Source organism: Caretta caretta, chromosome 5 (assembly GCF_965140235.1).
Source record: "Caretta caretta isolate rCarCar2 chromosome 5, rCarCar1.hap1, whole genome shotgun sequence".
In the NCBI taxonomy this organism is placed as follows: domain Eukaryota; kingdom Metazoa; phylum Chordata; order Testudines; family Cheloniidae; genus Caretta; species Caretta caretta.
In genome coordinates, this window is record NC_134210.1 from 71,326,013 (window position 1) to 71,902,728 (window position 576,716).

Sequence of the window (576,716 nt, forward strand, 5' to 3'; positions counted from 1 at the left end):
CTCTCCTGCTTTTTTTTTTTTCTAGTCTGGTGATATTTGTTGTTTTTCTCAAAGCCTCAGCTCTTAGAGTCAGGGTGTCAGGTGACCAGACTCTCAGCTTGCACCTTTAAATAAACAAGTAAGATCCGAGCCCAGCTGTGGAGCAAAGTCTGAGCCCATCACCTGGGAGGAGAGCCCCCATTTCATTAGTTGGGATCATCAGTGGCCCAATCTGGGAGCAGGTGGGGCTGGCACAGGCCATGTAAGGGTTTGGGGGGAGTGACAGGGATAGCTCAATGGTTTGAGCATTGGCCTGCTAAACCCAGGGTTGTGAGCTCAATCCTTGAGGGGGCCATTTAGGGATCTGGGGCAAAAATTGGGGATTGTTCCTGCTTCGAGCAGGGGGTTGGACGAGATGACCTCCTGAGGTCCCTTCCAACCCTGATATTCTAGGAAACGGTGTCCGGAGCCACAGGGCTGGGTGCACTGGAGTTAGGGTGACCAGATGACCAGAACAAAATATCGGGACACATAGGGGGGGCAGCCACAGGCTCACCGCCCCCCGGGGCCAGCTCTAGGTTTTTTGCCGCCCCAAGCCAAAAAAAAAAAAAAAAAAAGCTGCAGAGCTGCCGAAGCAGAATATCAGGACAAATGGCGTCCGGACCGTTCCTCGGTCGGGCCGCGGGACACTCAACTAAATATCGGGCCGCCGGGGCACCCGAGCTGCTGTGCACCTCAGAGAACGCGGCGAGGTGAACACCGGCTACGGCACGGGGAGCTCCACAAGAAAGCAGGCGGCGCCTGCGCAGACGCGATCGGCTGTGGAGGGCGTCTTTCTCTCTCCCAGCCCTCCCCCCCCACCATCGCGGAAGGCGGAACTCGGAGCGCGCGGACGCAGGCGTAGGGGGGCCCCTTTCGTGGACGCTCCGGGGCCGCTGGGCCGTTGCTACGAGCCGGTGGCGCCGGAAGGGGTGGGGCTGTTTCCGCAGCGCTCTGGGCCGGACGCGTGCTTTTGTGGGTGAGGGTGCCGGCGGCCCAGCCTGGGGGATGTCGCGTGCGGGCAGCGCGGTGCGGGCGGCCCCCGGCGGGGGCAGCGCGCTCTTCTCGGGCCTCCGCGCTCTCGGCCTTTACTCCAACCACCTGCCCCACGCGCTGCGCTACCACCAGCGCCACCGCGAGTTCTACCTGTTCACCGCCGCGGGGAGGAGCTTCCACACCTACAACGTGAGTGACCCCCGCCTCTCCCCGGCTCCCACTGCCCCTCCCCCTGGGCGACCCCCCATAGCCCTTCCCGCCCCGCCGGATCATGTGGCCCCTCCCTCTCCCCCGCAGCGTGAGTGACCCCCCGTGGGCTCCGGTGCCCACTCCTGTCCTGCAGTATGCGTGATCGCCCCAGTCCGCGCCCCACCGGCGACACAAGCCGCGCCCCCTCTCCCGGCCCAGCTACCTCCGCCTTCAGCAGGGGTGGGCAAAGTTTTTGGCTCGAGGGCCACATCTGGGTGGGGAAATTGCTTGCAGGGCCATCAGTGTAGGGCTGGGGCAGGGGTTGGGTGCGGGAGGCAGTGCCGTGTGTAGGAAAGGGCTTAGGGCAAGGGGTTAGGGCTGAGGAGGGGTGTGGTGTGTACAAGGGGGCTCAGAGAAGGGGTTGGGGTGCAGGAGGGGGTGCACAGTGCGGGAGGGGGCTCAGGGCAGGGGTGCAGGGAGAGGTGTGGAGTGCAAGAGCGGGCTCGGGGCAGGGGGTTGGGGTGCAGGAGGGGTTCAGGGTGTGGGCTCCGGGGTGGCAATGGTGCGCACCAGGAAGCAGCCAATGGGAGCTTCGGGGGGGGGGGGTACCCACAGGCAAGTGCAGCACCCAGAGCTCTCTGCCCCCCCTCCCCCAGGGGCCGCAGGGACATAGTGCTGGCTGCTTCCCGGAGCAGCACGGGGCCCATGGCACCACAGGAGTGGCAATCCCGCGGGCCAGATCCAAAGCCCTGTGGGGCCGGATCCAGCGCCCTGTGGGGCCGGATCCAGCCCGCGGGCCATAGTTTGCCCATCCCTGACCTACAAGGTGCCTTGTTTCCATTTAGGATTTTACAAGACTTGCAATAACTCCCCTCTCCCCCTAATCTCCTCCCCCACCTTTTTAAGCAGGGAAAAGTGAAAACAAAGCATAAGTCTGTGACACCCACACTGTGTATCCTCCTGCCCGGAATCCCACCACTTCTCTGTTTCCCACGATTAGTATGGGTGCCATAGCACCTTCCTCTAGATCTGTGCAGATTTTCCTCTGTGCTGTAATGCTGACTCTCCTCAAATGCCCCACTTGGGCCACATCATCCAGAGAGTTAATCTAATCATACAAAAAGGGTCTTATAAGTAAATGAGAGTTCTTGGAATGCTTTGGAAGCAAAAAGCTACTAGGGGAGAGGGTGTTCTAGGTTTGATTTTTGATAAATTGGGAGCAACTGGTTGAGAATTTGAAAGTGAAAAGCAGCTTGGGTGAAATTGATCATGAAATGGTAGAGTTTATGATTCTAAGGAATGGTAGGATGGAAAAGAGTAGAGTGAAGAAAAGGGATTTCAAGAAAATAGACTTTAGCAAACTCAGGAAGTTGGTAGGCAAGATCCCATAGAAAGGAAGTCTAAGGAGAAAAACCGTTCAAGAGAGTTGGCAGTTTTTCAAGCATTTATTATGCATTCACTGTGTAGGGAAGATAGGAAGTATGGCAAGAGACCATCCTGGCTGAACCAGGAGATCTTCAGTGATCTGAAACTCAGAAAAAGAGTCCCACAAAAAGGGGGATTGAGGTCAGATTATTGAGTATAAAAAAACCAACACAAGCAAAACACATGTAGGGGCAAAACTAGACAGGCTAAGTCACAGAATGAGATTAAACTAGCTAGAGATTTAAAGGGTAACAAGAAAACATTTTAAAACTATATTAGAACTAAGAGAAAGGACAGGATAGACCCATTACTGAAAGAGAGGGGGGAAAACAGTAACAGAAAATGTGGAAATGGCGAAAGAGCTAAATTACTTTTTTGTTTCGGTTTTCACCAAAAAGATTAGTAACAATTGGACATCTAACATAGTGAATGCCAGTAAAAATGAGGTAAGATCGGAGGCTAAAATAGAAAAAATAAATTAAAAATTACTTGGACAACTAGATGTCTTCAAGTTGGCAGGGCCTGATGAAATAGCTCCTAGAGTACTCAAGGAGCTTACTGAGTTGATATTTGAGCCATTAGCCATTATCTTTGAAAGCTCATGGAAGATGGGAGAGATTCCAGAGGACTGGAAGAGGACAAATGTAGTGTCAGTCTGTAAAAAGGGGAATAAGGATTATCCAGGGAATTATAGACGAATCAGTTTAACTTCAGTACCCAGAAAGATAATGGAGCAAATAAGCAATCAATTTGCAAACACCTAGAAGATACTAAGGTGATAACAACAAGGAGTCCTTGTGGCACCGTAGAGACTAACAAATTTATTTGGGCATAAGCTTTCATGGGCTAGAACCCACTTCATCAGATGCATGGAGTGGAAAATACAGGAGCAGGTATGAATACATGAAAAGATGAGAGCTGCCTTCCCAAGTGTGAGGTCAGTCTAACGAGGCAATTCAATTAACAGCAGGATAACAAGGAAGGAAAAATAACTTTTGAAGTGGTAATGAGAGTGCCCCATTTCAGACAGTTGACAAGAAGGTGTGAGTAACAGTAGGGTGAAATTAGTATGGGGGAAGTTAGGTTTAGGTTTTGTAATGACCCAACCACTCCTAGTCTTTATTCAGGCCTAATCTGATGGTGTCCAGTTTGCAAATTAATTCCAGTTCCGCAGTTTCACGTTGGAGTCTGTTTTTGAAGGTTTTTTTGTTGAAGAATTGCCACTTTTAGGTCTGTTATTGAGTGACCAGGGAGATTGAAGTGTTCTCCTACTTGTTTTTGAATGTTATGATTCCTGATGTCAGGTTTGTGTTCGTTTATTCTTTTGCGTAGAGACTGTCTGGTTTGGCCAATGTACATGGCAGAGGGGCATTGCTGGCACATGATGGCATATATCACATTGGTAGATGTGCAGGTGAAAGAGCCCCTGATGGTGTGGCTGATGTGATTAGGGCCGATCTGGTGTCCCTCGAATAGATATGTGGACAGAGTTGGTCGGGGTTTGTTGCAGGGTTTGGTTCCTGGGTTGATGATTTTGTTGTGTGGTGTGTAGTTGCTGGTGAGTATTTGCTTCAGGTTGGGGGGCTGTCTGTAAGCGAGGACTGGCCTGTCTCCCGAGGTCTGTGAGTGAGGGATTGTCCTTCAGGATAAGCTGTAGATCCTTGATAATGCTCTGGAGAGGTTTTAGTTGGGGGCTGTGGGTGATGGCTAGTGGCGTTCTGTTACTTTCTTTGTTGGGCAAGTTTTGTAGTAGGTGACTTCTGGATACCCTTCTGGATCTGTCAATCTGTTTCTTCACTTCAGCAGGTGGGTACTGTAGTTTTGAGAACGCTTGATAGAGATCCTGTAGGTGTTTGCCTCTGGAGCAAATTGGAGCAAATTGGAGGGATTGGAGCAAATGCGATTGTATCTTAGAGCTTGGCTGTAGACAGTGGATCGTGTGATGTGGTCTGGATCAAAGCTGGAGGCAGGTATGTAAGTTTTGTGGTCAGTAGGTTTCCAGTATAGGGTGGTGTTTGTGACCATCGCTTATTAGCACTGTAGTGTCTAGGAAGTGGACCTCTTGTGTGGATTGGTCCAGGCTGAGGTTGATGGTGGGGTAGAAATTGTTGAAATCATGGTGGAATTCCTCAAGGGCCTCCTTCTCATGGGTCCAGATGATTATGATGTCATCAATGTAGCGCAAGTAGAGTAGGGACATAAGGGGACGAGAGCTGAGGAAGCGTCGTTCTAAGTCAGCCATAAAAATGTTGGCATACTGTGGGGCCATGCGAGTACCCATAGCAGTCCCGCTGACTTGAAGGTATACATTGTCCCCAAATCTTAAATAGTTGTGGGTGGGGACAAAGTTCAGCCACCAGGTTTGCCATGATGGTATCGGGGATGCTATTCCTGAGGGCTTGTAGTCCATCTTTGTGTGGAATGTTGGTGTAGAGAGCTTCTACATCCATAGTGCCTAGGATCGTGTTTTCTGGAAGAGCACTACAGGATTGTAGTTTCCTTAGGAAATCAGAGGTGTCTCGAAGATAGCTGGGAGTGCTGGTAGCATAGGCCTGAGGAGAGAGTCTATATAGCCAGATAATCCTGCTGTCAGGGTGCCAATGCCTGAGACGATGGGGCATCCAGGATTCCCAGGTTTATGGATTTTGCGTAGCAGATAGAATACCCCTGGTCGGGGCTCTAGGGGTGTGACAGTGTAGATTTGTTGCTGTGCTTCTTTAGGGAGTTTCTTGAGCAGATGGTGTAGTTTCTTTTGGTACTCCTCAGGGGGATCAAAGGATAGTGGCCTGTAGCATATGGTGTTGGAGAACTGTCTAGCAGCCTCTTGTTCATATTCTGACCTATTCATGATGACTACAGCACCTCCTTCGTCAGCCTTTTTTATTATGATGTCAGAGTTGTTTCTGAGGCTGTGGATGTGGTTGTGTTCTGCACAGCTAAGGTTCTGGGGCAAGTGATGCTGCTTTTCCACAATTTCAGCCCGTGCATGTCGGCGGAAGCACTCTATGTAGAAGTCCAGTCTGTTGTTTCGACTTTCAGGAGGAGTCCACACAGAATCCTTCTTTTTGTAGTGTTGGTAGGAAGCTTCCTGTGGGTTAGTGTTCTGTTCAGTGGTGTGTTGGAAATATTCCTTGAGTCGGAGACGTCGAAGGTAGGATTCTAGGTCACCGCAGAACTGTATTGTATTTGTGGGGGTGGTGGGGCAAAAGGAGAGGCCTCAAGATAGGACAGACTTTTCTGCCGGGCTAAGAGTATAGCTGGATAGATTAACAATATTGTTGGGTGAGTTAAGGGAACCACTGTTGGGGCCCCTTGTGGCATGTAGGAGTTTAAATAGTTTAGTGTCCTTTTTCCTCTGTAGAGAAGCAAAGTGTGTGTTGTAAATGGCTTGTCTAGTTTTTGTAAAGTCCAGCCATGAGGGAGTTTGTGTGAAAGGTTGGGGTTTTTGTTTTTTGAGAGTTTCTAGTTTTGAGAGTTCATTCTTGATCTTCTCCTATTTGCTGTATAGGATGTTGGTCAGGTGGTTCCACAGTTTCTTTGAGAGTGTGTGGCACAATCTCTTACCACAGTCTGTGTGGTATGTTGATTGTAATGGTTTTTTACCGTCAGTCCTTTTGGTATGATGTCCATTTGTTTGCATTTGGAAAGGAAAATGTCTGTCTGTATTTGCACGAGTGATAAGTAACAGTCAACATGGATTTGTCAAGAACAAAGGAATGGGTTGACATGATTTGACAGGGGTGCTCTCAGAGAACGCCTGCCTACTAGATGGAGCCCTGTGGGTGTGACAGGTGGAGGATCACTTTGAGGATCCCAATTGGGCTTAGGCATGAGATAGGCTTTTGGGCACATAGACCAGGAATCCCAAACTCAAATCCCCATGAGGGCCACATGAGGACTAGTACATTGGCCCGAGGACCTCATCACTGAAACCTTTTCATACAACAATACAAAAGTATAGTCAAAAATGAAGAGTAATGTAATATGCTATTAAAAGTCAATGTATTAACTTTTTAAAATCTGTAATGTGAAGAGGCATTTTAATAAAATATAAACACCTGTAACTATTAGGTGGTCAGTAACACTGATGTCTATCGACATGGCTGTAATGGCAGGAACTTTTTAAAGTAACTATTCGTACAAAATACGTTGCCACTTTTAACAAACATTCTTCCCAACTACTCACAGCAAAGAATCATACATGCTGAACTTCATACCTCAGACTTCTCGTCTAGTCCATGAGGCTCCGCCTCTGCACTGCCTCTTCCTACCCCTTCCCTGCCCCATTCCAACCCCTTCCCCGAATCCCCGCTCCAGCCTCGCCTCTTCAACGTCTCCTCTCCTCAGTGTGCCGTGTCGTGTCGTCGTCCCCCCCCCTCACCCCCCCCCCCGGAAAGTCCTAAGCACTGCCAAACAGCTGTGAGAAGAACTGGGAGTTAGGCGGAGGAGCAGGGATGCGGCACGCTCGGGGCGGGGGGGGAAGCAGGGAGTGAGGGGAACTTGGCTGCCGGTGGAGTTGCCGCTTATGGTGGGCTGCAGGAATGGGCCGTGTGTTTGAGACCCCTGACAGACTGAGGCAGTTGTCCATGTGCTTGCTGGCAGAAACTTTGATTCCTGAGGGACTTTAATGGGGGAAATGTAGGCATATGGGGACTTAAGTGCCTACAGAATTAGATGGCAGCTGACCGTGTGTTTTGAGGATCTCAGTGGCCCCTAAATGTTGGATTCTGGGAGTGTCTAAAGTGGTAGTTAGGTGCCTAAGACATATGTGAATCTAGCCACCCAGCACCTTTGTACATATATACCAGCCCTTTGCAGATGTTTTGATATCCACAGAATTTTCTTGTGGATCTTGGCATGCCTTAAGGTTTAGGACCTGCTCCATGCTGGGGAATGCAAATCTTGTCTCCCAGATGAGATGATTATGAAGACGTTCAGTGACTGGGAGTAGTATTTGGCCCTGTCTCTGCTGGAGTTTTACACATTGGTTTCTAGTCAGCTCCTGCACTTTAGAGCCATGACGACCCTTTTGCTGCATAGTTCTGAATTTGCAAATGCTAATGTTTCTAGAATGCCGGATTAGTATTTGTAGGAAATTCAGAGCAGAAAACTATTAAAGATCTATCTTTTTTTTTTTTTTTTTTTACAGGTAAAGAAACTTGGTATAGTTGCTGTTAGTAAGTATACAGTTCTACATCCTGCAAATTACATTCCCCCCCCCCACCCCCAAACAGCTAACACATCAGTCTACAATAGCCTGTGATGGGATGTTAGATGGGGTGGGATCTGAGTTACCCAGGAAAGAATTTTCTGTAGTATCTGGCTGGTGAATCTTGCCCATATGCTCAGGGTTTAGCTGATCGCCATATTTGGGGTCGGGAAGGAATTTTCCTCCAGGGCAGATTGAAAGAGGCCCTGGAGGTTTTTCGCCTTCCTCTGTAGCATGGGGCATGGGTCACTTGCTGGAGGATTTTCTGTTCCTTGAAGTCTTTAAACCACAATTTGAGAACTTCAATAGCTCAGACATAGGTGAGAGGTTTTTTGCAGGAGTGGGTGGGTGAGATTCTGTGGCCTGCGTTGTGCAGGAGGTCAGACTAGATGATCATAATGGTCCCTTCTGACCTTAGTATCTATGAGTCATGTAATAGGAAGCAAATCTTATCTATAACTAGCTATGTCAAAGTATATTAAAATAATGTTAAGGTTGTAGAGTCAAGCACTTAAATGTTAGGAAATGCCAGAATTAAGATTGCCCATTCAACCTTAATTCTGCGCCCTTGGTATGTGTTATGATAAAGTCTTTAATTAGATGATCACACATTTTTCCACAGAACCCCTGTTTTATGAATGGGTAGATATTCAAGATTTCTTAACCTACATGTTCACTGTAGTCCCAGGTCTTACATAACACACTATTCAAACCCTGAACTGAAAACAGGTTTACTCATTCCCTCATGGCCATTTCTGTGGAGCTCTCACCATAGTATCTCAGTGCTTCAACACATTAATGTATTTATCTTCACAACACCCTTATAGGAGTTGTGGTGGTGGTATCTCAGTTTTTACAGTTGGGGTACTGAGGCACAGAGGATTGAGGCCAAAAGTGCCTAATAATTTTGGGTGTCCAACTTGAGACACTTAAGGTGTGAGACACTTATTGTGGTTTTGTTTTTTTTTAAAGTGTACTCAGCATTTTTAAAGTACTTCATATTTTCAAAGCACATCTCCAGTTGACTTCATTTGCACTTGAGTGCTCAGCTGTTCCGCAAATCTCAGTGCAGGTGTCTTACTTTGGGCACTCAGAAAATGAAAAACATACAAGTAGAAGTCAACCATGAAAAGTTTGGTTTAAGTGACTTGCCCACTATCCCATATGAACTTTGTATCAACGGCAATCTAGTTACCCAGGGTGGCATTCATCTGCCTTAACAGTGCACCATCCTTCCTCTTCCTACAGTCTCCTATCCCATTTACTATACATCTTCCAACACCTGCAGCAAATGAAGGAGGGGTCTCATAGACAACAAATTAACTACACAGTCTTGATTAATTCCTTGAATCCCATCCATCCTGTTTACTGAATGAGGCAGAGGTCCTGTGGGAGGAAAAAAAACTAGTATGTGATCATATACTTAGACTATACTGTGAGGCATATATGCAGCTGAAATCCTAATTAAGGGTACACAGGCAACCGTAGCATTTCCTAACTCTTGAATGCTTGACTTTGCAACCTTAACATTCTTTTAATGTAGTTTTTTGGGGATGTACATTTCTTAGAATTAAAAAGAAAAAAACCCCAGAAATTCTGTCATGTGGAACCTATTTACCCCCAGATTGCATCACCAGCAGGTTTCAGTGTTCAGATTTCTATCACTTGAGCTACCATAATAACTGATAACAATAGAAGGCTGTTGTCTTCTTTCTGAGCTAGTCACTAGAATGGGGGATGATAAATACTTTGCCATTGGGTTTCAGAGCTATTTGCTGCCAGCAAAGGAATGTAAAAACTTAGGACTCCTGGATTCCACTCTGGATTGTGGAGGGGAGTGTTCTCTAGTAATTCCTTCTATTCCTATGCCCTGGACCATTACTGTCCCTCTCTGCTCCAGTGCTCTCCATATCTGTGCACATACTCTGCCTCCCCAGTCTCTCTTACTCCTGTGAGGATTCTGTGGAATTGTGTGCCTGCAGAAAATCCTCCCCCCCCGCATTTCCCTGTAGAAAATGGCAGGGAAGCAAAGGGAATCCACACGGGAGGGTGGGGGGTAACCATGGGTGCAGTTTTTGGGGGGGGGGATTGCCCCCCTCCAAACAGAAGTGAGGCATGGCAGGGGCACACCATCCCTCCAGCCCCCATTCTGCAAGCGCAGAGCTGTCCAGCCAAAGGAGGCTGTTTTGGCTCCGCTGACTCTGCAGCTAAACACTGCTTTCTGGGTCCTCGTGCCAGTTGTGCTCCCCTTCTGTGTGCTGGGAGCCTTCCTGTTTCCTATTTGTGCAACAGTGAGTGCCTGCGATGGGGCTGGGTAAGGGGGAGTGAGGGGGGGAAGATGCAGTGGAGAAGGAAGTGGGAGGGGAATGTGGGAGTGAGGGGAGGAGGATGGAGAAGAAACAGGGATATGGGAATCATGTGGGAAGTGGGAGCCGGGCATGCAGCATCCCCTCAGCAGCAGCTGGAGCTTCCCCGTTAAGCAGGCCCATCAAACCCTCATCCTGACAAGTCCTGCCCCGCATACTCAGACTCCCATCCCACTGATTCCCCAACCAGCTGCACCTGGATCCCCACCCCATCAAGCCCCACTTTCCCAGCACCTGGGCCTCCCCATTGAGCCCCCCACACCCAGACCCACCCCACTGAATCTGCTAACCCCATCCACCTTCCAGATTTTGAGTCCCTGCTCCAAAGCATGGGGCAGTAGAACTTCCAAATGAAACCATTGTAGGGGGAAAAGAATTATGATAGTCAAAACAATGTGTGTTCTAGTAATCTCATTCTTGGAAACAACTGAACTGTTTTAGCTAAAACTTTTAAGAAGTAGTCAACCTGAAGCAGATACTCAGCATGGAAAATTTCAGTCCAAATGGTTTAAGGTTGACAAAGATATTAGCCAGTGAAAGTGGGGTTTTATATTGGGATGTGTCAAGCAACCTTAACTGTAGGCAGCGTTAGGAGCTCTCAAGACTTAATGACAAATACAAAAATAGTTGACACTTTTTTGTGTCACTTGTTTTATATGCTCCTGTCTTAACATGCATTCAGTTTTCTTAAGAAGGCTGTTCTTGGGCTGTAGGAGTCTTGAAAATGTTATTTTTGGGTAGCTTCTGTCATGTATAATGCAGCCATATTTTAAAAGTTAATTCATGCCATAACTTGCAGTGTATCCTATATAGTTTCTCATTGTGTTCATTCTTAGGAAAACATTTCTCATAATTTAGCCACTTGTTGCCCAAAGACAATATTGGATAATTTTCTCTTCCTGATGTACCTTAATTTGTTGTTGGTAATTTGCAACCATGAATGTGTTGATACGTTGTAAGACATTCTTTTTTTATTGTGAAAATGGAAATTGTTAAACTTATTTCCCTCTTTATTCATAGGTAATGCTTTATTACAAGACATTACTTGTTTGGCAGCAGACAGAATGTTGGTCTTTGCTTCATATGGCAATCTTCTCCATGCTTTTGCCCGGAACAAAGAGGTTTTTATAACTTATTTATTGTGTAATGACCAGACACTAAGCCAATATTGATACGTTTTCTTACTTAAGTCACTTATTCATATCAATTATAATTTAATTTCACGAGTTTTGGGGACAATAGCCTCACAATGCTCAGCAATAACAACAATGGATAAGTTAAAATAAAAAAGGTTTAAGGACAAATTCTACAGTGGTTGGGCTGTGACACTTGTAAAATAAAGATAAAGAAATGATCTTCAGGACACAAAAGTTAAAATACAAATAAAACTATGACAAAAAGGATTTGCCAAGTACACTTTCTCAGTACCGAGGAAGCTATCATAAATGAGGATTAATAAAGGTGCATATTTACTAGATAAAATATAGTATAAAGTTGTGTATTAACAGGTTTCTGTTACAGGTAGTTGCTGTCGTTCAAGTAATATACTAAAATATTACAATATGTGAAAAGCTTTTACTTAAATAATGTGTACTTTGAAATCATAGGTGGTTCATATATATGAGGGTCACAAAGGAGAAATTCGCCTTTTGCAGCCGTTTGGTGATCATGTCATCTCTGTGGATATTGATAACGTTCTTATTGTTTGGGATGTACAATCAGAAGGTGAGTCACTATTGCCTCATTCTGTAACTGTCCAAATTGTATCTGTGGTATGTGATAAAGGTAGTAAGCATTTGATAATGTAAGACAATTTGTTTAATGCTTATGGCAGAGTTCTCAGTTTTCTTAAGGCAAAATAAAACAGTTGTTGCATTAGTGTTTGAAGTCGTGATCCTGCAGTGAGCTTCGTTGGTGGACCCCTGCACCCATTCAAAGCTCCATTGACTTTGGGAGGAGAAAGGGTTGGAGAGGAGCATGTGGGTGCAGAATTCTACTCTTGGATAACTGGTATCTCTTAACATTCCCTTTGTTCATGAGGGTTGTGATGAAAGAAGTTTGGTGTCATATGCAGTCCTAAAATTTCTTCAGTCCCTTTATCCTTGACAGTGGGTATGGCATGGAAATTGCTTGCTCTCTTGGCAGCAGAAAAAGATCAAGTGCCAAGTTTTTTAGTTGTCAGTAGCCTTTTGTGCTCTTGAGTGAATAGGTTTGAAAGGATTTGATTTTTATCGATAAATGTTGATTTCACCGTATGTGCACAAACCAATGAAAAAATATTTCCATCAATGATGATTGCAAACTTACAGATATGCAGAGTAAGAAAAGTCCTGCTTGAGAACTTCTTAGAGTTTTGATTTAAGGCATTTACTTTGTGTATTTTGACATGTGGTGTTGACAATTTGTTTTAGTAGTTAAAAACTTTTTTTTATCTGTCTCTGTTGTCATGAAATAATTGTCTACCCCTGTTGCCTGACCCCACCCATAGTTTCTCACAACTGTGAAAATTTAAATAGATAATAGAAAAAAATTGCTTAAATATTATCCATCGATATTATAAAGGCTATTTGTGCCACATTTAAATAAGGTTTGATGGCTCACTGTTCGGTGGGATCGCACTTCGGTGGCTTAATTCTTTCTTTTCAAAGAATTGTCCAAATTTGGCATTGGGCAATGACTCATTAGCCTAACAGGTTCTCTTATGGTGGTCTGCGGCGTTTAACAATTTTTAAAATAACTACTATGCTTCTAAGGTGGCGTTCATGTATTAACAAGACTTCTTGTTATAATGTAAACAGAAGATATGCTAATCAAGTGAGATGTTCTGCTCAGAAAGCACAATAAGAATCCTTCATAATGAGATAAATCTGTTCTGCTGGAAAATATAAAGTAAGCTACATAACTTGCCATGAGATGGGTCAGGTTCATACGAGGTTTCTGGTGCTTTCAGGGAAGAAATCCCACTTGTGCATGTAAAAGAGAGCCATTTTTGCAAATTTTTAAGAAATAATCATTCTAACTTGGAATTTTGTAATGGCAGCATAACTAACACAGTTTCTTATGTCTGCAGAAGAATACCTACAACTGACTTTTGATAAGGCTGTTTTTGCAGTTTCTGCCATTATGCATCCAAGTACCTACTTAAATAAAATCCTCCTTGGCAGTGAACAAGGAAGCCTGCAGTTATGGAATGTAAAATCCAAGTAAGATTATGTATTCTTTAAGTACATTTCACTCTCTAGGTGGAGCTATACTCCGAGTTTTAATATTTCCTAAATAAAATGTTCTCTTAATGCAGGTCTGTTTTTTCTAACTCCTTCAGCAGAAGAGCCCCTCAGTGTTGTTTTCAGAAATATGGGCAATACAGTTACCTCTCTCATGTGACTGAAAATGCTATTTTTCTAGCCAGGATTTTTTTGCTGTGAAGTAACAGGGATCATGCAGGTTTTTTCAGTAATGTTCCTTGCTTTCATTTCCCAACCCCGACCCCACTCAGCATTTTGGCTAGTTGTCTGCCTGATGAAGTACGGCAGTGGAAGTAGTTGTAGAACTCCTCCCCTTTAAAATTGTTGTCCAGCCACTGAGTGGGCCCATGAGGAGGAGGGAGATATGCCTAGCGTGGGTGACCAGACAGCAAATGTGAAAAATCGGGACAGGGGGTGGGGGTAATAGGAGCCTATATAAGAAAAAGAACCAAAAAATCGGGACATCTGGTCACCCTATGCTTAGCTGAGTGTGGGGAGCAAGGTTTCACACCTGTGCAGCTGCTGCAGGATTTGGGACTGAGATCACTACTCAAATTGTGCCTCCTCACGCTCCACTACAGAAAATTCAAGGTGGGGAAGAGACTTGCTGATTGGGGGTCCTGCCCTGTTGTTGATTCAACTTGTTTTACATTGCTCCAGTTTGCCAGTACAGGCACCTGAAATTGAAAACATGTTACTGCACTGTAGAAGTTGTTGGGCTGGAGGGCGTTGTTGTACATTCCAGTTCTCCTAAGTGCAATTTTCAGAAATGACTTTGGCACTGAGGAGGCCAAGTCCCATTTACTTTCAGTAATCACATTAATACAAAAGCCATAATTACGACTCATGGTTTTTATAGTAGCTGGTAGGCCTTTATCTCTCTCTTGTATGGTGTGCTGATTAGGTGTGTGAATTCATATGGTGGCAAATCTCCAGGCTGCTCATCTGCACTCTTTCTGCCAAACCACAAAACTACATGGTGCCGAGTCCTCTTATACAGACTAATATGTTTTCTTCCCTCCTTCCTCGCATCCTTGCAGAGTGGAAACTCTGCTGTATTTTAGGACCTTCCATTCTTGTGTTAGACTGAAACAATAGCTGTGTTCGCTTGCAGACTTGCCACTGCATTGGGACATGTTTAGAATATCTTCGCAACCAGAGCTAGGAACTTAATTTTTTAAAATAACATAAATTCTTTAAAGACTGTGCAGGCCAAATAAGTGTTAATCAGTGATTATATACAGTTTTAATGAGTTTGTTCTTTTTAGTTTGTTTTTATATGTATTTTAATACTTTAAAAATCTGGATTTAGTTTTAAGTTTCATTGTAATATATTTTGGTTTTGGCGCAATGGCCTATGGCTGAGTCACTATTAATAAGCTTGACTTAAGTGTTGGTACTCTAGAGTTGGAAATAGCCAGCTCATGGAAAGATAGAGTGGGAGACCTCATTATGGGTGCGCACACACACTCTGTAAATGTGAAAATATATATGACTACAATTCATGAGAATTTACGCTTGTCATGTAGTTCAGGGTTTTAGTCTCATAGCAGTTATACATTTTCAGTAATATCATTGCTCTTCTATTTTATTTTATTTTTATTCAAGGTAGCTATATGGTGCTATAGATGCTGTACAAAAACTACTAAAATAGGATTAAAATAGAATTTTTTCTTAAATTCCTTTTTAAACAAAGATAGAGTAGGTGATTGCAGTTTGAAATTAATGCTCTGCTTGCGCTTGTTTCAGCATTTTCACACTTGTGTGTAAACATAATCGAGAATTATGTTTTAAAGGCCTGATCTTGAGCCAGGTGCCTAGTTCAATGCTTACTGATTTAGATAATCCCATGGCATCAGTGGTAGTATTTGTGGTAATCCGCACCAGTTAGTGGGTGCAAGATTGAGCCCTAAATTTGATTTTAAGTGAATCTGCCTTGTAACCCAAATACAAAAAAAAAAGTTGACTGATTTTTGTATAGCATGCAAAACTAGACATTTTGTTTCATTATTTGATAACTAATAAACACAGCCAAACTTTATTTTATCAAAATACTTTTATTGCTTACAGTGATAGTACATATCCTCAGTCATGTAGTTGAGTCACTAATGTTACTCATGCACCTCTCATGTTTCAAGCATTCTGTAATCAGGGCCTTGTTTACAATTTCCTTTGCACTCAGTTTTACCACTGCTGTGCCTGAAAATGGTCTCATCCTGAAGACCAAATGCACCCAATATATTTTTTAATTTTTCCATATAAATGATTGTATTACCCAAATTTTTAAATTCCATATTTTTTTAATATATGCTGCTAGCCTTCATTTTCTGTCATAGTTCTTTCTAGATGTACTTGCTAGACATTCATTTTGACATAGATTTTTTTCTAAATGTAACTTTTAAAACACTTTCTTTTCACAGCAAACTTTTATACTCATTTCCAGGATGGGGTTTACGGGGTGTGACCATCCTCGAACAGGTTAGTAGTTTTGTTAGTACATTTGTTTATAACAGTTAAATATAGAACAGCAGTCAGTGTTAACATTCTTGTACACAGTGGAATAGGTGCATATTATGTGCAGAGAGTACAGATAATATCCCTGCTCTGAGAAGCATACAATCTAGGGGACCATCCATGTAAACTCCTACTAACTCACATAGCTTTCTTAACTTCATTCTGGTTACTCCATTGAGTAAGGGCTACTTCGGTGACTTAAGTTTGTAGGGTATTGATGTACCGTAGGTCAGCTTAATTATGTTGCAAGTTTCTTCTGAAATTTGTTTTGCTTTAAGAGAAACTAGGTGGGAAAATCAAACGTTTGCCAAAATGAAAAGAACTCCAAAAAGAAAAAAATGGGGCTATTACAAACAAATTAAAAGTATTATACCAGATGGTATCATATAACATCGGCTGCTCAAGCTTCTGTGAACAATTTTGATTTCATATAAATTTATTTTTAGTGCAACATGTTCAGTCTCACTTTAATGCTTTAGAATGGTCAAATGCTCAATTATAGATTAAAATAAGTGATATTACGTGGTAGGAAACGAAGTGTAAGATTTATTAAGTACCTGACTATAAGGTTAAACCATTTATTTTAGACCTAAATTTACTTTAATGTCATGCATATCGGGTGTTAACTTGCTGTACCTGTAACATATTGGTATAGGAAAAGCTTATGGACCATGAAGTGGGTTACATAGAACTTGACATAACATATTCCTTACAGAAACTGAGTTTGTGAAATGAAGCACTCAAGTCAGGAAATAAGATCCTTGTGCATATTTTATACTGTACAGGTTTTAGTTACGTATCATGCATACACACATTGTGTAAGACTGCCTCCCTTACATAATGCACCAGTTGCACAGTGAACGAGGAACAGATGTGAAATTTATTAGACTTTTTTCATAGAATATCGGGGTTGGAAGGGACCTCAGGAGGTCATCTAGTCCAACTCCCTGCTCAAAGCAGGACCAATCCCCAATTAAATCATCCCAGCCAGGGCTTTGTCAAGCCTGACCTTAAAACATATTTTGAACATATTTAAAAGAAAACTTTTATCCAGTACAGTTATCTACCAAAAAGATTTTTTATTTTTTCTAGGAAAGTTTTTAATTGCTTAAATTTATTTCTTAAATTATTTTTATGCTAAATTTAATGCATTCCCTCCTGTTAGTTGAATATCCATGGACTCCCTCCTACCACACTACACATTGTTGCTCCTGTGCACTGAAAGCTGAATTGCTCAGAGTTATAATGAAATCAGGTCAAATCGAGTGACTCAGTAGTTTTATTCTGAATTGATGTTGTGTAATTTCAAACATAAGTTTTTGGCTAGAATGGAGCAGAATCCCTGCCTAATTTGCTAAGAAGAAGTACCTCATTTGCTTTGCAAATTCAACCTGTGCACTGAATGAAGCAGTGATGTTGTAATAATAAGATATGTAGTTAAAGAATATATTAATGCATGCAGAAGAACTTATTTTTAATAGGAAAAATACAGAAGGATGGAGAGGAATCTGTTTAATTTCTCTCTCATCATTGAACTGTCTTTCACAGGCACCAGCAGTAGATGTAGTTGCAATAGGTCTCGTGTCTGGTCATATCATTGTGCACAACATTAAGTTTGATGAAACACTGATGAAATTTCAGCAAGACTGGGGTCCCATCACAGCAATATCTTTCCGTACAGGTAAATTCTAGCAGTTTGATTAGTCATATATGCAGATCAAATTAAAACAGTAATATTAATTGAAAAGTAGAAGAATTTAAACACATTTTTAAGCTATTGTAGGCACAAAACTTGGGGTTGTATGTCTTGGGGTTTTTTAAAGTTTACAACGGCTAATAGTAATAAACTTGTGATATTTTCTTTATATAGTTGGAAAAATTGCAAATCTTGCAGGGGAATGTTTAAAATCTGTGTACTGCAACATTTTACTATTTAATAAATAGGAAGTAATATTGACTCAGAACAGATCAGCCTAGTTGTAGGGGTCAGAGTATTTTTCAATACAGCAGATTTGGCTCTTGCTGCAGAATTGTGCTCCTGAATCTAATCTTTTATTTAAATATATCAAGCTCTAATGCTTGTGAACTGAACCTTGAGAATATAAGCGTGTCAGCTGGTGCAGTAAGCATACAAACAGAAATTAGATCTGAGATGTGTGAGCAGCACCCATTCCTGTCATTCGTCTAACTCTGAAATCTAAAGATAGCCAGTTAAATATCCACTGTGGGGTTTCGTGAATCTTCCTCTGAAGCATCTGGTACTGGCCATTGTCAGACCAAGATAATAAACTAGATATACCTGGTCTGATCAGATATTGCAAATCCTCTGGTCCTGTTACTTATGGTGCTGATGGTCCATTCTCTCTCTCAAAAATTAGATCACTATGATAAATGATTGCTTTAATTTAATGTTCTATTTAGGAATGATTTTTTTCCTCTGATTGTAATCTTTGAGAGACAGATTTGCTTACATGAACTTTAAAAAGTTAAAATGATTGAAAGCTATAAGCAACGTATAATAAAAAAAATTTTTGGCTTTGGATTGTTTTTTTCTTCATTTTGTGATCAGATGGTCATCCAGTCATGGCAGCTGGAAGTCCTATTGGACACATTGCACTCTGGGATCTGGAAGAGAAGAAACTAATTAGTCAAATGCGAAATGCCCATTCCACAGCAATAGCTGGTATGTCATTTATCCAGGGAGAGCCACTTCTTGTTACTAATGGCGCTGATAATGCTATAAAGGTAAGCTATTTTTTCTGCTACTACCATTGTGGTAAATTTATTTTTTTCCAGTGGTCCTCCAAAGTACAAATACTTGTGTAGACTTGAGGTAGCCCTTTTTCAGTTGCATCAGCATGTATAGTAAAACCAGAGTTACTGAATGAGACAAGTTGTTGTTGTTTCTAACTACGTTATTCCAATCTGTTTTTTCAATGGGAGTTGTTGTTATCTTTACTGATGTTCCATTTCTTTGCATTTCTCGAGCAGATATGGATTTTCGATGGCCCTGGAGGTGGTGGTCGTTTGTTGAGGTGCCGTATGGGACATAGTGCTCCTCCAACAAAAATCAGATACCATGGGCAAAATGGACAACAAATTCTTAGTGCAGGTAGAAATCCTCAACTTCTCAAATTTACCCATTTTGTTCCGCACTGTTGTTAAATAAACTCTTCAGCTTATTGGCTAGTGATAAAAGAGATATGACTAGCAATGTCTTTGATTTTGACAGTGCATTGCAAATTACTGTATTTAATCATTTAGATATATTAAGCAAACTGAGTAATTCTTCAAGTGATTGCACATGTGCATTCCATGCTTGGTGTCCGCACCTAGCGCTCGGTTGTTGGGAAATTTTTCCTTCAACTGTACCTGTTGGGTGGCTTGTGCTCCCTCTGCTGCCATGCACCATTGTATAAAGGGCAGAGCTGCTCCTAGCCCCACTCAGTTCCTTCCTGTCACCCATGACAGTCATCAGAACCCTTGTTCATTACCAGAACACTTCTTTGTCAGCTTTGTGCACGATGATGTACATAATAGAGCTAGTCTGGTAGTTGTAGGATTTTGATGTTTTTAAAAAAAAAAACCAGTTTTTTCGGTCTTGTTTTTCCCCTCCCCTCCCCCCGCGTTTCAGGGTTCTGCTGATTGCACCAAGGTATGCCCCAGTCACTGGGCTTCAAGCACTGTGCTTCTTGCTCGAGGCCTGTGCTAGTGAGCAACTTACTGTAGTTGCCTGAGGGGTCTGGCTAAAGCAGAGTAAAAAGACCAGTGCCTAGAATGAAGAAGCATAGGGAGGCTAGGGTGAAATTCCTGCTGTTGGGAGTTGGCAATCAGGCCACCATTGAAGCCAGTCCGGTCTGACTTGGTGCTGAGTGCTGCAGCTTCAGTGAGAAGTGCACCTCCAGCATTATTGGAATCTGGGCACCGATCTCTCTTGTCTGTGCTAAGAAAGAAATATAAGACTTCCAAAGAGGCTCAGAGCAGGGGAAGATCTCTACCCTTAAAGTCTGGTAGGAGGGGTGAGAACACGTTGAACTGAGTGCATCTGAAACCTAAGCACTCCTCTCCCAAATCGGTGCTCTAGTCAGCACAGTTGCTTTCAGTGCTGTAAAGGGCACCATTGAGCCCAGTGCCAGAAGAGGCACAATCAACTTCATTGTCACCAGAACAAGATACCACCTCAGTGCCAACTACCCCGGAGGTGCCTGAGTCAGCAAGAAATTTGCTCTGCCTCTCGATGCTGGTGTCTCCATCTGTACAGGACTCGGATCCCTCGGCACCATTGTCCTGTCCGTTGCCATCTCCAGCAGGCCAACGTGTGGTACTGAAGTTGCCTATTTCCCCGGTCAGCCCATTCGTACCCACCAAGGGAAACCTTGCAGTGATGAGGACGCTCCGCCTATCACCAGGTTCTCAGTACCAGTCCCTGGTATTGACTGGATGAGCCACTTAGAGATGGGATCTTATGTCTCACAAGCCCAAAGCAGGACCTGTCAGTCCTCAGTCCTCTCTCCCCACCTACCATTGAGACCCCACAATGGGAGTTGCCAAGAAAATGTGGCTAGGTCACTGAGGTCGAGCCTTGTACCAGTAGCCATTTTGGAACGCTTTGGGGTTTCCCCAGTTTCCAGATCTCCCCCCTCACCATGCCTATTCAGTGCCCTCATCTGGGGACAGCCTGCGCACTGGTCTGCAGGGTCTGGTTCCAGGACCAAAACCAAGCATCAGGAAGAGGTCTTAGAAGCAGAGGAACAGCCTGTAGGAGAGCTTCAATCTCCTCCACTCCTGGCTTTCTCTTCGTCCTATCCAGATGATGTGGTTTCTCTGGATGAATTTAAAGTCTGAGGAGTTGTGAAAGAAAGTGACTGCAGACATGGGCATGCAGGTCAGGGAGTCCTCATATCAGTTGATTGACATAGTATCAACTGTAGGTCCCTCCAAGTGGTTCTGCCAATTAATGAGGCAATACTAGAGCCTATAAAGGCTCCATGGCAAAGCCTGTTATCACTGCTTTCCGCTTCAAAGAGGGCAAAGAGAAAATACTATGTGCCCACCCAATGTTTTGAGTACCTTTGTACCCACCCATCTCTGGGCCTCATTAGTCATGGCAGCTAATGAGGGTGAGTGACAAGGACATCAGACTGCTGCCCTCAAATCAAAAGACACAGAGAGAGTGGACTTATTTGGCAGGAAGATTTATTCCATGGAGGGTTTGCAGCTGTGTATTGCTAACCAACAGGCTCTGCTGGGGCGGTACAGTTTTAATTTATGGGGCTCTGTGTAGAAGTTCGGAGACCTATGTCTCGAGATGGCTAGGCAGGAGTTCTTTTCTCTGGTCAATGAGGGCAAACTAGTTGCAAGAATATCAGTGCAGACTCAGTAGCTAGGACCACAGGTTCTGCGGTTGCTAAGTAAAAATTATCTAGGTTAGTCTTCTGTTCTCTCCTTTGAAGTCCAGAATACTACTTGGGACTTGCCATTTGAAGATACTTCTCTGTTCTCAGACCAGGTGGACAGAGTGTTCCATGGCTTAAGAACTCTAGAGCCACCTTAAACTCCTTGGGTTTGTACATAGTGCTTTCTGACTGGGGAAGATCTCAACATCAAGAGAGACACTGATTGATTTCCCTGCCCCTCTCCCCACCCCCACTCCATCTGTTCAACATTACCTGTCAAAAAAGAAGTCCAAAGGTTTTAGGTGCAAGCCTCTCCCTTCTGCTGCTTCAGCTTAAGATATCCAGGAAGTACCAAGCAGTCATTTTGATGGCTCTGTTGAGGTTGCCATGCCATTCTCCGTCACTCCAAATCCATATTCCCCCACCTTTGCAAACAGTCTGTTCTGCTTCCTCAGTGCTTGGTTCTGAACTACTTCGGACCTGTGGGTTTTGAACACTGTGGAGATGGGATATACTCTCCAGTTTGCTTCTACCCCTCCTTCACAACTTCCCTCCCTGCCCCCCTCAGGGATCACTCTCACAAGGAGCACCTCTTTCAGGAGGTACAATCTCCCCTTTGGTTGGAAGCTGCAGGGTAGGTTCCATGTGATCTCAGAGGGAAGGGGTTTTATTTGGTCTGAGACCCTCTTACCCTCCATCCCTTTGGGATGAGGATAAGAGGGTCTCAGACCAATCTTAGACATGTGTCAATTCAACAAATTCTTGAAAAAGATAAAGTTCTTCAAGTAGTGTCCTTATGGGTGCTCCACTCTAAGTGCACTTGCGTCCCCAGCGCCTTTGATTGGAGATTTCTCATAGCAGTGTCCATTTGTCCCACACATGTGTTACCTGGCCTTGTGCTATGTGCCATTGTTACGTAGCACTGTGTGGGCAAACTGCCCTCAGTTCCTTCTCAAGCACCTCAGCCTGAGATTGAGCCTTTGTCATTGTCCATGTTGCTTTTTAGCTCAACTGTGTCCCCTTAGCTCTTTTTGTAGTTAGTTTATTATGGTTAAGGCTACATTTTAGTCATTGGTATTTTTAGTAAAAGTCATGGACCATTCACGGGCAGCAAACAAAACTTAACAGCCCGTGACCTGTCCATGACTTTTACTATATACCCCTGACCAAAACTTGTGGGGCAGAGAGGCAGCACACAGCCTGGGCCCCCCACTGGTGCTGGGGGACCTGCAGGGCCGGCAGACTCCCTACCTGGCTCTTCTTCCGGGGCTTCCCGGAAGCGGCAACATCCTACTCGCTCAGCTGCAGGCACCACTCCTGCAGCTCCCATTGGCCGCGGTTCCCGGAGAATGGGAGCTGCGAAGCCAGAGCTCTGCACAGAGGCAGTGTGCAGAGCTGCCAGGCCATGCCTCCACCTAGCAGCTGAGCGAGGGGGATGTTGCCACTTCTGGGGAGCCCTCCATGTAAGCACCATCCAGAGCCCGCCTCACCCCGTCCTGTGCCCTGCCCCCTCCCACACCCAAACTCTGCTGCTGCTGTGGGGCGCGGTGGCCCAAGATTGCCCCAGCAGCCACCAGTGCAACTGGTGCAGGGGCTGCCTGAGCTCCCCCTGAGCCAGGCATACTGGCCGCTGCAGAAGTCACAGAGGTCGCAGAAAGTCACAGAATCTCTGACTTCTGTGACAAACCCACAACCTTAATTGTAGTTGGTAAGTAGTAGTAGTTTAGTTTAGAAAATTTTTTGCTAGATAGTTTCTCCCCTCCTGGGCTTTTTACTTTACTGGGAGGGTATGCCTGGCTCTCTGAGTTTCAAACGTTGCCTTTCGTGCCAGGAGGCAGTCCCAGTGAGTGATGGACACTCCTGCTGCATCCGTTGCCTTGGGGAAATCTCACATTTCCCAAAAGTGCAAACTTCAGTCTGGCATTAAAACCTAGAGTCAAGAAAAAAAACAGGGAGATCAAACTTGGACACCTCATGATGGAGACCTCGCAACACCTGGCTTCTGACCCAGGCCAGGGGACCCCCCTGTACCCCAGTCTCCAAATAAGTCTGATGCCTCCAAGCCACATTCCTTGAGGGTATCTAAGAGGAAGACCCAAGATTCTTCCCATAAGACTCCCAAAGACCGTCCCTTGAGTTCTCCAGGTTGGAATTCTCCCTTTCAGAAGTTGTGGTTTCTGGTGACTCCAGCCACTTTGGCACTCATTGCTCTCCAGCCTGGTATGAGTCTGCTAGTTCCTCAGGTACCAAGGGCACTGTTAGACCTAAAGACTCTAAAGTCTGGGGCTCATACAGATCATTGATCTGTGAGGAACCTTTCAAGCACTTATGTCTTGGTGCAGAGGGACTGGGCTCCCTGCCCCAGACTCCTGTCATACAATCCTGGTTTTCTTAATACAAGCTATCCTGCACATAACTTTCCTAAGTCCCATGTACACCCTTGGTCTCCCCAACCCCAAAATTTGCCACTGAATCCCCACTTATTCGACTTGCTCCCCTGCTCGCGAAAGTCTTCTCCTGTAATGCCCATCCCCTGCCAGGTACCGTCCCAACCCCATGCAGCCTTGCTTTCACTCATCTCTGCTCCTTTTTATTCCCTCCCCGGCGCGGGCAGAGTTGGTTTGGTTGATTTGTGTACCTTAATTGTGTTTTGATGCCTTAGTCTGTTTTGGTTTCTTTAAAGGTTAACGTCTATTAATTTCCTGGGTTTGTAACACCTGTTTTGGGATAACTGTAAATTTCTGGGGGGGTTTTGTACCTGTAAATTTGTGCTTCTAACCCTAACTCCAGGTTATTTTGTTTTTGTCTGGGTTTATTGTGTATCAAGATTTGGACATAAACTGCTTTACCATTCCTGTAGCATTCTGGTTTATCATTGTTCAAATGTCTGTTTTTGATTTTTGTGACTTGGGCATAAGCTGATATTGTTATGGGTAGGTATTTACTTTTCTTTTTCTTAATATTCCATCAGGTCAGGATGGAACCTTGCAGTCTTTTTCCACAGTGCACGAAAGGTTCAATAAAAGTTTAGGACGTGGTAAGTAGTACAATGAATGTACAAATGAAAGGAATACAACATTTTTTAATTATGTAAAAATATAGTTTGAAAAATGACATGACTTTGTTTTTCTTATTTCTACAAGTACCAAAGCATATCCTGTAGGGCACAGTGAGCTTCAGTGGACATTTTACATACCGTACATGTGACTGAAGTGTCTTTGTGTGGTAGTATAGTTAAACACTTCAGCAAATAATTCTAATTAATTTAAAGACTGACTTTTTTTAGAACTATGTCATGGGAAATAATTTCCGGTTCTTGTGATATGAATTATTTTGTATTAGTGGAGTATAGAATAGTAGGCATTTTTTCTATTTAAATTTTTTACATATTTAATATTAAAATTTCTCTCTTCCCCCTCACCCTTTAGATTGCATCTCTTAAATCTGGCTGTCCACTTCCTCTTCTCACTTTCCAACAGCATCTCGCAGCTGGTTGGGTGGCTTTCAAGCATATTCCCCTGCGCCCCTCCCCCTCCACCCCCCACTGGTGGGACTACATTTTGGGAATATGCTGTGTTCCTTATTTAGCCTCTTAACAAAAATAATCTTGAAAGTAACCTTTGCTGCATCTGAGGGACTTGCTTTTCCACTAACTGAAAGTACATAATGGGGATACAAATGGGCATAGATACAAATAATTGTAAAAGTGGTCATCTGGTGATGTCATAAATTTGTTTTCTGGGGAATTTGTTATACTTGTGATAGCTAAGTACATTAATAAGTTAAGCCTTACACCATCCTGAGAAACATGAAGTATTACCCAAATTTTACCTAAGAGGAACTGAAATTCAATTAAGACTTTGCTAAACTCTCACAGGAACTTCAGATTTCTTGACTCACAATCTAGTGATTAACACAAAAGAGTTGATTTCCTACTCCAATATAAAAATAGTATATAACATTTCTGAAAAGATCGAAGGTACCCACCACACAGAAATGGCATTTAAGAAGAGTTAGTTGCAGAGTCAAGCACTCAAAAATTAGGAAATGCGGGAATTAAACTTGCCTGTGTAATGTTTGCTTGGTCCCCTTTTTTAGTATTACATGCTATATTTCTCCACAGTGCCTCTGCCTCATTAAATGCACAGAATGGATGGTGCTTACTGAATGAGCTTCTATTCCATATTTTGTTTTCTCATTGAATTTGTGGCCTTTGGCCTTATTTACTGCACACTATTCATACCCTGCTCTGAAGACAGAAGTGTTAATTTCCTTGTAGGCTTTTCTGTGGTGCTCATCCCTCTAGTATCTGAGTGTTTCATAAGCATGAATTAATTGTCATAGTTCCCGTGGGAGGTGAGGGGGTGGCATTATTCCCTTACAGATGAGGAACTGAGGCACAGAGATAGTGAGATTAAAAGCATTCACTAATTTTGAAATTCCTAGGCGAGATATTTCAGCACACGTAGCATTTTATAGAAATATGTATTTAAAGCTCAGTTCCCATTGACTTCAGTAACAGCTGTGTGTGCTGAGTTCAAGGGTCTCAAGTCAGACTCCCAGGAACACGAGGAACACATAGTTAGTGACCACCTGTGAAAAGTTGGGTTTATGTGGCTTGTGCCGCATGATACAGACTCTGACAGAGGCTGGGATAGAATCAGTTTTTTTCCAAGGAAGCATTCAACTGCCTGAATTATGAGACTGTCCTTTCTTTTCCTGAAGTCTCCTGCCTCCTTTACTGCACACCTTCCAACGACAGCCACTGCAACAAAGAGTACGGGAATGCTACAGAACACATCTTCATTCACTACACAAACCTGATTCATTGCCAGAGCACTATCTATCTGGTGCACTGAATGACAATAGTATGTGATCATGTCATTAAAGGCTGTATCCTAATGCATATGCACACAGATGTTGAATTATTTCCTAACTTTCCAGTGCTTGACTCTGCAACCTTTTATAGTGTTTTAATGTAGTTTTTTTGCATGTAATCGCCTGGCTTTTTAAAAAGCAAACTAGAAAAAAGTAGAAATGCTAACACATGAAATCATACTGATCCCTGCATGATTCATCAACAGGATTTGGACCTTTAGATCCACAGCACAGACCTGCCACCTGAATGAATGGAGTAATTGATTGTATTGGCTGGTCTACCATTACTAAGGGGTTTGATGCACACTTTGCCAGTGGGTTTCAGAGATTTGCTGACAGAGAGGAATATTGAGGCTTGTGAATCTTGCATTCAGTTCCAGGTTCTGGAGTGGAGAGTGCAGTAGTAGAGAGCCTTTTGTCCCCGGTCCCCCAGGAAGCCTGACCACTCACCTCTCCCTGGCTCCCAGTTCCAGTTCTTTCCCTTTCTCCCTTCTTCTTCCCCCCCCCCGACCCCCCCCTCCCCTGACAATTCCTTGTCCTAATCTACTTCATCTGTCCTCACCACTAGTCCAGCTCTTGTTCCCTCTGCAGTGGAGTTGGGCTGCTACTTCATGCTGTTTGTGGGCTCCAGCAGGGAGATCATCAAGAGCACAGGAGAGAGAAGCTCTCTGTTCTTGATTCCAGTGCCTGCTGCCACAGCAGCTTCTGGCTGCTGAAAGGAGCAGTTGAGGGAAAGTCCTGATTCAGCCCAATACAGACTCTCTCTTCTGAGAGTTTAGCTGCCAAACTCTTAGAAGTTGCTACTGACAATGTGTGAACTGTTTTTTTTTTTTCTTCAAAGGCTTTATAACTTGGCCAAATTTAGTGAGATTTTACCAGGAACAGCAAAAGGCGCATCCCAAACATAAGAATGGTCTGACTCAGTATGGCCAATGGTCCATCTAGCCCAATATCCTGCCTTCCAACAGTGGCTAGTGCCAGACACTTCAGTGAAAATGAACAGAACAGGGCAATTTGAGTGATCCATACCCTGTCATCCAGTCCCAGCTTCTAGCAACCAGAGGTCCAGGGGCATCCAGAGCATGAGACTGTGTCCTGGACACGAGTGCAACAGCCCCCCTGCATGCTAAATTTCAAGTCATGGCTCCAAAGCATGGAGGAACTGGAGCGTCTCAGAAAAATGATTGGAGGAATTTTTTAACATGGGCAAAACAATTTTTTTCTGTAATCTCAATCTCAGAAATGGCTGAATGGTTTGTGCTGAAACTTTCCCAAACAGTTCCACCAGAGGCAGACATTCAGCATGAAAAATCTTACCCTGAGCAGTTAGTGTGGCAAAATTTAAGCAATTGAAAACAAGGTCTTTATAGTGGGAAGTGCTGGGCAACTTTATAAGCAGTGCTATGAGTTTTGCCCATTATGACTTTAATGTTAAAAGTTTCAATTTGTACATTTTAGAAATAAGTTTTTTAAACAAAAAATTAATGTATTCTATATTTTTACTGTGAACTTTACATTTAGTAGATTGTTTATACCTTAAGGAAAGTTTGTGGCTGCATATATTTTTAACTGACTGAGAGTTGCTGACATTTTTCTGGTTTTTTAAAGGTTCCATAAACAAAAAGAAATCAAAAAGGAAAGGTCTTCAGTATGATACAATGGCCCTTCCACCTATTACTGCATTTGCAACAGGTAGGTAATATTTTATGTCATATGTAGGAGAGAGTCGTTCCTCTGCTCACAGGAACTGCTTCTTCAATTTTACATTTTTGTAACTCATTCAAAAATTTACTAATTTATCAGAAACCCAAATTAATCTTTTTGAGGAGATATATTAGATTGGTACAGCTCTTCAAATACTGAACGGTGACTAGCTGGGTAACAAGGTGGCATTTTTATATAAATTGTGCCTTCTGAGTACTCTCAATAGAGCTACAGACTCAATACGGATGTCTAAGAGTGAACTGGATTTTACTCTGGCTCATGCATCATCGGAGTTAACTAAATTTTGATTGGAGAATCTTTATTGTTGCTGATACACAAGTCAGAAACCCCTTAACTTTCTTTATATTCTCCCGACTGAATTTGTAGGACTAGCAGTCAGGGGGACCAGCTGGGAGAAATTCTAGTGTAAGGAAATAGCTATTTGTGATTAGCACGTGTTCATGGCATAGTTAAATTATCTTACTGTTTGTTACTAATGTGTGTATCCTGCATTGTCAGTAAAATTGTATGTAGATGAACATATGCAGAGAAATATTTCAGTATTTTTTGATAGTGCCTACAATATGATGATTCTCAGACTGGATTTTTTTTGTCATGTTAATACATTAAAAGGATTTTCTCCTTAAGAGTAAGGCCCAAATAACTCATCCTCTTGCACCAGAAGCAAAAGCAATTGTAGTTGCAATTTCATTTTAACAATGTCAACACATAAATAGCCTACATATTGTAAAAAGACAATGTTCAATTATAATTTGTGTAATTTTAAAGCTTACATTTTGGTTGTTCATATATTGCATAACACACACTCCTGGTTTGGCTCTTTCAGTAGTAATTGTTACCCATTGTTTTTGTAATTGCTATCATAGTGGTATATTCAATGTCCTTAAGTTCCTTAAACTTGTTGACCTAGTTGGCCACGGGTGAAGGTCTTTCAAGAGTATTAAAATATTTAAAATTCATCTGATGTAGAATGTGCTCTAATCGGTAAAGTTACTGGAGTGGGAGCCAAGAGACCTAAGATCTATTCTATTCAACAGCGTGGCTGTTGACCTACTGTGTGACCGTGGGCAAATCACTCCACATCTCTATACTTCTGTTTCCCTTCCTGTGCATTTTTCTTGTCTATTTAGGTTATATTGTTTGACTATACTTGCGGTTCATTTTTTAAAATGTTCGAGACTAAATAACTGAACTTAGCCAAATTTATTGTTTGAGACAAAGCAGTACAATACAAAAAGGAGACCCTCCTTCCAGGAAACAGATTTTTGCAGCGTGTTCCCCTTACGCAAAACGTGTGCTTCAAAGATAGCATTTCAGCTAGTAGTATTTATAGTATGATTTGACAAGTTACAAAACTTTTTATACATCACTTAAACTCTAAGTTTAACCTATTAGTTTGTGCTAACGTTGTCCTTCGTTCCTCTTACACTTGCCTTTATTTCGTTTTGAATACTACATTCCAAGTGTTAAATTTAGGCCTTAATATAGGTTGTTAATTTCAATTTAATTTTAAATAGGTCTATTTAAAAAAAAAAAAGAACTTGTGTGTTTTTTAAATAAAATTGGAATTTTAATTTTTTAAATCTATTTTTATCCACACCGCTGTACCTACTTCCTAACTGAATTTGGTACAAAGTATTCATGCATTTTTGCTTCGACAGGTTTCCTATTTTTCTAATGCCAAAGCTGACTTCAGCTTTGCAAAGTGTTGTGGGGTGCTTGACATGCGTGAACAGAATTGTGGGAAGAGCATAATACACTCAGCTATCATAACTTCCCAACACCAATACATATCATGCATATTTTATTAATACCATGCACATAATACCTATTAATGTGGTGTATGCTATGCCCAACATATATGTATTGGATAACAATTATAAGCTCTTTGGGACGTTGGTGGCCTCATACTATGTGTTTTGTAGAGCATCTTTCGCAGTGGGGCTTTGATCTCAGTTGGGGCCTCTAGGTGCTACTGCAATAGAGAAAATTAATAATAAAATCAAATTGGTGAACTTTCACATCTTGTTTTTGAGAGAATATAGGGATGAGATGCCTACAGACAATGCACCCTTACCTTGTTGGTGGGCAAAACGAAAATCTTATTCTCCAGTGAGTTGTTAAAAATTTTTTTTTTTAAATATTGCTGGTTAAATTAAAAGTGCAAACCGCTATCATATTAAACATTTATGGGGGATGTATTATAGAAATTTGTACCTCCAGTTTTGTACATTACGTAGCTGGAGTAGTGTAACTTAAGTTGACTTACTGCAATAGTGTAGACATAGTGTGAATAACGTAGTTGGAGTCGACGTAGTGTCACTTACTACGGTGTCTACTCCGAGCTGGGTCGACTCACCTTAGTCTTGCTCCCAGTGGAGTACCGGAGTCAATCGGAGAGTGCTCTGCAGTAGATTTCAATCTCCCGGGCTTTTAACTAGCAGTTTTCAGAAGCATGAATTTCACTTTGCTTTTCTTTCATTTCAGTGTCCAATGTTGTGCAGACTGATTTGTTCAGTTAAGCCTAGTAAAAGGGTACAACAATGTGCATACAAATCTATTTAAAAGATTAAAATTCAAATTTTTATTTAAATTTAAATATAGGGTTTGTTTTTTTTTAAATAGACCCATTTAAAATTAAATTGAAATAGGCCTTAATATAGGTTGTCAAACTTCTTATCTATTAATTATTTAGATTGAAATACAAAAAACAATATAAAGCAGTACATGTTTGCTGCTAAGTTTTAAAGAAATTGAAACTACTGAACTGGTGGAAGTCATTTGCTAAGTGTCTGGAACCAGAGTTAGTTCAAGTGCTAACCAGTTTTTGACAGCAGTAACCTTGTCTGCAGGTGAAAAGAGAATATTTTCTTCATTTCGGTTTATTCAACTAGTTCAGTTCAATGGTTCATTCAAAATTAAGAAACCAGTTGGGAGTTTAAAAAGCAAGAGAGCTTGGGTTGTTTTTTGTTTTTCTTTTCAAAGGTATGAATAAAAACTAGCTGAGAGGTTGAAATCTACTAGTTCTAAAATCTTGAAGGATGTAGTGATCAGAAACAATCAGTTAAATTAATTAAATACAACAGATACTTCCTTTGTGTAATAAATCGTTTTAAATGTAACACATGTTTTGATAACATTTTTTTAAATGTATCCACCCTGGTGAACAGAATGCTCACAAATCTAGATTGTGGCAATTTATATCCTAGTGGTGAGAATGTAGCTTCCTTATGTGGTTCAGGTTTATTAAAATCTCCACAAATATTTTTAAAATATTTTTTTAGCAATGTTTACTCTAGTTTTTTTTTTTTTACCGTAGCCTTTTGGCTAGTCAATGGAAATATAAAATTGCAATGGCTTTGTTACATAACGGATTTTGGAACTAATGTTATAAATTGTGATGTAAGAATCTCTCTCACTTCAGAATGTCAGTTTCTGGAGTAACAATTTGGCTTGTATTACAGAGATAGCACGTCAGAATGACTGGGATGGGATCATTGCTTGCCATCAAGGTTATATAACTTGTACAACCTGGAACTACCAGAAAACTTCCATGGGAGCCCATAAACTGAAACCAAAAGCATTCAGCAAAAACAAGCCTCTTGATGTATATGCAACTGTAAGTGTGATTTTTGGGGTAATCTTATTTCTTCCCTATTGTGGCATGGCTGCTAATTTGCTATCCAATTGCACGGAAACTGAATACTTAAAACCAAGAACCATTTGGTAAAGATCTAAATAAGCCTTGTAAAATTCTACTTATCTACATTGGAGTTAATAATTTTTTATAAGTGAATAAAATAATAAAGTAAATGCTAACTATTTCAATCTTATTTATCTTGAAACTCCAAGTTATCTAAAATTATCTCCTGAATCAGAAATACATGGGGGAGGAAAACAAAGTTTGGTTTTATGAGCTCCAATTATTTGAAGATTTGTAGTTACTTCAAAGACCTTTAAATAGTCATTGTGTACCTTTGTTCCTCTCACTTTCATCTTTGTTTATGGTGGGAGAGAAGATTTTGTGCCTGGGCTGGTAAACTGTCATGACACTTTTGTAAGGGTAATGTTAAGCAACAGTTTCTCAAGATTAACACCTTTGAAAATGATAGGTATATTTCTAAGTTGCATGCAAAAAAAGTACATTAAAAGAATGTTAAGGGCACAAAGTCAAGCACTCAAAAGTTGGGAAATGCCAGATTTAGGATTGCACATGTAGCCTTAATTCTGCCTCATTGATATCCAACCTGTGTACTGAATAAGTACATGTACTAAGTCTGGGTGGAGGGAGCCCTTCTCAGTGCTCTCTAGTCTGAGCCTATAGGAGTTGGGGAAGATTCTGCCCCATATGATGCCCACAGAGGAGGGAAAGTGAGGCTTGTGTTGTGTGCCTGGTCCAGAGAAAAGTGTGGTTGGGGAGTAGACATGGACCCCCTTCCTTACTCCTCTTGCCCCCACTACTTTGGCAGCTCCCAGATATTCCAGTGTGGGTGGGTGTTGGGGAGTGTAGCTGCTACTTGGGTAGAAACATAAACCAGGCTTAGAAGCTTCCCTTTAAATTTTGGCATCCTGCCAAAATAATAATTTCCTGAGGAACCCAAGTGAGAGAAGGAAAATGGTGATTCTTTCTTAAAACAATTTATCATGGCTACATCTGAGTGGAATTTCATGGGACAAAGAAAAGACACTTCTCTAGTTAAGGGCATTCTCCCTGCTGAATTTCAAAGGCCTGCTGCAAACTATGGAAGTGTGAGGGCTTCTCAAAGAAAAGTTCTTAATCCTTTATAATGGAAAGAGTTAGGCAACCTAAATATAGGGATTGCTGCTATTCTTTCTATAATGACTTTCCTGAACTTAGTTCAGAATAAATTTTTTATTTTTTGTTTTTTGTTTTCTCTTATGCAATATCACTAATCTCTGCCCACAGTTAGTTCTTTTCCATTTGGTAACAGGAATGGATGGTAGTTTGAGTAAGTGCATATAATAGTTCTATCAGCAAGAATAGCAACCAGAATACAGAGTGCTTAGTACAAATGAGTGAAATCTTTTCCAACCTAATAAGTAAATATATTGCTAAGCAGATAGATCAGGCTTCTTCAGACATGGATAATTTAGACGAGAATTCTTTGTACAATAAATCTTTGCTTAACGTTGTAGTTACGTTCCTGAAAAAGGCTACTTTAAGCGAAATGATGTTTAGCGAATCCAATTTCCCCATAAGAATTAGTGTAAATGGGGGGGGGTTAGGTTCCAGGGAAATATTTTCGCCAGATAAAAGGCTATTTTATATACATATATACTCTCACATATACACAAAATAAGCTTTAAACAGTTTAATGCTATACACAGCAATGATTGTGAAGCTTGGTTGAGGTGGTGAAGTCAGAGCGTGGAAGAGGTGGGATATTTCCCAGGGAATGCCTTACTGTTAAATGATGAACTAGCAGTCGGCTGAGCCCTCAAGGGTTAACACATTATTGTTAATGTACCCTCACACACTACAAGGCAGCACGAATGGAGGGAGGGGAAACGGCATGGCAGAGAGATACAGAGACACGTGTGTGTGAGAGAGAGAGAGAGTGTTGCGCATTGCCCCATTGAGTATACTGACCCTGCTCTAAGTACATTGCCTTTTTAAATAGATTAGCAAATTGAGACAGCAGCTGCTGCCAGCAAGCTCCCTCCGTCCTGAGCCCTGTCGTGTCCCCCTCCCGTGGAGATAAGTACAGAAGCAAAGCGCGGGTAAGGGGGGTAGGGAGACACCTGGCATTAGCACTCCTCTCCCCCCCCCCCCCCCCCCATCACCTCTGCACAGCAAGCAGCGGGAGCAGCTCCAAGGCAGAGGGCAAGAGCAACACATGGCAGAGTGGGGAGGGACAGCTGAACTGCCTGTCAGTTGATAACCTGCTGGGAGGCTGCTGCACAGGGAACTTAGGGGAGTGGGGAGCTGATGGGCGGGTTGCCGGTCCCCCCGGGTTCCAAGCCCCCCACCAGCTAGCTCCACTGGGCTGCTCTTTCTGCAAGCAGTGGACAAAGCAGACAGCTGCCAAACAACGTTAGAAGTGAGCATTGCACAACTTTAAACGAACATGTTCCCTAATTGATCAGCAATGTAACAACTTTAACCGGGACGACTTTAAATGAGGAGTTACTGTATATATTGAAGGGGGTAATCAGTGGTGCATCAGGGAACTTACAAGTTATCCCATTATAGGAAAATAGCTAGCTAACTCTATTGAATTTGGTGGCGGTAGGTGAGCTCACAACTCCAAATACACTGGGTATAACTATTAGAGTGGATTGTGTGTGTATCCAGACCCCTCTTTGTGATGTCTCTTCCTTCTTAAGTTCTGGGTTGAAAGATCTAAAATGTAAACTCTCATCTCTTTTCTGCATGCATCGTAGTTGATTGTTTTCAGATACTGTTTCTCCATTTCTAGCACCAAAGTCTGGTGGCAGCAGACTTCGAAGTTAACTTCCCTAGCATGTCCTTTTGTGCAATGGAGGGCTAATCATATAGATTTTGTTTTTTTAGGTTACATTGATCATACCATATAACAGGCATTAAGATGTAAATGTTGTTTACAATTAGTGAGGTGGCTATGAGAATGTCGCTAACTTGTTTATTTGTGTACTCTCATCTTCATTGCTTACTCTTTCTGCCACGTGCTCATTTTTATCATAACTTCTCTCAAGAAAGCAAATATAGCTTTCCTTTCTGTGTGGGAGAAGGTAAACCATCTTTTATGTTAATCTTAAAACCACAAGAAAATTGTAATATAGATTTTTAAGATTTTCCTTTTTCAATATGAGATGCTTTGTAATTGCTGTATATAGACAAGCACATCTACAATTAAACATATTATTTTTCTTTGCTAATGACCTATGTGCTTTAAGTTCCTTTCTCTTTTTTTTTTTTCCTCCCTTCAAAGGTAGTTGACATTACTTCATGTGGAAACTTTGCTGTAATTGGGCTTTCAACAGGACATGTAGATGTATACAACATGCAGTCTGGCATTCATAGAGGTCATTATGGAAAAGAAAAAGGTAAATTTTTTTTTTTAATTACATCCTAAGAGACTAGCTGCAAATCGAAATACTTTTATTGTTGTTTCTGGGTGGAATGCAGGAATCTTGCTATTGAAGCAACAGGTGGCTGAGATTACTGTACAGTTGTCTTTTATTCTCTCTGGGTGAGGGACAACAACACTTCCACTACTGTGGATAGTTGTGGAGTTGGCATCTATTTAATTTTAAGTAACATAAACTTGTTGGTTATCAAATGTGTTGGGTATAAAATGATGGCTTTGATTAGGCTTGTGGCTATGCACATCATATCCCTCATGACCTGCTCGGTTCTACTTCCATAGCAGAACACCAAATTCTTGTACATGTCAGTATGCTCTCTGCTCCAAAGAGAATGTAGGGATAGCATGCATGCGTGCAGATTGTAACCTAGCCCAGTTCTTTGGGTTTGCTGTTGAATTGCTTTCTTGAAAAGTTGTGACTCTAGGTGTGTTGCACCCTTGTTTCAGACAACTGACTTCTGATCCAAATACAGAACAGACATGTTAAATGAGATGTCACGGTTGGAGCAAGTTACTTTTAGGCTAGATTTGGGGCCCCTCAACTTTGGCATCTAGTTTTAACTAAGATGTTAGTGGAGGCTGGGGAATGAGTTAACCAGTGGTTTCTCTGTATCCCAAGACCAACGCAAGACAGTTTAAATGTTTTTTGGTAATACTTGAAGTTCTACGTTGGGGATAGAAAAGCTGCCAGCCTTTTAAGGCTTTTCCTCTCTAAAAGTTAATGAAGTCTTAGTGCCTTCCTGCTTATATTATTTGTTTGCTGATTATTGCCATATATTCTATACTTATATGTGGATTTACCAATTTTCATAACAGGAAAACCTACATCAGGAATATATATAATTCAATGTCTCAAAATTTCAGTGTCCTATTAGTGGCAGAATAGGAGGGTAAAGTAATTAAAAGCAATTCAGAAAACCAAAATTGCAAATTCAGAATCATGATTTTCAAGCAAATAATGAAGACTAATATTCTGCTTTGTGTCAACAACATGAAAAATTGTTCAGTTAAAACATTTTGAATTGCCATCTTAATCTTGTTCATAGCATATATTTTTTGTATATCTCACTATGTCACACTAATGCTTAGTTATAGGTACCTTAATCAAACAGAATTGGCCTGTGTACAGATGGAAAGTCCTGATTAAGTATATAAACCTATAATATTCAAGTAATAGTTGTCAGGGGGCTTTACTATTGTTTGTCCGATACCTTCCTCTTATTTAAATATCTGTCCTTCGCTCCGAAAGGACTTAGATGCACCAGTAATTGGCACTATATAGGTACCTAAGATTGGTGTAAAGCCCTGAAATGTAATTTATTTTTTTCTTTTGGATTAAAGCACATGAAGGTGCCATTAGAGGGGTAGCAGTGGATGGATTAAACCAGTTGACAATCACAGCTGGAAGTGAAGGATTAATTAAATTCTGGAAGTTCAAGACCATGGACCTAGTTTACTCTGCTAATCTCTCTTCTTCTCCAAGTGCAATGCTGCTTCACAGAGACAGGTGAGAATCTAAAACTTTTTCAACTACAGCTTTGGTTGTTTTGTTGTAGCCTTAAAGTCCAAGCCTCTAATAAAAGTTCATGACAAAAGTCTTTCATTTCCTAACATTTTAAGCTAGAAATGACTATTTGTCCTGCAAGGAGCTTTTTATATTGCAGAAGAAATGGAAACTTATCTTGCTTAGGAAATTTCAGTAGAACATAAAATTTTGTCAGGTAATATTAGGATATTCTTGTCTGTTTTATCTCTGAATATTAACTGCTAATATATACTACTAATTCTTTCCAGTGGCATTCTGGGAATTGCCTCAGATGACTTTGGCATTAGCGTTTTGGATATAGAAACAAGAAGGATCGTCAGGAAGTTCTCAGGACACCACAGCCAGATTAACGACATGGTGACTATATACTGTACATATTTGCTTGCACATGATCTGCAACAAAAGTTAATTCAATTTGAGGGTGATAGGTTTGTTTTCTGTATATAACAAATAATAAAATATAAATGTGCGTTTAAGTTGGATCCTTTCTTGTTGTGTTCAGCTGCAGAAGCCAAAAAATTCAGGGTTACCCCTTTGGAAACCTCAACCATACATGTATATATGTCCTCATAAGAATTAATATAGTTTTCTGATTCAGATGCTCAATGTTCAAATAGTAAATACAGAAATTTTAGCTCACCAGTACAGACTTGGAATTTTATTACCAAAGGACGGACAGTTTAAAGAATGAATGTGTCTGAAACTTTATTTTTTTTGTTCTTAATCAAATGAAAATTTAGAAGTAACGTAACAGATATTTGAGGTCACAGTGGTGGTGTTGAGGGCAGCAACTGGGAAGCTATCCATCTCTTCAAAGTCTGTATTGGCACAAGAGATTCCTTACAAACCAGAAGTATAAACAGTAGTTTTAAGCATCAATCATTACATAGCTATATGTGTTTATTATACAGCACATAAGAGTGACCTGCTGATGTGAATTAGATATGTTTTCAGAATGCTGTCAGGATTTGTATTCAGTTACTAATTTATTCCAAATACCAAGAGATGAGTACGTCTCTGATGTTGACGTCTTTTGTTTTTGTTTTTATTTTTCTTTTACGTTTTGTGGTGAATATCTGTCTGTGTGCACAAAAGTGAGGGCCTACAAACATAATATGGGTCACTGCACTTATACAGTATCCTGCTACACCCTGGCTTTTCTAGCCTTAGGTCTCCTATAATCAGAGACTATCAATTTTGTTGTGTGGACAAATGTCTGCTTGGACTGGGATGAAACCATCAGCTATCTCTTATGAACTAAAGCAGGATGTGTATGCTCTAAAATACTCATTTGGATATATTATTATTATAGGCTTTCAGTCCCGATGGCCGTTGGCTAATAACTGCATCAATGGATTGCACCATTAAGACTTGGGACCTCCCATCTGGATGGTAAGTCAATTTAAGTACTGTAGCAGAGAGCTCCTACGTGCATATGAATTCCATGCATTAAACCACAAAAAAGACTTGGTGCGTTGACTATTTTCCATAAACTTACACTAATCAAAAAGTTGATATTTGTTGAAAATTAGTATTTGAAACTGACTTGTTTTGTCTGGTATTAATAATTTTTATAGCCATTTTATGAAGCTCTTGTAAATGGGAATTTATAGTAAATTATATTAGTATAATATAGGCAGTGTTTGAAGCCTGACAGTGAAATTGTGAACAATAGGACTCTTTGTTTTTTTTACTTTCAAGCACATGTACAATTGAAAAAGTTAGAAGGTCAATTTTACTTTGATAATAAAACCATATAACCTTATGTTCTGCTTTCCTGAATGATGCTTCATGTCAATGCAAAACACTTTGTAAATTCAAAAGCATAAAATGACTGTGTGTTATCATGTCTGTAGTATCAAACACTACGTTAAGATTGCAAATCAACTTTAGTTTTCCATTTCTACTTGCTTATAAACTTCCTGAAAATTTCTCCTCTGCTCAAAAGTGAATATTCTGCCCTGGCTGTTTAGTTTTGGCTGAGAAGTACACAGTATAATTCAGGAGATGGGAAAGATAGGCCCAAAGGTGACTTCAGACCCCCTTTGTGCTTTCCTGATCTGGGTTGATACCTTAGGGCATGTCTACACAGCAAAGAAAAACCCATGGCTGGCCTGACTCGGGCTCATGGGGCTCAGACTGTGGGGCTGTTTCATTGCTGTGTAGACTTCTGGCCATGGGCTGCAGCCCAAGCTCTGGAACCCTCCCACCCCGCAGGGTCCCAGAGCGCAGGCTGCAGCCCGAGTCTGAAGTGTACATGGCAATGAAACAACCCCATGTCCCAAGCCCCTCGAGCCCAAGTTGGGCCAGCCACAAGTTTTTCTTTGCTGTGTAGACGTGCCCTTAGTGTAAGTTAAAGAAGCCTAAAGGCTAGGCTTCTCTGACTGCAGCTGGATCCCAATTGCTCAAAGGTTTGCCTTGTTTTGTTGCTATGACAGTATTAACTGAAAATTACTTACCTCATGAAGTCTTTCATTTAAAGTACATGATGTGAGTTGTATCATAGAAAGATTGGTCAATAGATTGTTGAAAATCATGCCTCAAGTTAGAGACCAAAAGGTTAATAGATGAATTAAATTTAGAGCTTCTCTCCTCAAAGCTATTATAGATTCTTAATGTTGATTTCATTTCTTATTAAAGAAATGACTTGGAAAAGTATATGATAAAGTTTAAAGGCAATCTAAGACCATCACGGCACTTGCCTTGAGGGTTTAGCTTGTTTAACATTTGCATCTGTCACTGTAGTACATAGATGCTATTATATTTTATAATATATATTGGAGATAAGAAGACAACAAAATAACTCTAGCAAAATTCTTGTTGATATGGAATTTAAGTAAGTACATTACATATTCTGTCTGAAAAAAAATTAGGGTAATTTATCTTGCTTGGAATTTAGAGAGATGGTTTTGCTCTTGTATAGGCAGAGGAAAATACTGAAATAGAGCAATGATGCTCATTAAAAATTCAGCTGCAGATCTTACTTTCCCTTAGTATGGTTAGGAATTAATAAATGGAAGAGTTTAGATAGGAGCTATTTTACACATACAAAAACAATTGCTAACTTTGAAGCTCTACTTAAGAAAAATCAGATTTAATTTGATTCAAAAACATCAATCTTTTACAAGTTATGATACATCCATGTTTAGTGTGCACTCTGCTGTCCACTCATTGAGTACGTTGTGTATAAATTCTATTGTAATCTGAATGATGTTTAAATGGTTTCCTTAAATTTCACAGAAATTGATGATCCATCTGTGACTAATTGTATGTAATTAGTTACGTAGCTTTTGCATGCAAGTTAGGAAGTGTAATTTGTGCAAAAGCTATTCCAGACAAGAAAATTTTAGTTGATGTAACTGTATGCAAATTTCTCTTCTTACTCAGCGTAGCTTGGACAGACAAATTAAGAGTACAGGACATGTAAATTAACATTAATCTGGGTTATTTTTTTAACTCTCTCTAGCATTGAACTTTTTCCTAGTGATCTCAGTATGCGCGAACACATCCTTCTGCCCCTCCCAGCCTAACTCACCATACTTACGTTTCCTTTTTGAGTGCTTATGGATTCTCTCCTTGCAAGAGACAGGTGTGTTTATACAGGCATCTGCAGGGCTTCTTTTGCTCTTCTCCCCACATTCACTGCTATGCTTCTGCTCTTGTGCTGCTGGGCTGCTCTGTTGGAAATCCCATGACCTGGCTGACTTCCTCCATTACAGATTTGTTTTCTCCTCTTTCAGTTCTCCCATCTTCCTTGCTAAACAACTCTACTACCACAACTTAATTAAACCTCACACCCACGGTCCCAGGTGCATTTTTGTTACCTTTTGGCTCACTGCTCAAACCCTCTGCTCCCCATATGCCCACTTCTCTCTCCACCCAGGAGCTCTCTGATTTCTTCTACAACTACTCTCATCTTTCTCCGTTGTCATAGATGGAGAAGATTCCCTCCACTCACCTCAGTGGCCCCATCACGTCTCCTGATCTCCCTTGTACCCACCCTTGACTTCAATAAGTCACCTAGTTCAGTCTTCTGCACTTAAGGCAGGACTAAGTAATAACCAGACCATTCCTGACAGGTGTTTGTTTAACCCAGTGGCTCTCAATCTTTCCAGACTACTGTACCCCTTTCAGGAGTGTGATTTTTGTCTTCCGTACCCCAAATTTCACGTCACTTAAAAACTACTTGCTTACAAAATCAGACATGAAAATATAAAAGCGTCACAACACGCTATTACTGAAAAATTGCTGACTTTCTCATTTTTACTGTATAATAAATAAATAGGACTAAAAATATTGTGTGTACATTTCAGTGTATAGTATATAGATTAGTATAAACAAGTTGTATGAAATTTTAGTTTGTACTGACTTCGCTAGTGCTTTGTATGTAGCCTGTTGTAAAACTAGGCAAATATCTAGATAAGTTGATGTATCCCCTGGAAGACTTCTGTGTACCCCCAATGGTAAGCATAACCCTAGTTGAGAACCACTGGTCTAACCTGTTCTTAAAAACCTCCAGTGACAGAAATTCCACAGCCTCCCTAGGCAATTTTTTTTCGGTGCTTAACTATCCTGACAGGAAGTTTTTTCTTAATGTCCAACTTAAACCTCCCTTGCAATTTAAGCTCATTGCTTCTTGTCCTGTCCTCAGACATTAAGGAGAACAATGTTTCACCCTCCTCCTTTTGTAACAACCTTTTATACACTTGAAAACTATTATACTGTCCCCCACAGTCTTCCCTTCTCCAGACTAAACACCCCCCTCCCCTTTTTTTTCCCCCTCCCATCTTTTCTCATAGGTCATGGTTTCTAGACATTTAATCATTCTTTTTGCTCTCTTCTGGATTTTCTCCAATTTGTCCACATCTTTCCTGAAATATGGCACCCAGAACCAGGCACAATATTCTAATTGAGGCCTTATAAACACAGATTGGGTGAAAGAATGAGTTGTCATGTCTTGCTTACAACTTTCCTGCTAATACAGGGATGGGCAAACTTTTTGGCCTGAGGACCACATTGGGGTTGCGAAACTGTATCGACGGCCGGGTAGGGAAGGCTGTGCGGATTTGTTCACTACAACACTGATTCATTTACTAAGCACTGTCTCTCCTACACCATATAGAATAAAGCAGTGATTCTCAAACTTTTGTACTGGTGACCCCTTTCACATAGCAAGCCTGAGTTTGACCCCCCCCCTTATAAATTTAAAACACGTTTTAATATATTTAACACCGTTATAAATGCTGGATGCAGAGCAGGGTCTGAGGTGGGGGCTGACCCCCAGTTTGAGGACCCCTGGAATAAAGAGTTTGTTTTTTTTTTATTTGAAAGTGCATATGAAGAAATGCTCATTAAAATAACTTCAAATTCCTTGCTTAGCAAGGAGCTTCTTGCCATACTGTGCAGATTTTGAATTTCAGGAGAGGTTGTGGAAAGTGGTGTATACACATGATCAGGCTCTAACAGTGTAACTTAGGTAGGATCAAAAATATTTGTCTCAGGAGACATGTGCTTGTGTGACCAGTTAAAACTGTATAATGAGTTTATTATGAGGTGATGGGCTGTTAAATTAAACTGGATATTGCCTATTTTAGTTTATTTCTATTTTTCTCTTCATTGTTGTCAAAATAACAGTTGTAGTTGAGGTTTTTAAAAAATACAAAATCCAATTTTTTTAAATCTATTACAAAAAACCAAAACATTGAATTTTCCTCTCCACAAGTTATGATGGGAGAAAAATGAGAGAATCCAAGTACAGTTGAGGATGCCATGCTGATTTTAATGTTTAGCTGGGAGATGCTAACAGTGTTTTTATGCCACATAAGGTAGCACAAGCTAGCAATCAGTGGCAGCCCATTGGTGGGAGCAGGGGGAAGTGAAAACAAGATGAGAGCCCAAAAACGGTGTGTCTATTTAGATGTAACTGACAATATAAAATGTACTTTCTTGCCCCTAAAAACCAATTTAGTAGTAAAACTGTGGAATTGGCTGTGGAGAAATGGATTCTTGACTTCCACAAAATATGTAAAACTGTGTGTAGGGGGCACTTAACTTTATTATACTGCCTCAAAAAAGAGGTGACTTAAAGTAATAAAGATTAATAAGTGGTTTTAGTGTCATCCACCTGCTAAAATACACACCGTTTATTGGATTATTTGAAAAAATCTAGTTTGTCTGTATGCTTCCATAATCTGAGTGCAAATGTGAAAATCACATATGTTTTCATAATAAAATGTTAAGAAAATGAATTCATTGTCCTGTATATAATCCTGTTTGTGTGGGTTGTTCTTTTTTCTTTCCTTTTTTCCCCCTAGCCTCATAGACTGTTTTTTGTTAGACTCAGCAGCTATCAGCATTTCTATGTCTCCTACTGGAGACTATCTAGCTTCATCACATGTAGATGATCTTGGAATTTATCTATGGTGAGTACATAATACATTTTAATAAATATTCAGAAATATACCTATTTGGGCACAGAATTATGGAAATTGGAGATGGGAAAAAGGCCTCTTGAATTACCCTATCCTTCTACTGCAAATTAAGAATTGTTCCTTTCAGTATATTCTCCATTATTTTGTCTTCTCCAGTTAAAAATTCTCAAAAGGCTTCCATTCTTAGAGGGACAATTCTACCATTAAATATCTCATGATCTAGACACTTTTCCTAACAATTAGCTGATTATTTTCCTTTTTAAAATTTTCTCCTCAGTACTGCTTAGTCTCAGAAGGAGAAAGAGGAGCAGAAAGCCCAGTAGCTCAGGATAGTTCCGCTCCCTCCTTCCCTGTCCCCTCCAATGGAAGGCTCCTTTGCTTCTTCCTCCCTTCCTTGCAACACCCAGGGAAGGGAGAGAGGAGGCCCTGCTGCAACCCATCACCCACCAAGCCTGGGAGGAGGAGGGTATGGAAATGCAGGAGCTATCGGAGGACCAGATGAGAGGTTGTGGGGGGCTGAAAAGGGCAGAACAGATGCGAGAGCAGAATTGATGGAGGGACTAGGGAGACAGGATTGATTGGGTGGGTTGGAACAATATGAACTGCTGCACAGATATAGGGGTGGTGATAGACTTCCTCCCTGTCTTAGATCACTTTAAAAACTGCCAATATAACAATACTGGCAAACTATCCTAGTGCAGAGACAGTGTACACCAGCAAAAAGGTCCTTTTGTTGAGTATAACTTATACCATTTCCCAGCGTGAATTAAGCTAAACCATTCAAATGGACTTAATTTTGCAGGTATAGCTGTATCTACACTAGGGCTTTTGTCAGTATAGCTAGGTTAGCAAAAAAATATATTTTAATCATCATGACTATGCCAATAAAACATTTTAAGTATAGATTAGGCCTTATTTGTCACAAGCTTCCCTCATACACATTTCTGCTGGTCATAGAAATTGAGGGAATAATTGCTATTTGATGATGATAATCATAATTTGGGAAATCGTTGTATAAGCAGTGTAAATGTAAAGCACTTTACAAACATTAAGCCTAAAAACTGGTGGGTAAGTCTACCTTTTTAGAGAGAAACCGCAAAGATTAAGCGAAGTAACGCAGTAACTGAGAGCCAGAAATCCCAGCTCTTGTCCTCCACTCAACATAATAAACACACATTCTAGGGAACGAGAAATTTAAGATGTGCTGCAATTTTGCCATTTGTAGTGATGGCTTGTTGGTCTTGAAATGTGCTTTTGCAGCATGATTTTTAAAAGCATGGAAGTTATTTTTCACTTGTACCAATATTTTACAGAAAACTTTTTCCAAGTTTTAGACTTTCTCTGTTAGTTTTTGTAGAGATGAGTGAATCTAATCTTGAGAAAGAAAGTCAGTGATTTGTCATATTGTAGTAATATCAGAAGTTTAAAAAACAGTTTAAAATAATTGTCCACATGTTTGTCTTGAAAAAAAGTCAAATGATGTTTTTAATGTGTCTCTGTCTCGATTATTCAGGTCCAACCGTTCCTTGTATTCACTTGTTTCTTTACGGCCACTTTCAGCAGATTATGAGCCTTCTGTAATAATGCTTCCTGGAACTTGCCCTACACAAGGTAATCCTGAGATGTAAGAGGCTTATTCCTAGTTGTGTAATGAACCTCAAATAGCAGACTTTTAATTTTCTCAGTGTACAATTCAGTATTTTTGACCATAAAGAAATTAATGTAACAGGAAAAATTTGCTTATAATTAAAATAAGGACTCTTTTCTACCATCTCTGGGGAAATTACTGTTTTAAAATGTAACACACTAACCTTAGTCCCTAAAATTAGTTCCTGCTTCTGGATCACATGACTTGCTCAGTCACACAGGGAGACTCAGGCAGACATAGGGACAGAACCCAGATCTCCTTACAGTGCATTAATCATAAGACCATCTTTCCTTTCATGTATGTAATTGTATGCATATTTGTGTGTGAGCAATTCTATAAATATTGTACACACTTCAGTAGATGAATAGAGTCTAAGGATTATCAGCAGAGTCCCATAATCAGTAAACATTTCCCTTCCCCTTCTCTCGGTTGTCCCTGTCTGCTTCTCCACACACAGAGATCATAAATGAGTTTGCTGCCATAATATATATTTGGATTATCAACAGCTACTCTGAAAGGCACATGTAACTGTGCTAGCCAATCACTTTTGTTGTTTAATATATTACACAGTTAGTAACATCAAATATTTGCGTCTAATATTTTTGTTCATCCTGTCAAAATTTTAATAGTAGTCAAGAAACTAGAAAAAACTGTCAAATTAACTTTATTTTGATCTAATGCAGCTGATCTCAAATTAAATTTGGTCAGACTGGTACCTGAACAATTTTTTTAATCTTTTCAGGTTTCCCTGATTCTAGATTACCTATAATAGTTTGTCATTGTATTAAATAAAATTTAATATTTCAACAAAGTATTTAAAAATATCTCTAGAACTCAAATATATTTTCATGTAAACATCATACATCAGTGCTGATATAACTTGTTTTGGTTTACATGTGTTTATAAATGAAATTTGTCTCTGAAAGATGTGGACATCACAGGAGATGAAGAAACAAGCAATGAAATGATTGATTATAATTCACCAGCGCAATTGGAAGAGCAGTTAGTGACCTTGTCAGCACTGTCTGAATCAAGATGGAAAAACCTCCTCAATCTTGATGTTATCAAGGTAATATTACATGCACACCTCATCGTGAAAAGCTTTTATTATTGTGGCCTCTGGGCCAGAACTTGTGGTCCTGTCCCACCTACTTTGGATAGTTCTGGTAGCACAAGACAAGACAGCTGACGTAACCAGTTGCCTTAGGACTCCTTTGGAGTGGAGGGACTCCCTGGGTGGTACAGGAATTGCATAAGGACTCTTGTATCACTACCTCAGCCACTATGGCCACTACACTGGCCTGTTTTGAGGGCACTTTCCAGTCAGACCAGTTTAAACACCCCTATGAATCTGCTCTACGTTGTGCCACCAGACCAGTGCCTGGAAGAGAGGGGTATGAAAAGAGGTATAAAGACAGCTTTACATGCCCCCCATGTGCTGCATCAGGCATAGAAGAGCTGGTCTAAAAGACCATCCCTCTGTCTTCAATATTATTTTAGGATTTTTCATTCGGAAAATACGTAATGCATTTCATAATGCCGGGGACAGTTTTGTAGATGTACTCTTAAGAGTCTTCTTAACTTTAATCAATAAAACATTTCCCAAATATAGAAGTGTTTATTTTTCTAACAGTCCTGATTATCTTCCCAATAAGGATTTCTTTTTTAAACCTGTAAAATCAAAAACTTTTTTATAATAAACCTAATGATTTTAATTCAAATGTCTAAACAGAAAAAGAATAAACCAAGAGAGCCACCAAAAGTTCCCAAATCAGCTCCATTTTTCATCCCAACAGTTCCTGGTCTCATACCACGATATGCTGCTGCTAAGCAAGAAAACGATGGACAGCAGGTAAAGATAAAACTGAATAGAGTTTGAATATTTTGTATGTTTTTCCCTGCATATCCCAGGCATACTTTAAAAGTCCTGTGAATAAAATTTTGTCAAAACAGTTTTTCAGCGCCAACTGTTATATAAAACAAATTTATATCCCAATTCCTCAAAAGTTTTTTCCTATCCATAAAAAATACCTTCGTAGGATGTGAAAGTATACATTGTATATTGGTATATGCTCCAAGTGATGTGTGACCTTTTTTTGTTTTGTTTAGTCAAAGGTAGTAAACCTCGGAGTATTGGCACAAAAATCTGATTTCTACGTTCAACTTGAAGAAGCCTTGAGCAGTAATGAGTGTAAGTCAAACTATTAATATTGGGATAAATGTCTGAGTTCTGATGAAGTATTAGTATGTCATGGAAAAGAGGTCTATCATATATTTGCAGAGACAGTGGCACTAGGCAAACAGTTAAAAAATAAATAAAATATAACCACTACATAAGAGAATGAGACTGACTTCTTAAAGATAATATGCTGCAGTACCTTGAAACTTATGATGACCTGACACTGGTCTGCGAGACAGGCAGTAAATGCTTAATGTAATGTCTGCACATCTGATGCTTTTAAGATGGTGATTCTCTAGAGCTATCTTAGGGTTTGTCTACACTGCCCACCGGATCTGTGGGCAGCGATCGATCCAGCGATAAATCTAGTCTAGACATGATAAATCGACCCCCCCCCGAGCGCTCTCCCGTCAACTCCTGTACTCCAGCACCTCGAGAGGCGCAGGCAGAGTTGACAGGGGAGCAGCAGCCATCGACTCACCGCAGTGAAGACACCGCGGTGAGTAGGTCTAAGTACGTCAACTTCAGCTACCTTATTCACGTAGCTGAAGTTGCGTAATTTGGATCAATTCCCTCTCCACCCCCTGTGTAGACCAGGGCTTAGCAATACCTTTTTATTAACTTTTATTGTGAATGGCCTGCTCACCATATTTTAGACAATTTAAGGCTTGTGATCTCTTCCTGATAATTTAAACATAAGGCTTTAACAGAAATAATTGGTTATAAAAATAATCCTTTGGTAACTTAACGCTTAGTTGGTGTATTTTGAAATTGAAATGCTTTGAATCACCTGTAGAGATGCATATACTTGGTGGATTCATTTGCTTGTTTAAATGGTGCCTCTGCAGAGCCACTTTAAAATAGGATTTTAGAAGCAACTGTTAATTAAAAAGAGCAGAACTTGAACATCAGTAGGTTGTCACTGGAGACTTGTTTGTAAGCCAGCTTTACTAAGATTTCTTCTGCTGCTTCTTAGACCCTTCAAATAAGGTTTCTGAAGTGAGCCAGCTTATTCTGTCACGCTCAAACGAAGGAGGAATGTATTTCAGATTTAACATTGGGTATAAATGAAATTTTGCAGACAACATACACTGGCAATTAAAGTAAGGCAGTCCTTGGTAGGGTTGCAGAGCGGTTTCCATTGTAACAATTTCTCCTGTTTTCACATGCACTCAACTTTCACATTTTGGATTATTTTTCATGCTTTGTCTGTCCTAAGCTATTTTTTTAAGTTTGATTGAAAAATTTTCAGTAGTTTGAATTGTGGGAGAGTAAAACAAAAGAAATCCTTCTCATTTTTTTAAGAACAAACTATGCACGTTTTAGGACCAAGTTCAGCAAAAAGAACTCAACATCAAGTTCTAGAGTAAATCACAAGCATGAAGAAATTGTCACGTTTTTAGTCTGTGCCATTTTGCTGCATTCTGAAATAGTCTGCAAACTTAATTTTCACTTACCATATGTTTGTATTGTTCTGTTGCAATGATAAAGTTGTCAGTATAAAAACGGAGGTGCTGCTGTCCTGTCAGCCATTTTCTACAGAAAACTGTTTCCAGCCAAGTACTGAGCTTGATCCTCCAGCCACTTTGCTTGTGGAATTTTCATAGATTTCAAAGGAAATTCTGTGTATGGAGTGACTACGGAATCAGACTCAGTGCAACTGGGTGGTGGGGATGGGAGTGATTTGGAGAAGGCTATTTCCTCACACCCCTCTACCAAGGTCATTATCGCCCAGCCTGGTTATTTCTTACTGCTTTAAGAAAATTGAGGATTTTAGTTTAAAGGAACTATCAGAATTAGTAGACTCAAGATTTATCCATCTTTTCTCCCTTCCTCTGGTGTTAGTAGGTACGTTTTACGTAGCATATTCTATCATTTGGTGACTGATACTTTTTGATTTAACGTTCCCTGCCATAGTGCTAGTTGGTGATAGATTGATAAAATTAGGTACCTTTTAGATCCTATTTTGTGTACAAGAACTGGTATACATTTCATACAGTGCATTTAGTATCTCAGTACACAGCACTATACTGGATCTTTTCAAAGCTGCTGTATAGACATGTGTAAAACCTTTTTGAACAATTACAAGTATTCTCTGAATATTAACTCTGTAAATATGGTGCATATTTGTATGCTTTTCTTGTTTAAGAATATCTCTGGAAATTAGATGCTGCATTTTACCAGCACTATATTAATGTGACTTTTTTACAAATAAAAAGTAGTTTTATGGTTCTTGCCTCATATGTAGCTACTATAACACTCTAGATGGTAAAGGTTTTTTTAGAAACAATATAATGAAGGTTATGGTCTCTTCTCAGTAACTTCAGAAACTCAAACTCTAACAGAATACAAAGGGTATTTAAGATCACTAGTTTATGATCTGTTGCATTAGAAGTTGATCTTGTCATCAGCTTTTACTTCTGAGTTTCAAAAGAAGCATAACTAAAGGTATCAAAAATCAGGTAGGATTGTAGTATTTGGAAATAGTGGGTAAGAAGAGTAATGAAGAGAAAACACTTAAAATTACAAAGTGGCCATCTTTCTGCCATCATGCTGGGGGACATTAATCACTAGCAAAAGTAATAACTTGAAAAAGCATTATATAACTTTGATTAAATAAATAATTCCATGTTTTACTTAAATAAAGGCTTGCCTCAACCAAAGTGCTATTCAACTCACATGTCTTGGTATATATTGTATCAACAGCTTGAAAGTGGCAGTCTGCACTTTTTCTTATGCCAAGAATTAGTGGTTCATGATAAGGTGGTGGCTAATGGTAAGACTAAAGTTGTTAATGATAAGCTGTACAACACTTTGAAGGCACCACAGTCAGAAGGCATAAAAAATATTCATGAAGGTAGTCCTTAGGGAGAGCCAAACTCCTACTACTGGTGATGAGATTCAGATACGTACTTCCTCTCAATATGTGATGGAACAGTAATTGCAGACAGAGATGACATTCTGAAGAAACCAAAAAGAAAAAACCCCAACAAACTAAAAGACTCATCTAGAATGCTACCAAATAGCAGTTCAAAGATTTTGAAATATATTTTTTTCATATTGAGTGTTTCTATGTCACTTCATTGCAAATGTTTAACTGTTTCTTTTTTAACGCTTTAACACAGATAAGTCTCCACTTAGTATTCTAAAGGAAATGGGACCATCTAGTATTGAGACAGAGCTAAGAGGCTTGGCTCCAGATGCTGGTGGCTCTGTAGAGGTGATGAAAAGCTTTTTGAGACTGATTGGGACAATGTTGAACACAAAGTGTGACTTTGAGTTGGCCCAGGCATATCTTGCATTGTTTTTAAAGGTAACTGTATATATTTTGATACAATTATTGCTACTGCTGCTACTTCTTATTATACCATAATGGTACATTGCTCTGTAAAATAGATAAAATCTGTCCAACAAAAAACAGACCTGCTTTGAAGAATTTATCATCTTTTATGGCGGTAGATTCTGGTTTACTGAAATGATTTACTGTATCTATTGACTGATTTGATAACCCTACATTTGAACACAATACATTGCTTATGTTCATTTTGTTTTTTTTCCAATTTGCCATTCGAATATGACTTAATGCTTTTTCTTAACCAATAGTTACTTAAAGTGTAGTTAAATAACTGTTACCTATAAACATTTCATTGCATTTGTTCTTTTCACCCCAGGAGTTGTAGTTTTCAGCTTGCATCTTAGCCTGCTGATTTTGAGAAACTATGACTTAAGCACCAGTGGGTTAACATTGAATGTACTCCAGGAGGTGTGAAGATTACCAAGTTGTCATAACAGCTACCCGTCTGATACCAAGTTGTCATACTTTAGCATGGCAACGGGCACTCTTTTAAATGGAAGTGGCTTTTTAGTAAAATGGTTCTTAAAGTTGTTTTCTAATGATGATAGACTGTGTAGATTGTGCTAGTTGAGAGAGACTGTTTTTATTGTACTATAGCGTAGGAAAGGAATTACAGTTACAACTTTTTAAAATTTTGTCTCTTTAGATTCACACACTGAGAGTCTCCATTTAATCAAGGCAGTTTAACAATCTTTCAGAGATTAAAATTTAAGGGAGAGGGAGCTATTTAAAATTAGTTAGGCTAAAGAAATACAAACATACTCTTTATTTAGAGTCCACAGGGGGAAAAAACTGTCTTTCTGTGATACCTGAGCACTAATATATTGTAGAACAGGGGTAGGCAACCTATGGCACGCGAGCTGATTTTCAGTGGCACTCACACTGCCTGGGTCTTGGCCACCGGTCCGGGGGGCTCTGCCTTTTAATTTAATTTTAAATGAAGCTTCTTAAACATTTTAAAAACCTTATTTACTTTACATACAACAATAGTTTAGTTATATATTAGAGACTTATAGAAAGAGACCTTCTAAAAACGTTAAAATGTATTACTGGCATGCGAAACCTTAAATTAGAGTGAATAAATGAAGACTCGGCACACCACTTCTGAAAGGTTGCCGACCCCTGTTGTAGAATTTAGGCAGAACAGAAATTCCGACCTCAATGTGACCGATAAATTTAACTGTATAAAGAAAAGTGAACAGCTGGCCCAGTGGTACTGTTGCCTGATGTGTTGATTGTATATTGATTACATTACTGATTTAGTTTTCCCAGTTAGCACTCTGAAATTTGGCAGGTTCTTGTCCCAAGATCAGGCTCAGTATTAGCAGAATTACTGTTCAGTTGGGAGCCCCAATGTGTACAGTTGCAACACTCAGACTTAGGAAATCACACTGTATTTATAATAGTTTTATTAACACGGTTAGCAAAGTCCCAAACACTGTAACTCACCATGGCAAAGATAACACAGAATGAGCTAAGCATCCATATACTCATACCATCTCTTGCAAAACAATCTGAAGTGTTAGTTGTCATCTTCCTGCTCCCCATGATCACCATCACCAGTGGTCATCATCCTGGCATATCACCGCAGGCGCAAAGGCTGGGATACAGCTTTTCTAATGTTACACCAACACCACTATTCCTAATGCATATTCAGTCGGGATTTCAGCCCCTCTTCCTCATTTGTAATTCCTCACCCTACTAATGCTGTGGTGCCATTCTTCCATAGGTTATTAATTTTTTTACCTCAAGTTTATTATCATGGTAAACAAATTGACATACATGCTATTCTTGTGGTCAGATATCTGTTGATGTCCCTAAATAAAAATATCCCCAGCTGGTGTAAACTAGCATCTTCAGTAGTTTGCAACATTTGTGATTATTACAAAACAGTAAACAAAGCCTTGTGCCATCTTGTGACTTAAGGTCACTGTTTGTTTACTTATGTATGCTAACTTATTGAGGAACTCCTCCTCACGCTATAAGGCTTTATACTTATGCTAACTGCTTAAGCTACCTTATAGGGCTAGGCTGATCAGTCTCTTGTAAAAAGAAAAGGAGTACTTGTGGCACCTTAGAGACTAACCAATTTATTTGAGCATGAGCTTTCGTGAGCTACAGCTCACTTCATCGGATGCATACTGTGGAAAATGCAGAAGATGTTTGTTTTTATACACACAAATCATGAAAAAATGGGTGTTTATCACTACAAAAGGTTTTCTCTCCCCCCACCCCACTCTCCTGCTGGTAATAGCTTATGTAAACACCCATTTTTTCATGATTTGTGTGTATAAAAACAAACATCTTCTGTATTTTCCACAGTATGCATCCGATGAAGTGAGCTGTAGCTCACGAAAGCTTATGCTCAGATAAATTGGTTAGTCTCTGAGGTGCCACAAGTACTCCTTTTCTTTTTGCGAATACAGACTAACACAGCTGTTACTCTGAAACCTGTCAGTCTCTTGTGTTTCTGCTATCCATTCCTTACTCCTTTATTGTTTACTTACTATATAACTGTGACTACTCCATAGCTACATATTGACTACATGGGCTACAGTATAGTAGTGGTGCAGTATGCTACCCTGCATGGGATTAAAATTTGTTTCTGAGCTCTGTCCCTTGCTCCAGGTCAACATGTGCTAACTATGTGAAGTCACTATGCTCAGCCCCAAGATAAGAGGAGAGTGCCTGGCTTCATTCTTTTTGCATTAGTCAGTAAAGGGTCATTTGAATAAGCAATACTGATTGGCTTCAGAGTGCTGAATCCAGCCTGTCTGTGCCAGAGGGAGACTGGCTGTGATGCAGGATGTTTAGGAAGAGCAGAGTTACTCCTTGGGAAAAAGATGGGAGTGTATAATGATCATATCTTTTCATTCATATATATGGTTTGGCATTGTGTTTGAGAAAATTTGCTGCCTTCTCCTAGGTAATACATAGAAAGTAGTAGTAGAATAACTGATGGTAAAAGGGGTCTGACAAAATAAAGACAGCATTAAATTGAATTTATTAAAAGAAAATAACTTTACTTGGGGCATCACTGAAAGGAAGATGTTGGGTGAATAGAAAAGTTGACACCCCCTCCCCCCCGAGTGTGATCATTTGAATTTAAATAATTGACTACTCGTTTTCATTTCAGTTGCATCTTAAAATCCTTTCTTCAGAGCCAGTCTTGCTGGAAGAAATAGCCAAAGTGTCAACCCAACTAGAGGAAACCTGGATCCATTTACAGACTCTCTTCAATCAAAGTCTGTGTGTGTTAAATTATATGAAAAGTGCTTTGTTATAATGTGCCTTTGTTCCTATTTAAGAATGCTAATGTTGGATAAAAATCCCCTCAGCTTGCTGGTACTTTTTACATTGCAGATAAGTTTCTGATTCCAACAATACAGCTTTTATATGTCTTTGTTAAATAATACAGAATTCAATATTTAACTTTTATTTAGCTCATTTAAATTCAGTGTCAAAAATTGAACTTACAAATTTTTAAAATGTAAAGTGTCCCATTAAATGACTACTGGAGGCAATGTAAATTATTTTTAGAGATGAATAAAAATTAAGGACAAATATAGCGTAGCAAAGCTATAGTATCATGACCAAAAACATAATGGGGCAGCAAATTATGAGAGAGAGAAAGCAATAAACCTGCCAGTCTGTGTATATAAAATACTTTGTGTTTGTTAGACTTATGCTGTAGCTTAAAAAAAGCCATTACTTTGTTAACAAATGTTAACTGTGAGCTAAAATAGTGATACAGAAACTGCACACCTCCTTGAAGCCAAATTGTCATTGTCATGACTAAGTGCTTGCTAAAGCCAATTTGAAGAAACTAGTTTGTTTTCACACTCTTGTAAATTGTGTTCTTTTTATTCAGATCCTTTTTACTCAAGCAAAGATTGCCAGCTGTAATATCAAAGATAGAATGTAAAAAAAAATTTCATTTGCATGTATGAAATGTATTATCTTGAAATTTTTTGAGACTCCATTAGTGATAATGGGGAATAAAAGCATTCAGATTGACGTTCATTGTTAGCAGCACTGAATGTTAACTATGCAAATGAATATTACCCTCAATAAAAAAGGTATCTTAGTTTTTCTTTCAAAGAGAATCTTGAATTTTAAAAGGGTCTGTTTCAAGTGCTGCTGGTTCAGAATATGTCTAGAAGCCCAAGAATGCTTTTCTGTTGGACAAGTTAGTTAGTTCATTCTGTTTCATGCACTACAGATAGAAGCATTGTCTCACTGAGTAGCTGGTGTGTATATGTAGTTTAGAAAAACTTCTGATTAGAAGGGGCTGGTGCCCACCTAGGGCTGTGATTTTGTCATGGAGATCTCAGAAACTGTGAATTTGAATGAAGTCCATGAACCAGAGTGGTGTTGCGACCTGTGCACGAGGGTGCAGCACCACTCAGATTTGGCCCGTCCATCCCTCTATCTCCATCTGTGGAGGGACAGATGAGCCAAACCTGAGTGGCGTTGCGATCCCATGCACCAGATTGCAGTGCCCAGAGGAGGGAGCTGGGACCAGCCCTGCAGGACAGGAGCCACTGATTTGGGGTGAGTGTGAGTTCACTCTCCAACACCCCTCCAGTCCCAGGCCTCACTTTTCAGTGCCCCCTGGCCTTGCCATAAATTTTTTTCCCTCATCTCTGCTGTGAAATTTACGCAAAATTTCTGTGCCAAAATTCTAATCTTACTTATATACCATATGACACCATAAGTATGAAACAGAAGTAAACTGATTAATTGCCATATATGAATAACTTTTTTCATTCCACTGTAACCACTGACCTCAGTTTCATTGTTTTCTTTTTAAGTAATCTGTTCTAGAGCAGCTCATGCTTATTTATCAAAGTGTGCTATGCTACCTGATGCAAGCTCTGCATTAAACTTTCAGGGTGCATGGGGCAGGGTTGCAAAAATGAGTTGAAAAAAACAAATGTAAATATTTTACAGAATTCAACTGATATTTTTCTCCTCTGTGTTCTGAAAAGCTGCCAAATGTCAAAGCATCCCTTCCTTCAGCCAGGAGAGGGTGTAGTGTTCATACTTCAGAAGGTATAACCTCTACAAAATAAATTGGCTGTCAGGAGATATTTGAAGAAATGCGGCTGCTTTTATTTGGGATTTTTAAGAAAAGAATTGACCTCTGCACTGGTATCTGGGTGAATTTCACTTAAAAATGTGCACGTGTACCACAAATATTTCTATATGTAACAGTAATTTCCAACTTTTACTAAGAACCCCTGGTGAACAGAGGCTTTTTATGGGCCACAACCAGATTTTGGTATTTCCTGTGCAACAGGTAATGAACTCTGAATGTAAAAAGCAGCGCAGAAGCTGAATTCTGTGCACTGCATTGTGTTCTGCCAAGCTGTTAAAGAGACATAAAATCTTGCCTGAGAGAGAGACTGATTTTTTTTTAAGTATTCTTTTAAATTTTCCTATTCCTATTCTTTCCCATTTATAATTGAAATCTGGCCATATATTCGGATACAGACATGGGGTCTTGGTGTAAGTAATCCTGCAAGATGTGGAGTACTTCCTGAAATGCGATGAATGTCCTCAGCTCACTTTTGTTGTTGTTGGCAAATAGGAAGTCAGCAACTTGCAAGATCAGCTCCAGTTTTTAGTTATGCTAGTTCTGTTTTTCATCTTAAAATATGTTTGGTTACTTAGAAATGTCTAGAAATAGTTGATAGGATATGTCTAGAGATAAATAGGATTATACAGCAGGAACTTAAACTGTACTTCAAAAATTTTTAAGTAGAATTGCAATTGAACTCCATAGTTAGGCTTTTGCATACTTAACTGAATTGTGTTAAATCATTCAACTGATATCTAAGCCTAGTAATGTTGCACCAGTGTAAAATTATATGTCAAATAACTAACAGTAGAGCAAAAATAGCTAACTCTGAAGTATTGAAAAAAATGTAAATTAGAAACCAAAGGCCTTTCTTATTACTCATTGTGGGGAGACTTAATTGTGGACACATTTGTGGGCTTGGTATAGAAACATTAGTATGTGCAATCCATCTCTACCTGAATCTGATTGAAACAATTAATCCTTAAATAGCAATGAAGAGAAGTATGCTTGGCCCAATTGCTCCTCATTCGGTCTCCTTCCCCTTCCTGATTAGTATTTCAACTCTATGAACTGCTGATCTTCCATTTGTCTTTCTTTTTGGAAAGAGACATGCCATCCTACAACAACCCTGGAAGTACCTTATTCCTCCTGCACAATCACTTCCATGATTCCTTTATGTGGGTAGGGTTTCAGATTGGCTGCTATTCCATCTCCCTGGAGAAAGATGACCTGGTCTGCCTTGGAAGCCATTAAAATGACAGTTGCCAGGGCAATCCACTTGAAAGAGCTTTATGTCTCTAAAGGTTAATGAGAAGAAATAAAATCTGTTTTTAAAATGGAAAAAATGGCAGAAAAGGTTTAAAATATTTTCTTTCTTGCTGCCAAAAGTACCAGTACATCTAACTATAATATTACCACTTCCACCTTTAATTGAATTGGTTTGTTAGCACTGACTCCCCACTTGGTAAGGCAACTGCCATCTTTTCATGTGCTATAATATATATTCTGTTTACTGTATTTTCACTTTGTGCATCTGATAAAGTGGGTTTTAGCCCACAAAAGCTTATGCCCAAATAAATTTGTCAGTCTCTAAGGTGCTACAAGGATTCCTCATCGTTTTTGCTGATGCAGACGAACACGGCTACTACTCTGAAACCTATATTACAGTGTGCAACTGAATGTGTCAGTGGAACATCATTAGAACAATGGAAATACAGCTGCTGAAATAGACGTACAACAGCGAACCTGTATTTTACTTAGACATACTTAAACAAAAGTGAGGGAGTGGATGATGGCTCAAAACAGCAGCAGCAAAAGGAATGGGATATTTTCATGTCTTTGTTGATAATCTAAATTACCTGGGCCTGCAGTTGCACCTGCCCAGTTGTCAGGTAGCCAACAAGTGCATCTGAGCCACAGCAGAACCAACTGATTGGCAAAGGTAGTCATGTGGCTTACTCTTAAACCCAGCAGCTGCAGAGGATCAGTGACAGCTCAATGCACATGCCCATGGATTCTCTGCCTCCCTGTCTTTGTTTTTGCTTCGAGCCATGTTGCTGTGCCGCTCCAGCGTAGACCCTGCCCTGTGCCCAGCCTTGTTCTAGCCTTGCTCCTGTCTTGGAACTAGCCTGACTTTTGCCTTCTCTGACTTCAGGTAATCCAACTTCTGACCCTTGGCTGATTCCTGGCTCTAACTCTCGACCCTTGGCTCTTGCATTTGGGACTTTGACTTCTGTTCTGACTTTTGGCTCCGATCCCTGGTTGACTGTGCTCTGCTTTGACCTTGGGCTTTCGCATTTGGATGCTAAATTCACTTAAACTGAAAGTATATTTCACCAAACAGCCATAAAAGTCAGCCTTCTTCCAATCTGCCTTTGGGTCTGTATGGTTTTTGTTTGTGGTTTTTTTTTTGTTTTTTAAGTGCTGCTCACTAAAGCATTTGTTTGAGGCGGTGCTTGCTTGCTTCTACATGTTGTGCCTACATTGGTTGATTCATGTAGTTATTAACACAATTTTTCAGGCTGGATGGAAAGAGTGAATACTGTAGTGAGGGCCTGGTCCTGGAAAAGAATGGATGTGATTTGGTCAGGATCTAGTGTACTCTATGGTTCCATAACTGCGGAGTTTGCTTCAAAATACACCTGGATGGAAAATTACACTTCAGAATCTAAGCGCTTATTTGAAAACAAAGTCTCTAGCCTCCTGAGTACGAAGGCAACCTAAAAATGTGAAATAAATGTGATAGTGTCGTCTTCCTGATTCTGCTTACAGATGAGTTCAGAGTTGTGAACTGCCCCGTTCACTCTATGGAATTTTAACACTGAAATTGAAGGAAGTCGGTCGAAAAGTCAGTACTGTCTCTTCCATTGTTGATCAATTTAGCACAAACATCCAGCTAATATACTTGTCCCAAGCTTCCCCATATCATCGTCAGTTGCAATATCTTTCACTGTGTAATAGCTTCCATCCTGAGAATTTCTGTGCAGTAGATTTGAGTTGTCAGTTCACATTTACTTTTTTCAAAATGCATAAGGAGACAGCATAAGACATTAACATTAAAACATCAGGCCACTGGCCTGAGTATAGTGCATATTTTAATATTAATTAGAAAAAAACTGTTTTTAAAGTTGTGCAACAGCTGCATTAAAATCTTAGTCTCCTGGGCCACAGTACTATAGAAGCCAGAGTCTTTGCTCCAGAATTTAGATCCAGCTTGCTGTGGAGTTCAGGAGTCATTGCAGCTACGTATGTGCCTCAGGTCTGGTGTACGCTTTAAAATTAGATTGACCAATCTACCTACCTACTGGGTAGTTAGGTTGAACTAGCTCTCGGTGTAGACACAGCTAGGTCCACACAAAAATTAACGACATCAACACAAAAACACCTTTTGTTGATGTAGGAATTGTTCCCGCTACAGCTGCACTTCCACAGCAGCTGTAGTATCGGCATGGCATCTGTCACCTGTGTGAAGGGGTGTTTCCTGCGAAACATCTTGTGCGTGCCCAAAATAATGCTTGATTACTTTGTTTGACTTTTCAGGGTTGTGATTTGGCTAAAACCCTTTAGTTGGGTATATTTAAATAATCTGACTCTCATCACTCTTCTGCTTCCACCTTATTAATCACCTCTACCTTTTTCTTTTCCCTGTTGTCAACACCTCAGTTTGTGATGTCCTCTTGTTTAGTTTTTAAGATAGGGGTTGCAGTGGACCTGGGTCATTATAAATTGCTACCACCTTCAATGTTCCTTGACACATGCTTTTCAATATGGTGCTAAATGGGAGTGAACAGGTTTCTTTTGAGAGATTAAACAAGAGCCTCTGCTGACTTAAAATGAATTGATGCTTTTGAATGAGTCATAGAACACAACAGAGAATTTTGGAGAAAAATCAGCACGGCATTTGGCTCTTCATTTTCTAAGTGGGATAACAAATTATAATAATCACAGATGTGATCATTGGTTGCTACGTATTTTCCTGAGAGTGACAGCAAACCACTTTTTGAATAGCATTGTCAGGATTAGGTGTGATGGGCCGAATTTACCACACTTGAGCCATTCTTTTTAAGTGAGAAATCTGAGAAACTGTCCCAGATTGAAGTGTCAATGGAGGAGATTTTGGAATAAATTGATAAATCAAACAGTAATAAGTCACCAGGTCTCAAATATGAAATTGCAGAACTAATAACTCTAGTATGTAACCCATCACTTAAATTAGGTATCCTCCAGTCATCTGGTACAGAAACTAATGTGACACCAATTCTTTCTAAAAGGTTGCAGAGGTGATCCTGGCACTTAAAGGTCAGTGAGCAATAACATGCAAATTGATTAAAAACTATAGTGAAGAACAAAATTATCAGACATACGGATTAACACAACTTGTTGGGGGAAGAGTCAATATGGCTTTTCTAAAGGGAAATCACTCCAATCTATTTGAATTCTTTGAAGGGGTCAACAAACGTGGACAAGGGTGATCCAGTGGATATAATGTACTTGGACTTTCAGAAAGCCTTTGACAAGGTCCATCACCAAAATAAGCAGTCATGGGATAAGAGAGAAGGTCCTCTTGTGGATCAGTAACTGGTTAAAAGTCAGGAAAGGGGGTAGAAATAAATGGTCATTTTTCAGAATGGAGAGAGATAAATAGTGGTAGTCCCTCCAAGGATCTGTGCTGGGACCAGTGCTGTTCAACTTCTTCATAAGTGGGGTAAAAGCGGGGTAAACAGTGAGGTGGCAAAATTTGCAGATGATACAAAACTATCTTGAGTAATTAAGTCCAAAGCAGACTTGTGCAGAGGTACCAAGGATCTCACAAAACTGCGTAACTGGGCAACAAAGTGGCACATGAAATGTAATGATAAATGCAAAGCACTACACATTGGAAAAATCCCAACTATACATACAAAATGATGGGATCTAAATTAGCTGTTACCACTCAAGAAAGAGATCTTGGGGAGAGTTCTCTGAAACCACCTGCTTAATGTGCAAGAGGAGTCAAAAAAGCTAACAATGTTAGGAAAGTATTAGGAAAGGGAGAGAGAAATCAGAAAATATAATACCCCTATACAAATTCATGGCACGCCAAAACCCTGAATACTGCATGCAGTTCTGCTTGCCTCATCTAAAAAAAAAAGATACCCTTCTCTGTGCCTTTTCCAATTCTAATGTAACAAAAATGATTAAGGGTATGTAACAGCTTCCAAGTGAGGAGAGATTAATAAATCTGGGGCTTTTCATCTTGGAAAAAAGATCACTAAGCGAGGATTTGATAGAGGTCTATAAAGTCATGAATGGTGTGGAGAAAGTGAATAATAAAGTTTTATTTATGCCTTCATATAACACAAGAACTAGGGGTCACCCAACAAATTTAATAGGGAGTAGGTTTAAAACATAAGGAAGTACTTCTTCACATAACATGCAGTCAACCTGTGGAACTCATTGCCACGGGATGTTGGAAAGGCCAAAACTATAATTCATTTTAGAACCCCACTAGATAAGTTCATGGAGGATAGGTCCATCAATGGTTATTAGCCAAGATGGTCAGGGATGCAATCTCATGCTCAGGGTGTCCCTAGCATTTGATTGCCAGAAGCTGGCAGTGGATGACAGGGTATGGGTCATTTGATGATTGCCTGTTCTATTGATTCCCTCTGAAGCACCTGGCATTGGCCTCTACCTGGAACATTGGTCTGATCCAGTATGGCTGCTCTTATGTTCTTAATTGGCACACTTGTTGGTAGTTACAAAAAATGGAAAGGATAGAACACGCATGGAGACTGAATTGCCCTCTCAACTTTAGGTAAGTGATGAGGCCACAGGAATAAGCTTGCATGGCCAATGCCCATGCAGTGCCTGCTTTGTGGATAAATGACTTCACTCTGTTGTGCTTTCTATCCAAGCACCTTTTGCAGCACTAAATTTACCCAATTTAGAAAAAAAAAAAAAAGTTTGTTTCCAAATCTGTACTGAAAAATATATTAACATTTGTTGGACTGGGACCCCAACAGTGGTAGTTCTTTAGAGACCAAAGTAACATGTTCAATCCTGTTCCATGTACCCCTCCTTCCAACGAGAGGAAAATGATTCCATCAGAATTCTAACTTCCCACATTGTATTGCAAACTGTTGGATCCTAAATGAGATCACTTTTTCTGGTTATTTTTGCAACATTCTGTCCAAATGTTTGTAACGTTGGTGGAACAGCTTCTAACTTCCTACCTATAGGAGAAAATGTCTTCATAAGATAAATCATGCTAGTTTATGTTCCTAGAGTCCAGAGGCATAGGGCATGAAAATCATTGAATCCATACGAGTGAGAGAAGCCAGTTGTCCAATTTACCGTTATGTAGTCTTTGACTCACTTACAATATATGTCATCAAGTGATACTTGCTTTTATCTTGATACGTTATAAGAATGAGTTGTTGCTTTAATCATGTATTACAAAAAATTTCATAGAGGTGTTGCTGTGTTAATTATTTGATTGATCTACTTCTTTATAGTGATGTGCACCAATGATGATGCATTATTCAAAAGATAATGGTGCTCCCTGTCAACTCCATATAATTACAGAATACAAGTCATCCAAATTCCCACATGCTTAAAGATGTGATTTTGGCAACAAATGGCAATAAGAGTGCTAACAATCGGAAATAGTATATGTGATGGGGTGGCTGGCTGCCTCTCACTGGCAGAAAAGGGGTTAAAAGCAGCCCTAGGGAGGCTGTGCTAGAGACAGCCTGTCAGAGAAGGGCTGAAGGAAGCAGCCGATCAGGGTCAAGTAGGCCCCTATAAAAAAGGGAGCTGCAGGGCAGAGGAAGGCAGTTCTCTGCTGGGAGCCCAGGGAGGATGGACCCTCTCTGGAGGGCTGAGAGAACTGCCAGTACCCTGGACAGAGCAGTGCTGCTAGCAGGAACTGGGGGAGTGAGAGAGAGCTCCTAGCTGGCTGCTGGAGTTTGCAGACTTAGGCCCTGAGGCAAGGGGGAAGAGGATGCTGGGGCCACGAGGAAGTGGCCGGACAATTTGCTGCAGTAGCCACTGAGGGAAGTGGCTGAACAGCAGACTGCAGGTCAAATGGGGGAGCACAGTGCATTTTGAAAAAGCTGAAAGCTATCATCAAAACAAGATGGACACACACAGGTAAATGCCAAACAAAGACAAATGTAATCACCAGTAATCATAAAATCAAAGTACATTGAAACAGGATAAGGCTTTTATCATTGGCAGAGGTATTTTTTTAAGGGACCTTATTTTCAAAGATACTGAGCAGCTAGTGTTCCCATGGACTTATATGGAGTTGAGAGTGCTCCATACCTCTGAAATTCCCTTCTTTATACATTTAAAGATCACATTAGCCCTTTTGACCACAGCATCACTTTGGGAGACCATGTTCAGCTGATTGCAAATGGCACAGAAATTGGTGGGTAAACTTAGTAATGATTTTATTTCCTTCCAAGTCGCTGATTAAAAATGTTAAGTATCACAGAAACACACTTGCTAAATGATGACTTCCCATTTACAAGTACATTCTGAGGCCTGTCAGACAGCTTTTAATCTCTTTAATGTGTGCCATATTAATTTTGTATTGACAGAAAAGTCCATGTCAAAAATGATGCTGAGGTAATAGTCCTGAATAAGGCTGGATGGTGGACAGAGAATGGCTTTCCCAACAAGCTCTCTGCTTCCACCTAACAGCTCTGTTTTAGCCATGTTGACTTTGAGCTGATGGGTAGATATCTACAAAGGGATGTCAGAGAGACAAACTGAAATTTTTGTGTGGACAGGAGGAGACAGGTTTGCAGTAAAGGTAGATCTGTGAGTTGTCAGTGTAATTAATTTTTGTGTTTCTGAATGAGACTAAGGTATAGAGGGAAAGAGAAAGGAACAAAGATGGAGCCTTATGGAACTCCCACAGAAAGTTGGAGAGGGTGATGAGGCGGATCCTTCAAAGGACATGCTGAAATAGCGAATAGGGAGTCAGGAAGAGAATCAGAAGAGCACAGATTCATGAAAGCTAAGAGAGAACAAGATTTCAAGAAAACAGCACAGTCCAAAGTGGCTGACAGGTCAATGAGGATGGAGTATTGGTTCTGAGCTTTAGCTAGGAAGAGGTTATTAGAAACTTTGGCAAAAGTAGTTTTAGTGGAGTGTGAGAGGCAGAAGCCATATTGGAAAGGATCAGGATGGAATTGGAGAGGAACTGTAGACAATGATTGTAAACAGCATGTTCAATGAGCTTAAAGATGAAACGGAGATGGGGCGGTAGGTGGAGTGGCAAGTGAGGTCAAAGGTTGGTTTAAGACAGAAGAGACTAGACAATGCTTGTATTGTGAGGGGAAAGAGTCAAAGGAGAGTGAGAGGTTACAGGAAGAGTAAGGGAGAGGATGAGGGTGAACAGGAGATGGGATGGAGTCATAGGGGCAAATGGAGGGGTTAAAGGAGGAGAACAAGTGAGAAACCTTTACCTGTGACAGAAGGAGATGAGTGTTGTAGGAGGGGAAGGGGAACAGGAAGGCAAGCTAAGGGGAGGGGGAAAATGTCACATTTTCTCTTGGAAGAAATCAGCGAGATTCTTGGCACAGAGAAAAGTGGAGGCAGAAGGAGGGGAGTGTTTGAGTAGTGAGTCAAAGGTGGCAAAAAGGTGCTGGGACTGAAGACATGGGATTCAATTAAGTTAGAGAAGTGTTATTGTTTAGCTTGGAAGATGGCAAAACTGAAGGAAAAGCGAACAAATTGTAGTGGAGGAAATCAGTCCGGTCTCAGGATTTACATCAGAGATGCTCCACAGTGCAAGAGCAAGGTGGAGAAGTGGATGTTGGGTGTAAGCCAGAACATGGGTTTGGCAGGCAGACCTTGTGATGGGGGAGAGGGGAAAAGGAGTCAAGGATGGAGGAGAATGAAGCATGAAGAGAATCACAACATACTAATGGAAGAAGGGGAAGACGGGACTCGGTGCAGTTGAAAAGTCATTAGCATTGATGGACTGAATGTCACAGAAAGGCTGAATGACAGGGCATGTTGGGGCAGCGGGATGGCTAGTGAACCATGTTGAAAGTCACCAGGTGGTGGTGGTAGAGGGGGATCTCAGCAACATAGGAATCAGAGGAAGAGCAATACTTGGAGAAGACCAAATCAAGTGAACGGCACTTTTAGTGAGTGGGAGAGTTGTATCAGGGTTGTAGGTCAAATGAAGTGAGGGTGAGGAAAAGTGCATTTGAGGGGCCAGATGTCATCAACATGGAGACTTCTTCTGTGGCATGGTCAGCAATTCAAGAAGGATTGAGTTAATGTCTAATTGTATTGGAGAACATTTCACAATTACTACAGTTTTGAATGACTTTGCTTTTAATAAATTACAGTCTGCATGATCGGTAAATTAAAATGATAAAATCCTGCTGTTAAGAAAGATCTGCACAGGATCTCTAACCACTGAAGAGAGAAGATCTCTTCTGTACTCCAAGACTCACTACTGACAGGGATTAGAAGAATGTTTCTTTCTTATAATAAATGCGTGGGTGAATTCTCTACTGCTTTGCGTAATATACTAATGTGCTACTTTAAAGAGATTTGGAAACTCCTATCATTTTAAACAAAAGCAACTGGGTAATCTGATGAAGACAAGACTTCTATATAAAGCCCCTAGAATCTTAACTAATAACTCATAAATAAATTCAGAAAGAACAGCTGTTTTACTTATGTGCAATGGGGAAAAAGTGAGTTAATCAACCACTTGGATTAAAGAGAAGTGGAGACTGACAGTATTCTCAGCAACATCACCGTCTTTATTATTTTTCTAGATAATACTTAGTCCTGCCATGAGTGCAGGGGACTGGACTAGATGACCTCTCAAGGTCCCTTCCAGTCCTTTGATTCTATTAAAATGACCCTATATGAGAGGTTTTACACAAATTGGAATGAATGAAGAGTGAAGGGAGGGGTAATCCTATTCTTTCATAGGCCTTTTTCTAATCTATCAAAATAAAGAGAAGGTGATCACAGATGAAGAGTTCCATAAATCTGTAACTGAAAAGATATTCTCAATACGGTAAACTATAAACCTTTCATGTTCTGACAGTTGCTTTCTAGAATTATCCAATTTCTCTCCTTTCTCATCACTGTGACCCTCGTTACTTAGATCGTAGGTAATTATTTTTCCAAAAGGATTTTATCTTCAGATATTCCCCAAGTTATAATTATGATCTTTCCAACATCAAGAGCATAAGGTTTGTTAGTATTAATTAATGAGGTTCTGGTTATTCCTTCTATTACTCTCAATAATCACATTTCTTTCACTGTATTCCCATCTCTGCTTCCATTTATCACAGCCAGTAATCACAAAGGTTGAATAAAACATTAGTCACATCTGGTCATCTCAGCACTTTCTAATCTATGTTCCTCCTTTTAAGCAGAACTTTATTCTTGCATTGTTTAGGTATGTTTCTTCCTTTAAACAAAAGAGAAAGTGTCTGCTGTGAGTAATATTGGGGAGTAAAGAAAAATCTTTTGTTCCATTAGCCTTTTAATTACCCTAGAAATAGTCTCTTACCTGGTTGAACTCAATAAAATTGGAGTAGTTTCTGTTTACAAACCATGAGATGAATAGTTTCCATAGCCAGCCAACTTTCTCCTGCAAGAAATCCATGTCTTAGCATAGGCAACTTCAGTCACAACACCATTTGGGGATACCCCAACAATGACAACAAGGGGGAAGAAGCTGAGAAGTGGGCAGCAACAAACAACTTGACCTTGTTTTATGACTTCAAGGATGAATGTAACTTCCAAAACTCACGATGGAATAAGAGGTACAATCCCAACCTAGCCGTTGTGACCCTGATAATGCAGGCAACTCCAAAAGGGAGGTCATGATAGTAATCACAGCATAGACCAGTGCAAGTGACAACAGAGGCTGCATTACCACTCAGGAAAGCATTGTCTGCCAAGATTCAATTTCAGAAAGGCCTTCCTAGGCTTACCTTTGCATTAGATGAATCCATGTATAATATTACTCCCACACACAAGCACTGTGGAGAATTTGTCTCCCTGGCATGGAAGTCTGCCCCAAAGCACATCCCTAGGTCAGGGGTGCTCAACCTTTTTCCTTCTGCGGCCCTCCTGCAACATGCTATAAAAATTCCACCTGTGTCACAACAACTGTTTTTCAGGACATTAAAAGCCAGGGCCGGCATTAGGGGTATCAAGTGGAGCAGTTGCCCAGGGCCTCACACCACAGGGGCCCCGCAAAGCTAAGTCGCTCGGGCTTTGGCTTCAGCGCGGCTCTGGATTTGGCTTTCTGCCCTGGGCCCCAGTGAGTCTAACGCTGACCCTGCTCACTGGTTTGTTTTGGTGGACCCTCTGAAACCTGTTCGTGTTCCTCCCATGGGCCCCGGGCTGAGAACCACTGTCCTAAAGGATATCGGACACTATGGGTATGTCTACACTGCAATTAAAAATCTGCGGCTGGCCTGTGCCAGCTGACTCAGGCTTGCAGGGCTCAGGCTAAAGGGCTGTTTAATTTCAGTTGTAAGACATTCAGGCTCAGGCTGGAGCCTAGGCTCTAGGACCTGTGAGGTGGGAGGATCCCAGAGCTCAGGCTGTAGCCTGAGCCTGAAAGTCTAAACCTCAATTAAACAGCAATGTGAGCCCAAGTCAGCTGGCATAGGCTAGCCACGGATGTCTAATTGCAGTGTAAATGTACCTTCTATGGACTTGGGCTTTCAAAACAGACAAGCCAACAATATAAGAGAGAACAGCCAGAAATGTTTGACCTGGATCCCTTCAGTGAAGAAATCACTAGGCTTGAGGAAATGCTTGAGAGAGAGAGAGTGGATAGGAGTGGTGCTGCCACTGGAGGGAGCTGACTGAAACAACAAACCTGTGCCAGAAGAGTAAAAAAGCGTGGACCGCCATTTGCAAGCTGAACCCTGAAGAACAGCAACCAAGCAAAGCACATCATTGCAGTTTCTCCCAACCTAGTTGCATGCCTACGCCTCTGCCATAAATATAAAGGGAAGGGTAAACCCCTTTGAAATCCCTCCTGGCCAGGGGAAAGCTCCTCTCACCTGTAAAGGGTTAAGAAGCTAAAGGTAACCTCGCTGGCACCTGACCAAAATGACCAATGAGGAGACAAGATACTTTCAAAAGCTGGGAGGAGGGAGAGAAACAAAGGGTCTGTGTCTGTGTGTATGCTGCTCTTGCTAGGGACAGAACAGGAATGGAGTCTTATAACTTTTAGTAAGTAATCTAGCTAGGTATGTGTTAGATTATGATTTCTTTAAATGGCTGAGAAAAGAATTGTGCTGAATAGAATAACTATTCCTGTCTGTGTATCTTTTTTGTAACTTAAGGTTTTGCCTAGAGGGGTTCTCTATGTTTTTTTAATCTAATTACCCTGTAAGATATCTACCATCCTGATTTTACAAGGGGGATTTCTTTATTTCTATTTACTTCTATTTTTTATTAAAAGTCTTCTTGTAAAAAACTGAATGCTTTTTCATTGTTCTCAGATCCAAGGGTTTGGGTCTGTGGTCACCTATGCAAATTGGTGAGGCTTTTTATCCAACATTTCCCAGGAAAGGGGGGGTGCAAGTGTTGGGAGGATTGTTCATTGTTCTTAAGATCCAACGGTCTGGGTCTGTAGTCACCTATGCAAATTGGTGAGGCTTTTTATCCAACATTTCCCAGGAAAGGGGGGGGTGCAAGTGTTGGGAGGATTGTTCATTGTTCTTAAGATCCAAGGGTCTGGGTCTGTAGTCACCTAGGCAAATTGGTGAGGCTTTTTACCAAACCTTGTCCAGGAAGTGGGGTGCAGGGTTTTGGGAAGTATTTTGGGGGGACAGACGCGTCCAAACAGCTCTTCCCCAGTAACCAGTATTAGTTTGGTGGTGGTAGCGGCCAGTCCAAGGACAACGGGGGGAATATTTTGTACCTTGGGGAAGTTTTGACCTAAGCTGGTAAAGATAAGCTTAGGAGGTTTTTTTCATGCAGGTCCCCACATCTGTACCCTAGAGTTCAGAGTGGGGGAGGAACCTTGACAGCCTCCTAAATGGCAAAACCACCCACAAAGCACAGAATGAAACAAGTCAAGAAGGAACTTGTCTCACTCCTCAGAGTCAGCAAAGTTCCTCAACGAGCAGCTCAACACTGAGGAGCTGGCAGTAGCCATGAAAACTCTATATAATATGGAAAGGCAGCTGGACTCGATGGTATAGCTGATGAATTATTACTACACTAGATGAGAGTGCAGAAATGGCTGTTTGACTATTGGACAGAGACAATGCAGATACCCAGTCTGTGGAGACTGGCCCAAGTGGTTGCACTACGCAGGCCACATAAAGACCTTAACTCTGCAAAGAGTTACTGCCCAATATCCTTACTCTACCTGTTATCATTTGCTCAAATAGCTTGTTAGTTGAGCAGAGTAGCACCAGTAGTGGAAGGGCAGCTGACTGATAACATCCCTGGACAGAAACCAGGTTGGTTGATGCTGTGACCAAACTGTAAACTCAACTCAATACATCAGATGTCTTTGAAACCTGCAAATTACAGGATTATTGATGTCCGCTGCTTATGACACTGTGAGTCATCATATACTTCTACTGAAATTGGGATGAATTTTGAGAAATAGCAAGATGTTCCAGGTAATCTCCTCCCTGCTTGAAAAGTGATGTTTCTTTGTCATGATGGAGGGTCAGAAAAGTTGATGTACTCAGCAGAATGGATTGTCCCAAGGTTCAGTTCTGTCACTTTTGCTGTTTAATGTCTATACAAATGACCACCCAGAATTCCCCAACATGCAAAGATTGATTTGTGCAGATGAGCTTTGTGTTGCCACCCATTCGGAAAGATTTTAGGACATGGAGAGTATTTTAACTGGCTACCTGAGTGTACTTGGAAAATACTATTCCACTTGATTCCTGAATGCAAACGCTGGCAAGACACACGTGCGTGCCTTCCACCTGAAACCTCATCAGGCCAAGCAAAAACTCCAGACATCATGGCATGGTACAGTCCTTGAGCACTGTGAACACTCAGTGTACCTGGGGCTCACATTAGACCAAAGGCTGACACTCAAAGTGCACCTCAATAAGCTGAAAAAGTGAATGCCAGACATCATATACTGGCCAACTGAAAATGGGGAGCTGACCCCAAAACACTTCAAGCAACTAGTCCCATCCTTTGTTACACATCTGTGGAGATCTGTGCCTCAGTATGGTTGCTCTTAACCCAGGCACATCTAATTGATACTGAACTTAATCGATCCAGGAGGATCATCACAGGGACTTTGAAACCAACTCCCACACTGTCACTATGCCTCCGAGGGACTGCACCACCATTGGGGAGGCGGGATGCTTTCAGTAAAAAGGAGAGACAAAAACAGGGGCATGATCCAAGATATCCAGTGTATGGACACATTCCACCACCTATGAGTCTGAAGTCCAGAAAGAGCTTTGCAACTGAAAATCTTACCCCAAAATACCACTGGGAAGGCCACAGAGGGATGAAATGCTGCTGATCTTGGGGAGCTTGGTTCCTTCAGAACAACTTCCCCCAGATACTGACCTCAAATGAATACATTGGTGTACTCTAAATTGTCACCGGTCTTTGCTACCCCCGCTCTTGCTCAGTGTGACCCAGTGGAAGTTCAGGACTGATCTTGAATGTGGAGAGCCATCGATATCCTGTACTCCGAGGAAATATTTGAGACAAGTGACAACACCAGGTCTTGGCTGTGGTTTTTGGAGTGACAAACTATGATGGTGACCCCATAATTCAAACTGTAACAGTTATGCTGAGGGACTGTCTATCTGCTTTGGGACTGACCCAAGAAACAGATGCACACTCTTCCTATCGTTCAGGTAGTGACCTAGTTGTGATGAGCTAATTCTAAATCTTAGCAGTGCCCACTCAATGGTGGTGGTGGTAGTAGTAATTTCCACTTACTGTATATAGTACCTTTCGCCCAAAGATTTCAAGGCACTTTACAAACTAATGCCTAAATTTAGCCTCACAAAGGTAGGCTAAAGCGTTATTAGATTTTACACATAGGAAAACAGAGAGGCTAAATGACTTACTGAAACTCACACAACAAATCGGGGGGGCGTCAGGAATAGAACTATAGAATCCTAACTCTAAGTTCCTTGCTGTAACTACTAGCTAACACTACCTTCATGACAGGTTAAGATCAGGTGGTATGGAGGTTTTCTGCATTGTTAAACAGGGTACCTACTTACACCTTCTTTCTGCTTCCAAATTAGTCTGATTCCAGAATTGGAATGCTAGTACTTTTGTAATGAAAGCCATCCAGTCACTTTATCCATGAGTTTCCCATAATTCCCTAGATCTTCTCCTGCTGTCCATCTGATGTACTAAGCTATCTTCAGAAAAGCCTTCTCCCTTCACCAGCACAAGCAGTGTTATTGTGTGTGTTCAGAGAAAACATAAATAGTACCATGTTGGCATTACTCATGGTCTTAGTTGCATGACTAGTCAAACATTTAGGGCCTGTTTTGACTCAAGTCAGATTGTGTTCTGTTGTTCCTACTACAGGAAAAGGGATCCATACTGTGCCGCAATAGGAATTGAGGACAGCCTCAGCACTTGTAAGAGGCTTTCAGCAGCTCCTAGAGTTACGCATAAATAACAAGAAAAGGTCCCTGCCCTGGAGAATTTACAATCCAAGGACTTGATTCTGCCCCTATAGAAATTAATGGCAAAACTTCCCTTGACTTCAGTTGGCTGTACGATTGACCTTGTATTAAACCTCACACAACAAAGAATAATGAATAGTTGTAGAGAGAGAAGAGGAGTAAACATCACAAGATGTGTTTTTGTTAATGTCCTGGCTTTTTCAGAATGTTTTTTTATACACAGGGCTGTTAATACTACCTATTATTAAGGCTGTCTGACACTTTCCATTATGTTTTCAGTTGCTTATATCTTTGTCAAACTTTAATAATTTGGACTGAAATTTTCCGTGCTGTGTGTCTGCCTCTGGCAGAATTCTTAAAGTTTCAGCCAAAACGTTTCAGCAGTTTCCAAGAACAAACTCCCCTCCAGAGCCTGGAATGGAACTCAAGATTCTTGACTAGTGTATGATCATATAATTAAAAAGTGTATCATACACAAAGGGCCTAAATTCTGGCATTTCTTAACTTTTGAGTGCTTGACTTTGCAGACTTAATGTTTTCTTTGTGTGTGTGTGTGTGAGAGAGAGAGAGAGAGAGAAATAATAGTTTGAAGAAGCAAACTTCCTTCCCTTAAGGGCAGGACTGGACATTCTGTTGTTCATTTCTGGGGTGGCAAAATGGGTTTATGATCTGGTGTTTACGTGTCAACTCCTGTGCAGGCATCCCAAGATACATATGCATGACATCAGGAATCCCACATCAGACTGCTGTGCATTTCCTTAGGACCAGATAAGCCACCATATGGCTTTCTAAACTTGGTGGACTTCAGGATGTATATTATCAGCAATTAATATCTAAGCACCCCAATCCCTCACAATAAATCAAAAGTACCAGTCCTCATAAATGCCCGCATAAATCAACAGAGCAATTTCTAAGTTTGGCAAGTTTTGTGCTATGATGAGCCAAATAAATAAATAAATTAGGAAAATTACTTAGAAGTGAAAGCAGTCTCTGCTTCTGAGATAATATATCTCACAAATATTTTCCTTTCCCTTATTTCCTCCAACGCTGCTATAAAATTTTACCTTGAGCTGAGAAAATGCACATGAAATTTCAGGCTGATTACTTTAGTTCTGTGACATTATAGAGGGAAGCATAACATGATTGGGGTTGTAATGGGAAGTATAGCGACAAATGGCCACTCTCTAGGCAGTGACTAGTGATTTTGAGGTGACACCATATTTTGGGTGCCCACCTTGAGATACATTAAGGGGGGCCCTGATTTTTTTCAGAGTTGTGCTCAGTGTAGGGTAAACCACAAACATTTGTGTCCTGGAATAAATGTTTATTCACGTTAGTTAACTGGCAGTCAATTAACTTGAATTAAAACAGGACCCCAAACTCTAATTTAGACAAACCTTTTAGAAACTAAGTGTGGGTTTGAGAATTATCCCCTCAGGGACAAGTATCGGGGGGTAGCCATGTTAGTCAGTATCCACAAAAACAACAAGGAGTCCAGTGGCATCTTAAAGACTAACAGATTTATTTGAGCATAAGCTTTCGTGGGTAAAAACTCCACTTCTTCAGATGCATGGAGTGAAAATTACAGATGCAGACATAAATATACTGATACATGAAGAGAAGGGAGTTACCTCACAAGTGGAGAAGCAGTGTTGACAGGGCCAATTTGATCAAGGTGGGTGTAGTCCACTCCCAATAATAGATGAAGAGGTGTCAGTTCCAGGAGAGGCGAAGCTGCTTTTGTAATGAGCCAGCCACTCTCAGTCCGCTCAGGGAGTGGAAAATATGTCCAGTTACACAGCATAAGTTGCAAACTGTGAACAAACAACAATTAGTTTGCAGACAATCCATTTATTAAACAGTTGCGAAAAGACAATTCATTCATAAAAGCTGTTTTGTAGATAATTAGCAAACAGAAAAGGGGGCCATGTTTGCTTAATAAATCACTCACTGAAAATTGTTCAGCACCTTACAATATCAAGCCCCAAAGGCTCTGGTTTGCCATATTGAAGGGAATAGGTTAGTGTGTCTCAGCATTTGGCTCCCTTGAATGAGCAGTAATGCAAATATTTTGGACAAGATTCTGGCCCAGGCAGTGGCCACTTGATGTTGCTCCAACGGTCTAGAAGAGGCAGAGTGTACCACTGGATAATCTTCTGTGTAAGGGAATTCCCCCATCAGAATGGGGCTGAGAGCATGTTGAGAGAGTGGGTAGGCCAGGAGGGATTGTATCACAGGCCTAGGTGGGAATTGACCAAGTGCTCTGGCTCTACTGGGCTGCAGAGTAGCCCACTGGCAGCTGCCCACAGCTGCAGTACATTGGAGAGCACCAGGAGGCTTGTTGGCCCTGGACCAGCCTGTAACTTCAGACATTCAAAGTTAAGAGAGTCACCTTTGCCCTCCCTGACCTTATGTTGTGCTTCCTGCAAAGCACAGTATAGAGTCTGACCTTTTGGTTTGCTACTTTGTTCAATATTATAACTGCGGAGAGGTTTATTTTATTTATTATATCTTCTATTTTAAATACAGTATAAATGTTTTGTAGTTTTTAATAGGATATTTTACACCTTATGATAATCAGTAATTTGTCTGGCTCTTAGTTTTAAAGCTAGTATATTACTAGAGACCTGCATGGATACAAAATTTGTACCCACATCCAAGCCACGGATGCGGCTATCTGCAGATATCCACAGATTTGCAGGGATCTAGACACAAAATTTGTATCTGCATTTATTCCCAGATCTGCAAAACCAGTCCGCGGATAAAAAGTGGCTATCTGCGGATTTGCAGGGCTCTGCATATTACCTTTGAATTTCGTTACCGATGAACTAGAAAATGTCTAGTGAGTTGATATCTTTTAATAATGATGTTCTCGCCAACATAAAAATGAAAACCGTGCATATCAATTGTAAAAATCCAAGCACTATAGACCTAATGCAGCATATTTATAAATTAGATAGGATTCTTGTCATTGCAGAAACTACACAAACCCAAAGCTGCTGAAATTACATGTGCTCTGTTTCAGAACACACAATACTTTTATAATTTGTTCCTGTGAAGGGTGACTGGTTATTTAAATAACCACGCAAATATTCATATTTTACACTGACCAGATATGATTTGACTAGTCAGAATAAGAAAAAGCCAAATATTAATATTAATCAGGAACCTTAATTTGACTGACAGTCCAATTGATATTTCTTTACTATTTATTTCTTTTGAATCTAGATATGATATTTTACATTATTTTATTTATTTTGGATTGGTAACATTTGGTCAAAATCAATAAATATTCATATTTAGTCAATAAAAGGACCCCATCTGCCTTCCCCAATTCTAGCCCCAGCTGTCACAGACTCAAGTCCCTGATCTAACTCTGATCTACAGCATGTAACGGACTTGCAGTTTCTTCATTCATGCTGCATTTCAGTTCTCTATATGATTACTAAAGATGAGTCCTGTGAATCTCTGCCCTTTGTACAACCATGCTGTGAAGTTTTAACTAGAGAAATGGTATTTGGAAGTTATTAGAAAAACACATTTAGATCAATCTTTCTGCTCCACATGCATGTGAAAATGGTAGACAGCTATGCACATTTTTAAATTTCTCAGCTTCTCAGAAAAAAATCATCATTTTAAGGGCCTTAAATTGGAATCTTCTAGCTATGGTCACTATTTGAGGTGTTTGTTTTCTAAATGGGACGGTATTTTTGTTTGATAGTGACACAAAGAGCTAGCTTGACTTTCTCCAACACCTGGAGCCAGATCTCTGGGTCCAGCTGAGCTGCTCTCATCTAATCCTCAGCTTGATTGGGGGCTGAATCAATTTCGAGAGTTACTTAGAGTAGCTGTGGCAGGTGGCGCTGCTCTGTAGTTCCCCTGTGGAACCAAGCATGGTACCTCAAGCATTCCCTACTTTAGTCTGCAAGCTTTAGGCCACCTGCTTGGAGCAGGGTGGCTTGTGCCGTAAGCTCAGTTTCAGTCTCTTAAACAGTTAAGTAACAAATTAAAAATGCAGAAACGTGGCTGTCTGGCCCTTTAAGTAGAGAAACAAAAACTCCAATACAAGCACTTAGTTTCTGCACTTGAAGACCTGGCCCTGACCCAGCCTTGGGTTTCTGGGCTAGTACAGAGGTGCTCCTCCTCCGTTGCAGTCTTTCCCCACCTCTGAGAAGCAGCAGACAAGCCTTCTTGACTAGCCTGCTGGCTCCTGATTGTCCAATGTTTCCTCCTAGCCCTTCCAGGCCTCTGGAGGACTGTCTTGTTGGTAGCTCAGTCTGTGTGGGGGTATCAGGGTGCTAATGCCTCCAGCAGGGGGCACAGAAGGCCTAATAGACCCCATCACAGTAGCCTAAGGACAGCTCTCCAGTTATACCATCAGGAGCAGTTTTGTTAGGGATCTCTAAACCAGCCATGGATTCACAGAATATTTCAAAGGGGAAGGAGTCCAAGGCCAGGATTTGGGGTATAAATCATACATTAATACTAAATGGTAATGATGACTATGGAATTTTATTACATGCCACAGCAAACTTTATCTGGAAAGCAATATTTTTTAGTTACCTTTGTCTGCTGTTTTTAAGTATGGAGGTGGGGGTGGGGAGGAGAAATGTTAGATATCCACATCTAGGTTGGCGATCCAATTTATTGCTTCAGGTGCCATGGAGAGGATGGAAGAAGTACCACCAGGATACAATCATTTGAACATTGGTTGGCAAGATGCTCCACAGTCTGAAGTCCATTTCTGCAGTCAAATAGGATCGTGTCTCTGTCATCGTTTATGCAGGATATAGGCCCATCTGCCCATGTGCGGATGCAGTCCAAAATGAACCATATTTTCCAAGGGAGTGAAAAGTCACTGGATTCGTTGGTTGGGTCCTTAATAAGGTGTTTATATGGACATTGGCATCCTTCCACCTTCCTCACCATTGATCTCAAAGGGAGAACCCCCAGTCTTTCAGGTCTTACGCTGCAAGCCAAAAAGGTTTTCTGGATTTGAGTTGGAATTTTGGAATATTATTTAGGCCTTCATATACTGGGAGATCCTTGTTCCCTAGAATACAATCCAACTCCCAAAGGATTCTCAATTCATGATGAATTTGGGGTGGATAGATGTGTGCCAGTATGGGAAGTCATGGTTGTGAAGACGATTTACTGTGCCTGCAATGATCTGCATGAATGTGTTAAATTGAAAATCGACAAGTAATATATGGGAGCTGTGTCCAGAGTGGTGAGCAATATTCTGCAGTAGAGTAGAAGACATGGGCCAGTAATGAGGTTCATAGAGTGTATTACATTGGCTCCCCAGGTCATTCTTAGCAGTTTCTGGATGAGATTTACACACGTTTATTTTACCATGTATATTTTTTGGGGGGGGAAGGAGGGTTGTGGTATGTCAGGCTTCAGTCTAATGTCACAACAAGATTATTCGGGGTAGGATCATGTTGTCTGTTAGCCACAAAAATTCACAAGCAGTTCTGCCCTAGCCTTTCAATTGTTTAAATGAAATGCTGAGACAACAATCTTACTGGGGTTTGGTTTTAGCTGCCAATATAAGAAATACTCTTCCATAGTTCTAAGGTCCTTGGCTAGGATTTAGATCTTGGCTAGATCCTGTGCCTATGTAGTCAGAGCAGTGTAACCAGCATAGACAAATTTCCATGATGATGTTCAAGGAAGGTGACTGATATAGATATTAAACAGGATCAGGGCTAAGAGTGATCCCTGTGGTAAGCCATCTTTGAGAGTGTGTGGCCTGTTGACCTGGCCACCCAGGAAAACATTAAACCTACAATTAGTCAGGATTTCTCAGAATAATTTTACTGTTGCATTGCATGAAGTAATTTTACTCTCTTTCAGGAGAAGGCCATTCCTCCATATGATGTCATAGGCTGGAGATAAGCCTTAGAAACCTTCCCCAGTCTTGACTTTTTGCTGCAGTCCTGCTTCAGTGTATGTTAAGGCTAATATGGTCAGTACAGCTGTGGCCTGGTCAGAAACCTGCTTGTTCATTCGGTAACATTGCTTCTATAAGCAGCATAATCCTTGCCAATAATATTCTCTCCATGAGCTTGTACAGTGTAGACAGAAGTCATGTGGGCCAGTATAATGAAGCATTACTGGTTGGCTTCCCACACTTGGCACTGGCAATGACCATAGCCTTGTGCCAGATCCTTGGGACAAGCCAGGAGGAATAAATAGTAGAGAACTGTGCAACCAGCTATTTCTATCCCTGGGCTCCAAGGTGTTTAGGAAATAATATACCACCAGGTCTTGCAGATTTCCTGGCTTTCATAAGTAAGCAGTCTTATTTACCTCCCAATGGTGAAAGGCAATGATGAGGGGAGAAAGTGGGTGCTGAGCTTACTATTTGTTGGAGCTTTCTGCACATTTACTGGTGTTGTTTGCAGACTGGAAACCAGGAGACATAGATTCTATTCCCAACTCTACCATGGACAAATCAATAATCTGGGTTTCAGTTTCCTCATCAATACAGCAGGAATACTAACACCCACCTTTTCTAAAGTTTTTTTCAGTCTTTGGATGAAAAGTGCTATATGGGTGCAAAGCATTGGTGTGTTCAAGGAGTGAGTAAAACAAAGCAGTAAATTATCAAAAAGCATTCCACTCAGCACATATTCATTGCATTGGCACCAAAGAGTTACATTCTGCTCTATGCTAGCCTGTTATATAGTGCCCCCGAATCTCTTTCTGGAATAGAATGGTTTCAAGTAGCTTTCATGAAATGTTTCTAGCACGTAGCATCCCAAGACAGTCCGAATAATTGATTCATAATCCTTTCCAAACCAAACCAATAAACTAGATCGTTTCAGACTGAGCTTATCCTGAAGACCCACATCAACTACAGTTGCCAGGCATTTCTGTTCCAGGAATTGATGGAAACATAAGTAGAGCTGATTGACACCAGTCTAGCATATGTGTTGCTGTCACTTGTGTTGGCAGCTCTTGATCACATGGCCTCCTGGCAACACTATCCAAGTAGGTTCCAAATGTCATAATGTGACACAGTAGGTTAAACAGATGCCAAGGAAGAAACCAAGTCCAATAGGCGTCAGCAAAGCTTGCACTCACCCCGGAAGAACAAGCCTGAAAAATCTCTCTCTGGCCCATTATTAGATTGAGTTGTCCTTAAGAGTCCTACTTTTACCCAAATGTTAATGGAAACTCATGGTTTGTGAAGCTGGTGGTGCAGAGTGAGTAACAGTAGTAGAAGCAAGCTGGAGTGCGTGCATAGATGCAGCCATGTATTGCATACACCCAGCTCACCAAAGCTGAAGAATTTTGCCTAGCAGTACTTGTAAAGGGGGTGCACTAGCCCCTTCTCTGACAATATAAGGGTGGCACTGCCCCAGCCCCACCTCTGTTCCTTCTCACCGCCCACGGCTAGAGTCAGAGCTCAGTCTGATGTTTTCACCTCACATTTCAGTCTCAGTTTTCTGAGAGATTTTTGTTTTCCTGTAGATAATAGTTAGTACCTTGGGTTTAGTTTAATGTTAGAGAAGTTGGCTGCCGTGTGTGATGCCCTCACCAGGATTCAAGCATTGTCTGTTGGGGTGTAGGAGTAAGATTTTATATTTGTATTAGAGGTTATAATGATTGATGGTTATAATAATGTAGTATGTATTAATGTGTGATTTGATTTCATCCTGCCAGCCACCCTTTTTTGATTTCAAGGCAGGAATAGACCAGAATAGTCCTTATGGCTGATTATGGTCACCTTTTGTTTTAGGGTAATTTTCATTACAGTATTTGCTATAAGGTCTTGCTTCTTGTATGCATTGCAAGCTAAGTTGTGTAAGGTTCTTTTGTAATTCCTTTAGTAACCATATAATCCTTTCCAAAATGTTATCCTGTCTGAAAGTCTCTGTAAAATTGTTTGGTGTGAGTAAAGAATGTGTGTATGGTTAAGGATGAGTGTGAAAGCCATCACAAATGTCCAGATGGTCAAGAAAAAGTGAGAGACTTGGAAACACCAGGAGACAATCAGAAAACATCCATTGTATCCGATGCTAAACATGTTAGCAGCATTTACGACCTCAGAGGTGCTTAGTGCTTTTGGGAAATCAGGCATTTTAAGATGTCAAGTTTGGCACCCAAATGCCTTCACTGACTGCAATGGGACTACTCATGTGAGTAAAATTAAGCATGTGTGTGTCTGAAACACTGGGGCCTGCTGGATAGGTGTCAAATCACAAAGCACCCTCTCATGGCATCCTGCCTTTGGTTCCCTGGAATGACTGTCTCAGGCCAGAATGCTAAAACAAGATTCCCCTTTTGTGGGATTTATTTTATTTCCAAACAAGGACTTTTTCAGGCCCCACTCTTCTCCTTCATTCAGGAGTACCTCTCCCCTTCTTCTTGTGGTCTGGGTTGATTCAGGCTTGCTAAAGCCTTAAACTGGCTTCTTTCCAAGCTGTCCCCTTATGTAGCTTAGTCCCTTTCCTCCCTGGGCTGAGAAAGGTCAGCACTACTTCCCCTGTTGGTATCTCCCCTGTCATGAGAGGAGGCTCCCCTCCTTTCCAGGACTTTTCTCTATTGGCTGGAAGAGAGGGGAGCCTTGCCCCCCACCCTCTATTGCAAGGCTCCTCATCCCACTCCTTAAAGAAACAGTAAGTTGCGTTTTAACCATTTCCTCAGGATCATCTTCCCTCCCCACGAAACCTGCCTCTGTCCTTTGCTAGGTCTTTATCTCCCCCAGAAATCCTAGGAACAGAGGTTGACTGACCCCAGCCCCTCCTACCTATAAAGGGGGGATAGTCACACTTTCACTGACCTTCCTAATGATTTTACCATAATATTTTAGCTTTTAGATTTTTTTTTTACTTTTCTTTTTAAAAGAAAGATTTAAAATTGACATCGCTGACTAATTAAGATATACTGCATTGCTGATTATATATAATATACCTTGCTGTCTGGACTGATATATGTGCGTGCAGTTTTAAGTAAGCTGTATTTTTCACTTCTTTGTAGTTATTTAAAGATGGATATTTTCCTGTAGTATGACCTGCTGCTCATGGTTTCCAGCCAAAATTTAGTATATATGCTCTCAAGAGTGCTAAGTATACTGAGTCATGGTGTAGGTATCTGTTGAAAAAAATTATAGCACTCCTGGCTAGCACAGCTAATGTAACCCCACAAAATCCTTTATTTAAAACAGAGTTTAACTGGTGCTTAATACGTGCAGTGTCTATTGTGTACAGACACTTAAAACCTGAAAAATAAGCAAACAAAACATTCTCCCTGTGAGTTTGTCCTTTCCTATTTGCAGACACTGACTGGGTTTCTTTCTTATATAAACTATTCATTATTTAGTCTTTATTGTATTATTTGGAGCACAAGCAAAGAAGACTGTTTATTTATTTGACTCAGTGGGATCATTGTGTAAAAACTCCTCTTGGAAGTGTGCTTTGCAGCTGGAAAAGAATGTGAACCAGTCACTCCTTGGTCTGCACAAGCTGGCAACTGACAAGAATGAACCTCATTTGTGTGACTTCATTGAATAAGAAGTGTTGTTTTTGAACATGGGCTCCCTCTGCTGGTCCTACAGCAAAATATCACAGAGCATCATGGGCCATTGTTTTTAAACATGGAGGTAACACAAAAGCCCACACTTGCCTGTGCAAACAGGTATTTCTACAGACAGTGAATGTTCATGCATTTTTGAAACTGCACCCACTGGATCCAAGTCTAGAAACTGGGAATTATAGTTTCCACACAAGGCTTGCTTGTTTGACATTACTGCAGTGACAAAGTGGTGGATTTAAAAATTACAAAAGTGTACTTCCAATCCAGTAGGAAATCTCTGGATTCTATCCGTTTTAAGGTAGGATTCCCACAGCCCAGCCACCCTGCCAAAAGAACCCAGTGAGGATGGGGGACAGCATGGCCCACCGCTAACAATGATGTGCTGTCACTAGTTTAACAAGGGCTTCCACAAACAATATACTAGCCTCCCCAAGCCTGAGAGTCCAGTGGGGAAGGGAGTGCTACACAGAGGAGGGGTGATGGACCAGTAAAGCTGTTGATTTGTTTTCTCATTTAAACAAAAACATTTTCGTAACCAAGGAGGGAGGCACACCACTTTGATGCAAACAAGTCCCTGACAGAAGACTGCAATTGCTCTTCAGAGTATTTATGAGGGGATAAATCCTTCCCAGTAGGGACGATTTAGCCAGCTTCAGAGAGTGTGGGAACTGCACAGAGGCAGACAAATCATTGCAGCAGCCCTCCTCTATGGGAGCTCCCTGAGTAGTTCATGCATGGTGAGGCGAAGGACCAAGCAGGGTGGGTTGAAGATGAGGCTGAGGAAGGGGCTGGAGGATACGCTCTATGCTGATCTTCCTGTAGTCCCGCACGCTGCCCCCCAATACTATGGTGGAGGCCACATTTGGAGCCACAGAAGCTACTGCTGGTACAGGCTGTGATAGCTCTGCAGAGTCAGTCCACAGAGGCTGCTACATTGCCTGTGGGGAAAATTCCTCCTGCCACCTCTATCTAGTGCCTGGCTGGCTACTAGGCTCAGCATCAGGCCCTAAGGACCCAGGTCCTGATTCAGTGAAACAGTTAAGCACACGCTTAAAAAATGCGATTGATGTTCTGTTGACTTCAGTGGGACCTATGCACATTTGTATTCTGCTAAGAAGAGATGCACTTAAGCATGTGCTTAATGCTTTGCTGAATCAGGACCTGAGCCTTGATCCCAATAAAGTCAATAGAAAAACTCTCATTGCCTTCAATAGAAACAGGCTTCAGCTCTAAGCCTAGTTGCCTACATTAAGATACAAAAAACAAATTGCAGTCTACACATTTTTAGTATGAGACAAAAAGCAGTTTTGATTTATAGTGGGAAGGGAAAAAACACCTTCTAAAGCCAGCAGTACCATCACCTAAAGTGCTTTGAATATAAAAACAGCTAAATACTGTATACATTTTCTTGAAAAACTTGGAAGCTAAGTACAACAGGAAGCCCTCCAAGGCTCTGTCTGTATGTTCTCATTTTAGGCCTTTAGTCCTAATAGTCCCTAATTTTCAGCCTTTGTTTGCTAAATTCTTGAGAAGTGGGTCTTACAATGCATTTCCATCTTAAGATCAGACAGGCAGTTCTTACTAAACCCATCCACTCCCAATCTTTATTTAGGCCTAATCTGATGGTGTCCAGTTTGCAAATTAATTCCAGTTCTGCAGTTTCTCATTGGAGTCTATTTAACTTTTTTGTTGTTAAAGAATTGCCACTTTAAGCACTTTTAAGTCTGTTATTGAGTGTCCAGGGAGATTGAAGTGTTCTCCTACTTTTTGAATGTTATAATTCTTGATGTCAGATTTGTGTCCATTTATTCTTTTGCGTAGAGACTGTCTTGTTTGGCCAATGTACACGGCAGAGAGGCATTGCTGGCTCCAGATTCCAACGAGAAACTGCAGAACTGGAATTAATTTGCAAACTGGCACCATCAAATTAGGCCTGAATAAAGACTGGGAGTGGATAAGTCACTACAAAAACTAATTTCCCCCTGCTGATACTCACACCTTCTTGTTAACTGTTTGAAATGGGACACCCTGATTACATTAGCCTCATTAACACTACAAAAGTGATTTCCACCCCCTCTTGTCAACTGTTGAGAATAGCCCACTTCCACCTTTAATTGCATTGGCTCATTCGCATTGACCCCCCCACACACTTGGTAAGGCCCCCTACTTGGTAAGGCAACTTCCATCTTTTCATATGCTGTGTATTTATACATCTCTACTGTATTTTCCACTCCATGCATCTGATGAAGTGGGTTTTAGCCCACAAAAGCTTATGCCCAAATAAATTTGTTAGTCTCTAAGGTGCCACAAGGACTCCTTGTTGTTTTTACTGATCTGGATGTGATCGTGCTTCTTGGGAGCACTGGGAGAATTCTTTATGTGGAACCAAAGAGTACTAGTGGTCTTCCAAACTGCATCCTGTAATGTGCTGCTTTGCTTCTCAAAGGTGGGTGCATTGACCTGAAGTTGATCTATAATGATACTGAATTTACTGAATAAATGACTGGGATTCACTAATTCAATCAATGCAATAACAACATTAGAAACTTTAGGAAAAGTGCATCTAAATTAACATGGATTTCTGAAGCTTATCTTAACCTTGCTTCCCACCATGCCCCTCAATTCTGTCCTGCAGGGACAAGACTAGTTGTAAATGAAAGTACTGATTTATTTGCCTTCTCTGATAACTGATTCCATATGTCAGTTGTCTTTCAGACCTGACTTTATTGGGATTGCTTTGTTCAGTCTAGTTTAAAATATCATATACAGGATCACAAAACATCTCCTTTCAAAGGCATTGGTTTTGAGGAGTTAGACATATAAAAATGGAGGCTTTAGCCCAGATTTGTAAAGATGACTCTAAAAACGAATTGTAGCTCCAGCACCGATACTCAGTGGGGCGTGATCCTGCAAGCTGCTGAGGGTTGTGGCCCCGTCGACACTTAAGTAGTTCCCTTGGCATCAATATGGCTACTCATGCTTAAAGTTAAGTACACACTGGAGTATTTGCTGCACTGGGAACAAAGTGCTCTGCCACCTGGCAGTTCAAATCTATAGTGCTTTTTCATTTAAAGATCTTGAAGTGATTTACAAAGGCTTATTAGTTATTGATATCCCTATTACACAGATGAGTAAATGAAGGAACAGAGGTTAAGTGACTTACTGAAGGCCACACATTGAGTCAATGGGAGAGCCAAGAATGCTCCCGATTTTCAGGGCAGTCTCTAATGTGGCCTCAAAGTTATTTTCTGTCTTTAATTTTCTAGAATCCCTGTACCTACCACTTGTATGTGACAAGTGGAACAGCAAGTCATACAGCTGAAGAAACCATATTTGATGAAAAATCACATGCAGGATAACTGATGTGAGGCTGTTTGGAAATGTTATAATTTAATCAAGAAGTTCTGGCAATATTATAAACCACACAAATAAAGCTGGAGTACTTTACAGTATAATTTGAAACCTGCATAAAATTACAATTTAGTGATCTCTTCTCATCTGTTATCAGATTTAGTGAAGCTCTACATATTTTATAAGCTTATGATAATAAAATTAACAAATGGAGATGCAGCTTGTATCACAAATGTAAATTATTTATGCAGGGGACAATTTCAGAAAGAGAAACTGAAGTTTTATTTTACACGACTAGAGCGGGAAAACATTATCCATAATTATGCTAACAAAAATGTTTCACCATTATGCTGCAAGAGCAGGACAATTATGAATAGGCCACTTCCTGCAGTTCTGACTCCATTTTTAATCAGGAGTGAACCCTTCATCTCTTCTGCAGTTGCAGATTGCTCCAGATGCTGCAGAGCCAGTACAGTTCTGAGTCAATGCAGTGTCTGGGGCCACTGTGTAATAAATAAATTCTCAGGACTCCTGCATATCCTTCTGAAGTGTAGGGTTTGAGGAACAGGAAGTGGGGCGAGACTGGTGGATCTGCTTAAGTTTAAGCCACCACGTACTGGCCACGGTGGAGCAAGAGCTACTAAAGCCTCAGAGCTGCAAGTGCAGCCATAAAGTGTGTCTACTGCTACTTTGCCGCATGGAAGGTAGGGTTATTTCCCTTCCATATAACCCATGTACCAAGCCTGGAACAGTGGCAAGGATTTAGCTCCCTCTCTTTACTGAGGCAAAACTCCTGATGACTGAAAAAATGTGTCCCTCTTTAGTATTACACACATTTAAAAGTTTTAAATTAGCCCCCCACTTAACAATAGTTGGTTTGGGGGGGGGGAATATTTTTTGGGATGCAGTATTTGTCTAAAGCCTCTGCACTCAGTAGGCTCTGTCTCTTTTGCTATCCTAGACTGGCCTCAGGCTCTCCTAACATATCCAGTGACCTTGCATTCAGGATATGATCACAAGGCAATGCTTTCATTCTGTTTGTTTCAATAGCTCCTTTACCTTCTATATCTGAAATTATTTGAACCTCCTAACAATTTGGTAGGGCTTGTTCTGGACTCACATCTGATCACAAGTGAAACAACCTCATACAGATATTCCAGCAAGTAAGGGTATGTCTACGCTGCCAAAAAAAGACCCATGGCAGCAAGTTTCAGAGTCCAGGTCGACTGACTTAGGATCACATTACAGGGCTAAAAACAGTAGTATAAGTGTTTGGGCTCAAGCCTGGACTCAGAGACACCCCCTCCACATTGGATTTCAGATCCTGGGCCCCAGCTCATGTCCAAATGTCTATACTGCTATTTTTAGCCCCATGGTGCAAGCCTGAGTCAGTTGACCTCAGGTTCTGAGACTCACTGCTGTAGATATATATGTATTTGCAGCGTAGACGTAACCTAACAGCCCATCAGGTAACCAAAGCAAAAACTCATTATATTGGTTATGTTTATTTTTATTAACATAAACATTAACATCTAAAACTATACAGCTATCAAACTGTTGCTCTGTTTTCTGCTTATTCTTCCTTTAAGCTTCTAAAACCTCTCCCCTCTTCGCAGAGTTCAGCATTTTGTTATCAGGGTTGCTTCTAGTTCAGGGGTGGGCAAACTACGGCCCGGGAGCCGCATCCGGCCCTTGAGTTCCCACCAAGGAGTGGGGTCCTGGGCTTGCCCTGCTCCGCGCAGCTCCCAGAAGCAGCGGCATGTCCCTTCTCCAGCTCCTACACATAGGGGCAGCCAGAGGGCTCTGCATGCTGCACCTGCAGCTCCCATTGGCCTGGAACCATGGCCAATGGGAGCTGCAGGGGCGGCGGCTGCGGACAGGGCAGCATGCAGAGCCATCTGGCCACACCTCCATGTAGGAGCTGGAGGGGGGACATGCTGCTGCTTCTGGGAAATGCTTGAGGTAAATGCCGCCCAGAGCCTGCACCCTGACCCTCTCCCATGCCCCAACCCTTTCCCCCAGCCCAGAGCCCTCTCCCGCACTCTGAACTCCTCATTTCTGGCCCTACCCTAGAGCTCGCACCCCTAGCCAGAGCCTTCACCCCTCTCCTGCACCCCAACTCCCAATTTCATGAGCATTCATGGCCCGCCATACAATTTCCATACCCAGGTGTGGCCCTCAGGCCAAAAAGTTTGCCCACCCCTGTTCTAGTCTGTAAAAGAAGACATGCACAAATGCACCCACCCGCCGTGCTCGCTAATGGAGACTTTACATTTGTTATTTCTTCTTGTTTTCTGTAACATCAAACTGAAAGCCCATGTTGTGGAATTCCTATCACTGGAAGCAGTGGTGGATAAACACATGGGCCCAAGGGGCCTGGGCCTAGAAGCCCCCAGCAGGAGTGCCAGAATTTTAGTGGAATGGAGGGAGGCCTGAGGCCCTGCATCTCTCTATGGCCAACTCTCCTGTTCTTCCTTTTCTCCCCAAGGCCCCACACCCTAGGCAGATAGTGGCAAGAGCTGCCCAGGGAGCCCAAGCTGCTGTGGGGAGCCCAGGTCCCTCCACCTGCCCTGGTTGGAGGCTGGGTTGCCTGAGAGCAGTCCCTGGCCCGTGTCCCTGCCCCTTTGGAGCATGCCACCCAGGGCAGGTGGAGAGTCTGGGCCCCCTAGATGGCTCTTACCATTGCCTGGCTCCGGCTTCTGGTCTGGCCAGGGGGCGAGGCTACTGAAAGGAACCAGGTCTTGTGGTGAAGGGGGGCTAATGCCCCACCCCCCACTGGGAAGAGGTTGGCACCGTCGGCCCAGACTGCACTTCATGGCAGGGAAGTTTTGTATTAATGCATTTTGATATATTTTTTTTTAATGGGGTAGAGGGAGCCCAAGTGTTCTTTGTGTCCAGGGCCCCAGTAAATCTTAATCTGTCTCTGACTGGAGGTTTTTAAGAACAGGTTAGACAAACACCTGTCAGGGAGGGTCTAAGTAGACTTGGCCCTATGTTAACACTGGGGAGTGGGCTACATTAACTCTTGAGGTCCTTTCTAGTCCTACATTTCTATGATTCTGTTTTGCTCTCAGCGTATGGAAACATAACAGTACGGCTGATTTTTTTTCCACTGTGCTTTACAGGCAGAGAGAATGCACATTTCCTTCCCCACATGCATGGAGATGCTTATCTGCAGAATTGGAAACATTTCATAACAGTCTCTCTTTTACATTCACAGAAAAGTATAATAGTGGTAAGTAAACTCATGTAAGCTCACCGGTGCTATCACAATGCTTTGGCTAAAGAATGGAGGGTTGGCTTGTCAGTAGATATTCACAATAAGATCAAAGCACATCTCATCTGGTATTTATAAAAATGGTGTGTTTGTTTTTTAACTATTAACATTTGAAGAAAACTGATATCCCAATCACCTTGCAGATAGAAAGGTTAAGTTCATCTTTCATTTCCACCTGTGCAATAACACTCATTTTAGTGGATTTGTACAAGTGTAAATCAGAGCAGAATTTGCCCCATTATTATTATTTTATTTGTGATGTGATAAAATGCTCAGCACTTTACAAGACACAAAATAAACAAGTCTCAGTTATAAAACATATAAAACAGACTAGACAGAATGCATTGGGAAACCCTGAAAGGCAATAGCCTGGTGCTTATTCTTCAGTTACTTTTAATTTTAATATTGGCTTGCTACCTTTGGGCTATGTGGAAGAACAAAGGGTGTGATTTTTCCAGAGTCTTGTCTTGCCACTTGCATAAATGCAGGAATTGTGCGTGCAATCACAGTAATTATGTGCACTGAAGACATACATGCATTTTTGGATGCACAAGTCTGGCCCTCTACTTCCTAGAAACTTGGTCCTGGAAGTTAAGTGGTCATTTTCTGTCTGTTTATACTCTGCTTCATATTTTTCTCCATTATTCTCTAGTACAATGCAGCTGTGTTTTTGAGTGTTGAGCACTAAAAATAATGTTTAAATCCAAGAATAAACTGTTTTCAGTTGAACAATGTACTGAATAGTGTTCAAAACATTTCAGCTCCCATTAGGATTTATAAAATGCTCTTTAATATTCTGTTGATTGTTTGAATTTAGATAAGGAAGAACAATAAAAACATGTTACTGCTTCTTGACAGTATAGTAAAGGGAATCCAGTGACTAGAGCGGGTCAAATGTTACCTGGAGACTATAGAAATATTATATATACCAGCAGTCTAAACATATTTTCAAAACAGGGGTGCTGGAATAATTTTTATAGTGGGGGTGCTGAGAGCCACTGAACCAAACTGTAAACCCTGTATATGATGGAAACCACTTCAAGCCAAGTGGTGCGGCTGCACCCCCAGTTCTAGCATCTATGCCTTCAATGATAACTAGCCTTTTGGGCAAGGAACAAATAATGAAAATTATTTGTACAAGTACTGAATGATGATTGCTTGTTTTGACACACTGAGAGATCGTACCAGAACATAACAATACAGAAGTCAAAGTCCAATGTTTATTTCAAGTCTTTTAGAAATGATGTGATAAATGAAGGAGGGTGGAGGGTAGCTCCCTGTTGTGGATGCCCAGCCAGCCAGTAGCTATAAAATCCCTCTTAGTAGCTGTTCTCTAAGTGCTCTACCTGTAAAGGGTTAAAAAGTCTCACTGCTATGCATAGGTAAAAGGAAGTGAGTGGGCACCTGGCCAAAAGAGCCAATGGGAAGGCTAGAACTTTTTAAAATTGAAACAAGACTCCCCTTTTGTCTGTCTGTGGCTGTTCTCCCAGAGAGAGGGGACAGGGCAGAATTATGCTGTGAGATGCTTGGGTCAGGTATGAAAAAATCATCGGTATCATACCTAGAAACTACTCATTTGAAACCCCATATTTGTAAGTAGATTAGGGAATGTCTAAGTAGACGTGATTAGGTTTATCTCTCTTATTTCTTTATGGCTTGTGGATTTCTCTGTGCTAACCCAAGATGCTTTTGTTTTGCTTGTAACCTTTAAACCGAACCTCGAGAGCTATTCTTGAGGGTTAAGCCTTGTAGTGTTTTTTTTTTAATTTAGCAAAAGTCTATGTTTCCAGATGTATTTTCTTCTTCTTTTTTATTAATAAAATGTACCTTTTAAAAGAACAGAATTGGATTTTTGTGTTTTAAGAGGTTTGTGCACAGGTTGGTTGTTTAGCTGGTGGCAACAGCTGATTTCCTTTTTTTTTTCTTCTCAGCTCTTCTCGGGGAGGGGGGTGAAAGGGCTTGAGAGTACCCCACAGGAAGGAATTCCCAAGTGCACCTTCCTGAGTTCTCAAAGGGATTTTTCACTTGGGTGCTGGCAGCATCAACCCATCCGAGGTCAGAGAAAAGCTGTAACCTTAGGAGTTTAATATGAGCCTGGAGCGGCAAGTATTAATTTTTAGAGTCTTTGCGGCTCCCCACCTTCTGCACTCGAAGTGCCAGAGTGGGGAATCAGCCTTGACAAATGATATAAAGGGTTCCTATACTAACCCTACTGGAAATTCGAGCAGACTCCATTGTAATCCTTCAGCTTCTCTCTTGGTTTCTACTGGAAAACCACTAGCCTGAGTAACTCATAGAGCAATAAGACCCACTGTTTGCTCTGTTCAAGAACCTAGTTACCAACTACCATGCTAATTAAATGAAAGGTCCAGATTTTCAAAAAGTTAAGTGTGCAACTGTGCATACAGAAATGTGCATTCCTAATTTGTACTTTCAGTTGTGCACACATAACCTACTACTTTTCCTTGGCAATACATTTTTTCATGCAATCATGGCTATATATATTAAGATTAGGCTTTGTTTTTCACTTAAAGGAGGGATTCAGACTCTCTGTTCTGTATGAAGACTACAGTATATTTTCCCCAAATTTTCATCATATGATGTTTCAGTAGAGATTGCATTTTCTTGGGATTTTCAACTAAATCTGTTCTTAGTGTGAAGAATGTGGGGGTTACCTGTATTAATTTTATGAATGTAAGATATATAATATAGGGGCTTGGTGGTATTTTGTTGCTGGCTAACTAAGATAAATCAGCACGAGGAACAGGAAAGAGAATCCATCTTACTGGAGAGAGATCACCTAAGCTGCTAGTCGTGGAGGATGGGATCTCCACCCGGGGTTCATTACAGAGCAGGGATTAGTGAGGAGGAAACAGCAGACTGGGCTTTATTCCATGAGGGAGACCAGGAACCTTCTGTGGGTTTCAGCAAAGGACTACATGGTTTATGAAGCCTCCTAGAAAAAGAGATGGCTTATTTTTATTTAATGGCATAGCCAAACCTGATTAACTTTTTCTTTGGACAAGAAAATGTGGTGTTTTAATGTCTAGAGGAAAAGGGAATGCTTCAGGAAGATTTCCACCCCTTGCCTTGGTTTTCTCACCTGAAGGGGAGAGTGTTGTCATGTCTGGCTGGTAAAGAAAGACTCTGGTCTGTGTAATATATTCAGATGGAAAGATGCTTGGGTCTGATTGTGAAACAACCCTGTCAACAACTGTGTAATGAATTGCTGGGTTTGAGACTCAGAGCTGGCTGAGTCACATTGCTCCCTGACAACTTTTCCCCAGGTACCCACTTCTGTTCCTGCATATGCAGCTTTTCTTCCAGGCCTGGGGAAAATGGTTTTTCATTTAAAAATGTGAGGGGTGTGTGTGTGCGGAATGTTACTGCTGCCTCTTTCTTCTCTCAGGTCATCCTACTTAGCTGTGATGATTTTGTGAAATTACAGTCTTCTCCCGCTCTTCCAAGTACATATACCCCAATCTCTCCCTACCCGTTCCCTGCACCATATGTTCATTCATTTCAAATAAAACTTTTTCCCATTAAGGTGGACTTGTCCATCAACTGCTTGTCAGGCAGCTTTAGAAGTAATTAAGCTGATACAGATTTACATCTTAAACAGCATGAAAGACGAAAAGTTCAGACTGTTATGTGTGTGCTCGGTATGCGTAGCAAGCCTTGCAGATTATAAGTAAAAATAGCAAGGGTGATGAAAGGGATTTGAACTGTGGTTCCCAACCTCTCAGGAAAGTATCTTAACCACTGAGCTCATGTGGGGGGGGAGGGGGAGGGGGTCTCACAACTGATTTTGTTGAAGCTCTTTCACTTTAATTTAATAACTGAATATTATTAATTGGGCCAGAGAGTGTGGTCAGGCGTTCCTCTGAGAGGTGGGAGATCCCTTTTCAAATCTCATCTCCTCATCAGGCACAGGGGGGATTGAATATCTGTCTCCCACATCCCAGGTGAGTTCTCTGACCACTGGACTAAAGGTTATGATTGAGGCAACTTGTTTCGTCTTCTCAGCTGGCCATTTTATGTGGGGCTAGATAGGTTCTGAGGAAACCTACTGGATTGGGACCTACAGGCATTCCTCCATCTATCTTCCCTTGGTTTGTGGATTGCACTGGGGCTAGGTGTGAGACAAGCATCAGGCACCTAGAATGAATCTTTCTGCCCATGCTTAGAAGCAGGAACTTTTACAGTGGATATTTAAGCATCAAGTGAGGTTAGGCCTCCAAAGGGTTTTGTGGATTGTGATGGCACCAATATTCCAGTTGAAGGCTAATCAGCATGGAGTAGAGAGGAAGAATTACTTCTTGTCTTGCTTACGATACGCCTGTTAATACATCCCAGAATGATGTTTGCTTTTTTTGCAACAGTGTTACACGGTTGACTCATATTTATCTTGTGATCCACTATGACCCCCAGATCCCCTTCTGCAGTACTCCTACCTAATTAGTCATTTCCTATTTTGTATGTGTGCAAATAATTGTTCTTTCCTAAGTGCCATAATTTGCATTTGTCCTTATTGAATTTCATCCTATTAACTTCAGACCATTTCTCCAGTTTGTCCAGATCATTTTTAATTTTAATCCTATCCTCCGAAGCACTTGCAACATCATCCACAAACTTTATAAGTGGACTCTCCATGCCAGTGGTTCCCAGACTTGATCTGCTGCTTGTGCAGGGAGAACCTCTGGTGGGCCAGGCCGGTTTGTTTACCTGCCGCGTCCGTAGGTTTGGCCGATCGCGGCTCCCCATGGCCACGGTTCGCTGCTCCAAGCCAGTGGGAGCTGCTGGAAGTGGCGGCCAGTACGTCCCTTAGCCCATGCCACTTCCAGCAGCTCCCGTTGGCCTGGAGCAGTGAACCTCAGCCACAGGGAGCCGTGATCGGCTGAATCTGCAGATGCGGCAGATAAACAAACTGGCCCGGCCCGCCAGGGGCTTTCCCCGCACAAGTGGCAGAACAAGTTTGGGAACCGCTGCTCTATGCGATTATCTAAATCATTGATGAAGATATTGAACAGAATTGGACCCATAACTGATCCTTGTGTGACCCCACTCAATTTGCCCTCCTAGCTTGACTGTGAAACATTGATAACTACTCTCTGGCAATGGTTTTCTAACCAGTTCTGCACCTATCTTATAGTAGCTCCATCTAGGTTGTATTTTCCTTGTTTGTTTATGAGAGGGTCATATAAGACAGTATCAAAAGCCTTACTAAAGTCAAGATAGACCACATCTACTACTTCCCCCTATTCACAAGGCTTGTTACCTTGTCAAAGAAAGCTGTTAGGCTGGTTTGACATGATTTGTTCTTGGCAAATCCATGCTGACTGTTACTTATCATCTTATTATCTCCTAGGTGATTGCAAATGGATTGCTTAATTATTTGCTCCATTATCTTTCCTGGTACTGAAGTTAAGCTGACTGGTCTGTAATTCCCCAGGTTGTCCTTATTAAGGATACAGAAAGATGGTACTGGGGGAGAAGGAGTAACTAGGGCTTGCTGAGCTCTGTGAGTGTAGCGATCTATAGGAAGGAAGACCACCGCTCTTCCCTGGCCCTGAGGGAAAGGGCTAAAGGTAGAGAAGCACACTATATAACAGTGTGACTGTATTGGTCTTTGTGTGTTTATTTACATACCCAAGTTGCCACTCAGTGGAGAGTCTTAGAGGTTCCTGGGGCATCTGAGGACAGGAACAGTGTGCGTCACTTTACAAAAAGGAAAGGGAGGCTTTTACAGAGTCTCCTGACCTGAATTGTTCTGAACCATAAGTGGCTTTAGGGAAAAGACCAATATTTTGAGGCAACTCTTACCTGAAGACCTAGCTTGCTTTACTTGCATAGCATACGATAGACACTGCAGCAGGCATTTTCTACCTTAACAAGCAGCTAGAGTGCAATGTCTAGAGAAGTATAGCAGTGCCATAGGATGAATAGGAAGGATTTTTTTCAGGATCCCACAGGGAACAATGTATTGACAGTACAATCCTATCTGGCCAGAAAGAAGTTTCAGGCAGGGCTTGAAATGGGAGGAGTGGAAGGAATAGTGGTTGAAGGACATAAATTCACACCGTGTAGACGTCAAGCACAGGAGTTTATTACGTACAGCGCTGACGGAGTGTTCTCTTGCTTATTAGGCTCAGAGACACTGTCAATCAATTGATTACAATGGAATATATGGATTTTTTTATGGGCGGGGGAAAGTGACGGGATAGGCAGTCCCACACCCCCGGATAGGTTCAGCTGCAAGACATGATAGCACAGTAGCCAATGGTCAAAAGGTTACATAATGTCTCCGCCCATGGTCTCAGGTTCACAAATTAACATTTAGCATTTAATAGTACTTTAATAAATGTATTAGTATAAAATATATGTTGAATTCTGATTTGGGGTCCATAGGCATGAAGTAGCTCCGATTGTCCAACAGATACATATCTAGGGGTAAAAGCAAAGAAACAGTGAAAGTATATGGCAATAAAGATTCTTTCAAGTTGCTTATTTGTGTTTTAAGGCAGGCATTGGTCCCTGGGAAAGGGAGGTAGGAGGAGGCCATATTTTATACTGACATGCATGAACCTTTCATAAACTCAAGGCTGGATGTGTGGGAAGAACATCTCCCTACAGAAGAAACTAACACAACAGAAACATGGCTTCTTTGTTCTATTTACAAAAAGAAAAGGAGTACTTGTGGCACCTTAGAGACTAACCAATTTATTTGAGCATAAGCTTTCGTGAGCTACAGCTCACTTCATCGGATGCATACTGTGGAAAGTACACAAGATCTTTTTATACACACAAAGCATGAAAAAATGGGTGTTTACCACTACAAAAGGTTTTCTCTCCCCCCCCCCTCTCCTGCTGGTAATAGCTTATCTAAAGTGATCACTCTCCTTACAATCTGTATGATAATCAAGGTGTGTCGAAAGAATAGTAAATTGTGTCGAAAGAATAGTAAATATGGCAGGCGACCAGCTTGGCTTAACGGTGAAATCCTAGCAGATCTTAAACATAAAAAAGAAGCTTACAAGAAGTGGAAGGTTGGACATATGACCAGGGAAGAGTATAAAAATGTTGCTCAGGCATGTAGGAATGAAATCAGGAGGGCCAAATCGCACCTGGAGCTGCAGCTAGCGAGAGATGTTAAGAGTAACAAGAAGGGTTTCTTCAGGTTTGTTGGCAACAAGAAGAAAGCCAAGGAAAGTGTGGGCCCCTTAATGAATGAGGGAGGCAACCTAGTGACAGAGGATGTGGAAAAAGCTAATGTACTCAATGCTTTTTTTGCCTCTGTCTTCACTAACAAGGTCAGCTCCCAGACTGCTGCGCTGGGCATCACAACATGGGGAATAGATGGCCAGCCCTCTGTGGAGAAAGAGGTGGTTAGGGACTATTTAGAAAAGCTGGACGTGCACAAGTCCATGGGGCCGGACGAGTTGCATCCGAGAGTGCTAAAGGAACTGGCGGCTGTGATTGCAGAGCCATTGGCCATTATCTTTGAAAACTCGTGGCGAACGGGGGAAGTCCCGGATGACTGGAAAAAGGCTAATGTAGTGCCAATCTTTAAAAAAGGGAAGAAGGAGGATCCTGGGAACTACAGGCCAGTCAGCCTCACTTCAGTCCCCGGAAAAATCATGGAGCAGGTCCTCAAAGAATCAATCCTGAAGCACTTACATGAGAGGAAAGTGATCAGGAACAGTCAGCATGGATTCACCAAGGGAAGGTCATGCCTGACTAATCTAATCGCCTTCTATGATGAGATTACTGATTCTGTGGATGAAGGGAAAGCAGTGGATGTATTGTATCTTGACTTTAGCAAAGCTTTTGACACGGTCTCCCACAATATTCTTGTCAGCAAGTTAAAGAAGTACGGGCTGGATGAATGCACTATAAGGTGGGTAGAAAGTTGGCTAGATTGTCGGGCTCAACGGGTAGTGATCAATGGCTCCATGTCTAGTTGGCAGCCGGTGTCAAGTGGAGTGCCCCAGGGGTCGGTCCTGGGGCCGGTTTTGTTCAATATCTTCATAAATGATCTGGAGGATGGTGTGGATTGCACTCTCAGCAAATTTGCAGATGATACTAAACTGGGAGGAGTGGTAGATACGCTGGAGGGCAGGGATAGGATACAGAGGGACCTAGACAAATTGGAGGATTGGGCCAAAAGAAATCTGATGAGGTTCAGTAAGGATAAGTACAGGGTCCTGCACTTAGGACGGAAGAACTCAATGCACAGCTACAGACTAGGGACCGAATGGCTAGGCAGCAGTTCTGCGGAAAAGGACCTAGGGGTGACCGTGGACGAGAAGCTGGATATGAGTCAGCAGTGTGCCCTTGTTGCCAAGTAGGCCAATGGCATTTTGGGATGTATAAGTAGGGGCATAGCCAGCAGATCGAGGGACGTGATCGTCCCCCTCTATTCAACATTGGTGAGGCCTCATCTGGAGTACTGTGTCCAGTTTTGGGCCCCACACTACAAGAAGGATGTGGAGAAATTGGAAAGAGTCCAGCGAAGGGCAACAAAAATGATTAGGGGTCTGGAACACATGACTTATGAGGAGAGGCTGAGGGAACTGGGATTGTTTAGTCTGCAGAAGAGAAGAATGAGGGGGGATTTGATAGCTGCTTTCAACTACCTGAGAGGTGGTTCCAGAGAGGATGGTTCTAGACTATTCTCAGTGGTGGAAGAGGACAGGACAAGAAGTAATGGTCTCAAGTTGCAGTGGGGGAGGTTTAGGTTGGATATTAGGAAAAACTTTTTCACTAGGAGGGTGGTAAAACACTGGAATGCGTTGCCTAGGGAGGTGGTGGAATCTCCTTCCTTAGAAGTTTTTAAGGTCAGGCTTGACAAAGCCCTGGCTGGGATGATTTAATTGGGGATTGGTCCTGCTTTTGAGCAGGGGTTGGACTAGATGACCTCCTGAGGTCCCTTCCAACCCTGATATTCTATGATTTCCAGCACAAATCCAGGGTTTAACAAGAACGTCTGAGGGAGGGGGAGGGGGTAGGAAAAAACAAGGGGAAATAGGTTACCTTGCATAATGACTTAGCCACTCCCAGTCTCTATTCAAGCCTAAGTTAATTGTATCCAATTTGCAAATGAATTCCAATTCAACAGTTTCTCACTGGAGTCTGGTTTTGAAGTTTTTTTGTTGTAATATCGCAACTTTCATGTCTGTAATCGCGTGACCAGAGAGATTGAAGTGTTCTCCAACTGGTTTATGAATGTTATAATTCTTGACATCTGATTTGTGTCCATTTATTCTTTTACGTAGAGACTGTCCAGTTTGACCAATGTACATGGCAGAGGGGCATTGCTGGCACATGATGGCATATATCACATTGGTAGATGTGCAGGTGAACAAGCCTCTGATAGTGTGGCTGATGTGATTAGGCCCTGTGATGGTGTCCCCTGAATAGATATGTGGGCACAGTAGGCAACGGGCTTTGTTGCAAGGATAGGTTCCTGGGATAGTGGTTCTGTTGTGTGGTATGTGGTTGCTGGTGAGTATTTGCTTCAGGTTGGGTGGCTGTCTGTAGGCAAGGACTGGCCTGTCTCCCAAGATTTGTGAGAGTGTTGGGTCATCCTTCAGGATAGGTTGTAGATCCTTAATAATGCGTTGGAGGGGTTTTAGTTGGGGGCTGAAGGTGACGGCTAGTGGCGTTCTATTCTTTTCTTTGCCTGTCCTGTAGTAGGTGACTTCTGGGAACTCTTCTAGCTCTATCAATCTGTTTCTTCACTTCCACAGGTGGGTATTGTAGTTGTAAGAATGCTTGATAGAGATCTTATAGGTGTTTGTCTCTGTCTGAGGGGTTGGAGCAAATGCGGTTGTACCGCAGAGCTTGGCTGTAGACAATGGATTGTGTGGTGTGGTTAGGGTGAAAGCTGGAGGCATGTAGGTAGGAATAGCGGTCAGTAGGTTTCCGGTATAGGGTGGTGTTTATGTGACCATCATTTATTAGCACTGTAGTTTCCAGGAAGTGGATCTCTTGTGTGGACTGGACCAGGCTGAGGTTGATGGTGGGATGGAAATTGTTGAAATCATGGTGGAATTCCTCAAGGGCTTCTTTTCCATGGGTCCAGATGATGAAGATGTCATCAGTATAGCGCAAATAGAGTAGGGGCGTTAGGGGACGAGAGCTGAGGAAGCGTTGTTCTAAGTCAGCCATAAAAATGTTGGCATGCTGTGGGGCCATGCGGGTACCCATAGCAGTGCCGCTGATCTGAAGGTATACATTGTCCCCAAATGTAAAATAGTTATGGGTAAGGACAAAGTCACAAAGTTCAGCCACCAGGTTAGCCGTGACATTATCGGGGATAGTGTTCCTGACAGCTTGTAGTCCATCTTTGTGTGGAATGTTGGTGTAGAGGGCTTCTACATCCATAGTGGCCAGGATGGTGTTATCAGGAAGAATACCGATGGATTGTAGTTTCCTCAGGAAGTCAGTGGTGTCTCGAAGGTAGCTGGGAGTGCTGGTAGCATAGGGCCTGAGGAGGGAGTCTACATAGCCAGACAATCCTGCTGTCAGGGTGCCAATGCCTGAGATGATGGGGCACCCAGGATTTCCAGGTTTATGGATCTTGGGTAGTAAATAGAATATCCCAGGTCGGGGTTCCAGGGGTGTGTCTGTGCGGATTTGATCTTGTGCTTTTTCAGGGAGTTTCTTGAGCAAATGCTGTAGTTTCTTTTGGTAACTCTCAGTGGGATCAGAGGGTAATGGCTTGTAGAAAGTGGTGTTGGAGAGCTGCCGAGCAGCCTCTTGTTCATATTCCGACCTGTCCATGATGACAACAGCACCTCCTTTGTCAGCCTTTTTGATTATGATGTCAGAGTTGTTTCTGAGGCTGTGGATGGCATTGTGTTCCGCACGGCTGAGGTTATGGGGCAAGTGATGCTGCTTTTCCACAATTTCAGGCCGTGCACGTCGGTGGTAGCACTCTATGTAGAAGTCCAGTCTGCTTTCTTGACCTTCAGGAGGAGTCCACCTAGAATCCTTCTTTTTGTAGTGTTGGTAGGGAGGTCTCTGTGGATTAGTACGTTGTTCAGAGGTGTGTTGAGTCGGAGACTTCAAAAATAGGATTCTAGGTCACCACAGAACTGTATCATGTTCGTGGGGGTGGAGGGACAGAAGGAGAGGCCCCGAGATAGGACAGCTGCTTCTGCTGGGCTAAGAGTATAGTTGGTTAGGTTAACAATATTGCTGGGTGGGTTGAAGGAACCATTGCTGTGGCCCCTTGTGGCATGTAGTAGTTTAGAAAGTTCAGTGTCCTTTTTCTTTTGTAGAGAAGCAAAGTGTGTTTGTTTTGTAAATGGCTTGTCTAGTTTTAGTAAAGTCCAGCCACGAGGAAGTTTGTGTGGAAGGTTGGTTTTGCAACTTTGAATAAGACACAATTATTACCTCCAACATCTGGCATTGTGCTGATCAGGCATATCTTAAGCAAGGTTATCATTGGTTATTCTGCTTTCTCTTAGCTAATCCCTATTTGCTAGGCCTCTGACCTCTTGACCAAACTCTGGACTTTGGGCCTGTACACAAATCCATATACCAGGTTATTACATAAACAATGGATTTTAACCCTTCAGTGGTACCCTCCTAAACTCCACCCACAAACCAAGAACTACTGACTTGAGATGCCAAAATGAGATCCTACTCACAAAAATGTTCAAAATATGATCACACATGCTCTGCTGGGCTCCCCATTAATGGGGTTGGATACACCCATGAACAGAACTAAATTAAGACATAGGTAAATAAGCATGTGCCCAAGTTTGCTTCTGTTCTTTAAAAAGTTCTGTTTCTTACTCTGCCAGTGGTCAAGAAAAGCTTGAAAATCCGGACCAATTGTATCTGATGCAGTGATGCCTGCCTAAATTTGCAGAGGGCCTCTGGCAGAGGCAGCTGAAGCTCACCTCGAATGCAGGGTAGATGTGCTCTGTATGGGGAGGCCAGGATGTGGTGCAGGGGTGGGATGAAGAGAAGCAGGGTTGGTGCTCTGCATTTTGAGTGAGGGGAGCTACTGAGACTCAGCAGGTAGGGGATGTTCCTACTTGATCCCCAGCCTGGACAACAGCTCTTTTTTTTTTAAATGAAAGCTGAGATTCTAGAGAACAAGATGGCAGTCTCAAAGTACTAGGTTGTCCACCCAGTGTGACCCTGCCCAATGGCTTAAGGGTAAATCAAATGCTTTTGTATAAATGGGTCTTGTGGATTAATTCAAGTTAGTGTTCAGATATCCTGTTGTGATAAAGACCATATTAATGCATGTAAATAACTTTAATTCAAATAACACCTTTTGGATGAGGGTGTCTCTCAGTTTATGGGTGCCTGAATAAACAGGATCTTACCAAAATAACTGTAAAATAATGAGAACATGTAGATTCTTTGGGTCATACAATGTTAATATTTTTGTTTAGTCAAACCCCTAATTAAATTATAAAAAAATAGAGAAGATATAAAGTACCACTGTTACATGTCTTTAGTGGTCATTGGCCATGCTTGGGCATTTGTGCTTGTGCTCACAAGAGGTGCTGTGGCAACAAGATGTCACAAAAAAAGGCAAAATGTCTCCTAGCAACAGGAAGCTTTAGGTAGAAAAGTTCCAAACTAGCTAGTGGGAAACAGCAAGCATAAACAACTGGGGACCCCCAAAGAGCAGAATTCCCCAAATCTGGGAATGATCGAACAACTGCTATGGTGAGTACCCTGGACACCAAGCTGTTGGAGAGGGAAGCCCATTGGCCTTCTGCCTGTGAATGACTTTTTGAAAACTAGCTTCACAGTGCTGGAGTCTTTGCTACTTTTTATGCAACTTTATTCTAACTTAAAAAAAAAAAGTAAAATATCATGTGGATTCCAACACTGACTGTTAATCCAAAATAGTCAACTCAGAGGAGACAGTATTATTTTCCTGTTTTGATCCCACTATTTAGAAAAAGCCATATTACTTGTATCCCTTTTCCAAGAACAGATTTAGTGAATAGGTTATTTTTAAGGGTAGGCAAGACCTTTTGCTTTTTTTTTTTTAAAGCTTTGGAGGACTTAACCTTGAATCTCTGATTCTAATAATATCACCAGTCACTTGGGAGCTATGAAAGAGACTGAGGAAATAAGGAGAGAGAAAGAGGAGGGAGAAGAAGAGAGCTGCTTTAATAATATAGGGCTAGATTTGTGTTCTTAAGCAGTACTCTGTATAAGGGGCAATCTGTAGCTGCACTTCCCCAGAATTGGAATGGGGACTTGTCTGTAGTGGGGGAAATGAATTGGGTTAGAAAACACATTAACACAATGTTCAACAAGCCTTTTCCCCTTACTGTGAACCAGGATAGTTGTGTTTAAAAACATTATCAGGTCATGGTTACATATTGGAGGACATATTGCACATCACTTCTGGTGCACGAGCTAAACAGGTTTGCATGTAGGACGTTTTACAATGTACCTATCTGCCTGCATGGCAGTAAAAGTGGATGAGAGTAGAATTGACATGGCATGGCATGTGCATGCTGGGTACACACAACTGCTGCTATTTTTATTTCATGATTACATCAGGAGAAACTGCCTTTAAGTAGATCCTTCTGCATGGGAGCTGAAGCCAGGAAAGCAATGTACTTGTTATATTTACATGCATATCACTGCTGCAGACTTGGCAGGTTGTCCCAGTGGTGTTGCCCCTTTGGGCTTTTGAGTAATTTATATTGGCTTTGTGCAGGGAAAGGAGGCTCTCTCTCTGTTACTGTGTGTTCTGTTTTGGACATTTGTTAATCCTTCTTTTCCAAAATTTCTCTCTCTCTCAAGTTCAACAGAGGAAAAAAAAAATCAAACTATACAAATCCTATGCATGTGTGTTACATTCTTTCTACCACTTCCACTCTGGGGCTGGTGAAATGCTGCATATCTGGGTTTGTGCATCTCTCCTAGACTGCATAGCTGGAGCCCTAGCCTCTCCCCTGCTCAAATATCTACACTGGTTCATTTTTTTTAAAATGAGCGTAAGTTTTGAGACTTACTAAAAGTAGAAAGACTTTTTTCCCCACCTGGGTCTGGAATTGTCCATCTTGCATGAATGTAAGCCCCAAATTAATCTCAAATATAACAGAATCAGCCCTAAATTTCTGAGGCAGAGACGGTCCTAAACTTCTGTGAAAAATTATATATAGGTTCTTAGAGGCTTTTCAATGAAGTAAATATGGACACAATTCTAGCACCAAGTTTGTGCTCCAAAAATGAAGGGAATCTAACTCAAAAAGACTAAATTTTCCCCATTAACTCACAAGCCAATTTACTCTAACAATATTTTTAGTTTCAGAGTAGCAGTTGTGTTAGTCTGTATCCACAAAAAGAACAGGAGTACTTGTGGCACCTTAGAGACTAACAAATTTATTAGAGCATAAGCTTTCATGGGCTACAGCCCACTTCATCAGATGGATAGAATGGAACATATAGTAAGATTATATATATGTCTATATAATATATATCTATCTTCCAATTTATGTGTGTGTGTGTGTGTGTGTGTGTGTGTGTGTGTGTGTGTATACATACATGTTTATATGGTAACTTCTGACTTATCTGTGTGTGTGTGTATATAAGTTGGAAGATTATAATAGATATTATATATATCGATATATATAATCTTCCAACTTATACACACACACACACACAGATAAGTCGGAAGATAGATATATATTATATATATCTATATATAATCTTACTATATGTTCCATTCTATGCATCTGATGAAGTGGACTGTAGCCCATGAAAGCTTATGCTCTACTAAATTTGTTAGTCTCTAAGGTGCCACAAGTACTCCAATATTTTTAGTATAACTATAATACACACTTAGGCCTGAAAAGGCAAACACCCATTTGCCTTTATTCATTTGAGTAAAATTAAACGTGTAAATATACTCAGAACTAGAGCCCAATTCAGTCTCCATGTGCTATAAATGCAGTGGTATGTTCTTAATGTTTGTAATGTAGCAGTGCAGTAAATAAGGGGAGCTGCTATTGGAGTGTAATCATTTACAGTTAAAGAGATACTGCCACGTAGTGAAGACAACTTTTAGTACTGGTGCTTAAAGCAAAGACACGATGCTATGAATGTAAATGAAAACGGGACACACCTCTCCCCTAGTTTATAACCAGTCTCTTGCAGTATTCGCAACCCAGACTTTGTAGCGTTATGGCATTGCACGAGAATCTGAAAGTGAAACTCACTAGTGGGGGGTGGGGAGTGAAACTAGCCCGTTAATTTTCCTTCCCGAGATGAGTGAAGGGCAGAAAAACAGCCGGTTTATAACCAAGAGATTTTAGTAACAATAAGAAAAGTCTGAAAAAATAGATGCGATCTTTAGTTTAACAGTCGCTCGGGGGAGTGCTAGCGGGGGGAGAAGGAACAGCTCGGGGCGTTAGGTTCTTACAGTGCTTCTTCCCTTCTGACAGAGCATCTTCCAGTCTGCTGCGAGGGCCGGAGAGGAACCCAGAGCGCATTAGGGCCCCGGGGAAAGGCGGCGCGGCAGGCAGGTACCCTGGTATACTTACTGGCTGCAGCTCACATACAGGCAGAGAGAGGCTGCTGGGGGCCCGGTGCCAGTGGGAGGCTCTGCGCTCGCTCAGCCGATCCCGGGACTGACTCCAGCATCACTTTAATGGGAAGTGGATGGCGATGGCAGCAGCCCAGCAAGTAAAGAAACCGCAAGCGTGGCTCTAGGCGCTGCTCCCGCCCCTGGATGCCCCCGCTCACACCTTCCACGCGCCAGGACCGAGCCGCTGCGGGAGAGCTGGGGCGGCTTTGCTGTGGGCTCCCCTGGGAGCTGCAGCCCCCGCTCCTCACCGCGGTGTGTGTTGCCGCCGCTGCTGCCGCCGCCGCCCCCGGACCCCCGCCCGCTCCCTCCCCGCCTGCCTCTGCCGGGCGGCTGGCAGCGCAGCAGCTGCTGAGGCTGGAAGTTTTCCTGGCAGCGCGGGGCTCCTCCGCCAGCCAGTCCCCAGCTCCCCGCCGCGCGCGGGAGAGGAGCCGCGGCCGCTGCTGAGGGCGAGGCAGGGGGAAGCGCCGCGCCCGGCCGCCTTCGCGCTCGGATTCCGCAGCCTGGCCGGAGCGGGAGGCAGCCGCCGGCCGGCCGGGGTCCCGGCATGCTGAAAGTCACCGTGCCCTCCTCGTCCTCCAGCGCCTCCGCCGCGGGCAGGGCGGGGGGCGCGGCGCCCGACTACTGGATCGACGGCTCCAACAAAGACACCCTGGCCCATTACTTCGAGCTGCAGTCGGAGCTGGGACGGTAAGGAACGGGCGGCTGCCGCCCTGGGCGAGGGGCATTTCCGGGGCATCCTCCGCTGCGCGGGGCGGCGGAGCCGGCGGCTTTGGCTTGTGGCCGCGCCTGGGGAGGGCAGGATCCCACGCGTGCAACCGGTGTCAGAGGCTGCGGGGACTTTTCCCTTGCGAGGTGGGGCTGGCTGCCCCCCCCCCCCAGCCCGCCTGCTGCATTTCCTTTGAGTGTGGTTCGTATTTAGAGTCTCTCCCCCGACCCCTCATGCTGGCTTCTTTCTATGAGGGGTACCTGAAACTGGAGGAGAGAGATGTGACAGCCAGGGAGACCGCCTCTTCCCCAGTGCTGTTGGCTCTATGGCAGTTCCCCTACATGTAGAGTATGCAGCATTTCCTAGATCCCCGCGTTTCCAGGGCTAGAGGGAGATGAAGACTTACGGGGGGGTTGGGTTTTTTGGCTGGGGAGGGGACAGTCAAGATGATGTTAGTGATGGTAAACTTTTTGTTTTTGTTTTTGCTGTTTAAGACCAGTGACATGGGAAATTAAACTTAAATACCAGCTTGCTTTAGTGGCTTTTCAGTAGTGAAGGGGAGAATGAATCACTTAAAACAGTTGCAAGTAGGATTATAAACTGACATGTTGATACAAAGAGAAACCCTGTATGGGAACAATTTAGCACTAATTATCTGGGAAGAGCCTAAACTATTAGGCTTCCCTGTACTGGTGTGTGTGTGTGTGGTGGGGGGCGGCGGAAGAGAATATATATTCCAAATACCATCTGGAGATCATGTCCTCATGGTGACCAGCATGTACAGCTATTGCCCTTCACCTGTGACGTGCCTACTTTGGTTTGACAGAGATGGCACCATAACTATTTTGAGAAGTAGACATTTCACCTTTTTGCTCACTGTAAGGTTTACAGTATTTAACACATTTCAGGGTTGCCTCTTTTGTACTAGGAAAGCTCAAGATGAGGCATTTACTGCTGTTGTCTATCAATTACAGTGTCTTGATGATGAATGCACCCTGATTTCAATAGCTGAAAAAGTTAAACTGTAAATGATGGTCCAAAGAGGTGTCAGTATTTTTGTGCTGGATGCATATCTGTCCATTTTGCAGGTGTGCACGCATGTTCAAACACAGAAAACAAATTCGGTTCAGAATGAAAGTCATGCAAGTCCTATGTTAAAAGGAAAATACCAGTTAATTTCTTAAGAAAAACACACTATTGGCCCAATCCTTTAAATGCTTAGCCATGTGAGTAACTTACATAAGTAGAGTTACCCACATAAGTGTTTGTAGAATCTGGGCTTAATACTGTGCAGAGTGACTGTTAAGAATTTCTGTGAATCGGCCACACTTATAAGTAAATTGACAGTCTAATTCTGAGTTTTTATACTAGACATGTTTGTATGAATTTGGGCACGCTGCTGCAGTCCTTACTCAGGCAAAGTTGCCATTGAAGTAATGAGCCACAGAGAACATGCAACAATGGGTGTTACCATATACACTGTAACAAGAGTGATCAGGTAAGGTTGTTTCATGTTCTCTGTGTATATAAAATCTCCGCACTGTATTTTTCACTGCATGCATCCGATGAAGTGAGCTGTAGCTCACGAAACAACCTTACCTGATCACTCTCGTTACAGTGTGTATGGTAACACCCATTGTTGCATGTTCTCTGTGTATATAAAATCTCCTGACTGTATTTTCCACTGCATGCATCCAATGAAGTGAGATCTAGTTCACAAAAGCTTATGCTCAAATAAATTTGTTAGTCTCTAAGGTGCCATAAGTATTCCTTTTTTATATCTGTGTAGAATTTTCTGTATCAGTATAGAATTATCAGCAGATGATATTGCATTTAGAAGTGGAAAATAAAAGAATTGATGTGATGCAGTAACATGTATAATAGGGATGGATGAGTTGTCATAAACTTTACAGAGTAGGAAGTAAAATGAGATCAACGATCTCGTAGTGAAAAATTTCACAGATGACAGCGCAGTTGCATCAGTTTATTCACAGAAGGACTTGTAATTACAATGTTTTTACCTGAAAGGAAAAGTAAATCCTTGAACTGACATGGTTGCGTGTTTAAAAAAAAAACAAAATCTTATTGGCTGTTGAGTATTTGGCTAACATTCCTCCCTTTTTGTCACTTATGATGATGATTGCACATACCATATAGATAATAACTTGAACCGAAAGGCCTTCATGAATGATATTCTATGCATTTGACTTTAACAATACAGCACTTGTTAATACTCTGTAGGTGGCAGAATTGGTGAGTTGTATATTTTCTGTATCTTGCCCAGTGTGTCTTTCAGCTGAGAGTTTGCATTTCACAATATCCTGAGAAAAGGTTTTGCAGCAATGTTAAACATAAAATACTACACTTGTAGTATCCCAGAAACGTAAAATCTTTTATGTTATGTACTATCAGGTACAGAGTTTATGCAATTGAGATTAGTATAAAGAGATTATTTGAAGAGGAGAGGTAAAATTATGTAACAAATGACTCCTTTGATACTCAATGCATTTTTTAAAAAAAGGCAATTTAAGTTGTGAACATATCTGCAGATATCATTTTTATTGGAATTGTATTGAATATAATTTATTTTGGTATGGCAAATTTTATGCACTCCGTATCTTGAATCAGAAAGTGACAGAAAAGTTTAATGTTTCTAATGTATTGATTGTTGGCAGAGCCAACAGCTCATACACAGTTTGACTATTAGGGAATATTTCTGGCTGGGTCTCTAGAGTTATTCCCTCATTGTCAAAAAATGACATCGGACTCTTCTGTGCACATGAACCATCATCAGAAACCTTCTGGGCTAACTTCTCATTTAAAGTATAGCCTCGCTAGTGTAATCCTCATCAAGGTCCTTATCCTGAGAGCTATTAAGCACCCAGAGTTCCCATTGTATTTCCAATGGGAATTGGGAAAGCACTGTGCACTCAGGCCCCAATCCACAAAGATACTTAGATGCTTAAACCCCAGACTTAGACACCTAAGTCCTGGTTTTTGCCTCCACTGTGATCCACAAAACTTGCACTGAATCCTGTAGGTGCCAAAATTCACTCAATGCCTATATTTTTTTAGAGTACACGTTTCTTAGGAGATTCAGTAGGTATGCTGAGAGGCTGCCTACCAGGTCAAATCCTAATCAAAATCTGGCCAGGATGGCAGTGGTGGTAGCCAGATTAGAACTTTTAGTCCAGTGGTTAGAACATTTGTCTAGGATGTGGGAGGCCCAGGTTCAATGCCCTTCCCTGCCTGAGCAGGGAGAAAGGATTTGAAAAGGGTCTCCTACCTCTCAGCTTAGTGGCTAGAGTCCTTACCTGTGGGATATGCTGATGTGGGGGCTCCCTCAATCTCTCCTGTACAAGCTGTTTCATTGAGGATAAATAATGAAAGTGTGATTGGAGCAAGGGGATTGGACTGTCTGTCTTCAACTTCTAAGGTGGGTGGCCAAACCACCGGTTTACAGAGTCTCTTTCTTGCTCATGTGCCCAATGACTGTTCCACTGAGCCCAGTGGTTAGGGAACTCACCTGGGAGGTGGGAGGCCATAGGTTTTGTTCCCCTGCTCCAATCACTTTCATTATTTATACCTAGTGGATCTGCTTCAAGAGAAGAGACTGAGGGAGCACCACATCAGAATATCCCATAGCTTAGCAGTTAGAGCACTCTTCTGAGAGGTAGAAGACCCCTGCTCAGATCCTTTCTTCCCCACTCTGGCAGAGAAGAGAATTATGGGAGATCCAGGTTCAATACTGGCAAATCTTTTAGCCCAGTGGTTAAAGCAATCAGGTGAGTGGGCATGGCACTGGTGCCGCTGTTTTGTGTGGAGTGAGGCAGCTGCCCAACTCACTACCACAAGAAGCTATGTAGGTGCTTAAGCTGCCTGACTCCAGGAGAGGGGTTCCAGTTTGGGGATCATCTGTGCAGAGAGAGATACCTCTGTGCAGCCCAGACTTAGCACTGTTCCTGTGGATTTTTTTTCCTAGGTGCCTAAAAATTAGGCATTGCAACACACAGTGCGGCAACGCCTAAATCTCTTTGTGTATCCAGGCCTCAATCCCTAATGACACAATGCAGGGTGAGCTCAAGTACTTGTGTGCTGTGAACCCACCATCTTTTAGTGATGCTGAGTGAGCCGTGCTAACATCTTATGTTAATAATCCTGTTCATGAAAGCTGTTATATAGCAGTAATTGAAAGGGAATTCTAAAGTCAGGTAACAGCACTTGTTTTAGCAGCATTATTGTTATAGAAATGGGTTAATTTTGCATATGTTTAGAAGGCAATAATACATTTTATTTGAAACTCTAAGCCAGTGCTGTCTGCTGTCATATCACCTTGCAGAACTTCATGTGACGACAACCTACAAAACAGCTTTGTAGTTCCTCTTCATAAATAGATCACCTACAGAGTTGCATGTCGTACAGACTGTGCTTTCTGTGCCCAGTTGAGAAGCTCAGTTTGTTTTGGGTGTTGTTAAACTATATGTATACCACTCAGGTTTTTTTGTTTTGTTTTTGACACAATCTTTGCTTGCTACAATGGTGGGTTATTCTGCAGTACACCCAAAAAAAAAAAAAAGAAAAAAGAAAAAACGCTTTTTGAGGTAGGCCAATCTTGATTGCCTTACTAATACAAGTAGTCCCATTAAGATTTCACAAATAGGGTGAGCAGGATTTTGGCCTTTATGGAGTTAATAACTGAGACTTTCATATTTTCAAGTTGGCTTCATAATCTAGACCTTTTAGCTCTGTAATTTGATCTTTGTATTAAAAGAACACTGTGGTCTCGATTCTAGTATTGAATGTATTAATTCATTGTTTTACACTGACTCATTGTTCAGTTATTTTTTGCCAGACAAGTCTCTTCCCCCCTCCTCCCAAATGCATATATTTTTGGAAAGTGCAAGTGTTGAACCAGAGTCTGTAACAATGAGCTCTGACAATGTAGTAGCTTTGGAGTTAGGCTACTCTGTCCCATCTGTCTCTAATTAACAAATTTCTACCCTGAGTTATGTCATGTATAAATAATTGAATACTTATCAAAGCAGCCTGAACAAGTACTTGAAAAGATTATTCTCTTCTGCCTCTTTAAGGCCTGGTCCTGCAAACACGAATTAATATGACGCTTGCTTTGAGTAGTTGTATTGAAGTTGCAGTAGAAAGCATTGTCCTGGTAGTATTTTCGGGATCTGGCTGTCTGCTCACAAGTGTTATTTCTATAAAAATAGGATAAATTAATATGCCATTTATGTAGGAACTTTCCACTTTCCACTAATTGAATTAAAGGTTAATTCAGAGCAAACTTGTACTGTAATGCCATAAAAGAAGAGAAATTTAAAAATCATTTACTTTCTTAGTAGAACTGCCTGTGGTTAAGGGATGCCAGATCGAATCCTTATGCATGTAGAACTCCTATTGAAGCTGCAGTAAAATAGAGAACTAACCGATGTGCAAGGAACGAAGGACTGGACCCTAATATCAATTAACAGAAAAAATGCGGTCACCACAGCAAAAAGGCATCAGAGATTGGCAATTCGGTACAGTAAGAATGTTTGGAAGTTCCCGAGCTGATGACTCAAGAAACATCCTTTATTAACCCTTTCAACCCTGTTTAAATCTCTTACTACCTGTATTTTCAGAAGAGTGTTATTGGTGGTACAAAGACTTGCATCTTCCTAATTCACTTTCAAATAAGACAATATTTTAGTATTGAGCATCCAAGTCCAAATGTCACAAGTCAAATTCCACGCTCAGTTACTTTGTGGAGCCCATTTAGCCTTCAACTTTAGTGGGGTGGCAGGGATGTGTAATTAAAGTCAGAAATGGCCTAATTCATTCATGCTTTTGAGCTTTAATCAAACATCAGTACAAAGATGTGTCTGGCCACTTCGAATTGCAAGAATATGAGTTTCCAAAGCAGCACAGAATTTGGTCCACTCTTTTTTTTCTTAATCGTAAAATTTGCTTGCTAATGCTTAAGGACTAGGAGAAATTCTGGTCTTCCTGAAGTCAGTGGCAAAACTCCTGTTGACTTCAATGTGGCCAGGATTTAATCTAATCTGTCATCTATGCCTTATTCAGGCAAGACTCTCCCTAGCTGGAATGAGGATTGCAGAATCTAAACCTAAATCTCTGAGACGGCTCAAGAAATGGGTAACTGAAAATAGAGCTTTTTCACTACTGCTTATTTGAGTCTGACCCTGATAGTACTGTGACTGAAGTATTATTACCATATCATGGTTAGAACGTAGTCTATGTGAAATGAGTTTGCTGATTCAGTCTACAGTAATTCCCAGTGGACAAAGGTGTCCACACAACAATTGTTAACTTTGTTGGCTTCCTCAATGTTTGTTTTCTCTGCTAAGCCTGCCATGTTTCTCCAGGAATGGCCTAAAGCTCATCAGTGGGGCAGTGTGCAGAAGCTGCTCCTACATGCTCTGTAGGAAAATAGAGGAGTTCAGTTTTCAGTGCAGTCAATGATACCTTTCATGGGACCTAAATTCATCTTATAACATATAATTTGTTTATACTGTAATGTGAGCAAAGTTTTTCAAACCAAACAAAATAGACTACTGATTGGGACATGCAGATACTTATTTTCAATTACAGATGCATTGAAAGATGTGCTACCTGGGGAATAAACACAAAATGGATTTGTTTTTTAGAGGTTATCAGGTCCAGTTCTATTACCATGCATACTTTAGAAAAGTAATGCATACATCCTGAACAATATTTTTATTTTGTGTGCAAGATGTCTGTCATTTGCCCTATATATAGTTGTAAACTAGACAGGATATATAGGGGGGATGGGGTTTAAACACTCTCAAATCAAGAATTAGGGTTTCTGAATGGGCAGTGACAGAATATACTGTGTTTCCAGAGTATTACATTGTATTTGCATACTGACCCCTTATTAGTTAATATGCAGAATGTCTTGTACTGTGAACCAAGTGAACCTTTCAATTTCTTTTGTAGAATAAGTGCTGGAGGTGGTTTGAAATGGTTGCTGTAGGTGGATCTTTCTGTATAATTTTCACAGCTTGTTTGTGTTTATGGAAGGACTGTTAAAATGGAGAATGTTACTCTCCAGAGAACAGTTTATATTTATTATTTCTATGGCATTATTTGTTCCAACAGCTATCCATCTTTGTGGTGGCTTTTTGGTTTTAAAAAAATATCTAGAAAATTTGTATTTGTCACATGAAAAATTAATACTTACCCTTGAGGTAAAAATTCTTAGAAATACTGCAGATGTGTCTGGGCTTCAGAAACTGAAAATAATGGAGTTGTATCAGTTACTTTAGGATGTGAGAGAGATGTTTGAGAAGCTATGAGGAATTCTGCAAAAGCACTATAATCTGCAGTCCAGAACTAAGAAAGCAGTTTGTTTAACTCATCGCAGAAAACCTATATGAGAAATAGAATACATGTATTTCAAGTGTTGCCAGAAATTTTTCTCCAAATGGGACTTTATTATAACAACCTTAAATTATTGTTTAGATGGGCCAGTGCTTGCCCTAAGTTTGATGGAGCCCTGTATGGTACAAAAGAGATGTACAAGGCCCATCCAGTTATCTCCATGGCTGTGACTAGGCCTATGATGTGTGAATAACCCGGGCTGGAGGTGACTGCATGAGGTAGTATAGGTAGATGGCTACCAGTGATAGATGTCTTAATGCCTGCTGCTTGTTGGCATAGAAAATGATCATATCAAAAAAAAAAAAAAAAAAACAACCAAACAACCCACCCCCAACTATAAGTGGTGGCCCTTGTGAAATAATAATACTCAGCACTTCAATAGCACTTGTCATCTGTAGATCTCAAAATCCTTGGTAGAGGAGGGTAATGGTCCCCAACAGATGAGTTGGGAGACAGCGTGGAGAAGTTAAGGGAGTTGGCCATGGTAATCTAAGGGCCAAATCTGGAAGACCAAAGTAGGCCGCCTCCTCTCCCAGCCTGGTGTACTATCCATTGGACTGTTCTGCCTCCCTAATGGTGAACTATCTCTCATTGGTATCCAGCTGGATACCAGTCACTAATGTAGCCTTGTAAAGAGAGAGTTTCTCACGCTAACCTTTCCGTTGAACAAAGATGCAAAGACATGCATGTGTATTAAGCTGTGTGTGTACAGCACCTATCAGCATTAGGAGTTAAGTACATACACTGAGAAGAAAATATACTTCATTGTATCTACCTGTGTTGTGTCATAACAATGTAGCAGAATTTAAACCATGTAATTTTGCACAGCTGCTACAGATTTAAAGTTATATCTATTCACTGTATTAAGGGCCTAATTCTGGCACTTTTGTTCATGTTAAGTAATCCCTCACTTTCTGAGAAGCACCATTGATTTCAAGGAGGCTACTTGTGGAATAAGGAATACTCAACTGGAGTAAGGTAGCAGATTTTGCCCATCCCCTCCCTTGAGTAGTGGTCCTGTCTCTCATTCATGGCGTGTCAGATATTATATACTTAGAAAATAAAAATGACAAGCTTGGCAAATAGCATTTCCCAGGGAATTAATGACTGGCCAAAGGTTAATGATCCTCAGCTTTTGCCTTGTGCTATCAACTTCCCCAGCCAGTCATTAATTCCCAGGAAATGCTTGTTCATTTAATTGTTATTGCTTAGAAACTAAAAGCTCTGTTCCAGCATCTTTTTCTTTTTAAAATACTATCTGGAATCAGACCCCAGGACTCTGTGAAATTCTCTGAAGCATATGGTATATAGAGTATGGAAACTTTTTGGGTGATGGGGGAGTGTTGTCTTTTGTGGTCTCTTCATTTTGCCCTCTTATTTCTCCATCATTGCCACCAAAGGCCTTTTCTGGGTGACTGTTCCTTTTGATGAAGGAGAGCTGGATGAAGCTCTTTCCAGAGACCACCAGCACCACTTTTCAGCCTTGAGAAGTTGGTTCAAGAATGGCGAGAAAAAGGTGCTTCTCCCTTCTCCAGCTCAAGAGGGAGAGTCACTACCCATAGAACGTTCCCAGGTCTTTCTGTGCCAGGAAGTGAGATTGGTTTTCAAATTAGGCCCACATCTCCTGTAATGAGGCTGTAGGGTGGATTGTTGCATAGTACATTACAGTACAGAATTCTGTCCAAGCTGGCCCACCAGCTGGAAGAATGTTCCAGGGCAAGGTAAACAAGGTAGAACTTACCCAGGTTACCCCATGGAGGGGTGGGATAATGGAGAATTATCCTGGTGTGTCCTGGACAGCACAGAGAACTTGTGGTTTGTGGGTGTTCTTGTTTTTTAATTATTGTAACTGAGTTTCTGAGGTCTACAAAGTCCAAACCTAATGTAATTTCCCTTTTAGTATTAAGATTTTTTGTGATCAGGAAAAGCAGGTTTTGACCACATTATAAAAGATATTCGCCTATCTTAAGAACTGTCAGCACATTGAAAGAGTAAGATCACTGTTGGAAATAGGACATGGAAGCCTGTTGTTGTTTTAAGTCCAAAACAACATTTATCAAATGCTCTAAGTTCCAATTAAATACATTTGATTATATATCCACACATTTGTGTTTTGGTATGTCATTACTTTTAAAATGGGAAGGTACATTCACCTAATGATTTTAGAATTAAATTTATGAAAACAACATGAATATGTATAAAAAGATATAGAGGATATCACTAAGTGTGTTATGGTTATTGCCATACATCTGTTCATTAGTGTAAAGGTCTATTAGCTTTTTATTCTACACTAAAATAAATAAATAAATAAAAAAAATCTTTCTGAGACTAGCTTTCTGAAGTCAACAAAGTTTTTGGCTTTAGTTCACTTTCTGGTTTTCTGAAAAATGAAAGAATTGTAACTGCTGAGGGACCAAGCAGAGCATTGCAAACAATGTAAATGTCCCCTTTGAACTTCCTCTGCAAGGGATAGTGGAGAGAAATGATAAGCACAGATCACAGAACTGTATCATCATTTTTTTTTATATGAATTCTAAATGCAAATAAGGAGTTGTCTGAGCAGCTCTTCCAGTATTTTGTTTGACAGTTTAGGTTATGTACTGTCCATAAACCACATAAGCAACTGCCATTGCCAATCAATAGGCGTTGTGCACTGGATGAAGAGACTAATGTTAATTCTTAAATGGATTATTTTAAAAGCTTGTAAAATGTTCTGTCCTTTATAACTAGATAATTAGGTTATGTAGCTTTTTTCATGGGCAGAATACTTTATTATTTAATGTTTAAACATTACCTACATATCAGAAATGACAGTCCCTGCCCCAAATAGTTTACAGCCTGAACGGTAAGGTCTAACAGGTGGATGAGACCTCAGGAGGTAGCGGGGGAGTGCAGGATACTAAAATAGGGTATTTTAGCACAGATGAGTTGTACATGTGTGTGCTTGCACTCTCATTTATATATTTTTATCTATCTATAGTCTCAACTCATGAATAGTGTTAGTTTTTGGAAAGTTTGGGTTAAATAGGATTTTTTTGGGGGGAATTTAACGTTCTTGAACAAGAAATCAGATGTCTATTTGAAAGACTTATTGGTCATCAGAAGATAAGTATGGTGCTAAATTTGGTCATGGAACTGATTGCAGGACTTGAAATGCATAACACGCTTAATATAAGGCTATGCAGAACAGAGTGCCAAGCTCCCTGATAGATAACTAATAAAACACGATTCCTTAGCACAAAGGCCTGAAGGGTGTCGGTGTTTGCCAAAGCCACAGGGCTCTGATCCTGGACTTGCATATGAAATCACAGCTAGAGAGAGGCCCTTCTGCTATCAAAGCACATTGGGTAAAGAGAGGGGAGAATTGGTTCACTAGCTGACTGTTAGAAATGGTCAACATTTTTTTGTACTTCTGAAAATGATGTGAAACTCTAAGTTGTTGGGGGTGACTTTTAAAGGCTAGTTAAAATGTTTTTAAAAATAGAGATTCTGGACAGTGTTTCTGAGAAACATTCAGCATTTTTCAGCCAGGACTGATTATATTGAAATGGGGTTTAAAAAACCCATAATTTGCTGTTACTCCTTACAAAAGTGGGAAATTACTGGAGTGCAGGTCCTAAATAAGCCTGTAGACAGTTCACCTGCACATAATTCAAATTGCAGATCTTTTAGTTGTTCAGACTTTTTCTCCAGTACTGATGAAGGGCCAAATTAGGCAGCTGTGCAATGTATGGAATTTTTATTAATTTCAAGGGAGGATTGGAGACCAACATTCTATGTGATTTCTGTGCACAACTGCTGGATTGAAGCCCCTGATTCCAAAGACCTAATCCTCATTTATCTGAAAAATCTTTGTCTCCTCTTTGCGTTTATATATCTCAATCTGCTTTTTATATGTTCTAATTAATTTGGTCTCCAAACACCATTGTCCCTGATTTACAGATGAGCAAATTAAGTTACAGGAAGCTTAAGGGCTGGATCATACCTCTCTGATTTCTTCGTGCACATATCTCCTCCTGCCAATGCAGAAGGTGAAGCATACCATGTCCATGACATTCTTTTTCTGCTCCTAGCACCTGTGGAGGCAGGCCCTTTTGCAGTCATGAATCCTCTGCTATAATGATGTGTTTTGTAGGTTAACATAATGTAAAGCAACTGTCAGGAAGGACTGAAGGACAGATTTTCATCCAGACCTCAACTCAATCTCTGTTTTTCAATTTTTGTTTTTTTTGTGTGTGTGGTGTGTTTTTTTTTTTTTTCAGGTACAATTCTGTGCTTGCACTGAACAGTGGGCATTAATATTAATGGTTGGAATATCTAACTGCCTTTTTTGTGGGTGAAAGCGGGTATACTAATATATGTGAGTGCAATTTGCTATGATTACAAAATTCAGCTTTCTGTCCCCCAAAATCTAAGTGTTTTGTCTTCTGAAGGGACAAAAGAAAATCATCTTCAGAAATGTATAAGTTGATTAGGCTCTCTTGTGAAATGGTACTGTTTTGCTTTGTTTACTGTAACAAAACAGTCTGATTTTTCTTGGGTTCCTCTGACACCTTCATCTCTCCCTGTTGTCAACCTCTTGTTGATGTGTGGTGGAGTGTGTACAAACCCGCACTGGCCAGGCAAGGGTTAACAAACTGCTATGGGCTCACGCAGTTCTGCCCAACTACACCTGCCAGGCATGTCAGGCCTGGAAGAAGGGCCTGAAAAGGTGAAACTCAGCTCAGTTAGCAGTAGCCCTGGGAGGAGACCAGACCTTCAGTCCTCCTCTCCCAGAGGAGAGTGTAGCTGAGAACAGAGACTGCTTGCACAACTGCTGCCTATTTGAGCCCCCTCAGTGAAAGGTTTGTTGGCCTCCGAATGATTACGATTATTTTGTAACTCTTATTAGTGACTTACTGGGGGGAGGGGGCTGCTGAACTAGAACATACCCTGCCAGAGGCCACTTGAAGGAAGGGAGGTGTGTGAGAGTGAGTCGTCAGCCCCCGCCTCCACTTGTGGACCTCCGATAACCCTGAAAGGGATAGACTCAAGTGGGACTTGGCTGAAGGGCTGAATCTCCCATGCCTGGACCTGTGTTGATGACTGTTTGGACCCTGAGGTCTGGAGGCTGGATTAGTGCATGGCCCTGTCACAACCCAAGGGCACGGGAAACAAAGTCTGTGACAAATAGTTTATTAAATTCAAGGCCAGTTAGCCTTTTTGTGCGTGTGCGTGAGTCAATATATGTGTGACCCTTCTGCCTGTCAGAGTTGGCAGCAACAAGGGCCGGGTTCAATATCTAGTGGATTCATTCCAATAACACAATGCAAACCGGCTCGAGCCCCCACCCAGTGACCTGGGACAAATATATACCACCCCCACTGGGCTCCTCCAAGAGGCAATACTTCCCCTCTCGCAAGCACATAGTCTGAGTGTAGCAAAAAGCCTTTTAATAACAGAGAAACAGTGTGGCATTATGTTGGGGAAACACCACCAACAGGATTCGTAACACAACCCATGAGCAAAAAACCCACCCCAAGCAAATTGGGGCATGCCCTTTCCCTTTGGTTCTTTAGTCCAGCAACCCCAAATCACCCAAACTCCCAAAAGTCAAATGACCCAAAAGTCTCTGTCCCCGGTCAGGGCAGCCCCAGAGTTCGAAAGTTTATCTGCAGAGCTTTATCTCCCAACCTGGGTGGAGAGAGGTAAGGGGCACCTTACATGATCTGAAGCTGACCACCCCACAGCTCCATGGGCCTTCGCTGCGCTCCGCCAGCCGTCCCACAAACTGCTCCACAATATATCTTCAGGCTCCCCCACTACTTAACACAATGCTTAGTGATTTCAGCTCTTAGTCAGTTCAGCTCTTTGGTGAATTCAGCTTGTAGTAGGGGAGCCTCAGTGCTGGTGCACCATTAGCCCAAAGTGAGCTCAGCAGCCTGTAACGAGACTCCTAATGGAATCAAAATTAGCTCTGATATTCCACAGTGGAGAGAGGAGAAAGTGCAATTAGCATGTAAGGCCCTCACCCAAGGGCCCATGCCACCAAGTATTAATACTTATCCCCAGCCTCTCTCAATTCACAGATTTTTGGAACCATGACCCTTGCCTAGCGAGTGCTACTTAGTTGATGGTGAGTCCCTCCATATAACAAAAGGCCAAGTACAGTTCCAAGCACAGTTCCCATAATCAGGGTAATAACAATTTATTCTTCCTGCCCCAATAACAGAGACACTGGGGATCCCACAGCAACCAAAGTGACCATTTGGGCAGCTATGGCCTCATTCTAGGGGGGGTGGGTGTGCCTATGCAAATGAGATCGGTCCCTGAAGTTCTTTTCCACAACTTGCCACACCTCACCACCAGATGTCAGGGTGGAGCTCATCCTGACACTGCTTACATCTGTTTTCATCCCATTTTGGTATATACTAATACACACACATCATTGTCTTTAATCTTTTCTAAGGGAAGTCTGTCCAAACTGAAATTTGAACTAACCAGCTGTGTGCACTCTCATTACAACTTTGCCGTGGCTTATGTGAATCTTCCAAATGAGACTCTTCGTGTTTATTAAGTTACTTGAGGAGACTTTAAACAAAACTTAGAAGAAAATAACTCTTACTGCCAGTTAAAGAAAAACAGACACATATAGGCTATAGTGTCCATACTTCTCACATTTTAAGTTGTCTCCATTAGTGTACTGTGCACTGAGTACTTAAGAAGAATGCATTTTATTAAAATTAGACCTTATCTTCATGGAAATGAGGCTTTTCCTAACCAAGTGAAATGATTCTTGGTTTGCTGGATGTTTGTAGCTTTTCTTGAACATGTTTTGAGTGCTATAGCCTCGTTCCTATTTATTCTTGAGATTTTTAAGTCTTTCCTTTGAAAATAGTGATATACCTGGATTTGAACTTGGGGTATGGATCAGACCTCATATCTTAGCCTGATCTCTGTTAAGGGTCTGCAAGAGGACTGTGCCAGGCCTGCAGCCTGCCTTGATGGGCAAACAAGCCCTGTTACAGAGCCAAATCTGGAAACTCCAGGATGTTCAGATTCTCTGATTTATACCAACATCCACAGGCATGCAAAATTACACAGTAAATTTAGTGCTTAAAATGAAATGTCCTTCACCAACAAAAATATCAGAAGTTATACTAACAGCTTAGAGAATGCAGCTGTAAAGTTTCTCTGTTAACAGGGCAACTATTAAAACTATAATTGTATGCAATATTAGAATGAGCAAGTCTATGCAAAAAACAGACTTAACTTCACCCAAACCAAAGACCTAATGCTTAGTATTGTCAGGGCAAAGCTCAGGGTATGTTTACACAGCAGTGTAAACCTGATCTCAAGGTAAGCCCCCCTCACTCCTCTTGCATCCACACTGCAGTTGCCCTAATCCAGGGCTTGAAACCAGGATCCCAGGACCCTGCAGGGCTGGATGGTCCGAGCTTGGGTCAAGCCGGAACACAGTGTCCGAGCCCTATTGCTTTGCAGGGTAGACATGGCACCAGTTTACTTGAGTCCAAGAAATTAGCTGGAGGAATGCCAGAGTTCCTTGGGGCAACTTCCTTAGTCCTCTCTATGCTAACAATCTGCAATGCACTCTATTGCAAACGGAAGCCACCCCCCTTTGCGAATGACAGGTTAGTGTTAACCCATTGTCTTCTGATCACCAATCTGCAAGCACAGTATCAGAGAGCTTCCAGGGTCTGAAATGGACATCGATCTGATCAAGCCTTTTGCAAAGTGAGCTGCTTCTTGGCCACTAGAGCACAGCCAGATTTTGGTGAATCTGTGGCGTGAGGCCAGTAGAACTGTGGATTTCAGCAAAAGCACCAGAAATACTGGCAGATAGCTAAAAAGCTGGAAACTCTGCAGAGTTTCTGGACAGGTAATCAGTGCAGTAAGTGAATTAAGAGGCTAAAGAGTGAATACAGGAAGACAAGGGATAAGAATTGCACGTCGGGCAACTTGCCAACGACATGCCCCTTTTATGATAACTTTGACCGGGTCTGGGCACTGCGCCCAGCACAGAGCCAACCGTGTTTCATGACGACCTGGTGAGGCAGGATGGTGCCCTGCCGTCCACCAGAAAGCAGCATGGGACTGGTTGAAGCCAACAGCAGGCTCCCAGCCAGGATCATGAAGTGACTTTTTTAATTAAACCAGTCCCAGAGCCGGGTGTGGATCAGGATCAACAGCAGATTCCCATTCCCTACTTGGAAGAGCTGTTTGCCGCCAAGGAACAGGCTGCAGCCAAGCCTGCTGAGAACTCCATGGGGACAGAAGCCTCCCCGGAGCTGGGTAAGTGTCTGATTTAAATTTACTGTTTATTATTACATTAACGGGAGGGATTTCTGCTTTAAGAAGCAATGCAAAAATGGTGATCACTGTTTAGTCACTAATGGCGGATTGCATCATGGCATCTAGGCAGCCCTCCTCTTCCGATTTGCTACGGTCATTCTTGTTTTCCTGTCATTAATTAGAAATTTGCCACTATGCAGTCACTCTTCCTGGGTCTGTGCAGCTTCCTGTAAACAGTGAACTGTGTGTGTTTGGGAAACAGTATTCTGTATTCCCAAGCCAAGTCCATTTCTGTCAGAGGTAAGCCTGGTGGGGCGGATACTGGAGTGGAATCATGTTGCAGATTTCAGAGAGTTTTGCATACAGCAAGTAACAGGGAAAGCCATGTGTTTAATTGATACTCTCATGTTAGGCTGCTCTCTGGCTACCCAGCTCTGAAGGCAGTGCAGAAGTAAGGGTGGTATGGTAATGGGACCCGCGAGATCCCAGTCCTGCTGCAGGGCTCTACCCCCTACTTTTTTTTTTGTCTGCCCCATTTTTCTGGCCTCCTTCCCTCGGATTTGCACCCCAGGTGGCTGCCCCGCTTGCCCTGTCCTGGTTAATATCCTGATGGATACAATTGTGTCGAGAATTTTTAAGAAAAACACACTTCAGACCAAAAAATAGAGATTTTTTTTTCATAACTGGCCCAGCAAGCTCAGAGGTGCTGGGGCTATGAAGTGCCAGGCCCTGGCACAGATTAAGCACTGAGTCCATTCCCCTCCGGGATATGCTATTCGGTCACTGTTCGTTTGAATACTTCTGCTGCATACACTGCAAGTTTTCCTCCAGCAGTTTGGAATAACATCTCTCTCTGCCACTAGGGCACCACAAGAACAGTTATGTTTTTAAAAATATGAAAGGCCCGATATGACAGAAAAATCTGTTTGCAGCAAGGGCTCTAGACACACCCACCTCTCCTCCATATGGCAATTAGTTATGAACTTTTTATGAAGCAGAGTAAAGGTTTTAATTTTAAATTTACCATTGCCTTTGCACTTCTTTAACTATGATTAACAAAGCTGTATCAAGAGACAGTGTGAGGACTGACACATCCCCTTCACAATGTGTGTAGGTTCACTTTAGAACTGTTATATTTTTTGTCCTTGAATTCCACAGTTATTAATTCTGTGCTCCTCCACAGAGCTATTTTAAACAATAACACCCTGTTTCTTGTCCTGTTTCAGGACTCTCAGCCCATCCTGCCTGCTGTTCTTCAGGAACTCGATCTCTGGCCCAACGTACTCACGGACCATTCCAAAATGAAGCGCTTCTGTGATGAAGTTATAATCAATGTTCTTGAGAGGGCAGACCAGCAGGTCCAGTACCAGAAGAAGAAGAAGAAGGATAAAAGACTGAAACAACAGCATGCTGAGAGGCAGGAGGAAAGGCTAAGGCATGCTGCCCAGGGGGAGGACAGGGTAAACAGTTACTGGAACAGGAGCGGCAGCTAAGTGGGGAGGACAGAGCCCAACAGAGAAAACTGTTCCAGAAAGTCCTGTCTATAATGGCTACAAGAATATTGGTCCCTGCTGCCTCTCCCATGCCATGGCATGATGCCCCTGCAACATACCCTCAGCCCAGGAGTAGCTTAGACAATTCCCTGTTGGGGCGGCCCCTGTATTCAGGACTCATTAGTTGCTGGGCAGGACAATTAAACACCGTGCAGCCTTCCTTTTTCCACCCCTCTCCAGTGTAAACCTCACTTGGGGGCAGGAGAGTGGAGTGGAAGAGTAAATGAGTAAAGAAGAGAAAGGCGAGCTTGAGGCCAGGGGACATCCAGCAATAGGCGGATTGTGCTGGTTATGAACTATTTCCTGCCCTTTCTGTTTGGATGTATGGTTTTGTAATGGCAGCTGGCCTGCCCAAGACTGTGATGCACTGATAGCAATAAGCTTTCTTGAAAACAGAACATGTCTGTTTATTTGTAATCTGTGCATCACATCATACAATTATGATTTGAGATAATAAAGCTAAAAACATGTTAAGGAGTAACTAAGCATTACAAAGCAAACAGTATTCCTCTAGTTATCTAGGTACAGCTCTTCAGTAAATTCCATCTGTACAGCCATTGTGCTGCCCCCACCCTACAAACAAATTCATTTTTCATCATGTCATTCTGACTTGCATTCCATGGCAGTCAAGACCACCCCTCCCAGGTACTGCCCCCTGTCCAAAATGATCCGTTGCTCTGTGTTCTCTCTCTCTCTCCTCCCCACAGCATATTCATGCATAGCCCAGTGGAAGAGGGAGAATAGTACCTGTGAGTCCCTAATGTGAACACACAAAGCATCTCTTACTTCTCCTGCCTCGGTGCAATCAGCTCCTTCAGTGGTAGCTGCACTTTCTGGCTGGGAGTGCTGACCCAGCATCCCCTCGCTGTCATAGGGCCATTTGGGGGAATGGCTCACGTCTGGCTTCACACAGGGTGTGAAGAGCACAGCAAGCCACAGTAGTGCGGACAGCATTAATTACACTGGCATCCAAACAGGTCCGTAGACACCTCCAACGAGATTGGCCGTGTGCACAAAAAATTTCTTCTGTGCAAATTTTTGAAGCAGAGTTCAAATTTGTGCGCCATGAGGCAAATGCGCCCAAGCGAGTAAAATGCGTATACATTATCCCTTTTCCCCCCCTTGCCAGCTAGTAGAATCTGGAAGTGTGGATAGATGGCGGGCGAACAATGTCAATGATATTTCGGCCTGGCTCCGATGTAGTATTTCATTTTTTGAGCGCCCGGTGTTTCGCCATGTGTGTGGGGTTTAGGATCTGTGTGCGCGCGCATACATACACAGCTTAAAGGGAACAGTGATCAAGAGTAGCTCCACTGTATGTCAGTTGAATAACACTTGTGCAAGTAAGAACAGAATTGGGGCCATTGTTTAGAACTTAATAACCTTATGTCACCTTCCAGTAACCATGCAGTAAAATTTATACGAATTACTAGATTGAGTCAATGTGAATTGGAAAAGCAATGTTGCAAAACACTTTACCAAACTAGCCTTTATTTCTCCTTCCCCTTCTTTTCATAAAAAGAAAACCAGTTTCCATCATAATAAGGAAAAAGGTAAAGTCTTTCTTGTATTTACATTAAAATCCTTTGTTCCTTGTTTTGTTCTGAAGCAGGTGTAATTGGAATGAAATCAGGTTAAAAAGGCATTTTATTTAGTACTGAAAGAAGCTTTGTATAGAGCTTGTTTGACTAGCTGCATTGTATAAAAAGAATCCTCTTACATCTCCAAAGAATTATTTATTCCAAATTGCAGATCAGCCACTTAGTCTCCTCTTTATCATCTGTGGAATTATATCTTTTGTGACCAGTTTGAAGCCTCTGCTTGGGTAGATATAAAATGGAAACAATAGCCCCTGTTGCTATAATGCCACTTTTCAGCTGTGTAGAGCTGCAGCATCTAATCTAGGTAGTGTTTACAACATCCGGAAAACTATCCAAATTAGAAAATGTAGCCATCACATTCCTATGTTTGACTTCAGACAAGATAAAATACCTTTAGTGGCAGAAATAATCATAATAGGCATATTTCCTAACAGAAGATGGAGGTATAATTAGAGCTGGCCAAATGGTTTATTGTAAACAAATTATCCAACAAATCCTAATCTCAAGACTGTAGGTGGGTACGTGGGGTGGCTACCTGCTCATGCCGCCACAGCTATATTCTATTTTTAGTGTCCTACCTCAATGAGAGCTGATGCAGGTATATCTCCTCAAGCTGGAATTTACCTCCCCCGCTCGAAGTATAGACATACCGCAGGATCTATATGACTGCATTCATTATTTGTAAATACTTGCCAGATAGCTTGGTCAAATAAGTTTTAGCCTTTGGGTGGCTCTTGAACTGTTGTTTGTAGTGAGTGATTGGTCACCTACAATGCCTTATATTATTTTTTCTCCCTTATTGGATGATAAGTTTTAAAACAGGAAAATAACAAGTAGCAAATGATTAGCGCACACGTGTTCATATGTAGTATGATGAACAGCTGTTCCCCCTCAGGTACTCCTGAAAACAAAAACCTGTTTATGCAAATGGTCACAATTAGTGAACGAGTAGAACTGAGTGAAAATCAGAATTTCCATGCCATTGTATAGTCCAGTATTTCAGCTTTTGTCTTCATCTGAAATCAAGATGTGAACCTTTTTCAACTGCTCTGACATTTTTAAAATTCAAATGAAATGTTTCAACATTCCTGAATCAAAATATTTCATTTTGAGTCAGTTCAACATTAAACTACATCTGCCTATGTTCCATGGTGCCTTATGGGAGTTGTAGTTTGGATGCCTCTTTACCCCATTCTCCCCTTTGGGCTCGGTTCTATTCAAACCATGGGAGTAAATGACTACGTGAGATGAAAGGCAGTGAAGAATTGGGCCCTATGTTTGACAGATGCTCCATGTGTGGGATTTAAAAGTATAATTAAGGAGTACATGGTTTTTCATCTCTGTTGTTACTTTTGGGGCGGTGAGTGCTTCTATCTCTATGTACCATTAAACTTGTATTTCTAATTAGTTCCCAAAACTGGAAGGGGGAGTTGGTGGAATGCTATCTACCATTCTTTGCTGAAATCTAGTCCATTCTTCCCACCAGCATTAAACACTGCATGTCAGGTTTCTATTGGCTTTCTGACCTGCATAGCAATGATACTCTTGTTTGTCACTCAGCATACAAAGACGGGATACCTCATTTTCTGTGTCTGGAGCAAAGGAAAAAAGCTCCACAGTTCTATAGGACTTAGAGCCACATGTCCCTAAAAGAGAGGACCAAACATAGTGCTGGTGTAAGCAGTCATTGGAATAGTTCTGCTCTATGCAAGGTCTGAATATGAACAAGAGACTGTAGCAAAAAGGCAAAACAATTCTCCAAAATATGCTCCCTGTGGTCCCCGAGGAGCTTCCTCTGTGTACTCAGACCATCAAAACATGGTCTGTCTTGCCAGAAGTGCATCAGTCTTCCTGTTGCAGTGTTTCTAGTTTGTTTTGATATTAGTGTTTGAAGTAAGTGTCTTTGGTTTGTTTGCTTGCTCTCTCTTAACCATTTTTATTGATTTTTCAGTATCTGTCTGTGGTGGTGTTAGCAGATTCAATACTAAGGATTCCTTGATATCATCAATGCTTCAGTCTTTATTTTTCCAGTGCATCCTTATCTAGAATTCAAACTGAAATCTTCTTTGACTGCCTGGTATTTTGTGCAGCACTGTATCTTCAGGATCTGACTAGTACAAAGGTTGTCTAAAATTGTCACTGTTTCTTTAGGTAGTGCATATGCAGTACTGGATTTAAAATTTTGTCAGAATAAGTCCATTTTTTTGTGGTATAATAGAAACATTTAAGTTTGCACTTTCATTAAGCAGAAAATCTGTAGTGTCTGGGAGAATTCCGTTCCGAGGGGATTTTATTGGTGGCATCTTATGAGTTTTCCACCTCTGATTTCTGGCCAGTTCTGTCCAATCGTTTGAAAATTTCCCAGAAGCATTTCTAGTTATGCTGTAAAATGTCGTGTGTGCGTATATGGGCTACATGCTGGAAGTTGGGGTGGACCTGGCTATCCTGAACAACTTACCAATTAAATCTTTCTAAAATACCTCATCTTCATTTGTTCAGTAGATGCCAAACTTTTCACAGAACAATGATTTTTAGAATTATTAGGGGCAGATTCTCTAGTAGTGCTGAAAGCTAGTAGATGTGCAGGAGATCTCTCAGCCTGAGGAAAGCAGACAGTGGTGGATTGGCTGCCTCTTGTACCAGCTGTTCCCCCACCCCTGGCACAAGGGAAGAGAAGGAGCATGTCAGGGGTGCTGTGGGCCTGAAGCATAAGGATATCATGGAGCAGAGGTCCACTACATCTGCTTCTTCACTGGTCCCTACATCTTTAATTTATGCCAGCGTCAAGTGGCTGAGGAGCAGGGAGCTGCACCAAGATTTCTATGCCTCTCCCTCCCCCCATGCTCATCCTTCCAGTGTACCCCTGCAGAGCATGGGTAAGGCAGAGAATCTGCCTGTGCCACTGACAGACTAACCAACCTGGGTGTGACCCATGACAACTTAACAAGAGGCACTGAAATGTAATGAAGACTATCTACTAGTATGTGAATTTCAAAGAGATGTACTAGACCAGCAGTAGAAATCAAGGGTAGACACTAAGGCCTGGTCTACACTGGGGAGGGGGAGGGATCAATCTAAGATACGCAACTTCAGCTACGAGAATAGCATAGCTGAAGTCGATGTATCTTAGATCAACTTAGAATCACTTACTTCGCATCCTTGTGGTGCAGGATCGATGGCCTCCGCTCCCCTGTCGACTCCGCTTTCTCCTCTCGCCGTGGTGGAGTTCCGGAGTCGACAGCAGAGTGACGTCTACACTATACGCGATAAATCGATCCCTGACTGATCGATCACTACCCGCCGATCCTGTAGACGTGGCCTAAGTGTTTACCTGCATTCTATTAGAAATATAACAAAGTGATCTAAATTGGCTTGTAGATGCTAAATCCTGTTCCTGTCTTCTAATGATTCATTACTGTATTCTATTGACTCAGAGATCAAAAGGGGATATTATCATTTAGATGGGACTTGTGGCCTAATACTATCATTGTCCTAATCTCTCCTTTCAGAGTAACAGCCGTGTTAGTCCGTATTCGCAAAAAGAAAAGGAGTACTTGTGGCACCTTAGAGACTAACCAATTAATTTGAGCATGAGCTTTCGTGAGCTACAGCTCACTTCATCGGATGCATACCGTGGAAACTGCAGCAGACTTTATATATACACAGCAGGAGAGTGAATTTGTGTGGGGGGGTGGAGGGTGAGAAAACCTGGATTTGTGCTGGAAATGGCCCACCTGATGATCACTTTAGATAAGCTATTACCAGCAGGACAGTGGGGTGGGAGGAGGTATTGTTTCATATTCTCTGTGTATATATAAAGTCTGCTGCAGTTTCCACGGTATGCATCCGATGAAGTGAGCTGTAGCTCACGAAAGCTCATGCTCAAATAAATTGGTTAGTCTCTAAGGTGCCACAAGTACTCCTTTTCTTTTTGCTAATCTCTCCTTGTAATTCCACATAGTAAATCACCTGTGAACTGTCTTGATAGTTTGAATGGCTAATTGCTTTTTGTGAATGAATGCAACTAGTTTACCTGTGTATGCATAGGAAGTAGAAGATTAGCTTCAAAGCAACTATCTGCACTGCCTATTCTTCCTCAGGGAAGCTCCTGCTGTGTCAAGAGGTTTATCAGCTTGCTAGAGGACTTTAAAGGAAAGCCCCAAGCCTGATCCTGCCATCTCTAATCTGTTCAAATTGGGAAAATATGTCGTAAGATGGAGATCTTCCAAATAATTATTTGAAATAACCTGGAAAATGCATGGAAAAACTCTAACAGACTCTTGACCTGGACTGCCTATTGGACTATAACCTTTTAAATTGATTCCAGAAAGACTTTTACAAATCAGCAGCCTCACCATCTCTGCTATGAAACTGACCTAAGGGCTTTACTCATATCTGTATGTATATTGATCTCTAACCACTGCAACTCTCTTCTTTCCTTTTCCCTTTGTTATTAAATCTTTAATCTTTTAGTTAGTAAAGGTTTGGCATCTGTGTAATTATTGGGTAAGATATGAAATTCATATTGACTTGGGGATCAGTGTCCGGTCCTTTGAGACTGGTGAAATTCACATATGGTGAATCAGGTTTTCAGTAAACCCTCGCTATATTAGATGTGATTGTCTAGATGGGGACCAAGGACTGAATTGCTTAAAGGAGACTGTAGATAGCTTCTTCTAATCAATGTGGTATTACAGAAGCTGGTCTGTTACTGGTTTGGTGAATCTAATTATAGAATAAACCACCAGTACTAGGGATTGTCTGCCCCATTCGCTGCAGTCTGCCCTGAGTATAGCATTCTCAGCGTGGTCCATCCAGGCACCCGGTCACACTGCCCTTTAAGGTTTTGAAATACTTTTGTTGGTATTTTTTATATCCCTTTGCACTGCATTAATTACTGTGAAGTCAGCTATACAGAAATCATCATGACTGAAGCAATGCAGAGTTTTAGTTATGTTATCCTACCTTTCCACATGAGTAATCAATTCCTCTATCTTGCTGATCAGCTGAGAATAAAAATTGAAAGCTGGAAATTGAGTTAATAGCTTGTAGACAAGCAGATTGAAAAATAGTACTTACTGTTAAGTATGGCTTGTTGGAATAGAAAATGGTCAGTACAATACAATATCTGGGACAAAGTAGCTTGCAGTTTGCTAGTGGCACTGCAAATGATTAAAGGAAAGATATTTCTTCTGTGGCTTAATCGAGAAATGTGTGTTGCTGCTTGACAATATTTCCACCCAGTCATTCATTACTGGAATATAAGATTGAAGTATACTCACAGCACAGGTAAGTGGGTAATTGCTGTTTGTTGTTGTTTTTTTTTTTTTCAGTGCTCGCTAATCAATAGTTTATGAACAATCAGCCCTTTGGCACATTGGGTCTTTTCTGTCAGCTTTCATTCTGTCAATACTCATTCATGACCTCACATTACAACAGCCCTCATGCACTTGAATGTACAAAAAATCAACAATGCGTGGCTGTAAACAGACCTTGAAGGGGTCTGTCGAGGTTAATGGGGCAAGGTTACTTAATGTAATTATGTCATCATACATGTGTTTAAAATTGGAACCAATTACAATCCATGTTTATGTATAGGATGACGCTGCTCATGGGGGTGATATCATGACTCCCCTGCCTGTTTTTTTAAAGGTGCTAAGCACCTAGTTCCTTGCCACTTTCAAATTAATGGGAGCTGTAGGGTGCTCAGCTCTTCTGAAATTGAGGTGGGTACATAAATATGGATTTAGAAGTCTTGCTTTAGGCTTCTCTTTTTGAAACTCCCCAGTTTACATTAGCGATGGGCAAACATAACATTCTCAAGTTCAGGTACAATGCTTCTTTGAAGCTTATCTGAAGCAGTTTGAACAAGCCACCAAGGCAAATATTTTGCAAAATTTAGGTCTCCCTTGACATTTTTAGTACTTCCAGGTTTCAGCTGAGCCAAAAACTGTAGAATAGTATTTCTCATGGTATTTTGGTTATTGCATTTCCAGCCAAAACCAGATGTGGAAATTATACATTTTTTTTCTTTCTTCTCTCCCTCATGCACCTTGAAATCTCCCTCATAATTCCTTCGTGCCCCCCTCTGGATCCATTTAGTCTTCAGGCCCAAATCCCCTCTGTCCTACGTACTGCTCCCATTGATAGGTGCATGGAGAGAAGCATTCTCTTAAGTAGCAAGGTTCAAAGCTATTTAGGGATTGATAGATCAAAACCAGCACCTTAAATTCAATCAGGAAACCAACAGATAGCCAGTACAGATCATGAAGGACCCGTGACCTATACTGCCACAGAGATTCGCTGCTCAGTAAGTGCAGAATACAGCTACCCACTATCTTAAATTTCTGGATTGGCCTAAAATGGAACCTTTTGTTTGAGTGCATTGTAGTAATCCCACCTTGAGATGACAAAGGCATGGTTACATACATTAGTAAGGTTTGCATCTGTGTGTCTGAAAATAACACAACTAAAGTCACAATCTCCTGACCAAGTACAGATGGTAAAAAGCATTCCTAGACACTGCTGCTGTATGATCATCCAGCAGCAACTAGGGAGTCAGTAAAACCCCAAGGTGCAAACTTAAGTAACAAAAGGCAGAAGCACACCATTAGTCGAAGGGGGAGGCACCAGCCTCGTTATATCAGCCAGATGCTTCCCATATCCTATCAGTATTGCCTCAGCCTTATCTATATTGAGCTTCAGCCACCTGGCTCTCAGCTGTGTCCCACCCTCCCTTAGGCCCTGGGCAAGATGTGCAACAGCAATGACTGGGTCAGGAGCTCTAGAATATAGAGTGGAGAGCTTTCATACTGAAAACACTGCCGCCTGCGTCCTCTCGCTGACCCTGCTGACAGCTCTGTATACACCGTGAACAGGAGGGAAGACCAGATGGATACCTACAGAACTTTACATAATAGCTCTCAGAGAAGAGGCACAACCTCCTCATATCACTTTCTGGGAGTGTTTAGCCAGGAAACATTGGAGCCCACCTAACATCAGCCCCATCCACTGCTGGAGTCTAGCAGGTGAGTTAACAATACCTCATGATCAACAGTGTCAAAAGCTACTGACGTATCTCACAGTATCATTAAAGACACTGGATCTTCAGTTGTTTATGGGAAGATTGGCTTCAATACAACCAGTGTAGCTTAGGTTTGATACACAGGTCTTAAACAAAATTGACAGGGATCATGGAGATTTGAGGCAATGAGGTACTCAGGGTTGTTTCACTGCAACCTTCTCTGTGATCTTAACCAAAAAATGGAAGATGTGATACTTGCTGATAGTTACCCAGCTTCTGGTGTTGGTTTCTCGAGCAGAGGATGCAATCAAGTTTCTGTTAGAGAAGCTGATAACTTGCTCCCTCCCTAAGAGAGACATTAATGATCTGCACCAGCAATGAACCCTAGGGCTTGATTGTCAGGTGACCTGAACACACACAACTCCAGCTGAAGTCAGTGAGTGCTCACAGTTGAAATATGAGGCCTCAGGCATACTGGTCTACAGTGGGGAAATAACCTGAGACTTTCATCTTGGCTTCTTCCGGATCTTCTATCCAGAACATTTCTATTTGCTGTATAACACATTCCTTTTAAATCAGGGAAACAATAGATTCTCAGATTTAAAAGAAATAAAAATGGCCACAAAAGAAATGTATTTTTTTAAGTGGCTCTGGTTAAAAGTGGGTCTTGAGCATAATCCGGGTCCATCTGTCTATTCTGTTCACTATCAGAAAATTTACAGCTGCCAATTTTTGAGCGTAAGACTTTATTGTATGTTTCATTGCACCACCATCACCATAAGAAGCCCTTTGGTTTCTTGTAATTTTGTGAACTTGAAAAGTGTGAGGAAAATCTGTTGTGGCAAACGTTACTGAATATCTTTCACCCATGTTTGAAAACTAAAGTTACAGAATTCCATTATATAATCCATCTACCTTTCCTGAGACCCTTGATTTCTATTGCTTGGCTTTCTGTTGCTTGGAAAAAATGATTTTAATATGGTCCCTCAATAATACAGGAAGTAAGGATTTTCAGTCAGGTCAGTGAAAGTGCTAGCTAATATAAGTGAATTGTACTTGGTTCAAAAGTAAATCGTCTGAAGAGGAAGCAGGTGACAAAACAAGGATGATGTAATTCAGACAGTGCTCCTCCATTCTGCAGTGTTGGGCTTCTCAGTGGGCCCCGTCCAGGCCCATGATTGTCATGCAATGTAATTAGAACAAAACAGTGAGATGCCCTTGTAGCTGTGTTGAATTCACATTTCAAAGCAAAATGCATTTTTAAAGAAGTACTTTCTCCCTTTCTGTTCTCACTATGTCAGACTCTCTTCTTACTAAACTGTTCAGATTGAACTGCAGCCTAAAATAAAATCTGGAGATTAGTAATAAGATATGAAGGTTTCTGCCTCTAGTTGGCTGGGCTGAATTCAGGCCAGCCAACATCAGTAGTGACTGAATGCTGTTCTGATTGCTGTTCATTGACTGAGTCTACTACAGATAATGTGAACTGAGTCCATCTCACAAAATAACAATGGTGCCAGCTGTGGGCAGACTCAGGAGAAAAGGTTTAAGATTGAAAGCATCCTTTCATCCCTAGAGATGTTCTCTTCAGGCCAGGTTGGAGGCAGATGCTGCACGCTATGCTTGCCGCCTCCCTTGAACAAATCAGATTTCTTTTAAAAGTGAGAATCTTTGATACCAAATTGTGTGTGTGAATTTCTCCTAATAAAGGCACTAGCAAAGAAGCCTGGGATATTATGGATGGAGAAGTAGGATTGCCTAAAACAAGCTAATTCAGCCTTCTAGAAAACGGTCTTCAGCCAGCTTGTTCCTTTCTTTTCTAGTCAACGAAATGAAGTGCTAACTTGAAAGCCTAGGAATCATTTTAAATACCTGCATTGTTCAGAATGACAGTTTCAGTAAGAAGCAGATACTCAGCTGGAATCAAAGTACATATAGAAGAAAAGAAAACACATTGTTTCATAGTCTCCCAATATTTTTTACCCGTCTCTGATTTTCCACAGTGTGCTCCTGGCTCCCTGCTTATTCACCAGTAAAGGCTTTTTGTCAACTTTGTACATGCTAGAAAGTGAATGGGTTTCTTCTTGCTCCTTAATCCTGGTTTTATTTTTTATTTCCCAAGTCCTCTTGAAGTAGCACCTGCCTCTATCCCACATGAGGGGGACATGGTTCATTTTCTCTGTTTGGTTTATTTCTAATACATGATGCTGAGCAAATTACTCGGAAAGTGCTAATGAGGAATGATGAAGTCTTCATTCTATTCAGAGATTTAGCAGATCCCTTTCAGTGTCCAGCCTTGCAGAGGCCCAAAGTTTAAGAAAAGGAGTACTTGTGGCACCTTAGAGACTGAGCTGTAGCTCACGAAAGCTCATGCTCAAATAAATTGGTTAGTCTCTAAGGTGCCACAAGTACTCCTTTTCTTTTTGCGAATACAGACTAACACGGCTGTTACTCTGAAACCAAAGTTTAAGGTTACATTACAACTTGTTTGCTGCATTGCTGCATGATTGAACCCACCATTTGAATATTTTTTGTAAGTTTTTTGTGTAAGTTGCTAAAGTCAGTGTTTTTGATGGGAACAAATCTGCAGTGTTCAACATATTGTATCAACTGCAGTTACATCTGCAACATAGCTTTTGAAACAGCTAGGTTCAGATGTATAAAACCGATTTTCACAGTGTGGTATGGAAGGGATCAATGAATATATCTGGCACAGGACAACTGGCTGTGTTTATTCATATAATTCTACTAGACTGGGAGAGCCAAGAGCTCAGGTTTCCCTCACACCTGGGACAACAGGCATAGACATAAAAAATGTTGTATTGAAAGTACTAATGCACATATCACTAACAGCAATTTCATTCTTTAATTTCAAATGGTTTGGGAAGCAAATGCTGAAGTATAGCACAGTAGACTATCAGAAGTCTTTCTGAATTTTAACAAAGCAGCAGCAAATTCGATAAGTGAACTTTCAAACTACTGTTGTAGTCCGTCTTCAGCTTGATCAGGTGTTTGCAAACTAAGGGTTATCTTGCTGCTCCACAGAATGAACTGTGCAGGAATGGTGGCGATTTAAAGTATCTTTAAGTGGCACTTTTGTCTACAAATTTGGGGATGTTACCATGACAGTTTAAAATTACCACATTGAAAAGAATAAAATATGGAATACCCCTCTTCCTGTAGAAGTTAGTTATGCTAGGAAAATATCCTATCATGTTTCTGGTAGCAAAGAAACTTGCATCTTTGTGTATCTCCTAGCTGTGGCCCTGCATGTGTTTCTGATTGTCAGAACTGAAATTTCATGAATGAAGAAAAATCTAAAACACTATCATAGCAACTACTTTTCTAAAGATTAAATTGGCATGAGCATTGTGTGAACTTCATGTATTATAAAATACTAAATATCTGTGGGCTGAGCTGCTTGATAATGCCATCTAGAAGTGGTTTTAATTTGTTGGAAATTCGGAATTTCCAGAAAATCTTATCAAGAATTGCAGCCAAAAAATGGTGGTGTAAAATTTCAGTTGTCAAACCAGCTATAATGTTATGATTTTCGTATGGCCATGTTATTCTGGGCCCTGAAGCACTATAGGGAACAAAACTCTGAGAAGGGGTATGAAGTTCTGGAAGGGGACGGTGTCAGTGAGCAGCAATGTGAGCAATTATCTGTATAGGAGTTAATGCAGCATGGAGCTTAATTAACTTGTGCTACATGCCTGAACTCTTGGTGAGAGAGTGGGGAGGACTGCACGTGCAGAGTTTTTGCACCGGTATTCGTCCCTCTCAGAGAGTTAGGCTGCCACTAGAGATGGGGTTTGCCATACAGGACCAGGGAGGGATAACAATTTTATGGCATTGGAGCCTTTCTGCTTGGGGATCCCTGGAATTTATGGTGTTTGGAGGCTCTCCCCCATTCCCCAGTGGCACGTAGAGTGATGTGAAGGTGAGAACTATAGAAGGGGGAAGGACAGAGGATGAGAAAAACAAGGAAAAGGCAGGGGGCGGGGAGAGAAGTAAATGAGGAAAAGGTTAAAAGACAAAAGCATAGAAAATGAGGAGGTGCCCTTCTTTTTTCTGTAATCTCTTTTGCCTACTACCCTCAGTTTCACAATCCCTAGTGGATACCTCCTCAATCCTCTCCAAAATATGCTCTTTGAACCCTGCTCCCTCTGAGAACCATAGACTATTTGTAGGGAGCCGGTGGTCAGGCTTTTGACTGGCTGGTATCTATTCCAGTGTGTCAGAGGTTTTGGACCCATGTACCATATTAAGAGAAATATAACTCATATCCATTTCTATTATATATATAATTTTAAAAATCTCCTAAAATAGCCAAGAAAAAATATTGCCAAAGGTAAGCTATTATTAACACGACATCTCTCTCCTATACCGCCAAAGCTGCGGTCAGCAGGGGTACACATGCTCGATTTCCTCCTCCTCATAAAAGGTAGGGCTCTGTGAGGGCTCCTAGACTCTGTTACTTGGTTTCCCCCACTCCACATTTGGTACAAATGAGAAGAGTTTGGTGACCATCTAAGCACGATGCAAAAGACATCTGTTTGAGAGGGTTTTTGGAGAAGGCTGAAGCTGTGTTTCCCACAGTGATGAAGGGGTGGAAAGGAATCTCTGTAGGTGTCTGGTGGGCTGAGTTCCTGTCAGAGTGATTATTTGAATGCTGCTGGGATTTCATTATTTATATTTTTAATTAATGAAGATATTAGGGCACCTAGAGCCTTAGGTAGGCTCCTTTTTTCATTTTAAATCTAAATGAAGAATACAACAATCTCTCAAATCAGAATTAAATCAAACAAAATACTCTCAATATTGGATTGGAGAAAAATCTTCAAATTACTACCAAAAGTAATCAGTCCTCATGCCTTCCAAGAAGGAGTCTAAAAAGGTGGCTGTCCATTTATTTATAAAAACCCCATTGAAAGAATTTTACCAATTGCATCAGGAACTTGAAAATTTAAATCTGGTTGAGTATCTTGATACTGAAACCAAATTATTGTCTAATGTGTGAAGCATGAACTCACAGCCAATTATAAAACTTCCTTCTTAGACTTAAGTTCTTATTGGAGATGAGCGAATAAAGGCTTTTTTGGCTTGTTGGCAATTTTCAAAAGTTGAAAAAATTGCATTTTGGGATGAATGCAATGTGCAATTGCTCAGAATCAAAAAATGAGAAACATTTTTGAATTTCTATTATAAAAAGTTTTTAAATGAAAACTTGTTTTGAATTGAACAATCAAAATGTTTGGTTTCTAAAGTGTCAAAACAATGTTTTGATATTTTAAAAAAATATTTTTAGTTTTTTTCATGACTAACACTACAGCAAAATAAACACAAATTTGAAAATAATTTTGGTGACACCAAAGTTACATATTTTATTTTATTCTGTTTTACATTTTGGTTGAAAAATTTTACCCTGCTCTGATTCTTATATGGTAGCTAACCCATCCCTGTCCCTCCTCCCAACACATAGACGCTATGGGTACATCAAAAAGAAAAGGAGTACTTGTGGCACCTTAGAGACTAACCAATTTATTTGAGCATGAGCTTTCGTGAGCTGCAGCTCACTTCATCAGATGTACACCGTGGAAACTGCAGCAGACTTTATATACACACAGAGAATATGAAACAATACCTCCTCCCACCCCACTGTCCTGCTGGTAATAGCTTATCTAAAGTGATCAACAGGTGGGCCATTTCCAGCACAAATCCAGGTTTTCTCACCCTCCACCCCCCCACACAAATTCACTCTCCTGCTGGTGCTAGCCCATCCAAAGTGACAACTCTTTACATAATCAAGTCGGGCTATTTCCTGCATAGATCCAGGTTTTCTCACATCCCCCCCCCACCCCCATACACACACAAACTCACTCTCCTGCTGGTAATAGCTCATCTAAACTGACCACTCTCCAAGTTTAAATCCAAGTTAAACCAGAACATCTGGGGGGGAGGTAGGAAAAAACAAGAGGAAACAGGCTACCTTGCATAATGACTTAGCCACTCCCAGTCTCTATTTAAGCCTAAATTAATAGTATCCAATTTGCAAATGAATTCCAATTCAGCAGTTTCTCGCTGGAGTCTGGATTTGAAGTTTTTTTGTTTTAAGATAGCGACCTTCATGTCTGTGATTGCGTGACCAGAGAGATTGAAGTGTTCTCCGACTGGTTTATGAATGTTATAATTCTTGACATCTGATTTGTGTCCATTTATTCTTTTACGTAGAGACTGTCCAGTTTGACCAATGTACATGGCAGAGGGGCATTGCTGGCACATGATGGCATATATCACACTGGTAGATGTGCAGGTGAACGAGCCTCTGATAGTGTGGCTGATGTTATTAGGCCCTGTGATGGTGTCCCCTGAATAGATATGTGGGCACAATTGGCAACGGGCTTTGTTGCAAGGATAAGTTCCTGGGTTAGTGGTTCTGTTGTGTGGTATGTGGTTGTTGGTGAGTATTTGCTTCAGGTTGCGGGGCTGTCTGTAGGCAAGGACTGGCCTGTCTCCCAAGACTTGTGAGAGTGTTGGGTCATCCTTCAGGATAGGTTGTAGATCCTTAATAATGCGTTGGAGGGGTTTTAGTTGGGGGCTGAAGGTGACCGCTAGTGGCGTTCTGTTATTTTCTTTGTTAGGCCTGTCCTGTAGTAGGTAACTTCTGGTTATGGGTAAGGACAAAGTCACAAAGTTCAGCCACCAGGTTAGCCGTGACATTATCGGGGATAGCGTTCTTGATGGCTTGTAGTCCATCTTTGTGTGGAATGTTGGTGTAGAGGGCTTCTACATCCATAGTAGCCAGGATGGTGTTATCAGGAAGATCACCGATGGATTGAAGTTTCCTTACCCATAACTATTTCACATTTGGGGACAATGTATACCTTCAGATCAGCGGCACTGCTATGGGTACCCGCATGGCCCCACAGTATGCCAACATTTTTATGGCTGATTTAGAACAACGCTTCCTCAGCTCTCGTCCCCTAATGCCCCTACTCTACTTGCGCTATATTGATGACATCTTCATCATCTGGACCCATGGAAAAGAAGCCCTTGAGGAATTCCACCATGATTTCAACAATTTCCATCCCACCACCAACCTCAGCCTGGTCCAGTCCACACAAGAGATCCACTTCCTGGACACGACAGTGCTAATAAACAATGGCCACATAAACACCACCCTATACCGGAAACCTACTGACCGCTATTCCTACCTGCATGCCTCCAGCTTTCACCCTGACCACACCACAAGATCCATCGTCTACAGCCAAGCTCTGCGATACAACCGCATTTGCTCCAACCCCTCAGACAGAGACAAACACCTACAAGATCTCTGTCAAGCTTTCTTACAACTACAATACCCACCTGCAGAAGTAAAGAAACAGATTGATAGAGCCAGAAGAGTTCCCAGAAGTTACCTACTACAGGACAGGCCTAACAAAGAAAATAACAGAACGCCACTAGCGGTCACCTTCAGCCCCCAACTAAAACCCCTCCAACGCATTATTAAGGATCTACAACCTATCCTGAAGGATGACCCAACACTCTCACAAGTCTTGGGAGACAGGCCAGTCCTTGCCTACAGACAGCCCCGCAACCTGAAGCAAATACTCACCAACAACCACATACCACACAACAGAACCACTAACCCAGGAACTTATCCTTGCAACAAAGCCCGTTGCCAATTGTGCCCACATATCTATTCAGGGGACACCATCACAGGGCCTAATAACATCAGCCACACTATCAGAGGCTCGTTCACCTGCACATCTACCAGTGTGATATATGCCATCATGTGCCAGCAATGCCCCTCTGCCATGTACATTGGTCAAACTGGACAGTCTCTACGTAAAAGAATAAATGGACACAAATCAGATGTCAAGAATTATAACATTCATAAACCAGTCGGAGAACACTTCAATCTCTCTGGTCACGCAATCACAGACATGAAGGTCGCTATCTTAAAACAAAAAAACTTCAAATCCAGACTCCAGCGAGAAACTGCTGAATTGGAATTCATTTGCAAATTGGATACTATTAATTTAGGCTTAAATAGAGACTGGGAGTGGCTAAGTCATTATGCAAGGTAGCCTGTTTCCTCTTGTTTTTTCCTACCTCCCCCCCAGATGTTCTGGTTTAACTTGGATTTAAACTTGGAGAGTGGTCAGTTTAGATGAGCTATTACCAGCAGGAGAGTGAGTTTGTGTGTGTATGGGGGTGGGGGGGGGATGTGAGAAAACCTGGATCTATGCAGGAAATAGCCCGACTTGATTATGTAAAGAGTTGTCACTTTGGATGGGCTAGCACCAGCAGGAGAGTGAATTTGTGTGGGGGGGTGGAGGGTGAGAAAACCTGGATTTGTGCTGGAAATGGCCCACCTGCTGATCACTTTAGATAAGCTATTACCAGCAGGACAGTGGGGTGGGAGGAGGTATTGTTTCATATTCTGTGTGTATATAGAAAAGGAGTACTTGTGGCACCTTAGAGACTAACCAATTTATTTGAGCATGAGCTTTCGTGAGCTACAGCTCACTTCATCAGATGTATACTGTGGAAACTGCAGCAGACTTTATATACACACAGAGAATATGAAACAATACCTCCTCCCACCCCATTGTTTCATATTCTCTGTGTGTATATAAAGTCTGCTGCAGTTTCCACGGTATACATCTGATGAAGTGAGCTGTAGCTCACGAAAGCTCATGCTCAAATAAATTGGTTAGTCTCTAAGGTGCCACAAGTACTCCTTTTCTTTTTGCGAATACAGACTAACACGGCTGTTCCTCTGAAACCTATGGGTACATCGACACTTTTGGATGGAGGTGTAAATTCCAGCTCAAGGAGATATACCCTCTCTAGCTGTGATTGAACTAGCATGCTAAAAACAGAGTGTAGCCCTGGCAGTGCGAGTGATCTGAGCTGCTTCAAGGGTAAGTGTAGACCCATCTATAATAAAATCTTTAATAGAACAATCTCAATAAATAGAAGTTTAACAACTCTTATTTACGAGAAATTACAGATTAAAATCTCAAATTTGTCAAGGCTTTTCCAAGAATACACAGAGTGTCTTTGTAAGACAGTGTTTAGGGCAGTTTAAACCTGGGGAAATTTCTTTTCTGGCACCTTGTGTGTGGGCTTCATGGGAGCTCATGAATGAATGTAGCCACACATTCATTTCCACATCCTAAAAGGAAAGAATATAAAAAGACTCTGATGTCTCCTAGCTAACATGAAAAATACAATAAATAATGATGGCCTATTAGTTGATGTTGTGATGTCCCCTCCCTCAAAGTGGTCGGTCCTGGAGATTTTAGAACATCTGTCTCACCTCAGGTGACTTGTTGACCCAAAAGAGGAGGATTCTAGGCCTTACCCTGGGTTCTTACAGTTTACAAACTTTGCTCAGTCTATTTTCCATCACCTTTCTCCGAAGTTTGGTGTGAGGCCTACTTTGGAACCATTCAGCTCGTTCCAGTCAATTTTGAATGAGGCTCTCATTCCACTTTTGAGGAAGCTGGCATGGTCTCATCTGATCAAATGTCTTAAAAAGACATTTGTCACCAGTTTACAGAAAATTGAATATAAAACTGACTAATTGGAGAAATCTTGGCAACCAGTTGCTCAACATTAAATTGATCATAAGTCTGAATTTATTTTTATTTTCTGATTGATTAATCATTTCCACTCTTTCCTTCACTAATCTAAAAACAGAAATGTTCTTGCACACAAGGCAGTCACAAAAACCTTCCTATTTTGGAGCTGGGCTATAGTGAGACAGCTCATCTTCTGAAATCTATAGCTTGATAGAAAAATTACTTTTAAAGTTCATCAAGGCGAAACCCATTTAAAATACAGATTTTTAAATAAGGTCTGTATACCCATATAGCTATTCTTTCCACATCTCTCTCTCTGTCTAAAACTACTAGCTTTTACAGCAGCTTAAACTCCAGCAACTCTCAGTTCCAGAGGGACCTTCCTAATTTTTCTGCATACAGATTCATCTGTCAGGCTGTCGTACTTAAGGCTTTTTGTCAGTTCATCTTCTATTGCTATCATTGCAAATCCTCAGAGTGTCTCTTGATTCATGAAAGAACTCAAGTAGGTCTTGATCACTTTGTTTTATAAAGCTGTATTCTGGAGAAGCCACAATAACAGACGCAATCAAGAAATGGCCAAAACAAGTTTGTGGTAACTCTGTTGCAGTCCATTCTGCACAAGTAATATTTTCTGGTGCTGGTGGAGATGTGGGGCTGGATGCTCTGGTCTGTTAATGCTGCTCTGCATTGCATAAGTAGGTGTACAATTTTGTCACGGAAGTCATCGGATCCATGACTTCCAGAGACCTCCGTGATTTGAGCCCGCAGTGCCTGCGAGCTGCAGGGTCCCCCCATCGCCCGTGATGGCTGGGAACCGTGGGGCCTGGAGCGCCCAGGGCCGCAGACAACCGGGGTGCCCCGGGAGATCGGAGCTGCCACGGGCATCAGGGCATCCTGGGAGCTTCCAGACAGCCCCCAGGGGTGCTGTGGGGACCCTGCAGCTCCCCATTTTGTCACGCATATTTTTAGTAAAAGTCATGGATAGGTCACAGGCTTCTGTGAATTTTTCTTTATCGTCTGTGTTTTTACTAAAAATATGCGTGACAAAATCTTAGCCTTATGCATAAGCAGCATGAAATGGTCTTCAGAGAAAATCAGTGAAGAATTCCCTCTGCACAAGGATGTTCTTCGCTGATGGAAAGTTGGTAGAGGTGGCCCGGCCCTCTTCTGCACCAGCTATGCTTCCCTTTTGCTTAATGGAAAAGAGGGGCATTATGACGAAGCAATGGGCTAAATGAGCTCTGCTCTGCATGTTTCTCCATTGGTACAAGGTTGCTTACTTTACACCAGTGGCACATGTTAGGGCTGTGCAGTCTGGGACTGTGTGGCTTTGAATTGGGGAGCCACAAGCCACATCCCTGCAGCCTACCATCCTCTATCTGCCCATGTGGCTTTTGTGTGCGGTGGGGAATCAAGACTGTAATATAGCATTTTAACAAGACTTAGTAGCTGCTTTGTCAGTTACCAGTGCTCAGAAACAGAAACGCTGTTTGTTTTGTCCACTAGTATTTCTTTGGGAGCTCCACAGCAGAGCCACCTGTAGCGTTTTGGGGAGCCTGCAGAATCAATCATTGTCTCCCCCCTCTATGCGTGGGGCCTGCCTGAGGTTCTGGGAAAGGGTTAGTGAGAATTTTTTTTCTTTTTCCTTCTAAATCCTCTCCAGTTTTTCAGCATCTTGGCATCTAGATGAAAATGGTCTGACTTTGAGAGCTGCTGAGCATCTGTAACTCACATTGATTGCCTAAAGTTAAGCACCTAAAATATCCAAGTTTAGAACATATTGAGCCACAAAATGAGCCAGTGTGAGAAGTAGGATTAGTCCTTTGGTTTCAGCCTCTAACTTGCAGGTATGTCTAGCCTGCAGCTGGTTGGAGGCCTGGGTAAACTTACCTGCGCTAGCTTGATGAAAGCTAGTGCGCTAAAAATACATCTGAGATGCTAGCGCAGGCATGTCTCCTTGATCTGCTAACTACACGTACAGCATAAAGACATACCTTTAGTTCCTTACCCCATGCTGCCTCACCTGGTGTCAGACTGCCCTTTCTTGTGGGCAGACCCTCTGATTGCACTACTGGCTGCTCAGCAAAAGAGCTGACTCTGCAGCTGGGAATGTTACAGTTTAAACGCTTTAGGAAAGAAAATGAAAGAAGTGCTTTCTCGCTTTTTTCTGTTTCCATTGCGCCCCCCCCCCCCATCTCCTTGCCTAAAAGCCCTCAGAGCCACTTTCAGCTCTAAGGATGAAATTCTGCTCTTCTGAATTCAAAAACCCCGTTAATGCTGGAAGGGAACCACAGTGCAGGTTCTGCCCCTCTTTTCTGCAAACCTGACTGGGGACAGGATTTTCTGACCCACGCTTCTGACAAATATAGTCAATATGTGGAAGGATGTTCCCTGCTGGCTTTTTCTCACCTGTTTGAGATTTATTTGTTTCTCTTATTGCTTGATGACTTTGTTTACTACTTAAATGCACATTTAGCAGAGCGCACATTCCTTTGTGACCTTTTTGACAACCTCTGCTTGGGCAGGTGTGTGGGATTTGGAACATGTGTTAATGACATCAAATAAGGAAATCTTATAACTTTAAATACAATGTTGCTACACATATGTTTATCAGAACGATAGTGACCAAATCTTATGAGCTTTCAAATGATACCTTACAAGGCATACATTCTACAAAGATTATTACAATAGTGTGTAACGTGTGAATACAGGGGTGCACTCTGAGCATTTTTGTGTCTACGTTTTGCTAGTCAACCAAAATCGGTTTATAGTCCTTTCTGTTTTGGTTATACAGTAAAAAGAGCATTATCAACTGTGAATAGTTGTTTGTGAAGAATAATAGCAAAGTGAAAAATTAGCTAACAAATATATGTACACTATATCTTGTACTAAAACATACACAGTATGTACTTTCTGAAAAATGTGTACATACGGCATCTGTATATAATGTTAATTTTATACTGGTGTGTGTAAAATATGTATACAAACATACCCACCCAAAAAACTGTATGTTAAAAGAACCAGTTTTCAAAATCAAGCACTCAGGTTAGGAAATGCCAGGATTATGTTTATCTGTGCAATCTTGTGCATATCCATTATGATACAATCTTCAACTACATGATCACATATTATTTTTCTACAGGACCACTGCCTCATTCATAATATTTACCCTTTAGTCATATCCTATCAGATTGTTACAATAATAAAATATCCTAGTAACACAGTACACCGTTTACTTACTGAGTATATGATTAATCATTTTGAAGTAATTTCCATTAATATTTTAACTTTTTCTGAATAACATTTGGTTTATTTATTAAATTAAGAATATTATCAATTTTATATGTCTCATGAAAATTGCATATAGTATATAGATGAGTGTACTCACGTCACTGGTTCATAGTGGGAAAGTCCTCCAGGGAATGTTGTAAAACTACATCATCTCCCCAAGTGCTGGACTCTTCATTTCTGAGTTAGCTGAACCTGTGTGAAAAACTGTAACTCCCAATTAATCATAAATTTGCCTACATTAAAAAACACTAGTTTATTTCAGCAAAGCTATGGAATACAATATGCTCAAACACTTACTCCTGTGACACCTTTTTCAGATGGCAGATATGAAGAACTTTAGCATATGAATCCTCCTTCTTGCTGCTCTTTGGAGATCTGCCTTTTTTTTTTTAGAAAAAAGGTAATGCAAATCAGGAAATATGTGCTTTTTTGGAATATGGAAGAATACTGAGAGACCCACATGTTAGTTTAGAGGCTATTGACTTTCACTTTATGTAGACACTTGTGTGGGAAAAGCAAGATCCAGACTTTCATAACCGATCAATCATGCATGCCAATTTACATGCATCACTTGTCTGATTGCATCTGTAAATACCTGTTTTGTGCACTTGAGTTGTACTCCCTTCCCAATCTTTTGCTCATATAGTGTGTGATAAGTGGACCTTGAAGTCCCTCTCTCTCCCCAAAATCCCTCAAGTTATAAATGCTCCCAATGCGTCTCCTTTAGAAGATGCAAAAACTCCAGCCACATGCCAAGTATTTGCCTTCAATATATGCACATATACTTATTTCATGTCTTCACAGTGTTAAGAACACATATTTGCTTTACCGTAATCTCCATCAACATTTGAAATCAATATTTTAAAAATGGAAGTATATGCTTGAGTACCACCACTGATTACACATATTTGCATGCAAATTTATGTTGTGTCCTTAACTTTCATTTAGTTTACACAAAGTAGGTATTAATTATCTAAGGCCTGGTCTATACTAGCAGCTGGCCCTGGTATAGTAATGTTGGCTTACCTATGTGGCTTTTTAAATGATCTTTCCATGTTAGCAGAAGCCCTAGAGTATACAGTTTACAGTGGCAAAAAAGTGCTTTTGGCAGGCAACTTATACCAGTTCCTCAAGTGAAATAAGACAGGTTTATACTGGAAAAAGCACTTTTTTGCTGCCATAAATGTATCTACCCAGGGGGGTTTCCCGGTATAGCTATACTGGCAAAACTTTTCTAGTATAGACGTAGCCAGCAGGCAGCCAGCTCTGTGTACCAATCACTCCTCATGATTTGACAGATATTGGTTTCTTTCAGCTGTTGGTTGTAGGGTAATGCATATATGGTACAAGAGGAGGCTGGAACAAGTCTTTTGGCTTGTATTTGTGGCAGGTGGCTGAATAATGTCCATTGAATGAAACAGTAACATATGGGCACATCGTGTCATCAAGCATTAGAAGTGCAATAAATCAGAGAGGCTCCCTGCTACTGATTTCCTGGGATTGAAAGTAATGTTTCATTCCGTACTTGTGTTGGTGGATTTTCTTCAACTGCTTTAAAAAACATTTGATTCTGATTTCCTTTCCTAGGGTAGCTTGCATTCTGATGTATGAAAAATGTGCTCACACAAGGTTTGCATGGAAATGTGGAAGATTTTTGCACTTATTTCTGAAACATATGTTGTCTAGTTCTTCTATTATGTTACATCCACTCTTATCTGGGTCTTTTCTTGGTGTCTTTGCTGCATTATTGCAGGGAGATTTCTCCAGACATTTCAGAATTGTACAGCTTTATACAATTGCCATCTTTGTAAGACTTTTAAGGTAATTGTTACATACACAGAGAGCTTCATCTTTTTGTCCCTATTTCTTGAGCAGACAAAATTTGTGGTGTTGGTGTCTAGACAATGTCAATATTTATTATCAGTCACCCCCATCAATTATATCAGCATTGGTTTTAAAGCTATTTACAAATAAAAGGCTAACATATACAGCAAAATGGACAAATAAACTAAAGACAGGCATACATGCATATATAGGTCTGTTTATAGACAAGGTATGTCTTAAATAAAATTGCAGTTACAGCAAAGAAACACTCAAATCTTGCCAGACTGATGGGACTGACTTCTGTATGCAGTATCTCTTGATATTGCCGCAGCTAGAATGATAGATCATACAGGTACCAGGGAGACTCGCTCTTTCTAGGACCTCGGCTGGTGTATATTGGCAAAACATCATTGACCTCAGTGGAGTTACCCTGATTTACGTCAGTTGAGAATGACGACCTTTACTGGCTAGCTAAACTGAGTGGGCTCAATTCTTCCATGGTGTAATTACAAAGAGGTGACTGGTGGGAGGGGCACGAAGGGTCAAGTGCCCCTCCAGCAGCTGGCTGGCCTGGGCAGGGAGAGGAAGGGGCAGGGCCAGAGCCTCTTCCAGCTACACAGACTGGGATACTGCCCGATACAGTGCGGTGGCTGATTGGGAGAGCCCTTGGCTGTGGCAAGCTTCTGGGGATAGTTGGCTGAGTGAGCTGGAGCCCCTCCCCCTGTCCCTTGAGCGTGCTCGGAGTTGGCTCCTGTCCCCAGAAGTCGAGCCTGGGCAGGGAATGGGCTGCCGCTGTGCCCACCCCAGCTAGGCTGTCTTGCAGTCCGCTACTGCTGTGCACAGAGCATGCCGGGGTGATGACCAATGGGATGACTCGCTTTGTTTTTGTTTTCTCCCCCCGCCCTTTCTTCTCTGCCTCAAGGCCGAGTAGTTAAGCTACAGCAAGGGAATTCACAAGTTGGGTTTTTTTTTTTCTTTCTAGCTCTCGGGTTAGGCTAGGCTAAGCGCAGGGAGGCTAGGATGACTGAAAGTGATGTCCAAAAGAAACTAGATTTAGCCAGATTGGAAGCTGAAGAAAGAAAGAAGGAACATGAAAGACAACTGGAATTAAAACAGATGGCGATTGATGCACAAGTGGCCAGAGAAAAAGCTGCTAGGGAGGAGAAGGAAAAAGAGAGGCAGCATGCTCAGGAGGAGAGGGAAAGAGAGGAAGCATGAACTGGAGGTAATAAAGTTAAAAGGACTAAACCCTTCAGCAGCTGGTTCCACTTCCCCAAAAATCCACAAATGGGAGCGACTGGGTCCACAGTATGATGAATACAGTGATATTGCTGAATATTTGATCACCTTTTGAGAGACTGCACACTTCATGCAATTCCTGACGATCACAAGATGACCACATTGGTAGCAAAATTGACTGGCATAGCTCTGGACATATTCAACAAGATGCCTGTTGAGGATGCTTCTGACTATGGTAAATTTAAGGATTTGGTTTTGAAACAATTTCACATTACACCTGAAACTTACAGAGTAAAATTTAGAGCCCTTAAGAGAGGGCCTGGACTAAGTAATGTGGCTTATGTAAACCAGATGAAGGATCTCTTAGATAAATGGGTCAAAGGAAGGGGTGTAACTAGCTTTGAAGGAATGTGTGATTTGGTTATACAGGAGCAGTTCCTGACTATGACTAATGATGATATAAAACAGTGTTTATGGGTTAAGAAAATGGACTCAGCAGAAAGTCTCGCTTCTTCTGTGGATCAATACGAGCAGTCCCAGACCGTCACAGAGGCGGGGCAAATCGGAACAGAATGGGTGGAGGTAGCAGAAAGGAACAACCCTGGTCGCAGTTTGGGTGGATACCAGAAGGGACACCCTGAGACCACACCATACACCGGGGGCAGCCCAAAGCCCCAACTACACCCCAAGAAAAAACCCAGACATTTTATTGTCCCACCACACCATTCTCCAGCAACCCACCCTGCCCCAGTGACCAGTCAGCTGGGCGATGTTTTAAATGTAATGAGCTGGGGCATGTAAAGGCCAACTCCCCCAAGAACCCCAACAGATTACAGTTCATTGCACCAGGGTCACACCAAAGGTCCTCAGGCCCAGATGCCTCCCAGATACTCTGAGTGAAGGGAAACTGTGAGTGTGGGCAGGAAGAAGGTTATCGCGTGGAGGGACACTGGAGCACAGGTGTCAGCTATCCACCAATCCTTAGTGGACCCCAAATTCATCAACCCAGAGGCCCAAGTGATGATTCAACCCTTCAAGTCAAACTCTTTTGATTTGCCTACAGCCAAGTTGCCTGTCCAGTACAAGGGCTGGTCAGGAATGTGGACTTTTGCAGTCTTTGATGATTATCCCATTCCCATGTTGCTGGGGGAAGACTTGGCCCACCATGTGAAGCTAGCCAAGAGGGTTGGAATAGTCACCCGCAGACAGGCTAAGCGAGCTTTCACACCTATCCCTGTTCCTGAGCCTTCCACCAGGGCCCCGTCTGTGTTACCAGAGACCCAAATGGAGGTGGTGGAACCGGACCCCATGCCAATGTCTGTGACAGCAGTAGTGGATCTAATCGCAGAGACCCAGGCAGAGCCAGTCCCAGAACTGGAACTGGCAGAGCAACCAGCACCAGAACCATTGCCAGCACTGAGTCCAGTGCTTGCAACTCCGTCTACAGCTCCAACACCAGAGGGCACCACCGAGCCTGCTCTGGCAGCAGCAGCTAAACCTGCGCAAGAGGCTCAGCCGGAGCCTGAAACCCAACATACTGCGCCAGCAGAGAGTGGTTCACAGTCAATGGAAACGGCCTCGTCCCCTGCATCACTTCCCGAGGGACCAAGCCCAAGTCCACAATCCAGTGAGGAACTGATGTCTCCAGCATCAAGGGAACAGTTCCAGGCTGAACAGGAAGCAGATGAACAGGACTGCTGCACGGAGCAACCCACCACCTCTCAGCTCTTCTAATCGATCCAGGTTTGTTGTAGAAAGAGGACTTTTATACAGGGAAACTCTTTCTGGTGGACACCAGGAAGACTGGCATCCTCAGAGACAGTTGGCAGTTCCAACTAAGTACCGGGTAAAGCTCTTGAGCTTAGCCCACGATCATCCTAGTGGCCATGCTGGGGTGAACAGGACCAAAGACCGTTTGGGGGAAGCCCTTTCATTGGGAGGGAATGAGCAAGGAAGTTTCTACCTCTGTCCGGTCTTGTGAGGTGTGCCAAAGAGTGGGAAAACCCCAAGACCAGGTCAAAGCCCCTCTCCAGCTACTCCTCATAATTGAGGTTCCATTTCAGCGAGTAGCTGTGGATATTCTGGGTCCTTTTCCGAAAAAGACACCCAGAGGAAAGCAGTACATACTGACTTCCATGGGTTTTGCCATCCGATGGCTGGAAGCAGTAGCTCTAAGCAACACCAGGGCTAAAAGTGTGTGCCAGGCATTAACAGGCATTTTTGTCAGGGTAGGTTGGCCCTCCGACATCCTTATGGATTCGGGAACTAATTTCCTGGCAGGAACCATGAAAAGCCTTTGGGAAGCTCATGGGGTGAATCACTTGGTTGCCAACCCTTACCACCATCAAACAAATGGCCTGATGGAGAAGTTTAATGGAACTTTGGGGGCCATGATACGTAAATTCATAAATGAGCACTCCAATAATTGGATCTAGTGTTACAGCAGTTGCTCTTTGCCTACAGAGCTGTACCACATCCCAGTTTACGGTTTTCACCATTTGAACTTGTGTATGGCCGTGAGGTTAAGGGGCCATTACAGTTGGTGAAGCAGCAATAGGAGGAGTTTATGCCTTCTCCAGGAACTAACATTCTGGACTTTGTAAACAACCTATAAAACACTCTCCGAGACTCTTTAGCCCTTGCTAGAGAAAACCTAACAGATGCTCAGGAAGAGAAAAGGCCTGGTATGATAAGCATGCCAGAGAGCTTTCCTTCAAAGTAGGGGACCAGGTCATGTTGAAGGCGCTCCAGGCCCATAAGATGGAAGCATCGTGGGAAGGGCCATTTAAGGTCCAAAAGCGCCTGGGAGCAGTTAATTATCTCAGAATTCCCCACCTCAACCCTAAAGCCTAAAGTGTACCATGTTAATTCTCTAAAGCCCTTTTATTCCAGAGAATTAAAGGTTTGTCAGTTTACAGCTCAGGGAGGAGATGATGCTGAGTTGGCTGCAGGTGTCTACTACGAAGGAAAAAGTGACGGTGGCGTGGAAGAGGTGAACCTCTCAATGACCCTCGGATGTATGCAGGCGACAGCAGATCAAGAAGCTGTGCACTAGCTTCGTGCCAATGTTCTCAGCTATCCGAGGATGGACTGAATGGGCATACCACTCCATTGACGCAGGTAATGCGCACCCAATTAGAGTTCAACCTTACCGGGTGTCTCCTCAAGCCAAAACTGCTATAGAATGGGAGATCCAGGACATGGTACAGATGGGTGTAATCCACCCCTCTAACAGTGCATGGGCATCTGCAGTGATTCTAGTTCCCAAACCAGCTGGGGAGATACGCTTTTGCATGGACTACCGTAAGTGAAATGCTGTGACTTGCCCAGACAACTATCCAATGCCACACACAGATGAGCTATTGGAGAAACTGGGACCTGCCCAGTTCATCTCTACTTTAGACTTAACGAAGGGGTACTGGCAAGTACCACTAGATGAATCCACGAAGGAAAGGTCAGCCTTCATCACCCATGTAGGGCTGTATGAATTTAATGTGCTCCCTTTCGTGCTGCGAAATGCACCCGCCACCTTCCAGAAACTTGTAGATTGTCTCCGAGTGGGATTGGGAGAATCTGCAGTCGCCTCCCTTGATGATGTGGCCATCTTTTCTGATTCATGGGCAGAACACTTGCAGCATCTGCAAAAAGTCTTTGAGCGCATAAGGGAGGCAGGACTAACTGTTAAGGCTAAGAAGTGTCAAATAGGCCTAAACAGAGTGACTTACCTTGGACACCAAGTGGGTCAAGGAACTATCAACCCCCTACAGGCCAAAGTGAATGCTATCCAAAAGTGACCTGTCCCAAAGTCGAAGAAACAGGTCCAATCCTTCTTAGGCTTGGCTGGATATTACAGGTGATCTGTACCGCACTACAGCCAAATCACTGCCCCACTGACAGATCTGACCAAAAAGAAACAGCCAAATGCAGTGCAGTGGACCGAAAAGTGTCAGAAGGCCTTTAACCAGCTTAAAGTGACACTCATGTCTGACCCTGTGCTAAGAGCCCCAGACTTTGACAAACCTTTCCTAGTAACCATGGATGCATCCAAGTGTGTTGTGGGAGCAGTTTTAATGCAGGAACGACTGGATCAAGAATTCCATTCTGTCGTGTTTCTCAGCAAAAAAACTGTCTGAGAGGGAAAGCCACTGGTTAGTCACTGAAAAGGAATGTTACACCATTGTGTACGCTCTGGAAAAGCTACGCCCATACGTTTGGGGGCGGCGTTTCCACCTGCAAACCGACCATGCTGTGCTGAAGTGGCTTCATACAGTAAAGGACAATAACAAAAAACTTCTTTGGTGGAGTTTAGCTCTCCAAGATTTTAATTTTGAAATACATCACATTTCAGGAGCGTCTAATAAAGTGGCTGATGCACTCTCCCATGGAAGTTTCCCAGAATCAACTGGTTAAAATCTTCCTTGAAATGTGGAAAATGTTAAGTTTTTATATAGTTAGTAGTATATCATAAAGGTGCATGTGTCTTATTAACTCTGTTTTCTCCTAGAGCTCCAGGAAGAAATCACAGCCATTGTGGAACAGGCTGTGCCACACCATCTGTGATTTGGGGGACGTGTCATAAATATAAAGGGAAGGGTAACAACCTTTATGTATGCAGTAATATAAACTCCCTCTTGGCCAGAGGTACAGAATCCCCTTACCTGTAAGGGGTTAATCAGTTCAATTAATCTAGTTGGCACCTGACCAGAAGGACCAACGGGGAAAGAAGATACTTTCAAATCTGCGGGGGGGGGAGGCTTTGTTTTTGTGCTCTGTGTGTGTTCTCTCTAGAGACGAAGAGAGAGACCAAGCAAGTAATCCAGCTCCCACTGAATGATACATCGAAACTTACAGAAATAGTAAGTAATAGCAAGGAAATGCATTAGATTATCTTTTGTTTTAGCTTGTGAATTTTCCCTGTGCTAAGAGGGAGGTTTAGCCTCCCCAGGAAAGGGGGTGAAGGGGCTTGGGGGGATATTTTAGGGAAACAGGAACGCCAAGTGGTCTTTTCCTGAATCTTTGTCTAACTCACTTGGTGGTGGCAGCAGTACCCATCCAAGGACAAGGAAGGATTTGTGCCTTGCGGAAGTTTTTAACCTAAGCTGGTAGAAATAAGCTTAGGGGGTCTTTCATGCGGGTCCCCACATCTGTACCCTAGAGTTCAGAGTGGGGAGGGAACCCTGACACATGTAAAAATCTCTTAATGTTAATTTGGAAAATTTAAAAGCCCAAAAGCTACAAGGTAATTGTATCTCCTCTCCCTTCCCCTTGCATATATGGAGTCACCTTCTGTAACAAACTGTACTTTTATTAACTCGACTGAACTATACAGAGTTTTATTTCTTTTATGTTAGATTTAAAACATAGATTTAAAATACTATGTCTGGTATGTAGGAGGGTTGAGATCAATATATATTACTAGTTTAATAAATGAACATCAGATAATGGCTACTTTTCATCTAAGTTAACAAAAGTGGAAAAATTTAGGTGGCATTTAAATTTAGTTTTTGTTGTTGTGGACTTTACTTGTATGCCAAGTCTACCTTCTGGAAATGTTATTTTCACAGCAAGTTTGTTTTTTGCCGATACTTTGACTTCTTTGAACATTCTTCAGTAGGTTGATATTTTATTGAAAGTGCCCAAGGTCAGCTTGAGTTGTAAATCAGAATTAATTAATTTCCTTGCTTTTAAGTTGATCACTGTGGGAATATCCTGTGTGGGAAGGAATGAAGGAAGGCATGTTTACAAATGTTGCCATGTTAACAGGAATCACCCATGAGATGTTTGAAACATTCATGGTTACTTGAATTTAATTATGTCTTCAAGATAGGGCCACATGAAGGTAATCCAGGGTCCTGAGTACAACCATGGCCCTGTCCATCTTCACATTTTGAAAATTGTCTTCATAATTCTGGGGGCTAGAAACAATTTTTCGATAAAAGCTGAAATTATGATGTCAATATGTGATTCCACGAGCTGGGTCCAGAAGCACATGCCTTATGGCTTAATCTAACCTTGCTTAAAGATATTTAATATTAGAAAACTTAGTCTGTCCTGTTTATTGCAGGTGTAGAGTCCGGGAGGTAAGTCATAAGTCAAGGAGCAGGAACTTGGGTAATGCTGCAAACTAATGTAACTCTGCATTTAGTCAGAGTTATGTAAATAACCCTGCTGACATAGTCTATTTCAGTATTAAGGTGGAGCTATTATTAAGGCTGCTCAATACTTGCCATTGTAAGACCCTGTTTTCTGTTGTTTATTGCTTTACTAAATTTTGACCATTCAGGTTGAAATTTTCCATGCCAGATGTCTGCCTCAGGTTGAAGTTGTTTTGGAAAATTTAAGCCAAACCAGTTCAACCTTTTCCAAGAAAGAGGCTAGGGAAATATACTGTTTTGCCCATGTTAAAAAAATTAAGATCTTTTCTTAGAAATTTTCTAGTATCCCCATGCTTTGGAGCAGGGGATTAGAATTTGGCGGCCTTTGTGTCAAGGATGAGGTTTTTTTTGCAGTACTTGTGAAAACCTGCACAAATCTGGCCAAGTTATAAGGCTTTGAAAAACTGAAATTAGCACATGCTCAGTAGAGATTTGCTAGAGTTTGAGAACTAAAATCTCCAGATTCCATCCTCACTAAATATGCTTCAGTCCCTCACGGCTCCTGTGTGTAACTAGCCTGCGCATGTGCTATCTCCCCCTCAGATAGGTTTTTCCCAGAGTCATCTTTTTTTTTTTTTTTTTTTTTTTTTTTGAGGCAGCTGGCCTAGGAAATCTGTAAGGGTGCTCAATGCACATTGCCAGCTGTCCAGCTGTGTGGATTTAGCATCATCCTGGATGTGTGCACTGCCCCGCTCCCCCATTTTTTTGGGGGGGACCTCTGAGGTAGCAAATTAAAAGAACACTATTAAGGTTGCAAAGTCAAGTACTCAAAAATTAGGAAATGCCAGATTTAAAGTTGCCTTTTGTGCATATGTGTTATGATAGTGTTTGATGATACGTGATCACATAGTATTTTTTCCCCAGGACCTCTGCCTCATTCAGTACAAAGTATGGACGTGCTCAGGGAATGAATCAGGGTTGTATGGTAAAGGAGGCTGTTGTCTGTAGGGTACCTTCCCCATTTGTTGCACAAGTTGGAAGGTGTGTAGTGAATGAGGCAGGGGACTGCAGGAAGGGAAAGGAGAGTTTCATAGTTAAGACAGTTGAGAGCTGCCCTGGAGAATTGGACACTCTCCCTGTGTCTGCCACAGAGTTCCAATGTGATTCTGGCCAAATTATTTAAACCAGACTTTGGCAGGTGGGGCTTGAATAGAGTGAGCAGGAGACTTCTGTGGTTAAATGGAGTAGAAGAAAAATCTTAGGTCCTGTGCAGAAGGTAGCAAAAGATCATTCCTCAGCAAAGGTTGGCAATAATTTATACCTTTTGTTTGTATCCTCGGGCCAAAATAGGTGGGCATTGAGATTGACCTCTCCTCTCTCCCCAAGAGGGAGACCCTCCAGAAGATCATTGGGTGATATGAGGAAGCTTGCCCCAGCGCTGTGAGTGCTCTTTCTCTCCCACTCTGTGGATAGAAGATTTAATTTCTCTGCACTGTCAGTGCTGCATTTTCACAAGCATTTTGTTCTTTTGAATATAAAAAACAAGTTTCATAGCCTGTTATTCAGAGAAATTGTCCTTCCTTTCCGGCTCCAAGTATAAACAGTCTTATTAGAGAGAGGAAAAAAAGCTAGATGCTATTAAAATATGCTTTAAGAAATATAACATGGAAAAGCTCCTTCTATAAAATAAAAATTAATAAGGAAACCATAAAAAAGGAGGAGGGTTACCTTCTATTTTTAGAGTAAAAGACACGTTCTAAAACATGTTATAAAATATGTAAGCAGGTATTTCCCAAAATAGTTCCACAGCAGTGTAAGTGCTATGATATCTACGCAATTCACAGATACACATGGAAGTTGCTAATGTGGTGGTTGCTAAAACTAGAATACTGTTGTAGTTAGCAATTTGATGTTAAGAACAAACACAATTTTAATTGGTTCTTCCCCCACAATATTTACTGTTTGTCACTGGAAAAATGATGTTGCACGAAGGTAGGCCAAAGAACTATGTTTGTTAATTGACTATGAACTTGTTCATTGGTGTTTTTTGGGGGTTCAAATTGTTCTTAAAACTAAATCATCCATAATGAAATTGCCTCGCTCTTGCTCACTTAAGAGCTGTGCATATGGTTTGCTGACCCATGAACAATGGTGTATAACTCCTACACTGGGTACTGCAAAAGCAATATATTCATAGAGCTCTTCTGACTGAAAGATAACTGTCCTTCCTTTCTTTCTGCAGAGCACCACTAAACACTTCACTGTGTCATTTACTTCTAACTTCAGCACCATTTGACTTTGCTCTACTACATTAACAAAACATAAGAGATTGCCTATGTAGCAAAGCTCAGTCTTAAGTTATACATTCAAACATGCACGGTGGGGTATTCTTATCTATTTTGATTTAATCATTCACATGATTATGTTTAAATTCCTAACACTGTGTTGCTGAGACCTGCTGGACATGTCAGTCTAAAGCAGTGGCTCTCAACCAGGAGTCCAGGGCCGCCTGGAGAGCCGTGAGCAGGTTTCACGGGGGCTGCGAAGCAGGGCCGGCATTAGGTTTGCTGGGGCCCAGGGCAGAAAGCTGATGCCCCACTGTATGGGGCTCAAGCCCAGGGCTGAAGCTAAAGCCTGATCAACTGAGCTTCACGGGCCCCTATGTGGCATGAGACCCCAGGTAGTTGCCCTGCTGTGGCAGATTTTTGTTACCAATCTGCCGCTGCATCAGGTGATCAGGCTGACGCTGCAGGATCGCTGGGGGGAGATGATGAAACACACCAAGTGTCTAAATTTTAAAGCTTTATTGATAAAATAATAAAATAACAGCAGAAACTGCTGGGAACTCTCCCACGTCACTCAGGGGGAGCAAGAAAGTGTTAATGCCTCAAGCCCTAACCCACTTTCATACTCTCACTCTCACACCCCAGACTGGCCAAGTCTGGGAGTAACGTCAAAAGAAGGTGTGTGTGTGGGGGGGGTAAGGCGAATGGGAGTGCTGTCCTGGGCCCAGGTCGTCCAAGGATCTGCTGTGTTCTCCAAATTGCTCCAGCTCTTAGGAGGGTTTTAAGCTCTGGGCTCTTTTGGGGGTGTTCCATTCTGCAACCTCTGTTCCTGGTGCTTTTTGTGTCAGTCCAAACCAGCTTGCTGTGGCTTTCTCGGTTTTCCAAAACATCCCGGCTCCAGAGACTTTGTTTTCCCTTCTATTGGCCTTTGCTGTAATTGCTCCAGCTCTCACTGTTCCTGCTGTTCTCTTTGCAGCTTTACTTCACTTAGTTTTTTTTCTTCTTACAGCTGGTCGGGGTGGGTTGGACTTTCCCCCTTCTGTCTTGGCAGGTAGCCAGTGGTCTTGGGCTGAAGTCAGCTTCTTATCTTCGGACTAGTTAACCCGTTCTCTTCTTTCTCTCTTCCCCCACCCGGCCTCTCGTACCTGCAAAGGAAACTCCCACTCACACACCTCTGACCCTCCCCAAAATGCTTTGTGATGCTTGCAACAGCGTTAGCAATATACAGTGCTGATCTGCCTTCCCGGGGGACTCCCTAAGGGGAGGGGGCCATTGGATTGTGACATTCCTCCCCCCCCCCCCGACCCCGAATCAACATTTTGTTGTGAGGGGTCACCATTTCAGCTTCCATCCTCCCTCTGACACGGTGGCTAGGGCTACTGTTGGCCTTCTACGTAAACAGCAATATAACATATACAGAATTGTTAGGGCAACAACAACTGCATACACTAGCCAATAATGACTTCTGGCTTCATTAGTAACATAGCATAGCACATCTCCCTGTGGGCATAGATGCCCCACTCGAATTTCTGTGGCAAAGGCAGCTTTCTCCAAATTAAACGTGTGCTGCCACACGATAAAGGATGAGGCATCTATCTGGAATACGGTCAGTTGTTCCTGGCTATGCGTCAAGGGCAGGAAAACTTTGGGTGCAATCCATGAAAAATTAAACACAACATAGTGAAAGATATTAATCATACTTTGCATAACCGCAGGCCAATGTACTGAAATTTTTTTGCGCCTGAAAGTGTAACAGCAAATCAAGTGACACCCTGGGGTAGGTGGTCCTCCAAACACACGCAGAGGTATTGGTAAACACATGGGCTTTAGAAGGGGCATATCCCGATGCCTCCCCTTCCCAGCAGATGTGTTGACCTACCTCATAAAATTGGCCTGGCATTGCCTTTTCTCTGCATATCATTGAGGGGGCTCCATAGGCCACAGCTGCCAAGTGTTGCCCTCTGCTATCCATATGTGCTGATAAAAGATGTAGTCAGCCCATACCGCTTAGCTATGTCATTGGTGGGAGCCACCTCCCACATGTCGCGATGGACCGTCCAATCCCAGATAATACGTGATGCCACATTCCCAGGATGCTAAGCTACAATTGCCCCCTCTGCCAATGGATAATTGACTTTTTCTTCCACTATGGCCAATTCTGAACAGTGGTAAAATTAACAAAGGAGGCCCAAAACATCCAGAAACTGAGGATTCCCAGAGAGAAATACCACCATACATACATTGTTTTGCCCTGACGAATTTTGCAGGCTTAAAGCAGCAAGAGCAGTCCCACCACTCCTGTTTGGGGTGTCCCTGGGCTCTTGCTATTACTGCCTTGTCCTGTTAACAAAGGAAAAGGGGGAAAAAAGCAACAACGTAACTGCACCTTTGGGGAAACTGAGGCACATACAAAAACGCTCTAAATTATTACTTGTCCAGCTACAGCCCTCCCTGGCTTTCGTCATGGATGTTGTTTGCCTGGTTAGGATTAAGGTTGAGGTTACAACAATAATATTACATCCCGAGATCAGTAATTACTATTTCTTGCCAAAGGGCTTCCCATTTTACTTCCACTCCAGGCCACCACAGGACGAACAGGGTTTGCCCCAATGGGATCCAGGGGAGGTTCGGGGCCACCCACCAGGTATTTTGCTGTGGCCCTGCTGTGTCTATCCAGGCTATGCACTGTCTCCAAGGCACCTCCCCTCCCGCCTTCCGTGGCTTGGGCTCCTTTGGCCGCTCGAGCTAGGGAGAGCCTTTGGAGGTATTTTCCCTCCTCCTAATTATGATTATCCAGATAATCCCATGGACCGCTGGAGACTTGGATGGTCCAGGCAGGCGGCTGGTCCACAACCAAGGCCCACGACGCCATGACCAGAAAGCTAGGGAGAAGCATATGTGTTGTGCCGATTGGCATGTACTCATTTTAGTTTGCTTGGTAGCTGAAGCTAGTACACTGCTGGGGAGATGCGGTTCACAATGGAGTACGGACCCACCCACTTGGCGTCCAGAGTGTGGGCTGCCTTCCCCAGCTTTTGCAACATTACCTTGTTTCCAATTTGCCATCCCTGGATGTCTTTAATGACGATCCCCTTACACTTGACCTTTTTCTTATCTAAAGTGGCCTCTACAGCTTCAGGGGTTTCACATAGCTCCTTCCTCAACTGGGCAAAGCTGAGACTTTTTTGGTTGTGGCAAACAGTAAATGTGATTATTGGTAAACACAGTACTTAGATTACATTTACATTTGTCTATTAGCAGGTTGCTAACACTTCCATCTTCCCAAAACACTTCTTCGCAGGAATTAACACATACACATTGCCCATCATACAGTACTTTGGTCTCATTATCTAATTCATTCCACATACAGGATCCTAGTGAAATGTCTTTACTACAGGGCTCTGGAGAAAGGACAAGTACACCCACTTTTGAGGAGTCCACTCGGTACAACCTCTGGTGTCCAATCGCTTCCCTCCCTCCCCATCCCACTGGCTTGAGGTCCAGGGTAGCCAGAAGGATCCCATGTGCAATATGGGGAGTGAGCTAACTTTCCATATCTTTGCCTCCAGAGCCTGTTGGAGTGCGATTTTTATCAACAATTTCCCCCAGTTAAAAGGGCTGGCCTTATGCTAAAAACATACTGCATCCATTCGCACTGACAAGTATCAAACAGTGATTTTTTTTTTTTTTGGTTGAGCACGTGTGTCAAAACCTTAGTGTTTCTTGATATTACCCCAAAACATTTTGTGTTCCAAGGTGAGCAAAGCATGTAGCTGCATTTCAGTACATCCCATAGCTATAGCAGTATGGTTTTTTATTTCCATTTGTTTCTGTATTAGGCTCTCCTGTGACAGTAGATTCATGGTATTCTGAGTTGCTTTTCAGCTGGTATCAGCTTTTCCTGTTTTTCTGAAAGACAAAAGAACATGTTTCTACCCCTTTGGGGGTGGCAGATTATTGCTCAGAATATTTCTTTCTTTTACAAATACCCTTGCTGATTGCAGGCAAAACAGAGGAATTACCCCCATATTTTCCTGTGTTTGTTCTATAGGCAGGCTAGGTTTCAATGGCTTTTGCCTTTATCAGTTAGGTAATTTGCATTAACACAGACGCTTTCTGGCTTGCTTTTGGATTCAAAGTCATCAGCAGCTCAGAGACTCTGTCTTAAAAGGAACAATCAACTTTCACCAGAGTTTTCTGATTACTTTTCACTTTTAACTCCTGCTTCCAAACACACAGTGATTTGAAGAAGAAAACACAACCTATTGTGTCTCCCTTTGGCAAAGTGACAGTTTGATTACACAGAGCCACCTTAAGGGGCTTGGGGCATGGTCTTTCTCTCTTTTACTACCCTTTTATCTGCTATTTTGTTACAAAATAACAGATTTAAAATCTTTTCCCATTCTCCTGGCTTTCGCTGCCCTGTTGCAGCTACAACTTTGGTCTTTAAGGTCCAGTAGAACCCCCTTATATTCTTTTAGTAAATTTGACTAAATTGTCCATAGTCAAATGATTTAAATCAGATTGTCCCTTTGCCTGGATTATTTACAGACATTCCTTTGGAAAAGGGCCCATTTTCCTTCAGAATAGCTGCAAAGAAACCAAGAATTCTCTTTTCTTTAACACTTTTCCTTTTTAACACTTTCACAATGTTTCACTGCTTAATTCCCTCCAGCGTCTGTAGAGTTAACTTCTCACTCTCTTTCCTTACTTCTGGCACTATGCCCTTAGGGCTTCCAACCTGTTTTATTTCAATTTCTTTAACTATTGCCTGCCTGCTTTTCTGGGCCCGATCCTGTTTTTCTCATTGAATTGTCCCTTTCCATGGGCACAGGCTTCGTTCCATTACCAATTTAGCAAGGAGGGTGGGCTTCTCAACCAGCTCCCACCTCTCTGGTTCCTTTCCTTAAACAATATCACTCACAAGGTTCACCCGAGTCATCCTCCGTGAGACTTGCCACCTGGACCAAACGCATGGTCACCTTACGTTTTAACTGCTCAATTTCCTTTTCATGGCGAGCACGCTGCTGTTGTGTGTATGCTGAACGCGGATGGTCAAGTCTTTGACGAGTCCCTGAAGGTCCCGTACTTGCTTAGCCAGTGCTTCCAGGTGGGTGTGTTCTGCTTTTCCGCCTGTCTCAAGGCTTGCAACTTGTCCTGGGCATAGGTTTGTTTTGCAGCCTGGTTAGTAATCTGCGCTTTCAGTTGCTCCATTTCCACCAGCTGTCAGTTACACTCCTCTTCCCTTCTCCCCAACTCCTCTTTCTGTCCCGACAACATTTGATGCCACATGGCTGCTGCAGTCCAAATTAATCCCACAGCTGTCCCTAGGTTTTTACCCTTCTGCTTTTCATACTTAGTATATAGGTCCAACAAAGCCTGCCAAGAATGCACATTTCTCTGAAGCTCTGCCACGGAACCCCAGGGATTGTACCCCACCTTGGTGAGAGCCTTCTCCAGCCGGGAGAGGTCTTCACTCCCCTTTGAAAGAGGCAATAGGGTCCCATCCCCCTTTGCTGCCTCTCCCGTGGCTCGGGCATCCGGTCCACCTGCCTCCCTTGACACCAGCTTACCGGGCAGTTGGACTACCAAGTCCGCGCTCCCTAATGCTCGTACGTCTGGCATTGAACCCATGATTGATGCTATCGCCCATGACTGGGGGACTCCCGAGTCCGCAGCTGTACCCTTTTGTTTCCTGCACATGTTATCACAATCCGTTAGTACCACTCTGAAAAACTTTAATCACTTGAGATTTCACATGGTGCACGCCGGCACTGGGGCTTCCAATGTTACCCACCCTGGGCCAGAGAGAGAGACGCTAAGTCTCCCTCCGTATTACTTGGCCTTCTACCACCGAGGGCCCATACACCAAGTGCAAATCTGCAAAACCCCTCCCAGGGGCAGAGCAAGAAACCCTAAGTTCTCCTCTTCCACTCTGTCATACTATGGCTGAGAGTGTATGCACAGAGAATCTTCTCTCAGAGTGAGGATCTCTAAGTCCTCCTCCTATCACCTGGCACTTCTACGACTGGGGGTTGACCCACCAGCACCCAGCATAGTGAACATGTAGTTCATTAAATGAACAGATCATTAGTTTACAGAAAATTGATCTATGACCCTGAGGAATTTGATATAATATCTCTTACAATTGGCCATGACAAAGCTACTGTGAGTATAATGTAACCTGTTTTCATAAAAGATCAAATGATCATGTTAATTAAAAAAAATCTAAAATGATTTGTAAATGGCTTTATTAAAAATCAAACAAAACAATTCCTCTACCTCCTTGTGCCTCTCCAAATCCCTTACATTTTGGAGTTGTGAGCAAAAATATTAGTGTTTATCTCTACAATTTTATTTTATTTTCTGCACTGATACTGCTCACATAACCATTCAGATTATTTTTAAAGCAGTCCGAATATGGATTCAAACCTAGGCTTGCCTTCCAAATTTCAGGTGGAAGTGAAGTTAGTGTTAGATTGTTTAGATTCTGACCACCTCCCTCATTGTGTAATAATACCAGCAAACCCTTATATAGCACTTTTCATCAGTAGATCTCAAAGGTATATCTCTAAACTGCTGCAATTGTGAACGGCAGCTCACCAATAGAGCTAACAGCCATCTGGTTTAAGTTGGAAGGAGTTTGATCACAAGGTATTCTCAGTGATAGGTTCCAGAGACAAGGGTCTTTATCCCTCGTTTCCACAGAGTAAGGGCTGGCTTTAGGGGGTAGCAAACAGGGCAATCTTTGTTGCTTCTTTCCTAGAGATAGATCCTTTATATGCTTCTCTAAAAATTTTACAGCACCTAGAGAACTAGATATTCACTTATGAAATTTAAATAAAATACATGGAAACTGAGGTTGATGGGCACACTTGTGTTTAAATTTTGATTGAGCCTGGAGTGGAGTGTGTTTGAAATTATTTCATTTTTCTGATATGAAGAACATCCAGTTACACAGTCAGAAATACCATCAACTCATGATCATGAAGCATGTCAACGAACACAGTATCTTCAAAAGTAAATTTTGAATTTGCCTATATCTTCTTTGCATATGTGATGAGCTGCTATTGATCAAAGTAGAAAATATAAAAATATTTTGGACATAATGGACCAATAAGGATCTGATATTTAGCTGGGAATTTTGTAAAGAAGGATCTCTGAGCTGTGAGGAGGGAAACAGAGTCCTTTTAATCTTGGGAAAGAAACACTGACCATATTTAAAACCGAGATATTAATGAGCCAGTTGATAGACATCAGGCATGGTGTACTCACAAAACAAATTCCTGTGTGACCTTTTAAATATTCTTACTAAAACCAGACCTTCTGTGTCCTCAATATATAATGTCTTTTTAGTGTCCTTGAAATGCCGACAAAGGATTTCAAGAATATTTGAAGCAGAGATCGAGAGAACCACATTGGTAGCAGAGGATGAAACAGGATAGATCAAAACATAAGCCAATAGACAATCTCAACATCAAATTTACCCTGCAGAGAATTATCTTTAGTCCTGATTTGGATACAAGTCAAAGGGTGGGTGGGTGGGTGGTGGGGAATGGATTAAGAGAGAAAAGTACAGGAGTTGTTGAGCCCATGGATGGCCTAATAGTAATTTTATAAAACTGTCGGGAAAATGTTTTCTTTTTTCCACAGAAAGTGTTTTCTTTTACCTAACCACTATAGAGTGGGTCAGAACAAATTTTCAACAGGTGGTGGAAGATCCATATAAGTTAAAGATCCAGGTTCTGATAACTTTATAAGTTAAAGATCATGTTAGAAAACATTTCTCAAGAAATGTTTAAAGATTTCGGCCTTCCCTCCCATCTTTTGTTGATTATCTTAATTTAATGGAAATGTTCTAACCAACTCTACTAATTTGTTTGTGAACTGGGGATAAAACAGTTTTGTGATGAGTAATAAATTGATGGATCAGTCATACTTCTGGAAATTGACACTCTGTGACCCAAAATTACTTAGTTTATGAAATTCTAGAGAGTTTGGAGATTTAATTTAACAGAAGCTTCTTTTTAAGAGCAACAGCTGTGGCAGATAGGATGGCAGTACAAAAATAGATGTCTACAAGAAGAAAAGGGAGAATGAAAAAACAGTTCTAATCTGAAAAGTGATACCATGAATGGCATTGTTGAGTGATATATTTTATCTCACTGATTTCGAGATGACTTGTAAAATTAGGAGATTTAAAGAGATGACTTTTCTAATTGCCAGCCCTGCAAATGTAACCTAGAATCTAGAAGTCAAGCTCTGTTCTTTCTGGCTCATACTTCACCAAGAATAAAGATTCTTCAATCAGAATTCAAGTCCTGATTGAGCAATGCACTTGAGCATTGATGTCAATGGAACTATTCATATCATCCAAGTCAAGCTTGTGCTGAAGTGCTTTGCTGGATCAGAGTGTTAGTTCACAATTCTGTTGATGTTGCTCAAGAGGGAACAGGATGCAGTTCATTCTCCTGCAATTCTCTTTGGATCTGCCGGGTTAACATGAGTAACTGTTTGAGTCAGGAGAATAAACACAAATGATGATGAGTACACTTGGGTGTAACGAGTAACGCATTTCTATCTAGACAGAATGGCCCCAAGTACTTATTAAATATATTGTTTTAGAAGCTGTAATCATTATTAAAGTATAATACATAGAGATTGTTTTTCTTAATGGCATAACATTATATATATATAATGTTTTCATTTAATTAAGGCCAGATTCTGCTGCCCATACTCACATAGTGTAAGGTACCATTCAAGCAGTCGCCCAAATAAGATCAGCTGGACATAGGTGGAGGAAGGTACTATTTAACAAGGACAGCAGAATCTGGCCCTTAGAAACCTTTCAAATGTCTTTCTCTCTCTCTGTGTATATATGTATTTAATAGTCCGTATAACACATCAGAAGCAAACTTTATTTTAGAAATGAGTTATTTTTGATATCTGTGCAGCTTTATATATAAAAATGTTAAATATGTGCCAGCTGCAGCTTTTCAATAGCATTTACTTGCGATTTTGCTGCCTTTCAGTTTAACAGTTTGTTTTTCTTATTTTTTAGGAAGGAAGAGAAATTGGTGGAATTATAAGATCAAACCCGAAATTTTTAAATAGGCAGTTACATTAAAAAGCCAGACTAACTGCAGGTGCATTGTGCTGACGGTAGAGCAGTTATTTTAAAAAGTTTCATGTAGGAGGGATGGAGGCTGAGTAACAATAGAGGTCCAGAAAATGAGTGGTGTGAAGTGCAAAAGCATTTACTTGTCATTCAAAAAAAAAAATCATAACTTTCCTAAACTTGGGTTGCCTACGTTTATTCTTTTAAGAAAAAAAGAATGACTAAGATATATTAGTTAGTCTCTGCTGCCTATTGAGTGTTTGACCCTTAGGCCTACTGTATACTAGGAAGTTTCCCACCACTGCAAACTCAAGTTCAGCAAAATCAGTGTTGGCAATGTTAATTCTAGTGACGATGGCCTGCTGGCTCCTGATACCATATCGTCTATACTTATCTGGAGTATGTCTAATTTTCTCTAGTGGAAAAAAGGCTTGATTTGCATAAAAAGCACATTCAGCAGTTCACGGTTGAACCACAGGATAACATTTATAATGTAATCGTTTCTACAGCATTGTATATTTACACAGCACTTTATAAAATATCAACCAAGACTGTTCAGAGCTCTGAACTGCACTTTGTATACAGACTTCTGGAAGTAATCAAAGATATTGTACAGAAAATGAGTCTTAATTTAGATTGTGGTAGCACCCAAAATACATTTGGTACTTTCCAAACTCAGATGGAGATACAGTCCCTGCCCTGAAGAGCATACAATCTTTCAGTTCAAAACAGTATTTTTATTTAATACTACTTCTGACAGTGTAGTTTGGAAATTAACCACAAAAGAAACATTTTGGGGGTTGGTTAGATTTCCAGTGTATAGATGACTGCTTTAATTTCTCAAGTGTATGCTGGTAAATACTGGAATCAGATAGACCCAAATAAAAGGAGAAAAGGAAATAAATTTCTGAGGAAGCTGCATTCAGGAATGACAAAACCATCTTCTCCATGAAAAGTTAATCTGCCTTTTACTTCCTTTTGTTTGCTCGCTCCACAGAACTGAGTAAACCTGCCAAATCAATATTTCCACTGTAAGAAAGGAAATATTGAGATTGAGCAGATTGGCTTGTTGGAGTCAGGGCATTAGCAATAGCCTACAACTAAGTTGTGTGAAAAACAGTTTTCCATATATTTTGGACTTTGGTGTTCAATAGTTACAACAGAATAATAAAATGTAAAAACAGCACAGTGTTGCTGGTCAATCGTAAGTCTTCTTTGTCTTAATATAGCATTTGTTTGTAAATTAATATATGATAAATTGCATAAAAAATAACCTGGCCTAATTCTGCTCTTGTTTTCACCATGTAAATCAGGTTCATCTCCACTTTTAGTCCATGTGAAAGTGTAAAATTAGTGAGAGATCAGAATGAGGTCCAAGTGTCTGTAAATTAATCTTTAACCTGTACATCCATTGTACAGTATTCTTTTAATGGCCCTAAAAAATTCTTCCATTTCCTGTTGAGTTTGTCTGTAAAGGCCACCACACTATAATGAACTGAGTTCAGATTTATGTTCTAGCTGGCCTTTTTGGTAGAATCCACTTTCAAATCTCAAGGCCCATCTAGAAACTAATAAATAGTGGTGTTAGCTAATTTTATTTTTTGTTTCACTCGGGGCCTGGTCCTCAAAGTTGCTGAGTAACCTTTACTCCCTCTGAATTTAATGTGTCAAAGATGCTCAGTACACTGCAGGATTGGTCCTAGCTTCGAAGATGCTCAGTACACTGCAGGGTTGGTCCTAGCTTCTCAGGGTCTTTTAGGTATGTTTACACTACAATAAAACACTCCCCCCCGCCCCCTTGCAGGGTCCCAGAGCCCAGGCTTCAGGCCAAGCCTGAATGTCTATAGTGCAATTTTATGGCTCTGCAAACCTGAGTCAGCTGAACCAAGCCAGGGTATTTTTTGTAGTGTGGGTATTGGGACACAAACTGGGTTATGCTTGTTAAGTAGTCATCTGGCTTGATCTGCTGATCCACATGCTGAGTTAGCATCTTAGCATAGCAAAAAGAGCAGCAAAAGTGAGTGCAGATTTCATTAAAGAGCCAAGCTAATCTGTAATTGCTAATGTCATGCATTACGGCCTCTGACTTTCAGATTTACTGTGATGGGAGTCTCCTCATTCCTGCTAGAAGTATTTTCGCTAAGAAACTGGAATTCTACTTTCGCAGAACAGATTTTATTTAGTTCGTATTGAATTTGAGTCAGATGCTTGTTTCTACCAATCCCCATTGGCATTTGCAGCTCTGTTTCCAAATTGTGTCTTTATATTTGGTGGTAGAAAGTGAGAGGAAAGGGGAACCTGTGGATTTCTTCAGCTCTTTGAATTATACTGCAGTTTGAACCTGATGTATGTCAACCTGGAAACACCCCTGAGAAATGGCTACTGCTTTTTTGTATATTCAATGAATAAACAAATGCAACGATTCAGTAACCAAGCAGAAGGTTACTGTTGTCTTTACTGTGATATGTATTATGACATGTGACCTCATTGTATCCCTGGTCTATTGGAATGTCATAGCCAAAGAGATGTATTTCTATTAATTCTTTTCTGTGTGCCGGTTATCGCCAGTGGAGTTTATTAAATTTGCTACTTGTCATACCAGGACATTGCCAGATAAGCATCTATAGTAGTCAGGGTAAGAGGAGGAGGAATACGACCCGAAAATTTCAGATAGTTATTCAAAATAAATCTCAGAATCTTTTGAGAGACTTCTATCACTGGATTCAGAGTAACAGCCGTGTTAGTCTGTATTCGCAAAAAGAAAAGGAGTACTTGTGGCACCTTAGAGACTAACCAATTTATTTGAGCATGAGCTTTTGTGAGCTACAGCTCACTTCATCGGATGCATACCGTGGAAACTGCAGAAGACATTATATACACAGAGACCATGAAACAAAACCTCCTCCCACCCCACTCTCCTGCTGGTAATAGCTTATCTAAAGTGATCATCAAGTTGGGCCATTTCCAGCACAAATCCAGGTTTTCTCACCCTCCGCCCCCCCACCACACAAACTCACTCTCCTGCTGGTAATAGCCCATCCAAAGTGACCACTCTCTTTAAAATGTGTATCATAATCAAGGTGGGCCATTTCCAGCACAAATCCAGGTTTTTCTCACCCCCCCCCCCCACCCCCATACACACACAAACTCACTCTCCTGCTGGTAATAGCTCATCCAAACTGACCACTCTCCTTACAATGTGCATGATAATCAAGGTGGGCCATTTCCAGCACAAATCCAAGTTTAACCAGAAGGTCGGGGGGGAGGGGGTAGAAAAAAACAAGGGGAAATAGGCTACCTTGCATAATGACTTAGCCACTCCCAGTCTCTATTTAAGCCTAAATTAATAGTATCCAATTTGCAAATGAATTCCAATTCAGCAGTTTCTCGCTGGAGTCTGGATTTGAAGTTTTTTTGTTGTAAGATAGCGACCTTCATGTCTGTGATTGTGTGACCAGAGAGATTGAAGTGTTCTCCGACTGGTTTATGAATGTTATAATTCTTGACATCTGATTTGTGTCCATTTATTCTTTTACGTAGAGATTGTCCAGTTTGACCAATGTACATGGCAGAGGGGCATTGCTGGCACATGATGGCATATATCACATTGGTGGACACATTGGTGGACATTCAGGGGACACCATCAAAGGGCCTAATAACATCAGCCACGCTATCAGAGGCTCGTTCACCTGCACATCCACCAATGTCGGGCTCTGTCGGGCTCCGGGCTGGGACAGGGTGCGGAGTGAGACTCTTACCTCAGGTGGCTCCCGAAAGCGACTCTCACACCCCTCTGGCAGCGGCTCCTACGTGGGAAGGGGGGGGGGCCTGGGGAGTCTGCCTACCGCTGCCCATAGGCACCACACCCGCAGCTCCTATTGGCCACAGTTCCTGGCCAGTGGGAGCTGTGAAGTTGGCTCTCAGGGCGGGGGCAGCATGCGGAGACCCCCCCCGGGCTGGTGCAGCATGCGGAGAGACACACAGCCCCAGGGCTGTAGGGCCATTCTGGCTGCTTCCGGGAGTGGCGCGGAGCGAGGGCGGGCAGGAAGCCGCCTTAGCCCCACTGCACTGCTGGTGGTGGCAGCTGGGGGCCCCTGGGTCCTTTTAAATTGTCCAGGGATGGCAGGTGGGGCTGGGGGAGGTGCGCGGGGGCGGTAGGCGGGGCCGGGGGAGAGACCTGGCCCCAAATGTTGGGGGAGCCAGGCCCCTGGGCCCAGAATATTCCTGGACTATGGGCCCATGTGACTCGCTGTCCCTGCATGTCGACACAGTAAAGAAAAACCCTCGGGTGGCTCATGCTAGCCAACTTTGGCTTGGGCTGCAAGGCTGTTTCATTGCTATGTAGACTTCTGGGTTCAGGCTGGAGCACCTGGGGTTGGAGAGTGGGAGGGTCATAGAATCATAGAATATTAGGGTTGGAGGAGACCTCAGGAGGTCATCTAATCCAAACCCCTGCGCAAAGCAGGACCAACACCAACTAAATCATCCCAGCCAGGGCTTTGTCAAGCTGGGCCTTAAAAACCTCTAAGGATGGAGATTCCACCACCTCCCGAGGTAACCCATTCCAGTGCTTCATCACCCTCTTAGTGAAAGACTGTTTCCTAATATCCAACCTAGACCTCCCCCACTGCAACTTGAGACCATTACTCCTTGTTCTGTCAGCTGTCACCACTGAGAACAGCCTAGCTCCATCCTCTTTGGATCGCCCCTTCAGGTAGTTGAAGGCTGCTATCGAATCCCCCCCACACTCTTCTTTTCTGCAGACTAAATAACTCTGGGTCCCAAAGCCCAGAAGTCTACATAGCAATGAAACAGCCCCACAGCCTGAGCCCCATGAGCCTGAGTCAGGTAGCACGGGCCAGCCATGGGGTTTTCTTTGCTGTGTAGACATACCCGAAGGGACTGCACTTCTGCACCATCACAGAACCTGATACCAAAATAACATGTGGCGAACTGGAGGAATTCTTTCACCAACTCTGCCTCAAAAGAATTCTTTCACAGCAAAGATGCCAAGAAGTCATCTAATGGTGCAACCCTAACTGCAAAATGTATTGCAGAATTAATACTAAAACAAACTATTGCTAGCCTGTGTAATTTGCAACAATCACAAATAGTATTTATGCATTTTTAACCTTATATACCTACCCAATGTGCACATTGCACCATTTGAATATGCAGTTGTTGTATCTGGCCATTTGTATGTGTAAAGATCAGATGTGCATGCTCACATAGTCAGTTAAACTATAACACTGGCATACCCTTAATTAGTTGTTCATAGTATTTAGAAAACTGGGCCTATAATCTCTGATGGTTTTGATTCCTTGATTTAAAAACTTGTTTTCAATATATTGTTTAAGTTAAATTTTGGAGTTGAATGTGGAAAAATATAAGGAAGAATCGACTGCAGGAAGCTGGAACCTTGTTTGATGACAGTGAACCAAGAGAACTTGGACGACATCTCAGGTTTTCTAAATACTATGAACAACTAATTAAGTTTATGCCAGTGTTATAGTTTAACTGGCTATGTGAGCATGCAAATCTGATCATTATGCACACAAAATCAAGCCTTAATCTCCTCCTTGAATGAGCAGGCAGAGAGGTGCTCACACAGCTGGGAGGCTGTTTACTTCTTTCTCCTCTCTGAGAAAAATGTCAGATAATGACTGAAGGAGTTAGAGATTTGTACTGAAGCTGAGAGAGAAGCTGGCTGGTAAACAACTAGGAGTTTCCGGTGGTTTAAAGTGCTGAAACTACAGGGTTAGAAGTCTGGGGGTGGAAGTTATATGGAGTCATCACTAGGAAGAGGCATTTTGAGGAGCAGGGATGAAACTGCTATTATGGCTTTTTTTTCTTTTTTCCCCCCAAAATTTGGTGGAACAGAGACGAGGTTTTCGGAAAAAGGGAGTAAGTGCAAAACAGTACGGGGAAGCAAAGCTGGCTTTTTTCAGGTGGCTGGCAGTGCTGGGGGGAAAAAACGGTTCTACCTGGATTGAATCCAAACACTGCAAAAGCATTTTGGTGAGGGGAAAAAAATCCATTTTGGGTTGAATAAATTGAACCAAAATGGATCAGTGGCGGTGGCAGAGGAGGACTCCTTCATAATTTTTAGCCCGGGAGTTAAAGTACTCACCTAGGATGCAGGAGACCGGGTCCAATTTCCCCCTTGGCCAGATGTGGAGAAGGGAGTTGAGCTGTGGTCTCCCACGTTGCAGGAAAGCACCATAGCCACTGGGTTATAGGATATTCTGACACAGGAATCTCTTTCTCCTTTTGAAGCTGTTCCACATTGTATAAATAAATTAGTCACTGGTGCAGGGACATGAACTTCAGACTTCTGTATCCTGGGTGAGTGCCCTAAGCATCAGATGATAGTCATTTTCATCCTTTTGCCCTGTGACTATCCATTGTAATTCGTAGCAGCAATTCACAGTCATTATGATTGACTGTGAATAGTGATTGGTCCAGGGAAAGAGAGTGAGAAGATTGTCACAGTAAGTGGAGATTCCCAGGACATTTTGGGGGATTCTGAAAGAGGGCTGCCAGCTGTCTGAGAGTGTGCTTCAGGAAGGTTTGTAAATTTCTCTGCTGTGAAATATTCTTCTGGCTTCACACAACATCTCGAGTCTTGAGCCCCAGCTTAGTCTGAGTGGGCTTAAGGTTTGACACACATTTTTCACACCACTGTATTAGTCACCACACAAAATGAGGCAAAGATTTCCTGTCAAGAACTTATAACACTGCAATATAGGATCAAGTTGAAACTTTTCTTTTCCTTCAGCTCTCTCAATTTTTCTTGTATAGCGAGCACCAGGGCTGTCCCTAGGGGCGGCAGTGAGGAGGTTCTGGTAGTGGGGCTCCTCCTCGCCTTCCCTGCCTGCCGCTCACCTCCCTGTTCGCTTCCTCATCCTGCTCACCCGCCTGCCTCTCGCCTTCACCTCCCTGCCCACCTCCTGCGGGGACCCCCAAAGTGTGGGACCCGAGGCAGTCTCCCCTATTCACTGTACCCTAGGGATGGCTAGCACTTTCTGGGCACTTTTCACTGGAATAAAGTTGGCTTTCTCTCCCAGCTGCTTATCTGATTGCAAACACTGCTAATGTCTAAATGTTTGTTCATTGGCAGCAGAGAAGCCAATCATTGTTCCAGATCCGTATATTGGGCACTGCAGGAATAAAAGGTACCTGATCTTTAGGAATATATTTTTATACATGGTGGGAGGCATTTAGTAGAAGAGAACTTCAAATTTTAATGAATCCGAGCTTTTTCCTTGTCATCTTTATGAGTCAGTTAAAGGGTTCCTAGTAACAAATTGGGGATTGGACTTTGAGATAGTTAATACTGAGTTCTGTTTTAATGTGTACTAATATCTTTTTCTAAAATTGGCGTGAGCTTTAAAACTGTCTTGGAGGGATGGAGCTTTTCATTTGCTCATAGAACAAGTACTAAATGCTTCCCCATGCTGCCTCTGCAGTGAGCCTCAACTCTTCAGGGACACTTCTTAGAGCTGAGAGGGTAATTTAATCTCCATGATCATTCATCTCTTTCCAGGGACTAACAATTGTGCCAACTGTGGTGGTGATTATTTTTTATGATGCAAGTTGTGGAATGGGGACTGCCTGGTCACTTTACACTGGCTGTCTTGCTGAACCGTCAGATGGAAACAGATTTTGGTCTCTCCCATCATAGCCATTTCACCCCGTGATTTAAACCAGTGAATATAGAAGGAAAGACTATTTTTAGTTCCGAAACCACCAGACCCTCCCATGGTACTTTATCTGAATTTCAAACTAAAATTTACAAGTAGGCTGCTCTCTGAGAGCTGGTTCCGCAGCTTGAGGGCCTTGTGATATTTTCCATTCCCACAACTGAATGCCTACATTGTTCTTGATCAATTGAAATTCTAAACTGTTAGTATGCTATTCTGAATTATTAATATCCTCTTAATTTATTTAACTTTCCATCTAACATAGCAGTAATCTGTAGCTTTTCCAATTTGGGATCTACATTATTTCCCCTCCCTCCCCCCACACTCACTCACACACACACCCTTGTCTGCTGGTAAGGTCACAATTGTTGTTGGTGCCAGCTGACCTCTAGTTGCACCACTGTAAAAGAGAATCTCTCCTATTTTAATGATCTGTGTTATGATCCAAAATAAATCCCATTTTTTGTTCTTTAGCATTTTTACTTGTACCTCACTTCATTTCTGTCTGATATATATATATAATATACTTCAGTTTACCTTTCCTTTGAGACTAACAGATATAGACATATATATATTAGGGCTGTCAAGCAATACAAAAAATTAATCGCGATTAATTGTGCGATTAAAAAAATTAATCATGCGATTAACTGCACTGTTAAACAACAATAGAATACCATTTACTTAAATATTTTTGGATGTTTCCTACATTTTCAAATATTGATTGATTTCAGTTACAACACAGCATACAAAGTATACAGTGCTCGCTTTATATTTATTTTTGATTACAAGTATTTGCTCTGTAAAAAAACAAAAGAAATAGTATTTTTCAACTCACCTAAGTACTGAGATGCAATCTCTTTATCATGAAAGTTGAACTTACAAATGTAGAATTATGTAAAAAAAACCTGCATTCAAAAATAAAACAATGTAAAATTTTAGAAACTGCAAGTCCACTCAGTCCTACTTCTTGTTCAGCCAATCACTCAGACAAACAAGTTTGATTACATTTGCAGGAGATAATGCTGCCTGTTTCTTGTTTACAATGTCACCTGAAGGTGAGAACAGGCATTCTCAGGCTGCTAGTGTTGCAAGATATTTATGTGCCAGCTGCGCTAACGATTCATATGTCCCTTCCTGCTTCAGCCACCATTCCAGAGGACCTGCGTCCATGCTGATGACGGGGTCTGCTCGATAACTATCCAAAGCAGTGCAGACCGACGCATGTTCATTTTCATTATTTGAGTCAGAGGCCACCAGCAGAAGGTTGAGTTTTTCTCTTTTTGTGGTTCGGGTTCTGTAGTTTCTGCATCGGAGTGTTGCTCTTTTAAGACTCCTGACAGAATGCTCCACACCTCGTCCTTCTCCAATTTTTGGAAGGCACTTCAGATTCTTAAACTTTAGGTTGAGTGCTGTAGCTATCTTTAGAAATCTCACATTGGTACCTTCTTTGCATTTTGTTGACTCTCCAGTGAAAGTGTTCTTAAAATGAACAACATGTGCTGGTTCATCATCCGAGACTGCTACAACATGAAATATATGACAGAATGCGGGTAAAACGGAGCAGGAGACATACAATTCTCCCCCAAGGAGTTCAGTCACAAATTTAATTAACACGTGATTTTTTTTAACAAGCATCATCAGCATGGAAGTACGTCCTCTGGAATGGTGGCCGAAGCATGAAGGGGCATACAAATGTTTAGCATATCTGGCACATAAACAGTGTTCCCTCTAATTTTTTATGTCCATGTGCAGAATGAATTTTGTTATGTGCACCAGTATGGAGGTGCTGCGTGACACATCACCTTCATATTGGTGCACATAACAAAATTCATGTGGTGGGGCTGAGGGGTTCAGAGTGTGGGATGGGGCTCAGGGCTGGGGCAGAGGGTTGGGATGTGGCGGGGGTGAGGGCTCTGGGGTGCGGCCAGGGATTAGGGGTTTGGGGTGCAGGAGGGGTCTCAGGGCTGGGGCAGAGAGTTGGGTGCAGGGGGTGAGGCCTCCGGCTAGGGGTGATGGCTCTGGGGTGAGGGGTGGCTGAGGGGGCTCAGGGCTGGGGCAAACAGTTGGGGGGCACGCTCTGGGGTGGGGCTGGGGATGAGGGGCTTGGGGTGTGGGCTCTGGGGTGAGGCTGCTGTAGGGAGAGAGGACTCCCCCCAGCCCTCTCTGGCCGCAGCAGCTTGGGTCAGGGGGAGAGGAGCCTCTCCCCGGCTGCGGCAACGCTGGTGGGCCTGGGCCGGGCCAGGCTAGGCTGAAGGAGAGGCTCCTCTGCCCCGGACGTGGCAAGTCTGGGGTAGGTCTGCGCTGCGGCTGGTGGGGAGGCGCGCCTCTCCCCTGGCCGTAGCAGGTCTCTGTTGGGGCTGGCTGGGAGGGGTGCCTCTCCCGCGGCCGCAGCAGGTCCATGCTGGGGAGAGCCATCTTTCCCCACCACAGCCCTGAGCCCCGTGCAGAGCTTAATAGGCAGCTGCGCAGGCACACAGCTTAGAGAGAACTTAGCACATAAATACCTTGCAATGCCAGCTACACAAGTACCATGCAAATGCCTGTTCTCACTTTCTGGTGACATTATAAATAAGAAGAGGGCAACATTATCTCCTGTAAATGTAAACAAACTTTTTTGTCTTGGTGATTAGCTGAATAATAAGTTGGACTGAGTGGATATGTAGGCTCTGAAGTTTTACATTCTTTTGTTTTTGAGTGCAGTTACGTAACAAAAAAAAAATCTACATTTGTAAGTTGCACTTTCAATAAAGTGATTGCACTACAGTAGTTGTATAAGGTGAATTGAAAAATACTATTTCTTTTGTTTACAAATATTTGCACTATAAAATGATAATCAAAAATAATATACACTTTGATTTCAGTTATAACACAGAATACAAGTGGCCTCACCACGTGACACCCCCATGTGACTCCTCCCAGCCCAGGGCCCTCACGGTCTCCCCATCCTATCCCTTCCCCCATCCCATATTACCTCATGAGAGATTTTTTGGACAATTTTGCTGAGCCTTCTTCCTAGGTTTAGTGATTTCTGATCATGATCGCGCAGTGATCTGGACTTGACTTTATTGGGGACAATATGGGGAAGTCTAAGTATGAAAAAAAATGATTTCTTTAGAAACTAATTCCTGGAGTCACATGCAGCTGGCCTCATCGTAGCTGCAGTTCTCAAATGAGGGGTCAAATGCTTTTGAACATGATTTCCTGAAGCTGTTAAAGGAGTCTCTCTTTAAAATTTGGATGACATGTTGTCTACCATAACCAATACAGACCTTTTCTGAGTAAGTCTTCAAGCTAGAAAGAGCTGTCTAGAACTGAAAATCTTAGAGAGAAATTGGAGGAGAAGTTGTATCATGGACATCAGTGTCTAAGAAACATCAAGAATTCTGAAGAAGCTTGTGACGGGGTAAATCTGGCCCAGCTGAAGTCCCCTGCTGGAGGCCCTGTCCCCCAGGAAAGGAACAGCGAAGGTGGGTCCTCCAAGCCTTCCTTGAGAGACTTCATAGAAGCAGCCAATCAGAGCCCAGCAGGCTCAGATAAAAGGAGCCATAGGACCTGAACAGGTCGGTTCCTGGATAGGACCAGAGGATCAAGGAAGGTACTCCTTGCCAGTCACAGGAGAGAACCAGAAGATGGGTTCTGGTGATATTTGCATTCAGTGAGGAGGAAGATCATCTGAGAACTTCAGCCTTGAGATAAGGGTGAAGAGAAAGGGATTATATGGGAAAAGGCTCAGGGAAGCAGCAGCGAACAGGAGGAAGAAGTATGTGGCTGCTGTTTATGAGATCCCTGAGTTGGGACTTGGAGTAGTGGGCAGGCCCGGATTCCCACCAGCCACTGGGAGAGTGGCCTACTCTCTGAGAATGGGGCAAGGCTCACTTAAAAGCCCGAGTGAAGGGTGGGATTTAAAGCCCAGAGATGCGGCTGAGGACCGTGGCAGGGGCAGACAGACCATTTGGTGAACTCTTTGCAACCCCAGAAGGGAACTGAACTTGAGAGATGACCTGGCTGGAGAGCTGGGGCAGTGAGAGCCTGTGAAGATAGAGTCTCCAGGCAGACAGCCCTGGGGGCAGTGCTCAGTTTAAGAAGCAAAGAAGAACTCTGCAGGGGCAGGCGTAGGGGTGAAGAGCAGGGAACTTCCGTGATTGTTGGACTGCAAAAGGGACTCCAGGGAAAGCAGCCTGGAAGTCAGAGCTCTGTAACACGGTAGGGAAGGACTTAAAGTTACCCCAGAAGTTAGAACGTCAGTCTGCATTCTGGGCTCAGTAAGCCAAAAGGAAGAGACAAATCCTTTGCTTGGATGTTTGGACTTTCAGCTGGACTTTTACCCCAAAGGAGGTCATCTTTGTGTGACTTAGCCAGAGGGCTGACCCACTGAATACCTGCCTAACTAAGTTGACAACCTACAGGGGACAGGGGTGCTGGAACAATTTGTATAGTGGGGGTGCTGCTGAGAGGCACTGAACAAAAATGTAAACCCTGTATATGATGGAAACCACTTCAAGCCAGGGGTTCAGCAGCACCCCTAGTTCTAGCACCTATGACAGGGCCGCCAGGAGAAAAAAGATTGCAGTACTACATCCAGCTGACAGGAGTGAGTGCCGCCCATCACAAAGCCAATCAAAACTTTATGGTGCTGGAGAGACAAATCAAATGCTGAAAAATTCACAAAGTATAAATAAAGAATTGTAGACGGTTGTCTATACTGTACTTCCTAAACATTATATTTGTTTAGTTCATAGCTGCACCCAGGTCACTAGCTTTCTCACCTTCCTATTTGGCTACTAAACGCTTGACTGAATCTTGATTACCTTTCCTAGTTCTGAGTTATACTTGGCTGTTTCTTGAGGACCATAATTACTGTATGTGGGTGACAAATTGTCACAACTGAGCAATGTAGTTCAAAGAAGGAAAATATTTAATCAGATGTTCTTTAAAAGAAAAATAATTTTAGAAAAATTGAGAGCTGAAGGTAAAAGTGTAGAAAAAGAAAATTGGAGCTGCAAATAAAAAAATCAAAGATCTTTCACCCGGAACATGAGAGGCCAGAGTGTCTCACTGCCAGTCATTATTGATTGATGGGCTAGATTATGGCAAGAGTATATGAGTTTGTTATTTTATTAAGGACAAATTCTGCCATCCTTGCACTTATGCAACTGCTATTAACTTCAGGGTATAGTCCACAGGGGTGCTGGAACAATTTATATAGTGGGGTGCAGACACCCATTGAACTAAACTGTAAACCCTGTATATGATGGAAACAACTTCCAGTCAGGAGGTGCGGCAGCACCCCTGGTTCCAGCACCTATGATAGTCTATAGCATTTATATAACACTATAGATGTTCCTGATGCTTTTAGAGACAATAGTGCTATTCTGAAACATATCAGGAATGCTATATATTATTGAAACTACAATGAATTAATATGAGGGAGGAGTGGGAAGCCACTTTGCCAACCTCAAAAAGCAGAGCATGACAGACAGGACAAAACAAGTGGATAAATCAAACAAATGGTGTGGGCATGACTTGAGAGATTGAAGTAACAACAGAAGAGCTGAGTATTGACTTCAGTGCGTCCGCGTTTTTACCCATAGAGTTTAGCATAAAGAACATTCCATAAGTACACAGCAGAAAAGCAGAAGTCTTAACTTCCTCTTGCCTTACCAATGCCAGATGGGATTTTTGTTACTCTGATTTGCTTATTGGTCAGTGACAACATTTCTAGCCTTGTTCTGAATGTTTGTTTGGAAGCATAAGGACCTGATTCTCCTCTCATTCACATCATTGCAAATCATGATGAACTGCAGTAATGTCAAAGTAATATTTCTGAAATTAATATGCAAGGAGTTAGAAGGCTATATAAGAAAAGTGGTTAGAGCAAAAGATTGGGAATTAGGGCGAGTCTGGGTTTTAATACCTGCTGATTCACTGACTCCTTTTGTGATGTTGGACAAATCATTTAACCTACCTCAGCTATGTATAACAAAATGTCATTTTTAAAAATGACAAGACAGTTTGCACTTCAGATGTTCAAATGGGTCTGCTTCTAACCTTCAGACTTACCAAGGATGTAGTTTTCTATGAGGACCAATGTCTCTGATGCATTATGCTCGTCTGTTTTATGATCTGTGCCATGTTTGAAGATATTTGCTCTGCAAAATCATTGTAAGCGCCTTAAAAAGTGTGTTTAGCTTTTGTTGTTCTTAGCTTATAACTTGATCTGCAGAGAACAGTGAATTAGGCTCATGTATGTTTTGCTGCTTTCTTGAGAAGGGCGCCGTACACATGCAGCACAAACACAGCCACTCGTGCTGGGCAGTCACAAGTGTTGTGAGGCACATTGTGAAACAATGAAAGGAGAAAAGAAAAAAAATTAAGAGAATTTTCATGCGGAAAAAAAAATCTAGTTTTATAGTCTCACTTTCTGAGCTGTACTTTGCCTTGATGTCCGTATACTGTGTGTTAGCCATAATATTTATGGACCAGATCCTCTAGTCTGAGCTACCCTTGGCTTATGACTGGGGGTGAGAGGGAGGGGGCAAAGGTGTCTTGATTTAAGCCACTTTTATGTCTGGGACTGATTTGGTCTGGGCTGGCCAATGACATTAATTAGAACAGCCTGTGAATTTTCTACCAAGGGTTCTTTCCAGCAGTTGGGTATTACTGGGGCATAGGGATACTTCAAACATGTGCCCTATACCAGGGACCATGGGGGTGTGGTGCAGAAGCAGTTATGCTCTTGAAGATTCCCTTATGGGGGCTGAAGTGGGGGATCCATCTTTCCCAGCACGCCTATCCTGGTTTGCATTTATCTTGACTTCATTTTCCAGGTTTTTAGTCCTCACAGTCCTCTTCTCCTGAAACAAATCTTGAGCTTATTAAAGCTCTTTTCTTCAACCACTTCTCCTAGTAGTTGATTCTATATATTTGGTGTCTTGTCAATGGAATGGCTTTCATTTGCCCAAATTCCTACTCACTGTTAATTTCCTTTCCTTAGATTATATCACCTTAATTTCTGGAAGCTTTCACCAACCTAAATGTATATCACCATCACCTTAATCAAACCTCTTTTATAATTTTTAAAGCTACTCTTTGATCTCTATAGTGGGCCTGAATTTGAACATAGCAGGATTGTGCAAAGTATTAAAAATAGGAACTGAACATTCATATTCTTCAGTGAAACGCTCTGAGTGACCTCTAATGTATTATTCAGCAGCTTCTGTGTTGTTACCTGCAAGCTTTTTAAAAAACCATTCACACATTCTATTTAATAAAGAATAAATGACATCAGACAGTGTGTTCTGAATTTATGCATGAGGGTCACTGTAAACCTCCATGATAGCTTGTGGCATTTTACTGAAATACTTGACTTTTTTTTCCTAGAGGAAAGAAGGACCAGATATGGGAGAATTAACCAAAGCACCGTTAGTAAAGTCAGTACAGGGCGCCACAGTTCAATCTAACAACTTCACCAAGATTGTTTTTGTGGTTGGGCACAGGTTCTCATGGACCAAAGAAATATTGGAAGACTGTAGGGTCACAATTACGCATTAGAAATTCACATGAAACTATCCTTATATTTCATACCTCTGGGATTTTAGAAAACAGAATAATGAACAAAAAGGAAGGTGATGATACAATTGACCGTGAAACCAATACCATCTGGGAAAAAATCTAACACAAGGCTTTGTTGAAACCAGTGGGCATGGTTGTTTCATGCTTTACCATACTAGTTTTGGCTCAGCTATGCACAAATGTCTTTTAGGAATGAATTTTTTGAGTAATTTAGATTTAGGAAGAGCTTTCCCTGCTCTTCTTGCTCCCACAACTGCTCTGAATGGGAAACAGAGACCACTGCTTCTTACTGACTTTAAATGCAAGACAATGTTCCAGACCCTGAAAATGGGGGGAAGCTTTCAAATTCTATTAAATATCCTCTCTTTACCACTGAGATGATGGATTGGTCTAATGTGATTGTGGCCCATTCTTCTCTGAGAAACACAGATGTTCTCCCAGAGGAAGAGAAGACATTTTCTTGTTCTGTGTTTGCACAGCTCCTAGCACAATGGGCTTCTGGTCCATGACTAAGGTTTCTAGATGCTACTTGTGACGGGTTGGGTGACAGAAACCCCCTTGGGACTGTCACCTGATGTGCTGAAACTACCTCTGAGCCCATTTTCCCCGCCAGCTTGGGACTTCAGTACCCTGTCTTGTTGAGCCAGACATATTAGCCTGCTGCAAATACAGACCCAGGTCTGAACCACATCCCCCACAAGCTGCAGACTTAACAGAAAACAGCCTAAGAAGTGCTCCTGTCTCTAGAACCCAGATACCCAGTTCCCAGTGGGGTCCAAATCCCAAATAAATCCATTTTTTACTCTATATAAAACATATACAGGGTAAACTCATAAATTGTCCGCCCTCTATAACACTGATGGAGAGATATGCACAGCTGTTTGCTCCCCCAGGTGTTAATTACTTACTCTGGGTCAATTAATAAGCATAAGTTATTTTTATTAAGCACAAAAAGTAGGGTTTAAGTGGTTTCAAGTAATAACAGACAGAATCAAGTAAGTTACCAAGCAAAATAAAACAAAAACACATAAGTCTAAGCCTAATACAGTAAGAAACTGAATGCAGGTAAATCTCACCCTCAGAGATGTTTCAATAAGCTTCTTTCACAGACTAGACTCCTTTCTAGTCTGGGCCCAATCCTTTCCCCGGTACAGTCCTTGTTCTAGCTCATGTGGTAGCTAGGGGATTTCTCATGACTGCAGCCCCCTTTGTTCTGTTCTACCCCCTTTTATAGCTATGGCACAAGGTGGGGATCTTTGTCTCTCTGGGTCCCCACCTCTCCTTCTAAATGGAAAAGCACCAGGTTTAAGATGGATTTCAGTACCAGGTGACCTGGTCACATGTCCTGTGAGACCCCAAGCCTTCATTCTTTCTGGCCTGACTCACAGGAAGGCTTGCAAGTAAACAGGGCCATCTACAGTCAATTGTCCTGGTTAATGGGAGCCATCAAGATTCCAAACCACCACCACGGCCCACACTTTGCATAATTACAGTAGGACCTCAGAGTTAATTTCATATTTCTAGTTTCAGATACAAGAATGATACATTCATACATATAGTATGAACACCCTCAGATTATAAACTTTGTAACGATACCTTACAAGAGACCTTTTGCATGAAGCATATTCCAATTACATTATATTCACACTTATTAGCATATTTTCATAAAATCATATGGAGTGCAATGTTGCACTACTGCAATACAAATAATAAGAGAGTCCTAAATTGGGAGCCCCGTCTTGATCTTTTGCAGGGTCTTCTGGCAATATTCCCCAAAATGAGATCTCTTCAGAGGAGCAGTTGTAGAGCTACAGGCCTCCCTAATTTTTGAATTTTGGAGGCGGAGTGTTAGCTTTATGCCACCCAACATTCCCTGAAATAGGGGAAACATTGATTGCTCCTTTAGTGCAGCTTTGCAATGCCTGGCTGAAGCAAAGAGACTGGAATTGGGGCAGAGGATATAGCCCTTTGTATTTTAAGTGGGATGATACAGCAGAAAGTCAATGCCCCTTCCATAGTTTTTACCCAAAACCCTTTTTGTCTGCCTCAGACATGCATGGTGTCTGAAAGCCCAGTGGACAGAAGTCTGCAGAATCTAGTCAGCTGATTAATTAGTGGTGAAGAGCATAATGATAAAACCTGCTCTAATTTTGATGTTCACTTCTGTTCTTAACTATGAGAGAATAGTTCTAAAAAAATCCTGCCAAATTATGGCTGGTATTACTTATGCCAAACATCTTCTTTCAATTTTTATAATGAGCAATACGCAAGTGGGAAAAGTGGATCACTGATGAATATGATAGATACTATTATCTTTTTAAAATAAACCAGAAACAGTGGGAAACCAGTTTGACAGCTACCTTCTTGAATCCTGACAATTTAATGAGGACAAAAATACCAATTTAAATGGCTAGGTGTCAAGTTTGAAAGGGGGAGGAAATCTTTTTGAGAAGAGACCTATTTCAAATGTAAAATGAAATATCAGGGCTGTTCTGCAATATGGAAAGCAAAAGTAATGTACAGGTCCACATGTTACTATTTTCCCAGTTCTTGAACAACTAATGCAGTTTGATTTCCTGTCAGCCTCCCACTTTATTTCTTTGTCAAGGTTGTCATTAGAAATGAGATCAGCAGGAAAAGTGTACATTTTTTTTCTTCCAGAATTAATATGCTTTTCTGTGACCTTATGCTTGTAATAGTTTAATAATGAAGATTTATTAATAGCAAGAGATTTAATTTCCCATAAGAAAATTGTTGGCAAAAGAAAAGGTCATTAGAAATACAATGCACCTGCCTTTAGCTTGGTATGTGGGAGAGGACTGATGAGTTGACACTATTTTGTGAACTAAGTGAATGATGTGAGTTACTTTAAATGATATATTCAGGTAAAATATTGGTATCTTGACATACCGGTAGTTAACAAAGACTTCAAAGCCAACACAGTGTAAAAAGTGTGTGTCAGAGGAAGGTCAGGTGTTAATTTCATAAATTATTCTATTATGAGTCTGGTGGAGTGAAATCAATACTCTATACTGAAAACAGAATTTAGAAGCAACTCTGGAATTTTTCTTCCCATCTAGCAGGGGGGAAAAAAACAGATAACTTGCTCATGTGTAGGGCTTCTCATTTTAACTGATAAGTACCAATAAATACCCCATATACCAAAACAAAACAACCTTGATGTTTATCCAATTAACCTTGGGAAAACATTGGAAATGTTTGCTTTTATATAAGGGCTTGTCTGCATGAAGTAATAATATGGACTATGGGCGTGTATTAACACATTGTTCATGAATTGGTCTGTGTAGACATGAAATGTCTCCTAGTGTGCTTTCACCTACTGCTGTTTGAAACAGTACTAACAATGTGTCTATACTGCAACTGGGAGTGAGCCTCCCAGCTTGGGTCAACCAAGGTGCGCTAGCAGGGCTTGAGATAGTGTGCTAAAAATAGCAGTGTGGGTGTTCTGGCTCAGATGAAAGCTCAGGTTTTTAGGCCTAGGGGTCAGAGGTGGGTGAGAGCCAAGATTCTGCCTGAGCCAGAATGTCCACTTCACTATATTTAGTATGCAAGTTTGAGCCCCACCAATGCACGTCTGCCTGCCTCTCCTGGGAGACTTGCTCGTAGCTGCAGTGTAGACATTCCCTTCATTAAAACACACTAGGGAACATTACAAAGATTACTCACCACAGTATATGTACACACAAAGAGAGAGCCCTGAGAACCCTGAATTTTGGGTATCTACATAAAATTCAAACATTGCTGAGAATAAAACTTGAAAAATGAAATGAATAAAACCTGAAAAACAGAAGCCCCACTTGTGTGGAAGTGTTTATTTTCTGACATTTACTGCAACAACCAGCTCTAGAGAATTGAGAGCACAGAATAGATGGCAGTCATGGACAATGGCATGTCTCTCCTTCTCCCAGCAATTGGTAAGACAAAGTCAATGCATATAAAAAGCAAAGAGAGCCATATGAGAGTATTTTAATTTCTTTTGCATTGTCATCTTAGTATCTTTCTGAACTGCAGCACAGACTGGTGGGAAGGCTAGAGTAATAGTGAAGGTTTCTATAAAGCAGATTGCCGCCACTGTTACCGTCAGTAGCAGATCAAGGATTTTTACAATTGTGGGCATTAGTATGGAAACACGTTGCATTGTGTGAGATCTAATGGTTTACACAAGCAATATCTTTATATCCTGGCTGTTTTCCAAAGCAACTAGTTGTATTTCCTACCAGTTTATTAGTGTGTGGGGTCAACTCTCAATGAACGAACATCAGAGGTAATCCATTCAAATGGTTCTGTCACTATGGTGTGCTAAGACTTTTTCAGGTATGTAAGAATGGAAATATAATGTTCTCTATCAGCTGTAGTCATAAGCAACATAGCCACATATTGCTAAAATATTTTCTATTGCAAAACAATATTGGAGACCAAGATTTGCAATCACTAAGCTTCAGGAGGGACATTTAAATGGACTCACTGAAAATGAATGAAAGTTAGGGTTGCCAACGTTGTATTTCAAAAATAAGTGACTGTTTTCTTAGCATCCCTGCCCTCCTCCTCCTCCTCCTCCTGATATTATCAATATTATTACCATTATGACTAATAATAATAAATAATCAGTACTTACCAACATTTGTTAGGGGTCATGGGCAGCATGTGAACCGGCAGCCGGGGGAGGCTAGGCCCCAACCCTTCACCTTCTGCCCAAGGCCCCGCCATAGCCCAGAGCTGCCTCCCTCACCATGGCTCCCAGCCCAGTCCCATTGCTAGCTCCCCATCCCCAAAGGAGCTGGGGAGCTAGTTGGCCCCAGCCTCCCCAGCCCAGGGGGGCAGGAAGCCAGCCGCAGCCTCCCCAGCCCCAGAGTGCAGGAGGGCGGGGAGTGCGTGCCCCCCAGCTCCGGAGCGCGGGAAGGTGGGTGGCCCCAGCCACAGCAGAGCACTAGGGGGCTGGAGCCGGAGGACTGGAGCCACATGCAGGGAGCATCACAGGAAGGGGTGGAGGTCACGCTTGGCTGTTTGGGAAGGCAAAGCCTCCCCCAGCCTATGTGACCCGCTGCACGTGCTAGGGGTATTTCTTGCTGCTTTTTGCAGCACTCAACAACTCTCTATCTTGTTGTACAGAGTTGAAAAAATAAGGGATGTCCCTTGTAATAAAGGACTATTGGGAGCCCTAGCGAAAGTGCTCCCAAAAACACCCATTTATTGCAGTAACTCATTGATTAACAGAGAAATGTCTAAAGGCAACTTTTTAATAAACTGTTGGAAATTTAATCCATTAGATTAAAACCACCCCATTCTTTAAAAATATACTCCATTAGAAATTAAATAGGCTGTCTTAAATTATGCTTCTAGATTCTTTATTTCTTGTTGGACAAGGTTATTTAGAAAGATCTGATATTTTTCTCATGGCGGATGATTAATGACCAATAGTTTAAAAATGTGAGTTCATTATCTCAGCAAGCAAACTTTAATAATAGCTGCCATTTAATTTAAATGTTAAGTGATGTGCTGTAAGTGCATTTAGAACTAAATGTTAAAACTAACATAAAAAGTTCAACATTTACAAAATGGTAGTAGGCAAGTATATGTTATAAAAGGTCACAGTTAAATCATATAATGGATTCTGTTAGCAGTAGGTGGAGAAGTTAAAATGGTTTCTTTAAGGTGACCGTACACTTAGGCAGCACAATGTAGATGCACCATTATAAGGGAAGCATAGGTAATATATCAAAGATTATTTGATATTACAGCTTTTGCAGTTATTCTTAATAGATGATCACAGAACTGCACCTGGGGAAGGTGGATTATTTGTCAGTCTATAGCAGGGGCAGCAACGTATGGAACGCGAGCCCATTTTTAATGGCACGCTGCTGCCTGCCAGGGTCCCAGCAGGCAGCAGCGTGCCATTAAAAATCCGGCCCGGCCCGGCCCACTCTTCTCCGCTCCCCGCCCCTTCCCGTGGGGGCAAGGGGCAGAAGCTTGGTCCTGCCGGCTCCCCTGCCTCTTCCCGCAGTGTGCTGGGTTCCTGACCCTCCTCCTCCTCTTCGTCCCTCCCTCCCTGCTGGCCCTTGCAGGGGAGCGGGTGGGGGAGAAATGGAGTCAGCGTGCTCGCTGCTCCCTGTGAAGACAGAGAAGAAGCGGGGGCAGGGCCTTGGGAAAGCGGGGCATATCACCTCCAGCGCCCTGCCACGAGCACCCCACGACCCCAACCCACACCCCCAGTCCTCTGCCCTGACCCCCTCTCTCACACACCCAGCCCTCTGCCCTGAGCCCTGCAGCCCCACACACCCCCAAGGCCCCTGCCCTGAGCCCTGTACCCCCCCTCACACACCGCCCCAGCCCTGACTCTGGCACCCCCACACAGACCCAGGCCCCCCACACCCCATGCCCTGACACTTGCACCCCCCTCACATGCCTCAACTCTTGCACCCCCCACATCCTGACTCTTGCACCCCCCACATCCCCACCCCCACCCTGGGCACCAAACGGGAGCTCCTGCACCTCCCCCCCCATTCCCACCTGAACCCCTCCCACCAAATGGGAGCTGCCCAGGTAAGCGCTCCACACCCAAACCTGCTGCCCCTACCCTGAGACCCCTCCCTCATTCTAGCTCCTGGCCAGACCCCTACACCCCACCCCCAGCCTGCTCCTTCACCCCCAGCCCTGTGCTCGGAGCACTCCCACCCTCAGCTCAGTGCAGAGAGAGAGGAAGAGAATGGCCAGAACCAGGGAGAAGGTAGGTACCCACTGTATGTGGGCACGGCCAGGACCCCAGACAGGCAGCAGGCTGAGTGGGTCCGGCAGCCGGGACCCCGGCTGGCAGGAGCCGGTGGATGGAACCCCTGAGTGGCAGCGGGCTGAGCTGCTCAGCCCACTGCCGGTCTGAGGTTCTGGCTGCTGGCCCCTTGCCAGCTGGGGTCCCGGCTGCAGGCCCCACTCAGCCTTCTGCCGGCCTAGGTGAACGGAACCCCAGACCAGCAGCGGGTTGAGCGGGCCGGCAGCGTAAGATCAACATTTTAATTTAATTTTAATTGAAGCTTCTTAAACATTTTGAAAACCTTGTTTATTTTACAATACAACAAAAGTTTAGTTATATAATATATAGACTTAGAGAGAAACCTTCTAAAAAACATCAAAATGTATTACCGGCACGTGAAACCTTAAATTAAAGTGAATAAATGAAGTCTCGGCACACCACTTCTGAAAGGTTGCTGATCCCTGGTCAATAGAATAATTTTGTAGCAGATTCTTCATTTGACGGACAGTCAAACTTGGCAAATACTTTCCAGTTTTGAGGGTGGTGATATTCAGACTTGTTGAGGCATATCTGATTGAAAGTAGCTGCTCTGCTTTTAATTAGTTGTAGTTTCAGGCCAGTAGAACCTGTCAGATCTTAGGCAGCTTGTTTGCATAACAAATGCAGAGTCCTGCCTTGACTGAATTCTGGCTATTTTGCTAAGAGTTATACACCCAGACCTCAAGTGCTTTGGAATCTGATCTTAGTAAAGGTGCAATAGGGGTCATTTTTTGAAGCACTTGGTTGGATTTACTGCAATTAGGTTTTTGTTCTAATTGCTGAATGCCTGAAGGAGGACAGAAGACGAGAGTGTATCAGTTCAACGGTATTAATTTAAGAACTTTCACTTTTAGTGCAGTGCCCTAGAATAAGGAATGGAGTGTGTCATGTTCCACAGCAGTTTATCTGCATGACAACATTAATGATTGGGTTAAATGGAAATTCAATGTCACTGACCAAAAGTTACTTCTTGCCTTTTCCCTTCTCTGTCTTTCTGTCTTTTGACTCTGCCTTCATACCATTTTCCCCCCCCCATTCCTTTCAAGGAATTCTTTTTACTTTTCTTTTTTTCTTCCTATGTCTCCCCCTTGTCTTTCTTTGAAAAGCAACATGGCCATTCCTCTGATTCTCTGTTCTTTCACAGTCTTCTCTTCCATGTCTTGCTGCCTCTCATGTTCTGCTGCTTCCTTCTTCTGTTTCTTCACTTACCTCTAGATTCTAGTGGCCCAATTCCCAACTTTGTGTTTCTGTGATAGTCAAATGTTTTTTGTTCTGCCCATGTCCTTGCACATCAATTATTTCTTCATTTGAGATGTCTGTTTCCCCACTCCCCAAAACACACCTACATACATGCTCACCACATACTCCTTGGTGGCTCTTATCTCCTCTGCTTCCCTACTCAAAAGTTCCTCCTCTCTCTTCCCTGTGGTCTGTCTGTCTTCCCACCCCCACCTCCAGGAGTCTCTCTGTGTTGCCCATCTAGGATAACTACCCTGTTTCCTCCAAAATGTCTTTCCCAACACCTGTTGGTCTCCTTTTCCCTGTGGTCTCTTCTCCTCCCTTGAATTCCCCCTTTCTGCTTGATGTTTTTGCAGCCCCATTCTCCCACATTAGTAAAGTGTTAAAGTTTGGGGGAAGTGGGTGTTAAGGCAGCCAGCAGCTGTCTCCCTGCCTTCCCTCTGCTGGTCCCATCACACTTGTTGGTCTGCCCTGAGACATGAGGGAAGGGAGAGCAGAAGGTGAGATGAAAGAAGTGACTTCAGATTAGACAAGCAATGTGGCTGTGATGAAAAGGATCTAGTCACTTTTGTTTATGTCAGACTCTAGCGTAAATGGTGACAACATTTATGGAAAGGTCAATGCAATGTAAACTTATCATTTTAAGGGGAATAGATAAGCAGCTGTTCTTTACTTCCTGTATTCCAGATTTGTCAATTTTTAAAAAAATATTGTGACAAAAATACAAAACAGCATTATAAAGGTCAATCATATGAAGCATAGAAAATCTGAAGTCCCAATGTGTATCAGGCAGATTTTCTTATACATCTGTTTATCACAATTATGTAGCTTGAGATACAGTGCTGTTTCAATCAGTCTATAGTACAGAGAGGGAAGGTACACTTCTCCTTACTGCTGATTGCAATGGAGATACTGCTGGTGAAGAAGGGAAGGTCTTGAAGTCCAAGAATTTTAAACATGGATGATTAACATTCGTATTTCTGTACTTAGTGACTCCCTTGGGTTTATAATTGTTTCATTGCTTTATCCTTTTAGAGCCTCTTGTTTGCTACTTAGACGGTTGATGAGATGAGCTTTCTCCAACAAAGTCAGTTCTTTTTGTCATTGGGCTGAGTTGCTGGAAACTGGGCAGCTAGCAATCTTTGTTTATGGTTAACTGCTGTAAACTATGTGCACTTCACATTTACTGCAGAGGAAGAACTAAAGGCATGGTCCTGTGTAACCCATGTTGCACCTGCACCACTGAAGTCCGTGAGTGCAGGATCAAATGCTGAGTACATGATCTCAGAACTCCTGTATGCTGGTTTAGGGGAAGTTAAGAGGCATCATGGGGGAAGTGGATATTAATGTGCCTTCACAGCTTGCTAGTAGGGCCATAGGCTGGCCTTGCAGATGACGTTAGAAGATGTATTGATTGCTGTGTTCCAGGTAAAAGGGAAAGTACTATTCCTACAAAGCTAGAGAGGCCACAGGATGGGGATAGGGAACCTCTGGATGAAGGTGGCAATGGAACGATCTGGTGCGGAATGTATAAAAAAAATCTCTGTTCCTTTGTAAAAGTCACTTTTTAAGCTTTATATTACAAAAGAGCTATGCCTAACCAATAAGGTGGTAATAACCTGTAAAATTGGGCACCTTTGCTGAGTGATCATCAGCTGGTAACAGCTATTTTTAAAAAAATGGAGGCATGTGGTTTAGACTCACTATGCCTCAGTCCCCTCTCATAAACACAAAACTGAAAAATTAGCACACCTGTAGCATATTTCACATGCAATTCCTGGTAACAATAACTGAAACAAGTCTCCTTAACTAGACGAGTGTAACTGTAATACATCTATTTCTTGGTATGTTTTGTATTTAATATCATATGCTATAAATATATCACATGTAGAGATAATTGATGCATAAAAACATCTGATCACTAGAAACTCTTTGATTCTCTTTTGTTATTTTTGGGGATTCCACAGCCTCCTTTGGAAGTCTATGATACTTACTGGTATCATGCATCTCACATCCAGCCTCTGGTGTAATTTTTTCTCCTCCATCTATTGTTTACTAAAAATGTGGTGGCTTAGTGCCAAATGGCTGAATATAGTCTGAATGTCTAGGGATTTCTTTTCAATGGATTCCTCCTTATTCATTTCTCCAGGTTCTTTTTCTTCGCTTTTAAGGAATTTATTTGCCCTTCAAATACTGGTCAAAAAGCAAATGAAGGCTTGACTTAAAATGATAGGAATAGGCCATTAATTGAGTTTTACTTAGGATGCATTCTAGAATGATTTTTTTCCTATCATAAGTTTAAAAATGATTATAATCGGAGACCTTAACTTTCTGTAACAATTTGATATTATGTGCTGAGGAATTACTGATTGCTGCAGAATTATCCATAAATTGTAACTAGATGGAAAAAGAGACACTCACCCACAAACTGTCACTTCATAATTTGGAGTCAGGGCTTTGACCATCTTGGTCTAAGTCCCACTGGCCTTTGAAGTTCACCTCAAGGAGGATCTTAGAAGCTGACCGAATTCTGTGTTTAAATGGTGGTGAACACGGGAAGATATTGCTTTGTTTTAAAATAAAATTATGTAAGTGCTCATTACAGAACACCCTTTTTTCAGCAGTAAAGATAGTGCTTGGGAGAGGGAAGGGAATGGAGGAAAGGAGTGCCCTTTAAATGGTGGGAAATAATGTTACACCTTTTAGTAATTCATAGAAAATACATTTTTCAATGTTCCATTCTCACCCCCACTTCTCCATTCTCCAGCAGTCATCTGTAGAATATGTGTGTTTGTGTAGCCAGTTGTAACCTGGTGATGTGATGTAAATTGTAGTGAACACATCAGATGTGTATTAAGGATCACAGAATCACAAAAATGTAGGGTTTGAAGTGACCTCAAGAGATCATCAATCCAGCTCCATGTGCTGAGGCAGGACCAAGTAAACCTAGACCATCCCTGACAGATGTTTGTCCAACCTGTTCTGAAAAACCTCCAATGATGGGGATTCCACAGCCTCCTTTGGAAGTCTATTTCAGAACTTAATTATCCTTATGGTTAGAAAGATTTTTCCTAATATCAGCTAAATCTCTCTGGCTGCAGATTAAGCCCACTACTTCTTGTCCTATCTTCAGTGGACATGGAGAACAACTGATCACTGTCCTCATTATAACAGCCCTTAACATATTTGAAGACTGTTATAAGGTTCCCCCCTCAGTCTTCTTTTCTCAGAACTAAATATGCCCAGTTTTTTTAGCTTTCAGGTTTTCTAAAGTTTTTACCTTTTTTGTTTCTCTTTTTTGGATCTCTCCACATTTTTCCTAAAGTGTGGCATCCAGAACTCAACACAGTATTCTACCTGAGGCCTCACCATTGCTAAGTAGAGAAGGACAATTATCTCCCATGTCTGACATACGACATTCCTGTTCATTCCCCCCAGAATGATATTAGCCTTTTTCATAATTACATCAGCTTGCTGACTCATCTTCAATTTATGGTCCAGTATAACCCCCAGATCCTTTTTAGCAGTACTACTGCCTAGCCAGTTATGCCCTATTTTGTATTTGTGTATTTGATTTTTGTTCTTATTGAATTTCCTCTTGTTGATTTCATACCAATTCTCTAAGTTGTCAAGCTTCTTTTGAATTCTAATACTGTCCTCCAAAGTACTTTCAGCTTTTCCCACATTGGTGTCATCTGCAGATTTTATAAACGTACTCTCCACTCAGTATCATTAATGACTTGGATAACAATTGAATAATACCGGACCCAGGACTAACTCCACTAGATACACCATCCCATTTTGACAGTGAACCGTTGATGACTACTCTCTGAGTGTGGTCTTTCAACCAATTGTGCATACTCCTTACAGTAATTTCATCTAGATCACATTTCCCTAGTTTTCTGTGAGAATGATATGTGGGACTGTGTCAGAAGCCTGACTATAATCCAAAGTATATCACATTTACTGCTTTCGCCCTATCCACTAGGTCAATAACCTTGTCAAAGAAGGAAATGAGGTTGGTTTGGCATGATTTGTTCTTGACAAATCCATGCTGGCTATTGCTTCTAACCCTATTATCATCTAGAATCTTATAAATTGATTGTTTAATAATTTGTTCTAATATCTTTCCAGGTATTGAAGTTCAGGTGGCTGGTTTATAATTCCCTGGGTCCTCTTAGTTCCCATTTTTAAAGATAGATACTAAGTTTGCCCTTCTCCAGTTCTCTGGGATGTCACCTTTCCTTCATGAGTTTTTGAAGATAATTGCTAAGGGTTCTAAGATTGCTTCAGCTAGTTCCTTAAGAACCCAAGGATGAATTGCATCAGGCTCTGCTGATATATAACTTATCTAAATATTCTTTAACCTGTTCTTTCTCTATTTTGGCCTGCATTCCTTCCCCCTTGTTGTTAGTATTAATTGTGTTGAGTGTCTGGTCACCATTAACCTTTTTAGTGAAAGCAGAAGCAAAATAGGCATTAAACATCTCAGTCTTCTTGATGTCATCAGTTATTAGCTCTCCTAAGTAGAGGACATGCACTTTCCTTCATCTTTCTCTTTTTCCTAATGTCTTTAAACAACCTCTACTTATTGCCTTCTATGTCCCTTGCTAGGTGTAACTCATTTTGTGCCTTGGCCTTTCTTGCGTGTGCTGTTCTTTTGTACTCGTCCTTAGCAATTAGTCCATGGTTCCACTTGGTGTGGGATTTCTCTTCTCAATTTCAGGCCATTAAAGAGTTCTTGATGCAGCCATATTAGCATCTTATATTCTATCTTTTCTTTGCGTCCACACAGTTTGCAGTTGTGTGTTTAATATTGTCTTCTTGTGAAAGTGCTAGCACTCTTGAATTCCTTTTCCCTTAGATTTTCTTCCCATTTGTCAATATTCTACTGCTTTCACTCCTTCCTTCTCGTCAAATCCTGAAATCATCATTTCATCATCACTTACACGCAAGTTCCCTTTCACCTTCAGATTTGCAATTAATTCCTCCCTGTTAATCAGAATCCAGTTTAAAATGGCTGTCCCCCGGTTTATTTCCACTGCTCTCTGAAGCAAAATTTGTCCTCAAATACTCCAAGAATTTATTGGAAATTTTGTGTTTTGCCATGTTACTTTTCCAACAGATCTTTGGATAGTTAAAGTGCCCCTTACAATCATGTCTTCTTGTTGGCTATTTCTGTTGTTTGTTCTAGAAATGCCTCATCAACCTCCCCTTCCTGATTTGGTGGATGTCCACCATGACATCACCCCTATTTTTTCCCCTTTTATCTTAATCCAGAGACTTTCAACTGGTTTGCCTCCCACCTCTTTCTGGACCTCAAGACAAGTGTACATATTCCTGATGTACAATGCAACACCTTCTATCTTATTTTCCTACCTGTCTTTCTTCAGCAAGCTATACCACTGTATACCAATATTCCAGTCCTAAGATTTATCCCAACAAGTCTCTGTGATGCCAGTGAAGCCATAATCTATTTTATGTACTAATACTTCCACTTCTTCCTGTTTGTTCCTCAGTACTTGTTGCATTTGTGTATAGACATCTCAGAAGTTGGTCAGATTCCTGCACTGAATTCATTCTTGTTGCTCCGATGAGCCTATTGTAATTTCCATCTCCCCTTCCCCCCTCGCCCCCAATATCTAACCCACTGTTAAGATCACTATTTTTATACTTACCTGTTGGCTTTTGTCACTTGCCCTCTTTGAACCTAGTTTAAAGCCCTCCTCATTAGGCAGGGGAGTCTGTCTGTGAAGATGCTGTTCCCCTTCTTGGTCAGGTGGACCCCATTTGCTCAGCCATACATTCATCTCCAGGATGTGCGTGTCTCTCTGCCTGGGTCCTTACTCTGAGCCAGGAGGATGGATGAGAACATAACTCGTGCTCTTTGCTGGCGACAGCATCCTACATTTAGTTTTAAAATGTTGCTTCTAGCTTTTGTCATGCTGGTGTGATGTCTTAATATCAGTACTACAGTGGGAAAAATCTGGCTCGTCACACCATTCACAACTACAGCGTGTATTTTTCATCCCAGTTCATGGTTTATATCTGTGAAACTACAGGGTTAATTAAAATCTTGGGCAGTGAACAATTTAATGGCCATGGAATCTCAAATTCATTAGCTTACAGATTCTGTAGGAAGAGACATATGGGCAGTTGACTATTTAATGATACAGTAGAGTCCCACTTCACAAAGAAAACATGATCTTCTTTTCTTCACGCTGGTGCTGAAAGAGATCTCTGAGAGGAGACTACAGTTTTCCTGCCAATAAATTATGCATTATAAGAAGTAGTTCAAGGAGCAGCCTAAATCAGTCTGTCTATTTTCTTTGTCCCTCTTTTTGGTAGAGGATATGGGAGTGCACTAAAACAGAATCTATCCCATCTTTTCTACAGAATTCAGAACCAGATTCATAGCCTGGCTGATCCTCCATTATATGCTGGTATCTAAACTGTGTATAACTTTTTAGTTGTCCTTCACATCTGCCCACAGAGAGCAATCCAGCAACAGAAGCCAGCAGCTGTCTTATTTCCCCTAGGAATCATCTGGAGAAATGTGGTTCTTTTGAGTCAGGGTGACCTCCTTAGAATGTTAATTCCTGCTCTTCTCGCTCTGAAGAATATCACCATATGGCCAGGGCATCATATCTTCCTGCAGGATCAGAATTTAAATTTCTCCATATGGCCAGGTCACCTCGCTTACTAAAAGGTCTATGCCAGGAGCTGGTGGTTTTCACTCGAAATATAGAACATGCAGTTTTATGGATATTGAAGTCTTGTGGATTTTATCTTTAAAATGTACAGTATAGTGATATATCACTCTTTTTTTTTTAACTTGGTATAGCCTCATCTCCCACAGGAGATGAGTGAAAGAGTGAAATAACATTCTCAAGTCAATTTTCCCCGTGCTAATCATATCCCTTGTCTAAGACAAGCTGTGCTGTCACAAGAAATCATGTTTGTAACAAGGAGGGGGTTTCTGGCTGCTGGCAGTCATCCAGCTAAATCACTTAATTGTGACAACTTGTGTTCTTTGAGTAATTATGGCTCAAAAACGCTAAACAATCCCAAGAGCAGGCTCAAACCTAGTAGGGCTAGCTGGTGTGTGTGAGGCCCACAATTAGGGGAGAGAATTTTTCTCTCCCCACTCGCTTTTCTAAAAAAATCAAAGTTTGTGCTTGAACTACAGGACTGCTTCCTTCTCTGTTTCCCACTCCTGACGTATCTTTTGATGTAAGAGCAGTTCTGAACTAAGTGAATTATGCGCTTTGGATATATATTTTTGAAGTGGAGATGGAGCAAATTTAATATACTGTACTTTAATAAGCCATCTCCAATGATTAATACAACACAATGCTTCACTATAAGGGCTTAATCCTGCTCCCATTGCAGTTAATGGAAGTTTTGCCCATAGGGCAAATTTTGCCCTTACACTATTGCAGAAATATTTACTGAAGACGTGGACTTCAAAGAGCACTGATCACTTTAATTGGCTAGAGGCTGCCACAGAGCAAAATCCTGGGATATTGGGAGCAAATGTAGGATGATAACATGCTGGTTAGGCAACAAATGTTTTTTCCCTAAGGGAATAAACAATGATTTTTAGAGATTGTATCCTGAAATGTACAGAAATTACACAATACTTTGAAATACACAATCTAAAACTTCTAAGCAACTCAGACATATCAGACCTGCTGTGTATAAGAACAAGAAAATAACTATTTGCAATTTGTTTATAACTTTAAAGAATGAGTGAATGTATTGCTTATGAACATGAGAGACTAATAGCTTGAGCCAGGCAGGTATTATGTAAACATTTCTCATTCTATGGTATCTCAGTTCTGGCTTTTTAATATCATGCTGTTCTGGTGCTGGTTCTTCCTTTCACGCAGGCAGTTGTGCGAATTGGTGTGGTCATTGTCTTATTTCACAACTGCAAAAGACTACCAAACTCCTCCTCACTTTTGACCTTTACTATATTTCAGGCCTCAATTAAATCTGCTTAGTGGAAAGGCTATTGCATTACTTGACCCCCTTTTTAGCTTTCCTACTCCATCCAGTTTTTCTGCTCTCTCCACTAGAGCTATTCAAACACTATAGCTAGCCTTTGAGATATCAGTAGGACCTCATAGCCATAGAGTTTAAGGCCAGAAGGGACCACTGCATCTAGTCTGAACTGCTGTATGTCACAGGCCACCAACACCACCCAGCATCTGCACAATAATTCAACAACTAAAATGACATCAAGATATTACAGCCCGCAGGAGACTAGATTATGTGCCACGGGCAGAGAATAGGAAGGACCGAGGTTTACTAGTGCTTGAGTGTGGGTTGCCAGCCAGCTCTATAATGATTTTCCAGAAAAAATGGTATCTGAAATAGCTGTTCCTATTAGAAACCTCTGTTTTCTTGTATTCCTTGCCAAAGCAGCTTCACAGTATATTTTCTAATGCTGATCCATGTAGGCAGGCAAATAACAGTTATTTTGCATTCAACACCCCAAGTATGCACAGTATTTTTCAGACACGATCCCTGCCTCAAGAAACTAGAAGAACAATCTAGGTTTCACTGTAAACAGGACGTGCCACTGGTTGACATAATAGGGAAAGGTATGGAAATGAGAGAGCAGTTTATACATAGCCTAAGGCCATGATGTTACTTGTTTTCACACTGTAGGTGTTGAGCTTGTTTCATATATTTTGACTTTTATTTTATTAAATTGACCCTAACATTGGAATGAGGTAGCAAAAGATGGGGTTTGAGGAAGCATTAGAAAGATAGGAAAGTTAAACAGTGTACAGGACAAGGAGATCATTTCAGATATGGAGCAACGTGGGAGAAGGTGTGAAGGCATTTGGAGAAAAATAGAAATGGAGAGTGGAGGGAATTGGAGCTGGTAACGTGCAAAGCATGAGGAGGGAAATGGCAGGAAATGAGACAAAATGTTGACAGGGATGAGTGTTGTGTAGAGCCTTGACTATCTTGTGTTTATAAAGCATTGTGCTTAATGCTTAGCAGATCCTTGAATATACATAATGCATGTAATATAAATTGGTTATGCTAAAGGAGCAGGGCTGGATTTAGACATGATCATTAATTTCTTGTCAGACATATCCAGTTTCCTTTGTTATTGCGACTGGACACAGTACTCTACAAAATACTGTGTCCTAGGAGTTTGCAGCAATTTTTCAAGTTTGGCAGTGTTCAGGGTTTTTTTAAAAGTAGAAATAGAACATGTACAACATCCAAAGTGGCTGCGGCATATCATTAGCAATCCCTTAAGAACTTGCATTAAAAAATCTGCAGCTTTCATACTGAATTTCCATATTTGCCATTTCTATCAGGTTTATTATGAATTAGGTAAAAAAAACCTGGTAGATTGTAAACCTGTGTTTGCAGAGGCTAGGAACTATGTCTATATGGCTGCAGATTACACGGAAAGAGAGAAAATAAGTTCTATGAGTGGAAAATAAGATTAATATTTTTTCCAGAATCATGCTGAATGTTACAAAACTTCCTCTCTCTTCTCCAAGATGTGCAAAGGCCTTTTACATACTGTACTTTGTCCTCTTTGAAGCCAGAAAATAGAGAGCATGGCCTTAACTTTACCTGACATTAGACAGGCAATTATCTAATTGAGATATGTAAAACTTTTGAACGTAGTGACACTGATTATTTTTTTTCTACAAAATGATACCAGAAACGTTTCTGGACCTTATGCAGTATATTACAGTATCTCCAAATATACAGTGAAGCAATGGAGATGGAGGGATAATCTTCTAGTCACAGTAAGAGACAAATACCTACTGTTTTACCCTCAAAAAAGAATTTCCATTCAACTGTAGTCCAATCTCTGGTAAATCAGGATGGTGAAATCCTAGTCTGGAAGACCCTGGCCTGGTCTTTAGAGCATGGATAGATACATTCGAATCATGCTGAGGTCGCAAGAACAGATCTTCGGCATGAAAAGGCTTAAATAATATTCATGTCTATGGAAAAAATGGACATCCTAATAGGAGCTTTCTCCTGGGATGTAGATCCAGGATGGGTTCCAGCAGATGGAACAGGATTACCTTTACAAAATCCTTGAGATTTGATTTTGTTGCTGAGGTCATCTCCTGGATTACAATATTTTCACCTAGTACATGGGATTATAAAAGTATGCTCTCTCTCCTCCGCTTTCTTTTGCTTGTGAAATGACCAGTGACCAAAGTTTGCAACCTAAAAGAAATAGTCACCAAAGAAGAGAGGCCATCCTGTTATCTAATTCACACAAATCAGTTTCATTCTGGGGGAAGGGGGGGGGAAAGAAGGGCAGTGGTCCAAATTTTCAAAAACTCTTGCATGTGAAGTCAAGCTAATCGACACACAGAAAATCCTGCCTAAATTCAATTTGTGTGGGTACCCATACAGGCTGAAAATTAGGCCAGAATTAGCTGAGCCAGTTTCTGTCCAGTGTGTGTGTTCTCCTTGTTTTGTCACTATCCCATGGATAGGAAAACCCTAATTTCTCAACTAGACAGCATTTGAACACAGCTATAGTATACATTTGCTCATTAAATGTGCCTTTTGATCATTTTAGTTGGTTTTTGCAGCGAGTACTAGGGGTTCAATACTCTTGTCTTTAGAAAGTCTGTCATTCTGGTCAAACGATGGAAAATGTACTCTGAGTGGTGACCCATTGCTGAATGTTTTGTCTTCAGAGTACAAATTACTCTACAACATGGCTGAACTATCCCTTTTCAGCTGCCTGTTGATGTTTGAGAGGGTGTAGCAACTATACCAGTGTTTATGGTGAGGGTTGTGATGGAACCTGTTTTCCCAATCAATGGGTTTGCACAGGTGGAAACTTGAGTATAACTTCTGTGGATGGTGCACAAGCAGCAATGGAGTCTGGCTCATTCCCTTAGCTGTGTTCACTCTACAGGGTTAACAGGAGAAAAGAGCAATTTTTTTAGTAAAGTAAACAGACACAAATGAATACACAAAAGAAACAGAGCTGTTGGATAGATACTGCCATTTTTACACAGCCACTTTTCAAGGTAAAATTGAATTTATGTAAACATGGAGAATTGAATTAAACTAATTTAATAATTTATTAATTGTCTTATAAATAAAAATATTATGTCCTAGGATTTAATAGAGAGAAAGGGTTGATGTTTACATGCATTTGCAGTTCTACATTTGCAGAGTGAAACGTACTTTCTGTGACTGTGGTACTAATTGGATATTTGTAAGTGCAAGTGGTCATTTAGACATCTAACTAGCCATTTGCATCTGCATATACCTGGTGTGTGCTTTGTAACTGCATGCACCAATACATATACACAATTGACCACATTTTTTCACTTCAAATCTTTCTGAAAATTTGACCCTAAAACATCCTAAATGTGATGAAACTACTATGTCTATGTGTATATAGGAGGGGGGAGACATAAATCCTAGACGGAATATGTACTGGACGCTGCTTAAATTTGATTTTATTATGCTGAATTCTGAGAAAGGCTGGAAATACCAGTCAAAAGGGACATCTAATGCATGCAGTAACTGAAGTTTCACCACTTTGGAGATAACATGAGAGAATTAATTTAACTTTAAACTTGTAATACAATTTTGTGCTGAAGTCTTTATACTTGGAAATACCAATCCACGTATATTAAATTATAATCATTATCCTGCATTACAAAGCACTGCCACTAGCCAAAAGACTGATTCTTTCAAAATGGAAATCACAAAAGTTGGAAACTGCAATCTGTACTTAATACATCCTATAGAGCCACAGATTAGTCATTTACTGTTTTAGGCAATTTAAAAAATGATTCTCTACAGATGTTTAAAGAAAATTTATATTGACAAGATCTGGAATCCTTTTCTAGAATATTTATTATTAATTTACTTAAATGTATAACCACATAAAAGACCACCCACCTGGGGGCAACCTTAACAAACTCTTGGAAATACAGTTAATCATAGACATTAATTCCACAGGATTATCCATGGTAGTGAGTAGGGGCTTGACTCTGCTAAATCCCAAGCACGCTCAATTTATGCTGAGGTTAGTGAGAGCTGAAGGTGTTCAATGAGCAATTGGTGACAGCAGGCAAAGTTGTAGGAAAGAGATCTTTACAGAGCTTGCACAGAGGCCAATGTTATCTGATGAGAGGCCTGTGCTTGTCTAGTAGCAACCTGGCCACCAGCCTGCATTCCTGACCACTAGATGTCACACCAAACTAGTTCCCTCATTAGACTTGACCCACTTTCTCCATTCCTACTCATTGTTCTACAGAAGGCACGAGGCACTACCCAGGAAGTGCTCACTGCCTAGGAGGGTCAGTCCTTAAATATAGCAAATTGGCTTTTTTTCCAGTCTCATTGGTGTAATCTAGTTTGTTGATTTAATTTAAGACTAAATGTACCACCATACTGAAGCCTTTAGTTTTGTGCAAACTGTTTTTCTCTTATTTGTATACCAGTGGTGTGCTAGGTGCTTTAACTTGTACTTTGTATGTTTTCATATATATACACACCCCATTTGGATGTAGAAAATAATAAATAAGTATTCACAATAAAATTGCAGCTGAAAGTAGCAGTGACTCTTTTCAAGTTATTGTTATCGTTAAGGTTTAATGGCTCAGTCTAAGTTGTTTCATTATTCCAGGAATATTAGAAATGACAGAAATGATATCATGTTGTACGAATCTTTGATTTCAGCTATCATTGTTCACTCCAAAACCACAATCATTTTATAAGTGGATTACATAACATTTTAACCAGAAATCCTTAAAGCATATAAAACATTTGTGTTTGATGTGCATTTGCAGTTATTGAGAGCATTATCTGAACCCCTTTCATGCTGCCATAGTGAATAGCCCCTAAATTCATATCACAAACTGGATTAAGAACAAAAATAAATTGAGGAGCTAGAAAGAAGTAAAGAACTTTTAACAGTCTATCAAACACTAAAATTAAATCCTTCTTATTGTGTCTGGAAACCCTGGGCCACGTTGGGTCACAAACTTCTAAGCAAAACTCAGTGATTTTGATGGGAGCTGTTGCATAAAACTAGATGTCACAATAGGGCTTTATGTCCAGATCCTCCAAACACTTACATAACTTTGCTATTTACCACAGTGGAGGTCTTTGCAGCAGTTAAGTCAAGCAGGTTTGTGTTTGCAGGATCAGAGCATAGGACCATATTGTACCATCAAATTTTATGCAGCGGCTTCCATCAAAATAGAGTCAAACTCTAGGGAGTATCTTTTGAAGTTTGGTTTAGGAGTGCACCCAATAAATACCCCTTAAATTGCCCAGTCTATGGGAGCTGTCTGATTTTAAGATTTAGTCATTCTTCATTAGACCTGACTATTAATAAAATAAATATCCTGCACTAAAAAACAAACAACCCAGCCAGTCCCCAATAACTGAACAATCATTCCACAGTTGTTTATCCTGTCCTTTGTCGCCATAAAGAGCTGATCTTGCTTGTCTTAAGCACCTGGGGAATATCACAAGAGACTTAACAGAGGATGTTGACTGTTGTAGCAACCAGGTAAGGTATTAACAAACTTCAACAGGCCTTTATTTTTAAAGTGGAAACCTCTTTACCAAGCTGCTGCTGCACCCTCGGTAGCTCTCTCTTCCCCCCCTCCTTCCTGTTTCCTGTCCTTTCAGACTCCCAACAGCCCGTGCTCCCAGTTCTAATAATTACAAGCAGCATCTAAACACCACATTCCCTCCTCTCTTAAGAAACTCTCCCAATTAAAATAAACATTGTTGTTCTAACCACAGGAACAAATATGAAACAAGACACTATACTGTTGGCAGAAATATTATACTGAAAACAGTGTAGATACTACATAACATAGTCTCTAGTCCAGACAGGTGGTAGTGTGGGTCTGACAGGCCATCTCTCAAGCCTCAGTTCCAGTGCAATGTCTTGTTGTGTTTATACTACAGTGAAGTCATCCAATGCAAACTGGGTGTTGGCATAATCTCCTCTTGGTACATAGGCAGGTGCAAGATAAGAAGTATTCCATACCCGTCCATCAGAAAGTCGATAGGTGTAAGGTCCTTTCTTCCCTATGATTTTAAGAGGAGCTATGAATTTATGGTCCCCTTTGCGTAAAATTCCAGGTTTTCATATTCTAACGAAGGAACCACACTCAAACATTGGTTCCTTAGCACCCCGCCGCTTCTCTGTGAAAGCTTTATACTTTGCTTGGTTCTGTTCAACTGTTTTTTTCACATCATCCTCGGTTGGGGTATCAGGTCGTGCCTTTAACAATCCAGCAGTGTTCAGTTTAGTATTCATCTGTTTTCCATGCAGTAACTCTGCGGGTGATCTTTGCGTTGTGGCATGTCGTGTAGCCTGGTATGCTTGCAAGAAATCAGTAGTGAAGGTTATCCACAATTGCCTTTCCAGTTTAGCTGTTCGCAAACTTCTGTTAAACCATTCGATTTCCCCATTGGCTTGAGGTAATATAGGGATGACCTTCTGTGTAAAATGTTCCTCTCTGCTAGAAAAGTTTCAAACTCCAGGGAAGTAAATTGACTACCATTATCTGAAACCAGTTCTTGGGGTTACCTTCCCTGCTAAAAATTGAAGAGAGGAACTTAATTACTGTAGCAGAAGAGATTTGCAATGTAAACGCTACCTCAGACCATTTACTGAAATAGTCTATTAAAGTGATGGCATAACGGCAGTCACTTGGAGCAGTATCAAAGGGTCCTACAATGTCAATTGATGCTTTTTCCCATACAGATTCAGGAAGAGGAACAGGCTGTAATGGAGGGGTACATGTCACTGCTGTCTTATCATGCATTTGGCAAGTGACACAGGATTTTATGAGTGCTTCAGTTTGGGAGTCCATCCCTGGCCACCAATACAGATCCCATAGTCGTAGTTTGGTTCTGACAATTCCTGGATGAGTATCATGTGCCAGGTATATGAGTTTTGACTGTAATTATTCTGGCACAAGTAGCCGGTGTGTACCTCGTAGCACACAACCATCGAGCAAAGAAAGTTCATCCTGAACTCTAAAATAAGGCAGCAAAACTGGGTCAAGGATTTTAGGGTTACTGGGCCATCTCTTTGTCAGAAATTCCCATCGTTTTTGTTGAATTGGACATGCTGAACAAGCAGCTTGAAATTGTTCTTTTGTAACTGCAGTAAGAGTGCTTGTAATAAGTGCAACTACTACATCCTCATCCTCCACTGGACCATCCTGTGAAGGCAAAGGCCCGTGAGAAAGGCAGTCAGCGATGACATTTTGGGTTCCAGGCTTATATTCCAGTTCATAATTGAAAGAGAGAGTTTTGCAGACCATCTAGCAATATGATATCCTGCTCTTCCCAGTCCTTTCGTGTTGAGCAATGTCGTCAAGAGGCTGTGCTCTGTGTGCAACTTGAACGTGCGGCCCCCACAGGCAAGTTCTCCATTTTTCAGTAGCCCAGACACAAGCAAGTGCTTCTTTTTCGACTGTAGAATATTTCCTCTCAGCATTACTTAGTGTCCTTAAAGCAAATGCAACAGTCCTGTCTGTGTTGTCCTCATGAAGTTGTGTGAGGACAGCCCCAAGTCCATAATCAGAAGCATCAGTAGTTACAATTGTGGGCAATGCACGAGTGAATAGTACATGTACTGGACTATGTACAATCAAGTGTTTCACCATTTTGAAACCAGCTTGTGCATCCATTGTCCACACTAAGGTTGAACTTATCCTTAGTAATTCTTGTAATGGTTCAATGACAGAAGCATAATTGGGAATGAATTTTGCATACCAGGAGGTAAGACCCAAGAAGGAACGTAAGGTTTCCAAATCTGTTGGAGGAGGAGCATTTGAAATTGCCAAGATATGATCTGGATCAGGTTTTAGTCCAGCCTGTGAAATTGTATGCCCAGAAAGAAGAGTTCAGTTTGTCTAAATTTGCATTTGGACCTACTGAGCTTGAGGCCTGCTTTGCTGATGCAGTTTAGTACAGACTGCAGGTTATTGTCATGCTCCTCAGAAGTATTTCCAAACACGATAATATCATCCAGATAGCACTGAACTCCATGTTGATTCTTCAGAATCAATGACATAATTTTTTGGAAGGCACTTGGGGTAGATGCAATACCGTATGGAACACGTTTAAAACAAAATAGTCCCTCGTGTAATAAATGCTGTGAGGTCTCTGCTATCTTCATGCAACATAACCTAGTAGTATGCAGTATGCAAATCACGAGTAGAAAACATCTTTGCTCCACGGAGTTCTGCAAATACTTCTTCTATGTGAGGAAGAGGATGGCTGTCAATCACACTAGCTTTATTTGGCTCCCGTAAGTCCACACAAAGGCAAATGCCTCCACCCTTCTTCTGCGTCACTACTATAGGTGAAACTTATTCTGAGGAGTCAGTCTCTTCAATAATGTCCTTTTGAACAAGTTTTCTAAGTTCCTCTGAAACAGCTTCTCTGACTGAAAATGGTAAGCGCCGTAACTTCTATCGTACAGGCATCACATTATTCTGCATTTTAACTTTATGCAGAAACCCATAAGCACAGCCGAGTTTCTCCTCAACCTGGTGTTGGGTCCCAGCTGAAACTGGTGTGTGTACCGGAAGAGTGCTTTGCTGAGGAAGATCAATTCATCCATTAACTACACTGAAATTTAAAGCAGCCAATAAACCTCTGCCAAAGATAGGAGTGCCTTTGTGGACAATGTAGAACTCTACAGTTACACAGCAATTACCAAAAGTAACTATTGCTGGCGGGCAGCCATGTACTGAAATACGTTTTTTCAAATAGCACACCAAATGAAGTTTGGGTTCAGTAAGAGGCACATCTTTAAAGTAATGCAAATAGATGGAATCAGGTAGTATAGAGCCTGCTGAGCCCGTGTCCAACGTTAGCTGAACAGTGTGTGATTTGCCTGCAGTATGGCGGAAACGTTTACAGTGCACTTTATTTGTTCTGGAATATGTGCAGTAGTGATTTTGTCCACGCTCAGCACAGTAACATCTGGTATTGTAACTGCATGCACCTGTTGATTGAACTGGCTGCTGCGACATACTTTAGCAAAATGCCCAATCTTTTTGCAATGATTGCACTGAGCTACTTTTGCCGGACATCCTGTGTAGCTTGCAAGGTGTTGTGGGGATCCACAGCGACAGCATGCTTTTATTGTATTTTGAATTTGCTGATTCGCTGGTTTTCCATTAGTTTTCCTCTTGTAATCGTTTGTTTGCAGTGATAGTGAACTTTTCTGCAAAGGAGTCACAGCCTGGACTGTGCCTCCTGTATCCATGCTCATTATTTTGGCTTCAGCTGTAGCTGACTCAATTTGAGTAGCAATGGTTATTGCTTTTTCTAGTGTAAGTTGTGGTTCTAGAAGTAAGTGTTCTCTTACATGAAGCAAGGTTGTTTTCTCAATGAGCTGGTCTCTAATCATCTCATCTGCTATATTCCCAAAGTCACAAGTTACAATCAGACTCCTCAGGGAAGCAATATACTGCATTATAATTTCCCCTGTTTTCTGCTCACGCTGGCGAAATCTGTAGCGATTAGCTACTACATTCGCTTTTGGCACAAAAAAGTTCTTTAATGCAGTGAGTGCAGTCTCATAGTTATCGTCTGCAAGGGGGAAAGTGTAAAATATATGCTGGCCTTCTGCTTCAAGGCAGGGGATTAGCAGAGAATGCTTTCTTACTTCAGAAATCTCTGTAGCAATGATTGCAAGCAGATAAGTCTCAAACATGGATCCAGGCAGTAGAAGTAATTGGAGGCTCACCTGGGCTTTGCAGAAAGGGTGCAGGTGGGTTCAGAGGCAGAAGATCCATCCTCATCGCCAGTATGTTGTAGCAACCAGGCAAGATACCAACAAACTTCAACAGGACTTTATTTTTAAAGTGGAAATGTCTTTACCAAGCTGCTGATGCACCCTTGGTAGCTCTCACTCCACCTCCTCAACTTCTCCCCCCCTTCCTGTTTCCTGTCCTTTCAGACTCCCAACAGCCCGTGCTCCCAGTTCTAATAATTACAAGCAGCATCTAAACACCACAGTTGACCCTCGTCCAGGGTTTGCAAAGGGTCAGTAAGAATGTGTTAAAGGAGAAGAAAAGATCAACTCATCTTAAATGGGCTAGATGGGAAGATCTTAACAAGCTTTTTAGAAGCTGTTTCAAACACCTACTGCTTAGTTTTCCTCTTCTGTCTTGCTCACCTCTCTCTCTCTCTCTCTTTCTCCCTCCCTCCCTCTCCCCAAGGTGAATAAATTCGGAGGCTCTTACCTTTATTCTTCATTAATTTATCTTAAGGAAAAAAGGACTCAGTTGTTGCTTGTGCGATAAAAGTTAACTGATTGAACAAAGAAAGATTTTTAAAAACTAGGACTAACTGCATGATATGCTTTTTTACACATATTCAAAGATATTGTAAGTGGTTATGCTATAGTGCATGGAGAGTAATGATAGCTGCATGGAATGCAAATAGGCAAAAGGTGCATGTACAGAATCTCCAGTTGTAAGAATATGCACACACTCTTGTGTGATTTTTTTAAATTTTTTTTTTGCTCAAAACTATATAGCTGCTTGTGCAGTTTGCAAATGGTTTGAAAATTTGACTCAGTATTTTCAAAGAAGTTCAGTACCTGGGGAGAAACCCTGACTTCCCTGAAGTCAATGGGAATCTTAGTGTAAAATATTTAAAACCAATTTTCAACTTTGTTGAACTCTTAGAGCTGCTCAATATTATGACTTGTCACAAATGACAATGCCTAGAAGGACTACTGTGGAAAGAGATCTGTTATTTATAGTGGATCAAAAGCTAAAGCAAACATTATTCGAGTATGTTTCAGCAGCAGTGTTGTAAGCAAGACACAAGAAGTAATTCTTCCACTCTGCTCTGTGCTGATAAGGCTTCACTGGGAGTATTGTGTCAAATTCTGGGTGCCACATTTCAGGAAAGATGTGGACAAATTGGAGAAAGTCCAGAGGAGACCAACAAAAATGATTAAAGGTCTAGAAAACATGACTTATGAGGGAAGATAGAAGAAAAATTGGCTTGTTTCGTCTGGAGAAGAGAAGATTGAGGGGGGGGGACATGATAACCATTTTCAAGTACATAAAAGGTTGTTACAAGGAGGAGGGTGAAGAATTGTTCTCCTTAACCTCTGAAAATAAGACAAGAAGCAATGGGTTTAATTAAATTTCAGCAAGGGAGGTTTAGGTTGGACATTAGGAAAAAGTTCCTAAATGTTAGGGTAGTTAAGCACAGGAACAAATTGCCTAAGGAGGTTGTGGAATCTCCATCACTGGAGGTTTTTAAGAGCATTTTAAATAAACACCTGTCAGGAAAGGTCTAGTTATTACTTAGTCCTCCTTTGAATGCAGGGAGGAGACCAGACTAGATGACCTATTGAGTCCCTTCCAGTCCTATACTTCTATGAGTCTGTGAAAAAAATAGTTTGATGCTGACACAGGCTGTTTGCCTTGTGTCTTTTCTGACTTGAAAAATAACTGTTAATCATGCGGGAGAAGCACACCCATTGTTTTAGGAATAATAGTTATTTTTATGAACAATCTGGCCCAATACTTGAAAGGAGATGATGAAAGAAGGAGAGAAGAGTTATTGAATAGTTTTGTTCTGCAGGGCTCACTTCAACGATACTATATAACTACTGTGCTCTGCTCCCCAGCTCATATCTGCATTACCACATTTTCCCTTTCAGCATTGCTCAGAAGCTAACCTTCTGTATGTGGAATGGTATCAAAGTAGCAATATTTACTGTTGTCAAACAGCAAAATCAGAAATAAACAAATTCTGCCTCATCTTTCTTAGATGACCACGTGAGCACTGTTTTACTAAAAGAAATAGAAGTGGATCAGGCTGTTTTCTGCTGCCCACTGAAATACACAAGTCATAGAATCATAGAATATAAGGGTTGGAAGGGACCCCAGAAGGTCATCTAGTCCAACCCCCTGCTCGAAGCAGGACCAATTCCCAGTTAAATCATCCCAGCCAGGGCTTTGTCAAGCCTGACCTTAAAAACCTCTAAGGAAGGAGATTCTACCACCTCCCTAGGTAACGCATTCCAGTGTTTCACCACCCTCTTAGTGAAAAAGTTTTTCCTAATATCCAATCTAAACCTCCCCCACTGCAGCTTGAGACCATTACTCCTCGTTCTGTCATCTGATACCATTGAGAACAGTCTAGAGCCATCCTCTTTGGAACCCCCTTTCAGGTAGTTGAAAGCAGCTATCAAATCCCCCCTCATTCTTCTCTTCTGCAGGCTAAACAATCCCAGCTCCCTCAGCCTCTCCTCATAACTCATGTGTTCCAGACCCCTAATCATTTTTGTTGCCCTTCGCTGGACTCTCTCCAATTTATCCACATCCTTCTTGAAGTGTGGGGCCCAAAACTGGACACAGTACTCCAGATGAGGCCTCACCAATGTCGAATAGAGGGGAACGATCACGTCCCTCGATCTGCTCGCTATGCCCCTACTTATACATCCCAAAATGCCATTGGCCTTCTTGGCAACAAGGGCACACTGCTGACTCATATCCAGCTTCTCGTCCACTGTCACCCCTAGGTCCTTTTCCGCAGAACTGCTGCCTAGCCATTCGGTCCCTAGTCTGTAGCTGTGCATTGGGTTCTTCCGTCCTAAGTGCAGGACCCTGCACTTATCCTTATTGAACCTCATAAGATTTCTTTTGGCCCAATCCTCCAATTTGTCTAGGTCCTTCTGTATCCTATCCCTCCCCTCCAGCGTATCTACCACTCCTCCCAGTTTAGTATCATCCGCAAATTTGCTGAGAGTGCAATCCACACCATCCTCCAGATCATTTATGAAGATATTGAACAAAACCGGCCCCAGGACCAACCCTTGGGGCACTCCACTTGATACCGGCTGCCAACTAGACATCGAGCCATTGATAACTACCCGTTGAGCCCGACAAACTAGCCAGCTTTCTACCCACCTTGTAGTGCATTCATCCAGCCCATACTTCCTTAATTTGCTGACAAGAATACTGTGGGAGACCGTGTCAAAAGCTTTGCTAAAGTCAAGAAACAATACATCCACTGCTTTCCCTTCATCCACAGAACCAGTAATCTCATCATAGAAGGCGATTAGATTAGTCAGGCATGACCTTCCCTTGGTGAATCCATGCTGATTGTTCCTGATCACTTTCCTCTCATGCAAGTGCTTCAGGATTGATTCTTTGAGGACCTGCTCCATGATTTTTCCAGGGACTGAAGTGAGGCTGACTGGCCTGTAGTTCCCAGGATCCTCCTTCTTCCCTTTTTTAAAGATTGGCACTACATTAGCCTTTTTCCAGTCATCCGGGACTTCCCCGGTTCGCCACGAGTTTTCAAAGATAATGGCCAATGGCTCTGCAATCACAGCCGCCAGTTCCTTCAGCACTCTCGGATGCAACTCGTCTGGCCCCATGGACTTGTGCACGTCCAGCTTTTCTAAATAGTCCCTAACCACCTCTATCTCCACAGAGGGCTGTCCATCTCTTCCCCATTTTGTGATGCCCAGCGTAGCAGTCTGGGAGCTGACCTTGTTAGTGAAAACAGAGGCAAAAAAAGCATTGAGTACATTAGCTTTTTCCACATCCTCTGTCACTAGTTTGCCTCCCTCATTTAGTAAGGGGCCCACACATTCCTTGGCTTTCTTCTTGTTGCCAACATACCTGAAGAAACCCTTCTTGTTACTCTTGACATCTCTGGCTAGCTGCAGCTCCAGGTGCGATTTGGCCCTCCTGATAACATTCCTACATGCCCGAGCAATATTTTTATACTCTTCCCTGGTCATATGTCCAACCTTCCACTTCTTGTAAGCTTCTTTTTTATGTTTAAGATCCGCTAAGATTTCACCATTAAGCCAAGCTGGTCGCCTGCCATATTTACTATTCTTTCGACTCATTGGGATGGTTTGTCCCTGTAACCTCAACAGGGATTCCTTGTAATACAGCCAGCTCTCCTGGACTCCTTTCCCCTTCAAGTTAGTCCCCCAGGGGATCCTGGCCATCCGTTCCCTGAGGGAGTCGAAGTCTGCTTTCCTGAAGTCCAGGGTCCGTATCGTGCTGCTTACCTTTCTTCCCTGTGTCAGGATCCTGAACTCAACCAACTCATGGTCACTGCCTCCCAGATTCCCATCCACTTTTGCTTCCCCCACTAATTCTACCCGGTTTGTGAGCAGCAGGTCAAGAAAAGCGCCCCCCCTAGTTGGCTCCTGTAGCACTTGCGCCAGGAAATTGTCCCCTACGCTTTCCAAAAACTTCCTGGATTGTCTATGCACCGCTGTATTGCTCTCCCAGCAGATATCAGGAAAATTAAAGTCACCCATGAGAATCAGGGCATGCGATCCAGTAGCTTCCGTGAGCTGCCGGAAGAAAGCCTCATCTACGTCATCCCCCTGGTCCGGTGGTCTATAGCAGACTCCCACCACTACATCACTCTTGTTGCACACACTTCTAAACTTAATCCAGAGACACTCAGGTTTTTCTGCAGTTTCGTACCGGAGCTCTGAGCAGTCATACTGCTCCCTTACATACAGTGCTACTCCCCCACCTTTTCTGCCCTGCCTGTCCTTCCTGAACAGTTTATAACCATCCATGACAGTACTCCAGTCATGTGAGTTATCCCACCAAGTCTCTGTTATTCCGATCACGTCATAGTTCTTTGACATCACCAGGACCTCCAGTTCTCCCTGCTTGTTTCCAAGGCTTTGTGCATTTGTATATGTGCTGAGCGTGGACAAAATCACTACTGCACATATTCCAGAACAAATAAAGTGCACTGTAAACGTTTCCGCCATACTGCAGGCAAATCACACACTGTTCAGCTAACGTTGGACACGGGCTCAGCAGGCTCTATACTACCTGATTCCATCATAGAATCATATGGAAGTCTATTGATACAGAATTTGCAATCTCTGAAACAACACCCCCCACCTTCAGTATAGGACAGAGAAGCCAGATTAGTCAACGGCCTAATTCAGATATTATAGTCCTGTGTCGTGCATCTCATCCTGCACACCTGTGTAACTGGTGTTCTTAAGTACCATGTTAATAGACTCCTTAGAACAGAGGCGGGCAAACTTTTTGCCCTGAGGGCCACATTGGGTTTCTGAAACTGTATGGAGGGTCAGTTAGGGGAGGCTTGTGCCTCCCAAAACAGCCAGTAGTTTGCCCACCTCTGCCGTAGAAGTACTTAAGGAAGATAAATTATGTAACTGTAAATTCAGCTGTCAAAAAGGGGGCATTTTACCTCCCAAGGGGGTAAGTCCCTACTGGATAAGAAGACATTTAGTTGCTAATAATGAGAAACTGTGTTTCTGGAGTCTTGCTCCAGCTGAGTTTATGTAAACACCAATGTGTATGTGCTTCCTGCAATTCTCAGCTCATAAGAAGAGTTTCCATACACCTAAGAGTCTAATCAGAAATACAATCATCTGGTCTCTTCAAGTTCCTAGCAATGCCAACCCAGCCCTCATCTTGTTGGGTTTATTATAGTGCCTCCTGGAATTATCAGCTACCCACCTCCAGGAGGAGGGTGCCATTGCTGTGCACATCTAGATTTTAACATTCTACCAACCTTGCCCAGCTCTAAGAAACTATAACTTTGTAAATCAATATCTAGGAAGCAGTGGATTTAAGGATATTGGCAAACACTAGAATGCTTGATTTAACATTTAATATTGGTGTATGTAGCTGAGACTGTTTTGAAGTGGATTGGGGAAAGCTGGCTATTTGAAATGTAACAAAGATAGCGGGACTCTAACAAACTGCTTTGACTTCTGTCCTTCTGCTCCCAAATAAGGTGTTTTTCTGTATCTATGGTCGAATGAAAACATCTAAAATTCCCTGTTGTGCTATGGCATTGTCTTTGCAGGCCACGCCAGATGAGGACAGACTTTTAAATTGAACTGTCAAATCAGATGGTAGAAAATCAATGTGGAAGCTAAAAGTCATGGATTCAAAAGCTAAAAGGATATTGATTTTTCTCTCTTGTCAAAATCAAGCCAGACAAAACTCTAAAACATAAGAGAATTGGGCTTCTTTTTTATGCACTATGAGCATTCTTCCAACACCCATGCCTTCTCGCTCCAAAATACATCTAGAATATATAAAACATGGGTATTCAAGCTTGTCTCTCCGCAAAAGATAAAATCCCTGAGTCTCTTCCTGATTCTCCAGTCCTTTGCAGAATTGCAGACGTTTTTATGGTATTTCTATTTCTTGTATTATCCCTAGTATAATGAGGAAAAACCCTACACTAATACAAAATTATATACCTGATTCCTGTACCTCTGTAAAAAATAATAATAATAATAATAATAATAATAATTTTGTTGTCTGTTTTATGCTGTATCATAGAAATTCATCTTCTCCAGTAGAAAGCTTTCAAAAAGTTATTAAGAATCAGTATTAAATTCAGTGTCTGAGGGTGATAGAAAAGAATTACTGTTTGATATAAAAGAGATGAGATGCATTTCCCTGACTAGTTGTGCTGCAGAATCTTTCTTGTGCTTGCATTTCAGAATAGAGTAACATTTCTTTTAAAAATATGTTGAGGTAGGAGCTCTTCTTTTAATGTATAGCTCTCGTATTTTGCTTTTTCACAAGACATTAAGCCATGAAAGGTACTGACTTCACATAGCTTACAGAAATGCAGGAAGTAATATCTTGAAGTCCTGTAATCTTTCAGATGATGTTTTCATTGGTGTTTGTCAGCAGTTTTATATAACAGTTAATGTGGTTTTATTCTGCTTAACCCTCAACAGTTTTCTAATGGGCCACTTCATTTGGAAGATTGAGAGTAAGTCATACAGTAGATGTAAGGCAATTAATTTTGATATTGCATTACTGTGTGTGGGTGAGAGAGAAAGATTTGATTTTTAACTTGTTGTATACCTGTAGAGTATAGAAACGTTCAGTATCTTGCTACGGAAATCCTAAAACTGAGAGTTAACTCTATTAACTTGCCCCTGTGACAGCACAGATTAATGTGACTGCATAATGCAGACCATTTAAATGCACAGGATAAAGTATTCTTTTCAAAGCATTCATCCTTTCAACTTCTTTGATTGGGACCTTCCTGTTTGTATAAGCATGGTTTGATTAGATGAAGTCAAATGGAATTGATATTAAAAAAAATCAATTTAAATCACAGGGATCCATCTGCCTCCCTCAGTGTCTCTGCACTGACTGAGCTGGAGGCCCTGCCCTTTATACATCCTGTTACCCACTTCTGGTAGGAGGGGCGAGTCAGGCCTGGCTCCTCCCACTTGGGCACAGAGGGTGGTTCCTCCCCGTCTAGGTCGGAGGGAGGCCACCCCGCCTCACTATACTCACCCACCTTGTCTCTCTGATTTCCTTGAATATTCATTCCCTTCTCCGTAGCCTTCCCAAGTCTCGAATCTCCAACATAAGCAGAATGCTTCTGCCTTGCCTTCTTAAGTACATAAAGGTTTAGGACCACATCATCTTTTGGCCAAACAACTCTGTCTGACCTAATTGAGCCTATTTTATCATGGATATAGATAGCTAATCTATTTTGCCAAGTGTTTATAGTACATACCAGTTATAGTGTCTGAGCACCTTAAAGTGATTACAAAATATTTTGCAAGTGTCATTCATTTTATATTCGTTTTCTGCTGGCTACCTACTCATTTTAGGATCCAGTTCATTCCTTCCCTTCCCTCCACCCCATAATTTTTAAAACACTTCAATGCTCTTTAGCCCTTCCCTTTGCTTGTCTGGTGCTGTCCTCCACGCTGTCCTCCTTCTTAATCTCACCACTCTTGGAGTAAGAGCCTTCTCCTTTGCAGTGTCTGTTGACTAGAACAGCCTTCCTTTATCTCTCTCTACTTCATAGAGTGCTCATCTTGTTTTAACTTCCACTAGAAATCATCTCTCAATTCATATCTCTTTTAAGTTTGCTTGTTGGGTATTATTATTTAACCTCATAAATGTATTTGCCTTCATAAGGTCTATAGAGGAGAGTATATAAGTTAGTATTATTGTACTGAGTGGAGCTCTCTGGAGCTGCTGAGAAAGATGAAGTGTAGCACTGATTAATATACACCCCTAGCGTAATAGCCTTGCCCTTTTTTGCCTGAGCAGTTAGATTCAAGATGATGTGGGTTATTCCAGTGAAGATGGAGTCTTTAAGTGGAGACATGTATCCATGTTTGGATTTGGAGACAGCTATTGTTTCAGTCACTTCTTTACATTTAGTCTAAATGAAAGTCAGTAGTTATTCTCAGGACAAAAAATTTTAACAAAACCCCCAAGAATAACTGCATGATGTATATTATTGCGTACAAAAGGACATTGGGATTGCAAAATTGAATGCTCAAAGGTTAGAAAATGCCCAAATTAAAGCTGACTGTGATATTTCTGCACACTGGTCAGCATGTGGTATGTGTCTCCCTCAGTGCTTAATCCACAGAGGATGCATATCTGTTACAGGCTCCAGCTATGAAACCTGGCTCAAGCTTTAGAAATTCATGCTTTTAACTCTGGAGCTCCCTGATTCAGTTCCTAGTATCTGCCAAGATGGTGGCTGGCTATCATAAAACCTTAATTCATCTCTCTTGTGTGTATGCATATTATTATTTATTTGTAATATTGTAGCACCCAGGAGTCCAAATCATGGACCAGGACTCCATTGTTCTAAGTGCTATAAAAACACAGTCAGTCTTTAATTACATAATCCAACTCTACATATGTTGAGTGTGTATAAAAAATAAAAACAGTGTGCAAATGATCATTTCTGCTATTCTACTTGGTTTACATTTCAGCAATTCCAAAAGACTCAAATATGAAAAATCCATAATATTCACACACAACATATGACTAAAAATATTCAACAACAAAACCCAAGATACATACATACAAATATATGAAGAAAAAGGGGGCTTTATTCCTGTGTTTGAATGTTTTAAGAGCTATTTCAAATTAATTAGCAAAATATTATAGCACATATATGCAAAGTATGTCATCTCATTTTTCCCTCTGATTTCATTTCTAAAGTTTGTGTGAAAGCTCAAAGAATAAAAGCAGCAAAATCACTGAGATTGACAACTGAAATTAAATTTTCCCGCTTGCCAAAATCGTTACAATTGCAACAAAATAATAGCACCATTGTAGAATAAAAACTCTTTTTCCTAGCTGCTTGTCCACATTCACAATGAGCGAGTAATGGTGCCTCCCACAAGTTGTCCCTAATCTTAGTGCAATTAATTTATTGTATGGGAGCAAGTGTTTTTATTTTCAAAGCACTTTTATGTTTAGATGTCATTGTTGTGTTCGCCACCTTCCCTGTAACTCTGGTACTTTATATGCTCTGCTGCAGTGGCTCAAAGCCTGTACACTGACAGCCAGCAGATAAGCATGCACGGTCAATGTGTTGAGCAGGTCTGGCTCAGCACTCTGATTCCAGCAGTCTGCTTGTTACACCCCAGCCACACTCTGGTATCCACCAGCCTTGGTTACTAGACATTTGGGAGTGGTGCAGTGCCAATGCTGACTTTGTTAGACTTCTTTGGCACTGGGGGTGGGGAATATTCTGCTGTGACGGTAAATAAGAGACTTGTGCTGCACCAGCCTGGAGTGGGTACTGGTGTGTGTTTCCTCTGTGACTACCAGCCAAGTGAATCCAACACCCCCCCCCCCCCAACAGTCCTGAATTTCACAAAACCGTGTGCTCTGCAAGGTCCAGCCCTTTTCTGGACCATTCAGAGGAATGATAAGGTTCATTGGCTCCTCTGAAGAGACACAAGGCACAGCTTCTCACTTGAACTGGAGTTAACAATCACTTCAGTTCAAGCACAGTACTAGGCTGGTGTAGATTAAAAGTCAAACAAGCTGATTAACCAAAGGAGAGGGGATTTTAAGTGATGCCAAGTACAAGGAATACAGTTAGAAAGGGTTACAAACAAAAGGAAAAATACATTTCCTAATGCTAAAACTGAAACAAACTATTGTCTAAGTATCAGGTAAGATTCTTACTACCCACTTCTTCCAGCAAGATAGCTGACCTCCCCTCTGGTCAGAATCTCTTCCCAAAGACAAATTCCTCAGTGTGTCTGTCATCTTAGGTGAAAGATTACTTGGGGTTCTCTGCCCCTCTCTTTTACAGTCCAGTGAACCTTTGACATGGAGTCTTCTGAAGGATGCCTCCCAAAATAAAGTCAATTCAAGCTGTATGGAAGGAGACATGAAGTATGATTGCAAAGGAAGTTCCATGCTGGTTTCCTTCTCTCTAGGTGTTTGCTAAAATGCCAATTAATCTGTTCCTTCCCTCTTCTTTGCAAATGAATGGACACTTGCCATGTGATTGGTAAGCAACTCTGATGACAGCTGGCTGGAGATGTCAGCTTGTTCTTTGTCGGGGAGAAACCTCTTTACCCAGTCCCCAGTCTTGTCTGGTAAATACATTTTAGTTCCATGTTTCCTTGATATTTCTGTTGTACCTTTGGCATTTACCATATGCACACCACACAAGAATATTAATGATCAGTGTGGTGTTAGTCTTCCAATGATGCTGTACATGACATGCATCAGATACCATCTGACATTAATGAATTGGGGTACACTGAACTTGTCAGGCCAACTGAAACTCACTACCAGGTACCAGTGAGGCCCGTGCCCTCTTGCACTGGGATGCTGTTAGGGTCACAGTCATTCATACTCAAGCAGCATTAGATGAGATTTATATAGTGTTTCTTAGGCTTTTTTGCAAGTTCAGACTTTGGATATTGAGGTAGGCATCCCTCTGTATAGCAGAGCAAGATTTATTTATTTTTAAAAACCCCACTCATTTGTGCAGTATGTATCTCAGCTTTAAAAATAAATCTCATCCAAAATCACTAACCTGATTTCCAGGAGCTGTAAAAGAAATTCCAGTATTTTCCACAGAGTAGAAATTCAGACTCTTAGCATGGCAAACTACTTCTGTTTTCTCTTATATGTCCTCTTAATATGATTCCAACCAACTCTGAATAATTTGTGCTTGGAGTTTAGTTAGACTTTAATACTCCAAGGAGAGAGAGAGGGAACCAGAAATGAAGTTGTGAGCCCTTCCAAACCCTGCCTGCTCATGAAAATCTCTTTTCTAACATTATATAAGCAGGGGAATAGTCCCGCTATTGTGGGGAACTTTCCTGGCTTCTGCACTACCCCAGTGAAGCGGGCTAGCGAAAGGATCTGAGTCCTTGCTCCCACTTCCTTTACCCAGTGGCCTCCCTGCCCTTGAGGACTCCCCTTCCACTCTCCTGTCTGGCAGAGTCCTCGTAACTCCAACAAGGCTGGGTCCAGGATTCCTGGGGGGCTCGACCCCCAGCCCTGCTGTAGTCACCTAGGACAGGGGCTAGGGTGTCCCCACTCCGGGATACTCTCTCTGCACTGGGCACTTCTCTGACCCACTGACCATTACATACAAGTTAAAGCAAATGCAAGTTATTTAATCAACTATTACAATCAATTTAATTTTAAAAAAAATAAGGAAAAATGGGAAAGGTTAAAGGAAACACATCACCCTGCTCTGTGGCAAGGAACATCACAAACAGTGTCTCTGGAATGTCAGGGCAGTTCACAATCTGTTCCTTGTAAGTCCCAGGCCTTCTTCTCAGGCCCTGGCTTTGCTGCAGGGATGCTGTGGGTTGGACACTTGCTCTGGTGGTAGCCACACGCTCTCAGGCTCTAAGTGGTAGGGCCCTTCTTCCCAGTGTCGCCCCCACCCTGTCAGGGTTATGATCCAAGCCTGGCCTGCAGAGCCTCTTGGCTGAGGCGTCTCCCTGCGCTGGGCTCTCTGCCCAGGGTCCCCCTCGGTCTCCCCAGCTGCTCACCGCACCCAGCTCCAGACTGCTCCAGCCCCAGCTCCACCACTCCGTCTCAGCACTGCTGCTGCTGCTCTGCCTCCAGCTCTCTGGGCTGCTTCTTTGGCCCCTCTGGCTCTGGTTGCTGAAGCTCTGCTCCCAGGACAGGTCTCCTCTGCAGGCTGCTTCTGTGACTCTGCTCCCAGCACTGACCTGCTTCCTGGGCTGTTTTTCTGGCCCCTCTGACTCTAATTGCTGCAGCTCTTCTCTCTGGGCTGTGCCTCTGGCTTTGGGGCTGCAACTCTGCCCCCAGGACAGGGTCTGCTCTCTCTGAGCTGCTTTTCTGGTTCCTCTGGATCTGGCACAGCTCTGCTCCCCACCTCAGCTCAGGCCCCTGCTTTCTCCTTAGCTCGGCCCCACTCTGTCTGACCCAGGCAATTCCAGCTCACATGGAGGACAGGACGTCCCTGGCCTCCTGACTCCCTGATTAGCCTGCCCGCCCTGTCGTTCAGGCTGACCTGGAGCATTGGCCTCTCCCCATTGCTCCTGGGGGCTGTCAGTTTCAGGGTCCTGATTCCCTGTGGACCGTTCCCCCTTTTTAGTACTGGGAGCTAGCAACTAAAACACCCCTGGGGGCAACAGTCCCTTTACATATAAAGACTCGTCACTTGCCACACTGAAAAACTCAAGATGAGGGCACCAGTTATAATGATTACAAATGCTCTGAGCTTTCCTGTCTTACATGAGCTTCTCAGCACCAAAGTTTTCCACTATTTTTTCTTAACTGAGGGTCTAATCTGAAAAATATATCAATGACCTTCCAAACCATGCAGGTCCAGGAAAGATCTGTGTGTTGGTCAAGCAGTAGGCTGATTTATGCATGATAGGGCTGCTGCAGAAATCTAAAATAAACAAAGCAAGATGTACTTCTTGTGAGCATGTTGCAGAGCTGTGCAGAGCAGTAGAGAACTCATGAAAATGAATGTCCACCTCCGACATTATACTACTCCCTCTTTTCTAAACCTCTGGCTCCATTCTGCATGATCCCAGGAGGAAGACTGGCTCTAGAGTAGGGGCTTTTAATTTAAAACAACAAACCAAAAAAAAAGGAAAGATCTTTCCCATCACGATCATCAGGTTGGAAGAAAATGGGTTTCTGATCTCACAGCAATTGTTTTATGAGCACCCCACCATTAGTCAAATAATTTGGGGGTCTTCCTGTTCATATAGTTTGCCACTTGTTTCTGAAGGGGGAGGTGGGGGTTAGGTATTAATTAGAAGGCTCCTTTCCTCCCTGACAGAAACAGCGCTTTCAGCCATGACTGTTTGTAGGTATACCAGCAATGGCCTCTTTAACATTCTTCTCCAGCTGCCTGATGTTCCATTGTTTGGAAAAGAATGTGGCTCTTAAATTAGGACTCCAGGGGATGCAGTGACAATGCTCTTTACAACAAAGTCCTCCCCATTTCTAAACTTGCCCTTCTATATTTATATTGAATCATTTCTTTTGAAATGTGGATAACAAACCCAGACACCTACCATACAACTCAAAATCCCACTCCAAATTCTTTTCTTTGACTGCCCCAGTATTCTCACGAAACCCCTCTCCAGAAATCTGTCTCCTCTTTTCCAGCCTTAATCAGATGACATTTGATATTGTTTTACGTTATTGGTTCTAGAGGGTTTATTGTCTTTAGTCACAGGAGTATATGAAGACTAATTAGTGTAATGTTTATATAGCACTTTAAATATGTAAAGCACTGTATAATGATGATTTGCATTGATACAGTGACCTTCCTATTGCAGTTTTTTAGTAAAATATTGAAAAGATATGTATTATTATAATGTGTCCTTACAGATTAACTCTTTTTTTTATTTAGAGGGTTTGGGTTTTTTTAACTGGGTATTTTTTCTGTCTTGTTGAATAGAGCCATTTGAGAGTTCTTTATATTGGCTAATGAGAAATGTTCTGGTTAAATATATTTAATCATTCTGAAATTCTTTGGAGGTTAGAATACTCCTATACATTTATCAATTTGTTGTTACAAATTTAAAAAAAATTAATTTTAGCACACTAAAGAAATACAGTACCTGCACTGTACGTAGTGTGAAGAAATGGACAAACTTCAAAAGACTCAATGGTTTGATACATGTAAGCTCTCAAGCAATTACTTATTTAAACCTTTTCTGAACTGACCTGTCATGAAGATGCCTTTCTCAAATGTATGTTCTAATTCAATCATAAATTATAGGCTTGATCGTGCTCACTCTATGTAGTGAGGAAGAAAGTCCCTCCACTGCAGGAATTACTGGGTTTAATTCTAGAGGATGTGTTCTGCCGGAGGTTCGATGAGATGATCATAATGAACCCTTTTAGCTTTAAAACCTATGACTCTACGAACTTTAAGACTCAGTAATTTTGATAATGGAAATCTCATGAGAACTATCTTTCTTGTAAAGTTTCAAGTAATTCCTGATTCCAGTTGGTCCAGATATGTCACAAGAACCAGTGATGGTGATCAGTATTTTGGTACTTCTGCTTCTGACTTAAGTTGGCAATAAGAAATTCAAATGCTAAAATGAAAAATAATGGAATGACAGGTTAACTGAAATCCTCAGAACCTCCAAAACTATCCCAAAGGTCTTTCCTGCTTCTAACCAAAGGATACAGTACAATTCCTTTCTTGGCAATAGCAAATGGAACACATTGGTTTGAGCATATTATCAGTGCCCTGACCTGATGTGTTTAATAAATCCACCTTGAAGAAATTGAAGATCTTGGGCCAAATTCAAATGCTCAGGGTAAGCAGGTACAACTCCCATTGATTTAACTGAAAGCATCTTCTGCTTCTGTTAGGGCTGAAAGAAAAGGAGTACTTGTGGCACCTTAGAGACTAACCAATTTATTTGAGCATGAGCTTTCGTGAGCTACAGCTCACTTCATCGGATGCATACCGTGGAAACTGCAGCAGACTTTATATATACACAGAGAATATGAAACAATACCTCCTCCCACCCCACTGTCCTGCTGGTAATAGCTTATCTAAAGTGATCATCAGGTGGGCCATTTCCAGCACAAATCCAGGTTAGGGCTGAATTTGTCTTCTAGTGTCACAGAAGCAAGCAAGTGGGTGAGATTTGGGTTTGCTATGATTAACCAGGCAATTGAATGGATATTAGCACAGTAATCTTTTCCCCTTTGCAAATATCTTAACAAAGGTGAGATACATTGGTCTAGAGCCTGGGCCATATTAAGTCCCTTTTGTGACACTCCAGCAGCAGAGGGAACTTACATTTTCCCTAAAAGGGTTCCCCCTAAACCTCTGCTTCACAATCTTTTCTGCTTCCCGGCATAGGGAGAGTTTCCAGGCACGTCAGGGGGCAGGAGAAGGTGTGACTGAACTTCACTGAGATCTGGCAATTTCCACTGGCAGAAGAGCCCAAAGGGATGGCTGGTGGAAGTTAGGGCAGACCTAAAGCTGCTCTTAGTTGCATTTGGGGCAGTATCATGTTCTGACTTCCCCCAGGATTTGAGGGGCAGAAAGGCAATGTAATTACATCTTTGTCCTCTAGCTGCACTGAACCTGAGCGCTGAAACAGCTGAGAATGTAGCAGTTTATATTTTTACCCTTTGCTCTGCAATTTATTAAAATCTCCAGTTGGAAATAAGAAGTCACACAGTGTTGTCTAATTAGACAAGATGTATTCAATAGCCTTCAATAATAACACTGTTTTTCTTTTTCATTTAGTGGTGCTACATCCATTGTCTACAGATGCAGGCAGAAAGGAACCCAGAAGCCTTACGCCGTCAAAATGTTGAAGAAAACTGTACGTTGTTTTTTGGTTACTACAGCATTGTATTGATAGGATTGGTAATGAATTTGGACCCTCTTCACCTCTGAGATCCATCACCCCAGCAGCAGAGCATCTTCTGCTCCCCATACTTAAAGGGATTTGGTGGAAAGCATGAATAAGTAAGGCCTACACTCTTAAGACTGGTAAAGGGGTGGGGAGAACTCAAGCAGAGAAGGAAAGTAGTAGGAGGCCAAGAGAAGGGGAAGAAAAATGATGGGTCCTGACTGGGTGGAAAAGAGTACCTGAGGGAAGGCTGGGTGGTTGGAGTTCAAGGATGTGATTTTTATTCATGTGCTAGAATGGCAACATAACGGCAGGTGAGTAGGTGAAAACATGCCTAACTGTGACATTAATTGGTGCAAGACATAATGGACAGGTTTTGCATCAATAAGATGTCGGCACTAATTTGTAGTCTTTGAAAACAGGCCAAAGATTAAACTGGCATAGAAATGAAACTAGAGGTGCTCCTTCAGCGTCTATGTTTGGCATGCTGGCGGGAGGCAAAAGGTAGTTGCGTTAAAAGCTTGCATTGCTACTGCTTGTGCTGTTTGTTTTCTATGGTAAAACAGAGGTCTTTAGTTTCAAGTTTCAGCATTTAGCTCTCTACACTCTCACATTCGTATAACATTTTAAAAATAAACAATTGCTCATTCAATATTTTTGTGATTCTTATTCTGAAATGCACTAAGAAAACAAATGGTATAATTTAAAAAAATCCCATTAATTTTTTAGTGTCTGTACAGATTAGTTCATTTATATGATTGACATAGAGTTTAAAAACCCATAAAAGTTGAGAAAAATAAGTAATAATGTCATAGATTCCAAGGCCAGAGGGACCATTATGATCATCTAGTCCAGTGATTCTCAAACTTCATTGCAGCCGGACTCCCTTCTGACAACAAAATTACTACACAACCCCGGGTCGGGGGAGAGAGGGCTGGAGTCCAAGCCCCACCGCCCTGGGTTGGGGTGAGTTCAGGCTTCAGCTTCAGTTCCAGGTCCCAGCAAGTCTAGTCCGGGCCCTGGCAACCCAATTAAAATGGAGTCATAACCCACTTTGGAGTCCCGACCCACAGTTTGAGAACCGTTGATCTAGTCTGATCTCCTGTATAACACAGGCCAGAGAACTTCCCAAAATAATTCATAGAGCACGTATTTTAGAAAAACACCCACTTGTGATTTAAAAATTACCAGTGATGCAGAAAGAAAAGGAGTACTTGTGGCACCTTAGAGACTAACAAATTTATTTGAGCATAAGCTTTCGTGAGCTACAGCTCACTTCATCGGATGCATTCAGTGGAAAATACAGTGGGGAGATCACCATGATCCTTGGCAAACTGTTGTGTGGTTAATTACCTTCACAGTTAAAAATGTATGCCATATTTCCAATCTGAATTTGTCAGGCTTCAACTTCCAGCCATTGGATTATGTAATTCTTCTCTCTGCTAGATTGAAGTGACCACTATCAAATATTTGTTTCCCCTTTAGGTACTTATAGAGTGTAATCAACTCACGCCTTAACCATCTCTGATTAAGCTAAATAGAGTGAGCTCCTTGAATCTATCACTACAAGGGATGTTTTCTAATCCTTTAATCATTCTCTTGGCTCTTCTCTGAACCCTCTCCAATTTATCAACATTCTTCTTGAATTGTAGAACTGTACACAATATTCCAGTAGTGGTTGCACCAGTGCTAAATACAGCAGTAAAATAACCTCTTTACTTCTACCTGAGATTCCCCAGTTTATGCAAACCATCCCAGGACTGCATTAGCCCTTTTGGCCACAGCGTTACACTGGGAGCTCATGTTCAGCTGATTTTCCACCACAGCCCCCAAATCTTTTTCAGAGTCACTGCTTCCCAGGATAGAGTACCCCATCTTGTAAGTATGGCCTAAATTTTTTGTTCCTAGGTGTATACATTTACATTCAGCCGTATTAAAACACACATTGTTTGCTTACTAAGTTATCCAGACAGCTAGATCAGTGACCTGTCCTCATCATTATTTACCACAAATTTTTCTGTCACCTGCAAGCTTTATCAGGGGTGATTTTATGTTTTCTTCCAGATCATTGATTAAAATGTTAGCGTGCAGGGTCAGGAACTGACTCTTGAGGACCCCACTAGAAACACACCAACTCTATGATGATTCCCTATTTACAATTAGATTTTCAGACCTAGCATTTAGTCAGTTTTTACTCCATTTAATGTGTGCCGTATTCATTTTATATCATTCTAGTTTTTTTATCAAAATGTCACACAGTACCAGGTCAAATACCTGGTAGGAGTCTAAGTCTGTTACATCATATATTACATAATAAGAAGTGAAGTGTATGTCCCTGAATAACAATGGTGGCTAGATTCAGTACAGCCTTGCTTATCTGAATATTGTGCTTAACAGTGGGTAAGTTCAGGTAACTGAAGGAATTTTTTGTGTAATTGAGCGTGGGAGACATACCCCTGTTACCGAGAACAGGTGGTATTTTATAATTGGGCTCATTTGGATAATTGACCAGATAATCAAGGTCATACTATAATAATGTACAGCTGTCTGTATCTGTGCTTGATGAACTACTATAGATCTGTTCCAATTTGGGCAAATTATCATCACTTACGGCAGAGTGAACGATGTGCTAAGCTCTTCCTAACAGAAAAGTAGGTCTGGTCTCTGACCAGAGGAGCTCAGTCTAAAGAGTGATTAAGTATTATTTAGATAATATTTTTCTGTAATTAAATATGCCATTAAAATGTTGATCAGTTTAAATTTTTGAAATAAAATCTTAAGAACAAGAATTATAACTAAGAGGACTGCTGCAGGCAAATGAAATAAAGAGGGGGAAGTGGAGGTATGATGAGTGAAGAAAAGAGAGGGATTGTGGCTGGTTTTACCTCTTTGACACAGGATCCCACTGAAAAAGATGTCACAGTCCCATTGTCTAAAACTATTTGTTCATAAAGCAGCATCTGGGAGCACAGAGAAATAGGAAGAAAAAAGATGGAAGAAGTGAGATTAGCTCCAGTTTCGCTTTCTAACCACCCAATGATTAATGTTTCATAGGACAGCAGAGAGAAGAAAGGGAAGAGAAAAAAGAGATGATTGTAAAAACCAGGGCATAAGACAATGGTAGAAATCATGCTCTCTCTGGGATGGGCTGCAATGTGGTAGCTCCTGTTTATACTGTATTTTAGTTAAGTAACAAGACTAGAATCATAGAATATCAGGGTTGGAAGGGACCTCAGGAGATCATCTAGTTCAACCCCCTGCTCAAAGCAGGGCCAACCTCCCACTTTATTTATTTAGCCCCAGATCCGTAAATGGCCCCCTCAAGGTTTGAACTAACAACCCTGGGTTTAGCAGGCCAATGCTCAAACCACTGAGCTATCCCTCCGCCATAACTTTTTATGATCTAGTAGCTAACTACTGAGCTGCTATCTAGGAGATCTACAATTCTGGGCAGGACCATGTGCCAGTTCAGTGGAAATGTCTGTAATGGGAGATCTAGACTCCCTTTGGTATCTCACTGCTGTCAATGTTGATAAGAATAATATTCCTGTGATCTCTCTGGCTACTATAGCAAGTAAGACTGTCGGGCAAGGTAGGATCGTAGCTTCTACGGCAGCTAAAAGTGGACAAAGAGAAGAAGGCACTGGTCTGTTAAAAAGCAAGATTAAAGAAGCTGAAAGAAAAGTCGGCATGGATAATGGTGAAAATTGGAGAGAACTCTAGAGTAAGAAATTAGGTTTGGAATTTTTATTTCACGAAGACATCAATAAAAAGATTAACTTTTTATAAAACTAAATTTTGTGGTACAGTGAAGAAGCCTGGTAAATTACTCTCTCTCATATTTACCGATAGACTTGATCCAAACACTGTCCCTGAGCTAGGCCTGGTTGGCAGAGACCGAACTATGTATAACCCTGAACTATTTTCAGGAGAGTTCTTAAAATTCTGCCAACATCTATCCACATAGGAAGCAGATGAAGGATGAACCAGGCAATGTAAGTATTCTTAAATCATGTGGAACAAGCAGAGCTGTCAGTCCTACTTAGCCCTTCAGAAGAGTCTCTCAAATAATGGGGCCCCATGCCATGATGAACTGTCTTCAGACTACTGTAAGTTAAGGTTGCAAATGTGAGGTCACATTTTGGACATTGCACAATCACTTATACACCATTAATATTTAAGAGGATGTACTTTGTAAAGACCAATAACACTGTTCTAAGAAAGAACTTAAAAACCTGCCTGAAAATTTTAGCCAGTCATATTAATTATATCTTTTGCTTATAGAGACCTTTTCATCAGTATAGTAGAACTGTTACTGTTATAAACAAAGTAGGTCACATAGATCAACCGAGAAGGTTTTCTGGGAGAAGAGGAGATTCCTGGATGTTAGGAATCTAGGTAATTTGGTGAACAAGGCTGCAGGCCCTTTTCTCATTTATTGCAGAATTTGAAAGCTGTGTAATGAATGAGGCAAAGGACAGGAAGAAGAACAAGGATGATCTTGTAATTAAAGTACTTGAATACCATCCAGGAGAATTGGATTCTGTCTCTGCCACAGACTTTCAATGTGATTCTGGGCAAGTCACTTTAAACCAAGTTCACAAGTGCCACTGTATGTTCTTCAGGTTCTGGGTGTCCAACTTGAGACCTGGGGGGCCTGATTTTCAGGTATGCAGTGAATGCCCTCTATAAATACATCACAGGGATAAACACCAGGGAGGGGATGAAGTGGTTTAAGTTAAGCACCAATATTGGCACAAGAATACATGAATCTAAACTGGCCATCAACAAGTTTAGGCTTGAAATTAGGCAAAGGTTTCTAAGCATCAGAGGAGTGAAGCTGTGGAACAGACTCGGAAGGGGATCATTGGGGGCAAAAAACCTACCTGGTTTCAAGACTGAGCTTGATAAGTTTATGGAAGGGATGGCCTGATGAGACTACCTATAATGACATGTGGCCCATCAGTGACTGCTAGCAGCAAATCTCTTCAGTGGCAAAAGACTGGACTCTAGATGGGGAGGTCTCTGAGTTACTACAGAGAATTCTTTCCCAGGTATCTGCCTGGTGTGTCTTGCCCACATGCTCAGTGTTTCATTGATTGCCATATCTGGGGTTGTGAAGGGTTGTGAAGGTCAGATTGGAAGAAATTGGGGGGTTTTGCCATCTTTTGCAGCATGGGACATAGAATCATAGAATAACAGAGTTGGAAGGGACCTCTGGAGGCCATCTAGTCCAACCCTCTGCCCAGAGCAGGACCAATCCCAACTAAATCATCCCAGCCAGGGCTTTGTCAAGCTTGACCTTAGAAACTTCTAAGGAAGGGGATTCCACCACCTCCCTAGGTAACGCATTCCAGTGTTTCACCACCCTCCTAGTGAAAAAGTTTTTCCTAATATCCAACCTAAACCTCCCCCACTGCAACTTGAGACCATTACTCCTTGTTCTGTCATCTGCTACTACTGAGAATAGTCTGGATCCATCCTCTTTGGAACCCCCTTTCAGATAGTTGAAAGCAGCTATTAAATCCCCCTTCATTCTTCTCTTCCACAGACTAAATAATCCCAGTTCCCTCAGTCTCTCCTCATCAGTCATGTGTTCCAGTCCCCTAATCATTTTTGTTGCCCTTCTCTGGACTCTCTTCAATTTCTCCACATCCTTCTTGTAGTGTGGGGCCCAAAACTCCAGTACTCCAGATGAGGCCTCACCAATGTCAAATAGAGGGGAATGATCACATCCCTCGATCTGCTGGCAATGGCCCTACTTATACACCCCAAAATGCCATTGGCCTTCTTGGCAACAAGAGCACACTGTTGACTCATATCCAGCTTCTCGTCCACTGTCATCCCTAGGTCCTTTTCTGCAGAACTGCTGCCTAGCCATTCGGTCCCTAGTCTGTAGCGGTGCATTGGATTCTTCAGTCCTAAGTGCAGGACTCTGCACTTGTCCTTGTTGAACCTCATCAGATTTCTTTTGGCCCAATCCTCCAATTTGTCTAGGTCCCGCTGTATCCTATCCCTACCCTCCAGCGTATCTACCACTCCTCCCAGTTTAGTGTCATCCGCAAACTTGCTGAGGGTGCAATCCACACCATCCTCCAGATTATTTATGAAGATATTGAACAAAACCAACCCCAGGACCAACCCTTGGGGCACTCCGCTAGATACCGGCTGCCAACTAGACATGGAGCCATTGATCACTACCCGTTGAGCCCGACAATCTAGCCAACTTTCTACCCACCTTGTAGTGCATCCGTCCAGCCCATACTTCTTTAACTTGCTGACAAGAATACTGTGGGAGACCGTGTCAAAAGCTTTGCTAAAGTCGAGGAATAACATGTCCACTGCTTTCCCTTCATCCACAGAACCAGTTATCTCATCATAGAAGGCAATTACATTAGTCAGGCATGACTTTCCCTTGGTGAATCTATGCTGACTGTTCCTGATCACTTTCCTCTCGTCTAAGTGCTTAAGAATTGATTCCTTGAGGACATGCTCCATAGTGACATAGGTCACTTCTGGTTTAAACGAGAGTAAATAGTGAATTCTCTGTAACTTGAAGTCTTTAAATCATGATTTGAGGACTTCAGTAACTCAGGCAGAGGTTAGGGGTTATTACCAGAGTGGAGGGTGAGTTTCTGTGGCCTGCGATGCGCAGGAGGTCAGAGTAGATAATCATGATGGTCCCTTCTGGCCTTAAAGTCTATGAGTCATACACAGCCCTGGGAGAGCGCCCTCTGCTGGATGCTCACCAGACTGCTGTTTGGGCCCCACCTCGGTGAAGTGCGTGTGCTTTTAAGCTTCCCTTGATCTGAGTAGGCTGTGTAGTAGGAGGAGACCAGGGGACAGATGGGGCAGAAATGCATGGATGGTAAAGTAAGGTGGTCACATAATGGTGTTTAGACCACTGGGTCATCTTCAGTCTGTGCATTATGCTTTTCCGGGATGATGGGTAAACATCCTTCCCATAAAAAGACAAAGAAAGAGCCTGAGATCTAAGCCCGTGTATCAGAGGCCGGGAGTGAGGCCTGAGCTAAAGTAGCGGGCAGGCTTTGCTGATATAAAGCAGAGTTAGCAAAAGTCAGGCTGTGAGCAAAGGTCAGGCTCTGCCTGTGTGCAGGCTCACAGAACCTGGCAAGAGCAGGGCGGACAGTGCAGAAACGCACCTTCCTACGAAGTGCTCGGCACAGAGCATTCATGCCAACGCATTCCAGAAGTGTGGTACCGGAACATCCCGATATCAAGGATGATACAAAAACATCCCCCAAGGATAACAGGAACACACTGACCCCACCTAAAAGATAAGGTCAGGATGACAGTGTGATGAATAGAGATGTTTTGATCGAACCAACATGTACAGGAGATAGGTAGTAACTTGTCACGTCAGGAGGCAGTAACTAATTATGTCAGAGGGGCAGTATGTAACTTGTTTTTATCAGGGTATAAAGAGGTATCTCTCAGAGAGTGTCTTGGTCTGGCCTAGGAAGGAACGGAAAGTCCTACCATTCGCTGAGCTGGTCCATTGTTACGGGCATACATGTATTAGTGGTCCAGTAGAGTCTGTGGGATACTAGTAAAGTGCTTCGTCGACAATAAACGTGGCTGGGTGCCTTCGTCTCTTAATGGAGCTTGTGGTCATTGGGCAGTTCGCTTGAGGTCTGCCGTGCCAGCTGTCTGCGCAGGGCTGCGGCGGCACACGGAGGGAACACACACATGCAGCCAAACATCTGTCAATATCCAACCACAGGCTGTAGCACTTTTTTTGTAGGCCTCTCTGGCACCTGGGCACAGGCTTTCTGTCCATTATTCCTTCAGGGAAATGGGACCTCTCAGCCTATCTGCCCTAGGCTCCAGGATCAGTGTTGACCCCACAGACTTCAAGTAGCTTAAATACACCCTCTCCCAGAGCTCCAGTCTTCTGGGTCCTCTGGGTTTACAGCTCAGGGACATGTGATAAGTGTAGCACATAACACACACATAGGCATTTGCAAAGTTTTCTGGAGACAATTATTCTTTACTTCAGTTAGCACAAAAATACACAGATCTAAAGAAAACAGTAACACTTCTGTATGCATTTCCCTGTGTCAGTTTCCTCACCACTCTTGAGTGTTCTCTGGGCTTAGATCCGAGTCCAGTAAGGAGTCTAGAAGCCCCTCTCCTGCACACGACTTCTCCTCTGAATCATGGAATCTCTGTCTCCTGTTCAGCCAGTTTCCTTCTGCTCTCTCCCAGGATGGCTGAAGAGAGACCCACTCTTCTTAACAGGTTTCAGAGGGGTAGCCATGTTAGTCTGTATCAGCAAAAACAAAGAGGAATCCTTGTGACACTTTAGAGACTAACACATTTATCTGGGCATAAGCTTACATGGACTAAAACCCACTTTATCAGATGCATGGAGTGAAACATACAGTAGGGAGGTATAAATACACAGCATATGAAAAGATGGGAGTTGCCTTACCAAGTGGGGAGGTCAGTGCTAACGAGCCAATTCAATTTAATTTGGAAGTAGGCAATTCTCAACCGTTGACAAGAAGGAGTGGAAATCACTTTTTTAGTGTTAATGAGGCCAATGTAAACAAGGTGGCCCATTTCAAATAGTTGACAAGAAGGTGTGAGTATTTAGCAAGGGGAAATTAGTTTTTGTAAAAGCAACAAGGAGTATTTGTGGCACCTTAAAGACTAACAAATTGATTTAGTTTCTGTAGTGACCATCCACTCCCAGTCCATCCCCTTTTGTCATTCTTCTCGGGTGATCAAAGTCCCCCAGCAGGAGATCTGTTGCTTAGTTATCTTTCCCCTGGAGTTCAGATTTGAAAAACCAGTTTAGCTTGAATGGTTGCCATCTGTTTGTACAAGGGCGACCCATTTTAATGGACCATGATCAAAGTTTAATTAACCTCTACTGTTAGCCCTGTGCCAGCTGCAAGAATTTCTCTTATTACCGCCTGGGGGTTTTAGCTCAACATGAAAGACATAAAAGACACAGAGAAGCCAAATGAGCTCCACATTCAAAATAATCTGCAATCCAGCAAAGACAAACAGAGAGTCCCCAATATCAGCCACAATTCATAAGCTATGCATAGATTCCCCAGATTGTCATGTTGAGCATTAACAGCTGCAGCTGAAGTCAATGGATCCTGTGGATGATGAGCATCTCTGACAGTAAGGCAATATAGTCTGGAGTAATATGTATAAGGTTGGGAGTCAGGAGGTCCTGAATTCTAATCCTGGATGTGTCACTGATTCACTGTGTGGCAGTGAGCAAGTCACTTTGCCTTTTTGTTTCAGTTTCCCTGTCTGTAAAATGGGAATGATAATATTTGTCCACCTACTTCACAGGGGTGTTTTGAGGGATAACCTGTTAATGTCTTTACAGTGTGTTGAACATATATAAGTACTATAAGAATGCTAAGTGTTCTGAAAAATGAGACCCTACATGTCTCAAGTAGGTTGCGCATATACAGTCAATACTTTGGAAAATTTTGGCCTTAATCTCAGTTCATCTATGAACATCCTCCCTACCTCACAGTGTGTTGTGAAAATAATTAATGTTTGTGAGGCTCAGAGAGAATCATAATTAGAACTGGTCAGAAAATGGTGTTTTCCTCTCTGAAAATGTTTGACCGTTTTTTGGAAAACAAAAACTTGTGGCTGCAAAAACTGAAAAGTTTGATTCAGAGATGTTGCCAAGGAACCTCATGGGGTTGTAGTTCAGGTGTCTCATGCCCCAGTTCTTCTCTTGAGGCTGGGCTCCCTGGCCAAACTACATCTCCCATGAAGCACCACAGTCTCCCCTCTTGCTGAGCTGCCACAGTGCATCATGAGTAGAGCACTACCAAATTCATGATACATTTTGATCAATTTTAAAATTAGTCGATTTCTGTGGGGATCCCAACCCAAAAGGAGGTCATGGAGGGGTCGCAAAGCTATTGTAGGGGAGTCACAGGATTGTTCCTCTCACTTTTGCGCTCTCTTCAGAGCTGAGCTCTGAAGGCAGCGCAGTTGTGGAGCTTCCTACAGCCAGGGGTGGTACCCGGAGATGGGTCTGAGCTCCTCCCGAGAGCAGCCGTGCAGTGGAAGAGGAAGTCCTGTCCCTCCCCAGCCACACTGGGACTAGCCTCTGGAGCCCAGTGCCCAGTAGGAGATCCCGCCTGGGGCACCCCCAGACCTGTTCCTCTCCTCCCCTACAATAGCTAGATTGCATGGGAGAGATCTGATTTCACAATCTGTGATGCATTTTTCACAGCAGTGAATTTGGTAGGGCACTAATCATGAGAGAAGTAGTCCAGCTGGGAAATCCGGTCCATACAGGAGAATGGGGCATGAGGTACCTAAACTACAGCTTCCCTGAGGAACCCCAGCAATATTTTGAAATCAAAACTTTTTGATTTTTGGCTGCTCGGTTTCTTTTCTTTTCTTTTTTCTTTTTTTGTTTAAATTAATTGAGTTGACAAGAAAAAACAAAAGGGTTTTGACAGAAAAATTTTGAGCAGCCCAAATCATAATGCACTCTCACAAGAAGGCAGAACTAAGGTTGTATGGGCAGCCTTATTTTAGCATTTCCTAATTTTTGAGGGCTCAGACTTGCAAACTAAATATTATTTTAAGCATGATGTGTTAAGATGTAGTGTGTTAGATTAAAAAAAAACATAAATATGTGTAACTGTGTATGAATGAATAAGAATAAACTATAGTTTCTCTGGTCATCATTTTGAAAAGCCATATTTTGTCAACAGACACCACAATGTGGCATCTGAGATACATTTTCCCCTATCGTCATTTCTTGTTCTGAGAATAAAGAGAGTTTTGCCACTGACTTCTGAGAGAACTAGGATCCTAAATACAGTACCACCGTGTAGTCATTGTTGGCAAATAATGACTGTTTAATTACCTCTTTGCCAGTAGCACTAGCTATTGTATGCCTGGATGGCTTTATTTTTCTTGATGTATTGCTTTTTAATCATCTGTGTCATCAAGTGTTATTAATTTGTGATTCATACTGTTATATACGTTTCATTTGAAAACTGAACAAAATATCTCATTCAGATTTTTGACAAATAAAGAAGTCATGTAGCATAATGGAAAAAAGCTTTGGCTTCCCATTGTTCACATCCAGTCTTGTCTCTAAAAGGAAAAGACTCTGACTTCAATAGTTCGACCCCCCCCTTTCTAAAGAATTCAGTTTTAAAATATATTTTAATTCCACCAAATAAGCAGTCTACAGAGAAGCACAATAAAGTTCTTTTTACATAAATACCTGGTAAAAGAATAGAGCAATTGAAAGAATACTTCTTCTGAAATGAGATTGATACCTGGTTTTGATTTTATGATCTATAGTTTTTGATACAGTGAGTGTACATGGACATTTTTAATGACAAAGGACTTTGGAAAATAGCATTGTGTTCACTGGAAAGTGAAAAGTGCTTTTTGTCTGTATTACCAGATCCTTCACAACAGGAAAAATCTCTCTCACTCATTCAAAAATATTGTCCTGTTGTACATTGTCATTTTACAGGTAATCTCCATTGCAAAATATTGTATTCTAATACATTGTAATGCAGATGATGTGTAAAATCACTTAAAGCAGAACAATGTTTTTCAGCAGTCGTCATTTAGATTGAATTGGTTTTCACTTAGAATCATAGAATCGTAGAATATCAGGGTTGGAAGGGACCTCAGAAGGTCATCTAGTCCAACCCCCTGCTCAAAGCAGGACCAATCCCCAGTTAAATCATCCCAGCCAGGGCTTTGTCAAGCCTGACCTTAAAAACTTCTAAGGAAGGAGATTCTACCACCTCCCTAGGTAACGCATTCCAGTGTTTCACCACCCTCCTAGTGAAAAAGTTTTTCCTAATATCCAATCTAAACCTCCCCCACTGCAACTTGAGACCATTACTCCTTGTCCTGTCCTCTTCTACCACTGAGAATAGTCTAGAACCATCCTCTCTGGAACCACCTCTCAGGTAGTTGAAAGCAGCTATCAAATCCCCCCTCATTCTTCTCTTCTTCAGACTAAACAATCTCAGTTCCCTCAGCCTCTCCTCATAAGTCATGTGTTCCAGACCCCTAATCATTTTTGTTGCCCTTCGCTGGACTCTTTCCAATTTCTCCACATCCTTCTTGTAGCGTGGGGCCCAAAACTGGACACAGTACTCCAGATGAGGCCTCACCAATGTCGTATAGAGGGGAACGATCACATCCCTCGATCTGCTGGCTATGCCCCTACTTATACATCCCAAAATGCCATTGGCTTTCTTGGCAACAAGAGCACACTGTTGACTCATATCCAGCTTCTCGTCCACTGTCACCCCTAGGTCCTTTTCCGCAGAACTGCTGCCTAGCCATTCGGTCCCTAGTCTGTAGCAGTGCATTGGATTCTTCCGTCCTAAGTGCAGGACCCTGCACTTATCCTTACTGAACCTCATCAGATTACTTTTGGCCCAATCCTCCAATTTGTCTAGGTCCCGCTGTATCCTATCCCTACCCTCCAGCATATCTACCACTCCTCCCAGTTTAGTGTCATCCGCAAACTTGCTGAGGGTGCAATCCACACCATCCTCCAGATCATTTATGAAGATATTGAACAAAACCGGCCCCAGGACCGACCCTTGGGGCACTCCACTTGATACCGGCTTCCAACTAGACATGGAGCCATTGATCACTACCTGTTGAGCCTGACAATCTAGCCAACTTTCTACCCACCTTATAGTGCATTCATCCAGCCCATACTTCTTCAACTTGCTGACAAGAATACTGTGGGAGACCGTGTCAAAAGCTTTGCTAAAGTCAAGAAACAATGCATCCACTGCTTTCCCTTCATCCACAGAACCAGTAATCTCATCATAGAAGGCGATTAGATTAGTCAGGCATGACCTTCCCTTGGTGAATCCATGCTGACTGTTCCTGATCACTTTTCTCTCGTGTAAGTGCTTCAGGATAGATTCCTTGAGGACCTGCTCCATGATTTTTCCGGGGACTGAGGTGAGGCTGACTGGCCTGTAGTTCCCAGGATCCTCCTTCTTCCCTTTTTAAAAGATTGGCACTACATTAGCCTTTTTCCAGTCTTCCGGGACTTCCCCCGATTGCCACGAGTTTTCAAAGATAATGGCCAGTGGCTCTGCAATCACAGCCACCAATTCCTTTAGCACTCTCGGATACAACGCATCCGGCCCCATGGACTTGTGCACATCCAGCTTTTCTAAATAGTCCCTAACCACCTCTTTCTCCACAGAGGGCTGGCCACCTACTCCCCATGCTGTGTTGCCCAGCGCAGCAGTCTGGGAGCTGACCTTGTTCGTGAAGACAGAGGCAAAGAAAGCATTGAGTACATTAGCTTTTTCCACATCCTCTGTCACTAGGTTGCCTCCCTCATTCAGTAAGTGGCCCACACTTTCCTTGGCTTTCTTCTTGTTGCCAACATACCTGAAGAAACCCTTCTTGTTACTCTTAACATCTCTTGCTAGCTGCAGCTCCAGGTGTGATTTGGCCCTCCTGATTTCATTCCTACATGCCCGAGCAATATTTTTGTACTCTTCCCTGGTCATCTGTCCAATCTTCCACTTCTTGTAAGCTTCTTTTTTATGTTTAAGATCCGCAAGGATTTCACCGTTAAGCCAAGCTGATCGCCTGCCATATTTACTATTCTTTCGACACATCGGGATGGTTTGTCCCTGTAACCTCAACAGGGATTCCTTGAAATACAGCCCGCTCTTCTGGGCTGCTTTCCCCCTCATGTTATTCCCCCAGGGGATCCTACCCATCAGTTCCCTGAGGGAGTCGAAGTCTGCTTTCCTGAAGTCCAATGTCCGTATTCTGCTGCTTACCTTTCTTCCCTGTGTCAGGATCCTGAACTCGACCAACTCATGGTCACTGCCTCCCAGATTCCCATCCACTTTTGCTTCCCCTACTAATTCTTCCTGGTTTGTGAGCAGCAGGTCAAGAAAAGCTCCCCCCTAGTTGGCTCCTCCAGCAGTTGCACCAGGAAATTGTCCCCTACATTTTCCAAAAACTTCCTGTATTGTCTATGCACCGCTGTAGTGCTCTCCCAGCAGATACCAGGATGATTAAAGTGGCCCATGAGAACCAGGGCGTGCGATCTAGTAGCTTCTGCGAGTTGCCGGAAGAAAGCCTCATCTACCTCATCCCCCTGGTCCGGTGGTCTATAGCAGACTCCCACCACTACATCACTCTTGTTGCTCACACTTCTAAACTTACCAGAGACACTCAGGTTTTTCTGCAGTTTCATACCGGAGCTCTGAGCAGTCACACTGCTCCCTTACATACAGTGCTACTCCCCCACCTTTTCTGCCCTGCCTGTCCTTCCTGAACAGTTTATAACCATCCATAACAGTACCCCAGTCATGTGAGTTATCCCACCAAGTCTCTGTTGTTCCAGAGTACGTACTTCATGAGTAAGTCATTCCTAGGGTTAAGATATTAAGTCAAGAGCAGAGAGACGTTGTATTGTGTCTTTTTCGCACTGCATTTAATTTACAGATAATTAGATAACGTTAGTTTCTGATGTTAACAGATTAATTTTCAGACGTGTAAAAGTTAGCCAAACTGATGAAAAGAGGAATCTATGAAACTCAGCTTTCTTACCATACTACTGTACAATTTGAGGAAGTTTGACTTATTGCATAATTTTTATTGTTGAACTAATAATGATTAGTAGCTAAAGAACATCTTTCAGGTGATTAAACTAGTGAGAAGGAACCAAATTGCGCACACACTGATTAAATAGCTACAATTGAGGGAACAACTTGATTTGAACATTTATGAGGCAATTTGTGCCCCAGAGTTTTTCTCATCACCCCCATCCAGGCACAGAAGGCACCCTTAATATTGATTGTTCTTCCCTCCCCAACCACCTCCTCCTGCATGAAAGGGCAGTCAGCTGCTTATACACGGTGCTCTTTGTGTCCAAAGTCTGCACAACACCTGAGACTGGGAATAGGAGAGAGATAGGTAGCTATTTGGTAGACCTCATGTGGAACCAAAAGCAAAGGGTCCAACTCCATGGAAGGGCTGGGGTAGAAAGCTGGGTTGCATAGTTCCCCTGGCACCCAGCAGCAAATCTTCAAATGCACTGAGCCAATGTGAGGCTAGATGAATGTTTTATTAGAGTCTCTCTCTTCTGTTCTGAACTCGGTGCGGTTATGCCACCACTAGCTACTAGCTGAGGAAGCCTTGGAAGCCTGACTCCAATGGAGCTGTCCTGCTGGGGAGAACAGCACAGGGCCAGGAGTTGGTGTGGAAGAACAGTGCTTCTGAGTGGATGGCTCTGTGCTTGCAGTGGATTGCCTGAGGTCTATGGGGTTCGGGTTAGAGATCTGTGAAGATCTGTTTCTTCCCTGGGGGAATCAGAATCAGATTTCCTCGGGCACTATGAGAATTGGGTAGGATTTTTAGGATGTTACCGTATTTGCTACTTTCCTTATTGCCATAGCATAGCACTTTGGGTTTGGTTGACAGGGGTTTGGTTTCTCTTGCATACTTCTAAAGACAAAACCAGACACATATACATGAAAGGGAAGGAAAAGAGAAGAGTAAAAGATAAGAAACTGCTTCTTTTTCTATCTGCTGCGGGCAGTTCAGTTGTTGGGAGATCACAAGCATGGCATATGGTGCAAGATCCAGTTAGCCATTCTCTGACTTGGGAAGGTAGCGAGCAATGTTGCTCTTATTTTCCTCTGGCCCCTGTGGGAGGTATATCTCCCTCTTTTTAAAACATGAAGTTATGTATTTTATGTTGTCTTTACCAAGCTCAGGCTGCTAAGTATTTACTAGCCTGCCAAACTTGGTATGACAGCGTGTTGCAAAGTTAAATCTGTCCTGAATGGCTAAATTTCACTATTATTAGTAAGACGGCAAAAGGGAAGGATAGGAAACAGGTTGGAGAAATAAGGTGGTGATGGAAAATTAAAAACACTGAGAAGGGGGCATCAGGAATTGTAGGTTCACATCAGGAGAGTTGCTCAGGAGAGGGCCATGAAGCGAGTGATCTTGTCTGATTTCCTCTCTTTGTGTGGTCTGGGCAGAACATCTTTCAAGACAGGATAAAGACAGCTCAGTGATGTGATGGTCAATCCTCAGGTGCCAACCTGCAGTGGTGGTAATAACTGGGTTGGTGATCATGATGACCATTCAGCCTCTTTGTCATGCTGAGTTCACTGCCACTCTGAGCAAGCTGCCATGTGCTTCCTAGGAGAGGAGTGTAACTTTATCCCTTCAAACTTAAATTAAAATATTTCTTCAGTGTTCCGGCCCCTTCTGTTTAAGCACACTACTGTCACTAACTATTGTGCTGTTCCAAAGATATAATTCCTTTATGCTTTGTATTTATTTCGCTAGCAGATGTTTGAAATCTGAAGTGGGCTTGGTTCCAAGAAACTGAAGAGTGCTAATATGGAAAATGTAAATACAGTGAAAACTAGGTGGATGTATTTCAATAAAATAACAAGAAATAATATAAATAAGACTGTTATATTTATGTTGTACAGAGTTCTAATTGCTTTGGTTCATAAGTTTTTCAAGAAAATGGGGATTCAGAGTTCACCACAGGGTTCATAAAGATTAAACAATCTTGTAGCGTCTTAGTAAGCCTAAGCAAGACTTTCAATGATAGCTAATAACTATCAGAGTTCTAGGTTTTATCTTTACTATCTTAGCAGTTTTAGCCTTTTGTACATATTTTAACCAATTGTTTTGTTTTTCTTTTAAGCGCACTTCATCCCTACCCTGTGTTTTGGTCATGGTAAAAACACAGCAAGAAAACTACAATAAAAAGTAGAGCTTTTAAAATAAATGTGTTGCAAATATAGTAGGTGTGAGACTTCAGTGTAACTGTGCAAAAGGCTAAACAGTAGTCTTAGGTCAAGAGAACGCTAACAATTTAGCTTTCAAGAATATTGAGAAAGGAGTTGTCCTAATTACTGAAGACTAGGACAAGGAAGAAGCCAAAAATCCTGTAAACTAACACACTGGAAAAAAAGTAATCTTATTAATGTCTTATTCTGAAGACTTGGTTATTCTATTTAGGCATATTAAGTGCTTGTATAGTATCCCATTGCTGTACTATCTGAACGCCTCACGATCTTTAATGTTTTTACCCTCATAAAATCTCTGTGAGTAGAGCAGTATTATTATCCCCATTTTACAGAATGGGAACTGAAGCCCAGAGAACCAGATTCTCAAAGGTAATTAGGCTCCTAATTTCCATTAGGATCTGGGCCAGAGAGACTAAGCAACTTGTGTAGGGTCACAGTAGGGAATTGAGCCCACATCTCCCGAGTCCCAGGTAATTAACCTAGTGATCTTTCCTTTGAAGATTCAATTAACACAGCTCTCTGCCTTGTGATTTTTGCATCAGTGTTTGTTTATGATTCCTCCTCAGTCAGGCAGTATTCCTCATTTAGGTGTAGGATTTAAAACATTTTTAAAATTGTCCCCTCTCTTCCCCTTCCCCCCAAACTTTGGAAAAAGCCATGGTGGCAGGCCTCCAGCCTGGTGGACACCCTCTAGCAGTAGCTGTCTCTGGAAATCATAGGGTTGGCTCTGCCTCAGGTTGTATTATTTCTTCTGTCATTTCCAGGAGGCTGGAGGGAAATCAGTGCCCATCCCCTGTGTCCTCAACCCTCCCAGTCTTCACCCCTTCCACAGACCATGCAAAGAGGCCTTTGTAGTATCCCAAGAAGGAGATGTCACCATGAAGATGACTGAGACCCCTGCTGTATGAAAGAGGGGAGATTCATGTGGGCAGACCTAGGGGTTTGTTTTTCTTACAATCTACAATGGCAGTGAAATGAGTACGTAGTTTCTCGTCATAAGATAACATCTAATTGGTAGTATTAACTTCTAATTCCTTTTGAGTTTTGGGTGTTCGTCTGTTCAGTTGAACAGGCCTTGGAAATTGAGAATGAGAATTATTTTAATAGATACTGACATTTAGAACCATAATACAATAAATTCTAAAGGTTCAATCTCTCAGTCCTTTGTAACAAGATGTTAAATATGCTGCTGCTGTAATTCTGTAGCTGTTATTTATTTAAACACTTGATCCCTATTTCTAACATTTAGAGTGCCAGAGTCTAGGGTCTCCCTGTCCTAACAGGGCAACAGATGATTCCCCTGACTGTGGGAAATCTTTGGGTGCTATAGCCTGTTCTCCATTGTCCACTTCCCCACCCTCACATTGGAAGCCTACCCTGGTGAAGCAGAGTGCTGATCCTCAGCTGGTGCAGCTCTGCATGGCTGAGGGTGTGGCATTGTGTGTGCATGAGAGCAAGAGTGCTGGTTTTAATATTGTCAGAGAAAAAATTCCAGTATTTGGCAAAAAGATTTTCCATATTTTCTGTTGTCTTGACAAAAAAGTAAGAAGCTCAAGTGTGTGTGCGTGCATGCGTGTGTGTAAAATATATACGTATACATTAGACAGTAATGATCTCATAAGTCTTTGATTACAAATGGCTTGCACGGCAACCGTCTGTGTCAGTATTTATCTGTGGAGCATATGGTTCATATATTACTCAATAGGACCTGGGGTTAGTCTCAGCTCAGTTATGGTATAATTCTTTAAATCATAAAGTTAATTCATTTTAGTATAGTAGTTTATCCTTCTTAATGCCATAGCCATTACTACTCTGTCATAAAGGTATAGGGCACAATGCTATACGAAGGTATACTCAGGCATGTATAGATGTGCTCAGGCACAATAGTGGGATTTTTTCAATTTGTCCAAAAATTGTGTTGAGCTCTAACACATTTAAGCTCTAACACCCATTTATACTTAGAATGGGTGAGACAGACCTAAGAAGAGATTATCCATGCTGACCAAGCTTTAGGAGTAAACACAGACTTCCAGTTTTTCTATGCTTGCTTCTACCTTGAGTATTAATATCTATAGATATAAAATCTTTTGGGTTGGAAAAGATCTTTAGCAGGTTATGTCGTTCATTCTCCTTGCACTGTAATATGTCTGATTTCATATACCTAGATCATGCATAATAGTTAGTCTCAAGTGTAGTCTTTAATATATACAATAAAGCTGACTTCACAGTTTACCTTGACATCTTGTCCCGAGGTCTAAACTATTACTTTCATTTATTTGTATTCCAGTAGTACCTCAAGGTCCCTCCCAGTTCTAGGCTTCATTCATACAAACATATAATAAGTTAAATTTTTTAATGTTGTGCTCTCATATATCTAGCATAGGCCTATACAGGTGACAAGACCAGAAATAGTTTAGGAGCCTTATGAAACTAGTGCCCCCCTAAAATAGCTCCTAATCTTTTCCTTTGAGTCTCTATCTACATCTCTGACCTAATCACCTCTACATGTCACCTACACATCCTGTTTTGCTCCCTCAACTGCTCCTTTGTGTCCCCCCCCCATTCCCAACTTCATGTCTCCTTTCATTCTGTCACCTATGCTTTGAGCAGCCTCTAAGTAAGGGATCCTTCCTCTGCTTGCCCCCATTCGTCATAAAACTTCTGAAGACATCTCTGTTTTGAGTGGCATTGAAGTTAAAAGTACCTCACTCCACTCTGTTGTGTCTTTCTACAGAAGCTTATTGGGCAAGGACTCTGTTATTTGACTTTTTACCCACTGTAGAGTGGTATGTACAGTATACTAATAGAATGGGCTATAGATCTGAAGCCATCACCAATCCGCTGTGCTATTGTTTAAAAAATGGGAGGCATGCTATGTATTTGGCCTTTGTGTGGAACAATTATATTTGTGAAAGAGAGAGCAATCTTCCCTATGGATGATGGCATTGCTGTATTATACCTGAACAGGCTAATTTGAAAAGGTCACATTAAGCTATGTAATTTCAATGAACTACTACATAGATACCAAATGTGTAAATTAGCTTCTTGTGAATATTTCTGTGCATTTCTTAAACTGCCACAAGAGTGGCACTAGGTTGGTAATGTGGGGAAGCATAATGTATCACAAACCAAGATAGATCTTTGATGCAATTGAGGCCTCTAGAAACATAGAGTGGAGTAGCTTGAAGATAACAATAGTACCAAGTGAAGTGTCTTGTCACCTAGAACCTATTGATTTTCATGAGGATTGCTACTGCGTGAGGCACTCAGAAGAAGTGGGAGTTCTTTAGTTCAGTTTTCTTAGGTTGCATGTGTAAGAGAAAGAAGCATATCACATCTTTGGAACAAAATGCCAGCTATCTCAAATTGGTTGTATCATTAAGACTTATTAATCCTGTTTATAAGTGTGTTAATTGTCAATAAAAACAATGAATTAATTAGAACAGACAGAATGAGAACTCTATTGTAATATGATTATATCTCTCAGCTATTCTGTTAAATTCTTGCATTTTGGGCCAAATGTATCTCATTTGCAGAGTGCCTTGGCATTTTCCTACTACTGTGTATTAGAGAGGGATAATGAAATATTCTAACTCCACCCTTTGGTTCTGTAAGTACCAATAACACATCCACAGGTACTGTGGATGCGTAAACTTTGAGTGTTCTATACACAAATGACACACCCTCAGAAAATGACCACTGCATGATTACCTATTTGGCATTCGGCAAGATTGCCATTGTGTACTGGAGAGAGAGAAAAAAGCCCACCAAGGGGAATAACAGGAGACAAGATACAAATGTTAGTTTATCATATATTGTTTATCAAAAATGTAAGTATGCACATTTTTATGCCCTGAATGCCCCAAAGATCAATAAATGAGGCATTCAGAGGCTAAATGGTTGTTTTTCAGCAATGATCATTCTCATTCCCATTTGCAAGCATTTGTACAAATGTGCATGGGGTTTTAAACATGAAAAATCAGGTGGACCAGGCCATTTTCCAAACATTCATGCAAGTAAGGATATATGAATGTGAACATGTGTATTCACCGTTTGATTTATTCATTCTTTATCACTCATTATTCATTATTTTCCTTTTTAAAAAGTTTCAGTCATCAACTCAGGGAGCAGAAACAATGCCATGTGACCTTGCTAGTCACGGTGTCTGATTGGTCAGCTAATAGGTGAAATGAACTGTTCATGAAAACCCCATCAGCTGAAATTTGTTTGCATAAACTGTTCCTTGTGCAATAAACACATTTGCAGAAATCAGTTCACAAATGAGTCAGGAACAGAAGCAACAGCTAAATTAGTCAGATAACTAATTCACAACACATAATTAGGCCTGCACTATTCAGCATATAATTAATTTTAAACTCAAATTGTAAAAATTATTTCACATCACCAGTGTTGCTCCTGCAATCTCTTAAATGCAATGATGACCCACAATGAATTGTTCTGTGGTGTCACCAATATAATGAATTCCAGTGGGACAATGGAGCCAGCCCACAATTGACTGGGTGACTTTTTAGTATGTTATGTGCTTTTGGCTTTTTTTTTTAAAAATATTATCATATATGTCACAGAGGGTATAAGCTTAATAAAGTCAAAATGGCAAAACACAGATTGTTAACATTTGTTCCTTGATCCAATGGGTCAGCTCATCCTGAGAATGTCTGTGACATGACTTCACAGACTTTGTTTTAGCTAATAAGGGAAGCAGTTGGCCCTTGAGTATAAAAATTGACCTTTTCATAAGAACTGATGCTGTTATCTTCAGGTATTGCATCCCCCATCTTCCTTTTCTTCAAAGTTGTGCATCTGCTAACACCTACTTTATGTATACATATTTATGTGCAAGTAAAGTATTTACATACACACACACTGACTTAGGTACCGAACAGGCTAAGTTCAGACACATTCATACAATTTCCAGATGCAATTATTCAGTTGGTGTACATGTTTGACTCTATTGTACGTACATATGTGTATATTTTAGTCTTCTTTACTTTGCATTAAGGATGCAAATTGACTTATGGAATCACTGCAAAAAGTTGAGCAATGTATGAAGTGAAAACTCCCTGCTGGGTGCATAAAAAGTATTGCAGGGCTGTGCAATTACTGCTGTGCTTTATTGTATGTTTGATGTGTTCTACAGTGCCACAATATTCAGCTCAAGTAGAGATGCAGGTAGAAAAGCCTATCCAGCTTAGAAGACAAAAGATTGTTTTTAAATTATTTTTATTGTTCATTCTTCACCTTTCCTCTTTTGTTTATCCTTCAGGCCTTTGTTCCCTGCTCCTTCCATCAAGCAGCTTGCTGCAGCATTTAAGTGAGTGTGGGGAAAACCTTATCTTACCAGAAACCACAATCTTTTCCCCAAGTCTCAAAAAAGTAATTTCAAATATTTTATTAGACAATACTCTTAAAATAAACTTTTCCAAAATTTTTTTAAAGACAGTTGTCTGTCACCCTGTACACAGGGGTCATTGCCTTGATAAGAGATGGCTGTAGGCATTGCTGAGAAAGTTTGTCCCAGAGTGAACGGCTTCTGAAAAACAAAACCTTTACTTCATAGAAACTCTTAACTTTGCTCAAAAAGCTAAATTAGAGTATACGGTCATCTTCAGTAGATGTCAAATGCATGCCCCATCTGTAGCATACACTCGATAGAAGTGTATTCATATGTATTGGTGCTGGTGATGGTGGTGCCCCAGTACAATTGAAAAATATTATCCAAACTTGATTAAATATAAGCAGCTAATGGTATTTGATTTGGAATTTTCTGCCCTACTGTTTTTTTTTTTAAAGTGTATCCCCCAATTTTCCTAATTTATTCTCATTTTTAATTGGCATGAATCAGCACAGATCCACTGACTTCGGTGGCTGAGTATCTGATCCGAATGTCCAAAATCCACGAGCCAACATAGAGACCCATATTCTCAGAAGACTTCTTGCACTGGTTTTATTGTGTGTTTCTCTGTCCTCTCACAGGTGGACGTTATACAGGCTGTCAGAGATTTTGTAAATTGTAATATCTGAAAGTACAAGACTATTCTGCCACGTCCTTGCTTTGAAATAAGGGGCATGTTTTTAACAGTGAGGGAGTTAACCCTGGAACAACTTACCTAGGGACATGGAATATTCTATAAAAGAAAAGGAGTACTTGTGGCACCTTAGAGACTAACCAATTTATTTGAGCATAAGCTTTCGTGAGCTACAGCTCACTTCATCGGATGCATACTGTGGAAACTGCAGAAGACATTATATACACAGAGACCATGAAACAATACCTATTTTTTTTCATTACCTATTATTTCAATACCTATTATTGTTTCATGGTCTCTGTGTATATAATGTCTTCTGCAGTTTCCACAGTATGCATCCGATGAAGTGAGCTGTAGCTCATGAAAGCTTATGCTCAAATAAATCGGTTAGTCTCTAAGGTGCCACAAGTACTCCTTTTCTTTTTGCGAATACAGACTAACACGGCTGTTACTCTGAAACCTGGAATATTCTATAACATTCAAATCTTAAAATCAAGTGCAGATCTCTTTTTTTAAAACTATGTTAGAGCTCAAACAGAAGTCATGGGCTAAATAGAAACATTACTGGGCAGAGCTGGTCAAAAATTTTCTGATGGAACAGTGTGTCACCAGAAAAATGGTGATTTGATGGAATCAAAACATTTCGGGGGAATGTTGTCAGTTCTGTCAAAACTTTCAACAGAAGGCAGCAGGCTGGCCCGGTGGCCACCTGGTTTCCTGACAGCCTGCCCACACACCAGCCAGCTGACAGGTGGGTGGGCAGGTTGTCAGGAAATCAGGCTGGCCAGCTTGTGTTGGGGTGGGCTTTTCAGATTCCCAGGCTTGCCAGTTCCCCAACTGCCTGCCAGGTAGGCTGCCCAGCTCCCCAGCTGGCTTCTCCCTTGTCAAGCTGGTTTGTGAGGTGGGTGCCTCGCTGCCCTGCTTGGCTCTCTGGCTGGCTGCCTGTGGGTGGGTGGGCTGCCTAGTTCCCCAGTATCCCTCAGTATCCTGAAATATGCTGGTTACTCTCAGTGCCTTGACTTTCTTTCCTTCAGCTCTTGGCTCAGTGACCTCCAATCTGGCTTCTGCCCTCTCCACATGACTGAAACAGCTCTCATTAAGCCTCTAATGATCTCTTTCTAGCTAAATCGATAGGGTGCTTCTATTTTCTCTTTCTTCCTGATTTGTCTTGTATTTTTGACACTGCTCATTGCTGTCTCAATCTCTGCTGTCTCTCCCTCTCTCTCCTGGGCTTACATGATTCTGTGCCCTCCCTGCTTTCTCCCTAACTTGCTGACCACATTTCTACCATGTTTTTAAATTTGTCCTAAACTCTCTCATACTCCTGTCTGTCTGTTGGTGTCCCTTAGGGTTTTATACTCATTTCTATCTTCTTTCTGTGTGCACACACACTCTTTGCTATGTTATCTCCTTCCATGTCTCCAACCCTGTGCCAATGGCTCCTGGCTCTGTCTCACTAGCCCGACTTCTCCCCTCACCCAGTCTTGTGTCTGCACCTGCCTTTCTGACATTTAGTCTTGGATGTCCACTTTCTGTCTCAAACAAATTCTCTCCAAAACAGAACTTCTCATCTGTATTCCTGATCCTTTCCTACTACTATTCGCTGTGTGTTTGTAAAGCACTCTGTGTAAGTCTACTTGCTATACAAATGTTTTATAATAATAATAATGTAGGGTATAAACTGCCAGCATTATCGAATGAGTGATTGAGTACTCTAATTGTCAGCAACTTGAATTAAATATAGATGGTTTAAATCTTTACCCAGTACATTACTACTTATTCACCAAATGCATCTTTGGGAGCTGCCTCAGTTTCTTATTAGTCTCCCTTTACGGACCCCCTATTACCTTGGAGCAATTTGTAACCTTGCAATGTGCACTTACCAGTTCTCCTTTGGAAGATTTGACAGCTGAGGCCAGGCCAGCAGAAGTCCTAATGAGCACCTGATGTTGATTCGGGTTTACTTATCCATGGAGTGAGTAGGAGAGTCCCACATTTCAGTCTTGCTATAAGCTCTTTTCCCCTATATGTAACAGGATCTCTTGTGGATTGAATTCTCAGTTTTGCTCTTATTAACAACCAAAGTATTATAGTAATGGTTACTTAAATTTGTTAAGACTGATTTTCATCTGTGCACTGCAGCTAGTTCCTGTGATCTTATGCTTCAGTTTCCAGCTTCATTATAGTAAATTAAAATCTGATTGTTAAAAAAAAAAATGTGAAAATGCCTTGTCAAAACAGCTGCCTCTGAAGTTACTTGTATTAGTCAGTTAGCATATTCTTTAGCAGCCTTTAATTTATCCACAAAGACAAAAGTGACTTTGGTTTATGGAGACAGACAAATATGTCATTTGCTGCTAAGAGTTATGACTTTCAGAAGCTTAGTGGACCAGAAAATGATTCTGCATAGTTTATCTGAGAAATTAAGAACGGTCTTCAAAGTTAAAGAGATAAAGAAGTGACAAGAGTTATAAAGTAGTAGGCAGCAGCAACATTGATACCATGGACTATGAAGTGCAAAGAACTATTGAGTTATAATATAGTTACTGCAGTATCTCAAAACAATATGTATTATTTCTTAGTTACTATAGAATCATACAATATCAAGGTTGGAAGGGACCTCAGGAGGTCATCTAGTTCAACCTCTGCTCAAAGCAGGACCAATCCCCAACTAAATCATCCCAGCCAGGGCTTTGTGAAGCCTGACCTTGAAAACCTCTACGGAAGGAGATTCCACCACGTCCCTAGGTAACCCATTCCAGTGCTTTACCACCCTCCTAATGAAAAAGTTTTTCCTAACATTCAACCTAAACCTCCTCCACTGCAACTTGAGACCATTACTCCTTGTTCTGTCATCTGCTACCACTGATAACAGTCTAGATCCATCCTCTTTGGAACCCCCCTTCATGTCGTTGAAAGCAGCTATCAAATCCCCCTTCATTCCTCTCTTCTGCAGACTAAACAATCCCAGTTCCCTCAGCCTCTCCTCATAAGTCATGTGCTCCAGCCCCCGAATCATTTTTGTTACCCTCCACTGGACTCTTTTCTAATTTTTCCACATCCTTCTTGTAGTGTGGGGCCCAAAACTGGACACAGTACACCAGATGAGGCCTCACCAATGTCAAATACAGGGGAATGATCATGTTCCTCGATCTGCTGGCAATGCCCCCACTTATACAGCCCAAAATGACATTAGCCTTCTTGGCAACAAGGGCACACTGTTGACTCATATCCAGTTTCTCGTCCACTGTAACCCCGAGGTCCTTTTCTGCAGAACTGCTGCCTAGCCATTCGGTCCCTAGTCTGTAGCGGTGCATGGGATTCTTCCATCCTAAGTGCAGGACTCTGCACTTGTCCTTGTTGAACCTCATCAGATTTCTTTTGGCCCAATCCTCTAATTTGTCTAGGTCCCTTTGTATCCTATTCCTACCCTCCAGCATATCTACCACTCCTCCCAGTTTAAGTGTCATCTGCAAACTTGCTGAGGGTGCAAGCCACACCATCCTCCAGATCATTAATGAAGATATTGAACAAAACCAGCCCCAGGACCGACCCTTGGGGTACTCCGCTTGATACTGGCTGCTAACTAGACATGGAGCCATTGATCACTACCTGTTGAGCCCAACGATCTAGCCAGCTTTTTAGTCACCTTATAGTCCATCCATCCAGCCCATACTTCTTTAACTTGCTGGAAAGAGTACTGTGGGAGACTGTATCAAAAGCTTTGCTAAACTCAAGGAATAACACATCCACTGCTTTCCCCTCATCCACAGAGCCAGTTAACTCATCATAGAAGGCAGTTAGGTTTGTCAGGCATGACTTGCCCTTGGTTGAATCCATGCTGACTGTTCCTGATCACTTTCCTCTTCTCTAAGTGCTTCAGAATTGATTTCTTGAGGACATGCTCCATGATTTTTCCAGGGACTGTGGTGAGGCTGACTGACCTGTAGTTCCCCGGATCCTCCTCCTTCCCTTTTTTAAAGATTGGCACTACATTAGCCTTTTTCCAGTCATCTGGGACCTCCCCCGATTGCCATGAGTTTTCAAAGATAATGGCCAATGGCTCTGCAATCACATCCACCAACTCCTTTAGCACCCTCGGATGCAGTGCATCCAGTCCCATGGACTTGTGCTCGTCCAGCTTTTCTAAATAGTCCTGAACCACTTCTTTCTCCACAGAGGACTGGTCTCCTCCTCCCCATGCTGTGCTGCCCAGTGCAGCAGTCTGGGAGCTGACCTTGTTCGTGAAGACAGAGGTAAAAAAAGCATTGAGTACATTAGCTTTTTCCACATCCTCTGTCACTAAGTTGCCTCCCTCCTTCAGTAAGGGACCCACGCTTTCCTTAGCTTTCTTCTCGTTGCTAACATACTTGAAGAAACCCTTCTTGTTACTCTTAACATCTCTACCATTCTAGTAAAGAGTAGGGGCAAGCCAATAACCAGTCCCAGTCCACAGATACAGGGAAATTTAAATATACAACTTCAGTTGTTTGATTTGATGTTACATTTGGTTAAGTTAGAGGTATGTACGTGAGACAGTGGAAAGGATTTCAGATCAGGGATTGTTTAAAAAAAGAAAAGGAGTACTTGTGGCACCTTAGAGACTAACCAATTTATTTGAGCATGAGCTTTCGTGAGCTACAGCTCACTTCATCGGATGCTGTAGCTCACGAAAGCTCATGCTCAAATAAATTGGTTAGTCTCTAAGGTGCCACAAGTACTCCTTTTCTTTTTGCAAAGACAGACTAACAGGATTGTTTAAAGATAGAGCATTATGCTGTTGGGCACCAGTTGGGGAAAACCCAGGATTCATTTGTTACAACTTCTAACATTTCAGATTTGATCTGATGCAGACAGAGCCAGCATTTGTAGGCCTGCGCAGGTCACAGTGGCACCCCCTCAAACGGATGCAGACAATTCCAGCTTAGACAAAGACAAACTTTTCAAATGCACGTGTGTAGAGTGAAGAGCAAAAGCCCAAGATGCTAAACAATGGGAGATGAGGGTTCAGAACCACTGGAAATCAGGCCACTTTTATTTTGGTGCCTCAATATGGAGTTAGCCATTTAACTGTATACACCCACATTTGTAAATGTCCTTAACACTTTGTGCCTCAGTTTCCATATCTGAGAAAAGGGGATAATAATACCTGGCTGCCTCACAGAGGGATTGTGACAATTAAGTTAAGGTGAAATCCTGGTATCACATTCCAGGGTGCAATCCAGACCAGTGAGAGGTTGTCACCCCTGTCCCTTAACCTTGGGTGCCTCACAATGCTTTGCTGCTGTAGCGCCCAACATGGACTGCTCACAAACAGCCTGCCAGCATGCAGGTCACACCCTGAGTGTCTGTGTATAGCTCCAGCCCTGCAGCAGCTCTGACCCCAGCAGCCTGTCAGCAAACACCAGCCACACTCTGGCATCCACCAGCCTTGCTTATTACTTGCAGGGTGATCCCCAACATACTCCCAGTCCCAAATTTTCCCCAAAAGTATGTTCTGCACTGTCCAGTCCTCTCCTGGAAAGTTCAGATAGTAAAGGTCCCTTGCCCCTGTATGGGGTCAGTATTCAACAGTCTGCTACTGTAACTGGAGTTACCAAACAGTTCAGTTTAAACACAGCACTGGATTGGTTTAGATTAAAAGTGAAACAAGTTTTATTAACAAAAGAAGGTAGGATTTTAAGTGAATTCAAGTACCGAGCATTAAAGTCAGAAATGGTTACAAGAGAAATAAAGATAAAATGAAAAGGAGTACTTGTGGCACCTTAGCGACTAACCACCTTAGAGACTAACCAAGTGAGCTACAGCTCACTTCATCGGATGCATAAAGTGGAAAATACTTTATTTTAATTAATTTACTTAATCCTGTATTTTCCACTTTATGCATCCGATGAAGTGAGCTGTAGCTCACAAAAGCTCATGCTCAAATAAATTGGTTAGTCTCTAAGGTGCCACAAGTACTCCTTTTCTTTTTGCAAATACAGACTAACACGGCTGCTACTCTGAAAGATAAAATGCTTTCTAGTAACCAAAACTCATTAAGCTAGACTTGGTTCAATGTAAAATCCTTACCACATGATCCTAGCAACATGGCTGATCAAACTCTCAGGTCAGGATCTGCTCCCAAAGTCAAAGGGTTGGTTCCTTTGTCTTCTTAGGTAGAAAAGAGATGATCTGGGGTGTTTTTGCCCCTTACTTTTATAGTCCAGTCACTCGTTGAAGTGGAACCTTCTGAAGATTACCCCTCAAAGCAAAGCTTACTCAAACAGTAAAGAAGGCAATAAGGAGATGAAGGAGGCTCTATGCTCTTTCTTCTCACCTATGTTTGCTTAAATGAAGATTTGCTTCGTCTGCTGCCATTTTCCCCCTTTGCTGTCTCAGGGATCCTGTTTACTACTTGTATGTAAATTGGGGTATTCACACATTCCTTTGTTTAGGATAGGCCTGTTTAATAACTTTTGTCTAGGCACGGCTGTCTCATTTTGAACATGTGCTAATAACATCATACAGGGGGAATTCATAACTTTACATATAATGTTGCTACATATATTTCATCATGATATTATTGACCAGTGAGTTATTAGTTTTCAAATGATAACTCACAAGGCATATTTTATACAGAGATTCTTACAATACTGCATAGGGGTGCTTTTGGTCACACCTGGCCCTGTTGAAGTCAATAGGAGTTTTGCCATTAACTTTAGTTGAGGCAGGATTTCAGCTTTAATGTTTGTAAAGTGCTGTATAAGTCCTGAAACTAACCAGAACACACAGACATCTATCCAATGGCTGAGGGACCTAACTGCATCCAGAACCCCTGCTTATTTGGAAAACTGTTACTTGAAAAACTTTTGTAAATGTTGTCAACAATGCACAAGCAAGTGGGCTCCACTCCTGCAGCAGGAAGCTGGCTGGGAAGAGCTCTAAAGACCACTTGACACACATACTTCACTTAAATTATTATCATCATAACTTATTTTTTGTATGTAATAGTGCTCTCGGTGTGCAGGGTGCTGTCCAACCATATATGCAGATACAATCCTTGCCCCAGAGACTTCACAATCTGAGAGGACAAGCAATAACCAGAATGTGAGCTAAAGTGTTAAAATACCCAATAAATGTTTTTTTTTCTATATAAATAAATCTTTCCTCAACTTGGCCCTCAACCTAGCCATTATGCATATAAGAATTGTACGTATTTTGATTATATCCCTGTCTTGTGTCCTCCATATACTGCCTATCTTGTGAGTTCTTTGGGGCTGGGAACATGTCTTCCTGTTTGTGTAGATAGTGCCTAGCATATTGTGGATGCACACCAGAATACAAATAGGAATGAGAATGCTAAAGAACAGTGTCATATCACTCTTCATAACAATTCTTGCTTCTTGCTTGGCTTTTGGCAGTTTAACACTCTATATGGTGTCTGCACAGATAAATCATGACAGCATGAGAATAAAGGTATAAATAATTACATGCTGTCCCCAGTGCACTTTGTTTGAATGTATGTCTGTGTTCCTGGAAACTTCTTGCCGAGGGTCAGCAGTGAAGAACTAACAGGTAAAGCAAACACACCAATACAGAAAATATCTTTCAGTTTGCTTTTAACTGATTTGCAATATTGGACTTGGAGATGGGAAACAGAGTTCAGTTAAGTCTCAGCATTGTTAAGTCATCCAAACCTGGCATTCACAAGCTAGTAAAAAACACATGGTAGGTTTTCAAAGGAAGAAGGGATTTTATGCCCAGAGATCAAATACTTTTGATGAGTCCTTTTAGAACAGATTAAAATTAAAGGATAATCTCTTTGTCATCCAAGGATAGTCACTAAATTACTGTAACCAGTGAACTGCTGGCAGCTAGCATTGATCTTACTACTACTTCTCAAAGGGTCTGATTCTGCAACACTTACACTCACTGCGTGGTATTTACTCATGATAATAGCCCTGTTGGCTTACTCATGTAAGCAGCACACAACATGTGAAAGGACTGTAGACTCAGGCTCAGATAAATTGTCCTAGTTGATATGTGCTTTGAATTTGTAAAGTGCATCCAGGCAAAATCAAGAATGGTTCTAGTTTTGTGAAAATGTGTTGCTCGGATATTCGTTTACACAACTCAAACTAATGGTTCATATCTGGGTGTCTTTTATCCAAACACTTGGGGTTGTGGGGTATTTTTGGATAAATGGTTCATGTTTGGGCCCATTTTTACCTCTGTTAGCTTAACAAAATTTATACAAAAATATATTATTAGCAAGAATTTAAATGTGATTTTTAAAATACAATGTTTTAAAAATATTTATTTCAAAGTGCATAATTGTTTTCCTAGCAAAGTGATTGCCTTCAGGAAAAGATAAACCTCAGTGACAGAATTGTAGATGCTTGTATCCAGGATAAACATCTAGCACCAAATTCAGACCTTATGTAAGTAGATGCATCTTCCATGGAAGAGGCTGGACTAAATTAAGTGGTGACATATGTTGTGGTACACGTGACACTTTGCATGTGAGTTGGTAAGGAAATGAATGTAAGAGGTAAAATAGCATGATCTCCCTAATGACTGTGTTATGTAGGCTGATGCTCTCACCATACAGAGATTTTATGTTTTATAGATACACACACACACTCTCTCTCTCTCTCTCTTCTGTTGCTAAGATTTATCCCCATAGCCATTTTTGGTTATCACTTTCCAGGCTGTTTACAAATATCTAACTATGTTAGGTACTTACATGGCCCCCATTACTGTAGTATCCGAGCTCCTCATAATCTTTTAACATCTTTACCTCACAGCACCCTTGTGAGATATGAAGTTTCATTATCATTATTTGTCATATGTGGAACTGAGGCACAGAGAGCCTCGGTGACTTGCTTGGTGTCACACAGGAAGTCTGTGGCAGGACTGGGAATTGAACGAGTCTCAGGCTAGTGTACAAACTACTGGACCATCCTTCCTCTCTTAATATGTTGCCATCAGGCGGATAAAATCAGGATCCTTTTCCTTAAGCTCTTTATTATACCCTAGCAATACCCATTTGGTTCCAAAAGGAAAACTCAGGCATGTTTACACTACAAATTACTTCAGTATAACTTACCTCAATCAGGGGTGTGAATAATCTGCACCCCTGAGTGACATGGACAGTGCTTTGTCAGTGGGAGAGCTTCTCCCACCAACACACCTACTACCTCTCACGCAGGCAGGAGATATTAAGCTAACAGGAGCTCTCTCTCTGTCGGCTTAGAGCGTCTTCACCAGAAGTGCTACAGCGGTGCAGCTGTTGTGTAGACATAGTCTTATTGCATACCTATTGCCAGATATTCATAATGCATGAACATGTCCAAAAATAGAGAAAATGAACTGTGTACTGTTCAATTTGACACCTACAGCATGCTGGAGAAAGTAGATTGCCACATTTAAATAGCTTTCATGGGGGAATAACCGCCTTGTGCAATATTTTGAATTCATTTGCTTGATATCTACTGGGTTAGACAGACATTTTACAGAGAATTATGAAAACAAGTCCAGAATTCATCAGTCTCCAATCTCCTTAAACCTTTCTAGCTGGAAGGAATTGACTTTGAGAATCTAGTAAGTATTTAAAGCCTGATCCTCCAAATCTTCACTCTCACAGGTAATCTTTACGCACATGAGTAGCCTCATTGATGTTGAGGGATTGCTCCTTTGAGTAACGGTTTGCAGGATTATGCCCATACTTAGTATTTACAGTCACAGCCCCCTAGTTTTTATATCAGCTCACAAGAAAGTAGGCAATTGCCTTACCTGCAAGTCCTCAAAAAATGTCCCGTTTACACACTTAATACACTTACTAAAGGCCGAGTTATTGACTTTTATAATACTAGAAATATTTGTAATTTTTATAGGGCTGTGACGGCCCTTCAGAACACTTTGTACAAAAAAGGCTTTGCACCACTGGGATTTAGATTCACTAATGTTACGTATCCACAGATTTTAAGATCAGAAGGGACCATTATGATAATCTAGTCTGATGTCCTTCATAACACAGGCCACAGCACCTTACCCAGTAATTTCTGTATCAAGCCCATACCTTCAGTTTGAGATATAGGATAGCTTTTTAAAAGATATCAAGTCTTCCTTTAAGGATTTCAGTTATGAAGAATCCTCCACAAACTTTGCTAAGTTGTTCTAGTGGTTAATTGCCCTCCTTTGTTAATTTTTTTTTTACTTATTTATAACATTGAATCTTGTTAGGCTTTCTTCTGTTAGATGAAAGAGCCATCGGTTAGAAATCTCTTCCCCATGTCGGTACTTGTAGACCATGATCAAGTCACCTGGTAACCTTTCTTCCAAATGCTTATTAAGGGTATTTCTACACAGCAGCTGGAAGGTTTGATTCCCAGCTTGGGTAGACATACACAAGCTAGCTCTGCTTGAGTTAGTGCACTCAAAATATCCATGTGGCCAGGGTGGCATGGGCAGTGCCTCAGGCGACCCCCGTTCGAGGTCCTAGATATGTACTTGGGTGGCTAGCCCATGCTGCTCCCCAGGCACGCTGCTATTTTTAGTGGGCTAGCTTGAGCAGAGCCAGAATTATACCTCCCAGCTGTGTTGCAGACATACTCTTAGTTTCTTGCTGTACAGTTTTGTTCTCCAGACCTCAAATCATTCTTGTAGCTTGTTTCTGAGCACATTCTTTTTGCAAAGTGGACACCAGAGCTGGACATGCTATTCCATCAATGGCCTCACTAATGCAGAGGTAATACTACCTCCTTACTTCTACTTCATATTCCCTGGCTTGTATAGCCAAGGATTGCATTCTCCCTCTTAGCGACAAGATTGCTGATTGTCTCCCATGACCCCAAAGTCCTTTTCAGAGTCACTGCTTTTCAGAGTATAGTTTCTCATTTTAGAAGTGTGTCCCATGTACATTGTTCTTAGGTGTATGACCTTGCATTTGGCTGTGTTAACAGGCATGCTGTTCCAATGAGTCCATCTAATCAAGCGATCCCAATCGGTCTGTATAACTGACCTGTCCCCTTAATGATTTGCCACTCCACCAATTTTTTTTTGTAATTTTGCAAATTTTACCTGCGCTGGTTTTATATATTTCTCTAAATCATTGATAAAGGTATTGAATAATAATCAGCTGAGATCAGTTCCCTGCAGCACACCACTAAAACACCTCCTTTCAATGGCAATTCACCACTTACAATTACTTTTTGAAATCTATTGGTTAATGTTAACAAAACTATTTTATTGTTCAGGTAATGCTGCTTCTTGAACAACAAGAAGCTCCCCTCATTGTGGAGATGAGTATACAGCCTGAGAGGGCATGCCACTTGTGAAAAAGAATGTAATCTGATATTTCAAACTGAGCCAATACCTTTGAAGTTTAGGAAAGTTTGGTTATGGGCCCTCTGTAACACACTATACTTCGGGGGAGCGTCTTGTAACCCCCATAGTACTCATCTATATATAATTGTGATATTGCATATAAAGCATGTCATGTGAGGTATATGGGGAAAGGTTATGATCTGCTGAAACCCATTGTTCCATCTAAAAGTGTATCATTAATGCATATAAAATTATAAGAATTGTGTTGTATGGTTTTCACTAAAATATGCTCTGGGTTTGGGAAGCACCCAGATAGATACAAGTTCTCCAGAGACCATGACAAGGGAGGTAACCAATGGCCGGGTGGGTGCTGAAGAGACATCACCGGTCATTGTCCAGCAGAGTGGTAACAGTACCTGGAGGGGTTTGCTGCTTGTCACTAGCAAAGCATTGTGAGAGACAGCCCACACTGGAGAGTTAAGGGGGCACAGTGTCTCACAGTCCCAGGCTGCATCCCGGGGATCCCATCAAACCACCCATTTCACTTGCACTACTATTGTGAAAATCATGGGAGGTGAAATGCACCTGGAGATGTCACAGTTCCATTTTCTTTTCTTCTTATCTGACTCTCCAAACTTTTGTGGAGACTGTCCCAACTAGTCAATTGACTAGAGTCAATCTATGTGTTCTGCTTGGCATCACATATCATTATCATTAGACCACATTACTCATATTTCCAGCTTTGAAATGTAGTAATCCAACCTTTCAACTTCCATAGGAGTTAAATATGCCAACCGCTAGAATTTGAAAAAGCTATTCTAAAGGACAAACTAGAGAAGGCAAGATCTAAGACATGATGTTTACTGTCTTCAGGAGCTAGGGAATGATGCCAACTGCACCTCACTCCATCCACACATGGCCGCTTACTAAAAAGTAGCATTGGGTGAGAATATCACCACCACAATGTGAATGTTTTGATGTACTTGTTAACATGTAGGAAGGAAGTGGGATTCAAAACCAGAAGACAGACACCCATAATGCAATAGTGATGAAAACTTCCAGATGTATAACTCAATATCCCTAGTCTCTACTTTGGCACAAGCCTGCATGGCCTGTGCTGGGATAATAAACTCCCTACGTTGTTTTGTTTTTTTTAAGGGGAGCACACATAGAACATAATTACAAAGATGTTGCTTCCAATCCAGTGTGGGTCTTTGGGAGGACTTATACTTTGAGGTCAGTTTGATTGACATGTTCTGTGAGTAGTCTCAGTTGATTACCTTTACTGAAGATTATCTGGCTTGCTACTATGAAGCAGCTTTACAGAGAAGTCTACACAGGGTTTTCACTCAACTATTTCAGTCGCTTTCCATTTTTGCCTCTTCGTGCTGGTCGGACAAGGGAACCCCTTCACAGTGTCTCTTCAAGGTTGCTCTTCTTTTTTGGTCTCCTGTCAGAGCATACTAAAATGAGCAGCTTCAAGGAAGGACTACAGGTCTAATTCTGTACTTGCATACACCACCTTTACCCCAGTGTAACACCATAGACTTCAGCTGATTTACACTTATGTAAGTGAGAGGAGAATTGAGCTTTATATCTCCGTTGTAATTTTGAAAATGAAAAATATTTAAAGCTTGTTGTCACTGGAAAAACAACTGCTGTATTTATTCCCTGTTGAAGCAAAATGTTTCCCTACAATCGAGGTAAAAATTTAGGAAGCTTTTATTTAAGCACAGTGCTGCTTCTTTCCAAATGGTATCCTGCTTCTATAATATGAAGGCTTTTAAAAACATTTGTTACTTACTTTCTAGCCACAACCATGATAAGTACTCAAGAATATGCCTCCACAGTACAGGCACAGACCTTGAGTATAAAGTTCCACTTGTTCATCAGGCAATTTTCTACCTTACACGGTGAATTCCCTTGGATAACATTGAGTTCTTGTGTGAAACAAACAAAAAAACCCACACAGGATAGCTAATGCAACTCGACCATACATTTAAAAAAAATAGTTATGTCACAAATATTTCTACAAACTGTACTAGGAAATGGAAAAGCTATCATTTCTGAAGCCTGTACAAGAATAGCGAAATGCATTTGAGGGTGGAATCCTTCATATTTCTCATTCTCTTTTATTATAACAGGGTTACCTTTATCCATGTTGATAATGATTAACCCACTAATTCTTACTGAGTTAGGGACATTTGAAACATTAATTATTAGCATTTTCAGTATGGCTCTTCATTTTATAAAAAGAAAAGGAGTACTTGTGGCACCTTAGAGACTAACCAATTTATTTGAGCATGAGCTTTCGTGAGCTACAGCTCACTTCATCGAATGCATACTGTGGAAACTGCAGAAGACATTATATACACAGAGACCATGAAACAATACCTCCTCCCACCCCACTCTCCTGCTGGTAATAGCTTATCTATTATCTTCATTTTATGAAAGTATCTGTTACTAGGACAGTTCTTCCATCAACTTACTGGTTACTTTAGCTAAATAAATAAAATAAACCTCATGACATGTTTTCAAACTTAACAGGTTTTTTTTTCCTTGTGCACTTCAGTACCTGAGTATGATGGGGTACACCGACCCTCTCCAAACCTGGAAGGGGTTAACCCTCTTCCTCTGGCTAGTAGGAGCACAGTAGTCATCCTGAGTGAATGACCCTGCGGTGCAGTAGGGCTGGACCAGCTGTGTGGAATTGGTCCTCAACTTTACTATAAGTGAGATGTGCTGCAAGGGAGATGGAAACTGAACCTGGAACAAGAGACAGGATCTTGGAAGAGTGTGGTTGTTGAGCAGCAAATGGGAGGAGGGTCCTCCTCAGAATTTAATTGAAATGAGGTGCACCTGAAGCAAGTCAAACCTTACACCTTGATTTGGGCTCCGGCTAAGGGATGTTTGGCCCATACAGGGGCGGACATCCTTTATGTTTGCCTTTTAATTTTATAGCAAAATATACCACAAAGGTATAAACTCCACCTAAGCGTGAAGAATCCTTTCTTTCCCAACTAACCGGACACACACTGTTAAACACATCATGCTGGGCCACATCCATCCTCTGGTGTAATGGAGATGCACAGGGGCAGAATAGCAAATACAATCTGTAGCCTCTTTTTCAGGCTTGTCTTTCATGTGTTTGCTATCTTGCAAGGGATTGCAGCAATGTGAGTGTTCTAGAGAGAAAATTTACATTATTCCAGAGCATGGGCAAACTCTCATTCTCTTCATACAGAGGGATAATTACCAGTTAGACTTCAGTGCAAGAGACACAAATCATTCTCCTAAGAAATCTAGCAATCTGCTCATAGACATTTTCCTGTAATGCTATTAGATGTTTCTCAGATGAGTATTGCAGTCACACTTCACATCTTTTTTTCTTTTAACCAGGTAGACAAGAAAATTGTCCGAACTGAAATAGGTGTTCTCCTTCGCCTCTCGCATCCAAATATTGTAAGTGGGTATTTTTAGAATATTTCACTGTATCTCCTCTCATTAACAATGTATTCAGTTTCTTAGACCGCAGTATTGATCTTCATAGCTCACATTGTATGCTAATGTATGAGAGGCTTTGATTAAAAATCTGGGTTTTTATCTAAGATCATTGGGTCAGAGTTACATTTTAAAGTAAATTATTAAAGTTTCCACCAAGTAGCAAGACAGAATTTACAAAAACAAGCCTTTTGCTTAAAGGGGAACCTGGCAGAAAAGGGATAAAAAGAGCCAGCTGGTGGTGTCATGGTTGTTACTCCCTGGAGGGAGGGAAAGCCTTGCCTTTGTCTTCAGGGACTTCCTCTGTAAGACTCCTGCGGAGGCCCTGATTGGCCATAAAGCAGTCTCTAATCTTCCTGCATTTGAGAGAGGGTTGCTGAGTTATGAGAAGTGAATGTGTAGGGATGAAAGAAAGAGGGATCCAGGAGGAGATCAAAAGAAGCAAAAAAGAAATAATTAGGCACCATAAACAGTACTTACAATACATTTCTTAACTGATCTGAGTGTGAACCATGTAATCGCTGTTAGTACTGTCTTCCGCTTCACTACAGTCCCCTTGTTGTAGTCTATTGTACAGTGCATGGACTCAAATAATTACTCTGTTTGGTATCTTTTCCCAGATAAAACTGAAGGAGATATTTGAAACCCCCACAGAAATCAGTCTTGTTCTGGAATTGGTCACAGGAGGGGAGCTATTTGACAGGTGGGTGATCTATGCAAACCGCAGCATGCACAAGGAATTTTGTGGTGTTCACCTTACAATGCATTGCTCAACAAGGGTATGATCCTTCAGAATTTGCCCCCTCTTCCCGAGTAATCCTTATATCGGTAGTCATTGAAGTTGTTCCATCTGGGTGAAGACTACTTACATGAGTAAAAGTCTACAGGATCTGGCTCGAAATGGGCATCTGGAAAAGGTTTCTCATTGGAGATTTTTTAAAATGAAATTCCAATTAAGTGAAAAAGGGAGGAAACAGTCAATAAATTCTAAATAGCATGTAGTGTTGCAAGAGGGGACTCATCAGGCAAACATCAAAGCGGGGTCATGCAAATAGGTGGTGAACAGGGAAACGGTGTGTTGTGCAGAGAAGTGAGAGGGACACTGGGAAGACAGCAGAAAAAATGCTAGGCAAAAATCAGCTGAATAGCAGATAGAAGAGAGAAATGCCAAATAAAAAGTTGATCAACCTAGCAATGAGAGAAGCCCTTCCCCGCATTTAGCACTTGATTATATCTGTGAAAATTCTGTACATTTGTAAAAGATTCTGAAAGAAAATGGTTAAATTCTGCAGGTTATTTAATGATAATGTTTCACAACTCAAAACATATTGGTGTCTGTGTATAAAATTATGAAAAATCCTGTAAAGTATTCTTTTTGGTAATGTTTAATGCTGGAGTTTCTTAAGAGAGCTGTTTATTCTTGTTTTAGAGCAAAACACACACAAAGCCTTCATTGCTCATTTGTTGAATAAATCAATTGTACTGCTGAACTTATCTACTGATGAACAATGCTTTCCAAATCATGCAAGATCAGGATATTTAATCTTCTCTCCACTAAGCTTAACTGTTTAAGATTTAAATGGAATATAATATAAGTATGCATTAAAGAAATGGAGCGTGAAAAGCACTTTGATTAGGGGAAACACAAACTTGTCCTTTTTCTATGGATAATAGTTCATGCATAATAATCAAAGCAATAAGCTCAACATGAGCAGTTTCTGAACGCAGCAGAAGCAAACCCTTCTCTCACTCCTTCAATTCAGAAAGAAGAAAAATGTGCCTGTATGTGCATACACATGCCATATCCAGTCACAGCAATAAGGCAAATCATAGTGTCAGTTAAACCATTAGAATCCATGAAGCTAGCATGCAAGGAGACAGTACACCACCGTATTTATCCATAAAGGAGACTTGTCTGGCAGGTGTTTGTAGAGTATCATGGAAAAGGAAAATATGGACATGCCAAAGAAATGGTTTGTTGGTCTGTGAACAACAATAATTTGTGAGGTTGGGGGTGCTGAAGGTAGCATCTGCTACTATCTCAACTTACGGTAGCTGAATGCAACCCAACTTTGAAGACTGTCTGGGACTTGCTTTCACTTTGGAAGCTGGGATTTCATGCTCTAACATAATGAAGTTTTCACACGACAGCAATTAGGCTGTAATTTCTTTCTCAGGATTGGGCCCTCCATGAAATTTTACACTTGGAGTAACAAGTTAGCTGCTACAAACTGCCCAACTCCATCTACAACATTGCTAATTGAAGCAAAGAGGTTTTGCCAGTGCCTAGAATCATGGTGCACCCTTCTGATACTGGTGATGAGCATCTCTGGAAATATTTGTAGTAAATTTTCACTCTACGTGTGATTTGAAAAATCATCACGTTATTTTGCATCAGTTATTTCTAACAAAAGGCAGTGGCTTCCTCTCCAGCAGAAGCATGAAAATAATTTAACACAGCTGCGCAGCCAACATCTTTTGCATTAGATTCATAGATTCCAAGGCCGGAACACACTATTGTGATCAGCTAGTTTGACCTCCTGTATAACACAGGCCATAGAACTTCCTAAAATAATTCCTAGAGCATCTCTATGGCATCCATTTTTTGTTCTTAGATGTCTACATTTACATGTAGCCATATTAAAACACATTATTTGCACCCAGCTTTCCAAGAGATCCAGATCCCTCTGTATCAGTGACCTGTCCTCTTCATTATTTACCACTGCCCCAATATTTGTGTCATCTGCAAAGTTTATCAGTGATTATTTTGTTTTCTTCCAGGTAACTTAACAAAAATATTAAATAGCATAGGGCCAAGAACTGCAGAACGTCACTGGAAACATACCCATTTGATGACAATTCCCCATTTACAATTACATTTTGAGACCTATCAGTTAGCCAACTTTTTAAGGCATCTAATATGTGCCATGTTAATTTTATATCATACAAGTTTTTTTAAGGCAGTATCAAGTCTATTGCCTTACAGAAGTCTAAGTGTATTACATCAACACTATTACCTTTATCAACCAACCTTGTAGTTTATCAAAAAAAGATAACAGGTCAGTTTGACAAGCTCTGTTTTCCATAAACCCATGTTCATATGCATTGTTTATTTTACCCTCTTTTAGTTCTTTATTGGGAGAGGCCCATATCAGTTGCACCATTAGCTTGCCCGGGATAGATGTCGGGCTGACAGGCTTATAATTACCTGGTTCATCCCATTTACCTGTTTTAAATATTGGCACAACATTAGCTTCCAGACTTCTGGAATTTCCCCAGAGAACCATGAGCATTAACACTCCAGTGAGCTCCTCAGTTAGCTCTTTTAAAACTCTTCCCCTGTAAACCAGGTGTTGTTTTTTCTTAACCAACATGGCCTTCCTCCTCGATTTGGGGATTGTGGCTTTTTGTGCCTTGAGTAAGCGTTCTTAAACAATTCCCAATTAACATTCACATTTTTTTGGTTTAAATTCTTCCTCTCACGAATCTAATATAAACAGCTCTACATTAGCTGTTCCTTCTCCCTTTTAGCTGTGCGACGAGATTAACAGTAGCATTGTGGTGCTGAAATAAGGTAGCTGCCCTACAGGTTGTAGTGATGTGGGAAGTTTGTCTCAAAGTAGGAATCTATCTTCTCAGTCCCCATTTCTTCATCCACTTTCCCTTTTTCTTCACCCATATCTTAATCCACTTCTCTTGCCTCCTTATTCCCTTGCATTTTCACTCACCAGCTCTTGCCTCCACCTGGTTTCTCTCCTCTCCCTACATGTCCTCCTTTTCTTCTCTCCCTTGCTGTTTCTTTAGCCTCACATGTTTTCTCCTACATTCTATATTTTTCTTAAATGCAGGAAATGTGCTGACCTACGTTTAGGAGGCCTTCAGCATTCTGCCTTATGCACGTATATGGCTCCCATTACCACAGTATCTGAGCACCTCACCATCCTTAATGTATTTATCCTCACAACACTTTTTTGTGGTAGTGAGGTACTTTTATCTCCATTAACAGCTGGGGAACAAGGGCACAGAAAGACTAAGTGACTTGTTCAAGGTCACACAGAACATCTGTGGTTGAACAAGGACTTGAACCAGGTCTTCTGAGCAAAAGGCAAGTGTCCTAATCACTGGACCAGCCTACCTCCCCACAATGCACTGGTTGCGCATCTTTTAGGAGTGCATCATCAGCTGAACTGTAATTATGGATTTAGCCAAGAGTTTCTACTAGAACAAACTTTCTTTTTATCTACTTCAAATTTAGAGTTTGGGCAGCAATAATTATAAAGCCACAATTAGGATTCCAGGGCTAAGGTTGCATTGAAAAATGCAATTAAATAGGAGAATTGAAAACTAAAATATTTCCGTCCCAAACTCCTCCTGTTTACTGAATTGGCAGGACTGAAGTTTTTGTAATGTTTTAAGTGATACGGTGAGTATTTTAAAGTTACTTGTTTTTAACAGACTTGTTTTTGAAATTCTGGACGAGTTTGCTATACAGTAAAGGAATTATTCCTATGCCTCTTCCAAGTCATCTGCCACCTAATTGGGGCTATCCACGCACAGCTATATCCATGTCAAGTGTCCCTTTACTATACTGCTGGGTCTTATCTGCAATACCTGCTTTCCCACCATCTTTCCCATTACCATAATATTTGAACTACACATGAGCAATTCATTTCTCATCTGCTTTTACCTCTGCATAATGCCCAGAATACACACACAAATCTGGTTGCACATTTGCTCTCTTTTAGCCATAATGCTGCATCTAAACACCCACAGCTGGTGTCAGATTAGTTCTCCGGTATCATCACACTGGGATTCTTCATGCACTGTTGGTTTCATACCACCCTCATATGAAAAGTAAAAATATACGTAGCCTTGAGAAATCTTTATCTGTCATACATAATATACCAATAAATGCACTCACAGATAAGTATAAGAAATCAAACTGTGCTTTCAATATTATATTTCTTCAGTTATATTTTCAAAAACAAGAGAAATTCAAACACTGAAAGAGCAGTCTTAATTCTCTGACTCAGCTGAATTCTATTATAAAAAAAATCAGAGAACCTTCCTGAATTTTATTTCTCAGACTTTAAAAATCACCTTCTCCTTCATTCATGATATTTAAAGTCACATACAACTTATGTTGCCAAAACATAGCAACTTGAACTCTACCCATGTCTGATAAATAGGTATGGCTTATGTTTTGTGCGTTTGTCATCGAAACACACATTTGTGTTGACATTGCTGATAACTTTTGCTATTCTGATAATTGAACAGATAATGCTGTGCTTTTGGGGTATGTTGAGTTTAACTTTACACTGCACAGAAGTCTCAGATGTGTGAGACCAAATGCTGGATCAGATCCTTTCCTGCATTCTGACTGCATTGTGCTGCTCTGGCTCCAGTTCTGTGGAGCAGCCTAAAAGCCAGTTTAACTGGTCACTGGAAGATTCCCTCAAGTATGGCAGCTTCTTTACCAAACGCTGCCCAGTCACCAGTGCAGGGGACATGACTAAGGCTTCCCTTCATTGCACCCTTCCGTGGGTGCCAAAAGAGCCTCTTGAGGTCCTTGCCAGACAATGTAAATTTGAGCAGTATTAAGGTTGCTCTAATCAAGACCAGCATCTGGCCTAATGGGCTGAGAGCCACAGGATTTGGGAAGGAGAGAACAAAGCATACTTTCATACCCCTTCCTCACCCCACATCTTCAGTGAATGATGCTTAGCCACAGGTGTGGAGCTGGTCAATTATATTTCTTCTGAAGATTTTGCCTGGGGAGAGGAGAGATTAAATCAGTTCTTGAAAGTAATTTCTCCTTTGGATGACTTCATGCTGAGCAAAAATGTAGTGGTAATTTGTGTAAATAGGCTCCATGTTATTTTAAAATGTAGATAATCAGAAGATAGAGCCTGGCAGCTTTTCTCATCCATTTATTGTAACAGGAGAAATCTGAGTTAATCCTGATAGCTCTACTCTTAAAGTGTCTTCAAAGTGCTTGGGCAATGTCTTGAATTTTAGTTCAAATATACAGAGTCAAACTTTTTAATCTGAATTAAAAGCCACAGTAGGAAAAGAGTTTAGGCCCTATGACTTCAAAGGAATGCAAATTCCTTTTTGATTTTTCAGTGCATTGAAGAGCTCCTGATGGAACCATATTGCCTGCTTACTATTCTTCCTGTCTTTCCTTTGGATCAGAATAGTGGGCAGTTGTGTATTTAATGTCGTCTCTTTGAGAAACTGCCAGCTCTCCTGAACTTCTTTATCCCTTAGATTTTCTTCCCATAATTCTTTGAGTTTGTTAAAGTCTGCTTTTTTTAAAAAAAGTCCACTGTCCTTATTCTGCTGCTCTCACTCCTTCCTTTCCTTAGAATCATGAAATCTGTCATTTCATGATCACTTTCTCCCAAGATGTCTTTTACCTTCAGATTTGCAATTAATTCTTCCCTGTTAATCAAAATCAAATCTAAAATGGCGGTTCCACTGGTTATTTACTCCACTTTCTGAAACAAGAAGTTGGCCCCAAACATTCCGAGAACTTATTAGACAGTTTGTGTTTTGCATGTTACTTTCCAACAGATGTCTGGGTAGTTAAAGTCCCTAGTTACTACCTGTTCTTGTGTTTTGGATATTTCTATTATTTGTTCTAGAAATACTTCATCCACCTCTTCTTCCTGATTTGGTGGTCTATAGTAGAACCCCTACCATGATGTCACCCCAATATTTCCGCTTATCTTTATCCAGAGACTTTCAAGCTTCTTCTGGGCCTCAAAACAAGTGTCTGTATTCTTGATATATAATCCAGCACCAGCCTTTGTCTCCTCCTTTTGGTGGAGGTGTGCTTGAGCCTCCCTACCTTGGAGATATGTGGCTATTCTTCCTCACTTTTTACACTGCTTGTCCTCCCTGAACAAGCTATACCCCTCCGTACAAATATTCCCGTCATGAGATTTACGCTGCTCAGTCTCTGTGATACTAGTTAAGTCATAATTTAGCTTATGTACTAGTACATCCAGTTCTTCCTGTTTATTTCCCATACTCCATTCCCCCACTAATTTCCACTTTTGTTGTTCCTATGATCCTGCTGTAATTTTCTGTGTCCTTCCCCAATTTCTAGCTCTGTGTAAAGGTCACCTGTTTTATGCTTACCTGTGAAATTTTGTCACCTGCCCTCTTTGAACCTAGTTTAAAGTCCTCCTCACTAGGTTGGCAAGTCAGTGTCCCCAAGATGTACTTTTCCCTTCTTGGTCAGGTGGACCCATCTCTTCCCAGCAGACCTCCTTCATGGACACCATCCCATGATTGAAGAGGGCAGCACACCTCCTGGGATGTAAGATCAGGCCTCTATCTCAGAAGGGAATCACTGACTACTGCCACACTTTTTCTCCTTCTCCTCTTGGTAGTGGTGCACATGAGCCTCCCAGCCTTGGGGACCATTGCAGTCTGCTCCTCACCTCCTGTTGCCAGTACTGCATACCAGTTCTTGAGTGCAATGGATGGGGAACATGGATAGGTAGGTGAAGCATAGTCTGCTGCCTAAGATAGCCAGCAGCCAGTCTCTCTTCCCTGTAGAGCAGCTGGTTCATCTTCCTCCTCTGGTGCTGCTGTAGTCTTCTCTAGGCAGCTAGCATCCTCCATCCCGAACATCTTCATGTGCATCCTGTCAATGAATTCCTCGTGCTCCTGAGTGCTAGTGAGGCAAACGTCCTGCTCCTGCTGCAATTGTCTTACATGCTTCCTGAGAGACTCCACAAACAAACACCTCTGATGCTGGATGGCTCCTTCTGCCTGGCTTTTGTTGATGGGCACATGCAGGCCACATTTGCAGCAAGTCAAGACCAGGATCTGGGTGGAAGCTTCCAGGGTCAGGATGTCTGTCTGCCTGGGCCCTCCACAGGTGAGGCAGAGGAGTAACAGAGGTGAGGTGCTGTTTTCTTCCTGTTGTGGGTTCTTCCTTGTGAAGTATCTGCAGGTTGAAGTAAAACTACCTCCCTGCCTTCCTCTACTGGCAAACACCTGGCTAACTACCTTAGTCTCCCAGCTGCCTTGGTCTCACCAGCCATGTTTTACATGACATCCTCAATAATTTTTCTATTTCATTTCTGCTCTTTTCATAATAATGGTATTGCCCTTATGTCTAGTCAATGAGCTTTTCCTTTCCTCTTTCTTTTACCCCCTCTACCCTCTTTCTTGACCTAAAAATAGTATGGTGGTTGATACTGTTAACTACCATAAACTTCCATTGACATGCTTCTCAGTCTCCTGGTACAGTTCATTAGAATCTTAGCACCCTGTTGTTCTGGCTTTGCTCTTGCCTATTAAACTGTCTCTCCATTATGGTAGACAATGGTAGATTTTACTTTGCTGCTATACCTGCCCGCTGTAGTATTGCTCTTGACCCCTCCACTATGTCTCTGCCTTTTCCCAGGCTTACCTTTTTTCTGAAACTGATCTCAGATTATCTTTTCTATTTAGATGTTGTTCATATTTATTTCCTTTGAACTGTATCACTTTCATCTCACTATTCGCCATACCTTAATTTCAACAATTCCTGGCTGTACTAATAACTTCTTTTTTCCCAAATACCAAAACCGTATCTTCTGCAAATTGGTAAAAATAGTTCTTGTCACCCCATTTCCCGCCTCAACTCAGATCTACTTTGTCCTACTCAAACAAACCCTCACATTCCCTTTGTTCTGAGGAACTAAGACATCTTGACCACTAATTCTTTTCCAGCTGCTTTCACCCACAGCTGTAAATCTGCCCAATGTCATCTCCAAAATATTGTCTACACTTGACGCAATCTAGATCACTCCCATTGTTAAAAAAAATCTGGAGTAGTGTAGATTTGAGCTAATATCTCATACTTTTGTGGAGCTTCCAAAAAACCAAATATGGGTGATGTGGTTCTGGAGAGCTCCCCTTTTGCAGAGATGGCTAACAGAGTGGAAATGAGGTGTGGAAAAGGCCAATTTTGGGGCCTTCTGAAGCCTGCAGGCCCACTTCTTTGTCCCTGGTTCATGGGAATTAGCAGTGGAAAGGCCCATTGGTTCCTCTTCACCTGTATTGCTTTCCATTAGCCACTGATGTGTGGATCACTTAGCATATCACTGATTTAGTAACAGATTCCCCCATGTCTGAGCTCTTCTTTGTACAGGAAGTGGAGGAGGAGTTAGGGAAATGGTTAGGGATCCCTTATCCTGTGGGGCAGCTGTGCCTCACCCAGCATGAGTTAGAGCAGCCCTAATTTTCACCAGCAGGGTATGGTCCCTAAGGAACCATAGACCAGCTGAGGATCAGCACAACAGAGCTCTGACCTGGCAGGCTTCAGACACTTCTGTATGCGAAGTGCTGGGGAAGGCAGTTGGTACGCAAGTTGGCTCTGTTGGCTTTACTCAGCTGAAAGCTCTCCTCTGCCTACTTGGAATTGTGAGTCTGGCTCTTAATGTTTTGAACAGCTCATTGGGTATCTCTTAACATCAGTGACTGTAGTGATGAGACCCTAGACTAATGACAAAGTAGGGAAGTGTGCATTTATAGATTTGCCAATGCAGTTTGGTACTTAGTTGCTCTCAAGCGTTTTGTAATGATGTGTTTTAACACTTTAATTGTACACGGTCAATACCTTATTATCTCTGTCATTGGGTTAAAGTAAATTTTATTGTTTAATTTTTTTTTTCAGAGTAACAGAGTCCAAATTCAAATAACTCCCTGTAAATGACTGTAGAAAGCAATTGTTTACAGTACAATTAGTACATTGTTTCTCCCTGATGCACTTAGAAATAGCTGCAACATTAGGTATCAAAACACACACAGCATTACAAATGAAGCACCCCATCTAAGCAACGCTGCTGGCACCACTGTAATACTGCTTGGCATAAAAAGGAATGTACCTTTGCGCTCCACTGAGAGATGAGAGTCTGAGTGTTTCACTGGCTGCTTGCCACTTTCAAAACGTCAACTGATAAAATATTAAAGTCTCACTGTTCTTAGCCCTGTTGAAGGAGGTTGTGCAGTACTTCATTCAAAAGGTCCTTCTGCCTTGCCCTGGCTGTCTGTCCCTGTGAGTTCTCAGGAGTCATTAGCATGGGCAGTTATAGTCAGGACCAAGGTATCTATTGCTGGTTGCTCTCTGGGGAGAGGAACCTCATTCAAAATAGATGAAAGTCAATGTGTTACACACAAGGTCTATGAAGCACTTCAGTTTGTTAGGTAATAATGTGAAGACTGTGACTCCTGGTGATCTCAACCTCACATACAAACAACATGATCTCTCCTATCTACCTAGGCACATGGCCACATGGTTGCAGTATAGGCCTGATCCAATTCCCATGGAAATCAGTGGAGAGACATACCCATTCACTTCAATGGGAATGGGATCAGGCCTTATCTGATTGCTTCACAATCAAGAATGAATTTATCTTTGCAATACCCCTGAAAGGCAGGGAGAAGTACTATCATTGTACAGGTGGGGAGTTGAGGCACCTGCCCAGGACCTAACAGGCAATGATCAAGTGATCTCTCTCCTGCCATCCATCTCCAGGCTAGGGACACCATTCCTTACCCATCCTGGCTAATAGCCATTAATGGACTTAACCTCCATGAATTTATCCAGTTCTTGTTTAAACCCTGTTATAGTCCTAGCCTTCACAACCTCCTCAGGCAAGGAGTTCCACAGGCTGACTGTGCGCTGAATGAAGAAGAACTTCCTTTTATTTGTTTTAAACCTGTTGCCCATTAATTTCATTTGGTGGCCCCTAGTTCTTATATTATGGGAACAAGTAAATAAGTTTTCCTTATTCACTTTCTCTACACCACTCATGATTTTATATACCTCTATCATATCCCCCCTTAGTCTCCTCTTTTCCAAGATGAAAAGTCCTAGCCTCTTTAATCTCTCCTCATCTGGGACCCGTTCCAAACCCCTAATCATTTAATTGCCCTTTTCTGAACGTTTTCTAATGCCAGTATATCTTTTTTGAGATGAGGGGACCACATCTGTACGCAGTATTCAAGATGTGGGCATACCATGGATTTATATAAGAGCAATAAGATATCGTCCATCTTATTGTCTATCCCTTTTTAAATGATTCCTAACATCCTGTTTGCTTTTTTGACTGCCGCTGCACACTGTGTGGATGTCTTCAGAGAACTATCCACGGTGACTCCAAGATCTTTTTCCTGATTAGCTGTAGCTAAATTAGCCCCCATCATCTTGTATGTATAGTTGGGGTTATTTTTTCCAATGTGCATTACTTTACATTTATCCACATTAAATTTCATTTGCCATTTTGTTGCCCCATCACTTAGTTTTGGGAGATCTTTTTGAAGTTCTTCACAGTCTGCTTTGGTCTTAACTACATTGAGCAGTTTAGTATCATCTGCAAACTTTGCAACCTCACTGTTTACCCCTTTCTCCAGATCATTTATGAATAAGTTGAATAGGACTGATCCTAGGACTGACCCTTGGGGAACACCGAAGTTGGGGAGCAACTAACTATACCCAGTTATTTCCAAGGGAGATGCTGGGTGCTCACTTTTGAAAATCAGGCCACTTATTTAGATACCTAAAAAAAGGATTTAGGAGCCTAACTTTGGGCAGCCATTTTTAATATACTGTTCATAAATTAGATGGACGTACAATGTAGTTGTAAAGTCTGAATCCATATAGAAGCCAAATGCTACTCTTCATTAATATACAGAGATGCTTTTAAAATCAGGGCAAACAGCATACTGAATGAGACTCAAGGTAATTATATTCATTACATTTCAACCCTGATAATATAAAGAATCTGGGTTAACTTGTTTTACCTCACTTACAAAGGAGCGTGGCTTTGTAACTAACTAAACATATCAAGGCAGCAAGAAATTGGAACCGCATTTCAATATACACATGAGCCATTTGGAAAAGTGTACCCTATGGCAACCATTCTGCTATAGGTTATGGTGATCTGATTTTCCTTTAATGATTTCTGCAGACTTTTCAAACAGTTTTAATCTATAGAAATGTTTCAGGTTAGTACATTTTAAAAGTACAACTACAGAAGGATTACATAACAGCCCAAATGTTTTTAGATACATGAAAACCTTTATAATGGAATGAGAAATCAAGAAAGGTGAAGACTGTGTCAACACTGGGTCAGATTCTGTAGTCCTTATGCAGGCAATTTCCCTTTGAAGTTAATACAGGATTTACACCAGGACAACAGGATCCATTAGCAACACATGGAACGAAAGGGTTAGATAAATGCACACTGAAAATAGAAAAAATAAAAATAAAAAAATGTTTATTCTGAGATGTTCCTGCCAAGTGATCTGTAATGGGAAAAATATAGTTAGGGGGAGGATGAGAGAGTGAGAGAGCAGGGAATATTAAAGAGTAAAATCTGGGTTTAAAAATATTTTATCTGAATTTGCAGTGCAAAAGTATTGAACATGTTAGCAGTTATTGTTATATTCATGTGTATGTATAAAGCATTTTGCAAGATAAGTGATATGCTTATCACTTCATCTACTACTGAAATGCAGCCAGCTGCGGAGTGGGAAGGGGCAAGCATTATAGCAGCAATATTAAATACTAGTTTAGAGACAGGATGTGCAGATTACCTTAAAGAAAAGACAAGATCCAAATTGTGTGCTAAGTGCCTGGGCTAATTAACTTAAAATTTAATTTGCACTAATCTGCCTGAGATGAAGGAAGCATGAAGCAAATGTTATTCGTAAATTTCATGTTTTAGGGTAGAGCAGGGGATTGAAAGAGTGGATAGTTCTCTGCTTTGTGCTGGAGCCAGGAGGCTGCAGGAGTAACTACAGCCCTAGGGCTGAAATAACCCCTACTGACCATGCAGACCCAAAAAAGAGATGAGCTTGTTCCTAGTTGGTTGGTCTGGGTACTGCTATACATGTGAGGCCTCTGCTTCAAAATAGAGAAGTACTTTCTCCACAGTTGCCATTTTGGGGAGGGGAGAGCATGGGGGTAAAAGAAATTTTTGGTGATCTGTCTGCCTCTCTCCTCAAGATGGCACATCCAGCTCTTCAAAGCAGCTGTCAGACAGAGAAAGGTGCTTCTACACCATAGCCCCTTTAAGAAAAATCTTTCGTGGCTGAGTTATATCAGCATCCATAGTTAGTCATTTCTGCTGTTGAGAACATCACTGCCTACAGTTAGGTGAGATATTTTCTGCCCCTTAGTATTTGAACGGGCAGTGCAGTAGGACTGGGTAAAGTATTTCCCCAGACTCACAGTTGCTAGGTAGGCGGTGGGTAGTGTGCCTGTTGATAGAAATCCTGCTTTTGGGATTGAGAAAAGGCAGAAAGCCTCATCTTTTCCCCCAAAGACAGAGATAGTAGAGTCAGCCTGCTGCTGCAGAAAGACTATGTGAGGAGCCACTGATTAGAAGATAGTAGTAGAAGTGCAGTTGGATCTGATGGGAAGAGGGTCAGAAGAAGCACCTGCATCTTCACCCTTCTCTTCCGAGTAAGAGAGAAAAGGGAGAAGTGGTCTTTATCTTTATCCACGCATCCCAAACTCTTGAACAGCTTCATAGAGTTTGGGTTGAATAAAGCTCAGATTAATTTTGTGAAGTTCCAAACTTTTGTAGAGTAGAATCCCAAAACTTTTGCAAAATGGCTCAACAGATTCACAAAACCTCAATCTCCGAGAAGTTTGTCTTGCTTTCCTTCAGGGTGTCCTGATTTCTCAGAAGATTTATTAGGAGGAGAGGAAAATGTCCTCAAGATAAAACTCCAAGACGAGAGGCTATATAAAAATAAGAAATGAGACTGTTTGGTGGGCATCAGTAACAGTCAGAAAGTAAAGCAATGGCTAGAAGGTCAAATGTGATGTCTTGGGAGCTCATTGTGCCATAAGAATTCATTTGTATCTCACTATTGAAATATTCCGTTGCACAATTACATTAAATTCTAATTCAGTTCTTTAGCAGTAACCTTGATTACTGTTGCAAAAAAGTGGTAGCAGCGAGGAGAGAAGATCACTTGTCCCGCAGATCTTGAACATTGTCTTCTAATCAAAACCATCTGAGCCTGCTGCGACACCTCCCCTCTGCCAGTGAGGGAAATGTGAATGACAGAGCTGACTTTATGCCAGCCAAAGATTGTGCCACACCGGGGAAATCATCTGCCTGTTTAAGGAAGCTTAAAGTCCCTTTTGTACCACTAGAGCAATGCAAATAGGACTTTGGCAGAGCTGATGATTTGGTGCTTAGTTTTGTTATTCGTGTGGGATTTGCATTGACTTTTCAACTGTACCTGAACCTAAAATCCTACTATTCAGTTCAGTTTTTTAAAAAATGATCACTTCCATGTTTTGATCTAATATGGTGATTATTCCCCAGGATACAAACTTCAATTAACTGGAGTTATGGTGGAAAATATATGTCAAGAATTTAAACTTCAGTTCTACACTGAAAAGAAACTCCGTAAAAATGGCAGTGTGGGGTTCCATGTCTCTTGTGTCTCGTTGATTTCCATATCCAATGTGCTTGGTTTACAAGTTTATCTTGTCAGCCCAAAGAGCTCAACCTGCACTCTGAAAGTCAAGATTGGTGGTTCTTTCCTCATACTTCATCACCAGAAAATGTAGTCCCTTAGCTACATCTGTGCCATCCCATTGCCCTCAGTGAGTTTGCACAAGTGTAAGTGATCAGACACCATAACTAATTCTGAAAATTATGCTTCAGAATGAATAGAATGTAGCTCATACTCTGTCTTAGCTATATTTACTGCAGGGTTAATAGGAGTGTGACAATTTGGGGAAAGTGTATATGTACAACTTCTGAATATTGGTTGATTTTGTGAAATTGTTATATGAAATTGTTGTGTTATGAAATGTCACTAGGTGGATGTGGAACCCCAGTTTGCTGATGGGGCTGTAGCACATACTTATGAGAGATGCTAGCTGGTCATTAAACCTTCATGGTTGCCTACTCAGGTGGAAACACCTTGAGACAACGGTTTGACTGAATTTGGGAGAAGCTTCTCTGGAGTGAGGGGCAGTGGAAAATCCCCAACAGGAGAACAAGGAAACCACATGTGGGTAGGGCGATACATAAACTTGAGGGAAGACTTGCAGAATCGTTCAGGAAGCTTTGGGCAGGAGAGAGGAAAAAATGGGTGTGCGTGTATGTCTGGTTTAACTATGGGACCAGCCAAGGTCGAAGGATGCTAGCTGACCTAGGGAGGGAAGCTCCATGATTCTGGAAGGATGCTGTTAGCTGTAGGGAGGATACCCTAGAGGACTCTGCCCCAACCCAAAGACCTCTCCAGAGTGGGGAAGAAACTGAAGCAGGGAAATGCATATAGGTGGGTTTATTATTTTCTGTAGGTCTGTGTATTTGTCATGAGGCTAAGTAAAGAATAATGGTGGTGTTAGAATGCTGTGCAAAGAGTGTTGGTCTGTTGGCTTGCACTGTTGTGTGCCCCTGCAGAGGTAAACTGTGAACCCAGAGGGTTGCAGTTCTGGAAGAGGGTGTGTTTAAGATACAAGAGCATCTGAAGAGTCCTTGCCAGTCCCTGGGGATAGGCAGTTGGACCATGGTGTCTGAGCTTTCCGAGGTGGGTACTAGACAAAGGATCTGCACCTCAAGCATGTGCCTAGAGACCCCATGCCAGGGGCAATGTCTGGACTCTGTTAAGTCTTCTGAATCTGAACGCACACAGAGCCCAGTGAGGTGGGCTCCAAACATAATAGCCCGGGAGTGTCTAACGGGAGGGAACTTTAGTGGGGCTGCAGGGCTGGCCTTACCATAAGGCGAACTGAGGCAGCCCCCTCAGGTGCCAGACTGTGGGGGGGCACCACTCTGATCCAGAGTGTAGAAAATGGTGTCTGCTGCTGGTGCATGTGTATTCTCTCTGCTCTAGATGCACAGAGATGGTGGAGTGCTGTGCTGGAGGAAGGAGGGAACAAGAGACATAACAGGCAGGCAGGAGAAAAGGTGAGAGGGAATAACAGAAAGCAGCAGGAGCTGCAGGGAGAGAGAGGAGGAGGAGCCTCTTATGTACCTGTCTAGCATGCCCAGGAACCTGGACTGATTAACACCAGTTTCTCAGGGAGCTTCCTGTTTCCTGCTGCTTCCCTGAACCCACTTGAGGAGAACAGGCAGTCAACTGAAGTAGTAGGAGCCAGTTAGCCCCTTAAGACGCTGATATATTCCCTCACTCAGGCCCTGCTACCAGCCTGCTTATTTGTCCCCTTCAACTGGGTGTTGGGAGCCACTATAGCTGGCACAGAACAGCAGTCATGAGTGAAAGAAGAAAACATCCCTCTGGGGCAGCATTCAGAAAAAGAAAGCAAGCAAAGGAAGCTTTTCTATCTAAGCAGGAAGGAGCTCTCCTGAGATACATAGACAGAAATGTTCACGATGAGCCTTCCGGCCACAGTGAGGATGTGAGTGGTGAGGAGATGCCTGATCTTCCAGTCAGAGTGCAGGTGACCTGGCAGCTACCACAGCATCCATATCTCCATCTCAAATGGATGTAAACATGCCCATTCCTGAAGAAAAGTGTAGTTCAGAGAAGAGTGTGGTGGAGGTGCAAGAAACACCTGCTGCTGAGTTCAGCATTAAGTTCATTAAGTCTAGATGATCCAAGACTGTGGACCCACTTGAGTAGTAGCCTGAGGGACTTCCTTGTACTGCACGGGCCACAGCAAGTGAAAAACTTCATGTTCCCCAAAGACAATGAAAATAGAAGTTTCCATCCAACACATTACTGGCATGAAATCCCCAATGGTGACAAAGTGGAGAGGCCATGGCTTATGTACTCAAAAACCCAGAATGCTGCATACTGTTTTTGTTGCAAACTCTTCCAGTCTAATATTCCAGCCACATTGGGTTCTACAGGAACAAAGGACTGGAAAAATCTGGCTAGAAATCTGGCATGCTATGAGAAGGCAGAAAATCACCAGCGAGTATTCCATAAATGTAAAGAACTTGAGATGAGACTAAGGTTAAAGGCCACCATATGTGATCAGCATCAAGAGATGATTGCATCAGAGTCTCTTTAATGGCAAAATGTTCTGAAAAGGCTCATTGCCATTGTGAGAATGCTTGCTACACAAAACCTAGCACTGTGTGACACTTCAGATCAGCTGTATGTGCCAAACAATGGAAACTTCCTTAAAATTGTGGAGCTGATGGCTGAGTTTGATGCTGTGCTCTGGGAGCATCTAAGAAGAGTCACCACCCAAGAAATGTACACACACCACTACCTTGGAAAAACAATTCAAAATGAGATCATACAGTTACTGGCAACAAAAGTCAAACAGAAGATTGTGGCAGATCTGAAGTCAGCAAGATATTACTCTATTATTCTGGACTGCACACCTGACATCAGCCATATGGAATAAATGACTTTAATGGTGCGTTTTGCAGCAACAACAGAACCTAGTGAAAATGTCCCTGCAATGGTGACTGTCAGAGAGCGTTTTCTAGAATTTATTGACATTGATGATACTACAGGAACTGGTATGACAAATGTGCTTCTTAAAAAGCTGGAAGATACAGGAATTGCGATAGCTGATATGAGAGGTCAGGGCTACGATAATGGTGCCAACATGAGAGGAAAGACCAGAGGAGTGCAGACACGGATCCGAGAGTTAAACCTTCAACCTTTTTTCATCCCATGCATTTCTCTTTTGTTAAACTTGGTGGTCAGTGATGCAGCATCAGCTTCTAGTGAGACTGCTGAATTTTTTAATGTAATTCAAAGCATCTATGTTTTTTTCTCTGCATCAACTCATCAATGGCAAATTTTGAAGCAACATCTGGGAACATCCTTTCTGTCACTGAAACCACTGAGTGCCACACAATGGGAAAGTCGAGTGGAGGCGATAAAGCCTATCAAACACCAAATTGGGAAGATAGATGATGTCATAGTTGCCATTATGGAGGATAATGCTATGACAGGAACTATTCGTGGGAGAACAATGGCAGCGGGAAGTGGAATCACCAGAAACATACATAACTTCAAATTTCTCTGTGGCTTAGTGTTGTGGCATAACATACTGTTTGAAATAAATGTAAGCAAAAGACTAAGGTGTTGACCTTGATATATCTGGAGCAATGGAACAACTGGACAAAGCAAAGTCATACCTACAGTCTTACCGGTCAGATGAGGGATTTCAAAATGTTCTGAAGAGTGCACAGAAGTTGTCAGAGGAACTTCACACTGAAGCTATTTTCCTACCCATTCAAGAATACAAGAGTCACCGAAGAAGAAGACATTTTGATTACGAGGCACGGGATAATCCCATAAGAGACCCCAAACAACAATTCAAAGTTGAATTCTTTAACCAGGTGCTAGATTGTGTAATACAGTCAGTTGAAGAACATTTCATGCAGCTCCAGGAACACAGCAGTATATTTGGGATGTTGTATGATATTGCAAAACTCCTCACTATACCTGAAGAAGACCTACACGAGCAATTCAGGGCACTAGAGACAGTGTTGACACATGATGACATGCGCAATATTGATGCAAGTGATTTAGGTGATGAACTGAAATCCCTTTCAAGATACATTCAGCAGGATCAACTCCAAAGGCTGTTTTGGAAAATATGTGCACAAATAAGATGACCACCCTCTTTCCAAATGCTTTTGTTGCTCTGTGCATACTTCTAACACTTCCTGTAACAGTTGCTCATCGAGAACGCAGCTTCTCCAAGCTGAATCTAATAAAAACACATCTACGCTTCACAATGACACAGGAGAGGCTGGCTGGCCTTGCAACCATCTCAATAGAGCATGAGCTGGCCCAGACCGTGGACCTTCAGGAAGCAGTTCAAATCTTTGCAACCAAGAAAGCACGGAAAGCACCACTTTGATTATTCAAACAGATAAAAATGCCAGTGTTTACTATGCAGACAAGCAAAGTTATATTTGCTGTTCAGGCGTTTGAAAGTTAAGTGTTACTTAAAATTTTTGAACAAGGCATTTTGAGTTGTTCATTTTCCTTTATTGGGGTGGGTAGCAGAGCAGTACCATGAGACTATTAGAACAGAAAGAAGGCAGAATTGAGACCTTTCAAAGTTTTGGCCCAAGTGAGGGGGTTTGGGGGCGTCATTTGAGCTCCCCGCCTCAGGTGCCAAAATGTTGTGTGCTGGCCCTGTAGGGCTGCATGTGTGTGTGTAACAGGGAGTAAAAAGCAGTAAGAACTTGTTCTAATCATCAGATACAGCAGATATATCTGAGTATGCGCGCAAAGAAAATCTTATGAATAACAAGAAATCATTTTTTTTCATAGTTGCTTTTTAGAGTAGAAGCGCACTTCCAGATATCCAGGGCTACAGTGAACCAGGTCATCTTGGAAAGTAAAGGCTTAAAATTGTTAACTTTTCAATACCTCGCATGAAGAAACTATTTTGGGAAGATGGGATGGGAGACGGCAAGTGTGCAAGCACGTTGCAGTAAGAGAATTGTGCCTGAAGATCACTTGGATGCTACAGCTGGTGCAGAATGCAGCTATACACTGACTGTAAACCAGTACTGACTTCTGGGAATAGATCACACCAGCGCTATAGAAGTTGTACTGGTTTCCTGTTGGGTACAATTCAAAATGTTGATTTTGATCTATGATAAAAACTCTGCAAGACAGATCCTGATTACATGCGACCCCCCTCTCTTGAATCTTGTCGGTGGTTGATATAAACTGGACATTTGAGCTAATAGTCTATATTTGAATGTCACGGAGCTGGTAGCCAGGTGTTCTCAGTGAAGGTCCCTTGACTCTGGAATTCACTTTCCCAAAGATCATATAAGCTGTATCTTGTGAGACAGTGTGGTGCTCAGTTCCCAAACATTTGCTTGAAGGAGTGTTTAGATGAATGAGGGGTTTAAGGAACATCCTTTATTCTTTCATCTCTGGGAAAGAGGCAAATGTGACTTGCAATAAGTGAAAAGAAAAGGAGTACTTGTGGCACCTTAGAGACTAACCAATTTATTTGAGCATAAGCTTTCGTGAGCTACAGCTCACTTCATCGGATGCATACTGTGGAAAGTGTAGAAGTGGTCTCTACAAATTTTTTACTTGCACTCTGCCCAGCATAGGAATCTTCTTTGTGCCTACTGCCGTCAAGTAATTTAGTTTTTAATCCTTGTCTAAAATGGGTCTCTGGTTAATTTGCAACTGTAGAATGAATTCTCATTCTCCTGAGATTGAGTGAGAAGACAGTTCGGTGTACTCAACTGATACAGGCATCACATTCGGCATTCTTACACTGGAGATGCCATATGGTCAGGTGGCAATTCTCCATTAAGGGCCATGTTTTTGGAGTTTAATATACTCTCCCTAAACACACCCACATTGTATATCATTTAAAATATTATTTTATGTACATTTAGATGAGTTATGATGGGGACCTGTCAAGTGTTGCTGTAAGCCTGTAAGCGAAGTAAAACAATGATACCCAAAATGATTACCATATTTTGCATAGTTCCAGAAATGATTCAACATGACTGACTACAGTTTTTACTATTTAAGTTAATTTCAACATGTTTATGTGGTGTTTATTGATCAAAGCTACCAAATGACAGTGTATTAAAAGAATGTTATTGGTATTACATGGGCAGATTTTGGGTTTTTTTTCAGAAATGATCACGCTGTTTAGCATGTGGCAAAAATGGCAAGTATCAACATTTCTGAATATACTAACATTAACTATTTTCATATTGCATATTCTTAATTGTCAAAGTATTTCACAAGCGACTATAACAGTTTTCTATATTTTTAATTGAAATTTGCTGACTAAATCAGTCTCGCACTGAAGGCTGTGCACATGCAGCAGTAGATGGTGGGTCCATAGTTTGTACTGCGTAGTGGGTAGATATAAATGTATATGAATTTCCAATGTTATGCTTCTCCATTGGTAAGCTTTTGTACATACAATGTAGCATCTAGTCTGCCTGGTAGAAGGTTTAATTTGTAATTGCCTATGCGTGCAGTATTATGCTTTGAATTATTGTAGAAATTAGCTTTTAATTCAATAACATTTATGCACCAGTCAGTATTCTTGTTAGAGATAACAATACACAGCTTCATATCATGAATATACAAAAGCCATGTGAGAAAGAAGAGGACTAACAAGAAGTGGTGATGACAAAGTCCACAAGCAGTCCTTGCCTCTGCACTGAGAAGGGGTGAAAATTATGTTACAGCTTTTACTAACCATGTCATCAGCAAGATGGCAAACCCATTTGACCCTGAATCACAACCAGAGATGTGTATCTACTGGATAATATATCTACCATCAGATGTACAAAGACTCTCCACTGAAAATAGCAAATGTTGGTGAAAAACCAAAGGGGAGATTTGTGAGAGATGCACTTGATTCTGATGGGACACAGCTTCTTCAACCCAGTCAAGAAATCTGGCATCAAAACATTTGCTGACATGGCCAAGAAAACTAAATTTAAATCAGGTAAGAGAGGGACAATCACTGCAGCTATTAGTCCAGAAATTGTTTTCCCTAGAGTCCTGTCCTTAGCAAGATGCAGAGATTACTCTTGGGGGTGGGGGGTGGGGGAATTATGCAAAAATTAAATTGTCTGTGCACAATATTTTAAAATTATGAATATTTTCTTTATCAAAATAACAATATAATCATGACACTTTCAATAGTTTTGGTAATTTATTTCAAAATACCTGTCAGCAAGTATGTCTGTAACAATACAGACAACAAAAAAGATTCAGGAAATGTTTCTTTGACAAATTCCTTACTAGGCATATTCATACAGAACTTTGAGTAATAATTCATTTAAACTACAATACAGAAATGTATTTCCTGCACCTCTCAGAAGCAGGGGAAAGGATTGGGGCAGTCTGGGTAATGGAGGAGCTGAGGGAGAGGGAAGGAACCTGGGAGTGAACCTGGAAGATTGTTGGTTGTGAGTGAGAGAAGTATTGAACAGGGTTTTTGTTTGGGGGGGGGGGGGGGGGGGAAGAGGAATGGTTAGGGAGTTAGGGAGCTGCTTCCCTCATGCAGATCCTGGCTGACCCCTAGCCTTTCCCATGTAATCAGGCACACCTGCCCCTGTTCCTGTGTGTCCCTGCAGCCCCCTCCCATTCGGTCTCTGGCTCAATGCTGCCACCCCACTAGCTCCAGAGTCTGCACCCCAGCCTGACTCTCTCACTAGCCCTTCTGAACCCCAGTCATTGACCCTTCAGCAGTCTCATATGCCCTGCTCTGTCCCTCCCATGCCTCCTCGCCTGGCTTTGCTGTGAGAACCACAGTCTCTTTGCCCAGCTGGCTGCCCTCTCTTCTGGTGCTACAGCAGCCCCTAGTGGGTGAAAGGCGTATCTGCAGCACTTCGCCAGCAGAATCTATTTTCTGCAGAGAGAAAAAAATCTGCAGGGACCATGAATTCTGCACATGCGCAGTGGCACAGAATTCCCCCAAGAGTAAGAGATGATGTTTCAATGGCAAACTGTTCTTAGTCATCCAAAAGGACTTATGCCTGTGTCCTTTTTTCCAAGCTGATGAAACAGTGAGAGGAACAGACAAAGCTGAATTAGGGCATTAACTGGAAGCTCAAGCTGAAAGAATCTGAGCTAAAAGCATGCAACAAAGAAACCACAGTGTGCACCAGAGCTGCTGTGGATGTCATACAAATGGTGGCTGGAGACAAATTCCACACATTTGATTAATTTACTGCTGAGTACTTGAGGCAGGTCCGAAAAGGATTTGACAAAGCTAATTGTGTAATTGAAGTCTTTGACAGATATGACAATAATAACTGCAATAACATCTCTTGCTAGCTGCAAGTTAAGAGTAACGAGAAGGGTCTCTTCAGGTATGTTAGCAACAAGAAGAAAGTCAAGGAAAGTGTGGGCCCCTTACTGAATCAGGGAGGCAACCTAGTGACAGAGGATGTGGAAAAAGCTAATGTACTCAGTCCTTTTTTTGCCTCTGTCTTCACGAACAAGGTCAGCTCCCAGACTACTGCACTGGGCAGCACAGCATGGGGAGGAAGTGGCCAGCCCTCTGCGAAGGAAGAAGTGGTTTGGGACTATTTAGAAAAACTGGACTTGCACAAGTCCATGGGGCCAGATGTGTTGCATCCGAGAGTGCTAAAGGAATTGGCGGATGTGATTGCAGAGCCATTGGCCATTATCTTTGAAAACTCATGGCCATTGGGGGAAGTCCCGGAAGACTGGAAAAAGGCTAATGTAGTGCCAATCTTTAAAAAAGGGAAGAAGGAGGATCCTGGGAACTACAGGCCAGTCAGCCTCACCTCAGTCCCCGGAAAAATCCTGGAGCAGGTCCTCAAGAAATCAATTCTGAAGCACTTAGAGGAGAGGAAAGTGATCAGGAACAGTCAGCATGGATTCACCAAGGGCAAGTCATGCCTGACTAATCTAATTGCCTTCTATGACGAGAAAGCTGGCTCTGTGGATGAAGGGAAAGCAGTGGATGTGTTATTCCTTGAGTTTAGCAAAGCTTTTGACATGGTCTCCCACAGTATTCTTGCCAGCAAGTTAAAGAAGTATGGACTGGAAGAATGGACTATAAGGTGGCTAGAAAGCTGGCTATATTGTCGGGCTCAACGGGTAGTGATCATGACTCCATGTCTAGTTGGCAGCTGGTATCAAGTAGAGTGCCCCAAGGGTCTGTCCTGGGGCCGGTTTTGTTCAATATCTTCATTAATGATCTGGAGGATGGAGTGGATTGCACCCTCAGCAAGTTTGCAGATGACACTAAACTGGGAGGAGAGGTAGATATGCTGGAGGGTAGGGATAGGATACAGAGGGCCCTAGACAAATTGGAGGATTGGGCCAAAAGAAATCTGATGAGGTTCAACAGGGACAAGTGCAGAGTCCTGCACTTAGGACGGAAGAATCCCATGCACTGCTACAGACTAGGGATCGAATGGCTCGGCAGTAGCTCTGCAGAAAAGGACCTAGGGGTTACAGTGGACGAGAAGCTGGATATGAGTCAACAGTGTGCCCTTGTTGCCAAGAAGGCTAACGGCATTTTGGGCTGTATAAGTAGGGGCATTGCCAGCAGATCGAGGGACATGATCGTTCCCCTCTATTCGACATTGGTGAGGCCTCAACTGGAGTACTGTGTCCAGTTTTGGGCCCCACACTACAAGAAGGATGTGGAAAAATTGGAAAGCATCCAGCGGAGGGTAACAAAAATGATTAGGGGACTGGAACACATGACTTACGAGGAGAGGCTGAGGGAACTGGGATTGTTTAGTCTGCGGAAGAGAAGAGTTCGGGGGGGATTTGATAGCTGCTTTCAACTACCTGAAAGGGGGTTCCAAAGAGGATGGATCTAGACTGTTCTCAGTGGTAACAGATGACAGAACAAGGAGCAATGGTCTCAAGTTGCAGTGGGGGAGGTTTAGATTGGATACTAGGAAAAACTTTTTCACTAGGAGGGTGGTGAAGCACCGGAATGCGTTATCTAGGGAAGTGGTGGAATCTCCTTCCTTAGAGGTTTTTAAGGTCAGGCTTGACAAAGCCCTGGCTGAAATGATTTAGTTGGGGATTGGTCCTGTTTTGAGCAGGGGGTTGGACTGAGGTCCCTTCCTACCCTGATATTCTATGAACCCTGTGAAAACTGCAGAAAGACAGTGCTAGAGAGGAACTAAGCTTGGATTCAAGAAATACTAGGTGATTGTAGACACCTTTCAGAGTAGCAGCCGTGTTAGTCTGTATCCGCAAAAAGAAAAGGAGTACTTGTGTCACCTTAGAGACTAACAAATTTATTTGAGCAAAAGCTGTAGCTCACGAAAGCTTACGCTCAAATAAATTTGTTCGTCTCTAAGGTGCCACAAGTACTCCTTTTCTTTTTGTAGACACCTTGTGCCTCCCCTGGTAAAAGTTTCTAAACATGACATCCAACAAGAAGTAACTAGTACAAATCCTCTGTGAGTATATTGTTCAAAATGTACCTGGGAATGAAGGAATGCAGATGACACAAACAATCCTTGCTGCAGGCTTTTCCAGTGGTGAAGTAGCAAAGTCCATCACCAGTAGAGGTGTTGAAGCTGAAGACTTGTACAGCACTCAAGAGGAAGCAGACATCAGATGCTTCTGGATGCTGTATGTGCCAATATGGCGTTTGGGTCTCTTGGTGTTAAAGGGAATGTAGTAATTAGATCAGCTGACCAGATGTTTTGTCCTTGCTGTTCGCTATATTCCAAAAATGGAGCATATAGATAACATTACTAGCACAACTGACATGCCTTGCTTCATATCTGTGCAAGAAATTTGTGATGCACTCACTCCTGACATTTCAACGTACTTGCTGCATTAACAGGATGTGACTGTGTGTCCTATTTGGTATTGGGGAAAAATCTTTTTTTAATATTGTCATAACAAAGGGAGATTACCACTTCAGAGATCTTGCCAAAATGGGAGAGATGGATGGAGAAGTCACAATTTCTGAAGCAAGAAAGTTGGTAGAAGTGCTGCATGACCAGAGTAAGAAAGAAAAGGAGACCCATGGAGACCTGAATTGCTTGCGCCTCAATCTACCCATCAAAAAGAACAAGTTACTGGCCAAATTCCCACCATGTGGTGACAGTTTTGAAGAGCATGTCAGAAAAGCATCTTGGCAAACAAAGATTTGGATGTCTTTGCACATGGGTAAACCAGATATTGGATGACCGGTGCAACATGGACAGAAAATGTGGATGATGAGTTACTTCCTGTATTCTTCAAGGGCCCAATGGCATCTGAGCTTCTACAAGATCTTATTTTTACCATTAGAGTTCGCTGCACAATCACCTGTGTCTGTAATTGGAACAAACTCACCTGCACAGATCTGTGTACGTGTCAGGCAATGAAGACTGTAGTAACCTATCCACTCTTGACAGAGATCATAATGAGGAACAAGATGATGATGACTAGAAATGTCATCAGCGCTATTACACTTCAATGATACCTGTACAAATTTCTTTCCAGATTTTGTTTTATCCTTTCATTGTTGTTGTGATGCTTTGAGGTCACAAAAAATCCAATTTTATGTCTTGAAACAATACATTGTCAGTAACAGAAATGAATGCAAATATTTCAAAGATGGTGTCATTATTTATCCCTATTTTTATGGTAACAGCACCACTTGACAGCTCCACATCATACCTCATCTTAAAGTAGACATAGTAATCTTTCATGTGATGTATAACATGCATGTGTGTAGAGTGGGTACATTAAGTTGACCACAGCTGGTGCATGCTGCTTGCCTATTAATTTTAGTTTTGTACTGAGTATTTAGGTAATTAACAACTTCTCGTGTGACAGCAGTTGAAAAATATGATGGAAAAGCTTGTAATGTGGAGTAAAGGATGCAAAGTAATGGTAAGTAGAGAAGTTCTCAAGAATGTGAAGAGGAACAGAAGAGGCACTTTAACATATGCTTGTGCACACCCAGGTTTATGCATGTAAACATCTCATGTGAATATCAGTTAGGTGTATTTGGTTGCACACATACCCAGTAAGGTGCTGGACGGATCAAATGCACATACCTAACTTTGAAAGTATGGCCCAGCATGTGGAACTTAAACAGAACATTTCATTACAATAAAATGTCTGTCTCATTTAGATGGATTTAGTCATTTTCTGTACTGCGCCTCTTTCCTAATTGACTTTATTAATATGTGATTCCAGATTTACTTTTTCTCACATCTGTTCTTGGCTTATTCTTTCTTTCCTTTTTTAATGGTATCTCTCCTCCTTTCCTCCCTCCAAAAATAAATATATATATACTTTTTTGGCATGCCTGGCTCTCTGTTTTCTGTATAGCTTTCACCCCTATATATTATATACTGAGGGGACGGTCTTCCTTTTGTTTCTTTTTAAGTTCCTCATTCTTGCTGCTTGCTTTCAGCTGTCCTCTCAGTGAAGTGGGGGTCTTTTTTCATCCACATTCTTCTTATAGAATGACCTTTCTTTAAGCTAGATGTAAAGCATCAGCTCAGCTCTTATGAGACAGAATAAGAAATTGCTATTAATCTCTTTCTCTTTATGGAGATGGTCAATAAGGGAATGACCAATGTCCTCTAAGAGGGTAGTTTGCATTGAAACTTGCTGTAAAGAAGGCAATTTTCAGGCTCCAGAAGATCTGAGAGGTCATTACACCAAAGTAATGTTGCCATTCAAAATGTACCTTCTTCATATTAGTGTAGCTAAGATATGCAGCAGGGTGATGTGCATTGTAGCAAACAAAGTTCAGATGTTCTCCCAGCATTATTGCTCAGTCTAAGTTACAGTGGAGAGTCCTTTAAACAATAAAGGTTCAGTCTCTACCTAGGAGTATGCCTCATCTCACCTACGCAGGTCCCATTTGCTTTGCTGGATAGCCATTTTAACAGACGCAGTTTGGTTTTACCTTCAATTTGTAACATTATCAATTACAAATATTATATTACAAATAATCTTGACTTCTTACATTCTCAGTCAGAAATTTAAGATCTAGACTAATGAGGAACTAGAACATAACTTCAGGTTATAAAGGCTGCAGATAGGACAGTCCATCGGGCTTGCACCTGTAGTTCCCATTATAACAAACTAACAAGCTGTATGCCAGAAATAATCACTTTATCGCTGTTTTTCTGCTGCTCCTTCCACACACGGCCCTCGCCACACAGCCTTCATCTGTGTTTTGTCTATTTACTATAGACTGTAAATGTTTTTGGACAAGGATTTAATCTTTGTAAAGAGCTCTATAGCAACGAGCACACAGGCAATATGTTAAAAACACATAATAAATACACCATGGTAAAAATAGCTAGAATTAAAAATATGGTTGTCTGGGGCATTCAATTATGAGATTTGTCCAAGATTGTTTCCCTAGTTCCCCAGATGAACCTAGCCAGGGCTCATTATGAAATAATTAATGTTCTCATAAAATGAGAGCATAGGTCTTAGCACATGCCCATGGCCTTGAAGTAGTTCATCAGATCAGACTGATCAGAGTAGTTTCAGTGATAACAGAAATGGAGTTAAGATTGTGTCAGCATTACATTTATAAATTTACAAGAGCTAATTGCTCACCATAAAAACAAAGGTTTCAGAGGAACAGCCGTGTTAGTCTGTATTCGCAAAAAGAAAAGGAGTACTTGTGGCACCTTAGAGACTAACCAATAGCTCATGCTCAAATAAATTGGTTAGTCTCTAAGGTGCCACAAGTACTCCTTTTCTTTTTGCATAAAAACAAATTACTCCAGGCTTGCATCCAAAGTCAGAGCCCAGGAGGGGAATAGGTTTATCAAATCTGAAAGTTGTGAGGGGTTGGGAGGAGGTGGGGTGGAGATTTATTGCCTCTTGAATTGTTATAAGCATGTTAAAAAACAGCAGCAGCAGCAAAAAAAAAAAAAAAACCCAAAAAACAAAACAAAAACCCACCATCAGTGGCTTCTAAACTATAAAATAATTTTGATTTTCAAACTAAAATTTTGTTGACCATTAGGCCAAAATATGGATCAGTGCTTCAGGCAATTTTGATCACATTTTGTGTCAGACAGTGGTCCCCAAACTGTGGGGCATGCCTCCCTGTGGGGGTGCAGAGGAACATTCAGGGGGCATGTGGCAAAGCATGGGGGGTAGGGTGGGAGCGCCTCCCAGCCCCGCTCCATGCCCAGCTCTGGCCCCGGCCTCAGCCCCATCTCAACTCCGCCCCCAGCTCAGCTCTGGCCCCAGCCACAGCTCCACTCCCCCCTGCTCAATGAGGTGGCAACATTTGCAGATAGTACAGAATTACTCAAGGTAGTTAAGTCCAAAGCAGACTGCAAAGAGTTACAAAGGGATCTCACAAAACTGGGTGACTGGGCAACAAAATGGTGGATGAAATTTAGTGTTGATAAATGCAAAGTAATACTCATTGGAAAACATAATCCCAACTGTACATACAAAATGATGGATCTAAATTAGCTGTTACCACTCAGGAAAGATCTTGGAATCATTGTGGATAGTTCTCTGAAAACATCTGCTTATGTACAGTGGTAGTCAACAAAGCTAACAGAATGTTAGGAACCGTTAGGAAAGGAATAGATAGTAAGAAAATATCCTATTGCCTCCATATAAATTCATGGTATGTCCACACCTTGAATACTGTATGCCGTTCTGGTCACCGCATCTCAAAAAAGGTATTTTGGAATTGGAATATGTATAGAGAAGGGCAACAAAAACTATTACGGAGATGGAACAGCTTCAATATGAGGAGAGATTAAAAAGACCGGGACTTTTCAGCCTGGAAGAGAGATGACTTAGGGTATGTCTTCACTACCCGCCGGATCAGCGGGCAGCAATCGATCCAGCGGGAATCGATTTATCGTGTCTAGTCTAGATATGATAAATTGACCCCCGAGCACTCTCCTGTGGACTCCTGTACTCCAGCGCCACGAGAGGCACAGGCAGAGTCGATGGGGGAGCTGCAGCAGTCGACTCCTCGCGGTGAAGGCACCCCGGTAAGTCGATCTAAGTACTTCGACTTCAGCTACGTTATTCACGTAACTGAAGTTGTGTAAGTTAGATAGATCCCCTGCCCCAGTGTAGACCAGGGCACAAAGGAAATATAATAGAGATCTATAAAATCTTGACTGGTGTGAAGACAGTGAATAAGGAAATGTTATTTATTCCTTCACATAACTCAAGAAGGAAGGGTCACCCAATAAAATTAATAAGCAGCAGGTTTAAAACAAACAAAAAGGAAGTATTCGCACAACACATAGTCAGCCTGTGGAATTCATTGCCAGGGGCTGTTGTGAAGGCCAAAACTATAGTAGGGTTCAAAAAAGAACTAGATAAGTTTGTGGAGGATAGGTCCATCAATGGCTATTAGCCAAGATGGTCAGAGACACAATGCCATGCTCCGGGTGTCCCTAGCCTCTGAGTGCCAGAAGCTGGGAAAGGACAACAGGGATGGATCACTCAATGATTGCCTATTCTGTTCATTCTCTCTGAAGTATCTGGCATGGCCACTGTCGGAAGACAGGGTACGGGGCTAGATGGGCTTTTGGTATGACCCAGTATGTCTGTTCTTATGTTTACCAGGACTTTCTCAATGCTGACACTAAAAAATACTGTAAATGACTAGAGGTCGAAGGGGTTACACTGACAGAGATTGTATCCTTTGCATGAGGCAGGTCTCTTCTGCCCATTTCTCATGGCACTACTGATGAAAGCTCAACATTCTGTCAGTTCTTGAAAAGTGTAGGCAATGTCTCTTATTTCTTCAACATGTGCTGTCTGTCCTTTAAACATTCCTACAATTCAATTCCTCAGATAAATTTATTCCTGAGTGCATAATGTCAGTCACATTGGTGAATACTCTCCCAGTTTTCTAACTCAATGTTTTGCAGCGCTTTGGGATAATTTTGGTATGAAAGATGTAATTTTATATAAAACTATGCTGTGTTCTGTTGGTGTAAAGTGGTTATTAATATATGTGTGAACTAGTGTTAATATTGATTTAAAAGTACCAGGGAGTCAGCAGCAGCTGTCCCATAAATAATATATTTTACTGGTGATACAGAACTGGTCTTAAGAAGTGAACTGCTGTGGGATGTGTTTTCGGACTAGAACAGTGTGGTCTATTGAAGACAAGTGCATGAAAATGGCAACACAGAGAATATTGGCCCTCATGTATCCAGACAGTCAAAGCAATAGCATAGAAAGTAAATTATGTTTAAGATTACAGCTCTTAAAAATTGTTCTAAAATCTGCACCTAAAAATAATTCAGTGCTATGTTATATTAAACCACAAGAAAACTCCTCTTATGTTGAATTTTTTGCAGAAATTCCCGAGAGTAACAACTGAGTCTCTTTCTCTGATTCTCTAGTGAAACAGCAAGTACCATAAGTTGCTGTTTTTACTGTTGCATTGATGAATGGGTGTCACTTTAGACTATATTGTGTCTCCCTTTGAAGAACGATGAATAGAATGAGTGTTGATTATTAGGCAGACTATGAAGCAACACATTGAAAAATATCCCTGCCTCATTGGATTTTTCCCTCCAGTCAAACTGAATCATCATTTTACTATATATTTCTCTACTGCTTGTCAGTTATATGATAAAACTGTAAATGGCATTACTCAAAACAAACCCATCTTTCACTCTATATAGGTACAATAAGGGGCTACCATATTTGTTAGATCTACCCTGATTGGTGGGTTATTACCTTTTTATAGTCATATATATTATACTGAAAGTACCAGTGACTACATAATAATTTTTGTCACAAAGCACCTTTTTCATCAGCCCTTGTGCTGTCATAATGAAACACATCAGAGGGTGGCTGTAACAGGATTCACTCACCACTCTGGCGCCTTCTGCTGGCTGTCTTGAGGATTATCTCTGCATGTTAGTGTGCCCGCTACAGGTGGTGCCTCGCCACCATCGCTCGTGCTCTAGGACCTACGTTTCCCCAAGGACCTCGACATCCTCTTCAACGACACAGCCCTTCAGCCGTGCCACACACTGTGCTCCCCCCTTCGAGGGGACCTGCATTCTGCTGTTCGGCCACTTCACTTAGTGGCTACTACAGCAAATTGTCTGGCCACTTCTTCATGGCCACAGCATTCTCTTTGCCCTTCACTCAGGGCCTCAGCCTACAAATCTCAGCAGCCAGCCAGGAGCTGTTTCTCACTCTGCTGGTCCCTGCTAGCAGCACTGCTCTGTCCAGGGTGCTGGCAGTTCATAGAATCATAGAATATCAGGGTTGGAAGGGACCTCAGGAGGTCATCTAGTCCAACCCCCTGCTCAAAGCAGGACCAATCCCCAATTTTTGCCCCAGATCCCTCAATGGCCCCCTCAAGGATTGAACTCACAACCCTGGGTTTAGCAGGCCAATGTTCAAACCTCTTCTCTCAGCCCTCCAGAGACACAGTCCTTTCTCCCAGGGTTCCCAGCGGAGAATTGCCCTCCTCTGCCCTGCAGCTCCCTTTTTATATGGGCCTGCTTGGCCCTGCTTGGCTAGTCCTTGCAGCCCTTCTCTGATTGGCTGTCTCCTGTGCAGCCTTCCTGGGGTTCTATTAACCTCTTAGAGCCCAGTGCGGGGCAGGCGCCCCATCATAGGGGCTCTCATTCTGATTGCCACACTCATCACAACGGCACTGCTGAAATAAGTACTGCAGAAGACATATGCCAAGTGTTCCCCTCCTCAATAAATCAGATTCTCAACCTTGCTCCAGGTATGTGGAAGCTTGTTCTGCCTTATCACTAAAATCAGTCACACAGCTTGCAGTCATTGATCTTACTGAAAGTACACAGCCATGCACCTCTATGTACTGTATCTAAGACAAAAAAATCGGTATATGTCAGGTTGAGCTTTTAAAAATCAATAAAATAATCAAACCTATCAGTCAAATGTGTCTTTGGTGTAACTCTGTTAGAGAGAAATGTTGTTGGTCATGAATGCTGTTAGAAAATACTGACAAGAGTACTACTGGGGGAGTTCTTAAATGAAGAATTTTTCTAAGTGTTCAGTGATATAAATCTTCTAAATTTTTTGTACATAGTTTACTAGTTTATATTCAAGTAACAATATATGACCTGAGTGCAACGTATTTGTTGTGCTGGGCTTTGAAAATTAATTCAGTTTTTAAACCCCCAAAATGCTAAATGATTATAATTATTTATTTTTTTAAAATTTTCTTATTTAACTGTGTTTTCATATTGCGTTTCATTCAGTAATATTAGTTTATGGTCTTCCAGAATGTCCCAGAACATGAAGCCCTGAATCAGGCACCAGAAATTCTGTCATTGCTGCTACCCATTTTTTTAAAAAAAGGCATTTATATATTAATGTACCATTGTTTAAAAGAGAACACTTCCAAAGAGAACACTCTTTAAACACATATATTTTTCTCTGATAAAGAGTTGAATCAATGTTAGAAAAGAAGATTTAGTCACCAGATTTTTCAGAGGTTCCTGGTACCAACAAAGCCCGTTGAATTCACTATGAGCTGCAGGTGCTCAGCATTTTTGAAAAATCAGGCTATTAATTGTCATGAGCAATATGCACATACTGTACTGGGCTTTATGAATTAAAGAACAATAAAGTCTTGCATTGCAGAGGACAAATCAGCAGATTGCTACATGGATAATTTGCAGCCGGCAGGTTCTAACACCAAACACCCTAGCTTGACTGTGAAGAACAGATCTTAGTGGGACATTGCAAATGGATGGCACATCATTTTTAGAAGAATGGCTTAAACTAAATATAAATGTAGGAAAGCATCCCCAAAAGATGTTATAGATGATTTGGCTAGCTGGGATTTTCTAAAATTCATCATCCTATAGAGTTCTAATACCTTTCTTTTGCAGACTTTATTAGTAGTTATGATTTTACTTCTACAACAATAAACTGGTATTTAAAAATCCTCTTTTTTTATGTTAACTAGGAACCGCAGGTAAAGTACAGATGTATAGACCTAGCTTTAACCATCAGAAATCTACAATTTTGATTCTACAGAGAGCATTGCAGCCTACCTGACATGTCCGAATTTGATTATTTCTGATTAATTTTTTTATGAAGCATTTACCTACATTGCATGCTTATCTATATCTGAGTCTGAGCAGTATCTCCTGCTTCTTTCTAGGATTGTGGAAAAAGGATATTACAGTGAACGAGATGCTGCCGATGCTGTTAAACAAATCCTGGAGGCAGTTGCTGTAAGTATTACCTAGGATCACAGGCTCAGCACATAATAATCTTTTATTTATTTGGAATAATTGCTTAATAAGTACACAGGTGCAAAAGAAGCAGCTGTTCCTTGTAACTAGTCTATACATTCATTTCTATAATTACTGTTCTATCAATCCCCCAAAAGTAGTGATATCTCAGAGGCAAAAGTGACCTTGAGTGACACCAATATATCTCATGCTATAATTCATCTGCTATAGTTGAATTAATGTTCTTTATCACTACCCATTTTCAAAAACCTGCAAAGGTCAGTATAGGTCATTTAGGACAGAAAATGATTTGAGGTTGCTGGCCCTTTTGTAGTCTGCCATTCAAATTTTTGTGAAGTACATCACTATCATTTATTTAGGATTCCTTTTTATACGGAACAGACTGCATTACCTTTCCATCCAACACTGAGAGACTAACGGAATGAAAGAATTAGTAAGATTGCATGGCGTGTTAGGGAAACTTGAGTGGGAGTTTCCTGCAGAGTAAAGCCAGGAATAAAGAGATTTTGCTTCATTTGCAGTTGCTGCCTGACAAATGTTACTTCATGTATGCTAACATGTATGCAGAGGTCTCTAAACAAATCACATACAACCTTAGGGAACTGCTCAATATAGAACATACAAGCAAGATGGATTATGGGGAGACAAGTAGATTAGGTTGCAACAGAATGTCTGGTTAAAGCTAAATCCTCAACCCTCTCAAAAATAATCATACAGAGTGACCCCAGATGGACACTTTGGGGCCCAGGGTAAAGTTTATGGTGAAAATTTAGTCATTTGGTCAAGGAGTTCCCAAAGACACGGCCCTCTTCCCCATATTGTATGCTCCTAATATTTCAATTTTCTTACAACGGTTTCTTGTGCAGAAATATGTGTGTGTGGGGAAATTATGGGCAATAACCACATGAAACTTCCTCAGCAACCTGGACTATCCCTGCAGAGTTCTAGTGTCCGGTACCAGAACAAGGCTCTGAGTCAAATTAATAAGTTGTTAGACTTTATTTCGGTTCCATGGAGTAGTGTAGCAATAGTGAGACCACTGCAGTCCTGCATGGACCAATACCACTGTGTGCAGGCTTCCAGCTAGTGTGGGTGAGAAAGGGAGACTGAGTTCCCCACAAACATTCTGTAGCTTAGGGAAAACTGTCCTGGACTAGGGGCCAAGAGGCCAGGAGTTCAAGTTTTGTCTTCTAATCGCTGCTGTTAATTTCTGTGCCATTCATAACTCGTATATCCCCCTATCAGCAAGAACAGGGTGCTCAGCAGCTCCAAGAAAGCCAGCCCAGGCCCCCGCAAAGATGTTTCTCGACCAAGCCCCTTTCACTACACTCACTTTTTCTAATGGTGAAGTTACATGCAAAAACATGTTTTATGTGGAATAACTTTCCAGACACTCCATAATGCCTTGTGCACCTTGTGTTCTTCTAGAAATATGTCAATTCCAAAAGCTCAGATATTCTGTGACCAGAAAATATAACATTAAGGTTCCACTTACAAGATCATTAGTGTTATAAGAAAAAAACAAAACACCAACTTAGAAAACCAGGCAATGCAGAGTTAGTGACAGTTCCTATGCACCAACTCTGCATTGCCTGGTTTTCTAAGTTCTTCTTAAGTGTTTTTTTTGTGTAGTGTGATCTCTGCCAATCATTTGCAACTACTTCCCAGATCAGTGGTGCAGCATAGACAACTGTGATGGCTCATTGAAGTGCATTGAGAGGAATGATGATTTTGGGTTGTGATGGATATACAGAAATGGATAAATTACTGTGCTGTTTCCTGTTGCCAGCCCCATGAGGGGCAGTTAAGTTGACACTTCTTTCTTACCACAACCTTAACTGTATTGACTGGTTTTCTTACATTCATGTTTTGCTTGTAATAGTACACTGATGCTTTTAAGGGGGCTTAGAACTCAACATTTCCTAGTTTCCCAACATCTGAGTTTTTGAAATTGTCCCCTCACATTTTAGAACAGTGGTTCCCAAACTTGTTCCGCCGCTTGTGCAGGGAAAGCCCCTGGCGGGCCAGGCCGGTTTGTTTACCTGCCGCGTCCGCAGGTTCGGCCAATCGCGGCTCCCAGTGGCTGCGGCTCGCTGTTCCAGGCCAATGGGAGCTGCTGGAAGCGGCGGCCAGTACGTCCCTCGGCCCGCACCGCTTCCAGCAGCCCGCACTGGCCTGGAGCAGCAAACTGCGGCCACTGGGAGCTGCGATCGGCCAAACCTGCTGACGCGGCAGGTAAACAAACCGTCCTGGCCCGCCAGGGGCTTTCCCTGCACAAGTGGCGGAACAAGTTTGGGAACCACTGTTCTAGAAGGTTACAAGCTGTGTAAAGGGCACTATGAAGTGCCTGGAACCTTAACTCCACCTAAACAAAGATTTTATTTCCTCTGTGTTAATAGAGTTTAGCTGAGACAAGGCAATACATAGGTCTAGATTTCATAACAGTTTCATGGAAATTAGGGTGCTCTGAGGATTTCCTCATTTTTATTTCATTAAAATTGTCATGGAGCTTTGTTGAAACATACTTTTACTGTATAATAACTTCAGATCTTCTGCTCCTATTAAAGATTCTTAACCACATTGGGAAGGTGATGTATTTATCCTGTAAGCAAAGAGCTAAACACCCTTTTGCTTGGTAGATATCCAGGGCTTCAGGCTCCATATGAAAAATTTCACTTGTTCTCTTGGATTAAAACAAAGGTGTTCGGGTAGCAGAATCAGAAGGGGAAGCAGAGGGGAAAAAAGGGACACAGTATAAAAAATGTGGTGGTCGTCTAAATTTCACAAGAATTGACAAGTTCTGCTAAAACTAAGAACTAGATTTTGCCACCCATATTCAGTGAAACTATTCACTGAGGGTGAAATTCTGCGCCCTTTTTGAAGTCAGTGGGAGTTTTGCCATTGATGTCAGTGGGGCCAGGATTTTCCCACATGAGTAAAAGTCAGATAATTGGGCCCGCAGTGATTCTCTTGTCTACACTTTCTTTTAAATAAGCCAAGTTAAACAATAGGTTTACACTGTTTTTTTGTTCTCTGTAGATATGTGTATCTCTCTGAAAACAACTCCTTTTCAGCTTGATAAATACAACTCAGTAAACTGATTATATTGATTTTTCTTTCTATACCTCTGGTGTGTGAAATGGAGGCCAAAGTACTGCAATTTTGACCTTGCGAAAAAAGTGAATTTTCTGAGTGCATATCGTTTCCAATCAAAAGATGAAATTTTTAAATACAGTCATGAAAGTAAATATAGGTTAATAAATGTTATAAAATATAACTTTCGCAGAATAGTGTTTTGATTACTGTTATCAGAAAATGGGTCCATAGATGAGATGTCCTTGTCAATGAATAAAAGATAAATCCTCAGATATATGTTTTATGGGAAACTAGTCTGTGGAATCTTTTGCTAATGCAGTTATTGGATAGAAAGCACTACAGCTGGCCAGATAGTGCGGAAATGTATTTGTGATCGTGTTTGTGAAATCTGATTCACTATGTGATTTTCCTGGTTTTTCATCCAATCAGAGAGCAGAAACAAAAATATGTGACTTTTATGAGACATAATAACAAATATTAAAAAATAGTAGTGTTCAATTTGAGGATAATATCTACGTTAGACTTTGGTTGGGAAAGCAATTGAACAAAGTATCATCAATAACTAATTCTGAAAAAGTGAGATCAGTTTGTGGATTGTTCATCAACAGAAAAATGGGCTAAACTCATTGAATACGTTTTTTTTTTTTTCATATATATAATTTATCCAACCGTAGAAAATACACAGAACAAAATGTTCTCTGGAAACAGAGCAGGATGGAAGGGAAGACCATGCATGTTTAAAATGAGAAAAGTACAATATATTTGTCTAATGTAAAACTGATTTAATGGAATACATCAGGTATGATTATAAAATTATTCAATGTACTATGAAAGGGAATTTATATGTGTGTTATATTAATAACAAATGTATGCAGTATTTAAATATAATAATAATCAAAACACAATATATAGCCCATGACTTGGCTGCAGGCTGAGGAGGCCCATTAGTGGCTCAGGATGAGGGTGAAGACCTGAACTCTGAGGTGGTGGAAAGAAGAAAGTTGCGGCTGGAGAGGAAAACTGATAACGGAGTGTAGATGGGGTAATAAATGACTGAACTGCTTGTTTCCATGGTTTGGGAGGATATGCAGTTACAATAGGGCCTCTCCTGTCGCCAGGGTGGCCTAGGCTACATGTTTTGTGCTGTACCTCTGGCACAGCACAAAATCTTGGTAAGAGGAAGAGAAAATACAGACTGGCTTCCATTGTTCAGTGTTTTAGAGGATCCAGGGCTTCTGCTAGTTTCTGCTTCTGTTTGCTTTCTAGCCTTCCTCTAAATGTGATGAATTTCTAGTGTGAATCTATATCCTGTCCTCTGCAAAAATAGCAGCATTTCTGTTTTGTACATAAATTATTCTGCTGCTCAGCACTATTTGCCATATGTTATGGTAGCAGGGTGGCTTTCCCTGTAAGGGATAGACGATCTGGGGCTCCCCGACCCTGATTACGAAAAGAGGCACACCTGAGAGGGGTTAGGTGATTCCCCTATAAAGAGCAGCTGGAAGTTGCAGAGAAGGGAATGCTCAGGAAAGCGGAGACTGCTAAGAATGAGATTTGGGATTAAGATTCCAGCTAGCAAGGACTGGAAGTAGCCTCCTAAGGCAGGAGAGATCCTGAGCAAGTAGGGGAAAAGACTGCAAAATCTCTACAGGCAGGAAGGCCTGGGAGTCAGAAGAGAAATGTTTGTTTGTTGGACTTTAATTTGGGACTATTAATTAAACCCTAACCCCAAGGACAGGTATTTTGACCACAGAAAAAGTGTGTGGAATCTGTGTGAGGGGCCCTGAAAAGGAGGAAACAGAGGCAGGTTGCTGCAGAATGGCCTCTGGCCACAAGGGGATGTTCAGGAGATGGCAAACCCTGTACAGTTCTATCAAATCTGTTTGTCATAATGTAGAATGCTCATATTTATATCTGCAGTGTATCTGAGTTTAATTTTCACCTAGGCCAGGGGTTCTCAAACTGGGGGTCGGGACCCCTCAGGGGGTCATGAGATTATTACATGGGGGTCACAAGTTGTCAGCCTCCACCCGAAACCCCACTTTGCCTCCAGCATTTATAATGGTGTTAAATATGTAAAGAAGGTTTTTTTAATTTAAAATGGGGGTCGCACACAGAGGCTTGCTATGTGGAAGGAATCACCAGTACAAAAGTTTGAGAACCACTGACCTAGGCATTATCTACCCTAGGAATTTTAGGGAAAAAAATCCCATTGGTGTAGCATGATTGGGAGTCCTCATATAGATTTCAGCAGTGGCTTTTTATCGCCATGATATTTAAACCTCAAATGCAATTGCAGGGCTCTCCTTGAATCTACTGAAGAGTGAGTTCGAGTAAATGGGTGCATATTTGTACCCTGAATACCTAATTGATATTGAAGTTAGTGATCTTTACATTAGAGAAAAGAAACATTAGTTTAAAATTATCTGAAATTAAGAAACTGATACATTAAGATAACTTGCATCCAAGAGTTGTAAAAGACATGGCGGAGAGCTCACTGGACTGTTAAAGTTAATTTTCAGTAAGTCTTGGAACATTGGAAAAGTTCCAATAGGCTAATGTTGTGCCAATATTTGAAAAGGATAAATGTGATGCCCCTGGTAATTATAGGCCTGTCACTCTGCCATCAATCCTGGGCAAGATAATGGAGCGGCTGATTTGAGACTCTATCAATAAAGAGTTAAAGGAATATACTATAAATAATGCCAATCAACATGGCTTTTTGGAAAATAGATCCTGTCAAACTAACTAACTCAACATCTTTTTTAAAAAACAAAATTACAAGTTTGGTTGATAAACGCAATACTGTTGAAATAATATATTTAGACTTCTGTAATGCATTTGACTTAGTACTGCATTACATTTTGATTAAAAAACTCGAAAGATATAAAAGTAATGTGGCACACCTTAAGTGGATTAAAAGCCGACTAACTGATAGGTCTTAAAATGTAATTATAAATGCCAAATCATCATTGCATAGGTGTATTTTTAGTGGGGTTCCACAGCGATCTGTTCCTGTTCCTACACTATTTAACATTTTTATTAATGACCTGGAAGAAAACATAAAATCATCACTGATAAAGTTTGCAGATGATGCAAAAATTGGGGACTGATCACTGACGTAGAGCAATCAGGACTGCTTGGTAAATTAGGAGCAAGCAAACAATATGCATTTTAAGAACATAAGGACAGCCATACTGGGTCAGACCAATGGGCCATCTATCTCAGTAACCTGTCTTCTGACAGCGGCCAATGCCAGGTGCTTCAGAGGGAATGAACAGAACAGGGCAATTATTGAGTAATCCATCCCTTGTTGTCCATTCCCAGCTTCTGGCTGTCGGAGGCTAGGGACACCCAGAGCATGGAGTTGTATCCCTGACCATCTTGGCTAATAGCCATTGATGGACCTATCCTCCATAAACTTATCTAATTGTTTTTTTAACCCAGTTATAGTTTTGGCCTTCACAACATCTGGCAACGAGTTCCACAGGTTGATTCTGTGTTATGTGAAGAAGTATTTCCTTTTGTTTGTTTTCAGCCTGCTAATGTAGTATGGCTAAATGTAAATGTACACATCTAAGAGCAAAGAATGTAGCCCATACTCACATGATGGGGAACTATATCCTGGGAAGCAACGACTCAGGGAAAAAAAATGTGGGGGACATGGTAGGTAATCAGCTGCAGATGAGCTCCCAGTTCCATGCTATGGCCAAAAGAGCTAATGGATGCATAAACAGGGGAATGTCAAGTAGGAGTAGAGATGTTATTTTACCTCTTTGACACTGGTGTAACCACTGCTGGAATACTGTGGTCAGTTCTCATGTCCCTAATTCAAGAAAGAGGTGGATAAATTGTAGAAGGTTCAGAGAAGAGCCATGAGAATGATTTAAGGATTAGTAAACAATAGACTCACAAAGTTCAATCTATTTATCTTAACAAAGAGAAAGTTATGGGGTGACTTGATTATATTCTGTAAGTACCTACATGGGGAATCGCTATTTAATAATGGATTCTTCAGAAAGGAATAACACAGGAGTGGAGAAAATTTGGGCAAACATAAACTAGGATGCAGCTGCTTAGAAGTACCACAGATGTACCTTTCCACCACAATCCCCACTTCATCTTCAGCAGCAGCTCTTAACTGACACTGTGGTTCTAGAGACTTTGCAAGTGCTCTGGACTTAATACCAACACAGGTAATGCAGTGGAGTTAATATCTAGGCTGCCTCTGAATGAGTTTTAGTGCTAATGTCAATGTGAGAAAAAGCACTGAGTAAAATATATATGCCTGTGCCATCCATGTCCCTGTGTTTGCGGGCATTGCTCTACTTGTACTTAATAATCCCTGCTTTGCACAGTAATTTGTGCCACAGCAAATCACTGTCTGCATGTTGAATTCTCCCCTCTCTCTTCCACTTGTAATCCATCTTAACTCATAGGGGTTAGTGTGTGGGGAGGAGAAGAAGAGGGACAAAGGCAAAATGGAGCAGATTCTGCCCACAGCATGTAACATCATTAATGAGATTGGCCTTAAACAGGCAAAGCCCTACCCCCCATCTTGTAATATCACTATAACAATAGCAAACATCTCTACACACTCTGCTTCCTGCCCACCTGCAGAAATGCCAGATCATCCTGGGTCCTTCCCGTCACCTCTTCCTTGTAGAGTTCCTGGGGGTCTGGTGCAAGAAACTCCTGAGTGTGCCCCAAGTGGCATATGGGCAAGCATCAGCTCTGTGTGGTCTACTCCCTTTGCCTCTAGTCTCTGCTGAGGCTGCCTTACTTCCTCTATGATCTCCTCCTCCTTCAAAAGCCCGTCCAGCAGGAAAGTGTGTTTTGTGCTTGGGGTGGAGTCAAGCATCCATTCAAACGCTTTGTAGAATGGGCACAATTTTGGTGATATGCCAGGTGTGGCGTTGTGATCCCCTTGACTTTCCTGTACATGGTCTTCAGGAATCTGATTTTTCTCCTGCAGTGAGATCCTATCTGCTGAATTATGCTGCTGCCAGCTGTTTGGAAATTTCCTCTTAGAACTGCTGATTTTCCTTAAATTATGGGTCTAACTGACCTCACACCAGAGGTTCACCAGAAGCTTGCTGTCAGTTTCTCACCAGCTGGCAGCATGCTGGGAGAAGAATTTCTCAGATGGCATCTCTGTTCAAATGCTGTGGAAGCGCAGAAGAAATGTAGTAGCCAATGTGGAGTTTAAACACCACCCCAGTGCAGGTGACTTTGGTGCAGAAGAAGGGAGGCGGTAGAGAGGGAGAGGACAAGAAAAATTGGCCCAGGTAGAATTGTGGGAAGACATTGGAGGAGTAACAGTTCCTGGGCTTTTTTACCCTCACTGTAAAGTAGACGTGTTGCCAGCCCAGAGGGAGGCAAAACCTTGGCTCAGACCTATGCCTTCAGCCTTGTATGTTAATCTGGGTTTAAGGCACCCTCAGACCTGGATCGGAGATTTTTCTGTGTGGACTGGAGTGGGGTTAGATGATCAATAAGCACTACAGTCTTTCATTCCACTCCCAGGAATATAAGTTAAGAAGTGTGAATTGGTGTTTATTTGCATAACCTTCACACTGGTTTCAGAGTAGCACCCCTGTTAGTCTGTATCCGCAAAAAGAAAATGAGTACTATAAATTTGTTAGTCTCTAAGGTGCCACAAGTATTCCTTTTCTCTTCACACTGGTGGGTGCTGGAGCCTCTCCAGAGGAAGGAAAGCCTGGCCCAAAACTACAGAGTCTTGGGACTATTTTTCTTTGCTTCTTTATAAAAGGACTATTGGCCAGGCTAGAAGATGCCTGAGGGGCCTGCTGACACTGTTGCAGGGAACTCCTGCCTAGAAGAGTCTTTTCAAATTCTGGCTACATCTTTTTTGCAACAAGACACTATCATACTTTGCCACAAGGCCCTAACAATTAAATACTGTAGAATCCACTTAATTGGTACACTTTGGTGTGAACAGAAATGTGTCCATAAAGTAATTGTCTCAGTTAAGAGTAGCTCATACAAGTATATTGTGCTGGGAAACAGTCACAGTACTGAGAGTATAAATTAAATTTAGACTACATTAAGAGAAGAGTGCCTCAGTCTGCAGTCATAATAGATCGGAAAGCAGCATGAAGTGAGCAGTCTGCAATCTGCAATCTGCAGAGGTCCTGAGCTGGCCCTTTCCCTCAAGGAACCAAGGAGCAAAGGACAAGAGGTTTATTGCTCCTTGGTCAGCCAGCAACTGAGCTGCTCCTCCCCTTTTAATGACCACTTTCTTAATTAGTAGGGGAAGCTAAAGTGGATGCAGTGACCATGAGATGGTCAAGTTCAGGATCCTGACACAAGGAAGAAAGGAAAGCAGCAGAATACGGACCCTGGACTTCAGAAAAGCAGACTTTGACTCCCTCAGGGAACTGATGGGCAAGATCCCCTGGGAGAGTAACATGAGGGGGAAAGGAGTCCAGGAGAGCTGGCTGTATTTTAAAGAATCCTTATTGAGGTTACAGGGACAAACCATCCCGATGTGTAGAAAGAATAGTAAATATGGCAGGCGACCAGCTTGGCTTAACAGTGAAATCCTTGCTGATCTTAAATACAAAAAAGAAGCTTACAAGAAGTGGAAGATTGGACAAATGACCAGGGATGACTATAAAAATATTGCCTGGGCATGCAGGAGTGAAATCAGAAAGGCCAAATCACACCTGGAGTTGCAGCTAGCAAGAGATGTTAAGAGTAACAAGAACGGTTTCTTTTTGCCTCTGTCTTCAGGAACAAGGTCAGCTCCCAGACTACTGCACTGGGCAGCACAGCATGGGGAGGAGGAGACCAGCCTTCTGTGGAGAAAGTAGTGGTTCGGGACGATTGAGAAAAGCTGGACGTGCACAAGTCCATGGGGCTGAATGCGTTGCATTCGAGAGTGCTAAAGGAGTTGGCAGATGTGATTGCAGATCCATTGGCCATTATCTTTGAAAACTCATGGCGATCGGGGGAAGTCCCGGACAACTGGAAAAAGGCTAATGTAGTGCCCATCTTTAAAAAAGGGAAGAAGGAGGATCCTGGGAACTACAGGCCAGTCAGCCTCACCTCAGTCCCCGGAAAAATCCTGGAGCAGGTCCTCAAGGAATCAATTCTGAAGCACTTAGAGGAGAGGAAAGTGATCAGGAACAGTCAGCATGGATTCACCAAGGGCAAGTCATGCCTGACTAATCTAATTGCCTTCTATAACAAGATAACTGGTTCTGTGGATGAAGGAAAAGCAGTGGATGTGTTGTTCCTTGACTTTAGCAAAGCTTTTGACACTGTCTCCCACAGTATTCTTGCCAGCAAGTTAAAGAAGTATGGGCTGGAAGAATGGACTATAAGGTGGCTAGAAAGCTGGCTAGATTGTCGAGCTCAACGGGTAGTGATCAATGGCTCCATGTCTAGTTGGCAGCCGGTATCAAGTGGAGTGCCCCAAGGGTCGGTCCTTCGGCCAGTTTTGTTCAATATCTTCATTAATGATCTGGAGGATGGTGTGGATTGCACCGTCAGCAAATTTGCAGATGACATTAAACTGGGAGGAGAGGTAGATACGCTGGAGGGTAGGGATAGGATACAGAGGGACCTGGACAAATTGGGGGATTAGGCCAAAAGAAATCTGATGAGGTTCGACAAGGACAAGTGCAGAGTCCTGCACTTAGGACGGAAGAATCCCATGCACCGCTACAGACTAGGGACCGAATGGCTCGGCAGCAGTTCTGCAGAAAAGGACCTCGGGGTTACAGTGGATGAGAAGCTGGATATGAGTCAACAGTGTGCCCTTGTTGCCAAGAAGGCCAATGGCATTTTGGGCTGTATAAGTAGGGGCATTGCCAGCAGATTGAGGGACGTGATCGTTCCCCTCTATTCAACACTGGTGAGGCCTCATCTGGAGTACTGTGTCCAGTTTTGGGCCCCACACTACAAGAAGGATGAGGAAAAATTGGAAAGAGTCCAGCAGAGGGCAACAAAAATGATTAGGGGACTGGAACACATGAGTTATGAGGAGAGGTTGAGGGAACTTGGGATGTTTAGTCTGCGGAAGAGAAGAATGAGGGGGGATTTGATAGCTGCTTTCAACTACCTGAAAGGTGGTTCCAAAGAGGATGGCTCTAGACTGTTCTCAGTGGTAGCAGATGACAGAACAAGGAGTAATGGTCTCAGGTTGCAGTGAGGGAGATTTAGGTTGGATATTAGGAAAAGCTTTTTCACTAGGAGGGTGGTGAAACACTGGAATGCGTTACCTAGGGAGGTGGTGGAATCTCCTTCCTTTGAAGTTTTTAAAGTCAGGCTTGACAAAGCCCTGGCTGGGATGATTTAATTGGGGATCGGTCCTGCTTTGAGCAGGGGGTTGTGCTAGATGACCTCCTGAGGTCCCTTCCAAGCCTAATATTCTATGATTCTATGAACTGACAGTGAGTGCAGGTTTAGTGTGGCTGAGTGGGCCCATAACAGCTCATTAGTCCTTGGTGACTCAGGGTGGGGTTGGTATACCCCATCATGCAACAGTATGAACTTTGAGGTTCTGGACAAATGCCAGTATGGATAATCACATTCTAGTGGCCTATTCTTCTCCCTGTATTTTCTGTTGAATAAGTTATTGTTCCCTTCTAGGGTTACCATATGTCCCATTTTGGCCAGGACAGTCTCTCTTTTCAAGCCCTGTTCTGGCCATCCTGACCAGGCATTTGTCCCATTAGCTCTTGCCAACAGGACAAATGCCCAGTTTTGCCAGAATGGTGGGGTGTGACTCCTGGCAGGGAGGAACATGAGGGGATAAGGGGTGGAGTGGCTCGAGCCAGGCCAGCCCTGCCTCGTGTGGGCAGGCAGTGGGAGCTGCTTCAGGCTGGTCCTACGTGGGTGGGGGAGAGGAGGGCCTTGGGCAGGTGGACCTTGGGCGGGAGGGGAAGGGGGGCTTGAACCGGCCGCACACACCGGGGAGGGGAGGAGAGGGGGGTCCCCAGGCTGGCCCTGTGTGGTGTTCTGTTTTCCCTTTGGGAAAATGTAATCACTTCCTATTCTAAACTGTTTAGTGATGCTGGGTTTATCCTGAGAAAGGGCTGCACGGGCATGAAGTGATCTCTCTAGATTGCATGTCAGTTTAATATTCAAAGCACTTGTCGGTGAAGGAACTCAATATGAAATTTGGAGAATAGGACATATATCTCTTGTAAGCCAACCTGTAAGCCAACACTGCTCTCCTAACCACAGAAGGAGGACTGAGAGAGAAAAATCCCTTGGAACTAGTATACTCTGTGGAGGAGGGAAAAGAACCCTTCCCATGTCCGCCTGCTGGAAAGGGAAAGCGTGGAAAGGGAAACACTCAGTCCCCCGGCTACATAAAGAGGACTAGAAATACCTGCCACTGGCTCATCCTTCTCACTCCCCTTTGGCCTCACATGGATTAACAAAAAGACCCTCCTGGCCTGGCATCTCTCCATCCTAAGCATAATGAGAAGGAGAAATAAAAGGACACACACTCCTGTGTGTGACCAAGCATTCACTTCTCATTTGGACCTGTCTACACTAGACAATTGTACTGTTACAGCTTACAATGGGTGTAACTGGTAACCTTGCAGTGTATCCATGCTAGCTAGTATAAATATGTTAATAGTGACATACAGAGCATGCCCTCCAGCTGCTGCAGTGCCGGTGCATTGTTGGTATCTATCCAACAGTGCCAAACAGAGGTCCCGGAGCAGGGGGTTATATTAGTAGCAATCTACAGCTTGGGGGTCTGTGCCAATTTATTTTTAAAGATGAACCACATAAATAAGCATTTTTCAATACATAAAATATGTATTTTATAAAATGAAATGGCAATAGTATTGCATACAAATACTTGTTTTTCTGAAACAAAAACATCCTTAAGATTTCATGTGTTGCACCTTATAAAACTGAAATCTTGTATGCATAACACTGCAGATGGTTCAGAAGCTCAGAATAAAGTTGTCAGGAGTACAGGAGATCTCTTGCACTGTCTGCTCGATGAAAGGGTTTCAGGAGCATTGTGGGCTGTGCTGGGAACACCAGTTGCAATGGAGCAGTTTTAGTGGGTTTGGTCTGTTCCATCACTCCAGAATTACAGTGTGACCCAATTTTGTGGCTTTTTGGTGTTGGAAAGACTTGAGGCGCCAGTGTAAACACCTTTGGTGTTGGAAAGACATGAGGTGTGTTATAAAGATGAAAATTTTCTAACTTAGACCGAGTTAGTGAGGAAATAGGAGTGGATGGGTCCAGTCACTTAGGGTCCAGCCATCCATTTCCTATGGGTCCAACATCCCCTGCGTGCCACACATTTACCTGGAGATGTTTTCTAAGAGGGTGACCTAGTGGCCTTCTGTCTTTGGGGCCAGTTGACCTTTCCCTCTTTTTGAGCTCTTCAGGGTGGACTTCTCTGTGCTTAGGTGTTCCAGTTTAGTAGAATATTTGAGACCATGTTAATCCTGTCCTCCACATCATCCCTAGGGCATCAGTTGGCTCTGCCTGTTGTCAAGTATTAGGAATTGCATAAGAACAAGTGTGAATTAGACTTTTTATAAAAAATATTAACAGATTTGGATTAAACTCACAAGACGGCTCAAGATCTTTAAAAGTTTTGTTAGGATTGTGCAATGATCCAATAGGCTCTGGGTTGTATTGGCATTTTAGGTGTGTTCATGCACAGACTGTAAATTAAAGTGTTCTCATACATCTTAAGGAGTCTCCTGACAATACTTCTATTCCAGCTGCTGTAAAGTAAAGCGAGTCTAAATATGACAAATTTGCATTAATTAAAAATTCAAATTATTTTTCATTTATGTTCTGTTATGTTTCCTTACTGTTTTATTAATAGGAACTTTTAATGAAGCTAACCTCTGATTATTTGTCAGAAGCTTGGAATGGGCGACAGGGCATGGATCACTTGACATTCACCTGGTCTGTTCATTCCCTCTGAAGCACCTGGCATTGGCCACTGTCGGAAGATGGGATACTGGGCTAGATGGACCTGTTGTCTGACCCAGTATGGCCGTTCTTATATTCTTAAGTATTTGGGGGGAAATCTCTTTTTTTCCTTTTTGAATGCAGTGAATAAATAGCAAACCATTAACAAGATTGGAAATGTCTAATATTGACATTATTTACCTGGTTTAATTCATTTTGCTAATGTGAGAAAGTCAGTTAGAGTTGGGTGAGTAATACAGATTTTGCTTACTCACAGGAATCCCACAATTCTTGACTGACCTATAGGTATTCAGCTAACTGGAGCCACCCATATTGAATGTTGTCACTACAGCAAATAATGCCCCTGACAACTGAATTTAACAAGATGCCATATTATCAGATGAGGAGGCTGGTGGGTTAGTCATACATGTGGGCTGCCCACAAGTAAGCAGGCATCTGAATTTTTTTCAAGCCTCTGCCCTTAACAAGTTAAAGAAATTACAGAATTTTGGGTCTTGTGATAGTTAGGACTATGCCTCTTGCTGCCTCTCTAATAGTCACTTTAGTGCTGAACTTACAGACAGAAAATACATCTTCTTGGGGCTGATCCATTGACAAGGAAGCATAGGCATGTACTGAATTTTTAATTGCAATATTTGGTTGAACACCAAATAGGTGGATGTTATTGAGCTTCAGAACTATTACCTGAATAGTGGATAAAGCAATACTGTAAATTGTGCATTCACATATTCTATTTAGAGTCATAGAGTTTAAGGCTAGGAGAGACCACGAGATCATCTAGCCTGATCATCTGTCACAGGCCACTGACACCACTCAGAATCCACACGCTAACCCAACAACCAAAATGAGTCCAAAGTTTTACAGCCTACAGGAGACTAAACTATTATGTGTCACAGGGAGAGAATAGGAGGACCAAGGTGCACCAGTGCTCGAGGCCCCCACACTGGAAAGGAAATGTTTAAGTGACATATACCCAGATAATCCTGACAAGGCACTCACATACTGCAGAGGAAGATGAAAACCCCCAAGGCCTCTGCCAAACTGACCTGGGGGAAAATTCCTTCCTGACCGCACATGTGGCCATGAGTTAGACCCTGAGCATGTGAGCAGGAACCAGCCAGTCAAGCACCTGAGAGAGAGAATGTTCAGTGCCATCTCAGAGCCCTGGCCTACCCCATCCTGTGTCTCATCTCCAGCCCTGGCCATCTCCTGATGCTTCAGAGGAAGTAGATAAAAAAAATCCCTCCCAGAATACATGGGAGGGGGAGGAATCTCTTCCAGACTCCTGCTGGTGGCCAGCTGAAACCCTGAAGTATGAGCTTTAGGAACATAGGACATAAACCAGAAGTGAGCCGCAGAGCTGTGGAGTCCTGCCCCCTAGCATCACAAACAACCCCATCATACAATTGCACTCAAAAATGTGTCCAGCTCTCTAGTCAAACTAGTTACGTTGTTTGTCCCTACAACTTATATTTGGAGGCTATTCCAGAACCTCAACGCTGATGGTTAGAAACCTCCTAATTTCCAGCCTCAATTTGTTCATGGACAGTTTATATTCTGATTATTTATTGTAGCAGAAAGTTAGTAATAACCACCATTCATAATCATTATTCATCCTCAAACTCATTGACATTTTTGTTAGATGTTTCTTAAACTATAATATTTTTTTAATAACTCTCTAAAGTGCATATGTGCACATGCAGTTTGTGCGCCTGACTTATCTGTGCCGATATCAGATGGGTTCATGGGGAAATCAGGTATTTGCTTGTATGCATGTCCAGCTGGGCACTTAATTGGCATTGTATCTGTGCAGTACCTGATTTGCATCGGCACATTGGTTGTTTGCAGATACAAACTAGCTGAATCTAAATATAGCTTTGAAAATTTGGCCCAAAATATCCATTTTTGATTAAATAAGTTTACCAAACTTTCTGTATGCTTCTATACACAATTAAAGCTTATTTCAAATCCATTTATTTTATATTACAGCAGTTACATATATTCTGAAAAGATACTTTTAATTGATTTTTTTTTTTTTTTTTGGTTTCTGAAAAATAATAATTGGACTAATGCATGCTGGAAACCTTAAAAATTTGCTATACTTGTTACTTGGCATGCCTGGGGTAGCCCTCAATGGAAATGCCAAGGTCAGGGCAGGCTGCAAAAGGGAGAGCAGATACTCCCAAGACTGGTGGGTAACACTAAAGTTAAATTCCCCAACCAGTCACAAACTGTGCTTCTGATCCCCAGGTTATCAAGAAACAAAAAAAGAAATCACACAGCCCGCTTTTTTGCATTCCAGTCCTCTGGCTCCTAGCCAGCACCTAGGTCCAGTACAGTGAGAAGTTATTTTAAAACTCTATTCACATATACAAAATGTTCTTCTGACCCCAAAGGGCCAGCCAAGTTACCAGGTCAGTATAGGTTTGGATCTTACCCAAAATACAATGCTGCCAGCCAATCCTTTAGTGTCTAAAACTAAAGGTTTATTGTAAAGAAAGAACAAGAAGAGAGATGTTAAATGGTAAAACAGTCACATACATACAAAGACTTCAAAGTCCATCAGGTTCCTAGCAGTGTAGGTGAGTTTGCTGGCTTGAAAGTCTCTCTGGAGCACATCCACAGCTTGGATGGGTCATTCAGTCCTTTGTTCAGAGCTTCATTTGTAGAAAGGTTACTTCACAGGTAAGAAGCAGGAATGGAGACAAAAAGCAGAAGATGCAGCCTTTTATAGTCTTTTGCCATGCAGCTTGTGTTTCCTTTTTCCAAACTCAAGCTGTCCAGCACCTGGCCTGGAAGTCTTAGAGTTCTGTCCATAGGCATGCCCCTGTATGCCTTTCTGAGTCATAAGGTGTATCCCTTGCCTTCTTTCAATGGGTCAGTTATATAGCTGATGGTCCTTAATGGGCCATCAAGCAAATCTAGGCAGTACTGGTGCCAAACTGTCTGGAGGGTGTCATCCAGAAGCATAGCACAAGTTTTGAAATAAAGACATACATACATATCCATAACCCAAAATACAAAGGTGATATAAACATATATCATATATAGACAAGATTATCATATTTGGAAAATTGTAACATTTTTGCAAATACCTTACATGGCATATCTGGCATAATTCATTGCAATTTTATAATATTGGTATTCATAATATCCTAAAGTGTCCCTCGAATTCCATACATCACACTACTGACCTAGGAAGTTAAGATATTGTAGTCCCTTTGACTTGAGTGGTTAACCAATATTTAGAGCAGTGGTTCTCAACTCTGGTCCACCGCTTGTTCAGGGAAATTCCCTGGCGTGCCCAGCTGGTTTGTTTACCTGCCACATCTGCAGGTTCAGCCGATTGCAGCTCCCACTGTCCACGGTTTGCCGCTCCAGGCCAATGGGGGCCGTGGGGAGGGCAACCAGCACGTCCCTCTGCCCACAGCACTTTCTGCATTCCCCATTGGCCTGGAGCGGCGAACTGCGGCCAGTGGGAACAGCGATCAGCTGAACCTTCGGACGCGGCAGGTAAACAAGCTGGCCCGGCCCGCCAGGGGCTTTCCCTGAACAAGCGGTGGACCAGAGTTGAAAACCACTGATTTAGGGCCTTGCCACATGTTTCTGTTAGGAGAAGAAATGGATAATACAAGTTACGTATATTCTTTGCTGCAATCCTGTTTATTTACAAAGTATGTACAGTAAGTCCTGTTTCCCTGAACACAGCAGAAACAAACAATCACACGTAGCTTCCTTTCTCACAATTTCCAAGTCTGACCCTCCAATCAGTGCTGTGCCCCAAGGAGCTTTGTCTCTTTGTTCCTTCTCAGAGCCATGCTCACAACTGCTTCTATCACTGACTGCTCATTTTCTTTTCTGTTGCACTCAGACAGCATGCCAAACCATCCCCAGTTTCTGTATTTGCAATCAGGAAACCCCTCTGCCCACACAGCTTAGCTTCTGATCAAGCTTTGCCATGCTGCCCATTGCCTCATGTGATGTCTACTGTTTCCAGCTATCGCAATTCATTTAACCTGAAGAAAGGGTGTCAAGCACACCCATCAGCTTTAAACAGGTCTATAGATTAAATACCCATCAATAACAGCTTCCAGCATAGTGACATGTAAACCTTCATTGCGTTTTATCTGCTTCTTTTAGGTTAATTTTGCTGATAATGACAAAATGATAGTTTCAAAATGCAGGTTCAAAGTGGCAGTGGTCACAATGATTGGCATCTTGTGTGTCAAAACATTTGTGAATTGTGAATTTCAAAGAAATGTCTGACCTGAAGATGTGTGTACAGGTTATTATAACTTTCAAAAAGTTCAGAACACCATCTCTTCTGTATGCAGATTTATGAAGAAAATGTCAAGAGAGAGATACCAATTGTTCTTACTGAGTTAACAAGTTTTGATAATTGATAGATGCTTTGAATTCTGTTTGAAGTCATGTTATGAAATAAGATGGAACAATAACTGAGTGGGATCTTATTATAGTTACAGTTTACTATAATTACAATGAATGATTTTACAGCACTCGTGGAGCTCTGACAAGGGAAGGGAATTTAATAAATACAGTGATTATTTTAGCATTTTATTATTTATAAACTTCTATACAAATCACAGTAAAGACCAGCTCAGTTAGTTCTGTTCATTAATGAGAAACATAACCTTTATTCAATATCTGATGTGATCTTGTTCATATTCTCTTGCCTTAATATATACATCCATCTTTAAGTGATAACTGTATTAGATGTGCAAGAATATACATAAGAATGGCAATGCTGGGTCAGACCAATGGTCCATCTAGCCCAGTATCCTGTCTTCCAACAATGGCCAATGCCAAGTGCTTCAGAGGGAATGAACAGAACAGGTAATTATCAGGTGATCCATTCCCTCTTGTCCGGTCCCAGCTTCTGGCAGTCTGTGGTTTAGGGACATCCAGAGCATGGGGTTACATCTCCACCTATCTTGACAGCCATTGATGGACCTATCCTCCATGAACTTATCTAATTCTTTTTTGAACCCAGTTATATTTTTGGCCTTCACAACATCCCCTGGCAAAGAGTTCCACAAGTTGACTGTGTGTTGTGTGAAGAAGTAGTTCCTTTTGTTTTAAACCTGCTGCCTAGTAATTTCATTGGGTGACCCCCTCGTTCTTGTGTTATGTACTGCTGGTATTTTAACATAATTGTTTCCTCCCTTGGCCCAGAAATAAACCCTGCATGTCAAGGTAGTGAGTTGTGTAAATAGGAGGGTTGAAGTTTGGGGGAGTCTTCACTTGTTTTCTCATTTAAACAAAAATGCTTTTTTGTGACTGAAATCAATGAAGGAGGCAGCATCACTTGTGCTTATATTAAGCTACATTTTGCAGGAAACATTTATAATTTGTTCCTTTCAATCTATCATGAATATATTTCTATATGCACAGTGTGCAAGATGTATCTTTTGTAGTGGGGGCCAAGCAGTATACACCCGACAGGGTTTTTTGAAAATATCTGCCATTTGATGCATTCCACAGACAAGTGGTTTGCTCCTGTGCAGCATATTTATGAGCCTCAGAGAGAAGTTATTTCTGGCAGGGATGATTTAGCTGAATCCAGAGTAGAGGTGACTTCATCAGAGGCAGAGAAATCATCCCAGCTTTGCCCTCAGTTTGGTAACAGAATTTTAACAAGGGGCTTGCAAGTGTCCCCAAGTGCCCCCTCCAGCACGTTGCTGTCACGAACCAACAAACGGGCATGTAAATTGTCAAGTTATATTAGAGACCTGTTCATGTGCTCCCATAGCTTGAGTAAGGAGCGCAGATTGGGCCCTAAATATACTTCCTTTGAGAGAGCATTCCATAACTTTAAAAATAGCTTCTTAAATAGGAAAATACTATGTTCAGGAAGTAAGGACATCTTGAATTTGTAACTTCATCAGTTTGATGCTTGTGCTTGCCTTTTCTATTTTTTAAAATTAATGTTTCAATGTTTTCTCTTTGATGAGAATACATCCGAATGTTTAAAGCTCAAAAAGTAAATAGGACATCCAGTAACTTATGTAACAAATGTATGCATGATTGCAATATCACTTGTATGGTTCAAAAATGATTTGTCAGAAACCTTTTTCCTGAGCTGGTGCAAGGTGCCTCCAACCCCACATTGGTGCCCGGCAAAAGTGAAAGTTAAGATGCAAGAGTCTGGTCATGTTGCCATCGTGTCAGGAGCAATACGGAAATGACGATATTTTATCTGTTATTGTCTCTAATGAAGGAAATGAAACGAGCACTAATGAACCTGCTGCAAAACTGCAGATGTACTGAGCTACATCTGGTGTCCAGTGAAGGACTCACTCAGGGTCATATTTGCTGGGCTGTTAATGTATTAAAATATGGATAAGCTATCCCTTTTAAAGAAATAATTCCAATATTTGCTGAGAAAAATATTTTCAATTTCTCTTAAAGTTGTTAATTAGTTCATGTTTATGCAACACACTGAAAATGTTAAGTGCCATGAAAGTTCCAGGTACTGCTGTTGTTGAGCCAGCTCTTGAAGTTAGTTTACTCATATGAAAGTCCCACTGACATCAGAAATGTTGTCTACGAGCTGAATAAGGACTTTAGGATTTGGCTTTTTGCTTTTCTGCCTCAGTTAACTGGATAATTCATCTGCATCTTTACTGGAAGTATTGTGTGAGGGATAGGCTGGTTCAGCCCAATCCTCCATGCTAGTTACTTGGTGTAATAATCTTGGAGTGCATTTGAAGACAATCCTGCTATCCAACTGGAAGCCTGTTTCACCATTCTCCCAGTTGGAATTCAGGTGCTGCACCAGGAATGAAATGTTTGGTGAGGAAGTGTGTTGGATCAGCTGACAGGGAGCATCCGTTTGAACCTCAGTGTAAGAGGAGAGAGAGCAGAAGACACTCTTGTTGCCAGCTAGTTTCATGGCATCCAGAGCTACTGCAGGCAATAAGTCTGATGCCTATAAATGAAAGGTGCAGAGAGGGAAATGCTCCTCCTTCCTCAGTGTTTCTGAATGCATGCCATCTTCATGGTGTCGGTCTATTAGATTTTGAGTTCTTTGGAGCAGGGACTGCTTTACTTTGTCTTCTACAGCACTAAGCACATTGTCAGCACTTAATAAAGTGAAGCAGGCAAAGGAAAAAGCCCAGACTTAGATCAAATACCGTTACCTGTAAAGGGATACTGTAATGACTTTGGTTCTTTGAACAATATATACGTAATCTGAGGGAAACACATAGGCACTCCGGGGCCCAAATAACTGTGTTTACTAACATACGTCATGTAAAAGGACCTATACAAATTTCTTTGGAGTTATAACTTTTACAAGTAATATAAATCATTTTGCCTATTTTAAGATACACAGGACAAGAAAAGAGCTAAAGTAATGACAGGTTTCAGAGTAGCAGCCGTGTTAGTCTGTATTCACAAAAAGAAAAGGAGGACTTGTGGCACCGTAGAGACTAACAAATTTATTTGAGCATAAGCTTTCATGAGCTACATACAGCTCACTTCATCGGATGCATTCAGTGGAAAATACAGTGGGGAGATTTTATATACACAGAGAACATGAAACAATGGGTGTTACCATACACACTGTAACGAGAGTGATCAGATAAGGTGAGCTATTACCAGCAGGAGAGAAAAAAAACCTTTTGTAGTGATAATCAAGGTGGGCCATTTCCAGCAGTTGACAAGAATGTGTGAGGAACAGTGGTGGTGGGGGGGGGGGGAAATAGTTTTATTTTGTGTAATGACCCATCCACTCCCAGTCTTTATTCAAGCCTAATTTAATGGTGTCCAGTTTGAAAATTAGTTCCAATTCAGCAGTCTCTCGTTGGAGTCTGTTTTTGAAGGGGTTTTTTTTGAAGAATTGCCACTTTTAGGTCTGTAATCGAGTGACCAGAGAGATTGAAATGTTCTCCAATTGGTTTTTGAATATTATAATTCCTGACGTCTGATTTGTGTCCATTTATTCTTTTATGTAGAGACTGTCCGTTTTGGCCAATGTACATGGCAGAGGGGCATTGCTGGCACATGATGGCATATATCACATTGGTAGATGTGCAGGTGAACGAGCCTCTGATAGTGTGGCTGATGTGATTAGGCCCTATGATGTGATTAGGCCCTATGATGGTGTGGACACACAGTTCTATTCAAGGGACACCATCATAGGGCCTAATCACATCAGCCACACTATCAGAGGCTCGTTCACCTGCACACAGAACTCAGCCAATGAAACACAGTGGCTGTGGCTTCAGAAAATATGCTATTGGTTCTCATTATCAAAAATATATATAAAAGTTCTGCTCTCACTACCCTGAGGGAAGAGATCTGTGGAAATGGGTCTCCTTCCCTCCCCCACTAATATCTTGCTTCTTCTGGATCAATTCTGAGACACTTATGTGACTTGATTTCACATGCAAGATGATGAATCAGCAGAGCACACAAACATAAAGAAAATTTGCTTTACAAATCCAGAGGACAGAGAGGGGCAAATTGTCTGCCCATTACCCAGTCCAAGTAACTTGGCTGGGTGTCAGGAAGATCCACATTGAGCAGGAATCTCCCAGGAGCTGAGCAACCACAGAACTCTTCTGCAGCTGCTACTTCAGCCCCCAGGGCTGCGGTGGCCTCTACACAGCTTGTGCACTTGCTCCACAAGGGCAATGGTTGGTGGAGGTGCAAGAGTGATGGATCCATCAATGCTCCACAAAAGAGCCCCCCAAACTGAGGTAGGCTCCACACCACAAAGGGATTTCCTTGCCCTTCCCCCCCCCCCTCAGATTTCCCCCCCACACACACACAAATTTTTTACTCCCCAACCCATGCAGCACAACTGCACAATTTTTGCTATATCTATGGTTCTCCAGACCCATGGAGGTGGGGGCAGGAGTGGCCCCATAATTAGTAACAATTAGCTGGTTGTTCTACTAACTACAGTTAGCCCAGTCATGATGCAGTATCTTGTGCTTTATAGAGGTTTGCTTGGGCCTAATTTTTAGGCCTGACCCAGACCTGAACCGGACCCAAGCCCAGCCAACCTGACACAAGTCCGAGAGGGCCAAATTGTTTTCTGAGCTGACCCTGACCCTTCCCCCCAACCGGAGTCAGCATCGCCTCTGCCTCCTCCTGCCCGTGGGGTTGGTATGGCAGCAGCTGTGTGACCTGCTCCTGCCGTCCACCACACCATGCTGCGCTGTATGTGCTGCAAAGTGAGGGGCACTGTGCCTATGGCATGCCCGCACTCTGCGATGCACAAAGTGCGGTGTGATGGTGGCAGCCAGCAGGAATGGGGCATGCAGCCACCACCACACCGACCCCATGCGCAGGTGGAAGAGAGCTGACTCAACCCGAGCCCCAAGAGGGTCCAGCTGTTTTCCCTCCCTGTCCGGACTCAACACTTGTAATCTGGTTCCGTTGGGCTGTAGGCTGTGCTGTGAATCACGTTGTGTGCATGTTCCTGCTTAGCCAAGCAAAGGAAGGCCCTACACTCAACTCAATGACATTTTTCTGTTTCTCTGTCTGTAATGGGCTAACTTTTGAACACCACATCCAATCAATTCCAAAATGTTAGGGACCATTCTAGGCCTCAGGAAGCAGAACCCCATTGATTTTGGTGAAAGGCCACAGCTTGCTCATTTTTTGTGTAGGCAGAGGAATCTGTCTGGTGCCCCTTGCTGCTGCCTAAACGCATCACAGACAGCTTGTCTGATGTGCTGCTCTCTCATTGGACGTACAGCTCCACATAGAGAAGGAATGAAGTGCCCAACCCTCTAGTTCTAACCAACCACAGCTTTTCTGAGGGGGTGGTTCTAAATGTGTTAAGTGATGTTCAGTACAGAATACTCTGTACTTCTAAGGCTATGGAATACCACTCCCTGAAACCATTTAGCAACATGAACTTTGCATCCACACTCATCCTCCCTTGAGGACGAGGCCATGTGTCAGTGGAAAAGAATCAATTTTCCATTACTTGTTCTCTGTTTGGATCCTGTGACAAAACAGATAAGGGAAAAATTATAAAAGAGATGAGGCATTCATCAATTTGAGACATGTATCACAGCACGCTCTCTTCTCTAGATGGATTGAAATCCATATGGAAGAGTGGGCAATTATTCAGTGTCCATTCAGAAATCGAATTCTTGGCAATATTTACTGCATGAAGTATGAAGTCTGCTGTACATTTATTCATCTGTTGGAGTAATTTCTCTTACTGTCAGGGAACCATAAGCAGAGCTTTGCTTATTTAAGAAACAGAGTTTTAGAAAAGATAGGGTAACAATTAACACATGAACTTAATGCTTCAAAGGAACTATTGCAGTTACTGTATCATATAAATATGTGTGTAAAGTGACTTTATAATGTGTTGTTATAGAGTCAGTAGACCATAATAACTCCAGAGGATCCTTTGTAGTCTTCTGTCTTCATGAATATTTACAGCCTTTTTAAATAGCAACTTATTGACCTGATAGACCACAATGGTTGCTTCAGAATCATTACTGTCTGTTGTATATCATGTCAAGGTCTACTGTAAGACTTCTTAGTTCACACATCACTGATAGGCTGTAAATGCTCTGTTCCTATCAGTGTGCTTTACTGAATGTTCAGACTAAAACACCAACATGAATATGAACAGTAGCAAAGAGGGAAAATTGGATAACAAACACCTGAAGACATAAACGATCCTATATTATCTCTCCTTACACAGTCATAGTCTGTCTCCTGTATGTTACTATTGAGTTCTAAGTGACCACTTCAAAGTATCATCAAGGGTTGTATGCAGTGATGTTTGTTTAGTAGAAGTCCACCTCTGCTAATCAACTGATTTTTGTCAGTTCCTTGTGTCATCACCTAAGACAGTTCTCTCTCTCTCAACATGGATTTTATGAAAATTGTATAACTCCTCTCTTGGATGACAGTAACTTTTATGTACATGTGATGATGGTATTTTTATTAAATATACTGGATAGGCAAGTTGTACAGAAATCTTATCAGCTGCTCAGTAAAGTAATCAAGGATGGATTGTGCCTGGCCCAGGTACACAAGGGAGGAGGGGAGCAAGGAGCCATCTGTGCCACCAGTCTGGGAGGGGTCATCTGTTTTGGAACTCACTCCCTCACCTTGGTTTGCCAGAGCCCAGATCTGTTAATCATGCTGCAAAACCCCATCTTTTTATCTCCTTTCTCTAAGGCTGTTGAGGAGAGGTGGGCTAAGGTGGATATATTTCTGAGCAGTTAGCTTTGTTTTGATATTTAGTTTCTGGGATAGGAGCACAGGATGGGAAGCTGATAGTTCCATTTTAGAAATTTGAAGAAATAGTTAAATAAAATAAATATATAATGTAAAACCCATATACTATATTCAAGACAACTACACGTGTCCACCATTATGGCCCAAGATGATACATGAGACATTACTTATGAAATATCACCTGAAAGATTAAGGGCTTGTATACACGGAGCATCAATGTGCACTAAGGGGTGTGATTTTCTAAAATCACACCCCTGTAGTGTTCATTGCTGTTCTATGTAGATCTAAATTACCGTTTAGATTGATTTAATCAATTGAGGATAACAAACCTGTCTAAATTAAGGACCTGATCCAGAACCTCCCCCCACAAGTAGAACTCAATCAAGCAGTCCTTTATTGTAAATGTGTTTTGTGATTCTTATTATGTTTTTGACTGGATCCAACTTTGAACTGTAGTAGCAACAACATTTTCCTTTCAGACAGCTTGTTTTTCTGACATTCCCAGCTGAGACTCAGGCCCTCAGCACAAACTCACCAGGCTCATCTTTGGGGTTTCCTGAGTCCCTGCACTCATGCTCATGTGTTCTAGTGGCATTCTGTCAGTTTCATTGTGGTCTGCAAATTTCCTCACAACACAAGTGCCAGAACCAGATCAATTTAGATGAGCAGCCTCTGTAACTCTGAAAATACCCTCTCTTCCCCAGGAAGTCTTTCATCTGTGAAAGCGAAGATTCATACAGTTCTAAAATGCCTCAAGTTTGATATACTTAATATGACAGTAAAACTGATGCACAAAAAGAGGCGGAAGCTTTTAAAAAGTGAGTTATTCAGCTCTAATAATACTTTTTGCCTCCTATTTTTCATTGCTTTTTCTCTTTCTCATGACCTTTTTATTTTATTGCTTCTTAACATAGTTTGAACATACTGTAAACAAAATAAAATACAGTCTAATATCCATCCTAGGAGTTAGAAATTACAGAACAGTTTACAGCAGCCCATAGGTTTCCTATTCCCTTTCAATGGAAGATGCTCCGATATTTTTCAGTGTTGGCTATAGTATATTTTAAGAACCCTCTGCTTCATGTGTTTGGTTTAGTCCATGAGAAAAAACAATCCTTGTTTTGAATATGGCAGGGCAGGTATGGAGCAATAGGAGACAAAGTCCACTGGAGGATCAGATTCAAACATAGATCCCCCTTCCCAGCAAAGGGTGGATGGTGGTGAGGGGTGGGTGTGTTTCAGGGTTTCACCCAGAATGTTTTGTAGTTGGCAAAATTCTCTGGCTGAATTTCTTCCATGCAACTTTACAAACATAAAAACAAAAACAAAATACAGGAACCAAACAGGGCAGCTCTTATGTTTTCCTACAGCTGAAATCCCTAGCAAAATTCATCCTCCTCAGCAGCTCATTTGCACCCATATCTATACATTGGATGAGAGAGGTGACAAAATAGAACCCTGCAGCGCTCCATACAGGCGAGCCCTAAATACCCAACTTGCATGCTCAAATCTGAATTTTTGTCATCAAAAATTTGGCATGGAAAACATTGGAAACACAAAAGTGTGCCTGTAGCAGAATGAGTCCTGTTTGTCACTGGACCTTTATGTTTCAGTTTCTGATTCTCCTCTATTAGCACAACGCTGTTGTGTTATGGATTCTGATACTTCAAGAGAATGTTTAAATCCTCTTCCCAATAATTTTCAACTGGAAAAAAAACACAACTTATATTTGATCAAATCTTGTCATCTGTGGAAAGTCTGAGTACGTGCAATTTGGGAAGGGAGTTAGAATCCTTCACCTATATGCTCACAGGTTCCAGAGTACCCATGGAGTTGCTCTGTGTTTTTCTGAACCTGGGGAAGCATCTTTCATCGCCCCAATAACACTTTGTAGGGGTTTTGAACTGTGAATCTGTGTAGTTGCAGGGCTGCAGGCCGTATTGGCTATTCAGCTCCAACCAACCCCCTTCCATGCACAGTGGCACACAGAAAACTACCATGGAGCACTGCTGCATAATATGCAGGGGTAACACAGTTGCATGTAGTGGGCTTTTTTTAGTTGCACCCCTTTCTGGCAGAATCATGCTGGTTCCACTTTTTTGGCTCTTGGCTATGCTTGACAGTGCAGAATTTGGCCCATTAGGCTGTATAAATATACAGCTAATGATAATATCTAGCTCTTCGATAGCATTTTCCATCAAAGTGCTTTACAAAGGGCGTTATCATTAGCCCCATTTCACAGATGGGGAAATTGAGGCACGGGGAGGGGAGTGACTTGCTCCAGGTCACCCAGCAGGCCGGAATTTAACTTCTCCTGTGCCCCAATCCAGTGCTCCATCCATTACACTACACTGCCTCAAAATTTAAAGTTAGGGTTTAAGTTTTTCTATTTGTGATTTTTCTGACAAATTTGTAAAGCTGATATGCTGCATTGTATGCAACAGCGTTCTTCAACTGCTAAATATTTACCTTTCCTCTTAATTTGTATCCCAAATGAACCCAAGTTGTTTTGAAATAACAATAGCTTATGAGAGCAAAATATTTAGGAATCTGATTTGCACTCTGATGAGCTGTCAAGCTGCTGCTGTCTTCCGTGTCAGCAAGTGGTGCAGCAATGTCTAACATTTCCAGGTAATTGGATTCAGGGACTGCTGTTTCTGAAATGACACAGGATCATGGGAGGTTAGATTTAGAATGACTGGCTGGTTTTCATTATCTGACCTCACAAAATAAGGATTTACTAACTAATAAAGCCAAGAATGTATTACACTTGATGAAATAGCTTGCAGATCCTCTATGCTCTTCTTCACAGCTGCTCCTGGAAAATGCCACTCACGTGTTAGTTGCAGGAAGGTGAAATAGTTAAATTTTGAACGTACTGCAACTTTCAATGCAGGTGATTTACTCCTTTGTTAGTTAGTTCCCTAAAGGATCAATAAGGGCTAAAACATCGGTTTGCAATCTAGCCCATAGAGGTGGCCAGTGCATTGTTGTGCTGTCTTCTTCAGTCATAATCTCCCTTTTGGTATCCCCATTGCTCTGGGGAAGGAGTAAACTGTGAGGGGCCAAATGTGCTGGCATCCTACACAACCCACGGTTAAGGCTGTGCCTCCCCCTTCCCCACTCCGACCTGTGTGAGGGTGGGCTGGAGAAGCTTTGCAAAGCCTACTTCCTCCTATGTGTGGGAAGTGGTGGCATGGGGAACTGGCACAAGGGAGAAAGGGTTTCCTTATGACCCCTCCACTCCTCTGTGCCAGCATGCAGGACAGGCTACAACTTAACCCTTAACAGTGTAGTGTTGAGTTGTCTGGCATAAGGGAGATTGGGGTTGTACTTCCTTGGTGGACTTCCTGCCAATCGGGCCTTTCACCAGGGTTTATACTTCCGGTGGTGGTTTTGTTGATGGAGTTTATTACATTTTTGTTATGTTCACATTGCTGCCAGGGCAATGTATTTGGATAATGGGTGGAGTCTCTTTACGAATGAATGCATTTTAAAATGGCACCTAGAGTTTAGGATGAACGCTCTTTCATGTAGTGTAGTTAGGCTCGGAAGGGGTAGATTTTTAGTGGAAAACATCAGTTTCACCATACACGCACAAACTGTTGAAAATATATTTTCATCGATAGTAATCAAAATGTACAGGTAGGCAACATAAGAAAAATGTTGCTTGAGAACTTATTAGAGTTTGGTTTATGGTTATTTGTATATTTTGACCTGGTCGTGATGCTTTGTTTTAAAAGTGATAAAGCTTTAACTTTTTTTGAATCTCAACAGCTACTGTCATTAAATAATCATTGTTTGACCCTCCCTACTGTCTAAGCCCCCCATAATTTTGCACAACTAAAAATTTAAATTGATAAAAATCAAAATAAGCTTAAAAATAAACATCAATGTTATCTGTTGAAACTATAAAAATATAAAAATTGAATTCTGCCAAGCCTAAGTGTAGAATAAAAATGAATGAATGGATAATTAAATAAAAGCCAAAATAAACTTTGATTGAATCCGGCCACAGTGTTAATAGGTGTTCTGAAAAATATTACCAAACTTTCAAACAACTTCATTCAAAAAGTATCCTGTTCAGTCCCAGACCCTCTTACAGAGAGGGACTAAGAGAAGCGTAGTACACCAGGGTATGTTAGAATTTACTTTGCCAACTTCTTCCTTCGTTTCCAGCCCCAGGATGCTTTTTGTTGGCGGATCAAGCAAAACACCCACTAATTTACCATTAAGTAGGGAATACACTTTGTTTTCTCTTTGTAACTATTGCAGTCATTGCTTGATTCAGTTTCTCTTATAATTTTCAATCTGATTCATTCTACTGTACTTGAAAGAGAACAGTATGGATTTTAACTCATTAGCAAAATAATACTTCTAAATTGCCATGGATATTGGCCACTGACCAATTCAGTCATATTACAGTGTCATATTTATTTTTTTTAAAAAAAACAATAGACAAGTCACACAGCTAGGTGTTCTGTCCACCCTTCCTAATTCAGAGCTCTCATATGGGCACATAAACTCTAAAGGGAGGAAACCCAGACAACTGTCATAGTGTCATGATTTACCCAGGCATATGTATACCAGAACTGTTTCTATAATTATCTCTTTATATTAATAACATTAACCATCCTCTTGCTAATTTGACTCTGTCTCCATGAACTATTTTTTTATCAGACCTACTCTTACAGTAGTTTCACTTGGTTCATATCAATAGGCAACTACTCATATTTTGCTTCCTCATAGAATTACTTGTGATTACAGTGCCACCAAATGTAAGAGCACTATTTCTGAAACTTTTAGCTTGACTGTATGAACATCATTCATATTTTACAAGCCCTTAACACACAATTCCCTTTTAAAGTTCACTATAGGAAAGAAAGGTGATCTGTTACAAAATGGGACTCCTAAGACTATTTTCCCTGCATGTCATTGTCACTTTGCACGTTCTTTGATACCCTCCACTGTCTCCACTTGACCAATGTATCAAGCTCAAGTTTCTCCTCCTAAAAAAACAAACTTTTAAGACCATCACAACTCTGCCCCTACATACCTCTTCTCTTATTGTCATCACCCCAAGTGCTGCCAGTGATGCCAGCTTTGACTGCTTGACAGCTTGTTTGCTCTGCCAACAGACAGCTCTGCACTTCCACATCTTATGTGGGGCACTCACTTAAATGGAACCCTCAAGCTAACAGCCTCTCATTCAAATCTCTTTTCAAGAACCACTTACGGCCATGATCCCTCAAAAAAAAAAGAAAGAAAGAAAAAAAGTCATCCAACGCATAACAGTTAAGCTGCTGGGTAATTGGGACAGGCAGATGAGGGGTAGGTGTGGAAGATCGAAACTTTATGTAATTACAGTCTTTATTTGAAAAACAAAAAAGCAGCAAATGTAGACACCCAAATAAAAGTGTGTTTATGTATCTTTCTGCATACACATCATACTGTGTATATTTGACTGTTGTTTTTTTCCACTACCTTTCATACGTTGCTCATCTTGCATTGTAAACTCTTCTGGACAGGAACCATATCTGCACAATAACCAGTACAACAGGTCCTCCGTCCTAACTGGGGTTATTAGAATTGCCATAATACAAATATTAACTAATAATAAATAGTCTGTTCAAAGCATTTTCTTAACAGTGCTCACCATTTTCATTTGTTGTATTTCCCTATATTTGCCCCATTCATAGTAATATTTCTTTGGAGAGGAAATGCTCCAACATTCAGTAATAACCATGGCCAGATGTTTATTTAAAGTAAATAGTTTAAATTAGAAAAATATGAATGTAATCGAAGTTGTATTGAATTATCCAATGTATTGTTCTGTTCTCTGGACATCTAAACTCTCTGCTTATTAACAGATACACAGGCTGCATTTTAATTCATTAGCAAAAATGTTTAACATGATTTGGTAATGCAGCTCCACTTTTTATTTAAAATAAATTATCTACCTTAGGGAAAAATGTTCTGTATGTTTGAAATGAATACAGCTAATTGAAATCCCATATTGAAATTAAATCTCTCAAAAACACTATTTGGCATTCCATCTGATTAGTTTATTTACTGCAACACTGGGAAAAATGTCTGTCTTTCAAATGAGTGACATGACATATGACCTGTGACAAATTATTTGTAAGAAACCCTCTACCTATGTCTTATCCTGTTGCTTGATGGGGTGAAATCTTCAATCTTTAATCTTTACTTTTTTTTTTTTTAAGTAAAACTCTGGCAAGTTGGAGCGATCCTGTGGGTAGTGTTAGCAGTGTATTCCCCTTTGTCTTAATGTTGACAGGTTGAATTGTAACCATTTGTCAGTCAAGGATTATGTGAACCCGGCTCCTCTACCATTATTGTGAAGGTCAGGAGAAAGGGTGTTTTAAAAGGCCAATGAAATAGAAAGCAGCAAAAATGAAAGAATTTTACTTTTTGATCTTCTTCAAGTATTTTTTTGCCTGCAACCACCATCACAATAGGAAAATGTTATAGAGGCTTGAAAGGCCTGTGCTCTTGTGAACTAAACCAAAGAAAATGGTGCCTTCCAGAAATGAATGGGAAAATAAAAAGCCTTCAGGCCATTTATCAAAATAGCTCTCCTGGGTCAAGAAAATGAAAGGATCTATCCAATGGCTTAAGAAAATTTTGTAAAAAGAAAAAGTGATTTGCCTCATGCTATTTTAGTCACTTTTCAAGAAAGAAATTAATTTGCCTAAAGAAAAAGACTGAGGGTATGTCTACACTACGGAATAAGGTCGAATTTATAGAAGTCATTTTTTTAGAAATCGGTTTTATATATTCGAGTGTGTGTGTCCTCACAGAAAATGCTCTAAGTGCATTAAGTGCATTAACTCGGCGGAGCGCTTCCACAGTACTGAGGCTAGAGTCGACTTCCGGAGCGTTGCACTGTGGTAGCTATCCCACAGTTCCCGCAGTCTCCGCTGCCCATTGGAATTCTGGGTTGAGATCCCAATGCCTGATGGGGCTAAAACATTGTCGCGGGTGGTTCTGGGTACATATCGTCAGGCCCCCCGTTCCCTCCCTCCCTCCGTGAAAGCAAGGGCAGACAATCGTTTCGCGCCTTTTTTCCTGAGTTACCTGTGCAGACGCCATACCATGGCAAGCATGGAGCCCGCTCAGGTAACCGTCACCCTATGACTCCTGGGTGCTGGCAGACGCGGTACGGCATTGCTACACAGTAGCAGCAACCCATTGCCTTCTGGCAGCAGACGGTGCAGTATGACTGGTAGTCGTCCTCGTCATGTCCGAGGTGCTCCTGGCCACGTCGGCTGGGAGCGCCTGGACAGACATGGGCGCAGGGACTAAATTTGGAGTGACTTGACCAGGTCATTCTCTTTAGTCCTGCAGTCAGTCCTATTGAACCGTCTTATGGTGAGCAGGCAGGCGATACGGATTGCTAGCAGTCGTACTGTACCATCTTCTGCCAGGCAGGCAAGAGATGAGGATTGCTAGCAGTCGTATTGTACCATCTTATGCCAGGCAGGCAAGAGTTGAGGATGGCTAGCAGTCGTACTGTACCATCTTCTGCCGAGCAGCCATGAGATGTGGATGGCATGCAGTCCTTCTGCACCGTCTGCTGCCAGTCAAAGATGTAAAAGATAGATGGAGTGGATCAAAATAAGAAATAGACCAGATTTGTTTTGTACTCATTTGCTTCCCCCCCTCCCCTGTCTAGGGGACTCATTCCTCTAGGTCACACTGCAGTCACTCACAGAGAAGGTGCAGTGAGGTAAATCTAGCCATGTATCAATCAGAGGCCAGGCTAACCTCCTTGTTCCAATAAGAACAATAACTTAGGTGCACCATTTCTTATTGGAACCCTCCGTGAAGTCCTGCCTGAAATACTCCTTGATGTAAAGACACCCCCTTTGTTGATTTTAGCTCCCTGAAGCCAGCCCTGTAAGCCGTGTTGTCAGTCGCCCCTCCCTCCGTCAGAGCAACGGCAGACAATCGTTCCGCGCCTTTTTTCTGTGCGGACGCCATACCAAGGCAAGCATGGAGGCCGCTCAGCTCACTTTGGCAATTAGGAGCACATTAAACACCACACACATTATCCAGCAGTATATGCAGCACCAGAGCCTGGCAAAGCGATACCGGGTGAGGAGGCGACGTCAGCGCGGTCACGTGAGTGATCAGGACATGGACACAGATTTCTCTGAAAGCATGGGCCCTGCCAATGCATGCATCATGGTGCTAATGGGGCAGGTTCATGCTGTGGAACGCCGATTCTGGGCTCGGGAAACAAGCACAGACTGGTGGGACCGCATAGTGTTGCAGGTCTGGGACGATTCCCAGTGGCTGCGAAACTTTCGCATGCGTAAGGGCACTTTCATGGAACTTTGTGACTTGCTTTCCCCTGCCCTGAAGTGCATGAATACCAAGATGAGAGCAGCCCTCACAGTTCACAAGCGAGTAGCAATAGCCCTGTGGAAGCTTGCAACGCCAGACAGCTACCGATCAGTTGGGAATCAATTTGGAGTGGGCAAATCTACTGTGGGGGCTGCTGTGATGCAAGTAGCCCACGCAATCAAAGATCTGCTGATATCAAGGGTAGTGACCCTGGGAAATATGCAGGTCATAGTGGATGGCTTTGCTGCAATGGGATTCCCTAACTGTGGTGGGGCCATAGACGGAACCCATATCCCTATCTTGGCACCGGAGCACCAAGCCGCCGAGTACATAAACCGCAAGGGGTACTTTTCAATAGTGCTGCAAGCTCTGGTGGATCACAAGGGACATTTCACCAACATCAACGTGGGATGGCCGGGAAAGGTGCATGATGCTCGCATCTTCAGGAAATCTGGTCTGTTTCAAAAGCTGCAGGAAGGGACTTTATTCCCAGACCAGAAAATAACTGTTGGGGATGTTGAAATGCCTATATGTATCCTTGGGGACCCAGCCTACCCCTTAGTGCCATGGCTCATGAAGCCGTACACAGGCAGCCTGGACAGTAGTCAGGAGCTGTTCAACTACAGGCTGAGCAAGTGCAGAATGGTGGTAGAATGTGCATTTGGACGTTTAAAGGCGCGCTGGCGCAGTTTACTGACTCGCTTAGACCTCAGCGAAACCAATATTCCCACTGTTATTACTGCTTGCTGTGTGCTCCACAATATCTGTGAGAGTAAGGGGGAGACGTTTATGGCGGGGTGGGAGGTTGAGCAAATCGCCTGGCTGCTGGTTACGCGAAGCCAAACACCAGAGTGGTTAGAAGAGCACAGGAGGGCGCGGTACGCATCAGAGAAGCTTTGAAAACCAGTTTCATGACTGGCCAGGCTACGGTGTGAAAGTTCTGTTTGTTTCTCCTTGACGAAACCCCCCGCCCCTTGGTTCACTCTACTTCCCTGTAAGCTAACCACCCGCCCCTCCCCCCGTCAATCACTGCTTGCAGAGGCAATAAAGTCATTGTTGCTTCACATTCATGCATTCTTTATTCATTCATCACACAAATAGGGGGATGACTACCAAGGTAGCCCAGGAGGGGTGGTGGAGGAGGGAAGGAAAATGCCACACAGCACTTTAAGCACAGCACTTTAAAAGTTTACAACTTTAAAATTTATTGAATGACAGCCTTCTTTTTTTTGGGCAATCCTCTGTGGTGGGGTGGCTGGTTGGCCGGAGGCCCCCCCACCGCATTCTTGGGCGTCTGGGTGTGGAGGCTATGGAACTTGGGGAGGAGGGTGGTTGGTTACTCAGGGGCTGCAGTGGCAGTCTGTGCTCCAGCTGCCTTTGCTGCAGCTCAACCATACACGGGAGCATACTGGTTTGGTCCGCCAGCAGCCTCAGCATTGAATCCTGCCTCCTCTCATCACGCTGCCGCCACATTTGAGCTTCAGCCCTCTCTTCAGCCCACCACTTACTCTCTTCAGCCCGCCACATCTCCTCCCGGTCATTTTGTGCTTTCCTGCACTCTGACATTATTTGCCTCCACGCATTCGTCTGTGCTCTGTCAGTGTGGGAGGACAGCATGAGCTCGGAGAACATTTCATCACGAGTGCGTTTTTTTTTCTTTCTAAGCTTCACTAGCCTCTGGGAAGGAGAAGATCCTGTGATCATTGAAACACATGCAGCTGGTGGAGAAAAAAAAAGGGTATTTAAAAAGACACATTTTATAAAACAGTGGCTACACTCTTTCAGGGTAAACCTTGCTGTTAACATTACATACATAGCACATGTGCTTTCATTACAAGGTCGCATTTTGCCTCCCCCCACCGCATGGCTACCCCCTCAACCCTCCCTCCTCCCTGTGGCTAACAGCGGGGAACATTTCTGTTTAGCCACAGGCAAACAGCCCAGCAGGAATGGATTCCTCTGAGTGTCCCCTGAAGAAAAGCACTCTATTTCAACCAGGTGACCATGAATTATATCTCACTCTCCTGAGGATAACACAGAGAGATAAAGAACGGATGTTGTTTGAATGCCAGCAAACATACACTGCAATGCTTTGTTCTACAATGATTCCCGAGTATGTGTTACTGGCCTGGAGTGGTAAAGTGTCCTACCATTAAGGACACAATAAGGCTGCCCTCCGCAGAAACCTTTTGCAAAGGCTTTAGGAGTACATCTAGGAGAACCGCGAATGCCAGGGCAAAATAATCCTTTCACATGCTTGCTTTTAAACCATGTATAGTATTTTAAAAGGTGCACTCACAAGAGGTCCCTTCTCCGCCTGCTGGGTCCAGGAGGCAGCCTTGGGTGGGTTCGGGGGGTACTGGCTCCAGGTCTAGGGTGAGAAACAGTTCCTGGCTGTCGGGAAAACCGGTTTCTCCGCTTGCTTGCTGTGAGCTATCTACAACCTCCTCCTCATCATCATCTTCTTTGTCCCCAAAACCTACTTCCGTATTGCCTCCATCTCCATTGAAGGAGTCAAACAACACGGCTGGGGTAGTGGAGGCTGAACCCCCTAAAATGGCATGCAGCTCATCATAGAAGCGGCATGTTTGGGGCTCTGACCCGTAGCGGCCGCTCGCCTCTCTGGTTTTCTGGTAGGCTTGCCTCAGCTCCTTCAGTTTCACGCGGCACTGCTTCGGGTCCCTGTTATGGCCTCTGTCCTTCATGCCCTGGGAGATTTTGACAAAGGTTTTGGCATTTCGAAAACTGGAACGGAGTTCTGATAGCACGGATTCCTCTCCCCAAACAGCGATCAGATCCCGTACATCCCGTTCGGTCCATGCTGGAGCTCTTTTGCGATTCTGGGACTCCATCATGGTCACCTCTGCTGATGAGCTCTGCATGGTCACCTGCAGCTTGCCACGCTGGCCAAACAGGAAATGAGATTCAAAAGTTCGCGGTTCTTTTCCTGTCTACCTAGCCAGTGCATCTGAGTTGAGAGTGCTGTCCAGAGCAGTCACAATGGAGCACTGTGGGATAGCTCCCGGAGGCCAATACCATCGAATTGTGTCCACAGTACCCCAAATTCAAGCCGGCAACGTCGATTTAAGCGCTAATCCACTTGTCAGGGGTGGAGTAAGGAAATCGATTTTAAGAGCCCTTTAAGTCGAAATAAAGGGCTTCATTGTGTGGACGGGTGCAGGTTTACATCGATTTAACGCTGCTAAATTCGACCTAAAGTCCTAGTGTAGACCAGGGCTGAAACTTCGAAGATTCGCACACCCCCTAATGTGCAGCATGCAATAGAATACTTCTACACTTAAAAGTTTGTGGATCTGATTCTCCACATTACATCAGTTCTCCACTAGTGGCACTTAATTCCATTGAAGTTGTGGAGAATCAGATCCGTTCAAGCTACTTGATAATAACTATCAGAGGCCTTAGTAACCAACTTTCCCTTTCCTTTAATATTTCCACTCAGAGATCAGCCGTGTGATAGGCAGGAACCCTGAAACCTCTCACTTACCAGAGCATGTTAACACTTGTCACATATGGATTATAAGCTTGTGGCAGAAGGGATTCTTGAGAAACATCTCTTGATTTTATTATTAAGGACCAGCATTTACCCTCAGATACACCTGTGTAATTCTAACTGAAGTTGAAGTTGGTGTGCAAACACATCTGAGAGAAGAATTTGGCCCTATCAGAGTAAGTAAATGTATTGATAGTTTCCTTTATGGGTACATCTATACTGCATGCTGATTTTGGCGGTATATAGAGTACACACCCACATAGCCCCCTAACATGAGTATAAATAGTAGAGTACGTTGTGAGGAATGGCTTAGGTGTGTAGGTATGTATGCAAATACATACCCTACGTGCTTTCCACTTGCCCAAACTCTGCCTCCCCATCTACACAGCTATTTTTAACAGTGTAGTGTCCTGCTGCCTCCCTGCTGCTGGAGACTTTCCCCTCCAGAGGGGGAAAAAAAAACCCAGCGGGGAAAGTTTGGCAGTGGGAAGGCAGCAGGGAAAGGCTCTGCCATCTCCCTGCTGCCAGAGCTTGCTCCCACCATGGGAAAAACTTTGGCTGTAGGGAAATGCTCCAGCAGCTCAGCCTTTCCCAACTGCCTCCCTGTTGCCAGAGCCTTTCCTCATCACAGTGAAAGGCTCCAGTAGCAGGGAGCTGGCGATGCTTTTCCCGGCTGTCGCCCTCCTCCCTCCCTCCCATAGCTACACAAGGCAGTGTGGACGCACAGGCTTTTCACTGCAGCGTGTAGCTACATGTCACCTACATGCCGCCGCCAGTGGTGTCTAGTATAGAGAAAGCCTAAGAAAAGTGTATATGTGTTTTTGAATTTGAACATACAGTGCACACATACGCAACTATCATATACGAAGAGGCATAAGCTGTAAATTATCCTGCTTTTAGTAGGAACTGCTGTTATCTTTGTACATTGAAAAATCAACTTTTGTCAACATTTACTGTACAGTGCGGCACCATAGTGTGCTCCTGAGCTCCATAGCTTAGACAGAGTGGCACCTGAGATTACCAGAGCTCCCCTTGTATTCAGATTAGGAAATGACAGTGTTGTGGTTACTGACTTTTTATTGGTGATTGATGTAGGTGTTTTGATCACTGGTGTATTTCGGGGGTGTTGCTGAACTTACCTTTGGTGCTGTGCTGATCATGACTTCTTCCTAATTTGTTTGGCATCTGTATTCAGTTGTCTGGCACTGTGCTATCTTTGTTTAGATTGTATTTGTCTAAACACACTCATGCCTGCCTTTGCAATCTCACAGGAGCTGAATGGTTACGCTTTCTTTTTAACTAATACGAGCCCTGCTCTTTCTCGTTTATGACTTTACTAGGAAAAAATAAATATATTCTAAAATAGATGAAAGAAAGGAATGATACAATTAAGAGAGAAAGATCTGGTGTGTGTGTGAAAGTAGAGCAGTAGAAATTAATAACAGATTGGCCCATATGTGACTATACCACTCCATTCCCTCCTCTGTTGCTCAGGACAGTGCTATTGCACAGAATTAGGACTCTTCCTTGTTTTTCGGTTAACGGGGGGCCCAATCCTGTGAAGTACAAAGTATTCTGAACTCCCAAGGCCAAATCCTATACTTGTGTAACTCATCATATCTCTATTAAAGTCAATGGCGCCTTGACAACTTACACCAGGTGAGGATCTAGCCCCCACTGACTCCATCCCTTGGAGGAGGTGCTCAGCATCTCACAGGATTGGGCCCTTTTTGAGCGGTGCTTCCTGGTGATATTTTTTCTGTCTCAAGCTCACCTTTTTGTTCTGGACTTCTCCAGAGCTGTAGATGAGGTAATGGTTTTTGTTTTTGAACTTCTCTCCTTCCTGTGGTTAAAATAATTGTCGCACAGGCTTTGCAGCATTATGCAGACTGTTCACAAATAACAGGTAGGTGTATTATTCAGGCCCTGAAGACCACCCCGAGAAAGATTTTGACATTTTACAAACTCATTGGAAACAAGACCTCACCATTACTGAGCTATATTCCATTGTTACACCCATATGAGACAGTCTCCACTAGTGATAGCTTCTTGCCATGGGCATTGGTCATGGAGAGCTGTGCAGTCTAGGGGGCTTTGAAAAACTGAAGCCGCCAGAAAGGAGACACACACAGGGTTGGAGAGGGACTGATATGTAGGCATGGGAGTATGGGAATAGTGCATTTGTTAGCTAGGATATGGGAACAGTGCAAAGGCTGGCAGAACAGAACAGGCTTTAGCTAGGCAGGGTCTTTTTGATGGCACACAGGAGGGAGTGAATGGAAAGGCTTAGAAAGGCTCATGAAAATGAATGAATACTTATCCTTGCTCTTTGTCTTGGAGGACTCAGAGGAGAAAACTTAAAGATAAATTAATGCAAGTTCAAAAAAAAATGAAAATGGCCAAGATAAATTAGAAACAATCTGACAAAAGAACAACAGAGCTTAGAGGACAAAGTAGCTAAAAATAATATATCTAAAAACATAAATTGAAGAATAACAGAGCATTATAAATATCATGTTGTAAGAAGCAAGGCTGCCCAGAACTTCAGCTTTACATTGTATAGTGCTGTCTTGGGTATTTGTCAAAAGTGTTCTGGAAACGTCTGTTTGCCAGTACTCTCTCAGCATCCCAGATATAAAGAACTAGTTTTCAGAAAAGACTTCCTTTTTATCACCCCCGCAGAGCTCTGAGATCTCACTACCCCACGTTACACCTGGAGATTTTGACTTGAGCTAGCAACCACTTAAATCATTCCTCTTTGACGTTCTTGTTAATAGTCTTGCTGCCCTAGCTATTCTTGCCTGACAAAAGACATTGCTCATCTGAGAATCTTCCATTCCAGCACTGAGTAGGCAGAAAAGTCATTCCCACTGCTCACCAACCCATCACATATAGTGCTGCATTGGCTATATGGACATAATTCTTTCGCAGTATGTTCACCCTAGTAAATGTTAAATGGAGACTGATTGATATATAAGGATAAGGTTACCCCTTCCAGAGATGTCAGTTCCAGTGATATCACTGCCCATCTCAGTCCACCCCTTCTGGCCTTTTGTCTCTCCCCTAGCACTTATACTTCCAGCCAGGGCTGGCTTCAGGCACCAGCATTCCAAGCAGGTGCTGGGAGCGGCACTGTGAAAGGGGCGGGAATCCGTGTGCCGTCAAAGTGGCACTCGTCTTTCCGAGGCAGCGGCAATTCAGCGGCAGCTTCCAGCCCCTGGTTCCTTCCCTGACCTCCCCTTCTGAAACCTTGGCCCTCCCTTTCTCCTTCTGGTCCCTGGCCCTACCCCATTACTGATGGGAAAGTCTGTCCCTGAGCAGAGGAAATGCGAGCAGAATCTGGTGGCTGGTCTGGCATCCCCAAACTATTGGCTGATAAGTAGCACAACCCCTAGAAATGATAAAAAGCTGCAGCTTAATGTTTTGCGAGGAGCTAAAATGTAAAGAGAGAAAGGTGCCTAACATATTTACAAAGATGTCTGGTAGGGGGGGAAAAGGTGGTGGTTTAAAATAAAATCTGCTAAAATCTAAACTTTACCTAAAACACTACAAATTGTTTTCCTGCATTGATAACTGGACAATAAAATGTAAAAAAAGAAAAATCCACAAGGCATTTGATAATTTGGTATGTGTAATAAATATATATGTAGTTTATTTTTTGTTAGAAATTTAAAATAATTTTAAAATTTTGATTTTATTCACCTCTCAGAAAAAGGGGCTAGGTCAGGTTAACCACATTGCTCAGGGGTGTGGATTTTTCACACCCCTGAGCGACATAGTTATGTCGACCTAACTTTTTCGCGTAGACCAGGCCTAAGTTCCCAGTGTAGACCACCCCTAACTAATGCAGGGACATCTATGTGAGTATGCAGAGAGCTTGAAACAAGCCCAGAGGAGTGTGAACAGCCCCATTCAGTTTAGTGAGGAGTTAATTAAGATGCCCAGTGATAATAATTTTAAAGTCAATAATGTTAATGATTTAATTTCTCATGTAAGAAAGAAGAGGGAGGGTTGCAGATCTGCACAATTTATTGTGCGCAACATCAGATTTTGGTGCCACTAGTGGGTGGTGGTTGCGAGATACCCCAATAAAGAAGTCAAGCCCAGAGAGCCTAGCAGAGCCCCGCAGATGGCCAGGCAATCTCAAGGAGCCCAATGGAGTCCAGAAAGCACACATGCTCTTCTTGTCAATGTCTGCACCATCTACAGTGAGCAGTGTTGTTAATTGTGACACTCACATGAGCAGAGTTTATTTTGTGGGTGGGGCTTGGAAGAGTGCTATAGAGTTTTTTTTAATTCCCAATATTATCTTTTAACAATGCCCTAACTGACACACTTGTATATTAGTTCAAATGTTTTTTTTAATATATTTGCAACATGGATAAACATAATCATTTTGACTGTACTTCTTTTTCTAATTATTCCTAAGACTGGTTACAGTTAAATTGGAAAGCTAACTGAATGATGCTAACCAAATCCCTGTCCTGGTAGGATATGAACTGGTTTTCTAAACTGGTATCTCTTTACTCCATTCACATGCATAAGGTGTGTTTGTACAATCAGTGCATAGGTAAAGTTTGCATAAATGGTTTGTAAATAAAACCACTGCTGTTTAAATATTATCAACATTAAAGCAGATAAAGAGCATGTCAGTGCTTGGAAAACCAATTACTTTCAACGTAGGCCAAGAAAATTCCAGGAGGTAGCAAGATGAAATTCTGCCAAGTAGCTCCAAGAATTAATTCATTCAACTGTTGCCTCACTGTTTTTCTTTGTTTAACAAATACGTCAAATGATCTTCAGTTTCAGCCACTTAAATAAATTCACGACAAACTAAAAGCAGTAAACCTAAAACCTTGTGGATCTTAGTTGTATATTCTGGCTCTGAGAGCTGCGCATTGTGCAGGATAATTTTGCCCTAATTCACTAATTTAATAAGCCTACATGGTTGCCTCATAGGATTGCATGATTGCAACTTCTGAAGTTGCCAAGCTTTTTGTTCTCTGGCTAAACTGTTCATGGGTATTTCTTTTTTTCAACATCAGTTTTCATATTTATAGAGTTAATCGCTTTACGTTTTATGTAGTTGTAGAATCATATAATAGAATAAAAAGGAGGAGATGGCAGAGTGTTTTCTCAATGATATTAAGGAAAAATACTCCAGTTCCTTAAAACTTTTCAAGCTAGTATTGATTTTTGTCCCATTAGTTCTCTTTAGACTGGTAATAGTTTCTCTGTTCTGTTTTAATATGATCTGAAGAGGAAAAAAATGGCTTTTTTGCTTGTGTGTGATGTATAAAGAAGGTCTTGAGAAGGATTTGAGTTTTTTGTTTATTTGCTTTTCCCAGTTCTGCCCAGATCAGAAAAGTCTCTGACCGGAGAGGTGGTGTAAATGACATCACAATAAGCAAGACAGTAAAAGCTGAGCTATGAGGAGTAGAAAGGACCTGTAATCAGACTGTTTAAAACTCTTTCGTGAAATCCTGGAGCTAAGCCATTGATTTCAGTGGAGCCAGGATTTTACCCTTTGTGTTTAGTTTAATATTTTGAGTAAAAAGCTTTTGTTAAAGATATAATACCACCACTCCTTTCATTAGAGTGTTAAACTCTTCAGTAAGGGGTTAAGCTCATATATTTCCCACTAACCCTCAAACGATCAGGGAAGACCACACTCTACATACTTTCAAGCCTTTTGCCTAAAAACCCAATCCTAATTTCTGTCCCCCAAAATGGAGAGATTTAGAGTACATGACAGAGTTACCTGTGATAGCAGGGAACTGGGTTTGATGATTCAGCAGGCCCCTTCCAGTCCTATCTCCTGTGTTCCTTCAATAGATTTTCAGCCCTCATGGTGCATTGGCAACATGTGACTGATGGACTGTCTGGCATTACTTATCACATCTAAAGTGACCTTATAAAGATAACCTAATATCTTGCCATTACAAAGTTGTCTGTGTATTATTCATGACCGGTGAGATATTTTAATCATGGCAGTACTTAAATAAAGTGACTCAAACTAGCAGTCATGTCCTGTTCCCGCTGAAATCAGTGGGAATGCTCTTACTTCCAGTGCATTCAGTACTGAACCCTTGCCTCTCACCGCTTATCATTATACACAGTTATGTACCATAAGTCTCACCACTTACACCTGAGCTTGTTTCAAGTGTCAGATTCCCTGGCTGTAGTCCCTTGACTACAGAATCTTAAAAAGACACAGGAGATAACAGCATGTTCTGAAGCTACCTGTTATCGCTGCCAGAAGAACAGTTGCAGAGTGTATTAATTTGTCACAAAATTATCATTTCTCCTGCAAAAAATACCCCTGAGAGGTAACAGATTTGGAAAAGGCTGAAATACTATCTTACTTATCATTGTACAGAAGTCAAATATTAAGGATTTTGCTTTTGACTCTGCAAAATAAGTAAATGTTAATATTAAAGGTATATTAACTAACAAAGTGCTCTAGTTCCCTGCAAAATAGTTAGTATAAGATTGTTCTTAAGATTATAAACAGGGATTCTGATTCTTTAAAAGGAGCCTATGGAGATTGGCACCCAAATCCCATTGAATGTCAATGAAAATCAGCACGTAATTCTTAGGCTCCCTTTAAAAATTCGAGCCATAATAATTAATGTCCTGCAATTAAATGAAGAGAAACATGTGGAAATCAGGAAAGTGTAAAAGCATGACTCTGGACACTGAAAGGCTAAAGTTCTGGGTCAAATGGATTATGGTACAAGTAATCTAGTGCCTTAAATCAGATTCCAGCAAAGGGACAATGTATCTTGAGGCCTTCTGAACACTAGAAATGAATAGTGTAGCAATTTTTAAAAAATTAGTAGTGCTGCTTAAAGCTCAGGGCTACAGCACTTAGCATAGAAGGAGGACTTCATTAAAAAAATTAGTTATGCTATGTTTATATGTTGCTAATCCTACAGAGAAAAAAGAATGTCTTCATTTTATAAAATTTGATATAGTGACAGCTTTAGGGAAAATCCAAGTTTAAAATTCAGTATTTCACTTGGCTATATTTCATATTCCATTCATCACTTACTCTTTTAGAATTCTAACCTTGCAGCATTTAGACATCCAGGGTTTGGAGGGGAACTGGAGACGTTAATAAGGCTCACATTTTCTACCACTTGGTGTGATTTGAATTGTTCTTCTGCATTCAGGAGCCTGCACAAATCACCTAGTATTCACTCCCAGAAAACATAATTTTATCCATACATCATTTGAGATCTTTTTCACAGCAGGAGACCCCATTTATAATACAATACCTGCAGCTTCTGCTTTCTGCCCTCCCCTTCGTTCCAGGGGACTGGCATTTCTTAACTCATTCTAATTCATTTTTTTGGCCACATACTATTTTTATGTTCTGATTATTTTCCTTTACAATAGTTCATATTATAGACTGTAATGGTAAAATGTGGGTTTTTTTCACGTAATCATTTGGAGCCAGATTCTGGCTTTGATGGTTTTCCCAGAATGGGAGTCTATTCTGTGTCTCATTTTAGCTGGCATTAAGGTCCTAAATAACTGTCCAAACAGATTATTTCTTCCAGGAGAAGAGGGTGCATAGAAGCCGTGGGTAGACCAAGTGCTAGATACTTTTTTACTCTGGAAGCCCCTTTATACGACTCCAAAGGTACAAAGGGTCCATGTGGCCTGTGGAACCAGCCCCCACAAAATACCCCTTCGTACGGCGTTCCTTGAGTACCATAGAGCTGTCAGAACAGCTACATTGTCTGTCTGCTTTGCAGCCTCCAGCATATGGATGTGCTAGGGAAAGGGGGAATGGAGCCAGAATTTGCTGCACTCCAGCTAATCGAGGTCTGTTGTCCCTGAAGCCTGTTAAAATCTGGTGCAATTTAGAGCAGCTATGGGGATTTGTGTGGCAAGGAATAAGTTTACACCCACAGAGGAAAAAAAGAAATTGCAGCACTTCTGTCAGTCTTGACTTTTCAGGCTATGTAATTTATAGCTGTATTTGAGGCATTTAAAAATAGAATAAGTCTTTAACCAGCATACAAAAGAAATGTTAAAAAAATTAAAGTATTTAAAAATATATAATATGATCCAGGCCTTTCTTCCTTAAGTTATTTCTGCAAGATCAATACTGGTCTTAGAAGGTGATACAATTATATGCAGGCCAGACTTCGGAATTCAAGACAAGCAGCACAAAACATGCACATTGTTAATGCATAAATGAGAATTTAAATCCTGAATATAAATATTCATTAGGTACAACCATGTGTTAAAATAATAGACTTTGTTATATGTATAGTACAGGAAGATTTTACAGATGGACAAAAAAAAATGTAATCATACTGCATAGGCTCATTACCCTGAAGTTTCACCCTGAAAATAGTTTAAAATCATTTGACATCCTAAAACACATACTTGATCATTATATTTGGACATGTTCTTTGTACAGCTGTGATCATGGAACTACTCTAGTTGTAGAATTAGCAGCACATTGCAACTATACTGAGGACAAACAGTTTTTCTCTTCTTATTTTCAGGTGTCTGTATGTACAGAACAACACTGCCTTATTCTCCTAATCATACAAGTATAGACCTTGACATATATACTCAAGCATGTGTAGGCTTATCAGAACATACAGTATAAGTATATCTTTTCAGTGTAAAAACCTCTTTTAGAAAAGTGAAAGAAAAATATAAAAATCTTTAAGATGCTGAGTATGGCTTAGATTAAGAAAAATAAAAAAATTAAAAGTATTTTACGACAAGAAAGTTAAAATTTACTGTTTTAGATCAACCAGCTCTGCCTCCATTGGTTGCTTGGTGTAACACTTGATGATTTGGCAAACACTGAGGGTCAGATCCCCATGTATTCCAGAACTGTCCTCTATGCAGTTGGGGTCAGGAGGCCGTAGATGGCTTTCCATCGGCTTTCTGTTATCCTAATACTGGAGGTTGCTGGGCCCTGAACCAGCCTCAGGCACTAGTTACAGGAGCACTAGGCCTGCTCTAAGTTGTACCAGCAAATAATGACTCCCAAGAAGCTGCTCCTGTCACCTGGATGGCCAGGAGCTACTGATCTAGAATTTGTCAGCAACTCTAAGTCCCAGAGGGACTGAGAAGGATTGAGGCTCTAGCCCTTATTCTTCAACCCTACTTTACCATCAAATGAAGAACACGCTACATCTTTCAATACGAAATAAAAGGCACTGTAGGAATTAAAGATCCTGTTATTCCTATCATTCTGTAATTATATTTCTACATGGAATGTAGAAAACATCCAAATTTCTATACTTGAGGCTAAATTTCTTGGAGGCACTATTACTGCCTCTGTTTTCTTGGGACAGGGAGAGTGTTGGTCTCTGACATGAGAATCTGAAGATAGTTCTAGCATTTGCAACATAATTTAGAAGTTTGTGCCATATGTGTTAATTGAAGGTAATTTCCTCTAGGTTTACAACAAGATTCCTCTTTTGGCCCAAGTCTAAACCTCAATGCAAGAAGTCATTAATGACTCCCATGTAGGTTATATATGGCTTGATCCAAACCCATTGTAGTCAGCAGAAAGACTATCAATCATTGACTTCAGTTGGCTTTGGATCAGGACCATAATATGCAGGCAAACAAATACAGGGTAGTCAGTACTTCGAAATTTACATCATTGACTTAAATGGAAATAGTCTTGGATTTGGCAGAATTTGGCCTCAATTTTTTGTAGATTTAGTGTAATTGTATGAATTTACAAGGATAAACTCAATTAACAGAACTCATTCATTTCTGAAGTTTAGCTTACTGACACTGAATATAATCATTCCTCAAACAGGTAACTCCTCTACTCTGTTCTTAAGATAGTTATATTTCTAATGCATTTCAAATATTTTGGGTGTCTGTACATTAATTAATAACTTTTGCTCCATTATATTATTTGACTTGTTTGGCTAGGCGCCCTGGTTTTATATGGGTTTAAATGATGCTAAAGCTTAGCAGATAGATAGTGTTTCTTGCCGTGCAAACACAAATTAAGCCTCACAACAGCACATTGAGGATGCAAGTGTCATTACATATGAGGAAACAAAATCAGAGAAGTGATACGACTTACCCAAAGCCACAGAGTTACTCAATGTCAGAAGCACAGTTAGAACTCAGGAGTTACTGTCTCTTAGGCCTTTGAGAATTCCTCTTTGTATAGAGGAAAACCTACCGCAGCCCTACAACATTCATTTTTAACTGCTGTTTGGGTCCAGCTCCAAGCCATTTATCAACCCACTACAGTTATGCAGCATTACCTATTGCATCTAATGTCAGGATTTTCACTGTTGATTTCTCCCACATTGACATGCTTTCCAGCACTATAATATATAGCCGTCATTTTTTAATTATGTAAAACCACAAAACTGCAGTGCATTGCAGTAGTACACCGTGGATGAAAAGTGATATGAGTGAAATTGCTCCCAGTGTAGAGGGCCTGAGCCATTGCCTCTGCAAGAATTAAGCCCAGATGCAGGCCTGCAGGAGGAGAAAGTTCAGATAGTGTCTGTATGGGGTGTGGAATGTTAAGAGGGACTCTTTGTCAACTCTAACTAGGCCGGTGCTGAGTGGCTCTTGTGGATGGGTCTTGGGAGAGGCTGCTAAATCAGCACTTTGCAGACCAGTGACTGGTAACACCACCTAGCAAGTTCTTTTCCAGCCAGTAGCAGCTGCAGCTCTGTGGCTTTAGTCATGGTTTGAGAGGTAAATTCCATGCCCCACAACTATTTAGTTCCCTGCACAAAGCCCACTTGGGCATTATGTGGCAAGAAGTGCACTCTATCATACACGCACACACACCCCTAGAGAATTTGCTATATGCGCTGTAGTCGTATTGGCATGGTCGCGCTTTGTACAGTGTTATAAGTGGAGTGCTAGGGACAACTATAGGCAATGCTGCCTGAATGTTTTTATTTTAAGTCCCTGTTTAATTTTGATTATTTTAGGCATTCATAATTTTCAGAAAATGTCACCTGCCAAATTAAATTTTCCAAAATTGGAGACAGAATACCTCTTCTGGTGTGTTGCCCCTTTATATTACTCCAGCAGTGTAAAGGGTATAGAATGACCTCACGGGGGAATTCACCCAGAAAAGGGATGGTGCAGGACCAATGTAGGCAGTCCCTAGGCCTCCCTACTCCACAGCCTCTCATGTAGAGGCATGCTGGAGGCAGAAGATAGAGTGGCCCATAGGCAGCCTTGCAATCTCTGGGGCTGCTTTAACTTGCCCCAGAGCAAACTAGGGTTAGATTTAAGTATTATTCCTTATATTCTAATCCTGAATTCAGCTGGCATTTTGCCTCAGTAAGGTACTCTGGACCATTTTAGGAGAATGAAGTCTGTGAATTCTTTGCTATTTTACCGAATACTAAAATGGTTTACACAAATAACACAACACAAAGAATACAGGAATTGCCAGACTTTATCAGAACCGTGGTCCATTTAGTCCAGTATCCTGGTTTCAACAGTGACCAGCTCTAGATGCTTCAGAGGAAGATGCAAGAAACCCACAGTAGGTAGAAGAAAGTCAGTATTTAGAAGATTTAAGAAGCCCACAGTGGGATAATCTGCCTCCCAGGAAGTCTTGTCCTTATCTTCAATAGTTAGAGATTGACTTAAACCCTGAAACACCAGGATTTTATGCAGAAGGGGTTTAGGGGTAGGTGAGGAGGGCAGTAGTGCTGGGCACCAAGTTACAGGGGGCACTACATTGCTGTGCCACTCTGCCAATCTGATTGGCTGGTTGGTTGTTTGCTCAGCCACTCCAGGGGCAGCTGGATCGCTGAAAACATTTACCACTCTGGCAAAACACCTGGGGCCGGCCATGATTTTATGCCTTCAAAAACTCTTTGTTTGCATTAACTGTTATAACTCTGGCTATTCTTGTTATCCATATAAGCATCCTACCCCTCTTTGAATCTTATAAAATTCTTGCCCTCAGTGACATCCTTGACAATGAGTTCCATTCTAATTATACAGTGTGTGGAAAAAGTATTTCATTTATTTGTGCTGAATGTGCCACCTTTCAATTTCATTGAATGTCCCCTTGCTCTTGTGCTGTGACATGGGGAGGACAGAAGTTCCAGCTCATTATTTTATATAATTTTTTATCATTTTTTCTCTTATTCATCTTCTTTCCTAATGATCGCCGGCTTTTCAAACACTCTTCTTATGAAAGTGCATCCATTCAAACTAGAACGGATTGTGGAATGGCATGAAAGGAACGATCTGTTATGAGATGGGAAAGAATGCTAGCAGACAGTATTCCCCCCTACCCCCACCCAAGGTTGGTAATACTGAAGTGAGTTGGTTAAGGATATGTTGCCCGGTAGGAGGTATAATAGTAGCCACAGGGTCAATCCACTGACTCGTGTTCTGTGCCACAAGGATATTATCTTTTGTAATCCTGACCCATGACAGGTGGCTGGGATTAGGGAAGTCTCTTACCAGCACTTGTGTGTGTCACACCGTGATTAAATACTGTAGTAGAACTTTGCATTTCATCCTTTAGGATAATGTCATGTCTGATTCAAGAGCAGGATAACACTTCTGTTTTAAGAAAAGGAGTACTTGTGGCACCTTAGTACTCCTTTTCTTTTTGCAGTAACAGACTAACATGGCTGCTACTCTGACTTCTGTTTTACATTCCAGTAATGCCAAAAAATTCCAGTTAGTTTTGGATATTAGCTGGTCTAGATTTCACAGCCATTGTTAAAGAAAAACATAATTCTAGAACAGAGCTTTAAATATGATTGATGAAAGTGTTGTTTGTGGTTATCATTTAAGGGTAAAATGAGTGTATTGATTCTTCATTTAAAAGAAAATAATTGTGGAGGTTACAGTCTAAATTTCTTGTAGTGGATAAATCAAGTTGTTTGATTTAGAATTTCCAGTGAGAGTTATTTAAAGGTGTGAAATGTGGTGGAAACAAACAGAAAATAAGCATAGCTTTTGATTTGTGAGCCATATTGTTGCGTTTCTTCACACTTCTTTATAGTACTCAGATTCACCATTTTAATAAATTAAACTGGCTGTACATAATGCATAGTTCTAAAAACATGAAGGAAAGTATGTTTTGCTCACCTGATTAAAATTCAATTAAATTGGTTTCACTAAACTAACAAATTTTCTGGAAATTTTTGGGTCTGTTGAACAACAAAGAGACTAAGGTCCTGATCCTAAATTCTTATGAACCCCAGATTCCCATGGAAGTGAACGAGAGTGATTTGTGCCAAGAATGTACTATAAGGTTTAATTAACATGCTAGCTTCCTAAATAACCATGTGAATTTTAACCACATGCAAAATTCCAAAATGTGCTAAATTAAGCCCATAACAGTTCAGTGTTGCTTTTATTTCTTGCAGTGATAAAAAGAGCCTTCTGGTTGCCAGGTCCTAGAGACAACATGCACTGTTATAGGGGAATAATAAAATAGTGAAAGTTATGGTGTGCATGTGCAATTTGACAATGCATTATTTGTCAGTTATACTTCTGCAACCTCATTGACTCTGGTGGAGTTGAATCAGTAACTTACAGCAGAATGTAGGCCTGCCTTTGTAACTATCACACAGTTAGTTACCTCTCCACACTGGAGAAAGAAAATAAGTGAGAATTCTCAAAAACTGTGCCAACATCTTGTACAACAACTTTTCTATTTCTGAGATAATTCACTCATATATAGCATTTCATTTATTTTTCCTAATTCAGAAAGAATAAAACTGCTAAGATGTTTCATCAAGTAGATGTTATACACCTAAATAAATCATTCTTAATATGATCAGTAAAACAATCCAATATACGCTTTTTTCTACAATCAATATATGTTAGATTATCTTGTTTTCCAAAGATTAGACATTACGCAATTTTGGGCCCAATCCTGCCTTCCAAGTTATCTGCAGTCTGATTCACACAAGGACCCAGGACCAAATCTTTTATATTTAACATATTACTTCCATTTTTAAAAGGGACCTAAAGCCCCTGATTCCATTGAAACAATGAGAGTTTTGCATTGACTTCAGTGGGGGAAGTACAAATGTAATGATAAATTATATAGCATTGTACACTTATTGCAGTTCATCCATAGAAATAAAAGCATTTTACAAAAGTAAGCATCACTCCTATTTTATGGATGGGGAGAGCGAGGTGCAGAGAGATTAAGTAATTTGCCCAAGGATAAAACATTGTAAGATTTTCATGTCAAAAATCTTGCCCTCATATCAGACAGCAAAGTGTTTATTATTACTGTGTTACTATACAAATAATAAGTCATCTCATATGCAGTTTGATTTTAGAGAGCCACTCTCTAGCCATGAAATTTTCTGTTCCTCCTCATTCCCTGAAATCTTAATTATTGAGCACACAGTATTCTTCTGTTCACTACTTGAAAAGGTTTTTGAAGTCTAGGTCAGTATGGAAGTATGTAATCCAGGGAGTGCATTTTGAAAGATAAAGGCTTGTCTTTCTCCATATAGTGTGATTTGTGCAGCATGGTGTTTTAAGCAGAATTAACTGGAATCTTGTTCTGCCATTTTAGAGACATCGCCTGTTTACATAAAAAACAATCAGAATAATATTACCAACAGAAAAGGGAATAGAAAAGAAGAATCTTTTTCACTTAATGAATGGGCCTCCTTGGTCCTGTAAGGTTCTTTAAAAGGTTCTTTATACTTTCTCCTAGCTGCTCCAGGGGCATTATCAATTACCCATATGCCCATCAAATATCATGTAGCTGTAATTAAACTAAATTACGATGCTGTGGCTTTCATTACACAATGACACACTTTTGTTAGAGCCATAGAAAAAGCTTAATTACAAGTCTAGACATCCCTGAAATCAGAGAAAAAGAACATTCTTTTCATTTTTTAAAGAGAATTCAGAGCTTTAGTAGCATTTTTAGCTATGGAGAGCCAATGCTGAACTGGAACCCATGGTTTTTGTTCCACTCTCCTGTATCCTGCAGCCTTGATTTAGTAATAGCTTCAATGTGAAAGTCCTAAAAATATTCTGTAGCAAAATAGCAGAAATAGAGGCTATAAAAACTTCTCCCTTTTAACTTCTCTGAGTGAATTAAATACTCACTAAAGTGGCATACAGGTATTACAAGACTATATATATATATATATATATATATATATATATATTCTATACAAAAATACTCTGAAGCATTGGCACATAGCATCATATAAAAGTTTACATTGAAGCCCAATGTCACCCACTTCTTCCCACAGCTAAATCAATGCCTACTGGGAGTTGTCACCAACTGTAGGTGCAGGAGTATTGAGTGTTCAACCAAAACAGTCTTTCTCTACATTGTTTGTTAGACATTAAAGTGAATTAGGTGCCAATACAAATAAGCAAAACCAGAGTATCCTTGCTCTTAACAGTTCCTCATCTTTCAGACTCATGATTCTTGTGATGTTGTCATAATTTCACTAGTCATCTAGTCATCAGATCTTTCAGGCTAGATGAAACTTGAATTTTTGAGGTATAAAAGAAGGTGTCAGGTCTCATAAAGAAGCAAAAAAATGGGGAGTGGGGCAGAAAATCAATGGTATTTTCTTTTCATGTCACCTCTAAGGAGACATGGGCATGTGCCAATCATAAGTTGGTACTGTGTGTTGCATGAATTAAAAACTAGGAGAAAGCCTATCTGCATTATATAGAGTAGACGGGGTAAGGGTCTGACTTTATTTGTGTCTTGTACAGTGCTGAGCATATCAGAGTTTAACAACCAACAATAATCCATTTGACGCTCTGAATCCTAAAATATATTTACCCCAGATCTTCTGAGATTATATCAAACTTATACTGCAGTACCCTCCTGGGTTCCTGAAGTTTGCTCAACACCCCGTGGCGTAAATCCAACCGCACTTGGGCTAGCGAACAAATGCCGTTCTGTTATGTGGTGGGTAGATAGACTTTGAAGAGGCAATGCAAGGGACTGCCCTGTGCGCCACAGACTAGTTCTCTGAGGCAGTACATTCTGTAGCAGTGCACATAAGGGCTGGGAGCAGGCCAGGGCTGGGAGAGTAGACAGAGCAAAGCCAATGGGTCTGTAGCTATGTAGACTCATGGCTAAAATTCCTTTATTTGGAGGGGAAAGGTGTGTCACAACTGATGTTTCCACAGCTGACAGGCAATTAAGGTGGCCACTGAGTAGTTGCACTAGTGCTTCTTCACCTGCTAAAGAAGAGGATTCTGCTCCCCCAGGGTTGATCCAATGGGCAAAGACTATTTATCATCATCAATATGATTTTTTTTTATTCAGTAGTGCTTAGGTGTGCTGGGCATTGTACAGGCATAGGAAGACCGTTCCTGCCCAATGGCTTTACAAAAATAAACAACTCTGTGTGGTCATTATTCTGTGTGGAGACTGAGCCAGGCCTCCTCTCTTCAGGTTCAACACTGACTACAGGGGTAGTAGGGTTTGGCTGATTGTGCCCACAGAGTCTCATTAACCCTTTCAGTGTGGGGTTGGTAGTGTACCCCATCACACGAATATATTATTTTCACCATTTATGCATTTATGGGCATTTCAATCAGCTTAGACAATTAAAATAGTCACTTTTGTTTCTAGTTAATTTCTCTGTGTTTTTTTGTTTGCTTTTCTTTCTGGTTCTTGTGTACTATTTGGGCGTCTGTGTTCCTAATAAGCAGGAATGTCCCCATGTATAGGCTCTGTTGTAAATGTTTGGTTTTTAAAATGGTGCATTTTTCAAGTCTTGTAACCCCCTGCAAACCCTGGCCCAACTGAAAGTGTTACTGGCCACTTGAACTGGTGAAATTGACTGAGCATGTACATGAAGAACCTCTAGGTCTGACTCATGTTGATATCTTACTTTACCTCTTCCCTGAGGCCTTCCAGTGACCTCTCTTTCATACAAATCTCATCAAGCCAAGCCATCACCTCCCCTTCAGTCAAGTCCATCAGGTAGCAGGGAAAGAGGAAGATTGCTTGACTGAGAAAAGAGCTGGGGAGGCAGGGAGGGCTCATTCTTCTCTCTCACCATACTATGCATGAAACCTCGAAATGCCACAAAGTCATCCTTTGCACACCCACCTCCCTGCTCATGTCAGGTGTCCCAGCTTCCCCCCCCCCCCCGCCGAAAGTCTGGTCACTGTAACAATGATGCAATGTGGAGTTGCAAGCACTGCAACGGGGAGTTGTTTGGATATGACTAGACAAAACAAAAATACTCAGTAAATAATTTGTATTTAGATTGTTATACCAAGTCAAATAAAACTTGAATTAGACAGTGCCCTGTAGTATTCCCCCAAACAGGGCTGATTCCAGATTGCCCAGTTCTAAAAGTTTCTGAATGAAACATTCAAGGTATGTCTACACTGCGATTAGACACCCGTGGCTGGCCAATGCCAGCTGACTCAGGCTCATGGGGCTCAGACTGCAGGGCTGTTTAATTGTAGCATAGACTTCTGGGCTCCGGAGGTCTGGGACCCTCCCATCTTGCAAGGTTCTAGAGTTGTGGCTGCAACCCAAGCCCGAATGTCTGCATGGCAATTAAACAGCCCCTTAGCCAAGTCAGCTGGCACAGGTCACCCCGGGTTTTTAATTGCAGCGTAGACATATCCTAAAGATCAAACTTTTTACGAACCTACAAAAGTCTGCCAGGCCCACTGGTTTCCATACACAGCCCACATTTGCTCATGAAAGTGGTTAGCTGGGTGCAAAATACCTGATCTGCACTCTCACACTTGTGGATTGGGAGTTTTTTAAACCACAAACAACTCATTTCAAATTCCCTTCTACCCACTCACCTTAAATGCTAGTAGATTAAGTTTTGTCTGACTTTCGTTTGTAAGAATGATTATCAGCATAATTTCAATACAGTGTAAATCCATATGTATGCTCAAAAAGACCTTTTCACTGAAATTATGCCCTTTTCATGATCTTGCATTGTTCTTTTTGTGTTTCTCCTTTTCAATTGTTACATTAGTAATTCATCCTGTTCTTGTTTATTGTAACGCACCTCTGAAGAGACTAATTACTGTTACTTGACAAGTAAATCACGTACTTTAGTACACAGATGCTACAGGACTTTACTGAATCTGAATATATCAAAGTAATGTTGCTATGGAAATACAATGCTGTGAGGTAAATACAAATTTTCTACTTAACAGTTTATGGTGGTAACACAGATTAATGAAGCTGCAAACAGTGAACAACCGTCTTTTACATTCTAGAACCATTTACTGAAAATTAGAAGAAAGTGCAAGCAAGACTATTTGGTTAATAGCTGAATATCTCTTTGTCTTATAGAGAGCAAATGTAATTATAAACTATCATATAGTACCATATACTCTCAGCAGTTTTCATTCACAGACCTAAAACCCTATTACACAAATATCATCCCTGTTTTAGAGATGAGGAAACTGAGGTGAATCATGGAGTCCAAGGTCACAAAGTGAGTTCCTGGGAGAGCCTGGAACAGACCAGGCTTGTGACTTATCCACTGGACAATGATCCTCCCCCTGGTCTCTTTATTTTCATGGTAACTGTTGACCATTAAATGTCATAGTTAGTAAATAGAAGGTAGGGGTACGGTGTTTGCTGTGCATGGTAATTACAATGTGTATATAATTGTTTCTGTCTTTTAATTCAAAGCACAGCTTTCATGATAATTAACTTTGGACCTACAGTACCAAGGCATTGTTTCTACAAAAAAATTGTACTGATTAAACTAAATCAGTGAGGAATCAACTGAAGCCAAATCACTATCGCCTTAAACTGAAATGAGTGCGCACATAAGGTGACTGCACCGATTTAACAAAATCAGTTTCAAAACAAAGTTAGTTAAATTGGTACAATTTTCACATGTAGACAAGGCCTGAGTGTAACTATCAAGTAGCCTACAAGTACAAATAACCATTGTACTACATATTGAAAATATTGGGGCTTAGATGCTCCTTTCACTTACCCTAGTTGAAGTTACTGGAGTTTCACTAGTAAAAAAAAAAACCAAACCCGCCCCCCCTTCCCCCCCCAAAAAATGGTGTAAACAAGAGGACAGTCAGGCCCAGGGTATTTACCAAGTAAGGGACTGATTTTGCAATCAGGGCATAAGCTCAGAAGGCCCTGGGTATACTGGTTGTATGCCAGGAACTCAATCTGTATGTGACAGTTGGCCCAGATCATAAGGAGGGAAGGAAGGCAACTACATGCGTTGCAGAACCTTAAAGAGCAGAGCTGCTTGGAGCAAAGTAGCTCTGGAAGAGAGGAAGCTAGTGGCCTCCTTCCTGAAGGTGTGAATCTGGCTGCCCAGTGTCTTTGTGCTGAAGAAGACAGAGGCTTTTTTTTTTTCATCAATAGAAATAAAATTTGTTACTAACTTGTAACAAGAGATCTATGATTCCACACTCGGACAACTAAAAAAGAGCTGAACTGATTTTGCCCAAATTTTCCACTCAGAAAAATGGGATAAGATGAAGCCTTGACATTTTCAACCCAAAACCATGACAGCTTTTGAGAAAGCCATGAGCATGTGAAACCAAGGCTTCAGGACTGTAGAGTATTATAATCCATCAGTCTGCTGTAGAAAGTAAAGATTTTATTTTTAAAGCACTGCACATGCTAAGTTCTCCACTATGCTTGTTCTCATCAAAGTTTATGTGTGGTTCAGTAGTTGGGTGACCAAGTTCTGACCTCTTAGAATGATTTAACATACAAAGCTGCCTAATGCTTTTCTGATGCTTCAGATTTCAATATCTCAGCATCTATTATCTTAACATTAACCCCTAGAGATGTTATCATTGTATTTTAAATGGTCAATAAGCCCCTCAGGGATGGTTTTCCTTCTCAACCATGAGAGCTGATACTCTCTCTGTTTTAGTTTTCAGTTTCTTGTTCAGATGACAAACTGTATTCAAGTGTCTCATGCTGAGAAGTTTTGTAAACAGTTTTTTCAAATCTGGTTAATTGGGTTGTCTCTTGTCATGAAATATTAGTCAGTAGACTGTAACTATAGAGATTAGGAAAAAGCTTCTTTCGTACTATGACTTAGACACTTTGATTTTTCTCTTCTAGTACCTGCATGCAAATGGGATTGTTCACCGTGATCTGAAGCCAGAGAATCTCCTGTATGCAACACCAGCGCCAGATGCACCATTAAAAATAGGTGAGCAGCACTACCTATACACGTCCCGTCCTTCCCTTGTACTGGTATTATTTTGTGTGGTTCACATGTGTCTCCTCTCTTCTCCCCATTATTGTATTCTATTTTAGCAATGATATCCAGATGAACAGGTCCATTCTTTATACAGCAGCACAGCTGTGCACTGTCCTTCAAAAATAAATAAAAGACAGATCCCTGCCCTGAGGAGTTTACAGTCTAAATTAGGCGAAATACCTCAAGAGATGACAAACACAGGAAGAATGGGATTTGGGAGGGTGAAGATCACAGCAGGAAAAGATTATGAGATCAGACTCTAGCTACATACACCACTTGTTAGTTCCTTTTTTGTTAGACAATATATTACAATTTTGGGACAAATATGAATGAGAGTGCAAAGGTGGAGGTAAGCGATGAAAGCAAGCCAAAAGGAGTGAGTTTTGAGGAACTTGAAGGAGGAGAGGTAGGTTGTATGGCACAGATTAGAGAAGTTATTCCACGCATAGGTGGCAGTATGAAAAAGGGTGGGAAGAAACCAGATAAGCTACAAGCTGACCTGAATTGGCAGAGTTTGTCACAAACCAGGGCGTAGAGGGCATTTACTGAGGGCCTGATTTTCAGCAGCGCCGAGCACTTGCAACTGCAGCTGGAGTCAGTAGGAGCTCTGGGTGCTCAGCACCTTTGAAAGTCAGACCCTAAGCCTCTGAGATATGAATATTCACCACTTCTATGTTGGGAATCTACAGTTTGTGTGCCAGTTTATGGCAGGCCAGTGCTATACTATGGTAAAGGAGAAAGTAGCAGAATGCTAATTGATGAGCCATGTAGGCTGTGGCATTGCTGATGTGATAACTGAAAGAGATCTGACTTGTACATATTGTAAAGAAAAGAAAAAGGATCTCTGAGCCCTCTCTTTTATAAGGAGACATCTCTTCCCAAAAGTGAAGACGCAGTGACATAGGCTTCCGCATGGGCTAGAAAACCAAATATGTTCTCAGAGTCCCAGGCAGGCAGAGGCAGATTAGGGTTCTGTGGGACCCTGGGTCAGAGCAAGTGGGGGCTCCTCCTCACCCTTTTCACCTGCAGTCTCCCATGGCGCTCCTGCCAGGGAGCGGGGTTGGGGCGGAGGCGTTTGCCCCACCTTGCCTGCCCAGCGCTCCTGCCAGGGAGGGGGATTGGGGCACTGGGGCTTCCCCCACTCCCCAGCAGAAGCGCCAGGCTGGCAAAAGGAATGGGGCAAGCCCCTGCGCCCCTACCCCGCCCCCTAGCAAATGTGCCAGGGGAATGGGGATGCCCATTTTTCCGGGAGGCCCCAATTGGCCGGGGCCCCTGAGCATGGGCCCCATTGGCCAAGTGGCTAATTGGCCACTGCTCTTGTACAGCCCACAATATCTACTAGACCCCCGGACCAGGGGAATGAGGTGGACGAGGCTTTCTTCCGGCAACTAACGGAAGTTACTAGATCGCAGGCCCTGGTTCTCATGGCAGACTTCAATCACCCTGATATCTGCTGGGAGAGCAATACAGCGGTGCACAGACAATCAAGTTTTTGGAAAGTGTAGGGGAAAATTTCCTGGTGCAAGTGCTGGAGGAACCAACTAGGGGCAGAGCTCTTCTTGACCTGCTGCTCACAAACCGGGAAGAATTAGTAGGGGAAGCAAAAGTGGATGGGAACCTGGGAGGCAGGGACCATGAGATGGTTGAGTTCAGGATCCTGACACAGGGAAGAAAGGAGAGCAGCAGAATATGGATCCTGGACTTCAGAAAAGCAGACTTTGGCAACCTCAGGGAACTGATGGGCAGGATCCCCTGGGAGAATAACATGAGGGGGAAAGGAGTCCAGGAGAGCTGGCTGTATTTTAAAGAATCCTTATTGAGGTTACAGGGACAAACCATCCCGATGTGTAGAAAGAATAGTAAATGTGGCAGGCAACCAGCTTGGCTTAACGGTGAAATCCTTGCTGATCTTAGAAACAAAAAAGAAGTACAAGAAGTGGACGATTGGACAAATGACCAGGGAAGAGTATAAAAATATTGCTCGGCCATGCAGGAGTGAAATCAGGAAGGCCAAATCACACCTGGAGTTTAAGCTAGCAAGAGATGTTAAGAGTAACAAGAAGGGTTTCTTCAGGTAAGTTAGTAACAAGAAGAAAGTCAAGGAAAGTGTGGGCCTCTTACTGAATGAGGGAGGCAACCTAGTGACAGACGATGTAGAAAAAGCTAATGTACTCAATGCTTTTTTTGCCTCTGTCTTCACGAACAAGGTCAGCTCCCAGACTACTGCACTGGGCAGCACAGCATGGGGAGGAGGTGACCAGCCCTCTGTGGAGAAAGAAGTGGTTCGGGACGATTTAGAAAAGCTGGACGAGCACAAGTCCATGGGGCCGGATGCGCTGATTCCGAGAGTGCTAAAGGAGTTGGCAGATGTGATTGCAGAGCCATTGGCCATTATCTTTGAAAACTCATGGCGATCGGGGGAGGTCCCGGACGGCTGGAAAAAGGCTAATGTAGTGCCCATCTTTTAAAAACGGAAGAAGGAGGATCCTGGGAACTACAGGCCAGTCAGCCTCACCTCAGTCCCTGGAAAAATCACGGAGCATGTCCTCAAGGAATCAATTCTGAAGCACTTAGAGGAGAGGAAAGTGATCAGGAACAGTCAGCATGGATTCACCAAGGGCAACTCATGCCTGACTAATCTAATTGCCTTCTATGATGAGATAACTGGCTCTGTGGATGAAGGGAAAGCAGTGGACGTGTTGTTCCTTGATTTTAGCAAAGCTTTTGACACTGTCTCCCACAGTATTCTTGCCAGCAAGTTAAAGAAGTATGGGCTGGATGAATGGACGATAAGGTGGATAGAAAGCTGGTTAGATTGTCGGGCTCAACAGGTAGTGATCAATGGTTCCATGTCTAGTTGGCAGCCGGTATCAACTGGAGTGCCCCCAAGGTCCTGGGGCCGGTTTTGTTCAATATCTTCATTAATGATCTGGAGGATGGTGTGGATTGCACCCTCAGCAAGTTTGCAGATGACACTAAACTGGGAGGAGAGGTAGATATGCTGGAGGGTAGGGATAGGATATAGAGGGACCTAGACAAATTAGAGGATTGGGCCAAAAGAAATCTGATGAGGTTCGACAAGGACAAGTGCAGAGTCCTGCACTTAGGACGGAAGAATCCCATGCACCGCTACAGACTAGGGACCAAATGGCTAGGCAGCAGTTCTGCAGAAAAGGACCTAGGGATTACAGTAGACGAGAAGCTGGATATGAGTCAACAGTGTGCCCTTGTTGCCAAGAAAGCCAATGGCATTTTGGGTTGTATAAGTAGGGGCATTGCCAGCAGATTGAGGGACGTGACCGTTCCCCTCTATTCGACATTGGTGAGGCCTCATCTGGAGTACTGTGTCCAGTTTTGGGCCCCACACTACAAGAAGGATGTGGAAAAATTGGAAAGAGTCCAGCAGAGGTCAACAAAAATGATTAGGGGACTGGAACACATGACTGATGAGGAGAGGCTGAGGGAACTGGGATTGTTTAGTCTGAGGAAGAGAAGAATGAAGGGGGATTTAATAGCTGCTTTCAGCTATCTGAAAGGGGGTTCCAAAGAGGATGGATCTAGACTATTCTCAGTAGTAGCAGATGACAGAACGAGGAATAATGGTCTCAAGTTGCAGTGGGGGAGGTTTAGGCTGGATATTAGGAAAAACTTTTTCACTAGGAGGGTGGTGAAACACTGGAATGCGTTACCTAGGGAGGTGGTGGAATCTCCTTCCTTAGAAGTTTTTAAGGTCAGGCTTGACAAAGCCCTGGCTGGAATGATTTAGTTGGGGATTGGTCCTGCTTTGAGCGGGGGGTTGGACTAGATGACCTCCAGAGGTCCCTTCCAACCCTGATATTTTATGAGTCTATACTAAATCTGCATTTTCAAAACACAATATCAACTGTTATCTTCTTGTTCTCAGCTCAGAGTACTCACACTTAAATTCATGTTAAACAAAAGCAAACCAACAAACTATATTCTGCAGTTTTTAAGACAGATGTTCAAATTCCAGTTTGGATGATGACAAAGATACTAAGATCATTCATAGGAAAAGAAATACAATTGGTTAGGTCTTCAGTTCTAATCTCATTTGAAAGATGGGACATGCAAGTGCCATCTATGACAACGTGCTGCTCCTGACTGCTCAGTATTTATTCAGAGGGAAGGGTGCCACATGCAGAGTTGCTGACACCCCCTTCTGGCAAAGCCTAGGTTTTCCTTGGAAATCTGCTATTGAAATACTACCCAAAGGCTTGATCCAAGGTGCTCAGGGCTCTGGCTCTGATCTAGCAAGTCACTTAAGCAGAGGTGTAACTTTGAGTACACCAGTAGTTCTATTTAAAACAATGGGATAACTCACATGCTTAAAGTTAAGCACTTGCTTCAATGCTTTTCTGGATTGTAGCTCAAAGGTTCAGTTCCTTGTAGGATCAAACCTCACACCACTTCCCACTTAGTTGATAAGATCTGAAAAAGTCAAAGTCCAAAGTGGTAGCTCTTCAACCCAATGTATCCAGGGTCACTCCTAGAAAGAGCACTACCAGGAACAGTGTTTTTGGAGTGATCTCAGAAAAAAGTTACTGTTCTTCTGTTTTACAGGCAAATTGGGTAATTAGAATTTCTGACCTGCCAGTAGCTGGGTGATGTGTTTCAGAACTGAAAGACACACATTTCTCTAACAGTACAAAATCATCCATTTGGAAAATAATTTATCTTCCAAAGGAACCAGTGGACTAAGTACATCATCAGAACGAAGGCCCTATTTTCTTGAAAATACTCTACAATACTCTACAGAACTAGAGGGTTGGTCACATCTTTTTGCAGGACGTCAAGAAACCAGATCGTGATGATTGGGAGAATGGGTTGACAGGAATGGAGTGTGCCTTGCACCTGGAAAAGAATGTGAACCAGTCACTCCTTGATCTGCACAAGCTGGCAACTGACAAGAATGACTCTCATTTGTGTGACTTGGATAGTGCTCTATTTTATAAAATATACCTTCTTCAGTTTTTAAACATCTTCTCTGTTCTATTTATTTATTTTGTATTCATAGTATTTTGTATTTCATGCTCCGATCAGAAGTTCTGAGTACATGATTGACTCTGCATCTGACTCTTCCTTGCTGACTACTGTATGTTCCATTGTCTTTAGGGAAGCTAGCACAAGTTGTACTTTAAAAATATTTTGGTGAGTTTAGAGCAAGAGGATTTAATCCATCAACACAAATTTTGCTTCTGTATAATTTTGTTTCCATGCAATTCTTTTGAAGTAATTTTTCTTTTAATTTGTTCCTTAAAATGACAGTGATTTTTCTTAAATGTAGTGTTTTCAAAAAGAAAAGTGAAGTACTTCTCCCTGTTGAATCTATGCTCACTTTACACAGTTACAAGCAGACAATAAAACTTTTATTTTATGTTTCTACAAATCTTGACAGCTGATTTTGGGCTTTCCAAGATTGTGGAAGATCAAGTGACCATGAAGACAGTTTGTGGAACTCCAGGGTACTGTGGTATGTTCCTTTATTACTTATTATATATTGGACTTAGACTTTGATTCAGAGACTATTTACATTTTCCAGTTTCTGTGTTTGGCAAATGCAAGTTTCTTAATATTGACAAAGCCCCTGAACAGCTTAAATCAAAAACTAGAATTCAGAAGCTGGCATCAGTGTTAATTTTTCAAAAACATACATACTCTATAGTTCCAAGTCACATGAACCAATATTCCGGTGCATTTTCTAATATAATTTCATAATTTACATGAAAGTACTCTGATGTGGAATACAAATTAATACATTATACAATAATATTCCACTTATACATAGGGCCCTACCAAATTCACAGCAATAAAAAATTGCACCACGGACCGTGAAATCTGCTCTCCCTTTGTGAAATCTGGTCTTTCGTGTGCTTTTATCCAGATTTCACAGAGGAGACCAGCATTTCTCAAATTGGGGATTCTGATCCAAAAGGGAGTTGCAGGGGGGTCACAAGGTTATTTTAGGGGGGCTGCAGTATTGCCACCCTTACTTCTGTGCTGCCTTCAGAGCTGGGTGGCCGGAGAGTGGTGGCTGTTGGCCAGGCACCAGCTCTGAAGGCAGCACCCCTAGCCAGCAGCAGTGCAAAAGCAAGGGTTGCAATACCATACCATGCCATCCTTTTTTCTGCGCTGCTGTCTTCAGAGCTGAGCGGCCAGAGAGTGTTCGCTGCTGACTGAGGGCCCAGCTCTGCAGGCAGCAGAGCAGAAGTAAGGGTGGCAATACCATACCATGCCATCCTTACTTCTGGGCTGCTGCTGGGGCGGCTACTCTGCCTTCAGAGCTGGGCTCCTGGCCAGCAGCCACTGCTCTCCAGCTGCCCAGCTCTAAAGGCTGGGAGGCATGCAAGACACAATTTTTTTCAGGCAGTTGTATCCATGATTTCGATACAAAGGTACTGCATTTATGTATGCAAACTGGGGGCTTGCCTGCACAATAACATCTAGCTGGCCATTTATTTTCATAAATGCCTAGTATGCATGTGCAGTCATAATAACCGCATGAACAAATTAGGTGCACGATTGTACATGTAATTTCGGATGCAACATTTGGCTTCTGACTGTAACCCATGAAGTATAATACATAGCAGCTACAACTTTTATTGCTTCAGTAGTTATTCAATTTAGGTTATTCAATATTTATGTTGTTTTTATGTTATGATATTGGACAGGCCTTGACCAAAGTTCTCTTAAGAGTCTTAATGACACTGTTTTACCTTGTATTAATCATGGGCACTAAGCATGCAGTTTATAAAATGAGTCATGTGTTAGCTATATTGTTCTGGTATGTTTCCTTTTTCTTCACTAAAGTTTACATTTTCCAAAAGTGAAAGTTGACTTGGCTATGGAAAAATGTTTACCCCATATTTTTGCATACAAATCAAGTAATTGCATATGCAAGCAGTTATTTGCATGTATAATCACTTATTTGCATGTACAAATACAGATGCACCCATATTTTTACCTTTGCTGAAGTCAGCCTCTATTGTCTGAAAATTTAGCTCTAATTACTGAATTCAGAGGAAAGATGGATTCTGGCATGGAAGAAGCCCTTTCTTCAAATGGTTGATCTTGAATCCATGGAAGTCAATGGCAAAGCTACTATTGACTTCAGTTTTGCAGCAATAGGCCCAAACTGAATACACCATTTGCAAGTAGAGTTTAATTAAACTGTTTAAATAGTCAATCATAATTATAAAATGACATTGCAATAATACAAACGATAATGTGAAAATAATATATTACTGCTGGCAACACCTGCTTTTAATGTAATGTTACATATTTAAATTGTATGTAGTGGGTTTTCGTATTAGATTTCACAGCATTTCAGTAAAAGGAAATAAATCATAACACATCATACACCACAAGCCTGAGGCTTTTAATAACAGAAGGCACAACTAACTCGAATATAAAGAAAAAGCATGGATGCTGAAAATTAAACAGAAAGTCACAGAGAATCATACTCAGACAAAAATAGGTTGCCAAGCTGCCGAGTAGGAGAAGAGGTCCTGATCTGAATCAGGAAACTGTAATGCTAATAGTCCATGAATAATTAAGTGCTGAATGTAGTATGCCCAGTGCTTTGGGGAGAAAATAAGTCAGCCACAAAATGAACACAGCTGACTGTAATTTCTGTATGCTTAATATGTAATAGAAAAGTGTAACCATACATTTTTAACTGGCTTGCATCCAAAACACAGATAACACACAGTGTACAGGCAGAAAGGACAAAATACAAAGCCATCCTTGCACCAGTATATGGGAGCAAAACTCTTCAATTAAAGAAAAAGCAAATGTGTTACCAATCTTGGAAAAAATTTAAAAAGGCAATCATAGCAGTTAGCATCCAGTCTTACCATCATGCCCTAGCTAACTCCTGGGACGAATGTTAAGAGAAAAGAGCTACCGAGCACTTGGAAGACAAGATGCACTGGGAGCATCCAATAACAGCTGGTAAACTGTGATGCCGGCACTTGCCCGCTAGGAACACAACTGAGACCATTGGCTCATTTCATAGAGGGCACCACAAAGATGGTCATTGCTGCATAAAGAACTGAACTGTTCCAGACCCTGCTGTTAGAATACTCAATTTATTGTTGGAGTCAGAGTTTTAGGATCTTTTTCTTGAGCCCTGTGACTTCTTGTATTTAGGGGACAGAGGAGAGGAATTGATGGGTGTCAAAGAAATGCTGCTTCCTGTTCCTCCTTGCGGAGGGCAAGGAAGAAAGGAAATAGAAATGTCCCTGCTGACCCCCACTATCCCTCCTGGAGGGTTGGGAATTAGAAATGCCACAGTAGATGCATTCCCCCTTCCCTGCAGGAGAACAGAGTTACCAATGTGTGTCTGCTCTCCCCTGCAGTAGGTAAAGATACTGCCAATAACACAGCAGATCATGCCTGTCCCCAGCTTCCAGGCGGGAGAGATGCCACTACGCCTGCTGCCGACATCTAGCTACCACACTGGAGCCTCACTGAGGTCCCAATCCTGTAAGGTGCTGAGAATCTTTAACTCCCACTGAAGTCAGTAGAGGTTGAGGGTGCTAAGAACCTTGCAGGATGAGGCCCTAAAGTCTCAAGCGAGCAGGGCCTGCTGGTTATGAGGGGTTTTCATGGTCTAGTGCTAGGCTATATTCAGCCCTGCAGGTAGCTGGTACATATGCTGTAGTCAGCAGCATATGTAAATTGAGGGTACAAATGGCTCCTTAGGGCAGCAAGGTGTTCCTCAATACATTACTTAGATTTAAGCTCTTTGGAGCAGGGACTGTCTTTTCATTCTGTGTTTGTACAGCACCTGCCACAAGGGGGGATTGGTCCAGACTGGGGCTCCCAGACACTATTGCAATACAAATAATAAATAATAGTAATCATAGACTCATAGAAATGTAGGGCTGGAAAGGACCTCAAGAAGTCATCAAGTGCAGCTCCCTGCACTGAGGCAGGACTCAGTAAACCTAGACCATCCCTGACAGGTGTTTGTCCAACCTGTTCTTAAAAACATCCAATGATGGGGATTCCATAACCTCCCTTGCAAGTCTACTCCAAAGCTAAACTGTCCTTAGAGTTAGAAAGCTTTTCCCACCTTCTAACCTAAATCTCCCTTTCTTCGGATTAAGCCGATTACTTCTTGTCCTACTTTTCAGTTGACATGGAAAACAGTCAATCACCATCCTTTTTATAACAGCCCTTAACATATTTGAAGACTGTTATCAGGTCTCCCCCTCAGTCTTCTTTTCTCAAGACTACACATGTCCACTTTTTTTTATTCTTTCCTCAGAGGTCAGGTTTTCCAAGCCTTTTATCATTTTTGTTGCTCTTCTCTGGACTCTCTCCCATTTGTCCACATCTTTCCTAAAGTGTGGCGCCCAGAACTGGACACAGTACTCCAGCGGAGGCCTCACTAGTGCTGAGCAAAGCAGGATATCTTACATACAACATATTTGTTTCTACAACCCAGAATGTTGTCCTTTTTCATAATTGCATCACATCCTTGACTCATATTCAATCTCTGATCCACCATTACCCCCAAATCCTTTTCAACAGTACTATCGCCTAGCCAGTTATGCCCCATTTTGTAGTTGTGCATTTGATTTTTCCTTCCTAAGTGAAGAATTGTGCATTTGTTTTTATTGGATTTCATCTTGCTGATTTCAGACCAATTCTCCAATTTATCAGAGTTGTTTTGAATTCTGATCATGACCTCCAAAGTGCTTGCAGACCCTTCCAGCTTGGTGTCATGTGCAAATTTTATAAGCATACCCTCCACTCCCTTATCGAGGTTATTAATGAAAATATTGAATAGTGCCAGACCCAGGAAAGACCTCTGTGGAAGTCCAGTAGATAACACCCTCCCAGTTTGACAGTAAACCATTGATAACTACTCTTTGAGTACGGTCTTTCAACTAGTTGTACATCCACCTTATATTTTCATCTAGACCACATTTCCCTAGTTTGCTTATGAGAATGTCATGTGGGACTGTGTCAAAAGCCTTAATGAAACCAAGATATATATCATGTCTGTTTCTTCCCCCCACCCACTAGGCCAGTAACCCTGTCAAAAAAGGAAGTTAGGTTGATTTGCCATGATTTGTCCTTGACAAGTCCATGCTTGCTACTTCTTATAATCCTATTATTCTCTAGTTGCTTACAAATTGATTGTTTAATAATTTGTTCCAGTATCTTTCCAGGAATTGAAGTTAGATTGACAGGTCTATAATTTCTGGGTCCTCTTTGTTTCCCTAAAGATAGGTGTGATATTTTCCCTTCCCCAGTCTTCTGGGAGCCCCGTGAGCTCTCAAAGATATCACTAATGGTTCAGAGGTTGCTTCAGCTAGTTCCGTAAGTCTCCTAGGTTGAATGTCATCAGGCCCTCCTGACTTGAATATATCTAATTTATCTAAATATTTTTAACCTGTTCTTTCCCTATTTTGGCTTTCATTCCTTCCCCATTGTTGATATTAATTGTGTTGAGTATCTTGTCACCATTAACCATTTTAGTGAAGACTGAAGCAAAATAGTCATTAAACACCTCAGCCTTCTTGATTCCTTCAGTTATTAGCTCATCTTCCCCACTATGACGAGGACCTACCGTTTCCTTCATCTTTCTCTTGCTCCTAAAGAACCTCTTCTTATTGCCTTTTATCTCCCTGGCCACGTGTAACTCTTTTGTGCCTATTGATGACTTCCAGACCATCAGCAGGAAAGGTTTTTAGTGTGTGGATGCTGGGTGGCGGTGGTGGTATGTGATATACAGTTCAGACTAGATGATCTGATGGGCTCTTCTGGCTTTAAACGCTATGACTCCAGAGCAGGATTTGGTCTATAGGCTGTATTCAGTTGAACTTAACAGCAGTTTTGAGTGTGTCTACACAGCATTTTGGAACAAACAGGAGTGAGCCTCTCAGCCTGAGCTGCTGGTCCTCACACTAGCACTCTAAAAATAACTGTTTAGACAGCACTTCGAAGTTGCAGCTCGGGGAAGGAGGGGGGCTTCAAAGCGAAAACTCCAGCCTGAGCTGCAACTTCAAATCTCTGTCTACACAGCTATTTATAGAGCGCTAGCAGCGAAAGTCTGTTGACCCAGGGTGGGAGGCTTGCTCCCCGCTCACTCCAAAACGCTGTATAGACAAAGTCTTTGTGCCCCAATCAGACAAGAAGCACTGAGTAAACCTGTCTGTTAACTTCTGTATGTATCCAAACTCTTTGAAGTGGTTATTTTTAGTGTTAAATCTGTATACCTGTGAAGTAGTGTCACTAGCTAATGAAAATGTAAATGTGGATTGGAGAGAATAAACATAAAGAAGAAAAGGGAGAGAAAGAGCAAATAGTTACAGTATTGCAGACCATGCTTTCTGATGTTTGTTACTATAGAAACGAAAGGAAATGGGAAGACATTGATGAAGGCAACAAGATTACTCTATTAGCTTGTAACGTAAATGATGATAGGATGCAAGTAATACATACATTTGTTTGTGCAGTATCTTTATCAGGCAAACAAAGGAACTAAACATCCCTTGGAATTAAACCTATTCCTAGTGTCTTTAGTCTCATAAAATTGTATTTTGAGTATTGATTATTAATCTCCATACTAATTTCTATCATTGCTAGTAAACGGCAAATGTCATAAAGCTGTAGTTATTGCTCAGTGTCAGAAGCCATTTTTATGCCTACATTTTTGTAACTATAAAAGATTGTGTGAAGAAGAGGAAGCAAACACATAATGCAGCCTCCAAAGTGGTGACGATTCAGCTGTTTATACTGCATATATGTGCAGAGGGAAGGAGACAGCAGAAGGTTTGTGTGGCAGTGATTGAGAAGAGGAGACTGGGTGGCAGTTATGTGTGTCATTAAGGGTCCAATCCTTGGTGTGCTTATTGCCTCTCTGAGGTATTGAGGGCCCTTAGCATCACACAGATTCAAACCTAATTCTTTGTATTTTTCATTGTGGAAGGAACGTTAAACATATATAAAACTCTGAGTCAACAGGAGCTGGAAGGAGTTTCTCAACCCATTTCAGAGTGGTAGCCATGTTAGTCTGTATCAGCAAAACCAACGAGGAATCCTTGTGGCACCTTAGAGACTAACAAGAAGTGGGTTTTAGCCCACGAAAGCTTATGCCCAAATAAATTTGTTAGTCTCTAAGGTGCCACAAGGACTCCCCATTGTTTCAACCCATTTAGAATCCCCAGCTAATTGTTTCTGCAAAGTGAATTTCTGACAACAGCAGTTCAGTAGAATTTGGCATTTACGTGGCACTTTACATCTTCAGAGTGCTGTACAAACCCCTAACTCCCCTCACAACACTCCTGTGGGAAAAAGGAAATGTTATCCCCATTTTACTTTCCCTGGTATGTAGTGATGTCCATCTTTTTGGTGCACTATGTGAAATGAGCCAGTGGTCTCAGTTCTGTTCCTAGAGGACAAACACCAAGGAAGAGAGAAAGGTTAGGTAATGTACACAAGGCTACAGAGGGAATTGGTTGCAGACCCAGAATTAGACCTCAAGCACTGTATTGCTGGTCCCATGATCTGTACTGTATACCACAATTGCTCCAACAGACTAGCAAAGCTTCAGACCAGTAACCTTTCTTTTTTCCCTTATCCCATCAATTAGGGTTGGGTTGTCGTGCAAGCATCCTCCATCTTTGTCTGTCCAAAGCAGCACTAAGGTCCACCTGCTTACCATATTCTTTGATGCAATTTGTCCATCACTTTGATAGCTTTCTTTGGAGTCTTTCTTACCATCACCTCCTGCCGTGCTATGATCATCAAGTCCCCTTCATTCATCCTCTGCATGTGTCTGAACCAGTGACATTGTGCTTCCTGGATTTTGTCAGCCACAGATTGAACTTTGACTTCCACCCTAATACTTTCATTTTGAAATCTTTTTCTCTGTGTAAACAGCAGCGGACTTAGAGCTGACTTCTGCTGCAGTCCAACATTCACTTCAAAGGGACTTGTTCCAAAATATTTTTGGATCATTGTTTTAGGTAATCTATATATAGGGCATTCACCATAGTTATTAAATCCTCAGCCGCTCCATATTTCCTCGTCACTGGTGTGAACTTCCTTCTGTCCACTTTATCATATGCCTTTTCTAGGTCTGTAAAGGCCCAGAAGCTCTCCTGTTGGTACAGTAGCCACTTCTTTATCCCTGGTTGAATTATAAACATGGTATCTGTGGTTCTTCATCCTTTCTTAGAGTCACACTTGTCTTGTTCGAGGAGGGGTTCCACCAATCTCCTAATCCTAGCATCCAGGATACGTTCCAATATCTTCATCCTATGCAACAAGAGCTTTATTCCTCAATAGTTTCCATGTTCACGGATGCTTGTCTTCTTATGTATTGGGATCAGGATAGACTTGCACCAGTCCTTGGGAATTCTCTTGTCTTGCCATATGGCTGTAACCACTCTACTCATCCATGTAATGCCTCTATCACGTGGGACTTTCACTAGGTGGGACTTCACTCATGTGGGACTTTCATCAGGTCCTGCTGCCTTACTGTTCTTCATTTCCTGGACTGCATTTCTCACCTCCTCCTCAGGCACCACATTTGGATCACGTATTGGCAACTCCATCCTAAAGGGATTTGCCTCATTTAAGAGACTCCCAAAGTATTGTTTCTGCCTCTCCTTTCCTTGTGCAGATGTTACTAGCAGTCTCCCCGATCATCATTTACAAATGATGTGCAATACCATCCTCCCCACCTTTGCATCTCATTTTAGCAGTGCAGTATGTCTTTTTGCCAGCCACCTGTGAGTCATTTACAAACTCAGCATACAGATCATCTAGGGCACTTTATTTGACCTTTTTCACTTCCCACTTGGCAGCTTCTTTGTATTTGTTTTTATTTCCAGCAATGGATTCATTTCTTTTTCTTGATGCTCTATTTTTTGTATGTTTGTTTTTGTTTTGGATCACTGCTTGCACTTTGTCAGTCCACTGCTACTTCTCTCTTGCTATTGGTTTTCCCCATCTACATTGTCCACAAACCTCTTTCACTTCCACAATGAACATTCTTTTGAGGTGGTTCTGCTCTTTGTCAGCTGATGGCAAATCCGTTTCTGGACACATATCCTGTACTTTTTGCACAAACTTCTCTGCTGCACTTCTCTTAACTTTCTGTATTTAAATCCTCTTTCTTTTGAGCTTAGTTCCTTCTTGTCCAGTACTCTACCACAATCATTGCCACGGGAGGTTTGTGTTGCAGTGCTACCATCTCAGTAGGTATTGATTTGCAGCCCATAACTCGACTCCATTGAGATTTCCTCTCCAACATCATATGGCTTTTGTTTCCACCACTGATGTACATAACCAGCTGACACACCCTCTTTTGGAATCAAGTTGTTTGGCAATACAGTAATGTTTTCCCTTCATCATTCATAGTACCTAGGCTGCATTTTCCTAAACACATTTCATACCCTCTTTTGTTTCTGCCTGTGTGTGCATTCAGATCACCCAACACAACCAGCAGCTCCTTCGGGGCTGCTGTGTCTACTAGCACCTGCAGATCTTGATAGGAAGTCTCCTTCTCCTCTTCATCACGTCTGGGCTGAGATGCCTTCACTGATATCAGAAACATGACACACTTTTAATTTTTAACAGCCAATGGTCTGTCACTTACTCTAATAACTGCGCACACCATCTTCCTCAGCTCTCCTCTCCCTGCCACCCACACTTTGTTATGCCCCCTTTCATCACCTACATAGGCGTGTTTACAACCTAAGGCCAACCCCTTCGCTGCATTCCCCATCCATCACATTGAAACCTCTCCTTACCATCACATCAGTGACTTCCATACCTTTATATGTCAGACTGGATATACAGAGTGTTGCCACTTTTGAAATATGGGGTGTCTTTGGCTGTGCAAGTCACTGCTTTTCGTCTGATTCTTCACTCTGACCTCTGATCCTCTGACCCTCTAGAGGGCAGTTCAGACACTGGCTGCCAGAAATCCTACTGGCCCAGGGCTGCCAGGCTTGAAGTGGGTGAACCTTTGGCAGAGGGCAGAAAGATCAGTAGCAGTAGTCCCTGGCAGGAGGCAAACAGGCCAGCCTCACTCTTCCTTATAACCAGCCTCTAGTGTATCAGTTGCCATCCTTGACACACACCACAGTGAGAAGAACTTTCCCTAATTAGACTAAGTACAAGCTTCCACTCTCTTCCCACCTTGTTGCCATAAACCTGGTGGATCGTCAACAGGCAGTGCTGGTGTCACCACTGCCCAATGCTGGGCTTCATTTAACCCATGGATGGGGGCTTGAGATCAAAGATTTCATTCTCCTAGGTAGGCTGTCTTGAACTGTCTGGTTATTTTAAAGACACCAGGTGCCTGACTTTCATACACCACACTTTTAATGAAAACATCTGCGCCACATGAAGACAAGTGATGGGGAGTTTGGCTGTCAGAGGCCATCCTAGACATTGGCCTTTTGTAAACATTTTATAGGTGTTGGGAGCTCATCCCAACCCCACCCCAGCCATAATAGCTTTTTGGAGAGAAAGTAAGAATAATCCGTGATAGTCACAATGAAGTTAGAAGAGTTGGGTAAATGTTATTGAAACTCCTAGTACTGAATTTCCTGAAGTTCCATAGAGCCCAAGAGAGAGGAGGAAAAATAGTGCATCTTTCTGGGGCTGGGACAAGACAAGTTAGGTCAGGTCTGCACCAGGGTGCTAAAGTGCTAATGCGAAAGTGGTATACGGAAACAGCAAAGCATTCCTTGTGATGCAGCTAATACCAGCAAAACTAGGCTTTTGCCATTATACCTGATTCCAGCCCCACCAAACAAAACAAAACAAATTACCCTGGCAAAAGTACAGTTTTTGGAGGATTCAGAGAAGGATTAATTACAGAGAACCAAAGCCACATTATTCCTGAATAAGAGCAGCCACACAGGGGTTTAACATGCTTTAATTTGTGTGTTGACCTCATACCTTTAGCTGACTCTCCTTTACTTTCCTAAGTAATCCCACATAGAGATGGGCTTAGTGTGGATCTGGCATTTGGTTCTGATATAAGTTATATAAGATATGTGTTTGTATGTTTGTTCTTCTCTTCCTCCTCCTCTCTTAGCCCAAAGTAAGTGCCATGAGCGTTTTGCTATTCAGGATGTCTCAGTGATTCAGCCTCCATATTTGCAAAACGATATCAATTAAAATGTAAGAATAACATAAGAATGGCCATAGTGGGTCAGACCAAAGGTCCATCCAGCCCAGTATCCTGTCTACCGACAGTGGCCAATGCCGGGTGCCCCAGAGGGAGTGAACCTAACAGGTAACGATCAAGTGATCTCTCTCCTGTCATCCATCTCCATCCTCTGACAAAGAGAGGCTAGGGACACCATTCCTCACCCATCCTGGCTAATAGCCATTAATGGACTTAACCTCCATGAATTTATCCAGTTCTCTTTTAAACCCTGTTATAGTCCTAGCCTTCACAACCTCCTCAGGCAAGGAGTTTCACAGGTTGACTGTGCACTGAGTGAAGAAGAACTTCTTCCTTTTATTTGTTTTATTTGGCTCCCCCTGCTGATATTAGGCTACTTTGCCTCAGGAAGATATGGCTGGTTGGCAGCTGGCAGAGTCAGAGGCTTCTGATAATGGTGTTCAGGGGAGTACAACAGCTGACAGGGCTGGTCAGAAACTTGTCAGGGAGTGGGGAAAATACAAAACCTTTGAAAGTTGTGGGGAACAGAGGGGTATTTTCAAGGAGGCACGTCATGGCGTATATAGTGTGCATGCAGGTGTGTGCATAACAGCAGGAGTATGTATCTCATATCAAGCATAGGCAGCAAGTGCATATCTTACATGAAGCACACATCATACTCTTGGCTGTTCTTCAGCATCATCCATGGGTTGAGCTCCTCTGGTGAATAATGGCTCCTCTTTGCCATTTCAGAATTGTGAGTCTCCTCAGGTACTGCCTCTCCCTTGTGCCCTACTGTGGCAATTGCAATTGACTGGAATGCTCTTGCTGTCTGTTCCCAGGGTTGAACTCCTTGAGTTGGGCAATAGGATAGGGCTTTTTCAAGTTCTTGACTCTGGAGTGATCCTTCTTGCAGCTTTCCATGCCCAAGAGTGTCAGTCTTTAGCGAACAGCACCCTATTCCTCCCATGAGAGGCTGAACATGAGAAAATCTAAAACAAATAGATTTGGGCAGGGAGAGACATAGATGGGGTCAGAAAAAGGACTTGTAATGGAGAGTGGGTTTCAATTATAGCGACATTATAGCCTTCAATTATAGCCTTAATTTTAGCGACAACTTGACTTCAGAATTACTGGAACTATTAAAAAAATACAAATGTCATGTAGTCAGTAAAACTCAAGCTCCTGGGAGTTTTACCTAAGTAAAGACTTTCAGAGTGAGGCCCTATTTGTTCTACAGTACTTGAAGAGGACACATTGCAATTACATTCTGAGTTAAGAAGTCAGACGTGTATGAAATTCCTGACCTTTATTAGTAGTATTTATTTCTGCATTAAACTTTTGTTTTAGTGACAATGTTTTTATCATCTGCAGCTCCAGAGATTCTACGCGGATGTGCCTATGGCCCAGAGGTGGACATGTGGTCTTTGGGAATAATCACCTACATCCTGTAAGTTTAGACAGTAATACTCAGTGAAATATAAAATATGGTGTTTTGATGTTTCATTTTCTAGGCCACAGATTTTTCTGACATTCTGAACTGTGCTAACAGAAAGTGAAAAAATTCTTAATTTGCTTTATGTGAGTTATATTTTTAATGGTATTTAAATGATTTGAAGGTTGAAGGAGCACTGATAAGATTCAAGTAATACATTTGCATATATAGCATAATATCGCTTATCTAAATTACTGCAAACACTCATTAAAAATGAAAGAATTATAAAAATCATTTATTTTTGCCATTTATTATGTTTATTTTTTGCATTTCACTCAGCATGGACAATGAAACTAGATGGGCTTATTTATAATCATTTATGTGTCATATTTTTAGCACAGTGTTGTGTTTGGGTTGAAAAAGCTCAAGGGCAATGTTTCCATTTCCATGTTTCAGTGTTTTAATAACTAGATTCATTATTGATATCCCCCCCCCCCAATAAAAACTTAACTTTGTACTTAGACTGCTTAACTATCCCTTTTAAGATACTTTATACAGGATAAACATATTACTCCAAATGATATCTGGACACACTGAATAATGGGTGATTCTTTTTAAATCTTGATTAAATACTGTAAATAAAGCTTTTCCTTGTCTTTCATATGTGTTTTGCCTCTTTAGATTATAAGTGCCTAAGGACAGAGACCATGTAAAATAGTGTTCTTCATGTCTAAATAAATAACAGTAAAGCACTTACGAGCTGTAGAAAAGATCTACATCGCAAATATCATAGGCAATGCCACATTGTATTTGCCACTAATAAATACTTAAGGATATACAATCATCCCACAAAGATTTTGGATATAAAGTTAGTTGTTATGAACTTTGTACGTTCTTGGGCTGCATTAGGGGAGCTTTGCCCCACTCGGCTGCTGAATAACTGCCCTAAAGCTGGTTTAGCTGGCTTGCAGGAATTGTCCTTATGCCCTGGCAAGTGCCCGTTGCCATAATGTCTTGGCAACTGGTGTAACTTAGCACATCCCAGGGAACCAACCTGGCTCAGAGCACACAGGAATAAGGAAGCACAAAGCTGAGAACTCCTCAGATGCAGCAGAGGATCTGGCACACTGTTTGTATTTCCTTTTAGGGAACAGAGCACTTACTAAACTATATTGTAAATAAAATTACTAGTGTGCTTAGATATTATACAGTGAGGAGTGTGCCACAAAAACCTGGACAGAAAAGAATAAAATAGAATTGTGCTCTGATGCAAGTTGAGAATAGAAGCAATTATCTTTTCAAAAGAGCGGACACAGTAGGCCAAAAAGAAATCAAAGCACATGACTGCAATTGAGCTGCCTTGTAATAGCAAGGAGCACAGCTGCACCAGGGTTTCTGGGAACTTCAGCCTCCAACATTTTTGGTGCCATGATTCCAAATGCCATTGCTGCTGATTCACATCCAGCTTCTCATCTGGAAGTCTGCCATGCAGTTAAGCAGAAAAGAAACGGTGAGCTGTTGGGCACAGAGAGTGGGGAGAGGCATGGCCTGCCCACCCAAAAGAAAAAGAAGTTTGTTTGATCTATTTCTGGATTGAAATGATCCATAATCATAAAAATATTCGATGTTTCACTTTACAGTTTAAACTCAATACTGTTCTGTAGCCAGAGATATAACTGACAAAGGATTGTAAGATCCAAAGTGTCCCAAACTTTTTTAGGCAAACAAGTTTTCTACAGTGTTGTGCACTGTTTACACAACTGTCTTTGCCAGTTTAGGCCCAAATATTCAAACAGGGAAGTCTAAAGTTAGGCAACTAACTCTGTAGTTTGGTATCTAAATAAGAATGACCTGTTTTTCAGTGGTGAGTATTGCAGTTATTTTATTTTGCATAAATGAAATGCTTCTGAAGAAGGTTTTTGACAGTTGAAGGTCATTGTGCATTGTACATGCTGTACATCTGTTGTTCTGACCCTTCTCCTTATGGGAGAATGAGCGACTTCCGTTAGTCCTGTGGCAATATTGATGCTAGGCTGATGTGTTTTCTTTTGTGCAGCATGTTTGTGGCATGATTTCAGTCAATACATTCTGGGAAGGGGGAAGAAAACAGGGTTTTTTTATTTTTATATATATGTGTGTGTGTGTGTGTGTGTGTACATTTTCTCTCTCTCACACACACACAAAATATATATATAAAATATAGCTGACAAATTGTTTTAATACAAAATCTTGGGAAATGCAGTTTTTTTATATAAAGCATAAATAAGATCAGCGATCTTCTTTCATTTTCCTGTAAAATAATAAGTTACACTATCTCCTTAATATAAGAAATTAGAGTATGATTGATAGGAAAGAATAAAAGATTCTTAAAGGAGATTTGCTACATGCAGGTCACAAGTTATTAGTGTAAACCTCAGATCTGTGGTTTGTGTATTGAAGAGGAACACAGGCAGTTTTGCATTTTGGAACCTACTTTTCTGGATTCCTATGATCATTTTGTTGTCCGTTATTCTCTTATAACAAAATTTGTTTCCCCGTCTCAAGACCTGCCACAAATCTGCCCTGGAGTACACTTCAGACCTTGTCTCTTATATCCAGCTTTACCCCTTCCCCTCTAATGCAAGTTATATCGGGGCAGATCCTTAGCTATTGTAAATTATTATCATTGTTCCATGAAAGTTAATGGACAATTTACACCAGCAGAAGATCTGCCTTGTATTCTTTTATAAAGACGTATCCAGAAATCCCATCCCACATTAGAGAGGCACATAGTAATTAACAAATATGAGGCCCCTTGTCTATAGTCAGTGTTGCACTGGTTTAATGAAAATTGTGATTTTTTTTTTTACCCACTTAATTTACTTGGTACAAAACACAATGTGGATATTCTTAATCCAATTTAGACCTGGTTTATATTGCTTTATCTTAATTTGGTAAGGAATCGATTTAAGGTAAATCAATATAAATCTGGTTTAAGTCGAGTGTCCACACTATGTTTTGCACCAGTTTATTGAAATCATTTTCAAATTACAGCTTTATTTAAACTGGTCTAACTTTGAATATAGAACAGAAGACCATGGGCATAGGTGGAACACTTAACTATTTGGAGTAGAAGCATAGACATGAGCAGTAGTAATAATGTGTAGGAGAGTCACCTATTCTATGAAATTCTCTTTCAGTTCACATGATAAGCATTACAAACATACGGTGTTAATGAGTCACTGTGACAATATTTGTAGCAGTAGATAGAGAATAGTTTACCAGAGCCTGCAACTGGAGCAGACAGAATAAGTGCAAGAACCATATATAAGCACCCACAACAAAGCCGGATAGCATTGAAATGTTGCAATTGGTGAGGCATTGTTACATTTAGTAGTCAATGTGCAATTATGTTTTTTCCAGATTATCTCTAGGACAACTGTATTCTACTTTATTGCAAAATCTAACCCTTGATGCAGTGACACCCGTTTATAGCTGTGTCATTCCTAATGCATTAACTCTGCACAATTCTAGATGGAGTTAAATTTTAAAAGGATTTAGCTTTGATTTGAAGAAACCTTGTTTTTCTTGTCATATTGGATGCTATTAGCATATTTCCTCTTTAATTATGCTGGTTACAAGAGCTTCAACTGGTCTTGCTGAAATGAAGTCCTTAGCCCCCTGAGAACTACAGGATTTTCCCCCCACTGTTTACATTTGAGATTTCATTTGATATTCAGAAAAGGAAGTATTCTCCTGCATTATGCATGACTTAGCTCATATGGAGGCTCAGTAAACTAGCTGTCACATGCAACTACACTATAGCAATTAAGGGTCATTTTCATCCACTATTTAATCATTGTGTCCACAGTTATAAGCAGCAACATGTCAGATCTCTAACAAATAGGAAACTACAAAATGTTACTACTTGGTGCATTTTGTGCAAGGGCAGGAAAGAACCTGAAGATGAGAAGCTGAGGTGGTTTTACACTGCTGAGCCGATGTAAACTGAGCTGGTGCTTCCTGCTGGATCACTGTCAGGGATTGAAGTGAGCTGTAGCTCACGAAAGCTTATGCTCAAATAAAAATTGGTTAGTCTCTAAGGTGCCACAAGTACTCCTTTTCTTTTTGCGAATACAGACTAACATGGCTGTTACTCTGAAACCTGTCAGGGATTGTTTCCTGAATTGTGTTCAAAGCATTGGTAATGGGGGAAAGGAGAAAATAAGAGTGCTCTTAGAGGCCAGATTCTGAAAGGTTCTGAGTGTGCAACCTCCCTCTGAAGTCAGTGAGGATCGAGGTTGTTCTGCACCTTGCAGGGTTGGGCCCTCTCAGATGATAGTAAAATGGACCAATTTTATGCCTTAGTATTTCAATTCCAGTTAACATTACTAATGATTTACTATAAGTGTTCCAGTAAGTTTAGACGAGGGAGAAGCACCAGGGCAGAAAATAAGAAAAAGACAGAGAAGGTGGCAGAACAGTGATGAGCCACCATATCAACAGGAATTGGATTTTGACCTCGTTGGTATTACTGAAACCTCGTGGGCAGATTTCCATGATTGGAATGTTAAAATCACTGGTTATAACCTATATGGGAAACATCAACGGGTAAAAGGAGAGGAGGAGTGACACTCTGTCAAAAACAACATTATCTGTTTCCAAGTCACTGACAACTCAGAGGAAAATGATCTTGAATGCTTATGGTCAGTGTCCTAATAGATACAGCACAAAATGAGGCACCTGCTGGTGTCTGGTACAGAACACCAAATCACCCCAGAGAACAGGGTGACCTGCTCCTTAAGTATTCATCTATCATGTATAGGAAAAAGAGCTGTGGGACTTCAATCCAAGTGACGTGCTGCAGATCTCATGCTGCTAGTATTAAAATGTCCTTGGAATTTCTGAATATTATAGATGGCAGTTTATTAACTTAGGGGGGGAGGGATAGCTCAGTGATTTGAGCATTGGCCTGCTAAACCCAGGGTTGTGAGTTCAATTCTTGAGGGGGCCATTTAGGGATCTGGGGCAAAAACTGGGGGGATTGGTCCTGCTTTGAGCAGGGGGTTGGACTAGATGACCTCCTGAGGTCCCTTCCAACCCTGATAGTCTATGATTCTATGAACTCAAAAAGTGTGGCATCCAACATGGAATTCTCCTGTATTTGACTTCCTCTTAACAGATAAAGAAACCACAGAACTAAAAATTAGTGGTAGCTTATGTACAGATGATAATGGCTTGAACACATTTATGTTCAAACAGAATAAAGCACAAACCAGTAATATATACACTTTGTGCTTTAAAAGGGCCAATTTCACAAAGCTGAGAACAAATATGAGCCAAGTCAACTGGGAGAAAGAATTTTAAAAGAAAAGTGAGAATGATAATGTGTAACTGTTTAAGAACATTCTATTCGAAGCCCAGAGTGCCACAATTGTGAAAGAAGCCTATAATGGTTAAAAAAGCAACCAACAAACCTGGTTTAGAAGGGAATGAAATAAATATTGTGACTGTGTCCCCCCATAAGGCTTTATGGAAATATGCTTATGAATGCATATATGACATAACTGGAATATGTTTTTTTATGCTACATATGTCATGTAACATATCTCTGTAAAGGTTATGATCTACTGAATACATTTCTCGTATTTGTCTGCATGTATCATTTTTGTACTTGAAGTTAAGAATATTGGCTGTATACTTGCTTGATTTCTAAGTAAGCTTTGTAAGGCATTCGGTCAGCTTCTTTAGAAAGAAATTTGCTAAGTTAAGTGTCCAATCAAGAAGCTGCTTCAGGAACAATGGATCTTCGAATGCTTCAATCCATATAAGAAGTCTACTTGAGGACGTTCAAGGTAGCATGTGAACCATGGCTGTTATCTGTAGTTCTGAGTCATGCATAGACATGTGACTTGCCCATGTGACTCCAAAACTCCATCTTGGAGCTGAACTTTGCATAGGAGAGAGGAGGGGGTCTCCACCCACAAGAGAAAGTCTATTTAAGCCCATGGGAGACCCCTCCATTTTGTCTTCAGATGGCTAAAGAGAGAGCCTCTCCACCCCCAAGGATACCTGAAAGAAACTGGAACAAAGGACAGTAACTACAGTGGGTGTGAGTGATTGCTGGACCCCGACTAGAAGGAGACTAGTCTGTAAAAGAAAGCTTACTGGAACTGGTGAGGTTTTATCTTTATTCAGTTTGATTAGACATAGACTTGCGTGTTCTATTTTATTTTGCTTGGTAATTCACTTTGTTCTGTCTGTTACTACTTGGAACCACTTAAATCCTACTTTCTGTATTTAATAAAATCACTTTTTACTTATTAATTAACCCAGAGTATGTATTAATACCTGCCGGGGGAGGGGGAGAACAGCTGTGGATATCTCTCTGTCAGTGTTATAGAGGGTGTACAATTTATGAGTTTACCTTGTATAAGCTTTATACAGGGTAAAACTGATTTATTTAGGGTTTGGACCCCATTGGGAGTTGGGCATCTGAGTGTCAAGGATAGGAACACTTCCTTAAGTTGCTTTGCGTTAAGCAGACAGCTGTTAGGGGACATGGTTCAGACCTAAGTCTGGGTTTGCAGCAGGCTAACGGGTCTGCTCAAACCAGGCAGGGCACTGAAGTCCTAAGCTGACAGGGCAGGAAAGCAGGAGCAGAAGTAGTCTTTGCACTTCAGTTGACAACCCCCAGGGGGTTTCTGTGATCCAACCCATCACAGTGGCATAGTCGAGGAGGGTCTGTGCACAGCTGATTGCTTTGAGATACTGGTAGTGATTTTAAGTGAGTTTTAAGTGTGGTGGCTGGAGAACAGACAAAGTGGTTACTGGTTTGTTATTTTCTGTTTGCTTATTTCAGGTAAGGGAAATAAGGACAGAAAAGGAAGCAAAATAAGTAAGAGTGAAGATCAGAGGAAGCTAGAACTGAACAGGTTGCAAATTACCCAGAAAGTCTGAACACTGGGCGCTGGGAAAGTCTCTGTTAACTAAGAAGCCCCTGAGATGAGTGCATCCCAGTTTCAGTAAACTGCAGAGGGGGCGTGGCCCAGCACAAGAACGCAGGAAAATGACTATCAGTAAAGCAGCTCATAAACTAGAGCTGGCTCGACTGGAAGCAAAAGAGAAAGAAAATGAACACAAGAGATGGATGGAATTAAGACAATTAGAAATTAATGCAGAGGAGACTGCCCACAAGAGAGCTGTGGAGGCAGAAACAGCCAGGGAGGAAGCTGCCCACAAGAGAGCTACGGAGGCAGAAGAGGCTGCCCACAAGAGAGCTACGGAGGCAGAAGAGGCTGCCCACAAGAGAGCTGTGGAGGCAGAAGAGGCTGCCCACAAGAGAGCTATGGAGGCAGAAACAGCCAGGGAGGAGGCTGCCCACAAAAGAGCTAGGGAGGCCCAGAAGCATGAACTGGCTGTTATGGAGTTGAAGAGACAAAACCCTTCAGCTGCTGGCTCCATGTCCTGAAAAATCCACAAATGGGAGCGACTATGTCCCCAGTATGATGAATCCAGCAATACTGCTGAATATTTCATCACCTTTGAGAGACTGTGCACCCTCTGTGCAATCCCTGAAGACCAAAAGATGACCACATTGATAGCAAAATTGACTGGCAGAGCTCTGGACATATTCTATAAGATGCCTATTGATGATGCTTCAAACTATGGTAAATTTAAGGAACTGGTTCTGAAACCTACAGGGTTAAATTCAGGAGTCTTAAGAGGGGATCTGGAATGAGTAATGTGGCTAATGTAAATGAAATGAGAAATATGATAGATAAGTTGGTGAGGGGGAAAGGTGTTACAAGCTTTGAAGGAATGTGTGATTTGGTTACTCAGGAACAGTTCCTAAATATGTGCAGTGATGATGTAAAACAGTATTTGTGGGACAAAAAGGCGGATGCAGTGGGTGAATTAGCTGGGTTTGCAGACTCCTATGAGCAAGCGCAAGCTGCCATTAAACACAAACCACTGGCCAAGGGGGACAGGATTGGGGGAAAGCAGAACCACCATTTTACCCCTGGGAAAAAGGAGGCTGGGCGTTCACCTTCCCATTTCCCTGTTACTCATCCCAAGTCTCCTGTATATGCAGAGGAGCCCAAGAGGTGCTACCATTGTAAGTCCACTGAGCACCTGAGGAATAAGTGTCCCTTGCTGAGTGGGAACTGGCAGCAAGTAACACATGAAGCTGCTACTTCTCAGAGCCAGACTGAGGCCTCTTTCTACACAGGATTTGTAAAACTTGCTTTCACACAACCAATCAGTGAGCATATGGATGCTGTTAAAATCAATGGTGAAGTGCTTCTTGGATTAAGGGACACAAGTGCTGAGATTTCTGTGGTCAGGAGGGACCTGATCCAGGAGGAGGATTTGTTGCCAGGTAAAATGGCAGAATTAGAACTGGTGGGAGGTAACAAAGTCCTTGCACCTTTAGCTAAAGTACACATGCAAACTGAGGATTTGCAGGCTGAACTGACTGTTGCAACGGTGGCATACAATTTTGCACCGTTTCTACTGGGGAATGATTTCTTTAATGTGGCAGAATCTGTCCCAGGGTTGGTTAGCAGTGAGAAGGACTCTTGTGCTAAAAGCCCTGGTGGGAGGGAGGATGAGGCAGGGCAGTAAAGTCACATGGACTGCTGGGGGAATAGCAGAGTGTCTCTTAGATTCCTATGTAGCGGTAAAGACTGCAGCTTTGGAGGCAGGGATGGTTGTAGCCAGTTCCTGTAGCCCCAGGGTTCAAGGCAAGTTCCAGAGGGAGGGGCTGGATGAAGCCAGCTCCTGTCCCGTGATCATCTCCCCAGGGAAGGGGAATGTACCACCTTGTAACAGGGGGGCCACCCCAGCAGCCAGGCCTGCCCTAGGGTGCACAGAGACATGTGTCCCAAAGGTGGAATTTGGGGTCCTGGTAACTGCTGTGGTGGGAACAGACCCCAAGGACTCTGTAGCAGGAAGCAAGCCCAACCTGAGTGAAAAGGGGAGAATTTTGCTGGCCAGTGAAGGGTCTGTCATAGCTGGTAGCTGTGAGCCCACAGCTGGACCAGGGTCACCTTCCCTTTTTGGGGACACAGGAGTGTCTGACCCAGAGGGGAGCCCAGAGAGGGAAGCCCAGATGGAAGGTGAGGGGGGCTGGAGAGTCCGCCCACCTTTTGTAGGGAGGATCTTTTCCAGGAGGAGGGTGAAAAGTCTGCATTTAAAAGCCAGACCCCTCTACTGTGGATCAGGTTTTAAGGGAAAACTGAGGGTCAGATCTCCTGGAAGGGGGGTGTCCATCCAGATGACCTTTTGAGAACAGAAAGTGGGGTGTCCAAAGGGGTTTTACCAATCCAAGGCACTCCATTGAAAGATGTTGTTCTTGCTACACTTGTAAGAGATAAAACTGTCTCTCCAAGACAGGAGGGGGAAAATCTCTGCATGGGTGAAACTTCGCAAGGGAGTGGAGTGCAGCCCAGAGAAATTCCAGAGGGAGGGGCCGAGGGCAGGCATGGTTGCAGCACACCCTTTCCTTGCCAAAGCCCCAAACACCTGCCTGAATTGAAAGCCTTCTTCAAAGAGGCAGAAGAGTCTGCATCAGAGTGCCTACCAGGGGGCACAAAGAACTGGAAAATACAGTAGACACTAAACAAGCTAAATTGTGTGAACAAAGCCTGTCCACCGTAGATTTGCTGTTAATCTTGTGTCTTTTACTATTTCATCTATGGGTCAAGACAAAAAGAAGTTAATACTAGTGTTTAACCCTTTAAAGATGTGGGACATACCTGATTTGTGGAAGAAATTGTTGTACATGCTAGGGATGGTGACAAGACAGCTCCACAAGCATGTTCCTTTTCAGCCTATACCTGTAAACAGAATGGAAGCTTGGCACAGCAGCAAAAGCATAACATGCCCTTGCTGCTGTGTAGAGAGGGAAACTGAGGCACACTGCCTCATGGCATTGGTGGCTAAATGCCAAGACACCTACACTTTAACAGATATTGCTGTCTGCATACTGTTAGCAATACCACTCCCCAACTTGTGTTCAGGCATCTGGGCTCCAGGAACCCCAAAACTGGCTAGAACACTTATGAATGACATCATATGGTCTAAAGGTACTGAAAAGGAGTGTGATCAAAGACAAATGGAGATTCTACATGTACTGCCTCTGTCACGGACAGTGTCCAAGTCTCTGGCAGTAAGTTCAGGAGGAGGGTGTGACGGTGCTCCCATAAGTCTTTATGGAAATATGCTTATGAATGTATATATGACATAACTGGAATATGTTTTATGCAACATATGCCATGTAACATATCTCTGTAAAGGTGGTGATCTACTGAATACATCCCTCCTATTTATATGTATGTATCATTTTTGTACTTGAAGTTATGAATATTGGCTGTATACTTGCTTGATTTCTAAGTAAGCTTTGTAAGGCATTTGGTCAGCTTCTTTAGAAAGAAATTTGCTAAGTTAAGTGTCCAATCAAGAAGCTGCTTCAGGAACAATGGATCTTCGAATGCTTCAATCCATATAAGAAGTCTACTTGAGGACGTTCAAGGTAGCATGTGAACCATGGCTGCTACCTGTAGTTCTGAGTCATGCATGGACATGTGACTTGCCCATGTGACTCCAAAACTCCATCTTGGAGCTGAACTTTGCATAGGAGAGAGGAGGGGGTCTCCACCCACAAGAGAAAGTCTATTTAAGCCCATGGGAGACCCCTCCATTTTGTCTTCAGATGGCTAAAGAGGGAGCCTCTCCACCCCCAAGGATACCTGAAAGAAACTGGAACAAAGGACAGTAACTACAGTGGGTGTGAGTGATTGCTGGACCCCGACTAGAAGGAGACTAGTCTGTAAAAGAAAGCTTACTGGAACTGGTGAGGTTTTATCTTTATTCAGTTTGATTAGACAAAGACTTGCATGTTCTATTTTATTTTGCTTGGTAATTCACTTTGTTCTGTCTGTTACTACTTGGAACCACTTAAATCCTACTTTCTGTATTTAATAAAATCACTTTTTACTTATTAATTAACCCAGAGTATGTATTAATACCTGCCGGGGGGGATGGGGAGGAGGAACAGCTGTGGATATCTCTCTGTCAGTGTTATGGAGGGCGTACAATTTATGAATTTACCTTGTATAAGCTTTATACGGGGTAAAACTGATTCATTTAGGGTTTGGACCCCATTGGAAGTTGGGCATCTGAGTGTCAAGGACAGGAAAACTTCCTAAGTTGCTTTCAATTAAGCCTACAGTTGTTAGGGGACGTGGTTCAGACCTGAGTCTGGGTTTGCAGCAGGCTAGCGGGTCTGGCTCAAACCAGGCACGGCACTGAAGTCCTAAACTGACAGGGCAGGAAAGCAGGAGCAGAAGTAGTCTTGGCACATCAGTTGGCAACCCCTAGGGGGTTTCTGTGATCCAATTCGTCACAAATATATCAATTATATCAGATTTATTATATTATATATAAACACATACACACGTAATGGAAGAAAGGAAAAGTTGATACTAATGAATATAAATCAGAAGCTAGTAATTGTAAAAGGACACAAGAGAACTTGTGGCCAGCAGAGTTTGGTACAATAAGGAAGAGATTTAGCAACAAATAGAACCTAGCAATGATATTGGTTTATTACTGGATGGAAATTGTAGAATTGTTAATAATAATGCAGAAAAGGCAGAAGTGTTCAATAATTTTTTCTGCTCTGTGTTTGGGGGTAAAAACAGATGATGAAAGCATATCATATGATGATGAAATACTTTCAATTTCACCAGTAACTCAGGGGGATGTTAAACAGCAGCTACTAAAGTTAGACATTTTTAAATCAGCAGGTCCAGATGACTTGCACCCAAGAGTTTTAAAAAAGTAGGCTGAAGAAATCTCTAGATGATTTTTAATAAGTCTTGGATCACTGAGGAAGTTCCAGAAGAAAGCTAATATTGTGCCACTATTTTAGAAGGGTAAACAGGACAATGTGGATAATTACAGGCCTGCCAGTCTGACACTGATCCTGGGCAAAACAATGGAACGGCTGATATGGGTCTCAATTAATTAAAAAAATTAAACAGTTATATAATTAATACTAGTCAACATGGCTATATGGGAAACAGATCCTGTCAAACATTTTGATATCTCTTTATTATGAGATTACAGGTTTGCTTGAATAAAGGTAATAGTGTTGATATAATATACTTCTGTAAGGCCTTTGACATACCACCACACAAAACTTTGATTAAGAAACTAGAATGATACAAAATCAACATGGAACACATTAAATGGATTAAAAATTGCCTAACTCACAGGTCTCAAAGTGTAAATGTAAACTGGGAGTCATCATTAACTGGGGTCCCACTCGGACTTGTTCTTTGCTCTGCACTAGTTAACATGTTTATCAATGACCTGGCAGAAAACACAAAATCACTCCTGATAAAGTTTGCGGATGACACTTAAACTCCCTCAAGGCTGGCGTGAAATCAGACCAATGATCACAGAACCATTACCAACTCCCTGACATTCACTTGCCCTGTCCACCCCCAATACTGTATCAGTAGAGACTAGCACAGCAGAAAGAAAAGAAGTGCTAGGTTTCAGAGTAACAGCCGTGTTAGTCTGTATTTGCAACAAGAAAAGGAGTACTTGTGGCACCTTAGAGACTAACCAATTTATTTGAGCATAAGCTTTCCTGAGCTACAGCTCACTTCATCGGATGCATACTGTGGAAAATACAGAAGATGTTTGTTTTTATACACACAAACCATGAAAAAATGGGTGATTATCACTACAAAAGGTTTTCTCTCCCCCACCCCACTCTCCTGCTGGTAATAGGTTATGTAAAGTGATCACTCTCCTTACAATGTGTATGATAATCAAGGTGGGCCATTTCCAGCACAAATCCAGGGTTTAACAAGAACGTCTGAGGAAGGGGAGAGAGGGGTAGGAAAAAACAAGGGGAATTGGGTTACCTTGCATAATGACTTAGCCACTCCCAGTCTCTATTCAAGCCTAAGTTAATTGTATCCAATTTGCAAATGAATTCCAATTCAGCAGTCTCGCTGGAATCTGGATTTGAAGTTTTTCTGTTGTAATATCGCAACTTTCATGTCTGTAATCGCGTGACCAGAGAGCTTGAAGTGTTCTCCGACTGGTTTATGAATGTTATAATTCTTGACATCTGATTTGTGTCCATTTATTCTTTTACGTAGAGACTGTCCAGTTTGTCCAATGTACATGGCAGAGGGGCATTGCTGGCACATGATGGCATAGATCACATTGGTAGATGTGCAGGTGAACGAGCCTCTGATAGTGTGGCTGATGTTATTAGGCCCTGTGATGGTGTCCCCTGAATAGATATGTGGGCACAGTTGGCAACGGGCTTTGTTGCAAGGATAGGTTCCTGGGTTAGTGGTTCTGTTGTGTGGTATGTGGTTGCTGGTGAGTATTTGCTTCAGGTTGGGGGGCTGTCTGTAGGCAAGGACTGGCCTGTCTCCCAAGATTTGTGAGAGTGTTGGGTCATCCTTCAGGATAGGTTGTAGATCCTTGATAATGCGTTGGAGAGGTTTTAGTTGGGGGCTGAAGGTGACGGCTAGTGGCGTTCTGTTATTTTCTTTGTTAGGCTTGTCCTGTAGTAGGTGACTTCTGGGAACTCTTCTGGCTCTATCAGTCTGTTTCTTCACTTCTGCAGGTGGATACTGTAGTTGTAAGAATGCTTGATAGAGATCTTGTAGGTGTTTGTCTCTGTCTGAGGGGTTGGAGCAAATGCGGTTGTATCGCAGAGCTTGGCTGTAGACAACGGATCGTGTGGTGTGGTCAGGGTGAAAGCTAGAGGCATGTAGGTAGGAATAGCAGTCAGAAGGTTTCCAGTATAGGGTGGTGTTTATGTGACCATCGTTTATTAGCACTGTAGTGTCCAGGAAGTGGATCTCTTGTGTGGACTGGACCAGGCTGAGGTTGATGGTGGGATGGCCATAAACCTTCTGTATGTCAATGGGTGCATGATTGCTATTATTTTTTATTTATATCCCAGTAGTGCCCATGATTTGCTAAGAAGACAAGCCATATACAAAAGTTGGGAACAAAGATACAGCCAAAACATGTACATTTTATGTGCATTAAATATATTGTTTTGTTTTATAAATAAATATCAGTTGCCTCTGGTCTTCAGACTTGCTGTTATTAGTTACCTAATTTCTACTACATGTCTTGGTAGCTCTCGATAGGGCTCTGACCTTACAGACCAATTGAGTGAGGGCATTCCATGGGAAAAGGGCATCACTGAGGCCAGCACAAAGATGATGGTGGGAGAAGCAGACAAATGGGGTGAAGAGGTCAAGAGGTCAGCAGTCCACTCCTTCCCACCTACTTAAATACAGCACTCAAAGATTTTACTGCTGTAGTCTAACCCACCTCTGCCAGCCTTGGGCATGAATACCGTTCTAAGAATATTCTTAGGCTGGTGTCTCTGTGCTAGCTGTATAACACAATGCAGCCGCTCCACCCACAGGCAAGCCGCTACTTTTTCAGAACATTAGTTCCTTGAGCTTTAATGCATCTCACTCATTTTAAAAAACAGGATAGCATGCAAAATATTTGTTTTTCAAAACTAAGATACTGGAGTTTACTGTGTATTTAACTGATAGCACTGCTCTTCACTTTCTTCACAGTTCATTGTTTTCTTATCTTCATTTTGTGTTACCTGTCATATTTACCGACAACATGACAGCAGATACACTAATCCTCTGTAGCATCAGGACACTTATTGATTAGATGGGAGATTACTGTAAAATGATAAGCCTGATTACAGTGTAATGCAAACAAGAGGCAGTGTATTATATAACTGTCACTCATTTCTGTGTCTTTGCTTTTCATCTGAAATATTGTTGAATGTATCTCATCTGCAAATAGGATAATTATTCAGATAAATTACTGGAATGCATTGTACATACCAGATTTAAGTCCAACCGTTGTATACAATAATTGGGTGTTCTACAACTGGTTTCAGTAGGAGCAGGATTGTAATCAGTGGACCCAATTCAGAGACATATAAATTACGTAATGTTAAATAGGTGCAAGTGTATGAATAAGGTAGTCTAGCAAGTGGGTTTATGTGTGATACATCATGAAGTGGCAGGAAAGTGTACGTTTCTCTAAAGCTAAACTCACTTATTGGATTTATTGAATTTATTGAACTCTCTGATTGGACTTATTGAATTTGGCCCAAGCAATCCAGTGAAATAACTAGCTTTCAATCTCCTGGGTATGTGTGGTTGTTTTTTGTGGGTTTTTTTATTTTTTTGGTTCGTTTGTTTGGGTTTTTTTGGTCAATTTGTATTTTAATTTAACCTTAATTCAGCCCCCTTGTACATATGCATTGTAATACAGTCTGAAATTACATGATTACATACTATCTTTCCACAGGATCCCTGCCTCATTCAGTGCAGAGAATAGATGATGCTCATTTAAAGAGCAGCTATTCAGTGTTTTGCTTTATCCCCATTGTTCAGTGTGTGGCCCTAGGCTTATTTACCGCACAATGTTCAAACCGTGTTCTGAAGAGAGAATTATTAATTTCCTCCTGGGCTTTGCTATGTCGTTCATCGCTGTGGTACCTGAGTGCATCAAACATTAATGAATTTATCTTCATAACACCCAGAGGAGGTATGGGGATGATGTTATCACCATTTTACATGTGGGGAACTGAGCACAGAGAGATTAAGCTCAAAAGTACCCTCTAATATTGGATGCCCAATTTGAAATGCCAATGACCTGACTTTTCGGAGTATTTGTAGCATTTTTATAAAGCACTATATATGTTCAAAGCACAGCTCCATTGACTTCACTTGCAGGTATTAGTACTCAGTTCTTCTGCACATCAGACCCTAGGCTATCTCATCAGTCCCCAAAAACTGATGTGCACATAATTAGTGTCCAGTAAAAATTTTGGGTTAAATGACTTGCCCAGAATCACATAGGAACTCTCTGGCAGAGGCAGGGACAGAATCCATTTCTCCAGGGCAGCATTCAACTGCCTTAACTTAGAGAACCATCCTTTATCTTCCTGTAGTCCCCACCGTCATTCTCTATGCACCTTCCATCATCTGCAACAAACGAGGCAGTGGTCCTACAGGTAACAGCCTCCATCACAACACAACCCTGATTCTTCCCCAGAGTAGGTCCAATCTGTGCAATGAATGAGACAAATTCCATAGAAAAAATGGTATATAGTCATGTAATTAGACGGTATCATAATACATACTCCAAGGAGCCTGAATTAAGGTTACACAGTCAACCTTAACTGTGGTACTTCCTAACTTTTGAGTGCTTGACTGAATCTTAATGTTTCTAGTATTTTTAATGTGATTTATTAAGATTTTTAAAAAGCAAACTGAAAATACAGGAATTCCATCATAGCATCCGATTGACACCCACATGAGTCTTCATCAGAGTTGATACCTTTAGCCCCACTGCACAGGCTTTTGCCACTTGAGCTAATGGAGTTACTGGAATGGTGAGACTTGGGAATCTTGAGTTCTATTCTAGGCTTTGTAGGATATTGTGCTCTAGTGGACATAGACTCTTCTGCCCATCCCCCCACCTCAAGTGTGATTCCTTCTGCCTCATCCCCTCCAACCTGACCTTGTGTCATCCTGTCTTTTCCCCACACCTGGGGAAGTGATAGAATCATAGAATATCAGGATTGGAAAGGACCTCAGGAGGTCATCTAGTCCAACCCCCTGCTCAAAGCAGGACCGATCCCCAGTTAAATCATCCCAGCCAGGGCTTTGTCAAGCCTGACCTTTAAAACTTCTAAGGAAGGAGATTCCACCACCTCCCTAGGTAACGCATTCCAGTGTTTCACCACCCTCCTAGTGAAAAAGTTTTTCCTAATATCCAACCTAAATCTCCCCCACTGCAACTTGAGACCATTACTCCTTGTTCTGTCATCTGCTACCACTGAGAACAGTCTAGAGCCATCCTCTTTGGAACCCCCTTTCAGGTAGTTGAAAGCAGCTATCACTTCCCCCCTCATTCTTCTCTTCCATAGACTAAACATCCCCAGTTCCCTCAGCCTCTCCTCATAACTCATGTGTTCCAGTCCCCTAATCATTTTTGTTGCCCTCCGCTGGACTCTTTCCAATTTTTCCACATCCTTCTTGTAGTGTGGGGCCCAAAACTGGACACAGTACTCCAGATGAGGCCTCACCAATGTCGAATAGAGGGGAATGATCACATCCCTCGATCTGCTGGCAATGCCCCTTCCTATACATCCCAAAATGCCATTGGCCTTCTTGGCAACAAGGGCACACTGTTGACTCATATCCAGCTTCTCGTCCACTGTAACCCCTAGGTCCTTTTCTGCAGAACTGCTGCTGAGCCATTCGGCCCCTAGTCTGTAGCGGTGCATGGGATTCTTCCATCCTAAGTGCAACCTGCACTTGTCCTTGTCGAACCTCATCAGATTTCTTTTGGCCCAATCCTCCAATTTGTCTAGGTCCCTCTGTATCCTATCCCTACCCTCCAGCGTATCTACCTCTCCTCCCAGTTTAGTGTCATTTGCAAATTTGCTGAGGGTGCAATCCACACCATCTTCCAGATCATTAATGAAGATATTGAACAAAACCGGCCCCAGGACCGACCCTTGGGGCACTCCACTTGATACCGGCTGCCAACTAGACATGGAGCCATTGATCACTACCCGTTGAGCCTGACAATCTAGCCAGCTTTCTATCCACCTTATAGTCTCACCCTTCTGGACTCCCAGTTCCAGTCTCCTGGCTCACGGCTCACAGTCTCCTCACCCACCTCAGTTCCTTGTCCCCAGTCTCCTTGCCTAGCCAGTCCAAGTTCTCCTCTTCCTGGCTCCTCCTCCAATCTATCTTTCTCCTCCACCCTAGCCTCCTGGCAGTCACCCCTTGCCCACATTCCTCATCTTCACTGGCTCCCAGTCCGAATCTCCCTCTCTAGGCTCCTCATCTAATCTCAATATTGCCCCTGTCCAAAGCTCCTTGTCCCAGTCTTTTTGCGCAGCTACTCCCAGTTCTCCCCCTCTACCCCAGCTTCTCATCTGATCTAGCTCCCCTCCCCCCTCAGTCCCATTTTCCTTGCCCAGACTGTCCTTGTCTCTGCTCTGGCTCCTCATACAATCTCAGTCTCCCCACTAACTATTGGCTCCCAGTCCCCCCACTTCCATCCCCTGTTTCTCTCCCTGGCTCCCATTACCAATCGCCTTGCCCAGCCAGTCCCAATCTTCCCGCACCCCAACTCCCAATCCCAGGTTCTGTCCTTCCTCTCCACGAGGCTCCTTGTCCCAGCCAATTCTTGTCCCCTCTGAAGTTCTCCTTCATGCTGTCTGGGCCCAGCAGGGTGTTATTGAGATCACAGGAGAGACCGTCTCCCTGCTCTCAGTTCAGATGCCTGGACCTAGACTTGGCACCTCCCCCCTCTAGCTCAAGTGGCAAAAGCCTGTGCAGTGGGGCTAAAGGTATTAACTCTGATGAAGACTCATGTGGGTGTCAATCGGATGCTATGATGGAATTCCTGTATTTTCAGTTTGCTTTTTAAAAATCTTAATAAATCACATTAAAAATACTAGAAGCATTAAGATTCAGTCAAGCACTCAAAAGTTAGGAAGTACCACAGTTAAGGTTGACTGTGTAACCTTAATTCAGGCTCCTTGGAGTATGTATTATGATACCGTCTAATTACATGACTATATACCATTTTTTCTATGGAATTTGTCTCATTCATTGCACAGATTGGACCTACTCTGGGGAAGAATCAGGGTTGTGTTGTGATGGAGGCTGTTGCCTGTAGGACCACTGCCTCGTTTGTTGCAGATGATGGAAGGTGCATAGAGAATGACAGTGGGGACTACAGGAAGATAAAGGATGGTTCTCTAAGTTAAGGCAGTTGAATGCTGCCCTGGAGAAATGGATTCTGTCCCTGCCTCTGCCAGAGAGTTCCTATGTGATTCTGGGCAAGTCATTTAACCCAAAATTTTTACTGGACACTAATTATGTGCACATCAGTCAAGTCTCTGCTCCAAAGCACTGAGTGCAAGAACATCTGAAAGACAAGATCACCAGAATTTTTTAACATGGGCCAAACACCATTCTTCCTAGCAACAGAAACAACTGAACTATTTTGCCTGAACGTTTCCAAAATATCCACCCTGAGGCAGACACCCAGCAGGGACAATTTCCGCTCAAACAGTTGAACTCTGACAAAGTTATAATCAACTGAAAACACGTCTTATAATGGAGAGTGTCAGGCAACCTTAATAATAGGTGATGCGATCAGCCCTGCCTATAATGTATATATACATATAGGGACCACTTAAAGTGATATGTATAAAGACCCAAGGAAAGGTTTGTTGTTGTTTTGTTTTTTTAATTAAAAGTAGTTCTGTTTTCACAGGCAGAGTGGGAAAAGAGCTGGGGAGTGGGTAAAAATCACATAGGGAGATGTTCCTTGGAGCCTGACATCACTTAGATATTTGATAAATTTCGCTCTCTTTTCCCCTTAGACTTTGTGGATTTGAACCATTCTATGATGAAAGGGGAGACCAGTACATGTTTAAAAGAATTTTGAATTGTGAATATGACTTTGTGTCCCCCTGGTGGGATGACGTGTCTCTAAATGCCAAGGATTTGGTAAGTACAACTAGAACACAAAGTGTAGCATTTTCTCCAATGCATATGTGACATCGCTCCCCAAAGGCAAACAGTATTTGTGTGGAGTTTTTTCACATATATCTTCATCTCACTTTGATTCCTGCCTATCTTGTTTGCCTGCAAATCAAGACTAATTTGTTAAAATGAAATAATCACCATAGATTCCAGTGGCCTGAACTTCAGAGATGCTGAGTACCTCTTGCCCCTGCTGACATCAGTTAAAGCTGTGGCTTTTAAGTACTCTTGTAAATTAGGCTGTAGAAATTCAGAGATTATTGCAGCACATGTATCTTTTAAAAAAAAGTCTATTAAATTACAGTAAAAAGTCCCCACACTACATCATACGTCACTTATTCAAGATCAGGTTAATATTCAAAGAACCTGGCTAAAGATTCTAGTGTCTGACTTTTTTTGTAGGTATCATTTCTTTGAGTCGGGTTTTTTTTTTTCTTTCAATTTCTTTCTTCTTCATGGAGTTTCAACCTCAAAAGGGCCATAAAAACTAGACCCCCCCCATAGTTTGTATGGTTTCACGTTTGAACATTTTTCCTTATAAAGATTAAATAACAAAGGCCCCAGCTGTTGCTGACTATAAGATTCTGTCCATTTCTGAGCTTTTTGTGATGAGTTTTTAGTAGATGAGTGTCAGTCAGTCATTGCCCTTAAGTATGATCCATTAGTAGTGCTCCAGCCTTAGCATTTTATCTGCACTATAGCCTTTGATTACTGGGTAAAGTAAATTGGATCCAAAAGATACTGATCTACAAAGATGAACATGTCCAACTTCTATTTTTACCCAATGATACATACACAATTTAGTTATTTCATTAAAATTACAACAACAAATGTTCAGTTCCATATCACTTGTACAAACTGTGCCATAAAACGCTACAGTAATTAATGTTTGTAAAGTGCTTCAGGATGCTTCAGCTGAAAGGCATGGTAGAAGTTCGAAGTATTTATTGTTGTTGTATTAGATTTAGAATATTTCTGAGATGGAGCAAATGCCATTTACATCTCTGTCAGCTAAACAATATCCCGCCGTAGAGCTAAGTGGATGGTCTTTGTGTGCATACACCATTTATGCAAGTTGGTCCAGCGTAGTTGCTCTAATGGAGCTCATATTTTCAATTCTGAATGGTTGGAAGTAAAACCTGAACCGGAGATTGAGGCGGTTTGTGGCTTTGAAGCCATGACCCATGCTGTAGGGAGGGATGAGCCGCTGCGTTTCAGTTGGAGCCACAAATAGGCATTCTGACTGATTGATCCAGAATTGCTGCTTGGACTCAAAGGGTGCACACACGACAGTGACCCTCTCAGGAGAGGCAGTGTGTTTCCCTCAGAGTACTTGTGGGGGAATCCCACCAGGGTGGAGATAAACAGAATCCCCCTTCCCCCACTTAAGTCATGGAGCAGTAGCAGAGCTACTCCACAGCCACAGTGAACGCTGCTCATGAAGGGTGTTCAGCCAGGAGATCTGTGTATTTTTAGATCCACTGGCTACAGTCCTCCTCCTCTGTCCACACTTCTTTAAAAACATTTTCTATTTTATCTTAGTTTTACAATGCCCCTCTGCCCTGCTGTGGATGGACACCTGTGGAACACAGCTTCACCGCATACACCTATTTGCTCAGCTCTCTACACCTTCCACATGCCAAGGCTGCGTCTGTAGTGGCATTTGTCAGGAAATTTCCCACCATTGCACTGACATAGGTGCAGCTCCACCAGTTGGAGCAATGGTGGAAACACTAGTATAGCTAAATCCATGTCATCTAACTCTGCTCACAGCAGGTCTAGAAGACGCAGTGGTGAAAATACCTGACCCTTGCCTACAGCAGTTGCTATTACCTATTTTCTGCTAATGTGGATAAAGCTCTAATAAGCAGAATTGTACAGGTTCTGCTGCTTACCTGTGCCTCCATAGGATGACTGGAATTGCCATCTCTGATAGAATCTGACCCTGTATTAATTTCTGTTCAGTTCCTTTAAACATTTTAAATGCTGTTTACTTTTTTGACCAGCCACTGTGCATTGAGCAGGTGCTTTCATTGAGCTGTGAACAATGATGCATAGCCCATATTCCTAGTACAACTTGCGCATTTGTAAAGTACATTCTGTAGGGTGTAAAGAAAGAGTACACAGAGCTTCAAAAAAAAAAAAAAAAAAAAAAACCCCACGCCCTATTTTGCACACTTCCAGTGGGTATTTGCATGCACAAATGTACTTGAGGTCATGTGTCTAACTTTGAAAAGATGGCTTTTTATGTGGAATATTAGTTTGGTTTATATTTTTAAAAACTTACCAGTCACCTTTAAATCTTAAATCTCAAAAGTTTTAAAAACCCACATTTGATAGCAAGTGAAGTGTTACTGAAATAAGGCCCTGATTCTGCTGCGGTAGAGGTCTAAATACTGTAGGTAAGAGAGTGATTCAGGAAATACACAATATTTTGAGGTATATGTGATTTAAGCCTATTAAATGCAATTTTAAAATTAAAAAGTGTTATGTTGAAAGATATTAATGGCTGCCAACAGGTGAGTCTTGGATCCAAGGACTATCACAGAGCTAGTGAAAGTCAATGAGTGTGCCAAGCACTTTTTCCAGACTCAGTAGAAAGAGCAATGGATTTGGTGCTCCTGAAAATCAAGGACTCATGGTAGTGAAAGACTATATGACACCATTCACAGAACACACCTCAGTTATCACTTCACCTTCACCACTAGCCATGATATTCCATTCACAGTTTTGAACCCAAATTTGCAAAATGCCTCTTTCAACCACTGTCGTCTAATCCCCACAGCTGTTCACTATAAATAACATTAAAACTTGTTAGGTGTACTGATATTCTTTCTAATGTAGCCTTGCAGTCAGTTGTAGTCCTGACCTAAGTTATCAAATAAGCATATTTACCCATTCAAATGCAATGTTTCTTATGGCCATACTTTACAATCAATTTGCATATTGTACTTACAGTACATGCAGGATTATTTTTTTCTTTGGTAAACTGCTTTCAGCTACTTGAGCTACAATAAAAACAAATCAAGAAAATTGGTACATGGAGGTTCAAAAATCAAAGTGAATGTGTTTTATTTTGCTTTTGTCTCTCTCTCTTTTATACTTAAGCCCATTTACCATTAACCATTTAACATATTGCAACTTGGGCATTATATTCTCCTTGGCAGCTTAGACAAATGCATTCACCGACTGTAGCTGTAATGAAAATGCACTAGTTCACACAGCATAGTGTTCAACACCAATAAATGTTTTTAAAGTTTTTTTTTCAGTAGCACATTTGTGTCTTTGAGCAATACACTTAATATTATCTCCATGTTTAAGATAAGTAGTAAAAACCTATGGTCCAGGGTTGAGTCTGCTAGTTCTAGAATCCATTTGTTGTACAGCAACAAAAATGATAGTCTATTTCCTAGAGAGCCTTTCATTGAGCAGCTTCACAAAACCAAGAACAAACCCCATAACGTAAGTCTTACTACATATCATTGAGGAAGAAAGTTGACTTTTTCTTTTCTTGATGACATAGGTTAAAAAGTTGATTGTGTTTGATGCTAAGAAGCGCCTCACAACCTTTCAAGCTTTGCAGCACCCCTGGGTCACAGGAAAAGCAGCCAATTTTGCACATATGGACAATGCACAAAAGAAACTTCAAGAATTCAATGCGCGGCGTAAACTAAAGGTAAGTCTCTGCACTGAACTTTAAAAGCACACGGCAGCATTGACTATTTAAGAAGCCTGACAAAACTTTCAGGAAAATTTTTGACTTCAGTAAAAAAAAAAAAGTCAATTCCTCTGTCTTTTTCTATAATAACTGATGAAGATGAAAAAGCTAAAGATAATCCATTCACTTTGTGCAGCTGGACAAGTGGAAATGTGCAGAGCTGACTGTAAGCACTATAGAAACGAAACTGCTTAGAATAGAAATATTTGCAGTGTTGCTGTAGCTGTGTTGGTTCCAGAATATTAGAGAGAGAAGGTGTGGGAGGGAATATCTTTCATTTTGTTTTTGTTGGTGAGAGAGATCATCTTTTGAGCTTGCACAGAGCTCTGTGTAAGCTCAAAAGCTTCTCTCTCTCACAAACAGAAGTTGGTCCAGTAAAAGATATTAGCTCACCCACCTGGTCTCTAGAATAGGAATGGCTTTTAAAAATCTTTTTAAAGACTTTTTTATGTTTAGTACTGCATGCTCCATCCCTAGAGTGCTGATTGGCATGGGCCCAAATCAGAGCAGGTGACTCACTGGTTTCCTCATGGAGTCCTACATCTACAAACCTGGAAGATGCTTAATCTGTTTGGTTAAAATTTTACTTTATTAATGTTTTATATTTTTGGAATGTGAGACATGCATTGAGAGCATTTTACTTTATGACCCATAGGGGCAAGTTTTCAAAATTAAATGCCTGTGTTGTGCATACCAAATATGCACATTCATGCCCAAATATGCAGTTCCCTGTTGTTACAGGTAACGTCACAAGTATTGGGGTAATTTTATACCCTCCACACCTGAACCATTATACCAGCTGTGCAGATGCGACTTCGATGGGAATTGGATCAGGCCAATAAACACCCATTTGCCCCTTTGTTGGGATACTTGCATACAACACTTAGGCACTAGTGGGAAGAATTTCAAAAGCACAGCTGGCAGTTAGGCACCTAACTGACTTGAGTTTGCAATTCTCCCCCTCGTTCTACTAACGTTGGTCTTTAGTGTCTATAGTGTTCGTTTTGGAAGAGATTTCACAGATTTGTGCACAATATTTATGAATAACAACTATTGTGGAGCCATAATTTAGAGATGCCTTCATCATCATGGGCAGATGGAAATAATAAATTAGCCTCTGGACTGGGAACTATCCAGTCCATGCACAGACAGATTCACAAGTAAGAAATTACCCTTACATTTCACTTGTTCTCATTTTTCAGTGCTATTAGGGAATGTGACGGAGAAAGTCTAGTTGGCAAAAAGAGGACAGAACTGTTGTGAAATGTTTACAAAGATCCTGAGAAGACATAATTCACAGTGACACTTAGCCTGTAGAGAGCAGGCTTACATATGTCCATTAAAGTTGTTGTTTTATAGTGCGCTTCCTGAAGAGTACAAAATTAACTCCTCCTGAGTCAACTTCTACATTTATTGTTCTAAGAGTCTAAGAAAAGTTTGTGTCTGTTTTGCATATTTCCTTGACTCTCTTTTGTATTCTCACACCACAGATCTATTTTCAGACCTTGAACTAGACACATTTAAAAAACCCCAAGACTTGAGATTAATTAGAACTATGGTTTTTTATTTCTTTAATGTTTTTACATCAAGAACAGAATTACCAAATAGCTAATAGCATGAAAACTAAATCGCTCTCCAAAAAAACTAAGGATGAAATATAAATCTAGGTACTGAATCAATAAGGGTATATGCAATAATACACATATAGCTACAATTATACAAGTAATGATACATATCAAATTACCTCCACCTCCTGTATAAGACCAATGTAAGGACTTTAGTTTTTCTTTGTCTGTTGAAAGCCATATTTTTATAAAATTATAATGCTGTAAACTCCAGAATTAACCCTAATGTTAGTTCTAGCAGAGTAGATCAGAACTGCTTCTTGTATACATATATAGTAGAACCAAAAGTAAAGGTCATTACACTTATCTTTAATTTGCATCATTTTACCAGGTAATATGTTCTGTTTCTAGACCATCAATCTGAGCAAGTCATCTCACATTTTGAATCCCTCCATGGCTGCCACCTCCTTTACTGGGTCAAGTATCCACTTGCCCCCTTACATATATTTTTGTTTTTTAAGAATATCTGCTTTACCAGGCAGGGATCAAGGGGTAGATCCTAACTGGTGTAAATTGGAGCAGTGACAATTTCATAGAATATCAGGGTTGGAAGGGACTTCAGGAGGTGATCTAGTCCAACCCCCTGCTAAAAGCAGGACCAATCCCCAATTTTTGCCCCAACCCCTAAATGGCCCCCTCAAGGATTGAATTCACAGCCCTAGGTTTAGCAAGCCAATGCTCAAACCACTGAGCTATCCCTCCCCTTAAATTTACACCAGCAAGGATCTGTGCCAGAGTCTTTCTATATATCTATACAGCACCTAGCATGTTTTGGACACTACTATAACAAACATAAATAATAATAATAGCCACTTCATCTCGGGCATATTTCGTGAAATAATCAGTGTGAATATACTTGTGGGAAAAACACAAGTTTGTTCTTTGTCCTCCCGTATGGATAGGTGTATTTTATTTTTAAATTAGGTTCAGAAACGTCTGAAAAAATGTTTCTATTAATGCTAGTCAAGGTTTAGTCTTCAGAAATAGTGTCTGTTTCAAATGTCATTAAATTGTTTCAAATGTTAGAATTTATTTTATTAGCTAATTGGATATTAACAAGAAGCATAAATGTACTAAAATTCCCTGATCATATGAGACTAAGTTGGTGTTATATGCCATGGATTTTATTTAAATTGTCTATCTTTGTCAGGCTGCAGTGAAAGCTGTTGTGGCATCAACTCGTCTTGGGAGTGCAAGTGGTCACAGCAGCCACGACAGCAATAAGCCCAGCCGTAATCCATCTCCAGTTCAAGACAGTGAACCTGAAGAGAAACCTACTCAGGAAGGAGAAGAAGCGTCAGAAGAGAAGCCTTAGGTCACTTGCTTTCTTCTTTCAGCTGAGATTTGTCATTTCATGCACCAGCTATCTTGCCCTTCAGCAAGAAAGATTTGTAAGCCTGGCCTGTCTGGTGGCTCTGCTTTGGAGTGCAAAATGCACCAGCTGGTGGTCCTAACTTCAATGCATGTGACTGCTTATGAAAATAGTAAATTGTCCTATCAGGTATGTCATGGATACAATGTTATTTGCCGTAATACCAACAAGTGAAACATGAGACAGTAAATACTACTTACATTAATGCATACACTTCATATACCTTTAGAGAGTGTTTAGAGGTGACGTTTGAAATGAATACTATTTCGTTTTGTTTTACAAAAGTAGACATCTTCTAGAAATCATTTATTTGAAACTGTTTCCTTTCCGAATCATAATCTCACAGTAAATGAATGGGAACTGATGTCAAGCCCATGCTTTTAAAATGACATCTGAAATGTTGAGCTTTTTATCAGTAATATTTATAAAGTGTTTACAAGGAGAACATAGTATAGAGATTTATATGCAGAAACATTCCACTAATCCTGGTAAGAAATTGAAATTAGTTCTAGTGGCCATGAAACTGTATGTTCCTCAAGTTCGTGTTGAGAATGCCTTACTCTACCTTTAACGGTTTATATACAGTATTTTAATGATAACCAAAATTAGTCTGATTTCTGCCATTTCATTCTCTAGTAAAATGTTAGCAAAACAAAATGATAGATTAGTATAAAATATGATTAAGGTAGTCGCAACTTTTTAAGATGCCATTGTATTTATTCATTACTTTATAAAGCCGTGCAGCTAGAAAATGTTTTTATGGGGGAAATCTGCAATTCCATAAGTTCTAAATACTTGAAGAAAGCTATTCTACTGCAGGGTGATTTTACTCTGGGGAGGCACTCAGATACTTATCAGTACTCATCACTGTAAAGAACCTAGATAGATGAATAGATACATACAACCCAGAAGCTTTGACCTCATGACTAACTAGTTTTCCATCATTCAGTACAGACTTAATGAATCCAGATTTTGCTAATAAAGGAGCCAGTCCTGTAAAATGATCTACATGGGCAGATCCCTGCACCTGTGTGCATAGGTGCTGCAACTAGAGTTGCTGAGGGTTCTGCCGCACCCCTGGGCTTGAAGTGGTTTCCATCATATACAGGAGTTTACAGTTTGGTTCAGTGACTCTCAGTACCCCCACTACACAAATTGTTCCAGCACCCCTGCCTTTGGGTAGCTCCCATGACTTTGGTTAAGATACATGGGTATGGACCAGCTTGTAGGATCAGGGCCAAGCTCTTTATTTACTTTGATCATATGTGAGACATAATTGATATGAACTGAAAACTTATCAGCATCAATATGTATTTAATTATTTTGATAGTACCTGAATGTCATAATGCATTGGTATATTACAGAAATGACATAAAGAAGCTGAAGAATGTCAGTGCCATTTGCGTTTGTTATACTTTGTAATACTGATAGTTACCCAAGACCCTAATAATCCATTCAGTCTTCCTCTTTTGCTCTGTTTTGAAGTTGCTTTGCCTAGCAAAACTTGCCTTGAAAAACAGCAACAACAAAAAAACAACACTATTTCAGCTACTGAGAGAAGCCAGAGTAATTTGTTTTTTGTTGAAGTTAAAAGAAAAGGTAATGAAATATTATTCATATGGTAGGTTTGCTGTAGGACGAATGCATTCTCACACCTGGTCTCTCCTTTGGTTACAGTAGCACCACTGTTAGTGTTCAGTCAGCAATTAGTTCAATAGGAGCGGCTGAATTGATGTAGGGTTTTTCCTTCATTTTGGTTAGCTTGTTCCAACTTCCATAGATAGAGCAGGCTGCACAGGTATTCCATACTTCAAGGGTCTATCGATCATCTTCCTTGAATGGAGATACCTTTATCTGAAATACGTTTTCATTTGTGCAGGATAAAACCGTGGTCCTAATAGGTATGTCAGATGATTCTGGGATTAGTTACACCACAGACTGTCTTTAACGTATGACAAGTATGAACCAAATGTGTGTAAACAGAAGCCATCTCTGACAGCAGAATACAGGCAGCATGGTATTTGTGTGTGAGGGGCTGTATGAGGTTTGTACACACTTTGCCTAATTTCCCCTTTAGTATCTTCAACATCAAATAATTAAGATGCTTGTGATGTATGAATTACCTGTATATGACCAGTGTGCCTGACTTATGCAGTCGAACATTACACAGTAGGAGTGGCAGCACGCTGAGGCATGCATGCGCAAGGAATCTTTCACACACTGCTTTTTCTCTCATAAGTCACCCACCAGCAGGTTTTGTCATGGCACTGACTTGGGACTTTGGCACCACTTAGGGCAGGGGCGGGCAAAGTGCGGCCCAAGGGCCACATCCGGCCCTTCAGATGTTTTAATCCGGTCCTTGAGCTCCTGCTGGGGATCTGAATCCGGGGCTTGCCCTGCTCCAGCCGGCAAGCGGGGTCGGGGGTCTTGCCCCGCTCTGCACGTACCGTGGCTCCGCACAGCTCCCAGAAGCAGAGGCATGCCCCCTCCTGGAACCGTGGCCAATGGGAGCTGCAGGGGCGGCACCTACAGATGGGGCAGTGTGCAGAGCCACCTGGCTGACCCTCTGCGTAGGAGCCGGATAGAGGACATGCCGCTGCTTCTGGGAGCTGCTTGAGGTAAGCACCACTCAAGCCTGCACCCCTCATCCCCCCACCCACCCTCCAAACCCCTCAATCACAGCCCAGAGCACCCTCCTGCACCCCCACCCACTCATCCCCAGCCACACTCCAGAGCCCACACCCCAGCTGGAGCCCTCACCCCCCCCCGCTCCCCAATCCCAGCCTGGAGCCCTCTCCTGCACCCTGAACTCCTGGCCCTACCCCAGAGCCCACACCCCCACCCCAACCCCCAATTTCATGAGCATTCATGGCCCGCCATACAATTTCCATACCCAGATGTTGCCCTTGGGCCAAAAAGTTTGCCCACCCCTGACTTAGGGTATGTCTACACCGCCCTTGGCGGTGAGTCTCCCAGCTTGAGAGGACAGACTTGAGTTAGCGGGGCTCGTGCCAGCACTCTAAAAATAGCTGTGTAAGACAGTGCCTTTGAGTTGTGGCTCAGGATGATGCTCAGGCTCTGAAGCCACTGGACTTACTTTAACTCTTACGCTCTTGAGATTCCACCTGTTACTAAGGATATCATGTGGTTTAGTTTTGATTTTGTGCCAATTCCCTCCTCTGCTGGAAAGTAACCTCTCAGTAGGGCTCTTCAGTCACAAACAGGGGAGATGTACTGATCTGGAAAACCTTCATTTTTAGAGTATCTGAACAGAGCAGAACTTCTTAGAGAAAGAGGATATCATCAGTCCATGAAATGCATACACAAAACTAAATTTCAAAGATCCAGAGTGAGAATCTGATGCTATAATATGCAAAAAAACCAACCCTCCTCTGTTTGAATGCCCATCCCTTTAAAATTAAATGTGGAAGACTGGGTCCAAAGCTATTAAAGATTTCTGATCCTTTGGAACGCTTCACTTGTCACTGAATCGTTACAAAGCACAAGAAAACAATGAATTATTCAGGTGTTGGCTTGTTACATTGTGATTTTTATTCCTACTTTATGTAAGTGCACTGTAATGGGTTTGTGTATATTAGGCCCATGATCTCCTCCCTGAGTGCAAAAGAGCACATGGGGCAAAAAATGCTAACCCAAAATGCTCTCAAAAGAAAGGGCATTCCTTGCTCTGAGAATGTGCGGCCAGGCTGGTATGCAGAAAGGAATGACCAGAGCCAACCACCATTTATGTTGCACGTATAAGGGCAAAAGGTTGGTAAGCAATCTGCCATGAAAGGCCCTATGCATACTGTAGTAGAATGAGTGGAACTGGAGAAAGAGGGGTGAGGTTTCAGGAGGGACTGAGTCAGAAATACAAGTTGGGCCCAGTCTGCTTGCCACATCAAAGTCTGAGCCTCAGCCTGTAACACTGGCCACTACATACTTAATAAAGATCTCTTTTGTTCACCTCTACCTGCCTGCTGCATCACTTAGGGCAGGTCTACACTTAAAACACTGCATCAGTGCAATGCAACTGCACTGCTGTAACACTTCAGTGAAGACGCGACTATGCCAACAGGAGAGCTTCTCCCATTGCCATAGTATGCACACGCTGTATAAATAAATTGGCATAGTTAATCCACCTCCACAAGAGGCGGTAGCTATGTCGACAGGAGAAGCCCCGACATTGACATAGCGCTGTCTAACCAGGGGTAGATTTTTCACACCCCTGCATGACATAGTTATACTACTGTAAGTTTATAGTGGCCTTACTGTTAATAAAACAGGTACAGGTCAATCCAGCAATCAAAGGAAACAGGAGGGGAAGTGGATAACCGCACAGGAAGGGCTTTATACCACAGTACCCACTACTGGACAGCAGCACATATAAGAAAGGAAAACAGAATGATGGGAACTCCATATGACCAGCATGGCAGTGGGTAATTGGCACTGATGAGCAAGTACAGCCAGAGTTTCAGGAAATCCCAAATAAGAATGTTGAGTTGTCAATATACATTCCCTCATCTTCCACACACACCATAGTTCATGATTAAGGCTACGATTTAGTCACGGGTATTTTTAGTAAAAGTCATGGACAGGTCACAGGCAATAAACAAAAATTCACAGCCCGTGACCTGTCCATGACTTATATTAAAAATGCCTGTGATTAAATCTTGGAGGGGAGGCGCTACTGGGGGAGCGCCCAGGGCCAGCGGCACCAGCTGCCGGGGACCATGGACTGCTGCCAGGGCCAGCGGACCGCATCAGCTTCAGCATGCCAGGGACTGCTGCCTGGGGCCGCGGATCACAGCTGCTCTGGCCAGCCACCCAGGACCCACTACGAGGGCTGCCGGATCAGCAGCTGGTGTGGCTGTTCCCAGGGCTGCTCCAGGAGAGGCCGCAGAGCCAGCTGCTTGGGTGGCCCCGGGGCCAGCCACGTTTAGAATCATAGCAGATTAGAGTTGGAAGAGACCTCAGGAGGTCATGTAGTCTAACCCATTGCTCAAAGCAGGACCAACCCCAACTAAATCATTCCAGCCAGGGCTTTGTCAAGCTGGGCCATAAAAACCACTAAGGATGGAGATTCCACCACCTCCCTAGTTGACCCATTCCACTGCTTCACGACCCTCCTAGTGAAATAGTGTTTCCTAGTATCCAACCTAGACCTCCCCCACTGCAACTTGAGACCATAGCTCCTTGTTCTGTCATCTGCCACCACTGAGAACAGCCAAGCTCCCTCCTCTTTGGAACCCCCCAGGTAATTGAAGGCTCCTATCAAATACCCAATCACTCTTCTTTTCTGCAGATTAAGTAAGCCCAGTTCCCTCAGCGTCTCCTCCTAAGTCATGTGCCCCAGCCCCCTAATCATTTTTGTTGCCCTCTGCGGGACTCTCTCCAATTTGTCCACATCCTTTCTGTTATGGGGGGGCGAGGGCCAAAACTGGACACAATACTCCCAATATGACCTCACCAGTGCCGAATAGAAGGGAATAATCACGTCCCTCAATCTGCTGGCAATGCTCCTACTAATGCAGCCCAATATGCTGTTAGCTGTCTTGGCAACAAAGGCACACTTATCACTTGTCCCTGTAGAAGTCACGGAATCCGTGACTTCCACAGCCTCCGTGACACACACAGGGCCCTATTCATGATGTCAGAATGGAGTCCCGATATATCCTGCACTGAAGTGTGTAGATCAAGGCTGCTTGGAGCTCCTTTTTGCACAGTTCTCTTTTTTGGGACTGGGCATACAGAACATGGGGGCTTTCCTTAGACCATGCCACTATACACACTTCCACCGCTCTTACTTTTTGCCTACTATAGGCGTGATCTGCTCTACTGACTGTAATGCAGTGTACACAAACTCTTTGTTTGTGATAAGGCTGTAGCGTTTCTGATTAATTATCTCAGCCAGTGGGACTATCAACACCCAGGCGATATATCATTTGTACACTGAAGTGAGGAAAAAAATATTATAAGGTTTAAAATCTGAAAGATACCTAATTCAAGAGACTGCCTAAGAGACATACACACCTGGACCTTCATTAAAATAGCTGTGTTACATTCTAACTGAGCAAGTCCTTCAGATTCCTCGTACTCAGTTTTTGTGTGCTCTATAATTTGAGATGTTTCAGGATATGTTTTGAAGCTACTTTTTAAAATATGATCCACACAAATAATGTCTTTGTCCTCTTTTGCAGAAGAATTTAAATAACAAACACAGTTGTTAACATGGCAGGAAGTAAACCTTACAGCCAGTATAGTTTCATGAAGATTAATGCAGGGTCTGCACTGATATCGAGTGCAAGACACATTTATTTGACCTTGCCTTCATAACATAAACATATAGCAATATACGTGTGTGCGCGCACACACACATATATATAAAATATTTTTAAAACATACCATAACAAAACACGCCACTGCACACACTTCTCCCAGTACGCGACAGATGTTAGTCATGTCACTTAATCCACTACTGGAACATGCTCAGAAACTGTGGTGATAAGCATAGTATAAGAACTTATGTAGAACAGAATAGAATATCTGAAGCAGCCACATTTTGTCTGCAGACACAAGCAGGCCACTTTAATTGACTTCAGTGCACACAAACATATCACTACATTTCGTTACAGTCTTGAAAAATATCGTAGTGGTCATGTCTGCATTCAGCATGGCAGCAATTTTTTAAAGACATTCCATGTCATTTTCCAATATTTCTCAATTGGAAGATAAGCTATAGTGTTTCCAATTAATGTGGCTCACTTACTTCAGGACAAAATTCCTTCTAAGGGGTCTATTCTCTCAATAAAGGTATGTAGCTTTGACTTGGGTTAATAAATATTGGGAGCTAGATTTTCTATTGTCCTATGGCCCCTTTGTACCAATCTGCCAGCACAAAGCTGGACCGGAAGGAGTGCCCCAGCTCTCTTGGCTATCTAATGCAGGAAGGGCGTGGCCAAAGAATATAGGCATGGCTGGAGAAATGTTGGGCTTTGGTGATCCCCAGCTCGTGTCTTGGCCCTTCGCAGTTACAAACTTCTAGTGAAATTAAGTCAGCTCTAAGGCTGCTCTAAATTACATCAAGGGGGTCCAACGGAGCATGTTTGCACATCAGGAAGAGAACAGACCCCCTCAGTTCTGAGCATAATTGTTTCTTCCTCTTTAACACTGTAGATGATGGATGCAGAGTGCCTGCCATGCTGGTGAATGTCAACTGCCCCAGCTTATACACACACAACCTTGCAACTCACAGTCCCAAAATGTTAATCTGCCAACACTTAAATATCAAACACAGAGGGACTATTCTCTTCCATAGTTTGGCATTTTAAATTCTGATTTCATTTAACAAATGTTAAGAAAGGCCAAATTGCTGCTTGTTTTTCTTCCCTCTCCACCACCATCTAGAGTTGCCAGGTGTCTGGTTTTCAACCGGAATGCCTGGTCGAAAAGGGACCTTGGCAGCTCTGGTCAGCACCGCCGATCAGGCCGTTAAAAGTCCGATCGGGCCGTTAAAAATCTGATCAGCAGTGCTGCAGGGCTAAGACAGGCTAGTCCCTACCTGTCCTGGCACCATGCTGCTCCCACCCTGAGCATCAGCTCTGCAATCCCATTGGCCGGGATCCGCGGCCAATGGAAGCTAGGGGAGTGGTTCCTGTGGGTGAGAGCAGCATGCAGAGCCTCCTGGCTCCCTCACCTAGGAGCCGGACCTGCTGGCCGCTTCCAGGGTGCAACGCGGAGCCAGGACAGGCAGGGAGCCTGCCTTAGACCCGCTGTGGTGCCCTTAGACCAGGAGCTGCCTGAGGTAAGCCCCTACCCCAACCACTTGCCCCAGCCTTGAGCCCTCCCCAAACCCAGAGCTCCCTCCTGCACCCTAAACCCCTCATCCCTGGCCCCACCCCAGAGCCCACATCCCAAGCACTCACCCCCTCCAACACCCTAACCCCCTGCTTCAACCCACAGCCCCTCCCACATGCTGAATCCCTCTGCCCCAGCCTGGAGTCCCCTCCTGCACCCCAAACCCCTCATCCCCAGCCACACCCCAACTCCCTGCCACAGTCTGGAGCTCCCTCCCGCACCCTGAACCCCTTATTTCTGGCCCCACCCCAGAGCCTGCACCCCCAGTTAGAACCCGCACCCCTGCCCCAGACTAGTAAAAGTGAGTGAGGGTTGGGGAGAGTGAGCCACCGAGGGAGGGGGAATATAGTGAGTGGAGGCAGAGCCTCAGGGCAAGGGTGGGGCTCGGGTGGTCAGTTGTGTGATTAGAAAGATTAGAAAGTGACCATCCCACCTACCCGGCACTCCGGGGATGGGGGGCACATGGGGGGACCGGCGGTTTCAGAGGAGGTGCTCTGGGTTCCAGCAGGGAAGGGGGACAGAAGGGGAGGGTCTCAGGCAGAGGAGGATGGGTCAGAGGCTAGCCTCCCCCAATGGCTCATTCACCTACCGCCCATGGTCAGAACCTCTCTTTAATGGGGTCATCAGGGCTTGCTGGGGCTGAGGGCAAAAGCCGAAACCCGAGCCCCACTGCCTGGGATGGGGGCTGAAGACTGAGGCTTCAGCCCTGGGCAGTGGGACTCAGACTTTACCCCTCCCTCCCCTGCCTGGGGTGGCAGGATTCACGGTTTGGCTTTGCCCCCCCGCGGATGACCAGATGTCCTGATTTTATAGGGACAGTCCTATATTCGAGGTACTGTCATATATAGGCACCTATTACCTCCCCACCCCGTCCCAATTCTTCACACTTGCTATCTGATCACCCTACTCCCCTCCCCCTCCCCACTCCTGCAACCCAGGGTGGCCGGGCTCAGGCTTTGGCCCCACCCCTGCCTGGACACACCTGAACAATGTCAGGCACAGGATCACTTAGGCTGGAACAGTATTAAGTTTCTATCATTCCCCTGGGAGGAACCTCTTTCACCATAAAGAAGCCCAGGAGGCTTAAGATCTGCAGATGTCCTATGATCATAGCACCAATTTGAGACCTTAGGTCTCTGAACTGGTAACATGGAGAGCAGAGTGCAGCAACTCACATATTTGAGATACACAGATCTGAGATATCAGCATTGAAGCCTGAACTTGAAAAGATTTATACACCCTTCACTTTATCCAATGTTGGTAGGCCCATTGAAGTCAATGGAACTACTCACAGTGTGGAAGGAGACGCATGTGTGTACGTCTTTGCAGGATCAGGACCTAATTGTGTTGTAGTCAATCTCTGAAAATAAAACATTCTAAATGTAAATATAACTAATTATATAGGTTAATATAAACTTTAGAATCAGGAGCCAGTGGTGTTGTGAGTTCCTATAGAATTACATATTTCTGTGATTTCCAGATGAGACCATCATAGCACAATAATATAGTAAGCAGCAAAGGAATTAATGCTATTCCACTCTCTCTAATTTGATTTTATTTTCTATCGCACACATTCTACAAATAAAGTTCCCAATGCTAGGAAGGTGACCATCTCTTTTTTTAAAAAAAATAAATTAAAAAGGGCTTTCTAGTTAGTCTGCATTCTGTATTGTCTTATGCGGTCACTGCATTTCATTGTTCTGTACAGGACCATGTGGTACAGTACCTGAGAGAACCAGGGTGCCTATGGAAAAAGTCCCCAAAATGTAATTTTGGTGGGAAAAAAAAGTGCTCATAAATTTAAATACATATAAATTAGCCCACCAAAATGAAAAATCCAAGGACCCACCAACCAGTAAACTCCCGTAACAAAAACACTATATTATCCCACCCTGCTATTGGTGGGCTTGCATGAAAGTCTCTATTTTTATTACCTGGGCAATGAGAAAGGGGGAAAAAAGCCTCAAGTCCCTCTTCTTCACTGGTCACTTCCCGAGGAGACAAAAATCTGTCAATAACCATGGCTTAGCCACTCTCACACATACTTATGAGAGAGTGAAGCAAGCTCCTGATGCACTGGTCCCTTATATGGGGAGGAGTCCTGCTCCCAACTTCTGTTTTAACCAAAAAAGAATTTCTCATCACATCCACCCCCACACCTTGTATATATAGCTCCATTAATACGGCTGACAGCCTCCTCTCCAATCTGCCATACCAAACCAGAGGAGTGTTCTGACTGATTCAGGTATGTAGCTTTGAATAACCCTCTTGCACTACTCAGCAAAGCTGGCCTGGTAAGTGTTGAGTGGGACTTTGTTGGGGAACAGTTGGCAGGCTGTGTAAAATATGAGATGGGTCAAAATGTTACATATGTGTCTGTACGTATATGAAAATCTTTATTCAACGGATCTGCTACATCCTACTGCAGTAATATCCTTCCCAGAAAGCAGTGGATAATGTCAGCTCATGCAGTCCCTTTCCCTGCTAGTGCAGAGCCCTAAGTGGGAGATTAGTGTTAGTCTACCAGCATTTTAATTTTATTGCCTCATTCTCAGAAGTACCACAATACAGTATTGCATATTATCATACATTCTACACATGCCTCCATTTCCTGGGGTGATGGTGAACTGTCATTGAAGAGTAACAAAATATAACTAAAATATATACACATTGCCTCAAGCAAACCTCAGGGCTGGCTTGGTATTACATACAACATGCCCTGACTTTCTTACTCAACCACCCCTGTCTTGCAGTGTGGTACATAATGTGCTGCTTAAATAGCAGAAATAGTGCCCAGAGAGAGCATGTTTTGTGGACTTGTATTTTATAAAGTGATAGGCTTAAGGGGCATGTGTCAGAACTAAACTATGAGGTGACTGGGAATCTGAGGAGCCTATGCAAGAGAGTCATATTCCCTACACCACTATGCAGCCCTGGGGCTGGTGGATCCATTCCTCTGCAGATCTGCTAAACTTCCCTCACCTGTGGGGCCATGACTCGTAGCCAGCTAATGATCGGTTACTGCTGTGTGTTAGGATAGTTCCTTCCTTGACCCTGTAAGGAGATTACCTGTGGACAGGCTAGCACTGGGGAGCTGATTTCAGGCAAGCTGCTCATTAGTTGGAGGGCTTGTTATTTTGCCTGACCTTGCTTTCTGACTTGGAGAGGTGACGAACTTAAAGAACCAGTATCTAGGTCAAATATTTGATCAGTAAATTACTACCAGAGTGCAGAGATCTTGACTTGTGAAGGTAAAAAGCCTGTTAAATTATAGTCAATAGGCTTAAGCACTCTGCTTCCTTTAATTAAAGTTACCTATAAAGAGTGTAGTATGGCAGCACTTCCAAAAAAAAAAATCAGACAAATGGTGCTCATTGATTTGTTACAAGGTGTATTTTATAATCCTATTATAAAAGCTTATAAAGCTAGGAATAGTTGAGGTTGGTCTGTATACTTACTGGACTCCATAACCCATATTTTCTCAATTCTGCTATGTTCTCTCTACATTTGACATACTGTTCTACAACTTGTTATGTAAGAAAAATCTTGTACCGTCAACAATTGTTTACCTTTAATAACAAAAACATAATAAGTAAAAATCTTAGGGCTGCCTGTGAAGTGTACGCACTTTTATTTCAGGCTAATCCTAGTTGTATAATAACTTTTCTCATACTGTGTAAACAAACCACAGGAGAGAATTCAGATCTAGAAAGGAGTATGGAACAGCAGAACTGGCAATGTATTATATTTGGGATTAATGTAATCTTTTATATGCTCATATGGACATGCTGATATTTGCTAAATGAAAAAAATATGCTTTGATGCTGGGAAGTTTATAAAAAAAGATTTGCATGTACAATATGATAATAAATTAGCCTAGAAATGCCTGTTTGTCATTCAATTAGATGAAAACTGTTACAGCCAACTGTATAATGGAGAATATAACATTGTTGCTATTATAAAGGGATATCCTGGCACATACAGTATTTGTTTATAGCTTATTAATCTTGAATGAATTTCAATGTGGCCTCTCTCTCCCCCTCACCCCCCTCCCCCAAAAGTTAGTAGTTTTGTACAACAGGAGAGCAGTCTTAACCGGTGAAACATTGATGTGTATTAAGGTCAGCGTGAAAGAGGTTGAAGAGTGTTCATAGGAATAACTGTTGTAGCCCTCCTTTGATTTCCCAAGCTAGGCAAGATTGGAAGTTGAAATTCCGTCAATAAGGTTTTTGTACTTTTTATATTTAAACCACACTTGCAAATCTGCAGGGTGACAAAGTATGATGGAACCCTGTGGTACAATATGAAAGCTTACGTAGGTCATATTCTAAAAATACAGAGCCAAAAATTCAGATGGCGCATGAGACAATAAGCTGACAAGCATTTATCCCTGATAGAACCACTAGTGAAGGTAGTCCAGAAACTTAAGCACCCTGGACAGTAAATTGAGACCCGCAGAACATCCTGCCATCTTATAGCTTACGAAAGCACAAAAGGCTAGGTTCACAAAGGTACTTAGGAGTGGTAGCAATGAGTGTCACTATGGCTAACTTTTAGGCACCTAGAAAAATCACTGAGATTCACAAAGCCTGAGTTTGGAATGTAGGCTCCCAGTACAATGAATGAGCAGAGATAGGTGCCTCCATAGAGGATTCACAGAAGCTAACCAGCACTGTCCTAAGCTAGCCAATGGGAGATGCCAAGGCGTTTGTGCTAAATCCTGCCCTCTCTCAGAGATAAGCATTCATGTCCAGGCTGCAGGGAGATGCCTCTTTCTAAAAGCATTGCTCAGCTATAACCCTCTCTTGGAGTTAGTTGCGTAGGCAGTTTTTGCAGGAAGAGGAGGATGCACTCTCCCTTCATCGCTTTTAGCCCAGTGATTAGGGTACTCACCTGAGATGTGGGAGACCCCAGTTCAAGTCTCTCCTCTGCCCAATAGGAGGGGATTTTTACAGGGCTCTGCCACCACTTAGGTGAGTGCCCTAACCACTGAGCTTTGGGATTGTCTGATGAAAACGTACAGGATAGGGCAACAGAAATGAGTAGGGGTATGAAACAGCTTCCACCTGAGGAGAAATTAAAAAGACTGGGACTGTTCATCTTAGAAAAGTGATGACTAAGGGAGGATACGACAGAGGCCTATAAAATCATGAATGGTGTGGAGCAAGTGAATAGGGCTGTGTTATGTGACAGAGTAGAATAACACAAGAACCAGGAGTCCCTGAATGAAATTAATAGGCAGCAGGTTTAAAACAAGCATAAGGAAGTTCTTCTTCACACAACACATAGTCAACTAGTTGCCAGGGGATGTTGTGAAGGGTATAACTGGGCTAAAAAAAGAATTAGGTAAGTTAGCCAAGACAACCAGGGACTAAACCCCATGTTCTGGATGTCCCTAAATCTTTGCCAGAAGCTTGGACTGGCTGACAAGGGATAGATCAGTTGCTTAATTACCCTGTTCTGGTCCTTCCCTCTTAAGCATCTGGCACCAGCCACTGTTGGAAGACAGGTCATTAGTCTGACCCCCATATGGCCATTCTTATGTTCCTATGATAGAGGGTTTTTTCTGTCTCTCCTGTTGAAGCTGTTCCACTTTTAGTAAGAGGTGAGAGAGCAACTCTGTACCCTAGAGCACTCACCTGGGAGGTAGGGGACCAGGATTCAGTCCACCTGCTCCAAAGACTTTTTTTTTAATTATTTATCCACAGAGGAAAAGTTTCAACAGATGAGACTTAAGGAGCCCCATATCAGAATAGCCCATATGAGAGGTGTCAGAGCCCTGTTCTAATCTCTCGTCCTCATCAGGTGGAGGGAGAATTTGAATTAGTAGGGTGACCAGACAGCAAGTGTGGAAAAATTGGGGCAGGGGGTAATAGGAGCCTATATAAGAAGAAAGACCCTAAAATCAGGACATCTGGTCACCCTATGAATTGGTGACCTATCCCATCCCAGGTGAGTACCTAGCCACCAGTGAGGAGAAGAGCATTGTCCTCCCACTTTCTCCCCTCACTAGGCTGTGCTGTGTAAGCTTATCTATAGGGGTACATGCTGATAGGCAAGCTCTAAGACACTTACCTGATTGGGCCATTCAAGTGAGTTAAGCGGAGGAATGCCTGTCCTCTGGTTTGCGAATCACTTTGGGGCTTAGCTGGATGCTTGGTGTGGGGCTGCAGCGTGCATGTTGAAGCAGACACATAGGCATCTAGGGAACCTTTACTGCAAAAATGAGCACACCTTGCAAGTTTAGGCCTCTACAGGGTTTGACAGCCGAGCAGGGATTGTGTGAATCTTGGTAGGGCCCAATACAGGGCTTTAGACACCTAACATAGCAACTAAGCACCTAATTCCTTCTGTGAATCTAACCCAAAGTTACTATGCTGCCAGAAGTGAAGCCAGCTATAATCCCATGTTAGTCTTTCCCTCCCTTTTCTTATTAGTTAAAACACCACTTCCTCTTCAGTATGTGCCACATGTGCAAATGCCATTTTGTCTGCAATGTACAGCTAGGCAGCTGGCTTGGAACATGTCAATATTTTTATCTGTACTGTCATGTCTCTGCACTCAAACTATTGTATGACTCCTTTTCTTTTCTTTTTTAAGAATAATGTATAACAGACGTCTTCCCTCCCCCTCATTATAAGCTTTTATTTCTCCTTCAGGGCAGAGGATCAACTAGTGGGTAAAGCGTGATTAGGAATTGTCTTCAGCCCAGCTCCTGCAAATGTCTCCATGCAGACAGACCCCTCTAACCCCCTCCCCATGGAGCGTCACTAAAGTCAATAGGGCTGCATGCAGCTATAGGGATCTACCCACATGCAGCAAACTGCAGGATCACAGGTTTGAAGGCTAGTTTTGGCTGTAGAATTGATTTTTCTGTTTAGCCTTGGGCAAGTCACATTGGGAATATCTTCACTGCAGTCGACCAAGGTACTTACACTTTCATTACCTCCCGTGAATTAGCCTAGCACAAATGACAGCAGCCACATTGCAAAGTGACACGTGAACTGCTGACTCCATGCTGATGCTGCTCTCACTCAAGTGTGGCAAAGAGATCTGGGCACAGAGCCCATGACTCTGCACTGCAGTAAGCTGTGCCCCTCTGTGAATTCTTTTCTAGTGAATTGGTGGAGAACACATCTATCCTCTCTGAGTATGGGCAGGGCAGGGCAGGGCAAGGAAGAGACAAACTGCAGGAAGGCACTGAAGGACTAGCAGCATTTGAGTGGAGCTAGCCTTTGTTTATACTACAGAGCGGTCACAGTAGCAGCTGATGAGTTGTACTCACTTGAGCTTTGGCCTCGGCCCTCCAAGTTAGCTCTGCTTAAGGGTTTTTTGTGATGACAGGATTTAAGTTAGGGATAATACTGAACTTATAGCACAAGTTAACGTTGCAGTGAAGAGAGACCCTGTGTCTCTGTATTGCACTTTGAGAACCGTATGTGGCTCCTGGAAAAGGGGAACACTATGAAAATTAACTTAAGACTATCCAATGAAGGGCCTTATTGAAATGCTAAGCATCTCAGGCCACTCTGAAGTTTTCCTGTGAAACTCTGGGAGACATGGCTATTAAGAAAAAACATGAAGTTGAAAGTCAGTAAGTGTCTCAATTTTCTTGGGTCAGGGAGCAGATGAGACATTTTCAGTCCCAAGTGGTGTTAGAGCCAAAGTGCCCAAGCAGTCTGTGTCTGCTTCTACACCCTCTTGTGGGGTGTAACTTACTGCTTCTGCCTTCAAAGCTGGGCAGCTGGAGAGCAGCAGCTGCTGGCCGGGAGCCCAGTTCTGAAGGCAGAGCTGCCACCAGCAGCTGTGCAGAAGTAAGGATGGCATGGTATGGTATTGCAACCTTTACATCTGCAGAGATGGGCCCTAGGTCACTGCTCTCTGGTCACCCACCTCTGAAGGTAGTGCAGAAGTAAGGGTGGTAATACTTCAACCCTTCCCCCCTAAAATAACCTTGTTACCCCCTCACCCCGCAACTCCCTTTTGGACTAGGACCACCAACTTAAGAAATGCTTATCTCCCCCGAATCTGTATAGTATACAGTAAAAGTGCACAAAAGACCAGATTTCACTGTCTATGATGTGTTTTTCATGGCCGTGAATGTGGTAGGGCCCTATGCATAAGGGGATTCATAGCCCCCCAGGAGTAGAAATTAATCCACCCTTCCCAGTCCTCAGGGCAGGAGCTATAAAACAGCTTAGCCCTTACATAGACTGCACTGAGAGAAATTTGGTGCAGCTCCTTATATAAGTGATGTCTTTCTCTTTGCTTCATTGAGTTTTGGCTCAATCTTTTAAGAGAGAATTTTGTCTAGAAACACTTAAATTACATCCTACATTATCTAGGGTATGCAATTTTCAGAATTCTACTGGCCCATTTGCCTAAGATGAGTAACTTATTTTGATGGTAAGTTCTTCACTCTTTTCAGTAACAAGCTAGAGTGCCAAAACATGTGGTGGTGGTAGGGGGGTGTTTACCTGGACTCGCCAATTTCCATAGTCTTCTTGCAAGAGTGGGGTAAGCGAAAGTTGTTATGAATTATGTTTAGAGAAGACTTTCAAGTTTTTGGTAAGAACATTTAGATATATTTTTCCAGGGACTTCCAAATACTCAAAGCTATGAAAAACCTGTGTGTATTGTGCTGTGGTAGAGTCAAAATACATACATCTAGTTTTTCCAAGAGAAAACCATGAAGAGCATCATCTAATTGCCTTCAGCCATTTAGCAGCTTTTAATTAGACAATTCAGTGAAATTAATGGAACTGTTGCCTCTTAATGGAGTAAGCATAGGGCTCTGTAAAAGTACTGAAAAGAAGTAGAGTCTGTGTTCATTTTAATTCACATCACAAAAAAACATATTCAAAATATAAATACAATCTTATGATACATTATAAGCTTTTGTCCGTTAAAGATAACTCTAACACTCTCATGGACTATATTCAACCCTAATGAAAATAGAAGCAACTTAACTGGTTTCAATAGAATTGTGCCCACTTGTGCCAGCAATGTATTTAGAACTACTAGTTCACAGCAGTAAAAGATTTTTATAACTCTTTTTGTAAGGGCGATACTTTTCTTTGCAAGTGTTCACTGCCAAATGAACTCTAACTTTGCAAATAATGGAACACAGGCCCTGAGAAAGTGCTATTCTGGAGCAGGCTCTAAATGTCCTTTGTCAAACTGTGCAGGATGACCAGCAGAGAGCCCAGTAGTGGGTGGTGCTGAGCAACCTGAACTCCTGCTAACTCAAATTAGTCTGAATTGTATTCACAAAATTACAACACTGATAATTACAGGCACAGATTTGATGATACAGTTGTAAGGTGGGGGCCTGAGGCAATTTTCAAATTTAGCCTATCTTCAATCATTCCCCATCCAATATATGGACTAAATTTCTAGTCATAGTAGAATTCCTTAGTTCTTGTCAAATGTTTTCCTTATGTCAAAATAAATATCTGGCCCTGATCTCTCCTACAGAGTTTTTGCTTTGCTGTTACATTAAACATTGCCTGGCTTGTTGGATATTAGCAATAGCATGCAGGTGCTGAAAAGTGCAAAACTAGTTTGTGTGCCTTAAACATAGATAAAGTACAGCCTGGTAGGCCCTCTCAGCCTCTGAATGATTCTAACCACATTAGCTTGCCACGTTACTCTGCAACGAAATCAGTTTTTACAAGAAGCCTGCTGTACCTACAGCCAAATCACTACAGAAGTGGGTGCTGGTAATTGCTGGTCTTTGTGCCAAGAATGTAATAAGGACAGACTATATATTCATACTGACTTTGGAGCGTGGGCAGATTCTTTATTTAGAAAGAGAGAGTGGAGAGAGCTGCAGTTCAGCATCTTAATCTATAATCACTCCATGAAATCATGGTCTGTGCACTGCACAACAAAACCAGGGCTAACAAGATGTTATATAATTCCAGAAATGACTGTGAAAACCTCTAGCAATAAAGTGCACATGCTTTGTAGTCTAGTTTCCTTGGTAAGCACATAATTCCTATGGACCTCAACAGGAGATATGAACTGAGCTTTTTAGATCCCCAGTAGTGTCACTGGGAAAAGTTATCTCACTAGGGTAAGGCAACTTCTATAGAGAAATGGAAGTAGAATGGAAAGTAAAGAGAATATGGTAATTAAACATTACTCCTAAAATACTATCAATTTTTCCTTCCATTTGAAAAAAATTACATTAACAAAATAGGCTGGTGATCAAGAGTAAGCATATCTTCCTTGAGTGCCCAGAACAATTCCCCTGAAGTTTCTACAAAGACATCCCGTGACTACAAAGGGAGTTAGATCAGGAACCTTGTAGTCTTGTCTGTAAAGTGCCTAGTGTCATAAATAACACACCTTCCTACAAAAGGGTTTCTGGTGCTCCTTTTGAATTGTTCTGCACCAGTGAAGTGCCTTCATAAATGAGATGTTTAGAGTGCACTCTTCAGGGAGAGGTAAGGAATGGCAAAGACCGAAAACTGACAATTTTTATATTAAAAATATTTTGAATGACCTAGATGCATCAGCTCTGAAAAGGACATGGAGGTTAAATATAATTACCCAGATTTTCCTATATTTAGGAAGAATCTGTGAGCTCTCTCACAGAACTTCCTCTAAATCCTTAACCATGCTGTTCCAATGGAGCTGTGCTGCTAGGGTCTTCCACACTGGCCTCTGCCCTTGGATCACCTCCCTCTAGGAATGGGAGGGTCCAGGTCCCAGAAAGGAAGAATGCCTGAGTTAATACTGACAGGTTTCAGAGTAACAGCCGTGTTAGTCTGTATTCGCAAAAAGAAAAGGAGTACTTGTGGCACCTTAGAGACTAACCAATTTATTTGAGCATGAGCTTTCGTGAGCTACAGCTCACTTCATCCGATGAGCTGTAGCTCACGAAAGCTCATGCTCAAATAAATTGGTTAGTCTCTAAGGTGCCACAAGTACTCCTTTTCTTTGAGTTAATACTGACTCATGGTATTAATGAAGGCTAGGAATCCCTGCAGCCTTGGGAAGGGGATGTCCCCTGCCAGCTCCACTTTCTCTTGGTCAAGCTAGTCCCATCACAAATTATAGTTCCCCAGCCAAAAGAAGGGCCTAACTCTGGGATCTAGAGGAGAAGAGTATACAAGTGGGGAATCACAGGCTGAACACATGCACACAAACCCAATGAGGATCTGACACTATCTGCCTCCTCTGACTGGATAGGCACAGAAGATGACTTAACTTGGTTCCAATTATGCGTGTGGCTTTTTTTTTTATCTCCACTAAACACCTCAAAGTGAGGATTTTTTAAAATCTGTTTTCACTATTTAATCCTTTTTTCCCCAAATAACTTATTTGTTTAGACAAAGCTCAGTGTTCTGAATGGGTTGTAAATGCTGCAGAGGAAAATTGAGTTTCTATTAACATTTGTTTTTGATTAACTTTGTTGATCATAGGTTTCTGAACTTTGGTTTCAATCACATCTAAATATTAGGCCTACTTTTATCTGCACATCCCTTTAAGCTTGCTGTATGTATCATAATTAAGCTTCCTGTAGTTCTCGATCACTTATGGTATGCTACTTGCTATACTTGTCACTGAAAATTATAAAAAAATTAAAATATATTCACTGCATCTACCACACAACTAAAGTAAACCCTAATCAAACAAACTACATACCCTTTAAGCATTTGTAGTGTTGCATGGGTAACTACGTAGTTTTCCCTAAAGCAAAAGATGCATAGAAAATGCTCAGGGTCAAACTAAGATATTTAGGCACCTAAAGATGTAGCTAGGTATCCAATGGAATTGTCAGAAGAGCCTAAGGCATCTACCTCCTCTGTCTAAAAACTTATTCAAAGCCATATGAGGACTAGGCTGAGACTGGAGTTCGGGTTTCTGCTTGTTGGTTACCCAAGTTCTTGAGATTTACATTTAAAAAAAAAACCCAAAATATTTATGTTTGCAGAGCATTTTAGTGTGGTTAGTTACTCCAATTTTCAATTCAGAGAATGTCCGGTCATTTAACATGGGGAAAAGCTATAAACTGCCACATTGGATATGGAAGGAGCTGATAAAGGCAGATGTAGAATTTAACCTCAACAAATTTGAGGATATAATCCAAAAGAAAAATATAGAGGGTGGAGGAGAGAATTAAAAATGTTACTGAGTGATTTTTGTTTTAATTGAACTGTGGGGAAAAATGGGTTAGAGTTTCCAATAGTAACCAAAAAACCCAATCTACAGTAGATGCAGGTTTAGATACATAAATACATTTCTGTTTTTAAAAGCTAGATTGCACAAAGGAATAATGGATGGATGTCTTGGCGTTTTGTGCTTTGATTAACATTGGCCTGATCCATGATGAATTAAAACCATGGAAAGACCCGTGACATCAATAGGCTCTGAGCAGCTATAAATGCATTCCTACTAAATATTTAGAATCTTGACATAACTACTGTATTTAAGAAGTCTTTTAGTCATAGATAAGACTAATATTTAGGAAATGCCAACAACATAGGAATTTGCTAATGTGACTCTTTAGATCTCAAATAAGAGCTCAATTTTTAAGTGATACCTAATTTAATATTCCTTTGGGGAATTCCACTCTGAGCCTTAATAAAGACTGTTTAAAATGTCATTTTGGATTTAACTAAAATGTATAAAAAGTAGAAACTTCCACATACAGATTCTCAATCTTTTAAAGGAGCACCTTAAAAATAAAAAAGCATACACTGTAAAATTCTATTTTCAATGAGATGTTGGCAGCACAGGTGGTCTGAACTTGCAAAATGAGTACCCATCCACTCCCCCTGTTTCAGTGAGAGTTTAGGTCACTCAGTATTTACCAGAGTTGAGCCCCAATTTTGAGCTATCTTCCTTGGAAGCAGATGACTTTGTATGTTCAGTCTTTACACTGTACATTTTCAGAGCTCAGCAGGGAGCACAAACCCACATGTTGAGCCAGGGATGTATGCATACCCCCTAGGCAGCACCTGCTAACCTAATCAAAGCTTTGATACAATACAGGAAGGAGGAACAGATGGTTGCAAGACATGTATGGAAATCTAGGTCAATAGCTGATTGTTTTCAGTGTCTTTCTGAGGTCAGAGTAAAAGTTTGCCAGGGTACTAGCCATGGCAGTATCTACTGCGGACTGAGGAAGCATCCCTCGCAGTTCAGTCTGGATGAAGCCTGTCAAAAGACTTTGGTCAGGACGATCCTTAAGAGGGACACAGAACCAGCCACAGGGGTGATTAAATCCACGGACAAAATTAGGTCTCACCTCTCCATAGTCTAGACTTATACCTAATTTAAAAAAAAAGTTACAAAAGTCAGTAAGATTGGATCAGGAAGCCATGTTTCTTGTCATATGTACACAGTTGCAGGTCTAGTTCTGTTCTTGGATCCATGGGCACATCTCTCATTGACATCCTACAGCAGAAAATACAGCCCTTTGCATAAATGTTCTCCACTATATAGTTAGCCAACAGACCCAAAATAAAGATTTTGTTTGCAGGAGGGAGGGGAAGTAGAAGAGGTGTGAAAGAAATAAAGGGTCTGAAAGAGCAAATACAAGGTAAGAGTCTCTTCTTATGGATATTACAAGTAGTGACAGGCACACTTCAGAGACGCTTGGATCAATAGCCAAGATTTGGATTCTAGTTTTAATGCACAGAGGCTGCCCATTCTTCATTCAAACCATCTCTCACTGGACAAGCAATAACTTTACACCAGAGTGGACTCCCATTTATAAGCAAGTTCTATTTCCACTCCATCTGATTTACTATGTAGCTTTGGGCATATCACAGTTTCTCTGTCAATTTTCACATGCATAATATGGTGATACTTGCTTAACATGCAGGAATGTTGTGTGGCTTGGCTAATGTTTGTGTGTGGCTTTGAATATGTAAAGTGCTATACAGGAGCACTCTAGTATATTTGGAATAGTCTACTAAAAGTATCTTGTAAAGCCTTTAAAAGTTCCAGTTTTAAAGGAGCTCAGAACAGCATATGCACTTAACTATATGGTAATCAGTTTCAAAATAAGAAAAAGGTAGTGGCCAATGACATCTTACCACATGTTAGAAGCCCCTCTTCATACTGAGTAGTGTAAGAGAAGTCAACAAACTCTCTTGGGGAAATGATGTTCCACAGCTGGCCAGCAGTGGTGTAGCGCATTACACAGCAATTCTTCAGGAGGATAGCAAAACAATGAACCATGTATCACCAAAGTCAACTTTTTAATGTTCATAAGAAGCTAGCATTTTCAACAAAAAATAAGCTTTTACTTATATCCCACCTTCCCTTCTAAGCTACCCATTTTACAGATGGCTACCGTAAAGTGTAGATTAAAGGGTAATCTTCAAAAGTGTCCAACATTAGGCCTTAAGTGCCTAAAATTTAGAGGTGTTGAGCAACTGCAAGTAAAGACAACAGAAGCTGAGTGTCCTTGGCCTAAGTTAAGCTCTAGATGTCTAAAATTGGACACGCAAAAGTTTTGTGAATAAAACCCAGGAGTCTTTCACTAACTACTAGGCTGCTCTGCAAAGTGCTTTTGATTCACCACGCTAGTAATAAAGTAGAATGCAGTAATCTTCAAAAAAAATTCTAAAGAGGATACTAATGTTCTATGTATTAAACATTAAGTAAAATAGTTCACTGTAAGGATCTAACTTAAAGCCAGGAAAATTGAATGTAAAAAGTGATCGATGTATAAACCAAAGGCTTTGAAGTGCTGTACTGAATGTCCCCAGTGATCAGGACAAGACTAACAGTCAGCACGTGATGAACTTCACACCTATCTTTTTGGTAAGTCCTGACCCACCACAGTCACTATTCAGGTTCCAAGCACCAAATCCTGATGGCATACTGGAGCCAGCCTACAGGGAACAGGTGACTTGGTAGTTTTGTCAAAACTATGCATCATTTTGCAATGTTAAAAAAAAAAAAGCTACATCCCACAGAATGAATGCAGTCTTTAGAGCTTTATATCTTTTAAAGTAAAAGAGACATTAATTCCCTCAGAACATGGATTTTTACTGGAAGATATCAGAGCATAACCTACTAAATCTTATCCTTTGATCCTTAATTTCAGCAATGGTGGAATTCTGTCCCAATTCAACAAGCTACTAAAAAGACGATTACATACAGGAGCATATATGTGAGATAAAATGTACAGACATGTGCATGGATTAACTTCTCAGGCTATATCACCATAAGATGATGCACTTGCTGTGATGTACTGTAGAATACATATTTACATCCACACAAATACATGTTCTATTTAGAAGTCTAGAAGACAAATTTTTACCTCTTCAAACTTTTCAACAATGTCCATTGTAGTCATTAAGTTGTCCCAATCTAGTCTAGAAGGTCCAGGACGAATGTGATCTACTACTCTGTTGGTAATGTCTTCTATAACTCCTTGAGCTTTGTAGCTGTTTAAAATATGAAATCCTTTATGCTTTCCACTTACTATACACACATTATCTGAAGATAAAAACTAAACAATTCTATCAGAAAAGTTCAGGTACAGGAAAAGACTTATTCAATCATCCAGTCCTTTCCCTTGCAGTAACTGGTATTTTAAGAGAGAGGTTCTTAAGCTACATTCTGTATTTCTCAAATTGCAAACCCTCTTCTCAGTCCATGTGATATGACTCCTTAGCTTTTTAAAATTTATTTTAAGGCCAATAAGCTGATGTACTCCCATTCATGCCGTCTCTTTTTGACACCTACAGTGAGGCCATTTTCTGCAATACATCACTACTGTATTTCTCACTGCATGGGTAAATGGAGAGGTAGAGCAAAACACATCCTCTATCTCTAAAACAGCTTGTCAATTTGCTGTTCCTCTCCAATGAGGAGCAGGAGAGTCAGCTAGGGAAAAGAGGAGGGACAAGGAAAAGTAAAGGGGATGGTAGTGAAGGGGAAGGCAAAGAAGAAACGCAGAAACGAAAAACAAAAGGGATGAGGAGGAGTCAAATCTCCATAAATCACAAATAAATGGTAATTTTCACTGAGAATGAGCAATCACAATATGCTTTGGTAGCCAATACCAAATAGATCTTAGTTTACACCACACATTCAAAAGTCATCTGAAACTGTTTTAGTAGGTTCCTGGAAGCTTTCACCAAGTTACCTGATCCCATCCCTGCCAAGAAACCCACATACACAACTCTTCCCAACCATAGGACGGCTTCTTAACCCATTGTGGGTTCCATGGTAAATGAGATTACCAGGATTATGCAAGGTGAGCTGTCAAATGCAAGTGCCAGCAAGTCTGGACTTAGAGTTCTTAGAAAAGTCATCTGCAAGTCAGAGCACTAAGGATTAAATCTTGCCCCATTTGATGTCAATGGGAGTTTTACCATTTATATCCAAGGAGCAAGAATTTCACCGAGTCTTCATTGACAGTTGCATGTCTTGTTATAGACAATATACAAGATGCAGGCATTAAAATGTCAAACTCTAAGATAAGTATTATAGGGACTAATTCTATACTGACAAGGTGATGGACTGGATGCTCTAATGGGTTTTTCCACAGCCCCCATTTCCAACTTCTATTAAGTCTTAGTCCCACAAACTTACTTATCTAGTATGAAGGTAAACTTACAGGTATCCACTGAATTCTTCTGATGGCTTCCGCCACACAGTTGCATCTTTCTAGAAAACAAAGTGGAAGAATACCATATTTATTATGTCCACTTCTAAAGTGTGCATCAATTTTAGATCTGGGAAATTCTACATGTTTTTAGGCATGAAAACATATCTATTTGTTTTTTTTTACCAACAACATGCAAATGCACTCTTTCAAATGAGCTGTTTCTCAGTATCAAGTGTTGGAAATCTGTCAGAAATAGCGCTATCCTAAAGTTCAGTGCTTTGCTGGATCAGGGCCTAAAAATAGGTTCAGCACAAGTCTGTATCCCCCTACATTATTATTAAAACACAATCAGGTTTAGCCATGAAATTATTGCATTGAATACTTTGTGTGAAACTTGTTAGCAATGACACCAGGAAAAAGTAACAATGTACTACCATATAAAGAAAAGGAGTACTTGTGGCACCTTAGAGACAACATTTAGCAAGAAACCATATGTAAGACTAGTCAATGCAGCAATATCACACAAATGGTTTACAGTTACATAAATGCGAAGTTTGTTTCCTAACCCAGGAAAAAGATTGGAGTGTGTCTCAGCAAAAGAAACTTAAGCTGAATCCCCACTGCATTACTAGCTTGAGCTTCAATAGCACTCCAGCTCCATCCCTCTCCCCCACAATGGCCAACTAGCTCGAGTTTAAAGCCCCACATGACTTAAGTTACAGATTTGTATGTGTGGAAGGGATTTGGGTTGGGGTAACAGTTCAGTTATACCTCGAGCTAACTATGCTGTGAAGATATACCCTTAAAACTACACGATATTCGTGTCTAAGGGCAGGTCTACACCATCCAAAGATTCAAGTTGGCTGAACTTAAAATCAGTTATGCCTAACAGGTTTAAAAACTTTTTTCCTGATCTGTGTGGACTAGGTAAAATCATGTTATGCATGTCTGTGTTCTAGGTCTCAGTCTTCAGATGCACCCAAGTCAACTGCCGGGCAGAACTGGGGTTGGACGTAACCACAACAAAAAGCCTCAGGTGGATGGACACACTGTAAAGAACACATTTCAAATTAGTATTGGGTACATGGAGACATACATCTCTTTAGATGTTTTTTAAAAAGTGAGTCACTTATTCTGTAACAGTGGGTTCTCCCTGAATTATCACCACTCCTATGTTACACTGCATCTTCTGCTTCCAAGGAAACTTGAAATGACCTACATATTTTAGACAGACTTTAGTGAACTCCATTCTGAGCTAATCTCTTTCTAAAATCATAGAAATCTAGGGCTGGAAGGGACCCTGAGAAGTCATCAAGTCCAGCCTCCCATGCTGTTGCAGGACAAAGTAAACCTAGACCATCCCTGTTCTTAAAAACCTCCAATGGTGGGGATTCCATAGTCTCCATTGGAACCCTATTCCAGAGCGTAAGTACCCTTCTAGTTAGAAAGTTTTTCCTAATATGTAACCTAAATCTCCCTTGTTGCAGATTAAGTCCATTACGACTCGTCCTACCTTCAGCGGACACTGAGAACAATTGAACACAGTCCTCTTTGTAACAGCCCTTAACATATTTGAAGTCTTATCAGGTCTCCCTTCCTCCCCCAGTCTTTTCTCAAGACTAAACATTCCCAGTCTTTTTATCCTTTCCTCAGAAGAGAGGCTTTCTAAACATATCACTTCTGTTGCTCTTCTTTGAACTCCCTCCAATTTGTCCACTTCTTTTCTAAAGTGAGACACCCAGAACTGGACACAGTACTCCTGCTGAGGACTCCTCAGTACCAAGTACAGCAATACAATTACCTCCCGGGTCTTACATAGGATATGCCTGTTAATACATCCCAGAATATTAGCCTTTTTTGCAACTGCACCACAGTTAACTCACATTTGTGATCCACGACAGCCCCCAGATCCTTTCAGCAGTACTACTACCTACTGAGTTATGCCCAATTTTATAGTTGTGCATTTGATTTGTTTTTTTTTTCCTTCCTTCCTTTATTGAATTTCATCTCATTAAATTAGGACAAATTCTCCAATTTGTCAGGGGTTGTTTTGAATTCTAATCCTGACCTCCAAAATGTTTGCAAACACTCCTGCCTTGGAGTCATCTTCAGATTTTATAAGCATACACTCCACTCCATTATCCAAGTCATTAATAAAAATATTGAATAGTATTAGATCCAGGACAGACCACTGCAGGACCCCACTAGAGTTTGACACAGTAACACCACATTCTCTAAAAGACACAGTAAGAATGAAAAGTATAAAACTATGCTTAGGTGTCTTGGAGCTATCAGGAGGGACTTGTTTTCAGACTGGGGATCACTGTATAAATACTCAGGGTGAACCTCCCAGAGAGAGTAAAAATGCCACACAGTAACCACACCCAGAGTCATGTGGCTTTGTTGGGCAGTTGAACTCTGAGCTTCTTTTGGGTAGTGGAATAACTTCACAAAAGGAAAGTAGATGCCCAGACCCACCTGTCCAGGCCTTGGTGAACAGCCTTGCACTAAGTTTCCCCGTGTGTAAAATTTAGAGATTAGAGTGGTCAGAGGAAACTGAAGCTATGAGACTTGAGGCCCAAGAAAGAGACAGAGCTGGTGCAAGACATCTGCTTCTGCGGTCAGCGTAGACATCAGCACAGAGGTCCCTTCTCTGAGGTTTCTCCAAAAAGGGAGTTGTCTACGCGATGTTTGTTACTACTCCTGTTTTAAGAAATAGGATTATTTACATTTTGTAAATTAGCAGATTACATTAGGAAAATGTGATTCTGTGTCACCAATATCTGCTTGAAAACAGACCACAAAGGCCCAAAAAGCTGCTACTGCATAGCAAGTGGCAAAAATACTAACTTACACCTGTTCCTACCAATTTGATAAACTTGCACTAAACAAATCAGAACACATTCCTAATCTTAAAAGAAAGAAGTAGAAATGTTTGAATCAGATCGTTCCAAGGGAAGTCCACACTTTTATAAAGGAAAACTTGGAGAACTGTTTCTAGTGCGAAATACCTTCCCAACTATGGATACAAGTAAAGACATAAAACATTTCTGCTCAAGCCTCGGACCCCAAAAGGTCAATATTAGGACTCAAAGCAGACAAGCAAGAGTGGAGCTGACCTGGGTCCTTTGCTGTACAGAGAATTCCATCTGAAAGCAATGCATAACAAACTACCATTATTTAGGTGTGTGAGAAGAAGGGGAAAATATGACTTACTAACCATCTGATAAAAACAGTAGTACAATTACATAAGTTGTAGTAACTGGATCATTTACCATTTTCTTAGCAATTCGCCATTCACCATCTTCAATGCTGTGGTACTGGATTAGAGTATTTTTCAGCTTTGTTGCCAGAGAAGCTGCGTCTGGAAGGATTTCCATTCTTTTTTCACCTGTATAGAAATTTACAATTTAAGTTCAAGATCAGCCATTAAGAAGGCTTAGTTTCTTTCTAAGCTAACCACTGTCTGACATCTGGAACCACCAGTTTAAGGGCAGGAACACTCAGGAAAACTAAAACTGAATTAAAGGATTAAGCTAAAGTGAACTAAGACCACCTCTGCATGAGCATCCATATAGGCGTACACTGCATTTTAAAGTCACACTTTGAGTAAAGTTAAGCCAATTTAGCTAGTGTCCAAACACATGCCCTAAGACACTTTTCCAAAGAGTAAAAGAACAGCTGAATCCTTTTCCCCTGAAGTCAATGGGAGTTTTGTCATTGACTTCAGCAGGAACAGGCTCTAAATTGGAAGGACATTTGCAAATTAATGGTATCTTGAACATATCAAATCACTGAAGGCCAAAGTATGTCATTACTTTAGCCACTCTCATACATACATGTATATTATACACCTGCACCACACACATGCTTAAGTATGGCTCAGGAACTGCTGTAAATGTAAGTTAATGGTGATCACCCACAATATACATGGTCTAGTGAAAAAAAGCCCTACACAATAATACCTAATGGAAAAAGCAGATCCTGTGGAATTTCAAGACTGACAATTAAGACAACTACTATTTTATAGATACTAAACAGACCTGGGAAGCCAGGCCTATAAACTAGGAGTCTTTTAGTAAATTGGTGAAGGCTATATTTAAAAGCAAATGGACAAATCCACAAAGGGGATTTGAGCTTAGCATTGCAGCACCTAACTTTAGGCAACTTGCCACCCAGTGGAATCCACAACCCAAGTTAGGTGCCCAGGCTCCCTATACAACATATGAGGGAGAACTAGGCCCTAAAAATGGGAATTCACAGAAGCCAGTATGCTGAGCAGGGAGCTGCCTAAACTAGCCAGTAGGAAGTGTTCAGGCAAGGGATTTAAATGCCTAACTCAGAAGCATCAGGAATCAGTTGCGAACCCTTCCCTGGAGATGGGTAACAGCCCTCACCTAGGAGGTAGGAGACCTGAGTTCAAGTCCCTGCTCTGATTCAGGCAGAGTGGAGATTTGAACCTGAATCTCCTACCTCCTGGGTGAGTGCTCTAACTATTGGGTATAAAGAGAACACTATTGCCAGTGTTTTATTGCAATTAGGTGTTCTCCAAGAATGCCTACCAGATTGGGTCCCACAGACAAGACAAGCAGGGGAACGTGTAGTTCAAGGATCCCACTGAGGCTTAGGGATAAGCTAGATGCTGAGGCAGCTTTGTGCCTACCCACCAGCAGAAATGTAGGATTTTACCAGGAGAAACTTAAGCATATAAGGCCTTTAGGGTTAGATGGCAGCTGAGCAAGGGTTTTGAGGATGGACATTTTGGACCTAAGCACCTAAAGTGACAATAAGACACCTAAATCCTTCTGTGGATGTAGCCCATAACTAATTTTATTAGCTAACTCTTGCATTTGAAATTAAATATTTGACAATTAATCTTTATTTAAAAAAAAATCCCATTCCTAAGTAAAATACAACTACTTTATACAAAACTACAGCCATTCAGAGAAGATCCACTCTATTCTTCTTACATAAAGGATTGCTGTAAAATGAAGAAAAAAAAAACCCTTAAGTCCTCAAGTTATTAGTAGCATTTTAGATTAATTTTAAAAGTTTTTAAAATTAAGTGTGGTTAGCCATTTACTATCTTAAACATGGAGCCCTAATGCTTTGTGTAATCCCATTTAAATCAATGGGAAAGCCAATGGTAGGACCTGACCCTGCCATTGCAAATGAACTATTAGCTTGGGCTATGAAACCAGAGAGATCCGTTTAATTTCTCTTTGCTATCTGGCTAGCTTCTCTTTCTACTTTTCATGCACTAGCACAATGCTTTGTTTGGGTTCAATATCCTGCAGTGGAATATTTTTCTAATTGATTTATTTTTAGTTTTTAATTTGTGGAAAAATGGATTCATATTAGGTTGTTATTAAACTACAACTCCTAGGGTTAAACTGGTTAGTCTCGAGTAGGGTGTGCATGGAAGGTGAAAATAGCAAGGGAGGAAGAGTGTTCCCTCCATTCCTCAAACTCTTGAGCAGGGAGTCAGTTATAAACAAGATGGAAACCAGAGGTACAGCTCCCAAATTGGTGCCAGTGGTAGCACTAATTTCTTCACGAGACCCAAACTCTCCAACTAACCTTACAAATGGTGGCAGACCTGCCCATTCAGTAAATTTACCCTAGAGGAATTTTAGCTGAGGAAGCCAGAAATCTCACAGGGCTCCTACTGCTCCACACTTCACAATCTTAATACCTACACTCCCCCCTAAATTAACTGTCTAATTTACATAGCTCTCAATGCAGCCAGAGCAGCGGCCTGTAGTCAAGAGAACTTTTATCACTGCAATTTTGTAAGCTTTTTTAAAATAAAACTACCTAAAATTAACCAGAGGGGAAATAAATACTGCATCATACCTGCATCCTCCACCACCACCCTTGGGAAAAAAAAAAATCTCACCATACTTCCCATTTCTAAAAGACCACAAAAATAAATGGGTTTTGCAACACACCTTATAGACCAATAGATGTAGACTACTTAAATCAAAGATAGGGAGTTTAGTTCCAAAGATGGCATATTAAGATATTCTGTTATTACTTATAAGCAATTACTATTGACAAATACCACGCCACTGACATATGTATGTCTCCTCTCAGGAACAGAAGTTGATCCAATAAAAGATGCACCTTAGAGACTCACCAATTTATTTAAGCATAAGCTTTCGTGAGCTACAGCTCACTTCATGGGATGCATCTGATGAAGGGAACTGTAGCTCAGGAAAGCTTGTACTCAAATAAATTGGTTAGTCTCTAAGGTGCCACAAGTCCTCCTTTTCTTTTTGCGAATACAGACTAACGTGGCTGCTACTCTGAAACCAATAAAAGATAACTCACCCATCTTGGTTCACTAATATGCAGTGAATGACATCCAGAGAACATATAAAAAGATCAACGTTTTACTACCCCAAAGAAGAGATTAAATAGCGCTCACTGTATGTACCACAGCATCATTAAGAGGAAATCAGAAACATTTCCAATTAATGAACTCAACTTTAAGCATCACTAAAGCGGGGGAGGGAGGGGACACAGCGCCGAAGTATTGTTTAAGCCAGCGAGCAGGGCTGGGCCCACGCTGCGGCGGCTGCCTCTGAGGGAGAGGTAACGGCTACACGCCGCGCTCAGCCCCGGGACAGGCGCCTCTGAAGCGCGGCCGCCCGAGCAGCGGCACCAGCGGAGGGCTGATGTGCGCTAATTGCTGCGGGGCTGGGCAGGGTTATCCGGGTCCCAGCTGGGAAACCTTTGCCCAAGGAGCCGGGCTCCCGCGGCTGCTTGAGGGGGGGCGCTGAGCCCGGAGCCCCGTCCAGTGCCTCAGCCGGGCCCGCCCCTAGAGCGCTGCCGCTTCCGCTCCCCCGGCCGCTCCGGGCCGAGCGGCCCCGCCACGCAGCATCGCCCGGCCCCTGCCCAGGCTCCCGAGCGGCAGGCGGCGGCTCCGGACTTTGCGCTGGAGCCGGTGCCCGCCGGCAGGGCCCTGGCCCGAGCCCCGCCGTTCCCTCTCGGGGCCCCGCGCAGGCTGCGGGAGGGGCCGCCCCTTACTCACCTGGGCCCCGTGGGCAAGGGGCTGCCGCGCTCCCCGCCTGGCACCGCACCCGCCGCCGCGCTGTGCCAGGTGCGGCTGAGCCTCCTCAGCCGGCCGAGCAGCCGACACCGGCAGCCAATGAGCGCCCAGCCGGCTTCCCCGGCGCAGCCAATCACAGGGCGGGCCGGCCCGTCTCATGTCGCCGGCCTGAGCGGATGATGCAGCCTCGGAATTAGGACCTGGGGCGGGAAGAAAAGAGACCGATTCCCGCCTGCCTGCCAGCACTTCCTCCCTTTCGGCGAGGGGAGATGGGCGGAGTCTCGGATGCATGTGGCCGACCTTCGACTGACATATGAGCGACCTTATTGGCCGAGATGGTGGCAGGTGGGCCTTCTAGTTGGCTGCTGCTGGGACGGGTGTTGGGCATTGTGCAGTGATTGGCCAGTGGGAGTGGAATGATGGGGTGGGGTGGGGCTGAAGTGTAGGAATGGGTGGCTGGGCATGCGGTGTGGTTTCTGTACCCTCTTGAACCTGTGTCCCCGAGCCTGCTGCTAGGGGGCTTGATATTTATCAACATGCCACATACACAAGTGGGCTTCTTTCACCTCAAGCAATCAAATGCACGAAATAGAGCCTGATCACAGATACATTGTCCCTTTTGCAAACTTGCAGATCAGAGTGAGCTGGTCCAGGGCTTTGATAGCAATATGGCTAGTGTGGCTCTCACCTCTGGGACCTTTAAAGGCCTTGCTATCTCAAGAAAATTAAGAAAGGTATTCCATAACTTTAGAGAAAAATCTGCACAAATAGGATCTGACTAGGTCTGTATCAGCCAGTCAACCTACCAACATCTGTCAGTTTCCTGGTGACAGGCACCCAGAACTTTTAAGCAAATTGATCAACAGGCAGATTGCAATGCCAGTGTATTTTTAGCCAGAAAAAGTGTGTTACACCTTTTTAAAAAAAATTAGTACCATAGTATTCTGTTATATTAATTTAGCTTGCTCCGTTAACACTTTTGAGGTAATTTTACCGACACCAAACTTGAAGTGTTAATATTCCTTGGTTGAAATCTGATACGGTGTGGTATAATGGAGGATTATCAATTGTCCTGATAAAAGAATATGTCTTCTGCTTACTATTCAGTTTTGGGGTTAAGGAATCTTGTTGGATTCCCTTCTACTCTTGGAGGCTCAGCTGTGGCCTAACCTGCTATTTTAGATGCACTGGGTAAAGAAAGTATGACTTGTTTTCTTTTTGATGCAGAACTGGCTAGTATCTCTGCCTTTGTCAACTCACGATTACACTAATGGAATTCTCTGTGTGGCCTTAAAGCACTTGGAAACTTAAGTTAGTGCAGAGTGCAGCCCCCTGCTTATTAAATGGTGATTCACAAAGAGAGCGAGTCATACTGCTGCAGTTGCGGTTGACAACATGACTCAAGCTTAAAGAGGGGACTGGTAGCAGGTGATTTTCTTAAAGGGGATCCTCAAATCTGGAATTTGTCTCTGCTCTTCTTCCCACTTCTTCAGTCCAACTGAAGCTGATTTTGATAACCTTCAAGGCAAAGCCCTTTTTGAGGAGTGATGTGAGTGTGTTGTGTGATATTCTGTAGTATATTTTGAGAGCTAGCAGTGCCTTGGATGAACAAGTCATTATCAGTTTACATTTTTAGCCTTGGTCTCATATATGGTACCTGACCCCCGCTGCAGAGTTGTGGTATGCCGTTTCCCTTCAGGGGTCTGAGAGTATACTCTGTGTACCATGAGCTTGGAGGCAAACACTGCAGGTACTCCAAGCACTAAGTTCTACAGGCTGTAGACTTCAGTGGGTTCTGATACTCACACACTGAGTAACAGAGGATTGCTTTGCTAAAGCAGATAAAATAGAGGATGCAAATACCCTAGATACAATTGCTTTTACCAGTTACGTGAACTGAGGAAAACAGTTCCTAACCTAACTCCTAAAAGGTACAATAAGTAAGGGGTATAATGAGAGAGTCTTGGTGTAACTCTTACACACCTCTTCCTGTTGTCATAAATATAAAGGGAAGGGTAAACCCCTTTGAAATCCCTCCTGGCCAGGGGAAAGCTCCTCTCACCTGTAAAGGGTTAAGAAGCTAAAGGTAACCTCGCTGGCACCTGACCAAAATGACCAATGAGGAGACAAGATACTTTCAAAAGCTGGGAGGAGGGAGAGAAACAAAGGGTCTGTGTCTGTCTGTATGCTGGTTTCTGCCAGGGATAGACCAGGAATGGAGTCTTAGAACTTTTAGTAAGTAATCTAGCTAGGTATGTGTTAGATTATGATTTCTTTAAATGGCTGAGAAAAGAATTGTGCTGAATAGAATAACTATTTCTGTCTGTGTATCTTTTTTGTAACTTAAGGTTTTGCCTAGAGGGGTTCTCTATGTTTTGGAATCTAATTACCCTGTAAGATATCTACCATCCTGATTTTACAGGGGGGATTTCTTTATTTCTATTTACTTCTATTTTTTATTAAAAGTCTTCTTGTAAAAAACTGAATGCTTTTTCATTGTTCTCAGATCCAAGGGTTTGGGTCTGTGGTCACCTATGCAAATTGGTGAGGCTTTTTATCCAACATTTCCCAGGAAAGGGGGGGTGCAAGTGTTGGGAGGATTGTTCATTGTTCTTAAGATCCAAGGGTCTGGGTCTGTAGTCACCTAGGCAAATTGGTGAGGCTTTTTACCAAACCTTGTCCAGGAAGTGGGGTGCAAGGTTTTGGGAAGTATTTTGGGGGGAAGGACGCGTCCAAACAGCTCTTCCCCAGTAACCAGTATTAGTTTGGTGGTGGTAGCGGCCAGTCCAAGGATAACGGGTGTAATATTTTGTACCTTGGGGAAGTTTTGACCTAAGCTGGTAAAGATAAGCTTAGGAGGTTTTTCATGCAGGTCCCCACATCTGTACCCTAGAGTTCAGAGTGGGGGAGGAACCTTGACACCTGTATCCTGCTACCTTGTATCCTCCTGCAGTAGCAATTGCTAGCCCTCTTCTAGCAACAGGGCCCAAATCCTCAAGGGTCTTGGGTATTGCACTGCTGCATGTTGCAGTACCTAACATTTAGGCACCTTACCCCACAGTGATATCCATAAACCCTGAGTTAGGTACCGAGGCTCCCGATACAAAGCATGGGGAATAATAATCACCGATGACCTGGACCCACAAAAGCCAGCACCCTAGTAGGGAACTGCCTAAGCTAGCCCATAGCAGATGAAGAGGAGGGTGGTGGTGGTGTCCTAAACCCCACCCCTCTCAGGAAGTTAGAAGCCTAAGTGCAGGCTGGAGAGAGGCATCTATTTTCACTTGGGATCCACAGCTCTGAATCCTGTCCTGGAGTCAGGCACCTCATCCATTTATTGGAAGAATGGTGCTGGTGAATGCCGAAATGCACACAAAAAAAGCCAATGGGAGGAGCAGTAGGAAGCGGGATCCCCTTATAACTTTTAGCCCAGTGATGAGGATACTCACACAGGAGGTCAGAGACCCAGGTTCAGCTCCCCTCTCTGCCAGATGAGAAGAAGGAATTTGAATAGGAGTTTCCCATCTCTCAGGTGAGTGACCTAATCACTGGCCTATGGGACATTTGGGGTGAAGGAGTCTCGGTGTCTACTGTTTAAGCTGTCCCCATGTATCAATAATTAAATATGCAATGGTCCTTTTGTGGAGTTAGGTATGTTCAGAGCACACCTGCCGGATCAGGTCCTGCAGGTGAGATAGGCAGAGCAATGTTCAGTTTCAGCTGCTTTGAGGCACCCACTGCAACTTAGGCATGCGATAGGAGCCCAGGCACCTAGACTGCGGTAGCAGTTTACATACCCTCAGGCAGAGACTTAGTGTACTTTAACATTGGGAATTTAGGTGTCTCCAGGGTTAGGTAGTAGCTTAGCAGGGGTTTTGAGGATATCATCAAAGCAAATCCCAAAAGGTTATAGGCTTCCTAAAAGATCAAGTGCCACCTGGATCAATCTCTTGCTAGGTCCTTAAGATGGTCTAGATGTTCAGTCTATGTCGATAATTGGCACTCACTGCATCACTGAAGCTTTTGGCAACCATGTGGCTGACAACTGTGTAGTGGCATTTCTTGGTAAATGTGCTTTGTAATTCATTGATCTTCTATCCTAATAATATGTCCATACCAACAAAAGCTCTAAAACTGAACCAGTGCTGCTGGTGGTGTTTGCTTGGTTTGGCTACAAATATTTTCAGTCTTCTTAAGCGTATGCACAAAGTGTCCTGCCATTTGATAGCAACATCATCAGCCAGATGAACAGCCAATAGCTGCTGTCAAAGTAAGTCAGTGGGTACTTGTCAACGATATGCAGCATAGTTTGAAGTTGACCTCAGCTACATCATGGGTCATTAGAGAAACCCCATTTGAAGAGATTGGTCACACAGTTGCCCTGTTCTGTTCAAAACCGGTTCAGGGATGACTACAGGTTCCCTGGCAGGTCAAAACCTGGTAGGCAGGTGGTTGGGTCGGTGATGAGAGAGTGATTGATGACTGTCATCGCTGACTACTCGTTACGCCAAACGGATTCTACAGTCATGTCCTGTGGTGGCATAAGTGACCATAAAGGGCAGATGGTTGAAGAGGTCTGTGTACAAAGGCAGGTCTTCTAGATCTTGGCCAGCATCATAATGGAGTCCCCTCACGGCAAATATGGGGCGATGCTATGTAACTAAGTATTGGCAGCCACAGCAACGGAGTGGCACGTAAAGTTCCAGTAACAATGTGCATAGCTTTGTTAAGCTGTACATCAATCAGCCTCATTTGAGACAAGTGACACCAGACAAGAGCACAGTATTCCGCTGTTGAATAGCAGAGAGTAAGGGCTGATGTTCTAAGGGTCTGGGCGCTTGCACCCCAGATTGAGCCAGCCAGTCTTCTGACAGGTTGTTCTGAGTGCTAACTTTGGCTGCTGCTTCTTCAAGTGGTTCTGGTACATCAGTGACCTATCCGATATCATGCTGAGGTAAACCGAGTTTGCGTCATGCTGCAGACTTTGGCCGTTTAAGAAAATATTTAACTTGTGGCTTGTGCTTGCATTGTGCAGATGAAATACGCCAGAAACCATCTTGCAAAAGCTCGTCTTTAAACGCCATCAACTACAATAGTCTGCCATAAGCTTCATATCATCATTCAGGACCTTATCAATTTCTGAGAAGGACTGAGCTGGATAGCTGCAGCAGATGTCATTGACATAAATAAACTTGCATGAGAGTGTTACTGGCAAGTCATTGATGTACACATTGAACAGTATTGGTGAAAGAACCGAACCTTGAGGAAGACTGCTGATCTGACACTTCCAAGAACGGCAATGATCGCCCATGTGTACTCTGAACTGCCTGTTTTAGAGGAAAAGCTCTACTATTTGACCACCTAATGCAGGGCAACTCAAGAGAATTACACAAAAAGCCTGTGTGCCAAACTGTGTCATAAGCGATGGACACATCCAGGAAGATGGGTTCCTGTCTTCAGATTTTGTTGAAAACCATTTCAATAAAGATGGTCAAGGCTAAGATTTAATCACAGGTGCTGCATCCTTTTCTTAACCCTGCCTGCTTAACCTGCAAAACATCATCCAACTCCGGACAAGCTGTAAGATATGTATGTATCACAGGAAGGAATGGAGCCTGTGATTCTATTGTTAGATATTATATAATGAAATATGGTATAACTGGCCCTGTAATGATGGCTTGGAACTTTTTGACATAATGAACATGTTCATTCATTCCTTTATAAAATCTTCCAGATCCTGACTGATTCAGCAACCACTTCTAAAGTTTTGTGAAAATTAAGATGAATGTTTAAGTTTTTTTTTAAAAATCCCTAAAATTGGTAAATGACTTTAATATGAAGAAAAGACTCAGATTCACTAAAAAGGAGACAGTTTAATACTGAACTAGCCACAGACCAAACTGTTAAATTAAATATGTAGTGTTTCTGTATAAATATCCCCTGTGTAAATGTATTAAAATACTTTAATTCATTAAAATGTTTCCCATAAATTAAAAAATGGAGAGGGTGCATAACAGAACCAAAAAAAATTCAAGGGCTTAACAAATGCCTTACAGTGAGTGTGTTAAAGCAGTGGTTCTCAACCAGGGGAGCAGGGACCCCTGCGGGGGCCGCGAACAAGTTTCAGGGGGTTCGCCAAAATAAACCTGAAATCAGGGCTGGCAATAGTCTCGCTGGTGCCCAGGGCAGAAAGCTGAAGCCCAAGCCCCATCACTGGGGACTGAAGCTGAAGCCTGAGCAACTTAGCTTCACATGGCTCCCTGTGTCATGGGGCCCCAGGCACTTGCCCTGCTTACTACCCCCTAACTCTGGCCCTGGCTTTGAATCTACTGAATATGCAGCAAAACAGTTGTTGTGGCACAGGTGGGCCTTGGCGTTTCTATAGCATGTTGAGGGGGGAGCCTCAGAAAGAAAAAGGTTGAGAACCCCTGTTTTAAAGAGCTCAATCCATTTAATATATCTACAAAGATTGAGAGATGAGTTGATTACAGTGTCTAAGTACCATCATGGGAAGAAAATACCGGTGTCTTTAATCTAGTGGAGAAAGATGCAGCAAGAACCAATGGCTGGAGCTGGAACCAGACAATTTCAAATTGGAAATAGGACACACGTTTTTAACAGTGAGGGTGATAAATCACTGGAACAACCCACCAAGGGGGGTGGTGGATTCTCCATCTGTTGGTGTCTTCAAATCAGGACTAGATCACTTCCAGAAAGATATGCTTTAGCCAAACACAAGTTATTGGGTTCAATACAAAGGTAACTGGGTGACATTTACTATTCTGTGATATACAAGAAGTCAGATTAAATTATCTATTGGTCCTTTCTGGCCTTAAACTCTAAACTCTATGAATATATAAACACTATATTTAATTCACATTTGAAGGCTTTCATTGTGTGTTACGAACGTTATACATCAGAACAATACACTGATCTTATTAAGGTCAAATATTTATTTTTGTGTTTGTACAGCACCTAGACCAGTGATTCTCAACCGGGGGTACGTGTACCTCTAGGGGTACACAGAGGTCTTCCCTGGGGTACATCAACTCATCTAGCTCTTTGCCTAGTTTTGTAACAGTGGCTTTTACAACAGTGATTTCAAAAATCATTAGGGAAGTCCATACAAACTAAAATTTCATACAGCCGATGATTTGTTTATACTTCTCTATGTACTATATATTGAAATGTAAGTACAATTTTTGTATTCCAATTGGTTTATTTTATAATTATACAGTACAAAAGAGAAAGTAAGCAATTTTTCAGTAATAGTGTGCTGTGATACTTTTGTATTTTTATGTCTGATTTTGTAAACAAATAGATTTTAAGTGAGGTGAAACAGATTCCTGAAAGGGGTACAGTAGCCTGGAAAGTTTGAGAGACACTGACCTAGACAATGGGGCCCTGATCCATGATTGGGGCACTTAGGTGCTACTTCAATACTAATAATAATACTTCAATCTCAAACCTTGAGAAAATAACTTGATAGATCAGATTTTTCTTTAAAGGCACAATGATAATTTTCTCAAAGTTTGACCACTAGTTTATGCAGTGTGTCTAAAGTTTTATTTACCTAAAGACAATATTGCATGCAGAGACATGAACCCAACTGTTGGAACTTTCTTTACCTAACAAAGCCCTGGTCTACACTAGGACTTTAGGTCGAATTTAGCAGAGTTAAATCGATGTAAACCTGCACCTGTCCACACGATGAAGCCCTTTATTTCGACTTAAAGGGCTCTTAAAATCGATTTCCTTACTCCACCCCTGACAAGTGCGTTAGCGCTTAAATCGGCCTTGCCGGGTCGAATTTGGGGTACTGTGGACACAATTCGACAGTATGGGCCTCCGGGAGCTATCCCAGAGTGCTCCATTGTGACTGCTCTGGACAGCACTCTCAACTCAAATGCACGATTGTTTGCCGTTGCTCTGATGCAGGGAGGGGCGACTGATGACACGGCTTACAGGGTTGGCTTACAGGGAGGGTGGCTTTACATCAAGGAGTATTTCAGGCAGGACTTCACGGAGGGTTCCAATAAGAAATGGTGCACCTAAGTTATTGTTCTTATTGGAACAAGGAGGTTAGTCTGGCCTCTGATTGATACATGGCTAGATTTACCTCGCTGCACCTTCTCTGTGAGTGACTGCAGTGTGACCTAGAGAAATGAGTCCCCTAGACGGGGGGCGGGGGGGTTTGTAAATGAGTACAAAACAAATCTGGTCTATTTCTTGTTTTGATCCACTCCATCTATCTTTTACATCTTTGGCTGGCAGCAGAAGATGCAGAAGGACTGCATGCCATCCACATCTCATGGCTGCTCGGCAGAAGATGGTACAATAGGACTGCTAGCCATCCTCATCTCTTGCCTGCCCGGCAGAAGACGATGCAATAGGACTGCTAGCAATCCGTATCACCTGCCTGCTCACCATAAGATGGTTCAATAGGACTGACTGCAGGACTAAAGAGAATGACTTGATCAAGTCACTCCAAATTTAGTCCCTGTGCCCATGTCTGCCCAGGCGCTCCTGATTGACCTCACACAGGCAACCAGGAGCACCTCGGACATGACGATGACGGCTACCAGTCCTATTACACCATCTGCTGCCACAAGGCAATGGGTTGCTGCTGCTGTGTAGCAATGGAGTACCGCGTCTGCCAGCACCCAGGAGACATAGGGTGACGGTTACCTGAGCGGGCTCCATGCTTGCCGTGGTATGGCGTCTGCACAGGTAACTCAGGAAAAAAGGCACAAAACGATTGTCTGCCCTTGCTTTCACGGAGGGAGGGAGGGAACGGGGGCCTGACGATATGTACCCAGAACCACCCGCGACAATGTTTTAGCCCCATCAGGCATTGGGATCTCAACCCAGAATTCCAATGGGCAGCGGAGACTGCGGGAACTGTGGGATAGCTACCCACAGTGCAACACTCCAGAAGTCGACTCTAGGCTCGGTACTGTGGAAGCACTCCGCCGAGTTAATTGCACTTAATGCACTTAGAGCATTTTCTGTGGGGACACACACACTCGAATATATAAAACCGATTTCTAAAATAAAAGACTTCTATAAATTCGACCTAATTTCGTCGTGTAGACATACCCTTAAAAATTTGTAAATTTCTTATTTGAATGATTGTTGAAATTGCTTCTCAACTGTTTGTATTATAGAATTTACGAAAAGTAATTTTCAGATGTTTTAAACTCAAAGAACTGTACTGATAAATTTAATTATGGAAGTAACAACGTTATTGTAGTGTACAAGACATAATAGACTTAATTCAGCTTTGGTGAAGGCAAGTACATCCCCATTTGCATTCAGTAGGCTCAGTCCTGCAAGGAACTGAGCACTCTGGTCATAGTCCAGAAAAGTACTTGAGGGCCATAGTGCTCAACTCATGGGAGGCCTGAGACCAGTGGGAATTGTTCCTGTCCCACTAAGGCTGAATCTGGCCTACTATGTGATATATCTTAAATTAGCTTTCCACTTGAAAGAACAGAAATCAATTTGGAGTCCTTAAGTTTACAGCCCTTACTTTTATTTAATATTAATTGTAATAAAATTTTGGCCTGATATCGCATTTTAAAAGGAAGTCCTCATTTCCTGGATTAACTGAACTGTGTAGAAAGTTAGGGATGAGCCAGAGTCAAAATGAAAATGGTAATATTTTTAATTTTGAAAAAATCGGTTTATAAAAACGTGTCTGGAATTTCATTGAGCATTTATGTAATTTTATTCTGTTAAGCAAATTCTGTGCTTCAACTTATCCAACTAATCTACTCCCCACCAGCATTTGTAGTGTGCATGCTGAGTAAAATGTTCTTAACAGAACAATCTTTTTGGATACAAATAAGCGTGGTAAAATACATCACATTTGCTCAACACTGTCCTTATCTTCAGCAAGATTGGTTGTTTGTATTCATTTGGTTGTGTAAAGAAGGAGAGCAAGTGTCTCTCTCTTCAGCATAAAAATTAAGAATAGATCTTTAGAATTGAGACTAAGGCTTGAAAACCGAAATGTCTATTGAAGGTTAGGGCTCTGAGGCTTACTGTAGTCCAACTGCTTTACCAACTAATCAATAGCCACAGCTAATATGAAAGGCTGCTTCCCCCTGCCCCCCCCCCCCCCCCCCCGCCCGTGTTCAGCTTTGTTAACAGAGGTATCAACCTCATAGAAGCAATATGTAAAACTTTTACAAAATCACAGGCATCAGATAACTTTTTTTCAAAAGTTCAAGATTTAGTGGCTATTGGCAAGCCTTACTCTTCTGAGCCTTTGCATGCTCCCATTAATTGATGGAATGACAAAAGTAACATCACTTACCATGTCCTTACTCTGCTTTTTGAGAAGGAAAATTAAATACATTACCACCATATGCACTCAGCCAAAATAAGCAGCACTTTTTTGCTAATGATAAAAATGTTCTTTTCCTGGAGAACAAACTATCAGAGTATGGTAGCTCTAGGTGATACCTCAAGCTCTCCAATTCAGGAATATTTTATAGTTGTTTTAATACCTTCTTTAATCTTTTTTCAGTGATTAGTACCATTTATTATGCTGCCCTTGTGACATTTTAAATAATATTTTACAATAGAATCCAAGAAAAATAAATGTTCTGTGGAAGCAAAATTTTTCTGAGGTGTTAGCTTTCAGACAATTGTGATTTTTATCCTAAAAGCAACATTAAAATCTGCTAGTACCTAAACTTTGCCGATGTTTTCTTTTTTATCTTTTCTGATTGCTCACCTTTTATAAATGTATTATTGTGCCCTGTGTCATTTTGTAGAACTGCATTTTCATGCCACTTATTAACAGCTGATGGGAAACCTAATAAAATGTTTTTATGTTTCATAATCTTTTGAAAATGAGTTAATTTTCAGTTATGAGAAAAAGGTAGAGAACACTCCTTGCAAAACACATAGAGGCACATCCTGAAAGGTGTGGAATATCTGCAGCTCCCACTGACACCAACCTTCATCCAAAAAACCCCTCTAATTCTCTAGCCCAAGAACCTTCTATCTAGCATAGAAATCATGAGCTTGTATCAAAGGAGTAAATTTTCAAAAAGGCTGAGGCCTGGCCTCCCTTTTTACACACGTATTTTGCAACTGGAAAATGAATTGCAAATGAAACTCTGAATACTCGAACCTCTAACCACCTGATCTGCATGATACACAGATTTGCTCCTTTAATTCAGCTGTAGGAAAAAGAGCACGTGCAAATTGCACCTGCAAAAGGGAGACTGCTGTTTTAGTCCAATGTGTTTCTAGACCTATGCACACAACAGATCACACCATGTAACTCAGTGGTCTCCAACCGTTTTATGCACAAGATCACTTTTTGAATTTAAACGCAACCCAGGATCTACCCAGCCCCAAGGCCCAGCTCCTTCCCCAAAGCCCCGCCCCACCTACTCCATTCCCCCTCCCTCCATTGCTCACTCTCCTCCACCCTCACTCACTTTCACCGGGCTGGGGCAGGTGGTTGGGGTTCGGGAGGTAGTACAGGCTCTGGGATGGGGCTGGAATGTGAGAGGGGGCTCCAGGCTGAGCCTGGGGCAGGAGGTTGGGGTGCAGGAGGGGTGTGGGGTGCAGGCTCTGGGAGGGAGTTTGGGTGCATGAGGGGACTCCGGACTGGGGCATAGTGTTGGAGTACAGGAAGAGGTATGGGGTGCTGGCTCCAGGAGGGGACTCAGGACTGGCGGTTGGGGTGCCGGCTCCCGCTGGGCGGCACTTACCTCAGTTGGCTCCCGGTCAGCCCTGGTCCCATGCCGCTCCCAGAAGTGGCCAACACGCCCCTGAAGAAAGTTGTGTGCGTGGGGGGGGGTGTCACATGGCTCTGTGCACTGCTCCTGCCTGCAAGTACTCCCCCCACAGCTCCTACTGGCTGCAGTTCCCCATTCCCGGCCAATGGGAGCTGCGGGGGTGGTGCTTGCAGGCAGGAGCAACATGCAGAGACCCCTGCTCCCTGCCCCAGGGGCCACAGACGAGAGTTGACTGCTTCCGGGAGTGGCATGGGGCTGGGGCAGGCAGGGAGCCTGCCTTAGCCCTTCTGGGCCACCGGACTTTTAGCAGCTGGAGATCAGGATCGACTGGCAGAGGCTCCAGGATTGACCAGTCGATCGCAATCTACGAGTTGGTGACCACTGGCATAGCTGATATAAATTTGAATAAAAAACTGGTCTTGCTCCTGAACCTGACCATCACCTTCTCCCCATTGATATACGGTTGACAACACTTACCAGTGAACGATAGTCCCACTGAAATGGTTCACTATCAGAAACTGACATTTCCAGAATGTAGTTGCATAGATCATCATCCTGCAGCTGGACCAGTGGAGCACTATTACAACCTTGTAGTCTCAGCCAGTGAGACCTTGGCTTCTAAATATCTACTTCTGTCTCACCCACCCACTAACCACACAGCTTACCATTGCTTCTCAATTCACTATCAAAAGAAACATGAAGCTGATGACTAGAACATGAGTGGTACAAGACCCTTTCTGATTCCTTATGACAGCAACAAAAAGTTTTCCTATAGAAATATGCCATAGTCATGAAGAAAACCAAGAAAACTTTATTTTTCTCTGTCATAAACACAGGTAGTACTGCTATTCCAAATAGTCAAGTAGCTAATAATCAAGGACTTCTCAATTAATTCTCTGACCCACATACTTGTCCTCTGTGAGGAGGTCTCACCATACGGTGCTGAAAAGTACAAGATTATGAACCACAGCAAAATCAAAGGCCATGCTGCCATGTCTGGCAGAATTTTGACATCTCTTACATTGGTCCCCTGGCTCTTATGGGTGATGAAATCCAGCAGTCAACCACTACCTAAAGTCATTAATGTATCCTTCTCAAAGACTGCCTACTGACATTTCTGAAACATCTGTTAGTCCGGCCAGTTCTCAAAAAAACAAAACAAAACATACTACCTGATCTCCAATCACCTGTTCCTGGGCAATAACACTGGTGGTGGTGATGGTGAGAGGGGAAGCATCAATGATTTTACTCCAGCAGTCACTAACCTCTAACACTCAGAATTAATACTGGGTTATGACAGAAATGGCTTTGTTAGTATAACCCACTCATATTATATGTCCCCTGTCAAATAGTTTACTATTTTTCTAAATGTTTCACAATTTTCTTTACAACATTTTAAATTGATTTTTTTAATCAAAAACCTTATAGAAATTATTATTACACACTTTCGTTACCAAAAGCTGGGGTTTAGGGTTTTTTTAATTAAAATGTTTAAAAAAAAATTAAATGGGTCAATTTCAAACCCTGCAAAATGGAAAACTTCAAAAGTTAAAGTTTTTGTGACATTTATTCTTGAACCTGCTCTGTTAGCAACTGATGATTTCAGGGGTCATTGTAGGTTGGAGTATGTCAGGACAATGTACCAACACTACTTTCTCCAGGCTCCAACTTGCATCTGCTGTTTTGGTCTGCAGCTGCTACTAGAAAAGGGAGCAGGAAAGTGCAATTTACATACTAACACTTTAGCATTTCAGAGAGCATCTTAGCTTAATTTTTTAGCCACCCACTCTGATCTGGGATCTAACTTAACGTTACATCAACAAATGGTTCATTTGAGGATTAATGTTCAACCAGTTCATACATTTCTTAAATAGCTGGTTTCATGTACACACATAATTTTGTGATGTCCCTAGCAAAGATACCTCCTCCCCAGCAGATGGCAGTGGAAAAGTGTAGAGCTGTAACTATGGAAATGGCATGTGTGTTTCCATGTTAGTGTTCTCATTGCTTTTCAAATCGAATGTGCTCAATTTATAGGTTAAAACCTTTTTTCCCTGTAACTTCCAGCCCTACAAATACAACCTGAAATCTGAAAGTCAAGCTTGGTTTTTCAGGGCTCATGCATCCTCACTAATCATAAAGATTCTTAAAGGCCAAATTCTGCCATCATTTTTCCCTGGGTAGCAGTGAAGCAATTGGATTTCACAGATGTAGCTAAGGGCAAAATTTGACCCAGCATTTAGCTAACAATTCTATGGACTTATTAGTGAATCAGACTAGGATCCAGCTCAGATTTTACATATTCACTTTTCAGAGTAGAGCTATACTTCACATGTTATTTCCTGTTGCTTAGATTATCACTGTATCAATCAGACCTGGGTCAGATGCAACTGAGTTTCCACAATGAGGAAACAATGGCTTGTTTACTTTCAGTCCAGTGACCTAAGTGGAGCAAAGGAAGTAGCATTTCTTTTTGTTGGACTGAATCCTATGAGAGAATGTCTTCATGAGGCCAAACTGTGCTCTGCTACGGGTTGCACCATGGTAAATGAGAGCAGAATTTGAGCCCTTATGCATATGTAACTCCACATAAGAATACTGAAATAAATAAACCCCTTAACAAGTGAGTGGTTGTTGTTGTTTTTTTAAAAAATGGTACAATGTTTGGAGAAGCCACAAGGTGGCAGAAAAGCAATATATATATTTTACATATCAAAAGAGATGCTGTTTAAAATAAATGTCTAGATCCAAATGAGATATGGAGGAAAGCAGTTTAACAAGGAGTGTTATGTTTAACATTGGCCATGAATCCAAAGTTTCACATGGGAAGTAGAAAACATGGACTTTGAAATGCATGTACAAAATATGCTTGAATGAGCTTGGCTCCTGCACCTCCTAAGGCAGATTGTTTTTTAGCCACCTTTCAGAATCAGAAGATTGATACACAGTAATAATGGATAACATCTGATCTTCCTGCATTTCCACAGTGCATTGTCAAGCATAACTTCAGCATATAATAATAATGACTATTTTTTATGTACTAAACTTTATTTAGAAGTATCATCATTCTGCATACTGAGAGCATGCGGACAGTGTCATGAAGCTTTATTGTGCACTGCATCTTTCGTACAAACTGTATCCCAAAATGCTTTACATAATAAACAGTAAAACAGTTAAGACTCAATTGTTGACTGTCAGGATATAGCAAGGGTCAAGCTGGTAGCGGCACTGCCCCAGGTGCAGAGCAGTGAGGGAAATGTGACTCTAAGATTCGATAGAAGTGCCAGTCAGATGGTTTTAGTGACTAAGGGAATGTCTGATATCCTCCAGAAACACCACCAGGACATCAGAGGTTAATTCAACCCTGACAACATATAGCTCTGGCCCAGGCTTTTTGAGGTCTGAACCGTAGCTATGGTTATTCAAATAAATAAATATATCAACTGTTCTTTATTATTAAGACTTCAACAAGAATCTTGTTAGAAATTAGACTTAAACTCTGGGAAAAAATCGTACAGTATATTTCACAATAACAATTCATAAATGAAGTATTATTCCTTCCAATGAATTCTAAATGTTTCTGGCTTGCAAAAGAGAAACACCATATATACTTGTTTCCGACAGTTGGCAATCAGATTTAGATCCTGATCCTGCAATGATTTACACATGTAATTAGTTTTATGCACTGTAAGTAGTCCTAGTAACTTCAGTGGTACAACTCACAGTATGTAAAGTTTAGCATGTGCAAAGTCTTTGCAGGATTGGGGCATTAAGAAGTACAAAAGGCTATAGATAGTCAATAATATTAGACCCCAAATAATCCAAAATGATATCAAATCCACAACTTGCATATCGGGTATCCCAATGCATTACTCCATTGAATCCTGTCCCGTCCAGGTACACCCTCCATATTTTTCTCATTTGTCCCCAAAATTGTTCCACTTAAAAGGCATAAATAAAGAAAGAAAAAAGGGGCTAGCTATAGAAAAAACTCCCCTTAAAAATAGAGAGAGAATTTAGTATTCTCATTTTAACAATGGTCCTGAACCTCTTTCTAGTCTAAGCAGGGGCTGATATTGCCTCTTTCTTTCACAAATAACATGCCAGATTCCTAGTGCCTTTTCTTCATAACAACGTTCTCAAACAGAAAATCATTCTTTCAATTAAGAGAAAAAGGAAAACTCCCTAATATTTCCACATAATTCAATCACCACCAAAATATACAGTCGATTTTACCAGTCTGTTGCTGTCATCATCCTAGAGATTCATAAAGGTACTCATAGCTCCAATTCAGAACAGTGCCTGGAAAGTTCAGAATAAATTTCCAGTGAATGGTTAGAATACTTATTTCTTTGTTCCTCAACAAAGAAAGTTGAAATCCTCCAAAAACATACAAAAAAACCACATAATATTCTACAAAGATTACTATAAATGCACAGTTCAAATACTATATTATACTTTTAAATAGGAATTGGGTGATCCTCCCTATGCTCTGTCTTCTTTGACACTTTCCAGCAGCACAAAGCAGGTAGAAATTGCACCTTCCCAGCCAGCTCAGGATTATCCTTCTATAAAGTGAATCCCTGGATAATGCAGAGACACTAAGGTTGGCTCTTCAGCATATGGAATGTGCGTAGGGATGGTTGGAGGGGTAAAGAGGGAGAGCAGCATGGTCAAAGTGCTCTTAAATATGGGGCCATGGGCATCCAGGTGTAATTCAGGACTTGTCTACACAGGGACTTCCAGGAAAGCTAATCTGAATTGACTTTGAAATGAATTAGTTAAACCACATTAAACTCCTGTGTGAACACCCTCATTCACTTCCAAAGTGAATTAATCTAAACTGAATTAAAGCCACTTTAATTCTGAAATACTGCATCCACATAGATATTTAATATGGTTTAACTAACCCAATTCAAAGTCACATTTTTAGCTATTTGGATTAGGTTTCTTGGATGATCCCATGTAGATGAGCCCTTTGAACAGCCCTGAGGCTGTTCCAAGTTACACAGACATGTTAAAGTTGGGAAGTACCGGGATTTAAGGGCAAGCATCAGCATTAAGCTGTCTTAGGGTATGTCTACACTACGAAATTAGGTCGAATTTATAGAAGTCGGTTTTTTAGAAATCGGTTTTATATATTCGAGTGTGTGTGTCCCCACAGAAAATGCTCTAAGTGCATTAAGTGCATTAACTCGGCGGAGCGCTTCCACAGTACCGAGGCAAGCATCGACTTCCGGAGCGTTGCACTGTGGGTAGCTATCCCACAGTTCCCGCAGTCTCCGCTGCCCATTGGAATTCTGGGTTGAGATCCCAATGCCTGATGGGGCTAAAACATTGTCGCGGGTGGTTCTGGGTACATATCGTCAGCCCCCCGTTCCCTCCCTCCCCCCGTGAAAGCAAGGGCAGACAATCATTTCGCGCCTTTTTTCCTGACTTACCTGTGCAGACGCCATACCACGGCAAGCATGGAGCCCGCTCAGGTAACCGTCACCCTATGTCTCCTGGGTGCTGGCAGACGCGGTACTCCATTGCTACACAGTAGCAGCAACCCCTTGCCTTGTGGCAGCAGACGGTACAGTACGACTGGTAGCCGTCATCATCATGTCTGAGGTGCTCCTGGTCGCCTCTGTGAGGTCGATCAGGAGCGCCTGGGCAGACATGGGCGCAGGGACTAAATTTGGAGTGACTTGAGCAGGTCATTCTCTTTAGTCCTGCAGTCAGTCCTATTGAACCGTCTTATGGTGAGCGGGCAGGCGATACGGACTGCTAGCAGTCGTACTGTACCATCTTCTGCCGAGCAGCCATGAGATGTGGATGGCATGCAGTCCTTCTGCACCGTCTGCTGCCAGCCAAAGATGTAAAAGATAGATGGAGTGGATCAAAACAAGAAATAGACCAGATTTGTTTTGTACTCATTTGCTTCCCCCCCTCCCCTGTCTAGGGGACTCATTCTTCTAGATCACACTGCAGTCACTTACAGAGAAGGTGCAGCGAGGTAAATCTAGCCATGTATCAATCAGAGGCCAGGCTAACCTTCTTGTTCCAATAAGGACAATAACTTAGGTGCACCATTTCTTATTGGAACCCTCCATGAAGTCCTGCCTGAAATACTCCTTGATGTAAAGCCACCCCCTTTGTTGATTTTAGCTCCCTGAAGCCAACCCTGTAAGCGCCCCTCCCAGCGTCAGAGCAATGGCAAACAATCGGGCATCTGAGAGTGCTGTCCAGAGCAGTCACAATGGAGCACTCTGATGGGGCTAAAACATTGTCGCAGGTGGTTCTGGGTACGTGTCGTCAGGCCCCCGTTCCCTCCCTCCCTCCGTGAAAGCAAGGGCAGACAATCATTTCGCGCCTTTTTTCCTGAGTTACCTGTGCAGACGCCATACCACGGCAAGCATGGAGCCAGCTCAGGTAACCGTCACCCTATGTCTCCTGGGTGCTGGCAGACGCGGTACGGCTTTGCTGCACAGTAGCAGCAACCCATTGCCTTCTGGCAGCAGACGGTGCAATACGATTGGTAGTCGTCCTCGTCGTGTCTGAGGTGCTCCTGGCCACGTCAGCTGGGAGCGCCTGGGCAGACATGGGCGCAGGGACTAAATTTGGAGTGACTTGAGCAGGTCATTCTCTTTAGTCCTGCAGTCAGTCCTATTGAACCGTCTTATGGTGAGCGGGCAGGCGATACGGACTGCTAGCAGTCGTACTGTACCATCTTCTGCCAGGCAGGCAAGAGATGAGGATTGCTAGCAGTCGTATTGTACCATCTTATGCCAGGCAGGCAAGAGATGAAGATGGCTAGCAGTCGTACTGTACCATCTTCTGCCGAGCAGCCATGAGATGTGGATGGCATGCAGTCCTTCTGCACCGTCTGCTGCCAGCCAAAGATGTAAAAGATAGATGGAGTGGGTCAGAACAAGAAATAGACCAGATTTGTTTTGTACTCATTTGCCTCCTCCCCTGTCTAGATCACACTGCAGTCACTCACAGAGAAGGTGCAGCGAGGTAAATCTAGCCATGTATCAATCAGAGGCCAGGCTAACCTCCTTGTTCCAATAACAACGATAACTTAGGAGCACCATTTCTTATTGGAACCCTCCATGCAGTCCTGCCTGAAATACTCCTTGATGTACAGGCACACCCTTTGTTGATTTTAGCTCCCTGAAGCCAACCCTGTAAGCCGTGTCGTCAGTCGCCCCTCCCTCCGTCAGAGCAACGGCAGACAATCGTTCCGCGCCTTTTTTCTGTGCGGACGCCATACCAAGGCAAGCATGGAGGCCGCTCAGCTCACTTTGGCAATTAGGAGCACATTAACCACCACACGCATTATCCAGCAGTATATGCAGCACCAGAACATGGCAACGCGATACCGGGCGAGGAGGCGACGTCAGCGCGGTCCCGTGAGTGATCAGGACATGGACACAGATTTCTCTGAAAGCATGGGCCCTGACAATGCATGCATCATGGTGCTAATGGGGCAGGTTCATGCTGTGGAACGCCGATTCTGGGCTCGGGAAACAAGCACAGACTGGTGGGACCGCATAGTGTTGCAGGTCTGGGACGATTCCCAGTGGCTGCGAAACTTTTGCATGCATAGGGGCACTTTCATGGAACTTTGTGACTTGCTTTCCCCTGCCCTGAAGCGCATGAATACCAAGATGAGAGCAGCCCTCACAGTTGAGAAGCGAGTGGCGATAGCCGTGTGGAAGCTTGCAACGCCAGACAGCTACCGGTCAGTTGGGAATCAATTTGGAGTGGGCAAATCTACTGTGGGGGCTGCTGTGATGCAAGTAGTCCACGCAATCAAAGATCTGCTGATATCAAGGGTAGTGACCCTGGGAAATGTGCAGGTCATAGTGGATGGCTTTGCTGCAATGGGATTCCCTAACTGTGGTGGGGCTATAGACGGAACCCATATCCCTATCTTGGCACCGGAGCACCAAGCCGCCGAGTACATAAACCGCAAGAGGTACTTTTCGATAGTGCTGCAAGCTCTGGTGGATCACAAGGGACGTTTCACCAACATCAACGTGGGATGGCCGGGAAAGGTGCATGATGCTCGCATCTTCAGGAACTCTGGTCTGTTTCAAAAGCTGCAGGAAGGGACTTTATTCCCAGACCAGAAAATAACTGTTGGGGATGTTGAAATGCCTATATGTATCCTTGGGGACCCAGCCTACCCCTTAATGCCATGGCTCATGAAGCCGTACACAGGCAGCCTGGACAGTAGTCAGGAGCTGTTCAACTACAGGCTGAGCAAGTGCAGAATGGTGGTAGAATGTGCATTTGGACGTTTAAAGGCGCGCTGGCGCAGTTTACTGACTCGCTTAGACCTCAGCGAAACCAATATTCCCACTGTTATTACTGCTTGCTGTGTGCTCCACAATATCTGTGAGAGTAAGGGGGAGACGTTTATGGCGGGGTGGGAGGTTGAGGCAAATCGCCTAGCTGCTGGTTACGCGCAGCCAGACACCAGGGTGGTTAGAAGAGCACAGGAGGGCGCGGTACGTATCAGAGAAGCTTTGAAAACCAGTTTCATGACTGGCCAGGCTACGGTGTGAAAGTTCTGTTTGTTTCTCCTTGATGAAACCCCCCGCCCCTTGGTTCACTCTACTTCCCTGTAAGCTAACCACCCTCCCCTCCTCCCTTTAATCATTGCTTGCAGAGGCAATAAAGTCATTGCTGCTTCACAGTCATGCATTCGTTATTCATTCATCACACAAATAGGGAGATGACTACCAAGGTATCCCAGGAGGGGTGGTGGAGGAGGGAAGGAAAATGCCACACAGCACTTTAAGCACAGCACTTTAAAAGTTTACAACTTTAAAATTTATTGAATGCCAGCCTTCTTTTTTTTGGGCAATCCTCTGTGGTGGAGTGGCTGGTTGGCCGGAGGCCCCCCCACCGCGTTCTTGGGCGTCTGGGTGTGGAGACTATGGAACTTGGGGAGGAGGGGGGTTGGTTACAGAGGGGCAGCAGTGGCAGTCTGTTCTCCAGCTGCCTTTGCTGCAGCTCAACCATACACTGGAGCATACTGGTTTGGTCCTGCAGCAGCCTCAGCATTGAATCCTGCCTCCTCTCATCACGCTGCCGCCACATTTGAGCTTCAGCCCTGTCTTCAGCCCGCCACTTACTCTCTTCAGCCCGCCACTTACTCTCTTCAGCCCTCCACGTCTCCTCCCGGTCATTTTGTGCTTTCCTGCACTCTGACATTATTTGCCTCCACGCATTCGTCTGTGCTCTGTCAGTGTGGGAGGACAGCATGAGCTCGGAGAACATTTCATCCCGAGTGCGTTTTTTTTTCTTTCTAAGCTTCACTAGCCTCTGGGGAGGAGAAGATCCTGTGATCATTGAAACACATGCAGCTGGTGGAGAAAAAAAAAGGGACAGCGGTATTTAAAAAGACACATTTTATAAAACAGTTGCTACACTCTTTCAGGGTAAACCTTGCTGTTAACATTACATACATAGCACATGTGCTTTCGTTACAAGGTCGTATTTTGCCTCCTCCCACCGCGTGACTACCCCCTCAACCTTCTCCCTTCCCTGTGGCTAACAGCGGGGAACATTTCTGTTTAGCCACAGGCAAACAGCCCAGCAGGAATGGGCTTCTCTGAGTGTCCCCTGAAGAAAAGCACTCTATTTCAACCAGGTGACCATGAATTATATCTCACTCTCCTGAGGATAACACAGAGAGATAAAGACCGGATTTTGGTTGAATGCCAGCAAACATACACTGCAATGCTTTGTTCTACAGTGATTCCCGAGTACGTGTTACTGGCCTGGAGTGGTAAAGTGTCCTACCATGAAGGACGAAATAAGGCTGCCCTCCCCAGAAACCTTTTGCAAAGGCTTTAGGACTACATCTAGGAGAACCGCAAATGCCAGGGCAAAGTAATCCTTTCACATGCTTGCTTTTAAACCATGTATAGCATTTTAAAAGGTACACTCACCAGAGGTCCCTTCTCCGCCTGCTGGGTCCAGGAGGCAGCCTTGGGTGGGTTCGGGGGGTACTGGCTCCAGGTCTAGGGTGAGAAACAGTTCCTGGCTGTCGGGAAAACCGGTTTCTCCGCTTGCTTGCTGTGAGCTATCTACAACCTCCTCCTCATCATCATCTTCTTTGTCCCCAAAACCTACTTCCGTATTGCCTCCATCTCCATTGAAGGAGTCAAACAACACGGCTGGGGTAGTGGTGGCTGAACCCCCTAAAATGGCATGCAGCTCATCATAGAAGCGGCATGTTTGGGGCTCTGACCCAGAGCGGCTGTTCGCCTCTCTGGTTTTCTGGTAGGCTTGCCTCAGCTCCTTCAGTTTCACGCGGCACTGCTTCGGGTCCCTGTTATGGCCTCTGTCCTTCATGCCCTGGGAGATTTTCAGAAAGGTTTTGGCATTTCGAAAACTGGAACGGAGTTCTGATAGCACGGATTCCTCTCCCCAAACAGCGATCAGATCCCGTACCTCCCGTTCGGTCCATGCTGGAGCTCTTTTGCGATTCTGGGACTCCATCATGGTCACCTGTGCTGATGAGCTCTGCATGGTCACCTGCAGCTTGCCACGCTGGCCAAACAGGAAATGAGATTCAAAAGTTCGCGGTTCTTTTCCTGTCTACCTGGCCAGTGCATCTGAGTTGAGAGTGCTGTCCAGAGCGGTCAGAATGGAGCACTCTGGGATAGCTCCCGGAGGCCAATACCATCGAATTGTGTCCACAGTACCCCAAATTCGAGCCGGCAACGTCAATTTAAGCGCTAATCCACTTGTCAGGGGTGGAGTAAGGAAATCGATTTTAAGAGCCCTTTAAGTCGAAATAAAGGGCTTCATTGTGTGGACGGGTGCAGGTTTAAATCGATTTAACGCTGCTAAATTCGACCTAAAGTCCTAGTGTAGACCAGGGCTTAAAAACCACCTTCCTGAGCTACGTCAACTACAGCTCAGGCATGTCTCAAGATCTGGCCTACAAGTACAATACTACAGAACTTCACTTAAATAAATTCTACTAACTTCCTGTCCAGTTCTTCAGTTGCAGCCCTAAATGGTCTGATTTAAAAGCAATTTAATCCAGCTCCAGAGTGGGGAATGTTTTTATTTAATAGCTGCTGAGCCTCTTAATAGCAGCTCTCCAAAACTAAAACAAAGGCATAAAATTTTCCCCTGAGAAGGTAAACAGTCAAAACTGCATTCTAAAACTCATGATGTTATAAACTGAGTCACTCTACAGTTATTAATTCTTTGGTTATATCCCAAAGAGCAAACACTTTAAATTTGCTGACAACTTGCATATAGGGTATCCCACAGTGAGATACCTTAGTAAATCTGGAATGGTAGACAATAACTAACAGATAAATTTCTTTGTAATTCTCACAAGTAGATGGCACTAGGTACAAAGCCCTTTCTGGCAATGGGTTAGTTTGTAAAGCCCTTTCCTCTGGGTGAGCTTATGACTTTGGAACAACTCACATAAAAATATTTTATCTTGTTACCTGGACTCCCTATAGCAGTGGTGGGCAATCTGTGGCTCGCTGGTCGCACGTGGCCCATCAGGGTAATCCGCTGGTGGGCTGCGAGACAGTGTTTACATTGCCCATCCGCATACAAGGCTGTCTGCAGCTCCCAGTGGCCACAGTTGGCCATTCCTTGTTTATTTTGAGGGATGCCACTCATTGTAGTCCCCAAATCTACCTACATTCTGCATTAAGTTGATTTTCCATAATTTATATTGTAGAAAATTATTTATAACAGAAATAAAGAAATATGAAACTGACGTTATAGAAAAAGTTATCTATATTAAAGGAATGAATTCCACATCATTTTAATTTTTTTCCATGAATAGCATGGTGTCCTTTAGTTTGGTTCTTTGTCACACATTGGGGCATTTGCAGGTTGAGAAGTATAATTGCGGTTAGAATCCAACCCTGTGTATTGTCAAATTCTTAAGACATGGTTCCCAACAATTAATGAAGTAATATACAAATAATGACTTTGCAAATCAGGATTTTTGACTAATACCCTCCTCTGCGATATCAGCTCTTTGAGGAATAACAGAGGATACAGTGCTATGGACTTTAGCCCAGTTACACTAGCAATTTCCAAAGGCCTTCGTAAGCCTTCTGATTGAGTAGATCATCCACAGCTTCTGGTGAAATTTAAGATATCTGGTGTTGGGTCTTCTTTGTATTGATTTACTTAGAAGATAATTAATCTCAGTACAAAGATAAAACTCATATTTTCAGCCATCAAGGATGTTCCGAAAGGTTCTAGTTACAGTTGAATACATATTATTTTTATGAACAACCTCTAGCCTTCAATATCCATCTGTATTCAGCTGAGACAACTATTGCATGCACTTCAGTGCTTCTATTTATTCTAATTACACATTTTTTACATTTTTTGAGACATTCTATAGATAAATTAAGCAGTAAGAAAAGAGTTTAAATATTCTTGGGCTGTAGCCCAAGACCGGCAATACATTGTAACCTTAGGGAAGATATTTCTGTTTGGTTAAATTCTACCTTAGATGTATGGTAAATGGAAATGAATGGGTATAGGGCTGTACCCCTCTTCTCAAGCTCAATTTTAACAACCATATATCTGTGCTGTGCCTGTTCTGTGCATAAATAGAGAACTTCAGTCTGCACATATTTCCGTCTGGCAGCTTCTTTATGAGCACAAAATTCACACACGCACATTCACACGCACATTCTTTTAGTTAAACTGGATATTTTTCCCCATGAATTTTTATCTAATTCATGCAATGGAAACTATTTACTTTGAGGCCAAGTGTTCATAATTGTTGTAAGATCCGTAAGCATATGTTTGGCACTTTTTCAATTAGTGAGATGCATTATCTTTAGTTGCTTAGCCATTTCCTGTAAGAAAATGGTATTTGTAATCCAAGATGTAACACATTTTTGGCTAATGAACTAAAAGTTATGTAATGGTTTGAACATACATGTATGTCTTAATTTCTTGAAGTGCTACAATTGTAGTGTATATCACTGCCTTTCTCTTTTGACCATCCATCAGCCTTAAAATCATAGGGCTAAATTAATCCCTGGTGTACCTCCAGTGACACCAAATTAATCCCTGATGTTACATAATTGGAGCAAGCTATTTTATCTTGGTGCATCCTTGCGAAGTATTTGAAATAGGGGGTTGTGCAATAATTCTTTGATTGTACAGGAAGGCATCAATTATTCTTGCCGTTGATTATTAATAGGATGTAGGGATATGGTCTAATAGCAAAAAGGGACAAAGAATCGACTGGATTAGAAACAAAAGGTGATTGCAGTAATGTTTTATGCTAGCCATTGATTTTAAACAAATATATTTCCTGCACCCTGTAGTGACCCCTAGTGGTCTTGGGGACTGGCGTGATGGGTAGGGCTGGTCAGGAATTTGACTAAATTTTTGCATGTGTGTCTCAGAAAATGCAGATTTGGTGAAACCAAAACTTTTCAAAGAAACATTTTGGTTTTGACTAAACTTTCTTTAGTTTTGAACAGGTACTCCCTCCTGCACCTGAGTGAGAGGGCAACACCAGAATAGCCAGTATCCCAGGGATTAGCATGCTCACCAGGGATGTGGGTGTCCCAGGTTGAAGTCCCTGCTGTGCCTCATTTGTAGCAGGGACTTCAACCTGGGACTCCCACATCCCAGGAGAGTACCCTAGTCACTGGGCTGATGGCTATTCTTGGGGAGAGGGATTTTAATTTTTTTTTCCCCAAAGGCCTCTTTTGTTCCTCATTGGAGCAAAAACAAATTCTGAAACCTCTTATGCAAAATGGTAATGTCTTCTGGCCAGCCTTTATAACTAGGCATAGAGGAGGAATCCCAGACATGGTGCCCTGGGTGGCTGCAGTTTTCCAGTTGCTCCCCTGGAAAAGACTTTGAATAGCAGCATGAGTAGTTCTAGGGATGAAATAAAATATTGTTGCTCAAGTCCTCTATGAAATATCCGATTTAGGGGTTAAGGATCTGTAAAGTAGTGCACCCACCACCTGTGCACCCCCTTATGCCAGAGCACTGCCTTGCAAAGGGTCCTCCTCTCTGGCATCCCCTGGTGGCCACTTCCTTGGTCCATCAGTTGGGGACTAGCTGCTAGATCACAGGCAAGGCTGAGCCTGGCTTGTCTTAAAGGGCCAGCTAGCCTGTGACACTGTCTTTTAATGAATCTGAAGGATCACACAGCATACTGCTTTTCTGCAGTACTCCTTAAGTGGGAGACTGCAGCTATGTTAAAGGAGAGTTCAGTACTCTCTCATAGCAACAAATATTTTGAAGTCTATTATGTTATAAAGCCAGAGCACTCTATTCGACCTGAGCCTTGGGGAATTAACCCCACCCATCTCTCCCCTTAGCATTAATAGGGGACCACTGAAAAAACTCCTCCTACCTCTGTGGAGAAAAAGCTTGTAGGATAATGTATGTAGGATAATCTGGGAGAAAGCAGTTTGCATTATTTATTCATCTCATTACGCTAGCCGATCAGCTTGTAGCAGGAAGGTGCAGTTAGGTCCTCTTGTGAGCATTACTTTAAATAGGGGTGTGTAATTTTTTTTTCTTTTTTTTACTTTTCAGATCTTCCTTGTAACCATGGTAATGTCTCAATAACTGAGACAATTTGTATATTTTACAGACATATTTGTTAAAAACCTAAAACTCAACCATCCTGGGAACACGTTTTCTGAGTCTGTGTGTAATCTTATTCCTATAAATGTTCTTCCCTCCCTTTACCTGTTTGTTGTGTCATATATGACATAAGATTGTAAGTGACTCAGGGAAGTGACTTTAGGCATCTTGTGTATTCCTAGCTCAGTGTTGTGGTGCAGTAAAATAATTAATAAAGAGCTTTAATTTCTATGGTTACAATGGAAAAATTTCACTTAGATAGAAGGGAATGGTAGCCAGAGTGAATGTATTCCTGATCCATGCTTATAGCAACAGAGTTCATAGGTCTGAAATGAGATTCTTTGTGTAACTTCCTTAACAACCTCCTGTAGCAAGGAACCAGCTGCAAATATGTTTATTGTGTTTGGGTGTCAAACAAGTGTAAAATATCTCACAAAGCCTGGGGAAGCCATTACAATGTAAATGTGACATTCCACAACAATTTAAATACATCAGTCAGTTTTGCAGAATATCAACAAAACAAGTACCAAATGTTGCTGCCAGAGTCTGACTGAACTCTTGCTGTTTCTTGAAGATATGAGTTTGAATTCTCAGGAGTCTACTAGCTGACTCCCATCAAATATTCAACCTCCAATGCCTGCTTTTTTCTTGCTCTCTGTACCAAAATCACACCAATATATATACTATTTTGTCTACAATTTTTGTACCTGATGTGATCTGTGCTGGGAACTGGGTGCATGGACAGAGTGTATGGTTGTACTATTTTGTCTGTGCACAGTTACACTATCTTGACTACATTTCCTGCCCTATTTTTGGTTGCCATGGACCCAAATAATGTGTTGGGTTTTACTGAGAACACAAATGCCACCCTCTAAGGCAGGGATGAACAAACTGCAGCCTGCAGACCAGAGTTTTACCATGGTCTACTGCCACCCTTGTCTTTGTGGTGTTATAGCTCCTAAAGGCTCTGTCTTGGTCCACATGGGAAGCCTCCTTTGTATGCTGGGACCTAAAGACTCTACTGTCTGTAACTGCATACTGCAGATGAGGATGCCTTTGCTCCTTTTTATTATGAAATGTAGTAAATCCTTGGGATTGTAGTATGTTACCAATACAACCCTGGATTGCCCAAAGTTTGGATGTTGTGATCTAAGGATGCAGCACAAGATTTTCCTTTATTTAAGGAAGATACATATTGGGGCCTAATCACATTCATAATGTCCCTTTTATGGATTTTAATGATTTTGCAATATGTTATGACTTGATATGAAAACTGTGCCTTAATTGCTTTCAATATCCCCATACCCCATGAAGGAAGTCCAAATGACAGTGGGAAAGCACACGGGGAATCTCTGGGTGGGCTTGGCCTCCCACTTTATTTTGCCTGGTAATTCTGTGCTGGGATTGGAAGTATTTCAAGGAGATCAAAAAATTGTGGGGTGACTTCCCCCCTGAAGGCATTGACTCACACTTAGGGGTCTCTAAGTCATAGAAGAGCTGGCAAGGATTGGGGAGGCAGAAGATCCCAAAGAATGGACCTCCTGACAGGTGCGGAACTCCCCCCACAAAAAGGAAAATGGGAACCTGGCAAACCCTGGACTTAGACTTGCTAGCAGCAGATGTGGACTTTGTAGTTGACAGATGAATGACCTAACCCTAAGCAGGGAGTATGAACAAATTGCCAATGATGAAGTGCTTGACTCACAATGGATAAAGCAGTGGCCCCCAGTTTGAACTTAGAGAAGACAAACTGTAGTGTGTGGTGAAGGACCTCCAAACCCAAGATTTGAGGGTGTAGCTCCTGGACCAAGCAAATTCTGCAGGGAAGTATTACTGCTGTCTCACACAGTACCTTTCAGGGGACCCTTAGGGCAAGAGAAGATCCTTGAAAGAGTGGCACTCCAGTTTTACTGGTCAGGTGTAAATAAGCAAATGCCCTGGGTGCTAGTCGGTGGGGCCCAAGCAGACCCCAAAGGCCTCACTAGTGCTTCTCCTGGCAGTGGGAGTACCCTTTGAAAGGATCCGTATGGACCTGGTAAGGCTGCTGGGGAAAAAAGCACAGCAGGATACCAGCACAGCTTGGTGACACTACATAGCATAATCCAGTAACCCAAAGCCATCCCCTTCCGCTTAACAATTGCAGCGACCATTGCAGCTGAACTGATGAAAGTCTCTGCTCAAGTAGGAATCCCAAAGGAGATACTAACCAACCAAAGGACCTGTTTAACATCACGGTAACTGAAGATGTCTCTTTACCACCCCCAAACAGATAGGCTAGTGGAACGTTTCAATAAGATACTAAGAAGATTCTAACAAAGCTTGAGGCATTGGAGCCCCGTCATTGGGCGCGGTTGTTTCTGCCCCTCCTATTCACGCTCCTCTGTGAAGTGCCACAGGCTGCTAAGGGGCCTCCCCATGTGGGCTACTGTATGGAAGGCAGCCCACACAATCCTAGATCTCCTCCATGAGACACAGGAGGAACACGGCCAAAAAATGACATGTTTAATATGTACTCCCTCTGAGGAAAGATTTAAAGACTCTGGGGATTTTTGTTAAGGAGCACTTACAGAAGTCACAACAGAGCCAGGAACAAGCCCACAATAAAGGGGACAGATTGCAAGACTTCCAGCCCAGGGATAAGGTGATTGTTGTTCCTGCCAAACTTGGAATTAAAATTGTTGGCCAGGTGGCAAGGGCCTTTCAAGATAGTGACACAAGTAGGGATGGTCAATTAGGAAATCTGCCACTTAGAGAGGTGAAAAGAAATGCTGATATGTCACAAAAACCTGCTGAAGGCCAAGAAATACCAAGATGGCCTCTTTATTATGCACTTACCATCTGAGCCTGATCCAACCCTGCAGGCACCTATAGTCCATGAACTAGGACCAGTGTGAATGGGGGAAGAAGTCTGGCCAAAACAGTTGGATCAAATACAATGACTAGATGAAAACTTTTCCTCCAAATTCTCAGCCTTGTTGAGGTGGATCTACTTAACCCTATCACCATTTTCATGACCAACAGGTCTTGAATTTGGGTATGCAGGGTTTATAGGAGCATCCATGCTCCAACCCTCCATCTGGCAGCCTTCTGATGCTTGCCCACCTGGGACTCATGAAGCCCATCTCTAGTTTGAGACCCTGCTGCTTCAGTCCTTTTGGTGGAATTCTAAAGCAGCTGATTGACCTGCTGGCCCTACTTAAGCCAGCAGCAGGAGCAGGAAGCTGTCTGAACAACTGGGCTCCACCCTATTCTGGGCTGTGTGCCTCCCACTCCTGCAGCTTGAATTACTGACATCTTGACCTGATGTGACTCCTGGTTCATGGTTCTGACCTCCAGTCTGTCTCCTGCCTCTGTCCTCCTGTATTCTGACCCAGCTTACTCCTGATTGGCGACTGTGGGCTCTAACTCTGACTATTAGCTTGGCTGCCAGTGGATGTGGAGCCCCCGCTAATTTTGCCCCATGGGTGCTCCAGCCCCGCAGCACCCATGGAGTCGGTGCCTATGCCCTATGACTAGAATGGAAGAGTTGCTGGAGAGACTAGGGGCCACCAAATACATCTCTGTCCTTGACCTGACAGAGGGTTAGGGGCGGATCCTTTAGACAACTGAGTCATGAGGCAAAATCCATGTTCTCCTCCCCTTCTCTCTTCCCTTAGCATTTTCTACCCTCCAGCAACTTCCAATTTGCTTATGCCCCAGCCCTGTGGGCTTCATTCCCACCTCTTTCCCCATTCTATTTGTTAAAATTATCAGCAATTGAATAGTTAATGTTGACATGCAGGTTAAATGTCATTGGGATGTAGAATTGATGCCCCAATTAGATTAATAGGGATAGGGCAGTGCAAACCTCCGTGTCATTGTTTCATATTGTCCCTTGACTCAACACTACTGCATTAGTTTCACCCAGTTCACAACTTTGCAGCTGTGGTGGCTAGAAACTTAATTTTCTTGTAATGAAAGCTTAGGTTTTGTACAATATGAATGTAATCCAGGTCTCATAAGTGAATCAGTTCTGCTGGAAGTGGCTTGTGGGCTATATGTTTGCCACCCTGGGATAAAATAGAGCAAATAATTCAATGACTATTTCACAAAATGTTCTCAAGACACAAAACAGTGCGAAAGCCAACATACTTGTCCAAAAGGTCTGTTCCAATCTGTGAGTTAGAACTTTCTGTAAGACCTGATGTCCTGTTCTAGCTGTTCTTGTGCTTGTTTCTGTGGTTGATTTGTGATCACTTCACTGACAAGGGTAATGGCAAACAGCAACTTACATTAATGGTGGAATACTGCAATAAGAGTGAGATACAAGTAAATTACAAGTTTTGTGAACTTGGAATGGTGAACACTGCCACCAGGCCTGGCCAAGTAATTTTAAAGCAATAGCTGGTGTGTCCCAAGAAGCCATCTGCAACAATCTCTTGGGACTAGAAGTGAATGGAAAAAGCAGTGCACATTTTTAAACATTCAGTTATTTGGCCTTTAACAAAAACAGCTACACTTGTTTGCATGATATAAATTATTTTTCCTCATATACATGCAGAAAGCATAGAAGCAGTGCACATTTCTGCTGGATTGCAAAATAAATGTACAGTCTCAAGCCATAGCAAGAATTTACCAGTCCTGACTTTCCCAAGCTCCTTAAATCCATGACTACAAAGTACCTATAGGATGAGTCATGTTTCTATGGCTAAGAGAACCATGAACTCTGCAACAGTGGGGTGTCCCGATAGCCTACTTTACAGCCTGTTTGCCTGATTCTGATCTCACAGGAGTTTTAACCTTGGCTGATGTGGAGTTACCGCTGAGTCTGACTGGTATGGAATCAGAATCATGTCCTATGGATACGTGGCTGAAAAAAGCTGGCCTGGTTTGAGAGTACATTAACTGTTTTGCACCTTATATTTCTTATAACAGATATTGCTAACTTAAACAGAGCAAATAAACTTACATTGCCTTTTGCTAAATATGGATCATCTTAGATTCAGTATTATCTCTGTTCTTTCACTCACAGTTAAACCATAAAAACACCACTGATATGTCATTTACATATTCACACAGTGGAGTAATATCTTCATAAGGAATAGCTTGCCTCTGGACAACATAAAAGAGGGTAGGGTGGGTTTTTTAAGTGCCTGAGAGGTTTATATGATCATACTTCACAGTCATCCTAATCCCAAAAACTCTCATGAGAAGAACTTGCAGTCACTGATTAAAAAGTGTTGAAACTGACAAAATGAAATGTTGCAGATTGCTACTGGATTAACTAAAAGTGACTTATATGTATAATGCCAGGGTAAGAATGCAAATAGTTTCAGGAAGATATGTGAAGAGATACTAAGTAACAGAAAGGGAAGGTGTCTCTACAGTTATATAGCAAATGGAAGTACTGTCCAAACTTGTGATCATTTTAGTCCAATATGACTTTTTTCCTGAAATATGGAATAGAAGCAGTTACTCAATATTGCAAACTCTCATGACTTCATGATGTATGGTGTGTTTCTTAAAGTCCAGCTCTTGGAATCATGTGATTATATGAACATCTCAGCTTTTGTTGTGGTTTTTTTAGGATGTTTTTAGCCCTCATGCTTGTGGAGAAAAGCCTGAAAACGCAAACACCCAAAGGTTCACACACCAGAAAGCCAAGAGAAGAAGGAACCCCCAAGTTATTTTTTAAAAAATGTCATGATTTGGGGGGGCCTAGCTCAAGATTTTGAGTGCTTGGAATTCACAATACTGGTTATTACAGCTAAGTGTGCAAATGACCAGTTTAATGACCATTTTATCGACAACTACTCATTCTTTTAGTATCTCTCTTGCTTGGTTACTAATATCTAACAGAGGGCCAGGAGAAGTGGTGGCCAGATGTCTACAATATACAGAAAAAAAAATCATTACACTGTACACATTTGAATCATTCACTGTGCACTAAAGGGGAATTTATTGCTTTGAACTTTCAGCAATGAATTGTGGCAGATTCCTCTTGGCCCCCTCCATTAATTCGAAAATAATAATTTCACCAAACGTAAGAATGCTGTGGCCACATGCCATGCCACCATGTCTTAGGAACTGTACACAGTACACCATGGGGCAGATGGATTCTGGGTTCATCCTGGTCAGTTGAATGAATTTGCTTGTACCAAAGGCACAGATTATGCAGAGCTTCAAAAAGAAATTAAAAGTCTAATCCTGCATGGTACTGAGCTCCTCCTAAGAGATAATCAGCATCTTCAATAGCCATTAAAGTCAAAAGGAGTCAAGGGTGTTCAGAATCCTGCACAAGATGATCAGCAACTTGCATGTTCAGGAGCTAAGTGACTTCTCTGAAAAATGGGATGGAACTCAAAATTGTAAGGACATCCGAAGTGGAACTCAACTCCAACTCAAATATCCAGTCTGTGGGACATATACATTCCTGGTGTAAGGAAGTGTCATTCCACTGAAGCCAATAGATTGGGTTGGGTAGAAGTTTGTCCTGTAGCATCGCTCTCTTCTCTTCTACTTTTCTGTATCTCCATTGCTCCTGTCTCTCTTTTTACCTCTGCCTTCACCCACTCTCTGCTTTGTGGGTGTTCCCTGCTGGATAACACAAAACTCACATGATGGATTGGTAGTCTCCCCAGAATATTTCATGATTTTTTTTAGGGGAAGAGAAGTTGGTGAGGAGCAAGATCTAAAACATCTGAAGAAGAAGCTGGTTGGTCTCAAATCCATTGGTTAATTTCTATTCCAGAAATGGAGGGGTAGCCCCTCCCCTGAGGTGAGGCTCAAGTCTCCTCCCTCAAACGTCCTAGTTGGAGTGGCTTCTCTTCTCCCGATGGGTTCGGTCCTGGTTTTGTGTGTGTGTGTGTTTGTGTTTTGTGATATCTGGTGCCTTCACTCAAGGTGACTCCTCACTGTGCCTGGGACACAAGGGGAGCAGTTCACTGGGAAAACTGAATAATGCTACCACTGCTGGTAAGGAGTATAAAATCCAGCACACATGAAACAATGAAGTACATCAACATAAACCACAGCAAAGAAATGACATACCGAAAACCAACAATATAACAAAGGAGATTTTATTGGGAGTAGGAAAATAGGATCTGGGGAAGGAAAGGTTTACATAATAAATGAATAATAAATACTAAACCTTAACAAATCAACCAATTTTCCAACTCTTCCCAACACCCCAGATCCCTCTCTGGCACCTTTCTAGGCAGGTGGTACAGTGAGGATGAGGCCAGAGACCAGTGCTGTGAATGTTGGCCAGTTTAAACAAACACAGGGCCCTCTTAAAGTGTCTTCATCCAGTGTGGACCATGATCCTCTCCTGGCTTCCTGGTCCAGACTTCTGCAGAGGTCTTGGCTGCCTCTCAGTAACTGGCACCAGGTCTGAACTCTGCCACTCTGGACTCTGGTCTCCACAGGGCTGGAATACCTCATCCATAACTAGATCCCACAGCAGTACAAACTCCCTTTCTGGGGAGGGGAGTTAATCAGAGAGTCCCTAACTTGTTCTGCTTCTCTCTCAGCTCAAACTAAACCTAGTCTCTTTGTCTCTGAGTCAGACTCTACCCTCCCACTGTGGGGGTTGAGCAGTACTGCCTCTTCATTGGTCCAGAAAATTGCTTGTCCATATCACCCTATGTGGAAGCCTCCCAACTGGCCTCAGCAGGAGTTTCTAGTTCATTCTGTCCCCATCCCTGACTCTAAAGCGTGCTGGGAAATGGTGTCAGAGAGCTATGGTAGCCATTATTGTTTTAGTCCATGAGATAGGATGCTCTCAAAGTTCAGTCCAGAGTTCCCTTCCAGGAGCTGGCAAATTCCAAGAGGAGGGTAGAGGGTAGGAGGCAAGGTTCTGAATTTTACACAGCTGATTTGCCCACTGTTCGCTCAAAGAATAGGGAGAGATTTTTTAGTACTATCCTTGCAGAAGTTTGAATTCCAAGGCACAGAAATGTGCAATGTAAGAGATATGCTTCTCACAAGCCTAATGGGTGAGCAGCTAGGAATTTGCATCTTTTTCATATTACCCCAGAGGAAAGAAGGTCTCTATGGGAATTATTCTACCTCCTGCTCAAAATCCCACCATTTGAAAAGAAACAGCAAAAAAAATTAGTAATTTGGAGTGATGTACAATTAATTTTGTTGTGAAAACTCAGAAAGTTTAACACCAACAAAGCTAGTGGGAATATCTCGATTCTATTTTAGCCACCTATAAAGGAATAAGAAGACAAATGACATTGGGTTGTTCTTCCCTAATCCATGATATGAGAGAAAGACAGCTATTAATAAACTTTTGAGCAGATGACAGTTCTGTTGCATCTTGTCCCAGAAGTACCATTCTTAAGTGACATGTTGCAGTATAGGTGAATCAGAAGCAGGGCCTATCACGTAAGTGCTGTGTAAATATGTCCTTCAAATGTCAGAATGATAGAAACTAAATTGCCAAAGAGTCTTATTTCTGTCAATCCTGGGTTTTTGTACTGTGTTCAGCACCATGGTACCAGGGTGCTTTACAAGTAAAATAATAGGTTTTTTTGTTGCCATGGATTCTCTCTCCCCTCTTGTCCCAGGTTGGAGAGGAGAAAGTGTGATGTAAGATAAGGAAAGGCTAGATTGTAAAGATGTGTCTGGCATTTTAAAGCAGTGAGGTTCGTGGCTATCCTGATCTCTCCAGAAGGGAGTGCCACAGTTGTGGGCTGTCAGCTCTTGTCTGCCAAGAGACATAGATGATTATTAAGGCTTGGAAAAGCCATTATGGTCCTCTAGTCCAACCACATGCATAATGCAGGCTGTAGAATTTTCCCCACTAATTTTTGCATCAAGTCCATAACTTCATGTTAAGATACAGCATATATCTTTTTGCAAGACATTCAGACCAGATTTATAGACTACATATGGTAGAAAGGTTTCAGAGTAACAGCCGTGTTAGTCTGTATTTGCAAAAAGAAAAGGAGTACTTGTGGCACCTTAGAGACTAACCAATTTATTTGAGCATAAGCTTTTGTGAGCTACAGCTCACTTCATCGGATACATACTGTGGAAACTGTATGCATCTGATGAAGTGAGCTGTAGCTCACGAAAGCTTATGCTCAAATAAATTGGTTAGTCTCTAAGGTGCCACAAGTACTCCTTTTCTTTATATGATAGAAAATCCATCACATCCATCACAAACAAATGGTTAACTACCCTCACTTAAGAATGTGCACCTTACTTATAATCTGAATCTGTCTAGCTTCAGCTTCCACTCACGGGATCTTGTTATGCCTGTATCTGCTAGGTTAAAGAGCCCTCTACTATCAGAAATTTTCTCTCCATATAGTTACTTGCAGACTATGATGAAATCACCTCTTTACCTTTTCTTGTGGTTCAAGGGTTCATTTTAGTCAGCAACTCTTCATCCTTGCACTTACTTTACTTAGTCACTAGGATGGATGGCAGGTGATGTTTTCTGTATTGAATGGGAAGGAAATATATAGTATTGTGTTGTGCTGGCATTTGAATCAATGATATTTAATTACCTCTCACAGTGGTGTTATGTAGACGTTGCATAAAATAGGGGAGAGAATGGCTCACTTGGATTCCATGGGTGAAAGCACAGTGGGAGGTTGATTGACCTATTGCAACCCTCTGGGTTCAGTCATTGAGAGAGGACTGCAGGCATCTCAGTGCATTCCTGTGTATTCTCAAGGTCTTGAATACAGACTCAGCAGTAACATCATGGTCAAGCATGTCAAATGTCACAGGTAGATTCAGGAGTAACAGAACACAATGAAACCATTTATCCCAGATTTCTATAATTGTAGAATCACTTCATCTGGAAGGGAGCCTGAGTGCATTATCTAGTCATCACCCTGCATTGCGGCAGGTTTGATTTAGTGTGTAGGAGCTTAACTAGCTATTTCAGTTGTGTGGTCCTTTTCGGGAAGGAACAACTTTCTAGTATTCATTGAGACATGAATCCATTTCACAGTGATCTTTCACTTCCTTCTCAGAGGGATGTACAGCACAGGTATATCTAAATAAAGCAAGAGGGAATGGGGGAATTTCCTACCTGGGATAGAGGAGAAAAGAAAGTAGTAACGGATAGTAAGGTGTGCTGGAGAGAGCTGTGGAGCAAGAAAGATTTCTTTTTGAGTTTCAGTTGCATTCTTGGTAATGACAGGTTTCAGAGTAACAGCCGTGTTAGTCTGTATTCGCAAAAAGAAAAGGAGTACTTGTGGCACCTTAGTAATGTGACTGGACTGGATTGTCTACATTCAGAGGCTGTTTTCTACCGGAGCAACAGGACCCAGCAAAATAATGGACTGACTTCTTGCTGTATTACACGTAGTTGTCTTATTGAATTATCGTTAAAACTGTTATTGAATAATTGTCATCAATCCCCCAAGAGACACCAAAGGGGATGAGACTAGAAGCAGCATAACATTGCTGTTTTCTTATCCAGGCTCAGAAGTTCTTCATGATGATGGCTTATAGATCCAGACTCTCCAACCCATAGAGAATTATTCTGACCTTACCTTCAAATAAAGGACACTTCAAGGCACTTATGGTGAGTAATGTCTAGTACATATTGAATGCAAATGGAGCTGAGTATTTTAAAAATCCTATTCAATTAATTGTTCCTATGAATTTTATTACTCAAACAAAATTGTGTCTATCAACACTTTCTATTGCTAGTTTTGTAAGCAGGATACTTGCCATTGAAGTGCATGTGAGTAATGACAAAAGGGTTTACCACCTCCCAGAAGTTGCTAGCTAACTGTGCCTCCCTTCAGAATCACTGCATAGCCAATGAGAGTTGGTTCTAATGATGCAGGGGCAGGAGACCAGACCACATGTCTCTGAACTCCATCTTGGGATGTCAGTATTTTTCCACAAACAGGTCTGGGAACCAAGTTTTGAAACAAAGGTTCCCGCCATATGCTAAAGCTTTATAAGGCAGGGAGTGACATCATCTGGTGTTCTTCACTCCCCACATAAGAAGACTCTTGGAAGCACCTGAGGAACAAAGACTGAAATGGAGGAAGTGCTGGACCCAGGCTAAAGGGATTTCTAGCCTGTGAATGAAAGACTTGGAGATTCCAAGCTGTAAAGCAAGTGCAGCTTGTCCCTTAAAAATCTGCAGCCTGCTTGTATCATCAGCCAGGGTGAGAATTTGCTAATTCATATCCTATCTTTCTAGTATTTTAGACTTGGTTTGCATTTTTGTTTATTTACTTGGTGATCTGCTTTGATCTGTTTGCTGTCATTTATAATCACTTAAAACCTATCTTTTGTAGTTAATAAACTTGTTTTTGCTTTATCTACACCAGTAAGTTGGAGTGAAGTGTGTGGGAAATTGTAGTTCAAGTGGCGAAGTTTGTTGCATATTCCTCTCCACGTTGGCATATATCACATTGGTAGATGTGCAGGTGAATGAGCCCTTGATGGTGTGGCTGATGTGGTTGGGTCCTATGATGGTGTTCCTTGAATAGATACGCAGACAGAGTTGGCAACAGGGTTTGTTGCAAGGATAGGTTCCTGGGTTAGTGGTTCTGTTGTGTGGTGTGTAGTTGCTTGTGAGTATTTGCTTAACACCCCTTCTTGTCAACTGTTGGGAATGGGCCACATACACCCTAACTGAATTGGCCTCGTTAGCACTGACTCCCCACCTCCTCACTTGGTAAGGCAACTCCCACTTTTTCATGTGCTGTATATTTATACCTGCTTACTGTATTTTCCACTCCATGCATCTGATGAAGTGGGTTTTAGCCCACGAAAGCTTATGCCCAAATAAATGTGTTACCCTTTAAGGTGCCACAAGGACTCCTCATTTTTACTGATACAGACTAACATGGCTACCCCCTGAAACCTATCCTATATAGTGTAACAGCAGATTACAGCTTCATTTATGTAAATGGCTAGTGTCTTCGAATCCAACTATGCTCTTTGCTTCAGTGATACCTTGTTGTGCTGAGCTCCACAGGTTAATTATGCTTTGGGTTAAATGTATTTCCATCTCCACTTTAAATTGGCAGCTCTCTTACCTTTAGTGAATGCCCTCTTACCTCTGCATTCAGAGAGAGGGTAAATAGGACTGATCTTCTCTATACCATTCATTGTTTTGTATACCTTGTTGTTGTTCTATTTTCTTGTCCATGTGGGGAAATTGACTAGAATAGCATTCTATTTCATAACACTTTCATTGTCTTTCCCTGAACCATTTCTGTTTCTGCTATTGTCCCTATGAGATGGGGTGACAAACTGAACATAGTAATTAAGATGAGAGCAAATCATCCATTTTTATAATGGAATTATTATTTTGTTCCATTCTACATTTAAACACCTTATTTTCTCTTTTTGATCCCTGTTGTGCCCTGAACTAAAATTAACTTTGGGGAGCATAGTGTAACCTATGACATTTCCTGTCAGGTTATAGTTAGTTTTAGAAGCCATCCATGTGTATGAGTAATTCAAATCTTTCTTTCCAATGAGTATTATCTTGCACTGGTCTACATGATATTTAATTTACATTTTATTTGCTTGCTGTTCAGCATGATTAACTTCCTTTGTATAAATTAAATAGTCCAATACACCCCTCCAATGACTCTGGTCTAGAGGATATGTGGGCACACCCAGTGTGAGCTGTTTGTAAAAGATAAAATTATAAAAACAATATTGTAGTTCAGGTTTAATTATGGGGTGTTTAGAGCAGCAATGTCTATTTCTGACAAATTATGCAGGAGTAAATGTCAAAAAATCAAACTGCAACCCAAATTTCAGACATGTTTCTGAAAACCATGTACAGCATGACTGAGATTTCCTGTAAATGCCAGTAAAAGTGAACTATCAGAGTACTACATTTCTTCTAATGCTTAATATTGGAAGGTAAAGGTCCTGCCCTTGCACAGAAATTGAGTTAGAAGCTAGATTTAGACTGGACAAGAGTTAATGAGGTCATTCTTGCAGGAAAGGAAATTTGTACCCTATGTTCATACCAGTTTGAATTCCTGTAACTAAAACCTCAAACAAATGTTAGTCATTGTACAACTCCAGAATTTGTGTAGTATTGTATGCATTGAGCAGTGTTGTGAATCAACAACCCTAAGAGCTGGAAAATTAAAGGGAGCTTTTACGAGAGGGAGATTGGGGAAGGTGTGGCAGGGCTAAATGCTTAAGACAGAGCACTCAGACTGAAGAGATGCGGGTGCGATTCCCAGCTCTACCACAGACTGTGTGATGTTGGACGAGCCCGTACTCTCTGCCTCAGTTCCCCACTGTTGGGTTAAGCCTCTTTGAAATGGGTGGGTGTAACTGCTGCCTCTCATTTTACAGTTGTAAGAAGCCATTACGTTCCATTAAATAACAAGGCAGTAGAAATAATAGCAGCCTGCCCCCCAATACAAGCACATTCCCACCCAAAACAAAGGCATATGCAAGGCACATGCGGGGAGAGGCCTTTTGCTGGTTATTTTGTGAAGGTTTGAGTACATCTCAAGGCACAGCTACACTCGAGTTTACAGCGGCACAGCTGCACCAGTGCAGGTATACCACTCTAAGCTCTCTAATGTAGGTGCTCTAAGCTGACAGAGAGAGCTCTCCAGTCAGTTTACCTACTCCAGCCACCACAAGCAGCAGTAGCTATGTTGGCAAGAGGAGCTGTCCTGTTGACATAGCACTGTTCACACTGGGGCTTATGTCAGTGTGACTGTTGCTCAGGGGTGACTTATTTTCTCTCTCTCTCTCTCTCTCTCTCGCACAGGCACACAGCAACATAAGCTGTAGCGCTTTAGTAAAGACGCTACCATGCCAATGGGAGAGCTTCTCTGATCAGCATACTTAATCCACCTCCCTGAGAAGCAGTAGCTATGTTGACGGGAGAAGCTCTCCCATTGACATAGCACTGTCTACACGGGGTTAGTTATACCAACGTATGTCACTTGGGGGTGTACATTTTTCACACCCTGGGTGATGCAGTTATACCAATATAGGTCCGTAGTGTTGACCTGGCCTGACACAGAAGGGAACAAAAACGCACCAGACTTGGGCTGAGCATTACCTAAGAAGTTATCTAGGCTTTTCTCAGTCCTGAGTGCCAGCTAAAAGGGTCTTGGAGCTGTGAGCAAAGAAACTATCTCCTTTTTGATTCCTGCTGTGTTCAGAGAAAACTTTTTTATAAACAAATGGGATGTAATGAGGGAACTACTTGATTTGTCTTCTCCTAAAGGAAATAACCCACAAGGCCCCAGACTGTGGTTGTTTGGATCAAAGGGGGTAACAATATTACTTTCCTCACAAGGATGTTGAGGATAAATCCATGAATACTTGAGAGCCATTTCTTCACTACAGGGGAGACAAGAGAGGGACATATATGAAATTAGACTACTTAAAACAATGGTGGGTTACTAATTTGTGGTGACCTATGAAGTGAAGTGATGACACTTCTTTTGCTTAGACCTAGATAATACTCCTTGCCTAAAACTCAGGATATTCAGTGTTAGTAGGGAGTACACAATACACAATACATTAAACTATATTTGACCCAAGCTTATCCTGGCTAATTAACTTAAACAGCACCTTGTCAGTAATGATAATAATAATTAAGCGTCTAGTGTAACCATTTACCCTTGGTAAGGTAACTCCCATCTTTTCATGTGCTGTAATATATATATATATATACATATATATATACACACACACATACACACCTGCCTACTGTATTTTTCTCTCCATGCATCTGATGAAGTGGGTTTTAGCCCCCAAAAACTTATTCCCAAATAAATTTGTTAGTCTTTAAGGTGCCACAAGGATTCCTCTATGTTTTTGTATTTACCCTCTGTAGCAGATTTTCAGCACACTGAAGAAATTAACCCATTAAAGACCTCTGGCAGAAATCACCATAGCTCCAGTGACCTTAAATGAAACTATGCTGATTTACACCAGTTGAGGATCTGGTCCAAAAAGGGCCAGATTATCTGACTCCTCTTCATGCTGAATAGTATATTTCACACGATGAGTAGTCCTATTGTTTCAGTGGGACTACTCATTCAGTACTCATTATGCATTGTGATTATCACCTGTCAGAATGTGTCCCTAAATTACAAGGCTATCATTGATATTTGTGGTGTTAGGAAATGTATCTGTAAGGGGTATGACTTCTGAGACAGGAAGTCTTGGGAGGTGGGGGCTGCAGAAGCCCATGGTCACAGAATAAAGCACCTTGGGCTTAGAGTGATTGCTGGACACCACATGGTACCAGAAGGAAACAGAAATTAATCTGAGTGAAGAATGGAGCAGCTAAACACTCCACCAGAACTATAATGCAATGCTGATTATTGGTGAGCAATGGGAGTCAGTCAGAAGACAGAAACAGATATGTTTGTTTTTCAGTTAATTCACCTGCAGGTGGCTAACAAAGTATATTACAGAAATCTGAGCAGTACTGCACTCCAGGTAAAATGAAATAGGGATGTTTTCAACCTGCGGGAACATAAAGTCTCATTATAGAGTCTGTGGGTATGTCTACACTATGAAATTAGGTCGATATTATAGAAGTTGATTTTTAGAAATCTATTTTATACAGTCGATTGTGCATGTCCCCACTAAGCGCATTAAGTCAGCTGAGCGTGTCCTCAATACCATGGCTAGCATCGACTTATGGAGCAGTGCACTGTGGGTAGCTATCCTACAGTTCCCACAGTCTCCACTGCCCATGGGAATTCTGGGTTAAGCTCCTAGTGCCTGATGGGGCAAAAATATTGTCGAGGGTGGTTTTGGGTACATGTCATCAGTTGCCCCTTCTTCCCTGCCTTCCTCCGTGAAAGCAACAGCAGACAATCATTTTGTGCCTTTTTTTCCTGGGTTACCCGTGCAGACGCCATACCATGGCAAGCATGGAGTCCGCTCAACTCACTGCTGCTGTTGTGAGCATTGTAAACATCTCGCGCATTATCCTGGAATATATGCAGAACCAGGCTAAGAGACGCCAGCACGAGGACGATTGTGATGAGGACATGGACACAGACATTCCTGAAAGCACAGGCTGCACCAATTGGGACAGCATGGTGGCAGTGTGACTGGTTGATACAGTGGAACGCAAATTCTGGGCCCAGAAAACAAGCACAGACTGGTGGGACCAAATAGTGTTGCAGGTATGGGATGATTCACAGTGGCTGCAAAACTTTTGCATGTGTAAGGCCACTTTCCTTGAACTTTGTGAGTTGCTTTCCCCTTCCCAAAGCACAGGAATACCAAGATGAGAGCTGCCCTGACAGTTGAGAAGTGAGTGGCAATGGCCCTGTGGAAGCTTGCAATGCCTGACTGCTACCAGTAAGTCGGGAATCAATTTGGAGTGGGCAAGTCTACTGTGGGGACTGCTGTGATCAAAGTAGCCAGTGTACTCACTGATGTTCTGCTATCAAGGGCAGTGATGCTGGGAAATGTGCAGGTCCTAGTGGATGGCTTTGCTGCAATGGGTTTCCCTAACTGTGGTGGGGCAATAGACGGAACACATATCCCTATCTTGGTACAGGACCACCTTGCCAACCAGTATGTAAACAGTAAGGGGTACTTCTCAATGGTGTTGAAAGCACTGGTGGATCACAAGGGCTGTTTCACCGACATCAACGTGGGATGGCCAGGAAAGGTGCATGACACGCGCATCTTTAGGAACTCAGGGCTGTTTGACCAGTTGCAAGAAGGGACTTACTTCCCAGACCAGAAAATTACCATTGGGGATGTTGAAATGCCAGTAGTTATCCTTGGGGACCCAGCCTACCCCTTGCTCCCATGGCTCATGAAGCCGTACACAGGCAGCCTGGACGGTAGGAAGGAGCAGTTCAACTGTGGGTTTTTTTGCCTTCTAATCTGCAATAACCTCAGGGATCGAGATGATAGGGGGAGCATAGAAACATTTGCACCTGGGGGGAGATAAAAAGGGAGAGTAAAATTTAAGATGATACATTTCTGAGAACAAAAGGGAGACTCTTTCTCAGTGAATCAAGCAATTCGCAGCGGACAGCACATGTGCTTTAGGTACAAGGTCGCATTTTGCCTTTTATATTGAGTGCCTACCGGTATGGTGATACATCACACATGGCTGGGCAACAGAATTCAGTTTCCAGGCAGCCATGGTAAGCATTTTGGTACACAGGGTTGTCTTCTACCGCCGTCATAACATGTGGGAATGGTTTCAAAGTGCAGTGCCATCCTTTCCTATAGCGAGCAATGCCGGTTGGGTTTCACATTTAAAAGGAGGGGCTGCAGTTTTTGGGTGGATGTGCAGCACACCTCCCCCCCACCCCGCCATGTGGCTATTCTCTGGGATGATCCCTTCACCCCTCCCCCTGCTGCGTGGCTATTCTCCGGGATGATCCCTTTACTGTTCCCTCACAAAAATTCCCCTATTTCAACCAGGTGACCATGAATGATATCACTCTCCTGATGCTGACACAGAAAGATAAAGACCGAATGTTGCTTGAATGTGACCAAAACCCAGGACCATTAACTGCCATGCTTTGTGCTGCAATGATTCCAGACTACTTGGCTTGGTGTGGTAAAGTGTCCTACCATGGAGAAAGAAATAAGGCAGCCGTCCCCAGAAACCTTCTGCAAAGGCTTTCAGAGTACCTCCAGGAGAGCTTCATGGAGATGTCCCTGGAGGATTCCCGCTCCATCCCCAGACATGTTAACAGACTTTTCCAGTAGCTGTACTGGCCACGAATGCCTCCCAATTCTTCAGGGCAAATCAAACATTAAACACTATTGTTTTTAAACCCTGTACTTTAGTTACAAATGTGCACTTACCAGAGGTGGCTTCTGCGGCTTCAGGGTCGGGGATGCCGCCTTGGGAGGGTATTGGCTCCAGGGTGATGAAAAGGTCTTGGCTGCCCGGGAGAAAGGATTCACCACTTGCCTGCTGCGCATTCTCCTCCTCCTACTCTTCCTCATCCACAAAATCCTCCTCCCTGTTATGTGAGACTCCCCTCTTGCAGGTGTCCACGGACAGTGGTGGGGTAGTGGTAGGGTCTCCCCTGCCTCCCCACCCCAGAATGCCATGCAGCTGAGCATTGAAGTGGCATGTATGGGGCTCTGACCAGGAGTGACCATCTGCTTCCTTTGTCTTTTGGTAGGCTTGACTTTCACGTGGCACTGCTGTGTGTCCCTGTTGTAGCCTCTCTCCACCATGTCCCGTGTGATTTTTTTTTGGGGGGGGGGGAGGCATATATATTAGCATGTCTTCTTTTTGATCAGAGTTCGGCCTGCACAGATTTTCTCCCCAAATAGTAATCAGATCCAGTGTCTCCTGTTTACTCCATGCTAGAGCTCGTTTGTGATTCCGGGGAGACTGCATGGTCACCTGTGCTGCTGAGCTCACCACGCTGTCCAAACAGGAAATTAAATTCAAAATTTCCCGGGGTTTTACTGTGTACATGGTTAGTGCATCGGATTTCAAAGTGCTGTCCAGAGCAGTCACATTGGAGCACTCTGGGATAGCTCCTGGAGGCCAATATCGTCGAATTGTTTCTGCACTACCCCAAATTGGACCCAGCAAGGTTGATTTTAGTGCTACTCCCCTCGCCGGGGAGGAGTACTGAAGTTGATTTTAAGAGCCCTTTAGGTCAATGGAACGGGATTGGTTTTGTAGACGCATTCATTTTAAAATTGACCTAATGCGGCTAAATTCGACCTAACCCAGTAATGTAGACCAAGGCTGTGACTGACCAAAAGTTGAAGAGCCAATAATGCAATTCTGAGGGGCAACCAAGTCCCTGACCAGAGCTAATTACTGGAATTTGGAACAAAAAACTCAGGCTACTGGGAGACCCAGAATTAACCCTTGACATGACAATTAGAATTTCCAGAAGTCACTCAATCCACACTGAAGTTTAGGGACTTTCCAGAATGAACTGAGTGTGGGTGGGAAGTCACTGTAGACCAAAGAAGAATGCAAAATAATATAAGAAGAGACCTGAGGCAGAAAGACATGGCATAGCACATGCCATAACATCCAGACAATCCCTGACACATGGGGAAAGATGCAAGAAATGCAATGGACTATATCACTTTGCTGGGGCTTGCAAGCCCTTAGTGTTGCACAGCACAGACAAAGGATGACAACAAGCACCACTAGCTGATATTTTCATAGGTGTAATGGAGACTACTGTGCAGAAGATGAATGGACTGTCAACCTTAAAGATCCCATTGTGTTTAATCTTGTCTCAATTTGGGGGAACCAACTTGAGATATTTGGGCATGATGAAAGTTAAATGAGAGTTTTAGATTCTCAACCTCATTTAAAAAGAAAGTCAGACCTCAAGTGTCATATTGGCCATCCCAAGTGAGGGCACACAAAACTAGTGGGCAGTATTGACCCTAATCCCAACTGGCATTAAAGTTGTTTGGGGGGTGGGGATGTAAACTTGGAGCACTTTGGAGGAGGCTACTCTAAACACTTGGCTCTGTTACCCTATCTTTTATAGTCCAGAGGAGATTTTCTCTTTTGCCAGTACTCTATAAAGTGTAGATTGCTGTAACTGACATTACAGCTTTCTAAAAAGCTCCTGAGTCAAATGTAAAAATAGGTCCATATGCTCAAACCTCAATGAGCCTCAAAGACTAGACTTTTTTTTTGAAATGCCTTTTTTGAAGTACAGTGATATATAGACATCTAACCTATTGGGCAGGAGAGAGAGAGAGTGTGGCGAACTCCCCCGTCTCCCCCTTCTATCAGGTTCTTTCAGTGGTCGTGTATACTGTATACTTATTACAAGGTAAATAGTATTGTATGTTGGCACAACATGCTACTGGCTAACATTTTAATGGTGAAGTTTCCATTTACAGAAATGGCATTTGAATTTTGTATAGCTGTAAGCACATTTGCTTATTACTGTAGCTAATAAGAAATGTAAGATCTCATACTGACCATAGAAACACAGTTTAAAGCAAAAATTTGCTGAAGGGTGTTTATTGCTGCAAGTTGTTTTGCTTGGCTCCCTTCTAAGGACATTCTATTAAAGAAAAATCTGTAATCAAATTAGTGTGCAAGGGATTTATATCAGTAAGTGCATCACTAGGAATGATAATCCCTACATCTAAATTTCACGGCAAGAGGAATCAGAAGAGAAGCTATCTGTCCCAAAATACACTGTTTAAGTATACTATACAAAACATACCCCATGGACTCTAAATTAATGTACATTACAGCTTTCAAGTGCAAACCATATGGGAAACATGCCACAAAATAAGAACTGACTTGAACCTCTCCTATCTCTCCAACTATGCTTTTACTGTTTATTTATTTATTTTTTTGCAGGTTCAAAGGGATACTGTAAGACATGTTCATGCTGTTCTGAATATTGTAGTTTCAGCAGGACCAGAATTGGAAGTGTCAAAATACCACACACATCAGTTGTACTTAGCTAGCCTCAAAAGGCCAGATAGTTTTATCAAACCACAGACCAGCACTGTTTCTTGCAAACAATTGTCTTGTGCGCTAGTGGATAGAGTTGTGCTGGTCATGCATTAGATCCTTAAGCTAACATGAAAACTCACTCGGGAATGTCAAAAGCTTGTGAAGCAATCATGCCAGGACAGTTAGCTGAAACCTGTGGCTTCTGTTCACTTCTAGTTTCCTATCACTTGAATTCTTACTGCCTTTGAATCATAGAAGTGTAGGACTGCAAGGGACTTCAAGCAGTCATCTAGTCCAGTCCCCTGTACTCTAGGCAGGACTAACTAATAAAACTGAACTGCAATTGAGAAAACATTCACCATAAATAAGATATTCACTTATGGCTTAAAAAGCAACCAAATACTGCTTTGCCAGGGAACTTACAGTGTACTTGGCTGGAAAGCACTTAGCTTGCCTGCTGCATTGTTTCTCATAAGAGAAAATGACTAATACTAATCTCTGGTTTACAGAATGGCATCTTGCACATGGCCACTTATGCTCGAGAGTCTTGACACTGGCAAATAGGATTGGACTTCTGGCATGTCTGTCTTGTTAACATGCCAAGCTGGACAACTTGCTACATTACTGTTGCCTTTTGGAAAATACTTAAACACTTTCCAAGAAATAGTTTGGAAGTCAGCCAGTTTATCCTGGGTTTCACAGTATTTATTTGTTGCACAAGGAATAAGTTCAGGTCATGTCCTATTAACCGTCAAAGTCCTGCCAAAGACTACTGATGTAATAGATGCATTCTTCTGAGGCACAGGGAAGAAATCTTATTGTAGATAATAAGTGATGATACATCCAGGTGTCTACACACACTGCACTGCACTTGTTTACATATGTGAACATTTTCTGTCTCAATTAGATTTTTGGGCAGTTAAATACATGCAAAGATTTGAATGCTAAGAATGTTCTAGCTTTTGGTAGCAAGGGTTCTAGTTTCATCATTATGTTCATGTCTGTTGGCACTGAGTTATAGTCAAGTGGCCAGAGCAGATGGGTGAGAATCAAGAAGGAACTGGGTTCTGTTGCTACTCTTGAACTAGGCCTTAGCCTTTCCAAGGCATAAACAGTAACTTTATGCATGTGAGTAGCCCTATTGACACTAATGGAGCTAGGAGGCGGCATGGGCTAGTGGATAGAGCACTCTAGTCAGGAGTCTTGAATCCTTCTCTTGACTCTATCGCTAACCTGATATTAGGCAAATAATGTCCCTTCTCTGTGCCTCTGTTTCCTTCTTCACCTTCTTTTGTCTTGTCCCATTAGATTTGCTCTTTGGGGCAGGAACTGTATTGGCCGAACACCTAGCACAAGGGGATTCCAACCTCAGTTGGGAGGTCTCTACGTGCTGCACTAATACAATTAGTATTTACATTAAAGACACAGGGAGCTAATGCAGAGAAGATCCCATGTGGCCCAGAGGGGAAAATCCTGCTGGGATGTAGATGAGAATCCAGTGGACGAGTGAAGTCACAGCAGGAGGAGACAATATCACTTCCTTAGCAGTTTTCATTCAGTCACTGCCTTGCCATTGTCCCTCCTAGGCACAGGAATTGGGTTGTCCCCCAAAACCCCCCACAGATCCCCATGGAGATCTGTTGGAAGCCCTTTGTGTCTTAGTACCTGTAGGCTTTTCTTTTTTCCTTGTCAGCACGGCTTCATTATACAGATGGCTCTCTCTCCTTCTGTGAAAGGTTATCTAGATGAGTTATGACCCCAAGAGTCTACTGTCTATCACTACAGAATAATATTAACAATTTAAAGAAAGGGGGGGGGAATTCCTCAACTTCTGGAGAGTAATAAGTATGAGCAATAGGCATGGATTTATAAAGATTACATTTTGCCAGGCAGATATGTTATGCTTGTTTTTGATAGAATTACACAATTACACAATTAGTGGACGAAGGAGAAACAATCTAAACACCAGCTGTAAAGACAGATGTGATATCCTTGGATTTTGGTAAAGTGGAATTAGTTTTCAGGGTGTCTTTGATATAAACATTGTAATTTGGACTGAAAACTTACTGAAGAACAAAGGGTGATAAATGGCAACATATTGAATGTGCCTTTTGGTGGTCTGGTAAAAAGCGAGTTTGTGGCTGAGCTATAAGGGTTTCAAAAATTTCCTTTTCTGCTTGCATGCTAACTTGTCTCATCAGCTTAGCTTAGTTCTACTTTGTAAAGTATTGCTGTAAAAACAGCACTGTGCGGTTTTGTGTTTGTCTCACTAATTCCAGATCAAACTTGCATAGTTTATAAGTAAAGAGATGAGTTTACTTTTATAGCAAAGCCAGCCTGGGTTTTCAAAGTCACCCATTATCACCTATAATAACTTCCTGCAGGCCACAAATGTTTTCAACCACACTATCTTCTAGTTCACACCTCTACAACACAACTAAGAGATAATGAGACTGAATACGTCTGACAGAAGGTACGACTTGGAGGCAGTTGGGTTGTAGAGTAATTATTGAAGGCATAGACTTATAAAGAGAGGCATTCATCTTTATTTTTCAGTGTGTGGGGGAAAAATAGATTGACCTAAATACTCTTTTAAAGGGGGATTTGAAGTATATAGTAAGTGAGCGACACTTCAAAACATTGAGGGGAGGACTTCTGAGGAAAAACTTTTTATGACGGGTGCAATCCAGAGCAGCCAAGAATCTTCATGGTGCTATGGGCTACAGGCCCATTCCAACATGCTCCCTGTGCTAGGGTTTGTGCAGGGACCAGTGTAGCACTTCTTACAGAGTCGTTTTGCTGTGTGTGCACTGAGGGAATTCACCCTCTGCTCCGTGAGCTATTTATGGTCCTCCTACACAGTGGTGTATTGGGATTGACGCAGGAGCCCTTAATATTCTGTATTTTCCTTGCAAGAAACAAATAACAGAATACACAATAATGTTCCCTTAAGTCACCTCTATCCTATTTTCCATTCAAAAGGCACATATAATTCCCAATACCATTAAGTCACTCTCATGCACAGGGAGAAGAATATGCACCAGAATGAGACTTCCACATGAGTGTAACATAGGAATAATCTCAAATACCCATAAGCATCTGTTCTATTTTGCCTTTCTCCACTGTTTCATCTCTTGCTTATATTTCAATTGTCAAAGATGTAGTCCTGAAATCAGTGTTTCTCTGGAAGTCCTTTACAAAACCACAGTGAACTCCTTTTACTCTCAGATTTAGTTATGGAGCAAGAAACAGCACAGTCACTCAGTGATTTTCTGTAATAGAACTTTGATTTATTTGGTTAGATGAATGTACATATAGTTTGAGAAACCTGTAACACCAACCTAGTTGCATTTAAATGAACACTTAAGTAAAGGAACCTACAGCCTAAGAGTGCTATTTAGCAACTCTTCAAAACATAAGGCAAATCTGATGATACTTTTCTACCTTTTTCATTATTTTGCCTTCACACGATGATGAGTAGCAAGCTCTCGTCTATCTTTAGGCTCCTCTCTAGCCCTACCATGAGCAACAGATGAAGGGAGCTCATGGTAATCTGTGTGCAGTGTGGAAATGAAACACTTTTTTTTCTTTCTTGTGCCATTACAAATACCAGGAAGACATGGAGCTCAAATTGTTAAAAGTCCAACCTGGCTTACAGCATTTGTAATTGGCTAAATCATTATATTAAAAGCCTTCAAATAAGTGTGCTAAGTTTCTCAATTGTTCAGCTTGGCCCAAGTCAATGTATAATGTTAGGTCATGGTTGAGCTTATATTTTGAGCCAACAAACATTAAGCTCAGGCTTTTTTTCCCTGTAGCATAGATGGGCCCTGTGCATAGGATCATCTTATTGTTTTGAACAGAAGTCGTCCAATATGGAAGTCGATATTAGTCATCTTTCTTAAAAGGTAAAAAGTATCTGTGCTAACCCTGTGTACGCCCTCCTGAGCTCTGTTCTACACAACAAAGCCTACTGAAGCAAGCCAAATGTACAGATGTTACCATACCCGGCAACATTTTTTTAAAGAGGTACTCAAATGGAAGCCCCCACATTATGGGCTGTGGCTCATTCTGGAAAGTTCCTGATTGCTGTGGTGTACTCCCTTATAACCATTTAACCTTTTTGTGATAGACCGTCTCTACTACAGAAACCTTTATAAAGAATAATTCAGACAGGAATTTGGGAAACCCTCTGGGCAGTAACTAGGAGCTGCTTCTTAGCTAGATTGTCTACCTTCTAATTACCAACTTAATTTGTGCAGTCAGCTCTAATCTGAAACTTTTCCCTTTGAGTTGACCTGAAATGGCAACTTGTTTCTCCCTGGCAAAACAAAAAACTGGAAAACTTTGAATTTGGGTCAAACATTTTGGTTGACCAAAATCTAAACATTTTGCTTCATTTTCAGGTCTTTTACCTGTGTGTTTTTGTTAAATATAGCTATATTTCCAAACAAAACACCATTTTGAAATGAAAGTCAAAACATTTAAAATTTTGTTTTAAAAATGTCAGTGGAATGTTTCATCCTTTGGAATTTTTTTCCATCTTTATTTGTTTTTAAAATAATTGACAGCTCTATTTCTAACAAATATAATGGAATTGCCATACTGTAGCATACTGACCAGATATTGGACTAGTCTCTGACAGTGGCCAGCACCAAACGCTTCAGTGGAAGGTGGAAGAACTCTGCAGTAGTTCGACGTGGGATAATCTAGCTTCCACAATGGCACTTTCCTTAGTCTTCAATTGATAGAGATTGTCTTAAACCCTGGCATGAGGGTTACTATCTCCTCCAGAATTATAATACTTCTGGATATTCACATTCATAAAAATGTCCAGTCCCTTTTTTGAATCTTGCTAAGTCTTGACTTCAACTTGTAGGGCAGCACCTATACAAATTTCTTTGGAGTTATATCTTTTACAAGTAGTATAAATCATTTTGCCTATTTTAAGATACACAGGACAAGAAAAGAGCTAAAGTAATGACAGGTTTCAGAGTAGCAGCCGTGTTAGTCTGTATTCACAAAAAGAAAAGGAGTACTTGTGGCACCTTAGAGACGAACAAATTTATTTGATCATAAGCTTTCGTGAGCTACAGTTCACTTCATCGGATGCATTCAGTGGAAAATACAGTGGGGAGATTTATATACACAGAGAACATGAAACAATGGGTGTTACCATACACACTGTAACGAGAGTGATCACTTATTACAGCAGGACGGTGGGGGCGGGAAGGGACCTTTTGTTGTGCTAATCAAGGTGGGCCATTTCCAGCAGTTGACAAGAACGTCTGAGGAACGGTGGGGGTGGGGGAATAAACATGGGGAAATAGTTTTACTTAGTGTAATGACCCATCCACTCCCAGTCTTTATTCAAGCCTAAGTTAATTGTATCCAGTTTGCAAATTAATTCCAATTCAGCAGTCTCTCCTTGGAGTCTGTTTTTGAAGTTTTTTTGTTGAAGAATTGCCACATCTAGGTCTGTAATCGAGTGACCAAAGAGATTGCAGTGTTCTCCGACTGGTTTTTGAATGTTATAATTCTTGACGTCTGATTTGTGTCCATTTATTCTTTTACGTAGAGACTGTCCAGTTTGACCAATGTACATGGCAGAGGGGCATTGCTGGCACATGATGGCATATATCACATTGGTAGGTGTGCAGGTGAACGAGCCTCTGATAGTGTGGCTGATGTGATTAGGCCCTATGATGGTGTCCCCTGAATAGAATACACAGTTGGCAAGAGGCTTTGTTGCAAGGATAGGTTCCTGGGTTAGTGGTTCTGTTGTGTGGTGTGTGGTTGCTGGTGAGTATTTGCTTCAGATTGGGAGGCTGTCTGTAAGCAAGGACTGGCCTGTCTCCCAAGATCTGTGAGAGTGATGGATCGTCCTTCAGGATAGGTTGTAGATCCTTGATGATGCGTTGCAGAGGTTTTAGTTGGGAGCTGAAGGTGATGGCTAGTGGCGTTCTGTTATTTTCTTTGTTGGGCCTGTCCTGTAGTAGGTGACTTCTGGGTACTCTTCTGGCTCTGTCAATCTGTTTCTTCACTTCAGCAGGTGGGTATTGTAGTTGTAAGAATGCTTGAGAGAGATCTTGTAGGTCTTTGTCTCTGTCTGAGGGATTGGAGCAAATGCGGTTGTATCGTAGAGCTTGACTGTAGACAATGGATCGTGTGGTGTGGTCTAGATGAAAGCTGGAGGCAAGTATATAGGAATAGCGGTCAGTAGGTTTCCGGTATATGGTGGTGTTTATGCAGCCATCACTTATATGAAGTGAGCTGTAGCTCCAGTGTACATAATCTTTCCAGCACACCTAGGGATACAGTGACTTTACAACCTCAAACTCAATTATGTCCGCTGATCCAGGCTTGGCTCTCTTGAGGCCTTGACAGATGGATCGATGTGGGTAACTGACCAGGAAGTTTGATAATGGAGCCCATAATTGACCACAGTCATAACACAGTGATATCCACGCACATGTTCCATAACTGATCAGTGGGCTTTCTGCTCGCTTGTACATGCAGGGACCACCCCTGTCTCTGGACAGTAGCTGGGAGAATGGGTGAACCACAGCCACATGTGAGGCAGGCACCCTGAAGATGGCAGGGGGGAGCTTATATCTAAGTAGGTTTTAGAGTAGCAGCCGTGTTAGTCTGTATTTGCAAAAAGAAAAGGAGGACTTGTGGCACCTTAGAGACTAACCAATTCATTTGAGCATAAGTGTGGGCTGCCGGTGGGTGCTGAGAACCCACTGCTTTTTCCTCATGGGTATTCCAGTCCCAGAGCACCCATGCACTCAGCTCCTACTATGGGCACAGCATTAGGCATATCGACTTATTTAGACTAACCAGGGGGAGAGAGGATACTCCCACAAACAGAATGCTTCTCCATCTTTCAACACATGCTTTCTCAGCTAGTCCTGACCATCAAATATTTACATCTTGTCTATACACAAATTAAATGGATTTTAGTTGCAGTGGTACAAAAATCACTATTGTTAGAGCAAGGAGAATCCCTGTGTGGACACTTCTTGGATTGTACCAGTTTAAATAAATGGACTTCAAAATGCATCCTGAATTGGCATTAACACTAATGAAATATGTACAGTAATTAAATTGATTTAAGTTTGTGATCAATGGGGTGGGAGGGAGGGGGCGGGGAAGGTGGACACACACACACACACACCAGCTCCTACCAAAATAAAAGGGGAGTTAAACTCTTGTGCACAGTCTAGGCCTTAGCTTTATTCATATTTGTTCTTATTCCTTCAGGTGCTATACAGGTGGGGAGAAAATAGCTCTGCAGAACAAAACTTGGATAGGGAATTCACCCTTCACCCCTGCCCCTCCTCCAATTTAGGCTTGAATATCAGCTACTGCGACCCTGAAATTCTCTCAGTGTATACATATACTCCTTGATCATCTGGATTCCCCTTCTGGTTTTCCTGCCCCATATGCCAGTCTGAGGGCTAAGCCATCCATGATATGCAGAGGTGCAATGCCTCATTTAACGCCCCCCCCCCCCCTCCAATGTGAATATGGCTCTCTCAATAGCCCTTCCATGGTGCTTCAGTGATGCAAAGGGTCTCATGTGGACATATCCTTGCCTTGCACTCAGGGTCTAATTTTTGCAACTAGCAAGATGAAGTCCTGAGTGTGTTGAAAGACTAGCTGCTCTCTGGCCTACTGCTTCTTGGCTTTGCTTTCTTTCCAGTTTCACAGATCATTCTTTCCATAGTGAAGAAATTGTTTGCTCTTTGTGCCCAAAACTGGTATGCTCTGATGTACTTGAAAAATCAGTGTACTAGTGTAAGCCTCTCAAATCCAAAATGAATAGAGTGATAGCAATTAACAGCAAATATCCACATAACGTCCTTTGTGGCAAGGGGTCACTCTCCTCTCAGAGCCATTGTAGTACAAATTGCTCTCTCATAGAACCAAGCAAAAGGAAAAACTTAGAGCAACTTCATACTATTGAGTGACTTTGAATCCACATGCTTCCATGCTGCTGGCTCGCTAACTGGTATTGCCTGAGATTCGTAGCTATAACTTCTGTAATGTCGGCGAGAACAGAAAACCCACTTGGGATAGGCACATTGAACAGGCTTTTAACACTGCAGCCTCGCTGCTAGGAATGTATATCCTCAGGTTGGCTCGGGCTTGAGACGCATGGGCACATACAATAAGAAGCACATCGTCAAAACAAACTTGAACTCTAGTGCTTAAGTGTTGCAATTCTGCATGGCTGTAATGGACAGGAATAGGTTACTACTAGCCCTTTAAATAGTTTGAGTGGCCCTCACTCTTCTGTGTTTCAGATGCCAACAGGACCCTGCCAGAGCAGCTGTGCGTAGCTAGGCCTCTCATGTCGTATATTGTTAAGGGGTTAAACATAGTTATTTGGACCCTACTGTGCCACAGGATGCCCTCATATTACCTGCCTCTTGTACAGAGCAAAAGACACAACACTGGTCCATATGTGAGGGCCCCACAAGGTGAGGGAGACAGCCCTGTATGCTCTTCCCATGCCATCAGGGCCAGATTAAGGCAGGGGCTTTAGGGGCTGCAGCCCAGGGCCCTGGCTCAAAGGGAGACCCGCAAAAATAAATCACAGGCAGCCATCTCCAGGGTGCTCAGGTGGCCTGGCCTAGCCTCACGCTACTCCTGGAGGGGGCTGGCAGGTCTCTGCTGCGGAGGGGAGGGGACTCCACGCATTGCTTCTCCGCACCCCCCCCCCCACACACACACTGTCTCCATGCACTGCGGGGGTGGAGCTTGCAGACATGGGCAGTGCATGGAGGCACACTGTCCTTCTCCCCCCAGGGCATGCAGAGACATGCCAGCAGCCAACCACTTCCTGGAGCGGCATGGGGCTGTGGCAGGCAGGCAGTCTGCCTGAGCCCTGCTGTGCTGCCCACTGGGAGTCACCTGTGGTAAGTGCCTCCCGGCCGGAGTGTACACCTCAAACCCCTTCCCAGACCCTGCACCCCCTGCTGCACCCCAACCACCTGCCCCAGGTCAGAATCCCCCTCCTGCACCCAAACTCCCTCTCAGACCCCGCACCCCTTCCTGCGTCCCAATCCCTGCCCCAGCCCGGAGCATCCTCCTGCAACCAAAATCCCTCCCAGACCCTGTACTCCCTCTTGCACCCCAATCTTCTGCCCCAGCCTGTAGTCTCCTCCTGCACCAAACTCCCTCCCAGACCCTGCATCCCCTCTTCCACCTCAACCCCCTGCTCCAGGTCAGAATCCCCTCTTGCACCCAAACTCCTTCCCTGACCCCGCACCCCCTTTTGCACCCCAATCTCCTGCCCCAGATCAGAATCCCCCTCCTGCACTCCAATCCCCTGCCCCAGCCTCCTCCTGCACCAAACTCCCTCCCAAGAAAAAGACTTGTATACAGGGGCCCCACAAAATCTAATAGACCTGGTCCCACAGAAGAGTTAATCTGGTCCTGCATGCCATGCTAAATTTCCATGCCCCACACAAGGGCCAGGCAGAATCTGGCCATACATACTCAAGTAATATGTGGCAATGAAATTCTTGACTAGCATACATGTCAGACAGACCCCCAGAAAGGTTTCCCTGAGTGTGAGTGGATTATTCAACAGCACTATTTTTTAATTAACTGGTTCAATCACTGAGGATTATGTGCTTATGAAATGATTGTGTTACTTCCTCTGAAGCAGACAATCTATATTATGCAGCTTCAACGTTGTGTTAAACAAACCTGCAGCCATCATAGGTATTACTAAATTTGTACTACTGCAGAAGGAAGGAGATTTCACCATTTTGTTAATTCACTTGCAACATGGAGAAGAATGTTCTGAAGAGTCCTGTGCACACCTCAAATAGTCTTTGGCTAGATCTCTGATTTGCTGCATTTCTCAGTATGTTCTGGGTCTTAAGGTTTGCTGGCACAGACCGGAAGAAGCATATTATTCTATTAGGTAAGAAGAATACAAATACATTGTAGCAGCTGGGGATCCAAGTTTTCAGCTTGCCTCAGCCATACCTCCTTTTCCTGACCATGACAGCTGTGGCATGAGAGCCATCATTGCAGCTCTGTGATCTCTAAGAATTCCCCTACATGGGGACAATCCTCCAGTTGCTGATTTAAAGCCAGGTTTAGATGTTTTGCATCTCAGGGACCCCAGCAGCTCAAGACTAGGGCCTTACCATCCCCCAAATGAGAGATCATTTGACCCACCTTATGGGAAATAGGATACAAACACAGAATCACAGGAAATGGAGATCGAATAGACCAGGGTTCCGCAAACTTCATTGCACCGCAACCCCCTTCTGATAAAAGACAGTTACCTTTCTTGTAACTGGCATTCTTCGAGATGTGTTGCTCATGTCCATACCACAATAGATGTGTGTGCTCGCCACGTGCACCGGTGCTGGAAGTTTTCCCCCAGCAGTATCCGTAGGAGGAGCACCCCCCGCAAAGCCTGGAGTGGCGCCTGCCTGGCACGGTATAAGGGGAGCTGCGCGCTCCCCTCACCCTCAGTTCCTTCTTGCCAGACAACTCCGACAGAGGGGATATGGAATAGACATGAGCAACACATCTTGAAGAACACCAGTTACGGGAAAGGTAACTGTCTTTTCTTCTTTGAGTGATTGCACATGGGTATTCCACAATAGGTGATTCCAAGCTATATCTGTTGGAGGTGGGTAGGAGTTCACAAGTTCCCAGGACTGAGGACAGCCCTGCCGAACCCTGTGTCATACCTGGTTTCGGGGACGATCGCATAGTGCAAGGTGAACGTGTGAACCAAAGACCATGTGGCAGCCCTACAAATGTCCTGGATGGGAACATGGGCCACGAAGGCAGCCAACAAGGCCTGTGCCCAAGTTGAGTGTGCCCTCCCAATGGGTGAGGGGACACCCATCAGCTCATAACAGGAACGGATGCACAAAGTGATCCAATTGGAAAGCCGCTGAGTGGAAATCGGCTTGCCCCTCGTGCGCTCAGCCGAGGGGACGAACAGTTGCGAGGACTTTCTGAATGGCTTGGTCTGCTTGAAGTAGAAATCCAGAGCCCACCACACATCGAGCGTGGAGACGGTGCTCCTCACTGGACCCGTGAGGGTTGGGGCAGAGGACCGGTAGAAAAATGTCCTGACCCATGTGGTAGGCAGAGACCATCTTCGGGAGGAACATGGGGTGTGGCCGGAGCTGGACCGTGTCTTTATGAAAGACCGTGTATGGCGGCTCTGAGGTCAGGGCCCTGAGCTCTGAGACTCATCTGGCTGACGTGATTGCAACCGGGAAGGCCACCTTCCATGAGAGGTGAGACCAGGAGCACTTGGCCAGTGGTTCAGATGGAGGCCCCTTGAGACAAGCCAACACCAGGTTTAGATCCCACTGCGGGACCGGGGTCTAGAATACGGAAAAAGACGGTGCAAACCCTTAAGGAACCGGACAGTCATAGCATGGGAAAATACCGTGTGTCCTTGCACTGGCGGATGGAAGGCTGACATGGCTGCCAGGTGCACCTGGATGGCGAGGGTGCCAGGCCCTGGGCCCTCAGGTGTAGGAGGTAATCAAGGATCAGCTGGATCGGGGCGGTCACCGGGGAGACACCCTGGTCCGCCATCCACCTAGAAAACCAGGACCACTTCGCCAAATAAGCGCGGCGAGTGGAGGGCCATCTACTTTCAAGGAGGATGCGCTGAACCTGCTCTCAGAACATCCTTTCCTCTCCACCTAACCACTGAGCAGCCATGCCGCAAGGTGAAGAGCCACGAGGTTGGGGTGGAGGAGGTGGCCCTGGTCCTGAGAGAGCAGGTCCGAGTGGAGCAGCAACGGCCATGGCGGAGCTACCGCCAGGCCCATGAGGGTCCCGTACCAATGATGTCTGGGCCACGCTGGGGCAATCAGGAGGACATAGGCCTTGTCCGTCTATCTTCTCCAGGACCCTGCTGATTAGACGGAATGGGGGAAAGATGTAGAGAAGCTGGCCTGACCAGGACAGGAAAAAGGCATTGGAGATAGTGCTCCTCCCCATGCCCCCCTGGAGCAGAACCGGGACATGGGGAGGAGCCACTTCTGGATGGAGGGACCACCTGTGTTGCGAGGAAAAGTCCCTGCTCAAGCGATCCGCCTTTTTGTTCTGGGTGCCTGGTAGGTGGAAGGCCTTCAGGTGGATGTCGTGGGCTATACAGAAGTCCCATAGCCTGAGGGCAGAGGATTGGGCCCTGCGTTGCCTGTTGATATAGAACATTGAGACTGTGTTGTCCGTGAGGACCCTGACTACCTTGCCCTCCAGGTGCGAGCGGAAGGCCACGCACGCCAGCCGCACGGCCCTGAGCTCCTTGACGTTTATATGCAACATCAGGTTTTGAGCTGACCACAGGCCTTGGGTCTGAAAGTTCCCCAAATAGGCCACCCAACCCAGGTCCGACGCATCGGACACCAGCTCCAATGATGGGGTCCTGTCCCTGAACGGGACCCCTTGGAGCATGTTGTTTGGGGCAGACCACCACCCTAGGGAGATGATCACAGAGTCCGGCACAGTGAGGACCTGGTCCATCCTGTCCGTGGCCTGGGAGAACTTCGAGGCCAACCAGAGCTGGAGGGGCCTCATTCTGAGTCTGGCGTAACGGACCATGTACGTGCATGCCGACATGTGACCCAAGAGTTGTAGGCAAACCCTGGCTGTTGTCACCAGGAACCTTGTGACTGAGTCAATGAGACCTTTCAGGATCTTGAATCTGTATGGCGGGAGAGAGGCCCTGGCCTACACTGTGACCAGGAACTCCCCAATAAACTCTATGCATTGGACTGGGACTAACATGGACTTGATGTTGTTGACCAACAGGCCCAAGGCGGTGCACGTGGACAGGAGTAGCGCCACGTGATCCCTCACCTCCTACTGGGAGGTGCCCTTGACAAGCCAATTGTCCAGATAGGGAAACATCTGGACCCCTCGCCATCTGAGGTAGGCCACTACCACCAACATGCATTTTGTAAACACCCTGCGGGCAGTGGACACACCAGACGGGAGGACCGTGAATTGGTAATGATTCTGTCCTACCACGAAATGGAGGATGTGTCTGTGCCCCTCGAATGTGTGGAGGTGGAAGTACACGTCCTGTAGATCGAGGGCAGCGTACCACTACCCGGGATCCAGGGAGGGAATGATGGAGGCCAGGGAAAGCATGCGGAACTTGAGCTTCACCATGTACTGGTTCAGACCTCAGAGGTCCATGATGGCCTGAGCCCCGCTTTGGCCTTCAGGATAAGGAAATAACGGGAGTAATACCCCTTGCCCATGAACTCCTCGGGCACTGCCTCTATAGATCCTAGACCTAGGAGCCGCCCCACCTCCTGCTTGAGCAGAGCTTCGTGAGAGGGGTCCCCCAAGAGGGATGGGGGCAGGGGGTGCTTGGTAAACTGAAGGGTGTAACCCAGGGAGTTGGTGTTGAGGACCCATCGTTCTGAGGTTACCTGCAGCCATTCTGGGAGGAAAGCACACAACCGGTTGGAGAAGGGAAACTTTATTGGGGGTGGATCCCTGATGAGGACTGGCGGGATGCCCCCGAGTGTCCTGTCAAAAATGCCTTTTCCCCGCCTGCTTGCCCTTGGAGGACCCAGGCTTGGGGGCAGGCCGAGACTGCCTCTGAGGGCGTCTCTTATAGTCCTGCTGCTTCTTATGGGCAGCCTCGTACTTCGGGACGGCGGCCTGGGCAGGAGTCTACTGCGGCTTGAACTTGGGTTTTGCCGGAGCTGGGACATAGAGGCCCAGAGTCTGGAGGCTCATGCAGGAGTCTTTCATGCCATGCAGCCTTGTATCTGTTTCCGCTGCAAACAGAGCTTTCCCGTCAAATGGGAGATCCTGCATGGAAGACTGCACCTCGCTGGGCAGTCTAGAGAGCAGGAGCCATGACGTCTGTCTCATGGACACCGCGGAGGCCACTGATTGTGCGGCCATGTCCGCAGCATCTGAGGCTGCCTGCAGGGATGCCCTAGCAGCTGCTGCCCCTTCCTCCACTAGTGCCTTGAACTCCTTCCTATCACACTCCTGAAGGGAGTCCTCAGACTTGCGCAGGGAGCCCCACAGATTGAATTCGTACCAGCCCAGGAGAGCATGATGGTTTGCCACTCGTAACTGGAAGCTCGAAGATGAATAAACTTTCCTTCTGAAAGAGTCCAGTCTCTGAGAGTCTTTGTTCTTTGGGGTCAGGGCTGGCTGACCCTGCCGTTCTCTGTGGTTGACCGACTCGACGCCGGGGCGCAGGGTGGGTATACAAGTACTCATGCCCCTGAGCGGGTACAAAGTACTTGCATTCCACCTTTTTAGAGATGGGGGCCAATGAGGCTGGTGTTTGACACAGGGCATTTGAAAGCTTAGCCACCCCTTCATGGAGAGGCAAGGCCACCCTACCCAGTGCCAAAGGGGACAACATGTTAAACAGGGAGTCTGAGGGCTCCTCCATTTCCTTTGCCTGGAGGTGGAGGCTTGCTGCCACCTTCTTTAAGAGATCTTGGTGGGCCGTGAGGTCCTTCTGCGGGATGGAGGGGGTGGGGCTGCAATTGCCTCCTCCGGGTGGGAAGAAGAGGCCGGTGCAGTGCTCCGGGTGTCGGCTGGCACCGGAGGGTCTGCCACTTGATCGGACTTCGGGCACGGTACCGAGGATGCATGTCCCACTGCCTCCTTTCTTGGGGGTTTGGAGAGGGAGCCTGATGAAGCTCCGCCCACTGAGCAAGCTCCCACCAGGGGCTGTGCTGGAGACCACGGTGCCCACTGGTACCATTGGGTTGGCCACGACGCTCAGTGCCACTTGCACCTGCTGTGGCACCGTCGGGGCCAGCTGTTCGGGTTGGCTGGCCTGGCCCATTGAAGGACGGCTACGAATGGAGACTGGGCTGGAGTAAGATCTGCTGCTGTCTCTGGACCGGGAGGAGCAATGGTGCTGGGATCTACGACGGCCACGGGACCGCAATCTCAACGTGAAGGACCCGTACTGGCAGTATCAGCTGCTCTGTGAACAGGCTCGATGGGAGGACCCGCAATGGTGAAATGCCGGCGATCGATGCCCGGGGCTGCAATGTCTTGGAGGAGACTTGGAGCGGGAGTCCACGTTTCGACAACCGTGCCATGATTGACTGTGGTACCCTCTCCGAGACGAGGACTGATGGCGATGCCCATTGCGGTCCCGCCGATATTCACTCCTTGAGGATGAGAGGTGCTGTGAGTCCCGGCCGGACAAAACCCAGCCAAACAGTGTGGTCGGCGTCAAGGGCAATCCACCTGGACTCCGTCCCGAGCAATCGCTGGGCGGTGATCGGCATCAGGAACGTTCCCTTGACCGAGACCAGTACCGGGCCAGAGGCAACTGTGGAGACCCCAATGGCGGCTTGCCTCTGGAGCATGGGGCCGACATCGACAGCGTTCCGGGCACCAGCATGGACATAACGTCCCGGGCCGCCTGGAGGGCTTCAGGTGTGGACGGCATCCGGACATTCGGAGAGGCCTGTTCCGAAGGGGCCGGGCTACTCCACTCAACATGAGTCGGAGGCCTGGGGCCTGGTGGGGATCGATGACTGCCTGACATGGGCCTAGCCTCTGTCCCAGACTTCCCGTGGTGCCACTGCGAAGAAGGAGTCTTCCTGGCCCTCTTGGCGTGCCCCGTGGATGGGAAGCGGTGCCGACTGGTTAATGGCACCGGAGGGTCACTGCGTACCAACACCGCGGTGCTGGGTACCAGTTCAGAACGGCATGCCGGGGTCGGGGTCAGCGCTGACTCCATCAGGATGGCCTGGAGCCTAATGTCCCTTTCTCTTTTGGACTGAGGCTTAAACGACTTGCAAATCTTGCACCTTTCGCTGATATGGGTTTCTCCCAAGCAGCGCAAACAGTCTGCGTGAGGGTCACTTCTTGGCATAGAAAGCCTACAAGAGCCGCACGACTTAAACCCCGGGGCTCAGGGCATGCCCTGGCCTCGGCTCACTGGCTAACTAAACTAACTAAACAGCTAACTAACTACAGGTACTAACGCTGAACGAACAAACAGTTCTGGGGATAAGCTACAGCAAAGCTGGAGCAGAGCAGTTCCGATGCACCTTCACTGGTGGCAAGAAGGAACTGAGGGTGGGGGGAGCACGCAGCTCCCCTTATACCGCGTCAGGCAGGCGCCACTCCAGGGGTCACGGGGGGCGTTCCCCCCATGGGTACTGCTTGGGGAAAAACTTCCAGCACCGGTGCATATGGCAAGCACGCACACCTATTGTGGAATACACATGAGCAATCACTCGAAGAAGAACAAAAATTACTACACGACCCCCGGCAGGGGGACCGAAGACCGAGCCCCTCTGCTCTTGGCAGGGGGACCGAAGCCTGAGTTCCGCCCCCACAAAACTTGAGGGCTTCAGCTCTGGGAGATGGGGCTTGGACTTTTGGCTTCAGCCCCAGGCTGCAGCAAGTCTAGCACCAGCCCTGGTGAACCCATTAAAATAGGGTTGTGACCCACTTTGGTCTCCCGACCCACAGTTTGAGAACCGCTGGAATAGACCCATCAAGTCATCTAGTCCATCTGTTCTGCCAGTGTGAGATCACATACTATTTCCTAATGCTTTGTCCAGTCTAGTTTTTAAATGAGTGACCCAATAACATCCTTATCGCTACCCTTTGAAAGACTTTTCCACAGCCTTTGCAAATAGGATATGTTTTACATGTGTATGTGAACAAATGAACCTTCTTGCCTTTTGTGTACATTTTCTATAATTGGACTTTTAGGGCCATCTAGGTGCTGTAAATCTTGAAAATACTCTGTACCTGCATCTGAGAGTCTTATGTGTTGGTCTATAAGCATCTCTGTGTGCTGTTTGCAAGCTAATGGATGGCTAGGCAACCTTTGAAGTCGCTTGAGCCTACCCTGTGCAGTGTCTTGTTGTCATAAATATAAAGGGAAGGATAAAAAACTTTAAAATCCCTCCTGGCCAGAGGAAAAACCCTTTCACCTGTAAAGGGTTAAGAAGCTAGGATAACCTCGCTGGCACCTGACCAAAATGACCAATGAGGAGACAAGATACTTTCAAAAGCTGGGGGGAGGGACAAACAAAGCCTCTCTGTCTGTCTGTGTGATGCTTTTGTCAGGGACAGAACAGGAATGGAGTCTTAGAACTTAGTAAGTAATCTAGCTAGATTTGCGTTAGATTCTGTTTTCTTTAAATGGCTGAGAAAATAAGCTGTGCTGAATGGAATGGATATTCCTGTTTTTGTGTCTTTTTGTAACTTAAGGTTTTGCCTAGAGGGATTCTCTATGTTTTGAATCTAATTACCCTGTAAGGTATTTACCATCCTGATTTTACAGAGGTGATTCTTTTTACGTTTTCTTCTATTAAAATTCTTCTTTTAAGAAACTGAATGCTTTTTCATTGTTCTTAAGATCCAAGGATTTGGGTCTGTGTTCACCTATGCAAATTGGTGAGGATTTTTATCAAACCTTCCCCAGGAAAGGGGGTGTAAGATTTGGGAGGATTTTGGGGGGGAAAGACGTTTCCAAACGGACTCGTTCCCAGTAACCGGTGTTAGACGTTTGGTGGTGGCAGCAAAAGTCCAAGGGCAAAAGGTAAAATAGTTTGTACCTTGGGGAAGTTTTAACCTAAGCTGGTAAAAGTAAGCTTAGGAGGTTTTGATGCAGGTCCCCACATCTAGGGATGTGATCGTTCCCCTCTATTCGACATTGGTGAGGCCTCATCTGGAGTATTGTGTCCAGTTTTGGGCCCCACACTACAAGAAGGATGTGGAAAAATTGGAAAGAGTCCAGCGGAGGGCAACAAAAATAATTAGGGGACTGGAACACATGACTTATGAGGAGAGGCTGAGGGAACTGGGATTGTTTAGTCTGAGGAAGAGAAGAATGAGGGGGGATTTGATAGCTGCTTTCAACTACCTGAAAGGGGGTTCCAAAGAGGATGGATCTAGACTGTTCTCAGTGGTAGCTGATGACAGAACAAGGAGTAATGGTCTCAAGTTGCAGTGGGGGAGCTTTAGATTGGATATTAGGAAAAACTTTTTCACTAGGAGGGTGGTGAAACACTGGAATGCGTTACCTAGGGAGGTGGTAGAATCTCCTTCCTTAGAGGTTTTCAAGGTCAGGCTTGACAAAGCCCTGGCTGGGATGATTTAGTGGAGGATTGGTCCTGCTTTGAGCAGGGGGTTGGACTAGATGACCTCCTAAGGTCCCTTCCAACCCTGATATTCTATAATTCTATGATCTGTACCCTAGAGTTCAGAGTGGGGAAGGAACCTTGACACTTGTAAATGAGGACTAACACTATTATTTAACGTTTATATTGTTGTGGCACCTTAGGCCACAACCAAGGGTACTCTGTTGTGCTAGCAACTTTACAAAAATATTTCAAAAGATGGTCCGTGCCCCAGATAGCTTAGGATATTAAATTCAATCAAGAAAAAGGATGGGCAGGTAATGGAGCTCACCGTATTGGTGTGTTATATGAGCCGCCTCTGTGTTCCCTGGCACAGTGAGTTGTAGCCACTGTTCCCTCTAAGCTGTGCGCGTGTGCGAGTGCACACAGATCCTAAACCCCACGCACCCGGCAAAACACCGCACGCACATAAATTTGCACAGAAGCACAACAATTTGCACAGAAGAAATTTTTTGTGCACACGGCCTGTCAAAAATTGGTTGTAGCAAAAGTGATTGGTAGGACTCGTTGTCCCTTCTGGGCCCCAATAAAGTGAATTCTACTGGATTGCTATGATTACTAAATTTCAGTATGCAGATCACTATGTGTCTAGAGCTGGGGGAAGAACAGTTTTCCCACCCTGCAAGTATTTTAAAGTCATCCCATTTAGCATTGGGATGAAAAGTAGAAACCTCAAATTGTTGGGAACCAACATTTTTTGGATCGGGTCAATCCAATGTTTTGTTTTCCATAATTTTCAAACCTTGTCTTGACTTCAATCTTGTTGATATATAAAATATATAGTTGTTTTGAAATTTAAGTTGTTGTTTTTTTTAAAGTCAAACTTAAATAGAACCTGTTAGAAATTGGAAAATGTCAGATCTTGGTTTGACAATTTCAAAAGTGTTTTGAAATGGGAATTTTGTTGAAACCAACCCTTTTCTGCCAATAGTTTTTCAACAAATTAGCATTTTCCAGAGAAAAGTTTTGCTGAAAAATTCCCAACCAGGTCTGCATGTATGCATCTACAACTTTTCATTCCCACTCTGCTGATCAAAGTGTAGTTTTAAATAGTAACAATTGTGAATTAAGCACTTCCTGCTGTGTCTAGGCAAGCATTCCAAAAACCGACAAACATTTCCTGCTGCCATAGTAACTTCAACTGCAGTGGTCACTCTGTTTGACCACCTTAAGAGAAAAAAGCCCTATTCTCACTGAAACCTTACTGTGCAATGTTTCAGACATGCACATTCAACTGGGGGACTAAAGAGTTTGTGTCAGATTTGAAAAGAAAACAAATGGAATATAAAATGCTGAAAGGATACAGGTGGCTTGAGGGGGGTAGATTTAGGTTTGCACAGGAAATGTAGATGGCAACTGAGATTCTCAATAAAACAGACTATACAATGGAGCTAGTGAGTCATAGGTAGAAACTTACCTTCAAGCAAACAGTCGTGAAGGGACAGTGAACAAGCCAAAGTCACTCAAAGGGAAATGAACCCTCCTGGATAAAGTCTGCCTTGCCAGCCTGCTAACAAACTTAGTTCTAGCAACAGTTGCACAGGAGTCAGCACAGTTATTGATGTCGCTAATTTCATAATTGGTGGAAAGTAAATCCAGAATATAGCCACTATAAACTCAGTGGCAATGCTGGAATCGTAGTCCTAAAACTTAACAAACTACAGTTCTGGTCAGGCAATAGTCTTGTAGAAATGTGACTGAGTCATAGCAACAGCAAAACCTGGAGTCTAAACTGCTGAACTTCTAGAGAATTCAAAATTCTTAATGGAATTGCATTTAAGTAGTGGGAATTTCACAGCTGTACTGGGAGGAGGATTTGTGTACCTTGTATTTGGGCTCCTCTCTTAAAGGGATACTCTCTCTTTAGATAAAACATCTGCTGACATCTCTTCCTCTCCAGTCAAGAAGTAGAAGTAGGAGAAGAGAAGATGAGTCACAAGTTGAGAGAAGTTTGCATAGCAACATGTACTGTGAGACCATTTCCCTCAGGCTGCTAGGACTTTGGGGAGAGAAGACTAAATTAGTCTATAGAAAAGAAATAGGATCAAGGTGCCATGAAAAGTGATTTGAGTTACAAGCTGATAAGGCAGTGTAAGTTGTCACTTATATGCTGACGGGCCAAAAGAAGGGGTAAGGTTTAAGTTAATGTACTGGTGTGGAGAGTAGAGACACTTCTGTTTTTCACGCTCCACCTCACTCAACTCCTGAGCATGTAACTGGCAGCTGTTACACGTCATTTACTGACATGTTACTGATTCCAACCGACACAACACTTCTATATTTGATCTACCAGCTCTGTAGATAGTAGGTTGAAAGTATGAACATAATTACAACATTGTTCAATTAACCAGTGCAGCCAGTGTAGCTGCTCTGTATGCTCTTAATGCCTTAAAACAGATGTCTGGGTAGCTAAGTGCCATTGGACTATCCAGATGCAGAGCTGGGCACTCTGACTTAAAGCAGGTGACAGAGTTTGAGAACTGTGTTTGCTGCAGTATGTGTGCTCTGCTTTATCATGTCCATTGGCTAAACTCTGAGAATAAAAACAGTCATTATGTGAATGCTGGCATAGCATATTCATGACCACAGGGACTGTTTCCTGCTAGCAGCCCCTGGGGCACAAACTACTGGGGCGGAGATGAGGCAGGGTCTTCCTCTCCTCTGCCTCAGCCGGTGGAGCCAGCCCACTAGAAAAGGAAGTGCACTGCTGCACCCTTCTAATGTCAGTGCAATGATACAGTCCCATTGCTCCTGCTGGCCCGTGCCACGCATATCCTTATCATAGGGCACTATCTAACTATTGCTATCTGGCTCCGAGTTTCAACATTCCTTTTCTTGTGATGAGTAGCTGAGAGTTTAGGGGAACAGCCTTCTGAAAAGGAAACTGTTCCACACAAAGTGGGGTGTAACTTGTGTGACTCCAAACTTTGCCTCTCTTAAGCCCTGAGTCAGGAAGCCCCTTAAGCACATATCTAGTTTAAGAGAACAAATAATTCTGTTGAATTCCATGGATTATTACTCTCACAGTTTACTCTACAAGTAGCTCTTTTCTCTGCCCCTTACTAATCTCCTGTATTGTTTCCCCACACTTCTTCCGTTCATTTCTATCACCTCACTCTCCCCTTCCCCCAAAACTCCCTCATTGTTTTTCTCTATATCTCCTTTATTCCCCCTCCAGGCTACCTAATTCCTCCCTCCCTCTGTACCCCCAGAGTTTTCCATCTGTGCCCCAAACCTTCTTACTCTCTCCCACTCTCTTCTCCTTGTCCTAAGCACCACTCTCTATTTTCCACAAATCCCTCACGCTGTGCTCCCTCTCCCAATAAAGCCCCTTCACTCCTCCCAATCTCCCTTCCTTCTCCCAAAACCTCCTACAGTCTCTTCCTTTGCAGTCTCTCCCTTTTGTCCATTTAGTTCCTAGAGGCTACCCTAGAGCCCTCCAATAACTGTTTCACTCTCTTCTTCCTACTCCATCTTGCCTCTCTTCAAACACACACTGTTTTCCTCACTACCTCTCTTACTCTGTCTCAGCCTCCTTTTCCTCTGCAAGTTTCCTGACTCTCTCTCTTCTCTCCCTTCCTCATTCCAAATTTCCATTCTCTCCTCCCTCTTCCTACAGTCCCCTCATTCTGCCTCCATCTACCCAACTTGAAATGGTACAGTGGCCACCCTTTCAAAGATCATTCCAGTTCTAGAGATACTTGCTGATTGTAGTAGTGTCCTCATTTTAACTCTGAAGATTTCTGAAATCTTTAGTACATCTAAAACGATAATGAACTTGTTTTGGATCCCAATCTATATAACTGTTACTTTACCGGGTAATTAGTGTTGTATTTTTAACATTATTGCCCATAAACTATGAGGAGTTTGAGCTGCAGAGTTAGTTGACATTTTTCAGCTAAAAAATTTACAGTAGGAAAATGTGATTTTTGTTAAAATCAAAATATTCCATGGGAAAATTTCAATGTTCTTTTATGCAACTTTTAAGTTTTTTCCAACTGGAAAACTGAAAAGTTTTATTTTAAATTTTCATTTCATATTGACTTTTGGAAACCAAAACATTTTGGCTTTCCATTTCAGTTTTGTTCTTTTTTTCCCCCTTTCATCTCCTTTTTTCAGTTGGGAAACATTTTTTTAAAGCTGTTTCCCAAGATCACATACTTTATCACTTTCCCCAAAATGGAGCAAAAGATGAAATAACCCTGAAAATCTAATAACCAAAATGGAAAGCCAAAAAACTTTCAATTTAAAAAAACGAACCCAATAAACGAAAAATTTTAAGTAGAAACAAAATTAGAATGTTTCTAAATGTTTTGAAATGAAACTAAAGGAAATATTAGTTTTTGAAGTGTCCTGCACAATCCCCGACATTTTTCATTTTGAAAAATTTCAAAAATGGATTTTTCTCTCAACTTCTTTTGTTTTTAAGCAGGGGGGAAAAAAGGGTTTTCCAACAAGCTCTGCTTCCTAGAGGTTTTTTCCGTGATTATGAAAAAAATTCCACTGTTTCATCAATAGCACAATGAGGGAAATGCAGAAGAGGCTTAGTTACTTAATCTGATTTCACTAGAATTTGAATTAACCATTTTAACTTAAATTTGCTCTTTTGTTTGAAACGGATCTAGAAAGTTACATTTACATTTACTTGTTACAGTAGTAAGGGTTTAATATTTCAGGCTTTTTTGCTTAATAAACTCAGCTAACTTAATTGAAGTCTGATATAAAAAGCAGTTTTTATGTAAATTTTCTAATGTTATGTATTAAGATCGGATAATACATTTATGTTAATTTTCTAACAATAGGGACTTCTTAGCTGATTTTTCTACTGAATAATCTAATGAAAATAAAAAGCTATTTTAACCTAGCTCCTATTTCTTCTGTAGTAAAACTCTATGATCTGAAGAGTAACGGTTATATTCATTTACCATCTTATTAATTGGGTCAAACTATGGTCATTTTGTTTTCTTGTGGTGAATAACTTAACTTTCATAACAAATGCAGTTTAGATTTAGTTCTGTGTTTTAATTATTTAATGCAAAACTAGTAACAAGTAGCTCTTGTGTAGTATTTCTCCCCTCCTATATATCAAATGCTTTAACAAAAATGGTAAGAATGAGAGCTCTAAGGGAACGTTTTGTCAACTTTTTTGGGTCAGAACTGATTTTAATTAATTAATTAATTAAATTTTGTGGATATGTATCCGATTTGATGAAATGTTTGGGAAGATTTCAGCTCAGAACGAAAGAGACTCCCGACAGTAGCCAATAGACCAGGGGAAAGGGCACTTACCTAAACCTGAGTCTCCCACCACAGTGTTTCTGTAATTATTTGTGCTAAGTGGAACAGCTCCAACAAGAGAGATTGAGAGAGACTGACCCTATATCTTAGTGGTTAGGGCACTCACTTGGGAGGTGGGAGACCCAAATGGGGCAGAGCAGGAATGAGCATCTTGGTCTCCCATATCCCAGTGAGTGCCTGAATACCTGGATTATTGACTATTCTAATTGGAAAGATTTAGGTTTCATTCCAATATGGAATAAAACAAATGTTGAAATTTCAAAACTCTTCACAAAATGTAAACCTTGTTTTCCAGCTAGCCCTAGTGAGCATTATTTCCATTTTACAAATGACAACACAGAGGCAGAAAGGTTAAGCAGCTTGCTAGAGGCTGGATGGTGCATCATTATCAGGTCTCAGAATAGAAACCAAATTTCCTGATCTATCCACTTGACCATAATGCCATCCTGAAATTTTTATTAGCCTGTTTATTGAACAGACATATACTACTCAAGTAGTTCTGAGAACCTAGTGATGAGCTTGTTTGTTTTATTGTATATTATGGTGTAAACAAATGATGGATTGCACTTTTCATGGTTTTTCAGTCATTTGATCATCTAAAGTCTTGAAATCATACTTTCCTTAAAATGTCAGTGCTAATTAAAAAAATTTCAGCAATGACCAATAGGTCAATTAAATTTGTCTGAAAGTGTGTGTGTGTGTGTGTGTGTGTAAACAAAAAAGCCTCCATCAAAAGTGAAGGGTATGAAAACTGCCAAGCGTTACTTCAAGTCTCCAGTACAGTAAGACAGAAAAAGCTATTACAGTTGTGTGTGTGTGTGTGAGAGAGAGAGAGAGAGCCTTTTAATACATGTATTGACATAAATAATAACTGCTCTTTTGGGGAGTCTGTTCTATTGTCTTGCAGCCTGGTTGAAAAATATTATCCACAGATTCTTCATTCTTTTATTATAAAGATACTTGACATGATAGCTTTCAGTGCTGCTCTTACAGCCGTTTGATTCCTGCAGATGCTGCGGCCCTCCCTCCCCCACACTAAATCAATCATCATCTTTTTAATATTGATGAAGAATCACCAAACACTCAATACAGTCACTTTCTAAAACAGAGTATGCCAACTTCATCCCAAACCCATCGCAGTTCATTGACTTTAATTGAGCTAGCTCTTGGGTGAATGTGGGTCAATCATAGAATATCAGGGTTGGAAGGGACCTCAGGAGGTCATCTAGTCCAACCCCCTGCTCAAAGCAGGACCAATCCCCAACTAAATCAAAACTGTGTGTGTGTGGGCGGGGGGAGAGAAGGGTTGTTTGTTTTATAAAATAGTCAAAAACACTGGGCCAAATTAATCTCTGGCATCATTCCACTAAGAGGGAATAACAAATTATACTGAATGGAATGATACCAGGGATGAACTTGGCTCAGTGACTAGAAATTATCAAGGGACAGCTCCTTAGCTTGTAGCTCCATTTGGTTTTTTTAACTCATCTGTTCCTAGGTTCAGTGATAAAAACATCTGAAACTAATACGCTTTGTTTAAAAAGGAGTACTTGTGGCACCTTAGAGACTAACAAATTTATTAGAGCATAAGCTTTCGTGAGCTTCAGCTCACTTCATCAGATGCATTCAGTGGAAAATATAGTGGGGAGATTTTATATACACAGAGAACATGAAACAATGGGTGTTACCATACAGACTGTAACAAGAGTGATCAGGAAAGGTGAGCTATTAACAGTAGGAGAGCAGTGGGGTGGGGGGAGGAAGATAGCCTTTTGTAGTGATAATCAAGGTGGGCCATTTCCAGCACTTTACAAGAACAGTAGGAGGGGAAATAAATAAGGGGAAATAGTTTTACTTTGTTTAATGACACATCCACTCCCAGTCTTTATTCAAGCCTAAGTTAATTGTATCCAGTTTGCAAATTAATTCCAATTCAGCAGTCTCTCCTTGAAGTCTGTTTTTGAAGTTTTTTTGTTGAAGAATTTGGGGACAATGTATACCTTCCAATCAGCGGCACTGCTATGGGTACTCGCATGGCCCCACAGTATGCCAACATTTTTATGGCTGACTTAGAACAACGCTTCCTCAGCTCTCGTCCCCTAACGCCCCTACTCTACTTGCGCTACATTGATGATATCTTCATCATCTGAACCCATGGAAAAGATGACCTTGAGGAATTCCACCATGATTTCAACAATTTCCATCCCACCATCAACCTCAGCCTGGACCAGTCCACACAAGAGATCCATTTCCTGGACACTATGGTGCTAATAAGCGATGGTCACATAAACACCACCCTATACCGGAAACCTACTGACTGCTATTCCTACTTATATGCCTACAGCTTTCATCCAGACCACACCACACGATCCGTTGTCTAAAGCCAAGCTCTACGATAAACTGCATTTGCTCCAAACTCTCAGACAAACAACTACAAGATCTCTATCAAATGTTCTTACAACTACAATACCCACCTGCTGAAGTGAAGAAACAGATTGACAGAGCCAGAAGAGTACCCAGAAGTTACCTACTACAGGACAGGCCCAACAAAGAAAATAACAGAACGCCACTAGCCATCACCTTCAGCCCCCAGCTAAAATCTCTCCAACGCATCATCAAGGATCTACAACCTATCCTGAAGGATGACCCATCACTCTCACAGATCTTGGGAGACAGGTCAGTCCTTGCTTACAGACAGCCCGCAACCTGAAGCAAATACTCACCAGCAACCGCACACCACACAACAGAACCACTAACCCAGGAGCCTATCCTTGCAACAAAGCCTGTTGCCAATTGCGTCCACATATCTATTCAGGAGACACCATCATAGGGCCTAATCACATCAGCCACACTATCAGAGGCTCGTTCACCTGCACATCTACCAACGTGATATATGCCATCATGTGCCAGCAATGCCCCTTTGCAATGTACATTGGCCAAACTGGACAGTCTCTACGTAAAAGAATAAATGGACACAAATCAGAAGTCAAGAATTATAACATTCAAAAGCCAGTCAGAGAACACTTCAATCTCTTTGGTCACTCGATTACAGACCTAGATGTGGCAACAAAAAAACTTCAAAAACAGACTTCAAGGAGAGACTGCTGAATTGGAATTAATTTGCAAACTGGATACAATTAACTTAGGCTTGAATAAAGACTGGGAGTGGATGTGTCATTACACAAAGTAAAACTATTTCCCCTTGTTTATTTCCTCTCCTACTGTTCTTGTAAAGTGCTGGAAATGGCCCACCTTGATTATCACTGCAAAAGGTTCTCCCCCCCTCCCGGCCCACCAGCTCTCGTGCTGTTAATAGCTCACCTTTCCCGATCACTCTTATTACAGTCTGTATGGTAACACCCATTGTTTCGTGTTCCCTGTGTATATAAAATCTCCCCAATGTATTTTCCATCGGATGCATCCGATGAAGTGAGCTGTAGCTCACGAAAGCTTATGCTCAAATAAATTTGTTAGTCTCTCAGGTGCCACAAGTACTCCTTTTCTTTTTACGGATACAGACTAACACGGCTGCTACTCTGAAACCTGACACTTTATTTAGTGTGTATAACGTAATTTGTCCCTCCCCACACCCAAACTGCTGCTGTAGAAGAAACTTTTTATCAAGAATTGCATCTAGTGACTTTCTAAAGGCTGTTTTTTATTAACCCAAGGAAAAAACAGTATTTGTATTCAGAACCCCAGTCATGGGCCAGGATCCCACTGTGCTGTACAGTCAAAGATGGTCCCTGTCCCAAAAAGCTTGCAGTCTAAATAGACAAGACAAACACGAGTAGGGAAGGGGGTCTAACACATAGGCAGCATGAGCAGTGTGATGGCAGCAAATGGCATGTTAGTGCCATGCTTTTGGGGAGGGAGGGTCATGTTTAGTTAGGTGGACATAAGCTGCAGGGAAAGGATGGAGAAGAGGTGAAGAGACTTGAGGGATGGGGAGGGTTGGAGCAAATAGCCAATTAGCACAGGGCAGAGAAAGTCCAGTCAAAACTTAGAATGTTTTCTAGTTTCATTCAGCAATATCTCTGTTCAGTAACTGTAATGACTTCTATTGATGTGAAATAAATAAACAAACATGTTGTGCTTGCTGTACACATGAGCCCATGCTTATATTTTCCATTTTTTATTAAAAGTGACAATCAGAATCCCATCTCACCCATCTGTCATGAATAAAGGAGAAGTACAGTGCCACAATTATCCAAAGCATTGGAGATACAGCCTTTCTATAACATGCTATAGTAGAATATAAATGAGGTTGAATGTTTCATTTCCAATTATAGCGAATATTTGACCTATAAGAGAATAGTATATTCTACTTCAGGTTAACCTAATGGTTTGTTCAGGACTGTGAATGATAAACACATTAATGGTTTTTAAATCAATTTGAATTTTGTGTTGCTCTGTCTACGCATTTTTCCATGCAATGTAGAAGCTAAATAAGTGGCATAGCTGAGAAGCTTTTATTGGGCATGCCCAACATCTGTTATGCTATGTAATAATAGTCACTGTTTAGCAGACAACGGTTCTAATGGAATTGTCACACCCGTAGAAGTTTCTGAAATAAGCAGCCTTATTGCCACAAAAGTCACTTCAAAGACTGGTACAAAAAACAATAACGTAGTTCTCCCCTTATGGTAAAGAAACACAGAGACAATATGGTTACCTTTACAGCTTGCATATTTATTGAGCAAATCCTACTAAAATAGCTAAAATACATTGGGTACTTGCAGTGCATTATTATAGATCACACTGTTACAAAAGCCTGCATTTTCAACAGTACACAATTGCAACTATACATAAATGACACAACTGCTGAGTACTGTTTCTTGCTCTATATACAGCACAGTTGATGCATCTAATCTATTGGAAAAGAAAACTTACAAGAAAGGGAATAAGGGGGGGTGGGGAGGAGAACCTAAGCAGTGTCGTGCATGCATTGGTATTTAACAGTCAAAAGGTAAAACAGTTCAGAACAAGGCCTGCCCTGTAAAAGGAAGAGCTAAAAGACAGAGTTATATAAAAAAATTAAGGTGGGCTTTCAGACTGTGTCTAACACAACAACATTCCATGAGTAGATGGTACTGGGGGTTTTTTCTTTTCTTAATACCCTGGGAGCAAGAACAAAAATGTAAAATCTACACTTTGATGACACTGAAATATACTCTTTGCCTTTTATAAGAGTGTTTCCTTTTGAAGTTTTAAGAAAAAAAAAATCACTGTTTCATCCCTACCACATCACGTATTTTATGAGGATTTTAAAAAGTGCCCTTTTTTTTTCCTCCAAAAAAGCCTTCCCTCCCCCACCCCCAAAAGTATAAGAGACTTCCAAAGACTATTGGAAACTTATTGCTCATCTTTTTCTAAGTTATGTGGACAGGATACAGAAAGGAGACTGACTTAAATTACAGTTTTGTGATTGCTCCCACTACAGGTTGCATGTCTGTGAGCGTACCCTGATCCGGAATCAGTCCCTCACTTTTACTCTAAGTAGTTACTCACCCTACAACACTTAATAAGAAAGCCACACTGAAGACACAAGAAACAAGTCAGTCCCATCTAAAGAACAACATTCAGGAAAACAAAGTACCAACACCTTCTCAGAACATGGAAATAAAAAATAACTCCATCAGAGCTACCTTGCCAAGGAGCATGTTTAAAGTCCAAAATAGCACCATTCATCAGTGTCTCAAATCCCGTGGCAGCATCTCAATCACTTACCACAAGGAAACCATGAGTTTCATACTACTTCTATACATCAAAAGAGTACATGGATAAAATATAGAGATATACAGACAATTGATGAAAATAAACTACTAGGCTTGTTACATCTAAATGGGGTGGGGGGGGAGGGGAAAAGAGGGACTCTCAGCCTCTGCAAGAAGCAGTTAGGAATGGTGGAAATGGAGAGGCGGCAGTTTACCGGTTGCATGTCAGCGGTGGAGTTTGAGTAGTGGAAGACGTTGTGGCAGAACCAGGCCTGAAGGCCCACCTGTAATGTTGGTAAACATGGATTCACAGTGTGAAATTCTGAGAGCTTTTACTTGAGTCAGAATGTTAAAAACTGTTTGTATGATACACATTTATCCACTGTAATTCTCTAAAGCAAGGCTCAGAGTCCCATAGTTTCTTCTTATACTTGATGATTTACACAGAAACAATTCCCAATATATGACACCATGACCTCATCAACACCCATATACCATATGTAATACAAATGGAGGAATTATGATTAAAAAGAGTAGAGGTAATTGATTTCAGTGAAATGATATCCATAGCCATTTGCTGGAGTCAGGAACGCAGCTTCAGTCTCATTGTTCTTCTTGCGATTAACTTCCTTTGGGATAGTAAGATTTCCCTGCACGGGAGGAAAGAAAAATAGTTAGCTGTACTTCTACGAAAGCTGTTAAATGTATTTCTCTCTCTCCCCATCGCCCCCTTATATCCTTGGACTTTTATAGCCTTGTAAATGTGGTTTACATATTAAACACAGTCTACTCAAATATAAATATCAGATCCATAGAAGGAAAAGGATTGTTTAAACAACTCCAGAAGCCTTGAAGTTTCTAGTTGGAATTTTCATGTCTGTTTTATTTTTAGCTGGGCCAGTGTGTCCTGCAGACTCATAAGACTAAGTTAACAAAAACACCTCTAAAGGCCAGGTGGTGGAATTCAGTCCTTGGCCCACACAGGTTGGAGCCAGTGCAGAATCAACCCATCCCAGGAGGAGCTTGGGGGGAGGGAGGTGGGCTTGTGCTTTAGGAGCCATAATCCTTCCTTCGACTCCTCACAATGCTCAGGAAGTGCACACACTACACTGTTACCCTTCAAAATGGTGCAATCTGTTCCCCGACCCCAACTCACCCAGCTAATTCTGTGGGCTGGTTGCACAAAGGGTCTCTCCTCCCTGTCCATCTCTGGGGGAGTTTTTGGCCCTGGAGGCCTAGTAAGGAGAAGTCCCTTTGCTTTACCGACTGCAAACCAGCCTTGTGCAGGTGGGTATAAAGAGATGGGGAAGATGAGTCTGCAAATGCACCTACGCAAAACCTGAGGGCAATCTAGGCCTAAAGCTGCATGTGCACATCTTGCACATCTGTTAGCACACAGAGACATTTGCATAATTAAATATGGTTGCCAGATGGCTAAATACCTGATTTTTCTCTCTCTGACACATACCCAAATGCAGGCTCTGTGTGTGTGTGCAAACAATGATGCATTTGAAATTTGTGGGCATAAATTTACAGACTGGATTGAGGCGACTGTGAAAAATCTAACTCACAATGTTTACACTAAATACATCTCAGGTAGATTGCTTCCTGACAGCACTGTGCATGTACTTGTTGAAACCCATAAACTGAGAGCACAGAAAATGAACATTAATGAGTTTGTCTACCAATTGTTTTTTTTAACCCCAGGCTCCATTTTTATGCTACATGTAGTTTGGTGCACAGAAAACCTGTCTGAATTATAAAAGATCACAAAGTTAGTGTAATGTACCTTTTAGAGCTTAGGGCTTTAAAATGGGCTATTTCTTTAGACAGCTGGTACTTACTAATGAATGTTTTTCCTGTAATACTTTACTGAAAAAAACATTTACCCTTCTCCAACAGGCCCAGGGAATGGCAATATACCATACTGTCACTGAGTCTGTGCTAATAACGTGGTGCAGTATTAGTGAACTATCTAGGCTGGTTTTCAGTAATCACATCCCAAATATTTAAACATCCCAATAATTAGCCCCAAATCACTAAATCATTTAAGTATGTGCTTAAAGTTAAGCATGTAATTAAGCATTTTGCTGAATAGTGATGGACTGCCAAATGGGACCTTAAAATGTAAATCCTGTAAAATTAGTAACATGACACTTGTGGGCAGAATGTTAATGGTTGTTAGAAATGACATAAAAAAATCTGTGTTTTGCTTTGTTGTGGTTTTTTTTAAAAAGAGAACTAAAGTGAAAATATGATTGAGCCTTATCAATTAGGAGACGCATACTGATCAGTTTAAAAGAAAAATATATTGTTTACTTAAGAAATCTGAGTCCCTTCCTAATATATTGACTGCCCAGCCAGAGTCCGCGACCCCTCTTGCGTCTCAACCCCGTCCCAGGTTGGAACCCCCTCCCACACCCCAACACCCTCCAGGAGCCCTCACCCCCTTGCACACCCAAACTCCCTCCTTCAGCCTGCACTCCAGCCCTGAGCCCCCTCCCAGAGCCCGCACCACAACTCCCTGCCCCAGCCCTGAGGCCCCCTGCCCCCAACCTCCCTCCCGGAGCCCACACCCCACACCTCCTCCCCAGCCCAGTGAAAGTGAGTGAGGGTCAGGGAGAGCAAGCAACGGAGGGAGAGGGGATGGAGTGAGTGGGGGCAGGGGGCAGGACAAGGGTGTTCAGTTTGGTGCAATTAGAAAGTTAGCAACCCTAGAGGGTGGTGAAGTGGATATAACTAGGTGTAAGGGGGGGGGGGGAGAGGATATGCATTGATCAGAGGCTTCTGTTAGGGCATGTGCTGGGAGCAGCAATGCAGCCAATCTGCAGCTTGCGGGACTGGAGCTCCTCCTGTCTCCCCTTCCCCAAGACCTCACGGAACAATCTCTGACCCAAGACTGGCTACCTGGGCTTGGTGGAGAAAGGATCATTTTACCCTGTCCTTTCTGGAGCAGAAATGGGAGTTTTGCCTGGGAGAGAACTTCAGAACTAAGCATGGCTTGTTGAGCTCCAGTTACTAAACACACACTTTCTTCCACTTAACTGAAACCCCAACTGCACTAATATTTTTGCTTTTTTGTTGACTAATTTGTTACTTATGTATTATCACAAGAGATGGGAAGAAAACTAGAAACTTACACATGCAAAAACACACACAGACCAAAGATCTGGGCATGTTTCCAGAAGCTTTGTGTTGGGCAGTTCCTTTTCAGCTGTGAAAACAATCTCAGTCCTGAAATTCTGCCATATAATCATAAAGTAGAAAATCCCATGTGACCCTTCTGGGTCTGGAAATACATCCTCTCTATTTAATATAGCCTGTATACTTGCTTGTTCCATGAGAAAGAAAAGGTCTCTTTTTCTGCAATTATGAGTTCAAAAATCTGTTCACTTTATTATTATTCTTTCATTATTTCAGGCTGTTTGGGATTAGTAAAGAGTTCATAAAGCTGTTAAACTGAAGATGACTGTGACTAACTTTATAAACCTGATGTAAGAATTAGATTCCAAATACACTTTGTTTCCGTTGAATCTCATACTGTGCAGGAAGACAGGCTATACATATAAATATTCATTTTAGTTTTGAGACTTTGTTATCAAAACAAACTTGGAGATAGTTCTAAATATTGATCCTCCCAAGTATTCAAAAATATCTTTTGAAGCTGCAGATAAAGATAGTGCAAATGCACCCCAGTGGAAAAGCAGGGACACAATAGAGTTAAGATGGAAAATAAATAAAATTTAATAGTTCTGGCTATCTCAAAAATCTTAAGCAATTTTGGTAACTTTTTTAAGGCTATGTTTCCATACTACAGGCATCGAATAAGAACTCCAGTTATTCACAAGTCCAGGGGCAATGAAAGGATTGTTCTTTCATTGACCTAGTCACACTTCAATTTTGTGCTGCAGGACCAACTTGTATAAATGTGGATAGAGGGGTTCAGGACAACAATGTTCACAATGAAGACTGCCAACTGAGACAGTATGACTACAACAGTTGTGTGATCTGCAACGGCTTTCTATTAGAGATTATGAAATTACTAAAAATTCATTTAATTGAGAGACAAGGTGGGTGTGGTAATATCTTTTTAACTGGACAAACTTCTCTTAGTGAGAGAGACAAGCCTTCAAGCTTACACAGATATTATTTCACCCACCTTGTCTCTCTAATATCCTGGCACTTACCTGGCTACAGTAACACTGCATAAATCATTTCATGTAAATGTGGCCAAGCTATGAAAAAGTAGATCTTCACGTACCAACTCCACCTTAACCTAGCATTGCTACTGGCCTACTTGATGAACTTTTGACAGTATTTTGAGTGCCAATAATGGTAACGTCTGTCCCTGTACTAGCTTACTGCCACATATCTTAATTTTAAGAGATGCAAGCTCACACATAAAGACAGTCTGCAAATCTCATAAGTGGAAGGGAAGTCTAATGAATTTTATACTTTCCTCAAAAAAGCATGGAAATTGTGCTATTATCCAGATGGGACAGCAGAGTTTTGTTCACAGGAATTCTCAGTCTAGATAGTAACAAACATAATCTAAACAGTTTTCCACTTTGCTTACTTGCCAACTTTACTGCCAGATTTTGAGTCATTAGCAAACAAGGATCTGGGAATGAAACAAATATGTTCTCTGGTTTTTGAATAACTGTTTCATTTTGCTCCTCAAATTTCTTATCCAATTATGAGTTTACCACGCTTGTTACAGAGTAAAATCACTTAAATCCTGCAAGATATACCACACTTTCCGTATTTGTGTTAACATACTTACTGATTCTCAAACACAACTTTAGTCAAACTGTGCAACTTTCATTTAAGGCAGGTAAGACATGAGTTCAAAACCCTGACAGATGCAAAAAGAAATTTTCTCCTCTTTTATTACCGTTTATAACCACTCCTGATAGTTGAATCTTTCTTTTAATAAGTTGCTATTCCAACATTACCAACACCAAGCATTAAAAAAACCTCATGAGACTAGCTTAAAAAACATGACTTTAATAAATTTTGGGTTCTTTTTATTTGCCTTCTAGTTTTCAAGCTATTCTCTGCAACCATGAAGGTTAGAACGTTTTAATTTCTCTATGAAAGCTAAGATTCTCATGTAATTACCTGACTCAGAATTGGGGCTTTAAGAAAAACACTGACCATCATAAAATGACTCACGATAAAACTGTAAGAGTTGGCAATAGCTTAAGCCACGGTTTCTCAACCATTTTTGAATCATACCCCACCTAACGTTATTTTTTTCTATGGAGCCCCAACCCTTCCAATAGTGAAAAAGCCAAATTTGAGTGGTGGTGTGATCCCATGCGCCATGTTGCAACACCACTCACTCCAATTTGGCCTCGCTGCCCTTCTGTTATGATGGAAGGGCAGCTGGGCCAAATCTGAGTGAGTGGCGTTGCAACCTGGCATTTGGATCCTCCTCCCCTGCAATTTTATTACAACTACTGAATTATTAGAATGCTTTTTGCATGCTATCACTATCCCCCATCCCACCCTGGTTGAGAACCTCTGGTTTAAATAATCTTAAATTAAACCTAATGAATAAGGCTAAGATTTTGTCATGGTTATTTTTAGTAAAAGTCATGGGCAGGTCATGGGCAATAAACAAGCCGAGACCTGTTAGTGGCTTTTGTTGCTACGGCTCCATGGTTTCCCCTGCCACAAGGTGGCTGGGAGCTGCAGGGTTCTCTCCCTGTCCTCACCCTCACCCCCAACCCAAAACCTGCAGGGGGTCCCTGAAATGGCTGTCGCCTGTCACTGGAAGCCTGCCAGGGCCCCACTGGCTGCCAGCTCCAGTCCTGCAGGTTGAAGCAGAAAATGTCACCGAGGTCTCTGGAAGTCATGGTTTCCGTGACATAAATATAGCCTTACTAATGAACTTTCACAATCCCATATTTGTATAGAGCTTGCAAGCTTAGTAAATTGTGCATCTTTACATGAGAGAAAATGAGTAAAGGACAATTATGGAAATAGCCTTACCTTAGGAAATCCTCCATCCCCTTGGCTAGTTGGGAAGAGTTCCTGGCTGACCCAAATTGTTAACCTTGGCTGATACACCTGGTGGAACATAAATGTATACATTTATGTTGTATTAAGGAGAGAAGTTTACCATGCCATCACATGGCATTCATGTGACACATTTCATTAGTACAACACTGAAATTGAACTTCTGGAAGTCTTGCCTCAGAGACAAGAGCCAGATTCTGTTCTCCGTTACACCACGGTAAATCCAAGAAACTCCACTGGAGTTAGTGTACATTTGGATTAAGCAGAATCTGCCCCTAGAGTACCTTAAGTATATTGTATGTATCACTTTGTGTAGAAGATGATGTTCCATTTGTCACTCCAACGGTGTTCTTTTGTGTGGGAGAGCAGCAAGAGAATGGAGACACCAAAAGATATGATAGCCATAACAGTAATATGGCTTTATTGGCATTTGGCTAAAGCAACTGTGTACATGAATTTCCTGCAAATGAAAGCCTATGGCATCATTCATCACATGCTATGTGGTGCACCTCTCTTTCCCCCTAGCCATATGGGCTTGGGGAAGAAAGAAATTCCGCGAGCAGGCAGCCCTGGGATCTAGAGAAAGTCTCAAGCTAGCAGGCACAAAGATCAAGATGCAATTTCCGCAGCTATTGTAAAATTAAAAAAATAACAAATGGAAGGAAGGGGAGGTTGATAGTAATGAGTATGAATCAGAAGCTAGTAACCGTAGTACACTGATAAGGGAAACAAAGGGATGAAAGGATAAATCTATGGTCAGCGAAGTTAAGGACAATAGGAAGGAGTTTAAGTACATTAGGAACAAAAAGAAAGAATCCTAACAATGGTAATGGTTCATTACAAGATGGAAATGGGAAGAAATTATAAATAATAATCCAGAAAAGGCAGAAGTGTTCAATAAATATCTGTTCTATACTTGAGGAAAAAAGATGTCATCACATGATAAAACTCTTTCCATTTCACTAGTATCTAGGGAGGATGTTAAACAGCAGCCATTAAAGTTAGACATGTCCAATGGTCCAATTTGAATTCAAGAGTTTTAACAGAGCTGGCTGAGGAACTTGCTGGACCATTAATGTTGTCTTTCAGTAAATCTTGGAACACTGGAAAAAAGTTTCACAAGACTGGAAGAAAGCTAACATTGTGCCAATATTTAAAAAGGGTAAATGGTATGACCATTATAGGCCTGTCAGTCTGACACTGATCCTGGGCAAGATAATAGACCAGCTGATATGGGACTCACAGTAAAAATTTAAAAGGAGGTAATATAATTAATGCAAATCAAAATGGGTTTATGAAAAATAGTTAGATTCTATCAAACTTCATATATTTTTGATGAGATTACAAATTTGGTTGATAAAGGTAATAGTAATGACATAATAGTCTTATACATTTGACTTGGTACCACATAACATTTTAATTTAAAAAAAACAAAACAAAACAAAACCTAAAATGATAAAATCTACATGGAAATATTAAATGGATAAACAAGCTAACTGACAGGTCTCAAAATTTAATTATAAACGGAATCATCACCATTAAGTGTGTGTGTTTCTAGTAGGTCTCTCAGGGATTGGTTCTTAGCTCCTATGCTATTTAACACTTATCAATGACCTGGAAGAAATCATAAAATCATCATTGATCGTTTCCACGTAAGTTGGGGGAGTGGTCTATAATGATTAGGACAGGTAACAGATAACAGAGTTATCTGGACTCCTTGGTAAGCTGGGCACAAGCAAATAATGTTTTTTAATATGGCTAAATGTATACATCTAGTAACTAAGAATGCTGGCTATACTTGCAGTATGGGGGGCTCTATCCTGGAAAGCAGTGACTCTGAAAACGGTTTTGGGGTCATGGTGGATAATCAGCTAGCCATGATCTCTCAGTATATACTATGGGCACAGGGCTAACACAATCCTGGGATGCATAAATGGAGGACTCTTGAGTAGGAGCAAAGAGATGATCTGACCACTGCATTTGGCACTGCTGTGACCGCTGCTGGAATACTGTGTACAGTTCTGGTCTCTACAATTCAAAGAGAATACGGATAGGAGAAGGTTCAGAGAAGAGCCAAAAGAATGAGTAAAAGATTAGAAAACATGCCTTATGGGATAGACTCAAGGAATTCAAATTATTCAACTTAACACAGAGAAGGTTAAGGATTGACTTGAATACATTCAGTAAGTACCTACTAGGGAACAAATACTTGATCTAGCAGAGAAAAGTTACAACACGATCCAATGACTAGAAGTTGAAGCTAGACAAATTCAGACTGGAAATAAGGTATAATTTTTTTTTATTTTTTTTTTAGAACAGAGAGGGTAATTAAGACCCCCTATTACACGGATGCATCAAGTCTGTTCTGATGTTGGACTTTTGACCAGTCAAGCCCTTGCGGCCACACAGGAATGGACCAAATGGTGAACAATTACTACGGCAGACTGTTCGGCTATACGTTGAAGAAGAAGGCAGGTAATCAATCACTTGAAACAATTTACCAAGGGTCATGGTGGATTTTCCATTGCTGGCAATTTTTAAAATAAAGATAGAATGTTTTTCAGAAGATATGCTCTAAGAATTATTTTGGGGGAAGTTTTACAGTGTGTGTTGTACAGGAGCTCATATTAGATGGTCAAAGTGGTCCATTCTTGCCTGCAATCTATGAATCTGTGTTCTTCTCTCCAGTTTTATTAGCCAGTTGCCACGTCAGCTTCTTCAGTTTCCAAAAATGCCTTTCCACGTGATTTATTTTCCTACTTTTGTTTCTTGTATTGTATGGTTCAAAACATCAAGCATTCCAGTTTTTAGTGTCCAACTCCTAGTTTTTAATCCTATCTTCTCGATGAGTTCCCATATTTGTTCCATATGTCACAGCTGGCAATGCTCAGACTGATCGCTCTTCAATATACTTGTCAGTCTCCCACAGCAGTTATTTGACTCTTCACTTTATTTTTCTGGTTGGCTGAGGCACACATATTAGTTGCTGATTTCTTCCATTTCAGTGTTCTGTGCTTATGCACTGAAATGTTTCTCCTTCAGTGCAACAAACAAGGAAAAACCGCATAAAATTGCTCATTTATAATAATCAGTATACTGCAGGTTCCTTCTGTCTTCATTCAAAAATCTCAAACACACAATGGATTGCCTCAACTATGCATCTGAAGATGCAAAGCCAAGGGGAGATAAGCCCAATTCAGAGAGTTTGCCCCAGTATATGCAGCAATGAACAATAGTGTCTATCACAAAGAAAAACACAACTTTTCTTTAAAAGTAAAATTTTGTAATTTGCTCATGCTGAAAGAATGATGTAATATAGCAGCTTCCCCTAAAACAGTGCTTCTCATCTTTATTTCGAGATTTAGCCTTAAAAGTCTTGGCCACCAAATATACATCAAAGAAACTCATGGTAATAGTCTTGATCTAACCAGACAGAGCAATTTGGACTTTAAAACAACATTATGATGAAACAGAATAAAATACTGGGAAAAACTCATCCTAAGAGAGATTCTCATGCTATGGTCTGCAGAGTACTTGTCGATTGTCTTCAGAGAGCCACCAGTCACTGGATGTTGGTTCATCCTCATCACCACCTGCTCCTGCAAATATCCAAGCTCTTCACCACAGAGGAGTTAGCATAGGTGTCCCTATTAGTGACTGCCTCTAGAGATTGAGGAGGAAAAGATGGGAACTGCTAGAATCAGTGCCACAAACAGGACTAGAGCCGCCAGTCAACAGCAGGGACAACTCTCCAACTACGGAGCTAGGCAGTAAACCCAGGAGAGCTGAGGAAGAAGATGATCAGGTGGCTGGGCAGCATGTTCAGAATAAAAAGCAGCCAAGCAAAAAGAGAAGCAAGTGCAGGAGGAGAAGGGAACCAGGCAGCAAAGTAGTACATGTTGGGAAGTAGGGGGAGAAGAACAGAACAAATGGGAGGAGATGAAATGAAGAACAAGGACAGTGGCATTAACTTTTCTCCAAAAAAGCACAAAATGCATCACATTAGACAGAAAAATACACTGAACACTTTCTTAATATTATCTTTGCCATGTAAGCAATTGCTGCTGTTCTCTTAGGTTTATGATGGATTGGAAATGGTAGGGGAGATGATTCATGCAATCCAGAACGGGCAGAGAAGTGGAACGGGAGACTCCTATTCTATGAAGATGTAGCCCACACTATGTAAATGTTTGAAAATGCCTATCCTAGAATTAGGAGTGTTCTAATATATCTTATTGCAATATGCATTTCTCGCTACATTAAGCCCCAATTTGCCTCCCCAGTGCCCCTAAGCTATGCACTAGGGATCTCTTTGGTCTGGAGGGAAGAATACTTATCAGCCCCCAATCTGTAATTGCTATTTCATCATAAGGGCTGGAATAGCTTCTGTGTTCCTCTGTCTGCAGTGGAGACTGCCTGGTGGATCCATGTAGTGGCAGAGCCACCAACTCTGCCCTAGCCCCTACACTCACACCTGTGATAATACACCCAGTGTCCCCTACACAACAGGGCTCCATGGTTCATCAGAAATGCACACACCTTTCACGGGCTCCCCAGATCTCACCACTGTAGATGTTTGCTAAATGGCATTATGTAAGCTAGTTGTCTAGCACATTCTGAAGTCAAAGTGTTTCTTTTATCCTCAAATAAATAAGATCCTCTTCCGCAGAAAACCAGTGCTCTGTAATGCACGATTGCACAAGTGTGTCCTTGCAAGCAAGTTACTCTTCTGTGGTCTCCTCTTTCATGGGTAGACTTTCACAAACGGACACCCAAATAAGAAGCCTAACTCCTATATTTGGACACAGTTTGGCACTCACTTTACACACACTAAGTGCCAATGCAATTTTCCAAATGTGCTATTTGGTGTTCTACTATGATGTGTACTCTAGAAAATTAAGCCCATTGTCAAATACAATGTGCTAGGGAAAAGAATTCTTCAGAAAGGAATTTTAATCATTCTGTAATAAATCTGATAATGACTAACTTACATGTTTTTAACTTGTCATTAAAATGCATGGCACAACAGTGTGGTCTGCCACTATACAGATAAAATTCAGAGTTATCCATAGGTATAGTGATGTGTAGAAAATGTACTTTCATAAAGCTCATGTGACTTTGATGGCATCCTTTGCTAATGTCTGTGGAGAAGAGTGCCTAAGGGCTCTGTTACACGAGTTGCTAATGGATATCTATGTAAATCGACTTTACATAATCTGATGCTTTGTTGGTCAATAACATTCTATGCAACAAATTTAATACATGTGTGGCCCTTTTATGAGTGCAAAAAGAGTTGATGTCCCCGCCTATATATGTTCCTTGCATAAAACTGGGTGACTTCATTACAGTAGCGAGTGTCTAGCTTGCGTAACTAATATGTGGTGAAACACGCTTCACATCCTCTCCACCAACTGGGCAACAACAAAAAGAGTGTGTGCTTTTTGAATATACCCTTTGTCGTGCTACAAAAAGGGCTATTGGAACATACTGCAGTCCATGTGTTACTGGTCACACAAGGAATTGCAAATGTCACTCTGCTGTCACAATGTGGCAGTGGAAAAGATTATCTAGTGTCTACTAGACACTGGGGCATCTACGAGGACTAACTAACAAAGGCTCAATCCTGATGAGACTGGGATAATGTTGGTAAATTGCGGGAGGAGCCAGAAGAACTGGCAAGTATTCTATAACATCCCTGAATGAACTAGTGCATCTGCCAGAATGTCACTATGGTTTGTAACGCAAAGGTGTAGTTGGCACCAAACCTACTATAGTATGTGAAGGTGGTAGCTACAGAACAGAAGGCATTTTTCTATCTGCATTTGGATGCTAACCTTACTACACTTATTCTTTTTGTCATCATCTGACTAACATAAAGCACTCCCATGTGGGACTGCATTTTGAGAGCACTCAAACTGAAGGTGATGCAATACTACAGGAAGTGCACTGGCTGCTGGGTGGAATTCAAAGTACTGATTTTACCTGTAAAGATCTATATCGTTCAGGACTCTGCTTCTTGCGAGAGTGCCTTTCTCCTCGTGCCACAGTTGAGATCAGCTGAGGTACGCAGACTAGAGTTTCTCTGTTGTAATCAGGAGAGAGCTGCTGGTAGGGAGTTTCCTCTGAAGTCCCCTGAACTTGTGAACTCTCCCACTTGGTTTGACGTATCCAACCCCCTAGTCATATTGCCAGGTCATCTATTCACCCATGCATCTGGGGAGGAGGTAGTTTGAGGATAGTTTTTACACACTATTAGGATTATTGGATGGTGAGGGAGAAAGGGGAGTTTTCCTTTGATAGAACGTAGAGTCCATTATTTGTTGAAGTGGATACTATAAGACTGATATGGCACCCAGTGAAGAAGACGCACACCCTTTTAAGAAACTGAAAGAACAGAACCAATGGCATAGTAAATGAGCCTTTCAGGGATTACTGCCATAGAGTCACCGAGTTTAAGGCCAGAAGGGACCACTAGATCACCTAATCTAATGTCCTGTTTTATCACAGGCTACCAACACCCCCCAGTCATCCACACACTAAATCCGACAACCAAACTATTACAACCTGCAGGAAACCAAATTATTATGTGCCACAGGCAGAGAATAGGAGGGACTGAGGTGCAACAATGCCCAAGGCCCCTAGAGTGGCAGAGAATTAATTGAGAGAAAACCAGATACTGCTGGCATGTGACCCACACTCCATGATGCAGAGAGAGGCAAAAAAACCCTAAGGTCACTGCCTCTCTGATCAGGGAAAAATTCCTTCCCTGCACCTGATATGGCAATTCCTATGTTATTCTCAATGCTGGGGTCATGAACGGGTGTTGTGGAGGTCATGACCACCCTTTCTTTCCCATATTATTAAACTGGAAAGTAGTCATGACTGCAGCCCAATTAAATGGGAAAAGAGATCCTTGTATGGAAAAGACTGAGATCCATGACTCAAGATCAATCAAAATTACAACGTCATCTAAAACCTACGCATCTAGTTGCAGCATCTGTATACGGCAGAAACTGAATAGGCGTTCAGGGATGCTGATTAATAGGGTACTATAAAAACACAGAGAACTTGCAGTCAGCATACAGCCTCAGATTAGTATTTCAGGAACAGATATACAAAGATATAAAAGTAAAAAAGAAATGTTCCAGCACAGAGTAAGAAAAAAGACTTACAACAGTCCAGCTGTTAACATGAAGCAAATACTGTAGATAAAGGCTTCCCACAGCAACTCTGATTCACATTATAATATTTTCATTTCTTGGCACATATTTTTGTGGTTATTGCATGTGTGAAGGCTTGACTTAAGCAGCAAGAAAATCAGAGTTGAGCTCTAAGCCAAATCACTCCTAAACATTTCCTTAGGCATCTTAGTTCCTCATAATCCTAGATTTTATTGTTTTCAGCAAAATCATGTGAGAGACAAAGCATCATACCTAAAGTCTTAGTAAATCACTAAAAAAGGAAGACATCAACCCAAGAACTTTTGAGTAAAATCAATGTGCCAAGCTGATATTGCATCTTGCCTGGAGCTGACCTCAATTTGTAATGTGGAGCTTATTATTAACTTAAGACACAGAAACTAAGTTTAAATGTAAAACTTCAACTTAAAAAAAACCTCTCAAATTTTTTGCTATAAAAATCAAAACAAAGGCAATAATATTGGAACAAAGTCAGGACCAAGCACAGTTGAGCATCACTGCATACACAGGGGCACAGTGTTGTTTACTTCTACCCCTTTTCACAGCAGGTGAAAGGATTTAGGTAATAGTGCAAAGAACCTTTTTCCTCATTCACCTCAAGAAATATGTAAACTGAGAATCCTCATACCACTACAGCAAGGAATAGATTACTCCTGGGGGAATTCTGCGACACTGCAATACAGAATTTTGCAGAAATTAACGTGAGCACAGAATTTCCTTTCCCCCACAGAAATGGGCTTTAGTGCTGCTAGTTGCCACTAGCAGAGCTCAGCTTGCACAAAGAAGACACTGCCAAGGGCAGGGGAGGGGAAAGGAGCTAGAGGGTTTCTGGCGGCTGTAGTTCCCAGCATGCCCCAAGGGAAGGAGAGGGTAGCGTGTAGAAAACTCCATGCAAGCCTGGGACCGAGCATCAGGCTGTTTCTCCTTCTGGATCCCTGGGCTCTAGCAGGGAAGGTGTGCAGCCATCCGGGCAAGGGGGGAGGGCCCTGGCAGGGCTCTTGGGGGGAAAAAATAGGGTTCAGGTGTCTTGGCTGGGGGGGCCTGTGGCTGGGCTCTGGGGGGAGGGGTTGTGGGTGTCTGACATCTTCCCCCCCCCCCCCCCCGCAGCTGGGCTCTGGGGAAATAGGGGGCACAGAAACAGGAATTGGATGACATAGGGGTTATTTAACTCTCTGCTCCTGGGGGAATTTTTGTGTGTGTCCTGGGAGGGGGGGGGGAAGATGCATGGCTGGGCTCTGGGGCGGAAGGGTTGTGGGTGTCTGTTGACAAGTATTTTGAAATAAATTACCAAACTAATTGAAACTAGCATGATTATGTAGTGTTATTTTGACAAATAAAATTTGCAGAATTTTAAATTTTTTTGGCACAGAATGCCTCCAGGAGTAATAGGTTTAACCAGTGTGTCAGAGCCCTAAAACTGTCACCTATCCCTTCACTCTAACATATCTTTCCCCTTATATAACGCCCTCATATTTATACACAACAGCTATTGAGGACACTATGTTCCGTCTTCATTCTATAACATTTGCATGACATTTATAACAGAACAGGAATAGAGCTACATAATCAGCCACAAAGTGGTAAAGTGAAACAGTTGTTCCCCACTCCCGGTTGCTATGGCCTGAGAGCAGCACCTTTCAAATGCTGCCCAGATCTAACCTTCAGAGAAGCATCAGTCTAGATGTCTCTCACACACATATTGTACCTTTTATAATACAACTTCGGTACACATTCTTGTTAACCTGCTTATCTGGCTTCTTCCAGTACTCAACAAAAAAGAAAGCATAAAAAGTTATTACTTTCTTTCCATTTTTCCCTAAACCACGGCTGAAAAAAATCCTAATCTCCAGCAGGCACACAAGAGTTCACATACTACCGAGCAGTCTGGAATTCTTGGGTCAAAGCTGCTGTGCCAGATTTTTTTTTCCTCCTGTGATAAAGATCATGAACTGCTCTGAACGCAAAAGACTCCAGCTTTTGATGAGTTGCAGGTCATTTCAGAGTATTCATAGAATCATAGAATATAAGGGTTGGAAGGGACCCCAGAAGGTCATCTAGTCCAACCCCCTGCTTGAAGCAGGACCAATTCCCAGTTAAATCATCCCAGCCAGGGCTTTGTCGAGCCTGACCTTAAAAACCTCTAAGGAAGGAGATTCTACCACCTCCCTAGGTAACGCATTCCAGTGTTTCACCACCCTCTTAGTGAAAAAGCTTTTCCTAATATCCAATCTAAACCTCCCCCACTGCAACTTGAGACCATTACTCCTCGTTCGGTCATCTGCTACCATTGAGAACAGTCTAGAGCCATCCTCTTTGGAACCCCCTTTCAGGTAGTTGAAAGCAGCTATCAAATCCCCCCTCATTCTTCTCTTCTGCAGGCTAAACAATCCCAGCTCCCTCAGCCTCTCCTCATAACTCATGTGTTCCAGACCCCTAATCATTTTTGTTGCCCTTCGCTGGACTCTCTCCAATTTATCCACATCCTTCTTGAAGTGTGGGGCCCAAAACTGGACACAGTACTCCAGATGAGGCCTCACCAATGTCGAATAGAGGGGAACGATCACGTCCCTCGATCTGCTCGCTATGCCCCTACTTATACATCCCAAAATGCCATTGGCCTTCTTGGCAACAAGGGCACACTGCTGACTCATATCCAGCTTCTCGTCCACTGTCACCCCTAGGTCCTTTTCCGCAGAACTGCTGCCTAGCCATTCGGTCCCTAGTCTGTAGCTGTGCATTGGGTTCTTCCGTCCTAAGTGCAGGACCCTGCACTTATCCTTATTGAACCTCATCAGATTTCTTTTGGCCCAATCCTCCAATTTGTCTAGGTCCTTCTGTATCCTATCCCTCCCCTCCAGCGTATCTACCACTCCTCCTTCCACCCAAGATGTGGGATAAAGGAGTGTTGAAAGAATCTATCACTGCTCCAGAAATCCTGATTGCATAGAGAAGCTCAACGACCCTAACAACTAACTCTTCCTTGAAGCACTGAAATCCTTGAAAGATGTGCTATGCAGGATAAGCTTTTTTAATTAGCCAGATAAGTAACACAACACTAGGCATACAGGGCCATATGCTTCCTTCCACTGTAAGGAACAGAGGAAAGAACAGAACAGGTTTTCCACTCTTTAAAAGGAGATGAAAAGAGCAACATTCTACACACAGGATAAACCTTATCCACAGTCTACCTCTGTGGCGTAATTTCCACTCAACAGAAACCTGTGAAAGTCCCACCATTGCAACTCTGTAAATTTAGGGCTCCAAGGGCTCTGTGGCACAGATTTATTCCAAGACGGAGTGGTAGCAACAGTTCTTTAGGACTTGGTCCTCTGGGGATCTAGCATGTAATCAACCAGTGAAGGGCACTGAAGATAATACTGCACCTTGCATCGCTAACTTCCACACCTGCATCCTCTCTAAGATTCTTTGTGTGGTTTGGGGTTTTTTGTTCAATGTGTGCAGTAATGAGAGAAGAGTCAATGGCACCATGGCTCCTAAAGGGAAGTTGTGAATTATTGTTTCCTGGTTCCATCTCAGCACCACTGAAATTGTTTGGCAGCTTCTCTTCCACAGTTTGGTTGTTTTCTAATGCACATTCTTTCAGGATAACAATATTACAGGCATAGTTGCCTGCTTGGCAGGAACAGTGAGCAGCAAGGATTTCCTAAGGAGATTCTTCCTACTATGCAGTATCTGAGGTTTCTCAGTTTTCATTCAGTTATGACAACTTTTCCCAATTCTAATTACATTGAGATATACTTGCCATCCATTTTTAAGCTGAAATCTCCACTGACTTCAATGGAAGGTTCTGCTTAAAATCAGTGGCCCATTATCAACATCTAGCTATATCTTCTAAAACAGACTCTTTACTATTTTGTAGCACTGCTATCTGAACATTAGATTAGTCAGTCTTATTTAACTCATTCAAGAAAAAAAGGCATGGTGATTTCCCCTGAAGCCTGAAAGCAATATGGGGTTTTGTCACTAACTTCAATGGAAGAGCTGCGAGAATGCTCAGCACTTTTAAAAATCCCACCTGTAGTATTCTGTACTTACTACAGTGATGGGCCTACTAAATTACTAATGTAGCGAAAGAAAGGTTTATCCTACAAAGCAACTGTTGTTTAGGGGGTTATGGCTTCCTAGTGTTTAGCTGCATGTGAGTCTGTTGTCAGTTCTTCTTCTAAATCTCCTGGAAAGGGAAACTCCAGTGTAACCTAAGATATTCTAATCAATACATCTTATTTCACAGAAGAGTAAATCACTGAAGGTTGTGATTAAAATGTCTTAAACACGTTAAGAAAGAAAAACTGACAAGCAAGTGGGAATCCACCATTTTGATAGGCTGTTGCAGAAATGGACTCAGGGAAGCAGCCCCCATAGAGTACTACGAGAAATCAGAAGTTTTTGAAATTCTCCCCAGTTGAGGAGGTCCTACCAGCAGAAGCTATGCACTAACCATACTCAGTTCAGGCTGCCCATATGCCCTCCTTGAACCGTGCTGCTCTGGCCACATACAGGGCCCTGGGCAGAAGAGATGTTGGAGGCACTTTGGCCTAGATCCCCAAAGGCATTTAGGTGCCTAATTCCCATTGATTTCAATCTCCACTGAATATGGGGAAGCTTTAAGATGGAAGGACACACTGTCAAACAAGACTGATTTATAAGGGAGGATTTATATTTGAAAACTAATTAAATCAAGTCCAATGGGTCAGGGTAGGGGGGAGAGGAGGAGCAGATGACATCCTGTCCTCTGAAACTGACAAATTGAAAAAGTGGTAAGCAAAAGAAATTAATGAATTAACTTTCTATTCATTTTTTTGAGCACAGAGAGGAATGTGAGGAAGATGGGAAATGAAAGGAAAAGCCTGTTTGTCTCATTTAGGCTTTTTCATCTTGTTACAGTTGGGAGTTTGAGTCTTCAGATGGGGAAGAATAAAGAACAGCTGTAGTATGATGCCAGATGAAATGCAGAGCCAGAGAAGCATAATGATGTGTAATGGAAACCAAAGACAAATTCATAAAATGCAAAGAGCTTTATCAATGCACTCATCCTCCCTGGCCCTCCTTTACTCCAGAAATCATCAGCCCTACACTGTGCTTTGATTACTACTATACAGTGGATAAAGAACAGCCAAAAAGCACATTGTTTAGCATGATTTCAGTGAGGAAAACTACAGCAGTATAGAAGCTTGTCCATCACACCTATCAATCACACTTGTGTATGCAAGTAATTAAGCTGTAAATTATTATTATTTCACTAATACTTTAGAAAAGGTTAATGGGAAAAATGGAAGCGAAGTTTGTGTCTCCCGCTGCCTCCTTTTCCATAGCAGGACAACATGAAGTTTAGAAGTACGACACTTCTTTGTGCAACTAACATTCATGTGATTTACTGAGCAGTAGAACAGCAGTCATTAGAAAGACCTGTCACATTATCAATACCACATCACTGTGAATGGGTGTAGTGTTTTAAGATGTTTTGTTGTTACGCCACAGCAGGAGGCTTGTACTGATGATGCAGAGTAGTGCAAAGGAGATCAGGGTCACAATCTGTATATTTAGAAAATTAGAAACTTAAAGGAAAATTCTACTTTTTATTTATTTTGGTTACTTTCATATCTGCTAAAACAACTGTTCCACTATATTTTTAAATGCTTAATTGAATTTGCCTTACAACAAGTATGTTAAGTTGTCTTCTACTGGCATAATACTGAAGGAGAGTGATTGTGCAAGCACATGTTCTCCTACAGGGATAAATCCTCCACATGTCATTGAACTGTAGTGGAATTTTCTGGCACAGTGAGGTCAATCCGCAATAATCTGGCACAGTGTGGTCTTGAATACTTAGTCCTGCCTTGAGTGAAGGACTAAGACTAGACTACACGAGACCTCTCAAGGTCCTATGATTCTATGAAGTAAATATAACAGGTCTGATTACTAAAAGTATTGTCTAATTTTGCAGATACAACCACTTGTCGGTTCAAATACAGAGGATTAACTACCAGATTTGCAAGTACAATCAGGTAGTTAGACACCTAAGTGTAATATTTGTACCTGCAATAAATGGCAACTGTAAAATAGGATGCAGAGCTGAGGCCCCTTACAAAAGTGGCCCAAAATGTCCTCAGCATAGCGAGTCTCTGTGTAGCTTAGTTGGCAATATTCCTGCTTTGGGGCCACTTTAATTAGCCTGATACCCAGTACTGACAACTTACTGCAATGATAATGTGGGCTGGGTATTCAGAAGGAGAAATCCTCCAAGATACAGCCTGAAATTTATATTCCGTTCCTCATACAAAATACATGGGAAGCTTACCACAATATGCTATGTCAACTAGGGGCAAGGTACACTGCCTCTGCATAATCCGATTTAACATATGTCTACACAGCAAAGAAAAACCCACAGCTGGCCCATGCTAGCCGACACTGGCTCTCGGGTTGGCGCCTGGGCTCTGGGACCCTCCCGCCTTGCAGGGTCCTAGAGCTGGGGCTCCAGCCCGAGCCCAGAAGTCTACACAGCAACAAAACACCCCCACAGCCTGAGCCCCACAAGACTGAGTCAGCTGACATGGGCCAGTTGTGGGTTTTTCTTACCCTCAGAACTCAGGATTGAAAGTTGGATCCCACATAGGGCACTCGCATGCTGTCACCTCTATCTCTGGCAGGTATTAAAGATCCAAAGGCACTTTTATAAAAGGGTAAGAAATAACTCCAACTGTCCTGACCAGCATTCACTATCTCAGTGAAACAGGGTGTAATATCTATGGCTCTGTCCAACATTGTGATAAGTATTCAAAAGTTTGTCTTGCCACATTTGCCTACATCACTGCACTACCAATACCATTATTACAGTGTATATCACTTTCAGTTACCCTACATAAAAAAGTATGGCAAATTAACCTCTGTTCTGTCATGTATGCTGTAAATAACGTAATATATCATTTGAGCTCTAGTCAACTGGAAAGCAAAATATATCAATGACAATAGTTTGCCTAGCAAGCACTGTTTTTTGTGATGGTGTTGTAGCTTTATTTAATTCCTTAGCTGACAACTTAACTGTAAAAGAACCTGCCAGTGTTATTGCACTTCGAAATCTTTGTAGGATTTCCCTCTGGTAACCAAGCATTACACCCACCCACTACTTCTATACTGGAGAATTTATCACCAGATACATTCATGTCAACATAAAGAAAAGTTTAACAATCTTTGAGCAGCTGTCTGATGGCATAAAATGGGCAACACATGCTTTTGAACATTACAATATTAAGAATTCAATAATTCTTTTTAGAAGAATAATGTATATATTAAGTGAAGGTTTCTAATCATTTTAATATAAAATACCTAAACATCATTATGCTATTTGTTTTCAAAAACGTCCATAATGTGTGCTATGTGAAAATATAGGAAAGAGTTTAGTTTTAACAAAATTACTCCAAATGCATCTATTATCCTGTAAGTTAAAAAATGAATATGTGGTTCTATATTGTGAGATTTTTAAAAGTCTAGTGTTTAGAAACGGAAACAACGGTAGTCAAAGGAACTTCTATACAGGGACTCTTTCAGTAATACTAGAGTGAATTTGCCAATCTAGCAGCTTAATCCGTACTTTGTGCCAGACTCAAATTATTTAATGTCATTCCATTTTAAACATTTGAGGAGAACATTTTGCACCTTTCCAACTTTTCTCCCCACCTGGTAAGGCTTAATGAGGTATCAGAGTAATGAATAAACCTTTGTTCAATACAACCTACATTGTTCAATCCAATCAAAATTGCCCTTTTATTTCAATATTTTATCCCAATCAATATTGTCTACCTCTGTGAATTACTTTTATGCAGTCTTTCTGGGGATGATAATTATAGTTCTCTACCTCACACAAAAAATAATTCAATCTTTGTCAGAACTCCGTGTAGGACAGTGGAACTGCAATGGAAACAATTTTCTATTGACTGAGTTATTTCCTGAATCCCACTTTCTGATGGTGAAGTATCACGATTCTGCGCATGAATTTATTATTTCTAGTTTTTCATATTTTAGCTTTTTTGAACACCGTCTACAAAGAGCAGTCTGGGACAAAGGAAAAACTATTTGAACTTCAACTTCAGAGTGTCTGCACTGTACAGCTTGGACACCCCTCCATCCCTTAGTTTGTTTTGTTTTTCTGTAATTGTGAGCAGCTCACTTGAAAAAGTTCTAAGCAGAGTAAATTTTATTTCATATTATTTGTTTGAGATTGGAAACAAATCTCAAGTCTTCAGTAATAAAGTACACTAAATTAAACCATAAAAAAGTATCCTATGTATAATATATAAGAACATTAAAAAAAAAAAAAAAAACATCCCACCCACCCACACTAATGCTCTTGATGATAAAAATCTCACAACTGATCTTTCTTTCTATCTCTGTGGGCCAAATTCTACAGTTGGTTAAACCTGTGCAACACCATTCACTTCAGAATGTGATCATACTTACGGACTAGTGCTCCGATCTACCATGCAGGAGACCTCAGTTCTAGCCCCAGGCTCAGTATTCAACAAGTTATGAGCAGTATTGGGGCTTTTCTGATGTTTAGGGCCCTGCTTTATCATGCATGAAACCCAGGTTATATTTGGCCTGTGTGTGTCTACTAATAACCTGGGTTTCGTGCCCAATCGTAGTCCCTCATCCTCTTGATATTCATCAGGATAAGTCTGAAATATGTACAGATGCCTCTTTGCCAGGCCAAGTATGGTCAATGATCTTCACAGAATACAGTAAGGCTGTCAGTAGTTGTCCCAACTAAACTTAGGTAAGTATCATGTAATATTTGCAATCATAAACTGTACCAACTATATTCAGGGACTCATGAGTAACCTGTTTTCAATCGGTTAAACCAGGATGAGGTTTTTAGTATAAAATTTAAGGTATTGCATACATTTCTTTGCCCAACTTGAATAGCAATATCATCAATTTCCTTTTGAGCTTCTAGACAGAAATGGGATGCTTCCCCCCTTCCCACTCCTTGGAATTCAAATGCAGGTTTTGCTGCTTCCCTTTCTTAGTGATGAGAACTGCCTTCCACCCATGGATGGCATGGAATTTATCAGAGGTGGTTTTTACAGGTCCAGAAAACTAGTTAGTCCCAGTTTCAGGCATTTTCCATTTTAAAAACAGTTTAATAAATGTGCACCACATTACACTTAGTTTTAGTTACAAATTCAAATCGTGGTTACATAAGGCAGCAGATTCAGAGATTAATTTAGGATTTCACAAATAAAAAGTAAAACTGCAGTGGGCATAATACTAATATATGTAATTATAATACTGAACATCAGAACGTCTGTATACTTTCTGGTTAGGTATTTTTTCAAGGAAGTTATACATGTCATGACTCATTTCAGTTTTCAGTATTATATAAACAAAATTCAAGTATTCAATTATATGAAAACAATGATAATGCAGAGTTGCAGGTTTGAGGCACTGAGCAATCAGAAGCATGCATACAGAGTTACAGACTACCAGTCCAAGTCCATTTGGCCATGCAGCATCCTGGAGCGGAATACCAACTTTGATAGTATTTTATTCTGAGCCTATTCCTCAGTTTTGATTGGATATGTCCAAACTTTGAAAAAAATTGTTCTATGCTTGCTGGACACTGATGCAATTGCACTATCAGTTCTATGAAGTATCAGTATTCTTCAGGTTCTTCCACCGTGTTACAGGGGAAATCTTCCTTGATAGTGTATGAAAACATTGATTTTGGATACTGAGCTTTTGGATACTGAGCTTCTTTTTCTTTAAATGCAAGTAAATATGCTAGTCGGGATTTTTGATGAGCAACCATTGGATTGTAATTTTTTCTTGTTCAACTGACCATTTTTTTCCTGCATATTTCGGACGAAGGAGGTTGGCCAATATGCGTAGTAATCTCCTCATGAAATCTCTTTTGTACTTTTGCTTTGTGTGGTGCAAGATTTTCATTCGTCAGTAGATCCAAATGTATTTTTCATGCAACAGCAATTGTTTGTGTCCCTTTGGAGTGTGTCAAGTGCTTCAATTTACTGATCATGTTCTTTGCTTCCATTAAATCCCTCGATGATTAATTAGACTGATCATCCTATCTTCAAATTCTGCCTTATGATCAACCCTGAGATAATGAGGCCAGTTTTTAATGCATGTTTCCAGGCATATTATATGACTATTCCATCATGTGTCACCAGTGATTTGGGGTTTTACAGATTTTGACTCTTTTTAACCAGGCTGATGGGGATTACAACATCTACAACATGTTTCATCAGCATCCTTTGGAATAAGGTCCTAATTCAAGTAGAGTTAGCCAATGTGATACATATCCATACGTAACCAAAGTGCCATCATATTCTTCCAAATCACTTCCTATACTTTGCATCCTTTTTTCATTGTCTGCCAGGCAGATCTTAACACCACAACTTTACAGTTCATTTGCTAATGCCTTAGCCTCTCTTTCTTGCCAGTGTACTTTCCAATCATCTTACTGCTTACAGTAGCACATACTGATACATAAACTTCAGTTTTCCCTATTTGCACACAGTTAGCTATTGCTGGGTCATTGTGCACATTACACTAGCCATCTTGTATTAATGTAATTGCTTTTCCGTGTAATTTGTTGCATGCTTTCACCCACAAGCCATCTGTAACTGAATCTAACATTTCACCTGCTACCTGCTTTCGATTGGGTGCTTTGTAGCCTGGGCTTAGGCTGCTGATCATTGCTTGAAAAGTTGGATGCTTAGTAACCAAAAAGGGAATATTACAGCGTGTGGCAAATTGCCGGTACGATTATGATTGCCATGTTTCCTCTTTTGGGGGGGGGGGTGTGAGGGTGGGGGGGAAGAGGTGTTTCAGGGTGCAGTTTCCTGCCCCTGAATTAGGGTATTTACTGTACCACTAGTAACCCAGAGAAGGGAGTGGAGAGGGAGGGACCCGGGCCCACCCTCTACTCTGGGTCCCAGCCCAGGGGCCCTAGGGACAGTGGTAAACCACTTGAACTAGTGCTTCCTTCCCCTGGGCTACTTCCCTCTCCTGCTCTTCAGCTTGTGGGGCTTCCTGCCCTCTCTCTCTCTCTCTCTCTCTCTCTGCACAAGCCAGGTGTCTCTTTACCTAGGGTCTTGGTCTTCTAGCCAGCCATGGCACTTCTCCAAACTCTCCTCTACTTCAATTCCTCCAAACTGCACTCTGTTCCAACTCCTTCCAACTGCTCTCTGCTCCAACTCCAAACCACTCTGCTCCAACTCCTTTTCCTGGCTGATTGAAGCAGGAGGTTTTTATCAGGTGACTAGCTTCAGGTGCTCTAATTGGCTTCAGGTGCTTTTAATCTATAGAAACCTTTTTTCCCTCTACAGGGAATAAGGCTTCTCCTCATCCTGGGACTTACATATCTCTCCTATAGCACTGTCCTGCTGCCTTCTGGCCATGCTGTATCACAAGCCGTAAAAAAATTCTATCTTTTATTTCAATTCTAGAATTGTTTTTGCTATAAACATATCCATTTGTGGTGGGAAAATGTGATACATCTTTCTCATTGTCTTTGGACAACCTTGATCTGGAGCTCTTTTGATGTACTTGGCAATATGGTAATATCAGTACCTTCATCTTCCCCGTCTGATTCTGGATACTTTCCTACGTTTAGCCAAAGTCACTGGTTCTGGTGTCACTTTGTTCTTTCTACTGCATTTTGCAAAAAATGTATCCTCATACGGTCTGCCTTCCCAGTCACTTTTCCTTTGTAGTTTCTGCATCTGAGACTTTTTGCCATCATCATGATCTTTCTCAAAATACCCAGGAATTGGGCCAAGTGGTCTTCCACCTTTAGTCATACTGGAATATTCTGACCTGAGTCACTGTACTCATTGAGTTCAGTTGCATACCAGCCTGCCAGATCAAGAGACTGAGTACTGGACAGGACAGTTAGTTTGGCAGTTTACCTCAAACAGAAACTGAAACTTCCAAATCTGGGAATTCCCCTTCTTTGTTTACTAAACAAACATATAATTTTCATTGTTAAAGGGGGAATTCCCTGATTCAGAAACTTCAATTTCAGTTGGAGATCGCCAAGGCAATAGTATACAGCAAGGGTCGGCAACCTTTCAGAAGTGGTGTGCTGAGTGTTCATTTATTCACTTTAATTTAAAGTTTCGTGTGCCAATAATACATATTAACGTTTTTTAGAAGTCTCTCTCTATAAGTCTATATATTATATAACTAAACTATTATCGTATGTAAAAAAGGTTTTCAAAATGTTTAAGAAGCTTAATTTAAAATTAAATTAAAATGCTGATCTTACACCGCTGGCCTGCTCAGCCCGCTGCCGGCCTGGGGTTCCAGTCACCTGGGCCGGCAGTGGGCTGAGCGGGGCCTGCGGCCAGGATCCCGGCTGGCAAGGGGCCGGTAGCCAGAACCCCAGACCGGCAGCGGGCTGAGCGGGGCCAGTGGCCGGGACCCCAGACCAGCAGTGGGCTGAGCAGCTCAGCCCGCTGCCAGTCTGGGGGTCCGTCCGCCGGCTCCTGCCAGCCAGCGTCCAGGCTGCCAGACCCACTCAGCCCCGCTGTCGGTCTGGGGTCCCGGCCCTGTCTACATAGAGTAGGTACCTACCTTCTCCCTGGTTCTAGCCATTCTCTTCCTCTCTCTACACTGAGATGAGGTGGGGAGTGCTCTGAGTACAGGGCTGGGGGTCAAGGAGCAGGCTGGGGGCTGGGGTGCAGGGTCTGGCCAGGAGCTAGAATGAGGGGGGGGGGCTCAGGGTTGGGGCAGGAGGTTTGGATGTGGAGCGCTTACCTGGGCAGCTCCCATTTGGTGCGAGGGGTGCAGGTGGGAATGTGGGGGTGTGTGTGTGCAGGAGGTCCTGTTTGGTGCTCGGGGTGGGGATGTGGGGGCTGCAAGAGTCAGGGCATAGGGTGTGGGGGGGCTGGGTATGTGTGGGGGGTGCAGCAGTCAGGGCAGGGCACTGGGGGTGTGTGAGTAGGGTGCAGGAGTCAGGGCAGTGGGGTTGGGTATTTGTGGGGGGTGCTGGAGTCAGGGTGCAGGGCTAGGGTAGGGGGGTTCAGGGGTCAGGGCAGAGGGTTGGAGGGTGTGGGGATTTCAGGGGTGAGGGAAGAGGGCTGGGGGCATGTAAGGGGGGTGCAGGGGTCAGGGCAGAGGGCTGGGGGTGTGGGCTGGGGTCGTGGGGGTGCTCCCAGCCCCCTGCCCTGAGTGGCTCACGGCAGGGGGCTGGAGGGGATATGCCGATTCCACCCCCTTCCCCAAGGTCCCCAGAGCAGAGAGCACGAGCGCGCTGCGGCTCCGCTTTTCCCTCTCCCCCTCCATAGCAAGGGCCGATCAGCTGCGCAGGGAGGGAGAGAAGGAAGGGTAGGAACCCAGCTTGCTGGGGGAAGAGGCGGGGGGAGGGGGAAGCTTGCCTGCCCTGCAAGAGGAGATCAGCTGGGGGGGGGGCGGGGGCGGAGAAGAGCGGGCCAGGCTGGGCAGGATTTTTAGTGGCACGCTGCTGTCTGCCGCGGGGTCCCCGGCAGACAGCAGCGTGCCATTAAAAATTGGCTTGCGTTCCATCTTTGGCACGCGTGCCATAGGTTGCCGACCCCTGGTATACAGCTTTAGGATGATGCTTTTTTGGTTTAATTTAATTAAAATCAAACAGACCATATTATTGCAAAACTAATATCAAGTTGCTAAATGTTCCTGTAATTTTTATTAGTATATTCTAATAATTTATGTTTCCCAACATCCCAGTTTAAACTAGTATTTACCAGCACTTTGTCCTAAAGAAGTTTTTTCCCCCAGGAAATTGCCAATCCTGCTTCCTCCATTGTTTTTCTCTCCAATATGTCACCATCATATTGTCCTTCTTCCAAGTGAAGAGCATAAGATACTGAGCCTGTGAGACCATGGATCAGCTAGGAGCAGATGCTTCATTGGCAGTGAATCTAACACCTTTGCACTGGGGTGCATCCCTGCCACAATACACCTAAATTATTTTTTAATACCAGGACAAATTTTTCTCCATACATGGCAGCAAAGCCTGAAGTCAACAAAGAAGTTGGTAATGAGGTCTCTGAAGATACAAATGTTGCTGTAAGAGGTGTCAACTGATCTAATCCTACCATGCACACATTCTCGGATATGCTCAGATTCAACTAATCCCACATTCTCAGTCAATGCACAGTTCTGAATCCCTGTGCCTTCGCAGCAGTATTGATTTAAAAGAATGCTGGAATACAGTGATATGCCATGGTGAAAATAATGGCCTGTCCTGAAATTTAACATTTTAATATTAATTTTTCCCTCATATAGATCAGATTTGAATTCAAAAGAATCTATTTGGTCATTGACAAACAAAACATAACTCCCATTGAGGTCACTGGGAATTACTTCTATAAACCCATCCCTTAGCACAATATTTCGCAAGTTCTCTTTACACTGAACTCCTGTTTAAAGATGATCAGGGAGAAGGACAGGCTTTGTACCGTTTCTTGCTTCTTTGCATAGTCTCACCACCACCACCACCACCTATTCATTTTTACCTTCAAAACAACAAGTCTTGTCTTTTCTGGTTTTGCTGCAGGTCTTCTTGGAGGACCCAGACATGTGGACTGGGAGCCTTCCTAACCCTTAACAGAGTGTTGAATCTTTGACAAAGATATTTTCTTCCAACTGTTAGGCATATGAGTTAAACAGATTTTAACAAAAGCAAATGACAAAACAAAAAGGGTTTTTAAAAAACATTTTGAATAAAAATCCCTTCCCTTTTCAGTTAGCAGTGAAACCTCATTATCTATGTTGTGCAGGAAAAAAGTAAGCCATGACCTGCAATTCTCATGTTAAAGGGGGGAGAGGGGGAGAGGTAGGAGAAGAAGAAAACCCCAAAGTTTCTGCCCTTTATACCTCATAAAGAAGTAAAACGGGGTCCTTTTTTACTTCACAATGAATGGAATTAATAAATGAATTAAAGTAACATGCTAAGGACTGATCCTTTAAACTTAAAAGTTATTTTCAAACTATGCCATGTGCATGAAATGTCTCCAAAATCCACAGAAGAAAACTATGTACATTCTTCTGTCTTTTCAACCCTGTTTTAATGTATTATTAGTGTTAATATTACAGAGTGCAGAGAAAGATTCCTTAACCTGATACTAGCACATCATAAGTGTAAATCCAGAAAAAGCCACCTGTATTAAGCAGAGTAAATACTCAAAATTGAGCCTCTAAGATGTTTGAAATTATACATTCTGTAAAACACATGTAATAGGAAAAAGTACATAAAGAAACTCCTAGAGAAGTGAACAGACTTCAAGGGAGTTATGCAAAGGATGAATCTGTGCTACTTAACAAGCCTTCAATAGTCACTATTTTAATTTACTGTAGGTTTAACCAAATAAATAATACATCTTCACTTTGATCAAAGACCAAAAGGTTAAAAGAAATGGGCCTAAAAGTGTTCCCACTGAAGTCTAACAACTAAACTTTCACTGACTTTAGTAACAGCAGGACTGAGCCCTTGATTCTGCAGCAATACCAAAGGTAGTTAAAAGTACTTAATAATTGCATGGAAGCCGTACTCAGTCCAATGCAGATGAATTATTATTATTTATAACATTTTAAATGAAGGAATAGTCCTGCATATGTGAACTGCAAAAAAAATATATATTTGGAATAAATGACTATACTATTACTATGTCAATAGCAACTATGTTCATGTTAGTAATGAAAGAAGTATGTCAGTGGTCTGATTTCATTACAGTCAGTGGTACTGCGCCAAAAAGGGAGGGTGGGGGGATTACGAAGGCAAATTCTGCCAAGATTTACACCTCATACAACCTTGCACAGGGTGCAAGCCAGTGTGGAATCTGGTCTCTCTCATGCTGAAATATTGATGAAAAAAATCACAAATAAGTTGTGGAACTTGGCTTATCCCAAAAAACTTTCTAAGACCAACCAACTGAAATTTCAATTAGGTTGCACTACAGAGTTAACAATGGAAAAACTTAACAGATGGGTAATTATGTTTGATTATTTTTCTGCATTTGGATAGCTCTAACTTACATGTTAGGTTTGGCATGCATACTGGTCTGATTTATAGAACTATTTGCTGGCAAAATCAACGGCCACTTTTGGTCTAAATGGGTGAGGGGGCGATTGTTACACATGTGTCAAATTCATATCACATATAACAGTCAGCCTGCAATCTCAAGATTTGTATTAATCTTTACAAATCATGGGCAGTTTGTCCCCCCTGGTGTTGGCAGATTGGGAAACATGATGGTTTACATCCTATCATAAACTCCAAAATTGGTGCAAATTGAAAGACTGTTAACATGATTTCTATTCATAGTTTATTTCCCCTTTCAATTCCCTACCCCAATATATTCATTTGTATGAAAATGAGTTAAATCTTTCCATAAAAGTAGACTCCAGGAAGAATAGGAATTTGCATGACTCGTTTGAAGATACAACTGATAAAGTTTCAGTAGACAAATATGAAAAGTGGGCCTTCATAACAGATTTCATATCAAGACAGTTTTCAACAAAAGAATCAGACAAATATAATTTATCCAAATTAATTTAACTTTAACTTTATGCAAATATTGTACTTAGATGCCTCACGCTTCAGGCCAAATTCTGGGCTAATATACACCCTAGGTAATTCCACTTCAGACAATGGGATGGCACCTGTATAAACCAGCACAGAATTTTCTCCTGTAACTATTAATGAGCTCTTCTAAGAAGCCTGATAGGGTTTATGTAAACATTTTATCCATAAATGTCGGTAACCATTGATTTTACTATACACACAAACTGACAAAAAATATTTCCATCAATAATAACTGAAATTCACTGACAGGCAAAGTAAGAAAAATGCTGCTTGAGAACTTCTTAGAGTTTGACTTAAGGCTATTTACTTTGTATGTTTTGACATGGGATGATGATAACTTATGTTTTAACTATTACAAAGCATTAGGTTTTTGAATCTCAATGTCTACTGTCATTAAACAATTGTTTGACCCCCACCCCCACCCCAGATTTTGCACAGAGGTTTAGATTGGATATTAGGAAAAACTTTTTCACTAAGAGGGTGGTGAAACACTGGAATGCGTTACCTAGGGAGGTGGTAGAATCTCCTTCCTTAGAGGTTTTTAAGGTCAGGCTTGACAAAGCCCTGGCTGGGATGATTTAACTGGGAATTGGTCCTGCTTCGAGCAGGGGGTTGGACTAGATGACCTCCAGGGGTCCCTTCCAACCCTGATATTCTATGATTCTATGATAAAAATATCAATATTATCCATCAATTACAAAAAAAATAAATAAAAAATTGAATTCTGCCAAGCCTGTCTATGTAGCAGCCAAGGTGTATCAATTTTATCAGTGCATGGATTCCCAACTTTTTCAAGTAATGGGCACATTTTCAATACAAAGTATTATTGGGACAAGAAATATAAAATTTTACTCAGTTTGCCTTATCAGAGCCAAAAATAGTAATAAAAAACTAAGACACTTTCCTCAGTATTTGTCCTATTGTCTCAGGGCCATCACCTCCTAAATTGGAAGGCCTCATGTCAGAAGATGCTATATTTAATTCTAGAGGTTACCATGTTTGACCTCTAAGATTATTTATGTATCTGTGATAAATATTTTATGGTATAAGAAATAGATAAAAATAAAAATGCAATGAAAAATACTAAAAGAGGGAAATTTAAATGATTTAAATGTGTAGTGTTGCTCAACAATTATATTCAACATACAGTAAACCTCAATTCAGCTGGGCTGAGACCTACCTTTCCTTTTTTGGGGAGCAATTAGCTCCCCAAAAGAGGTTTTCCTGTTGAAAATTGACCTCATAAAAAGCAAATTTGTTTTGCATTTTAGGTATTTGCTATACATACTAACACTGTTTTATTTGCTACATGCAATGATCAATTTTTGTTTGTTGGTTTTTGTGATGCACTTGGTGGCATGTTGCTTTGTCTGCATATTCCCATCTATGCAACTTATGATGTTTCTTTTCAACACAGTAAACATTTTCTCTTGTTCTGATTAAATAAACCTCACTGCATGAAGACTGATTTCAGGTTTCTGTTGAAAATATCTAAAAATGAAAAATCCAACTCACAAAGGCTTTCAAAGTGCATTAATCATTATTGTATGGCAAAATCCCCAGAATCCCAAAGGATGTCTATAAAGGTCATATTTCTGAATGTGGTGAGGGTGGGGGAAGGAGGTTAATTCTGATATTCGATAGCATGGGAAACTACTGATTCTTTGCTAAAACAACTAATTCTTACCATTTTTAGACTCTTAAGTCTTGGGACTGCAGTTTCTCTCCGGTACCACAAAGAGAATAATCTACAAATGATTTAAAAAATATCATATCACCATAATTGTCACAAAATTCAAAAGGTTTTGGCTCATTTGATATAATACTGGCTAAATATACGCTTCAGTGGCTCAGATCAAAAAGCATGCAAATTAGTCTAACGACCTGTATTTATATAGCATGCTTCTGTGTGCTTTAGTGGTCTATAGGCTTAAATATAGGACAAAGGAATCCCTGTTACCTGGATTTGCAAAGCCCTGTGCTATTCTTAGCACTCTGCACATCTTTGAAGTGCACCATACTTAATGGTTAACCCACTAGACAAGAGGACAAAAATAGATCATTCTGTACTGAATGTAAAGGTTGTTCATTGTTCCCAGACTTACTACCACCTATAATTGTTTGCAATCTAGACAACAAAAATAAGTCACATTTTCATAAAATGTTATGGTTCAGTGTGGATATTTTTGGAAATAGCATTGCATTACGTAACCCCCTTTTCTCTCTCTCGCAAATACACACACATGCACCCCTACGCACTCCCCCAATTCCTAAACAGGAAAATAATGAATATCTAACATTATACCATTTCATCTCAATTCTACATTTAATTACTGTACTATAATGCAATCCCCACTTTATTTACTATGTACACAGCACAGTTCCTCTATCTCACCGCTGGTGGTAACATTAGTATGTATGGGAAAAAAATTCTTATACTAAGTATATTAAGTTTATACAGAGCATATGCATATATACAATTTAATTAGTCACAACTCATTTACACGCATACATATACATACACACACACAAACACTATATATAAGATTGCAAGTACGCATGTAGATACGTGTATATAAACATTTGCTGAAAAGTAGATCACTAAATCTGCATAAAAACACTTAAAGTGTGGCTGATTTTTTGTAATTGCTGCACATGCAAAAATGCCTAAGGTTGCTGCAAGAAGAATGACTGCTCTCTAAAAATATAACCCGGCAGCTAGAGAGGAATCCACAGCCAGGGCGGCGAAAAGGGAAATTCATTTTACAAGCGGGAGAAAATGCCACCCGAGAGTCGTGCATGCATGCTAGCAAAGCAAAGTGCTGTCGATTTAAAAAAATGCATTTTTGTGGCTGATTGCAAAAATGGGAGGGAATAACAGCTTCAGAAAACCCCTGCATATTTTCTCCATTAGTGCATAAAAATCCCAAACTCAAAAATCCAGCCTTAAAGCAGAAATAGTTAAGCAAATATGTATACTGCACGTTTCTCTTCTTTAAGAAAGCCTATTTTGAAATGTACAGCTGGGGGTGAAGAGGGGGGGAGGCAAGTGAATTTGCTGCAGCAGAGTCCAGCCAAGGGCAAAAAGAAATGAAAAGAAACAAAGAAAAGAGAGGGCGGGGATGCAAATCTCTCCGAGCTGTGGACTGGAATTGCATATACTTACAGACAAAAGCCCCTGCTCCCTTTCTGTCCTTTCTACATGATCTGAAACACAAATGTGGATTAAAAAGAGGGCAGCATGCTCCAGAAGGGAATTTATAGTTGGGGCGGGGGGAGTGGGTAGGGTTGGGGGTGTGGGGAAAGAATGACTGCACCTCTTCCAAAGTGCAGCAGCCTTGGAGGAAAAAAGAAAAGGGGTGGGGGCGGCTGGGAGAAAAGTCTCTCTCTCTCCCGCTCTCCCAGGCTAGGGTTTGGTTGCCTGTGCTGGTTCTATTGAACAATGAGCTAATTCTGATGGTGGCTGGCTGGCTGCCAGCTCTCCCCCTCCTCCCCTCGTTACACACACACACACACACACACACACTCTCCCTCTTCTCCCCCCTCCCCCCCTCCGCTTTGCTGCTGCAGAGCCAGACTGCTTAGTCTGCAATAATGCTCAACTCAAAGTCCCCCCGCTGTCTAGCAGCCAGAGAGCCAGGCGACCAATCACCGCGCGGAGCGCAGGCAACCCGGCGGCAGCCGCCTCGCTGGAGGGAGGGGGGAGGGGCTCGGCGCGGCTCGGCTCGCCCCTCTTCCCTTCGGCGGTGCTGCCGGCCCTGCTGCCTGGGCCTGAGCGCCGAGCTGGGGAGAAGCGAGCAGCCATTGGCGCGCGCCGCCGTCGGTCAAACCTCCCCCCCCCTCCCCCGCAGAGCGGCTGCTGCTTTCCAGACAAATAATCCGGGGCCGGGCTGGTGGGGTGCCAGGCGGGGAGGCTGGCCAAGGAGCTGCACAGCCGCGGCGCCCTGCCAGCCCCAGCGCGCGGGAGGCGGGAGGGAGCGAGCGGCCCCGCGCTGTAATAATAAACCTGCAGCGGTAGCAAAGGGCATCTGAGGGGAAGGGGCGGGAGCCAGAGCTGCCGCCGCCGCCGCCGCTTTGCTTCTCCTGTGCCTGGCTGAGAGGGGAGAGAAAATGGTGCGCGGGGAGGAGCGGAGGAGACACGGGCCAGGGACACGCTGCGCCCGGGGCCCAGCGACCAACGCAGCGGCCCAGGGCGCCCCAGGCACCGCTCACAGCCCGGGGGAAACACCGAGACAGCGCGCACCCCCTCCCGGGAGACCCAGCGTCACCCCGGCACGGATGCAGACCGCAGTGCCGCCCAGGGACAAAGAGCCAGGCAGGGCAGGGGGAGAGCAGGAGTGGGGCGAGCACAGCTCCCTCTCCTGTCCCCGAGCAGTGATCTGGCACCGTGGCTCCTGCTCAGAGGGGCAAGATAGGCGCGCCCCTTCCTATTTCAGCCTGGTTTAACCAAACACCAGGACACAAAGACACTCAGGCGTATCAGAAACACACACAGGCAGCACAACAACATAAAACACAGTGCAGTGACACACACTGCTGCAACACAGAGGAAGGACAGTCAATGGCATGGAAATACAGACAAACAGTGACACACAAATACAGAGCTCGGGCACAGACGCACCATTGAGACAGCATTGTGGCATAAAGAGACATAGCACAGCGATGCATCACGCAGTTCTGTGTTTGTGCAGCACCCAACAATGGGGTCCTGGTCCATGTCTAGGGCTCCAAGCCACTACTGCAATATAAATAATGATATTTTTACAAAGTGACAGAAATACATAGCCCTGTGACGTACAGTGACACAAAGACAGCAGCATGCCATACAACACTGGGACACAAAAGACAACACAAAGACACACTTGCACCAGAAGGGCACAAGGATAACAGGGAATCACAGACACAGCACATTGATATAAAGAGACATAGATAGCTCAGCACCACACAGTGACAGAGAGATACATAGCACAGACACACTACAAAAGTATAAAGAAACAAACACGGGCTGTCTGATTCTCTATTGCGCTACAGCAGGTGTAGTCATTTACACTAGTGTGCAAAGTAGATGTAAAGATTAGTAAATGAGAAAGTAGCATTTGCCACTCACTTTGGTGTGACTACACATGGTACAGGACAACAGCTATTGGATACTCTGGCTAGAACTTAGGCCGTGCCTATTCACAAAAGTTGCACCTGTTTAAAATAACTTTTCAAATCCAACTTACTCTAAATCAAATTTTAAAATTTTATTAAAGCTAATATTAAAATATATAATATTAAGGTTATATAATATACGGTTAAGGAAAGAGTGTCCATACAGAGGTTTGCATTGGTTACTAGGATAAGCTGCAAAGCAATGTTTTACACTCAGCTTTGTGGCATTTCTCTGGTTGTCTGTTTCCGATCAATTCCAAAAATTCAGGGAATGTTCTGGGCATCAGTGGTCAAACCCTATTGATTTTGGTGAAAACTGGAAGGGAAAAAATGGGAGCCCTTTAGAGCTGGTTAGCAGAGCCAGCAGGTTCAGTCACCTTTGTAATTCTCTGTAGATCAAAGAACCAGTTGGTAACAGCCATTAACACCTTCCCACATAACACCCGCCCTGCCCATCTTGGCTCTGCTCTTCCTCCCAAAATATACTTTGAAAATGTTGGCACCCAGAATGGCTTATCTCCTAAACAGAAAGAAAAGAAACAAGATTTTTGTGGGAGTGGGTTTGAGGGAGGGGGAATGAGGCCTCACATGGAGCCCCTGGCATGGGAGGGAGAATGGGGACTCGTGTCGTGGGAGGAAGGGGAGCACCCAGAGCCCCTGGTATGGGGAAAATAGGGAATGGGGAGGGACTGAACCACTGGGAGGGAATAATGGGGGGCCATGGTATGTGGAGAAGGGCAAAATGGAGAGCACAGTGAGCCTCTGGCAAGTGAGGGGAGAAGGGAGAGCAATGTTAAGAGTGGAGGCAAACATGGGGATGCACAGAGCCTCTGCTATGAGGTGGAGGGAAATGGGGGTCACACAGAGCTCCTTCCGGGGGTTAACATTTGAATGGAGGACACGTAAAGCCCCTGGCATGGCAGGGGGTGGGGGGGTAGCACACACTTATCTTGTGGGGAGAGGGGAAATGTATGACACAAAGTCCCTAGAGCAGGGGTGGGTAAACTGTGGCCCACGGGCCGCATCATGCCCACCAGCCATTTTAATCTGGGGCTTCCCCCGCTCCAGCGCTCCAGCTGGGGAGGAGGGTTGGGGGCTGCTCCGTGTGGCTCCCAGAAGCAGTGGCATGTCCCCGCTCTGGCTCATATGCATAGGGGCAGCTAGGGGGCTCCGCTCTGCATGCCACTTCTGCCCCAAGCGCTGCCCCCACAGCTCCCATTGGCCAGGAACTGTGGCGGCAGGAGCGGCGCCTCGCGTAGGAGCTGGAGCGGGGACATGCTGCTGCTTCCAGGAGCTGCTTGAGGTAATCGCTGCCCGGAGCCTGCACCTCCGAGCCACCCCCTGCACCACAACCCTCTGCCCTAGATCTGATCCCCCTCCAACTCTCCAAACCCCTCGGTCCCAAACCAGAGCACCCTCCTAGACCCCAAACCCCTCATCCCCAGCCCCACCCCAGAGCCTGCACCCCCTGCCGGAGACCTCATCCCCACCCCACACTGCACCCCCTCTGCCCCAGCCTGGAGCCCCCTCCCACACCCTGAACCCCTCATTTTTGGCCCCACCCCGGAGCCCACACTACCAGCTAGAGCCCTCGCCCCTCCCTCTCCCCAACCCCAATTTTGTGAGCATTCATGGCCTGCCGTACAATTTCTATACCCAAATGTGGCCCTTGGGCCAAAAAGTTTGCCCACCCCTTCCCTAGAATGTACAATATACTCGGCCTACTGAAGCAACAAAGTGTGTGACCCTCTTGTTACATCAATTTAAAAACCATCTTTAATTAAACCTTTGCAACTTTTGTATGTGATAAGGAATTATATGGCCCTTGTTACTATAATATTTGCATGCACACATACCATAGAGCCACAGCACAGCAACAAAAATACACCACAATTATGCAAAAACACAGCACAGTGATAGATTCACTCTCCCCTTTCCAGAGTTTTCTGCCTCTTATATAATGAGCAAAATTTAAGAGTGGAAATAATGTAAGATATTATTTTTAAAAGGAAGGTGGAGACAAGCGCTGATCCTGCAAACACACACATACTTAACTTTAACCTTTACCTTTAACTTCAGTGGAACTGGTTACATGCCAGAGTTAAGTACAAGATTAAGGGTGAAATTCTGGCTCCATTGAAGTCAATGGGAGTTTTGCCATTGACTTCAGTGGAGCCAGGATTCGATAGTGTTTCTAGTATCAAGGCCTTATTATGTATCTGAGACAAGCTCTGTAATAGAAGCATAAAGCATTCCAAATCAAGAACTGATTTTAACACTTTACTGAGGTGTCACCTATAGTAAAGGGAAATGCATTTGCTGCAACCTGCCAGTCATTTGTCAGTGTGGGAGTGTCAGCAAGGATGCTTTTGAACCAAACAAGGGATTAGTGCCTCTGCCTCCCCCTCTTCCACTCATATGTTAAAAGTCTCTGTACATCATAGCTAAAATGTTGCTTCTATAGACCCAAGTTGTGGAAAAGCAAGGTCAGAGACATGCCAGTGAAATTCAGGAAGCATGGAAGTGGCACTGACTCAATTACCAACCCTGTTGTAGTGGATGATGATCATTATTAGCAGTAATTGACAGTGACAATGTGCCTGCCCCCTCGAAGTAACAGCCGAAATCTGAGGAGTGTCTGTTCAAAATTTGCCTAATTTGGACATGTAACAGAGTGTATAAGTACTAAATATTAATTGTAGTATAAATACAGAACAAACAATAGTGCACCCCATGCAACAGTTGTGTATGTACATACCTTTAATTGGGGATGAAATCCAGAGATTGTCAGCTGATTCCTGCCACCCTTCCCAAATATGATTTCTCTCTGCCACTGGAAATGAAATTGGCATCAAACATATTTTTTTCTTTAAAATGTTAGAAAAATAATATAACCCCACATTCCAGTGAATTTGGAAAATGTTATAGCTCAAGAATTCCACAATTGTCTTCCATTCTGGTTCCCAAACTAGATAGGAAACATAAGAATTGACATAATGGCTCAGACCAGTGGCTCATTTGGCTCAGTATCTTTTCACTGACAGTGGCCAGTACCACTGCTTCAGAGTAATGTGCACAAGAACCTTGTCCCAAGGAAAGTTTTATTCCTAATTTCCCCAGTAGTTGGAAGTTGGCTTAAGCTTTGAAGCATTTATAACTTCCCCAAACTCTTGCTTGTGTGTTTTTTAAATATTTATTATTATAACTCTGGACTTTCTGGTTATCCATATAGATTTAAAATCCCTTTTTGAATCCTGATAATTTCTTGGCTGCAATTATATTTTGTGGCAATGGGTTCCATAGGTTAATCGTACAATGTGTGAAAAAAGTATTTCCTTTTATCCATTTTGAATTTGCCACTTTTCAGTTTCATTGAGTATCCCCTTGTGCTTGTATTATGAGACATGGTGAATAGAAGTTCCTGATTGGCCTTCTCTTTATCATTCACTATTTTGTATATTTTTGTCATGTACCCTTTTATTTGTCTCCTATGTACAGTAAATCTTAATCTTTTCAATCTCTCTTCATAATTATTATTGTCACCCATCTGTGAACCTTTTCTAATTCTGAAATCTTTTTTGATATTTGGGACCAGAAGGGAACGCAGTAGACTAGAAAGATCAATTTCTACCCTTATTATTTCATTATTGTAACAACCTCTCTCTCTCTCTCTCTCAATATATAAATAACACATGAATGAGATAAATATATCAGAAATTCCTACCAGCCATCTGCCTAGTTGTTATCCATCGGTACTTTACCATAGGCATTGCACCCAAAAGAGCCTTGAAGAGGGATTTAAAGGCTATGTCTACACTACGAAATTAGGTCGAATTTATAGAAGTCAGTTTTGTAGAAAGCGTTTTTATACAGTCAGTTGTGTGCGTCCCCACACAAATGATCTAAGTGCATTTAGTCGGCAGAGTGCGTCCACAGTACTGAGGCAACCGTCGATTTCTGGAGCGTTGCACTGGGGGTAGCTATCCCACAGTTCCCGCAGTCTCCACCCTCCAGTTGAAATCTGGGTAGAAATCCCAATGCCTGATGGGGCAAAAACATTGTCGCGGGTGGTTCTGGGTACATATCGTCAGTCCCCCCCCTTTCCTCCCTCCCTCCGTGAAAGCAACGGCAGACAATAGTTTCACACCTTTTTTCCTGCGTTACCCGTGCAGACGCCATACGACGGTAAGCATGGAGCCCACTCAGATCACCATCACCGTATGTCTGCTGGGTGCTGGCAGTTGTGGTACTGCATTGCTACGCAGCAGCAGCTCATTGCCTTTTGGCAGCAGAGGTGCAGTATGACTGGTAGCCATCGTCGCCATACTCCAGGGTGCTCTTTTAGCCGACCTCGGTGAGGTCAGTAAGGGCGCCTGGGCAAACATGGGAGTGACTCAGCCAGGTCATTTCCCTTTTAAGTTTCGTCTCAGGGTGATTCAGTCCTACCGGCAGTCGTACTGCACCGTCTTCTAATGAGCAGCGAGGAGACGATGATGGCCAGCAGTCATACTGCACCATCTTCTGCTGAGCACCCAGGAGATGACGATGGCTAGCAGTCGTACTGCACCGTTTGCAGCCAGCAAGATGTATAAAGATAGATGAAGTGGATCAAAACAAGAAATAGACCAGATTTGTTTTGTATTCATTTTCTCCTCCCTTCCTCCCTCCCTCCATGAAATCAACAGCCTGCTAAAGGGTTTTGAGTTCTATTCTTGAGGGGGCCATTCTGTTTCTTCTTGATGCAAAGCCTGTTGATCTGTTGATTTTAATTCCCTGTAAGCCAACCCTGTAAGCCATGTTGTCAGTCACCCCTCCCTCCATCAGAGCAATGGCAGACAATCGTTTCACGCCTTTTTTTCAGCGCAGATGCCATAGCACTGAGAACATAGAGCCCACTCAGATCACCACAGCAATTATGAGCACTATAAACACCGCACGCATTATCCAGCATGAAATGCAGAACCATAACCTGCAAGAAAAGCGAAACCAGGCAAGGAGGAGGCGACTGCAGCGCGGTGACGAGAGTGATGAGGACATGGACATAGACTTCTCACAAAGTATGGGCCCCTGCAATGTGCACATCATGTCGTCAATTGGGCAGATTTATGGCGTGGAACGCTGATTCTGGGCCCGGGAAACAAGCACAGAGTGGTGGGACTGCATAGTGTTGCAGGTCTGGGACGATTCCCAGTGGCTGCGAAACTTTCGCATGCGTAAGGGTACTTTCATGGAACTTTGTGACTTGCTTTCCCCTGCCCTGAAGCACAAGAATACCAAGATGAGAGCAGCCCTCACAGTTGAGAAGCGAATGGCAATAGCTCTGTGGAAGCTTGCAAAGCCAGACAGCTACCGGTCAGTCGGTAATCAATTTGGAGTGGGCAAATCTACTGTGGGGGCTGCTGTGATCCAAGTAGCCAACGCTATCACTGAGCAGCTGATATCAAGGCTAGTGACTCTGGGAAATGTGCAGGTCATAGTGGATGGCTTTTCTGCAAGGGGATTCCCTAACTGTGGTGGAACCCATATCCCTATCTTGGCACCAGAGCACCAAGGCAGCGAGTACATACACTGAAATGGGTACTTTTCAATGGTACTGCAAGCACTGGTGGATCACAAGGGACGTTTCACCAACATCAACGTGGGATGGCCGGGAAAAGTACATGACGCTCGGATCTTCAGGAAATCTGGTCTGTTTCAACGGCTGCAGCAAGTGACTTACTTTCCCGACCAGAACATCCCATTGGGGATGTTGAAATGCCTATAGTTATCCTTGGGGACCCAGCCTACCCCTTAATGCCATGGCTCATGAAGCCGTACACAGGCAGCCTGGACAGTAGTCAGGAGCTGTTCAACTATAGGTTGAGCAAGTGCAGAATGGTGGTAGAATGTGCTTTTGGGCTTTTAAAAGCGTGCTGGCGCAGTTTACTGGCTCAGTTAGACCTCAGCGAAACCAATATTCCCACTGTTATTACTGCTTGCTGTGCTCTCCACAATATCTGTGAGAGTAAGGGGGAGATGTTTATGGCGGAGTGGGAGTTTGAGGCAAATCGCCTGGCCGCTGATTACGTGCAGCCAGACACCAGGGCGGTTAGAAGAGTACAGGAGGGCCTGGTGCGCAACAGAGAAGCTTTGAAAACCAGTTTCAGGAATGGCCAGGCTATGGTGTGAAAGTTCTGTTTGTTTCTCCTTGATGGAAACCACTCCCCCCTCCCCCACCAGTTCACTCTATTTTCCTGTAAGCTAAGCACCCTTCCCCCCACATCACCGCTTGCAGAGGCAATAAAGTCATTGTTGCTTCACATTCATGCATTCTTTATTTTTTCATCACACAAATAGGGGGATAACTGCCAAGGTAGCCCGGGACAGGTGGTGGAGGAGGGAAGCACTGGGTGGGGTGGTGGAGGAGGGAAGGACAAGGCCACACAGCACTTCAAAACTTTAAAACTTTAAAACATATTGAATGCCAGCCTTCTGTTGCTTGGGCAATCCTCTGAGGTGGAGTGGCTGGGTGGCCGGAGGCCGCCCCACCGCGTTCTTGGGCGTCTGGGTGAGGAGGCTATGAAACTTGGGGTGGAGGGCGGTTGGTTACACAGGAGCTGTAGCGACGGTCTGTGCTCCTGCTGCCTTTCCTGCAGCTCAGCCATACACTGGAGCATATGAGTTTGATCCTCCAGCAGCCTGAGCATTGACTCCTGCCTTCTTTCAGCAAGCTGACGCCACCTACCATCTTCAGCCCACCACCTCTCCTTGCGGTCATATTGTGTTTTCCTGCACTCTGAGATTGTCTGCCTCCACGTATTTTGCTGTGCTCTGTCAGTGTGGGAGGATAGCACGAGGTCAGAGAATATTTCATCATGAGTGTGGTTTTTTTTGCCTTCTGATCTTCGCTAGCCTCTGGGAAGGAGAAACATGCAGCTGGTGGAGGGGAAAAAAAGGGAGAGTGGTAGTTAAAAAGACATTTTATAGAACAATGGGTACACTCTTTCATGGTAAACCTTGCAGTTAACATTACATAGCACATGTGCTTTCATTACAAGGTCGCATTTTGCCTCTTATTGAGGGTATGCCGGTTTGGTGTGAGAGATCACTCACGCAGGGCCAGGCAACAGAATTCGGCTTGTAGACAGCCATGGTAAGCCACAGTCCTTTGGCTTCTTTAACCTTCATAACATGTGGGAATGGTTTCAAACAGCAGCGCTCCCATTGCCCATACAAAGTAGCCATTGGGTTGGCCATTAAAAATGGGTTGGCAATTTAAAAGGAGAGGCTGCGGTTTCCGGGTTCACGTGCAGCAGAAACCCAACTAACCCCCCCCCCCGCACACACACACACCCAATTCTCTGGGATGATGGCTTTACTCCTCCCCACACCGCGTGGCTAACAGCGGGGAAGATTTTTGTTCAGCCACAGGCAAACAGCCCAGCAGGAACGGGCACCTCTGAATGTCCGCTTACTAAAACCACCCTATTTCAACCAGGTGACCATGAATGATATCACTCTCTTGAGGGTAACATAGAGAGATAAAGAACAGATGTTGTTTGAATGCCAGCAAACACCGAGACCATATGCTGCAAAGCTTTGTTCTGCAATGATTTCTGACTACGTGCTACTGGCCTGGCGTGGTAAAGTCCTCCATGGAGGATGGAATAAGGCTGCCCTCCCCAGAAACCTTTTGCAAAGGCTTTGGGAGTACATCAAGGAGAACTTTATAGAGATGTCCCTGGAGGATTTCTGCTCCATCCCCAGACACATTAACAGAGTTTTCCAGTAGCTGTAGTGGCTGTGAATGCCAGGGCAAGTTAATCATTAAACATGCTTGCTTTTAAACCATGTATAATATTTACAAAGGTAAACTCACCAGAGGTCCCTTCTCTGCCTTCAGGGTCCGGGAGCCCACCTTGGGTGGGTTTGGGGGGTACTGGGTCCAGGTCCAGGGTGATAAACAGATCCTGGCTGTTCGGGAAACCAGTTTCTCTGCTTCCTTGCTGTGAGCTGTCTACAACCTCATCCACATCATCGTCTTCCTTGCTCCCAAAACCCACTTCTGTGTTGCCTCCCACTCCTTGGACGGAGTCAAAGCACAGGGTTGGGGTAGTGGTGGCTGCACCCCCTAGAATGGCATTTAGCTCATCATAGAAGCGGCATGTCTGGGGCTCTGAACCTGAGCGGCCATTTGCCTCTCTGGTTTTTTGGTAGGCTTGCCTGAGCTCCTTAATTTTCATGGGGCACTGCTGCAGGTTCCTGTTATAGCCTCTGTCCGACATGCCCTTGGAGATTTTTTCAAATATTTTGGCATTTCGTCTTTTCGAACGGAGTTCTGCCAGCACGGATTCGTCTCCCCATACAGCGATCAGATCCCGTACCTCCTGTTCAGTCCATGCTGGAGCTCTCCGGCAATTCTGGGACTGCATGGTCTCCTGTGATGATGAGCTCTGCATGGTGACCTGTGCAGGTGAGCTCTCCACGCTGGCCAAACAGGAAATGAGATTCAAAAGTTCGCGGGCCTTTTCCTGTATACCTGGCCAGTGCATCTGAGTTGAGAGCGCTGTCCAGAGCAGTCACAACTGAGCACTCTGGGATAGCTCCCGTAGGCCAATACTGTCGAATTGCATCCACAGTACCCCAAATTTGACCTGGCAAGGCCCATTTCAGCACTAACCCCTCGTTAGGGGTGGAGTAAAGAAATTGATTTTAAGAGCCCTTTAAGTAAAAAAAAAGGGCTTCGTTGTGTGGACGGGTGCAGGGTTAAATTGAGATAATGCTGCTAAATTCGACCTAAACTCGTAGTGTAGACCAGGCCGAAGATAGGATAAGGGAGTGGTTTATGAACTGATTCAGGGAAGGTGTTCTGTGCATAAGGGATGACACTGAAGAAACCATGAAGGTGGGAGTAGCAGGCAAATGGGTGAGGAAATCTCACACCATTAGTGGAGCAGAGGAGGCAGGTGACAATGTAGTAAGATTAGATAGTAGTAATCCAGATAGATAGAGTGAGACAAAGTTATGTAGAGCCTGCCTTAAAGATAAGGACTTGGTCTTGATGCAGTGGATGAGGGGCACTCAGACAGTAGCCGTGCCATGGTCAGAGTGACAGACCAGGAAGGTTTCAGAGTGGTAGCCGTGTTAATCTGTATCAGCAAAAAGAACGAGGAGTACTTGTGGCCCCTTAGAGACTAACACATTTATTTGAGCATAAGCTTTCATGGGCTAAAACCCACTTCATCTGATGCATGCAGTGGAAAATACAGTAGGAAGATATATATATATATATAGATATATATATATATATACACACAGAGAACATGAAAAACGGGTGTTGCCATACAAACTGTAATCAGAGTAATCAATTAAGGTGAGCTATTATCAGCAGGAGAAAAAAACCTTTTGTAGTGATAATCAGGATGGCCCATTTCCAACAGTTGACAAGAAGGTGAGAGTAACGGGGGGGGGGGGGGAGGGAAGAAGGGGAATAAGCATGGGGAAATAGTTTTACTTTGTGTAATGACCCATCCACTCCCAGTCTTTATTCAAGACTAAGTTAATGGTGTCCAGTTTGCAAATTAATTCCAATTCAGCAGTCTCTCGTTGGGGTCTGTTTTTGAAGTTTTTTTGTTGTAATATTGCGACTTTTAGGTCTGTAATCGAGTGACCAGGGAGACTGAAGTGTTCTCTGACTGGTTTTTGAATGTTATAATTCTTGACATCTGATTTGTGTCCATTTATTCTTTTACATAGAGACTGTCCGGTTTGGCCAATGTACATGGCAGAGGGGCATTGCTGGCACATGATGGCATATATCACATTGGTAGATGTGCAGGTGAACAAGCCTCTGATAGTGTGGCTGATGTGATTAGGTCCTATGATAGTATCCCCTGAATAGATATGTTGACGCAGTTGGCAACGGGCTATACTGTAAGGATAGGTTCCTGGGTTAGTGTTTTTGTTGTGTGGTGTGTGGTTGCTGGTGAGTATTTGCTTCAGGTTGGGGGGGCTGTCTGTAAGCAAGGACTGGCCTGACTCCCAAGATCTGTGAGAGTGAGGGATCGTCCTTCATGATAGGTTGTAGATCCTTGATGATGCGTTGGAGAGGTTTTAGTCGGGGGCTGGAGGTGATGGCTAGTGGCGTTCTGTTACTTTCTTTGTTGGGCCTCTCCTGTAGTAGGTGACTTCTGGGTACTCTTCTGGCTCTGTCAATCTGTTTCTTCACTTCATCAGGTGGGTATTGTAGTTGTAAGAACGCTTGATAGAGATCTTGTAGGTGTTTGTCTCTGTCTGAGGGGTTGGAGCAAATGCAGTTGTATCGTAGAGCTTGGCTGTAGACAATGGATCGTGTGGTGTGGTCTGGATGAAAGCTGGAGGCATGTAGGTAAGTATAGTGGTCAGTAGGTTTCCGGTATAGGGTGTTTATGTGACCATCGCTTATTAGCACCATAGTGTCCAGGAAATGGATCTCTTGTGTGGACTGGTCCAGGCTGGGGTTGATGGTGGGATGGACCAGGAAAATGATTTTTTAGCTGCAGCAGTTTGAATAGCTCCAAGAGGGTCAGGGTGGGAGTGAAGAAAGTCAAAGGTTGCAGTAATTCAAAAGGAAGGTGATAAGGGCCAGGGCAAAGATTTTAGCTGTGTAGACCAACCAAAAAGGTCAGCTCTTGAGAATGGTATAGAAGAAGTGGTGGCAGAATCTGGACCTGGCCTGCAGAGAGGGAAAAATGGAAAACGATATCTGGGTTTCAGGCTTGAGTGACTGGGTGGCTAGTGGAACTGAAAAATGTGAAGAGAGGAAGGTTTGGAAGGCAAGATGAGGAGCCTGGTTTTGGCCATGCTAAGTTTATTCAATGGCATGCCTATGTTTGCGGTAATTGCAGCCAGGCACCTGTGACACCCATGGCTGTGGTGCCAACAACATTCTGAGATTTTGGAAACAGTCTTGACAACCACCTTGGTGGGCCAAAGCAGCTGGAAAGCCAGCTTAAATGTCTGCCTGGGGTTTCCCTTTGTATAAAAGGAATGTTCAAGTGCTGAAGAGTCAGAGAAGCAGCTCCATGCCACTCCTTTCTCCTGGCCCCCAGTACAGGGGGCATTCCCAAGAAAAGGGCGCAGAACCATTCATGAGTATAAGAAAGCTCAGAACCTATTCTGCTATGGACTTCAGTCAGAGTATGAGCAGGCCCTTAAACTGCATAACTCGTCTCTTTTAAAAGATACATCTGATAGCATACACATTTTATTTCTGGCATTCCTTTGTCATTTGTTGTTAGTTCCATACACAACAAATATTTATTTCAGGGATTTAAACACAGACAGATCAGAATATATGCTTCTTACCAACGAAACTCTGTTTTGAAGAAGCCTGTTTTTTACATAGTTATCAAAAGTTGCATAGCTAAATACTGAGAACTTGGTTTAGCTTTGAACTCGTGCAGCCCTATAAAATTGATAAGTGCTTTAGTTGTACAATTAGTTTGCCAGAACATTCCAGGAATTATCCTCATGCTGAGGAAATGGAATCAGTTCAGTCCAACAGAACAAACTTGTGTGTGCTCACTCGGAATCACCTGTATTGATCTGTCACTGAAGGAAAGAAGGAATACTTTTTAGCACATGGTATGTTACAGAGGCACCTTTAACTGAGGATATATAGAGTACATCACCAAATAGACTTCAAGGTATTTCATTTAATTCAATAGTTACATTTCTCCCAGTATCATGGTTCCAAATATTTCTTTCAAGGACATTTTGATAAATAACTAATAGGGTGGTAGGTTCAAGGAACTTGCATAGGAATGCAGGACTTCTTTTTTGACGCATCCTAGACTCATGTGCTAGAATCTTGCACAAAGATGCCAAGCACGTAGTGCTGACTCAGACTGCCAGGTGGATCTTGATAGCACCAACCAGGGTAAGGAGGACTGGGACTATCCCTTTGGGACAGGGAACTAGGGGTTCGGAGAAAGCAGAGCTCTCAGGGAAAATCCTAAAAATAGCCAAACTTGGGGGCAGAAAATGTAAGATGAGGTTTATGAAGTTTTTGTTATTAAGTTACCAACAAAGTGAAACTCCATGGCAATATATGATGTGAAACTCCATGGCAATATATGATGTGTGTCTATTTAGAGTGCGGGGGGATGTTAACCTACTTACAGTGACATTTTGTGAACATGGTACTAGCATATATATTGGTAAATTGTAGATATATCCTTTATCAAGGCAAATGGGTTAGGGTCCAATTCTACAACATTAATTCATGCTGAGTAGCATTTACTCACAATATCAGTCCTAAAGGGCTGTTCAAAGTCATGGTTCTAGGTCTGGACCTTTCTATTCAAGCCAATTCAATGCACTTAATGTGCTTCTTTTAAATACATGAGATTTCATTTCATTACAATTGCAAACTACAGTTTTCCTCCGCAGCTCTGTGTTCTTAACAACTTTGTCAGTTAAAACCCGCTGAATTAGTTTTTTTAGCACTTAACCAAGGCAGACCCAAGTCAGTTTTAGCTATAAAGCTGAACTTAAGCTGATTTCAGCTTGAATGGACATTGGCTATGCAAGAACAGAGGATGAATCGTTGCCAGTTCACCACTTCTGGGCAAGCAAGATTAGGAGACACTAGTTTGATCTGAATCAGTTCTGTCCGTTTGTTTTCAAATACTTACATTTTGAATTTTTCTTGCTACAGTGGAAGCAAATACATTCAGTTTAGGAAATTTCATTCCAGATTAAGTACAAAAGCATTCAAGATCACCATTGCCCATCACGTTGACAGTTTCTCTGATCTGCACATACTATATTGTGACAACAGCATTGCATTACATTAGAAAACAGTTAAAATGTCCCCTACGTTTCTGCCGCCAGGTGTGGAAAGCAGAGTCTGAAAACATGTAGTGGTGCATGGATGTGCGGTTTATGTTACAAATGGGCATTGATATTTTGGGAAAATACACATGGAAAATATCAGCTAAAACACAGGAGCCTACTAAATCAATAAAGTGAGGTTTCCACAGCCAGAACTTCAGCTATCATTATGGGCAGTGATCCCTCCCACCTCCAGGACCCCTCCCCCACAAATGTTTTTAGCCATAATGTAAAATAAATCTGTTGTTGTGAAAGCAATGTATAGATATGAAGTTATTTCTTATGTGGCTAAATATGGTTGGCCTAAAACTAAAAATTAAATTTTTCCCTTTAACTAGAGTGAAAGTTGTGATTTCCTCATTGAGAAAATAGATGATCACACTTCAGGTGTCCAATGACTCTGCTCCTCCTCTGTCTTTTATGTTACACCAATCTGGTTTTCCATCAAAAGTTCGATAGTTGTACAGTTTTTAATGGTTCAAGTGTCATGAGAGTAGTTCTGAGCCAAAATGAGCTGTAGTTTTATGCACAACTATAAAAAGGGGAATAACTGGCTAGGTGACAGTACTGCTGAAAGGATCTGGAGGTAATAGTGGATCACAAATTGCATATGAGTCAACAATGTGAAGCAGTTGCAAAAGAGGCTAATATCATTCTGGGGTGAATTAACAGGAGTGTCATCTGTAAGACACAGGAGATAATTGTTCCAATCTCCTTGGCATTGGTGAGGCCTTAATTGGAATATTGTGTCCAGTTCTGGACACCATACTTTAGGAAAGATGTGGATAAATTGGAGATAGTCCAGAGAAGAGCATCAAAAATGTAAAGGTTTCGAAATCCTGACCTATGAGGAAAGGTTAAAAAATCTGGGCATTTTTAGTCGAGAAAAGAAGACTGGGGGGGGGGGGGACACACATGATAACAGTCTTCAGATATGTTGAAGGGAGTTATAAAGAGAATGGGGATTAATTATTCTCCATGTCCACTGAAGACAGGACAAGAAGTAATGGGCTTAATCTGCAGCAAGGGAGATTTAGGTTAGATATTAGGAAAAACTGTCTAACTCTCAGAGTAGTTAAACTCTGAAATAGCCTTCCAAGGAAAGTACTGGAATCCCCATCTTTGGAGGTTTTTAAGAACAAGCTGAACAAAATTCTGTCAGGGATGATTTAGGTTCACTTGGTCATGGGTCAGTGCAAGGGGCTGGACTTGATGACCTCTCAGGGTCCCTTCCAACCCTACATTTCTATGATTCTATGGACAAGGAAGAACCCTGATTCTGTTCCTATTGAAGCCAATGCCAAAATGCACGTTCAATTCACAAGGAGCAGGATAAAGTCTAATATCATTCATTTGATGATTCACTATGTATTGAGATATCTATAGGATCAGCAGATGAATGTCTGTTTTTAAATAGCAGACAATGCTCATTCTTTGATTAGTCCTTCTTTGCACTCCCAGGAATCACTTGTTTTTTTTATTAGAGAGACAAGGTGGGTGAGGTAATATCTTTTATTAGACCAACTTTTGTTGGTGAGAGAGACAAGCATTCATGGCTTGAACGCTTGTCTCTCTCACCAACAGAAATTAGTCCAATACAAGATATTACCTCACTCACCTTGTTTCTCTAATATCCTGGGACCAACTCAGCTAAAACTACACTCAAGTTTTTTATGTCACTTTAGTAAAACCTGGAATTTGGCAGTCACAACTCTTTATAAAAAAAGAGAAAATATATTTTTAAGCAAAATAAATTTCTCACTAAAACACTTCATAGATTACTTGGATATGGTTCAGAATCTGGCCCTTCAGTTAATCCAGATTTACACTGATGTAATGGAGATCAGATTGTAGCCCTTGATCTATAATGACCCTATCTGGCATATGTCAAATATTTTTCAGGAATGTTAATTTTATTTGACTATGTCATTTAAATTTAATAGAATTGATTGCAAATGCCATTGCATATACTCCTTAGATTGTAAGATCTTGGTAACAGGGTCTGTGATTTTGAATGTGTGTTTAGATAGCTCAGCACAATGAGGCCCCTAATCCTCCTAGAGTACTCTGCATGCTACTACAGTCTATGTATTAAAAGTAGTAGTAGTAATATAATAATAATATATATGAATCTTGCAATTTTAGGACTTTGGTTGAGTTGTTTGTAAACTCATTTCTCATGGATATTGCTGCTTAGTTTCTGTTGAATTGAATCGTGAAGTATTCACTCCTTTTGAAGCTGAACACTGTAATTTAAGGATTTAACCTATACGTAGGACATTGGTCTGTGTAAATACATAGATCACTGTCTAAAGTGCTGCCTCTGCAGATTGTACAGTTTCTTGCTATTTTTAATAAGTTAAGTGCTGGAAATTTCAAAAATGCTTGAAATTAAATTCTAAGGGTCTACAGTGTAGTTTTGCTGGTCTGTACTTGGCATTTCTTGAAAGAAGCCTTGTTCATCATCATGCCTCTTGGCATTCTCTCTCGACTCAGCAAGTGAATTTAAGAATTTTAAAGGGATGTTCTAGATACAGTTTTAACCTTTGATGAACACTTCAGCACTCGTTATTTGTCCCTGCAGGAATGTTATAAAGCTGAATGAAGTTTCCATCTCAAAACAAAATACTTTAAGAGAGCTCCGGATGGAAATACAAAGGAACCTCATTAGAATGTTGGGAAAAAATGTTTTTAAGTCAGGAAATTCAGATGTAATGGTTCCACAAACTGTCTTTAAATTGCCTCCCTTTTTTTCCTTTTATCATTCACACATATCAGAGACAATAACCATTCTGTGGACCTGGTAAATCCATAAGATCAACCACAACATTTACATTATCTGCTAAAATTTCCTGGTGCTTCCAAACGTTCAAACAGAATCCCAACAAAAGGTCAACAGCAAACCCCTCCATAATTAATTTTATTTAAAAGTAGTTCTGTGCGTTATTTTTCATTAAGAACTAATGGTAGCCAAATCCAGTTGGGCTACTGAGTAATCATGATTGGTACACGGGGTACTGTAATCTGGGCACTCAGTCTGGAGTGGGAGAACTGTAGGATTCCACCCTGAGAGAGGTGAAGGTTCAGGGCCTATCACCTGAGAGGGGTGAAAGTTACAGCTAGCTCTGGACTGTGATATAAATTACCAGGGGTCCTGGTAGATTCTCCATCACTGGAAATTTTTAAATCAAGATTGGATGTGTTTCTGAAAGATATACTCTAGTTCAACCACAGCTCTTGGATTTGAAACAGAATAAATTCAGTTAAATTCTATAGTCTGCGTTATGCAGGAGGTCAGACTAGATAATCGTAATGGTCCCGTCTGGACTTAAAATCTACAAATCTGTTAATCTATTTTAAATTAATCTGTCACATTATTCCTGTCCTTAAGTTTCCCCACTGACACAATATTCAATTCTATATTGATTTTCAGGTTCTTTTTCTGATCTATATAATTTTTCATGGTCCATTTTATATGTTAATGCTGAGTTAGCTGCTTGTTATGACCCTGATCAATCCTTTTAAAAATATTTGTTGATTTTCATTTCCTTCCTGTTTTAAATTTTGACATCAGGCCATCAAAAAAAAGGTCTTTAATCTGCTGAGTTCTTCACTACCACTGAAAAGCAAATAAAATTGGAAATATTGGGCATCCTGGAATTTGCCAGTCAAATTGAAAAGCTATTTGTTCATCTTAGAGAGATTAGGTTGGTGGGGTAATATTTTTTTATTGGACCAACTTCTGTTGGTGAGAGAGACAAGCTTTTAAGCTACATAGCACTCTTCTTTAGGTCTGGTGATTTCAGGAAGTGTATAGTTGTCCTTTCTATGGTGAAGAGACTGTGGTGGATGTGATGTTTGTTAAGAATTTCACCGTTGATTTTTTTCTGAAGCAATCATTGTAATGATCAAGAGTGTGGTTTTGTCCACTGTGCAGTGTCCACTCCGATGATTCTTTTTTCTTCAGACTGTCGGTAAGCATATGGTAATTGTGGGTGGTGTTATCATTGTTGTCAAAGAATTCTTTGAGACTGAGTCGGCAGAAGAATTGTTCTAGTTCTCCAGAGATTAGTATGGTATCAGGTTCTGTGGTGGGGAAGAAGTTTAGTTGCTTGGGAAGTACAGATAATTGAGCTCTGGTTAAATTCAGTCTTGATCAATTGATGATGTTGGGTGTCATGTAGTGTCCATGTGATGGGTCCTCATGCCATGGTTTCTCCCCAAGGTAGTATTCTGTGGGCTGTGGAGTTGTTGTAATTGGTTCCATTTTTTGTTTTTGTGTTGGCTGTCATCAGGTTTTTTTATAGTTGTTTTGGGTTTCTTGGATGTTTTCCAGGTAAGCATCCTGATATTTTTCTTCCAGTGTGTGGGAGCATGTGATGATTTTTTGTTTAGATGGTCTCTTCTAGAGTATGTGAGGTGCAGTAAGTGGTTCCTCAGTTTTTCTGAAGACCTTCTGCAGAGCTTTCAGCATATTTGCAGTTGTATTTTGTGGTCAGATGGTTATAGATGATGAGTCCTTTGGGGATGATGTTTTGTTTCTTGCATTTGCTCAGGAAGTAGATGTCACTGTTAGGTTCTGTTTCCTTTTTCTTCATGTCATGGAGTTTCCATTTCAGATGGCAAAATTCGATATCTTCCATTGTTGTGTGCAGTGTTGTAGCTGTCTTGGTCCCAGGATGTGAGAGAGACAAGGTAGGTGAGGTAATATCTTTTATTGGACCAACTTCTCTTGATGAGAGAGATAAGTTTTTGAGCTATACAGAGCTCTTCTTGAAATCTGGCTTTGTTCATTTGTTCACTTTGGCATGTAAGTAATGTTATGGTTGCCTTTATTTCTTACTGTAATTAGTTATGTGACCAGTGCTAATTAAGGGCCCAGTTTTGCCACTCTTACACATGTTCAATAAATAACCCCTAACCCCAAACTGCTCAGTGGGCACCCATCACACCTAACTCCTAAGCGTAGTACCTTACTCCATAAGAAGTTCCACTGAAATGCTTGGGACTACTTGAGATGGAAGAGTGACAGAATCAGTCTCTTAGGGTATGCTGTGTTGCACTGTCTAACTCTTTAAGTAGACTGTTTTATATTTTCTTCAGACAAACAAACAATGTGGTAACTGAACTTGCTATTAATGTACAGTGAAAAGACAGTTGCCCAAATTTGTCTTGGGAATAAACCATTGACATCAATGGAATTTCATCAGGGATGAATTTGGCCCAGTATCTTTAATATGGTAAAGTAATGCAGTTGAGGATAGTGATTGCTGAATTGAATAGGCCAGGCCAATATTTGAAGGGGCATGTTCAGAACTCATTTACAGGACTGTGTAAATATCATATTGCATCAGTGTAGGATGCAAAGGCTATTCTGAGGAGTTGCCATAGTGGTAGGATGAATCATTTCCATGCCTTTTATGCAATAAAAAGGATTTGATGTGAATTTAAGTGGGCATCCTCTAATTCCTCTGAAAACTGCAGATACTGACTGCATGATTTAGAACAGTAGCTGGCACCTCTGATTGAGCACAGCTCCATTACAGGTTTCAGAGTAACAGCCGTGTTAGTCTGTATTCGCAAAAAGAAAGGGAGTACTTGTGGCACCTTAGAGACTAACCAATTTATTTGAGTATGAGTTTTCGTGAGCTACAGCTCACTTCATCGGATGCATACCGTGGAAACTGCAGCAGACTTTATATACACACAGAGAATATGAAACAATACCTCCTCCCACCCCACTGTCCTGCTGGTAATAGCTTATCTAAAGTGATCATCAAGTTGGGCCATTTCCAGCACAAATCCAGGTTTTCTCACCCTCCACCCCCCACACACACAAATTCACTCTCCTGCTGGTAATAGCCCATCCAAAGTGACCACTCTCTACACAATGTGCATGATAATCAAGTTGGGCCATTTCCTGCACAAATCCAGGTTCTCTCACCCCCTCACCCCCCTCCAAAAAACACACACACAAACTCACTATCCTGCTGGTAATAGCTCATCCAAAGTGACCACTCTCCCTACAATGTGCATGGTAATCAAGGTGGGCCATGTCCAGCACAAATCCAGGCTCTCTCACCCCCCCCCCTTTTTTTTTTCCCAGGGACACACACACACACACAAACTCACTCTCCTGCTGGCAATAGCTCATCCAAACTGACCACTCTCCAAGTTTAAATCCAAATTAAACCAGAACATCTGGGGGCGGGGGGGTAGGAAAAAACAAGGGGAAATAGGCTACCTTGCATAATGACTTAGCCACTCCCAGTCTCTATTTAAGCCTAAATTAATAGTATCCAATTTGCAAATGAATTCCAATTCAGCAGTTTCTCGCTGGAGTCTGGATTTGAAATTTTTTTTTGTATTAAGATAGCGACCTTCATGTCTGTGATTGCGTGACCAGAGAGATTGAAGTGTTCTCCGACTGGTTTATGAATGTTATAATTCTTGACATCTGATTTGTGTCCATTTATTCTTTTACGTAGAGACTGTCCAGTTTGACCAATGTAAATGGCAGAGGGGCATTGCTGGCACATGATGGCATATATCACATTGGTGGATGTGCAGGTGAACGAGCCTCTGATAGTGTGGCTGATGTTATTAGGCCCTGTGATGGTGTCCCCTGAATAGATATGTCGGCACAGTTGGCAACGGGCTTTGTTGCAAGGATAAGTTCCTGGGTTAGTGGTTCTGTTGTGTGGTAGGTGGTTGTTGGTGAGTATTTGCTTCAGGTTGCGGGGCTGTCTGTAGGCAAGGACTGGCCTGTCTCCCAAGATTTGTGAGAGTGTTGGGTCATCCTTTAGGATAGGTTGTAGATCCTTAATAATGCGTTGGAGGGGTTTTAGTTGGGGGCTGAAGGTGACGGCTAGTGGCGTTCTGTTATTTTCTTTGTTAGGCCTGTCCTGTAGTAGGTAACTTCTGGGAACTCTTCTGGCTCTATCAATCTGTTTCTTTACTTCCGCAGGTGGGTATTGTAGTTGTAAGAAAGCTTGACAGAGATCTTGTAGGTGTTTGTCTCTGTCTGAGGGGTTGGAGCAAATGCGGTTGTATCGCAGAGCTTGGCTGTAGACGATGGATCGTGTGGTGTGGTCAGGGTGAAAGCTGGAGGCATGTAGGTAGGAATAGCGGTCAGTAGGTTTCCGGTATAGGGTGGTGTTTATGTGACCATTGTTTATTAGCACTGTAGTGTCCAGGAAGTGGATCTCTTGTGTGGACTGGACCAGGCTGAGGTTGATGGTGGGATGGAAGTTGTTGAAATCATGGTGGAATTCCTCAAGGGCTTCTTTTCCATGGGTCCACATGATGAAGATGTCATCAATATAGCGCAAGTAGAGTAGGGGCTTTAGGGGACGAGAGCTGAGGAAGCGTTGTTCTAAAACAGCCATAAAAATGTTGGCATACTGTGGGGCCATGCGGGTACCCATAGCAGTGCCGCTGATCTGAAGGTATACATTGTCCCCAAATGTAAAATAGTTATGGGTAAGGACAAAGTCACAAAGTTCAGCCACCAGGTTAGCCGTGACATTATCGGGGATAGTGTTCTTGACGGCTTGTAGTCCATCTTTGTGTGGAATGTTGGTGTAGAGGGCTTCTACATCCATAGTGGCCAGGATGGTGTTATCAGGAAGATCACCGATGGATTGAAGTTTCCTCAGGAAGTCAGTGGTGTCTCGAAGGTAGCTGGGAGTGCTGGTAGCGTAGGGCCTGAGGAGGGAGTCTACATAGCCAGACAATCCTGCTGTCAGGGTGCCAATGCCTGAGATGATGGGGCGCCCAGGATTTCCAGGTTTATGGATCTTGGGTAGTAGATAGAATATCCCAGGTCGGGGTTCCAGGGGTGTGTCTGTGCGGATTTGATCTTGTGCTTTTTCAGGAAGTTTCTTGAGCAAATGCTGTAGTTGCTTTTGGTAACTCTCAGTGGGATCATACAACTGCAAATCAATCAGCAAGAATGTGCAAGACTGCTATATATTTAAACAGTAAGAAATTGATATTGTTTGCCTAATCTGTAATGTTTGTGTTCTCATCCAAAGTGCTACAGTTTAAAAAGGAGCTTTAACAGTAGGGAAAAGAAGAGAAATTGGATGAAGGGGGTAGAAGGTAAAGAGAGATAATTGGGCCAGGGTTTGGTCATGGGGATACAGAGCACTTCACTACTAAGTCACTTGTTTAATCTAGCCAAGGTAGCTTCTGTTTAGTACCCTGTGTGTGAAAGTTTGGGTGGCCCCAAGCCAGTTCATAGTGGATAGTTGTTCACATCACAAAAGCACTACAAGTATAATTGGCAATAACTGGCATTCTCATTAGCTGTGTTGGCAGAAAGGTGATGGACTAAGCGGAGATGGAGACATCTCACCTCTTGGCTCCTTCAGAACAGGGCTGAGACACACTGGTAGAGTTGTGTGAAGAAACTTGCAGGTATGCTCCTCAAACTCTACCTGTCCTTTCTGCTGAGTAAATATAGTATGTCATTTTCCTCTTTTGTCAAGCTATTATTTTCCATGAACACGATATCCCCATAACAAAGTCACGTCACCCACAGTCCTGGCTAACAAACAGAAAATGCATACAAGTCATTGTTTGGTTTTTCTGTGATATTATTCTAGCCATTTGTATTTGAATGAGAGTATTGTCCATCACCACCCAACTTTCTTTGCTTGATCTTGAAGTCATAATCCTAAATTTACAGCATCACAGTCTGTTGTCCTGGAAATGACTAATGTCAAACTTCACACTTTACAGTTCCACACACAAATGATTAAAAATGCTGGAAAAGATAGAAGATTGTGTGCTGGGCAGAATTAACATCTCATTTTGTGTGTTTAATGCCCATGTCTTTTCTTTAACCTTTTTTTGGGAAGAACTAGCACAATATTGCGTTTTAAATCACAGATTTAAAAAGCATATTTAGTCTCCAAATCCATTGCAATATAAAAGTGATTTTATATATATATATATAAGGTTATTTTAGCAACTCATTTTAAGAATATACAATGAGTTATAATCTATGGATTTTATGAGATTAATTAGAAAGTAGTAATAATGTAATCAAGCTTTTGAGATTCAAATTCTCTTCTCCATTGCCCAGGGATTATGACAAAGGTTTAAAAGGTCAACTGGGGAAACTGACAGCTTGTTTGAAAAACTCATCCATTCTGACATGTTATATAGTGAAAAAATATAATACCCCTAAGAGAGTCATTACAGACATTAAATGTGAAGTTGTGGACTCCTTTTTATAAGGGTAACCTTGTCCCTTGGTAGCTATTATGTAAAATTATAATGATATTTTTTCATGGTCACTTTCAACCCCATTCAGTATTAATCTTTGTCTTTTTTGGTTGTTGTCTCATTTTAATAACCATTTCTGAGTACCTTGAAACAGCAAATATTACTAATTTGGTTCCAGGATGAATTTTAATTGATATTTCTCCTGAAAGAAGTTTTCTAATGTTCTGCCCCTTTGAAGGACTTTTCAGTCAGGAAAGAAGAATACCAGCAGTATTTAAGAATTTGTATTTAAGAATAGATATTTTTTAATAAACAGAACCATGTTGCATTTTCCATCTGTTTTACCTCTTTGCAGTTTGTAAATCTCAGCTGCCTTTTCTCAGTCACAGAATTGAGTGGTACATCTAATGTATGTCACTGATCAGACTGATTACACCCAAAATGATGTGGTTAGTTCAGTGCAGTGTTAGAGCAGGAGGTAGTAAATGCACCTTTATCTCTTCTTGAGTTTCATTTGGCCTGATCCATACCCCACTGAAGTCAATGGAAGTCTTTCTAACTTGTATGGGGAAGCATCTGGAGGAATGGCAAAAGTTGTGTCTGCTTTCAATAATGAAGGAATTGTCACCCTTATGTCAAAGTTTTTCATAATCCCAGGATTTTACTGGAACTGTCGCTATTCCTTCAATTCCCAGGTAGCTATGGTGTCTTAAAGTGCCTTACTGCATTTATAATTGGTTGAGAGGCTGAGGCCTTTACTCCAGCTTGGAAATGTTGCTGTAGCTATCTTGGCTTTTGTTACATTCTGGCTGGAGGACTGCAACACACTCTACCTAGATGACCTTTAGATACCTTTAGAGTTGCCCTTTAAAAGTATTTGAAAGTTTCAGCTCAGTACATAATGCAGCTGCTCACCTTCCGCATGGCGTGGACCCCTGGGATCATACAACCCCAGTACTCAGTGCTCTGCACTACCTAATTTGACCAATTCAAGGTGTTGATTATTATTCTCAGAGACCTCTGTAATCCTTCTGTCAGGTGAAGCCAGCAGCAACAAGGGTCGGATTCAGTATCTAGGGGTTCCTTTTCAACAATACAACACAAAACTGGCTCAAGCCCCTACCCAGTGACCTAGGACAATTACACACCACCCCCTGGGTGCCTCTAAGAGGCAATACTTCCCCTCTCGCAAGCAGAGTCTGAGTGTAGCAAAAAAATTTAATAAAAGGAGGGAAGTAACTCAGCATTCATTTGGGAAAACACCGCAACTAGGGTTCATAAACATAAGCCATGAGCAAAAAATCCACCCCCAAGTAAGTTGGGCAGTGTCCTTTTCCCCTCAGGTTCTTAAGTCCAGCAACCCAAAAGTCCCTTTAACATGCCCATCCCTTCTCTGCACCCCACTCACAGTTGCTGTCCTTGACCAGTGCAGCCCCAGAGTTCAGAGGTTTATCCACAAAGTTCACCTCCCACCCTGGCACCTTACACGCTCCACTGCTCGCGCATTCGCTCATCACCCCAACAGCCAATTACCATGCCTCTCTGTGGGGCTCTGCTCTGGTCCACTCCACCAGCCGCCCGGCTGGCCACTCACCAAGGTGTCTTCAGGGCCCCCTACTTAACACAGCCCTCAGTGATTTCAGCTGTTAGTGGGGGAGCCTCACTGCTGGTGCACACTGGGAAGTCTCTTGCAATAGAGACACTGTCCCAAAGTAGATTGAATACTTACATCTAGATATTAGTGATTTCAGCTCTGCAGCATGTAACAAGACTCTCAATTGAGTTTAAAATAGCTCCTTTATTATACCATGCAGAGGATTGGTCAAATGGTGTCTAGGACTCTTAAACAGAGGCCACACCACCACCTGTCCCCACCCTCTCTCAACTCACTGGGCTTTGGAACCCATGTTCCCCGCCTCCCGAATTCCATTCAGTTGAGGGTGAATCCCTCCATCAGGGTATCCCAGGTATGGTTCTGCTGCCCTTGGTTCACACAACAAGAATAACGACCCTTTATTACTCCTGCCCCAATAAGAAGGAGACTGGGGATCCAACCCCAGCCACAAGCGATCATTTGGGCAAGCAATCCCATCATGCTGAGCACCTAGGCAGGGTAGGTGTGTCCACATCTGGGATCTGACTACCTGAGAAACTACTTCTCACCCTTGTGTTATGATGATAGCTGATGTCAGGTGAGATGTGTTTGCTGTCAGTCCCTAGGACAGAACTATCCAGAAACAGTGGAAATTTGTTCACAGTAGAAGGTCCACACCATTGGAACTCACATCCTTTGACAGCTGGCCAGCACCCTGGCTTGGTGTCCTTCAGAACATGGTGTGAGGCACATCGACTTAATTAAGCATTTTGTTGACCTGGCCGGGCTAAGATGTCTGCTTGCTGGTAGCTGTACAATGAACTTAATTCATAGCACTAAAATTGGCTCATTTTGGCTACCCACCTGGGTAGTTTATTTATTGGCTTGATTTTATTAAGCCGTAAGGCATCAGGGATTGGAAAAAATTTAGTATGGATAAATGATATAAATAATATCAAAGCCATAACACCATTTTAGTGGTGGGAGGGATTCTCTCACTGCTGTCACCTGGTAAATAAAAAGGATATTTTGACAAGCAGTATTACAGCATTTCATTCATTTTACAATTCAGAGCTTCATCATATTGTGACAATTGAAGAATGTGTGAATTTTATGCTTCTGAAGTATTTAAAGGTTTATTATTTTATTGGCTCCACTTAAGTATGTTCCAATATCTATACTGTTGCAACAGCTCAGAGTTTAACAAAAATTTCAGAGTAAACATTTTATGGGCTAAATAGAGGTTAGATTCTGGGCATCAGAGGAAGCAAATACTTTTTGGAGTCCTCTCCCTTCCTCTTATGTAGGCTCATAATCACACTCCATGCACTCCTCAGAATGCAAGGACTGCTTCTGACTAGAGCAGCTAGCACTAGCCATCCCCAAATGGATAGGGAGGAGGAAGAGGAGAAGGCAGAACATACCCAGAGCTGGGGGTCTATGGATCAGTGAGGCACTGAGAAAATCCCATTGGTGTGACTGCAATTAGTAATTTCTAATGGGATGCCTCACCTGCAGTTTGAATGTGGAATTGAGAGCAAGGCTCCGCAGAGAGAGACTCTGCTACAGCCTAATGGGATGTGGGGCAAAATGCTGGCATTTTGGTTCCATTGTGAACAGACACTCAGAGCTTGCCTGCCTGTGAGATCTATAATTTCTGGAAAAGCAAACTGCTGATTTGGGAAGAGGTAGCTAGAAACATATCAAGAAAAATAATAAGAAATGTTGTTTCCTCTTCACCCAGTTTATCTGTTTATTCCTTGTTTTCAATGCAATGATGTCTATCAAGACATTAATAAAAGGAATTTTTGTACTTCCTCCCCTGGCTGCCCACTATTGAGTAGAGATAATTAAAAGGTCATGATGAAGGATAGAAGAGAGTGGAGGAAATATAGATCCTGTAAAAATGGAGGGGAAGAGAAAGAGACAGACTCTTATTTCTGTGGCATCCATTATTATGTATGCTGGCTTCATTCCAAAACCAAAAAGGTAGCTTTTGCGGTGGATCTCTCTTTTTCTCTCTACCTCGTCTCTTTGGGTCATGCAATATAGCAATAAGCAAAAATATGTGCAGAATGGGCTTGTGAAAACAAGAGGCAGGCAGTGGTGAAGTAAAGGAGGAGAGGCAATCCAAAATCTTCTCTGGAGTAGAGTGGGAGACAATATATTGAATATCATTACAAGCATTTCTTTTGCACAATGTCAGTGTAAAAGCAGAGAGACAAGGTGGGTGAGGTAATATCTTTCATTGGACCAACGTCTGTTGGGGAGAGAGACCAGCTTTCAAACTCCACAGAGACCTTTTTTCAGATAATAACAAAATATATTACCTCATCCACCTTGTCTCTCTTGTGGCCTTTGACCAACATGGCTACAACACTGCAAATAAAAATGTAAAAGCCCGCAAGGGACTTTGTTGCAAATGAGTTATCCTGAATTGTTAGGAGGCATGCAAAGTAGCCACCACCAGAATTATTAGATGACAAAACTACAACACATTTTCATGAGTGTCCATCACTTCTGACTTTGTGCTTTCCTAAGGTAATTTGCTGTTTCTTTTCCCTTTCTGTGGAAACCGAACAGTGCTACCTGAAGCAGCCTACTAGAGCTACCCGTAAAAGGAGGAGGAGTACTTGTGGCACCTTAGAGACTAACCAATTTATTTGAGCATGAGCTTTCGTGAGCTACAGCTCACTTCATCGGATGCATACCGTGGAAACTGCAGCAGACTGTATATACACACAGAGAATATGAAACAATACCTCCTCCCACCCCACTGTCCTGCTGGTAATAGCTTATCTAAAGTGATCATCAAGTTGGGCCATTTCCAGCACAAATCCAGGTTCTCTCACCCTCCACCCCCCCACACAAATTCACTCTCCTGCTGGTGATAGCCCATCCAAAGTGACAACTCTCTACACAATGTGCATGATAATCAAGTTGGGCCATTTCCTGCACAAATCCAGGTTCTCTCACCCCCTCACCCCCCTCCCAAAAACCACACACACAAACTCACTATCCTGCTGGTAATAGCTCATCCAAAGTGACCACTCTCCCTACAATGTGCATGATAATCAAGGTGGGCCATTTCCAGCACAAATTCAGGTTTTCTCACCCCCCCCTCACCCCCATACACACACAAACTCACTCTCCTGCTGGCAATAGCTCATCCAAACTGACCACTCTCCAAGTTTAAATCCAAGTTAAACCAGAACATCTGGGGGAGGGGGGTAGGAAAAAACAAGGGGAAATAGGCTACCTTGCATAATGACTTAGCCACTCCCAGTCTCTATTTAAGCCTAAATTAATAGTATCCAATTTGCAAATGAATTCCAATTCAGCAGTTTCTCGCACACACACACACACCAATCCCTTTCTTTCCCCTTTTCATTGCTTGTGACCTTTCATCCTGGAGCTTGACTCTAACCTACTGGCTACCTGGGAAGGTGAAACCCTAGATCAAATACCAGCATTGATTGCTTTTCTATACATAAAGTTTACTGACATTTCGTTTAATAAGCACAGATTTTAAAGAATTACTGCTAACATTGCACAAGAGTGGCACATCAGAACTAAAGGATCAAAACAGGAGAAAATCAGCAGTTGCAAATTGTGGGCTGCCTGCTCAAGATGTGAGCCTGCTAATGCTGGAACATATAAAGTACTCAGTCCTTTGGCCAACCTGTATAAGAACAAAGTGTTATGGAATCATACAATCCTACCCATAGGAGACATTAGGCAGTTTGACCACAGGATGCCTGACGATGAAGATCCTGTGATTTTAACTGCCTTTGGAGCAGCAGTGGTCATTATATCAAACTAATTTCATCACCCTTACCCTGCTTAGTATCACACCCAAAGCCTGATTATTAGGGTTTGTGTGGGATGGATGAATTAATTTCACTCTTAATATGCCTCTTTCCAGATCTCACAGAAATCAGTCTGTATTGCACATGTCTTCAGAGTTCTTCATGTTGCTGCTTCTGTTATTTGTACTGAGATACAGTGTTAGGCATCACTGTACAAACACACAGCAACACACGGGCCCTGCCCTCCCAAATTTACATTCGAATCTGTATGTGTGTGTAGGGTGACCAGATGTCCCAATTTTATAGGGGCAATCCTGATATTTGGGTTTTTTTCTTATATAGGCTCTTATTACCTCCCACCCTCTGTCCTGATTTTTCACACTTGCTGTCTGGTCACCCTAGGTGTATGAGTGTTTCTTTTCAGAGTAAATACAGGCTCGCTGCAGACATGTGAGGCTGTTCAGTTAGTTAGTGAATCATCTGATCTCTCAGCAAGGGCATAATCCAAACCCTTTGAAGGCAATGGAAAGACTCCCATTGACTTCAGTGGGCTTTGAACAAGCCTGTAAGTAACCATTTTCATAGAATCATACACTATCAGGGTTGGAAGGGACCTCAGGAGGTCATCTTCTAGTCCAACCCCCTGCTCAAAGCAGGACTGATCCACAACTAAATCATCCCAGCCAGAGCTTTGTCAAGCCTGACCTTAAAAACTTCTAAGGAAGGAGACTCCACCACCTCCCTAGGTAATGCATTCCAGTTTTTCACCACCCTCCTAGTGAAAAAGTTTTTCCTAATATCCAACCTAAATCTCCCCCACTGCAACTTGAGACCATTACTCCTTGTTCTGTCATCTGCTACCACTGAGAACAGTCTAGAGCCATTCTCCTTGGAACCCCCTTTCATGTAGTTGAAAGCAGCTATCAAATCCCCCCTCATTCTTCTCTTCTGTAGACTAAACGTCCCCAGTTCTCTCAGCCTCTCCTCATAATTCATGTGTTCCAGTCCCCTAATCATTTTTGTTGCCCTCCGCTGGACTCTTTCCAATTTTTCCACATCCTTCTTGTAGTGTGGGGCCCAAAACTAGACACAGTACTCCAGATGAGGCCTCACCATGTCGAATAGAGGGGAACGATCACGTCCCTCGATCTGCTGGCAATGCCCCTACTTATACATCCCAAAATGCCATTGGCCTTCTTGGCAACAAGGGCACACTATTGATTCATATCCAACTTCTCGTCCAGTGTAACCCCCAGGTCCTTTTCCGTAGAACTGCTGCCGAGCCATTCGGTCCCTAGTCTGTAGGAGCATTGGATTCTTCCATCCTAAGTGCAGGACTCTGCACTTGTCCTTGTTGAACCTCATCAGATTTCTTTTGGCCCAATCCTCCAATTTGTCTGGGACCCTCTGTATCCTATCCCTACCCTCCAGGGTATCCACCTCTCCTCCCAGTTTAGTGTCATCTGCAAACTTGCTGAGGGTGCAATCCACACCATCCTCTAGATCATTTATGAAGATATTGAACAAAACTGGCCCCAGGACCGACCCCTGGGGCACTCCACTTGATACCGGCTGCCAACTAGACATGGAGCCATTGATCACTACCCATTGAGCCTGACAATCTAGCCAGCTTTCTATCCACCTAATAGTCCATTCATCCAGCCCATACTTCTTTAACTTGCTGGCGAGAATACTGTGGGAGACCGTGTCAAAAGCTTTGCTAAAGTCAAGAAACAATATTTTGATTCGGAATATTCAAGAGAGTGATTATTTTCTATTTATGACTGAAAGATAAATAACCTTTCTCCATCAGTAGAACCTTCAAAATATAGTGTCTCAAAATGTGAAGTTCATATTAGTGCAAAAGCTACATGAATATGGCTTAGACCAGTGAGAGATTCACTTACCAGTGATTTTTGAAAGAAAGATGATTTTTTTCTTCACCATGAGCAAATTACTGCTTTTTTCCATAGTAACCACAAAAGAAAGCAGCTGTACCAAGACTTGACTATGCAGAAACCTCTACAGTCTTGTTAGGCAAAACAAAATGTAAGCTGTAATATTCATTATGTCTCTGTCAACAGGACACTCAATGCAATATAGAAAGATCAGACAGTAATGATGCAACATATGGATACTCTGAAGTCAAAGCAGGGTGACTTAAATGAGTTTACAAATGGTACAAAAGACAAGTCAAATATATTTTTAACAACCCAGATGTACTTCAAACACTACTTTATCAAAATGCTTTTGAATTTACTAACAGGCAGGAAAGAGGGGAAATGCATAAGGTACTATACTAGCAAGTTATGAAAGTCTGGGGAATTCTTAAAATAGGTTATAGTTTGAGTCCGTACAATTGATTCTGCTTTGCAAGGAAAATATTTTGGACTATATAGACTTACAAATGTCTCCAGAAATCATTCAGAGACATATGGGGCTTGGAAAGTGAGGTAAGTAGTGAAAATACATTGCTAAGGTACCCTATCCTGTTTATTCTTGGTGATAATTTAGGTACGCATGCTATTGGGGCACTTACTTGAAATATTGGCAATAGCGCTTTGCAGATTTTCTAGTATTAAGAGAGTTAATGTGCTGGCTGAGAAGATACATGCTTCAGCTTACTCAGTAGGAACAACTATATAATAATGTCCTGGTGTGTATAACAACTCCATATATTGTAGATTTATTATATACACCAGGATATTTAGAATCCAGTAGGACTTATTCCAATCATTTATTTAATAAGTTAAAGAGTAATATACCAAGGGGAGTATACCTTGATTTAATTTGAGTGCAAAGAGTTAAAATATGATGCCAATATATCTGGGTGATACTGTTTATATTCAGACCTATCTGTAAATATCTGCCACTGGGGGGAGGGATAGCTCAGTGGTTTGAGCATTGGCCTCCTAAACCAAGGGTTGTGAGTTCAATCCTTGAGGGGGCCATTTAGGGAGCTGGGGCAAACATTGGGGACTGGTCCTGCTTTGAGCAGGGGGTTGGACTAGATGACCTCCTGAGGTCCCTTCCAACTTTGATATTCTATGATGCATAAGGCCTGATCCACACTAGAAAGTTTTACAGGCATAGTTATGTTGATTAGTTATGAAAAATCATACCCCTGACCAATCTAGCTATGCCAGCAAAATCCCTAGTGTAGTTGCAGTTATACTTGAAAAAAAGCCCTTTTGCCAATATAGCTTATTCTGTTCAGGGAACTGGTTTAAGCTATGCTGGCAAAAGAACAAGCCTTTTGCCAATATAAGCTGCATCTCCATTAAGGGGGTTGCTGGAATAGCTCTACCAGCAAATCCTTTTAAGTGTAGGCAAGAGCTAACTTACTTTTGCTCTGGCACAAAAGTTAACATGGATAGCCAGAGGGGAAGGAGTGGTGTATATTGGGGTGTATACCTTAACAATAGCCAACCATTAAATCTATTCCCACATTTTTTTTGAAACCTCAAAGTTTCACATGATGGGAAAATTGCTTCCTGGCTAGCTCTAATAAACTGTGAAATTAAAGCCCTACAATTTTCAAAGGTAGAAGTCAAAGCAGTATAGAATAATATAAAGTTAGTCATTCTTTTACACCGCAAAGGTAAAAACAGCACTCTTTCAAATCTGTTGATCCCTTTTTACACTGAATGGCAATTTTTAGAACAGATTTTTGGGACTGTAATCTTACAATGCAGAAAATGCAGACAGTTTCACTATGAAATATTAAAGTCTATTCTTTTACTGTCTATACTGTTTTGTACTAATGGTTCTACTGGTAATGGTCAACACTGGGCTGGGGAAAAGTTGCCATTTCTCTTATTGTAAATTCACTCTGACATCTCAAGTGATACCAGGTAACACTACAAAACTGAATTACAAAGAAAGTATGAATATCCCAATATTTGGCTTCCAGCTGCAAGAACTTATTTGTTCATCACCATGGCAACTGCTGCCCCAGCCTTGCTTAATACGGTACTTGTCTAGACAGAAACAAATATATCTGCACTTACTTTTATGTATTACTGGTTTTAACAGAAAGGTGTGTGTAAACTGGGGTGGAGGGAGGAAAACGCTCCCAGGACAGGATGATAGTGTATATGAAAGAGCATTTATGAGCCTTCTTGTTGATTTGCAATTTTACAAATTTGTTTACCATACAGGACCTGCAGTATCTAAGATATATGAAAGAATTTCTTACTAATTTTTAACTTTATGACCTGGCTTGAGTAAGAGGCACAACATGGTGGTACTGTCCCAGGGGCAGAGCAGGGAACAAAGTGTGGCTCTCAGGAACACCGTACCTCTTGTTTGGAGGTGTTAGGGTGACAGCAATCTGTTGCCAAGCAGGGCCAACTATAAGGCCAGCAGCAGATTACTCTGATGCTCAGTGATCACTTGGTACTTAAGGGGTTTTCAAAATATCTGTTTTATTCTGTGTCTGGTTCCAACTGGTTGTGCAGAACAACAAGAGTTTCACTCTCTGTCTGGACAGTTTAGCTCTTAAAGACACAGTCCCCAATACCACAATTACATCCCCCTCTGTACTGGTTCTGGTCTGCTGGCCAGCACACTGGGAGGATAGAGCGAAGGCTCAGTCCATTTCCCATCCCTGCCCACATACACCCTACCCTTCTTCATGGGGAGCAGGAGCAAGAGTTGCAGTCCTAGAGTGCCTGTTTTTTCTTGCACGCTGTGACCAGTTAAGTCATAGTCTGTGCAGATGAGTAAGAGAGACTCATTCCTCTGCATGGGTGAGAGAGATTCTTGTCTTTAACATGCAGTAAATTAGTAATCTGCCTCCCCTTTCATAATGCACACACCAACCATGAGAAGTACATGGATTTGGGCTCAATAGTACAATCATAACTGGACATTATACTAATTACCACAAGTGGGAGTACTCACAACAGATTAAGCACTATGTCCAGGATGAAGTGTTTATAAGATCAAGCCCTCGATTTTTAATCAGCTCAAGGTTATGTGTTTTTAAAGGGCTGCCCCTAATTGTATCCTAATTAAAAGTCAGAATCAGCAGAACACAACATATATATTGGTCTGTTGCACAAACCATGAATAGTAACCTCCATTCATGAGTCAGTATTTGGAGCAAAATGCCACACATCTCGGATACCTCAGCTTTTCCCTATTCTCAAAATAGGAAATAACTGTGGTAACTGCATGGTATGCATTGGCAAATGTTGACTTTTTAATGGAGACCACACGGTTTCTATATATAAATTGGGGCTACATATAGTTCAGGGAGGCTACATACAGTTTGACCCAGCAGTGGAAAATATGGGGATAGGAATTGCAGCAGTTTATCTTGCTGTGATGGGGGTGTACAAAACCCCACACTGGGCAGGAAGAGGTTAAGGTACTGCTGTGGACTCAAGTAGCCCTGCAAGGCATGTGAGGCCTGGAATAAGGGCCTGAAAAGAGAGGAGCTCAATCTGCAGCAGCCCTGGCTCACCACCAGCTCACATGACCGTAATCTGGTAGAGTTTCTTGAAAGGAAGGTGGACCAGATCCTGAATGGCTGCTTTAAACATTTATGACCAATGAGACACTCAAGCACTCTCCTCTGGCCAAACTTTACTTTGCCTTTCAGGTTAAGAACAGGTGCACCCCAGACCTTGAGTCCCTTTGAAGCATTCTCCTGTGATATCCAACCCCGTCACTGGTTACTCACAGAAATACCAGGACTATTGTCCCCAAAGGAACAGGATACACACCAGTTTGCAAGACTCAATGCAGGACCAGCACTTTGCTTAACAACACAGCACTTTAAAAGATTTATAGTTAGAAAAAGAGGAAGTTTATTATCAAGGATTCTAGAGATAGTAAGTAAGGATATTGGAAACAAAAAAATTCATATAAAACAAAATCATAACATGCTTTCTAGAGACTAAATTTAGCTAACAGATCAACCTCCTGTCTAAAACAGTTTATCTCACCAAGTCTCTTGCAGCTTTTCAGCCAACCTTAGTTGAGATCCTGTTTTCATTAATAGAAACTCACTCCCCATTTACTTCCTAGTAAAATGAGAGGGTGTCTTCTTTACCTCCTACATATGCTGAAAAAGTTCACTGAGTGTCCTCAGAGACAGAATAACCACCCCTGGCTTGATTTTCCTGTTGTCGAAAAGTGCTGTTTCCCCGTTTACTTCACATCTCTTTGTTAACATTTGACTTCATATGGAAATGGGCATCCATTGCATTAGCTTAGAAAGCTTAATTTCATCCTTATGTAACCCTTCTGCCCGTCAGAGTTGGCAGCAACAAGGGCCAGGTTCAATATCTAGGGGACCATTCCAATAACACAATGCAAACCAGCTCGAGCCCCCACCCAGTGACCTGGGACAAATATATACCACCCCTGCTACACGCCTCTAAGAGACAATACTTCCCCTCTCAGAAGCACAGAGTCTGGGTGTAGCAAAAGCCTTTTAATAACAGAGAGAAACAATGTGGCATTATGTTGGGGAAACACCACCAACAGGATTCATAACACAACCCATGAGCAAAAAAAACCCCACCCCAAGCAAATTGGGGCATGCCCCTTTCCCTTTGGTTCTTGAGTCCAGCAACCCCAAATCACCCAAAGTCCCAAAAGTCCAATGACCCAAAAGTCTCTGTCCCTGGTCAGGGCAGCCCCAGAGTTCAAAAGTTTATCTGCGGAGCTTTACCTCCCAACCTGGGTGGAGATGGGACGGGGGTAAGAGGCACCTTACATGATCTGAAGCTGACCACTCCATAGCTTTGCTCCGCTCCACCAACCGCCCCACAAACTCCTTCGCTCAGCTCCGCTCCGCGGCCCACAAGCAGCTCCTGCCATCCACAAACTGCTCCGCGTCGAACTGGCTTCACCAGCCTGTCCACAAGGCACTCCAGCCATCCCGCAAACTGCTCCACAATATATCTTCAGGCTCCCCCACTACTTAACACAATGCTCAGTAATTTCAGCTCTAAGGTGAATTCAGCTTATAGTAGGGGAGCCCCAGTGCTAGTGCACTGTTAGCCCAAAGTGAGCTCAGCAGCCTATAACTAGACTTCTAATGAAATCAAAATTAGCTCTGATATTCCACAGTGGAAAGACGAGGAAGTGCAATTAGCATGTAAGGCCCTCACCAAAGGGCCCATGCCACCAAATATTAATACTTGTCCCTAGCCTCTCTCAATTCACAGAGTTTTGGAACCCATGACCCTTGCCTAGCGAGTGCTATTTAGATGATGGTGAATCCCTCCATCATAACAAAAGGCCACGTACAGTTCCAAGCACAGTTCCCATAATCAGGGTAATAACTATTTATTCTTCCTGCCCCAATAACAGAGACACTGGGGATCCCACAGCAGCCAAAGTGACCATTTGGGCAGCTATGTTCTCATTCTAGGGGGGGTGGGTGTGCCTATGCAAATGAGATCGGCCCCTGAAGTTCTTTTCCACAACTTGCCACACCTCACCACCAGATGTCAGGGTGGAGCTCATCCTGACACTGCTTACATCTATACTTCTTACCGCCTGTCTGGAGGAAAACCCATTCTTCACCTCTGCTACTGACTAATGTCTTGATACAGACCTTAAATATATATTTTCAGTATATATACATAACTCCTTCCACAGTATCTGTACATACATTTCACAATGGTATTAATGACCAGTGTGACCCCATCTTTCATTTAAGACCTCACATGAAATTTTTTGGTGAACGAGAATGTACATACCAGAATTAGGACATTCCTGTAACCCCTTAGCCAGTTGGCATTAAGGGGTTCTTGCATCACAGTACCAGAAAGCACTGAATTAGACTACAGCTTGCTGGTGCCCCTTTGAAAAAGAGGCCAGCTGCTGTGTGACAGGGCATCTGCCCCACACTGGCCCTGATAAAGTTAAAACCCAGCCTGGAGAGCTGCAAGGAAACAGCCAATTAGGGTGGTGGCTGCAGCCAATTAGGATGGTGGCTGGACCAGCCAATCAGGGCCCAGATGGCCCATATAAAAGGGAGCTGTGGGACAGAGTAAGTTAATCCACTGCAGGAAGCTCAAGGGAGAGGACTGGTTTCCTAGAGGGCTGCAGAAACCAGCACTATGAACAGGGCTGCCAGGACTTGCAGGCCTGAAGCCCTGGGAAGAGGGTGAAGGAGCCAGATGCTGGGGCTGCAGGGAAGTGGCCTTGGGAATTGAGATGGATGGATGGAGGAAGAAAGGAGGGGCAGTGTAAAGCTGTTGTTTATGGGGTCCCTGGGTTGGGACCCAGAGTAGAGGGTCTGCCAGGGATTCCCTTCCCCCGCCACTGAAGAAGCAGCCAGGCTAGGGATTACCAAGCTGCTGTGAGGAATGGCTAGACTGTTGTGGAGGAGTCCCCTGGAAGGGGGAAACCCGGATAGTGACATGGCTGAAGAGCGGTGCCATGAAGCAGAGGCAGTGAGACTGGAACTGTGGTGGATCTGCAGGCAGAGACAAGTATGGGAGAGCAGCCACCACTAGAGAAAGCGGTGGACGTTTTGTTCCTTGACTTTAGCAAAGCTTTTGACAAGGAACAACATGTTCCTCAGTATTTGTGCCAGCAAGTTAAAGAAGTATGGGCTGGATGAATGGACTATAAGGTGGATAGAAAGTTGACTAGATTGTCAGGCTCAACGGGTAGGGATCAATGGCTCCATGTCTAGTTGGCAGCCGGTATCAAGTGGAGTACCCCAAGGGTCTGTCCTGGGGCCAGTTTTGTTCAATATCTTCATAAATGATCTGGAGGATGGTGTGGATTGCACCCTCAGCAAGTTTGCAGATGATACTAAACTGGGAGAAGAGGTAGATACGTTGGAGGGAAGGGATAGGATACAGAGAGCCCTAGACAAATTGGAGGATTGGGCCAAAAGAAATCTGATGAGGTTCAACAAGGACAAGTGCAGAGGATGGAAGAATCCCATGCACTGCTACAGACTAGGGGCTGAATGGCTCAACAGCAGTTCTTCAGAAAAGGACCTAGGGGTTACAGTGAACAAGAAGCTGGATATGAGTCAACAGTGTGCCCTTGTTGTCAAGAAGGCCAATGGCATTTTGGGATGTATAGGTAGGGGCATTGCCAGCAAATCGAGGGATGTGATTGTTCCCCTCTTTTTGACATTGGTGAGGCCTCATCTGGAGTACTGTGTCCAGTTTTGGGCCCCACACTACAAGAAGGAAAAATTGGAAAGAGTCCAGCGGAGGGCAACAAAAATGATTAGGGGACTGGAACACATGACTTATGAGGAGAGGCTGAGGGAACTGGGATTGTTTAGTCTGCAGAAGAGAAGAATGAGCGGGGATTTTATAGCTGCTTTCAACTATATGAAAGGGGGTTTCAAAGAGGATGGATCTAGACTGTTCTCAGTGGTAGCTGATGACAGAACAAGGAGTAATGGTCTCACGTTGCAGTGGGGGAGGTTTAGGTTGGATATTAGGAAAATCTTTTTCACTAGGAGGGTGGTGAAACACTGGAATGCATTACCTAGGGAGGTGGTGGAGTCTCCTTCCTTAAATATTTTTAAGGTCAGGCTTGACAAAGCTCTGGCTGGGATGATTTAGTTGGGGATTGTCCTGCTTTAAGCAGGGGGTTGAACTAGATGACCTCCTGAGGTCCCTTCCAACCCTGATAGTCTATGATTCTATGGAGGGCACACCTGCTGACCAGTGCTAATTCCCAAAACGGCCAGTAGGAGGTGCCAGTGTGGTGAGTGACCCCGTGACATGCTATCTCCTATTGATTGGTTTGTTTTTCTTTGTCTTTTTCTCCGTTAGGACCTTCAATAGCCCACAAGAGCTAGACTCCTGCAAAATGCATCCAGAGCCTGTCTTGGCCCCTTGAAGGAAGGGGAACCTGTCTATGGCTTCTGATGATTATTTTGTGTCCGTCTTTACTTTTCTCTGCTGAGAATATTTCTAGCTCTGGATGAGGTAGACTCCCTTGTGAATCAGATGGCAGGATGAGTCTCCCACCTCTGGACCTGTACTGATGACTACCTAGGAAAGGGGAATACCCAGTCAGGTGAGTACAGGGCCCTGTCATGACCTAAGAGGATGCTGTGGGAGACCAAGGTCATGTCACTTGCCCACACTACTGCTGTTGTGGGTCCCATAGGTTACCAGAACATTCCAAAAAGTAAGATCCTCTGGTTGAGAAGGGGAGTAACTCTAAGGCGGACAGTGGATGCACTTGTTCAGCACATGGTCAAGGGCCTCCTGTTGAGCCTACTGAAACTATACCTCTCCACTGGAAACACCAGCTGCCCTCCCCAAGGATTGAGTCTTTGCAAATGGAGTTTCTCTCCCTGCCCCTGTAGGAGTACAGATCAGACTGAAAGGGCCAAATTCTCAGAAAGTAGAGGCTTAGGACCACATAAGTGCACCCTCATGACTGTGTATCCAGTTACAAGTGAGCCATGCAGGCCACATTGAAAGAGTAAGAGCCACTTGTGAGTAATGCAGCCATCCCAATGCTAATAAAACATGTATCCCTTAAAACACACCAGCATGTGTTCTCTATAGGGTACGTACTAGATCCCCAGCTTGACTTCTGTGGAGCTATGCCAATGGACAGCAGCTGAGGATCTGCCCTTTGACATTTATAAGTCAGCATTGTTCACATTTAACTGTCTAATCATTTCATACCAATGGATTTTCTGTAAAGTCCTTCACTGTACCATAGAGATGGTGGAATTGTATTTGAGGAGATAATATTGTTTTATTCAACAATATTACTTTGTTATATTTTGCTAGATCCACTATTTTGAAAAATAAGTGAGAATATATTTACTGTAAACATTGTTATGGTTATATATTATGGCTATATTTTACTGTAGAGTAATAAATCTTGCCATGATTAACACTGGTGCAGATAATTACTCCTACGCTGTATCAGTTTTTCTTGGCCACAAGCTCTCGTGGGCAGGATGTCTCCTGCACTATTGTTCCTGCCTGGTAGCAGCACACAAACACTGCTTGTCAGCCTATGCATCAGACTAGCTTAGACATTAACCATGAATCTGTCACTGGTTTGTCATAAAGTATCAATACTAGTATGTTTGGATGAATTTTAGTAGAATGTCACCTAATAGCTGTCAGAGCCTTAAAAGAATAAGAAGGTTTACCAGATACAAATCATTCTGGCTCAGCCATTACAACCCCTCATAGGTGTCTAGAAATGATTGAATTTCTCTGAACCCTAATATGTAAGCTGTTATTACTGTACTTTAAAGATATAGTTAAATTAGTGACAGGCCTAATGAGAGCAGTAGCATATTGCATACGTGTTGCTAAGCATCCATGTACAGTGTGTCCTATCGCAGTTCCCACAGAGAATTGGCGCACAATCTTGTGTGTAAATTTTTTGAGTTGCCTTTGTTTAAACACCCTTGGGAAAACTAAATAGTTTTGTGAGGTGACAAGTGCCTAAAGCTGTAGCATCATGTTTAACAGTTTATTATTTTGTGTCCAGAAACCAGACTACATCAACTACTGGCATGATTGGCAGTACAAGGAATTTTATATGGATGAGTGTGACATTTAGAGGAACACTCAGACTAGTAAGGAGTTCTGTCACCGCATGTTCTGTAACCTTGCCTTAATGCTATGCTGCTGTGGCTCAGAGCTCTGGCACCAGTAGCCAGCCTACAAGCATGGAAGTCTCAGCCAGGCTTCCAACCAGCCTACTTGCAGGGTGACCCTCAACAGCCCTTCTGGTCCTGAGTCTCCCTAAATCCATCTATCCTGAGTTCTTCACTACCAGACACTTGGACTTTTCCCCTCTGGTTCATCGCCCCTGAAGGCGTGAAACCTGCCCCCAGTTATCAGTTCACTTTGGCACACGCACTCCACACAGTTTGCACAGCAGAGACTTGCTTGGTGTAAAATAAACAATGTTTATTTAAAGGGGAAAAAAAATCAGATTTAAAGATGAAGTATGTGTTTGCTTTTCCTCACTACAAGTTAAGCAGAAAATAAACATAAAGACACAACTTCAGGCTTCACACTTCTATAGCAGACAAATTCCCTTTTGTAATATGTTACCTGTAGCCTCTGAGTAGTGTCCCAGTGGGCCCTCTGTCATAGAGGGGATCCAGTTCTGGACCGCATCTACATGCTGGCCCTTAGTTTCTGGATGTTCTTTACTTAAAACCTCTTCTCTTTTAAGGAGTTTTTTCTTTCCGTCAGACTATGGTGATTCATGATGGGGAAATTTCCTCCTCACTGAGTTTTCCATGACTGTGGTTTTCTTTTCAGTTTCAAGTTGTTTCACTGTTTTCCCATTAACTCTAATGGTCCACCATATTCTTTTCCTGACTGGACAATGGATGGTACTTGAAATTATATTCATGTAAACAACTGGCTTGTAAGGTGTACCTGAAATTGTAGTACGGGTATACTATTCTGTATAAACAAATACATAGATTTATAACCACAATTTGTATACATATAGTGATCATCAAGTTCAGAACATTACAAGCTTTCATAAGACTTTACTTGGCATATTTGTATACACAATAACTGTATATAACCAGGTTTCAGAGGAACAGCCGTGTTAGTCTGTATTCGCAAAAAGAAAAGGAGTACTTGTGGCACCTTAGAGACCAACCAATCCACTTGAGCATGAGCTTTCGTGAGCCACAGCTCACTTCTCACGAAAGCTCATGCTCAAGTGGATTGGTTGGTCTCTAAGGTGCCACAAGTACTCCTTTTCTTTTTGTATATAACCAGTTGATTCAACTGATTATTCTTTAGTGTTCAGACCTCTGTTCTCCTCTTGGGGTTTCTAGACCCAGATTTGTCTAAGTGCTGCTTTCATCTAAGTGTTAGTATTGTCCTTTCACATATTGCAGCTTTTGTTTATCAGAGGATATAACTCAATGATTATAATATTTACATGAATAAGGGCCTATGCTTAATACCCAACACCTCCAGCAATTCTTGAGATAAGATCAATATTTTTTTCATACATTAAGAAAATAAACATTACCCCATTCAGATTAAACATTTAAAGAATGCCAACATGTAATACTCATCTTTTTCCACAGATCCACCTCAGTATCTTTTTAATTTTAATAAATTAATGACTTTTCTATTTGCTAGAAATTGAAAGGAATGGTGTTTGTAAATATCTGTGATTATCTATCACTATGGGCCACAATGTTTTCTCCAGGGTAATGTAAAAGATGTTATAATACTACATTATTTAAATATCAAGTGTTTTAAATATACTGAAAAGGAATAATCAACAAGAACCAGAAATGAACATCTTGATAGTTTGATTACATTAAGTACGGTATGTCTACACCACAGTCATTGGGTGTGATTGCTGCTTGTGTAGACATACATAAGCTAGCTATAATTGAGCTAGCTCAGGTACTGGAATTAGCACCAGTGGCTTCCATGTGGGCTACAGCCCAGTGAGTAATTACCCAGGACTACAGGGAGGTTGTACAGGCCCACAATGAAACATGGACTGCTTCAGCTTCACTGTCTTGGTACTGAAGCTAGATAGATTAAAGCTAGCTTGGGCTTGTCTACACAAACTGCAGTCACACCCTGGCAGCGTAGACATACTCTAGGACTGAAAAGATTTTCCTTCTGATTAGAAACCTTGAAAAGTGGAACATTTCAGAATTCTAGTTTAACTTGTTTGCTTCTCTGATAGCAGTAACCCTGTCAAATTAACCAACTTTTTCAAACTGTAGAATTTACCTGACAACTTTGAACTACCTTAAAGTCTATGCTGATACAGACTGACATGGCTACCATTCTGAAACCTTAAAGTCCACAGTTTTCCTATAAAAAGGTGATGTGCAGTGTACAGCTCTTCAAACTCGTACTCAGATCACCAGTCCTTACTCAAGAGAATAGTTTGCTGTCTTCAGTGGGACTAGGAGTGTGAGTAAGGCTTTGCAGATGTAAGCAATGTCACATTGTCAAGATGGCAACTCATCTTCTGTCACATTGTATATGTACTACTTTTTTGTTTGTGGTACTATTCCTACAGCTTTTATCCTCCTGGGAGTTACAATTAAAATGACAGTCACACAGAGGAGAACAACCTCATTCACTCGGGCAATGCTGTTACAGGGACAGGTATGCTAAACCTTATACTGAATTCCCATTGTGACATATATAGTCTTATGTGCTAAATATTTATTTAGCTGTCATAAGGCCTGATCCTGATTCCACTGAAGATAAGGGGAGTCTACTTCAATAGCAGCAGGTTTTGTAACTATCTCAGTGGTGTTTTTTATTTAAGCTCACTGTTTTTCATACTGAGAAACAGGAAACGAAGTGCAGCATTTAGCCAGAGAGCCGTGTCACAAGGCAGGGCTTCTCCCCAGCTTGCTAGAACTCCCTGCCATGGCCAGTCTCCTTCGGCAGTTTTATTGTCCACACTTAAACAAGTAA

At 42.2% G+C, this 576,716-nt stretch overlaps 4 protein-coding genes and 3 long non-coding RNA genes across 9 annotated transcripts; 4 read left to right on the top strand and 3 right to left on the bottom strand.

Annotated features, from left to right (window-relative positions):
• The first annotated feature begins 914 nt into the window (after nucleotides 1-914).
• Nucleotides 915-54,314, top strand: WDR36 (WD repeat domain 36). Its single transcript, XM_048850382.2, has 23 exons — nucleotides 915-1,203; nucleotides 7,778-7,805; nucleotides 11,224-11,324; nucleotides 11,811-11,928; nucleotides 13,274-13,406; nucleotides 15,869-15,926; nucleotides 17,511-17,643; nucleotides 18,532-18,707; nucleotides 18,954-19,074; nucleotides 24,330-24,395; nucleotides 27,845-27,928; nucleotides 31,426-31,580; nucleotides 34,894-35,008; nucleotides 36,391-36,556; nucleotides 36,844-36,952; nucleotides 37,908-37,987; nucleotides 42,910-43,017; nucleotides 44,540-44,637; nucleotides 45,601-45,743; nucleotides 46,407-46,526; nucleotides 46,784-46,865; nucleotides 49,979-50,166; nucleotides 53,345-54,314. The coding sequence occupies exons 1-23, from the start codon at nucleotides 1,027-1,029 to the stop codon at nucleotides 53,492-53,494; spliced, it is 2,709 nt and encodes a 902-aa protein (XP_048706339.1). The 5' UTR covers nucleotides 915-1,026; the 3' UTR covers nucleotides 53,495-54,314.
• A 48,326-nt stretch (nucleotides 54,315-102,640) lies between these two features.
• CAMK4 (calcium/calmodulin dependent protein kinase IV) lies at nucleotides 102,641-404,225 on the top strand. Of its 2 annotated transcripts, none has more exons than XM_048849796.2 (11): nucleotides 102,641-103,373; nucleotides 219,610-219,688; nucleotides 257,301-257,363; nucleotides 258,023-258,105; nucleotides 290,965-291,037; nucleotides 348,283-348,373; nucleotides 353,841-353,915; nucleotides 365,964-366,039; nucleotides 385,508-385,634; nucleotides 389,194-389,346; nucleotides 392,164-404,225. In XM_048849796.2, the coding sequence occupies exons 1-11, from the start codon at nucleotides 103,231-103,233 to the stop codon at nucleotides 392,326-392,328; spliced, it is 1,128 nt and encodes a 375-aa protein (XP_048705753.2). In that variant the 5' UTR covers nucleotides 102,641-103,230; the 3' UTR covers nucleotides 392,329-404,225. The 2 variants fall into 2 exon arrangements, with proteins under 2 accessions (XP_048705753.2, XP_074984706.1); XM_075128605.1 differs by having other exon boundaries at nucleotides 103,242-103,373; nucleotides 257,305-257,363.
• On the top strand, nucleotides 366,055-377,012 carry LOC142072154 (uncharacterized). The gene is made up of 2 exons (XR_012668489.1): nucleotides 366,055-372,179; nucleotides 372,866-377,012. It is a non-coding gene; the product is annotated as an uncharacterized LOC142072154 (long non-coding RNA).
• A 6,895-nt stretch (nucleotides 404,226-411,120) lies between the features above and the next one.
• Nucleotides 411,121-423,958, bottom strand: STARD4 (StAR related lipid transfer domain containing 4). 2 transcript variants are annotated; one of them, XM_048851754.2, is made up of 6 exons: nucleotides 423,864-423,958; nucleotides 420,103-420,218; nucleotides 416,837-416,886; nucleotides 415,532-415,658; nucleotides 414,297-414,411; nucleotides 411,121-413,526 (listed from the first exon to the last, which is right to left on the bottom strand). In XM_048851754.2, the coding sequence occupies exons 2-6, from the start codon at nucleotides 420,205-420,207 to the stop codon at nucleotides 413,291-413,293; spliced, it is 633 nt and encodes a 210-aa protein (XP_048707711.2). In that variant the 5' UTR covers nucleotides 420,208-420,218; nucleotides 423,864-423,958; the 3' UTR covers nucleotides 411,121-413,290. The 2 variants fall into 2 exon arrangements, with proteins under 2 accessions (XP_048707711.2, XP_048707712.2); XM_048851755.2 differs by lacking the exons at nucleotides 420,103-420,218; nucleotides 423,864-423,958 and adding an exon at nucleotides 419,306-419,525.
• Nucleotides 423,798-434,733, top strand: LOC125637373 (uncharacterized). Its single transcript, XR_007356920.2, has 2 exons — nucleotides 423,798-424,226; nucleotides 428,917-434,733. It is a non-coding gene; the product is annotated as an uncharacterized LOC125637373 (long non-coding RNA).
• Nucleotides 434,734-444,392: 9,659 nt separating this feature from the next.
• On the bottom strand, nucleotides 444,393-446,481 carry LOC142072017 (uncharacterized). The gene is made up of 2 exons (XM_075128244.1): nucleotides 445,594-446,481; nucleotides 444,393-445,005 (listed from the first exon to the last, which is right to left on the bottom strand). The coding sequence occupies exons 1-2, from the start codon at nucleotides 446,174-446,176 to the stop codon at nucleotides 444,464-444,466; spliced, it is 1,125 nt and encodes a 374-aa protein (XP_074984345.1). The 5' UTR covers nucleotides 446,177-446,481; the 3' UTR covers nucleotides 444,393-444,463.
• A 75,709-nt stretch (nucleotides 446,482-522,190) lies between these two features.
• LOC142072153 (uncharacterized) lies at nucleotides 522,191-531,337 on the bottom strand. The gene is made up of 2 exons (XR_012668488.1): nucleotides 524,175-531,337; nucleotides 522,191-523,182 (listed from the first exon to the last, which is right to left on the bottom strand). It is a non-coding gene; the product is annotated as an uncharacterized LOC142072153 (long non-coding RNA).
• Nucleotides 531,338-576,716: the final 45,379 nt, after the last annotated feature.

Excerpts from the sequence above, each read along its gene's own strand:
- WDR36 (XM_048850382.2), top strand. The coding sequence starts at position 1,027 with ATGTCGCGTGCGGGCAGCGCGGTGCGGGCGGCCCCCGGCGGGGGCAGC. Across the intron at positions 11,325-11,810 it reads CTTTTGCCCGGAACAAAGAG|GTGGTTCATATATATGAGGG; the intron begins GTTTTTATAACT and ends TTGAAATCATAG. Across the intron at positions 46,527-46,783 it reads AAGAAAACGATGGACAGCAG|TCAAAGGTAGTAAACCTCGG; the intron begins GTAAAGATAAAA and ends TGTTTTGTTTAG.
- CAMK4 (XM_048849796.2), top strand. The coding sequence starts at position 103,231 with ATGCTGAAAGTCACCGTGCCCTCCTCGTCCTCCAGCGCCTCCGCCGCG. Across the intron at positions 219,689-257,300 it reads TCAAAATGTTGAAGAAAACT|GTAGACAAGAAAATTGTCCG; the intron begins GTACGTTGTTTT and ends TCTTTTAACCAG. Across the intron at positions 385,635-389,193 it reads CTCTAAATGCCAAGGATTTG|GTTAAAAAGTTGATTGTGTT; the intron begins GTAAGTACAACT and ends TTGATGACATAG.
- LOC142072017 (XM_075128244.1), bottom strand. The coding sequence starts at position 446,176 with ATGCAGAGCTCATCAGCACAGGTGACCATGATGGAGTCCCAGAATCGC. Across the intron at positions 445,006-445,593 it reads AGGCGGAGAAGGGACCTCTG|CTGCATGTGTTTCAATGATC; the intron begins GTGAGTGTACCT and ends TTTCTCCACCAG.
- STARD4 (XM_048851754.2), bottom strand. The coding sequence starts at position 420,207 with ATGGAAATCCTTCCAGACGCAGCTTCTCTGGCAACAAAGCTGAAAAAT. Across the intron at positions 416,887-420,102 it reads GGCGAATTGCTAAGAAAATG|AAAGATGCAACTGTGTGGCG; the intron begins GTAAATGATCCA and ends TTTGTTTTCTAG. Across the intron at positions 415,659-416,836 it reads GAAGAATTCAGTGGATACCT|CTACAAAGCTCAAGGAGTTA; the intron begins GTAAGTTTACCT and ends TATTTTAAACAG.